The 576,716-nt window shown below is 43.2% G+C and overlaps 5 protein-coding genes and 1 long non-coding RNA gene across 8 annotated transcripts in view; 2 read left to right on the forward strand and 4 right to left on the reverse strand.

The window, feature by feature from the left end:
* The first annotated feature begins 20,038 nt into the window (after positions 1-20,038).
* LARGE1 (LARGE xylosyl- and glucuronyltransferase 1) lies at positions 20,039-345,557 on the forward strand. Of its 2 annotated transcripts, none has more exons than XM_075210435.1 (15): positions 20,039-21,313; positions 94,763-94,951; positions 151,730-152,025; positions 178,771-178,853; positions 188,187-188,310; positions 208,864-209,035; positions 268,926-269,030; positions 313,229-313,341; positions 314,229-314,354; positions 330,442-330,597; positions 332,915-333,078; positions 333,584-333,862; positions 339,052-339,198; positions 341,875-342,070; positions 342,456-345,557. In XM_075210435.1, the coding sequence occupies exons 2-15, from the start codon at positions 94,846-94,848 to the stop codon at positions 342,651-342,653; spliced, it is 2,265 nt and encodes a 754-aa protein (XP_075066536.1). In that variant the 5' UTR covers positions 20,039-21,313; positions 94,763-94,845; the 3' UTR covers positions 342,654-345,557. The 2 variants fall into 2 exon arrangements, with proteins under 2 accessions (XP_075066536.1, XP_075066537.1); XM_075210436.1 differs by lacking the exon at positions 20,039-21,313 and adding an exon at positions 85,540-85,616.
* On the reverse strand, positions 240,325-244,114 carry LOC142150302 (uncharacterized). Its single transcript, XR_012691072.1, has 3 exons — positions 244,047-244,114; positions 243,251-243,414; positions 240,325-240,689 (listed from the first exon to the last, which is right to left on the reverse strand). It is a non-coding gene; the product is annotated as an uncharacterized LOC142150302 (long non-coding RNA).
* Positions 284,797-287,278, reverse strand: LOC142153125 (E3 ubiquitin-protein ligase TRIM11-like). The gene is given in 2 exon segments (XM_075210433.1): positions 284,797-285,771; positions 285,774-287,278. Coding segments are annotated over 2 exon segments (1,500 nt in total). The 5' UTR covers positions 287,236-287,278; the 3' UTR covers positions 284,797-285,733.
* Positions 294,539-298,476, reverse strand: LOC142153126 (E3 ubiquitin/ISG15 ligase TRIM25-like). The gene has a single exon (XM_075210434.1). It carries the CDS (start codon positions 298,255-298,257, stop codon positions 296,683-296,685), a length of 1,575 nt encoding a protein of 524 aa, XP_075066535.1. The 5' UTR covers positions 298,258-298,476; the 3' UTR covers positions 294,539-296,682.
* Positions 345,558-362,787: 17,230 nt separating the features above from the next.
* Positions 362,788-576,716, forward strand: part of SYN3 (synapsin III) — a 248,071-nt gene continuing 34,142 nt past the window's right edge. Inside the window, exons 1-7 of one of the 2 annotated variants that reach the window (XM_075210442.1) lie at positions 362,788-362,883; positions 422,007-422,427; positions 427,097-427,154; positions 457,503-457,594; positions 478,566-478,722; positions 484,086-484,175; positions 571,770-571,832. In XM_075210442.1, the coding sequence (XP_075066543.1) occupies positions 422,108-422,427; positions 427,097-427,154; positions 457,503-457,594; positions 478,566-478,722; positions 484,086-484,175; positions 571,770-571,832 (780 nt within the window). In that variant the 5' untranslated portion in view covers positions 362,788-362,883; positions 422,007-422,107. Of the gene's footprint in view, positions 362,884-369,508; positions 369,612-422,006; positions 422,428-427,096; positions 427,155-457,502; positions 457,595-478,565; positions 478,723-484,085; positions 484,176-571,769; positions 571,833-576,716 lie in introns of those variants that run through there. The other variant, XM_075210441.1, reaches the window with a different exon arrangement.
* TIMP3 (TIMP metallopeptidase inhibitor 3) lies at positions 490,768-519,382 on the reverse strand. Its single transcript, XM_075210445.1, has 5 exons — positions 519,174-519,382; positions 498,318-498,400; positions 495,827-495,938; positions 493,958-494,079; positions 490,768-493,101 (listed from the first exon to the last, which is right to left on the reverse strand). Exons 1-5 carry the CDS (start codon positions 519,301-519,303, stop codon positions 492,904-492,906), a joined length of 645 nt encoding a protein of 214 aa, XP_075066546.1. The 5' UTR covers positions 519,304-519,382; the 3' UTR covers positions 490,768-492,903.

Genomic DNA, 576,716 nt, shown 5'->3' on the forward strand with positions numbered 1-576,716 from the left:
ACAGAGGGTATAATCATGAATGTCTTGGAAAAGGTGTGGAAACAATGTGCTTTTTTGGGTGTTTTCTGGTCCTTTCAATGTGATTTGGAGTTTGTGGCACAAAACTGGAAGCAAGGGTGGAGTTATTTTTTTTAATACAATCTCTGGCAAGATAATTTAACTATGACCTTCTTTTTAAGCATGTTTCAATACTATTTGTATTGTATGGTATTCTATTTTTTCACCAATATATTGGTTTAAGTGCGCAGAGGTAGAACCAAGCTTGATATGGTTAGACATTTGAGTATGTTGGAGTTGCACACCTATAATTGGGCCTGCCTTGCTATCCCTCTTTTAATACAATTTATTACAATGCAGCAATAAGGCTAATTTTCTATCGCTGATTATTACTGCAATACAAAATAATCAACGCAAGCCATCATTAAAATTTTTGCAGGGGCCTGGCGCGGTTGGGGTTAACTTACCCAGGGCCCTCTTAACAACATTTGGGGCCCCCGGCCAAAGCAGTGCACCGGGGCCCCTATATATATATATATATATATATATATATTAAAAAAAATGATTATATATATGGGCCCTGCAGCCCAGGGGGCCCGTCAGAGGTAGCTAAAAAAGAAAAGTTCCTGAAAAAAAGAAGAAGAAAATACTTACCTTGCTCTCAGCTGGCGATCCGGCTCCCTCCCTGGTCTCCTCCTCCGTGCTGCGCTCGCAGTGCATGTCGGGCGTGATGTCATCACGCCCGCCCCCGACATCCATTGCGGAGCGCAGTACGTAGGAGGAGACCAGGGAGGGAGCAGGATCGCCAGCTGAGAGCAAGGTAAGTATTTTCTTCTTCTTTTTTTCAGGAACTTTTCTTTTTTAGCTGCCTCTGACGGGCCCCCTGGACTGCAGGGCCCCCGGGCACCTGCCCATCATGCCCTATGGAAGAGACGGCCCTGCACTTACCGCTTTGCCCTGCCAGTCCCTCGGAATCTGCACATCAGTCACTTGGCTGGCGATAGCACCCCTTGACATATAGTTGGTTTTTCTTTACCTTTCAGTTAATGGACCCCTAAGACTCATCCAGATCCTTAGGCTCTTAAGCGGGGCATATTTATATCAGAAAGCTGCACAGTTTTCCATGTCCTGCGATTTGCCTCATCGGGGGAATAAAACCTGACTATATCCACTTAGAAGAGTGTTTTAATGTTTCATATTCCATTCAACATTCCTCTTGGCAACCCTAGCGGTTCAATGTAGCTTTTCTTTAAAATATTATCCTTATTAAACCAATTTAAACTTCCAGAATTGTAAGGAGTACAAATAGTGACAGCTGATTTAAAGAGGATCAGAATGACCTTCATAGTTTGTGCTGAGTGTAGGATTTTCTCTCTTCTGGTTGGAAGACATAATTTTGCTAGTAATTAGTCATTATATTACAGTAGTTTACACTGTTTGCCACTAGGGGGAGACATTGTCTGAAGATCTTGAAGTATCATAATCCAAAAGGAAAATCATCTCTAAACATAGGGTGAGATGAAGGACACAGGTTTTTGCTTTGGAGACATAAGAATACCAATATGTTAACACAATGGGAAAGTCTGAGAAAACAAACAATTATGCATTAAAAATGACTCTCTACTTAATAAAATTCTTAGTAGCAGTTGTTCATTTAACCTCAATTAGGTCTTTAACTTGTGATGAATTCACAGATCCATCTCTGAAATTGCATATAGGAACACTTAGGCAACAAAAATTATGAATAACTCATTATTACATCTATTATAACTGTGATCATTCAACAGATAGTTTGCTTTTTTTCCCCAGTATTCTAAAATTCCTCTTTTTCATAATAACAATTTTTTCATCCTAAAAATGTATAACAAACAGTGATATTATATTCTATATATTCTAACAATATATCATATACAGAATATTTTATGTAAAATCTTATAAATAATATTACCTATACACAGCATGATTGTATAATACATTATAAAATTATAAATATAATCAACATTTTCTCATATTTCCCTTTAAATTAGGCATTATCATCATCACCATTTATTTATATAGCGCCACTGATTCCGCAGCTCTGTACAGAGAACTCATTCACATCAGTCCCTGCCCCATTGGAGCTTACAGTCTAAATTCCCTAACATGCACACACAGAAAGACTAGGGTCAATTTCGATAGCAGCCGATTAACCTACTAGTATGTTTTTGGCGTGTGGGAGGAAACCGGAGCACCCGGAGGAAACCCACGCAAACACGGGCAGAACATACAAACTTCACACAGATAAGGCCATGGTCGGGAATTGAACTCATGACCCCAGCGCTGTGAGGTAGAAGTGTTAACCACTTAGCCAATATAAGTTTTATTGCATAAGAGATCTCTGAGCCATGGCTGCCTATCCTGTATAGGATGTTAGAAATTAAATAGTTGTAGTAAGTCAACTTCACAATGGGAAATGTACTAATTGAGTTGAACTGGATGAGCCTGGAGATGAAATAGTCTCCTTTGGCTCAGCAGACACTGAGGTAGATTTATCAAACCATTTACAGAAGTGTGGAGGTGTTGCCCATAGCAACCAATCAGATTCTAGCTATCATTTTTCAGAATGCATTGAATAAATGATAGGTAGAATCTGATTGGTTGCTATTGGGCAACACCTCCACTTTTTCTTTTTAGAATGTTTGATATTTTTTCTAAATAAGCCATTCCAAAAGGAGAACAGACTTCTGGGTAATGTCAGTCACATGAATGCACTTTCAACCAATGGGCATATTAGGCATTGACTCAACTGCTATAAACATGGCATTACCCAGAAGTCTATTCTCCTTTTCCTAGAAGCCTGTATTGCCTTTCCTCAACATAAATGTTGTTTCAAAAAACTGATTAATTTTTCTTTTCATCCGAATTCCTGGTCATGCCCTAGCAGTAACTGAAGCAATTTGTTCAGATGGGCCATCTTGCAGAATGGTAATCATATAATATTAATTAGGTGCGTATGTGATAAGAGGCATCTCATATCCTGGCGTGAATGAATACACGGCAACTCTGAACTCCCCTGGCAGAGACCACGTAGAGGCTTCAGATCATTTCCTGAGCAATATCACCTCTGCCGCGTGCGGAGATGTGAACATAGGCGCAGATTAATCTCAGCCTGTCTCGTTCAAGGCGTTGTCACTGGCCAGGAGGTTAATCCATCAGCAGTCTTTCCTCAGATACTCTCGTAAAGTCACCCATAAAATAACATAGCATGAAATGATATTTTCTCCCATGATGCAGGCGCATGAACATCAGCGGGGGAATATAATCAAGTGGCACATTTTCCTATTTAATTAGAATGTAGATTTGGATTTACACCCGTCAGGAAATATAGTCCTTGTACCCAGCTCCAACTCAGAAAGGTTCCCAAAGTACATCTGGGCAGAGCTCAGTGCCTTTCAGATTATGTAACCAGAATTTCAAGTCAAAGAGTTAATTATTGCGCATTACCGAACTAGATATTATAACTTAAAGGTGAATTCCAGCCACAAATTCAATTCATACGTGTCCACACTCCCGGAATGTCCTGGGAGACTCTCCATTTCCAGTTAGGTCTCCCGGGAGAGTAGGCCATTCATGACACAATTCACCGCAAATCGTTTAATTTTGGTCCCAGTGAAATGATAAAATTGCATCATTTCATGGCTAGGAGGCTTGGCCAAAATGACGCCATTTGCGGCCACTTAGCATTTGCACCTCACCACTGGGGTCTCCCGGAAGGGATTAAAAATTTTTGGCCAAATATGATAAAATTATATGTCACTCCTTCCAACCGGGAGAACGACAGGGCTTAAGTGTCTTGGATCCAGATCTTTCTGAGACTAAACTCATGTTGGACGTACGTCTGATTTTCTGTACTGCACGCACATACGCCAATATGCAGATTCAGTCCCATCTTTCACCTGCTACTCCTTATGTCTGTAGAAGCCGGACTGGGTAGGGTGAGTGTAGGCCGTGCATAATAAGGCTGTGTTCAAGTAACTGCAAATGAGGCAGACTTGAATGGAGGGGCAGATACGCCAACCAGGTGATGTATCCGGCACTAGCGGGTTAGTGCAACAATGATGATGATGAGGATTGGCCACACTAACTAGACGCTTCTGATTGAGAATTCACCAGTACTTAATTCATTAGCGTGGCTACTATATTACATGAATTAATTTCACTTAATATAATCAATAATAATTATTAATTATTTAATGCAATTCAAATTACTCACCCTTACCTTCAAAGCCCTCAACACTACCCTTGCATACATCTCAAATCTTATATCAAAATACTCTCCCTCCCGCCAACTTAGATCTACCTCGGACCTGCGCCTTGTCTCGTCTCTGGTAACCACCTCTCATTCCCGCCTACAAGACTTCTCCCGTACTGCTCCCCACTTATGGAATTCCCTACCACGCTCAGTCAGACTTTCCCACAACCTTCAAATTTTTAAATGCTCTTTGAAAACCCATCTCTTTATTATAGATGCCCTTATTCCCGATAACACTATTCACACTAATGCACCCTCACAACTGTCCCAATCTCCACTCTGAGCCACACTCGCTCCTCTTGTTTCAGCTGTGCCCTCTTCCCTTTAGAATGTAAGCTCTGTAATGAGAAGGGTCCTCCATACCCTTTGTGTTCATGTCTGCATTATACTTGTCTACTTTATATGTCCTTGTTTTATGTATGTCCTGTTTCTCCTACTGTACGGCGGTTCACTGCGCCTTACAAGCCTATGATAATACTATAATTTAATTTAATATTTTAGATGGTGCGACTTTCACAATTTTTTTTTTTTTTTAAATATATTTTTTTTTGTTGAAGCTACTCAACATTCCATAAATGTCATGCAATTTTCCATGACAATCAAGAGTCAAAGGCGTATACAAATTCCTCCTATATGAATACAAATAATGCGAACCACACTATATAAGAAAAAAGAAAGGTCATTTCCATAGATAACTAGAAGGTACATTCAGAATGCGAGGACTTGTGGAATGGCGGTAGACAGAGAGTTTCAAAGGAAACCTTATTACATTATTATAAACTCTAAACCAGCAGAGCGATACTATCATACACGTTAAAAATCTTAGTAACCTACAATGATGAAAAAATTCCCCTGCAGCATTTGGAGAACATAGTAGACCGTCCTCCTATTAGTGAGAAGCGTATAGATAAATCGGTAAGTCACGCTTCACCCTCCTGACTTTTAGCATTTATTAACTGTCAAGACGCTCTACTCTCTGTATGACACTTCATTACATTATTATATTGTGCAGAAAGAAGGTAACACAAATTGCGCATTAACGACAAACAATGTCAAGCCATATCTCTGCGGTTTTCTACGGTATATCTGTTGCTCCGAAGTTAACCTAGTATATAGGGTTATGTTGTAGAACTGGGCACATCAAGAGATAGTCCGACTAAACATGGGTGTGTAAATACGTATTTTCATGCATGCATCTTTTACTGATGACGTAAGGGAGCAAATGCGCCCATCTGTACGTGAACCACTGAGTGTCTGATCAACAGAGGCGTGAAGGAGAGAGACAGGGATGGAGACTGAGAAGAGTTTAGTGTGGAAAAATCGCTGCTGGGTTCTCCACCGTGCCTCTAAAGAAAAAAGTGCCGAGAGCAACAACGTTATAAGTCGGTCAAACATCCCTCTCTGATTAGTGGTCCAAGCCTCTCTATCTTGCATCAGTTTGGGGCTATGAAAAAAATAAAGCCTCCCATTCTCGGTTACAGGGCTTTTTTCAGGCTGCACCCACTTTGTGGAATTCCCTCCCTCGCACAGTAAGACTTTCCTCTAGTCTTCAAACCTTCAAGCGTTCTCTGAAAACCCACCTCTTCAGACAAGGTTATAATATTCCTCAACCACCATCTTAATCTCCCTAGATTCCCTATTACCACCCTCTACACAGCTAACACAAGACAACAACCCTCTGACCAATATTGCCACACACACAGCCCACTCAATACTTTTACCTTTGCATTCTAGCTGGTCCATTGTGCAATATGATGTACCACATGCCCTTGTGTTTCAAACTCCCATTGTCCTATAGATTGTAAGCTTGCGAGCAGGGTCCTGTTACCTCTAAGTATGTATTACCCAGTATTGTGTTATCAATGTTTGTTCCCAATTGTAAAGCGCTATGGAATTTGCTGGCGCTATATAAATAAATGTTGATGATGATGATGATGATGATGAAAGCCTGATTGCCTTGCAGTTTCCTAAGTATAAATCATTATCTGTACTAACTGTAGATTGGTGGATTCATACCCAGATGCTAGACCAGCGATGTCACACTAACATGACTAACATTCCATACTACAAAATTTCAAATGATTTTTCTATATCAGATGCCCTTTTCACACCCTTGATGAACTATATTTGTGGCTATAGCAGTTCATGGTGCAGGGAAGTTAGCTAAATAAACTTGGACTCCATGAATAGTTGTTCTCCAAAGTATTCATCATCATCATCATTTATTTATATAGCGCCAACATATTCCGTAGCGCTTTTGGGGACAAACACAGTAAACTAATAAACAAACTGGGTAAAACAGACAAAGAGGTGAGAAGGCCCTGCTCGCAAGCTTACACTCTATGGGACAATGGGAGTTTAATTCATGAGGTTAAGTCTACATTTTGCATTTCGGCCCAGCCAGACTGCAAAGGTAAAAGTGACTCATAAGCTAAATGATCCCGTCACACAACAATGTTGATACGGGGGTAGTTGTCTTGTGTGAAATTGTGTAACGGGTGGTAATAGGGTAATCTAGTTAGGTTAAGAGGGTGGTTGAGGAATATTATAAGCTTGTCTGAAGAGGTGGGTTTTCAGAGAAGGCTTGAAAGTTTGTAGACCAGAGGAGAGTCTTATTGTGCGAGGGAGTGAATTCTATAGAGTGGGTACAGCCTGAAAAAAGTCCTGTAACCGGGAATGGGAGGATGTGATGAGGGTGGATGAGAGACGCAGATCTTGTGCAGAACGGAGTTGCTGAGTTCGGAGATATTTTGAGACAAGAGAGGAGATGTATGTTGGTGCAGCTTTGCTGATGGCCTTGTATGTTAGGAAAAGTATTTTATATTGGATTCGGTAGAAAACAGGCAACCAGTGTAGAGACGTAGTATTGACGTATTTCCTTGATAAAAGATGAAGGCAATGACTTATCCTTGGGTGGGCGCTTGAGGATAAGCTAGTAAGAGAGACAAAGTAGCGCTCGTTCATTCCTCTGTTCTGCTTTTAATGAAAATGAAAATGAAATGAGTGATAAATTTTGCCGTGACCCTTTCAAAGAGCCAAAGGAGCTGAGTTTCGAAAACACAAAACAGTTGTTACATAACTGCCTTTAAAACAGAACATAGCAAATAAAAGAAAAAAACAATTCCTTAAACTGCCTAGAACATACAAAGACGTTTATCACAATATTAGAACACTTACCACTCAAACAGTCACAAACCCATAAGGGCAGCACAACAGTATTCATTAATGGCACATTTACAAAAAGTTTAAAGCACTCGCTGGGAAAAAAATAAGTTTCAACCATTGTAGATACATTATTTTACACTATATAGACAAATCCACAATAGTTGCTCTAGCTGTACACACTACCATCTTTTCATTTTCGTGTAGGTCTAGGAAGGCAGGACAAGAGTTGGTCCAAAATAAATCTTTAACAGTAAAATCATCGTATTTCCCTCAAACACTAAGGGGCTGAGTCATTAAGGAAAGTAAAGCAAAAAAAGAGTACATTTTCAGGACAAACCATGTTACAATGCAAGGGGTGCAAATTAGTTTATTATATTGCGCATAAGGTAAATACTGGCTGTTTTTCCATGGAGCACACACTTAATAGCTTTATTTTTACACCGAATTTAAAGTTGATCTATGATATGCCGTATCCCAACTATAAATCTGCCCCTACATTTTAAATTTACCACCCCCTCCAATACAACATGGTTTTGCCTAGGTGCAAAGTTATTCCTTTATTATGCTTTGCTCTCCTTAATGACTCAGGCCCTGTCTGTACAGAAGAAATAATACATGTGTTACATTTTGGAACACTCCGTTCATTTAAATATTAGAGCATTGTGGTGTTGTTAGCCAAAACTAAACTACTTCTCTTTCCCAGACGCATGTATCAACATCACACAGCAGATTTGTAGGAGATGCTTAAATCTTCCACCTTCCGGTCCAATGAATGTCAACCTCCTTCCCAGGAGATAGAAGTACATGTTTGGCCAGTACTTCGGGGCAGGGGGGGATGATATAGAAGACTCTACCGCTGTTCCAGGAAATATTCCTGCCCCCCATGTAAAATGACATGATAAACTCAGAGGACAGGAACAGGCAGCTTGCACGGCCGTCAGTTGCATCAAGGCAGAGAGTCTCCCTGCACAGCGAGCTGTTTCTTAAGTGCACTTATTAGGAGCTTCTGGGGAAAACGATTTTACATGAAATGCAGCCGCTGTCACCATATGAGTAGTATATAAATATATATATATATATATAAACTGTATATGAAGACATAACTGTTATCCCTGACGGAAGTTATACTCTATCTGACACGTTGCAATCTTTGGAATATACAGACTTTTGACACTTTATTATATCAGTAAATCCTTGTTTCCTATACTGACTCTATACACTGATCAGCCACAACAATAAAACCACTGTGTAAAGGGACGGTCCACTGGGCGCTCGAGTACATATAGGGGGATGCAAAGTTTATGGTTGTTGATAAGTGTTATCTTGTCAAGCTGGTGGCTCACAGAAAGTCTTGTTGTCAATGGGTCCGGGAGCTGTAGTGTCAAATGATGATGTTGACCGCTGGTTGGTGTCGGTTAGGCACTGTGAGATTGCGCGCTGTGTCACTAATTGCCTCTGTATGTACAGTGGTGACTGTGTAGTTACCTGAGATAGGTGGGATAAACGCCTGTGGCACTAGCGCTGGTTGTACGAGGCTGATGGTGAACTTGTCCTATGCCAGGTCAGTCTTGGCACAGGATATGCACATTGTGGCATCTGATCTTCCAGACAGAACCCACCTCTGAGGTGTTCCGAGCCACTGACCTCCCACGTCACGGAGGCCACAATCCAAGGACCAATCAGCTTTGTGCAATTGTCCGCTTACAATGGAAAGGACCCTCTACCTCTCCTGGGACCTCGACACTACGTGTCACCAGCCGGACACAGCACTCCTGACATTAGCTGGAAGAGAATAACATTGATTACTGCATTACAATGGCACCTGTCATAGAGTAGAATATATTAGAAGATAATATGTTGGAAGCAAGAAAAATGGGCAAGCATAAAGATCTAAGCGACTTTGACAAGGGCCAAATTGTGATGGCTAGACGACTGGGTCCCAGCATCGCCAAAACGACAGGTCTTGTGGGGTGTTCCCGGTATGCAGGGGTTAGTACCTACCAAAAGTGGTCCAAGGAAGGACAACCGGTGAACTGGTGATGGGGTCATGGGCGCCCAAGGCTTATTGATGCGCGTGGGGAGTGAAGGCTATCTCGTCTGGTCCAATCCCACAGAAGAGCTACGGTAGCGCAAATTGCTGAAAAAGTTAATGCTGGGTATGATAGAACGGTGTCAGAATACACAGAGCTATCACAGCTCGCTGCGTATGGGGCTGCGCAGACGCAGACCGGTCAGAGTGCCAATGCTGACCCCTGTCCACCGCCGAAAGTGCCTACAATGGGAGTAATGGAAGAAGGTGACCTAGTTTGATGAGTCACGTTTTCTTTTACATCATGTGGATGGCCGGGTGCTTGTGCATTGTTTACCTGGTGAAGAGATGGCACCATAATGCACTATGGGAAGAAGGAAAGCTGGCGCAGGTAGTGTGATGCTCTGGGCAAAGTTCTGCTGGGAAACCTTGGGTCCTGGCAATCATGTGGATGTTACTTTGACACGTGCCACCAACCTAAACATTGCTGCAGACCAACTACACCCCTCATGGCAGCGGTATCCCCTGATGGCAGTGGCCTCTTTCAGCAGGATAATGCCCCCTGCCATACTGCAAAAATTGTTCAGGAACGGTTTGAGGAACATGACATGAAGAGTTTAAGGTGTTGACTTGGCCTCCAAATTCCCCAGATCTCAATCCAACCGACCATCTGTGGGATGTGCTGGAAAAACAAATCCGAGTCATGGAGGCCCCACCTCACAACTTACAGGATTTAAAGAATCTGCTGCTAACATCTTGGTGCCAGATACCGCTGGACACCTTCATAGGTCTTGTGGAGTCCATGTCTCGAAGGGTTTAGAGCTGTTTTGGCAGCACGAGGGGACCTACACAATATTAGGCAGGTGGATTTAATGTTGTGGCCGGTCGGTGCATCCATTCCAGAGGCACTAAATATGTTTTTATGTAACTGTCTTTCGATTTTATGCAAACTATATATCTTTCCCTGTTGGAAATGTGGGCATGAGAGTATGGTGTGCAGAAATCTATTTACTCAGGGCATATTCACAATGCCTAGGGCAAAGTCAACTCTAGATACAGCCGTGTACATACATAAATAAAGCATTGCAACACGTTGTCATCTCTGTGCCATCAGCAGCGATCTGCAGCAAGTAGGCCAATGTGCCAACCGTGGACTCTTCAGACATATTATTTACTCAGCACCTACCCAAAAGATTCCAGATTGTATAGATACCCCTCATACAGAATAAAACCTTGGGGAAGTAAAGTAGCCATATTGCCGGGTATATCAGCATTTGGCCCTGTAGCATAATGTGTGTGGTATCAAAATGACCTTGATGCCAATAGGATCATTCCCGGGCATGATGGAAAATGCAGTTGGAAGATCACCTCTACTAGTCTCCGGGGACTGATTCATCAAGACCACGTCCTCTGAGCGCAACCCGCCTTCAGTAATATATGCACGTAACACAGAAACATAGAATTTGACGGCAGATAAGAACCCCTTGGCCCATCTAGTCTGCCCATTGTTTTATTAACCTACAGTAACCTCAAACTCTATTTGATTACTTATTCTTTATAAGGATATTCTTATGTCTATCCCAAGCATGTTTAGGCTTGGGATAGGTATTTAGGCTTTGCATCCGCTTGAACTCAGTAAGGCAGGGAGCTCTAGATACGAATGCGTTTGAAATCGGGGTCAGGTCTGCTGTGCTTTACTACACCGGACGCTGAGGATATGTACAATACTCACATGGATTATACATTCGCAAAAGAACACACAGGAAAATAAAAAAAAATGTATTAATGTTACCTGATAATAATAAAGGCATACATGTTTAAACAGTAAAAAAAAAAAGTGCTTTTTGTTATCCCCCCCACCCTGTGAAATACATTTATTAGGATGTTGTTTATGTCTACTGTTTTTACGGTTGCTCATGATTACAAGCACATGTTATAGCGTGCACACGAGACTGTCATTACCACTGATCAGGACTTAGACTAGCCCTGTAGCTGGAGCAAGAGATTCAGCAAAAAAACTAGTGTCTGTGACGTGTCTAGGGCTTGATTTGGATGTGGCTGCCTGCATCAGAGTTTGGCACGCCCCTAATGTACATTGACTACAGCAAAATGCCCCTTCCCCTCCCTGCTCACGCCCTAAAATCGTAAGCTATACAGGGGCAAATACAGGATTTGTAGAGGGAGGTTTCCACACCCTGCCACCAGTGGGCGTGACAAATATGCATGGGAGCGTAGCTATAATTTTAGACAGTCCTTGGCTGCTCTCCAACTCTTCCTATTCCCATAATACACATGGGCAATGCTGCGTGCACTACTGTTAGGTACACGCAGCTCACCCTTTTCAAGCAGAGCCTTGTGAAGCGGGGGTAGGGTCCAGCCACCTCAATTATACAGTGCCCCAGGCCTGGAGGGGGGGGGTTTGATGCACTAGGACCCCCTCACCCTCGGTTTGCCTATGCTTTAACAAGTGTCCTTTGGTCACGTAAGCGCACAGAATAGGACTGCATTCACGGACACTTCTGACAGTTCTGCGCAGGGTGATTTTGCGTACGATGCACTCAAATTCGGCAGATACGTGCTCTGATGAATCAAGCCCAATGTGTGCCTTTGCTTACCTTCCAACTGCACTAACACACCCCAGTAAAGACCAAACCAACCCGACTGCTCGGCCAAACCACCAAACAGCCGGTCATTGGACAGTGATCCTTTTAATTCTCACTGAATCAGGCCCAGTAACTTTACTGCTTAGTACTTCTGTTCTGTAGATGTCGGGTTTAAATGACATGCGCTAAGAATCATAATCACACTTTGTTTACATGGGGGGCACTTTTATACTACAAGCGGAAAAATAACAGACCTGAAGGGTGATAACCACCTGGTATTGCAGAACACAGACCATATAAACAGAACCAAGGGAAATGAGTGTGTAAGCTATATCCTGAGGAGCAAAATGTCTGTCGCTGATCTACGTATTGATGTTTATGCTGCTTGTAAGTGCCAGTGATTCTTTTAGTTCGCTGGACACTGTAGCTAGAAAAGCTGACATGTCACAAATCATGCTGTTGGAGCCACTACAACCGGTCAGAAAATAGTACACATCTAGGGGTATATTTACTAAACTGCGGGTTTGAAAAAGTGGAGATGTTGCCTATAGCAACAAATCAGATTCTAGCTATCATTTTATACAATGTACTAAATAAATGATAACTGGAATCTGATTGGTTGCTATAGGCAACATCTCCACTTTTTCAAACCCGCAGTTTAGTAAATATTCCGCCTAATGTCAGCATGCTGGCACAGTGGTTAGCATTGCAGCCTCTCAGCGCTGGGGTCAGGAGTTTGATTCCTACCACTGACCTCTCTATGTAGATTATATTTGCTCACCAAATTCCAGTCCAAAAAACATACTAGTAAGTTTATTGTCTTCCGACAAATATGGAGCCTACTGTGTGGAAGAGAATGTAGATTGTAAGCTCCAATGGAGCAGGGACCCATGTGAATGACTACATATTCAATGTACATCGCTGTGTAATATGATTGCAGCTTTATAAATAAATGATAATAATAACCCCACCCAACAGAGGACATAAGCTATTGGATGCTTCTGTCTGAATAAAAGAACCAATTTCTGAAGTTCACCTGTCACCTACACACAGTGTAAATAGCCATTGTGTCGGCTGCACCCATATTGGGCTTATTAATTGACAAGCGGCTCCTCAAACTGCTTCACGCCTCGCTGACATCACTAGTTCCCAGTCAATCGATTGGCTGCATTCTCACGAATATCGATTTTGGCCCAAAAAACATGGCTGCCTCCGCTGTAGCATGCACTTCAAGGCTCAGAGTCAATATACACAGCACAGTACATTAATTGCGTCGGCCGGTAACATAGGCTGTTCATCCAGCTCTGCTTCCATGAAAGGGTTTATGCAGGAGAGGACTGCTCCTGCAGCGGTAGACAGCCCCGCTGTGTGCAAGGAGACGGAGGCGGTGGAGTGGGAGACTGTCTGGGGATAGGACTGATTGGCAGGAGATGTGGAAAGAGGGGTGGAGAGATCTGAGGGTGACAGTAGGGGACATTCCATTGAATCCCTCTGTGGTCTATGATTGTACGTGTTCCTCTCACAGCTGCAGGTAGGTTTGGAGGAGTGCAATTACAGTCACTGACACTTGTGAGAGACTAACAGGAGGCTGTCATTGGTGGAGGAGGTGGAAGGGGGGGACCCAGCCACGAGCTCAAAATAATCATCATTGAAGTTAGAGTAGAAGAGATGATAGGAAAATCTGTGCAGACAACTAGGAAATAAAATCATGGAGAGGGAGAGAGAGGCGAGGGAAACAGCCCGTTAAAACGGTGTAAGAACAAGAGACAGGCTGAAAATCCAACAAACGTTCATACCAGGCCGTCACCAACACTGACAGGCGTTTTAATCAGAGAGACAGCCACAGACACATGCAGGATAAGTGACAGTCACGGCTATCACCCTGATTAGACAGACACGCGCTCTGTGTTATACACCAGAGAGACAGTGGGAGACTCAGCAGGATAGGGTCAGCTGGGTAGACAGTCACATCACACTGCAGCTGCACAGAGAGAGAGAGGGGGTGAGGACAGGGGTGGGAGAACAGACTGGGGGTAAAGGACTGGGGACAGCACAACCAAAGAAGAAAGGAAACGGAATACACTGAAAATTAACAAAAGATTGAGCAATAGCTGAAGGTTAGAAATAGCACAATATACAATGTAAAAATAACCGAACCATAATTGTTCTGTAGAAGATCTGATGAGTGAAAACAGGAGAAATGATGGACTGGATCAGTAGATATATGAATATTTAATTAGAACTTTGAGATAACAATACCTAGAATATGGAATATGGGGAATGGGGTGTACAGAGGTGGATGATGAGAGGTGGAGCGGGGTACGATGGAAGCGTAAGCGGTTAATTTATTAGAATTCAGAAAGAACAGACAAATGTCCATCAGTTTAACGGGAACTAGGTGTATGAGGCAAAAGAGTCAGAAATAAATTAAACAGAGGTAAGTACCCCAGATTCTGAGCAGGGGCTGGTTGAGCTGGGGGGGGCACATGGAGGGGGGGGGGGGGCATATGCCCCCTAGCCGGTCCAATGGTGGGCTATCTTCATTATCTGTTCCATTAAAATGTGCCTACTAGGCTGTTTAGCTGAGTCTCATCTAAAATTTGCCAGCCAGCCCCTGGTGTTGAGCAACTACAAGACCCAGCAATCCTGAGAAATTCCACAACAGCTGTAGAACCACATGTTATCTACTGCAGAGTTAGTATAAGAGGGATAGGTTATGCTTCTATTAGAAATACTTTTCACAATATGTTGGACATATATCCTACATATGTTCATGTATTTTCCATTAGTATATTTGGCCAAGAATTAATTGGCAAATTTGCATAAGCAAATTTTATGGACCCACAGAACAATAAGCTGCAGATTTATATTAGTGGAGTAGACTTTTTACCTATCTGTTCTAATCAACAATGTTTGACTCATAAAACCGTCACTAAAGCACAATAAACGCAAACACAGATCACTGGCCAATCATCACAAGCATAACATAAAAATGTGTCGGGATTTCCAAATTCTCGGAATCAACAATTAAACAGGGCTCCAGGTTGGTCAGTATCTCCAGAAAATCATAAGGTACAGACACCGAGCCACTATCATTATGGTACCAGGAGAGAGGATGTTACATTTCAAATATATCTTGATAAATGAGCGTCCTACCATGTTGCTTTAGTTTATAGTTTTACATATAGATGGAATGATAAGGATAGAGGGAAGGTAGGATAAGGATAGAGGGAATAATAAAGACAAAGGGAAGGAAGGATATCGATAGATCAAATGATAAAGACAGAGGGAAGGAAAGATAGCGATAGATCAAATGATAAAGACAGAGGGAAGGAAGGATAGAGATAGATCAAATGATAAAGACAGATGAAAGGAAGGATAGAGATAGATCAAATGATAAAGACAGAGGGAAGGAAGGATAGCGATAGATCAAATGATAAAGACAGAGGGAAGGAAGGATAGCGATAGATCAAATGATAAAGACAGAGGGAAGGAAGGATAGCGATAGATCAAATGATAAAGACAGAGGGAAGGAAGGATAGCGATAGATCAAATGATAAAGACAGAGGGAAGGAAGGATAGCGATAGATCAAATGATAAAGACAGAGGGAAGGAAGGATAGCGATAGATCAAATGATAAAGACAGAGGAAAGGAAGGATAGCGATAGATCAAATGATAAAGACAGATGAAAGGAAGGATAGAGATAGATCAAATGATAAAGACAGAGGGAAGGAAGGATAGCGATAGATCAAATGATAAAGACAGATGAAAGGAAGGATAGGGATATATGGAATGATAAAGACAGAGGGAAGAAAGGATAGGGAATGATAGAATGACTAAAAACATAGGGAAGGAAGGATAGGGATAGATAGAATGAAAAAGAGGGAAGGAAAGAAGGACAGATAGAATGATAGGGACAGATAGAAAGAAGGATAGGGATAGATGGAATAATAACAAAAGAGTGAAGGAAGGCAAGGGATAGATGGAATGATAACAAAAGAGGGAAAAGGGTAAGGAATAGATGGAATGAAAAAGACAGAGGGATAGAATGATAAGGATAGATAGAATGCTAAAGTCAGAGGGAAGGAAGGATAGAGATAGATGGAATGATAAAGAGGGAGGAAAGGAAGGACAGGGACAGATGGAATGATAGAGACAGATAGAAGGAATGATAGGGATATATGGAATGATTAAGACAGAGGAAAGGAAGGATAGGGATAGATTGAATAATAACAAAAGAGGGAAGGAAGGCTAGGGATAGATGGAATGGTAAAGACAGAGGGAAGGAAGGATGGAGATAGATGGAATGATAAAGACAGAGGAAAGGAAGGATAGGGATAGATTGAATAATAACAAATGAGGGAAGGAAGGCTAGGGATAGATGGAATGGTAAAGACAGAGGGAAGGAAGGATGGAGATAGATGGGATGATAAATACAGAGGAAAGGAAGGATAGGGATAGATGGAATGATAACAATAGGGGGAATGATAACAACAGAGGGTAGAAAGAACAGGGACAGATGATATGGTAAGGACAGAGGGAAAGAAGGATAGGGATAGATGGAATGGTAGAGATAGAGGGAAGGAAGGATAGGGATAGAGGAAATAAAAACAATAGACGGAATGCTAAAAACAGAGGGTAGAAAAGACAGAAATAGATGGAATGATAAAGACAAAGGGAAGGAAGGATAGGGATAGATGGAATGGAAAAGACAGAGAGGGGGGGGGGAGAATATGGATAGATGGAATGATAACAACAGAGGGCAGGAAAGACAGGAATAGATCTAATGGTAAAGAAAGAGGGAAATAAGGATATGGATAGATGGAATGATAAAGGCAGAGGAAAGAAGGATATGGATTTTCAGAGGTAGGTAATAATCAGGAGACAGGTAAGTTGGAACGGGTACATAGGATACAGAGGGAAGAGGGGATGGGGTACATAGGATACAGAGGGAAGAAGGGACAGGGGTAGATGTGATACAGAGATAATTAGGGACAGGATACATAGGATACAGAGGGAAGAGGGGACAGGGGTAGATGTGCTACAGAGGAAAGAAGGGATAAGGGTAGATAGGATACAGAGGGAAGAAGGGACAGGGGTAGATGTGATACAGAGGGAAGAAGGGTCAGGGGTAGATAGGATATAGATGGAAGAAGGGACAGGGGTACATAGGATACAGAGGGAAGAAGGGACAGGGGTACATAGGATACAGAGGGCAGAAGGGACAGGGCTACATAGGATACAGAGGGAAGGAGGGACAGGGGTAGATGTGATACCAAGGGAAGAAGGGACAGGGGTAGATAGGATACAGAGGGAAGAAGGGACAGGGGTACATAGGATACAGAGGGAAGGAGGGACAGGGGTACATAGGATACAGAGGGAAGAAGGGACAGGGGTAGATGTGATACAGAGATAATTAGGGACAGGATACATAGGATACAGAGGGAAGAGGGGACAGGGGTAGATGTGCTACAGAGGAAAGAAGGGATAAGGGTAGATAGGATACAGAGGGAAGAAGGGACAGGGGTAGATGTGATACAGAGGGAAGAAGGGTCAGGGGTAGATAGGATATAGATGGAAGAAGGGACAGGGGTACATAGGATACAGAGGGAAGAAGGGACAGGGGTACATAGGATACAGAGGGCAGAAGGGACAGGGCTACATAGGATACAGAGGGAAGGAGAGACAGGGGTAGATGTGATACCAAGGGAAGAAGGGACAGGGGTAGATAGGATACAGAGGGAAGAAGGGACAGGGGTACATAGGATACAGAGGGAAGGAGGGACAGGGGTACATAGGATACAGAGGGCAGAAGGGACGGGGTACATAGGATACAGAGGGAAGGAGGGACAGGGGTAGATGGGATACAGAGGGAAGAAAGGACAGGGGTAGATGGGATACAGAGGGAAGAAGGGACAGGGGTACATAGGATACAGAGGAAAGAAGGGACAGGGGTACATAGAATACAAAGGGAAAAAGGGACTGGGGTAGATGTGATACAGAGGGAAGAAGGGACAGGGATACATAGGATACAGAGGAAAGAAAGGACAGGGGTACATAGGATATAGAGGGAAGAAAGGACAGGGGTAGATGTGATACAGAGGGAAGAAGGGACAGGGGTACATAGAATACAGAGGGAAGAAGGGACAAGGGTACATAGGATACAGAGGGAAGAAGGGACAGGGGTAGATAGGATACAGAGGGAATGAGGGACAGGGGTAGATGTGATACAGAGGGAAGAAGGGTCAGGGGTAGATAGGATATAGATGGAAGAAGGGACAGGGGTAGATAGGATACAGAGGGAAGGAGGGACAGGGTACATAGGATACAGAGGGTAGGAGGGACAGGGGTACATAGGATACAGAGGGAAGAAGGGACAGGGGTCATAGGATACAGAGGGAAGGAGGGACAGGGGTAGATAGGATACAGAGGGAAGGAGGAACAGGGGTACATATGATACAGAGGGAAGGAGGGACAGGGGTACATAGGATACAGAGGGAAGAAGGGACAGGGGTAGATAGGATACAGAGGGAAGAAGGGACAGGGGTACATAGGATACAGAGGGAAGAAGGGATATGGGTACATAGGATACAGAGGGAAGGAGGGACAGGGGTACATAGGATACAGAGGGAAGGAGGGATATGGGTACATAGGATACAGAGGGAAGAAGGGACAGGGGTACATAGGATACAGATGGAAGAAGGAACAGGGGTACATAGGATACAGAGGGAAGAAGGGACAGGGGTACATAGGATACAGAGTGAAAAAGGGGCAGGGGTACATAGGATACAGTGGGAAGAAGGAACAGGGGTACATAGGATACAGAGGGAAGAAGGGATATGGGTACATAGGATACAGAGGGAAGGAGGGACAGGGGTACATAGGATACAGAGGGAAGGAGGGATATGGGTACATAGGATACAGAGGGAAGAAGGGACAGGGGTACATAGGATACAGAGGGAAGAAGGGATAGGGGTACATAGGATACAGAGGGAAGAAGGGGCAGGGGTACATAGGATACAGATGAAAGAAGGGACAGGGGTACATAGGATACAGAGGGAAGGAGGGAGAGGGGACATAGCATACAGAGGGAAGAAGGGACAGGGGTACATAGGATACAGATGGAAGAAGGAACAGGGGTACATAGGATACAGAGGGAAGAAGGGAAAGGGGTGCATAGGATACAGAGGGAAGAAGGGATAGGGGTACATAGGATACAGAGGGAAGAAGGGGCAGGGGTACATAGGATACAGTGGGAAGAAGGGACAGGGGTACATAGGATACAGATGAAAGAAGGGACAGGGGTACATAGGATACAGAGGGAAGGAGGGAGAGGGGACATAGCATACAGAAGGAAGAAGGGACCGGGGTACATAGGATACAAATGGAAGAAGGAACAGGGGTACATAGGATACAGAGGGAAGAAGGGACAGGGGTACATAGGATACAGAGAGAAGAAGGGACAGGGGTACATAGGATACAGTGGGAAGAAGGGACAGGGGTACATAGGATACAGATGAAAGAAGGGACAGGGGTACATAGGATACAGAGGGAAGGAGGGAGAGGGGACATAGCATACAGAAGGAAGAAGGGACAGGGGTACATAGGATACAAATGGAAGAAGGAACAGGGGTACATAGGATACAGAGGGAAGAAGGGACAGGGGTACATAGGATACAGAGAGAAGAAGGGACAGGGGTACATAGGATACAGAGGGAAGAAGGGACAGGGGTACATAGGATACAGAGGGAAGAAGGGACAGGGGTACATAGGATACAGAGGGAAGAAGGGGCAGGGGTACATAGGATACAGTGGGAAGAAGGGACAGGGTACATAGGATACAGAGGAAAGAAGGGACAGGGGTACATAGGATACAGAGGGAAGGAGGGATGGAGCTGGAGAGGGTGGTACACACAGGCCAGGGGGAGGGATGGAGAGAGGAGAAGCAGGGAGGGGGAGAAGCTGCTGCTAGAAGTCGGGGGATGCAGTGAGAGGAGCAGGCAGAGCTGTGTGAGCTCAGACCAGGAGAAGAGAGACTCCAGCCCCGTTATATCACTTCTGTGTGACCGGCCAGGACGCCTCCCTCCTCGGATCCACAGAGGGCCCCACCCCGTCCCCTCTGCCCAGACTCTGCCACCCTCTGCCCGGCTTCTTCTCTGATTCTCCCCCCCCCCCCCCCCCCCCCCTGATCCTACTCTGAGTCCCGGGCTCTCCGTCTCCTCTCCCCGGCTCTCCGTGGTGCTGAAACCTGGGTCCGTTCTCCCCGGCCGGCCCTGTAACCTGAGGAAGCCGGGAGCTGAGGGTCTGCAGCGGGCGACCAGGTCTGGAGGGGGAGCCCCGTGTGCTGGCAGGAGAGCTCCGAGGCTGTGTGTGACACACAGGCCGGGAGACATATCCCTAAAGCCGGGCCTGCTATGTGACAGAGACCCTCATATGTGAGAGGACCCCTCCCCTCTGAGACCCCCATATCTACCAGCCCTCCCCAGAACCTCTGAAGGAGACCCCAAGATCTACAGAACAGGAGACCAGAAGATCATCCTTCTGAGACCACCTCATCACAGATCACAGACCACCTTTTTTGTGAGAGACCTCCCAGGAAGAGGACCCTATTTGTGAGACACCCCCCACACACTTCTGGACTGACATCACTCTTGTGAGAGCTCCTTAAAGTTTGAGAGCATGCAATATTAGTGAGACCCCCCTACCCGCACCCCCCAAATCAAACCTCACGCCCAACAAGAGTCCACCACTGATTTGATGGACCCCTGAAACACAACCTCCATCCCTCCATATCATCAACGCGAACCCAGTCCCTGAACTTCAAGACTCCAAAACATCACCTCATGAAATCCATATGTCCTTTATCCAACACTTGCACTGACACCGCAGAGGTAATAAATCACCATGTACTCTTACTCAATACAATCAAGATTATCTGACCTCCAAACCTCTACATGTCCGGGGAAACATTTTCCTTCTTGAGGATCCCTGAGACATCCCATTATTGAGATCAACCCTGGACAACTATCACTTCAGTATCTAAACCACTATCATCAGGACCAGTTTGCATCACTGCTACTCCTTCTACTTCTCGGAGCCTCCAGAACTTAATCTAAGGACAAGACCACCCACCCCCTGAGTTTTCCTAACGTGGCAATGCATCTCTCACCATGCACTTTTACCTAACACCTCTATAGGAAACACCGTTATCAGCTCCTCCATACAAGGTATGTCAAAGTCTTCACACCTACATGGGAAATATAGGGGGAGAACATATTTTGGGGCACTGTCAATTTCAAGTGTCCCATTTTTTGTTCCTTAATACGTCTTTATTTTTACTGTGTATTTACCAATTGCACAATACCACTCTGTGGTGTATGCAATTATGCAAATGTTCTTGTTTTGAATCCTGCACCATTTAACATTGGTCTCCAAAATGCAGTATACTATTGTAGTAAACCATGTCAATTGCTGGTATCACGATGGGGGTTCAGTGCCCTATGTCACCTGCAGCATAAGGCACGATGTGGCACTCCAGCTGTTGTATCTAGGTATGATGAGACTTGTAGTTCCACAACAGCTGGACCGCCACAGGTTGTCTACATCTTCTCTAGAGTGTACCGGACATGGTAAGATCAGCTTTTATTTTAAGTCAATTGTTACCCACTAAATATAAAATGTCATAAAATCTGTTAATCTATAATGTTAGAATAACATTTCATAGACTAAATGTTATTTATATTATTTATGAAAGCTCTTTATTATTTTGAAGGGTTTTAATACCACATGCAGCTCATTGCTTTACTCAGCGCCTCTAATTATAGTACCTATGCCTCTTGGATGATATTTAACTAGTTAAATTCCTTGTCTCATTTTCCTTTCAACTAACTGTCCCAATTGAAAACCATGTTGGTCTCTGTTATCCTAACCTCAACATTATGGCTGAATGTCAAATAAGGCTCAAATTGCACAGTTTACAGAATTATATCATTGGAATGATCTGCCATACTGATGAGCCATCTATTAGTGTCATTTAATAAATATTTTTACTTTTCGCTAAAATATTATGTTTTATTTTTTTCATTTTGTACTATATTGAGCTTTAGAGTTCATATGCTCTTTTTGGTTACACTTGTTCAGATGTTACTAACTGACCCACAGTCAAATTGGTTTAATATCTTGGCAACAGTGAGGCTGATGCCACTTCTACTTGATATTATAAAATAAATTACTTTTGATCATATGGTAACTCTGTGACATTAACATAAAAATGTACTCCCCCTTTAAAGTGCCTTAAAATGACAATTAATTAGTTTATTGATATTATGTGGATCACAGACCAGCACCATGACTAATACCATACACCAAGAATTAGAATAGTGATACAGTACTATCTTGCTTTAGCAACTGTCGTATTATCTTTTATACTGCCATAGCACTAGCATATTCCGCAGCGCTATGCAAAATAACTTTATTCAGTCACATTAATCCCCTGTGGAGTTTGCAATCTCCTGTGGAGCTTACAATCTAATTCCCTACCACAGACGCACACATAGAGAGGCACACTAGAGCCAGTTTTGTCAGCAGCCGGTTATCTTACCGGTATGTCTTCGGACAGTGGAAGGAAACCGGTACACACAGAGAAAATCCATGCAGACATGAGTATGACATGCAAACTCCACACACTGTATTAGCCTCGGACAAGGTTATGGGGGATTGTGCATTAAAGAACGATATTAATTAAGCAGCAGTGTAAAACATTTGGTTAGAAAAAGGAGCAAGTGCCATTAGTATAGTATTAGAGGAGCTTGTATGACCAATGTGAATATTGCTTTAGCAGCATGACAGGTGTAGCCTGAGAGTACGTTTAAATGAACCTGCGTTAGTAATATGCCTTTATATACACAGTACTTTGACCAATTAGAAGCTAAAGTCATTATAGATACTTCAAACAGCTGATTTCCATGTATTAGTTGTCTGTGGCGTAACCCGTCAGTCTTTGGTTTAAAGGTACATTACTCTAATTGTTTCTGTGGATACTTTTCTGACATCCTACAGGTTAATTGTTTTCCAACATCATAGATAAATGTCTTTAAAAAACTTTACTTATTTTAAAAAGTATCACGAGCACAAGGCTCTCTGGTTATTTGACTTGCTCTTTGTATTGTAAAATCTGTTAGGGATGTATTGCGCTGGGATAACGTGCTCTGTACATTCACTTTAGAGGCTGTGATCTAAACACCAGCAATGGGGTTAACTTAAAGTCATAGGCACTGCTAATTTCTGCCCATTGTTGTTATAGAACTCCACACACATTGGTTTTGGAGTGGATTATTGTAGCAAAATTCTTTGTCTTTTTAACCCCTACTCATTAGCAGCCAGCGAGACATATCTCAGAGCCTGCGCGACTTTTTAAGCAGCAAACATGACTCCAAAAAAAGTTGGGCGCTGGCAATGAATTTTTTTAGAAGCCATGTCTAACCGGTTCCACTAGCCATCTCTCATTTCCAGTATAGGATGGTCACATTGAATACTTGACAATACTCATAAAATATGTCATATAGCGAAATTATTATCTTTTTTGCTTTTGATACCTTATACAACGGCTTTTATTGAAATAATTGAATGACCGCCCCAGGCTTATTTTTAGCTGCTACCTGATTGTAGCACAGAAAAGCCGGCTTATCGGTGCCAACAGAGGTAGGAGGTAGATGGTGAGACTTTCTGGATGGCAAGAGGGCGTTGGTGATTAGAGACGTGCAGAGTAATTACACTGTGCGGTATTCTTTCTATCACACCGTAATTGTTTGTTGCAATGAAATCTCAGGACTTTACCACCTCCCGGGTAATGGAGCAGATATAAAAATGTTTATTTCAGCCCAGCTCCGTGTCTTACCTCCAAGAATTATTTATCCTTTGTCCGTTGAGACGTCCTGGAATTAATTCACCAACACGCACACACTCAGATTTCTCAATAAAAACAATGTGGCTGTTGAAGGCTTTGATACAGGCTTCCCACTAAGACTTGTGACAGCTCCTCTTTACTGAATGCACAATACAGAGTATTTTCCCTCTGTGGGTAGGCTGTGTTCTGTAACTGTGCTGCTATCTTGTTATGTGCCATGAGAGCGAAGGTTTCTCTCATCTCAGAGGAACAATTTCGCCAACAACCTCCACCTAACGCTAGGCGCGCACGTAGCACTATCCTACTTAGCGACATTTGCGCTGGTTTGCCTGGATTTTGGCCAAAGCGCATGAGTTTGTGAACCAAGAAGACGGCTCCGCAGGGGGTTAGAAGATTGCAATGGCTGTGGGGGAGACGCTGGGTAGCGTGAGTGCGTTCCAAGTTTTACAAAGTATTGTTCTATACTTGCGCCTTCCAGTTGAAATTCAAAGGAGAAGCGCTACGGAATATATTGGCGCTATAAAAATAAATGATGATGATGATTTCTAGATGTACTTTGACCAGTGTAAAAAATAAAACTTCAAATATAAAAATGTTACATGTAATTGTGTAATAGTGTAAGTCCCAATGTACCCTCATACTCATAATACATTTTGGATAGTCTTATTTATCTGTAAGGACAACCCAAGCAGGTGGAAGGAGACTGATCTTTTGATGTGACTTTTACACTTTTGCCCAGTGCGCCTATTTGAGTTTCCCACTCGCCTGCAAATCTGGGCACAAGTCTACTGCTTCACGCACACGTCTCCAAAGACCGTGCCATAGATAGAGAAGCAGCTGAATGGCAGGAGTTCAATAAGTTTCTGGATCTAGAATCTGATTGGTTGCTACAGGCAACACTTTGTCTTTTCCTTTTTAGAAAGTCTGATAAAGGTCTGGACAATGTCAGAGGAAACTCTGTGACCCGTTGTTGTCTCGAAGTTTATGCTTGCTGATATCTTGGTGCATAGGACTTCAGGAAGGATGAAAACATAGGAATCAGTGATCGCTATCACCTGTACGTGCACAACACACTGAGTCAACAACAGATCTGTTATTATTTAATTTCTGTATTTAACTGATGATGTTTCAATTAAAATAAAACAGGAAGCAGGAACGGAAGGATTGATAGACGGTGCTAGTGAACACAGGCTTGCACTGAGTGTCTGAACAATATGGGGAGCAGTTTGTGTGGTTGAATAAAGATTGCACACACTGTCAGATTGCTCTCATTGTCTGTCCACATTTTTCACCAGTCCCAATCGACATCCGATAGATCCAGGGTCATCCAGGGTCTACATATTCTGTATTGTGCCACCCGGATCTAGAATGGTCTAGTTGGTCATCGAAATCACAGTATGAATCCATTCGACTACATTTTGCAGACCCGGTCAATGAGCAACCAAATCAGTGAGCAATTTAACTACACATGTGACATACCAAATTGCGCAGATCTGGTTGTCTGGGTGCCAAGCTGAATGGCAAGGTCACAATGTGAAGCTGTCCCCTCACTTCTACCCTCTGGTTTGGTTGATGTCACCTATTAAAGGTGCTATTGGGGGTTTTTAATTCTGCCTGATCAAATCCCACTGGATTGGATTGTATTGCTTAGAGCGGTGGGGTGTGAGGTCACATGGGAGGGTCAATCAAATTCACGAAAAGTTACTTCAATAACCAATTAAATCTGCACACGTGTTGCTGCCATAAAACTTAACAGATAAAAAAAAAATGCTTATGGATGTGAAGTCTGTAATGCTATTTAATTATTAATATTGCAGTAATTAAAAATCTTTGGAATCACGCACGGTTTATTAGATATGCAAGATGTCTGCTACAGTTTGCTACAATGCATATTTGGATTTTGCAAAATAATGATGCCTTCCCTAAAAATAAATGTACATGGCACAGTAACATTACTTTCATAATCCATCATTGTGATAGAGCCTAGCGCTTCAAGCGATAAGTTACAGATTTCAATTACTGCGGTCTGTTACTCTGATTTCTGTTCTTTATATGCAAGTTCTGCATTGTCCCTCTCCTATTTCTTACCATTATGCCTAATGTCCCAATCAACCTTTTTTTGTGTTAATAATTTTGCATCCTCCCTTACAATGCTTTTAATCAGCTGTTCTTTCCTCCCATGATTAACATCCATTGTCCATTTAGACCTAACTTCTAAGCTACTGTCTTTATTTCTGGTCATTTTCTGTAGTTTGGGTGCCGTTTATATCCATTCAGAGCTAGAATTGATTAGCTGCTGGAAATAAAAAAAAAAAAATGGTTTTGCAATTTGGTAAGATGTTCAGACTGGATTAAGTTTAGTGGCTTTTCATCCATTTCCACAAGATGAAATCTTATTTCTGCACTGCAGTATGAGGCGCAGTGGTGCTCCCAGTGGTGGAACTCTGCCACTGCCAGGGGTGTGGCTACTATGACATTGCAGTGCCCCGCCCCTAGGTGTGCCGTTTCAGTAAATCGCTCGGCTAAACTCCTCCCCTCTGCAAAGTCTTACAGTGGAGTCTGTGTCTCCTTTTTTCACTTTCACGCTCATTCTCCTCTCCCGGAATTTTTGGGAGAATCCCGAATTTCGGGTAGTTTTCCCGGGAGATCAGACCACCCTCTTGGCTCCTGCCCACTTCACTGGGGAGTGGCAGAGCTTGTTGAGACAGATTTATCAAACCTTCTAAAAGCGATGGTGTTGCTCATACCAACCAATCAGATTCTAGCTATCATGTTCTGGAATGTACTGGATAAACGACAGCTAGAATCTGATTGGTTGCTATGGGCAACACCGCCACTTTTCCTTTTTCGAAGGTTTGATAAATCTACCCCCTATGTTTCCTTAGCAGAATTTTTCCTACAATATCCCCAGGCAACCTATATATTAACTCACTATTCTTCGCCCATTTACATATTTTTTTAGCAGACAATAAGCTGTTATTATATGTCGCACCGGCATTTAAAATGTAGTCATTATTTTGACATTGATTCAATAATACTTTTTACATTGATACAATAAAGAATTAAAATTTTAGAAGATACTTTTAATATATTTTTGAGGTAGACATGAATTTAACTTCGCTCAGAGAATACTTTCTCTTGTCATTGACTTATATACAGCAATATATAGGGAGAAAAAAAGTATACACATGAAATTACATCTACTTGAATAGATTACTTAAAGCTGCCAAAATACATCTGCGGCAATAAAATAAAATTGTGTATGATTAGCTAGTGCAGACATAAAGCGATACAGCCTGGAAGTATCTTTATTGTGGTTTTAATTGGTACAGGTGAGACTGACTTGGAAACATAAACTAATTGCTAGTAGCTCCCAGTCCTTTAATTGATATTTTATTATTATTTCCCGAGCACTGTCCTTCCTCCGTACATGACATTATTATGCCGTTACCATAAAACACCTCCATGCAATGACAGCCCCCCGCAGTCCGCATCTTCCATTTGCATCCAATTGTCCGTAATATGAGAACGATAATGAGTTAGGGTCTGTTGTGATGTCACCAGGCTGTGAGTTTTTTTCCAATTACTGTTCTGCAATTTAATTGACAGGTGATGCTAGATGAACCCAATTTAGCAGTAAGCAGAGAGAGAGAGAGATGCAAATATTATGGTAATAGCCGAATTTGTGAGTGCTACCAATTTAGTTTTAACTAGGAGCAAAACCATCGCCATTCTATAGGAGAACAATATAAGTGTAAATTATGGTCGGTAAGGACACATCATTTGGTTAATCAGCCAGTGGGACTTAAACCGGAAAATTATTTTAAAACTCTGTGTAAAAGATATCTTTGGAAAGTAGGATATAAAATACAGTATTTAATGCCACCTTAAATCAGTTCTATCGCTGCTTTTGCTAATGGGAAAATTATTAGCTAAAAATACAAATATGAAAAAGATCCTACGTTCTGATAGAACTTTAGACATTGCTGAGTTTTCTTCTGGGAGATGCAAAGAAGGTAAAAAGTCAGGATGGGTAGATGGCGTCCTCAGGCCATGCCCATAAATGCTCAATGGCATCCTCACAATCCTCCGCTGGCGCGTTTTGCATGATTGTGGGCAGCGATAATGCGAATTGCGTTACTGTGCCCTCGTCCCGCCCACTTCATCCACCATCCAGGAAAACAGAAGTCCTGAGTGGATTCCCAGAATACTGGGAGAGTTCCCAACATTCCGGAGGAGTCGGCATGTATGATGTTAGATGTGTGACTTTACAATTACATTTCTAGTGCAGATAAGTACATGCCATTTTCTCTGGGCCCTTCAATGGGATTTTTGACAGGAAGTCTGCCGTGCGTAGCAAAATATCTTCCTCCACAATCATAATTTTACCTGAAATATGTTCTGCTATGAAAAGATCCTGAAACTTTGAAAGGGATACAGTGTATGGGAATATTAAAAGTCATTTTTTTATATAAGCCAATGTACTTTAGACCTAGTGGTCCTTTAAAGTGGCCGTACGGTGCTCTCCATGCGCAGAGCAAAGAAAATTCTGTATTACAGAAATGCTTTGATCTGATCGACGTACTGCAAATATTTGACATTAACTTGGCCGCTAGGCAGCATTGCAGCCCTGTAACATTCAGGTGCTGATATGCAGAGATACAAGGTTCTGTCCATCTGTTGTCCTGAACAACACATGGACAGAAAGACATATTAAAATCATAATTGCCTATTCTTGCGGAACGTCCGAGAGATTCACGGAATCGCGTCATTTTGGGATGGCAGTAGCGGGATGCGGGATATTTGCCACCTCTCCCTGGAGTCCGTGAGACTGACCCGAATTTCGGGAGTCTCCCGGACAGTCTGGGAGACTATATATATATATATATATATATATATATATATATATTGTAGATAAGTTATATCAAAACGGCTCGGAAAACTGTTTGTATGTCACATATTCCAACAATATAAAATTACAATTTCAGTTTACCCCGCACTTATCTTATATCCATCTGAATCACGTCATTCTTTCTGCACCCTGTAATCTCTGCAGACACTTCGATAATGGTGAGATTATATAAAAAAAAAGTAAGACTCAATGTAATTTGCATTCGCACAACACATTTCTGTTAATGACCCGTTCAGCAAACAGTTTGCTGTTGTAAAAGGGACTCACGCAAGTTCTTTATAACTGTGCACAGTGGTGAGCAGACCTACTGTCTATAATAATTATATACCGATAAACAGATACTTATAATACCAATATAGGACATAGAGGAAATATAGCAGTCTCTCTAAACATAAACCGCATGAAGGGTGAAAAGGTCACTGAAAAGTAAATTAATTCCCTTACAGTATTGCTAATTATTGAATTAAGAATTCACTGGTGATTAGGCATTAGTCTTCGGCTCTGATAAAGGGCTTTCTCGTTTGCATGCTACATTGTAACAAACAAACGGCTGAAAAAGATTAGGAAATAATGTATATCACATACAGTCACACAGTCGTTTAATGCAGAAGCCTCTATCTGGGAAATTACACTTCTACCGATCTCCTTAATGAAGTCATCTGACAGCCCATTTGTTTGTTTAATAATAAAGGTAACTTCATTTACATATTAATGTATTCTCAAACCAGTCAGAGCATCTTCATTAGATATAATCCAGGATTTTCTGCTATTAATGTGGACCCATCGCCAGTTTTTTTTTTCCCCTAGTTAATGACCTGACCAATATATAACTGCTGTGTTTTTAAAATGGATAATGTCCATTCTGACCACTGGGTATCGATAAATTATAATAATGAACCAGCAGAGGTTATAAATAGAGCATACTCTGAAAAATAGTTTCAATGAGATTGTGCAAGTAAAACCGAGGTGTGGCAGAAGGGGGCGTGTTCTGCTCAGAGCTCCACCCATGAGCTAGTGCTCCTCAGGGGTGTGACCAGCACCATCCCATTGAACCTATAGTACTGTATTGTAGTATGCCGGCAGAGGGGGTTTGTGTACGGGTGGCACGCCACCAGAGGCATTATAGTGTAGCAGGGCTGAGGGGAACAGAAATTATTTTTTTTTAGTGCCGGTGTGATGGCATGGGTTCCCGGTAAGCACGGCACCCTCCAGCCGGCCTTACCACAGGCCCTGATTGGCAGTTTTGGTTCATTTAAAAATGCCACCTCAAAAGGACCTAACCTCTCTACATAGGTTTACATAGAAAATAATTAGCCAGTAATAGGCATCTAAATGACAGTAACATGCTGAAGTGTTGGTTTCTGTGGTAAATACATTATATTCAGGTAATATTGAAACAAAATGCCTAAAACCCTCTCCCAACCTGCACAACCGCACCCAAAATTCAGGCGAAGCCCCACCCACTTCTCCGGGAGCACCGCCCCCTTCGACGCCCGCTATGTGGTGCTGTTGGGAGGTCGGAAAGAACGCTATCGTGCTTCCAGTTATGGCAGTTTTGCTTGTGTTGAATTCCGTAAACTGACCAGACTTTGTTTGTGAGCAATGAAAAGCTTTAAAAGCGTTCATCACGCCTACACACAGTGGGGGCAGCCATTTTATGGGCTGTACCAATAATCACAAGAATGCAACCTGTGAATTCCATAAGGACCAGTCACATGAGTGACTTTTTGTCACAGGTGTCTGTTGCCATCACCTTACTGGTTCCCAGTAAATTGAATTCTCAAGAATATATTGCTTCAATCCACAAAATGGCTGCCTCCGGCGTACCTATTAGACGGGTACATCTTACAGGTTACCGGTTCTGTGGCAGGCCTATTAATGGATGGCGAGTAAGTGAGCTGGCACAGTGTGACAAACAACATCTCCTGCCTCATCCCAAGCAGCCGCTAATTCTACACTGCAGTCTCTGCGTAACTTGAAAAGCACAGATGCAGGGCAAAGACAATGACTCTCTGCGGGTCGCCCCACCGACTCATATCGGCACCCCCCCCTCCCCATTCGTTTCAGGAGCCATTAACGCTCCCGAGTCCCAAAGCTGTGTATTTATTCTGCTTTCTACTAAAGTCACCTGCGGAAAAAGTCATTCCGTGAGACTTAAAATACTGTAATTGAAAGACAGGAGTGAGGAAATGTTTCCGTTTTCAAGAGGAACCCGCTGTTTAATGTCACTTTGTACCTGTAATGAGGCTTCGCCAGGCAGACGCGCTCCTGAAGATTGAAGACAATAGCGCAGACTCCTCACCTCGTCTCATTTGAGCCCTCGCCGTGAACCTTCACATTGTTAGAGCCTCGGAAGGGGGCTGTATTTCCCAATGCTGTAGATTATACTACTATGTAATCCAGGTTAGAGAGAAAGACACCTTTTCCTCCTATACGTTGCCTGAAACGACCGCGCCTCTAGGCAAACTTCAAATCTGAACGTATTATTATTTGCCGGCCGCATTACAAGCTTAAAATTTTAATAAAATAGGCGGAAAAATGTAGCAGAGTAACCTTGGTTTGTGCTGACGCAAATCATCCATTTATGAAATATCTATAGATCACATTAACAGAAAGCGAAACAGAAAGGAAATCATTTATTGCTGCGACAAAATTATTTGTTTTAGGCTGTATGTTTTTTTAAATGAATGGAGATATTGCCCAGCCCCCAGAAAATATAGTGTCATTTGAGAATTAAAAGTAGATATATTGTAAGTTTTATGCAATATCTCACATTTTTTTTATATGTAAATGGCGATAAAAGATTATAATTTTTACAGCGAGTGTAATAAATAGAGCTCTGACTTACTTAATAGTGACTGTAACTGTTGGAGATTCTTTGCAGTGTGCATTTGCCAAGTGACGATAGCACGAATATTTGACCGTTGAGTTAATCCTCGTCTTCATCTGTAGTGATTATCGCACGCGGAGATCTCATCCTTTGGCACAGACACCGGTGTCTTTCAGAGAAGGTGACATTCCAGCCCGGTGTTAAACACTCAGCTGTCTTTAGACCTTCTGACCGTGGAATCCAGAAGCCTTTTCGTTTGTAATATACCCCAGGGGACACGTAGAGAAGCGTTGTAGGTGTAAAAACTCAATCTGAATGTCCTCCATCGATAAACTAACTGCCTCGGCCTTTACTCAACTGGCCCACAAACAAAACAGATTTCTAATAAACTGTGAAGCAATTATGAGAACTGGTGCAAGTGAAAAAGGTGATGTTCTCGAATCACCCAGATTCTGTGATGTTCCTGAAATTAAAGCAAACAGCTGATTGGTTGCTATCATCATCATCATCATTTATTTATATAGCGCCACTAATTCCGCAGCGCTGTACAGAGAACTCACTCACATCAGTCCCTGCCCTATTAGGGCTTACAGTCTAAATTCCCTAACATACACACACACACACACACACACACACACACAGACAGAAACAGAGACTAGGGTCAATTTTTGATAACAGCCAATTAACCTACTAGTATGTTTTTGGAGTGTGGGAGGAAACCGGAGCACCCGGAGGAAACCCACGCATGTACGGGGAGATCATAGAAACTCAACACAGATAAGGCCATGGTCGGGAATTGAACTCATGACCCCAGTGCTGTGAGGCAAAAGTGCTGACCATTTAGCCACTACCCACTAAGCCACCGTTCCTATGAAACACACCAACTTATTCCTCCGCAAAGTCCAATCTCCTACCACCTTACACCTTTAAATACTATACTGCTTGGTTTAAGCTTAATTTAATCATGTTTGATGCATTAAATCATACTTGTTTACTCTCCCAGAATGTCCACGAGTATCTCGAATTTGTCCCGAGTTCTCCCGGAGTGCAGTGCACCCTTCTGCATTCAATCCAGTCTACTTCCCTAGTGAAGAGGGAGGGGGAGTGGCTTGAGGACAATCTTGTCATCCTGGCCCCGCCCCTGCTGTGCGTTGCACAATTTGGGGGGGGGGGGGGGGGCGCAGTGACGCAGTTTGTATGGCCACGCCCCTCTGGACCCCGCTCCAGATCTAAATTGTTTTATATTGGACAAAGTTTTTCTAAAATTGTCCTTTGCTCTGCGCCTTCAGTTGTTTTGTGCTTTATAAATGATCCCCAGTATAATTGAGAAGATAGATAAATCTGGTTCTGCTAAGGAGCAAGGGATGATTTTGTCTCTGTGTGTCATTATTTTTCTTGTGTTTGTACTCCGTGAACCTGATATGACCAGACAACGGCTGAGTGTGACCTCCTGCAATCCCCAATATGTCATTATATTACAAGCTTTCATTGTTAACAAGAGAACCTCCGCACCGTGCTGCCATTCTGACTAGAATTAAAATCATTGTCTTTAGAACAAAAAATATTGTCTATTAAAAGCAACATAGTATTCTGTTTTATGAGTAATTTACGGCATAATCTCACTAATTTGTCCATTGGAGAAACTGCCGGATATAACGATTATTAATGACTCTGTTAATTGGGATATTGTTCCCAGGAAGAAGATAAGCATCCTACTGTATTTATTTATGTGGTTTTTACAGTCATTAGGACTAATTAAACACACATGGAAAAATTTGAATGATAGAGATAGATCGGAAGCTTGTTGAAAAAAAAAAGATTATTTTTGCTTGCTTGGATTTAAAGAAGATATCCAACATAGTGCCAATTATCCAATCCATCTTCAAGGCAAACTGGCTATAAGAATGTGCCCATCAGCGGTGCAGCTACCGCTTCATGTCCACCCTGCCCAAAAAAAAGTTAAAATCAATTAACGCATCATTCCGGTCAATCAATACGTTACCTCTTACCTTTAGTAGAACCCCCGTGAACTGCATTCAGAAACTGGGGGCTCCTCCGTTCCTATAGTATAGCACCCACAAATCTTCTTCATTTGCCGCTATAAAATAACTGGAGGTCCAATAAGAAACTGCTATCTCAATAGAGGCTTCTTATTGGTCCCGCGTCCACACGCCACTCGCTAGCGTCACACAGCCCCCCACAAAGCTGGGGGAAGAACGATGGGGCCCCAGGAAAGACAGGAGCATGGAGCAGCCCGAGGGTCTCCGGTGAGGGGTGCGTTGGGTAGGGTGATATTTTCACACTTCCCAAGAGTGCATTTTGAGTTATTCGAATGAGGGCACTTGAAGAATTGCTGACTTAAAGGATACCTTCAACCAACACTTAAAAAAGAATACTGAATATTACTAAGTTAAGGTCTGGCATTCCTCTTGATCTGACTGGTTCCAGTGGTTCAACCACAAATCCTGATATCCTTATTGTGCTAGTACTTATAGGAGTTAGGGAGACTGCCCCCTAGTGGCTGGTGCTAGTACTTATGTGAGTTAGGGAGACAGTGCCCCCTAGTGGCTAGTATTAGTACGTATAGCGTTAGGGAGACAGTGCTCCCTTGTGGCTGGTGCTAGTACTTATGTGTGTTAGGGAGACAGTACCCCCTAGTGGCTAGTATTAGTACTTATAGCATTAGGGATACAGTGCTCCCTTGTGGCTGGTGCTAGTACTTATGTGAGTTAGGGAGACAGTGCCTCCTTGTGGCTGGTTCGAGTACTTATGTGAGTTAGGGAGACAGCACGGTGGCTTAGTACTTAGCACTTCTGCCTCTCAGCACTGGGGTCATAAGTTTGATTCCCGACCATGGCCTTATCTGTGTGACGTTTATATGTTCTCTCTGTGTTTTCGTGGGTTTCCTCCAGATGCTCCGGTTTCTTCCCACATTTCAAAAACATACTGGTAGGTTAATTGGCTGCTATCATATTGATCCTCATCTCTCTTCTCGGTCTGTGTGTGTATGTTAGGGAATTTAGAATGTAAGCTCCAATGGGGCAGGGACTGATGTGAGTGAGTTCTCTGTACAGCGCTGCGGAATTAGTGGTGCTATATAAATAGCTGATGCTGATGATGAGTTAGGGAGACAGTGCTATCTTGTGGCTGGTGCTAGTATTTATGTGAGTTAGGGAGACAGTGCCCCCTTGTGGCTGGTGCTAGTACTATGCGAGTAAGGGAGATAGTGCCCCCTTCTGGCTGGTGCTAGTACTTATGTGAGTTAGGGAGACAGTGCCCCCTTGTGGCTGGTGCTAGTACTTATGTGAGTTAGGGAGACAGTGCTCCCTTGTGGCTGATGCTAGTACTTATGTGAGTTAGGGAGACAGTGCCCACTAGTGGCTAGTATTAGTACTTATAGCGTTAGTTAGACAGTGCCCCCTTGTGGCTGGTGCTATTACTTATGTGAGTTAGGGAGACAGTGCCCCCTTGTGGCTGGTGGTAGTACTTATGTGAGTTAGGGAGACAGTGCTCCCTTGTGGCTGATGCTAGTACTTATGTGAGTTAGGGAGACAGTGCCCCTTTGTGGCTGATGCTAGTACTTATGTGAGTTGGGAGACAGTGCCCCCTAGTGCCTGGTGTTAGTACTTATGTGAGTTAGGGAGACAGTGGCCCCTAGTGCCTGGTGCTAGTTCTTATGTGAGTTAGGGAGACAGTGCCCCCTAATGCCTGGTGCTAGTTCCTATGTTAGGGAGACAGTGCCCCCTAGTGCCTGGTGTTAGTACTTATGAGAGTTAGGGAGACAGTGCTCCCTAGTGGCTGGTGCTGTGTGTTATTAAATAGATTGCCCTTAAGTAACAAAGGAGAGATTGTGAAATTCGGGCTAATTTCAGAGATTCATTGTGAATCATTATCAGTTTGCCTATTAGATTGCGCCCACTGGAGGATCTGGCCAATCACAGTGCATAGAACGTATTGAAGCCAATCGGCAAGCATCAACAAATGTCACATTATGAAAGGTTGGTTCAGCACCTGGGATGCTCAGACTTTCTGGTTTGTACTTAGGGAAATTGTCTATGGATATTCTCCACCAACGGTGAAAGCTCACAAGGCAATTATAGTGAGCTCTAAGCTATTTTACAGCAATATAAATATAGATTGTAAGTTTCCTATGTGTTTTGGTATCAATGTGATGTTTAGTATTATTTGTATAACGCCCCCCCCCCCTTCCCAAACACAGACATTTACCCAGGCAAAACCGCAATAAGCGCTTCTCCCCTATCCATGTAGCATACACTCACTTTAATGTAAGCCCCACCCCTCGAATCAGGACTATGCTGTCTAAATTGGAGCCAGTTGGTTGGTTTGTGTGTACAATTCAGAAAGGAAGAGAACAAGATGCCAGATTTACTTTTAGATAGAAGCTTGTCATTTGATGGCAGAAAGGGAGGCGGACGGGGACTATCTGACAGTACAGAGAGCAGGCAGAGCTCAGAGGGGTGTTCCAAAGCCACTCTGCTCGCTGCATCATATGTCCTGTGACTGTGGTTGCCATGACACTATGCAGATTTCAAATCATTAATAGCAGCCTGAAGAAACAAACCAAGGAAAATGGCAAATATTAAGATTCTTCTTATAGCCTGCCACAGTGATTAATGTTAAAAAACACACACGCACCTCATTTTTATGGGATTGCTGCTGTAAGATATTGTGCTTGCCACTGCATTAGTCCACTCAGGTGTGCGCACTCCACAATTTGTTATTTCTCTGCATTCTGGAAAACACAGAAGTAATTCAGGGCAGAAAGAATGTTACATTGGAGATGCAAATTATAATGATTCAACTGTTATAAAATCATAGAGAAAGTGTTTTCAGCATCAGTCCAGGGAGGTAATGGAAGCAATTTTGTTAATGGGTCACTTTCCCGGAAAGAAATGTTTCTCCGTTCCATCGTGGCTGTTCTGTACTTCACCCTTAAGTCTCCGGCATTTACAAACAAATATGGCTGTTTTTCACAGTGGTCAGTGACTATTCCCACCAATGTCCTCACATACATTTCTGCTGTTGTATCATAACTCTTCTCCTCCACTAAGCCCACCCCAGGGACAAGTCGTCGGCTTATCAACGGTTGCACATTCGTGTCCCTTGACATCCAGGAGAATATTGTATTCCAGACCTGGCTTATTACTTGTCTCACAAGATGAGTTGATGAGACTGATAATACGTGACTCATGTCTTTCCCCTTGTTTGGTGTGAGATGGTAGGATTACATTTCGTCGTTGAGGGAGAAAGGCGATTCTGATCCCTAAACCCTGTGAAAAAAAATGCAGAAAAGAAAACAGGTCCGTATTTTCAGCGTAGACAAGGAACTCGTTCACATATTGGTGTTGGTGTGCAGAGTGCATGCAGTTTTCCAAGTGTGTATTGCGTTAACCTGCACTGGGATCGGAGATGGTGCCTTCGCTGGATCCAGTTGCCTGCTGTGCTTTCAGTGTGCTATACATGCAGTGTAGTCTGACCTCAAACTAGGGGAGTGTGTACTTTAGGCCACACCCTGTTCCCCTCAGACCACACCCACTCAGCCCAATTGTATAATTCGGGATCTCCCGGATATTCCGAGAGATTGGGCAAGTATGTGTCGAAGTCGTATAATTGGATGAACAAAAGTATGTTGGTTGATATTGTTTTACCGCGCGATTGCGATCAGTACGCCACGTAACACGGCGCGATCACACGGTAAAATACGTGAAGTACTGTAGCTGGTACCAGCGGAGCGCAGCTAGCGCGGCGGTATGTATATATCTTTGGTATTGGCTGCACTGTATCATAATTATGTATTGAACTGCTAAAACATTTGCTGCTGCTAAATAAATTGTTTGTGCTTTGGAAACACAAGAAATCGCTTAGGCAATGCTTATTGGAAAACAATAGAATTACTTTAGTATATGGTATATATGTTTTTTTCACCATTGGGCGGTACATGGGGGACTTTTACAAAATGTTGCTTTGGGGGCCAACAAATGTCTATTAACGCTTCCGACTTGACCCTAACTTTAAATGGCAAGGCGCACCTCCGAGAAAATAGACCGACCCAGAGTATAGGCAAGGTCATGCCCTACATGAAATTGTGTTCACATCGAAATTGATAACATTAATCATTTCTATCTCCCCTTATTCTGTTTCTGACAGGTGAACAGAGGCACTCTTGATCATTGATCCCTATGGATAGACTCCAGAGCAGAACGTTTGACTGTCTTTCCCAGTCATGTGTCGGAGATTATGGCAGGAAAATCTAACGTTTCCCGTTCTGTCATCTGCTTTAGAAAGAGCATCTTGTGCTCTATGCTGGCATCTGTTTATACCACTAACCCCTCCCAACCCCCCTACCCCTCTATAATAATATTCAGCATAAAAGTGCATTAAAATGTATTAATTCCATTATATAAATCACATTGTTTATAACGGCACCCTCACTAGACCCCCAGTCTTGGTCCGTGCTTTCAGCTGCTGTTATAAAGCTGCTGTACAGCAGTTTAGCACCGACCTGAGATAAGGGCAGTCCATTGGATGTTAGCCACTCCCGTGGACGGTGATCTAGAACGGACACGCCTCCCTGCACAAGTCTCTGTTTATATTGTTTAATTATCAGAATTAGCAGCGTCCTTCAGTTGTTAGGACAGGAGATTCCAGGCATGTCTGTGCTACTTTACAGAATAATTATCCCTTGTAAGTGAATTATATCTCGTTTTGATTAATCAAGACAAGTGGAAATGTTAAATATAAAGCTGAGGGAAATGATCATGTCCTCTGTATCGGTGTTCATTAGGCACGTTTAATTAAACGTAAATTAATTTGCACATCATTTTGAGTTCTTGTTTGTTATGATTGACGCTGTCCTGCGAGATTTGTGTCCGCGCAGTGAAACAAAATTTTAGAAAAAGAATAGCTCAAGTTTTCTAGTGTTAATCTAGAAAACTTGAATGGGTTGTATTTTTCTTCCAGGAACAGGAGTGATTAAAATGGAATAAAACTGACAGTATGTTAAAACATAAGATTCAGTAATATATAGTTTAGTGGATAATAAAAAGTCTCAATTTTGCAGTAAGAATTAGGGGCCCCATCTCAGGTCCTGGGCCCATCTCTCTTGATCATAATTCCCAACCTTGACTCTTCTTAAATCGGGACAGGGGGTGTGACCCATCACCATGGGGGCATGGTCATGTAACAAAGGGGGTGTAGGCGCACCGCTGGCGGCGTGCCCAACACTTTTAAAGAACTAGGGGTAGATTTACTAAACGGCGGGTTCGAAAAAGTGGAGGTGTTGCCTATAGCAACCTATCAGATTCTAGCTGTCATTTATTTAGTGCATTATACAAAATGAAAGCTAGAATCTAATTGGTTGCTATAGGCAACATCTCCACTTTTTCAAAACCCGCCGTTTAGTAAATCTAGGCTGCCCAGGACTCCACGTCCCACCTCTCCGAACACCATTCATTGCCATCCGCTGGAGACTTTAAAATGCTATAGAAATCAAAATCCTCACCACACTGCATTTAACAATTATATGAGCGACCTGACGTGTTCGTTTAAATTTACAATAATCTCTGTTACTCATCATTGTGATTGACAGCGTTCACTGGGGTTGTCATACCGGGTTGATTAAGAGATAATCTCCCAAAACATGAATCTAGCCTCTTCCCATCCAGAGAAGGGGGCTGACATACACCCATCATAAGCGGGCACCCCTGGGGTACCGATCCATAATGCTTATACAGTGACGTACAGCACCGTGTTTGCTATCGATCAACATTATGCCAAGCAGCGGGTGCTAATAGGGTTCTCCAGGAGCAAGGACTGATGCAGCCATGTACTAAGACCCTTCCCTGTGGTTTCTAACAATCGAATGCAAACACGATGTGCGGTAGAGACATTCTAGTCTTCCCAACGGCTCGTATGCAGTGCCAAGCTTCTGCTCCGCGCTGTCTTTAAGTCCCAAGTGCCTTGTGTGCCAGGGAAAGCCATTTAAGCGCATTGATCTAATGTGACAAGAACTGAGTCATCGTGAAGCAGGCAGCGTGAGGTCCGGGCTCCTCTGTGGATTTTCATCTGTTTATCTGCTGCAATTTACCTATGCATATTTCAGAGATGCATATGTCTCCAGTTCCCGGGCCAGGCAGAAGGAATCACACATCAGAGCATCATAGGAACAGCTGCAGCTCCCTTGGCTTAAATATCCTTTCATGTGCTCTTCTAAAGAGAGATTCAGGGTAGGATGGTGGGATGGTGGGATGCCCACCCAAGTATTGGGGATGACACCTTCCGGCAATACATCCTGCACAAATATGTGTAGTGCAAAGGCATAGATATGGAATATATATATACACATATAATATTGTTGCAGGCCACAAACTGCTTACTGCAGCATTATCAGGAAATTGTAACCAATAGCCAACCAGTTGGGAAGCCATGATAAAATATATCAGGGCTCATTAACTAACATTGCATTGCGGTGCAGAATTTGCACTGCACCAAAACAATTCGCTTTTATCTGTCTAGTGCAAGGTTGACAATGAAAGCAAGAGTCTGATTGGTTGGTGTGGTTTAGTGCAAATTTTGCACCTCAGATAACCTGTTGGTAAATGAGTTCCTAGTGGTCATTGCTCAGTTGAGCAATGAATGGCTCACATATAGTGGAGATGGATAGATCATACTTGCCCACTTTTGTGGAATGTCCGGGAGACTCCCGAATTCCGGGTAGGTCTCCCGGATTCTTCGGAGAGCAGGGCATTCTACCACATCCTGCCCACTTCCTAGCCTCCATGACGAAATTTGGAGCGAATTGTAACGCTTTGGCCCCGCCCCCTGCATTTAAACGACTTCCTCCCCTCTGTGAAAGATATAGTCAGCAAATATGATATAGATACATATATATTCTCACCACCGCTCTTGGGCTTCCCTCACCTCTTCTGTCCACCTTCACTCTCTTAACCCCAACCTTGGCACTCTAAATGTAACTGGTTCCTTTAATAAATGCACACGTGCCGCCTATCGCCACTGGAGGAAATCTTGTTTCTTTGCAGACTTCCTTCATTCCAAGTTCATCCTCTCATCCTACTGTTTCGCCCTCTCCCCCGCTAAGCCCCCACCTCCTTCTCACCCTTCCTCCCTTACTGCCATTGACTATGCCTCCTTTTTCACTTCCAAAATTGAGGCCATCAAACACGAAATCTTCTCCTCCCATCATTGCTTTGCCAGCCCTACCTCTCCACCCTACTCTCCCTTCAGCCAACACCTCTTGTGCTCCTTCCACCCCACTACAGGTGACAAAGTTCATTCTCTTATATTATCTTCTCCACCATTAACCTGCCCCCTGTATCTTATCCTTTTTCTCCTCCTTTGCCTTCTTTCCCCACTATGTACACCCGCCTCGCTCACCCCTTCAATCTGTCTCTCTCCACTGGCATCTTCCCCTTACCCTTTAAACATGCTTTTGTCTCACCCATTCTCAAAATTCCCAATCTTAACGCCACCTCACTCTCTCACTACCGCCCCATTTCTCTTCTCACCTTTGCCTCCAAAATACTTGAGTGGCTTGTCTACAACCGTCTCAGCAGCTATCTCTCTGACAACTCCCTCCGTGAACCTCTCCAATCTGGCTTCTGCCCTCTAAACAGAAACTGCCTTGACCAAAGTCACCAAAGCTCTTTTCTCAGTCAAATCCAGAGGCCGTTTCTCACTGCTCATCCTCCTGGACCTCTCTGCAGCCTTTGACACCGTGCACTCTCTTCTACTCCGACGCTTCACATCATTAGCCTTTCTTACACCGTCCTTTCATTGTTCACCTCCTACCTTGACGACTTGTCCTTCTCTTTTTATACCTCCTCCCCCTATCCAGCCTTCCTCGGAGTCCCACAAGGTTCTGTCTTTGACCCTCTGCTCTTTTGTCTCTACACCTCCCTGGTTGAGCTCATCAGTTCCTTCGGCCTCCAGTACCTCTATGCCAATGACACTCAATGCTACCTCTCATCTTCTGATCTCTCCTCTTCCCTCTTCCCTCACATCGTCCAGTTGCCTCTTCGCTATCTCCTCCTAGATGTCCTTATGATTTCTCAAGCTTAACATGGCCAAATCTGCACTCATTGGGCCTCATTGAGTCATTAAGGAGAGCAAAGCATAAAAAGGGAGTAACTTTGAATCTGGGCAAAACCATGTTGCATTGGAGGGGAGGTAAATTTAAAATGTAGGCACAGATTTATAGTTGGGTTAGGGCATGTCCTAGATCAACTTTAAATTTCAGTGTAAAAATAAAGCTATCAAGTATTTGTGTGCTAGATGAATAAACAGCCAGTATTTATCTTATGTACAAAATAATACATTAATTTGCTCCCCTTGCATTGTAGCATGGTTTGTCCCGGAGAACATTTACTCCTTTTTCTTGCCTTACTTTCCTTAATGACTCAGACCCATTGTCTTCCCTCCATCAAGAGTCTCCTTATAACTTTCTATAAGCGCACAGGAGGATGTTTTCAACTATTTACAACAAATCTGTCTTTGCGTTGTTCTTGGTTAGCTTTTTCCAAATGTCACGACTAATAAGAGACAGAGGTGCTTAAAAAGAAAGATGGACCCTTCACTTTAGCTTTGTGGATATGAATAAAACACGCATTACAAACAGCTATCTGTTTAGCACACAGACGACCAGACAAATTCTTATCTGGTATGTTAAGTATATCAGTAGATAGGCGTGAATGGTCAGCATTTTGGTTTTGTGAGACCATTCATGAAACGTGCCCAATATTTAGTTTTTTGACACATTATTTCTAAAATGTGTACTTGTTCAGACAAATAAAGGACATTTCAAAACACCAACAACCTTCAAAGGGGAGGTCAACCTTAAAGCAGCAGTCTCATAAAAAAAATCAGGTTTGCTTTTTAACATATTACCTTATTTTCTTTCCTTGACTACCATGGCAACCACAGTCACGTGTCACATGATGTAGTGATCAGAGAAGCTTTAAAGCGTCTTATGAGCTCTGTCTGCACCGTGACATCCTTTTTCCCCCTTCACTGTGAGGGTGTGTCTGTGTAGCAGACTGACTGTGTCTGTGTCCGGCTGACTTTTTTGTTTCCCCTCCAGAGTGATTTTGAAAAGGAGTAATGATATGTAAAAGACAATCCTCAGTCGGTAACCCACTGTAGGGAAATCGTAGGCAGCCTGTGGCTCTCTGGGCTGTTGCTGAACTACACGCCCCAGCCTGCCAGCCAAAGACTTGCAGTCTCACGCATTACCTGCCCCTCGCTCTAGAAGTATCTCAGGAGGCTGCGGCTTTTCCATGCAAACCAATCCAACAACATGATGGATGGACAGGAGGCGATACACATATTTTTATTTGTCCCCATTGACATACTTGGTTTATGGCCGAAAGCTTCCATAATAGGCTATTTAGCGGTTAGCACTCCAGTGTATCATCTGTGATCATAAAACGACACGTTCGGTCATTCCACGGATACGGTTCATTTTTATCACCCCTGTTTGCTTTGCTTTGACCTCTGCTGTCACCTTCAATTATACAAGCGGCTGTAAATGAGAGCCGAACAGATTCTCTTTCATGCTGCGTTTGTTATGTCAGGGCAGATTCACTTTTCTCTTGTCTGCCGCTCTTCCTTTGTTTTGTTTTCTTTACTGTTTAGACTTTTCTTCCGGGAACTCTTAAGAAGTTGACCTTGCCGCATTGGGTGAGCTATTGCGACCGATAGAAATTAATAGAATTTAATATTGTATTTTCTTTGCACAAGAACCATTTAATTACTCACTTAAGCGGCTGTTTCTGTTACTGATGAGAGTTTTTTTGTTTTTTTTAATTATTAGTGAAAAAAAATGCAGTGGGATATTATAAAATAAAAAGCATCCTACAAGAAGTGCACTTACCTGCCTGCAAGCTGTGATGAGACATGTCAGCATGGTGCAAATAGCAGCATCATAGGCTTTGCCCCGCCCACTTCATTATGCTAATTGCATCATCAAGCCCAGCCCACCATTTAGAAGCCAGGTATGAAAGGTAGGCAGGTATGTGTAATAGAGATGCATGAAGTGCCAGAAATTCTGTTTGCCATAATTCAGACGAATTGCAGCTCAAAATTCATGAATTGCAGCAAACTTCAAAATAAATGAAAATGAATAAAAGCAGAATCACACCCCCCTCTTCCTCCTTGCCTCCCAACCAAAGATTTCATAGTGTTGTTTACAACAAGCATTAAAAATGTCCAAACAGCCTACAAGTAACAAATCCCTCTGCAACAGTGAAAACCAGACTGATCAGGACAGGCCTGGTGCCTCTATGGGGAGAGGGCACGAAAATAAGCTGGACTCCACACTCCTAAGGCCACCAGCCAAATGGGGACTCTTCTCACCCCCCTGGGTTGGGAACCTAATGAGATTGTGACCCCTGGTGGTTCCAGTATAATGGACAGGGGTCCCTAGTAGGTAAGAGGTACCACCCTGTCCAGACTAGGGCTGGTTTTCACTATGATTCCCTACACTTGTGGTGTAGTACTAACCATCCCTGGCTGTCTAGCACTGGAGCTGGTTGAGGATTTGGGCAGGGGGGGCTATGCTGCCCATTATTTTTATGACTTATTTTGCTTTGGACAGTGCTGGTCCTGTGAAGCCAGCCAACGCTGCCTGAGATATCACTAGTCCCGCTGTTTTGTAAACAGGTTACCAATTTCCCCAGTGGGTGTTATTTATTTGCCCAATTTGTGGCATATCGGGACAAAATTTCAGATTCATCCAAATTGATTTGCCTATCGCTAGTGTGTAAAAGGATCATTGAAGGCAAAGACAGATGATTAAGTCCCGCCTCCAGCAGGGTGCTTGCTTCTACAGGAATTCCGGGAGAGTAGGCAAGTTACATGATACATCACTTTACTATCAGACAATGGTTGATGGATTTGTTATATGTTCTATAGAATATGTTCCCCTCCAAGACTGCAGTTTTTTGCAAGACAGTGTTGATTCCTGTATAAAAATGGGCCTGTTGTATTACAGTAGGAGCATGACCTAAATAAACTGGGTCTGGCGTGTCCAAGATGGGTGTGGTTTTGGGGAATGCATGAGAACAATTAGCGTGTTATTGTATTGAAGAAAACGTCCGGGGCTCAAAGCAATGGCAACCTCGTTACATCCACGTGTAAAAAAAAGTGGTGCGGCCTGTTTTTAATTACATTGCTTATTGATGCGTTTGCTCGTAACCTATTACATGTACACAGGCCGATTGTTCATCCAGACATTATTTTGTTTGTCTAACGGTGGCATCATAATTAGTTTAAAGAAATAACGGGAAAGAATAATTACCACTTAACATTCAGATTAAACAGACCAGAAGAAAATGAGCATTGTCTAATTTTTACACGAGAGGCAATAAAGTTTCGGAGCGGGGATTGTGCCGTGTCAGAAAAATAGATCATGGGCTCTGTCAAAAAAATGTCTCTTTTATGAAAGGACAAATTATCTAATAATACCAGGAAATAAGAGATCCAGAGACTACGGAGCCTTTCAATTCCCCGCTTCTGCGCGGGAAGCATTATCACGCAATACGTTTTTAGCTTCACCTTTGACACCATCCTTACCATTTTGAATGTGTTTCTTTAGTTCATGTGAAATTAATAATTAATAACTTTGTCACCTTTGTTCATTGGGCGGCGAAAACATTCAGGGACAGTGGGATTCAAGCATATTATTGCTTGAATTCAACTGTAATCCATAATTATTGTATCTTTTATTTAAAAATGTAATATAATATTATTAAAAAATATATATATCTTCCCTCATTCCATTCAAACAGCGTGACCGGGGGGCTTATTCCTCAGGTCATTCTTTCATGTTAATCTGTTTGAGGGGCCAATTTATTAACGGCCGATAATCTTGCTGGGTTAAGTATCTGTGGTAATTTAAAAAGTAGGGTGCTTAGAGCTCCCTATGACTTCTGTCCATTATACGAAATGTGTATAAATAAAATCAATAAAATACACAGACACATGTTTCATAATATAAAGTTTAATTGAATAAAAAACTCAGTAAACACTTGTTCACGAATATTATAATATACAATTGTCTTTCTTCGTTCTTGATCAGTTGTGATCCAGTGGGAAATTCTTCTGTATTTGTAATCCAATGGGAAATTCTTCTGCATTTGTAATCCAATGGGAAATTCTTCTGCATTTGTAATCCAATGGGAAATTCTTCTATATTTGTAATCCAAACGGAAATTCTTCTGCATTTGTAATCTAATGGGAAATTCGTCTGCATTTGTAATCCAATGGGAAATTCTTCTGCATTTGTAATCCAATGGGAAATTCTTCTGCATTTGCATTCCAGTGGGAAATTCTTTTGTTACAGGTGCTTGCTGCCGAATGACTGTGACCTTGAGCGATTGAGACTCCCGTTAGCGCCCCCCAACCAATCACAAGCGTTTTCCCACGCTGACTGCATATAATTAGCAAGCGGCTAAGAGAAGTCCCTGCCAGTTCAGATCACAGTCATTTACCAGTGGAAGAACAGGAATGTGTATGATATGTGTAAATACTAAGAAGACTTCTACTGCTATTAATGCATGTATGTGTAGAGTGAAAAAATATCTGTGTTCAATAACTTAAAGTAATAAAAACAAAGCACAGATATATTCTCCCTTTATCCCTGTAATATTCAGGTAAAGGTAAGTTGTATATTGTTATCAGTGTTTTTATAATAGAGAAATATGTGTATTGGTCAAGTAAAATAATGAATAATAAATAGCAACAATTGAATTTTGTTACAAAGTAACAAAAACATGTGTTCTTATGTTACGAAATTTATGAGCACAGTGTCGGCTCAGGTTGGCTGATCTGACTACATTTTTTTTATTCCGATGACAATCTGAATACGTTGGGTGGTTTTGCCCAGCTGGCGTGACTTCCTAACTGGCTGGCACGCTGGGCACACGTCTTGCAGCTTGCTTAGTAATTAGAAATGAGCAGTGGGTTTGCTGGCAAAAGATTCGATCTCTCTCTGTTCTCTGCTGAGCTGAAATTTCAATAATTCATGCAGCTTTTAAAGGAATTTAAAGGGGCAGGAAGAGTCAGCTGGGTTATCAAAAGTCTAATCTGTCTCTATGCCTGATAATTATTTGATCAAAATCGATTAGACGAATTTGGGGTAAATAAGGTCAGTAGATGACTGCTTATAACCTGCGTGCGGCCATCTTCAGTCTGCAATGATAGGCCCCTATGTAGTCCAATTTATCCAACTCTTAATCAACACTTAGGGTTCTATTTCTACAATATAATAGACCTGATTCAAGTCCGTACACAACTTGCGGTTGAAAAAAAGAGCACGAGACTAGAGCGTAAGTACACCCGTATTCAGATAGGATTCAGGTAGACAAAACAACTCCTTACTGGTCTTCCCCAAAACAAACTCAAACCCCTACAATCTATTTTGCACGCTGCGGCAAGATTGATTTTCCTTGCAAACCGTTATTCCTCTGCTGAATCACTCTGTCTGTCTCTACACTGGTTGCCTATTTTCTACCGAATCCAATATAAAATACTTTTACTAACCTACAAGGCCATCAACAAAGCTGCACCAACATACATCTCCTCTCTTGTCTCAAAATATCTCCCAACTCGGCAACTCCGTTCTGCACAAGATCTGCGTCTCTCATCCACCCTCATTACATCCTCCCATTCCCGGTTACAGGACTTTTTTCGAGCTGCACCCACTCTATGGAATTCTCTCCCTCGCACAATAAGACTCTCCTCTACTCTACAAGCTTTCAAGCCTTCTCTGAAAACCCACCTCTTCAGACAAGTTTATTATATTCCTCAACCACCCTCTTAACCTCACTACATTACCCTATTACCACCCGTTATACAACTACCCCTTGACCAACATTGTTGTGTGACAGGATTATTTAGCTTATGAGTCACTTTTACCTTTGCAGTCTGGCTGGGCCGACTGCAAATGTAGACTTAACCTCATGTGCCAAACTCCCATTGTCCAATAGATTGTAAGCTTGCTAGCAGGGTCTTCTCACCTCTTTGTCTGTTTTTACCCAGTTTGTTTAGTTTACTATGTTTGTCCCCAATTGTAAAGTGAATATGTTGGTGCTATATAAACAAATGATGATGATGAAGGGGAGGTGCAGAAACTACTATGACAGACAAAAGTAGGGTTACACCAACAGACTAGCATCGACGTCAGCTAAATTAGAAGGCAGGTTTTGGAGAACCCCAAATAAGGCAGTGAACAGTATAAGTGCATATGTACCAACATTTCAGTATCCGACATTGGGGAAGGGGTCGTGGCCACACCACGATGGGTAAGAGGTGACACCAGGATGTGGCAGTGGAGAGGATCTAAGAGATCCCAGGGTCACTATAACAGTAGAGGGTCTACTGTACCTAACTGTCTACTGTCTCTAAGGCCCGATAGGATTTTGGGCATTAGTAGTGAAGCATGTGGAAGCTGCGGTTAGTTTATCATCGCTAGATATATATTGCTCTGCAATACTGTAACATATTATTGTGTATGTAAAATATGTAACGATGGTCCATTACGTAGGTACTTCAGGAGGCTCTGAATATTTATGTACCAGTCACATGGTTTTCATGTATTGTGGAGATCAGGAACAGACAATCCGGGTCTCTTCGGGTGTTGTGAAACCACAAGTCCCAGCATATAGCTGGCAGGCAGCTTTCGGCTGGTGCTATCTACTGGCAAAGCATGCTGGAGTTTGTAGTTCCACAACACCTGGAGAGCCACAAGTAGCCCAGGTCTGCTATAGATTATAATCGTGCGGAGTAACCCAAAGACCTTGTTTCCTGTTGTTCTCCGCAGACTATGAGGCTAATGACAACGTTCTCAGATGAGCGCTCAGCTGCGTACTGATCTTAATTAGAGATTATGATGTTGTTTTGTAGCTCAGATGAAGCTGGTTTTCTACTTAGTTGTTTAGTACATTTTGCTTATAAAGGAATAATACTGCTTATTTTTTTTCTCACCTAGAAGGAGTCTGTGGGGATCATTTATAAGCAGTAGGCGCGGTACCGTGAGTGGCGCCCTGATGAGCAATAGATTTGCTTTCTTGGATTTGTACTTTCATTGCACAACGTTGTTTCAGTTGCAAAGCTGGAAACAGTCAGCGCTGCGTCGTCACATTAAATATAACCTCCTAATGGAAAGCCTGTTGTATCTGCTCCTCAGTAACATTGGGACTGTCTTCATTTCAACTTTATTTTATATTTGTGGAATATCGAACGTCTTGCAGAAGGTTGGAGCGAGAAACAGTTTTTTTTTTTTTTTTTACACATCTTTGCTAATTAAAACATGAGGTGTGAACAGACCTCAGAGATTGCTGAGCTTATTAAGATACATGAAATAATTGGAGTGTGTGGCCCCATGAAACAAGTCTCACATGTCTATAAAAAGACATTCACAGTTAATCTGATATAACTTGAAGTAAACGCAGCCCCCTCCTGCCCCAGAATGTCTCTGGCTGGTCTGTCTTTATCTCTGAGGCTTTCGCGCTGCGCTGTGTCCTCCATGCTGCTGGTTAAACCGACACACAATGAGTTTGGCTGTCCCCTCTAATGACCCAAAGGGAGTGGCCTTTGTGTAGGTGACAGCGATGAGCCAGACATATTTCACAATGGTCCCGATTTTGGAGGGACATCCCGATTCATGAAGGGGGTGGGACCTAACAGGAAAGTGGGTGAGGTTTTGTCCAAATTTTTCCATTTGTGGGCATCATTTGACTGTGGCTGCCTTGGCAACTTCAATATTCCATAACGAAATAATCCATATACTCCTGGAATGTCCGGGAGACTCCTGAATTTCTAGGAGTTCCCCCGGACTCCCAGGAGAGGAGCGCAACCTCCCGCGTCCAGCCCACTTGTCTAGTGAAGTGGTGGGGCTTAAGGATACGATTCACAGAGAATCGTGTCATCCTGGCCCCGCCCCCGCTATGTTAGGCTGCAAATAGCGGAATTGAGGAGCAGGAGGCGGGGCTTTATTGCGTTTTCACGCAGCTCCGTCCCCCAGGCTCGACAGCAGGATCTCCCAGATGGGAGATGAAAAATGTTGCCAAGTATGGAATAGCCAGTATCGTTGTTGTCCAGTGATTGCATAGTGCAGACTGTCCCAGTTGTAAAGCTCTGCGGAATCTGCAGGCGCTATATAAATAAATGTTGCTGATGACTGTAGGCAGGATTTATTGGTCTCCAAAAGAATGCAGGCTTTGGTTGTGAATAGGCGACAAAATAAACTATAAAAGAGAACTTCAGCTTTTCCCTGAACCCCTTCCAGACTGTCCCGGGAAAGCGTTAAGTTATAGTCAGTATATCGGTGGCCGCTGAGTATCACTCACTACGTCAATGGGTGATTTTTTATTGCAGCCTTATCGCTTGGGGTTGGGTACTGTTTAACGGTGCGGATAATTCCGACACTGAGGAGTACTACACTTACATTCCAAATGTGGGAAAAAACAATTGTAATATAAGCAGACTTCATCATCATTTGTTTATATAGCGCCACTAATTCCGCAGCGCTGTACAGAGAACTCACTCACATCAGTCCCTGCCCCATTGGAGCTTACAGTCTAAATTCCATAACACACACACACACACACAGACTAGGTTTAATTTTGTTAGCAGCCAATTAACCTACCAGTATGTTTTTGGAGTGTGGGAGGAAACCGGAGCACCCGGAGGAAACCCACGCAAACACGGGGAGAACATACAAACTCCTCACAGATAAGGTCATGGTCAGGAATTGAACTCATGACCCCAGTGCTGTAAGGCAGAAGTGCTAACCACTGAGCTACCGTGCTGCCCAATCAAACGCTGTAGAGCTTGAAGTTATTCTGACTTGGGCAGCACGGTGGCTCAGTGATTAGCAGTTCTGCCTCCCAGCACTGGGGGTCATGAGTTCAATTCCCAACCATGGCCTTATGTGGAGTTTGTATGTTCTCCCCGTGTTTGCGTTGGTTTCCTCCGTGTGCTCTGGTTTCCTCCCACACTCCAGAAAACATACTGGTAGGTTAATTGGCTGCTATCAAATTGACCCTAGTCTGTGTGTATATATTAGGAAATTTAGACTGTAAGCTCCAATGGGGCAGGGACTGCTGTGAGTGAGTTCTCTGTACAGCGCTGCGGAATTAGTGGTGCTATAGAAAAAATGATGATGATGATGACTAGTCAGGTGTCCGTCAGTAGATTTTCACATCATCTCGACCTGTATGACTTTTAATTTAAAGCGGCAATGTCGCGTTAAGTGTTTAAACACTAAATCTGCGGGGTCCTGACATTGCCGCTTTAAAATAAAAGTGATACAGATCGCGATGACGTGAAAATCTACTGACGGACACCTGACTGGTCAGAATAACTTCGAGTGACCATCCTGCTGCGATCGGGGATCTACGTCGTCGGATTGGAGGTAAATCTGCTTATATTACAATCGTTTTTTCCCACATTCAGAATTTAAGTGCAATACTTCTCTGTGAAAACGATTACCGATCGCTGGACATAATAAATAGACTACTAACGCCCTCATTCCAAGCAAGAATGCAAATATCTAAGCTTACACAAAACAGGGATTGTTATGCCACGAGTACTGTGTCTAAAGACAAGATTCTCAATATTCTACAATTACATAAAAATAGTTTTGCTCCATTGCAATCCTATGTGGATATAGTTTGTGTAATAATCTAAAATAAAGCTAATTAAGACTAATAGGCCCTTTTTTTATGGAGGAAAATGTGTGTTTTCTTTTACTTTCCAGCTATCTGTTGTATAAAATGTATTTCTACTATTTTGCCTCATTAAAAGGGGTACATACGCCTAAAAATAAGTCTTTCATATTAAAACAGGCCCCATGGGAGAGATAATAGTAATATAATTACATTAAGGTATCTTATTACATTGAACTTTCCTAAATAAATTGAAATCACATTTTCCTCCTCTGTCACTGTAATGGCCCTTGATATGTAAATGCAAATTAAATGTAAAATATAGTATTCATTAGATGTCTCATTTTAATAAGCTGCAGTTTGTGCATGTAAAGCGTAGTGCTAATTGGGTGTTTAATTTTAGTATGAAACCAGATTCTTAGAGATGGGGTTGAGTCACTAGTTGTTCACACAGCGGACTGTGACGAATGCGACCTTCATGGTTAATTGAGAGTGATACAATAGATTTGGTGTTCAGATCTGTTATATCCACTTTGTAAAAATACATGCTATTAATAAGCACACTATGGAGTGTTTATCCTAATGCAAACAACTGCCACAATCGCTGTGGTTGTGGTGACACCAGGGGTAGTAACGTACCATGTAACCACCATAGGCAAACCGAGGGGTGCGGGGGTTCTTAGTGCCTGGAAACCCCCCTCCAAGCCTGGGGCACTGTATAATTGAGGTGGCTGGACCCTGCTCCCGCTTCACACGGCTCTGCTTGAAAAGGGAGAACTGCGTGCACCTAATAGTAGTGTACACAGCATTGCCCATGTATATTATAGGAATAGGAAGAGTTGGAGAGCAGCCAAGCACGGTCTAATATTATAGCCACGCCCCCATGCATGCTGGCCACGCCCACTGGTGGCGTGGTGTGGAAACCCCCCTCTACAAATCCTGCGTTTGCCCCTGCCATGCTCTGCAAAACCGCTTCCTCCGCATTGTCCCTGTTTTTGCCCATCGCCTGGGCTTTTTCTTAGGAGGATGGTGCAAATATTTCAGTATCAGGGTGGTGGGAAGATCTTGTTCATTACGGAAGATGTGACAGGAGAAGTGAGGCTGTGCATTGTCTAAACATGCAAAAAAGATTTAATTCTTAAAGGATAATAATAAAATGAGAAGGGGTGGAGACTGAGAACTGCATAATATAATGATAAGGGGTGGAGACAGAGCTGAATATTATAATGAAAATGGGTGGGACTTTAAACGGACTAATATAAAGATAAGGGGTGGAGACAGAACTGATTAGTATAATGGAAAGGAAGTGGCAATAAAACTTAATGTTATAATGAGAATGGCTAGAGACTGAGGGCTAGATTTACTAAGCTGCGGGTTTGAAAAAGTGGAGATGTTGCCTATTGCAACCAATCAGTTTCTAGCTGTCATTTATTTAGTACATTCTACAAAATGACAGCTCGAATCTGATTGGTTGCTATAGGCAACATCCCCACTTTTTCAAACCCTCAGCTTAGTAAATCTAGCCCTGAGAGTTAAATAATATAATGATAAGGGGTGGAGTCAAAACTGAATATTATAATGAGAAGAGGTAGAGACAGAACTGAATATTATAATAAGAAAGGGGTGAAGATAGAACTTCATGTTATAATGAGAATGGATTAAGGCTGATAATTAAATAATATAATGTTAAGGGGTGGAGTCAGAACTGAATATTATAATAAGAAGAGGTGGAGAGAGAACTGAATATTCTGATGAAAACAGGTGGAGACAGAGCTGAATATTGTAATGAGAAAAGGTGGAGACAGAACATAATATTATAATGAGAAGGGGTGGAGACTGAACTGATTATTATAATAATAAGGGGTGATGAGAGAACTTATTGTTATAATGAAAATGGGTTGAGACTGATAAGTAAATAATATAATGATAAGGGGTGGAGGCAGAGCTGAATATTATAATGAGAAGGGGTGGAGACAGAGATGGATATTATAATGAGAAGGGGTGGAGACATAACCGAATATTATAATGAGAAGGGGTGGAGACAGAACTGAATATTATAATGAGAAGGGGTGGAGACAGAACTGAATATTATAATGAGAAGGGGTGGAGACAGAACTGAATATTATAATGAGAAGGGGTAGGTGGATGTCTATTCATACCTCATATTGCTATATTTGGACGTCGTCATACTCAGCCACTACTTTCGGCCATTTGCTTGCTCTACTCTATGTTTTTGGGGTAGCAGGAGTACAGACAGGGGAAATCCAGGACTTAGTACCTGGATGAGAAATATGGGAATGAGAGGAAACCAGCATGAAGAAACATTTCTCCTGTATTCGGCACCAAGACTATAACCACGGACGGGGAAGAAGTCTTACTAAATGTTTCCAACATGGTCATTGTAGAGTTCAACATCCAAAATCATTCCAACACCATGGACTGTGCTAAAGACTGATCCATATTATCTGTTGTGCTTATTGGTAAGGACAGGAGATGGAGCCACTACTGATCTAGTCGGTAAACTTTTTGGAATACTTTTTTTTGTTTTTGTTTACCAGAACATTCAAAGCCTACAAACCAGATGTGCTCCCGGTGGAGGGACCAAGTGTATTATCTACTGTTAGTTTCATAGGCACAATCTGTCTCTGTTACAATAGCACCTGGTTGACCGCACACAGTAGGTCCATCCATTGTGTGGACTGAGAATGTATTAATAAGATTCCAGACTATGAATACACTTAAGAACCAATGTCCCATCACTATCGGAAAACAAGATCTCAATGATTCTTAGTGAGTTGGTCGTGGACATTCCTATGAATATTGGGTTCAGGCCACCGAATGGCTGTTTCCTGTGTGTAAATGACAATAAGAAATGTTAGGTATGAATGGAGCTGAAGAAGTCAATATGTAAAACTGAACCCTAATCCCTTGGACACATCGCAGTCCCAACGACTCTTATCGTCCTACCCCGCACTCAACTCTAAGCTCGCAGTCCTCGGTCTGTCGGAAGCCTTGGTTGTGAATAAGCATCAAAAATCCACCAGTCCTCCACTGGAACCAGAAAACGAGATATCCAAGGTACGTGTGCTATTATTTTATTTTTTATTTTATATTTACTGCCTCAAATTCATTAGAAACTATTTTTGTTGTTGTCACATTTTCGGTGGACTTTTTGTTTTTGTAGTAAGAGCTCAGTTGATTCCAGAGGAAATGCAAGTGGTTTTGTTGTATGAATCCAAACTCTAATATGTAGTGTAATATTGGATGAATGTTTATGGAGTGAATTTCTAGGTAAGTGTTGCATTAAGTCGCTTTGTAACAAGACACAATAATTAAACAAATGTAAAATCATTTCATTGTTTTGTTAGAAAAAAAAGTCTATTTTTTTTGCTAGCTTTGTGATGATGATTCTTCTCTTTAGCATTCAGTCCTGTACTTCTCATCTCAAACCCCCACACCTCCGGGCCACCCTCCTTTCAGTCCCCATACTGTCAATCTCCCCCCAAGACTGCGCAGGAGAGCTCTCTGCCGATCCACTCAATTGTTCTCACACAATCACACGCCGTTTTTCCTGACTTGTTAAATCACAAAAGTCAAAACGGGTTTTAAGACTAATCTGGCACAGGCAGAAAGGCGAAGGGAACAAAGGGACTTTGATTGTCACAGAGAGATTATTTTTTTCTTGACTTTATTTTCCATGAAGCTCCTGTAATTGGATGGAGGTGAGCGTTGCACCCCCCAAGGAGGGCAGGTTACCCGTATAACTTTACAGAACTTCTCTGAAGTACAAAAGACTTAAATATCAGCTCATGGTGCTCTTACTCTACTTCTTGTAGGCAGTTTTATTTTATTTATTTTAAGAGAATATTAAGCTACTATTTGACATGAATGGTTGTATATAACCGCGCTGAACAATATACCTATTGTAACAGAAGTTTGTATACGTGACTACATTTGTCCTTGGAGCAGACAGTGGGTGATTGACAGGCTTCTAGTGTTTCTCTGTAGAAATAGACTCTGTGGATTGGTGGATTTATACATGTGGGAGGATCAATAGTGTTGTGGTGTCTGCAGGTTCAGCCTTTTGAGTTGTATCAGATCCTATCAGGACAATGAAGATGTAGGAGGGGCTTGTATTCTATAGCGGATTGGGCAGATTATACTTTACTGCATAACAGGCATAGGGTAACACTGAACAGTGTATTTAACCTTCATGGTTTACAACCGAAAAGTTCTGTTTTGATGTTAAGTCATTTCAGTCTGTTTTGTGATTATAACATTTACTATACACTTATCTTTTGGGGTATTTTTCCCTGTGCAAGTAACCATTCACTTTTTATTATAGTTTTAAGGTTTGGGGAAAACATACAAACATAGTTTGACTTTCCATATAAATCATACATGCCAACTTTTAAAATTTCTCCCCCGGGAGATCCAGGGGATAAGTCATGTGACAGGGGGTAGGAGGGGGCGTGGTGGCGTCGTCATCCCGTCACCATAGCCCCGCCCCCCACTATAATTGAATAGCGGGGTTAGGGCTTAATTAAACCCCGCCCCACCATTCAATGTCGTGAATTTCAGCGAATGTGGGAGTTTTACCTTCTCTTCCGGGAGTTCAGGAGGACTCCCTGAAATTCAGGAGCCTTCCAGGAATTTCGGGAGAGTAGGCAAGTATGATATAAATTTAGCTCAGATATGGTTAGGATCATAGTATTAAAAGATAGAAATGGAAAAACGTAAATAAAACATAAACATTTTGCATACCTCCCGACTGTCCTAATTTCAGTGGGACAGTCGGGATTTTAGGGCTCTGTCCCACTAGGGGACATGTTTGTCCCATGGGTGGGAATGTTGGGGGAAGGGAGGTATCCACTAGGCAGCCCTCTGGGAGGCGTGGCAACACCCCTGTATCGCAGTATCCACACCCCCTTTTACAACATCGCCATGCTCGCTGTCCTACTACCGCGGATCTACATGCTGGGAGGTATGGATTTCTGTGTGGCCCTCTGAAGAGTATTGCCCTAGGCTTGTGCCCAGTCTGTCTATATAGCAAATATGTAATGCCCTTATGTCCATTGATCAAACAAATAAACCATGCTGGACAATAAACTATACTGGAGGATACCTGCTAGGAATAGATCAGGCCTGGCCAATCTTCGACTGTCCAGGTGTTATGAAACTACAAGTCCCAGCATGCCCTGCCAGCAATCGTCTGGCTATCTACTGTCAAAGCATGCTGGAACTTGTAGTCTCATAACACCTGGAGAGTCACAGGTTGGGCCGGCCTGTGCTGGGGTTTTAAAATATTTAGCAACATGTAATCAAGATGATGTCAGTCCAGTTCTTAGTTCATACTCTTAACCATTGTTAGCAACTCTGTAAATCCCCCCCCCCCATCCCCAGGAGATGTAAAGGGTAATGAGAACTTAATGACACAGCGTGTGTCATTAGGCTCTGCCTACCGCCGCGCAATTATGCAAATCACTTGATCATACTGCACGGAGCAAGCGATTAGCAAACCGCATCATCTCTCTGTCCTCCGCCCACCCGCTTCAGGGAAGTTGCCAGAATCTCTTGGTAGTCTGGGAGATTTCTGGAGCGGCGGCAGGGGTGCATTTTATACGCCCAGATTTTGCTCTACTCAGAGAATTATAGCTGCTGATTTATTTGTTAAGCTATAAAAAAATAAAGTAGTATGTGTGAAGTGTTTTATCCGCCCATCTCTTTCTCTCACTCCTGGGATCATAGCAATTACTTTTCAACCAGTGAGAAAAAAAATCTATTTCAACTCTTGCAAGCATTATTTGATAATAAAACGTTATATAAGAGAACAAAACCTTGAGGGGACCTTTCCTTCCATCAGTGCCCCAATACCCACCCCCATGTTTTATTTCTACAACGACAAGAAACATGGGCTACAGAAAAATGATATCGGGGGGAACCGACGTAGGAAAAACCCTTAAGATCCGAGCTGCGTTGGCTGTCGATTGATCACGCCACCTAGGATTGACTCATAACCATTAACCCAACTATGTTTACATACACAAACGACATATCTGGACCTCGGGCAACCTTTAATTGGTAAGGTAGGTTTACAAATCTGCACAGACAGCCGCCCTAAGGTTCACGTTCAGATGAAAAAAGGAGCCGACGTAGCTTGGCCTCCGGATAGCAGTATAGTCAATAAAATATTTACATACAAATATGACATCAGTAAAGAGAGCCTTGGAATATGGTAACTAACGCTTTAGGGCAATGTGCTGTGAATTCAAAAAAATAATAATAAAATAAAGTGATTTATTTATCTAATAGAAGAGATGTGATAGCTGATAATAAGCTACTGATACACTGTAAATAATGTCACTTAATTACTATGAGTTCAAGCGTAGTCATGGCACCTCTACTAATTGTTAATGGCATTGTTATATATAAAGCCGTATTCTGTGATCCTCGTGGGCTTAGTAATGTAGTGCAGACACATCCCTTAATTAACTAAGTGCAAAAAAAAATGTATTTGCCTGGGGGCTGCTGAGTATTCTTTGCATTGCACCCCCTTTAAGTTCCTTATGTTTATAATTATATTCCAGGCTTGAAGGCATTGAACAACTGAGCAGCCATTATGAACCATTATGAACCAATTTCCATCATGCCCCGTATGAACATACACTGCTTCTGCATTTCTCACTTATTTTTTACAATTCCAATAATCCTGGTGAAGTCATTATTTGGTGTTAATGAGTCCGGGTAACTGCAAGTGAAAGAGAAGTAGAGTAAAACAAGAGTAGAGTAAAACAGTAGAGTAAAACAGAAGTAGAGTAAAACAGGAGTAGAGTAGAGCAGGAGCAGAGTAAAGCAGGAGCAGAGTAAAGCAGGAGCAGAGTAAAACAGGAGTAGAGTAAAGCAGGAGTAGCGTAAAGCAGGAGTAGAGTAAAACAGGAGTAGAGTCAAACAGGAGCCGATCCTGGCCTTAAATGCCACGGCTTCCATTCCCAAACCTGTTTCCAAGCTTTTAATAGCATTAAATGTGTATTTTGACACCAGCCATGTCTTGTGCATTGACTTTTGCATGCTTCGAACCTTAGGAATAACCTACATCACTTAACATTTCCAAGAATTGCTTTGATTAAAGAACACCGAAAAAAAATGTCAGCTACCAGCAGCCGCTGTAATAATAAGATCATAACGAATCATTACAACTGCGTTAGATACTAGCACAGGAGAATATGTCTCTATCAGGAGACTATAAACAGCTAATGGAAGATTAAAGGGACATTATATAGGAATCTTACTTGTTTTGTTTATATGTCCTGCAACAAATCTGCCATTTGCATGATAATAGGGTCACTAGGGGGCATTATTATATTGGCATCTAGGGCTGATGTTTTATTTAACAGTTCAGTTTCTCTACAAACCAGAGGTATAAAACAACTGTGGCTCTTCTTGCGGGATTACAAGTTCCTCTATGTCCTGCCGGACCCAAATTATTGTCCCCTAGTTATTGTATTTATTCCCTATTTTTTGAAAGCCACAACAGTGAGCGGATAACATCAATATTTCAAACCTGCAATCTGCATTGTGACATGTAATAACCGCGTGTAATAACTTTGTTATCTACACTTCCCTCCGTCCTCGGCAGAGGTGAAGCCCAGATATCTCTCTTCTACTGTCATTCCCCAACGCTGGGCTCAGAATACCGAGTACCATCCTCCCCGTACACACTGACCCATCTCACCCCAATCTGTGTCCTGGTAGCAGGAAATTAAAGTACGTCATAAAACTCTTTCAGTACTGGGACATTACAAAGCAATAAACTATTGCAACAACAAAACCAGCAATCAGCGAAGGAAACGTGTATTTATCATCTTATTCAGTGATGGGAGATCTGTGTGCCGGGCTGATGCTAGAGATACGGCTGTAGCCTAGAATTTGTATGAGATTACTCCCTAGATTAAGAATTCCATATGCTAATTACCCTCAGGGCCTGATTAGCCAATAGGCTGACTAGGCTGCAGCCTAGTGCACAAGGCTTTTTTTGGTGGGGGGCAACATTAGAGGTATGAACTGAAATTCATTTTAAAGTATAAGACAATAGTTGTTCTCCAAAGTAAGAATAAAGCATGGAAGAAAAAAAATAAAAAATGGAGTAAGGGTTTAATCTTGACGTATCCCCATTGTAAAGGCTGAGGAAAATGAGTCATCTTGGGATGGGTGCTTGAGGATAAATATTATAGGTGTGACAGCCCCCTCTCTCTTCCCCCTCAGTAGCGCCCGTTCATACCTCCGTTTTGCTACACGGCTCTGATTTCAATGAAAAACAGATGAGGGACAAAGATTTCCACGACCCTTTTAATAAGTCAAGTGGAGCGGATTTTCAAAAACACAGGGACAGAAACATAGTGGAGGGTGAAGGAGGTCAGATTTGAAATTAAAAGTGAGTTCGTTTTTACCTACCACTTATTAGCCTGTCGTGGAAGGGGACGCTATAAACATATTAGCCTAAGGCGACCTACGGCAACATGGTGGCTTAGCGGTTAGCACTTCTGCCTCACAGCAGTGGAGTCATGAGTTCGATTCCCGACCATGGCCTTATCTGTGAGGAGTTTGTATGTTCTCCACGTGTTTGCGTGGGTTTCCTCCGGGTGCTCTGGTTTCCTCCCACATTCCAAAAACATACTAGTAGGTTAATTGGCTGCTATCAAATTGACCCTGGTCTGTGTGTGTGTGTCTGTGTGTGTGTGTGTGTGTGTGTGTGTTAGGGAATTTAGACTGTAAGCTCCAATGGGGCAGGGACTGATGTTAATGAGTGCTCTGTACAGTGCTGCGGAATTTGTGGCGCTATATAAATAGCTGATGATGATGAACCCTTGATTACCCTTCATCCAACACCCCCTGCGCCTTTCTTTCACTGGGAGAAAGAGGGGGTTGGTTTAGATCAGTGTTAGCTAACCTGTGACACTCCAGGTGTTGTGAAACTACAAGTCCCAGCATGCTTTGCCATTATATAGCAGCTTATTGCTGGAAGGGTATGCTGGGACTTGTAGTTTCACAACACCTGCAGTGTCACAGGTTAGCCAACACTGGCTTAGATCAAATAGCAAAAGTTGCGATAAGGAGCAAACATCAGAGTCCTGTGCTTTAATACGGGCAGCGCAGTATAATTTGTCCACCTGGTTTTAAATCCTAAGTATCGGACAATTCAACCTTTTGTAAAGAGATAAATACTTTGCAACACCCTGGTGCTCAGGGAACTTTCCATAAATGCCCATGGATCTGATTTAACATATCTTGTCCTAGACAAATAAGGGGCCTAGTTATCAAAAGGAGAATCCGGTAATAACGGGGGGGGGGGGGGGTTAGTTACAAAGCAAAGACCCTGGCGACTGGTAATAATCCTCTGACCACCGCAAACCAACATCGTCTGACCCGCTGACAATTTGTTGCTAAATTTGGGCTGCCAAAGATTTTCGAAAAATCTTCAAAATATCTGAGTCTTGATAAATGGACTCCTATGGAATTTGCTGGCGTTATATAAATAAATGTTGATGATGATGATGACTCCTAAACCTTGTTTTTGCATATGGGTGTCTAACTTGGTTCCTTTATACACCTACCCCACATTTTGCAGTTTACATGACCTTTATAGTGTTTGTTATAGATAGCAGACTTACCGCACTGCACCTACATTATTATATGTGTGTGATATGGAATCAGAACAGTTGTGTACAGTATTTTATCTCGCATCTATTGTAGGGCACAGCGACAACACATAGACTATACCATACAATAATAGAGCTGAGCTGTCCTGCTGGATACTTGATTGTTAATTAAACATGCTTGTTGTTAATTCAGTTTATATAAATAATTTTCATACCCTCAATTTAAAGCAGCATTTAGAACCTGGTAAAAGTATGTGTAATATATATATATATATATATATATATATATATATATATATATATATATATATATTATTATTTCTACAAACTGAGTCTAAACAATGAGCTGTCCTTGGCTCTTTTAATTGCTTTATTTTTCTATCAGTTACGTTTGATGGTCCTGTTTTTATTACAGTATCTTTGTTTTCAAACCTACACATTGACCTTTACGGCTAAAGGCAAACTATTGCCATGGCAAATGCTCAAATTACCATGGGGTTGGCGGTGTGCTTCAAGTTTTGAAAAACAGCAGAATTAGGCATTAGATCATTTGCACGCAGGGGCTGGAAGGCAAATATAAGCCTGGGGAGAATTCTCGGCTCAGAAGCCTATTAGGAACATTTTAAAAAATGCAGGTAACTCAGTGACCCTTACGTGCCTACTGTCACGGAATTCCGAGGAGGCTCCTGAATTTTGGGGAGTCCTCCCGGACTCCCGGAAGAGTAGTTAAACCTCCCGGATTCGCCGAAATTCACGGCATTCGGTATTCGGTGACTCAGCCCGAGATAGCCCACTATAGGACTGGCCCCAGGGGCAGATGCTCCCCTGCCCCCCAGCCCAGCCTGCCCCTGATTGCACGTCAGTGATGACACACTTAATACACAATACACTGTTTTGCTCAAACAAAGGACTAATAGAGCTGAGGGAATTTGTAACATGTCGCTGTGCCGCATGTTGGAGGGTACGAAATTAGCACCTGTAGGATTTAAAATAATGAAGCGGGTTATTAAATAACATCTTTAGCTAAATGTCTGTCAGGATTTGTGGGACAGTTCGGCTTTTAGAAATGCGAGCTGTGGAATTATAAATAAACGCCCCGGCTTCCGGTCGCCATGACAACTGCTAGGCCCGGGCCCCGGGGTCAGTGCTGGTCACTATGAATTTCTGCTGCTGTCTCGTCCTAGGTCCAAGTGATCTGCCCCCTGTCTGGCAGACAGACTAATCAAGGAGGACGGGGGGACGGGAGCAGGAAATGGGGGCATTGAGGGTTAAATTATGTCATATAACTGACCGAGCTCAGTATGTGCGTACTATGAGATGATAAACAACAGCTTTGCCATTTGCCAGATATTATTACTGGAGTAATGGCATTTATTGTATAAATTATGAAGTATTCGTTTTTTTACAATGTGGCTGCTCCGTGTCAGGAAGGTGATTGGGCCAAGATACTAGTTTACACCCTTGTTAGTTGTACGTGTTTTAAAGGGAGGCATTATTTAGTTTAAAAATCAATGGGCCTAATTCGTTAAAGGACCTAATCAGAGATTTTGTGCGTATAACCTGCACACATGGCCAGTACCAGACCATACGGCACAGAACACAGCGACCGCCAATTCATCTTCGGGCAAAGGACCTTTACTACAGCCTACAATTTCAGGGCAGTAGCAGGCAGGGAAGGGGCCCATAATCAATGTACGGTAAGGGCGTACACAGCAGCGTTCGCTTCAAGCTTTGGGCATCTCTCAGGTGCGGCTATGTCAGCCGTATCTCTTGCTACAGGTCTAGTCTAAGTGCCGATTACTATCGATGACAGCTGTGTATGCATGCTATAACATGTGTTTGCAATCATGAACAACTGTAAAATTGTATTTTTTTTTTTCTGTGCTTTCTTTGGTGCTTTTATATTCCACATATGTATAGGACGTATCCGGCAGTGTCTTCTCTAGTAGAGCAGATCTACACCCGAAATCATCACCGCACGTATCTTCAGCATTTCCTAGCAGGGGCGGGGCCAAAATTACATGATTTGTTGAGCCCCACCCCCACACACCCACCTCCCCCCCTGAGCTCCCTGGGGGGGCCAACTTGTAAAGGTTGACAACTATGAATTAAGTTCTGAACATTAATAGAGAGAACACAAGAAGTTTTTAATATTTATATAGTAATGAGCACAGTATGGGTGGGTGTGATTAAAATAATCTGTTTTAAAAAAAAAAAACAGGGACTTGGCCTATATTGCAGGATGGCCTCATTCAGTTCTCCTGTTACTAAGTCGTCATCTACTCGGTAGTCTTAAGCAAGTGCTAACATTGGGGCATACTTGCCAACTCTCCCTGAATGTCAGGGAGACTCCCTGAACTAGGGGTGATCTCCCTCACTCCCTGAAGAGTCTGGCATTCTCCCTGATGCTGAGCCAGTACAAGACGTGGTTGGCTTCACCATCTGTGGCATGATGACACAGTTCAGAAATTGTGTCCTATGTCCATGTATTGATGCCTATGGAGGTGGCCATTTTCATGGAGACCAAGATTTAATCAAAGACTGACAGGTAAGACAACATGACTTCATTAATGGAGACAGAAATATAAGAGACACTGCAGTCTCTAGAGATTTATTAGCTGCTTTTCTTTAACGCATAGTTGCCTACTCTCCCAGAATGTCCTGGACACTCCCGCATTTCTGGGAGACCTCCTGGAGAGCAGGGCAACCTCCTGGTTCTTGCCCCAGCATTAGATAAGTGGTGGGGGGTGGGGCTTAATGACAAAAATTTTGCGGTATCTTAGCCGCACCCCTGCTGTAATTGGCCGAAATAGTGACACTCCCACCTCCCCTGGGATCTCCCTGAAGCCAACGAGGAAAAGTTGGCAAGTATGCATTGGGGCATTCTGGATACCTGCACGATACAGGACCTGTAATAACCAATTGCCATTTAAATGTAAGTACGATTTATAAATTCTGTATTCCTCTAAATGTTCAGTATAACATATGGACATGGATTATGTATCACACATAACCTAATTTCTCTGAATATTTACATATCTGAGTATAATTGGCAGGTGGCATATTGGTAACAATGCACTCATAGGGCCTGATTCATTGAGGGAAGTATACTAAACGTTTTTCTCAGTTTTCGTTTTATTCCCCTTCCCCCATGAAATACATTTTTCAGGATGTTATGATGTTATGAATGCCTACTGTATATAAAATACATTTTTAGAGTTGCTTCTGATTGCAAACACATGTTATAGCATGCACACACAGCCGTCATCACTAGTAATCGGCACTTAGACTAAATCTGTAGCTGGAGCTTTTGCGCTTAAAGATGAATTGAATGTTGCTGCGTTCTGTGGCGTATAAGTTGGTTCTGGGCATGTGCAGAGTAATTGTGTGGGTTATACACACAGAATTGCCAAATTACTTCCCTTAATGAATCAGACCCATGGAGAGCAACAGAACAGTGCCACCTAGTGGTCTAATTATATTAAAACGACAGCTTTTATCTGCAGACTGGTAGGCGTGCTGGATCCTGACATAACAGCTGGAGATTGATATATTCCCAAGGCCTGAGTTAAATAAAGCTTGTGTTAAACATGCGTCTATTCTTGAGTTACTGTTCTCAGCAGGCAAATGTACAAAACATATATTACTTATAAAATAAGCTCTTTTTCTGCATAATGTCCCTCTCAAGACAGTTAATAATGCTATCATTTACAATGCAGTACCAGTGTGTCCCATCTCTGTTTATGTTATTAGTCGGCATTAAACAGAGGCTTCCCAGCGCTAAACTTTTGATTAATTCTGTGTGTATATTGTGGCGTGTTTAATTACTAAGAAATGCACACAGCGGTGACCTACATATATTCACATAAAGCGGCTAAGTATGCCTTAGTTGTTCTTCTGAAAGTGAAGTGTCACAATATGAATGCAGGCGTTAAGCTGGAGAGCTATAGACCTTCTATACATATCAGTGTGTGGGAGTCTGGAATACAGCTGATTGGAGATATGGAGCAGGTGTTTGGCTTTTATGTATAGCTCTCTCTGCTCTAGGTAGGTGATCAAGAGCGGTTTCTTGATAATTATAGCTCCACAATGTCTAAAGATTTTAACAGGAAGCCAAGTTTCCATTTTCACATTAAGGGGCTCTGTTTAATTTTTCGATGCGTCGATAACATCGATCTTCTATCGCGGTACAGAATCTGTTTTCGGTGCAGTTTACCATTAAAATATCGGCGGAGCAGCAGTGATCTGAGCTGGCAGTGGTAAGGTTAACATAGCGTTTTGCCAGGCCGGGTTATCATGCACACTGGAGTTGGAAACCTAGACTTATATCTATATATATATATATATATATATATATATATATATATATATATATATATATATATATATATATATATATATATATATATTTAAAAAGTAGTAAAAAAAACAAAGTTATCCTGTCATTAAATAAATAAAGCATTTTTTTCGATCAATTATATCCTGTGACAGCAATTTGAGGATTGCGGCAATACATGTACATCCTTGATCCTATTCGCCGTCAGTAGACTGCGATAATCCCTTGATAGATAGTCAGGCTCTTAAAAGCATACTTGCCAACTCTCCCTGAATGTCAGGGAGACTCCCTGAAATAGGGGTGATCTCCCTCACTCCCTGAAGAGTCTGGCATTCTCCCTGATGCTGAGCCAGTACAAGACGTGGTTGGCTTTGCCATCTGTGGCATGATGACACAGTTCAGAAATTGTGTCCTATGTCCATGTATTGATGCCTATGGAGGTGGCCATTTTCAAGGAGACCAAGATTTAATCAAAGACTGACAGGTAAGACAACATGACTTCAGTAATGGAGACAGAAATGTAAAAGACACTTCAGTCTCTAGAGATTCATTAGCTGCTTTTCTTTAACGCATAGTTGCCTACTCTCCCGGAATGTCCGGGAGATTCCCGCATTTCTGGGAGACCTTCCAGGAGAGCAGGGCAACCTCCTGATTCTCGCCCCCCGCAATAGATAAGTGGCGGGGCTTAATATCACGTCATCTTAGCCCTGCCCCTGCTGTAATTGGCCAAAATTGTGACAATCGTTTAGGGGGCGGGGTCAAAATGATGTGATTCATTAAGCCCCGCCCCGCACGCCCACCTCCCCCGGGATCTCCCTGAAGCCAACAAGGAAAAGTTGGCAAATATGCATTATCTACAATGATTGTTCCAACGACTGATAAAATAAAAAGTCACCATCAGCATGCCGATTCATGCGTACATGTCTTAAAACATTTACCCTCTTCATCTGTCATAATCATCGGTTGAAGAGATCACGACTCTGTAGACTCTATGGATATCCTGAACGTGAGTGCGTGCGTACACACTGCAGGATTGGAACAAGATTTATAATTCTGCTGAACAATCAGATGTAACGACGATCGTTACATTGGAACAATTATCGTTTATGATTTAAGTGTGCACACTAATGCGATACTGGCCACACGGTCGTTTATCGGGTGATTGACCCAATTGTCAGCTGAAAAACCTGTAGTGTGCACCCAGCTTTAGTAAGTGCACCTAACAGCCAATTGTTCGTTTCTCTATGACATCGGCACATTCTACAAATAGGGGTTAAATGCTGTTGGCTTAAACATCAGACCCAGAGCACAAGGGTCCTGGATACTATAATATCACTTGAATAAAGAGGAAGATTGATTTTTACACACAAAGCGGCTGGAATGTGAGTGTGTTTAACCCGTGATCACATCTTATTGTAGAGAAGGTTACAGTTTATTCTTTTCTCTTTGAAGATCCCGTATTAACATGTACACTGACAATGGGACATATTGTGGTCATTCAATGTTTCTATCTATCTTGCCCTAAAGGGGAGTTAAATGCCAACGACGCCGAATGTCAAACACGATCCCATTTGACCTCCGGTGGTTAATGAGAATTTGCATTTGTGTTGGTAAAACTGCGCCGCCGGGCAAACCCCGGCGATCGCTCAAGAGTAACCGCCGGTGCTTGTCCACACCCTGTCACCGGCTTCTGTTCCCTCTAAACGGAGACATCTGAAAATGACAGAGTTAAAAGCATCATGTAACGAGAGATCTGAAGTTCTGCATTGAGAATCTGCTGTTCAGTGCAACCCTACAATATGGATGCTTCTTAATAAGTTCAGTTGTTAACATTGTAATTCCCAGATTGCTTACAGAGAACAGTGCTTTTAAAGACTACAATGTGCAAGTAATAAGGGTAAATACATAACTTAATATATCCTTTTTTTAACAGCAGTACATGAACATACTTCCTGATTTTTGCGGGACAGTCTCAATTCGCAGACCTCAAAAAGGCAGGGCAAATTTTGGGCAAAAGTGGTGGCACAATAATTTATTAATTCATATAAAGGACACCAACGCTCTTTAATGTTCGCATTGTCATTTCCATTGTCGACATTACGTACCCAACGCGTTTGAGCTATGTTGCCAATCAGAACATCAGAGGAGCCACCATTGACATAAAAAGGATGGGGGCAATCATTCTTTATTGATTAAGGGGCAAAATTAATTTATATATGGGTTTGAAAGAAAACAGGATCTTGACCTAAGTAGCACTCCAGGTGCTACTTAGGTCAAGATCCTGTTTTCTTTCAAACCCATATGTTATATATATGACCTTAGCACCCCCTCACATAGTTAAGTTAACTCAGTAGTGAGGTTGGTTGTTGTCTAGTGTGGAGCGGTTTTTCCTTTCCCCCATTTTTCCAGCCTTCCCCTTGGGAACAAAAATTAATTTATAGTTAACTTATGGGGGAAATCTAATTTTTTATTATATTTAGGAGGCAATTTTGTTGTATTATATTATGTGGAAATATGAATATATATTTATATTATCTGGTCTATTTTATTGCAAATGCTATTTAATTGCTAATGGGGCCTATAATTATTTATAATAATACCGCCACCTTAATATAATGAAATATAAAATTTGCCTTCATAAGTCAATTATGGGCAACGCTACAGACAAATTTAGATTTCATTTTGGAGGACAGCATATTTTTTTAACAAGCATTTAGCGATGGTAACATAGATGGTACATAGACCTGGCGGGGGCAGCATTTAGTATGCTCCTGCATGGTCTGGTCTGTGCTTATTTTATAAATGTGCAAAATAATAATATATAGAAACCAATGTACTAAATGAACAAACTTTTTTTAAATTGTGACATATAAAATAAGGGCACCTCCAATGTCAAAGGAGCACTAGTTATGAAAGTTAAAAAGGAAAAGTTCAGACAAATTAAAGGGTTGTACATACACAGGGGCGTAACACCAAATCGCTGAGACCCGTAAGGGAAACACTTGGGGAAGGTCCGTGTTATGAACTGGGATTCACTGCATGCTCCGCCCCTTACTCATTCTCAGAAGAGCAGAGCAGAAGCCTCTGTGTGCGGAGGTACCGCGCGTGCCGTGGTGTTTCCGCTACTGTACAGTTCATACCCCCAATGCTGCGACATAAGCTGAGCCTGGGCTTATTCTAGGCTATTATCAGAAACACATTTTCTCCCTCTATTAAGTACGCGGGCCTTCAGTATGGCAGCCGAATCACTGCGCTATTAAGGAGAAAGAGCCTGCTCTGGAAGACAGGAACAGAGGCACCCCACACGGCATACTTTGAAACGTTCAGCTAACAGCTCTCACATACGCAGCCTATTCAGTCTGCAGTGGTGACGGGGAATGGCATTGTACATAGAGATAAGGAACCAGGATTTTTTTTTTTTTGCTTCCCTTCAGCTCTCTCTTGACAGCCCAAAAGGAAATTACCAAGCAGCTATTTAGGAGATAAAGGGAATGTAACAGGAGCAGACACTGGTCAGAACGGCTGAGGGAAGATGGATGGAGATAGCAGGAAGGCAGAAGGACACCGTTGGGATGGAGAGCTAAGCGGGAGACGGCGTTTGAAAGTCCAATTAGTTGAGTCTGTCTAAGACTTCCAGAGGGCCCAAACCGACTGATACTGGCTGACATTCAGAAGAACCCATTAGCACATAATGGCTTCTTTTAATGGAGTCTGTGTTCCCTGAGCTGGATTTACTGTGGCTGTAATAATATGAGGAGTTTTGTATAAAGGGAGAGACAGGTTGTCTATTAAACTTTTCCACATTTTAGTCTAGGGCAGGCCCGGCCAACCTGTGGCTCTCTGGGTGTTGTGATACTACAAGTCCCAGCATACCTTGCCAGCTATCAGTTGGCTATCTTCTGGCAAAGCATGCTGGGGCTTGTAGTTTTACAACACCCGGCAGAGCCACAGGTTGGCCAGGCCTGTTCCAGGCAGTTTTCCTATGTCCTCTCCCGCTGCAAACTCTTTCCCCTCGCCTCGCAGCTTATTGGAGAGACGCTTTCTGTCTGCGGCGAGCAGAACTTTAATTTATGCCCTCATTTTCTCCCGTATTGATTGCGGGAGCATTTTCTCATCAAACGTCTCAGCTGGACACCTCTATCCCGTGCAATCTATTCAAAGCATTGCAGAGAGAATCACTCTCTCTCCGCTCCCTCCGATTCATTTATCTGCCTCTGATCTCCTGAAATCTGTCTTCTGGCTTCCTATTAATCTCAGTATAAATGACAAAATGTTCTTTTTTTTTGTTCCCGTTATTGCCCTCCATTTATTTTATCCAGCTTATTTATCTGTTGTCAGGATCTCGCTCTATGTCCAATTCAACCCCTTCCACGTTATCACACTCTTTTCATTGCCTGACCCGTCACACCAGTGATTTCCACCATCGTGGTGTCTGACACTGGGGCTAACTATTATAAAAGCAGGATATCTGATGCTTGAGGAAACTATTATAAACCCAGTATATCTTTACGCTCAGATTTAATATTATACCACTATAGTAACTGACACCAGGCCAGCCACTGTACCATTAGGGTGGACACTATTTTAGAGATGAATTAAACACCAACGTTTGAGAGCAGATGTCACTCAGAGATTGAGAAGGGGTCAGATTGGCAGTTTTAGCATTACAATGAATGGAGAATGCTGCATTCAGTTGTCTGCATGGTAGTGTCGCGCACCAGGCTCTAAGGCCGTGTTACTTACCCCTGCACTGTCTTTCTTCGCTGTCCCTGCGGTCTGCAGGCTCTGCTGGTCTCAGGTCTCTTTGCAGGATGCTGCCCAGTCTGTCTACACTCCAGAGATCCCTCCAAAACCACTGCATGGGCTCTGCCATCTTAGATTCGGTCACCTGCTCCCTCTCAGCCAGTCAGAGTGCTGCTTCAGCTCAGCTGACTGCTGCCTCCAATCAGGGGATAGCAGTTACTATAAAAGGATTACCTGGAGCTCTAACCTATTGCCAGTGCAACGCTGATTCCTTAGACACCAACCTGGTTTATAGTAGTCTCCAGTCTACTCAGTTGTTTCTGCCCAGACAGTGTAGCCTGTTGTCCGGTCCAGGAATCCAGTCCCACTCCGGTTCCAGTTACGTCCTGGTCTCCACTGCTAAATCTGATCACCTTATGCTATTCCTGACTTCATGCCAGTCTCCAGTACCATGCATATTTAGCAATCTCCTGAACTCTCAGCAACCACCACCTCTACCTGTTCTTTCTCTCTCATGTGAAGGAACTTAATCAAGCCGCCCACCTTTGTGCCCATAACCACCAATTCTGTTCCAGAGAGACAACCCATTTCGGGTACAAACAATTCCTCAGGGGTGACAGGTTTTCCCTCAACGAACGCCAGTGCTTTTCCAGAGCCCGTCTGCGTTTCTCCGAACAGTTACCAAGGCAAATTTGCCACAAAATAAGGACTGCCCCTGATCTGCATAAACCACTCCCTCTGTTCACATAAATCCCACCCAGTCATGCCCACTTTCCAACCAACAACACCCTCTTTCTAATTAGGCCCCACCCTCTTAATTTAAGCCAAGCCCCTTTTGAGGTGATTGGATCTGGACTGCTACACCAAAGTCGGCATAATTGGGAGGTATCTGACAGAACTGTAACTGACAGTAAGTGCAGTCAAGTAAAGTAGATATTGTGACTTTACAACGAGGGACTTTAATAAGAAAAGATGGACTAGTGATTAGTACAGTAAAAAATGTGTTTTATGGTAGTGAGTGTGCTGTTACAAATATGCTGGGTAGTAGTAGTTTGCATAGAAAATTTTTATCATCTGACAAATGACGGAAAGTGATGGGGACGTCTGGCTATAATTATTTTGCTTCAGACAGTTGTAGTGTGCATACAGGTGGTTTGTTTTTTATGAGGATTTTTCTCTTTTTTTTTTTTTTACGATGTGGATTACGACAGATCAAGATATTTTTCTTATTTTGGCTCTTTTGGTATAATGGGCAGAAGTCTTAGGAACATCTGTCCACTATACTAAGACCGCAGGAATGGCAAATTTGCCACTCCAGGGAATTAAATTCTGTGCGATGTGCCGTGGGGTGCCTTCAGAGCGGCTTGTGATATTTTGGCTAGGTTAACTGATTCTTGGATTGGCCACTAATATTTGAGTGGCTTACCCTAGAAAATCAATTATTAGGGTAACTGTTGCTTTGGTGAGACACTCTATAATTGGCAGTTCTATATGCAGGTTAATTGATTATTGACATATCTACTCAGTTATTAGTAGGATTCTTGAAGTAGCCACTCTCTCATTAGAGTGACTGATGCTTTAAAGGCTGTCTACTCCATGATTATGGTAACTGATGCTTTGGCTGGCTACTCCATGATTATGGTAACTGATGCTTTGGCTGTCTACTCAATGATTGTGCTAATTGATGCGTTTACTGTCTACTCAGTGATTGTGGTAACTAATGCTTGGCTGTCTACTCAATGATTGTGGTAACTGATGCTTTGGCTGTCTACTCAATGATTGTGGTAACTGATGATTTGGCTGTCTACTCAATGATTGTGGTAACTGATGCTTGGCTGTCTACTCAATGATTGTGGTAACTGATGCTTTGGCTGTCTACTCAATGATTATGGTAACTGATGCTTGGCTGTCTACTCAATGATTGTGGTAACTGATGCTTGGCTATCTATTCAATGTTTGTGGTAACTGATGCTTTGTCTGTCTACTCAATGATTGTGGTAACTGATGCTTTGGCTGTCTACTCAATGATTATGGTAACTGATGCTTGGCTGTCTACTCAATGATTGTGGTAACTGATGATTTGGCTGTCTACTCAATGATTGTGGTAACTGATGCTTGGCTGTCTACTCAATGATTATGGTAACTGATGCTTTGGCTGTCTACTCAATGATTGTAGTAATTAGTGCTTTGGCTGTCTACTCAATGATTATGGTAACTGATGCTTTGACTGTCTACTCAATGATTATGGTAACTGATGCTTTGGCTACCTACTCTACTCAATGATTGTGGTAACTGATGCTTTGGCTATCTACTCATAGATTGTGATAACTGATGCTTTGCTGGGCATCTGACGCTTGGATCTGTTACTCTTTGATGAGTGTAATTGAGGCTAGGGTCACTCTATTATTGCGGTAACTCATACTTAAGCTAGCCACTGTACACTGTTAATTACGGATGCTTGGGTTAGCCCCTCTATCATCTAGGAAAACTAGCCCTTGGGCTAGCGACCACTATCAATATGTTCATTGGCACTTTGGTTAATTTCTTACCTGCCAATATTTTCAAATAAAAAAGGGGCACATTTGGGCTCTCACAAAATTCTCATTGACCACGCCTCAATCCATCCAGCCAAGCCCTTGATTTGCCGAGTCATACGCCAATCCTCCTTAGCCATGTATCCGGTAAGTAGACCACACCTTCTAGTTGTAAAGAAGAGACTGTACAGGTAAAACAGAGCTGTTGAACAGGGGGTTTATGCAGTCAATTTATCATTAGGATAATTAAATCTTGGGGGAGCCAATTTCTCCATCAGGGTAACTAATGCTTAGATGGACCACTGACCTTGCACTGCAAGTAATGTAAAACAAAACTATAATAGTGCACAAAAACATATCAATGCTTTATTTTTTGGCTGCATTAATCTATCAATTTGCTAAAACCCTCATTTACAAGCTTGGCAGGGTGTATGCAAATGAATGGTATAAAAACATAATTATGGCTGGTATTATTAAGTTGGCTCAGTATAGATTTATTTAAGTGGGGAATCATGAAATTCTAGTTTGGTGGCTTAGAAAACTGTTCATTAAGGAATAAAAGAATCTATTATACTAAATTCCTGCTTTGAAGTGGAAATAATTTCATTTGCAAATGAGTGAAAGTCATTGAAAGGGATTGTTGTTCGCCATCTTGGTTCCTGCGTGCTCCTCTTCTTATCACGGGCTGAACTGAATCACATCGCAGCTTACTCCAGACTCTTAATGGCGGATCGAGAGATAGATGCTGTCAGAGATGTATTATCTGACTGGGAATGATGTTAGGTAATAGGTCTCTAAACTTCTCAATATACTTTCAATCTCTTTGATGACCAATTGTTAATATTTCAATGACTTCAACCTCTTCCGGACATATATCACGCGGCGCTGACATTTATTGTTTAAGACAGTTACTTACGGCTTATTGGATTCCGACAAAACAATTTTTTATCTGCAAAACTCAGAGGATGTAAAATTGAGCCTATTTCCTTTTCTGCGTTTCCATCTCCGTGATAGACGAGAGAGACAGGAGAGTGACATCAGTGTGGATACTAAATGATAGTGGAGAAGGTTTTTGGTAATTAGCCCAAGTTCTCTGTAGCCACCATAGCAGTCCATGGTTCCCATCTGCCGTCACGTGAAATAAAAGTGGATCTTAAGTCTACGTTTTTACATATGAGAACGTGGTTAACAGTCTGTCACGCGCTGAAGCAACCTTGCCGCAAACTCTATGCAGACATGGTTATGTAGGTTTTGCTCTCAAAGCCTATAATTTTTTCCAATCACATTTTGGCAATTGCTTTGCAGACTGGAGATGGGGGCTTCCGGTGTCTGCTGCTCGATTTCACGTTCTGATCTGACGGATCTGTGCAAACAGCACTTAAGCGCTAGATAGGCTTGGTTATACTGGTGCCATCATCGCCTCAGACGCTACATTAACCCAGCACACGGACCGCCACGTTGCCAGAATATCGTGTGCCTGACGCTGTGTCTGGTGTTTCCATGGCTCTTGATGTTGTATCGTGTACTAGACCCTTGGACTGTCCACAACCACGATTCTGAGTTCTATAATAACTCTGTGTATGCTGAATCTAGAGACATTGCCACCAGAATTTACTAACACTGTGTCCATCTCTGATATCAGGGTGTCTGCCTATGCCCTGACTTAGCCCGGTTCCCCAGACCCTTGGCTTGTGGCTTTACTACGAGTACTGTATAATGTCATACATTAACATGTGAAACCTCTTCACATGTCATTGCAAACTACTTACCGAAGAGACGTTATCCAATATCTGGTATTAAGTTGGTGCCATCACTTTTATTATGGACATTCAGTATGAGGATACTCAGAGGAGGGCTGGCAAACTTTAGCCCAGGGGGAAGACTCGACTCAGCAGCCTGTTAGCAATATTTGAAAGGTAAAAAAATGCAGGTGGCCCAGTGATGCAGGCCAAGGTAGCCCACTATGGGACCAGACCAGGGGGCAGATTTCACCCTGCCCCTGAGGATACTCAAGTCTTAGTTCCATCTACTGAGATTATGTCCCTATGTTTGTTTTCTCCTGTGTCCGATCCCTGCATTGGCTAAGGCACTGGAGTCCATTTGTCAGAGTACTAGCAGCACTGGACTTTTGCAGCATTCATTACACAATCATCTGCTCCTTACCAAGTCCTAAAGTTCTGATTAAGTTAATCTCATGTGACAAGTAACCAATTACAGATTTTCCGCAGAAAAGCCTTGTGTGGAAAAGTAAGTACACTCCATGAGTTACTATAATGTAGAACCTTTAGCAACACATGAAATAATCATCTTCAGTATAAGTTTTTCAGACTTACGTTGTATTGAAGGAACTTTTGCCTACTACTCTTACAACTAAATCATTTGTGTGTTTGAAGCTTGATTGTACATTGGGCAGAGTGCGTCTTGAAATGCATAGGATAGAGTCCAAAGTTCGGGGGGGGGGGATCAATTTGCATAATCAGATTTTAGCTCTCATTTCCTAGAATGTACTAAATAAAGGACTAGAATCTGATTGGTTTTTCAAACCCACCATAAAACTCTCAGCTTCATACATTTACCCCCAAGTCTATTGATGGTCAGACCCGGGTTTTTCAACCCAGGTTTCACCCACTAGTGTAAAAATCTAAAACAAAAAAAAAATATTAAAAAAAGTTGATTTAAAAAAAAAAAAAAAAGGAATTAAAAAAGTCCTTTTACCTTAGTATTTCTTAATCGCTGCCTGTCCGGCAGGTTACATGAAGAAATGACATCATTCCTATTGGCCAGGGATAGAATCATGCATTTAAAGCGGCAATAGCGGACCCTAAGCCTGTATAATGTAATCCAGGAAATACTAAAGTAGAGATGAGCGGGCTCGGATTTCGGTAATCCGAGCCCACCCGAACAGTGCGGATCCGACGGGATCTGAGCACTGTTCGGGTACTTCCGGCCGCCCAAGGAATGCAAAACGAGGCTATGACATCCAAGTCTCGCGTCGGATCTCGCGAGGCTCGGATCTCATAAATGCCCCGCTCGCGGCCGCCATCTTCATTCTCCCTGTGGTTACTGAAGAGGGAGGTTGATGTGCTCTGTCCTGTTGATTACTTTAGTCAAGTGGTGCTTTGTCCTGCTTAGTCCATTAGTACTTTGACCAGTGCTCTGTCCTGCTGATTACTTTAGTCAAGTGGTGCTTTGTCCTGCTGAGTTCAGTAGTGATTTTTCCAGTGCTCTGTCCTGCTGATTCCAGTGGTGCTTTGGCCAGTGTCTGTGCTGCTGAGTCCAGTGGTGCTTTTGTCCTGTATTTGTTTCTGATAAGTCCATAGCAATTTGTTAATTAGCCAAAAATCTTTAAAAAAAAAATACAAAAAAATACCAAAATTTTTTTTCTTAAAAAAATAATTGAAAAAGTATAAAAAATATTATGGACCAATATATTCTTGCAGTCCCAAAAAAGAGGAACTGCCATTTCTATTACTACGTTCATTGTTTGTGCAGTCCCAAAAAAGAGGAACTGCCATTTCTATTACTACGTTCATTGTTTCTGTAGTTCCAAAAAAGAGGAACTGCCATTTCTATTACTACGTTCATTGTTTCTATAGTCCCAAAAAAGAGGAACTGCCATTTCTATTACTACGTTCATTGTTTGTGCGGTCCCAAAAAAGAGGAACTGCCATTTCTATTACTACGTTCATTGTTTGTGCAGTCCCAAAAAAGAGGAACTGCCATTTTTATTACTACGTTCATTGTTTGTGCAGTCCTAAAAAAGATAAACTGCCATTTCTATTACTACGTTCATTGTTTGTGCAGTCTCAAAAAAGAGGAACTGCCATTTCTATTACTACGTTCATTGTTTGTGCAGTCCCAAGTTACCTGAGTTGTCCCCCCTCCAGTGTTTACTCCGAAAGAGTTTTTAGTGCAGCGGGGAACCTGGTCAGTGAGCGGCGAAGGAGGTTGCTTCCGCAGAACGTTGAAAAAATGATGTTCATAAAAATGAATTATCAATTCCTCAATGAAGTACAGCACTGGCCTCTAGATACTACAGAGGGACCTGTGGTTGTGGAGTCCAGCGGGGACGAATTGATAATGTGTGAGGATGAGGAAGTACACACTGAAGGGGGAGAGGAATCAGAGGATGAGGATGATGACGACATCTTGCCTCAGTAGAGCCTGTTTAGTTTGTACAGGGAGAGATGAATAGCTTTTTTGGTGTGGGGGCCCAAACAAACCAATCATTTCAGCCACAGTTGTTTGGTAGGCCCTGTCGCTGAAATGATTGGTTTGTTAAAGTGTGCATGTCCTATTTCAACAACATAAGGGTGGGTGGGAGGGCCCAAGGACAATTCCATATTGCACCTCTTTTTTTTGCATTATGTGACCGTCCAACAGTCGTTTGCCATGAGCACAAAGTACGACAGTAGTCATCCTATGGCAAAGCGGATAACTGCGGCCTTAACAGCTATGTTGGTGTTAGGTTAATAATAGCGTAGGGGTGAGAAAAAAAACAAAAAAACTGGATTTTAGCACTTTTTATGCTTTTTTAAAAATAAATCAGATCCCAAAACCCTAAATCAGAACCAAAACCTTTCGTCGGGTGTTTTGGCAAAACAAATCAGAACCCAAAACCTCAAGCTAATCAGAACCCAAAACACAAAACACTAAAAGTGGCCGGTGCACACCCCTATACTAAAGTAAAAGGACTTTTTTTATTCTTTTTTTTTTTTTTTTTATTTATCTTTTTTTTTTGTCAGACCCAGGTCAGCCAGTGTGAGCCCGGTCGACCCGGGATTTTGCCTATCTGGGAGCCTGTCTCCCGGGTTCATATACCGGGATATTGCCGGGGCAGCATTATGAAAGCAGTATTAATGATCCGCTGCTCAGTCACACAATGAAATCTGGACTCTCGCCTTTTCTTTTGACATTGCCTGTACCAGCCGGTGCAGAGACACAAACTATCTACATCTTCAAGTGATAGTGTAATGAGAAGATTGAATGAGAGGGCGCATGTTAAGGTAATTGCTCCCCAGGGAATATCTTTAGAGTAAGATAAGTGGTTGATGTACAAATAATTGTGATATGACAGAATGTCAAAGGAGTTGAGGCCATTTCAAGAGCGACTAATGCGATTGGACCGTGAGTATTCGCAGTGCGCATCTTTACATCAGGGACAGTGGTGATTGGAGAGCTGGGGATAAGAAATGTTACTCTAATATGTCATCTGCACGGCCATTAGTCATGTATTTATGAGCCGAAGATATAAATGCAATCCATTTACGTCAGACTCTTCATAAACTGTCGGCCATTTTGTTGTTGGTGATCGATGTTTCGCCTACCTGAAGGGCAGAAAGGGCAGGAGAACTGTCAGCAAAGCAAAGTGCAAACGTCGACTGCTCAGGGAAGAGGCAGCCATTTTGTGGGCTGAACCAATGGTTATGAGAGTGCAGGCCATCAATTCACTAGGAAATAGTGACATTGCTGAAGTATGAGGCATTTACCCAAATCTGAATTTTTAAGTGCCTCTGTGTAACTGCATTGTGGGACCATTTAAAGATTTCATTTTGGGCAAAACTAAAAACTTCCCTTCAAGGTCTGGTCTAGAATGACTCATTCTTGCCAACTTGCTGAAGTTGGCTTCCGGGAGCGGTGGGTGTGATGGGGACGGGGCTCCAAAATTTACCCCCGCCCCCGTGACGTAATGACGTTAATTCCCTGTGAATCGCGGCGTTTTTTAATTCTGCCAGATGCAAGAGATTGCCACACTCTCCCGGGAGTCCGTGAGACTCTCTCAAAATGCGGGAGTCTCCCAGACATTCCGGGAGAGTTGGCAAGTATGGAATAACTGTTGCAGCACCCCTTAGTTAATTGCAACTTTATTTAAAATATTGCACATTGGAACCTTATTCATGCACAGGGGCAGGCTGGGTTGGGGAAAAGGGGGGACTCTGCCTAAGGGGCCGGTCCCATAGTGGACCACCTTGGACTGGGTCACTGAGCCATCTGCAATTTTTTCCCTTAAAAAACAGGACTGGTTTTATTTTATGTGCCACATTTTAATCAGTTAACTACATTGGAATGTACATGTATATAAATGTGCTTATTTGTATTAGTACCTCAGTGATACTACAGTGGTTTCTTTAAAAGTACTGGGCAACATCCTATCACCTCAGAAGATGAGTAAGAATCGAGTCAGCTTGGGGGGCTAAAAAGGGGCTCTGCAGATAACGACTGAACCAGACAGCACCACCCTAAATGTGCAGCCCCCACCCCTTTAAATCCCCCAAAATACGTCATCCGGCAGCACAGACTCCTGCTTTTTGCACTTGGACGTAGAACTGTTGCTTCAGATACCGCACAGTCAGCTCAGAACGCTGCCTCTTTCTCATCGCTGGAATCTAAGAGGGAAAGTTACTAATCATTTGTTATTTTGTGCGAAAACCGTAGCATTTGCTATCCTGCGGTTTGCAGACTGCAAACCCAATCCACTGGTGTTAGAACCCCCTAAACCGCATACAGTTTAGAGCAACCCGTCCGGTAAAATCGGATAAAAAAACATGTTCCCCTCCATTTTTTTAAAAGCCTAGTGCTCCTCAGCATCGAGTCAGTCTTCAAGGGGGGTCTGAACAAACGAATGCTGAATAGTACTGGTACCCCTGGCCGCTGGGTACCAGGGTAATAATAATCAAATATTATTAACATAAGTGGTGCCCTGATTCATATAATAACAGTAAGTAGTGTAATATACACATAATGGACCTGATTCGTTAAGGAAAGTAAAGCAAAAATAAAAGGTGTAACTTTGCACCTTGGCAGAACCATGTTGCAGCGGAGGTAAATTTAAAACATAGGGACAGATTTATAGTTGGGGTAGGGCATGTCCTAGATCAACTTTAAATTTCAGTGTAGTTTATAGCATACTTGCCTACTTTTGACTGGTCCCTGAAGAGTAGGGGGAGGGCGGAAGGGGGCGTGACTTTGCGTATTGCATAATTTTGGCCCCACCCCTAGTGACGTAATGCCTGTTTTGGGTCACTGGTAAAAAGACCCAAAGCAGACATTACCTCGCTGGGGGCGGGGCCATAATGCTACGATTAATGAAGCCCCGCCCCCCTCCACACATACACAACTCCATGCCGGCTCTGATGCGGGAGAAATGACAACTCTGCCGGGATTCCGGGAGATCTACCCGGAATTGAGGAGTCTCCTGGACATTCCGGGAAAGTTGGCATGGATGGTTTATAGCCAGGCAGCCAATCAGGTATGGCCGCTATCTTAACACACTAAGCCATGCAATTATATGTAAAAACAGGGACTGTAGAGCCAAAACAGGGGTATGACATGATCATAGTGGGATACATGGCATTTACCTTGTACCGCAGCATTTTTCGAGATTGTACATGACTGTTACAATATATCATTGCGAACGTATCGAACATTCTGGATGACACGCAAGCACTGATTGATTTATGGGTGACACAATAGTGTGGCATCATTTCTGCACTAGATAGAAAAGTTGCTTTACCACCTTAAAGTAAAGGGATTTTTTTTTTCGTTCAGCTACACTCATTAACCAAGTCCTAGTTACTTATGATGAAAGATCATCTTCAGTCCCTAAAGCACTATGTACAAGTAGAAATGTTACATGTAATGTTCTTACAATCTCTCTCAAGTCTTCTTATTTTTCTCTAATTAAATGTTTATGTCACAAGAGGTCTTGAGCTGGATTTTCAGCAATTTACTTTACTTTGTCTCCTACCTATAGAGATTCTTGTTACCCTACGCGGATTTTTCACAGTTTCTCCATTAATTGGGGTCGGTTACTACAATCCAGCCTGTGTACATTGGTTAGTTTTATCTTAACAAGTCCATTTTTTGAACTGTATTCGGGATTAATAATTGGTGCACTCTGTTGTTCCAATCTTGGTCCCGCGCAAGTTGATCCACTAGATACATACTAATCATGAAGCGAAACATGTTATATTCCTATAAAATATAATATCTGAAATAAACATGAAGTACCTATTGTACATTTCGACTAAATTGTGAATGCCCAAGGGTCGGACATGCCCAGAGGAACGGAAAGGCCAGACGTGAGCTTTCAGTTCCCCAAATATAATACAAAAATGTAAAGAAATATATTTAAATTATAAACAAAAATATTTTAAATGTCACGAGCCGCGGCGGTGACCCGAAGCGCCACAACTCTCTGCCTTCTCCTCAGCTGTGTCCCGGCTGTCACCATGACGACCGGGACATCACTACCCCTTCCGTCCCGGCCGTTACCAGGGCAACGGAAAGGACGCTCTTTTCAGATAACGCTGCGCCCCGGCATGTTAAGCAACCGGGCGAGTGTGCAAAATATTTAATTAGTTAACAGCCTTGTGAGTCCTGTACCTCCTCTTTTCTGATTGGCCCATCAATGTATTTAAGACAGGGAGCGCTTAGCCTCCCTGCCGGTTATAGCGTTCTGTGTGCTGCACGTTTTGCTGACCGGCTTTCTGCTCCTAGGATACTTGCTATCTATGACCTGATTCCTTGTTGTGACCTCGGCTTGTTTTCTGGACCCTGCATGTTTGCCTGTGCCCTTTGACCTTTTGCCTGTTCTCTGGATTCTCCATGTTTGCTATCTGCCCTGACCTTCTTGTATAATGACTCTCCTGTTTGCTACAGACCACGACCTTGGCTCGTCCCTGGTTTCTGCCTCCAGTTTTCCGGTTCCTTACCTTGCACTGTGTTTAGCCTGATAAGTTTCTGCTACGATAGAGTTAAGTCCTGGGGGCATCTCATTACCTCCGAATGCATCTTTTTCTACGGGAAAGGAGGCTGCTAACCGTGAAGACCTCTACTAGTCCAGTACTAAAAACTTATCAGATAGTCACGACCCTAACATTAAAAAGCTTTTAAACAATGAAAAAATGCGTTATACAAAGAATAAAGTATTTTTTACAATGATTTTCATCCCGAGGTGGCAATAACAGAACAAGTGTTGCTTGCTATATAAGCTTCCCCGTGCCAAGACCAAATCTTAACCCTGAAGCGGGTTACTGCCCCCGATAGTTGTGATTTTGCCGGCATTAACCCTGTGATGTATAGGCCAAAGCGATAAAAATCCCTATTGCCTTTAATAAATCGGCTCCTTGGTTCCCCCCAAATTTGTCAAATGTATAGAATGGTGCATCACTGCTGCGACTTTACAATACAGTGTACATATATTGTAATACTAATATTTAATACTGTAACTGATATTTTGCCTTTGTGTCTCTTTGTATCCATATTCATCTATATATGACTAGTCTGTTAGACTCGGCGGTCGGGTACATGAGTGACAGCACTATTCATTGGAATCGGGGGGAAAAGATGAGACACGGTTTTACTTTGTTTTTATTTAGTATTTCTGATTTATTAAATCTTAATACATTTAATGCTGTTTACACTGTTTAGTAACATTTTCATTGACTTGCAGTTTAATCAGCTGTTGTTTAATGAAAGCAGAAGAGTGATTGGACACTTTAGTACTTAAATACCCTTCTGTACAGGGCTGACACTTATAGCTCAGCGGAAACCGTTCTACTAGTGGAGAAACGCGTCAGGATGTTTGTTTTCATTTTCCACAGCGAGGTTATCATTACAGCGAGTTCCACATGAGCTATTATTATCAGACGAGATTTTTTTTTAGAGACAAATAAGCACAGAGGAACTGAGGATTCTAATCATCTAATCAGCGCTCAGTTCTTTCCAACGGCATTTTGGATTTCAGCTCCTCCAATGAGGTGGAACTTGAGAATATCTTCAGTTGGATTAGTGCAGCAAGGCTGGGTACACACTACTGAAAATTTCTCTCTATGCCACATCAGTAAGATTTTACCAACTACTGAGAAGAAAAAAAGTCCCAATCACATGATTTACGTTCAGATCTGTGCTCTTCATCTGTCATAACCATCGGCTGAAAAAGTCGTGACTCTAATCTTTATGGAGATCCTGATCGTGAGTACATACACACTGCAGAACTGGAAGGACACCGTTCCATCGTTGAACGAGATTTATAGTCCGGTTTAAAAATCTAATGAAACGATGCGATGTGCTTTGAAACGATAATCATTCATCGTTTCAGTGTACACAATAACGCAATATCGGGCCGAACGATCGCTCATCGTGTTATTGGCCCTATAATGGTCTGAAACGCCTACAGTGTGTACCCAGCCTAGGACCATCTCCCACGTCTAAAGCAAAGTTCCATCGTCTTACAGCTAGTTAGGACATTTTTTTATTGTTCCTAAGTATTTGAAACACCGTATATTACCAGGTGCAATTTTCGGAATATTAATTGTAGTCTCTCACTGCGCTTGGTTATGTTTATGTTGCTTATTTTGTTTTTACAGTTGGTCGCTGTGTGTTATAATACTATGACAGGAGAGGCTATAAGCCAAACATAGTGCGTTTGTATCTGTCATAGCACTGATACATTCAGGGTTAAGTTTCCGGAAGGAGCGACCAATTGGATCCACTGGGAGTGTCCAGTTTTTTTTATATATTGCTACAGCAGTGGCTGTTGTTCCTCTTTTCCTGCATGGGATACCTCCAGCAATAAGAAGGCATATGGTGCTTCCACCGATTGGTCACGGGTCACTGCCCCCTTTGGTAGTCACCAGACTCTTGGTCCTTTTGTGAGGAGGACTCCTTAATTTGCTTTAGAGGCCACGTCACTGTCCAGTTCAGAAGCGGTTTAATCACTGTTTGCCAGAATTTAGCACCGGCCAATAGATAAGGTATATCCTGGACGGTGGTGAAATGGTCTGACCTTTCACCTTATTGGCTTGGCAAAGGAATCGGCCTGCTCTTGCCACCACCACTTTTATCAATTTATAATTAATAAACTGTGACCTTTCTTCCAAAACTTAATCTGGTTTCAGTGGGCCCGATTCATTAAGGAAAGTAAAGCAAAAAAAAATTAGTAACTTTTCACCCTGGCAAAACCATGTTGCATTGGAGGGGGGGGGGGGTACATTTAAAACATGGGGACAGATTTATAATTGGGGAGGGCGTGTCCTAGATCAACTTCAAATGTCAGTGTAAAAATAAAGCTATAAAATATTTATGTCCTACATGAAAAAACAGCCAGTGTTTTCCTCATGTGCAAAATATTACTAATTTGCACCCCTTAAATTGCAACATGGTTTTCCCAAGGTGCAAAGTTACTCATTTTTTTTTTTTTAACTTTCCTTAAGGAATCAGGCCCAGTGTCTTTATTTGGTAAAGTCTTGAGATACAGTGTATGTAGATGTTGAGATAGAAGGAGGATGGGTGCAAGAAAAGAGAAATCAACGCTATACATTTTAATTACTATGATATGATTGTATATAATTATAAGAATAATATATGGCTGAATATCTTATATATAGAAGCAAATTGATAAATATTTATTATCTGCTTATTATTTGATTATAAGCTTTCATTATGTGCTCAGTTTTTACATACAAATATATAGCATACTTACCAACTCTCCGGAATGTCTGAGAGACTCCTGAAATTCGGGTCTGTCCCCCGGACTCCCGGGAGAGCAGGCAATTCTCCCGATTCCCGGCGGCTCGGCAAATTAAACGGAGGGGGCAGGGCTTAGCGACGCTGTGTGCGCATCATTGTGAACCCGCCCCCTATTTTTATTTTTGGGGGAGCAGGGCGATTCTTTGAGACCCGCCCCCACACACCCACCTGCCTCCCGCGGACACAAGTTGCCAATGTTGGCAACTATGATATATAGCTCATCCTACTATATTTTCAGTAGAACAAAAACTATCTCTGCTTGTTTACATTTATATATGGATCATAGGATGCAGCTTATTTAGAGTTTAGCATTTAGTTCAGTGTGCAGCATTACGTTCAGAAACTGACTGACCTTGGGTTGGGTGCAAATATAGTGATGCAGATAAGGATTTGGCTAAACGACAGGAGACAGAGAAGCCTAGTGATGAATGTCCACATATGTCCCTGTTAAATATCAACCCATACTGCCGTCATCATCATCATCTATTTATATAAAGCTATTAATTACTCAGCGCTGTACAGAGAACTCGGCGCTTACAATCTAAATTCGCTAACATACACACATACAGGCCGAGAAAGACTTAAGTTCAATTCAGTAGCAGCCAATTAGACTACTAGTATGTTTTTGGAGTGTGGGAGGAAACTCACGCACACGCGGGGAGAACATACAAACTGCACACAGATAAGGCCCTGTTCGGGAATCGAACACCTGACCACAGCGCCGTGAGGCAGAAGTGCTAACCACTGAGCCACCGTGCAATAATAAGGGATGATATTTTGCTACCATTACTTAAAGAAAAAATCTTCAAAAACAGCTTCTAGTCCCACGACACTTGGAGTGGCAGCTTGCCAACCTCTTTTCTATATATTGAAGTCACGCAAAGAGTTACATTTAAATGTAATTTAACTTGACAGCTAAAGACGCGGAAAACAGTCGCTGTTGTGGTAACTGTCACTGCGTGTTTGTAGCAAATAACAGCATCGTCTCTGCTGGTTCTATTTCCTAACTTCCCGGGTCCTGTCTGTGCCAACGTCCTTTCAATTTATCTGCGTTGAGACACCAGAGAGAGGTGGCTGGAGCGCAGTGTAAATAGCCGAGATTGTGAAGTCCCTTTTCACAGTGACTCCTCTGCAGTTAGTGTAATGTGTGAGGAGTCCCAGGCAGGTAACTATCCCAGGCTCATTATAACTCAGCAGCACCAAGCAAGATACAGCCTCTATTTATAGATTAGTTACAGAGTTTAAAGGGACAGAAAGGAGTTGGAATGATACTCGGAGCTGTCCTCTGTGTCCAAAATAGCACAGCGATCACTGGCTGGCCCCAGAGTCTGTTCTAAGCATGTGATTTACAACTGTTTACTGGAGAACTTGTAGCAGAGGTAAGTTAAGTCTGTCTGCTCCACGAGCTTTACATACAAGTTTCTATAGACCCATTCATATGGGTATTTGTCATTTGTGTTTGATGATTAGGGCAATTGAACAAGCGCTGGAAGCTGTACACTTTGGAATTTGAAAACTGCAAATAATTTGCTAACAAACCGATATATACTTCTGTGGGTGGGAGACAACACACTTATTGGCCACAAGCCTTGTCCCTCTACATTACAGGTGGAGCAGATTTAACTTACAATAAAAGTGTGATGAAGCCTCTGTCTCTAGACATTCACAGCTTGTCGCGCTCTGGGCTGAGCCCCTGGGCTAGTCGCATAGTAGGCTAACTTGGGCTGTGTCGCTTGGGCTACCTGCAAAATTTTTTGGGGCCTTTAAAATGTTCCTAATAGGCTGCTGAGCTCAGTCTCGCCCCCTGGGCTAGAATTTTCCTGACAGTCCCTGGTCTGGTGCATGCTCCTCATTTCGGGAGGTTTCCAGATGGCTCCATAATCTGTATCAGTTCTGCACTACTTGTCACTAGGACCACGGACTGCTTGGAGGGTGACCAACCTACACCCACTACCCTAACAACCCCATCCTTGCAATCTCTGCACAGCCATTGGTCTTTATAGTCCCCTGCAAATGTGTATGTTAGAACAACATCTAAAACCCAAGGACAAGGGGAGAGCAGAAAGATCTTCATTACAGCAGAACACTTTGACAAACTGTTACCTGGCGTTCCGAGGCACAGTGGTTAGTATTGCTGCCCCACAGCACGGGGGGTCGTGGGTTCAACTCTGACTAGGGCACTATGTGTGCGGAGTTTGTATGTTCTCCTTGTGTCTGTGCGGGATTCCTGCCACCCCCCCCAAATACATACTGGTAGCTTCATTGGCTTCTGGCAAAATTAACCCTGAGAGTGTGTGGTAGAGAATATAGACTGTAAGCTCCAAAGGGCAGGGACTGATTGAATAATTAAATATTCTCTGTGCTGCTTAATATTAAGGCGTTATATATATATATATAAAGGTTACTAATAAGAAGTAACTTAGTCCTCAGCAGAGCAGTGGTTCTGCAGTCCATGGCTAGGACCTCGCCTCCGTCAGTCCTTGAAATCACACCAGCCCAGTGGCTAATAGTCACCAGATCACAGCGCTCTCTGCAATGATGATGTTCGGTGTCAGCGTAATCTCTCAGCCGCCGCTGTCTCTCAGCTAGCTGCTAGCTATGAGCTTTCATCTGCCTGCATGCACATTATACGCTGCCATTTTATTAGCTTTGACAGCAGACGTGTGCGTGTGTGCGCGGAGAGGGGGGCGTCATAAATAATCGGGGTGACCTCTCTTCTCAAGGCATGCTAATAAACTCAGCAAATTGGGATCTTATCTGGTGTGCGGACTGATTAGGTGTGACAGGCAGCTTAAAAGCATTCACAAATCAGGACAAATTGGGGGAAATTTAGCTATGTGTGATCAGGACAAATATGATTTTCTCAGACTTGACAGCTTATGGTGTTTGTTGTAGAGTCACTTCTTGGCTATATCATTATATGCCCAGCGGAGCTTCACAATACCAACCCCTTGTAGGGCCATTTCTCTCCCATTAACTGTGTAGCTGCTGGTTTATTCTAGAGATGCTCACTTACCCCCGTGAACTGGTATTGATTTTGGATCTGGATTAGCTTCATGTTTTGGTTTTGGTTTTGGTTTTTTTGCAAAACCACCCTCGTGTGTTCTGGTTTTGGTTTTGGTTTTTGATTTCTTTAGAAAAAAAACCTAAAATATGCTAAAATCACATAATTTTGCTCTTTTTTGGTTCCTACATTATTATTAACCTCAATAACACTAATTTCAAGTCATTTGCAGTCAATTTTAACCACCTCACAGGTCACAATATTATTTTCATACACTTTCGGACAAATACTGCAGCGACCTGGCTGGATGGTAAGCGACAGAGCAATGACACAAACACACAGCAGTTCCTAGCACATCTAGGACACATTGGCACACAGCAGTGGCAGAAAAGAAAAATGGGGGTCCGCCCTTCCTCCCACCCCTTGCTATGTTGGATCTTAAAAAGGAATTCAAAACTCCCGAGATCCGACGACATCACAAAGACGTTTTGCCTCGTTTTCAAATCCGAGGGCGCGCAACGGTACCGAGCCGACTTGGCTCGGTACTCGGATCCCCTAAGTTCAGGTGTGTTCCGTTCTCGAGGAACCGAGCCTGAGCATCTCTAGTTTATTTAAGTGCAGTAATGTATGTTCTGATGATGCAGCGGTGGGACTTTGAGCAACCGGCTAAACCCATACAGGCAGAATTCGGCTAACAAAAAAGTAACCTATGTTCTTACGCAACGTTTCTAAAAAAATAAATATAAATAAATATTTTGTTGTTTTTGTAAATGGATCTTGCTCAGAGTCTGAGTATAAGACTTCAGTGCTCTTATTATGCACCGTTGAGATTTGTAAACCTAAGCGGTATCATCTATTTCCATGAGAATCCAAGAATAGCCAGAAAGAAGAAACAAAATTCTATTACAGATATTTCACACCTGTTGGGCAAAAAAAATACTTGCTTTTCAGTGGCGCCAGCAATCAGAAATATCACTTTTCTCTTGTACTGAGGTATTAAGTGTTCCTAGGGAATAGAGACGACTAAGTTTGGTGCTTCAGTGTTTTTAGACCTTTTTGTCAGATGTTGCTATGGTATACTGAAGTAAAATTATAAGCATTTCATAATTATAATTACATTAAGTTTATGCAAAGAGTCAATATTTGCAGTGTTGACCCTTCTTTTTGAAGACCTCTGCAGTTCGCCCTGGCATGCTGTCAATCAACTTCTGGGTCACATACTGACTGATGGCCGTCCATACTTGTCTAATCAATGTTTGGAGTTTGTCAGCATTTGTGGGTTTTTGTTTGTCCACCCACCTCTTGAGAATTGACCACAAGTTCTCAATGGGATTAAGGTCTGGGGAGTTTCCTGGCCATGAACCCAAAACCCAAAATTTTGATGTTTTGATCCCCGAGCCACTTAGTTATCACTTTTGCATTATGGTAAGGTGTCCATCATGCTGGGAAAGGCATTGTTCATCACCAAACTGTTCTTGAATGGTTGGGAGAAGTTGCTTTTGGAGGATGTTTTGGTGCCATTATTTATTCATGGCTATGTTCTTAGGCAAAATTGTGAATGAGCCTATTCCCTTGGCTGAGAAGTAACCCTACACATGAATGGTCTCAGGATGCTTTACTGTTGGAATGACACAGGACTGATGGTAGCGCTCACCTTTCCTTCTCTGGACAAGCGTTTTTCCAGATGCCCCAAACAATCTTAAAGTGGATTCATCAGAGAAAACGACTTTACCACAGTCCTCACCAGTCCAATCCCTGTACATTTTGCAGAATATCATTCTTTCCCTGATGTTTTTCCTGGAGAGAAGTGGCTTCTTTGCTGGCCTTCTTGACACCAGGCCATCCTCCAAAAGCCTTTGCTTCGCCGTGCGTGCAGACGCACTCACCTGCCTGCTACCATTCCTGAGCAAGCTCTGCACTGGTGGTGGCCTGGTCCCGCAGCTGAATAAACTTTAGGAGACGGTCCTGGCGCTTGCTGGACGTTCTTGGACGCCCTGAAGCCTTCTTCACAACTATTGAACCTATCTCCTTGAAGATCTTGATGATCAAATAAATGGTTGATTTAGGTGCAATCTTACTAGCAGGAATATCCTTGCCTGTGGAGCCCTTTTTGTGCAATGATGACTGCACGTATTTCCTTGCAGAAAACCATGGTTAACAGAGGAAGAACAATGATTTCAAGCCCCACCCTCCTTTTAAGGCTTCCAGTCTGTTATTCTAACTGAATCAGCATGTCAGAGTGATCTCCAGCCTTGTTCTCGTCAACACTCTCACCTGTGTTAAAGAAAGATTCACTGACCTGATGTTAGCTGGTCCTTTTGTGGCAGGGCTGAAATGCAGTGGAAATGTTGTTTTTGGAAATAAGTTAATTGTCATGTCAAAAAGGGACTTTGAAATGAATTGCAATTTATCTGATCACTCTTCATGACACTCTGGAGTATATGCAAATTACCATCATAAAAACTGAGACAGCAATAATATTTGTGTCATTCTCAAAATTTTTGGCCATGACTGTACATGTAACCCCCTGCTTATCTTATGGCTGATGGTGGATTTCTTAGTTCATCAGCATCAACATTTATTTATATAGCGTAAGCAAATTTCATAGCACTTTACAGGAAACAAACACAGCAATAAAACAATACCGGGTAATACAGACACACAAAGAGGTGAGAAGAGCCTGCTCACAAGCTTACAATCTATGGGACAATGGGAGGTGGATATATGAGGGTAAGTGCTACATATTGCACATTGGTCCAGCCAGAATGCTAAGGTAATAAGTGCTTAGTATGCAATATGATCCAGTCACACAACAGTGTTGGTCAGAGGGTTGTTGTCTTGTGTTAGCTGTGTAGAGGGTGGTAATAGGGTAACCTAGGGAGGTAAGAGGGTGGTAGAGGAATACTATAAGCTTGTCTGAAGAGGTAAGTTTTCAGAGAACTCTTGAAGGTTTGACGACTAGAGGAAAGTCTTATTGTGCGAGGGAGGGAATTTCACAAAGTGGGTGCAGTCCGAAAAAAGTCATGTAACCAGGAATAGGAGGATGTAATGAGAGGTGTTTGAAGACGCAGATCTTGTGCAGAACGGAGGTGTCGAGTTGGGAGATATTTTGAGACAAGTGAGGAGATGTATGTTGGTGCAGTTTTGTTGATGACTTGAATGTTAGTAAAAGTATTTTATATTGGATTTGTTGAAAAACAGGCAACCAATATAGAGATTGACAGAGTGGTTCAGCAGAGGAAGAACGATTTGCAAGGAAAATCAATCTAGCCGCTGCGTTTGTAGGGTTGAGAGTCTGGTTCGGGGAAGACCAGTAAGGAGGGAATTGCAGTAGTCGATGCGGGAGATGATGAGTGCATGAATTAGAGATTTACACCCTCCTCTTTGGAGTCTTTAGGCAGTAGGTCAGTCTCTCCCACATCAGGCATTATGTGTGGGCAACAAACGGGTATCTCAGCAAATGTAAAGAGCAGACACAGCAGGTGTAGAGGTGTACAGCTACCAGTGTATGGGCAAGGCCATGAATATCGATGAAAATTAATGAGGCACAGATTCATTCCCTGTTCCGGCTTCTCTCTCCAGCACAGTTCTCTCGTTACACAGGCAGTAGCATCACTTGGCATAAGAGCTGACACTCTTGCTTAGTGCGACTGTCACTCTCACTCACCTGGTACCAGCTCACCTCACTCAGATCTTCTTTGATTGACTGTACCAAATCAGCAAGTGAAAGTTGCTTAAAAGAATTAACATGCCAGCCCATTACAGCTCTGTTAGTAGTCGTCACGCATTGCAGATCCTCCACTATCCTCGTAGTATACTAAACGCTTGGCATGCAATGATCCCCTGTGGGTTCTGCACCACACAGCAATATCCTACTAAAAGGGCGTCTTAATTGTGTTCTGTCCTTGTGTCTTTACTGTTGACCAGGGGTGGAACGAGTTTACCTACACTGGAAACCAGACGGTGAATGGTGGTGATGACCCCATCAACAATTATACTAGTAATCTCTTCCACCAATTCTCTCTCTCTTTTCTTTTAGTTTCCCACTCTGCACCAGGCTAAGGACACTGCCAATGGATTCCAAACTTTTTCTGTTCAAGGCACCCCTAAGCCAAAATAATTACCAAGTAGTCCCCCGCCTTGCTTACCATTCAAGGCACCCCTGTGAGATCTCCAAGGCACCCCAGGGAGCCTAGGGACACAGTTTGGGAACCACTGGGCACTGCCACAAATCCTATAAGCTTCTACTTGCCCTTTCATACAGTGACCACCAGTAGGTGGCGCTAGGGAAAAATATTCTGCCTGATGCATGTTAGGAGCAGGGCACGCAGCCAGGGGCAGAATGGGTAGTGCAGGTAGGGTTGATAGGGGACATTACCAATGGGCGATAAGGAGAATGAATAGGTGTCGCTGCTGGTATAATATAGTTGGAGGCACTATTGGTATATTGCATGTGAGTGGTACACAGCTGGCATACTGTACGAGTAGTACTGCTGGTATACGTATGGGGTATGTACTTAAGTAGTATTGTCTGTGCAGAAAGGATGACGGCAGAGGAACAAGGGGGCATTTGCAACGACTTCATCAACATGTTGCAAGGTTAAATCAATGACTACTCACCACTCCAACAGCTGCTCTAAAAAGAAGATTAAAATATTGAGATAACGTTATCCTCTAAACAGCCTGTTATTTTTATTATTTTATGCACAAATGCAAACAAATCACTATTTTACTCTACATAATGCCATTGTTCATAAATTATTGCTGCAGCACAAAAGAAATAATCTTTCTATGTGACAAATTCATTTTGTAACACAAAAAAAATAAATACTCCAGATGCACAAAACCAAGCTTTTACTGTTGTAAAATAGATTTCACATAAAAAGAAAGCTGTTGCATATTCATTTTGTACCACAAAACCCTCTGAAGTCACAAAATGAAGTTTATCTGTTACACAATGGTGCATTGCAAAATAGATTTTGTGTTGTTGGACAAACTGTTGTACCACAAAATCAATTGTGTGTTATGGAATGTATGTTGTGTTAGCACATAGCAGGGGCAAACGCAGGATTTGTAGAGGGGATGTTTCCACACCACGCCCCCCCCCAGTGGGCATGGCCAGCATGCATGGGGGTGTGGTTATAATATTAGACAGTGCTTGGCTGCTCTCCAACTCTTCCTATCCCTATAATCCATATAATATACATGGGCAATGCTGCATGCACTACTGTTAGGTGCACACAGCTCTCCCTTTTCAAGCAGAGCCGTGTGAAGCGGGGGCAGGGTCCAGCCACCTCAATTATTCAGTGCTCCAGGCTTTTGGGGGGGGGGGAGTTCCAGGCACTAGGAACCCCCCCCCCTCCCCCTCTTGGTTTGCCTATGCATAGCACTTCGTAACTCTACACGTGTGTAAAGAGTTGTTATAGACTGTGTTAAGCAAACAGCCAATGAGAGAGGAGGAGACAGGTGAAGCTTGATTGACATTTTCTTAACTGTGTTAAAATGAACAAATTCCTTGGTTTGAAATGCATACAACCTCTTCTTTATGTGAATGAGATGACTTTATTTTAAAGAACCTATCCGGGAAATCAAACAACCATTATTACATACAATTGTGCGATGCTTCAGAACAGGAATAGGTTTGCCCAGCACCGAGTGGCGAGATCTCTTCATAGAGGCAATTATACTTGGAATATATTAACCATCCTTCTTAAATTATTTTGAGAAATTCTTGCAGCTTTGAGTGTTAGTACTTAATGCTAATTTGTGCGGAAAGCACTGCGGCTGATGTTTCTTTGTTTGGGTGCTCCTAAAAGCAGCTATTTCGAGTACGAGTTTTCATCTTGCAATAATGTCTGTTATTATTATAAAAAAAGACTATTTATCCTTTTAACCAAAGAGATCGAAATGGATGTCAGGAAATGAACTTTTGATATATTTCTTCTACCCATCGCTCTTCTCTTTGATGTATTCTTGTATATCACCTTTGCTGGGAGAACCTTCCCTGTATCCACTATCTTTCCTATATAAGTTTTGTTCACATTCAGATCCCATCTTTTTGCTCCAGTGAAAGGGATGGTGGATATTTGAGTTAAAAGTGTGGACTTTTTTTCACTTAGTCATAATTGACCGATTTTGTACAGAGTAGTGTCTGCATAATTTGTTGTATTGGTTAGATACACTCTGTAGTATAGTGTATGTAACAATATCTGCAATTGAAGATTCTTACCTGTAGCAGTAGAGGGATCCTAGGTAGTTCTCATCATACATCTGCCCCCGACTCTGTGTCATTTGTCCAGCGTCAGCCGCCTACAAGTAACCTGTGCAAATAGGTTTTGTTTTTGCAATCACTCCGCCCGCCTCCTCTCATCGGCCAGTACAGACATCCGCTCCTTTGCAAGACCGCCATGTTGTTCCATAAACCTATGCGGAAATCTACAGTCATGGCCAAAAGTTTTGAGAATGACACAAATATTGGTCTTCGCAAAGTTTGCTGCTTCAGTGTTTTTAGACCTTTTTATCAGATGTTGCTATGGTATACTGAAGTAAAATTACAAGCATTTCATAAGTGTCAAAGGCTTTTATTGACAATTACATTAAGTTTATTGAAAGTGTCAGTATTTGCAGTGTTGACGCTTCTTTTTGAAGACCTCTGTAATTCGCCCTGGCATGCTGTCAATCAACTTCTGGGCCACATACTGACTGATGGCCGCCCATTCTTGTCTAATCAATGCTTTGAGTTTGTCAGAATTTGTGGGTTTTTGTTTGTCCACCCGTCTCTTGAGGATTGACCATAAGTTCTCAATGGGATTAAGGTCTGGGGAGTTTCCTGGCCATGGACCCAAAATTTTGATGTTTTGATCCCTGAGCCACTTAGTTATCACTTTTGCCTTATGGCAAGGTGCTCCATCATGCTGGAAGAGGCATTGTTCATTGCCAAACTGTTCTTGGATGGTTGGGAGAATCTTCTCTTGGAGGATGTTTTGGTACCATTCTTTATTCATGACTGTGTTCTTAGGCAAAATTGTGAGTGAGCCCACTCCCACCAGTGCAGATCTTGCTCAGGAATGGCAGCAGGCAGGTGTCAGTGCATCTGCACGCACAGTGAAACGATTTGGAGGATGGCCTGGTATCACACTTATGAAATGCTTGCAATTTTACTTCAGTATACTATAGCAACATCTGACAACAAGGTCTAAAAGTACTGAAGCAGCAAACTTTTGGAAAACAATATTTGTGTCATTCTCAAAACTTTTGGCCATGACTGTAGGCTCACTGGCACAAATCATGTGAGTATATTGCACTTCATGAATGAGGCACAGTGTGACGCAGCCATTTTGTAGACTGAGCCAGCATTTAGCCAGTTGGTTAATCTTTAGGCTCTGTGGTGACTGATTTTGGTCCATCTAAAAAAATGGCTGCTTCCACAGTGTGTACAGTATGGGGAATGTATTCACTTTTGGTGTACCGTTTTATAGTGGAATTATTTTCTGACTAAAATTGCCGTCCTCTCTCCTGCAGGATTTTAACATGTCGGCGGATCGAGTGGTGATGCTTCCGGCATAGGAACCACGGTGACCTTGGGATAGCCCAATTCTGAGAGAATGCTGGGATTCTGCAGGGGGAGAAGGAAGTTCCTGGCAGCCTCTCTCACACTCCTTTTCGTTCCAGCGGTCACTTGGATTTATCTCTTCACTGGAAACTTTGACGGTATGTAGTGAATTTGAATGTGACGTGAGTACTCCCAAGTCAAAATGTCCTCCGCCTTATCAGTGAGACATTTTTTACCACTCCAGTATGAGATAGTGTCTCAGGAATATCGGACATACCTCATAAATAATGGGAAAGTCCCTCAGTGATGTCCTTTGACCTTTGCTACAGTCTCCTAAATATTGGTTCGACCCACAAAATGGCTGCCTCCATCGTGTACAGGTGTTGGATTAATTTATTCATTTCTGTGGTATATTTCTATGGTACGGGGTCAGGAAATTACTGTGATAATATTAATATTCTTCCAGTGAACTTAGATTAATTAATTATCAATTGGATTATATCACATAATATGCATGCATCTCCATTAGTTGTGGGTTGGTGCTGATGACAATGGGAAGTTGTAATTTTATCTCCTCCTCCTAAAACTTTAATCAGGTATTTGAAAAGTTGCTTTATCTCCCATATTTGTGGTGAAACTGTCTCCAAAGTGTATTTTCTTGACTGCAATAATGCAAAATGACTGGATAATCTTGACATTATCCATATTCTGGCTTTATCTATAAAATATGTACATTCCTATATGCTGTGTAACAAGAAGACATGACACCGGAAGAGAGGTTCTGGTGCTGTTCACCAATCGCCCCTTTTAGAAACAAAAGCCCACATGTCGCCATGGTCCATCAACAATGGGGGCATAGTCAGTGCAAGTAGGGGGTTTGGCCAACGTGTGTGGAGATTTACAAGCACTAGGCCTCACTCCAGTCACCTCCCCTTACAAATTCTTCAGACATTGCAAAAAACAGATATGGGGAATTAGTTACAGCTATATGAATACCAAACCAGCACTGGCAAACAATTAAGAACTTAAAGAAATACATTTATCAGATAGTAGCAGCGGCAGGTAAAGCAACATCTACCTGCATCTGATCACATGATGCTACAAGAAACTGATAGGTGGAGAGCTGGCAGCATGGTGATGATGTCACTGCAGCTCCACCATCCGAGCCTATCAATGACCGGGAGCTGCAGCGCCAGCATCATGTTATCAGATACAGGGAGGGACCAGGTGGGGTTGGAGCTGAACCGTGTCACCCTTAGCTTCACACTCTCCTTTATTCTCCACATTCAGAAAATCTCTTGTCATGTTTCTTCCACCTGCACAAGATCTCCAAAATAGATCCTTTCCCCACACAAGACCCCACCAATCTGTTGGTCAACACTCTTATAATTTCTCGCCTTGACTGTCTGACCTGCCAATGACAATATGGTAAGACTGCCCTCTTGCAATCAGTTATGTATGCTGTTTTAGGACTCCTCTACATGCTCTGTCCTTCCTCATCTGCTGACTCTCTCTCTAAACCCGTCAATTGGCTTTCCATAAATATCAGAATAGAATTCAAAGTTCACCTCTAGCACACAAGTCCATTCATATCTCCTGTACCACCAACCTCACACATAAATATTTTCTCAGCTGCCCTCTGCAGTCCTCTAGAGACCGTTTATTGTCTGCCCCTCATAAGCCATCCCATAGTCATCTCCAAGACATCTCCAGGTAGCTCCCCTTTTATGGATCTCTCTACCCTCCCTATCACGCTATTGTCAACCTTCAAAAGCTTCAAAACGGACCCTCAAGATCATTTCTTAATAGAAGACCTCTCCCTCTTTCCTACAGTCACTGTTCTTACACCAACCCTGACCTAAAGTAGCCACTCACATTTACCCCATCACCAGCTACACTTGTTATTCCACTAATTTATGAACTGTTCCCTAGAGTGTAAGCTCATTTAGCCAGAGCCATCTTTACCTTCTGTCTCATGTCATTGTAGGTAATTTCTATCATGATCCCCTGAACGTACAGCCCTACATAATAATATGTTGGAACTCTTAAATAAAGAATAATAATAATAATATATCCGACGGCAGTATTTTTGTAAAAATTATTATGGTGTCCGCGTGTTTCTGGGCGAGGAAGTTGAGTCTACTTTTGATCCCATTATCAGAGACTCGCAGATTGTTTTCCTGGGTGTTTCATATTGTTCCATTCCTGCGGATCGATCAGAGGTTTTTCATTTTGACTTCCACGACAAACGGCGGATTCAGATCTAGAAAGAGAATGTAAAAAAAAAAAAGGCGTATTGGGAATGAAAGCAAAGTCTGATAGGTTTGGGAAATAAGGATAAGGTGATAAGGGGCATAATTAGGGTTGCACAGAGGATTTCTCCTTATCTGTCCCCGACTTCTGTTGATATTCTGCTGAGGTTCCTTTTACATACAGTCATAAGAGGTTGGAGGCATTTTTCTTAAACACTGTCTGCATTGTTGACTGAGTGGATGTTTAATGCCTTGTTGCCATTGCTTCTTATGCTGTACGAGAAAGAAACAATAGTATAGAAATTTTGTCCGTAGGGCGTAAAAAATGTCTGAATTTTAATAGAGGGGGAGAAAAACCACATATCCATGCCTCCTGAAGGGCTGTTTCTATCTATATTACTGTCGCTTGTTCCTCTCTTTCATTTCTTTTTTTTCTTTTACGTGATTTAACCACAAATTCTTATCTTGTAAGAGGCGATTGTCTCCTGGGTTAGGAAAGAGGTAGCTTGAAGATCAGACACACACATCAGAAAAGCTAATATCTGCGTTATCTCTCATTTAGATGGGTAAAAGGATTATCATTAAGCATAAGGTCATTTTTAGGGGCGGCCCGCTGAGTAATAATTATATGTGTGTGTTGCATGTAGCAATTCTAATTACACCGCTATATCAGCTATTTTTTTTGTTGTTTTGTTTTTGTAAAGCAAGCGTTGCTGGATAGCAACATTCAGAATAGGTGGGGGAGACACACTAATTATTGCCTTGATGTAATGTTATCGTGTCAGCCTATAATCTTGCTTGTCCTCCAGCAAAAGACCAAGGTGGGGGGGAGTCCACCCTCTGGGACCTCCTCATCTGCAGCAAGAACCATTTGCTTGTACCCTGCTGTCATTATGAGCTTGGTTACTGCAACATTCAATTAAGTCTGTACTTAGATGTAGGTTTTAATGGATAAAAGTACCATAATTTTATGAAACGTAGCAAAATAAACCCCTCAAACTAGTTCTATATGAAAATGGCTATTTAATCCATTAAGCCTATAAACGCTTTTTATGACTGTGTATGCATCATAATGGTTATTTAAGTATGTTATTTTAGTATGATATATTCAGCATAGTAAGTTAATTTGAGAAAATACAGATTTTAAAGCGAGGTTTATTAATTTCTGGGACATTTGCCATGAAGCCGGGCTTGGGGTAGGAACGGGTATCGCAACACTAGTAGTTTACAAGTTAATGGGGTGTGGAACCAAAAAGTACAGAACGGCCCAATGTGATTAATGTTATTTTTAGGTGCGTAGAACTAAAAATACAGCCCTGCACTCTGCCAAAAGTTTTAGAACACTCTTCAAGTGCATATTGGCAGGTGATGTAACAGGCATTGGTAAATTACAATGCAGCCTGTGTTTCAAGCAATTAAATATTTAGTTGTTTTTTGTTTTTTTTTACTTATCTTGCAGTACTAAGATGTTTAAAATAATCAATTACACTTTGTTATGAGTTCTAGAGGAGTTTTTTGTTTGTGTTGTTGGTTTTCAAAGCCCCTGTGACCTCCAGAAATCCTTTGTGATCCAGCTAGTAGGAACTCAAAGGCTTAGTTTTAGTAAAATTTGGCCATAGATTATTTTGCACAGAGAATATCTTCACTTTCCTCATACTAATAGTAGGTGCCACACTGTCTACCACGCAAAGATGAAATGATCTATCAGCCGTAGGTCCAATCGAACGGCGCCCCTTGTGGCCAGATTATGCTGGAGCATTGGAGAATAATTGCTTAGTAATATCTTTTGAACAACACATCTCTCAGACTTTATTTACCAGTATAGTAGGAAAAAACAAGCTGTGTGTACACTTTGTGCTGCTGTGAACATTACGGTGATCTTCTTAAAAAAACAGGTGAGCGAGAGAAGAAGATGAAATAAAATGAGGTCATCTGACCCTATTCACACACCTCGTAAAGATTCCTATTGTTAGGAACTTACAAGATGATGTAGTAAAACAATATGAAGTTTATTGCAATTCATCGCATATAAATCTAATTAACTTTGTGGCAATGTAGGAATATAAAACTGTCTCTGTGGGAATGCAGGTATATAACAGTATTTGTGGGAATACAAGAATGTAAAACAATCTTTGTGGCAATGCAGGAATGTAACACAGTGTTTGTGGCAATGCAAGAATGTAACACAGTCTTTGTGGCAATGCAGGAATGAAACACTGTCTTTGTGGCAAATGCTTTAATACACCACTGTCTTTGTGGCAATGCAGGAATGTAACATTGTCTTTGTGGCAATGCAGGAATGTAACACAGTCCTTGTGGCAATGTTGGAATGTAACAGTCTTTACTGTGAATGCCCAGCAGAGTGAGCAATTATAATTACTGCAGTCCATGCCTGGGGTTACTGTGTAGAGCTGTATGAATAAGGAACCAGGAGACAATAAGTTGCAAAGCCAAGTATCAGGAACCAGGAGACAATAAGTTTCAAAGCCGGGTATCAGGAAGTAGAAGACAATAATTTGCAATACCAAGCATCAGGAACCAGGAGACTGCTGAATGCAGAGCCAGGAACTACTTGATGCAAAGTCAAAAGCAAACAGGACACAGATACAGGAACCAGGATGCTAGTGTGTAACACTATCACTGGCAATGAGTGCAGGATAGATGAGAGCTTATAAAGTGAAGCCTTCTAATCAGCTCAGAGTGAAGGTTGGAAGAGCAGGGAGAATGTACCAGTGTAAGTAGTATAGATGGGAGAAGGGGAGGCTCTAGTAAATAGTTGGACTTTTACTAGAACTGCAGCATTGCCTGTTTTCATAGATTATTTACAATTTTTGTTCCCTAACTACTTAGCCTTATTGTTGCCCTATCTACTTAACCATATTACAACACTACGTAACACATCCTGATATAGTACAGTATTTTTTTTTATCATTTATATTTTGACACATCTTCCCTATTTTAATTTGCTCTAATGGAGTTATGCAGAAATGAACACTGAGCTCTGTTGTATTACAATAGATTTGTAGATTATTATTTTTTTTCCCATTTAACAAATTGCCTTTATCTTCACAGTCTTACCCTTGACGAAACCTTTGTGAATCATTTAAAATATCAATTCTGAATGTTGTATTTTTGTCATATTTCTATTAGCTGCCGTATGGAAGGGGCCTGGGGCCACTTAAAATTATATATAAAATTTCTGAGATTAAAAGAAGGCTTAACGCTGTAAGAGATAAAAAAGAGTCAAAGTTCTAACTTTTTATCTTAGAATTGTGACTTTTAAAATCGCAATTCTGTCTTTTTAATCGATGGGAGTACAGGAGAGTCATGTGATCACCGAAAAAAAAAGATTCTGAAATTTAAAATCAGAGTCATGTATTATTATTTTTTTTAGGTCTCCGTACAGTAGATCCCTCTATTAGTCCAATATATATAACTTTCACTAGTAGTGGCACAGATTGTGACAGTAATTGATGACTAATAATGTTGGGTTACCTTTTCAAAACCACCTTTTATTTTATTCTTTACCATCATAAGTGTCAAAATAGACATTCAAAGAATTATTACATCAATTAGTCCAATTTTTTTTAAAAAAAAACTTAGCGACTTCCATAAAACACAATTTTCATTAGCACTATATAGGTGTAAAAAAACATGAAATTCATTGTGATCTTAAAAGGTATGTTTATTAAAACACACTGATTGGAGCAAAACACATTAGGACCTGAATACTAACGTAAATATGGATTGAAGAACGGATATATGACGCTACATCATCCATATTTGCCTTGATACATCGGAAAAATGGTTTGCTGCATTAATCACTAGTTAGTTTGTCCACAATCTCTTATTAAAGCCTTTTTTTATATTTCATTGTGAAGCCACAATATTCCATTTACTTGTATTAGGTGTCAGTTACTTTCCAACTCTCAGTCCTGGTAGCAGCTGACTGCTGCTACTCGGAATTGTTAAGTGATTGACAGGTCGTCATGGAATGGAAACGATTGTGGGAAACCTGCTGCATTGTAAAGGGAAGTTTCCCTTTACAATGCAGCGCCGCTTGAAATTTAATCGCCGAACCCGCTGAACACGCGGGTGTTGAAGAACCCGCATGTTCATACATTTACCCCCTGGTATCAATGTGCAGTGGGGGAAATTTGATGCATTTCATGAATTTTCAGTCTGAATTTGGGTAAAATAGAGTTTTTGGAATACTGTGAATTATAGTTTATACCTCATACAGAAAAGAAGTGGCACTGTGCAGTCGTCCCTGCTTATGGAATGAAAGCAGATATTGAGAATTGCCAGCATAAAAAAAAAAAAAGTAAAGTTGCACTGTGCCGTTGGCCATACTTACGGAATAGAAAATAGAATTAAAGCCAGCTTACAGAGCAACAGAAGTAGTACTGTGTACCTTCATCTGCGTACAGCACAGATACTAAGAATTACACCATACATAAATGAAGAGTCAAATGGTATAATGCACTTGGCCATACATACAAAGTATCTACAGATCCCGAAACTTACATCGAACAAGAGAAGTAGTACTGTGCACATGTTCTTACACAAGGAATAAGAACAGACAGGGCCATATTTTCCATTGGGCATGATGGGCAGGTGCCCGGGGGCCCGACGGGCAAGGGGGCCCCATAAGTAGGGCTCTAAATTACAATCCTGCAAAAGAAAAAAACCTGCAAAAAAAACATTCAAGGGTCACTGAGCAAGTACATCTATCTATCACTATCTCTATATATCTATATATGTATCTCTATACATATATATCTATATATATATATATATATATATATATATATATATATATATATATATATATATATATATATCTATGTATGTAGGGGCCCCGGTGCACTGCTTTTCCCGGGGGCCCATAATGTTGTTAAGATGACCCTGAGAACAGATACTGACAATTACAACCAGCATGCAGGAGAAGGGAAGTGGTGCTGTGCACTTGGCTGTACGTACAAATATGTAGAGACGCTGAGACATACATTCAGTATAGATAATATTTTCTTCAATAATTTGGCTGCCTAATCCTAGTGACATTGTCTGAACATGAGAGGAGGCAGACTCAGCAAGCATTCTACTTGTATAAAAATAATGATAGCAGCCTCTGTCACTGTGGCTTTGAGAGAAGGGGTGAAACATATCATCAATAAAGGTTTCTAGCCTTAATACATTGTAAATACACACATGTTTGATTTAAATTGGCTGTGACAGGTCCACTATATTGTATTGTGACATAAGCTTGCACTCCATTTGCGGGCTCTAGTTCCAGCCACGGCTTGCAGATTATTGACTGAAGTCCCTGCTGGCATTGTGTACCTGCTCTGTGTGGTCTCATCTAACAGACTGACACTGTACATTTCTTCACCCCGGGTCTCTGCGGCTGGTACACAATCCTACTTGACTGTTATTGGCTCCAGCAGATGTTTCCAACTGCACAGAATTACTCTCGCAGAATGTTTTAGGAGGTGGATGAATGGTTTAGAAGGGGGACACTTTTCTATACAGACTCCACATCTCTCCAAGGAATAGCTGGGAATAACTCTTTCTATCTCTTTTAAGTGCAAGTCTCGAAAGCGATGAGTTTTCTAACTCTATACAGTATTGTACTGTGATTTTAATGAATCTTTTCATAAATAAATATATTCCTAAGGAGAAATAAGGAGACAGTCTAAGCTCTGTAGTTTGTAAACTTATGCAGTCGTACCGCAGCTAAGAAAGTACAGGTCGGAGCCGAGGGTTCTTTTAACGCAAGGTTAAACGGAGATAAGAGGAAAGTTTACGTCATCTTAAAATACAATCTGCTGCCTCAGTCAAACTGCATCCATACAGACATACTATCATTAATTCATGTCTATTTTTTAAGAGCTTGAAAAAAAACACTTTTATTTCTACAAAATTTTTCTTTTAAAAGTTTTTTGCTGTTGTCTACATAAGTTCCAGGAATGCATTTTAAATTAAAATGCTTGGTAACGTCTGTGTGGTTTTTTTTTTCCTTGCGATTATTACAAATTAACTGCATATAAGTGCGTGGAGAATTATAAATTCTGCATTTGCGTGCCTTGAGGCCAGCACTCAACCTCAAGAAAAATAAACTTTTATATGCCTATAGCTGAGTTCACACCTATGCAATCTTACTACAGATGCAATTTCTGTAACAATTGCACTTAAATTCCCAATGATCATGCAGATTCATGCGTACACCATACTTGCCTACTATCGGCAAGGGTAGTCTGGGAGAAGGGCGTGACTAGAGGGCGAGAGGGGGGCGGGGTAGGGCCAAACGCATCATTTTGGCCCTGCCCCACAAGGAAAATGTCGAAGGGGGGGTGGAAATGACGTGATTCACCACGAATCACATCATTTAGGCTAGGCAGTTGCGAGATGCGGGAGACTTGCCTGCTCTCCCGGGAGTCCGTGAGACCGACCCGAATTTCGGGAGTCTCCCGGACATTCCGGGAGAGTTGGCAAGTATGGCGTACACACCTACACAATTCATTCATCTCTCATAACCATCTGCTGAAAAGATCCTGACTCTGTACACACTACAGATATCTGCCTATGCTGCTGGCCGTGACACAATTCCACATTCGCCCGACATCGTTCCATCGTTGATTAGGAAGTTTAGAGAACCAAATTAAACAAGACGATGTGCTTTGGTGCGATAAAACATGATCATGGGAGCGTACACAGTCTTGCACTATCTGACCAAACAGTCATGTGATCTTATCACGATAATTGAAGCTTTACTTGTTCCTCGGCACATCCAATAATGCTCCGATCCATTTGGTTTTTGACTGACAAACTGAGACAGCTCTCTATGCTTTGAAATTTCTCCCAGCTGCCAGTCTTGGAGAGTTCGCAGCGGGGGAGAGTAGATTTCTATCCTATTAGTTATACGGATGGGTGTTCAGGCTGATGTTTTGCATTAATATGGTTAGGATGCTTAATCTATCCCTCTCTCACTTGCATAGAAAATGACTGTCCTTGGCTCCTAGTTTTCATTGCGTATTGAATGCGATAATCGTAATTTATCTCCACGCAGTGCATCAGTTATCTCATCAGGCTCCAGAACCTCATAATTGTGTGGTTAGTAAGTGATGTCACTGACATAGCTCCTAACACAGGGGCAAACACAGGATTTGTAGAGGGGGGTTTCCACACCACGCCACCAGTGGGCGTGACCAGCATGTATGGGGGCGTGGTTATAATATTAGACAGTGCTTGGCTGCTCTCCAACTCTACCTATCCCCATAATATACATGGGCAATGCTGCATGCACTACTGTAAGGTGCAGGCAGCTCTCTCTTTTCGAGCAAAACCGTGTGAAGCGGGGGCAGGGTTCAGCCACCTGAATTATACAGTGCGCCAGGCTTGGCGGGGGATTTCCAGGCACTAGGACACCCCCCCTCCTCGGTTTGCCTATGAAACACGTCTACCAACTGTCCCCGATTCTAGGTCTAGGAAACTGTCCCGCTATTTTGACAGTCAGGACTTTTCTCCCAACCATTGGGAGGTGTTTCCCACTCTCCACAGTATGGAGGGTTGTTTTAAGGGGAGGGAAAGTATAGGGGGGCTAATGCTTCAGAACCATGATTTCTCCATATATCCAACATGATATGGCCACGCCCCCTGCATCATGTGACTGCACCGCCATTTTGAAGGCAAAACACCACAGAGAGGTGATGCTCACTCCCTGTCTTGACGGATAAACTTAAAATATTGGTGGGGGGGTCTGCTAATCGGCGCTCAATGTAGACAAACCACAGCAATTTCGGGCAAAACCATTCCCAGTTTACAGCAGGATATGCGTCTTTTTAACCACTGGATTTCCAAGTGAATTGATTGTCTGGATTCTCATGAATATTGGCCCAACCTACAAAATGGCTGCCTCCACCGTGTGCAGACATCAGGTCAATTTTAACGTTGAGCATGCATTGACTAGCTACACCTAAAATCTGCCTTTTAATAATGTATGTATAATTTGTTCATGTGAAGACAGCACTGTACACAGCGATCTACCAGATTACAAGATATAGACAACGGGGAAAAGTACATAAAGGTATTGGACAGTATCAATAGGACATTGGAGTTTTCTCCCCCGAAGAGCTTGCAATCTAAATGGTAGATAGGAGAAGATACACTTTGGTAAGGTGGAAGTACAATGCTGAAGACAAGTGCATGTAGGGGATTATTCATTTGATGGATTTGCCTCAGCTCCCAAACACAATTTAGTTAAAAGGGTCTATGACACCAGGCCCTGTAGCTTCCTAATAATCAATATTTTTTTGTTGTTATCCTACCAGAATAGAACATTTTCTGTTTCGCTATGGGGGGGGGGAAATGCTTGGGTCAGCAATTCCCCTGTGTTCCTCTTGCCGTCACATGTTAGGGATAGCAACACGTGACGTCCTCCGTGTGTGTCAATCACAAGAAGCGTTACACTTTGTAGGTCTTCAGCGAGAAACCTGTGAATTCCCCACAGACCCAATTATATCCTCCCTATTAAACCCGAATACACGGTGGGCACATTTGTCATGTTATAATATTAATGCACATGAATTCCGTGCCGTTTCGTAAGCAGCTGGAACGCAGCCTCCTCTCCAAATCTCAGCGCATTGCTGCTAAATAGAAAATATCAGGTTTGTTTGAAAAGATAGTGACTGGTGCTGACACGACTCCATTAATTGCGGTTATGTTCACCGATAAAATAACATGATATAATAAAAGTAACATCTAAACACCATGGTGGCTACTGGATTGTAGCAACTATCATTCTGTATTGCGACATATGGCAGCGACATATCACAGGGACATATTGCTGCGATATGAAATGTAGTACTGCTGCTGTTTACCAAAATGACGCGATTCACCGCGAATCACGTCATTTTAGCCCAGCAATTGCGGGATGCGGGAGACTTGCCAGCTCTCCCGGGAGTCCGTGAGACCGACCCGAATATGTCGGGAGTCTCCCGGACATTCCGGGAGAGTTGGCAAGTATGCAGTAACCAGCGGAAAATAGGTTATGGCATGAGCTGTTGTTTCCTGGATTTTTGGCTCATGGCAGCTTCATAAATAGACCCTCAAGTATTGCAGAGAGAGATACAGATATATCTACGAACTCATAGATCAGAGATACTATTTAACAAAATTAATTTAGTGTGTTTATACATTTTGTCAGCAGGGAGCCGAGAGGGGGGAAGTCGCACATAGTACCGGGCTCTGGACCTGCTTCTGGGACACGGCAGTAGCGGATTACAATGGGGCGGATGAGGCAGCCACCCACGGCCCTGCCCTTGAGATGTGCCCTGTTGGAATGTAGGCTGGGTGGGAAACACGGAGAGGAGACTGCTCGGACCCAGGGGTGCCAAGAGAGGGGGTGGGGGTAGCAAGTACCCAGGCCTGCCTGTGAAGTGGGAGAAGCCATCAGCCTGGTGTTGCCACTTCCCCTTCCGCTGCTATGGAAGGGGCCGCAAGGAGTTGCTGTTATTCCTCTTGGCACCCCTTCTCGGACTATTAACTTCCTATTGGTCAGTGTGTTCACACCCCCTAGGTTGTGCAGCATCGGTACGGCTATGGAGGTAGCTCTTCTTGGCGGCCTATTGTCAGACAGTGAGAGGAGGTCAAGAAAAAGACTTGGAAGGCCCTACATGGCCCATGGCCGACATTTTGGATAACACTGCCATTGGCCTTTGGAAATGTGGTTGGTATATACCAGCCACTGACTGCTTCCCCACCTCATCTCAGCCCCGGTATGAGGCGGCTGTGGACAAAATGCATCATTTGGATATGAAGTCAAAGTCAGATACATAGATGAGCTACAAAATTATGGCACACTAGCCCTGTCTTGTCCTCCACACCTAACCCTTCCCCCAAAACACTAGAGAGTACTAGACAATTACTTCAAACTTTCAATGTCTCGTCATGTCATCCGTGACAGCTGCTGCTGTTTATAACAAAAGTACAGCCCGAGCCTGTTCTATTCGAAGAAATAATGGTAACATTCCGGCAATTCACGCTGATTTATCCCTCCGCAGACATGTTCACCGAGGCTCTGCCGCGCTTCCTATGTACAGAACACTGATTATACGGCGGAGCATGCAAACCTCCGGTCAGGACTGACTGGGGCTGACAGCCGTGTTACAGAGCTTACACCTCAGCGATTCCATATTAATAGCATAGATTAAGCGCTCTCCGCTCGTCAGAGAAAAGATATTAATCTTCATCAGGACGGATGAAGAGTTTAATTTTCCGCTCATCTCTCCGGCTAAGCCGCGGTAGCTGTCGGCAGGAGGCCGGTTAATCTGTCGCTGCAGACACAGTGCCAAGCAGCCTGCTCTGTCCTTACTTAGCTGCATTGAAACAGATCTCTGCCATTGGGGGTGGGGGACTGAGCGTGGCAGGACGTGATTGAATGACTGACATTGAAGGAATAATGTTATTTGTTTGTGCGGTATTAGTATGCATGCAGTTTATTAAACTCATGTCTCTTCCCACAACGCAGAGCTGAATGTTGTACTGCAAGAATACAAGGCACATAATGCTGCTTTTAGGGCTCTACTTATCAAAGGGACAAAAGCCCTAAATCCTGCAATACTGGAGTCTCAGGATGTCGTTGGCAGTGGAAAAAATGCTTTATTAAATTATTTTTTTTTTTAAAAAATACCCTTTTTTTTAGCAAAGTTTATTTATTTTTAGTTTTTTTATTTCATAACTTTATTTATTATTTTTAATGCAATCTGGAACTGGAAGTTCAAGTCCGCACTTCTAGTGGTCATGTGCGAGCCGGGATTCTGGCTCACGTATGCGCAAAGGCTCCCTACTCTGGCCTGGCAAGTGGTAAGAGCATAGTTGCCTACTCTCTCAGAATGTCCGGGAGACTGCCACATTTTTGGGAGTAGATTTGCAGAAAAATATTGGCGTTGTAATCGGTTGCATCGTTATGTCACAAAACATCCGCCCGCCATTTTTAGCAACGCGTTACCATTGTCCTCTGGAAAATGGGACAGTTGGCAATACACCTGTGCTCCTGCTGGTTGCTCTGGAAACTGTGACAGTTAGTGAACTTTCCCTGTGCACCTACTGGGTGACCTGCAACATGTTACCTGCTGGGAGGTCTGGAAACTGTGACAGTTATTTACAGCCCTGCTGGGTGACCTTGGCCATGTGACCTGCTGAGTGGTCTGAAAATTGTGACAGTTATTTGCAGCCACATATATCAGCGTGTCTTGTGGGGACCATACCTAGAAATGTAACTTTGATGGAAGAAGCGATACATATATTGTAGTGCACAAAGAAATTATTTAGTACCTTTAATATAGTGAATGATAATATGGGGCCTGATTCATTAAGGATATTAACTTGAGAAACTTCTTATTTCAGTCTCCTGGACAAAACCATGTTACAATGCAAGGGGTGCAAAATAGATTTCTGTTTTGCACATAAGTTAAATACTGACATGTAGCACACAAATATCAACTTTAAATTTCAGTGTACAAATAAGCTATCAAGTATTTGTGTGCTACATGAAAAAAACAGCCAGTATTTAACTTATGTGCAAAACAGAATACTAATTTGCACCCCTTGCATTGTACCATGGTTTTGTCCAGGAGACTGGAATAAGAAGTCTCTCAAGTTAAGATCCTTAATGAATCAGGCCCATAGTTATTTATTTATTATATTCCGTTGTTAAAACTTCTACATGTAATGCAGTGTATAAAAAAGTTATTGAATTCTGTTAATAAAGTAATTTAGTCATTACATTTCAGTTTAATTTAAGAAGGTTACTGATGGGTTTCTCTAGTATAAATAAATGTTAATAATATAACTTAGGTCCTACATGAAAGTGTTTACTTATGTTCATATTTGCTTAATTTTACCCCTCTGGAGGGGAGGATCCTGAAGGGAAGGTGATGTGGGACCGAGGACGGGGTCAGGGATGCTGGGAATTAGGTCATTTTGGCCCAAAACGACACAAATCACGTCACAAAGGCCCCCATTCTGCCCACTTCATTTCTGCAGTTAGAAATAGTTAAAATGAAATAGAAAAAAAAAAAAACAAGGTTTTTTTCTAATTAGCATTAAAGTACTCTTTCGGCTGGGTGACCCAAGGGACTTGATTGCATAATACTAATTATAATGGGCATGGGCCCAGGGCGGGATGGAATGGTCTTTTATTAGACGATTTTGTGGAGCATATTCGGGCTGCTGCCTGTTAATTCCTTATGAAACAAGGGGAGGGGGGAGGGGGCTTGTTCAGCGCTCACGTTTCCAGCTTTACTCTTAAGGCCAGTATCACGCTGTTTGTAAAAGGCTAGTTTTGCAATGCATTTGCATTTTTAATCAAATCTCGCTTTGAATTTTCTCTTTAAATAATTAAAAGAATGTCTTGCCTACGTCCTCCAAGCCACAGGAAATGGTGAGTTTCTGGGAAGGTTTATACTTATAGCCGTCCAGCATATGCGGGGACCTGTCTGGGTTAAATGGCCATTTTTGCAAAGTTATGTGGTTATTTTTAGGGTAAAGCACAACTTTTTGGGGGGAATATTTGATGGATACTAGTCTAAATATTAGTGAGTAAGTAAGATGCGCAGGAAATTGTCCACAAACTAAAAACTAAAAAGATGATGTTAATCTGTATCTGATTATTGGTAATACTTGCTATTTATATACGTTGCTTTTTCCATAACAGCATTTTGCACATAGGGATAATTTGATAAAACGGTGTGATGTGCTCATATGTGTTGTTACCCATAGCAACCAGTGTGTTGTTACCCATAGCAACCAGTGTGTTGTTGCCCACAGCAACCAATCCCTGTGTTTTGTACCCATAGCATTCAGAGTGTTGTCAACCATAGCAACCAATCAGATTGTGTTTATAATTTCTCCAGGGCAGTTTAGAAGATAAAGGCAAACATCTGAAAGGTGAATGCAAAATAAATGGGGGACATGGCACCGTTTTGCTCATCCATCTGCCTCCCCTATACCTAGGCGCAGTAGTGTCCTAATTCATTGGTGGGCTAGCCATGGTAGAAGTGGGGTGGATTATAATATTTCTTTCAGCAGTAACAGATCAGCTGAGATGACGGTAAGATGAGGCAGCACGTTTCACATCTTCATTATGCTCCAAGTGCAGCTTTTATGGAGGTGACTGCTCTAACGTCTCTTCTCAGCTCACCTGTCTACAACCTCCATTTCTACAGTAATTCACTAATATACCTAGAATGTAACCCATGATGCATTGCTGATTGCAGCCAGAACGGAGCTTGAGCCAATCAGGAGTGCTGCTCCTCCATGTTAGTGATAGGTAGGGGCAGGTATGGAGTGCCTTGACATCAGCCAATGAGGAAGGGGGTGTTTATTTGAAATTCCTCGAGCAGTCGGTGCTCAGTGCAGTCACAACACAAGGTCTATACAAACACAAAACTGTTACTCATGCAATGCGTTAGGTGCCTACAAAGCTCTAGACTTCATTCCGTGTTCAAAGTGTTTTCCTGACCCCGCACATCTGCATCATCCAAGCCCCCAATCCACCCCGCGTAGTTTGGGCAAGCTCCGTACTTACTGCTTGCAGTGATACAGCCGTCCAGAGCGCTGGGCAGTCGGCACGCACAGTTCTCTGTGAATATTGTACGCAGCTCTACCATGAGAAACACGAACACATGCGCACAAGTGCATGCTGCCACTTGTAGTGCCACAAGTATGTACTTGAAACCGTGACCCCATCTGGAAATATTAAGTGTTGCCAGACCAGAAACATGTAATTTTTGCCCCACTGGTAAATGATACAGTAAGCCGCTATAATATAATAAAATGAAAATAAAAATCCCATACATATAATCATTAAAGAAATTTGGACCACTAATTTATTCTTAAAATAAATTGTCCCCATAAGAAAATTCATAACCACTTTTACCCCTCTACAACAAAATACATGCTTTATTGAAACTCCCATTGTGCCTCCTGTTATATTAATATTGCCCTGCAGTGTAACAGCAATGTGTTTGCTAATCTCACCTATAGAAAGCAGCATGTTGTATCTGGCGATATTCAATTCACACTAGAGCGAGTCTGGAAAATCGCAGCTTCATACATATGGCGATTTCATAATTGCCAACTTTTCCTTGTTGGCTTCAGGGAGATCCTGGGGGAGGGGGGCATGCGGGGGCGGCACTTGGTGAATCACATCATTTTGGCCCCCGAAAATGAGGGGCTAAGATGATGAGATATTTGGGTCATTAAGCCCCCCACCACCACTTATCTATTGCGGGGGCGAGAACCAGGAGGCTGCCCTGCGCTCCCGGGAGGTCTCCCAGAAATGCGGGAGTCTCCCGGACATTCCGAGAGAGTAGGCAACTATGCGTTAAGGAAAAGCAGCTAATGAATCTCTAGAGACTAAAGTGTATTTTACGTTTCTGTCTCCATTACTGAAGTCATGTTGTCTTGCCTGTCAGTCTTTGATTAAATCTTGGTCTCCATGAAAATGGCCACCTCCATAGGCATCAATACATGGACATAGGACACAATTTCTGAACTGTGTCATCATGCCACAGATGGCGAAGCCAATCACGTCTTGTACTGGCTCAGCATCAGGGAGAATGTCAGACTCTTCAGGGAGTGAGGGAGATCACCCCTAGTTCAGGGAGTCTCCCTGACATCCAGGGAGAGTTGGCAAGTATGGGCGATTTGTATAGCTAGACTAACGAAACATCGTGACTGCGATTTGTAGCGATTTTGGAAATTACGATTTTGAAACACGCTTTGCTGGTGATTTTCAATCAACTCGCACTTTAATACATCAGCGAGATTAAACTCGCCCGAGAAAATCGCACCATGATACATTTACCCAGTGGAGTCTTTACTGACCTAGGGTTGCGCATGCGCTGTTGCGGGATATACAGCGCAGGGGATAGCAGCAACGCTCCTGGAGGGGGATCCGATGATCCCGCTCCTGCGGCGCTCTCCCCATAGCATTCAATGGCTAATGCTAAAGCTAAGCTTTTCGGAGATTGATAAAATTGCCCAGACCGCAGTCTCTGTTGAGTACTATGTCAATGCCGTATTTGCCTATGTCCTGCGTTAGGCTTTTCTTAAATTAATATTTTACCTAAGAATACCTAAAAGCAGTTTCTACATGGTTTAGGGATTCATAATTTCTCCCCAATGTTCCAGTAAACACAGTTATTCCAAATGAATAACGTTAAGTTGATCAGATCTTGTTGTTACATTGATAGAAGAGCTTTGCCATTTTATACTCTTTAAGCTTTTAAATACAGCACCTTTTTGTAATCGTGTCTCTTTAAGTCTGTCACCAAGAGATTACATTTGCAGCATCCACACACCAGCTGCAAATCTGGTCCCATCCTAGATAGCTGTACCCCCGTTGTGTAAACAACAGATGCAAACATTGATATATTCCAAGGAAACAACTTCCCCTACTGAGTAACCAGCCTTAAAATCACTATCTGACACAAACTCAGCCACACCAAGGAGGACGTGATTTGATACAAAGACACCCAGATACGCTGCTTATCGCCGTAATATCCATTTAAGTTTCCCGATAAATAAAACTCCCTGCTGTGCAGCCTGCACTATTTTCATGTGCCCTAAATTGTGTGTGCATATACAGTAATGTATAATGTATAGCATGCTGGAATTAAATAGCGGCTGTCAGTGACACCCTCTCCCCACCTTGTCCCTGCATGCGCTCTCTCTCTTCTCACATCTAGGCTGTTTTATATTTAGCAGTGTTTTTCTTCTTCATCTCACAGCATAAATATTTTATCATGTGTTAAAAATTCTGCGTTTGCTTAGGTCCTTTTGTAGCGAGTCTGTAATCTCCTGAGTCCCAGCTAGAGATGGATCTGGGCGGATGGGAAAGCTGACTGGGTTGTCATCTGTCTTTCTGCAGAAAGTGTTTGTCAAGATCGGAATTTAGTAACGTAAAAGAAGGTGAAGGCCTGGAGAGTGCACAGGTGGCTCCATGGTGACCCAAATCTCTTTTTGTCCAACCACTTAGAATGTCCTTTCCAAATAGCAAGAGGGGGAGCGGAATGCCTGCCGAATTCTCTGTCTATAGACTGTTCAGACGCAAGTGCACGCCCTTAATTTGGTAGAACATTAGGCATTCAAGTTATAAAGGCGATAGATAATGATTTTATTTAGGGTATGGCTGAGTTGATCATATTTCTACGATTTGTATTAGTTAAAAATATAATCAAATTTCCACCAGAGCATCTCCGTTCTTTACCATCTTCGGCAGACACCCTATTTTACCTACCTTCTCGGACGAATCCAGGTTATCCGTTCCTGTAGTTCAAGGAGTAATCTGTGACTTCTCCAAGATTTGGACCGTGGTACAAGATAAAGTACTACATGCTTCGATCCGGCACAAACACTTAGCGGATCGCCATTGCAGGATTCATCCGGTTTTGCATGTAGGGGACATCGTGTGGTTGTCCACCCGTAACTTCAAACTCAGAGTTCCATCTATGAAGCTTGCACCACGCTTTGGCCTTTCAGCATCTCGCAGGTTATCAACCTAGTCACTTACAAACTTCGGCTGCCTTCCTCTTTCCGTGTGCACAACTCCTTTCATATCTCTTTACTCCGACCTTTAGTTCTCAACGAATTCTCCAAAGATCATCTTCTTCCTCCTCCTATTAGACGGTCCTGGGCGACGAGTATGAGGTAGAACGTATTTTGGATTCTCGTTCTATTCGTGGCTGAGAACAGCTCCTCATCCACTGGAAGGATTGCAGGCCAGAGGAGAGATCTTGGGTCGACAAGAAGGACTTACATGCACCACATCTTCTTTCCAAGTATCTCAAGGACCTGTCCACTCTTCATTCTGCTCCGAAGAGGAGGGGGGGGGGGATACTGTTAGGTGCCGTCTCTACACTGCCTCTAGTGCTGGAGACGGCTGCCCTGACTCTCCCTGAACACCGCATCCCATTGCTTGGCAACTGGACGCTTCCGGCTCCATGTGGGCCTTACGCTGTTGGCGGTCAGCGTCTCTAACCACCGACTTCCCGGGGGCCAATGATTCTGCTTTTGTAACTCGCACCCTGTTCTGGTTCCTGACTCCTGGCTTGCCATTTGACCATTCTTCGGATCTTCCCTTGTACTTCACTGCTCGTTTGGTTCCGACTTGGCCTGTTTGGCTGCACTCTGTTCACTCCGTTACTACACTGGTGGCTGACCTGGTGTACCGCGACCTGCGCACCTTCTTGCAGCGAAGTCCAAACTCCCTTCTTTGGTGAACGCCAGGGGTGCATTAGCCTCCGCGCCTCCTTGCTCAGCAGCGCAGGACCCAGCTAGTAGCAAACACAGCTTGTGGAAGCGTGATACATATTTGATATAAAAAGATGGTAGGTAAATATTTAATAAGGTGCCATTACTAATATCAAATCTATCTGAGACCATACCATTGATCCAGAGTCTGGTCTACGTATTGGAGTATAGAGCTTGTAAAAGTCACCTTTTCTGCCAAAGTGGCTAAGCACATCTATCACGAATCCAGTCCAACACCTCCTTTAGTGTCTATTGGTTACACAAGAGTAGGATCCTGATCAATGGTACGTCTAACGTTGTCTCTAGCTCACCGCCCCCCCGGATGAACCCCACCAGGGCATTATATATTAGTGATGGGAGGACTGGATTCAGCCGCTCAGCTACATTTGTCATATAATTTGACATCATTAGTTCATTAGGAGAATGGGACGGTCGCTAGCACAGCTATTTATGCATCTGCCTTCCTTACGTATGACTATGATCCTAGCTTCAAGGGCTTGCTTCAAGTAGAAATTCACCTTTTAACATGCTCTTGAATAATACATGGAGGTGCGGAAGCATCAAGGGAGAAAACGATTTGTAGTATGTTGCTGTGAACCCATCAGGTGCCTACTTTTTTTAATGGCCAAAAGCCCCTTCATAATAGAAAAAGAGTGATAGGGGCATCACTAGGAACTCCCAAATTGTTTGGGGGATTTTTAGTGGGACACAAACAAGTAACCTTATCTGTTGTGCTCTGAGTCTGACCCATGTATGTGGCTTGGTTGCTTTTTAAAAAACTCTTTGGGGTGTGAGTCATGAATGAGTGCAAGGAAAAAAAAAAGGAGTAAGTTTGCTCCTGGACAAACCATGTTACAATGCAAGTGGTGCAGATTAGTTCCTTATTTTGAACGTAAGGAATACTGGCTGTAGAACACAAATACTTGATTGAGCTTTATTTTTACAATCAAATTTAAAGTTGATCTAGGACATGTTGTATCCCAACTATAAAATTACCTCCACCGTCAATGCAACATGGTCTTGCCCAGGTGCAATGTTATTCCTTTTGTTATACTCCTTATCCTTATTGACTCGGGCCCTTTCAGTTCTTGAGAGCTGTCCTGAGCGGGGGCTGTCCTGGGATTCAGGCAGTAAGTTTTACTGGGGGAAGGCTTGATGTAGCATGATTAACGCTTAGTAAACAGGTCTGGTGAAGGGAGGTAGGGCTCTAAGCGTCCATCTTCCCGGAGCCTGCACATGCCCCTCCCCTCTCTCTTTTATTTTTATCTTTATAAAGTCTATTTTTTTGCAATATCCTACCCTAACACGCAATTTGTTTTCGCCATGCTTTTATTAGTAGCAGAAGAATTTACAAGGTTTCCAGAATTATAGCAAAGGCATGTTGCTGTCATATATCGCTGCCTGACAGGCAGTGGTGTGATTTGCGGAAGCCCATGTGGGCCCAAAGGATGATGTCCCATTCGCATATGGAGCACCCTGCTCTTCGGAGGCGGTGCTGGGGGCGACACCTGCACAGTGAATCCCTATTGGGTACCACAGAGGAGCAGTGCCGGGCCATTCAAAGCAGAAGACACACATCGCCCCACTACCCCCAAATTCTGCTAAAGGTCCTAATTTTTTTGTGTTACATCCTTGCCAACAGGTCAAGTAATCCCTCTAATATATATCTAGACATGCATTAAAAGCTTCATTAAAAGGCCTGACACTTCCCACACTAACTTCCATGAAGACATAAAGGATGGTAGTGGAGAAGATATTGTGGAGAATAACCTGTTTCTTTACAACTTTTAGCATTTAATTTTTAAAGTTAAGTGATCACAAAAATGAACTACAACTACTACTACTACTACTACTACTACTACTACTAATAATAATAATAATAATAATAATAATAATAATAATAGATTTACTGCAGCAAAATAATACATTTATGTTATCATTATTCAAAGGGGAGTTTCACCTTCAGTCAACTTTTATTTATTACCTTGTACATACCCTCCTGCAGCCAAATACATCCATACATATGCTAAATACATTGCTTTATCTCTCAGGGTTCCTCATGTGTTTGTTAGGCATTTACCTATAGCTTTAGGGAGAGTTTGTTTTGGCTGCTTTGGGTACTATGCATTAGATACAGTTGTAGAAAATAAGCAGCTTTGTGTTGTCACCCAGGTTAATAAATCCAAAGAACTCTGCTTGACAACATAAAGACCACATTAATGTTACTAATGGACGCAAAGATAGAAATGAGACTTAAAAACTGTTACACTATAGAATTCTGAGCAGGCAGTTGCTGGACTTTCATAATCTGACACCACCAACTGTGTAGTCTGAATTCTAAAGCCATGTGTCTGGGCACTTTAGAAGTATAAGGGGTAAATTCACTTGGCTGAGGTGCCACCGGACATCACCTTGAAATCTCAATACGGTAAGAAATTTCCACTCATTTTTGAGTCATAACATCGAGAAAATTTGTCTCCATGGGCTGTTCCGGAGAGGCATCGCGACACCTCATGCTGAATTGTACCTGCCCCTACGAGTTATAACAAAGTTTGATTTTATTCAAATCTATTATTATTTTTTTTCTAGTTTTGCAACAGTTCAACTAAAAAAGAAAAAAAAAAATTAGCCATTTAACGAAGCAACATCATACAATTTATATATTTTATAGTTTGTCCTGTTGGCTAAAATAAGAGTACTACACTGGAAAAAGAACCAGCCATTAGAAATTATTGATGACGCTTCTATGATAAGACCAATTTCTCTAATGCAACCTACAGGAGTAATATTAAGTGCACCAGAATTATCGACTGCTCATAAGAAATCGCTTGTTTAGAAGCATCCTGACTGATCATGCTTACAGCACGCCTACACATCCTTTGCGTGTGGGATGCATTGCCTCGCACCCAGCTGTCACTACCAGTTTTTCAAAAACGAGTGGTCCGCAAAACATAAGTTGTCATATTTGTCACATGGAGGTGAAATGCAGCCGTTATTGTCTGATTTTCCAATGCACCTTTATTAATTATTAGAATTCCCTTACGTTATGTTCACCGTTACGAGCAAAGAAAACCAGTGCCAACTGTGGGGGAGGCAGAATATTTTGTTTCCGCACATAATGAAGAGCTGCAAAGTGCATTGCGACAACGAATTACATGGCGCTCTATAGCAAAATGTATACAGAAAGCCTTCGCACGTGTAGCTTTCTCACGCCAGGGAAATTCATACAATCAGCGTTCACTAAAGGCCATAGATAATCACAACGCTAAGGGTACATTAGGACCTGGCGCATGCACAGTAAATGCATAGCCTGGTAAAAGTGGTGTTAAAAAATTAGTTTTATTATCACTGTGAATTCCTCATTTTAAAGGATAAGTCTAAACTTTGTTGGTCTTAAATAAGTTGATCCTAAGGTTGAGTACTCACTGCAGAAAATTTCTCCCGATGCGATATCATTAACGATTTTACCAACGACTGAAAGTCCCGCTCAGCATGCTGATTCCTGTGTACACACTGTACACAATTTACCGTCACATCTGTGTTCTTCATTTGTCATAACCTTGGCTGAAAAGATGGAGACTCTGCACACTTTATAGAGATCTATGGACTCTGCCGGTGCTGAGTGCATACACACTGTAGAATTGGAACGACATCGTTCCATCGTTGAACTAGATTTTTAATCTGTTTATAAAATCAAATGAAATGAAACAATGTCCTTTGGAATGATAATTGTTCGTCGTTCCAGCGTATACACTAATGCGATATGTTGCCGAACGGTCGTTTATCGTGTGATTGGCCCGATAATCAGCTGAAAAACCTATAGTGTGTACCCAGCTTAAAGGTTAGGATAAACATAAGCAAGACAACACGTTTGGACATTTATAAAGCCTGTGAAGCTGGCACTCCTTTTTTGGATGAGCTTATTTTCACAGATGCAGACTTATTCATATAAAAGCAAGATTAGTTTATAAAATTCAAGCATTAAAAGTAAAATCTGATTCATGCTACATTCTTTAGCATTCCAGCAAAACATCCCAGCGACTGGTGGATCAAATTTCTGCTAGTTTCGTGCCACCTCTTCTAAAGTCACTTAACTGGCGCTACTATGAAAGGTGTTTTGTTCTGGAGTTTGTTTTATCGATAAAACAGACAAGGTGGCACCCCATTGTGGCTTTAACAAAAGCTGTTTAAAGTCTTCTCTTTTAACCATATCTCTTTGTCATTGTCACAATAGGCTCAGGTACTCTTTTCTTTAGTGTCAACGAGACTTTCTCGCCGTTGATGAAAGTTTGGACTCGCCACGCGGGATGCCATTCGTCTGCGCTGTCCAGTTCTGAAACAGGAAAATCAAAACAGACATATCTTCAAAGTCATTCTTCCAAAATGTGAACTTTCAGGTCTTTTCTTTAGGTTTAATGGGCCCCTAAACCCAAAGTAATATATATATAAAAAAAAAAAACATATTGATTCACTTGTTTTAGGGACTGGCTGGCTTCCTGCATTGTTCATCGGTAAGATAACAAACAGGACACCTGCTGAGCATTGGAAAAAATCTTGCCCCACAATTATAGTTTTATCTCAAAGATCTACAGTTCTTAGAAGTAACTATTAACAAAACACATTATTTTATTGTATGACATGAAATATTTCCCCAAAAATAGTTTTGACCGTAATCACTGTTTTAGTCTGAAGCTTAGAGGTTTATTTATCATTGAGGAGAGCGGGGTGTCGTAACTAGTAATACAGAATGTTTTGCCAACGCTATTTACAATACCGGGGAGTCCCGGGGAAGACCAGATAAAACCATTTAAAAGTATAAGGGAATCACATTATTTTTATAATGGAACTTTACCTTTTACATTAACTATTATCTTGTAACGGATTTACTGGATTCACTACTAATCTTGATTAACGCTGGCTCACCTGAGGTGCGGAGTCTAACGATCTCCCCGGTATTCACCAAGAACCGCCGCAAGGCGGGCTGGGCTTTGCTGCCAGGAGTCGCAGGTCGCGGTCCTCAGGTTTGCCCCAAGATGTAGTACAACGGAGTAGGAGCAAGATGAGAGTAGTCGGACAGGCCGGGTCGGTACACAGGCAGGCAATGAAGACAGAATCAGGAAGCAGTCTCGGAGTCAAACAAACCGGATCGGTACACGGGTCACCAGAACAGGAGGGTGGTCAGCTAGCCGGGTCGGTACACAGGAAGGCAGATAAACGTATAGAGAAAGGAGCGTGAGGCAATCCGGGTCAGGGGCACAGGCAATCTGGGAGGTCAGCAAGCAGGTACGGTACACAGAAGATCAAGCACACAGAAAGCAGGAACGAGGAGGACACAGGAATCAGGAGCCAGGAACAGGTAAGTTGCTCTGACACTCACCAAGTGTCAGAGCTATGTTTTTATAGTGTGTCCAATTTAAATTCCCCGCCCTGGGGTAGCGATCACGTGACCTCCCTATGTAGCGATTACGTGACCGCCGAACCCGGAAGTGCGGCTTCCAGGTCCGACGGCGCGGCGGGGGAACGAGGAGAGGTGAGTATTTGTGACATATCTACAGTTTGCAATTCTTATAACCCGTTGTAACTCGTTTTTTTGAGCAGGAAATTATAAAAAAGTAACTAAATCCTCTCTCCCACATCACATGCTTACCGCCATACTAACCAGGCATTTATCTTGGTTTCTCCATAATGTAAGGGAAGCCGGTTCAGGTTCATCATTGTGGAGGGGCTTTGCGTTAAGACATTCGGGGGGTGATTTGATTGCAGAATGTTTGAACAAAGGTTGTGACCATTATTCTTCCCAGTAGGGAACAGGTGTACTTGGCCTGTGTACAGGGCAGAAACTCATATTACCCATAATTTCCTGCTCTTCTGGAACTCCAAGAATTTGTGGAGCACTCACAGATTACGATCTTGCCTCTTTTTTCTGTAAAGTCTTGATGACACAATTTGCGTGATTGTGTCATTGTTTAGCAGTGGGAGGGACCACCACTTGCCCTTGGGACGATCCTAACGGATCTTCTGGAGGGAGGTTCAAAAAGGGGGAAGTAAGAGGCTGAATGCAAACAGCTGGATGAAGGGCACTAAAGAGCTTGATTCTTTTATCCATTGGTTTTGAAAGGTTAGAACACATAGGATAACATTGACTTCTCTTTGTCCTATTAAAGGGGTGGTGCACTTACCTGCTGATAATTTCGAACGCTTGTATTTCACTGTGATTCACCAGGGGGGGGTTTGAAAAAGGCTTGAGCTTTCAGTATAGGGTGACATCTATACCATTAAATGCTCAACCGTAAAAGCGTATCGGTAGTAGCAAGCAATCGGCGGTCGTTTGGTTCTCCGACTGTTTAGTAAGATCAGGCCATGCTAAACTTAAACCAGAAACTGGATAATGGATTACTGTCATTTAGCCTACTAATAACTCTTTCTGAAAACTGTTTACAGTTTAAGTGATTCTGAAACCGTTTACAGCAGCCAGCGGATCTCATCCTTTTCTCCTTGTAATATCATTTGTAGCGCGGCTTGTCACAGTGACTGTTCATGGGAGCGGGGAGTGTTTGATTGCCGTCTGATATTAGTACAACTTTTTCATTATACAGAACTTCTGTCAGTGATTTATTCCCAATGTGTGCGCTAGGCTGGAGATCATCTCGTTCCATTCTGTATCTTCTTGACATTTAGGGAACATTAAAAGCTAGGTGAAACTACGTTTTGGTTTGCAATACACTGAATGCCTCATCAACATTGTTTATATAAAAAAAATAGGTCTTACTTTAAGTTCTCTGTAGGGATTTACTAGTGTAGAGTTGTTCAGTAGAGAAGGTTGATGCATTAAATGGATATAAATGCGTTTAACACCACAATCTCCCTGCGTCATTGTGACGGGAACCTCACACACTGTTCTTAACTAGCCCTGTCCTCACTAACACAATCTCATCAGTAGGCGAGTCTCTGACTCCCACAAGATCAGCTCACTCATCTCCTAAAATATTCTGTGCTGCTGTGAGCATTCTGATGATTTAATTGGCCACAGGATGCTTTAGTCCTCAACCCACTTCAACTTCAACGCTGATTATGCACTGACTTGGAGAGAAAGCACTAGGAACCAGTGACATCACTGAAGGGGCGTGTCTTCATGAGTATGTGGGTGTGGTTAGGAAGATCTAAGCATGGTTTGGATTGGGAGTGGTTTTAGTAGATCGTGGGCGGGGTTTATTTTGCTTTTTAGAATGCTGGAAGTTTTATATTCACAAGAAAACAGCCCGCCAAGCCATAAGGAATGAATGACATGACTGAGCCGCAGTGGATGCTTTTATAATGTACAGAAAATATAGTCTAGTTCATTCAAAACCAATGAAGTCGCTGAGGCATGCAGCACAAAGTATAATATGGTATGTGACACTATGCATTCACCTGTTTATAGTATAACTCATTGATGGCGGGTATCATTCATATTATTTTATCATGTATTTTTTGTTAAGACGCAGAATTATATTGTAGGTACAAAAAAAACCTGTTCGTTGAATTTAACCTTATACTTGTTTTATACAGAAATACATTGATGCATCTGTTATAAATAGAAGTGAAGTTCTGACAATCTAAGATAGACAGTGCATGTACGCTTCTACTCTGATTTATCCCGTTGACTTCATGCTCAACTCAGTTTGTGCAGAAGCTTCGACATAGGTGACGTTTTTTCCAAAAAAGTTTTGTCTAACCTTCATACTTAACTAATAAAAGTTAGATTCAGTAAAAATGACTTCTGTAAAAATTTGGCAGCCCCCTCAATCCAGGCTTTCTCCATTTGGGATTTATAGCATTAACCAGATCGATGCGCAAACATATTTACCCTAAAGACTTATCCTACACTGAGCACCACTACGGGCGGTTAAGAATTTACTGCTGGGCTTGTGTAGAGTCCTCTGTACAGCGCTGCAGAATTGGTGGCGCTACATAAACAAATGGTGATGATAATGAGTTGGATGCAAGCGGGCTTTTTTTGCACAAGATATGCATGTGCACAAAAAATCCATAAGTGCAAGTCCTTATGCGGATAGGTGCATCTTGCACTTGCTACCCTGTACGCTTACAGAGGCGGATTGGTGGAAGGAAGGGACGAGCAAGTGGAGACCAGGTACGGACCTAGACTTTATGTTTAGGGGGGGAGGGGGATTTTGCATAATCACGCCCCTCCTTCACTCTGATTGGCTGGCCCACGTTTAGCCCCGCCTTCCGCTCGCGATTGGCGGCTGGGACCTATTTTAACCTACTTGCTACCTTGGTAGAATTAAAAAAAGCTGCAGATATGTCTTCATGAGCCGTATCTATTGTGGGTGCTCGACCACTTGTGCAAAATACATGAAGATGATGATGATGATGATGATGATGATGATGATGATTTTCAGTACAGACCTTGCAAGTGTTTTAAATAAAAAAGTATTCTTATTTTTTTAAAGTGTACCCCATCTCCCTAAAGTGCTACTTACACTAGTGTGCATAGCCTAGACTGGTAGCGGTAGTTTTTGGGGGGATGAGCATTACACGGCCCTCCCCCCCCCTCCCATAAAAACCCACTACCAGCATTAGGTTATGACAGGCTCGGCTAGTGACACTATACAGGGAACCTCAGCATGGGGTCCTCCTGCCATAAGGTCACCCAGCCTGGTCAGCATGGAGCTGAATTCCCTAGGGAAAAAAAAGCTTGTTATTTACTATGCTCTATATAGCGCCAACATATTCCACAGCGATTTAGTCCTTCCCCCATTGGAGCTTTCATTCTAAGCTCTCTACCGCACACACAGGGTTAATTTTTCAGAAGCCATTTAACATAAAAGTTCTGTGGCTGGATCACTTTGAAATAGCTTATTATATAAACATTTCACTTAGTGGCGCAGTGCGCCCGTGTTTATCATTCCAAATGTACTGAGTTTTGTATTGGAAACATACCGATACTATGTTAGAGGAAATTTGTTTCTGCAACAGTCTGAAGAAAGGAAATCCCATGCTAATTAAGCCTTCTTCATCTGTCAGTGACCATTGTTTTTTTAGCCTGAATACAGAGCAGGGGGTCGTTACCTTTTATCCTGTCTTATAGACAAACTACATGAATAATGCCACCTTCAAGTAATTTAGGAAAATCACAGATTGTTGTGAATTCTGTTAAATCCAAGATTATTGAACGTATTACATCCTGATGCAAAATATCTGATGTAATATCTCAGACCTTGCGGTGCCAGCTAAGAAGGGGGCTGGGTTACACCCTGCCAACATGTGTGTCAGACAGTATATAAGAGCTGGATTTTGTATTTAAACTGTATTATATCATCTGTATTTCTGAATGATCATTAGTACCTCCAACTAGTGTGTAATGGTCCTTGTAAGGACTTTTTGGGGGGTATTCAATTGTTGGTTTTAACGCGCTAAAACAAAAAAAAACCGAGCGCTCGATAAATATTACCGTTAATACGGTAATATTGCGCGCGAAAACAGTTAATACGGTAGTTTACTCACGGAATTTCAACTCGCAGCTCAGGGAGCTGCGAGCTGAAATTCTGTGAGTAATTACCGTATTAACAGTAATATTTTTTGAGCACTCGTTTTTTTGTTTTAGCGCGTTAAAACCAACAATTGAATACCCCCCATAGAGCAATAAACATCACTGCTTGATAAGTCTGCCTGATGCCTATTGTCTACTGTATCCTGTGACCAACAGATAAGAGCTTATACTCTAATCTGTTCCCCAGCTGTCCTGTGTTGAACTCAGCATCTGTGTCAACGCTCTGCCCGCTACCCAGCAGTCCTGATCCATAGTAAGCGGCCAGGAGGTACCAGCCAACCAACAGCAAAGAGGCGCTGCAGCAGCTATACCAGCTACCCAGAAGTGAGCGGTTCTAGGTGTCGCAACTGAGCCTGGTGGTTGCAGTCGAATCCTCCTTCAACTATTGCGCAGTTGGCATTCGCTAGTCCGTGAGTGTCTGGTGGCAAGGTGACACTAGTAGGAGTGGTCAATAACAGTCGGTTATTGATAGTGAGAAGGAAACTCAGATAAACTGTGCAGAAAGAACATTCCTCCATTCCTCTTCCCCCAACAGACCCAGTGGCAAAGTAAGCCCATCTGTTCACTAGTATGTTTGTGGAATGCTGGAGAAAACTGAATCACTTGGAGGAAACCGAGGAAACCTGGGGAGAACATACAGTCTTCACACAGATAGGGCCCCCAGCGCTATGAGGCAGCAATGCTAACCAATCTGCCACTATGCTTCCTAAAAGATCGTAAACTGAGTACACCCTACAGTAATTTCATTAAATTATCGTGCAGATCACAGGATAAACGAGCGATTGGTAAGATATCACATTAGTGTGTACTCTTCCCACAATCATGTTTAATCGTACAAAAACACATCGTATCGTTTGATTTGGTTTTCTAGACTTCCTAAAAACACAATCTTTTCAGCAGATGGTTATGAGAGATAAAGATCACAAATCTCACAGTAAATTGCGTAGGTGTGTACGCATGGATCGGTGTGCTCATTGGGACTTTCAGTCATTGGTGAAATCGTTACAGAACCGCATCTGCAGTAATTTCCTGTGGTGTGTACCCAGCTTTAGTCTCAGGAAAAGGAGACGCTTATTTGAAAACTGTCAGGAGCGAGAGTAACATTTTGTCGTTTCATTGTGGCCATCTGTAACCACTGGGAACCAAAGTGTTAAACTGCAATACAAGACTGTAAGATCATTCTTACCCTTCAAACAAAGTTTATTTTAGAATGTCTTTTGGCAGAAAACTTGTTGCAGTCACTTCCTTGATTAGGAGGATGGATAATCCTATCTGTGTGTATTCTATTTTGATCCGTGTTGATTTAGCCTATACATTTGGCTACTTTTCTTGTCCTAAGACAGTTGCTCATTAACATTTATATTGCTTTCTATCTGTGTTTCTGTTTTGTTTCATTCCTTTTTTTTTTTATTTTATCATGGCACAAAAACTACGCTGCATCTTGTGAAAGGGTCTGCTACAAATTTGTAGAATGAATCTTCTTGATGAAGAAAGCGGAAGGCTTTCTTAATGCCAGAGGTTTATTCTGTGAGTAGTAATTTGTTACTGTTTGAATTGCTTGCTTTGAAGTCGTTAGCTTTAATATTTTGTGAGCGCCATACCCAGCTCTACTTTAACAGATTGACCCAGATGTGTAGACTTCCTTTGTATAGATAGGAGTGTGTTTTACTGCAGGAGTCTCACATGAATGCCCTGTGCTGTTGGAGGACCCTGCTCATTCCACTTTCAAACTCTGAGGGATAAATGTGTCAATCCTTGTAAAAAGGAAAAGTGGAGGTGTTGCCCATAGCAACCAATCAGATTCTACCTATTAGTTATCTAGTACATTCTAGAACATGATAGCTAGAAACTGATTGGTTGCTGATTCTGACCTGTCAAATGCTACTGTATCTTCACTTAAAAGCTGGCAATATTTGTGTAAAGCATGCTAACATTGTTAACTGGAGTATTGAATCTTGCTTAACCATCTGGCAATCAGACAGATGAATCTGGGTTTGACAGATTCCAGGAGAACTCTTTTTGCGCAAATGTATAATGCCAAGTCTAAAATTTGATGGAGGAGGAATATTGGTCTAGGACTGTTTTTCATGGTTTTGTCTGGGTACCCTTAGTTGCAGTGAAGGGATCTTATTGCTTCCAACTTTGTGGTAACAGTTTGGGGAAAGTCCTTTTCTGTTTCAGCATGACAATGACCCAATCACAAAGCAAGGTTCGTCAAAATATGGTTTGGTGTGGAAAAACGTGACTAGCCTGTACAGAGTTCTGACCTCAACCTCATCTGAATGATTAAAGCGTGTAATAGGCTTTAAGGCTATCATGATGTGGCAGAGATGCTAACAATCATTATCAACTTGGCATTGATGACTGACGTTTCAATGTAGTAATTATAATAAATATATAGGAAAAAAGTACCTGCATCCCTTAAGTGATCTTAGCATACCATTTACAGTTAGAAAAGTTTGAAAGCCTATTTAAAACTAAAACTTTTCTAGACTTACCAAGAAATATGAATGTCTTTCTTGTAAAGTAATGTAAAATTATTCACAGTAAGTACCTGTATCATTAGGCAGCGTTTAGAAGCCCACACGCATTTCTGTTCTCTGTTCGCTCGACATACTTAACAGGTTGTTGGTTTCATATATCAAACGCGATTCCAGATCCGCACTGTGCACCATATGCCACAAGGCACCTGACCTGCTATCATCGATGCTCACTTTCCACACGCTGAACTGTCATGCCCATCTTGTGTTCTGGTATTTTACACGTGACCCCCACTTACTGTCTTTGTTAAAAGTTTCTCGTCTGCTGAACTTCGACAAGTCAATTAAAAGGCAATCATATTTAAATACCAGGGTAAAATTATTTTTACTGGAAAATGTAAATATTAAAGTATGTCATGAATTAGTTTTAAAAATGTGTTAGTATAAAGTAATAGCCTAATAATAGCAGTTGGCAATTGTGCAATACATTATACTTGTTCTGTTCAGTCTGCTTTTTTTTCATACATTTTTAAACCCGTAAAGGGGGCGAGCCCAGGAAGGGCGTATGAAGAAAGTGATCCCTTCCCCAGGCCCTTGCCCTAAAGAAGTAGCTTGTATCATGCTTAACGAGAACAGGAGTCAAGATAAACATTTCAAAATAGCTTTTCTAGTAGTTTTGTGTACTAGGGTTCAGGTTCCTCTTGTTAATTTTAAGCTCCTTTCATAACTGGGCTCTGTAGGCTGTTCTGACTCTAAGAGAGATCTGTCCCATCATGCCTTGCTCCAGTGCGTGAAGGTTCTATGCTTAGTCATAGATTTAATGCAAGCAGCAATCAAGCTAAGGCAGGGTTTGAAGTGGGGCGGTAAGTACTGGTGTGACATACCTGCCTTTCATAAATAAAAAATAAAAATGGAGCTGGGATATTATAGATCATCCAAATAAATACATAGAAAAATGTATAAAGCCTGGGTATACTCCCAGATATAGAATTTAATAAATCACCAAATGTATAGGCATACAGACAATGACATTAATACAAAATACAGATTTAAAATTTGCATATAGTATCCTAGAAAGTGGTATGATAAACAATCCAGAATAAGGACAACGAAGTGATTGATATAGAATAACTTCCTCCAAAAAATGTATGTAAAGTCCAGAAATGCTAATATGTTCACATTGATCCTCAAAAATAGATCATAATGTGGGAACAGATAATTATAATCCCAAGTTATGTAAACATGTCCTCCAGTGGGGAGAGATTGATAATAAATGGAGTTAACCTCAGCAGTGGAATAAATCCAAATACAGATGTCCGGCTGACAGAAATAAGGAAATAGTGACTTCTTACCCGTTCCAAGGCTGAAGATAGGGTCACGGAGTTCAGAGTATTTCACGGAGGTGTCCCGCTAATGATAGAACAAGTAACTCACTATTAACTCCCGTGTACTTCTCCGCCGTCCTCAGCGTGCCTTTCAAGCTTCTCACATGTACCCACATTCTCACATGCTCGCACTTTGATGCAGAGCATGTGAGCATAGAGATAGTTAAAGGGATCGATGGAGGTGGGGGGGGGGGCAGAACTGGTGCCAGAGGGTTGCAGGATGTGGGGCCATTAGAAACACAGGGAGAGTCCCTCTGGCACGGGATGCACAGGTTGATGACATACTTGCCAACTTTTCTTTTTATCCTCCAGGACATTCCGGAGGGTGGAAGGGGGCATGGCATGTTCATTTGAGTAATTTTGGCTCCACGATAGAATCGCCATGTTGTTGCGGGGCACAGGGCCACAATGACACGATTCCCAGCAAATCCCGTCATTGAGGCTTCCATTCTGCCCATCTCACTAGTAAGTGGGCAGGATGCGGGGAAATTGCCTGCTCTCATGGGAGTCTGGGAGACCTATTCGGAATTCGGGGCAATTAGGATTAATGTGATCATTAACGGGGGCACAGAACTGTGACTGCCTGCAGCTTCCTGTGTGTGTAAAGCATGTTCAGCAAACTGCTGCTGGAGGAGCCCCCTGACCTACAGCTACTGAATTACTTACTACAATGTACATAGCGGAGGACACTACACATCAGGGACATGTGCAAAAGTGAACAGTAGAAATATAATAGGGAGACTGTGCAGAAACATCTGTAAAAAAAAATACCTGTGGGATTTCATGCTTTTCCTTTTACCAATTATACAGTCAGAATATCATTTTTTTACAGAGCTCTACAATGATTGTACAGTATTCTGTGAAATGTAATGCACCAGTTCTTCTTCTTCTCTCAAATATAACCTGTGACAAGCTAAGACTGCTGAATTCATCATCGAGTTGTCGATGATTAGTGATACAGTATATATATATTTACTCTGCCGTTCTCAGCAGCACATGTTGCTTTCTGTTTCTTATTTTTCGCACCTTCCCCCCATCCCCACATTTATCTGGACTTTCAGTTCCAAAAAAAAATCTTGCTGACAATTGAATAATCCCCGTAGTGTTAAAAATAATTTCAAATTGATTTCACACTATCAAAATCCCTAAAACATCTAGGGGCCAAGACGACACCCAAGACCCCGACCATTATTTTCCATTTTCAATGAAGAGTTGTCTAAGCTCAAGTGGTGGGCACTGTTACGAACCATATACACTCCAGAGACCTTCAATGAAAGGAACGGTAGAGCCTGGAAAAAATGAGTATGATAATACACATTAGACATTCAAATACTTGAATATTTTTTAGTTTGAGTTCCCCAGTTCAAGTCCATAAAAAGTGGTTGTATCTGTACATAATGTTAACAAATTGGGGTTGATATACTAACATGGAACACTGTTCCAATGTGCAGTGACCCACAGAAAGCAATCAGATATTGATCAGTTCAAAGACAAAGGGCTAGATTTACTAAACTGCGGGTTTGAAAAAGTGGAGATGTTGCCTATAGCAACCAATCAGATTGTAGCTTCCATTTATCTAGTATCTTCTACAAAATGACAGCTAGAATCTGATTGGTTGCTATAGGCAACATCTCCACTTTTTCAAACCCGCAGCTTAGTAAATCTAGCCCAAAGTCTGGTGGCTTTGGGCTACAGCACATTAACACATTTGCACCACTTTAGTAAATCAATCCTGTTGAATTAATCCTGAAATAATGTTGCAGTGACTTGTTCCCTTGTTGCAAGTGATCCTTCTCAGTGCTCCAGTTGTGTGTCAAGCACAGATCAGATGTGGTTGAGAATCTCTTCGAAGGGCAGAGCTGAACTTTTCCACTTTTTCAGAGGGATACAAATATATGGCAGGTCTTTAGCATATGTAATACATAGCTCATCTCTCCTGATTGACAGGTGGGATAGTACAGAGTGTATATATTACAGACACCTAAACATAAATTTGGTTATAATCACTGATATTTTAGGCAGCCAAACACATGAATATATATTCATTAAAATCATAACAACATCTGTTATGTTCATTTGAATAAATGTGTATTCATTTCATTATACAAAATGCTGGTTTGTTTCTAATTATTTGTGTGTAGAATTGAAAACATCATTCTCTAAAATCAATTTAAAGGAGAAACCCATCCGTAAAGTGTGCCCGTTATCTATGCATTGTGGAGGCAGCCATTTTGTTAGCAGAACCAGTATTCGGGAAAACGCAGCCTATCCATTCACTGGGAACCAGTGACATCACTGAGAACACAGCCTAACAATTCTCTATGAACCAGTGACATCACTAAGAATGCAGCCTATCCATTTACTGGGAACCAGTGACATCACTGAGAATGCAGCCTATCCATTCACTAGGAACTAGTGACATCACTGAGAATGCAGCCATTTTGTTAGCAGAACCAGTATTCGGGAAAACGCAGCCTATCCATTCACTGGGAACCAGTGACATCACTGAGAATACAGCCTAACACTTCTCTATGAACCAGTGACATCACTGAGAATGCAGCCTATCCATTTACTGGGAACCAGTGACATCACTGAGAATACAGCCTAACACTTCTCTATGAACCAGTGACATCACTGAGAATGCAGCCTATCCATTTACTGGGAACCAGTGACATCACTGAGAATACAGCCTAACACTTCTCTATGAACCAGTGACATCACTGAGAATGCAGCCTATCCATTCACTAGGAACTAGTGACATCACTGAGAATGCAGCCTATCCATTCACTAGGAACCAGTGACATCATTGAGAATGGGAGTATGGCACACCCTATTGTACTTCCAACGTAGAGTGGCCACCATACTACACTATTCAGCTGTTGGGACTTTTGCAGTTGCATGCATATCTGATAAGATGTTGTACTTAAAACAAGATATATGGTACTGTACATACAGAATAAGAGTCACCATTAAGAATTACATGAAATATGTAGAAGAAGAAAAGTACTTTGCAGTAGCCCATACTTACAGAGTAAACACAGAATCATGAAAAGCCCAACCTGAACATTCATGACACGTGAATGTGAAAGGATTAATCAAAAGAAAACTGACTAAACTCCCTCAAAAATATATTGAATACATAAACTGTTAAACACTATGCCACCACTAAGATTTAGATCAAGAGCTCACACTCTTAGGAAGAGTTAATTTATTCCCGGACATATCCCGCAATACAATCACAGCCTAATTTAATTTGTTACTGTAAACCAAAGAATTCCCTGCATAAATATTGCATTGTAAAATCCATGCTTATCTGACACATAAAGTCTTTAAGAACACACAGACAGAACATTATTAAATGTGAGTCGATATGACAAAATGTCACAATGCTTATTAAAAAACAACATTTTGACATGCAGAAATAAAATAAATGAAAAATAAAATAAAGAACTACATTCTCATACTTTTCTTTTTGGTATGTGCCACCTGGAGAATGGCGAAATGGAGGAAAATCTTCAGTAGCAGACTAACCCCCAAAAACTGATTTCTAAATCCCTACATTACTTTTCAAATTTGCTTCCATGCTTATCCCCACCTTCGTATTCACATAACTGAAATAGGTGTGTCGGTATGCTGATCTGTTTTACAACCAATTAATTGCCCATTTTTTCACAACAGTTCTAGTAATGGGTTCTAAATGTATATCATAACTCTCTTCTGGAGCTAACAAAGATATGGCATTCCACTAAATGTGGTTTGATTGTTCGCACCAATACATATGAAAGATGATTTTCTTATATCACTTATGTAGGGAGATACATTATGGGGTCTTTATATCAGGTTGATGTTCCAGAAACCAGGTCCCTGAAGTAGGTCTCTATTACCAAACTTGTTTGCTGACACACAGTGATTTTCTGGAAACCATTTTGACTAAAGTACATTCCGATTTAAGCATAGCTCATTAATATATTATTTTCCTAATTATCCTGATTAGGATATATTAATGACACATGCAGAATATATTCATTGTACAAAACTTTACTGATATACTGATAACTATAGACAAAAAAAGAGAAGTGGCACTAAGCAGCTGTCTCTAATTATAGGGTCAGAAGAGATAACAAAAACTGATTACATTATGTCAGAATTGCCTACTCTCCTGGAATGTCCGGGCGACTCCCGGGAGAGCAGGGCAACCTCCTGCAGCCTGCTCTCTTCGTTGGTGAAGTGGGTGGGGCTAAGTGGGTCATCATGGTCCCGCCCCCTGTGGTGATAGGCCGATAATGGGAACGTTTGACAGTGCACAGTGCCTAACGACGCAATCCGCGTGACCTCTCCCCCATGACAGAGCCCTCTCCTGGACATCAAAGTTTGCAAGTATGCATTATGCAAAGCAAGAGAAGTGGTATTGCATGGTTGTTTAAGATTTAAAAAGAGGCATTATTAGGGATACAAACTTTCTTCTTCTGTTTTTCACTGATAATAAGACTTAGTAACCCTGCTTTCACCACCAGGCTTATAGTCATATTCAGTTCTCTGCAGGAGTAGAACAGGGTGGATGGAGGAAATGTATTCAGTATGCTCAACATCATCTCCAGATTTATCCTGGCTGCTACACCTGAATGATAAACAGATATAACCATCATTTACCGCTGCTATTAACTTCTCATATTTGATGTTCATCTGCCTCTTAGTGAAAAAAGAATTTCTTTTTCTTTGATTTTTATTTTAAATAAGTAACTGTAATTATGTCTCTTCGGAAAATGTCTTTGCTTTAAAAGCAAAAATAAAGAAGAAATTAACTGAAGCCTCAATTAGCATTGCAAAGGTAATGTTTGTAAGGTGGTCGTGGGCCAATGCTCGGTTATGTGACTCAAAATAAAAAGCTTTAACCTTTTTGTGGCGGACACGACGAGAAAGGTTATTTACATAGGTAGAAAATGCAGGGATGCAGAGCAGGGTTTGGGTGAATTTTCAGCAATTTTTAAACGCAAGGGTCAAGACTCCCTGAAAGTCGGGAGTCTCCCAGAGTAGGCAAGTATGGCACAGGTTCTCTTGTGTGGGGGATATAGCTGGACATGGGAAGAAATTGATATTTCTTGATGAACGCGGACTAGATGCAGTAATACATACTTGTCTAAGTTTTATATATGCCCTCTGTAAAATGCTGAGGCAATATATAAGTAGATGAGTTGTGTGGGACTCACCATTTCAGGGGCAAGACGTATGATGGTGTGAGTGGCATCACCAGGACCTTTCACGGCACCACTTGTTTCAAAGTGGCAGCTCCTTCCTTTAGACTACTCTGGACTTATTAGTTTTAAAGTATCCTGCAGTACCTCTAATCCACCAGAGGAGTTGCTATTGTGCCTTGCTTGTCTCGTATCACTACCAGGGGATAACCTGCTGCACTACCTAATCATCTGTGCCTGCTGTCTCCTTATTTATTTATTTTTGTGTAATTTGTTTGTTATTAAATCTTCAAAATTAGTACAGACATGAAGTACATGTAACAAGTAAGGCATGTTTCAAACTTAGAGTCACAGATAAGATTCATAATCTAAGCCACAGTAAAGTAACTTCGTTTTTTACGAATATACAATACAGAACAATTATATAAAGATGTAATGACACAGACATAAAAGAAGACGAATAAAAGTTAAAGAGAAGGGAGGTAAGAGTGGTTAGGGGAGGGGGGTAACTCCTCGAGGTGTGTAAAGCCCAGATAAAAAAAGATAGTGTCCACAGGCTGTTTCCTTATGTATATCTGCCTTTCCCAGTTACCTTTGCTGGTCATTGTTGTTTATGTTGCTGTACCTGACATTGTTGTGCTCTCTTGTTTCTTATGTTTCCTGGGACTTCTTCAAGCTGCATGCTGACATCTCTTTACCTGGTTTCTCTCCACAGCCTGTTCACTTGCACCAGCCATGTTCCTTGTTAGTTGCTTTCAGCCTCTCTCAGTAATCTTTGTTCAGTATCTGCAACACTTGGATTGTGCCATTCTGCATTATCTGGATCATATCTGTTCAATAAATATCATGTGCTTTCACCATATTCCGGGCTCCATAGCTGTCACTTTCATCTTGCAGCATTGAGGTGTGACAGAATATAATGTTCTGCACATCCCCACTCACTTTGCAGGCCGATGAGTACTCCACCGGGAACTTTGCCTACACTCCCGGGAGTCTAGGTGGTCTCCCAATACCCTGGGAGTAGGATACTATGCATTAATGAGATATTCAGATGAACGTTAGGGAGAGAATGGCCCACCTTTATGGCTAAACTGGAAAGTGGTCTCTCAGCACTCAGCCAGAGCACCAGCTTTACTATGTCCTTGTTGCTTGTGGCTAAATTAAGTTAATATCCTTTCAAAAATTACCTCTGAGTTAAAGCACACTGAGCCCCTAACTTTTAAGCTTTTCTTATCAGACTTTTTTTTTTTTATTAATTATACAATTTTTATTTTTTTTTCGTTAATAATTATCTTTGCCTTTTATTTAAAAGAATATGCAAATGGCCTGCTGGCGGCGTGGATAAAGGGCCCTGGCACAATCGCGGGCTGTATCTCTCCTGTATTGTTCCTAGCACAAGAGATGCGCGTTCTGTCATATGCAAATCAAAGGCATTAAAAGTTTAACTTAATTATGGACTGGAATTTCTCTTGAAGCGCAGCTGCAACTAATCATCCGTGCAAATGTAGAGAATTTAGTTCCCTTTGGAGAGAAGACGATTTTAACTCTTTAAAGTTAAACTTGCTGGTCTGCAGTGAAGAATGGGAGGTAGAACTGAGGGGCAAATTATCAAAGGCCGGAAAGCCCTTTTGCCAGTGAAAATGGGTGTTTTCACTTCACCCTATACATTTTATGGGAAGCCTATTTAGCAAGTTCTATTTTAAGTAACGTTGCAATACCTGTTCTGTTAATGTCATCTCAGAAAGAGAGAACTGGAAAAAAAATAAGGGTAAGGTGCTACGTGGTCTAAAGCTGAGGGGGCCTGGCTCCGCCTCCTCTGAGACCTCCACTTCCCTTTATAGCCACCACTCTGCTCTCAAAAGACTGCAGTGCAGAATAGCCCCTCCCCCTCTCTGCTCTATGGATAGTATAGCAGGGAGTGTAGCAGGAGGCAAGAATGGGGCCCGAACATGCACTGGATAGGACCACTGGTGTGTAATCTGCTGTCCTTGATTTTTTTAGACAATTCTAAAGATATTTAAAGGTTGCTTATTACCGAGCTGAATAATATATCTAAAATAATAGTTATTCTAAACTAAATATGTCTATCAAACCTTCATTTTCTTCCCATCTTAGAGGTGGTGCTTCTCCATCTTACATCTTTTGCATTTAGTAGGGTGTAAGTGACAGACTTGCTTATCTTGCATGGTAGAGACATACACATGAGGCAGGGCCAGTGAGCTGGTTCTCTTCCTGCCTATCCAACCACCCTCTCGGTGTTCCCTCCCCTCCACTCAACTGCTGAGTGTCCCACAAGGCTCTGTTCTCTGCCCTTTACTTTTTTCACACCTCTTCTCTTGGGGAACTAATTTACTCCTTCAGCATCCAGTATCATCTTTACACTGACAACATCCAAATCTACTTCTCGCCCTGGCCTCTCCCCTTCTCTACTATCTTGTGTTACCAACCTTCTCTGCTATTTCCAGCAACAGCTCAGCGCTACCTAAAGCTCAACATGTCCAAAAACAAGCGTATTACCTTCCCCCCTCCAAATGTCAACACCTCCCCTCAAATCTCTCTCAACATAGTTTCCCCGGTCTCTCAAGCCCGTTGCCACTTGTCTCCACCCTCTGCTTTCCTCACCTCCAGTCTCTCTCCCCGCCCTTGTCCTCAAATTTGGAAAATAACTAAAATATTCACTTTTCTAACCCAAAATGTAACCAGCACTCTTATCCATTCTCTCATCATCTCCTGCCCCAAATACTGCATCCTCCCCCAATCCTCCTGCCCATCGTCTATTCCTGTTTCTGTACATTTTAAACGATAGATGGAGCAAAATCCATTGCAGTGAATGACATGCGGCGACAAAGATTTTCATAATTAACTTGAATACCCCAGCTTCTCTGGTTGATGATTTGTCACAAGGTTGCAAGGATTCACAGGTGTAACTAGCATGGGTGTAGAGGATGCTTAGCATGGTGGCATAGTTTTTAGCACTTCTGCCTCTCAGCACTGGGGTCATGAGTTTAATTTCCGACCATGGCCTTATCTGTGAGGAGTTTGTATGTTCTCTCCGTGTTTGCGTGGGTTTCCTCCGGGTGCTCCGTTTTCCTCCCACACTCCAAAAACATACTGGTAGGTTAATTGGCTGTTAATAAATTGACCCTAGTTTCTCTCTCTGTCTGTGTGCGTGCTAGGGAATTTAGTCTGTAAGCTCCAATGGGGCAGGGACTGATGTGAGTGTATTCTCTGTACAGCGCTGCGGAATTAGTGGTGCTATGTAAATAAATGGTGATGATGATGATGATGATGTGGCTGAAAATTCGCTGCAAACTGGACATACTTTTCGTCCCTTGCTTATGCTTAATCATCTATTTATCATTTATTTATTTCTATAGCGACATGAATTCTGCAGCTCTGTACAGAGTACAGCGCACTCACATCAGTCCCTGCCCCAATAGAGCTTACAGTCTAAATTCCCTAACACACACACACGGGTCAATTTGATAGCAGTCAATTAGCCTACCAGTATGTTATTGGATTGTGGGAGGAAAACGGCACTCTTGGAGGAAACACACGCTGAGAGGCAGAAGTGCTAACCACTAAGCCACCGTGCTGCCCCTTTAAACGATGAAGCTTTATACTAATGCTTGCAATTCTCCTCCCCGCCTCTTTCTTCTGGCAGTGAATTTTATTATTCGTACAAATCCTGTGTTTTCTCCTTAGTTGATTTTATAAGGCTTGTCCCTTGATGAAATGTTAACTACATCAGTCTCTCGCCTGCCTCGATAAGATCATCCTTGTGTAGCTCTCCATTTTACATTCAGACTTATTTTCTACCATAGCCCATTTTACTGAGCAGAGATAGCATATGAACAGATCAGGAATTGTGTTATTTTTGTCCGCGCCTGCTGCTAGGGGAGCCGTACACTCTACAGGCAAGGAGCGACAGAGAGAAGGCAATCTATAAATAATGGTGTATTGCCAAGAGAGAGGTGCGAGGTGGACCGGCACCATGCTGCAATCACTTCTCTCCATGTCACTTGTCATACTGAGTTTCCAGCTTGCCGCTTTGTTCTTCAATAGGGACAAGCGTTGTGTAAACGGATTGGAAAGAATGGGAACAGTGGATGCAGAATGAGTCACGTGGTCACGTATACAGGTTGCTTTGTACGGAGAACCTTCCAAATGCAAAGCTTACAGCAGACAAAATGGGGAATTTGCCCCCTCCAAACCCAAAATAAGTTACTATTATTTTTATTAAAAAGGAATCTTACAAGAGTAATCATTCATATTTTCATCTTCCTCGTTCACAATATATTTTATGTTACCTAGCTAATAGTAGAATACTGGTGGAGATAGATATTTTACAATGCAAAAATGACCTTAATGTTTACCAGTTACCTACATAGAGTGAATGAAGCTATTTTGTTGGCTGTTCAACTTATGTGAGTATGCAGCCTATCCGATAACTAGGAACCAGTGACATCACTGAGAATGCAGCCTATTCATTCACTAAGAACAGTGACATCACTGAGAATGCAGCCTATCCATTCACTAGGAACCAGTGACATCACTGAGAGTGCAGCCTATCCAGTCACTAGGAACCAGTGACATCACTGAGAGTGCAGCCTATCCAGTCACTAGGAACCAGTGACATCACTGAGAGTGCAGCCTATCCAGTCACTAGGAACCAGTGACATCACTGAGAATGCAGCCTATCCATTCACTAGGAACCAGTGATATCACTGAGAATGCAGCCTATCCAGTCACCAGGAACCAGTGACATCACTGAGAGTGCAGTATATCCAGTCACTAGGAACCAGTGACATCACTGAGAGTGCAGCCTATCCAGTCACTAGGAACCAGTGACATCACTGAGATTGCAGCCTATCCAGTCACTAGGAACCAGTGACATCACTGAGAGTGCAGCCTATCCAGTCACTAGGACCCAGTGATATCACTGAGAGTGCAGCCTATCCAGTCACTAGGAACCAGTGACATCACTGAGATTGCAGCCTATCCAGTCACTAGGAACCAGTGACATCACTGAGAGTGCAGCCTATCCATTCACTAGGAACCAGTGACCTCACTGAGAATGCAGCCTATCCATTCACTAGGAACCAGTGACATCACTGAGAATGCAGCCTATCCATTCACTAGGAACTAGTGACATCACAGAGAATTCAGCCTATCCAGTCACGAAGAACCACTGGCATAACTGAAAAGCTACACAGACTATATATAGTGCAGTAGTGTAATATAGTTTATAAAAATCAGTGCTTGTTGATTCCACTCAGAGCAGAGTGTCATAAACTGCGATGCCGTAGGCTAACCTACGCGTTTCGTAATGTCTGCCTCTTTAGGGAGATGGTTTCACGCACCGTTCAGGATATACACTCAAACATTGACGAGCGCCCACATTCCAGCCTTACTTTTGCAGTATCGCTTATCTGACTGGAAATGGCGGAATCAAGGAAAACATCACTTCAGAGATGGGGGCACTGGGATAGTGTTTATTACATGCTTCACTTTTGATTTTTCTAAATGTTTTAATTTCATTGGTCAAAGGGTTCTTAGAAATACAATTTCTGTATAGAGTGCAGCTAAAAGGTGGTTAATAGTCTCGTCTAACGCCTAGATTCCTCCACATCTGGGGACTTGTGAAAATCTAGTCTTTTTGTGGTGAGAAAGTCGCTACAGGAAATTCCCCTCTAGACACGTCGTCTCCACACCTTAGATCTCATTTAAATAGCCATATCCCACAAAGCTAATCTTGTGTTTGCATGTTGACACATAAGTAGGCACATTCTATTTCACACTACTTATCTTCCTTTCACGCCGCTCCTCCTCTGCCTCCCTCTCTGCTTGGCCTTACACTGGCTCCCTTTCCCCTACAGAATCCTTTTCAAACATCTCACCATCACCTATAAGGCTCTCTCCCAGTCTACTGCCCCTATATCTCTAACCTCCTCTCCATTCACACTCCCTGTGCTTGGCCAATGACTGTTGCCTCTCCTCCACTCTGATCACCTCATCCAACTCCAGAATCCAAGATTTCTCCTGTGCTGCCCCCCTTCACTGGCACAACCTCCCTCGCTCCATACATCTGTCCCCTAAGCTGTGCTCCTTTAAACGGGCACTTAAAACTCACCTGTTCTTTAAAGCCTACCAGCCATCCACCTAACCCTTTCTTATCTCCTCCGCTTGGGCTTATCTCCTCTCTCCTCCCGTCCCCTTTCTTCAATCCACCCAAGCTGTATCCCCTTAATTGACTCCCTTCTGTGCCTGCCGTCTCATTGCCCTCCACTTAGGATGTAAGCTCTTTTGAGCAGGACCCTCTTCCCTCCTGTCTCTATACCTATTCTTCTGCTCCAACTTCACTGCAGTAGCCATACCTGGATTTTCCGAAGTCTTGGTATTATTTGTTTATTGTTCTGTACTGTTTCACCCCGTCTAGTCTACGGTTTGTATTATGTACTGCGCTGCGGAAATCTTGTGGCGCCTCATAAATAAAGGATAATAATAATAATGCACCTTTATCTGCTCAACTTCTCTCACCTGAAAATGCAAAATACGCCTGCACAGGCGTATAATCTATACCCTCTGTAAAAAATGGGGCACATTTGCAAAAAAAAACCATGCAAAAATTACATTTGCACTGGAGGTAGGACATTTGGGGAAAAGACCCTGTTTGTCCTTTTATGTTTCATAGGTAATCCTGTCAGTATACAGTGCATGCCCCATCACGTGCTACACTGGCATGACACAGCAACACACTGGCATCTTGCTGGGTACATTGCATCTCTGAGCATGTCGCCCCGGTTCGCACTTCAGTTTCACTGTCTCCTATCTGGATGTCTCCTGACAGCTTCACACTGGTCAACATGCTGGATGCGTTCCCTTATTGTCACTGGAGTCTATTCATCAGACACTCCCATCTGTACAACTGCCACAAAATCCTGATTTATCTGCGGAAAGGGCTCCCATTGTGAATCTCCGGCTGTTTATTTTCGCATTTATGTTGTCTCCGGTGTGTGTCTGTTAGCCTCCGAACAATCCCTGAACATTTGTGATGTTTATGTGTCACATGTAAATGTTTTCTAAAAAGGGCAAGCAGGATGAATGATCTTTCATTTAGAGATGCGTTATCCACATCAATTTAACTCAAGTCTAGCCACGGTACCCTGGTCTCTCCATTGTGCGTGACCTCCTGATTTATGTAGCCAATCAATGAGAAGTATGGGATGTGCCATCTCATTTACAGCCTTCTGTGGATGGGGCAATCTGCATGATAGAGGTTAAAGAGTAATTTAAGGCAGAAGTTAAGCTTTAACTCTAAAAATTAAAATTTTTAAATAAAAATCTCCATGTAATGGATTTGAGGGGTCCCCATGCCTGAATGCCCTGTAGTTCTATCGAAACTCATCCTTACCACTGATTGTTAACCTTGGAAAACTTAGCATACTACCCAATATCTGTTCTATGGATAGGCAATAGCTGATTGGACAGAGTCGGGGCAATGGTTTGGGTTTGGGTTTAGGGTTAACCCCTGCCTGGAATTCTCGTTTAATATCTTTGTGATTATATGGAACCTTGTTACCTGTAATCTCTCGCCCACTGCTATCGACCGTTTCAGCTTATTCGTCTGCATTTTGTCAAGTATTTTGCTCTTCTTGAAATGCCCTTTACCGTGCAGTATTTGCAATTGATTATTTCAATAATGAACACATTTCTGAACAGAGCGACGTTGGATAACAGGCTTCTAAGATTGATGTATGTATTGGCGCTGTGGTATTTAGAATGGATGCCCAGATCGACAGACAGATTCTCAGACTCAATACCCGCATTGGCAAAGTGATGTTTCTAAACGATAGCTCGTTTGATTAATTAAAGCTTTTCTAGCAGTGCAGATATCTAGCAAGGTTCAGAACAGCGGTTAAGATGATGATTGACTTAAAGGCCTTGAATAGAAAGTTAGATCTTGAAACCTTTATACTGCAACCTAATCCTTCACTGGTTCACTGAGAGATGAAGGGATGTTTGTTTCTAAAGGTTTCTAATCATTCTACACAAGATCAGCTCAGTCATCCTATCACATTTAGGGTCCTATTAATTATCTGGGGGTGATCAAGAGATTGCAGCTTGTGATTGGTTACAGTTTACACCTCCATTTATCGCAGTATAAAGGTGATAACTGAAATAGATTTGCTTGTTCTATATAACTTAATGGGCAGGGTCACGGTAAAAAAACGCCTGGTCCTACAGTTAGGGGGAGGCACTCTGTTTTTGAGTGGTAGTGCATACTTGAAAGCAATCGGTATCTGCAGCTAGCTGGTGTTCCGAGGCGCATTCTGGGTGGACCTAGAGCGGATTACACATATATTCATAGAAATATGGTATGATGCACTGAACTATTATTCTCTGCAGAATGTTACGGCTCACGGTTACCAGGATAAACTTTTAGAAGGTCTTCACATTTAGCAGCCGCCTTTCCCGCAGAGCTTTATACGCTCGCAGGTACTCAGATGCCCCCAGGTCTTAAGCCCTAGCGTAGCAGTATCATTGGTGACCATAGCACAGCAGGAAATAGGAGGCAGTGAGCAGCATGTTGGTCTTATCTGTATGGAGTTTGTATGTTCTCCCCGTGTTTGCGTGGGTTTCCTCCAGGTGCTCCGGTTTCCTCCCATATTCCAAAAACATACTAGTAATTGGCTGCTATCAAATTGCCCTTAGTCTCTGTCTCTCTCTCTGTCTGTGTGTGTGTTAGGGAATTTAGACTATAAGCTCCAATGGGGCAGGGACTGATGTGAGTTCTCTGTACAGCGCTGCGGAATTAGTAGCGCTATATAAAAATAGCTGATGATGATGAGGATGATAGCGGTTAATCAGCAGAAGGCTGACGTCAGGGGTCCGTAACAGGTAATAAGGTCAGAAAACAGGTTAAGGGTCAGGGCTTGCAGTTAACTGGAATATCCGAATAACAAGCCAGAGGTCAGGGCAATCAGAATACAATCAAAGTCCAAAAACAAGCCAAGGGTCATACACTTAAATTAAACAGTATACAGAGATCTAAATGAGTAGGTCAGGCAAAACGACAGAACTGAACGCTCTTAACTGGCAGGGTGGCTAAGCCCTCCCTGCCTTAAATAATCCAGGCATCCAATCAAGAGTCAGGGCAACAGCCCTGGAATCAGCCACAGGAGGATGGTTATTAATTAGGAACGCTCCTAAGTTCTAGTGAGAAATTTTTAATAAATTTATCTGCCACCTAATGCCAGGACGCAGAACTTATAGCATAACCAAAGTCCCAACTGTTGCCTAGGAGACGGTCATGACGATGGCATAGGAAGTAATGTCCCGATCGTCATGGTGACGGCCGGGATGCGGCTGGTAAGTGAGTGGCGGCCGCTTGGCACCACCGCGGCTCGTGAAACAAAATGGAACTTTTCTGACTTGTAACCAGAAGACATTGCTCAATACCATATATGCATTTTTACTTTTGGAGCAAATTAAATATGTGTAAATAATTGATTAGTCTCCAAATTTTAAAGTGTAGCATAAATTCAGCATGCAAACTTCTTCATTCTTGGTTTCTTGTTGAGATCCATGCATGCCTTTTACTGGTCCTTCAGCCTATAAGTATATTTTCTATAATAGTTACTTCAGTCAGAGAGGCCGTTTTTCTTCTGTGTATGACACATACATTATCCACTTCTGGATGCCTGTGAGCCGGGTTCTTAGAAACCATAAAAATTAGACATTCGCTCAATAATCTTTTTTTTATAACCACATTCATGTTACGAAGGTTGAGAACACATTGATTTTTTTTTTACAGTGGTTCCAAACAAGTCGATGGGTAGAATTTGCTTCCAGGCCGAAGTCAGCTACAGGAACCATATTTCGTTTGACAGGTTGTGCTGAGGTAGGGTCCTTATGCATAATAAATATGGAATTACCCAGAGACACCCATAACCGACTGGTTGGAGGGTAGCCATGCTTCCCCAGAGCAGTTACAGGTTTCCAAGTGTAATAGAACAAGAGGTGGTAGGTAGTTCTGAGGTTTAATGTAAAAGTTATCACCGACCACCCCTAGTGAGTGCGACTTTGCGACTATATGGGGGGAATTCAATTCCCCCCGAATTTCCACGGCGTTCAAACTATTACCGTTATTACGGTAGTTTTAACCTGGCTTTCTGATAAAGCCGGTGTTGAAACTACCGTAATAACGGTAATAAAGCGTATTATTAACGTAATAATGGTAATAATGTGCAGGCCGAGTTATTTTCACCCGTAACGCGGCCAGTTGAATTCCCCCCTATGAAACATATATGTTTATACTGGGTTGGGTACGGTTTACTAATTACGAGAACTCCGACAAGGTTTACACCTACAAAACAAATCTGATTGGCATTGGCATGCTGACAGCCATAGAATCCGAAAGATCCAGCTGTCCCGCACTTCAGTGTGACGTCAGCGCGACTTAGATGTAGGTTTATTTAAATTGGCAATGTGTGGACCCCACAGTTTAAGTGTTTAAACACTTAACCTGCGGGGTCCTGACATTGCCGCTTTAAATTAACATTGATTTAAGTCTCACTGACGTCACACTGAAGTGTCGGACAGCTGGGTCTTCGGAATCACTGGCGGTCAGCATGCCGCCGCCGTCGGACATCTGGAGCTCCGGTTTTCAGGTAAGTCTGTAAGACCGGGTAAGACCGCTTGATTTGCCCCGTGACTGTGGCTTAAAGCGCACCTTTCGTCTCCACCATACCTTACAACTGTCCTGATTTTGTTGGGACCATGAAATTTGATTAGAAGACCACGGAAGGATGTGGAAGTTACACAAAAGTGGATGGGGTTTCATCCAAAAGTAGGCGGGTCAGCAAGGATGTGGGTGGGTCAGAGGCGTGGCTTGGTTTGACCCAGTTTTGCATGTGGGAGATGTGGCCTACACAACTACATATATTCTCAACTGACATCATATCTATAAACATGATGCTTTTATTGTGCATTGCAGCGACATACCTCCCAATATTACTGATTGGGAGAAATGAGGCCACACCTCTAATCACCACACCTTTTTACAGACTGCCACACCCCTTTTCAGCAAAGCTGTGATCCTTTTGATAGCAAGAAATCACATTAGATTAACGCAGAGATGGGTAGATCTAGGTTGCAATGGTGACTAAGAACCTAACATGTCCCCCTCTCATATAGGGTCTGCTCCTCCCACATACCAGAAACCATTAGAAGATTACATACACAGGCTGGTAATATAAGTGCAGTAGCTCATGGGTTGGCATCATAGTTGTGATGGCGCAAGGACTGGATTTGATGTACTGTATGATAAGGGCACTGGCTGGCGTTATAGGTTTAATGGGATACTGAATGACATTATATGATATGTGGACAAGATGGGGCACAGGCTGGGTTCGATGTAGGACGGGGACACAGGATGGATTAGATGTATGACGGGGGCACAGGATGGATTAGATGTATGACTGGGGCACAGGATGGATTATATGTATGACGGGGGCACAGGCTGGATTAGATGTATGATAGGTGCACAGTCTGGATTATATGTATGACGGGGCACAGGCTGGATTAGATGTATGATGGAGGCACAGGCTGGATTAGATGTACGACGGGGGCACAGGATGGATTAGACATGTGATGGGGGCACAGGATGGATTAGATGTATGACGGGGGCACAGGATGGATTAGATGTATGATGGGGCACAGGATGGATTAGATGTATGATGGGGGCACATGCTGGATTAGATGTATGACGGGGGCACATGATGGATTAGATGTATGACGGGGGCACAGGATGAATTAGATGTATGACGGGGCACAGGATGGATTAGATGTATGATAGGTGCACAGTCTGGATTATATGTATGACGGGGCACAGGCTGGATTAGATGTATGATGGAGGCACAGGCTGGATTAGATGTACGACGGGGGCACAGGATGGATTAGACATGTGATGGGGGCACAGGATGGATTAGATGTATGACGGGGGCACAGGATGGATTAGATGTATGATGGGGCACAGGATGGATTAGATGTATGATGGGGGCACAGGCTGGATTAGATGTATGACGGGGGCACATGATGGATTAGATGTATGACGGGGGCACATGATGAATTAGATGTATGACGGGGCACAGGATGGATTAGATGTATGATGGGGCACAGGCTGGATTAGATGTATGATGTTGGCACAGGATGGATTAGATGTATGACGGGGGCACATGATGGATTAGATGTATGACGGGGGCACAGGATGGATTAGATGTATGATGTTGGCACAGGATGGATTAGATGTATGACGGGGGCACATGATGGATTAGATGTATGATGGGGGCACAGGCTGGATTAGATGTATGATGTTGGCACAGGATGGATTAGATGTATGACGGGGGCACATGATGGATTAGATGTATGACGGGGGCACAGGATGGATTAGATGTATGATGTTGGCACAGGATGGATTAGATGTATGACGGGGACACAGGTTGGATTAGATATATGACGGGACACAGGATGGATTAGATGTATGACGGGGGCACAGGATGGATTAGATGTATGATGGGGGCACAGGCTGGATTAGATGTATGACGGGGGCACAGGCTGGATTAGATGTATGATGTTGGCACATGATGGATTAGATGTATGACGGGGGCACATGATGGATTACATGCATGACGGGGGCACATGATGGATTAGATGTATGACGGGGACACATGATGGATTAGATGTATGACGGGGGCACAGGATGGATTAGATGTATGATGGGGCACAGGCTGGATTAGATGTATGACAGGGGCACAGGCTGGATTAGATGTATGATGGGGCACAGGCTGGATTAGATGTATGACGGGGGCACAGGCTGGATTAGATGTATGACGGGGCACAGGCTGGATTAGATGTATGACGAGGGCACAGGCTGGATTAGATGTATGACGGGGCACAGGCTGGATTAGATGTATGACGGGGGCACAGGCTGGATTAGATGTATGACGAGGGCACAGGCTGGATTAGATGTATGATGGGGGCACAGGCTGGATTAGATGTATGATGGGGCACAGGATGGATTAGATGTATGACGGGGCACAGGATGGATTAGATGTATGACGAGGGCACAGGATGGATTAGATGTATGACGGGGCACAGGCTGGATTAGATGTATGACGAGGGCACTGGCTGGATTAGATGTATGATGGGGGCACAGGCTGGATTAGATGTATGATGGGGCACAGGATGGATTAGATGTATGATGGGGCACAGGATGGATTAGATGTATGACGGGGCACAGGATGGATTAGATGTATAACGAGGGCACAGGCTGGATTAGATGTATGACGGGACACAGGCTGGATTAGATGTATGATGGGGGCACAGGCTGGATTAGATGTATGACGAGGGCACAGGCTGGATTAGATGTATGACGGGGGCACAGGATGGATTAGATGTATGACGGGGCACAGACTGGACTCGATGTATGACGGGGGCACAGAATGGATTAGATGTATGACGGGGCACAGGATGGATTAGATGTATGGCAGGGGCACAGGATGGATTAGATGTATGACGGGGCACAGGATGGATTAGATGTATGACGGGGCACGGGCTGGATTAGATGTATGGCGGGGCACAGGATGGATTAGATGTATGATGTGAGCACAGACTGGACTCGATGTATGACGGGGGGCACAGAATGGATTAGATGTATGACGGGGCACAGGATGGATTAGATGTATGACGGGGCACAGGCTGGATTAGATGTATGATGTGGGCACATGCTGGATTAGATGTATGACGGGGGCACAGGCTGGATTAGATGTATGATGGGGGCACATGCTGGATTAGATGTATGATGGGGGCACAGGCTGGATTAGATGTATGATGGGGCACAGGATGGACTCGATGTATGGCAGGGGCACAGGATGGATTAGATGTATGACGGGGCACAGGCTGGATTAGATGTATGATGAGGGCAGTATAAAGGCAGCAATCTCTCAGTGGTTATCAATTCTGCCTCACTGTGCTGGCGTCATGAGTTTAATACCCGTCCTTATGTGGAGTTTATATGTTCTCCCCGTGTTTGCGTGGGTTTCCTCCGGATGCTCCAGTTTCCTCCCACACTCCAAAAACATACTGGTAGGTTAATTGGCTGGTGGTAAGAAATGCCACTAGTCTGGGTGTGTCTCTCTATCTGTGTGTTAGGGATTTTAGACTGTAAGCTCCAATGGGACTAAAGTGAATGACAAAATATATTTATTTATGTAAATGCTGATGATGATGATGATGATAGAAGAGAGGAAGGGGCACAGTTGAATAGCTGATTTTCTCAACAATTGCTTGTGTGTTAATCACTGTATAATTACTCATCCAACCCACTTCTGTCACATGGCTCATGTTGGAAATGCTGCATGATTGATTGACTTTTCCAGCACTTTGAAAGTGGTGCAGGGAGAAATACAATCACTCTGTACAGTTCATCATCATCACCATTTATTTATATAGCGGCTCTGACAGTTCTGCAACACACATTGTGTAAGAGGCGGCTCAGAGTACACACGCACAGAACTGAAATTGTCAGTGAACATAGCATAAAAGAATTCGTAAAACATCAAATAAACAGCTTAGTAAGAAAAACAAGTGCATGATGGGTAAGTGATCTTCATAGAAGAAAGGTCTGTTTGGTGCAGATGTTGGTAATGTACTCTCTGCTCTGGGTGCGGTACAGTGACATGGTAGATCTGACGCTTTTACCTTCACCTCGCATGGCGTTTAGTCATCTTTGTTATTCCCATCACAACTCGATAACAAAGTAATCTTCATTATCTCAGCAAACCTACACACTGCTATCCAAATTCCCCAATGACCCTGAGGCATCTTTCCTCTCTGCCTCTGATGGATCTGAGGCTCTTTCTATCTCTAGATGGTAAAATATCACCTTAGTGTTAATTTGGGAGATAAAGCTTCTTCCCTCATATCTGTTGCATTATAAAGATAAATGGAATGAAAGTGGGAAGTGTGTGCAGGACGCAGCGTCCTCCTCTGCTGATGGAACGGACAAATCACTGATGTCAAATATTTCACAGCCCTGGACATTATACAGACGCTCCCTCTGGACTGTTCTTAGGTTTGTCTTTTCATTTTTATATTAACCCAATATATACAATAACGATAGATAGGTAGACAGACAGATATGAGACGGAGAATAGATAGATATAGAGATATGAGATCATCATAAATATCATCTATTTATATAGCACCACCAATTCTGCAGCGCTGTGCAGATAACTCACATCAGTCCCTGCCCCATTGGAGCTTAAAGTCTAAATTCCCTAACACACACACAAAGACAGGTAGAGACTAAGGTTAATTTTTGATAGCAACCAATTAACCTACCAGTATGTTTTTGGAGTGTGGGAGGAAACCCATGCAAACACGGGGAGAACATACAAACTCCACACAGATAAGGCCAATGTCGGGAATCAAACTCATGACCCCAGTGCTGATTGGCAGAACTGCTAACCACTAACACACCATGGAGATGTTATAGATATATATGAGATGGAGATGAGAGCAATAGATAGATAGATAGATACTAGATAGATAGACATAAGATAGGTAGATAGATAGATAGATAGATAGATAGATAGATCGATATGAGATCGAGATGAGATATATAGATATGAGATGGAGATTAGATAGATAGATAGATAGATAGACATTAGATAGATAGGTAGGTAGATAGATAGATCGAGATGAGATTGAGATGAGATATATAGATATGAGATGGAGATTAGATAGATAGATAGATAGATAAGTAGATTTGAGATAGATTGATTGATAGATAGATAGGTGAATAGATAATAGATAGATAGATAGATAGATAGATAGATAGATAGATAGATAGATAGATAGATCGATATGAGATCGAGATGAGATATATAGATATGAGATGGAGATTAGATAGATAGATAGATAGTCCATACTTGCCAACTCTTCCTGACTGTCAGGGAGACTCCCTGAAATAGGGGTGAAATAGGGGTGATCTCCCTCACTGAAGAGTCTGGCATTCTCCCTGATGCTGAGCCAGTACAAGACGTGGTTGGCTTCACCATCTGTAGCATTATGACACAGTTCAGAAATTGTGTCCTATGCTCATGTATTGATGCCTATGGAGGTGGCCATTTTCATGGAGACCAAGATTTAATCAAAGACTGACCGGTAAGACAACATGACTTCAGTAATGGAGACAGAAATTTAAAAGACACTTCAGTCTCTAGAGATTCATTAGCTGCTTTTCTTTAACGCATAGTTGCCTACTCTCCCAGATTGTCCGGGAAACTCTCGCATTTCTGGGCGACCTCCCGGAAGAGCAGGGCAACCTCCCGGGTTCTTGCCCCCGCAATAGATAAGTGGCTTAATGATAGATAGATAGATAGATAGATAGATAGATAGATATTAGATAGATAGATAGATTTTAGATCGATAGATAAATAGATAGATAGATAGATTTTAGCTGGTCCAATGTGTAATATATGTAGCACGTGCCCTTGTGTTTCAAACTCCCATTGTCCTATAGATTGTAAGCTTGCGAGCAGGGTTCTCTTACCTCTCTGTCTGTCTGTATTACCCAGTATTGTTTTATTAATGTTTGTTCCCAATTGTAAAGCGCTATTGAATTTGCTGACGCTATATAAATACATGTTGATCATGATGATAGATAGATAGATAGATAGATAGATAGATAGATAGATAGATAGATAGATAGATAGATATGTAAGGTTTCTACCCTGTTACATATATTTTTGTAATTATTACTGCCACTATTTAAATAGGACAATTGCATTTTAGAGCTGAGACCTGGTCTAGCTGTCTCCACAATTAGCTGACGGGGTCGAAGGAAAGGTTGCAGCAAGGTTGATGCTAGCTCAGTCAATGTACCCACAATGCATCTGCCTCTCTAGCCTGCTGGCACAGTAAGAGTGTAAACCTTCATCTGAAAATCAGACATTTAGGGACATACAGACGTTAAACGAGCAACTATGGCCCGTGCTTTTAATTAACAGATCAATTAAGCAGCAAACAGCCAAATTAAAAGAGCGGAGTCTTTTCAGAGGCACAGCCTTAATTACCAACCCGCTAGTGGCCTTAATTAATGGACCTGGCTTCAGTAACGGCGATACTCCGCCGAGATCACAAGGAGGCTTGAAGGAGCTGATTTCTGCCATGCTGGTTTTAAGAGGCCAGGGAATGAATTTACAACCGATAAGAAACTTATTGTCTTGTTTTTTTCCTTTGGACTTTAAGTGCTTTTTTTTATTCTTTTTTTTTATTTTGAGAGAGCTGAGTTTGAATAAGTGCAACTTTAAAAAATATGTGTGCTGGCGATTGCAGTGATATATATATATATAGCATAAACCATTAATCATATTTAAACAGCTAGTTGCGGGTATATGTATTCAGATAGTAACATTTTATTGTCTTGCCACCATATATCTTGCAGAATGTGTTTGCTTTTTCCTTTGTTTTCTTGCGTACATGCCATGAATCGTGAACCTACCAGCATAAAACATGTCTGCAAACGCTTGCAACAATAGGAAGCTAAGGGGTATATTTATCAATCTGCATCATTTTTTTTAAAAGACAATTTTATTAAAGACAAAGCCCATCGGTGTTGTCTTTAATAAAATTGCTGTTTTTAAAATAAATGACGACAAATTTCTAAACCGCCGCTTGGAGTGTACATACCGGAGGCAGCCAATTTGCAATCTGAACCAATATGTATCACAATACAGCCTCTAAGTCTCTAAGAATGACTTTTACATTTTTTTTTATTCACAAAGCCATAGGACAAACTATTTATTTAACGCTCATCCTAAAACATGCATTAAGGCCAGCCCTGATTTATTTTTTTTTCCCCTTTGGCGTTTGTGAATCCCCCTTGTAGTTGTTATTGACATCAATTATTTAATTCAGCAAAGTTAATGGAATTGGGGAATCTGTGGGGAAGGGGAAGAGTGAAACCTGTGTACGGAATGAAGTGTATCATGTTGCTTGTTAAACTATAGACAAGATGTTTGCCCAAAAATAAAAACTTAGGGTTGATCCTCATTTTGCTAAATTATTACTTAGTAAAGGAAAATAAAACTAATTATATTGATTTGTACAAGCATCTAATGTCCTAACAGCTATATTTTAACTTGCGTTCAGTCTGTAAAAACATTATTAATTCCAAACTTACCTCTGGCTCCGGAACAGTGGCATTGCTAAAGGTTTCCGAGAGGATATTATACAGCTCATAAATATTCATACTGTGTGTAATTTACACTAACTGCATATTTAACTACTTTTTATAGCCCCTCCCAGGAGGAGTGAAAACAAGGTGTGGGCGGGACTTAATGACACATTTTACCATCAATTGATGGGGCATGATGTATGATGCTGCAAATTGCATCTTCACACCCCAGCTCACTCAGTGTTCAACCAATCAGAGTCTAGCTATCATTTATCTAGCACATTCTAGAAAATGATAGCTAGATTCTGATTGGTTGCTTTGGCAACATGTTCAATTTTACTTTTTTAGAAGGTTTGATACATGTACCCTTAATTATTTTATTACATTTTACCTTGAAAAAAGACATTTTCCGCTGTTCTAAATTATAGATATGAAAAAAACAAGCGTTACGTTGACTTTTTGTGCGTTTACGTTCTCCAGTGTTCACGGCTTAAATTCTCCGCTTTGTTCGCAGATGGGAAGTCCGTCTCTCTGTCTCCGCTGGACGCCCAGCCTCACAGTCCACGCTACTCAGCCTCAAGCCAGCGGGAGAGTCTGGAGGTGCGCGTGCGAGAAGTGGAGGAAGAGAACCGCGCCCTTCGCAAGCAGCTCAACCTGGCGCAAAGCCGGAGCACCTCACACCGCCACGGCAACCGCTCCAAAACCTACTCCATGGAGGAGGGGACGGGAGACAGCGAGAGCCTGCGGGCGGGAATCGTGGCCGGTAACAGCTCGGAGTGTGGCCAGCAGCCGGCGGTGGAGAAGTGTGAGGTGCGTGTCAATGTCCGCCGCTAATTGGCTTTTCAGGAGAAAAAAAAATGGTTACGTTCAGTAAATTAAATTATTTTACTCGTTAAGTGCATTAAGGACCTGAATTTTAGGAAAAGAGGCATTTAATGAGTTAAACCTTTCCCGTAACACTGTGATCATTATGGTAAAACGTTCTTTTCCTCTACAGCCTATAATTGAATTTACTTTCCATTACTAAAGGAGCAGAACGAGGTGGCGATTCAGATGTAACTAATATGGGCGGAATGTTGCCTTGTATTGTCTGTAGGATTGTTATCCTGTGTATTCCACATTTTATAATGTTAGGTATGGTCAATAACACCTCACTTTTATAAAATATACATTATGTAGTCACCTTTTATTAGTTCGTTTTTTTTCCATCTGATCCACGTAAAATAAGATTTTTGTTAGCAGAGAGCAGAGAACAATTGTAATTATGTCTAATTTCCTAGGGCAGCACTGAAAAAATTACCTAAGGATTGTAAATGACCTCTTTACATTCCAAATAAAGACATTTTATTTATAGAATATGGGGTAAAATTGAATAGAACATTTTCAAGAACATTTTCAGATTCCTCCGTAGTGATTTCTTCTGTTGCCACAGCAATAGCTCTGGACAATAAGGACATTAATGAAATCTTGTACATGGGTAATTGTACAAAAAATGGTATGCATGCCTTTTTAACCATATTCTCTCATTCTCCTATTAAAGTGTAGAAATAAAAACACATTTGCATATGGCACAACTTTTTGGGGAATCAGTACACTGTGTCAGCGCTGCTGCTTTGCAGTAGAAACGGTGTGGCTACACATGAAGTGGGTGTGGCCATCCACCCAACTCCCCACCCCTGAGGGGACATGTTAAGCACTTCTGAGCACTGGCACGCCCCAGCCACCTTCAAAACACCCTTTCAATGCAATGTCATGCAGCGCAGCAATGAATGGGACAAAGCTGTCCGCGGGCAGGAAGGCGGGACAGAGCGCTGAAAACCAGGAGAGTTAAGGATTCTTCCGCATCCTGATGGATTGGGGTCTCCATGATGTGATTTGTTACAACCTGCTGCGTTTTGGCCCCGCTCCACATTAAAATGACGGGATTGCAGGATTGCGTCAGAGGGGGGGGGGGGGAGTGGGCAAAATTATACAATTCTTAGCAACAATCCCCCCCCAGAAGTGGAGACATAAAAATATTGACAAGTGTGCACATCTCATTTGTGAGGACCTAAGTGGCTTTGACGTGGTTGATGCTAGAACCATCATCATCATCGCCATTTATTTATATAGCACCACTATTTCCGCAGCGCTGTACAGAGAACTCACTCACATCAGTCCCTGCCCCATTGGGGCTTGCAGTCTAAATTCCCTAACACACACACAACCAGCCAGTACCTAACCAGAATATTAAAACATTCATTTTTACAGAGCTAGACCAACTTGTAGCCAGATAATTACATTTTTTTACAGGAATGGATCACCTTGTAGCCAATCAAAACATTCACAAAGGTAGACCAACATATGGCCAATCAGAGCATTACAACAATCCCAGGGCTGGCGCAGCCAATAACAGCAGAACATTCTAAAAGATTGACCAACATGTATTCAATCAGAGCATTAGAACAGTCACAGGGCTAGTGCAGCCAATAACAGAGGAACATTCACAGAGATTGAACAAACATGTAGCCAATCAGAGCAGAATATAACACAGAGCTAGAGCAGCCGGTAGCCAATCAGAGCAGACCATTCACAATGCAAGTTAAACAATAGTAGCATAAGTATGTTTTTCGTTTGCTATTTACAATTTGTTCATATTCTTTACATGAAAAAAAAGTAATCCAAAGGGGCAAGTCCAATTCAAAGAGTAATGTGCTCCGGAGTGCCTCCAGATTGGTCACTCTGCAGCAATGCAACATTGCATTTGCTATGTTGGGGTACCATAACACATGAAAATGTCCCAAGCCAAATAATTGATTTTGTTATCATCCAGCCCTTGAGCTATAACATATATGATATGTCCTTCATAAAAAATACTCAGACGTCACCACTGTTTGGAATACACAATGAATTTAATTACAGGTATTTCCGGACATTTACTTATTATCTTTTCACTTTCTGTTGAGCAAATACAAAGTGCGTATAAAACACTAAGGTCGGCGCGACTATGTACACTTAAAGTCAGTAGATGTGTACACAACACTTAACCTGGAATACTCAAACCAAAGTCCCATTAAATGCATTTCAAAACACATTACCGCACAAAAGATGTTTCCTTTTCAAGGTGTATTGCTGTGCAGTTATTTTCTTCAATGCATATTACTGTACAAAAGATACATTTTCCCCGGAATCATTATTGTTGTACTAATACTGTTTATTCCCCATTATCACAAATGGAACAAGTGGTTAGGATTGCTGCCTTACCGCGCCGTGACCTTGGGTTCATTTCCAACCAGAGCCCTATCTATGTGGAATTTATATGTTCTCCACTCGTTTGAGCGGTTTTCCTCCAGGTGCTCCGCTTAACTCTAATGCTTCAAAAACATACTGCTAACCTAAGTGGCAGTGGACTAAATTGACCCTAGTGTGTGTGTGTGCCTGTAGTAGTGAATTAAATTGTAAGCTTCAGTGGACTGATGTGAACGAATAATCACTTACTGTTTTGCATAGTACTCTAACATTACATAAATAAGGGACAATGAAATTCCTGCATGTTACGTTCCCTCCTTCCGGCATCTAACGGGTTAGCGGTTTGTTTACCCCTGTGCTGACTGCGCTGTGTTTAAACATAAGAATCTCTAGAGAGCCTGGTGCTCGGTTCAAATGGGCCGTGAAACTCAGATTGACAGCGCGAGTCAGGCATGTCTCTTGGGTTGGGAGACGGGAGGAAATTCTCCTTCAGAATATTCATATATTTTTTTTTCTCTCCTACTGTTTCATGCATGGCAAACAACGTATTGACCTTTTTATTGTGTAATGTAGTAATTTAGAGTATAATTGGCTTTTGGCAGGTGAAGCGTTGTGGTAGGGGAAATGGAAACCATTCAAGACCCTTATTTTTATTGAAAGAAAAAAACAAGACAGGATAGTCCCAGTCTGCATCTCAGACAGCCACGCGGGCTGAGAGAGCTGTGTGACATTTACTTATGCTGCTGTACACATTTCGCTCAAGCCTCAGTGCACTGGTACAGGCGTATATCTGTCAAGCCTTATAGGAAGGGGTAGTGCTGTGGAGGAGGGTGTCTGTATGTCCTCTCACATCCCATTACCGACTCGAGACCGTTCTGACACCTCTTAGTACTTGTACATAGGGCCACTAAAAAGGAACTGTTTCGATTTAAGGGGCCGCAGTGCGGAGTGTGCTCAGGGACCCTGCATAATAGGCAGGTCACATCAACATTCTATACGCTCTGCTGGATACAGATGATTCTAATGGTTGCTTTCAAAACTGTCTGTGTGGGGAAAAAAATGACAATTTAAGTTTACTTTTTGTAATATAATAACTGATTTATTTTACATTTTTCTTATGTAAAGTATGTTGCTGAGTTTTTTTTCACACATTTAATATAGTTTTTTATTTGAAAAGACTCTTCCTGATATAAAAAAAAAAAAATAACATTTAAAAATGTTTTGGAAATCGAAAAAAACCAAAACGCGCTTGGCACTCAAGAAACGAGTGCCATGCGGAATTAACTTGTTGACTATGTTGCTTGTGCCAAAGATGCGTGCACAGCATGTACGGGGAATTCTGCGCAGTTCCTATTGGCAGCCCTGTTTCTACCTTCCTCCCAGAATGCTCTTCTGCTTGACATGACAAGGCCCATCTTGGTTGAATATCACTCACAGATTTGTATCCACTAAGTGCCTCAATTTGTACAAGGGTGCATATGTAGACAGAGCAAGATGGCAGCATTCGTTTCACAGGCATTGGGGGAAGTTTGGGCAGGGTGAAGGCGTTCCTTGCAGAGTACGGAGTAGGCACACCCGAGAAGCTTATTTCGCAGAGCAGCGAAGAAATGAGATTTAATTTTGCAGAGCGAGATTACTATAATACGGTAAAGCGGTGGAGAGGGATTATTTGGGCTAAACCGAGCAGTGTGATGCTTCAGTAATAGAAGGTTGGACGTTAGTGCGGCATTTACACAATTCCGCCGCGCACCTCGTCAGAAATGTCCTCCTCTCCTTACAACTGGGAGGCACCTTGACTGACCTCCACATCATGAAAACGTTTCTCGAGAGCCACGCGGAATTAAGTTGTCGACTATTTTGCAAAAATAATTGAATAAGAGGAATAGCATAGGTGGCGAAAGGATTGTCCCCTTACAGGGAGGGTAATTGGGGATTGGGCTTGGAGTGGGTGGACACGAACTTTGGGACCACGTGCAGTCTGTGTGACGTTCTCTTGACGTGACAAGTTATTTTTTGGATTTTAATATTTTAGTCTAAGATCTAAAACAACAGCCATATGTTTGTCTCGTTATTAACGCATTATTTAAAAAAAAACAAAAAACAACTAAGTAGGAGAAGCGTCTACAACAAAATGGGAGTCAGGGAGTTTAAATAATTGGTGTCCAGCCCTATTCACTATTTTGTTTCACATTGTTTGTGTGTTATTACGCTGACATGAAGGGCCTGATTTTTAATGACCATTACTTTTTTGGCAGGTGGGGCCATGAATCTTGGCAGATGAGGCATGGGTCTTGGCAGGTGGAACCGTGGGTCTTGGCAGGGGAGGCGTGGGTCTTGGCAGGTGGGACGGCAGGTCTTGGTAGGGAGACCGTGGGTCTTGAGAGGTGGGACGGTGGGTCTTGGCAGGTGGGACCATGGGTCTTGGCAGGTGAGGCGTCAGTCTTAACAGGTGGAACCATGGGTCTTGGCAGGGAGACCGTGGGTCTTGGCAGAGAGACCGTGGGTCTTGGCAGGTCGGACCATGGGTCTTGGCAGCTGAGGTGGGGGTCTTGGCAGGTTGGACCGTGGGTCTTGGCAGGTGAGGCGTTGGTCTTGTCAGATTAGGTGGGGGTCTTGGCAGGTTGGACCCTGGGTCTTGGCAGGTGAGGCATGGGTCTTGGCAAGTAGGACCGTGGGTCTTGGCAGGTGAGGCGTGGGTCTTGGCAGGTAGGACCGTGTGTCTTGGCAGGTGGGACCATGGGTCTTGGCAGCTGAGGTGTTGGTCTTGGCAGGATGGACCGTGGGTATTGGCAGCTGAGGCGTGGTTCTTAGCAGGGAGACTGTGGGTCTTGGCAGGTGGGACTATGGATCTTGCCAGGTGAGGTGTGGGACTTGGCAGATGGAACCGTGTTTATTTTGCCTTATACCATATAGAGACAATCCTCAAATTAAAATGGATTTTATGTTTACTATTTCCAGCACAAAAAAGCATTTTGCCCATTCTCCCATGAGTGGGCAGGGCCTGGTTTTTGTGTTCAAATTGATGGATATAACATGTAAAAATAATAAGCAGTTCATGTCAATGACAGAAGAAACAAACATAAATAAAGCAACTGATGACAGTAAATTTCCGTGATAACAGCTGTTCTTTAGTAAAGGAAATATTTGATTTAGCACCTTTCACTCTTTTCCCAGAGAGGAAATTGTGTTTTGTGCTTTGAGCTCGCTGCAAATAGAGCAAACTCATTACCTGGCCCATTATTGTCAGTAGCTGCACTTGTATTACTCGGGCTATTTGTTATAATTTATATGTGAAATATGCCCTAATGCAGGAAATTAGTCTTATACCAAATATTCAGCGGCATCACAACTTGTATTTTATCACACACGTACTGTAATCAACTTTGGGACCTTAAGACACCGAAGTCACTGGAACAACACAATCTGAATTCTGTAGAAAAAAAATTATCCCCCATTGTAAGTTGAAGGTTGGATTCTATTGGCCAGTGGCCACTATATGTCAGAAACTCGTAGCTAATAGCAAGAACTCGGGATGGACACTTAGAGACAGTCTTAGTGAAAGGTGACAAGAGCAGGAAGCTGCTCCCAATGTTCTGACCTCTATATAAGATCAGGGTCACAGTTTTGTACTTTATTTATAAAATAGACTGATTACAATGTGCAGTCAAGATGATTGCATTGATCAATGCAACTCTAGTCACGGTTACAACCAAGGATCATCATCATCATTTATTTATATAGCGACACTAATTCCGCAGCGCCGTACAGAGAACTAACTCACATCAGTTCCTGCCCCATTGGAGCTTACAGTCTAAATTCCCTAATATAGACACACACTCTCACAGACAGACAGAGAGAGAGACTAGGGTCAATTTTGACAGCAGCCAATTAACCTACCAGTATGTTTTTGGAGTGTGGGAGGAAACCGGAGCACCCTGAGGAAACCCACGCAAACACGGGGAGAACATACAAACTCCACACAGGTAAGGCAATGGTTGGTAATTGAACTCATGACCCCAGTGCTGAGAGGCAGAAGTGCTAACCACTGAGCCACTGATCTGGAGGGTTAGGATAAAATCAGAGTTCAAGGTCAAGGTGAAGGCCAAGGTCTGGTGCACCGGAACAGTTTTGATAGGTGTTTAGGCAGAGCAGAATTTAAACCCCAGTTGTCTGTACAGGTGAACAGAAGGGGAAGGCACAATTTGTGGTGTATAGCCGAGGTTCTGATACACAGGAAATCAGTAAGCGCATAGCAGGATACTGGTGCTAATGATTCACACTCAATAGTCTGACACCCCAGTGATCGGGGTGCTGGTTAAATATAGCATCTGAGGCACGCCGGGCGTCAACGATGGCGTAGCAGACGATTCCATAAAAACCTCCCTCTGTTAAACCTGTTCCGCTTCACTCTGCTACCTGTTTGCTGTGAGCAGTTGAACGTCTAGCACAGTGGCCTAGTGGTTAGCACTCCTGCCTCACGGCCCTGGGGTCATAAGTTCGATTCCCGACCATGGCCTTATCTGTGTGGAGTTTGTATGTTCTCCCTGTGTTTGCGTGGGTTTCCTCCCACAATCCAAAAACATACTGGTAGGTTAATTGGCTGCTATCTAAATTGACCCTAGTTTGGGTGTGTGTGTGTGTGTGTGTGTGTGTGTGTGTGTGTGTGTGTGTGTGTGTTAGGGAATTTAGACTATGGGGCAGGGACTGATGGGAATGAGTTCTTTGAACAGTGCTGTGGAATTTGTGGCGCTATATGAATAACTGATGATGATGATCCAAAGCCACTGGCCATCGCCGAAACACAACCCCATACTCCTTGTACATCTCATCTTCGAAGCCAGTCTCTTAAAGGTATGAGCCCCATACCTGGATTTATAGAGGCTCTCCCCAACGCTATAAGTGATCTGAGGCTGGGACAGAGCATGTCTTTGTGACACATGGACCTTAGCAGAGGAAAGCTTTGTTATATATTCTGAACCCACTCACTAAGAGAATAAGACATTGCTGTTGGCCACAGTGAGGGACAGGTGAGGTCCCCAGACCCTCTCTTTCCCACCACTGATCTAGGCAACATACTTTGCTAAAACCTGAGCTGTTAGACTTTGCATTTACTTAGTATACACTTCCTGCTGTTTGGGTTTCATCTGTGCATAGTACAAACTCCAGGTTACCATTTATGTTGTAAGAAGGTTCTGGGAACCCCATTAGTAAATTAAATTTCTAACAAATCTCAGTAATTTCCCAGACTTTATTTTTTTGTGCTAAACCCATCGGTATTTAAAAGTCTTAATGGCTCTTTAAGAAGTTTTAATGTTGCTGGGACCTGCCATTTCTTGTTAAATAATAAAACACTTGATCAATAAAGCAGCAAGCCATTAATAAGAGGTTGGTCTCGCAGCTCCTGAATACAAATTTCTGTTGACTGCATTAGCCATGACGCCGGCTGGTGCTGATTGGAACTGTTACTACTGAAATAATCATTTTATTATTATTAGAAATAGAGCAGCTAAAAGGAAAAATGGGGAGATGCAGCCATTGTCCAGCAATATGCACCCTTTCTTCAACAGGTGACCATCAAAGATCGGGACGCTGTGTTTAGATTGGTGCAGACAAAATGTACAACGAGCAGAGTCAACAAAGCGGAGTGTTCAGTTTCATTAGAAGGTGATGATTGACCCTCATAGAGAACGTAGCACTAATTATGTTACAGTTCATAGGACCTGCATAGTTTGGCAGTAAATTAACCTAACCGGGCTTAGAAATGGCGGTTTGTGCCGTGGGGTTTGCCCCAAATAACTGCCTCACCTGTGATAACTCCAACCTCTACTTGACCAGGTCGTTGTTGCCAACTCATTAAAGCCCTAGTTGTACTACTTAACATTAACAATACTCAACATTATTATCATCATCATCATCATCATTTCTTTCATCTCCTGTTTATGGTTGCTAATGAATGGGCAGCACAGTGGCTTAGTGGTTAGCTCTTCTGCCTAACAGAATTGGGTTCATGAGTTCGATTCCCGACCATGACCTTATCTGTGTGTATGTTCTCCCTGTGTTTTTATTCACCACTTTAAAATAACTAGAGGTCCGATAAGAAACTGCTATCTCAATAGAGGCTTCTTATTGGTCCCAAGTCCACACCCCACAAGCGTCACACAGCCCCCCACAAAGCTGGGGGAAGAACGATGGGGCCCCAGGAAAGACAGAAGCATGGAGCAGCCCGAGGGTCTCCGGTGAGGGGTGCGTTGGGTAGGGTGATATTTTTCACACTTCCCAAGAGTACATTTTGAGTTATTCGAATGAGGGCACTTGAAGAAATGCTGACTTAAAGGATACCTTCAACCAAAACTTAAAAAAAGAATACTGAATATTACTAAGTTAAGGTCTGGCATTCCTCTTGATCTGACTGGTTCAAGTGCTGCAACAACCCATCCTGATATCCTGATTGTACTAGTACTTATGTGAGTTAGGGAGACAGTGCCCCCTAGTGGCTAGTACTAGTACTTATGTGAGTTAGGGAGACAGTACCCCCTTGTGGCTGGTTCTAGCACATATGTGAGTTAGGGAGACAGCACGGTGGCTTAGTGGTTAGCACTACTGCCTCTCAGCACTGGGGTCAAGAGTTTGATTCCCGACCATGACCTTATCTGTGTGGACTTTGTATGTTCTCCCCGTGTTTGTGTGGGTTTCCTCTGGGAGCTCCGGTTTCCTCCCACACTCCAAAAACATACTAGTAGGTTAATTGGCACCTATCAAATTGACCCTCATCTCTCTTCTCTCTCTATGTCTATGTTAGGGAATTTAGACTGTAAGCTCCAATGGGGAAGGGACTGATGTGAGTTCTCCCTACAGCGCTGCAGAATTAGTGGGTTATATAAATAGCTGATGAATTATGAACCTATTTATTCACAGAAAATGGCATCGTTCGTTGCTTATCTAACTTTAGCTATAAACACATTGATATATCTTTTATAGTTCCTTTACAATCTTTTTAGCCACGTAATTATATCCTTAGGCAGAGTTGTGTATCTCCGTTGCTCTGGGAAACAACACCGCAGCTGAGCTCCCTGCATGGGAAACAGCTGTACCCAGAGAGAACTTTGCGTTACATCCTGGTCCCGGCAGTTGTTTACCTAGTTTATCCTACACATGGAAATTCCGTATTATGAGGACCCAGGAACTGCTGTCCACGTTCTTCAGTCCCTAGGCGCCTAATTAATTTTAGGTGATAATAAGTAATAATCTATTCTACTGAGATACATTTATTGCCAGCAATGGATTGGGCGTTCCTGATGATATTCTTCAGGCTCCAGAGGCCTAATTAATGTTAGATGATAGTAAATACAACAAATGCCTTGCACGATAAATACACAGCAGATAATTATGAATTTAGTATCATAGTCATAAATGTATCACACGCAATAGAATGCATGTCCATGCATATATTCTTCAGTCCTTATGAGCCTAATTAATGATAGGTTATAGGTGATTGAGAGTGATAGATTTGCTTAGAACATGAAATATAATTACCAGCTAGTGAGTATATATATATATATATATATATATATATATATATATATATATATATATATATATATATATATATATATATATATATATCTATATCCGAATATAAGATGGGTTTCACGGAGGACTATGTTCATTAGACCTTATGAACTAATTCACCATGGGGTGAGAATAAGTATTTAATTTCAGTTCCATGAGCCATAAGTAACTTGTAGATAATTCAAGTAGAATCCCTTACACACAATTATAGGTTAACACCTTTGGATATAAATGTACTTGTCAATTAAGCGCAATATACATTTGACAGAACTATATAAAAATGTATATTATTGTATACATACACATTTATTGTACTACAATAAAAAATACACACACACAGAGGCCAGTCCTGGCTAATTAACAAGGTCAGGCTAATGAATTTTAAATAAAAAAAAAAAAGTCAATTAATGGACAGATAGGTGTCCTTTCGGGACATGACCTGATTAATGTCTGTGACTTCATAAATAATTGAGATTTATGGTGATAATGTAATTATACTAATTATGTGTATCAGTAGGTTCATCGTATAGTGAAATACAAAACAAGGATTATATTTAACAATGGAATGGATGCATTTATAATGTTATATTGGTGTGTGCAATTTAAGTATGATATTAGCAACACATGTAAACCGTTATAGCTGCTTGTGTAAGGTATTGGTTTCAGGGGCAACAGTAGGGGGGGTTCCAAATGCTTGATTTCTGGGGAAAAAAAGCCACTGCATTTTAGAAAACTGCAGTGTGTATAAATGTGTTAAAAATGATATATAATAAGGAGTACATTAGAAAACCCCACATGAATATTAACCTCCTATACATAATCTGTCAATATAATCAATCTTGAACTTCCTACCAAATTAAAAATAATATCTTGAAAAGTAAGACAGCACTGAAAAATACATACTAATCTCCCTTCAGATCCAATTAATGAAAAAAATAAAATACAATTAGTGTTTCAGTTACTCACCCAATGCTTGGTTCACTCTCAGCAGCCAGGAAACCACAGAATATCCCGGTTTGAGAATCAATATGAATCTGTTAGGAGAATGTCAAGTAGATTAATTTGAGAGATGGCTAAAGAGATAGGGGCAGTGGTCCAAGTGGAAATTTAGAAGTTGCAGTATGAAAAAAATAGTGGGATTATAAATGAATGGAATGTGATAGTGATACAATGAAGGCAGTAGGAGAAGTGGTGGTATGACATACCCCGCATACCCCCCACTTCCACCACTGTATGTATATATATATATATATATATATATATATATATATATATATAGAGAGAGAGAGAGAGAGAGAGAGAGAGAGAGATAGCGAGAGAGAGAGAGAGAGAGAGAGAGAAGGTGACGGAATGTGATAGTGTTGCAAAGAAGGCAGTAGGAAAAGTGTCAGTCTGTCATACCCCGTATACCCCCCACTTCCACCACGGTGGCTCAGTGGTTAGCACTTCTGCCTTACAGCACTGGGGTCATGAGTTCAATTCCAGACCATGGCCTTATCTGTGTGGAGTTTGTATGTTCTCCCCATGTTTGCATTGGTTTCCTCCAGGTGCTCCTGTTTCCTCCCACACTCCAAAAACATACTAGTAGGTTAATTGGCTGCTAACAAATTGACCCTAGTCTGTGTGTCTGTGTGTGTATGTTAGGGGATTTAGACTGTAAGCTCCAATGGGCCAGGGACTGATGTGAGTGAGTTCTCTGTACAGCGTTGCAAAATTAGTGGCGCTATATGAATAAATGGTGATGATGATGATGACAATGTGAGTGACTGGAATGTGATAGTGATACAATAAAGACAGTAGGAGAAGTGACAGTATGACATACCCCCGTATACACCCCACTTCCACCACTGGATAGGGGTCTATTTATCACGCAGTGTAAAGCCTTAACTCCAGCGAATAAGAACTCTTTGTGGACAATTTACCAACTTTTTTTTAACTTTTTGGCCCTTCGATTGTTTTCACCTGAAAAGTTAACACCGTCTTTGTACGGAGTTAAGCTGATACCTATGTGTATTTCAGACCTTCTGGAGAGGACGGTCAGTAAGGCAGCTCTATCTGTTTCCTCGCCAGCACACTGCCCGCTCCTTCCCTGACAGGTGTAATCAGAGCTCTGTGTTAAGTCAGGCACAGGAATATAAAATGCAAATATAAATGAAAACATTAACCTAAATGTTTTTCCTTAAACCTGTGCAAGATTGCTATTAGCTGAAAGAGTGAACATTCAGAGAACAGAGAAACTGTGCAGGATCATTCAAACTACTCAAACGATACATCCTGTCTGTGAAAGTTCTCATGTTTAGCCTTAATTGTGCTATCTTCGTGTTCTGTTCCTTGATACACTCGTTACATAACCACACCCTTTCCCTCTTATGACACGCCTACTTCAGTGACACTTTAAACCTAGTTTACTATATCTCTCAGAGTTCTATATATAATAGCTCCTGAATCAAGACATTATTATAAATTCATATCACAGTCAAAATGCAGATATATATGTGTGAAATAGGATCTTTACTGTAATCTTACACATTGCAAATGTAATAGATGACAATCTATGTGTAGGTACAGTAACTTGTTAATTTCTTGCTAATTGTGTATAACATAATTATGTGGGCGCATGTATGTATGTATGTATGTATGTATGTATGTATGTATGTATGTATGTATGTATGTCTCTCAGAATTCATTACCTTTACCATGTTGGCTGCATTGTCTCCACCTTACATACAGTGATCCTAATTGTACTTAATATACAGTTTTCTAGTTTGCCTGTTTTATACCACTCAAGATATGTGGCTATAAAACAAAAACAGTACGCTTCTTATTAACATAAACACAATACAGTTATGGCAGCACGCTGGCTCAGTGGTTAGCACTTCTGCCTTACAGGACTGGGGTCATGAGTTCAATTCCCGACCATGGCCTTATCTGTGTGGAGTTTGTATGTTCTCCCCGTGTTTGCGTTGGTTTCCTCCGGGTGCTCCGGTTTCCTCCCACACCCCAAAAACATACCGGTAAGTTAATTGGCTGCTATCTAAATTGACCCTAGTTTGTGTGTGTGTGTATGTTAGTGAATTTGGACTGTAAGCCCCAATGGGGCAGGGACTGATGTGAGTGAGTTCTCTGTACTGCGCTGCAGAATTATTGGTGCTATATAAATAAATGGTAAATAATAATAATAATAATGCAGTCCATATCAATGTAGCTTTTATAACTATAGCAACAGGCCCAACAGGCTCAGTTCTATTAGCAATATTCTTATTAAACCTCCAATAATACATTACAATACAATATTTGCAAGTCTGCCACAAATATCTCATTATCTTGCAGCCACTACACATTGTCCACTAATCTCCCTTTGGTCTCACAGGGGGAGGGGATGTCACCATACAAACCATCCTTTTTATAAAATTTACTAACAATTAATATGAACCTTTGATACAATCTCTTAATACTATCTTTCCCACTAACATTCACTACAATTTCAAAACAAACTATGTGCAAAGTCACTACTTATATCTCTTTAGCGCAGTATATTTTAAGCACACTTTCATTTACTAGTCCCACAGTTGTACAGCGTTGCAGTAGTTAATTCTAACATCTGCATACCAACTACAATGTATTTACAATACTGCAATATCATAGCCACAATCATTTCTACAAAATAAAGACAGTTCCATTCAAACCCCTCATCATTGCTGAGCAAATGATGTGATCTTTCCAAGATACCAGCCCTCCATGTTGCCCCAATGTGATAGCTCTTATAATACCATACTTGTCAACTCTCCCGGAATGTCCGGGAGACTCCCGCACTTTGCAAGAGTCCCCCGGACTCCCAGATTCCCGGTGTTTGGCGTCACAGGGGGCATCACAGGGGGCGGGGCTAAAATGACGCGATTTTGGCCGTCCCGCCCCCCTCACGCCCCCCTCCACTGGCTGGCTCCCGGAAGGGAGCTGAAGAAAGTCGGCAGGTATGTATAATACTTGCTTGTCCATGTGGATATGTGTAAGTGGTGGTAATTAACACAATTACGACACCCACGAGACCTACAAATATAAAAACGAATGTATTAAAAACCGATGTAAATATTAATAGACTTACCTATTAATGCTAACTTAAAGTAGCAATGTCGGGACCCCGCAGGTTAAGTGTTTAAACACTTAACTTGACACATTGCCGCTTTAAATTAACATTAATATAAGTCGCAATGACACTAAACTGTAGTGCCAGACAGCTCTTCATTCGAAATCACTTGCTGTCATCATGCTGCTCCATTGGTGATCTGCAGAGTCAGTTATCAGGTAAGTCTATTAATATGTATATCGTTTTTTATTTGTAGGTCTCGTGTGTGTCAGATTTTTCGTAATCGAAAAACCGCACCCAACACATATGTAAGAATAGAGACATTTTCTGTGTGTGTCTATAGATCACAGGTCACCCCCAAAAGTAGGCGAATTCCCAACACAGAATGCCTTAAGACACGATAATTAAGCAGCTTACATTTTTACAGCAAATATAAACAGGTTTCTTCAGTTAAGCTGGGGGCAGGGCCATCTTTTCCATTGGGCACGATGGGCAGGCGCCCGGGGGCCCCACAGGCAAGGGGGCCCCATAGGCAGGGCTCTTAATGAGAATAAATAATCCTGCAAAAGAAAAAAACCTGCAAAAAAAAACCTTCGAGGGTCAATGTAGGGGCCCCGATGCACTGCTTTGCCCGGGGTCCCATAATGTTGTTAAGATGGCCCTGGCTGGGGGAGGAGATTGTCCAAGGAAAACAGTTCCTCTTTCAATGGTTACTAAGGAAGAAAAATGGAATATATAATAATATATTATATATAATCTTGTTCACTGTCACAGTACAGTACAGCCTACATACTAAGACAACGATCTGTACATTGGTTGCAACATGCTTGTCAGCATTTTTACTTCCTGGTGGCAAGCGCTCAGGACTGGATGCAATTGCTCAATCTGGGATAACTGAGCAGTTTTCCTCAATTCAGTATTTTATTTGACTGTTTATATGTTTTTGGGGGGTTTGTCATGGGCAGGCCACCATTTGTATACAAGCTGAGACAGGTATATTATAACAATATAAACCACTGTGGTCAATCACAAATCTCTGTGTGTATTTTTCCTTTGGGGTATTTTTTTTTTTATGTTTTTCTCTCTTTTTATACTTTCCCAGATTTTGTTCCCCCCTGATAAATGTAAAACAGGGGTTTGACTGTGTTTGGTTCAATGTCCACAGGCTAAAGTATGAATAATGAAAGTACAACAAACAACTAAAATCAATAAAATATAACAAGAGCAGAGATACAGTGACTCAACGATTCTAATTGATTAAATGCCACCAGCTAAAAACCACAATTTGCTTTGTTTGCATGGAGTGTCCTGATATGTTCTTAAAGAGACCATAGGAAAATAGTCTTAAAATAACAATTGTACCTTGATAAGGGGGTTGCTGGTCTAATATCAGAGTTAACTGATGATAACATATTATCATGTGTAATATTCACCAGCGTTGGTGAGCTCCAGGATCAAAGCGTTAGGAAGACGGATGGAGATTGGTGAGGTCACATGTTAGTGTTTCGTAGCAGGAAGCTACAGTTGTACCTGCAGGCGCTCCTTGGGTTAGGTGTTCTCTAGCAAATCAGGATCCAGGAGCTAACCAATGGAGAGCTGGTTTGATAATGACATACCAAAGCTGGGTGGAAGAAGGTTTATTGGAAACAATCATCATCATTTTTATTTATATAGTGCCACTAATTCTGCAGTGCAGATAATATTTGTCACTCACATCAGTTCCTGCCCCATTGGAGCTTACAATCTAAATTCCCTAAAACACTCAGACTAGGGTCAATTTGATAGCAGCCAATTAACCTACCAGTATGTTTTTGGAGTGTGGGAGGAAACCGGAGCACCCGGAGGAAACCCAGGCAAACACGGGGAGAACATACAAACTCCAAACAGATAAGGCCATGGTTGAGAATGAAACTCATGAACCCAGTGCTGTGAAGCAGAAGTGCTAACCACTGAGCCACCGTGCTGCCCATTCATTATTATGAGCATTTAACATGGTCAAATATGGATAGCAACCAAAAACAGGAAACAAAAGGAATGGCAACGATGATGATAATGTTGATGAATGTCCTTCCTCTCTACAAGTAGCACAACTGGGAGTTGGCAGCAACTATTTGGTCAAGTAGAGGAAAAGGCCATGGTTGGAAATAAAATTCATGACCTCAGTCCTGAGAGGCAGAAGTGCTAACCACTAAGCCACCGTGCTGCCCGTCTCTATGCACATGATACACAAATCTATATATCCTCTCCTGATCTCTCACCATCTGTATTGTCTCTCGTTACCAACTGTCTTTCTGCCATTTTACTTTGGATGTCCTCTCGCCAACTCAAACTCAGTCTTTCAAAAACCGAATTAATAATATTCCCACCCAACAATAGAAGCTTCCTGCCTGACCTTCCTATTTCTGTTAATAACATGACCATAAATCTCACCCCGCAAGCTCGCTGCCTAGGTGTGATCCTTGACTCAGAACTATCCTTTGTTCCCCACATCAACTCTATATTTACATCATGCTGAATACATTTAAAGAACATTTCCAGAATACGCACATATCTCACACAAGACACTGGAAAAACTTTAATTCATGCACTCATCATCTCCCGCATGGACTATTGTAATTCCTTCCTTACTGGTCTTCCCAAACTCAGACTCGAGCCCCTAGAATCTATTTTAATAGTAAAACCAAGTATTAGCACAAAGAGTTGACTGTTTCTCAATATGACTGAACATGTCTTCCGGAGTGAGTTTGGTTGGCATTCTGGACTTCGATTTGGTGGAGACTAACAAGTCCAAGGGACTTTTATTCTCCCGCAGTAATGTGACATGGGACTACTATCTTTTCCTGCTGCCTTAAATAATGCATTTATGTCCTGCACACCGTTTAAGTGGATTATGTTGCTGATCTTCCAGGTATATTTCTGTCTACCTGCTTAATAGCGGTGATTCTTGTTCAACACTGCAAGCTACAGTCTCCAAATGTATGCACGCTTATTTAAAAGTATCTCCATTATGTTACACTGTGGCATTGTAATGAATCCATATTCTGCCCTTAGATGACCTCTCCTTATATAAATATTCCACATTTACATTCTTATCTCCCTATCACACACAGATAATCTCTGTGACAATGGAGACGCGCTCAACAGACCTGGTGCTGTGATTTTAAACTTGCTCAATTCATTCTAGGTTTTTAATTTGTTTACTTTTTTTGATCTGGGGTATTTTTTTTAAAAACATCTCCCTGGCAGAGCCGCCTTATCCCTGGTACAGAATGAGTAATCCTGTAGAACATCGTTCGTATAGAAATAAAACGATGTATTCTGTATAAAACTCCCTTTCAAGGCTCTCTGATGAGAACAGAAAGCTGAACTGGCATAATGTGACAGGTTTGCAGAGAGAGGCATTTTGTTTTCCTCTACAACGGATTCATAGAATAAACAAAACTTCATGATGCCAGCATGATTTCATCCGTATCTCACGCCACGCCAGGATGTGTTATGAGAGGAAAGTAATTATGTCTGGATCTATCCTCGTATACCCTGGTGCTCGCACCTGAAAAATATAGTAGACTTACGCCTGTCCTTCAGAGCGTACATGATGAGAACATAGATGCTGCATATTACTGAATTTATCAGTATTCAGCTGCGATTGGGCAAGGCTACAGCCAGCTGGGAGAGCAGCCATATTGTTTCAGGGCTAGGACGGTAACATTGACATCCGGGGGTTTGAAAGCTCATACAATCCATGACTACCGAATAAACTAGTGAAAAGGGGAGGCAGGGTTAGCACTGTCAATAGACGACAGAAGGGCGGTCTACTAGAGCGGCAGCACAACCGGAGGGCGGTCTACTAGAGCAGCAGCATTTTGGGTGTGCCCAAAACACAGAAGGGGTCGTATTGAGTTGGATGCAAATTGCGTTTACAGCGTATAATACGCTTTTGTACTTCTTAGCATGCGCACAATGCACTAGATTCGGATCCAGCAGTTTGCGCACTTGTGCAGAAGTAAAAAAAAAAGCAGAAAGCGCTTTTTTAAATGGCCCCCTAAGTAAGTGACGTCGAGTTGGCATTTTTAAGTGAGGTTGCATCTTTCATCAGCCATGGGTAGAAGCACTGACAAAAATGTCAAACTGTACACAAGGACATGTAGAAACAGCTTTGTTTAATGCCTACAGTCACTTAAATGTATATACAAACCATACCTCCCAAAATGTCCGTTTGGAAAAAGTAGAACACGCCCGGAACTATCTATCATTTTGCAGGTGTGCAAAATGTTTAATATTTCAACCAGATCCAATGCAGTAACTGTCATAGAGGTGGAGCAGGCTTCATTGAAGCATTACAGTCACCTGGCTCAGCAGTTAGCACCAACGTCAATGCTATATCGATACATCAAGAACTACTTATAGGTTCGTTTTGATATTTGTTACGGAATGTCTTTCTGGCTTTCCTGTCCTGCAAATGTCTCCAGAGACAGATTCAGGTCTATTGGTTTGAAGGAAAGATGGATTTGAAAAAGTAATCACTGAAGTTCCTTTCTGGTATAAATACACGCCCATCTAGACCGATCCTTATCAGTTCCTCTAGTGCAGGATTTGATCATTTTCAATACAGAACTAAAAAAATACAAAAGCAAATCCAGGCAAATTTTTTTTTTTAGAAGTTATTTATATATTTGTTAATTTATTGCATACTTGCCAACTTGCTGAAGTTGGCTTCCGGGAGCCTGCCGGGGGAGGTGGGCGTGATGGGAGCGGGGCTCCAAAATTTGCATCATTTTGGCCCCGCCCCCTGATGTAATAAAGCAAATGCGTCATTTGACAGTAGGGGCCAAACGCTGCGATTCCCGGTGAATCGCGGCATTTTGGACCTAATTCTGCCCACTTCACTAGGAAGATGCCAGATGCGGGAGATTGCCACACTCTCCTGGGAGTCTCCTGGACATTCCGGGAGAGTTGACAAGTATGATTTATTGGCTTGTTCATGCCCTTCTGCAACTTTACCCAAAGACACTGATTTATATTTTTGGAGTCCCTACGTATTTTTGTTGCCTTTGGATCTGGCACGCCTCTGCTGTGCCCGCTGCTTTGGAGACCGCTGTGGAGACGGAGCAGACCCCACATCGATGTGCATACGCTCTGTCTGGTGATACCGAGACTTGGCTTAACAGCATAGGAAAAAAGTAATGGCAATTTATTTAGTAAAAGTTGCATGAGAGCATTTACAAAAACAAATAAATTAAAGCTATTTGAAGGTGGAGACCCCCTTTAACACGTTGAGAGAATGAGCTTGCATTTGCCACCCTATTAAGCATCAGCGTCATTGGGGGGGGGGGGGGGGGATCATATAAATAGCTGTGTCATTTGTATGTGTCACTTGGTATGAAGCAGAATATTTATCCCTCCAGCAGCTTGATGGTTAAATGTCTGTACCTCGCATGTTGCAGCACCGAGAGGCATCACACTGTGCCTCACCCCTCATTCCACTTATGACACCTTCAGCGTTCCCCTTTACTTCCTCCCATAATCGTTACATAAATGGTGTGATTCTCATTTTCTTCCAGTTTAGTGCATTACCAGGGAAGCATAATGCGTCTCCTCCTCCGCCAGAATGCAATTCTACAGTCATAACGGCTCGGCACCATAATTGTATTATACCTCAATTAAAATAGTTTTAACAAAACTGTCTCGAGTGGGCCACCAAACAGCTGTGCGGCGCCTCCACCCCACCGCAATTACGCTGATGGAGATTGATATTTTAGGGATATAGAAGATTAGCTTCTAAAAGTGGCTGCCGTTTCTCTGGTTCCAGTTCTTTGACGCTTTGTCTTTATTGCCTATACTTACTAGACATCCTGGGACTGACTCATGTCCAGACGCAACTTGTGTGTGTTTAACAAGAGCGCAAAACTTGTGCGTAGTTCCGAACATATTCAAATCCAAGCGTATCTCAAAATACCCAGGTGGAAGTACGCTCATAACAGACTGCAGTATATGCACAAGTGTATGTACAATAAAAGGTCAAAACTGAACACATAAAACATGTATTTTATAATAAATTTAAATAACAACCACCAACAGTATAATCATTCATATATTTATTTTCAAATAAAAACAACTTTTTTTATATATATATTTTTTTTGCATTAATTACATAAATGAAGATGCTTTCAAAGCATACTGTACAAACAATGCATTTAGTATATCGTAGTTGTTCTGTGCTAGCTTGTGGCACACATACGTGTACTTTTTAATTCAACGACTGTGCCGTGTCAGTCATCACTATCAGTCGGCACTTACACCTGACCTGTAGAAGGCGCAATTGATATAACTCTGAAACTAAACTCAGGACTTGAATCGGCTGAATCTACGCCGGCGCCCTTTCTGTACACGGCCTACGTTAGTCCGCCCATTCGCACCCCCATTCAGCCTCTCAAGTTGTAGACAGTCATAAGTGTTATTTGCGTGCGGACATGAATTGCATGAAAGTTCGTTCATTGGTGTAATGTCCATTTCACGCAAGATGCAACACCATACCTTACAACCATACTCGCCAACTCTCACTGTATTTCCCTCACTCCCTGAAGAGTCTGGCATTCTCCCTGATGCTGAGCCGGTACAAGACGTGGTTGGCTTCGCCATCTGTGGCATGATGACACAGTTCAGAAATTGTGTCCTATGTCCATGTATTGATGCCTATGGAGGTGGCCATTTTCATGGAGACCAAGATTTAATCAAAGACTGACAGGTATGACAACATGACTTCAGTAATGGAGACAGAAATGTAAAAGACACTTCAGTCTCTAGAGATTCATTAGCTGCTTTTCTTTAACGCATAGTTGCCTACTCTACCGGAATGTCTGGGAGACTCCCGCACTTCTGGGAGACCTCCCGGGAGAGCAGGGCAACCTCCCGGTTCGCGTCCCCGCAATAGATAAGTGGCGGGGGGCAGGGCTTAATGACTCAAATATCGCCCCCTGCTGTACTTGGGCAAAATTGTGACAATTGTTTAGGGACGGAGCCAAAATGATGCAATTCCTCAAGCCCCACCCCTGCACGTTCACCTCCCCCGGGATCTCCCTGAAGCCAACAAGGAAAAGTTGGCAAGTATGCTTACAACTTTCTATTGTTGCCTTCTGGAAGATCCCCCCCCGGCGACAAAATGACGACTTTTAACATGGTGATTCAAGGCAAATCACATCATTTAGGCTCCTCACGGGCAGGTTGCGGGAGAATGGCCTGCTCTCCTGAGAGTCTGAGAGACCTACCTGGAATTCGGGAGTCTCCCGGACATTCCAAGTATGAAGTATGTGCAGCACGCGAACGGACGGATGTCTGAACATGAATGAGGCCACCTGTCAGTAACCCTATACAGGACGAAATCCGGGAGCCTTTTTGTGCCTGAAATGGCTGATTACAGAGGAGAGTACACAGCTAGCCTCCAACTACATGTACAGCCCGTGTATGTGTATACTTTCTATAAGTTCAACCTATATTTTTCTTTAAAGCCCCATAAGGTGGGAGCAAAGCGGAGCAATTCCGTATCTCAGGGCAACTCAGGTGAACAACTGCATGATTATGTAACTACATGGCTGAAAAACACGGAAATAATTTCAGGGCTGTTCCCTCCTCCAGCACCTTTACCTAACATGGTATGCAAGGGAGAAAGGCCCTGGAATTGACAGGCCAAATTTACACGTGTTCAGGTTCTCTCACTGGCGCCTGCGGAAATGTATTGATAAATAGAGGCGAGAAAGAACAGCGTTAGCAAATCTTCCATGTTACCGCTATTTGATAAATACACCCCATGGTAAGGTGCCAGCAACATGACCTTAAATTCTCCTCCAAAAGTGAACATGGTTATGGAAGCCAGGTCAGACATCACAGTCCAAACTTGAGTTTCAGCGGCCATTTTTGTAGCCTAGGCAAAACTAGACCCTACTCCCGGTGACGGTGACATCACAGTAGTCGCTGTTGGAGCGAAGCTGTTAATATTTTCATCCCAGGAACCCATGGAGGAGTACCGGGGGGTTGAGGCGAATATATCTGCTTTCCAAACCCAATTACGCCTCCCAGATTAGATCTGAGTTTCCCAGAAACAGACGTTTTTTGTCAAGCTGAGATTGTGCACCTTCAGGCAATTCCTGGCAAAAGCCGCTCTGTGATTTTTTTTGTGTGTATTTCCATGCCTGATTAGCTGCAGCTGGGCCTCTAGAGGGATTTCAGACCATCATTTAGTGAAATGGAATTGTCTCTATCGAAAATGTGATTCTCTCCCATCATTTGCAACCACAATCTCCGCCGCCCCCGTGCTTGTCCCTGGATTCCGAGCAGGCCCCTGTCATTAAGTGGATCTCTGTTTGTAAAACATTTCTGTTTTATTATTCGCACCCTCCGGCAATTTAATAGTACAGTCCTTGTTAAAATAGATACAGGATTACTCATGTCAACCTTCACTCAGCAGACCCACTCTGATTCTGTGAGACCTTCTCTGCTGTCCCTTTAAAGCTCTACACATATCAGATGTAGACAGGTATTAGCTGACACTACTGTATGCTTCAATGGGGGGTCCAGCCAAAAACAAAATTTTAATGAGTGTATTAAGTTTTTGGAAAATAAGGAGAATAAGTCCCAGTTGCTCTGTTGCTATGCAGGACTGACCCTAGCAACCAGCATCCATCCTTCATTCTCTGACTGTCGGATGCCATGTTCATAGCTACTGGGTCTTAGAAGGGTACACAGATCCTGCATAATAACCTGTCATGGTTTAAAAACAGTGAAGAAAAATGTTCTTTACAGAGGAATAATATAACAAATATGATTTCATTCCCTACCTTTATCTAAAACAGGCAGTACAAATGTATATTGCATACACACAACTTAAATATGGCCAGTCTAGTGTCTATACAGCTTGCCTCTGCTTCTGTGTGGCTCCCTTTAGCTCCTTTTTACTTGTTTGAATTCCAAATTGTCTGTTTTAATCCGAACCATCTGTGGAAGGGATAATAGTATATAGCATGGTGGCTTAGTGGTTAGCACTTCTGCCTTACAGCACTGGGGTCATGAGTTCGATTCCTGACCATGGCCTTATCTGTGAGGTGTTTGCGTGGGTTTCCTCCAGGTGCTCCAGTTTCCTCCCACACTCCAAAAAAACATACTGGTAGGTTAATTGGCTGCTAACAAATTGACCCTAGTCTGTGTGTGTTTTAGGGAATTTAGACTGTAAGCCCCAATGCGGAAGGGACCGATGTGAGTGAGTTCTCTGTACAGCGCTGCAGAATTAGTGGCACTATATAAATAAATGGTAATAATAACAATAGCAGTGTTTGATGAGACAATGCCATGCCTGAAATACACCGGCGTGTTTAGGGTGTTTCTTGGTGCTTGGAAACCCCTCGAGCCCCCGCTCCAAAAAAACGCAATGCAACTTATGTCCACCAGTTGGACTGAACTCTTCCATTCATTCAAACATATATTTATTCTGCAATGTAGGCTACACTAGGGTAAAATCCATACTTGTGTGTATGTATATATGTAGGTTATGATATACATATATGACATGGTGAGATTGCTATAGCAGAGCAGGTATCACAGCTGTACAGGTACCTCTGCAATACTTATAAAAAAGGCTTCCCTTTGCAAACAAATGAGAAAGTTGTCAAATAAGCCCCTATAGACGTCTTCAAAAGGAGAAAGGGGGGTTAAAGTTATGTAATTAGACAAATAGAACGCAGGATGATACATCAAAGGGATAATAGACAAAAAAAATTCAGATTTTTACATATTTTTTAATTCCTAAATTCCTTATTAAGTTACCCACTTATGCCATAATCACCATTCATCTTCCGGAGGATCAATAGTTCCTGGCGACTGCATCACAAAGGCCTGTCTGCGGTAGCCAATGCGAATCTAAAGTAATACGGTAAAGGTTATCTAAAATTAGACTCACCCTTGACCTAAGAATGTTTGCCGTAGAGCCCAGTCTGCGGTCACAAGACTTAAGAAGATTAATTTTTCAATAATCGATAATTCCCTTTATATTTCGAGAATGAAATCATAATTAAGTAGGAAGTGTGCAAACGTTGGCAGGCATCTTTCTTTAAAGGAAAGGAAGGTTGATCTCTTTAGAAAATGTCTAACAAAGCAAGTTTGCAGTTTTTTTTTGTACATTAAAAAAGACACTAAAAGGAAGTTAATGGCTATGGAATGAAGTTTTTATTTTTGCATTTCTATTTTTATAGGGACTATAACCTCAAACATGTCTCTGCTTTATTGTGCTTAGTGCAGGGATATATATATATATATATATATATATATATATATATATATATATATATATATATATATATATATATACTAGGTCTAGTTTTATGTTATCACAAGATGTGAACAAACTTATCTCTTTGCCAGTCCAGTGACCATACTCCAACCCAAACCATGTCAAACCTATCTCTTGGAACTTGGATGCATCCTCAACTTATTGTACCGCAAGAGGATGAGCAAATCTCAATAACTCTGATAGAAGATATAAAACATATTTACCTACTCTCCTGTAACACTCAAGAGACTCACAAATTTTGGGGAATCCTTTGAGACTCCCAGGAGAGTAGATCACCCTCAGCTGGTTGGGTCCTTATGACAATAGTTCTTTTTCTTAGATTATTTTTCAAGCACTGTTCTTCCCTCCTTGTTACTGCTTTCTCTCCTGCTCTGAGAGCAGGAGGTTCTACTGAGGGGTTGTTCTTCTCCCCAAGTGTTGTACTCTGAGATTACTCTCCTGCTCCGAGAGCAGGATGTTCTACTGAGGGGTTCTTCTTCTCTCCAACTATTGTACTCTGAGATTACTCTCCTGCTTCGAGAGCAGGAGGTTCTACTGAGGGGTTCTTCTTCTCTCCAACTATTGTACTCTGAGATTACTCTCCTGCTCTGAGAGCAGGAGGTTCTACTGAGGGGTTCTTCTTCTCTCCAACTATTGTACTCTGAGATTACTCTCCTGCTTCGAGAGCAGGAGGTTCTACTGAGGGTTTCTTCTTCTCTCCAACTATTGTACTCTGAGATTACTCTCCTGCTCCGAGAGCAGGAGGTTCTACTGAGGGATTCTTCTTCTCTCCAACTATTGTACTCTGAGATTACTCTCCTGCTCTGAGAGCAGGAGGTTCTACTGAGGGGTTCTTCTTCTCCCCAAGTGTTGTACTCTGAGATTACTCTCCTGCTCGAGAGCAGGAGGTTCTACTGAGGGTTTCTTCTTCTCTCCAACTATTGTACTCTGAGATTACTCTCCTGCTCCGAGAGCAGGAGGTTCTACTGAGGGGTTCTTCTTCTCTTCAACTATTGTACTCTGAGATTACTCTCCTACTCCGAGAGCAGGATGTTCTACTGAGGGGTTCTTCTTCTCTCCAACTATTGTACTCTGAGATTACTCTCCTGCTTCGAGAGCAGGAGGTTCTACTGAGGGGTTCTTCTTCTCTCCAACTATTGTACTCTGAGATTACTCTCCTGCTTCAAGAGCAGGGGGTTCTACTGAGGGTTTCTTCTTCTCTCCAACTATTGTACTCTGAGATTACTCTCCTGCTCTGAGAGCAGGAGGTTCTACTGAGGGGTTCTTCTTCTCTCCAACTATTGTACTCTGAGATTACTCTCCTGCTTCGAGAGCAGGAGGTTCTACTGAGGGTTTCTTCTTCTCTCCAACTATTGTACTCTGAGATTACTCTCCTGCTCCGAGAGCAGGAGGTTCTACTGAGGGTTTCTTCTTCTCTCCAACTATTGTACTCTGAGATTACTCTCCTGCTCCGAGAGCAGGAGGTTCTACTGAGGGATTCTTCTTCTCTCCAACTATTGTACTATGAGATTACTCTCCTGCTCCGAGAACAGGAGGTTCTACTGAGGGGTTCTTCTTCTCTCCAACTATTGTACTCTGAGATTACTCTCCTGCTCCGAGAACAGGAGGTTCTACTGAGGGGTTCTTCTTCTCTCCAACTATTGTACTATGAGATTACTCTCCTGCTCCGAGAACAGGAGGTTCTACTGAGGGGTTCTTCTTCTCTCCAACTATTGTACTATGAGATTACTCTCCTGCTCCGAGAACAGGAGGTTCTACTGAGGGTTTCTTCTTCTCTCCAACTATTGTACTCTGAGATTACTCTCCTGCTCCGAGAGCAGGAGGTTCTACTGAGGGGTTCTTCTTCTCCCCAAGTGTTGTACTCTGAGATTACTCTCCTGCTCCGAGAGCAGGAGGTTCTACTGAGGGGTTCTTCTCTCCAACTTTTGCACTCTGAGATGTCGTATCTTTAGGAGCAGAAGGGAACTTTCCCTCACTGAATGTTAATAATAATAGTAAATATGTGCAAGGCATTGAAGCAAACAACGTAGGTCTACTGAATATTTAAGCAACCTGAACTTCATTAACATGGATCTCGCCTCCGGGACGTTTCCATGCTCTATTCTATGGAAGCTTAGCCATAACATATTCATATAAATTAGGTTATTTACATAGGGTTAGCAGTTACATTTATTAAAATGATGGACACATCATATACTCTATATCTACAAATTTACCTTTCCCTCGTATATAAGGGAAATCATTTATTGAAAATCCCATTCTCTCATTTGCTTTATCGTCCTATTAGTACTTGCTTTATTCCCTACATACATATTCACAACAAATTTATTTTTTGCAGACAATTCACGTTGCCATCGTTTGTGCCGGTTACAACGCCAGCCGAGATGTCGTCACTCTGGTCAAGTCCGTTTTGTTTCACAGGTAAGCCTGCTTTTTAGCTCATGTTTTATTGTACTTAGTTTTCCAGCTCATATTGATAACTTATCACAGAGAACTTTCCATGTATGACAGCAGCTCAATCTGTTTATTGCCTCATGGAGGGGTTTAAAGGGATGTCCACCGTTGAACATCTCATCATCGTAAGCAACCAACCCATGTACCACACAGGAAAGGGTTTCTACATTCGGACTTTTATCATTTCCCTAAATGACTATTGTACTCTGAGATTACTCTCCTGCTCCGAGAGCAGGAGGTTCTACTGAGGGGTTCTTCTTCTCTCCAACTATTGTACTCTGAGATTACTCTCCTGCTTCGAGAGCAGGATGTTCTACTGAGGGGTTCTTCTTCTCTCCAACTATTGTACTCTGAGATTACTCTCCTGCTTCGAGAGCAGGAGGTTCTACTGAGGGGTTCTTCTTCTCTCCAACTATTGTACTCTGAGATTACTCTCCTGCTCCGAGAGCAGGAGGTTCTACTGAGGGATTCTTCTTCTCTCCAACTATTGTCATCTTGTAATGACCTGTAGTTCAAATTCATCTGAACAGCTTTTTCTGGGTACTATTCCATATGGAAGACACCATGAGAAAAATCGGAGATGACCTATGTCTGAACCAGCCCTTACACATTTAAACTGGAAGGTCTGCTGTCCTTACTGACAAGTAACGTTTGGAGCCTAAAGCAGGGCACAAACAGGCCACACCTGCCCATTGACCAGAGTGCCAAGCGACAGGATCACTTGGGAGACCAGCTATTTTAGTGTCTGACCCCTTATGGCTTACACTACAACTTGCACTATGGCCAGGTAAGGAAGATGACCACACATTGTGATGAAGGTTATCTTCCGACCATGCGCTTCATCATGTACAATAAGGAACTGCTCAATATTATTGGGCACTGCACACATATTTTGTTGAACACATATTGCATTATCAGGATACTTACCTGCTTAAACTAGATATGGAGGCTGCCATTTAAGGTAGCCCTCCCAGAAATAGTGTGCCAAAATCTGTTCTGATTTATTGTATCAGACTATATAAGGGTTGTTTAGTAAAACGGCCTGACAACAACCTGTCAGATGTCAGATATTATCTTTCATCTGTACACTTATCTTCTATAAGATGATGCAGTATCTGATTGGTTGTTGTGAATTATAGCATAGCATTACTTTCTCTGCAATTTTACTGTATAAGCCTCTACATAGAGGGCAGGGCGCCTGACAGCTCTCTCTTTCTTTCCATTCTCTCTCCTCTGTGCATCTCTCTCACTCTCTTCATGTCTCTCTGTCCCTCTCTCTCTCCATCCCTCTCTCACTCTCTCCCACTCCCTCTCCATTCCTCTCTCTTTCTCTCTCTCTCCATCTTTCTTTCTCTCTCCATCTCTTTCTCCCTCCATCTCTCCATCCCTCTCTCTCCATCTTCCTTTCTCTCTCTCTCCATCTCTCTCTTTCTATCTATCTCTCCACCTCACTCTCCCTCCATCCCTCTCTGTCTCCCTTCATCTCTATTTCTCTCTCTCCATCTCTCATTCTCTCCCATCTCTTTTCTCTCTTCCCATCTCTCTCTCTGAATCTTTCTCTCTCTCTCTCTATCCCTCTCTTTCCCCATATCTCTTTCTCTCTCCCATCCTTTCTCTCTTTCTCTCTCCATCTCTCTGTTCAACTGTTTCTTCATCCAGCTTTATCTCTCTCCATCCATCTTTCTTTATATATCTTTCTCTCTCTCTATCTCTCTCCATCCACCTTTCTCTCTCTCTGTCCCTCTCTTTTTCAATCTTTCTCTCTCCATCTGTCTTTCTCTCTTTCTTTCTTTCTTTCTCTATCTCTCTCCATCTCCCACTCTCCATCCATCTTTCTCTCTTCGCCCATCTTTCTCTCTCTCTGTCCCTCTCCATCTCTTTCTCTCTATTTTCTCTTCATCTCTCTCCATCCCTATCTCCATCTCTTTCTGTCTCTCATTAGAAAGTCACCTCTTCATCCTAGGACATGTAGGACATGACTGCACTTGATCTTAGTGAGGTGCACAGGGCCGCATTGTTCTACCCCCGGTGTGTAGCTTGCTGAATTACCAGCTGCTAGAGATGCAGAACATACTGCCCTGTAAGTGGAGGTCCTGGGTATATTCCTGCTTATCAGTGATACTGGCTGCCCACCCTGCTGTGTCTCCCATGACTCCATGTTTTCCATGCAACTAGAATTCTCCTCCTGGATGCACAAGTCTTCTGTCTGCGAGAGCCGGGAGATAAAGACAGCAGGGCGGAGGGAAAGTGAAACACAGACCCGAAGGAACATTAAAGTTAATAAAAAAACGTAATTTGCTCAGATGCAATTTCTTTGTTAGGCTTAAATTGTATTTTTTATTGTAATCCTTTTAATGTGTGCGTACCATGTGGGAGGTGTATTGCTACAATGTATCTCATGTGTTTTGTTGATTCGGTTACAATACGTGTTCCTTGTGCATTGTCTTCTTCTCTCTGGTGCCTGTGAATTGTTTAATTGATCTTTACAGTGTTGGATGAATGTAACATTTTATGTCAATTTATTTTATTTGTCTATCTGGGATCGTAAAACAGACAGGAACAATGATGAAAAATGTATCATTTATGTAGAAATAAAGTAAAATCTTTCTTTGCAATCTCTTATTTGAGAAGAGGTTTAATTTGAATGATATTTACGACCATAGTGAGCTGACCCTCCTCTCTATTTAAGCTTCTTACTGGCAGCCGAGAAACGCAGCCAGAGGGTAATGATTAGAAGAGACTCTCTACTGCAGGGGTAGTCAACAAGTCAGAGACCAAGAGCCAAATAATATCTGTAGGTACTGCAATGGGCCAACTCTACCTTTTATATGTGTGTGCATATACATATACCCAGTATAAATATGCACACACATACCATACACACATACGTTGAAAATATAACATAATTTACAATATCTTGCTAAATGAAAAAATAAATTATCCAACATTGCCAAAATTTTCAGAATAATCATTAAATCTGCACAGCTCTTAACTCGCTGCAGTGTCCAGCGAAGGAGGGTTCAAAGGGCTACTTATAGGCTCTTCACAGTAGGTGAGGTCCCTCAGACCTCTTAACATGCTCCTCTGACCTCTTTACATGCCCTTTGGATCTTCTCACATGTCGTCAAATGAGCCCACATACCCAGAAATGCCAGTTAGACCGCTCCACCTGCCATCCCACATGCCATTAAACCTAACCAAATGAATTTTGCATGCCATGATTCCCCTTCAAATGCCAATCAGCCCTCTCCACATGTCCATCAGACCTCCTAAATTGCAAACAGGCCTCCCCGCATATTCCTTACATGCCCCCTCAGACCTCCCCACGCCCCTTACTTAGCCGCTGGAGCACATTACACTCTCTCTTCCTCCTTCCCTAATTTGAATGTCTGTGACACTGTGACCTCCCTGCATTGGGCAGAGGAGGTCACAAGACGTGGCTGCTCTCAGTCAGCCGGCCAGCTGAATGTACTCCAATCTGCCCCTGCAGCCTATCCATTCACTAGGAACCAGTGACATCACTGAGAATGCAGCCTATCCATTCACTAGGAACCAGTGACATCACTGAGAATGCAGCCTATCCATTCACTAGGAACCAGTGACATCACTGAGAATGCAGCCTATCCATTCACTAGGAACTAGTGACATCACCAAAAGTAAAACCTATCACTTCACTAGCAATCAGCGACATCGCTTAGAATGTAGCCATTGAATCACTAGAAACCAGTAGTATAGTTTTTGACAAGTTTAATATTAAGTCATTGTTCAATATAAATATAATGATACTATAAATGATAAGGAGAATAGAAGTTACATTGTGGTTGTGTGATCAGACGTATGTGAGGACACAGAGCCAAGTCCTTGTATACCGGTCAAGGAATTCCAAGATAATTCTAATATTTGTAATAATCTACAGTTCAGAGCTCACTGTTTACACAGATTATTATTTACAGGTGGTTATAAATATATATATATCAGCATCACTTGTGCATTATATAGATGTAAAGTCATTGGGTGTCTCTGAGTTTTACACTGCAGCAAAATCCCTATGACACAAATATTTTCTCCAAACAGGTTTTATTTTTCTCAATAGAATCCTTTTCAAGGCCATATTTATAACCGCATGCTAAATGTTCCTGCTCTGGCCATATGCCTCCCAGACTGAGAGCCTTGACTTACCCAGCGGGTTGGGCAGACTTACCACTGACGTTAATCAGCAATGATTTGTCGCTGATTAATCCTAAGGGCAGCACTCTAAACTCGTTTACCTGCCGCTAGCCATAGAGCCACCACACGGCAGGTCCTCCTAAGACCTTCGCTCCCGCATCCCTGTGACAGTTTTGTTGCTGGCGTACGGTCCTTTAACACGGATCTGTAATAAATATGTTAAGGCTCGGAAGACCTAATCACCACAGTGCTGAGGCAATTGCTTTGTCTAAGAGCTGCTGGCGAGAATTGAGCAGAACACAAAGGACAGGCTGTCTTAAGATGAAAACTCCGCTGACACTTCAATAGGAGCCTTAGGTTTGCTGCGGAGGGAGGTGAGGAGGAATTTCAGGGACGATCCAGAGCCCATTGTGATCCGGCAGCATTTCAGAAGACTAGGGAGCAGCTTTCTTCAGTTCAAAGGCAAATTGTGCTCCGAAATGATAGAGGAATGGGAATCATTCACAAATAAATGCAGAAAAATTGACGCATATCTTATGATAATTAATATTGCCTTTTTTTTTATTGGGCTGTTTTGCACTATTTTATTTCCTACAGGAAACCCACCCCCACCCCCCCCTCGACAAGCAGAATCCTATGCTTGTCACATCGGTTGTTCGTGAAATACTCACATCTCTGTTTCAGCAACCTCCAACTTTAGGGGTCAGGCAAATTTTGGATATACTATAGTGACAGCTGATTGAAGAGTGTGACAGAGATCATAACAGATGGCGTTAGCCCAGCAATGAGCAACTTGATATCCATCAGGGGCCGTATGGGTGGTCTGTGCACCGTGAAAAGGGACACTCATTACCTTTAATGTCAATGATGAGTTAAAACAATATTTGGTAGGGCCACAGGTGGCGGTTCGTAGGGCCGCATATTGCCCTAGAGCCAACCGTTGCCCATCATTTAGTTAACATGTTTCTTTTCAGAAATAGATTGTCACGGTTACATACAGGAGTACAGCTAGGAGCCACGAATATGGTGAAAACACTCTGTTTATTTGCAGAAAAAGTATAAATAACAGTTAATCAAGAGTAGTCATAGATACCAGGTGCAAGCTGATGCAGGAAGTAATATGAATGACCAGAAACCAGCAGGTACACAGCTAATGCAGGGAAGCAGGAGGTATGAACAGATTCCATGCAGCATATAACCAGAGGAGCAAGGCAGGAGGAAGAATCCACAAGGTGCAACAACAGGATATGACATCAATAACCAGCAATGTGTGCTGGGAGTGACAGGTATATATAAGGGGAATGAGACACACCCAGGTGCATGAGATAATTAGTGAACATAAAGGTTAACTCCTCAAGCACAAGAATAAAGCACAATAGCAGCACCTCTGGTGAACAGAGGTACTGCTGTTAACACATAGAATTAACAAAAATAGCAAAGTCTGATAGTCCAGGTTAGGAGCTGCCAGGCAAAGCAGTATGCTGCAGGCAGATCGTGACAGAGATGTGGTTAAAATCAGCATCTAAATCAGCATTATACAGTGCACTGGTCCATTCACAGATCCTTGTTTTTCTCATCCCTACGTTAGCAAGATAAAGAGCACAGTTACTAAAGTGTGCCTTATGCACAGGAGTGCGTGTTTGAAAGGATTTCCCAATTACATAAATATTGGATAGGATTGTTACTGGACGATAAATCAAATCATCCGTCCGGTTCAGTGAGTGTGCGGATACAGGGATGGATTAAGGGAATGGAGGCCCCTGGGTTAAGAGGGCCTCAATTCCGCCGTGAGACCCCCCATGTGAATTTCCTGGCGCTATGTAAATAAATGGCAATGATGATGATGATAAAACCAAGTACTAATACTAGTCTCCCACATAGTTACAGCAGCTATAGCTCCCCCTAGCTGCACCTTGGAAGAGACACACCCTTCCTATTCGGCAGCGATCATCTGCAAAGTCAACTGAATTCAGACTATGGAGATCATACGGCACAAATCGCTCGATAAATCCTATAGTTTTGAACTAGCCTGTCTACTGTGGTCAAACTTTATCTCATCTCAGAGCATAAAAGGGTTTTTTGGATACAGCAGTCCCACTATTCTTGGTGTTGTGGAATTTAGACATATTAGTGCTTTTTTTGATCACCAAAAATTGATGATCTGTATTAATTGATTATTTTTGTTTTCGATTTCACAAATATTTAACGTGGTAACTTAACAGAATCAAATTGTATTTTTGTTTTGATTGAAATTTCTCTTGATGCATTGGGAAAAAAAAAAGGATGTTTAATGGACTAGGAAGACCATGTTAATACACCGCGGCTCCCGAGCAGATTCCGTTGACGGAATCTCAGACTCATTAAAAGCCAAACAAACCTTGATGTGAGGATCACTTCAAACTTGTTCTCTGCTTTGATGCCTCAGATTGAATATTAATCACATGTCAAGGTGGCCACCTGACCTGTCTGTCGTCTCCTTCAGTACTTCTCGTCAATGACGCAGGAGTTCAACGCCGTGCGCGGTTCTTTAATACAGGTTGAATGCAACATCCAAGCAACTCCATTTAGCGCCTCGCCTTGTAATGATATCTGAATGTACCCATTAGATGCTTAGCATGTGTCTGTTTTCCTTCAAATATACACGCCGTGACTCCTGTTACCGCTCCTGTAACACAATTATGTAAATAGCTGATTAAGTACATAATTGCATTAAGAAACTTGACAAAACTGATAGCTCCGTACTGCAACAATATCACGTATCCTCCTGGCGCCCATCACTTACGGCTCACAGGTCCCTTCTTTTGTTAACGGGCCGCTCCGCTAATTCCCTGGAGATGGAATTAGATTTTAATGGCTATCATTTGAATATCAAATGAAAGGATTTGTTCTCTGGAGTATGCCAGGGGTGACACATATCCATTAAATTGAAAGAAGTGAAGGGGGGGGGGGATTCTGCTTTCATTTATACACTGGATGGCTGCTCTTTGTAGTGTAACTGATGTTAATAAACATGTCTTCCGGCATGAGAAGAGGGTGACATAGAAAAAAGAAAAATAGTATAAAGAGTATATTTTGAAGAGGCGAGATTTGGGTAATCACTGACTGCATTCTGTATTGTTAAGTAGAACAGCCGTACAGTATGTCCTGAGTGATGATCTGCGCTAGAGTCCTGCAGCGGGTACGGTCCCCATGTATACGGCCATCTGCCCTGCAGTGTGGGCGGTTTTTGGACAGGGGTAACGGTTTTATATTAATGTCCACAGACCTGGTACAGAGGACAGATACTTATATCAGAGGTACCCAATATGTGGGTAAAGAAGCCAAATGGGGTACCATAATCTGGTTTTTTTTTTTATTTTATTTTTTTGCTGGGACCCTCTTTTGGGGTTCCAGAAGAATGCACACTATGCATGGGGTCCCAGAGCAATGAAGCAATGGCTTATGGGTACATCCATGAAGTTACTAATGTTATTATTATTATTATCGTAGATTTGTGAGGCGCCACAGTGCTCCACAGCGCCGTACAGTAGGGAAAATATGACACATAAAACAAGGGCATACAAGGCAGACAAAATGAATGGAGACATAAAAACTAAGGCATTGGAGGACCCTGCTCATTACAGAGCTTATATTCTAAAGGGAAGAGGGTGCAGCTGAAACAAGAGGAGCCGCTTAGAGTGGAGACTGGGACAGCTGTGAGGGTATATTTGTGTGAATAGTATCAAATGGCAATTCTTATCATTATCAGTTCATGCAAGTCTGCAGTGAAGGTTCTTTGCAAAGGATAAAATGTGTGTAGATGTTTTACTGAATTCATATTCGGGATACACTTCCGACAGTAACATCCACTGTAATTTTGTTATTTTATTCATCGTGTATCTAGGTTAGATTCTCTTCCTCATATCAATATTTATCTTTAAACTTAAGTATCTATTGCTTCATAAATAGTATAAATTCCTATCTTGTACATCTCAATAACTGGCATCTGGTCTCCTACAAATTAGCTATTGTGTGGTCTAAAGTCACAAATAAAACCTGAGATTTTAATGGACAATTATTGGCCCCAAATCTCAGTGTAAAAATGGTCATGACGGTCGCCGATCCAGATTAAGTTCTGATTAGGATTGATTAGATGTTGACCGGTATAGAAAATTATGGTCCCAACCACACTAATGGTGTCCTGTCTAATCCGACTGTTTGTTTTGAACACCAAACAGCCAGATCTTTCTGAATGGCCACACACATGTATATATGGTCATGATTCAACATCTTGGAAGACGGCCAGCTTTAAACGTTCCAACCCTCACTTTGGATCATGCCGATCAATGAATGGCCCTATATACTGAAAGCCAGATTACACTAATCTGTTGGTTTGGAAGATAAGTCGAATGACACAGATAACGGGTCACGATAGAAAGTTGGTTCTATGCATCTGTTCACCACTATTGGATCAACGAGTTTATTAGCTGACTAGGTGTCCATCATGCTCTTTAGAGATTGGACCAGGTTCTAATACTTCAAAGACGGATTGTTTGTAATTGTAGGACCTGTGGGTTGTTCATGAACATATTGTCTATCAAAATCTACTAGCCCCAATAGTTGTTGGATAATTTATCAATACTGACGTCTTGATGCATCTTAAAACCCCTTCTAGAGCTGCCACTATGCTGAGAAGAATAAATGGGCAATTCATTCTACAATGTATTTACCTTTAAAATGCATTTCTACCTTTAGAGATATTCTTACAGATATTCGGTGGCCAACCCCCCACCTCCCTGCCTGAATAGTGGTACAGCCCCCCTGGGACCTGTTTTTTCTCCACTTGGGTTACCCTTAAAGAAACAGAACCTACAGATAGAAGTTGACTGATGTGCGGAGGGCTATGCAGCAAAGCACACATATTTAGGCTTGCTCCAGCCATGCCAGTCTGCCACTTCACTTCCACAACATGATAAGATTCCAAAGTGCCTATGGTGGCCTTGCCGAGTCGTGAAGTATCAGGGTGGGACAGCAGGGGATGGGACTGGCGGTGTACTCTGCTCCGTGCAGCACTACACATTGGGCCTCTGTTATTTTACCTTCTGGTCAGTTGTCACCTGATTGGCTGATTTACTTTGTTTTTGTCATTTACAGGAGAAATCCACTGCACTTCCATCTCATCGCAGATACTATCGCCAAGCAGATCCTGGCTACGCTCTTCCAGACGTGGATGGTGCCCGCAGTGCGTGTGGACTTTTATGACGCCGATGAATTGAAGGTATGGAATAAAACTTTATAGCCGGCAAACTGAAATCAAAATAAGTGCTCAGCTCTCCATTCACTAAATTTATGAGTCTAACGGAATGATCGAAGCAAAGAAAGAATAAAAAGATTCTGCCCTAATGCAGAAGGAGAGGCCGACTTCGGAAAAATGTTCTCTCTAACATGGGCAATCTGAAAATAAGAGTTAAAAGCTTAAATGAGAACTTCACCTAGTCAAGCTTCTTTGAGAATCTGCTGTTCAGTCCAATAATGGCATAATGGCTATTTCATAAGGAGTTAAGTTTTTAACACTATAATTTCCAAATTGCACAGTTGAAAGCAGCGATAGGTAACTTAACACACCTCAGGGGCCACATGGGTGGCCCTCTACTTTCAGAAGGGCCTCACATTACTCTTAAGTTCAGTACTAAGGTAAAACAACACATTTAATGAAAGGAAGAGACACCTATCTGTAATATTATATCAGCAGGCATTTTAAACTGTATAACAATCAAATCTGACAATAAAGCAGGAAGGAGCCGGGGGCCATAGCTGGACGGTCGGAGGGCCGCAGGTGGCCCCAGGACGGTCTCTTGGCCATCACTGGTTTAAAGGAACAGTGGAAAGTACAGTACAACCATGTTTGGTAAAAACCTTAGTATATATTTAAAGAGTATCGATTGAGAAGCATAGTGCAATACATGTGATAGCTGGATCTTTAATAACTAAAGCTTCAGACCTCAATGAACAAAAATCCCAGGAATATCACATTATGCAGAGTTTATATATGGATATAGATATATTATAATGGGTTAAAAAGTTTCCCTTTGTAAAAGACAACTTGATTATTATTGACTGAGGAGCTACTGCTAGATCCAATTATTCCGGTCAGCAGTAATTGTGCAAGGATGAAGGTGGCCCGCACTATTAGGTTGTATCTGTTAAAGGTAACAGGTCTGCTCCAGCTGCAGCTTCTGTCTAAGTCAGCGGGAGTTACTCTGAGTCGAGTAATGAATAATCCCCGTCTCCTCTTTGCCTCTCTGCATTCTGTTCATTCTCAGCTTGTTTCCATCATTACAACGCAGAATGCTGAGTTCTGAACAGGCTCGGAGACGTTTTGCTGACCACATCAGCTCACGTCCCATAAAATGTAGGGCAGCTAAATAACCCTACCAGGGCAATATTCAGGATCTGTCCATTATGTATGAAGGTAGTCACGTCAAATATCTTAAATTCACAACCAGGACAGAGTGGAGGGTTTAGGGCTGAAGGTCAGATTAATCTTCCCAGGTACCAGTGATTCTCAGGATTGTGTAGGTTACTTGAACAGTGCTGAAAAATGCACATAGCCCGGGGCCAAACCATCCGCAGTGCATCATACACATAGCAATTATATTCATGAGGATGCAGCCTGTCAATTCTCTAGGAACAAGTAACATCACCGACATACAAAGGGCCTGACTTACAAGTAGAAATAAGTCCATTTGTGCCACGTAAAAATGTGACTTGTGTAAAGCTTTGTACATTGCACAACTTGCGGCTGCATTTTGACTTAAGAGTGTCTTATACTTGCACCCAAAAGTGGGTCACGGTCCTTCAGGTGTATGTGCAATACAGTAGGGGCATATATGCATATTTTTGGGCCACCCATAGGCCCGGTGCAAGTTTTCAATTGATAATTATGATGACTGCATTTTTGTGCTAAAATGTATCTATGTGCTAGATTTAAAGTGACACATGTCCAAGATGTGAGCAACCAAAGATACAGCTACAAAAACGTTAGTGTATGGACGCAATTTTGCCCAGCTGAAATATTTTTTGTCCAACTTTAAATTGGACCAAGGTGTGATGTTACTGGTTCCAATAATCTACCTTTCTAATGCAACCAATATACACCACCTACCTTCCACCTCTCTAACACAACCACTCTCCACCTCTCTAACATAACCACTCTCCACCTCTCTAATATAACCACTCTCCATCTCTCCTACACAACCACTCTCCACCTCTCCTACACAACCACTCTCCACCTCTCTAACACAACCACTCTCCACCTCTCTAACACAACCACTCTCCACCTCTCTAATATAACCACTCTCCACCTCTCTAATATAACCACTCTCCATCTCTCCTACACAACCACTCTCCACCTCTCTAACACAACCACTCTCCACCTCTCTAACACAACCACTCTCCACCTCTCTAATATAACCACTCTCCATCTCTCTAACACAACCACTCTCCATCTCTCTAATATAACCACTCTCCACCTCTCTAATATAACCACTCTCCATCTCTCTAATATAACCACTCTCCACCTCTCTAATATAACCACTCTCCACCTCTCCAACACAACCACTCTCCACCTCTCTAATATAACCACTCTCCACCTCTCTAACACAACCACTCTCCACCTCTCTAATATAACCACTCTCCACCTCTCTAATATAACCACTCTCCACCTCTCTAACATAACCACTCTCCATCTCTCTAATATAACCACTCTCCACCTCTCTAATATAACCACTCTCCACCTCTCTAACACAACCACTCTCCACTTCTCTAACACAACCACTCTCCATCTCTCTAATATAACCACTCTCCACCTCTCTAATATAACCACTCTCCACCTCTCCAACACAACCACTCTCCACCTCTCTAATATAACCACTCTCCATCTCTCTAACATAACCACTATCCATCTCTCTAATATAACCACTCTCCACCTCTCTAATATAACCACTCTCCACCTCTCTAATATAACCACTCTCCACCTCTCTAATATAACCACTCTCCACCTCTCTAATATAACCACCCTCCACCTCTCTAATATAACCACTCTCTAACACAACCACTCTCCACCTCTCTAATATAACCACTCTCCACCTCTCTAATATAACCACTCTCCACCTCTCTAATATAACCACTCTCCATCTCTCTAATATAACCACTCTCCACCTCTTCAACACAACCACTCTCCACCTCTCTAATATAACCACTCTCCATCTCTCTAATATAACCACTCTCCACCTCTTCAACACAACCACTCTCCATCTCTCTAATATAACCACTCTCCACCTCTCCAACACAACTACTCTCCACCTCTCCAACACAACCACTCTCCACCTCTCTAATATAACCACTCTCCACCTCTCTAATATAACCACTCTCCATCTCTCTAACACAACCACTCTCCACCTCTCTAACACAACCACTCTCCACCTCTCTAACACAACCACTCTCCACCTCTCTAATATAACCACTCTCCATCTCTCTAATATAACCACTCTCCACCTCTCTAATATAACCACTCTCCACCTCTCTAATATAACCACTCTCCACCTCTCCAACACAACCACTCTCCATCTCTCTAACACAACCACTCTCCATCTCTCTAATATAACCACTCTCCACCTCTCTAACACAACCACTCTCCATCTCTCTAATATAACCACTCTCCACCTCTCTAATATAACCACTCTCCATCTCTCTAACACAACCACTCTCCATCTCTCTAATATAACCACTCTCCACCTCTCTAACACAACCACTCTCCACCTCTCTAACACAACCACTCTCCACCTCTCTAACACAACCACTCTCCATCTCTCTAACACAACCACTCTCCACCTCTCTAATATAACCACTCTCCACCTCTCTAACACAACCACTCTCCATCTCTCTAACACAACCACTCTCCATCTCTCTAATATAACCACTCTCCACCTCTCTAATATAACCACTCTCCATCTCTCTAATATAACCACTCTCCATCTCTCTAATATAACCACTCTCCATCTCTCTAACGCAACCACTCTCCATCTCTCTAATATAACCACTCTCCATCTCTCTAATATAACCACTCTCCACCTCTCTAATATAACCACTCTCCACCTCTCCAACACAACCACTCTCCACCTCTCTAATATAACCACTCTCCATCTCTCTAACACAACCACTCTCCATCTCTCTAATATAACCACTCTCCATCTCTCTAATATAACCACTCTCCATCTCTCTAATATAACCACTCTCCACCTCTCTAATATAACCACTCTCCATCTCTCTAATATAACCACTCTCCATCTCTCTAACATAACCACTCTCCATCTCTCTAATATAACCACTCTCCACCTCTCCAACACAACCACACTCCATCTCTCTAATATAACCACTCTCCATCTCTCTAATATAACCACTCTCCATCTCTCTAATATAACCACTCTCCATCTCTCTAATATAACCACTCTCCATCTCTCTAATATAACCACTTTCCATCTCTCTAATATAACCACTCTCCACCTCTCTAATATAACCACTCTCCATCTCTCTAACACAACCACTCTCCATCTCTCTAATATAACCACTCTCCACCTCTCTAATATAACCACTCTCCATCTCTCTAATATAACCACTCTCCACCTCTCTAATATAACCACTCTCCACCTCTCCAACACAACCACTCTCCACCTCTCTATTATAACCACTCTCCACCTCTCCAACACAACCACTCTCCACCTCTCTAATATAACCACTCTCCACCTCTCCAACACAACTACTCTCCACCTCTCCAACACAACCACTCTCCACCTCTCTAATATAACCACTCTCCACCTCTCTAATATAACCACTCTCCATCTCTCTAACACAACCACTCTCCACCTCTCTAACACAACCACTCTCCACCTCTCTAACACAACCACTCTCCACCTCTCTAATATAACCACTCTCCATCTCTCTAATATAACCACTCTCCACCTCTCTAATATAACCACTCTCCACCTCTCTAATATAACCACTCTCCACCTCTCCAACACAACCACTCTCCATCTCTCTAACACAACCACTCTCCATCTCTCTAATATAACCACTCTCCACCTCTCTAACACAACCACTCTCCATCTCTCTAATATAACCACTCTCCACCTCTCTAATATAACCACTCTCCATCTCTCTAACACAACCACTCTCCATCTCTCTAATATAACCACTCTCCACCTCTCTAACACAACCACTCTCCACCTCTCTAACACAACCACTCTCCACCTCTCTAACACAACCACTCTCCATCTCTCTAACACAACCACTCTCCACCTCTCTAATATAACCACTCTCCACCTCTCTAACACAACCACTCTCCATCTCTCTAACACAACCACTCTCCATCTCTCTAATATAACCACTCTCCACCTCTCTAATATAACCACTCTCCATCTCTCTAATATAACCACTCTCCATCTCTCTAATATAACCACTCTCCATCTCTCTAACGCAACCACTCTCCATCTCTCTAATATAACCACTCTCCATCTCTCTAATATAACCACTCTCCACCTCTCTAATATAACCACTCTCCACCTCTCCAACACAACCACTCTCCACCTCTCTAATATAACCACTCTCCATCTCTCTAACACAACCACTCTCCATCTCTCTAATATAACCACTCTCCATCTCTCTAATATAACCACTCTCCATCTCTCTAATATAACCACTCTCCACCTCTCTAATATAACCACTCTCCATCTCTCTAATATAACCACTCTCCATCTCTCTAACATAACCACTCTCCATCTCTCTAATATAACCACTCTCCACCTCTCCAACACAACCACACTCCATCTCTCTAATATAACCACTCTCCATCTCTCTAATATAACCACTCTCCATCTCTCTAATATAACCACTCTCCATCTCTCTAATATAACCACTCTCCATCTCTCTAATATAACCACTTTCCATCTCTCTAATATAACCACTCTCCACCTCTCTAATATAACCACTCTCCATCTCTCTAACACAACCACTCTCCATCTCTCTAATATAACCACTCTCCACCTCTCTAATATAACCACTCTCCATCTCTCTAATATAACCACTCTCCACCTCTCTAATATAACCACTCTCCACCTCTCCAACACAACCACTCTCCACCTCTCTATTATAACCACTCTCCACCTCTCCAACACAACCACTCTCCACCTCTCTAATATAACCACTCTCCATCTCTTTAATATAACCACTCTCCATTTCTCTAATATAACCACTCTCCATCTCTCTAATATAACCACTCTCCACCTCTTCAACACAACCACTCTCCACCTCTCTATTATAACCACTCTCCACCTCTCCAACACAACCACTCTCCACCTCTCTAATATAACCACTCTCCACCTCTCTAATATAACCACTCTCCACCTCTCTAATATAACCACTCTCCACCTCTCTAACACAACCACTCTCCACCTCTCTAACACAACCACTCTCCATCTCTCTAATATAACCACTCTCCACCTCTCTAATATAACCACTCTCCACCTCTCTAATATAACCACTCCCCACCTCTCTAATATAACCACTCTCCACCTCTCTAACACAACCACTCTCCATCTCTCTAACACAACCACTCTCCACCTCTCTAACACAACCACTCTCCATCTCTCTAACACAACCACTCTCCACCTCTCTAATATAACCACTCTCCACCTCTCTAATATAACCACTCTCCATTTCTCTAACACAACCACTCTCCACCTCTCTAATATAACCACTCTCCACCTCTCCAACACAACCACTCTCCACCTCTCCAACACAACCACTCTCCACCTCTCTAACACAACCACTCTCCATCTCTCTAATATAACCACTCTCCACCTCTCTAATATAACCACTCTCCACCTCTCTAATATAACCACTCTCCACCTCTCTAATATAACCACTCTCCATCTCTCTAATATAACCACTCTCCATCTCTCTAATATAACCACTCTCCACCTCTCTAATATAACCACTCTCCACCTCTCTAATATAACCACTCTCCACCTCTCTAACACAACCACTCTCCACCTCTCTAACACAACCACTCTCCACCTCTCTAACACAACCACTCTCCATCTCTCTAATATAACCACTCTCCACCTCTCTAATATAACCACTCTCCACCTCTCCAACACAACCACTCTCCACCTCTCTAATATAACCACTCTCCACCCCTCTAATATAACCACTCTCCACCTCTCTAACACAACCACTCTCCACCTCTCTAATATAACCACTCTCCACCCCTCTAACACAACCACTCTCCACCCCTCTAATATAACCACTCTCCACCTCTCTAATATAACCACTCTCCACCTCTCTAATATAACCACTCTCCACCCCTCTAACACAACCACTCTCCACCCCTCTAATATAACCACTCTCCATCTCTCTAATATAACCACTCTCCACCTCTCTAATATAACCACTCTCCACCTCTCTAACACAACCACTCTCCACCTCTCTAATATAACCACTCTCCACCCCTCTAACACAACCACTCTCCACCCCTCTAATATAACCACTCTCCACCTCTCTAATATAACCACTCTCCACCCCTCTAACACAACCACTCTCCACCTCTCTAACACAACCACTCTCCATCTCTCTAATATAACCACTCTCCACCTCGCTAATATAACCACTCTCCATCTCTCCAACACAACCACTCTCCACCTCTCTAATATAACCACTCTCCACCCCTCTAACACAACCACTCTCCACCCCTCTAATATAACCACTCTCCACCTCTCTAATATAACCACTCTCCACCTCTCTAATATAACCACTCTCCACCCCTCTAACACAACCACTCTCCACCCCTCTAATATAACCACTCTCCATCTCTCTAATATAACCACTCTCCACCTCTCTAATATAACCACTCTCCACCTCTCTAACACAACCACTCTCCACCTCTCTAATATAACCACTCTCCACCTCTCTAACACAACCATCATCATCATCATCATCAACATTTATTTATATAGCGCCAGTAAATTCCGTAGCGCTTTACAATTGGGAACAAACATTAATAAGACAATACTGGGTAATACATACAGACGAGAGGTAAGAGGACCCTGCTCGCAAGCTTACAATCTATAAGACAATGGGAGTTTTAAACACAAGGGCACGTGCTAAATATATTACACATTGCAAAGATAAAAAGTATTGAGTGGGCTGTGTGATCAGTCACACAGCAATGTTGGTCAGAGGGTTGTTGTCTTGTGTTAGCTGTGTAGAGGGTGGTAATAGGGTAACCTAGGGAGATTAAGAGGGTGGTAGAGGAATAGTATAAGCTTGTCTGAAGAGGTGGGTTTTCAGATAACGCTGGAAGGTTTGAAGACTTACTGTGCGAGGGAGGGAATTCCACAAAGTGGGTGCAGCCCGAAAAAAAGTCCTGTAACCACTCTCCACCTCTCTAGCACAAGCACTCTTAACTTCTCTGACACAACTACTATCCACCTCTCTAACACAACTACTGTCCAGCTCTCTAGCACACACACTCTCCACCTCTCTAACACTCTCCACCTCTCTAGCACAAGCACTCTCCACCTCTCTAACACAACCACTCTCCACCTCTCAAACACAAGCACTCTCCACCTCTCTAACACAAGCACTCTCCACCTCTCTAATATAACCACTCTCCATCTCTCAAACACAAGCACTCTCCACCTCTCTAGCACAAGCACTCTCCACCTCTCTAGCACAAGCACTCTCCACCTCTCTAGCACAAGCACTCTCCACCTCTCTAGCACAAGCACTCTCCACCTCTCTAGCACAAGCACTATCCACCTCTCTAGCACAAGCACTCTCCACCTCTCTAGCACAAGCACTATCCACCTCTCTAGCACAAGCACTATCCACCTCTCTAGCACAAGCACTATCCACCTCTCTAACACAAGCACTCTCCACCTCTCAAACACAAGCACTCTCCACCTCTCTAGCACAAGCACTCTCCACCTCTCTAGCACAAGCACTCTCCACCTCTCAAACACAAGCACTCTCCACCTCTCTAGCACAAGCACTCTCCACCTCTCTAGCACAAGCACTCTCCATCTCTCTAGCACAAGCACTATCCACCTCTCTAGCACAAGCACTCTCCACCTCTCTAGCACAAGCACTCTCCACCTCTCAAACACAAGCACTCTCCACCTCTCTAGCAAAAGCACTCTCCATCTCTCTAGCACAAGCACTATCCACCTCTCTAGCACAAGCACTATCCACCTCTCTAACACAAGCACTCTCCACCTCTCAAACACAAGCACTCTCCACCTCTCTAGCAAAAGCTCTCTCCACCTCTCTAACACAACCTCTCTCCACCTCTCTAGAGTAACCAACTTCCACAATTCTATTACATCCACTGTGTACATAACTATCACCCATCCCTCCAATAACTTTAGCCACTGCATGATTTTATGTAATAAACTATTAGAGTGTTTGACTGGCACTCGTGTCTCACTTATATAACTGTCACCTTAGTTAACACTTTGCCTTTGCCAATGTTCCCTGCCACGTGGAGTGTTTTCTAGGCACATGAAGACAACTTAATCAGCTCCATTTGAAAAAAATGGGACCAGATTATTTTATATTACAGGGAAGAACAGACTCCTCCAACTGTAAAGCGGTTGGTGCCATTGCCAGCTCCAGGCACATAAAGGAGATGACGCCCAGAATTCACATGTAGCGCTGATTGCATTCAGCAGTGGGAGGACAACGAGCTTGGAACAGTCGCCACCTAATTATAGGAATTCATGTCTGTGGTGGCATTAGGTTTTACTTCCCACAAGTGTATTGAGAGCACATGGCACGGTGCCATCCGCTAGGTGCACGGGCATTGACACAAGCAGCCGGGATGCTTTTATGCCAGAGCAGGTGCAGTTTTATTGCCCTTTAAATCTGAAGAGTCTGAGCTTATTTAAGCAGCAAATCTTCAGCTTTATTTATCCAGACAACGGAACATTCCATGTGTGACCTCAACGAATCGTTTCCTATTTCTCGTCACTCATCAAAATGAAAGCTAACGTCTGATTAGCAGTATGACCCCAAAATACATAAACATACGAACAGCAAACACGCACAACTGCTAGAACAGTCTACAAACAAGACCGTGCTTTACAACCCCATGCGTTTGTGGGATCGTATAGCGTTGGTCTGCTGTGTCTTATACATGTTTCAATCCTGCTCATGCACACAATATGGCCGGCGGCTGCCATTTTGTGCTTGCGACTGCTCACAGCCCCTTACAATTGCAGAACAGGAGAGTGCGTAAACGTAGCCAAATTACATTATGGGTGTGTTGGTGCAAACTGAGACTCGGAATCTTGCCTGTGCTCATCCACTGGTGTAATTTACAAACTAATAACGGTGGCCATCAGCTGCGATGCGTCCGTGTAAAATGGTCTTTTTTCGGAGGCAACTTACGTCTGCGTTGTAGACGGAAATTGTGTCGGACTCTACACAAGTTGTAAAAGTCTGAGGTGACGGCTGAATGTGAGCTGTTACTCTGTTTCTGTTCAAGAACTACAAACTAATATTTATGCTCATGCAACCTCAGTGCTGCATCTGTTCACTGGGAACTGTTGACATCATTCACATCTGTGACACTGCAGCAATCATATCGGCACAGCCGTTATTTACTCCAGCATGACCTTAAAGGGAGGGACCTACCAGGCAACCAAGGGCCCCGTTGGGTCCCATAAACCCTTGCCGAAAACCAGACACCAAAGGGTTAAACGTATCAAACTTTCTAAAAAGGAAAAGTGGAGGTGTTGCCCATAGCAACCAATCAGATTCTAGCTATTGTGTTCTAGTTCATGATAGGAAATTATAGCAAGATTCCGTTTGGTTGCTATGAGCAACACTTACGTTTTTCCTTTTTAGAATGTTTTGATACATTTACCCCCAAGAGTCGTGTATTCTATGCCATCGCAACTAGTCACCTGACCCTCTGGCCCCTAGACAACCATAGGAGAGGACCTAGGAGAGGTTATCTCAGTGTTCCTTGTTCGAAACAGGGGGAGGTCAACGCTCCTTCTGATTTCATTGTTTATTTTTTTATTTTTTGTCTCCATAGCACCAGACATGACCCTCCCCCATCTCTATGCACCTTCATGTGCGCAGGGCAGACCATCTGGGGCGCTGATGTAATTCCAAGTCCGCATTGCGATGTGCATGCAACAAGCTTCATAAATGAGGGTGTAGAAAACAGGCACTCTGGCAGTATATAATTACAGGCTAAATGCAGTGAAATGAGTATCTTTATTAGGTGCTACAATCACTCAGCAGCCTTTTACACTAATAAATCACATTTTTTTATTTTGTATTTGCTGTACAGTATATATAAACAGTGCGTATTCTCCGTTTCATATAAGTAAATCATTACGGTGAAGATATAATGATAAATGGCGACCTATCGGGCGTGAAGACTCCTTCCTCATGTCCTCCGCTGTTGTGTCAGGCACGGATTATCTTATTGGAAAACCACTGTACTGGGAGCTCCATGAAGCAGCGTTATGTCTGTAGTATAGGTCATATGTGTTCGCTGTCTAGTCTGACAAGAGCACTCAGTGTAGCTTTAATTCAGACCTCTACATTAAGTAGACTGAAGGTGATATCCACCTTGGGGATACACAGATGCTTTGTGTACGTACAATGAGCCCATCAACACCAATCTGCAGAAAACAGGTAACAGGTTTTTTGAGCACTGTAAAGACCGGGACGACACTTCCTCAACGCTGCTCATCACCCGTCACAATGTCCTTACACTGTACAAGTGCAGATGATAGGTAATGAGCATGTTTCACTCACTACTATGTCATTTGTGATTTTCTAAAGCCTATTTGCTTCTTGGTGGCTGCATGAATACACAACATAGAGAAAATCCCATTTAGGATACAAACAAACAATAAAGATGCCCGTTGTATTTAAATATTTATGATTTCCTCTATTTAAGTATAGTCCAAGCATCTGCTTTAAGTGATGTCCTATTCTGTGACATCGCTCATCAATTTCATGTTGTCTAGTTGTACGTTACATGCACATGACAGAGGTGTGGACTGAGTGCAATGGCGTTTTTCTCCTTCAGCAAACCACTATTTGGAATTAATATATATCAGAGGCTGCATATAAATTAGCTGAATACTATACATAAAATAAGTGGATTGTATTACTTAACTAAATATGCCCATAGGGATCTCTGTCATTCCTCTGCAGCAGGTGCCGCCGTGTTTGGTGCTTACCGAAATGAACAGTCAGAGAGTGACTGACAGCTTTGCATACTTGCTTTGCGGGGCAAGTGATGTCACAACAACTCGCATGACTGCAATCTCAGGTTTTTGATCGGTATGAGATCAGGACATTGTCCTAAAATGTGGTAGGTTAGTTGAGCACTTTTGGACCCATTCTCTTATGGCAAAATGACATAATCGCAGAGGAGGGGGGTCAAAGTTACAGGGGTTACTGTGCCACGCCCCACTCCGCGGTTGGCACTTAAAGTTAACAAGTATGGTTAATTCATGCTAAAAGCTGACCAGTCACCAGCTGTATGACAGACAACTTAGAAATAAATATGTTACATTCACTGTGTTACAACGGCATCATTTCTTCTAACTTCACCTTTTTACATGTCTGCATGAACTTCCATCTCTTTGAGTATTAATGGGGATGAATGTCCCATATGAATGTCCCATACCCTGGCAGGGGTATGCTCACTGCACTCCTGGGATTCTGTCTGTGGCTTTATTAAACTGTAGGAAGTCTGCCAGCTACCAGATCATTGGATCTGAACGATCACATGACAAAACAGACCTATTGTATCACAGGACAGGACATCAAAGGGCAGTGACCTGTCAGTGTAAGGATGTGGTTGAATTAATAATGACAAAGTTAAATCAGTTGAGTCACATTAGATTAGATGTATTACATTTTAGGATTCAGGAGGACTAGATAATTGTTAATCATTTCCTTATATATAAAAGCACAGATTTAAAAGGAGGTGCACTTTCTTTTTTCACATGACTGTATCTATTAATGTCACATAGTTGTCCTTTAAATAGATTATTGTTGCTAAATAAAAATGCATAAAGTGACTCTCACATTAAACTACACTACAGGGGCTGGGGGGCAGGAGGGGCATCTGACGCCCAGGGTCGGTCCCATATTGGGCTACCTTGGCCTGGGTCACTGGGCCAGCTGCATTTTTTCCCCCCTTTAAAATGTTCTTAATAGGTCTCTCCCCTCTCCCTTCCATAATGCAGCCTCTGGTATTAGACACAAAGTACCAACAGGAAAGGAAAGCAACAGATTAAAGGATTCCTGGAATCAATCTCTAGTTTGGTATTAAATACAGTAGACATAGCTGGAGAGGCCTCATGCTACGTGTACAGTATATACCAAAGGTCTTCAGCCACTGATGAGGTTAAGGCAGTGCAGTAGAGATCAGCTGGGGTCACGCTGAACAAGACAAATGCTTCTCACACGATTATCGGGTTCGTAACCAGAGGGATTATCTCCACGGCTGGTGGGTAAATACCGGGGATTACCACACTGGGATCCTGTCTTAATAACACAGAAGCGGTGTGATACCTGTGTGCGGGAAGCAGCTTCTGAAATGGATCTCCCATGAAGGTGCCTGTTAAATGTCTCCTCTCTCCGCCAGTCCTGCACACTCCTTACCTAAATACTCTCAGCCCCTCGTCTTATTAGTCTCATTTGCATAAGCAAATTAGGCTGCATTGTTCTTGTGCAACATTGAATTTATCCTAATTAGACTAGGGACATGTGGTGTCCCAAATTATTAACAGTGGTTTGGACACTCAGACGCTCGTTTAATCAGGGCGACTTTTCTTACTGAATACATTAACCTTTTGCAGTAATACCTACGGTCTGAAATGATTATATAGTAACAGGATACAAACTCTGATGAGGGCATCAGATGGGTGCAGTGATATAAAAAATGGGGGGGCTGGGCTGGCTGTGGTTTCATTTGATTAGTCTTGCAGCAGAAATGTATTATATAATATCTTTTTATTTTATTAAAGTTCAATCTAGTTGACAGAAAGCTCCAAGATTGCAGCACGCAAGACAATGCAAGTGCTGTGATTTGAACAGGGGCTAAATTCTAAATGCAATAGGTATAGTATAATGGAAACTGTCAGAGGACAAATACATCATTTTCATGGGTCCCGTTCAACATTATTTATTTTCAAATCAAATTACACATAACGCATAATTGCCAAATCTCTCGGAATCTTCGGGATACTCCCGAATTCCGGGTAGATCTCCCGGGAGAGTAGGACATCCTCCCATGTGTGCCCATTTTCTAGTGAAGTTGGCAGGATTTAGAGCCCTTATAGCGCAATTCTCGGGGACTCACGTCATTTTGGCCCACCCCCTCCACAGTAAAATGACGCGTTTGCATCATTGCGTTGCAGGGGCAGGTCAAAAATGATGCGATTCGCTGAGCCCCATCTCCACACACCCACCTCTCTTGCAAAGGATTAAAAGTTGGTAAATATGACACAACATGGTTTAGAGATGCATAGCAGATATTTAATCTTTGGTAGAGCATGCAGTATTTTGTATATCTGCTCCTGCCTTAGTATAGACTACAAACAGGAAGGTATCTGCCACCTAGTGGCTATAAGTGGTGGGCACTTGCTTCTCCACCTGGAGATAATTAAACTGATTCAATACTACCTACTAATATTACCTATAGACACATTTTAATTATCAACCGTTTCTGTCTCTGTTCCCTCTTCTGTGCACAGGTATTGCATGCAAATGACAGGGGGAAGACAGTTTCAACACTTTTAAAATAAAGAAGTATCCTGCAGTTTTGGTGGATTGAATGAACAGAACATAAAAACACATATGATTATTTATATCCTTAACAGAATAATATAACTCCTTATTTCATCTTTTTAAGAACCCCAAATGTGCACTTATCTGGGATTAGAGTTTGAATATTTTACCCTGCTATTATGTATGCATTGAACTTGGCACTTTTCATAAGTGCTGCCCTCTTGTGGACATTCATATGTACAGCACGTCTCATGTCGGTTGCTGGAAGCATCACTTGACAGATTGAATATGCAAGATACAACAACTGCATAGTTAAATATACAATTAAACATAACCGTTGCAATTGAAGAACATCTTTATTGCTTTCTAACTACAGGTTATAAAATGAAAGCACCCTGCTGCAGACCCGGCTGTAAATGCAGCTCGCTCTCGCATTGAAAGGGTTCAGCGCTGTTGGCTGATAGTCACAGGATGCAGGGGATGATTGTGACAAGCGCTAGGAACACACTCACCCTTCTGGCTACATGCTTCCCTGCTTCCTTTAGCAATTAGATCACTTGGAACGCCACACTTGGAACACAAATTGTTATTTGTAGAGCTTTCTGTGCAATATTTTCCAGCAGGGGTTGTATTGGAAGGTTGCACAGGCCCCGGAGTCTGAGACGCCAACTGCTACCTTGTATCTCACTCAACATAAAAGTGTTACTTACCCAATGACTGCAAACCTCAATCCCCAAATCCTCTTCCTCCCACAAGTTGTCTATCGACCAGGTATCAGAAGTCTGGTGCCAGCTCTCCAGCTCCTGCCCTTTGGGGCCCTGTTGGCGCAGCGCATAAAGGAAATGGAATCAGGGCAGTTTATTTGTTTATTTCACATTGTTTGTTTTTCTGGCTTAATACGTAATAGTTACAGGGTATGGATGTATGTTGGCTTTTGCTATTTATAAAGAGTTGTTTTTGCAACGTGATGTGCCAGCTGAATGCTTTATATGGCTCTGTACAGCGCTGCGGCGGAATATGCAGATCTTTTATAAATAAACATAATTTGCATGTGCAGAGCCTGATTAAGGGTTTAGGCCGCCCCAGGCTAATACACTTGTAGTGCCCTCCTCGCCTTCCACACCAGGCTGAAAATGAACTTATCCTTAAGTTAGAATCCAGCTTACTTCATCCCCCTACCCCCCACCGATGTTTATGTTCCCATGTTTTCGAAACCCAGCTTCACTTTAGTTTTTAAAAGGGTCACGGCAGTCTTTTGTCACTCATTTTGTTTTCATTAAAATCAGAGCTGTAGAGCAGAACGGCGGCACGAACGAGCGCTACTGAGGGTGAAGGTGCATAAGGGAGAGGAGGCTGTTACGCCTGCGTTCGTTGTCACCCTTTTATTTATTTTATTTCCTATTCACTTATGCTCAAGTGACCGCACAAGTATGACTCGCTGTCTTCAGCCTTTTCCATGAGAATACGTCAAGATTAAAACCTTACAAGTTTCTTTAATGTTTTCTTTTTACTTTGGTGAACATCTATTCTCTAATAAAGGCAGCACAGTGGCCTAGTGATTAGCACTTCTGCCTCACAGCACTGGGGTCATGAGTTCGATTCCCGACCATGGCCATATCTGTGTGGAGTTTGTATGTTCTCCCTGTGTTTGCCTGGGTTTCCTCCGGGTGCTCCGGTTTCCTCCCACACTCCAAAAACATACTGGTAGGTTAATTGTCTGCTATTAAAATTAATTGGCTGCTATCAAAATTGACCCTAGTCTCTCTCTTTGTCTGTCTGTGTGTCTATATTAGGGAATTTAGACTGTAAGCTCCAATGGGGCAGGAACTGATGTGAGTGATTCTCTGTACAGCGCTGCAGAATTAGTGGCGCTATATAAATAAATGATGATGATGATGATAATATTCTAAAATGAATTTCAGCTTATACCTCTGTCACAATTTTGCACTCCAAAACATTTCGCAGCCTATTGGATAATCAGGACCTGGATATGTGTACAAATGCAGTTGTGTAAAGAAAGAAAAAAGTAAATGCTCTCAGTATTTGACTTATGTGGGTCCACTGAAAGAACAATACCTTTTGAAAGTATGCTGTTCAGCAGGGTCAGATGATTCTAGGGGGTGGGCAGTGGCCTCTTTTTCCCCAATACTTTAATTTCGTTAGCCAAGAAAGATGACTAATGATGAGAACATACAAGTGATGTGAGAACCACCCACCTGGCTTCTGAAGACACGGTGGGTCATGGTCTTTATGGTGGAAGACCCCCACAAGCGTCAGAGGGACATCTCCTGGGGTTCTTCATGCCTCATTGGTGGTCCTGTAAAGAAAAACAGAATTGGCATCAGCAACTCTGTCTTTCATTTAAATGCTTTACTGCTGCCCAGATTTATAGATTTATAAGTATGCCCAGAAATGTTCTGATCAGCCTCAGGCCGATTAATATAAAGCATCACACTAGGGCTATATTCCCAGTTTACCAATATCGCCAGTGATCGAGTAGAATGTGACCAGGATGTCCAGCAGCCATCATTTCCAGAATAGAGGATCTCCGCTAGAAACAGAGGAAGTGGGATTAAAAATAAGTTTTGGTGGGCTGGGAAATAATACAATGGAATTTTAAAAATATTTAGAAAACAGATAAAATGAAACAGAAATAGCCTTGTGTTCCTCTTTAATAGATGTCTGTGATGGCGCCACCCATTTTAATCCCACTTGCTGCACCACAGTTTTGTAGTTTCTAAAATTGACAGTATAATGTATTGAACGCTGAGTGCATTATACAGTAATAGCCATATAAACCCACAGAGAAAATAGCCACATACTGTATTCTGTAGCAATATTACAAGAAAAAAAATACAATATTATTTCAGCATCATGCAAAATATCATTATTCTGCTATTTTCTTTCCTTCCTCGGAGACCTGCGCTCGTATTTTCTGTTTTGCCCACTGTCGAGAGGATAATATGATAATGTTTCGCTTGATGTGACTGTAATATATATTTATGGCACTGCTGCTTGCGTTGAAACCATCCCTTGATCTTGATTATTTATTCTCCGACAGGGTCTAAATGATTTCCTCTTACTGAGGTACCTGCAGTGTTATGTGCTGTATCCTTGAGGCTTTTAGGGCGCCATTATTAGATGAAAATAGGGAGTCATTTGCACAGCTAAAAAATAGCGCAAACAAAATAATATTTCCTTCATCGTGACGCCATGTTTTTACGCCCACTGGGGACAGTTGCACGCCGCATCTCACAGGTTTGACCTATAAAACAGAGTATTTTGTGTTTTATTTCTTTTTTTACACTGGATGGATTGGAAGGATTACCGTCTTCCTACAGATAATAATCTAGTTGCAATGACACAACACAATGCAAACCAAGATCACACAATTTAGTTTTCTCGATATGACCGTGAGGTAAAAAGCGAGAGAGAGAACATGATGGCGCTCGTGTGGTTGTCACAGAGCGTTTTCACCATACCAAAGCACCAGATTTTACCCCCCCCCTGTTAGTTGTTTTCAGTGAATTGGAATTTCTTTCATTTAGGAGCATAAGATGCCGCTAGTCTGCAGTAATACACATAGGCAAACCAAGGGGGTGTTTCTTAGTGCCTGGAAACCCCCCTCCAAGCCTGGGGCACTGTATAATTGAGGTGGCTGAACCCTGCCCCCCGCTTCTCACGGCTCTGCTTGAAAAGGGAGAGCTGCGTGCACCTAACAGTAGTGTACACAGCATTGCCCCTGTATATTATATGATAGGAAGAGATGGAGAGCAGCCAAGCACTGTCTAAAATTATAGCCACGCCCCCATGCATGCTGGTCACGCCCACTGGTAGCGTGGTGTGGAAACCCCCCTCTACAAATCCTGCGTTTGCCCCTTATACACGCTAATATTTCAAAGTAGCTGCGTACTCAGATTACACTGAGTGTCTGGGGGATTTTATGAGAGTGTAAGTAACTTCTCACTTCTGACTGCTGCAAATTGCAGTGAACTCCTAAAATTAGCTGAATCCAGAGATGCACAGATTTGTACCATGTCTCCAACCCTCTGTTCTCAATCATACAGAAACATGTTTACTTTTTGCTGTGTATAACATCTTTGATTAAATTTTACGCACAGTGGCTTAGTGGTTAGCACTTCTTCCTCACAGTGCTGGGGTCATGAGTTCAATTCCCGACCATGGCCTTATCTGTGTGGAGTTTGTATGTTGTCCCCGTGTTTGTGTGGGTTTCCTCCAAGTGCTGCGGTTTCCTCCCATGCTCCAAAAATATACTAGTAGGATAATTGGCTGCTGATGAAATTAACACTAGTCTGTGTGTGTTAGGGAATTTAGACTGTAAGCTAAGTAAGTAAATGTTTAATGCTGGAATTACATATCATGCACAGTAATAATAATATGACTTTAGATACAAGGGAATTCCTAGTCCAGGTTTCCCCTCTTAAACAGTGGATCCTGGGACAGTTAATCACTCAACTACTCAGCCAATCCTACACTTTACTAAGAATACAGACATGAAGCTTAATGCTTTATAGACAGTCAGTTGTAGTTTTAATTTTTCTTAAAATACATGGACATATAATATAAAAATCATATGTTTTTAAAAATAAATACAGGAAAATCTGTGAACCATGGCTAATATATAACAATGTAAATTACATATATTCATAAATCATTATCACTATTTATATAGCGCCACCAGTTCTGCAATGCTGTACAGAGAATATCTGTCTTTGACATCAGTCCCTGCCCCGTTGGAGCTTTGTCAGTTAATCTACTAGTATGTTTGTGGAGTGAAGGAGGAAACTGGAGCACCCGGAGGAAACCCACGCAAACACGGGTAGAGCATAAAAACTCCACACAGATAAGGCCATGGTTGGAAATCGAACTCATGACCCCAGTGCTGTGAGGCAGAAGTGGTGACCACTGAGCCACCATGCTGCCTTATATCTAATTAGTTATTTAGTGCTAAGACATTGCTGGTTGAAAAGAGTTTAATATTCCTTTTCTACCTTGTCTTACCCCTCCCATATCTCTTTATCCCCTTCCCTGTTTTTTTAATATGCCCCTGTTATCCCTGTCTCTTCCCGTTCACTTCAAATTACTATATAAAATCTTCACTTAATGAAAAGACACTGCAAATTGATACTCTTTAAAAATTGTTAAGCTTATTTCTATCTCGGTATTCAATTTATATGTGTACATGCTGGACATTATTTTGCTATTTTGAAATGAATAAATATATATGTATATATATATATAAACTTTTTTTTATTTATAAATTAATAAATTAACTTATATACATCAGTAGTTTAGTAGTTTAAATTGCCAATGGAGAAAACTAAGATTGTCCTGGGAAAACAAACACATAGGGGTATATATACTAAACTGCGGGTTTGAAAAAGTGGAGATGTTGCCTATAGCAACCAATTAGATTCTAGCTGTCATTTTGTAGAATGTACTAAATAAATGAAAGAGAGAATTTGATTGATTGCTATAGGCAACTGCTCCACTTTTTCAAACCCGCAGTTTAGTAAATCTAGCCCATAACACATGTAGACATGATGGCTGTAGGTATGTAGGCCTTATGATAATCAGTATACTCAGTGTCTTGAAAGAAGACCACCCCCCAAAAATAAACTATACAGGGAAATAAAACATAAATGTAAGATATAGTAAATTCATATTCCCACCACTATTTGAAAATCTCACAGAAGTATTATTATGGTGTTTGGTATTCATGCTGACTAGTGTATTTTAATTAATGATTATCACACAGACTAATGGGGCGAAAAACTGGAGATGGTAATGTTGTAAAATAGAAAATATTGCATTGACTCAGCCTTGATGGTCAGGCTCATGGAGATCCAGCGGGGTGTTTTTTGGGGGGCTAGTAAGGGTGTCTGGTTAATATCTGAGCATTCGTGTCTGTATCTTGTCTCTACAGTCGGAGGTTTCATGGATTCCAAACAAACATTACTCAGGAATATACGGGCTCATGAAGTTAGTCCTCACCAAGACTCTGCCCGCCAGCCTGGAACGGGTCATAGTTCTGGACACCGACATCACCTTTGCCACGGATATTGCCGAGCTGTGGGCCGTCTTTCACAAGTTCAAAGGTCAGAAGTCTATTTATTTGTTACCTACATCGATAGTGTAAAATGTTGCCCATGCTTATATATATATTTTTTTTATAAATATGTAAATATATACTGATATTAAAGTTGATTAAAACTAGAGATGCTCATGGTCTGTTCCCCGAGAACCGAACACACCTGAAGTCAGCATATCCGAGCAGAGCCGGCTCTGTACTTTTGCACGCCCTTGAAATTGAAAACGAGGCAAAATGTCATTGCTACATCGTCGGATCTCGCGAACTTTGGATTCATTAAGTACCGCCCTCCACGGCGATCCAGCGCCATTTCACAGAGGGACACAGAAGGGTTCTTGGCAGTCTCTAGTGCAGCTGGGCAGCGTCATAGGTAGAATAGAAAGATGAGGGGTAGCAGTGTTCTTCAAAGTCTCCAGTGACATTCAGGAGAGCTCCATTGCTAATTGTCATTGCTGAAAATAGAAATAATAGGTCTGGCAGGCTTGGTCTTCTAAATTTGCAGTCTTTGTTTGAAAATGTATGAAAATAATATTGTGACTTGTGAGATGGTCAAAATTGACTGCAAATGACTTGAAATTAGTGTTATTGAGGTTAACAATAATGCAGGGGGAAAAAAGCAAATATTTGTGATTTTAGCAAAAATAAATAGGGATTTTAGAAAAAAAATTGGGATCCGAAACCGAATCCAAAACACGCAAGGGCGGTTTTACCAAAACATGAGGTTAATCCAGATCCAAAACCAAAACCAGAAAACGGGGGTCAGTGAACATCTCTACTTAAAACTAATCTCTTTGGCGGCTCTGTTGTCAGGCTTTGCCCAGAGAGCTCACACTTTCAGTTTTGGTGCCTAGGATACAGGATGTGACTTATACCAGCTGCTTACATTCACAGCTCAGTTCGCGATGTACAAAGGTGAGATTCGGACTTAAAGACTCCAAGTCGTTTAATGATGTTTAAAGGTTAGCGAGCCCTTCAAAGTCCAAAACACATGTTGAATGAGCCTATTCTGAGTCTTGTAGAAATTGTCCCATGTTTTCTTTTTTTTTACCTTGTAGCAGTAATGTGTGGTAAAGGTCAACACCTTTTTTGATTAGTGTTATCAGCAACTCTCCGTTGCCGGAAAAGGGCACGGACTGACAGATCCTAATGAGCCATAAGCAGTATGATTCAGTTCCAGAGGCTAGAAGTGTTAAGATCACAACGTATCTTATATTGCCCATCCTGTCTTGTACATAAACTCTACTCACCCGCTGCTAATGGAACTTGCAGGAACAATTATGATGGAGGTTTCAGGATCCGTTACTGCTGCTGGTTCCAATCATCAGGAAAAATTGCAGGATTTGTACTTTGGCCATAACGGGGGAATTTGTGTCTATTGTCTATTGGCAAAACGATTGGAGGGAAAATATAAAATGTAAAAACTAATTGTCTATATTTGATTTGCAAAGTCTCAAGGCAGATAAAGGTCTGGTAGAAATATCAAGCAACTGCAATCCAAATCACAAGAGGGAACAAGGTTCTGTGGAAGTATCTAGTTCAGATACAAATACAATACTCAAACAAAGGCTTCAAAATAGGAATTGCCTTTTCTAGGCCCAAACAGGAAATTAGATCCAAAATGGAATCTTCATGAGACAGTCCTGGCCATCCTGGATAAGGGCTATTCTAAGGGCAAGTTCATAACAGGCAAGTTCTTAACAAGGGGACTCATTACTTGTGGTAGTGACCAATGTTCTTGACAGCTGATTGGCCATTGGAGGCGAGTGAACTCAGCCGGGAAGAGTTGATATATGTCTCCTGGTATATAATACTGCTACCTAACATATCATACCTGAGTGTGACTTCAGACTCGTATCCCTGGTCCCATTCGTGTTCTTGCTCCAGTATCAAGTGAGTGATGGTCAGGAATTATCTGACATAGGAATGGAGAGATTATTTAAACCACCCCTCTTCCCTCCTACCACCTACCTTAATTTTCACCTGGGTTATTCTTTTCCCTCCAGGAGATACTTTAGTTCTTTAAATGTACAAAATTGAAGTTACCCTCCTCTTGTTCTTACTTTCAGTTCCACCATTTCCATTTTCTTACCCTTCTTATCTTCCTTTTTCATTTAGTTTTAATCACCTTATATTTACTTTGTTTTCCATTTCCTTTCCTCCATCCACCATGTACTTTTCCTTCATTTTTCTTTCCTTCATCCATCATGTCCTTTCTATTCTTTTCCCTTTCCCTTCCGTTTCCTTTTCTCAACTCATCATGTCCTTTCCCTTCCATTCCCCAACTCATCATGTCCTTTCCCTTCCATTCCCCAACCCATCATGTCATTTTCCTTCCATTCCCCAACTCATCATGTCCTTTCCCTTCCATTCCTCAACTCATCATGTCCTTTTCCTTTCATTCCCCAACTCATCATGTCCTTTCCCTTCCATTCCCCAACTCATCATGTCCTTCCCCTTCCATTCCCCAACTCATCATGTCCTTTCCCTTCCATTCCCCAACTCATCATGTCCTTTTCCTTCCATTCCCCAACTCATCATGTCCTTCCCCTTCCTTTCCCCAACCCATCATGTCCTTTCCCTTTTCTTAACTCGTCATGTCCTTTCTCTTCCTTGTCCTGTTCCTTCTCTCAACCCATCATGTCCTTGCCCTTCCTAATTTCTTATTTTCCCCTACCTTCGCCTTTCCTTCATCCATTATGTCCCTTCCCTTCATTTTTCTTTCCTCAATCCAGCATGCCATTTCCCTTCCATTCCCCAACTCATCATGTCCTTTCCCTTCCTAATTTCTTATCTTTCCCTACCTTTGCCTTTCCTTCATCCATCATGTCCCTTCCCTTCATTATTCTTTCCTCAATCCAGCATGTCCTTTCCCTTCCATTCCCCAACTCATCATGTCCTTTTCCTTCCTAATTTCTTATCTTCCCCTACCTTTGCCTTTCCTTCATCCATCATGTCCCTTCCCTTCATTTTTTTCCTCAATCCAGCATGTCATTTCCCCTTTCCTTTTATCCATACATCATGTCCCTTCCCTTCATTTTTCTTTCCTCAACCCATCATGTCCTTTTCCTTCCTATTTTCTTTTCTTCCCCTACCTTTGCCTTTCCTTCATCTATCATGTCCCTTCCCTTCATTTTTATTTCCTCAATCCATCATGTCCTTGCCCTTCATATTACTTTCCTCAGTCCATCATGTCCTTTCTCTTCTTTTTCATTTCCTCCACCCATGATCCCTGCACTTCTTTTTCTTTTCCTTCAATTTTAATTATTTCCCCTGCTCTTCACATTTAATAGTATTTTAATTTTTTCCACCTTTTATTTCAATTAATTTCTTTTACATTTCATGTCTCCACCTCCATTTCATAGGCAGCACGTTGGCTCAGTGGTTAGCACTTCTTACATCACTGAGGTCATGAGTTCAATTCCCGACCATGGCCTTATCTATGTGGAGTTTGTATGTTCTCCCCGTGTTTGCGTGGGTTTCCTCCGGGTGCTCCGGTTTCTTTCCACACTCCAAAAACATACTGGTAGGTTAATTGGCTGTTAACAAATTCACCCTAGTCTATGTGTCTGTGTTAGGGAATTTAGACTGTAAGCCCCAATGGGGCAGGGACTGAGGTGAGTGAGTTCTATGTATAGCACTGTGGAATTAGTGGCGCTATATAAATAAATGGTAATAATAATGTCCCTCACTTTTCATATACTTTCCATTTGTCCCTTTCTTTTAATTTCCTTTTATTTTATTTTCCCTTCTCTCACATTTTGTCTATTATGTTACTTTTCTGCCTTCTCCCATTCCTTTTCTTCTTTTTTTTCCACCCGCCCTCCGTTCTCTGTTTCAGTCTTTATTCTTACCCCACTGACAGTAACTTGGTTCAGGCTCCCTAGGGAAGTGTAGGGAGGTTACAGGTGCCAAGATCCCAATTCCCCTTTCACCATGCAGAAATAAGGTTCTAAAGATTAAGAAAGGCCCTAGCACTGTAACTCCTAGGACACTGTGTGCACTTGCTCTCTGCAGGGACTGTGGGATTTGTAGGCTTTTCCACAGCAGGACATATATAATCTTTTATAGATATATATATATATATACTGTGTGTAAAATTAGTTTCAGCATGCATAGACATAGAATATTAAACATTTTGGTGAAATGCCAAGGTAGGAGATTACCCCTGTGAATATACTGCGCTTCACCCTGCTTTCATCCCTTGCTTGTTACACTACAAAGCCAGAATTGCTTAGCAAAATAAATGAGAACTGAATCACTACTTAAGCAGAAATATGTGCCTCGCTCTATTGAGTGTTAGGTTTCGGCTGAGGGGTTAATTAAAAGTGTCTGAGCTGAGACCGCCTCAGGCAGCCGAACGGTATTTTTCAGTTGTTTGTCCGCGGATACTGTAGCCCCGCTTCAGAAAATGCAATTGCGATATGTTTTCCGTACAGAGTGCACAGCGCCCCGCTTTCACCGGTCATCGGAATCCCGTAGTGCCGACGTTGCTGTCAGGAATGTGATGACCAGTTAGATGTTCATCTCTCTGCCTGAGTTTAAATCTATCTTAACCTGATTCCAGGCTAAATGTACTCATGAATTATTCCTCTCTCAAGGTGCGATTTTACTGTGTAAGCAGGCTTGTATGTGGAGATTGTGCTGCCTTTGGCATTGTAAATTCACCCTAAATTAATAATTGTGCACTTTCCACGCAACACTCTCTTCCTCGGTTATTGTCCTAGACATGTGCCGGCTAAAGAGTATACAGCCCCATAAGCATTTACAGTCTGTGGGTTATCTGCGGTACTTCTACGTCTTTTGTAGTACCTAGGAGTTTTCTATTTTAAAAGAAGCACATAGAAGATTTTTGTCATTTTTAAATAGCAAGTTATCCTTCTTACATTTACGTATGTATGTATTACCCAGTATTGTTTTATTACTGTTCGTTCCCAATTATAGCGCTACAGAATCTGCTGGCGATCTAAATAAATAAATGTTGATGATGATGATGATGAAGTACCCTTTAGTCATGCATCATAGCTATCCCCCTATAAATCATTATTTCCTTTACAAAAGCTCTCTGGTTGGAAAGCAAAAATGGCTGCCAGACGCAGACACAGTCAGTCGGAAAGACAGACAAAGGCTCACATCTCTCAGAATGCCATGTGATGGCAGAGAGGGGGGGATGTGGAGAATGTCACGGTGCAGACAGAGCTCAGAGGGGTGTTCCAAAGCCACTCTGACCATTAGATTATATGCCATGTGACTGTGGTTGCTATGGTAGTCCAGAATCATAAATCCTTAATTGCAGCCTGAAGAAAAACCAAGGGACTCATGTTCATGTGTGTCTTTCAGCTGGGGAAACATCTGAGGAATTATAGATTTCCCTTATATTTAATATGCTTTATTTTTTATACATACTTCAGCGTACTTCCCAGGATATGGGTAGGCGACTTCAGAACAAGGGGTGTGGCCTCGGCTGCCCCATTCTCTCCTCCCCTCCAAACCCCTTCATTGCCATGTGCATGGGACCCATTGACCACAGAGCTGCAGTGAGCAGATAAGCAGATAATACCTCCCTAACTTCTCACTGATCGGGACAAAGCTGGCGGAACAGAGCCCTTAAAACGGGATTGTCCCGGCTAAATCAGGACATTTGGCAGGTATGCTGTAAGCTTTGTTAAGTTTCAGTTTGTTGAATAGGTGACACTTCTACATCTCATTAGACTGATCTATCAGTGGACTCCAAACCTAAATTAGTCTTATTAGCATGTTTGATAGAAGCGAATGTAGACAAGACTTTGGGGCATATGCCAATGGGATGTACGCCAGTTTTCATAGCGTATATTGCATGAAATCCCTCTGTACATGCCCACGCCTATGCAGATGTCAACGATTCTGTCACCTATGCCCGCTTGCCTCTGGAGAAGCGGGACGGGGGGAGAGAAAGGGTGTGCAAACACATGCCAGGTATAGTAAATGCGTGTTTATGCAAATGTGGCTCATGCATCTCGAGATGTATCTGGCTCCGCATATGGTGGAAAATACGCTATTTTTCTGTGCTTTTAGCATAGTTTTCGCCATTGTGCTATCGACTTTGCATCTGTCCCTTTCTGTCTATATTATATAATAATACGTAAATATAGCTTATGGTATAGTATATTAAGATCTAAACACGGTATATGATCATATTTATAATAATTGCATTTCCGTTTGGTTGACATTTGTGGCTTTGTGTGCTGGGAGATTGCACGCGGCGTTGTGGTGTTTTGTATATATTTGCATTCAGAAGGCCGCTGTGTACTGTTGGAGGTTGCTACAGCGAACAGAACCTGCTCAGATTCCCGCAGAGATCTCAAACACGGCGAACGACACATCGTAACATCAGAAAAGGTCAGTGATGTTTTGGGTGCCGGATCAATGACTAAGACTGAAAGATGATGTCTGCCAGTATCGAGCCTTAATTATACACACTTGTGGCTGGCGCAACACTCCCCGTAGATGATCCAGGAAAACATTGTGTAATGGCACACAGTAGGCCAGTTACTGTGATCCAGTTCTGTTGGAGTTAATCCTGGTTGTTTTCTCAAATAGCAGATGCCAGGACTCAATCGGATTCAGTTAAGTAACCTAAATGTACCTGATTCATTACCAAACGCAAAGCTAATGTTATGTGCGTTGTTTTTAAAACCGCGCGTAAATCGGGTATACGCACGTCCGTAGTCAACAAGGAGCAAATGTGAAGATACGTCTGGTGATAAGTACAGGTCCCCCGTGAACTGGTTTTGATTTTGGTTTTGGATCTGGATTAGCTTCGTGTTTTTGTTATGGCAAAACCGCTCTCGTAGGTTTTGGTTTTGGATTGTTTATGAAAAATCCTAAAATATGCTAAAATCACATATGTTTGCTCTTTTTTTTGTTCCTACATTATTATTAACCTCAATAACACTAATTTAAAGTCATTTGCAGTCAATTTTGACCACCTCACAGGTCACAATATTATTTTCATACACTTTCGGACAAATACTGCAGCGACCTGGCTGGATGGTAAGCGACAGAGCAATGACACAAACACACGGCAGTTCTTAGCACATCTAGGACACATTGGCACACAGCAGTGGCAGAAAAGAAAAATGGGGGTCCGCCCTCCCTCCCACCCACCGTTATGTTGGGTCTTAAAAAGGAATTCAAAACTCGCGAGATTCGAGATCCGACGACGTAACAATGACGTTTTGCCTCATTTTTGATTCTGAGTGCGCGCGAGAGTACCTTAAGTTCGGGGGTGTTCGGTTCTTGAGGAACCGAGCCTGAGCATCTCTACAGGATACATCCCATACATATGTGCAATATAAAGTACCAAAAGAACGCACACAAGGAAAGTAAAACTATTAATGTCACCTGTTAATAATATAGGGTCTTACTCATTAAAGAAAGTAAATTAAAAAATTAAGTATGTTTTCTCCCGGACAAAACCATGTTACAATGCAAGGGGTGCAAATGGAAAACGTTTATTAGGATGTTGTTAATGTCTACTGTACATTAAATATTTTTTTTACAGTTTCTCCTGATTGCAAACACATGTTGTAGCATGCATACACAGCCGTCATCACTATCACACAGTACTTACACCTGACCTGTAGCTGGTGCAAGTGATACGGCTGAAAATCACATATCTTAGAGATACCCAGAGCTTGAATCAGACGCTGCTGAGTGCGCTCGAGCTTGGGACGTCCTTACTGTACATTGACTATGGGCATACGCGCAGTAGCCTCCCTGTTCCGCCCATGAAATTAAGACTGTATTAACGGTCCTTTGCACTAGACGATGATTTGGAAGCTGATGTGTTCTCTGTTGTATGGTCCCGCCATGGGCATGCGCAGAGAAATTGTGCGCGTCATGTGCAATGTATCGCCAGTTACTCTGAGTGAGGCCCTATGTGATTATCTCTTGGATAATGCGGCTAATTAGTTAGTGTCATTGGGGTAACCAAACTAGAATGATACAGTGTCATTCTGTGCCCATAAAGGGCAGCACGGAGGCTTAGTGGTTAGCACTTCTGCCTCACAGCACTGGGGTGATGAGTTCAATTCCCGACCATGGCCTTATCTGTGTGGAGTTTGTATGTTCTCCCCATGTTTGTGTGGGTTTCCCCCCACACTCCAAAAACATACTGGTAGGTTATTTGGCTGCAATCAAAATTGTGTGTGTGTTTGTGTGTGTGTGTGTGTGTGTGTGTGGTAGGTAATTTAGACTGTAAGCTCCAATGGGCTAGGGACTGATGTGAGTGAGTTCTCTGTACAGCGCTGTGGAATTAGTGGCGCTATATAAATAACTGATGATGATGCTGATAAAGGTCGGGAATCCTTAGCACAGTTCTACCGTGGTATATGGCAGTTTCATGATAATACCTCAATGTAAGGGCATATAGATATTATAGGACAGGTGTATAATAGACAGATCCTGTTTGGTGTAGATATTCTGTTAGTTGTGTCCTGTCCTGAGTGGATGTATGTTGTGTCCCCAGTGTAAGGGATGGAACACTACATCCTTGTGCCCCATAGAAATTTTCTATTGGGCTTCGGTGTTGTGATTCATCCTTCTCTGATCATGCCCAGGGGCCCAGTAGTTCCACACAGGTTGGGAGGTACAGAGATTGTAGACTTGCCATATGGAGTGGATCGGTTGTGTTCAGTCCTGAGAGGAGGTCCAGATATTATACGACTGTTATAACATGAGCAGATCCTGGTTGGCTTTATGTGAGTTCTCTGTTCTCCCATCATCTATTAAATATCTGTGAGGTATTCGGCATATTGTCATAAACATCACAGAAACATCTGATCTGGGGAGAATTCAGCTCAGAGAACATTCAAAGCGCCCAGGACCCAGGAATCACCAATTGTGTAACTGTTCAGTTATTAGGGGTCTTGTTATTCTCTGCACCAAACATTTAGATTTTGCTTTGCTCAATATCAAGCTGTTCGGGCCCCCAAGACAACTTTACTAAATTGGCCCCCACACGCCTCCATGTGGCGTCCTTACGCCGTGGCTGTGTAAATATTCCCATAACCAAAACACGACTGGAAACACAATAAGAAAAAGGGTGTTATTTTGATGTTCTCCTATTGCAGATGAGACCAGACACTGATTGTTTACAGTGTCCTAATGCCCCCTCCACCAGACAGCGGTCTTTGTGCCTATTCATCAGTTAGTACTTTTAAACATTTCATTACAAAATACAAAGTTATATTCTAGCACCGGTTTTGCATAAAGAGCTACAGTACAACATTGTCACCACTGTGAGATGGGATATAGCAATTTCGATTTTTGTGATTATTCCACCAACATGACCTAGTTTCCACTATTAATTTCCACCTTCACGCTTGTCTTTTTATTTCCGCTCTTCCTCAGCCTCTGAAATTATCTTATTTACTTCCCTCCGTCTTCCACTGACAGTCTACTGACCGCATCCTTAGCCTGTCTGCGTCCCCTCTGCCATCTCGATTGAATGCTGTGGATGGAATTAAAAAACAGCTGGTGTCCTCTCGAAGGGACTGATGGGATCGTATATATAATTTATTTGGTGTCTCTGTTCTTCTCCCTATTTAAAGCTTCCGTGTGTGATAAGTCTCCTTCTACCTGTCAGATGGTAGAACAAGGAGTGAGATTGCTGCACCTGGGAACAAATCTGTATGGACTGTCTTCTTCTAAGATAACAAAGTTAAGTTCTAAATTTCTTCCTGCAGAGAGGGGACTGTATTGTAAATATTCATGATCTTGGACACTGGACAAAGGCTTATATCTGCAGCATATGCGTTCGGCTAGAGAACGCTTATAGAGATATATGTAGACTGAATAAATATCAATTAACACATACAGTGTCTTATATTACTGTACCTGTCCATGAGTCTTGCACCTCCTGCTAAAATACTTTAAGTGTCATTTAAATTAGCTTCCAATGGAGCTGAAGATTCTGAGACGCTAATCAACCAATCAGAAGCCTGTATTGATAGCTGGCGGTGATGGGCAGCATTGTGTTCTCCAACCTTCAAAAGTGCCACCCAGAGGATGGAGAGACTCCCTCCTCCTCATTCTCCTCCTCTATTATGTTGTATGACCTCACTGCATTGTGTTTACGATTTCAGCGAGGGGACTGTGTGTATGCGCGTAGTCAATGTACAGTAAGGGCGTGCCAAGCTCGAGCGCACGCAACAGCGTACAATTCGAACTTTGGGCATCTATAAGATACGTGAATTCCAGTTGTATCTCTTGCTCCAGCTACAGGGCTTGTCCTGAGTGCTAGTGATGACAGCTGTGTATTCCATATATGTATTGGACATATCCTGTGGTCTATTGTCTGTTAGAGCAGAGTAGACCTAGACCGTATTCATCAACAGACATATCCTTCCCTCTGCTCCTTGTTGAATACGGACGTGCGTACACCGATTTACATGCTTTCTTTAAAAAAAACAAAAAAAAGACGCCCAATACATTTGTTTTATGTGCCTTAACAAATCAGGCGCACTAAGTGTATCCCCCACAACTTCTTTAGAATTGTGTGTGTATGTTAGGGAATTTTGTTAGGGAATTTAGACTGTATGCCCCAATGGGGCAGGGACTAATGTGAATGAGTTCTCTGTACAGCGATGCGGAATCAGTGGTGTGTGCAATTCTCTGGCAGTGACATTTGGCTGCAGCACTGAAACACTTATACAAACAGACATAATCACTTTGTAACGACAGAATGCCCAGAGGACCCTGGGGTGGGCATTAGCCTTACTGCGGGCAGCACGCTGCCCCTTCTCTAGGCAGCTCCACGTGTTCATACTAAGTAGGGCCTGCGTGAAACATGATGGACTGCGTGGATAATATATCATAACTAGCAGACCCTCTCCTTATCACAGTATTATCCCCCCCCATGTTCTATTCATCAACATATCACTCTCAATTTGTCACATACCCCACTCTCCATCCTATCCATCATCCTGTCAACTTAGCTCCCCGAAGCACCCAGCTCCTCCATCAATGGACAGCAGTTGATTATCTGGGTACCAAAGACCACCCAGTGTGTCGTGTCGTAGGGGGCGCTGCATATACTGTATATTTCTGGTTTATGTTTCAAGGATACAATTAATATCTCTGCCTCTACTTTTCTGATAATACAGTCAGGTTTCTTTAAAGAGCTCATATACTTCTGATAATTGTTTGGAAAGGGACCTACAGGAAAGGTAAAAATGTTTTTAATCTAATTTTAATTATATGTGTAATCCTTTTTGTTTCCAATATTTGCTTTGTTTCTACAATGTGGCATTGTAATAGTGTGATGGACAGAGACAGAGATACAATAGTGTAGTAGATGTTCTGTATACAGATGGAGTATAGTTTATTATAGTAAATGTTGGGCAATGATCAAGGTTTGTATATTCTGAAATACTAAGACCTAAAGTAATCAGCGATCTGTCAAAAGATAGCACAGATTCTGCCGATTACTGCGGTAAACTCTATTTTATCTGTAGTGGGACAGAGACCTAAAATCGTGACTGTCCCTCTGAAATCAGGACTTTTAGGAGTTATGCATATATTACACTATGGCCCTAGCTATGTTCTCCATCGGCTGACTATGCCCCCTCTAGAGGCTGGTCTCGCCTCTCTTGTGGCTGGCCACACCCCCTCTGGTGGCTGACCACACCCTCTCTGGTGGGCTGCTACAATAGCATCCCCCCCAGTGGGCCCTTCGTGTCCCAATCCGACACTGATTACAGCCATATTGTTTCTTCTACAATGATTATTTACAATGTCTTCAACAAGTCATTTTCAGGGCGAGCAGTGCCCATCAGTATTAATAAGAGAACACATATGCACACCCCCCCCCCCCCTCCCCTGTACTATCAGGAGTATGGTCACTGTGCTCCTGAAAAACATCCTTTGACATGATCTGCCAACTTCAACACAGGCTACTGATTGGCTCTGAATGGTCATATCTTCAGCCCACAGGACAGCCTTCACCAACTGCTAATTTACAGGAAGTACAGGAGAGGGAGTGACAAAAACTATGTGCAAAATAGGGGGCATGGTGACCACCAATTTTTTGAGTGTGGACCCATAGTTTAAGAACCTGTAGTATGTATGTATGTATATATATATATGTATATATATATATATATATATATATATATATATATATATATATATATATATATATAGTTTGTACAAGACAAGCAGGCAGTATTATAATAATGATACAGATTGCACTGTCTTCAGCTCTTGTATTTTGTTGTGTTTTGTCACAGGCCTAGGTTGAATTTTGCCACAAGTAATCTTTTGATCTATATCTGTTGCACCCACAACATTGAAAACAATTCAGTCTCCAATGGTCTCTGGTTGCTATTTATTTATCTGTTTCATGGATAACAGCACAGGCAGGATGGGAGGGATAAAAAACTGTCTCCTCTTAGATGTCGGCTGCGTGATTAACGGACTGTCCAGAGGCGCAGTTGGCGGAGAGGGTTCTGTGCAGGACTCTGCTTTTCTGCAAGAATGAGCTATTATGGCTGTCATAATTATGACTTTGCAAGTGCTGTTCCAAGGCAGGGAGAGTAGATTAAATGCTGCAGTGGAGAATCTTAATGGCGAGCTAAAGCAGGCTTGCGGAATGAGGCTTAATAACTCCGAGAAGAGGATTTCAGGCATTTAAATGGTTTAACGAGACTGAAACATGAGCGATGACGTAGAGCATCCAGTAAGGATCAGCAGCGGCTGGAATCACAATAGCGCAGAGCACATTTTTCTCTTTCATCTTGTAGAGTGGAGACAACGTACCCTGCTCTACCGATTATACCTCACGGTGCATGGACATTTAAAGGAGCACTAACCCTATAATACAAGTCCGTAATAAATGTATAGAATTTCTTCAGCGCTCCCTGAAAACGCAGGTCTGCAGCCAATCAGCTCGCTCAAAATACGCAACGGGTCTAATGCAATATAGAGGGGTGAAGCTTGGCGCCACTGTGACACATGAAGATGTGTGATAATTGTTCTGTAGGCAAAGCATTCTATTATATTCACAACAATCAATCCTACTGTTAGGACAATATAAAATCATTTTAAAAAATATAAACGTTTATAAACAGCAAAAAATATAGAATTTGCTGCAAATTGCTTCATTGAGGTCCCTGCGTTACCGACTTCACTAAGACGTGGGCAGAATTCGGGAGGATGGCATGCCCTCCAGGGGAGTCCGGGAGAGCTGCCTGAAATTAGTGACTCTCCCGGACATTATGGGTGAGTAGGGAAATATGTGTTAATGCTGGTCTGCAGATATTCAAACTTTTTCTGTTCGTTATCCTGGAATTTCTCCCTGACGACTTTTCTCATTAGAGCAAGTTTCAAACAAAGAAAATAAAGAAGCAGGACACCGATCTTGGTGCCGTAACCCTTTTATTGCTTCATGCAGAATGGAGATAATGCACTTGCACATAAAACTATAAAAATTATTTATTAAAAACCCCAACAGCTGCAGGTGCCCGTACCAGACGCACACAGACAATGGGCATGATTCATCCTCAAACGCAATGTGAACGCAACTTGTGTTTAAAAAAATGGAAGTAACTTGTACGCATGTGCGACTACATTTAAGTTCAAGCAGATCTTAAGAGATGTTTCCATTTGAATCTGGCTAGAAGTACGCTCTCACTGTACAGCACTTGCCATATGCAGACAGAACACAGAGCAAGATACACACATCCATACGTGCAGCATGAAGTACCATCAAAACGCATGCAAAAAAACATTTATATTAACAACTGTTAACATTCATTAATAAAAATGCATGCTAATAAAAATAACATAAAATACAAAAATCAGTATGTTGTTAATGCTTACTGTAGATAAAATGCATTTTTATAGTTTCTCTTACTTGCTAAATCTAGAGATGCTTCTTTTCCCGAGAACCGAATGTACCCGAATTTAGCAGAGCCGAGCGGCTCGGTACCTTTGAGCTTTTTCGGATTTGAAACGAGGCAAAACATTCTGACGTCGTTGGATCTTGTATCTCGCAATTTTTTAATTCATTTTTAAGATCCAACATGACAGTGGGTGAGAGGGAGGGCGGACCCCCATTTTTTTCTTTTCTGCCACTGCTGTGTGCCAATGTGTCCTAGATGTGCTAGGAACTGCCGTGTGTTTGTGTCATTGCTCTGTCGCTTACCATCCAGCCAGGTCGCTGCAGTATTTGTCCGAAAGTGTATGAAAATATTATTGTGATCTGTGAGGTGGTCTAAATTGACTGCAAATGATTTGAAATTAGTGTTATTGAGGTTAATAATAATGTAGGAACAAAAAAAAGAGCAAATTTATGTGATTTTAGCATATTTTAGGATTTGTTTTAGAAAATCCAAAACCAAAACACATGAGGGCAGTTTTGCCAAAAACAAAACACGAAGCTAATCCAGATCCAAACCAGTTCAAGGGGGTCAGTGAGCATCTCTAGCAAAAACATGTTCTGGCATGCATACGTGTAGTCATCACTATCAGTCGGCATTGACACCTATCCTGTAGCTGGTGTAAGTGATTCGGCTAAAAAGCACCTACCTTGAATGTGCCGCATGTGCGGGCGCCCCCTTTCGACACACCCTTACTGTACATTGCCTACGTGCGTCCGCCCCTTCATGACCCCGTTCCGCCCTTCAATCAGAAGGTAGCGTCATTTGCGTTTGGACGTGAATTGGATGCAGTCGGGTTCATTGGCATAACGTCTCGTTTCTGAGCATGCGCAGTGCAATTTCACGCAAGATACTGCACAGAACGGGACTTACATCCGACGATGCATCAGGCCCAAAGTGTGTTCAGAATCGCAACTTTAGATGTCAGTCCCGGGATTAGTGTGCTCGTTTTCCCACATTAAAAGTTTCCGTTTCAAATTTGCACACTGCCGCCTTACAGCGTTTCAGGCGTTCCACGCCACCGACATTTTTCCTCTGCAAAACCAAGGCACTTTGCCAAGAAACCTAAGCACGCCAACACAAACTGAAGCGCACAGAACCAGCATAGAGCGCCTCAACTGTTTTCAACTTTGTTAATGAGGCTTCGAGCTCACACATTCACCCCTTCAACAGCAAGTTGACTCTGAGAATCGTTTTCAAGGGGTCTGTTTATTAATATGGGGCGATAAGACTGATATTTTTTTTTGCTGTGATATATAGATCTCCGAATCTCTGTAGCCGTGAAATACCTTTGATATAAGATAAATCTCATACATTGCTCTATTGAGTATTTTGAAACTTAGGCCATGGTTGAGTGATGGGCTTCCTGATACACTTCCGGCGCCACATGGGGTGGCCTTCTACCCTTTAATAGAGCCGCACATTACTCTTAATCTCAGTAATAAAATAAAACAATACCCGTAATGAAAGAAAGAGACACCTATCTGCAATAGCATATCAGCAGGCAATTTTAAGCACATGTTACACGCTATAATTTACAAATCTAACAATAAAGCAGGACTGAGCTGGTGACAGTGGCACAGACAGTGCTATGATATGTAGAGCTGACCCCCAAAATTGTGCAGAATTGGAAGGTGACTTTAGCAGTCAGTGTAAAGGGTGTGGTTGCTGTGGCAACGGAACAGAGGATTTCTGGTTGTTGCCATAGAAAGAAGCTGCATCAAGGTTCCGTGTTACTGAATGAGCTGAACATTCTCGGGCTCCAAATCTTCAACTCTGCTCAGGAAATATTATATTGTAACAGAAAAATATAGCTGGTTATGGATATGTTTAAATAAAGGAGATGTTACATTGACACAAAATGCTTTAAGGGCTTTTTTTTTGTTTATAAAGGTTAAAATCACTGGAAAGTGATGGACAAAACAAGCTTTGGAAAAGATTTCACCAGTCTTAAGTGCATGGGGAAACCTCGCTGCGATCTCGGGATGGCATTAGCAGAAAGAAAGTGAGCTGAACATAATAATTATAATAATAATTTACTGAGGAAATAGGTTGCTCTTTTCAGTCTGGATCGTTGTAAAATGAATAGATATAATAAATATATTTTTTTCTGGGGGGGGACGGGGGACGGACCCAAAACAGTGGATATATTATAACATATATTATTATATATATTGTAGCTACAGTATATTATTTTATTTATATGATGTATTTGTTTTTGTATTACCTAGTCACTGTCATTGATCCATACCCATACCTCTCAACATTTAGAACCCCGGAAGTGAGAAAAAAAATTACACCCCCATGTTCTGCGCAAACTCCACCCACAAACTGGCACATATTTTTGAAACTCCACCCACTTCCCTATTGAGTCACACCCCTTTTGTGGCCTGCAAATTGGGATGCCCCTCCAAAATTGGGACCATTGGGAGGTATGAATGAACCATACCTAACACCAAAGTTACTAAATTGGAACACCGATATGCCTCCTTCAAAAGGGGGAGTGTCTGCATTCCAGTATGGTAGTGCCCACCTCACAATGGCACGACTACACCCCTGGGGCGTGTCTAGCACTTATAAAGCACTAGGCTTCCCCTTCCTTAAAAGCACCATTGAACTGATGTACACACACAAGAAACCTCACATCTTCCTGCAAGACGGGTGAAACATGCTGACCAGCGGGGTGGTGAGACAAATCAAGACTGTCCCGCCAAAATTGGGACTGTTAGGAGATGTGCTCTAACTCTTCTGTGCATCAGATGCAGTCTATACGTAGAGGTGATGCAACCTTAAGCACATATTTGCCAACTATCCCGGAATGTCCGGGAGACTCCCAGATTCTGGGTAGGTCTCCCAGACTCCCAGGAGAGTAGGACAGCCTCCCGCATCTGCCCACTTCCTAGTAAAGTGGGCAGAATTAGATCCAAAATGATGTGATTCTCAGGGAATCGCAGCATTTGGCCCCACCCCACGCTGTAAAATGACGCCATTGCATCGCGGGGAAAGGGCCAAAATGGTGCAATTTGCATAGCTCCAGCTCCCCCTGGCAGCTCCTGGGCGCCGACTTCAGGAAGTTGGCAAGTATGCTTAAGCGTTGTGAGCGATAGCACCCTACATTAGTACTTTTGCACCCTGTGCATGCTCGGTTTAGCAGAACAGGCTCTTGTGAAGTTCCGGTGATACAATCTTTGGGGCATATTCAATTGTTGGCATTTTCCGCCGCAGAAAAAGTATTACCGTTACCGTTATTACAGTAATACTAAGCCGGATTTCAGCGAGAAAGGTACCGTAATAACAGTATTTACGCGCACTATTACCGAAATGACGGTAATAGCGCGCATGTTGCGTTACTTTAGGCAGTAACGCCAACAATTGAATATGCCCCTTTGAGTTGCATCTATGCTTGGCCATGTCGCATTGTGTTTGTACATTAGCATTTCCTACAATTTAAATTCTATGAATAGAGCTGGGATGACAACAGTTAATCAATGGCAATGGGGAACATTTATGGCCGGATTCCGCTTGGCCAAACATGCAACATTTCACGACCAAACGGCGAACAAATGATTTGCCGGATAGTTTGGAGATCTTTGGAGATCTTCGATCATCTCTGCCCTAGGTATGTGCAGAGTTTACCAACCAAGGTGTGCCTGTAATGGAGCGACTTAAGGCAGCTGTCCAGGTGAACAAGTTTGGGAGGCAGCAAAAAGACATTTTCTTAATGCAAAAAGTCTCAAATACTTGCTTTAATCTTTGTAGAACTAATAATGCTTAAAGAGACTCTGACCTGAAAAGTGCATTGCATTTATACCTAGTACAGTATAGTAAGTTGAAGATACTGTAATTATTTGATGCAACTATATAAATAAAAAGATAGACAAACATTCTGCAATGAGACAGTGAATATATAACGGTCCCTTTTGTCCAGACTTCTCTCCCCTCAGACTAAAGCCCAGTGCACATTCCAGCTGCTGAATGGTAAACACAATTATATTGTAAAGGAATATATATAGAAATGTGAAGACAGAGATCAGTGAGTAAATGACGCAGAGCTGTTTCTGCAGATCACAGTTATCTGAAGGCTGAGCCGTAAATGCAAACGATATAGAAAATACTGATAACATTTACAATACAGCACTGTACATTACACACTCATTTCGTTTACTATGCAAAACCCAATGCAGACCCTCAGGTCACACATAATATACACTGATCAGGTAATTGTATGACTCAGATTCCAGTTGGATCAGATTCATCGGCGGATCCGGTGTGGGGGGGGGGGGGGTAGGATCCAGGGGGCGTTCGGGGCATTCGCCCCATAGCAGCACAAGCATTTATTTTAAATTCCCAAGACACAATCAAAGGGAACGGGGCCAATTGGGACCAGCCAATCAGAATGAGGGAGGGGGAGGGTGACTATGCTAAATTGCCCCTTCTAAGAATAAAGCCTATGTCCGCCCTTGATCAGAATGAACTTTTCTTCCAAAAATTTGAAGCAGAAATGCACGGGTCACTCCCCCCTACACATGCACACACTCACTTACACACACTCTCACATACACTCACACTCACACACACATTAACATACACACAAACACTTCACCTGTAAGTATAGTTATTTAAATATTTTGCAGTACATTCAAACAGTCATCAATAGACTCTGATTTTTAATTGGGGGTTTGCATTAAAATTTGTATTTTAATTTCTTATTTCAATTTTAAATAGTAAGACAAACAAGCATTTTATAACAAAAAATGTTAGTCGAACACTACAGTGGTAGAACATGTGTTACTCCCTTGAATTTAGCTTGATCATTTTTTAAAATTCCAGAAGAATTTTCAAACCTTTCTTCTCATATGAAAAACCAGTTCAAGAACCGATTTGTATCTGGGTCAAGCATTCAACCACTGTACTGCTCTACAGAGAATTTGCTGGTACCCCGTGCGTGTGCGTAGAACTGGAATTTTTATTTCAGCTACTAGTTTCACTGGTAGCACTAAAAATATTTATGTAAAGGCTTTTCTATTAAAAAATGTAAATAAAATAAATTATTGATATGTACATATATATATACAAGTTAACCCGTGCATGATACTCATGCATTCTAGTGAAATCAAGCTACTCAAGGTGTTAAAAAGGTTCTTGTCATGCATTTGGGCCTAGCCCAGGCCTCCTCAGGGGAAGAGCGTTACTTTCCGACGTAAGCGCCCTTTTTTAACGTGGTTTTGTCCACATGTCACCACCTCATCATTCTTCCCCATCACCTCATCATTCATTTTCATCGTCACATCTATCCAGATGTCTATCCAGACACAGGGATCTCTCTCAGCGGTCCTGAGTATCACACTCCTCTTGCTCTGTCACCCCCGGCAACCACCAAACACGCCCCACTGTCACCCCCGGCAACCACCAACCACTCCCAACTGTCACTTCTCCTTCAAGAAATATATATATATATATATATATATATATATATTTTAATCTTTATAAACACTTTTAACAATTAACAAATTAAATTAACAAATTAAAAACATCTTAGTATACCAAATTTCAGCCCTTTCTGAATTTTTTTTACACACACACTAAGAATTTAGTAGGTCAGTGTATAACTCAGCCCAGCAGGTGGCGCTGCAGCTTGGTTTTATTTTTTACACACACACACAGACAGACTAACACACGCCACTAGACATTTATATTATAGATACAGTAGCTATACCACCGCAATACTTGATAAATAGATTTCCCCATGCTGAACCATGAGGAAGCCTTTGCCAACGAGAACTGGCGGTACTAAACACCGGCGAGTTTCTCACTTGCGATAACAATGTTATCATATACACCTATATATAGGGTGAAGTGTAAAAACTCTATTATCTATTGGCAGCAATAGAGCTTTGAAAATTGTGCCCCCGTGTCTACTAAATGATATTTTACTTTTTATTACGCAGGAAGGATGACTAGGAAAATCAGTAAACTGTGCTTAGGTACCCAATATAACCTGATTTTGGTTAACAGTTGCCTTTGTCAGGGAACTTCGTACATTTCTGCCACAAGGATAGATATTTCTTGACAGGTGGACACTCATGAATAACCAAAGATTGGTGATATTTTCAGTAACTACCCTGCTGTTGACTCATCACTCATATTAGTCTCTCACAAACTGTCATTCTCATTTTATCTCATTTAAATTCAGGGAAAAATAAACTTCTTATTTTACACTTGTAACTATCTCATGATTCCGATTGGCCTCCACTGTGCAATGTTCTGAGATAATAATGAGTGCAGTCAGTGACAGGGCCGCTGCTGTTGTGGGGGGTGCAGTGGCTACAGGTCCTAGAGGTTAGAGGGGACCGTAGCCTTCACGCCCCCTGCAGAGAGTGGGGAACAGGAGGATGGGCAGCATCGCCGGGCTGCCACCCCAAAAATTTGATTGTGTTTCAACCCTATAAGCGTAATATTTAGAAGAGGACCTTTTAATGAAGCCATTAGAGACAATGGAGAAACGCGTTAAAGGTTTACATCGAATGTGGGAGGACTTTTAACTACTTGTGTTGGAGCGTACTGCTGATTACTCTGTGTCTTGGACGAAGAACATTGGATTGATGAGATCAATATACCGGGATTATTTACTGCTTATCCTTTTGAGCTATCAGCGGAGGGACTTGTATTGAAAGTTCTGAATGTTGTCACTTTTCCTGCTTGCGCTCAAAGACTCACTTGACTGCTAATAGTGGAACTTTATGTTCCTTTTCTCAAACCCAATTTGAATCGATCTGCTCCTTATCGAAGTATTATCTCATACTCCTTAAATATCATATTTTATATTGAAGTAGTTTGTACTGGTTAGCTGCAAATGTAATAAATAGAAGTATATTTCAATGATTGATACTGGTTTCTTTATATGAAGCCAAAGTTTTATATGACCTACTCTTGGTTTTAGCTATAGTGCACTTTTTAAGCGCTTCTGTCTGTTTCCTTAGTCTGTTTCCTTATTATTGTTATTAGGCTAAGCAGTACATTTGGGCAAAAGCTTAATACGTGCACGTGGTGATAGAGACTGCCTCACTGCTATCGGGACGGTCGGGAGTTATGTATTCTTACCTGTACTAGCCCAGCAGTGTCTCTGGAAATTATTTTCAATATGTTGGCAACTATGACAACATTACTTTGTCCACAGTGTGTAGGTTACAGTTGCACATTAACCAAAATCCCAAAAATGACTCCAACAGTTCATCACAATAAACAGCACTCCTGAACAATGCTGCACACAGTTCATGGCATCAACTTTAGGGTAGGGATATTTTTTCGTTGAATACATGGTCAAAGTAATTCATAGTAATTGTAACTATTAGAGCTTACCTGCCCACTTTTTGAACCTCCGGAAGTGAAGTTTTTGAACCTCCCAGAAGGACCAAGAAGCAAGTATAATGGGCGCGATGATGAGATTCATGTCATCACGGTCCTGCTGTGAGATGATTCACTTTATCAGAGGGGCGGTCCCATGATGACGCATTTTGCATCATCAGGTCCCGCCCATCGTTGCATTATGAAGCATCATCAGGGTCTCTTCTCCACCCTCTTCACAAAAAAGAGAAGCAGGACGGCTTACTCTTCTGGTAGTTTGGAAGGACTCGCCAAAACTTTGTGAGTCTCCTGGACATTCCGGGAGGGAAGGCAAGTATCAATATTGTCACCATTTATTTATATAGCGCCACTAATTCCACAGCGCTGTACAGAGAACTCATTCACATCAGCCCCTGCTCCATTGAAGCTTACAATCTAAATTCCCTAATGTACACACAGACAGAGAGAGAGAGAGAGAGAGAGAGACTAGGGTCAATTGTAATAGCAGCCAATTAACCTACCAGTATGTTTTTGGAGTGTGGGAGGAAACCGGAGCACCCGGAGGAAACCCCTCCCCCCCCAAAACAGGGAGAACATACAAACTCCACACAGATAAGGCCATGGTTCGGAATTGAGCTCATGACCCCAGCGCTGTGAGGCAGAAGTGCTAACCACTGATCCACTGTGCTGCCCAGTATGCTGTAGAGCCGCAGGTACAGTCTTTTTGTCTAGACCTATCCCACAACCATTCTCCCATCACTCAAGAGGCAGCTGCGGCCTTTCATTTCACACTCTGGAAGTTTAGATCTGACCTTGCCTTTTAGAGCAGACTTTCCTCTGCCACCTTGAAACTCTTTCTCTCTCTCCATCTTTGCTATATTAGTGAGATTGACCGCAGCATTCAGCATTCAGCCCCTCATTAATCTTACTAACAGCCTGCATTAGAGACAACTCTGCCTTCTCCCATTAAACAATTCTTCCTCCTTCATTAGCAGTGCCACATTTCAATTTTGCTTCGACTGTGCTTTCTCTTGCGCTTCCTAATCTCGCATTACAGATGTAACCAGTCCATAAAGGGGTTAATTGCTTGCACATTGCATTGTCAAGGTTTTATTTTTTAATTACTCTTTTTTTTAACTAGCAGAAGAAAAAAGTGTCATTGGAACAGCCTACTAGGGTATTTAAAAACAATACTGTAAATAATATGTAATATAAAGTAGATTGGAATCAATATTTCCCAACATTGTAGGAAGGAAAATCAGGACAAAGTTTTGTCATACCGCTGATCCTCCCAGACATCATCCCCAAACCGCTGAACCCTGCAGCTTTCAGGTGTGGCGAATGATGATCTTACCAGCAAACGGAATTATTGGGAGATAAAGAAAAAGTATTGTATTGTACACTTTACAAGCTGTAAAGTGTATTTTCATTTGTCATGGTGCCTTCACATCCATTTACTCTTATGGTCACTCATCACCATGAGCAACAATGTTGGTTAAAACTAGAGATGGGCGGGTCCGGTTCTCCGAGAACCGAACCCACCCGAACTTTGGGTATCCGAGTACCGAGCTGAGCAGCTCGGTACTCTCCCGCCCATTCCGAATCCAAATCGAGGCCGAACGTCATTGTGACGTCGTCGGATCTCGGGACTCGGTTCTCGCGATACTTCAACTTTATAAATACACGCCTCCACAGCAATCCATCGCCATTTGACAGAGGGAGAGAGCAGGGTGTAGTCATAGGCTAATTAGAGCAGGGACAGAGAATACCATATTGTTCTTGCAATTGCTCTAACCAAAATCGCTAGTGCAGAGAGGAGGATAGAGGTTTATTATTTTTTCTTCATATTTGGCACTCCCCAGCGCTTTTGGGGTGTCCCCCATAATTGTGCATTAATATTTCTGGCTGTCAAAAGTCATATCTGTCAGCAGTATCTACTAAATAATTTGTAGCACACCTCAGTGTTTTTGGGGTGTCCTCCCTAATTGTGCATTAATATTTCTGGCTGTCAAAAGTCATATCTGTCAGCAGTATCTACTCAATAATTTTTAGCACTCCTCAGTGTTTTTGGGGTGTCCTCCCTAATTGTGCATTAATATTTCTGGCTGTCAAAAGTCATATCTGTCAGCAGTATCTACTCAATAATTTTTAGCACTCCTCAGTGTTTTTGGGGTGTCCTCCCTAATTGTGCATTAATATTTCTGGCTGTCAAAAGTCATATCTGTCAGCAGTATCTACTCAATAATTTTTAGCACTCCTCAGTGTTTTTGGGGTGTCCTCCCTAATTGTGCATTAATATTTCTGGCTGTCAAAAGTCATATCTGTCAGCAGTATCTACTCAATAATTTTTAGCACTCCTCAGTGTTTTTGGGGTGTCCTCCCTAATTGTGCATTAATATTTCTGGCTGTAAAAATTCATATCTGTCAGCAGTATCTACTCAATAATTTTTAGCACTCCTCAGTGTTTTTGGGGTGTCCTCCCTAATTGTGCATTAATATTTCTGGCTGTCAAAAGTCATATCTGTCAGCAGTATCTACTCAATAATTTTTAGCACTCCTCAGTGTTTTTGGGGTGTCCTCCCTAATTGTGCATTAATATTTCTGGCTGTCAAAAGTCATATCTGTCAGCAGTATCTACTCAATAATTTTTAGCACTCCTCAGTGTTTTTGGGGTGTCCTCCCTAATTGTGCATTAATATTTCTGGCTGTCAAAAGTCATATCTGTCAGCAGTATCTACTCAATAATTTTTAGCACTCCTCAGTGTTTTTGGGGTGTCCTCCCTAATTGTGCATTAATATTTCTGGCTGTCAAAAGTCATATCTGTCAGCAGTATCTACTCAATAATTTTTAGCACTCCTCAGTGTTTTTGGGGTGTCCTCCCTAATTGTGCATTAATATTTCTGGCTGTCAAAAGTCATATCTGTCAGCAGTATCTACTCAATAATTTTTAGCACTCCTCAGTGTTTTTGGGGTGTCCTCCCTAATTGTGCATTAATATTTCTGGCTGTCAAAAGTCATATCTGTCAGCAGTATCTACTCAATAATTTTTAGCACTCCTCAGTGTTTTTGGGGTGTCCTCCCTAATTGTGCATTAATATTTCTGGCTGTCAAAAGTCATATCTGTCAGCAGTATCTACTCAATAATTTTTAGCACTCCTCAGTGTTTTTGGGGTGTCCTCCCTAATTGTGCATTAATATTTCTGGCTGTCAAAAGTCATATCTGTCAGCAGTATCTACTCAATAATTTTTAGCACTCCTCAGTGTTTTTGGGGTGTCCTCCCTAATTGTGCATTAATATTTCTGGCTGTCAAAAGTCATATCTGTCAGCAGTATCTACTCAATAATTTGTAGCACACCTCAGTGTTTTTGGGGTGTCCTCCCTAATTGTGCATTAATATTTCTGGCTGTCAAAAGTCATATCTGTCAGCAGTATCTACTCAATAATTTTTAGCACTCCTCAGTGTTTTTGGGGTGTCCTCCCTAATTGTGCATTAATATTTCTGGCTGTCAAAAGTCATATCTGTCAGCAGTATCTACTCAATAATTTTTAGCACTCCTCAGTGGTTTGCGCTCAGAATGGATTCAAAGCAGTCCACATATGATCTAAATGAGCAACCAGGTTCTGTCACCAGTCCTGATGTTAGTGTTCCCAGTACGTCATCTGGCCAAGGCGATGTCAAACAACAGAGTGTTTTCAAATTAGTGCAAAAAACAAAAACCAAAAAAAAATTTACTGTATTGAAGCGAAAAAGAAGTGTAACTGAGCAAAAGTTAAGTGACGATAAAAAAAAAATTGCAAGCATGCCATTCTACACACGCAGTGGCAAAGAGAGAATGAGGCCTTCACCTTTGGCTATTAGTGGCAGATCCCAAAAAGTTACCCAGGCTACAATTGGTGCACAACTACTGTTACGCGTCAAAGCTGAGCTGCAAGATACCAGTGAGGCATTACAGGAGAATATTTGCTCTGATTCACAAATGACAACAATCCCTGTGGAGAGTCCATCCAACAGTGGGATGTCTAATCGTGAGCATTCTGCTGATGTGTGCCTTAATAGCCCGAGTGTAGCCGGTGATACCCAAATTGAGGATGCCACTTTGGAATTAGAAGAGGATGAGGGGGAGATTTGTGTAGGCGACGAGGGCGCTAATGAGGATGTTGATGAGGATGAGGTTGTTTGTGTAAGTCCTGCACCAGTGGCAGCAGTTCTGGCACGTGACAAGAAAAAGGCCATTGTCATGCCTGGGCATAAAACAAAAAAATCCACTTCTTATGTGTGGAATTATTTCTACCCAAATCCAGACAACAATTGTATAGCCATTTGTAGTGTATGTGAAGCCACAGTCAGTCGAGGGAGGGACCTTAACCATCTTGGAACCTCGTCTATGTTACGCCATTTAACGAGAGTTCATGGCAAAGTGTTGGGAAAAGCTGAAAGTTCTTCCCAAAAGAATACAAGCACTCCCTCATCAGCTAAGACCCTCCGCTCACCGACATACCGACGGCTACAAAATACACCCACCACACCATCCTCATCAATATCCTCAGTAGCGCTCGGAGTTAGCCCGGCATCCCACTTAAGGCTGGATGACTCCGGCACTATTATTGATTCCTCTGAAGAAAGCGTTAGTCCTGCTGCTGCTGTTGCTGCTGCTGGGGGTGAATCGTCATCCCAGAGGCAGGTGAATAAAATGAGCAGTCCTACATTTCAGCAATTAACTGTGAAACAATCATTTGCGAGGGGAAGCAAATATGACAGCAGTCACCCAGTCGCCAAGCGAATCACAGACGCCATGGCTGCAATGTTAGTGTTAGATCTGCGTCCAATCTCCACAATAAACGCAGCTGGTTTTTCACAGTTAATTGAGGTTTTGTGTCCGCGTTACAGAATTCCATCGCGACACCATTTCTCCCGTAAAGCTATTCCACAACTATACCAAAAAGTGTGTAAAAATGTAGAGATTGCGCTGAAAAATGCCATTCTGCCCACTGTTCACTTAACCACAGATATGTGGACAAGTGGAAGTGGCCAAACCAAAGACTATATGACTGTGACAGCCCACTGGGTTGGTCATTCACCTTCACCAGCAGGAACAGCAGCAGCATGTACACCACTACGTAACATTTGTCACAGGCAGGCCACTCTTTGTATCACCGGCTTCACTAACAGGCATACGGCTGACAATTTGTTACGCAAACTGAGAGATGTGATTGATGCATGGCTTATACCACTCGGACTCTCCCCAGGGTATGTCATTTCAGATAACGCCAACAATATAGTGCGAGCATTACAGCTGGGTGATTTCCAACATATTCCCTGTTTTGCTCACACCATCAACTTGGTGGTGCAGAGCTTCCTACGAAATAACCGTGAGGTGCAGGAGATGCTTTCGGTGGCCCGTAAAATTTCAGGCCATTTCAGGCATTCAGCCACAGCATGTAGGAGATTACAGCAGCTCCAAGAGCAGTTTAACTTGCCCTGCCACCAACTTAAGCAAGAGGTGGTAACTCGGTGGAATTCCACCCTGTACATGCTTCAGAGGATGGAGGAACAGCGCAAAGCCATCCAAGCATATTGCACAAGTCATGACATTGGGAAAGGAGGGGGGATGTATTTCACTCTTGCACAGTGGGGAATCCTTTCAGTGCTGTGCAAGGTGCTGAAACCATTTGAAGTTGTGACATGTGAGGTCAGTGCAGACTCTGCTAGTTTGAGCCAAGTCATTCCTTTAATTAGACTATTGGAAAAGCAGCTTGAGAAAATGAAGGAGGAGCTGAAAGCAAGCAATTCAGCAAAGTATGTTGGCCTTGTCGATCAAGTACTTAATTCGCTTCACAATGATCCTCGAGTTATTAAGATCTTGAACTCGGATCAGTACGTTTTGGCCACTGTGCTTGATCCAAGGTTTAAAACCTACATTGAGTCTTTACTTGTAAATGAGCGAGATGTGAACTTTTGCAAGGAGCTATTGCTCAGCAAGTTGGCCGCTGAACTGGGCCTCGGCTTGACGACGTGTCCTCCTTCACTTTCTCAAGCTGTTGCTCGTAAAAAATTAAATTTCCAAAAAAGAAGCAGGGAAGACACAGGGGGCAGACGAGAACAATTTAACATCTGGGCTGGTTTGAAGGATTTTTCAAAAAAAAGTGTCACTTTGCCCATAAGTCCATCCAATATGAGTATAAACATGCAAAGGATGGTGGAGGATTACTTTCAAGAGGTAGTTGATATGGAAATGTCAGACAGTCCCTTTCCTTACTGGGAAGAAAAGCAGGCCATTTGGAAACCCATGTACAAACTTGCTTTGCAATACCTAAGCTGCCCACCCTCCAGTGTGTACTCTGAACGAGTGTTCAGCACAGCAGGGAACTTAGTCAGTGATCGCCGTAGAAGGTTACTTCCCAAAAATGTGGAGAAAATGATGTTTATAAAAATGAACTACATCTTCCACGAGGAAGGCCTTCACCATCCAAGACATCCAAGCACTGACTGTTCTCTAATGGCGGATTCAAGCGGCGATGAATTGATAGTCTGTGATGATGACGTACACACTGATGAGGGTGAGGATGAAGCTGAAGATGATGCCGATAACATCTTTTTAAAACTTTCTATGTAAGTGTAGGGTGCAATCTACCCCCAAAGAGGAAAGGGACTTGTGGCATTTCCATATCACATACCATCTTGAAAGGCTGCTGTTAGGGCAATTTATCCTTAAGGGTAGGGTGTCATAGACAGAGTGACCCTAAACTGGCTTTGTCCATTTTTCATAATATTGTACAGTCTATAATGGCTGAATTTTTTGGTATTTTATACAAGTGGAGGGGGGCCTAGAGAGACAGAGTGACCCCAAACTGTCTTTCTCCATGTCAATTAATATTGTACAGTCTATAATGGCTGAATTTTTTAGTATTTTATACAAGTGGAGGGGGGCCTAGAGAGACAGAAACCAAACTGGCTTTCTCCATGTCAATTAATATTGTACAGTCTATAATGGCTGAATTTTTGGGTATTTTATACAAGTGGAGGGGGGCCTAGAGAGACAGAGTGACCCCAAACTGTCTTTCTCCATGTCAATTAATATTGTACAGTCTATAATGGCTGAATTTTTTAGTATTTTATACAAGTGGAGGGGGGCCTAGAGAGACAGAAACCAAACTGGCTTTCTCCATGTCAATTAATATTGTACAGTCTATAATGGCTGAATTTTTTGCTATTTTATACAAGTGGAGGGGGGCCTTGAGAGACAGAAACCAAACTGGCTTTTTCCATTTCTTTACATATTTAACTATAAGTGTAGGGTGTAATATACATTCAAAGACGATGGCTGCATTGCCAATATGCATAGATGGAGAGGAAGACAATCTGTTTTGTGTGTAGAATAGGCCTACCAACGAAGAATTAAACTGTTTTTTTGGATGATTTATTACCTCAACAATTAGATTACTTGTCTCTAAAACAGTTGGAGCACTAAATTGGGTTAATTTAGGCCCAAAAACATGGATTTTCCCAAAAAATAGCAAAACAAAACCAAACAAAACCAAAACCAAAACCAAAACACGCAATGGCGGTTTTGCAAAACCAAAACCAAAACCAAAACACGACGGTAATCCAGATCCAAAACCGAATCCAAAACCAAAACACGGGGGTCAGTGACCATCTCTAGTTAAAACTATACATACAAAGCTATTATATAGCACCCATATTGTAACACATTAAGGTGCAAGCCTACTCCCTGCTCTCGTGAGACATCTCGGCAACCGAAAAATGCTGCAAGAGCAACTTCCGGACTTCTGCTAAACCCATGCGCTTCACCAAAAGGGTCTTGCGTGGCTACTTACCCATTGTGTGCCTTGTAAATTAGGCACACTGAACAGTGCTGGTTTTATTCTCCCAGTACTCTCCCTTCCATCCATTCATCTATTCCTTCCCTTTTGTCCACTGCCTGTCCAGGCAGTCTCCGATATGTGTTAGCCGATGGTTGCAGTTGTGTAGCATTGTAGGATATCCTTGACAAAGAGGTTGACACCTTGAAACGGCTGTAAGAAAGCGCTACACAGCTTTTATCCTGCTTTTGAATAGCATTCACATATTCCTTGTTTAATACTTTGGGGCCTATTCAATTCCCCTCTTTTGCAGGAGGAAATGGTTCTCATGCAAAGAATAAGATATTTTTGCAAGTTAATTGCCTGATTTTTTTGCTTTTGCGCAGGAGAAAAATAGTCTTTTGCATGCAAATTATCTGGCCATTGCCAAGCATTGGCTGCGAGCGAAAAGCCCATTCAATTCATTACATGCGTAACTTTCTCTCGCGTGCAGTGAATTGTTCTCGCTATTGCTGGTTGATCTCACAATGGCATTAACAGTAAAGCTGAACCGAAAAAAATATATATTTTATACCCTTCTTTTTTTTTTGGACCTGGAAGCTCATAACATAGTCTAAGAGGTATATTTATTGAAAGGGTTAACTTGGTTTGTTCAGAAAAATATTGTTCAGGGTTCAGGCCTACAACTTTATAAGTCACAATAGGCTTTAGTTTTATTAACAAGTTTCAAAGACATGCAAGAACTGCAACTATGATTTGCAACAGTTATGTCCAGTTTCACAGGACATATATATCTTTCTTTGTTCTTTGTAATATCTTCTGATGTTGGACTTTGTGATTCACACTTGCACAGTGCTAAAATATCTGCATGACTAAAACATTATATATAGATGATGATTTGTGTTGATAAACTCATATACTACACCCCACCTGTGTGTGTATTTATTGTCTCTCCGGCCGTGATGGTATATTTTATCTGATCATCGACCACTGTAGAAATATCGCTATCAATATCAATAGGCCCCTTTCTTAGGTGATGAAGCTGATTTTCTATAGCCGATTTTGGTAGATGAAAGAGTGGGGCATATCCAGGGTTGCCGCCACTACAAGCCAAACCTAGATTTAGTCGATGCCTAAAACATAATGTCACTCATTCAGTGTTTTTTATTTCCCCGTGACTCCCCTACACTGAGCGCCGGTGGCTGACACGGATGGCAGCGGCTGGCAAGTTCTTATGTCTGTGAAGCTGCTGGTTGCTGCTCCTCCATGTCAGTTGTGGGCAGTGACTGTGGCGCTGAACTATGATGTCACAACCCAGCACCACAGTCCCAGTCTGACAGAGGAACAGAAGATCCCACAAGGTAGGAAGTGGGGGTTGGGGCAGCTCTTGAGGGCAGAACCTGAGGACGCCCAGGGAGCTTCCACTGCCCTGGACATATCTTGTTCCAATTTTGTAGCTGATAATATTGGAAGTATATAATGTATTATATGCTGGTTATCTGGTTTGTAAAACATGTTGGAGGGTGCGAGGGGGTGATGGGCTCCACCCTGATATTGCTTATCTTTAGATATGTCACTGGTAACTCTTACTGAATTGCATTATTAAATCTGGTTCAGCCAAAAAACTGTCTGTGTCCGCGATGTGTTGGTGACCGGTGCACTGTAATAGGAATCAGCAGTAGTAAAACATACACAGCTGTAAATAGGGAGAAATAAATTTAAGGTGGGGAAAAAAAGTGCTTCCATGTACTGTACTTAAGCAGCAGGAAACAAAACAAACGTTTTCTGTAAGAGGGCCGAATGCAAAGTGATTAACCGCAAATCCTTTCTCTGTGATGCTTTCTTGCAGAACAGAACAAAACACACAAAGCGATAAAACCGCCTCTTACCAAAGTGCAAACTTGCAGTAAAACTTTGATAAATGACTCTCTTTCCTAACAATAATATATGAGGGTTTTTTTTCTGCAGCTTTCACAACAAAATTAAGCAAAGTTACAAAAACAGGACGTTTTTTTTTTCCCTCTCTCTCTCTTTCTTCCCCTGGTTCCTGCTCTCGTGTTCGGACCACTGGGAAATTTTCTCCTGAGCGTTAATGATGCTACTGTGCTGCTGAGACAGCTTAAATATTACAGCGACCATGATAAATCACCGGCAAGGTGGAGAGGAGCCGGTTTTTATATCTTAAACTATTTATAGATTTCCTCTGTCAGGACGTCCAATCCCGTTAGGCTGTGGTGTTGTATATATCACGCCAAGTGCACCGGTCTCTTTCTGGGTATTGTGTATTGGGGATTTTTTAAATTCACAACAACACAGTTTTATTTTTCCTTTGGGGGTGTTTAACCCCAAATACTTTATTTATTTGTTTACAAAGTGCACCTTGTCTCACCTAGCGGCCTATATATATATCATTGTGCAGTGAGAAGTCTGATTGTTTAGTTGCCTCATTGATACTGGCAGAGAGCGGTAAGGGGTAACTTCCGGCTTCGCCGGGCCAGTCTGAGGAGATATGGCCACGTGCCACTCAGGTAGTCGGTTTCCGCACGCACAGTGGAACTTTGGGTTTTCCTTTTCACTAATTAAAAAACAATGAATTGTTAAAAATTAGATTCAAATATTTAAAGCAACAATGACTTTTCTCTTCAAATAGCAAGTTAATACCTTTTAAACATACATCAGATTTTTTTCTTTGCTGTCATTCTACAAATGATTATCTCCTTTTCAAATTCTCTCTGGAGGGTAAACAAGTATGGCTGTCAGTATGTCATGTGATAGCAGGGGGGGTTAGGGGTTATGGTGTACAGAACAGACTGAGCTCAGAAGGGTGCTCCAAAGCCACTCTGCTCATGTACCATGTGACTGTAGTTGCCCTGGTAGTCACATGACACTGTGCAGAACTATAATTAATTAATAGCAGCCTGAGGAAACTGACCATGGAAAATGATAATTACTAAGCTTCTTCATATAGTCACAGTGGTTTATGTTTAAAAAAACTGGCCTCATCATTTTTGTCATGGTATGTTAACATTTGTTTATAAAGAGTCCCCCTAAACTCCACTGTTGGAGACACCTCTACTACAGAGCCTAAGGTCTACAGTGGTCTGCCTAATTAAGCCCACCTGGTGCCTGCTCCGTACTTTGCTGTGAACCAAACTGCTCCCCTTGGTGTCTGCAGACTTATGGCCCTCCACAAATGCTGCCATATTGTTTCGTAAACTTATGCACCTTGGTTGAAATCTAGATGCTCAAATCAAGGCCACGAGTCCAATGCTGCTTTTTGGATGAGAACTTATATGTCAAGATATACCCTCACAAACCCCATATACCTCCATATAGCCTCAAATGACACCACATAGCCAGTATACCTCCATATAGTAGCTTCATAAGCCCCCATATAGCCAATATGCCAGTACAAAGCCAGAATACATCCATGCAACCAGATAGCCAGCATACCCATATAGTTTGATATGCCCATATATATTATATAAAGACACAATATAATATGCAGAGCCGTAACTTAGAATTCTAGCGCCCGGGACGAGAAAGACAAATGACGCCCCCCTAGCCCTCAATTTTAACCAAATTAACCTAAAATATTCCTAAATTGTGCCCCCCTTCAGCGTTGCGCCCTGCGCGGTCGCCCCTGTCGCACTGCCCTAGTTACGGCCCTGATAATATGTAATATATCCTGAAGTTCTACATGACCCTGAGAGTACTTTCTGCAATAGTCGTCTCATTTTTTCTGTCTCTCTTCCCACCGCCTCCCCCCCACTCTTTTAAAAGAAGAGAGTAGAGAGATAGTGGGTGGGACAACATCACGGGAGACTCATCATTGAAATTAGCTGGTTTGAGCTGTGTCAGTAATGTCATGTGACCATTCAGAGCCAGTGTGCTGGAAGCTGACAGACTTCCTACAGTTTGATGATGTCACGGATGGTTTCACAGGAGCACAGTGAGCATGCTCCTACCAGTACATGGGAGGTTCACTCTCTCATCAATACTCATGACTATCCATACCGACCCAGAAGATAGCTGTCAGCATGCCTAAATCTGTCTCCACAACCTCTTGTTTCCCCTGTTAAGCCATAAATTGTCATTGTAGATGTACTTTAGAGCTGAAAGTACAGGATTTTGTTGCTGCATGTACCAAGCTCTTAGCATTACCTCTGAAATGGGAGCTGCGAGCCTCAATCTTCAGACCAAGAAGCATTTTGCTAATTATCTTGCTGCTGAATGAACAGAATCCCCTCCTCCCCGCTCCCCGTGCCTCTCCCGGGGTTTGTGAGAACATTATTTTTGCAAGGTCATATCCAGCACATTAGCGAATCCCTGTGAAGTTCCCGGCCTGCCACTGCGTTGCCAGGATTTCACTCTACATATAAAGGGAGAAGAGAGGGCAATTCCTAATCATTAAGCAGACCCTTATTAACGGAGTGTATGTATACAGCTTTTTTTGCCCTGGGAGAATTTAAGATCTAAACCCCTCGGAAAGACAGATCTAAGTCGGCATTGATGTTTTTTTACCTCCCTTTTATGCCTCCCAAATGTAGAGTGCTTTTTATTAAATCATACTGTATTGTTATAGGAAAACTACTGCCAAAATAAATGCATTCACTGTCATTTATGTAAGTCACCAATTTAATATGGTTATAAACTTGTTTTTCTTTATATATATATATATTGGCCGACTGCACAATGCAACACTGTATAGTGTGTGCAATTCTCACTGCTCTTAAAACATATCTCCCAAGTATCCCAATTTTGGGAGGACAGTACCGATTTGAGGGCCATGTTCCTCCATCCCAATCAGGACAGCTTTGTCCCACATGTGGGAAATTTGGGAGACTTGGAGGGGAGAGTACAGGGCAACCTAACACTTCAAAAATGCTAGACACACCCTGGGGTGTGGCCGTGCCTCACCCCTGGTGGGCACTCCCCCATGGTGATGTGGCCACACCCACTATCCCGGTGACGGATACCCAAATGTTGAAAGGTGTGTTAATATTTATGGACAAGGAGAATGTAGTATGCTAAAAAAATACATTATGTATGCCCTTTAAAGCCCGATTGATAAGAAAACATATTATATTATGGCGAGTGATCCTAAGCATGAACTGGAAAGCACATCAAGGGCACCTGTTTTTAATGATTGGAGGTTGGAGCCCCCCAAAGTCCACATAGTGGGTTGCTGACTGTACGAAGCGGATCCGCAGCCCGTTGAACCTGTAGTGCCAGGGACTTGTTGGTAGACAGAACAAGATGGGGTGATTCACCCGTCATCGCCCAGTTTGTGCTTCTTCCTGCGAAGCATGAGATAAAGAATGGTGATAGCAGGAGAGATGAGTAGGAAACATGTTTTATATATTTAAATAAAGCATCTATCAGAAATGGCTGCAAATATTTTTTATTTTTTTTTAGATTTTATCTTTTTTATGTATATACTTTTTTTTTTTACCATTGTATTATTATTTTTTTACTAGTGAGACTGGAAGTCCAAGTTCCCCTGCACATTTGTACCCAAGTACTAATTAATCTGGCAGGATCCTTCCTCCCTCTTTGCCGTGCATGCCCCCCTTCCATCTCAGTACATGCCCCGCCCCCCTCATCACATTTGCCCCCCTTCCTCATCACAGTAAATGCTCTGCTCAACCCCTGATCAAAGTAAATGCTCTGCTCACACCCTCATCACAGAAAATGCTCTGCTCCCCCCCTCCCATATCACAATAAATGCTCCGCTCCCCCATCACAATAAATGACCAGCTCCTCGTCACAATAAATGCTCCGCCCCATCACAATAAATGCTCCGCTCCCCCCTCCCCTATCAGAATAAATGATCAGCTCCTCCATCAGAATAAATGATCTGTTCCCCCCTATCCGAATAAATGCTCCACTCCCCAGCCCCCAAATCATAATAAATGCCCAATTCATTTACCTGTTGTTCACACGATGCAGCGTTTCCCAGTCACTGACAGACAGAAGTGTGGCACACAGTGATGACGTCACTGCGCCACACGCCCCTAGCCTATCAGTGACTGGGAGCCACAGCATCGCAGAGGGGGCAGGCAGTCAGACTAAGGGGCCTGGACAGACCAGGGGTTCGGACAGGCCAAAGGGGTCTCTCTCCGGGCCCCTCACAGCTGTACCGGCCCTACCTCCCTGATGGTAGCCCTGTGCAGGAATCAAGACTTATCGGTAAAGGGTTCTCCTACGGCTGTCAGCCAGCATCAGTCATCTTCTCTGTCCCTATTTTATTAAACAAGCGGTGTTAGAAGATCTTTGTTATCACCATTTCATAGTAGATAGCCTGTCTGTGTTAGAGGACAATGGGACTGTCGTTGTTACATGTGTCACTTTTGTGCATTTGAAATGAATGGGGTAGACCTAAAATGGTAGCAGTCAGGACTTTAAAGTGACATTTTTACTCTATCCACCGTGTGGGTTTCCAGACAATTTTCTGGAGTCAGTTTGATCTGTTGATTAAGCACGAGGCTGATTAGAAGGACATTATAAAGACACATCTACATTCCTGCACTTTAGTAAATGACCTGTAGAGCCCAGTAACACACACACATCCTCACTCTCGCTCTGCAGTCCGTGCTCCCTACTGACTTTCACCTTCTATGACAATACATCTCATGAGCTATACTCCAGCTTATCTCTCACCGCGAGTGTGTATCCAATCAAACACTTGTTTCCCAGCTGTTGCTGTACAATAAATCTCTATGTTTGTGGTATAAAGTGATATAATTCATTAAAATATGTTCTGTGCTTATTAAATTCGCCGCATTGGATCACGGGTAGGAGAACTTGATGTAGAAGGATCTGTCTACCTAATGTTAGGTCTTGGATCAAACCTAAAGGGTATTTTCCATTTTACAGATAAATATTTATAGATCCCCCTCCTTTCCCAATAAGGTTACTTTGATGGGGGTCTATCCTCTGGGACTCACACATAGCATTATGTGACGAGAGTTGAGTACCAGGCACTTTTGATAAAAGTTAAGTCCTTGCGTCACGGGCAATGCCGACTCTTCCCGTTATGTTTCTTAAAAGTTGCAATGTGACGCTATTATATTGTATGTGAATTCTGCTAAAGAGCTTTATTAGGATACAGCTGTGACCACTGCAGGGACTTTTGACGCGCCCCCTACTCTTGTTAAACGGCACGGCAAGACTTATCCTCCTCTCACTGTATCAGCTGCACCACACTGCAAATCCCCACACTGGCCCCCCGTGTCCTCCAGAATCCAATTCAAATTACTCACCTACAAAACCCTAAACAACACCCTTCGTGCATCTTCGCAGCATCTCTAATTTAAAACCATAAAGATCCCCCATTACTGAGAGAGCCGAACTGCACCCAAGGAAGTACTATTGTTGGGAATGGAGGGGATTAAGCAAACTTAATATTTAAGGTCTGTTTATCAACAGCAGAGAAGCACTAGATGGACAGATTTAGGTCTTCTCCCTATCTACCAAAGTCCATGGATCGGTAAAGACCATGGCTCGCGGTATATTGCCATATACAGCGGTCAGAGCCGAATTAACAATAGGGCTAAAGGGGCTACAGACCAGGGGCCTCGGGCAGCTTGGGTGCCCGCTGGCATTCATCAGGTCGGGAGCGTCCCCACCCTCGGCTCCGACTGTCACCTGTTCAAGGAGAATGGTAGGCAGCTAACAGCAAATGTTATGCTGGTAGCTGCCTGCTTACTGAGGAGATCTCGTGAGAGTGAGACTATGACTCATAGTCTACAGGGAGTGGAACAAAAGAGGGAGGTAATCTCACATGGGAGGGAGGGCCTCATGGCTGGGGTCCTCATGGGCGGGTCACACAGCACCCTTAGCCCGGGGGCCTCCCTTCCCTTAATCCGGCTCTGACAGCGGTAGTACATGTACCACCACTGCACTCCTATTTCTTAGGCTTTCCAAAGAGAACATTGCTTTATTATTTAAATAAAGCATTTTTTCCCCCCTTTTTTAATTCATTTTTATTCTTCTTATCTATTTTTCTTTTTGCTTTATTATTTTTTCTTGGCCTCTAGGCTTCCAGGTTGCACTGCACACTTTGATCCTGCAATGCAAGAAGGACCCGGCACAGGCTGACGAAGAGTTAAAAGTCCTCTGACCACCTACAGCCAGTATTGCCAGGGTGCTGGGCATCGCCGAGCTGCCCGGCAAACTTTTAATGTGTAAATTGGACGGGAGAATACTTTCTGCAGTAGAAAATCTTCCATATCCTCCATTAGTCATAAACAAACCCTTTAAAGCGGAAAATCCCTTTAAATCTTGCTCAGCAAGGATGTGACCTTATGGCGTGCACAGCTGATTGGCACATGGGTCCTCTGCTCTCCCAGATGGAACAGAACATAACTCAGCTTTTTATGTACGTTGCTTATTTACTCATCCTCATTTAGAGTCAATAGAGGGAGTCTAATTCCTTCGGGAATATGGGCTTCATTTCTATATAATGCCGCTTAAAGGAGTGATTTTCCAGATGTCAACTGAAACGTAAATGTTATGTCTTCTGTGATGTTTACAAGGAACATACACACAGCAAGTTAAACCCATGACAGAGCTACTCAAAAATATATTGTTTTTGTTTTTTCAGAATTTAAATCGAACCCATGGCCCACCCAAAAACAATCTGACCTGCATTGGTCAGAATTAAGGAATGAATAACAGGCCAATTCTATTACCCTTTTCACAATGCATGTACACTTGTCAAGCCCAATTTAATGTTTACGGTTGATTTATTGTTTATGATGATACGATGCCCGTGTATGACAGCTGATCAGGAGCACGGAGAGGTAGAAAGCACATAAACAGTATTATCTCACATAAGGCCACAGCAGGGAAGCATTTGAGAGATCTGTCCCCTCCTGAGGTGTTTGTGGTCCTCTCTTGCATAAATATCCCTGCCCCTCCGACTCATTGTCTACGGGGAAAACTGATTTGAAGATTAGGTCTTCCAATTTAGTATTTTTCTTATTTTCTCTCCTCACAAAGCAATCTAGCCATAAGGAGATCCGACTGGGAGCCACGCAGACCCACGGTCCCCTCCGGGCATAATGTAAACCTGAAGCCATTGCTGTTGGTTTAACAAAGTATAAAAAACATCTTGAGTCTCCCGCTGCCTCCTCTGCAAGTAGCAGCCTGAACTCACGCCACACTGGAGGGTTCTGGAATATTAAGCATTCCGAAGGACTGGCAAGGGTAATGTTTTAACTAAGAAGAAGACAACTTTAGCATCTATTCTGGTTTCTCCAATCTGACGGAGATCTGTCTGCTGTGATAGTAAAGGGTTAAAGACTTTAAGCTTTTGTAAAGCTGTCTCTCTAGTCTGTCCTTCTTTATACTTCTTCCGGAATTATTATTGGGGCAGCACGGTGGCGTAGTGGTTAGCACTTCTGCCTCACAGCGCTGGGGTCATGAGTTCATTTCCTGACCATGGCCTTATCTGTGTGGAGTTTGTATGTTCTCCCTTTGTTTGTGTGGGTTTCCTCCGGGTGCTCCGGTTTCCTCCCACACTCCAAAAACATACTGGTAGGTTAATTGGCTGCTATCAAATTGACCCTAGTCGCTCCCTCTGTCTGTGTATGAGTCACTTGCTCTGCAAGTTGGCATTTTAAAAACGTTGGAATTGTCTCATCACATGTGATGAAGACTATATTAGGGAATTTAGACTGTAAGCTCCAACGGGGCAGGGACTGATGTGAATGAGTTCTCTGTACAGCGCTGCAGAATTAGTGGTGCTATATAAATAAATGATGATGATGATGATTATTATTGTTATTATTATTATTAATAATAATCTTTATTTATAGGGTTCCACAAGGTTTTTGCAGCACCGTACAGGTTACAGACAGTGGACCATACAGGGTAAAACATACAGAACAATAAACGAAAAGTACCAGGACTTCAAAGCTACAAAGCTTGGTTAAATATGAATTCTATTTTTTTTTTAAACCCCAGCACTTCTGAACTTTCAAACTACATGTAACACAGGAAGGTTTAACATGTGATGAGACAATTCCAACGTTTTTAAAATGCCAACTTGCAGAGCAAGTGACGTTTTGTGACACGATGCACCAATTTCTGTGCGGACGTTTACACAGGAAGCGAATGAATTATCGCGCTAAGATGGTGGCATCTGCGCATAGGGCAGAGCTTTTGGATCTTCTGATGGGAGAATAGATCGGCTTGTTGATTGCAGGCTAGGTGCACTTCTGTACCCTTTATTTCACTTTCATGCAAAACAACCTGGTTTTTCGAGTGGGCATTGGTCTATACTAGAGATTTCCAAAACTCACAGATTATTTACCCCATTCCGCATTTCTAAGCAACATTTTCCATGTTTCGACCTGCGTAATTCAGACTTAATCCTTCCCCACCCGCATCAGCAGAATTCTTTGAGCGCCATCATCTCAGATCTGTTCGTAGACTATAAATTCCATGAAATGCAAATTTACAAATACAGCGCCGAGCGGTAAAGCGAAAGATAAACACTTAAATTATAGCAGCAGAACTTCACACCTCTGTCAATCGTCCTGTTCCTCTGTGAAATTTCACTTTACTCGTCTATACTCTGAACGAGGCGCCTTCTTTACGATGCTGACGCGCTTTGTACGGGAAACCACTTATATAAATACAGTTCTATAAAAATGACCTTAATTTGCGACTTCACCAGAGATGACTGTACATTGAGAACATTCAGAGCTGCCTCTATGATACCCAGCTCCCCCGTGATCCTGGCTGCCGGCGGTACGGGGAAAGTTACTGCTACACCAGCCAGAACTGCTAGTATGTGTCCGATGGTAACGCCTTGATAGATTGAGAGAAGACCTATCTCCATCGAAAACAGGTGTTCTCCCATTCATACATAGACCCCTCTGTTACATAAGGACAAGGCACGTGTGTGTGGAGTTTCAATCTTTATATGGGAACCGGACAGTAGTATTAGCTCTAGTTTTCTGTCAGTAAAGAGTATTATAGTGTAAAATAGGGACAAGCCTTCGCTTAACACGTGCACTTGGTGTTAGTACGATATTGCTGTAATATGGCTATTGTGCACAATTGGAAAATTTGCTACAGATCCCCTTCTGTCACCTGACCTCACCACTGGGAGGTCCCGGAGGGAAGGTCAGGTGACAAGCGCAGGAGGGGGAGTGGTGACACCATTGGTTCACCATGCCCCCATCCCCTGCAATGTGACGCCATCGAATGGCAGGGGCGGGGCCTAATTAAACGGATTGCGTCATTAAGCCGCTCCTCCACTGGAATCCAGGAGAGTGACTAGTGGCAAAGAGCGGCATTTTGACCCCCTTGACACATTGGCACAAAATCGTAAATTTGTGTGCATGGGGTGGGGCCAGAATACTAGGATTCAATTGTGTCATGGATTCTCACATCCTGCCCACTTCACTAGGATCTGGGCAGAATGCGAGAGAATGACTTCCTCTCCCGAGAGACCTACCCACAATTCGGGAGTCTCCTGGACGTTGCGGGAGAGTGGACAAGTGGAAAACCTATAGTGCCTGTGTTGTGGGTGAGTCCCAGACGCACAAGCATTTGTTAAATATTTAACTGATTTAATGACAAATGTGAAGACTATTTTGTGCATTGTGTAGAGAGTTGGTTTTTTTTTGTGTTGTCTTTTTTCTTCCAAAGTTTATGACAAAAGGTTTCTTATGCTTTTCTTCTTGCATTCTTTCATGCCTATTCTGCTTTCTATTGATTGTTGTAAAGAATTGAAATAATTGTCAGATACCACAGAAAAGCACAATAGAAAAATATTATTTCTTTTCATGTCTATAGTGAATTTACCTGTATTTATTTTTTAAAAACACATGATTTTTATAGAAACATAGAATTTGACGGCAGATAAGAACCGCTTGGCCCATCTAGTCTGCACATTGTTTTATTAACCTATGGTGACCTTAAACCTTATTTGATCCCTTATTCTTTATAAGGATATACTTATGTCTATCCCAAGCATGTTTAAACTGCTCTTCTGTGTTATCCTCTACCACCTCTGATGGGAGGCTATTCCATGTATCCACTAACCCTTCTGCGAAGTTGTTTTTCCTCTGATTTCTTCCCCCCAGTGTCAGTACATGTCCTCCTGTTCTAATACTTCTCTTCCTTTGAAGAATGTTTCCCTCCTGCACCTTGTTATACCCTTGATATATTTGAAAGTTTCTATCATACCCCCCCTTCTTTTAGTCTTTATGGGTAAGTTTAGTGTCCTGGGGCCTAATTCATTAAGGATCTTAACTTAAGAAACTTCTTATTTCAGTCTCCTGGACAAAACCATGTTACAATGCAAGGGGTGCAAATTAGTATTCTGTTTTGCACATAAGTTAAATACTGACTGCTTTTTCATGTAGCACACAAATATCGACTTTAAATTTCAGTGTACAAATAAGCTATCAAGTATTTGTGTGTTACATGAAAAAACAGCCAGTATTTAACTTATGTGCAAAACAGAAAACTAATTTGCACCCCTTGCATTGTAACATAATTTTGTCCAGGAGACTGAAATAAGAAGTTTCTTAAGTTAAAATCCTTAATGAATCAGGCCCCTGGTGTTTTACGTGAACCATCATTTGACTTTTGTATGTCACAATCAATCGCTTCTTTGTGCTTTATCAAGTGCCAATGACTCTTTGCTGTATTACTTTTTCCTGTATGTATATATATATATATATATATATATATATATATATATATATATATATATATATATATATATAAAACAAAAAAACAACAACACCCATAAGAAAAAGCTGTCACACAGGGATTCTAGGAATAACACAGAACATAAAGAACTAGAAACACATAATGTGAAACTGAAAACATAATGCATGACTCTATCTTTAAAGGTCATTGTGTTTCCAAGGTCGTTGCGTGTTCTTGAGCGCAGTACTCTAAGCATTATTTACACAACTTTTCTATAGCGCAGAGAGTAAGTGGATCACTTTGGCCTTCACGACAAGCTCTAACTGGGTACAGACGGAGAGATGAACGCTGGGAATTTTATGCGGGTCACTTACTTTCCATGATTAAAGGATATCAGGGGTGTAGTTGGGGAAGGATTAGGGTGGAGGAAGAAATCATCACCAACCTTGTTTTTAGTATCTCATAAACTGCGCCTGGCTCTTGGGTCAGGCAGAGATCTGACAGCTGTGCTTAAACTGTCCTTCATCTACAAAACGAGCTTACAGGTGCCACATTCAGTTTATCGGAAACCTGTCTGTGGGGATATAATATCCCCCTCATGACCTCTTTAATGCCAGGACCTTGCAACAAAATGTCATTAGCGTGAAATAAATTAAAACAAGGTCACTAAAACTAGAGGATTCACTACCAGAAAGAGATTTCCCTTTTTTGTTTTTTTTCCATTTAGGGTTTCAAGCGCCACAAATTTACACAGAACATGACGTGTTCCAAATATTGCTACATTCGCTCAGTAATAATCCTTATTTGCAAGGCGCGTTTCATTGTTTTCTCCGTGGCAGATTTGCATAAAGGTCGGTGTACAGTTTGTTTGTTTTTTAACATCAATTATTTAAATAAAGATGATTTCCAGCCGTGTTGTACATACAATGCCTTTTTATAGTCTCTCTTAGTTGCGTTCACATGTTCTGTGGTAGCTAGTGGCACGCAGACGTGTAACTTTCAGTAAAAGACAATGCCGTGTCAATCATCATTATCAGTCGGCATTTACACCGGATCTGTAGTGGGTGCAAATGTTACGGTTGAAAGCAAACATTCTTACGAGAAGCCCAGGACTTTAATTGGCCACGTCTGCATCGGAACCTCCTCCTTACCGTACATGGTCTACATTAGTCCGCCCCTTCTCTCCCCTGTTCCCACCTCTCATGCTGTAGGCAGTTTTAAGAGTAATTTACTTTCAGTCATAAATTGCACGCAATTGCGTTTATTGGCGTAAGGTCATCCGCAAAGCTATTTCACACAAGATATGCTAGGCAAACAGACTTATGCCTGAACATGAGTCGGGGTCTGTGTGTGTAAGGCAGCGATATTTGAAGCCATACGCGTTTTCTAATCCTACATCCAAGTTGAATCCTTTACGAACCAATATCTGCCCTCTCCATAGTTGATAACCACCATCCAAATCAGGGAGAATACTATGTCTTCTTTCATCATCATCATCATCATCATCATCATCATCAACATTTATTTATATAGTGCCAGCAAATTCCGTAGCACTTTACAATTGGGAACAAACCTTAATAAGACAATAATGGGTAATACATACAGACAGAGAGGTAAGAGAACCCTGCTCGCAAGCTTACAATCTATGGGACAATGGGAGTTTGAAACACAAGGGCATGTGCTACATCATATTGCACAATGGACCAGCTAGAATGCAAAGGTAAAAGTATTGAGTGGGCTGTGTGTGTACCAATGTTGGTCAGAGGGTTGTTGTCTTGCGTTCCTTGGTACAGCTCTAAGTTTGAACACTATTCCAGTGCTCTTTACAGAAATTCCATAATAGAAGTAAACAGGGTGCAACATTCATGGTGTAGTAAGCCTATTTATATCAATATATACAGTATATAAAACCAAATGCACATACATGAATAAAATAAAAGCATGACTTATCTGTAAGCGAATCAGAGCATCCGTGTTGTTAGCCACCTGACTCACGTTTCCTGGTAGAAAATGACATGATCCAGGTCACATGGCTGAAACCCCACGCGTTTCATCATTGCTTGACTTCTCGGGGATGTGTAATCTGAGTAGGCATGGATAATCACCATTAACCCCTTTTACCTAATGCATCAAACTGAACATGAAACAGAATATTCAGAGAACAAATCAAGTTATAAAGAGCGCTCTCTATCTCAGCAGGGACCAGAATGCCTCTAGACCTGGCAGTCTCCTCTTCTTCATCTCATTAAAATATTCCATTCTGCAAAAAATATATTCTCATTTTCACATATATATGCATAATCCGCTGTATTAATGCTTCTATCCCATTTCCCATCATTAAAATCTAATCCACCCAGGTCTTCCCACCACCTTGAGCAAATATTTTCATGTCTACAAGGACAAATTTTGTCCGGCAAATTTTATGCGCACTACGTGAAAATAGGTGCAGATGTCGACAATTATGTGCCTCTTATGGTACCATTATTTTTTTTCATCGGTTACCTATACAGAGACATCAGTAGAGCTCAACAATATGCCGTCCCCAAGTCACACTAATAAAATAATTGCATAGCTTTATCTATACCCACCAGGTTCACTGCTCAGGCAAATAAAAGCTAATTAAAATTAGCTGGCATTTTCCCTTCCTCTGTTCTGTGTGTTTGTCGGCTTCTAAATATATTTTTCTCAGTCTTTTAAACAGAAGATGTCAGGCCAGGAATTAAACACCGGCAGAAAACAGGACTTAGTATTTCGTTAATAAGTCCTCGGGGTCTTTATGTCAAGTTGGAGAACTGCTTTGCTTGCTCTATGTACTTCATTGTAACCTTTACTAGCTGTGTAATATAGATCAATACCTGGTAATAACCTGCGGTCCGGCAAGGACAAGGGGAGCCAGAGATTGGCACGCTCGGAGGACACCGCGCGGTGCCGGATCACAGAAAGGGTCGTGGAATTAGGGAATTTGTTCCTAGATGGGGCAATACAGGTTAATATCGTTTGGGAATTCATAGAACACTAAGACTCGGGAGCATACAAGGTCGTAGGTTATAAATCAGGTAAGAAAAGAGTAGAAAGAGATGATGTATCTCAACTGCTTTCAAAGTAACCATTTATAAAGAAAATAAATGGGTATAGCAATGGTATCTCCAGAGCCAGATTAACTTGTAACCTTTACATCGGCACATGTTCTGGTGCACTGAGAACAGTGTAGCTCTATATAATACGGACCTACACGATTGTTTATTTCAGAGTTGTTATTCTATGTAACCCCCACATGTGTTTATCAATAAACTTAAATAGGGGTTTCTCCTTCACGTAGCTTTACTGCATTGGCTGGTACACAATCTCCAGCAAATTTAGTATGAGAAAATAGAAGATAAAAAGCTGGACAGATATCCTGGGAAGACTATGGCATGAGTAGCTTTGATCACTTTAGTCATTAACATTTTTTGTTTGGATATATTTTTAATTGCCCCATGTTTAAAGGGAAGAGAAGTGTGAATTATGTACTATTTGCTAACCAAACTTTAAACCCCAACTCCTCACTTCCACTTAGCCTTGTCCTGGGCTCAAAGCCGTAACTTAGAATTCTTGCCGCCTGGGGCGAGAAAGACAAATGCCGCCCCCCCCCCCCCAGCACTCAATTTTAACCAAATGAACCTGCAATATTCCTAAATTGCGCCCCCCTTCAGCGATCGCCCCTGTCGCAAAGCCCTAGTTACGGCCCTGCCTGGGCAATCTGCAAGCTCTGTAAAAGCCACAGAGCCTAGAATATAGATAGATACATAGATGGAGATATAGCTATAGTTATAGATATGTATCCCACATGCTTCTGTCTTTTATGTTTCAAAACCCCAGAGAGATTGTTGTGCTTTGGAAAGCTTTCTGAAAATTTGTTTTCAGCGTTAGGAAAAGCTGGTAACGGTCCCTGGGGTATAAATGGGAATAGGTGAGTTCCATTTAAAATCCCCATTTTGGGTTTTCCCAAACTGCTAGAAAGTTGCTGGTAATCAGGAGTAAATCATTGTCTCACAATCTGGGGAGGAATTGGATGCTACTGCACTGCAAGTTATGACCAGTAAGTGCTGTTGTTTTGTATTTGTGTGTGGGACACTAGGTCCTTCACTTCAGAGAGGGTGATCCAGTGTATTAGATAGAGGTCAGTATTGGGGTTACCGTCTTCTACCCCAGAAGACGGTATACCGTGTAACCTCACTACACCGTGCAGAGGAGGTCATGTGATGCGGAAGTCAGCTGTCCCGGTTCTGATAAGATGGAGAGCAGACGGTTGGGGTGCCGCAGGTGACGTCTTACCCATCACTGACATATGTTGTTTCAATGAAAGTAGACAGGGTGATGGATTATAATGACATTTTTTCAGCCACTCTGTATGTGGATTAGCTACACACCAGCTTTTATTTTTTAAGCCCAAGGTGCATAATCCAAATCACTCAGTCTATACTGGAGGCTTGTGACTGTGGACCCTATCCTAGAGGGAGTCAGATGGCCCCAAAATGGGGAAAATGGGTCTTCAGAAGCCCCTTTACCGAAGCTAGGGAGAGCCCCTTATCATCCCCGACCTCCGAAGCCAAACGGATCTTCAAGCCCACCTCTCCCGCAAGGCTTAGGAAGGCCCCTTTCTCCCCTAGGTAGCCCAAAGCTAAAACTGAAACTGGTTCTTCAGCTCCCCCCAGAAGGAGTGAGCCTCCGATCACTTGGGGAGAGGGTCGCCCATAAAGGCCTATACCTAAACCCTTTGAAAAACGTGCCACACAAACACAACAACACAAACAATGAAAAACAGTGCTTAGTGCTAATTGAGCATAAAAAAAAAATTCTGGTTCAGCCAAAAGCCAAGACAAAGAAATAAAAAGTGATGCAGGGTTGTGCCATACTCTGTCCACAGTCGGGGGTGCAAACCCATCACCAGTGAATTTTGATGGACCCGCGCTTATCCGGGGGGTACATTAGCACCTCGGGCTTCAAACACCACCGGCCTTCTATCATCAGACCAAGTCGGCCCATCCCTTCAAAGGGTGGCGTCTCCCCCTTACTAGGGCAGGTGCTACAGTTAATCTTAGCCAAAAGTCCTAGTTGCTCTCCAGCATTTCAACAGTTGCAGACAACAGCAACATAACCAGTTATCCTACTGTCAACTATTTAGTCTTTGCGACCATTACGGAATTCCCGGCATAGCTTAATCCTATTGCCGTTAAATGCATCTTCCACTAGGACCGAGTTAGGACTCCTAATTTATGTAGTGAAGCTTGGCCCTAACTGCCCTTTAGTAAATCTACATAATTAACAGTAATAAATGTGCCATTACAAGTAATTACATAGATTACAATGCTTTTACAGCCAGGGAGTCTAGGTAATGATATGCAAATCAATAATGTTTACTAGTTTGTCACTTATTGGTTGTGTTACCATTTCTATAGGCTCCAGGGCACTGGTAATTTTTGAGGTCCTGCAGGTTATTAATTGGGGTTTTTTTTAAGGTGAAAAACTCACACAAAAAAAGCTGAGTAAAACCTGCTTAACTATTTATGACACGCTCGTCTGACATGCCCGTGGGAGAAATAGAGCACTTCCTATTACCCTCTGCCCTGGGAGCAGCTGTATGCTGCTTAGCTGTGACCTCAAGAAAACTTGAAGTTGCTATGCAACAGCTTGTCACCCTCCTTCCTTTATGCAGATTGTTATATGCTTTGCTGCTGAATTCAGATTGATGGATTATAACAATCTACTCCTAAATCTTCAGCCAGATCTAGACACTGAGACCGTCGTTTTTCTAAATGATCTTGCAAATTTGCTATTTGGGTTCATTGATGTTGGCATTTGATCAAAATTTTCAGTAACATTGATGTGAACAGCACAGTAAATATTCAACAAACTTAAAGTAATGTTAATCTGTAGAAAAGGTATTATAGTTTAAGGGGCCAATTCAGCCCCCCGTTTTTGCAGCTGGTTATACTACACACACGAAAACACATTCGGACTATCATAACCAAGAAAACCACTTTTCGCACCTCTGTAATTTTCTCATAGAAATCACAGGGTGAGGGTGATTTTTTCATGATATTTTCGCTCCTGTGAAATTAATTATTATTGCCTATATCTGCTTGTCACACTTTATTATTATTGTCTATAGAGCGCCAATCACATTGTGCAGTGCTGTATAGAGGATATGTAATAATTCACATTAGTCCATGCCCCATCAGAGCTTACAATCTAAATCATACTTGCCAACTTTATGTCGCTGGCATCCGGGAGATCCTGGGAAGGGGGTGTGGTGGTAGGGCGGGTTGTGGAGGTTGGGCGGGGCGGAGTAATTTACATCATGTTACTTGTTTATTATAATATAAACTCTTTTTTCTTGATCTATCCTAATCCAAAAGGGAAACTCTTCTGTCTGAAAAACCCATAAAAGCTAATGTCAACGCTTGCTTAGAGCGTTAGTCACTAATTGTCTGTGACGCGGAGTGACGGTGAGACCCATTTGCCACTCGGTCAAACACAAGTTTTTTCGCAAGCTAATCGGCAATGATTGGCTAGTGAAAGTCCCGGTCAGTTCAGCCAATAGTCATTCTGCAGCAAAAGTTTGTAGTGAATGATATTTCCTCGTATTGGATTACAAATACAGAAGAATTTCCCATTATATTTAGATGAAGACTGAAAATAGAAGATTTTATTTTATAGTAAAGTGGTGAATAAGGGATTGAGGGTTGGTTTATTCCATCAGACTTTCCATTGAATTGGGTCACACATCGGTGCGATGTAGAAGTAGAATTTCGGCTGCCAAAGTTGCAGTATTTTCGCCAGTGAAAGTTCCCTTGATCGTGTCAGATTGAATCAGCCCCATAGTTACCCAACATACAGCCGAGACTGCCACACGTTCTGTGTCTCAAATGATTGAATCCATTTTCAAATTAGCCACACACGTAGTTGGACAAGTTGAAATTATGGCCCTTCATTAGTTGGACGAGCAGCTAGATCACATGACATGCCCGAAAATGTCCTGTATAATTTAGATGAAGAAATCATTTGGGGTGCGATGATCTTTTTAGGGTCAAACATGGAGCATATTGGACCAATTGTGTAGCCAGGATTGTTCTGAGGCACACACTATATAGCATACCTGCTAACATTGGGAACGGCCAAAGAGGGATGTTTGAGATTACTTTAAAGACCCATGAAGGCACCTTGATAAACATTCAGATATGAGTTATTATAAAGCTACGTACAGCTAAAAATACCACAAGGTTATAACGTTCATAACAATATATTAGAAATGTTGGCACAAGAAGAACCTCTGGGGAATCGGTGAAAAAGTTAATTCATATATATATATATACACATGAGACCTAAGGACCTGAGGAAGGAAATCTGAAACAAGGGATTACTGTATAAAGAGAGACAGCTGAATACAGTATTTAACAGCTGTCCCTACATTTGTCCTTTGAAATGTTTGTCACTTAAAATATCCCTACCTTTCAGTATTGACTAACTGCACAGTACAATTTATCCATACATCTCGAGGGAAGGTACGTTTGTCCCGACTGTCAGGAATTTGGGGGTTTGTCACCATGGTGAACGGCTCGCTCTCATTGGTGTGTGCAGACATTCACAAGAGTCTTCAAGGGAAGGAAGGGGGTGGAGGCGACATTGCACTTCGGAAGTACCTGGCATGCAGCCTCTGTTTTCCAAATGTTGCATGACCACACTCCTTTTGGAGCTTTTCCTGCTTTCTGACTAGGCAATGTTGGGAGGTAGGATTAATCTTATTCTGTATTATAAATGCAATGACTGGGAGGCTACTAATCAAGGAGAGACCTCCCAGACTCCAGAAAGAGCAGGCACTTCTCCCGTAGATCACTTACATGGGGGCGGGGACATGATGCAAATAACGTCATCAGGCCCCTCCTACTTCAGTAATTATGATCACACCTCTGACACTGTGTTTTACTGAGGTGGCTGCAGCTTGATAAAGCTATGGTCCCGCCCACTTAATCATGAATTGCATAATCAAGCTCCACCTCTTCTTTTCATCTCCACATATCCTGGAAGTGAAGTAGAAAAGAATGTAAGTGTGGTTAGCACACACCTCGTGTCCGTCCGCTCTCAACTGTGTCCCACCGGTCATGACAACTACCGGGACGTCACTACCGGTATCACTCTCCCGGCCGTCACCAAGGCAACAGACGAGATACCTTTGCAGTCAGCGCCGCGTCCCGGCATCTGTGGCAGCCAGGCGCGTGTGCAAACCAGTATAATTAATTAAGTATATTCTGGAGGGGCAATTAGTACCGCCTGAGCCCCTAACCCCTGATTGGCCATTGGCCTCACTGCCAGTTATAGTGTCTGTGTGCTGCACAATTGCTGACCAGCTCTGCCCTGTTCTGTCCTGTGGATAGTCTGCATTCCATCTAGATTCCTGCTGTGACCTTTGACCCTGCTTGAACGCTGATTGCCCCTGACCTGTGCCTGTGTTCTGGATTATCCTGCTCGCTACTGACCCACGACCTATGGCCTGTCTCCAGTATTCCTGCTTCCTCCACCCTGCACTACGGTTATACTGATAAGCTTTTACTACCCTAGAGCTTAAGTCCTGGGGGCATTTGAGTACCTCCGAACAACATCAGTTCTGCGGGAAAGGCAGCTGCTAAGAGTGAAGACCTCTATTAGCCCGGTTTTAAAGGCTTAGCTAATATTCGTAGCCCTAACAACCTCCCAACCTTTGAAATCCCAGCGTGGTTATGTTACAGTGTGGGTGAGGCCATTTCCCTGGGGGCATGCCTTGCCCTGTGAAGCTCTAGATTGCCTTCAGTAACCTTCCCTCCCCCTCCAAACACCCATATGATGCTGTGTGCACCAGTAGTAGGCCAGCTGTGAACAGGAGAGACCTCCCTACTTTTTTTCCCACAGGACAGACATTTCCATGGGCGGGAAAGAGCCCTAAAATTGGGACTGTCCCTCCTAAATTAATATAGTTGATATCTGAATATAAAACACATAACTAATCATATTTCATTTCTTCTATATTCAATTTTCTACATGGGCAGCGATGAATGTGGAGCAGCATGGTGGCTCAGTGGTTAGCACTTCTGCCTCACAGCGCTGGGATCATGAGTTCAATTCTAGACCATGGCCTTATCTGTGTGGAGTTTGTATGTTCTCCCCGTGTTTGTGTGGGTTTCCTTCGGGTGCTCCGGTTTCCTCCCACACTCCAAAAACATACTAGTAGATTAGTCTCTTGGTCTGTGTGTGTGTGTGTCTGTGTGTTAGGGAATTAGACTGTAAGCTCCAACGGGGCAAGGACTGATGTAAGTAAGCTCTCTGTACAGCGCTGCGGAATCAGTGGCGCTATATAAATAAATGATGATTATCATGATTATGATGATGATACTATGCAATTGGGAGGAAAGCACATAGCCCGGAGAGGCACACGCTTACAGTACTGCCTACAGGAGGCAAAACCAAGTGACTTTTTATGTCCTTTTTGCCGATTACCCGTCATTTATCAAAACCAGAGCCTGGGAGGTAATAAGCAGTGATCCATTGCTTGCCTCGAATTATTACTATTTTTGGTGCATTAGTTGACACCTTGGGCATCAGGGCCTTTAATATGTTCCAGGTGAGGTTTCCATTAACCGCTTCACTGCTGTGCGTCCAATCCTTCCGAGCAGTTTTGCGCGATTACCACGAAAGGAAGCTGCGCTTTCGCCCTTCACCGTCCTGGCCGGCTTGTCCTCCTTAATGCCATTTGGAACAGACGTCTTTTCATTTGACAGTAAAATCAATGGATGAAATATTGCAGAACCGAAATGGCTCGGTGTGGAATTCATTACAGGACAGAGCTTTGCAGTGTCTCCTCCTGGCTTTACTATGCAATCAAAGCTGGAAGCTTTATTCCAATCAAGTCTGTTAACCCTTCACCTACCCGTACACTTTGGCCCCACGGTTGCTGCTAAGAAATCCATATGCTGTAATGTTCAGCTGATAATATACTGCCTGGCTTCCTTTTTAATAAAAATGTAATAAAGCCACTACTCTAGTTTTATTTTTTCTGGTTTGGGATGACATAGACTTCTTTGTTTCTTATTCTTTGCAGGCCATGGGCTAGATTTTCTAAGCTGCGGGTTTGAAAAAGTGGGGAAGTTGCCTATAGCAACCAATCAGATTCTAGCTTTCATTTATTCAGTACTTTCTACAAAATGGCAGCCAGAATCTGATTGGTTGCCATAGGCAACATCCCCACTTTTTCAAACCCGCAGCTTAGTAATTCTAGCCCCATGTGTTCAGAATAGCCAACATCTCAACACACATCTCAGAGAGTGGAGGCAATGTACAGGCTGTGCCATTTATGCAGCACAATATATCTTTATTTGCACCATTGGGCATAGACTTCCAAGTTCAATTAGATGCACATCCGTTGCTATTTTAATCCTATGACTTGTGTCTGTCCCAGCTCTTTATCATGTTTTCAGAATCATGAGGGAACTTATACCATACTTGCCAACTCTCCCTGAATGTCAGGGAGACTCCCTAAAATAGGGGTGATCTCCCTCACTCCCTGAAGAGTCTGGCATTCTCCCTGATGCTGAGCCAGTACAAGACGTGGTTGGCTTCACCATCTGTGGCATGATGACACGGTTCAGAAATTGTGTCCTATGTCCATGTATTGATTCCTATGGGGGTGGCCATTTTCATGGAGACCAAGATTTAATCAAAGACTTACAGGTAAGACAACATGACTTCAGTAATGGAGACAGAAATGTAAAAGATACTTCAGTCTCTAGAGATTCATTAGCTGCTTTTCTTTAACACATAGTTGCCTACTCTCCCGGAATGTCCGGGAGACTCCTGCATTTCTGGGAGACCTCCTGGGCTTCCGGGAGAGCAGGTTCTCGCCCCTGCAATAGATAAGTTGTTCTTAATAACGCAAATATTGTGTCATCTCAGCCCCACTCCCTGCTGTAATTGGGCAAAATTGTGACAATTGTTTAGGGGCAGGGCCAAAATGATGCGATTTGCCAAGCCCCACCCCCGCACGACCACCTCCCCCAGGATCTCCCTGAAGCCAAGAAGGTAAAGTTGGCAAGTATGACTAATACTTGATGCAAATCCTTAAAGATTGCACCTATTAATTCCCTCAAAGGGATTATTGTTGCTATCTTTAGATACTAGCCCAGGCCTGGCCAACTTGTGGCTCTCAAGGTGTTGTGAAACTACAAACCCCAGCATGCTTTGCCAGTAAATAACCAGATGATAGCTGGCAAGGTATTCTGGGACTTGTAGTTTCACAACACCCGGAGAGCCACAGGTTGGCTAGGCCTGTACTAGTCAATGCATTGCATTCCCATAATGATTTATCCATGCACCTTGGAAATGTGTTTTCTCAGTACTGTTATTTTAGAGGAATAGGGGCCCCCCTCTACTCTCCTGTTTCCTGCAGCTACTCACTACTATCCAAAGGAGCGCAGATCAGTGGACACCGTATATACAACTGTGCATTAAGGCAGAGGTGCTCAACTCCAGTCCTCAAGCACTAACAGGTCATGTTTTCAGGATTTCTTTATTTATGCACAGGTGAGTTAATTTATTTTGCTGTGTCAGTAGTTATTCTGCCTCTTTCTACAGACAGAAATTCTGAAAACATGACCTGTTGGTGCTTGAGGGCTGGATTTGAGCACCCCTGCATTAAGATCAAACGTGGACAGACTTCAGACTCATATACACTGGTCGGCTGTTCTATAGTGTTGGCTAACCTGTGACACTCCAGGTGTTGTGAAACTACAAGTCCCAGCATGCTTTGCCAATATATAGCAGCTTATTGCTGGAAGGGCATGCTGGGACTTGTAGTTTCACAACACCTGCAGTTTCACAGGTTAGCCAACACTGGTCTAAGAGGACTCCCCAGACATCTTGGGAAAATAGAATGTTCTAAAATATTTTACCCTTTAACTTTTCACATCATATGCAGCACACGCCCTACTCCGAGGAGCCTCCCACTACCCCTGCAAAACATCCTTGAATTGCTATGAGCAGGAATGTTGAGATCTAGGGGCAATATAGGAAAATACGAGGGGTGAGGAGCTTTATTAAGGAGCTTGCTGAGAAAAGTAGGTGGGGCAATCACGTTGTCAAGGCCCCACCCACCATGCAGCAGGGGCGGGGTTACTGACATTTGGGCTTCTTAACAAGATGAGCTTGATGGGCCCGCCCACACCCAAGTGCTCCCGTTAAGATGCCTGCACTCTTGGGAGTCTAAAAAGTCTCTTTCTAATTCGGGAGTCTCCCACACATTCCGGGAGAGTAGACAACTACGGTTAAAAAAACATTTCCACTATCCAACAGTGTTCATTTTAAAATATTCAGCAAAGTTTTTTCCCCACTCGTTATAAATGATGTTCAGAGGAATCAGACACGGGAAGAAAATATATTCTTATCTTGTAAAATGTAAATAATAAAAAGAAAGAGCTCTGCAGCTGTTTTATTATAGAGACATTTAAAGGTCATGGATCAGATCGTAAAAAATGTTTATTATTTAAAAGGTGACAGTGACATTTTACTAAAACGTAGTAGAAAATACACAACAGACCTCACTGCAACAGTTCAGTAATACTTCACAAACTGACGCTATACCCTGCCGATATGTGTGTGCAGCATATGTGTGTGGCGGGTATGTGTGTGCCGGATACGTGTGTGCCGGATACGTGTGTGCCGGATATGCATGTTTAGTTATCGGCCTTTTATCATACTACATTCCTGCTTTTTATATCTTCCGAGGCCAGGGCTAAATAAAGGACGTGGGCGGACCTCAATGATGCAATTCGTGTCATCAAATCGGAGGGAAGGTTTATAATTCATCGCGGCGTGTCTCTGTCCATTTTGCTGCCCAGTGATCGGCCCTCAGAGAGCTTGGCCTGCTCCTGAGGGCTCCCAACGTCCCTAGAGAGTCGTCAACGATGCCTTTTATCTGTCTCCACCATCTGCACTGCACTTAACCCCTTTTGAATATCATCCTCTGAGAGGGAGGAGAGGTGAGGTGAGGGAGGTGACATCTTAAAGTGGTTTTACCCCCATTGCACCTCTTGGAATGCGGTAACCCCCCCATCTTTCCCTATCATTGCCAGATTGCAGTCTGTGCTCATGCCTGAAGAGGAGTGCGGGGCAGCAGGAGAGAGGAGATCGTGGCATACACCATCGGATTCTTCTCACTCCTGACATTCTAGTACAGGAGTGAGTGGGGGCCGTCGGGAGACCAGCCGGAGAACATGAACAGGTCCTTGACTATCGTGGACGAGGAAGCAGCACATGGCACCAGGGGCTGGTTGAGCTGGGGGGCATACTAAGGCAAATCTCACCCCCAGGATAAAATCGCCAGCCAGACGATGCATAGCGTTTAAAGTTACACTGCTTGGCCCGGCTGTTAATGACCGGGCGGACACCATATTTTTACTGACATTTCAAAAGAGCAGCATAGAGTTAACCATACTTGCCAACTCTCCCGGAATGTCCAGGAGACTCCCGCATTTCAGGTGAGTCTCACAGACTCCCGGGAGAGTATGGCAATCTCCAGCATTTGTCCACTTCCTAGTGAAGTGGGCAGAATTACTTCCAAAATGCCGCAATTCACCGGGAGTCGCGGCATATGGCCAAAATGACACGCTTTCGGAGCCCTGCCCCCTGCACGCCCACCTGCCCCAGGCAGCTCCTGGATCATACTTGCCATAAGTTGGCAAGTATGGAGTTAACCAGCCATTAACCATGCACGGCCGACAAATGGTTAAATGACGACTCAACACGATTTTCTTTCATTTTATATCCCCCAATTCATAAGATGATTTGTAATTTATTGTTTAAATATTGTTTTTCAACCATAAGGTAGCGGGTAAAATTATAAAAAATTTAAATGTTTTCCAGTCAACATTTTCTCCATTGAGGGGTACACAATAAATCAGATAATGGGTATTTTTATAAGCAGTTTCCGTCAGCCTTGTACTTGTTACTGTTATTGGCATGTCAGGAACAACATAGTCTCCCCATGTTAAACTCAGTACCCTGTAATATTCTACATTATCTCTTATTCAATTATCTCTGAAACCCTCTTCCTTGTTATCGTCTCCGTGAAAATGCAGAATCCGGGCTGAAAGCTTTTCACGGATAATAGAATAGATTCCGCAGTAATGGCATGCAATGCTCTCCCATTGTATTATCAATTTACCACATTTTAACAAATTACAGAGCTAACAGCTTTTCATGTAAAATTATAGATCGGCGCCCCCGTATTTTGTGCTGTCAGTTCTGTAAGAGCTGACAATTGTTGCAGAGTATATGTGATGATTCTAAAGTACAGTACAAAATAGCTTAATGCTACTCGTACCGCAAAAAATGAGAAAAAACAATGAAATAGTATAAGAAATAGATATAAAATAAACATTGGGCCTGATTATTTAAGGATAGTAAAGCTGGTAACACACTACAGAATTTTCCACCAACTTTTTATGCCGATCAATTTTACATGCGATCGATGGTCTGATCGCTCGGTCCATGGACTGCATACACACTAGCCTTGTTTAGGACGATAAAGGGAAGAGCGGACGTCCCTTTAGCGACTTTTTACAGCCATGTTGTCCTGAGCAATGACTGTAATTTCGTACTCACTGTTGTGGATCAGTCGGAAGTTTATACACACTACACAGCGGAAACGAGATTGGAACGAAAATATTAAACGGTACGACCAACCAAATGAGGCAACAATCGTCCATTTGGGCAGACTTTCGACCATTGTGTCACTGCACACACTGACCCGACTTTTGAACGAGCGGTCGTATGTCGGCTGATTTAGCCGATTATTGGATGAAAACTGTGTAGTGTGTACCTAGCTTAAGGCAGAAAAGGTGTAAGTTTCCTCCTGGACAAAAACCATTTTACAATGCAAGGGGTGCAAATTAGCTTTAGGGTTTTCTCTTTTCAGATAACGTCTACTCTCCTATCTTAACTAATAACTATTGTCTTATCCTTATCCGTGACGACTTCCTGTCCAGTTTTACTTCCACGCCTTAAATGCCCTCAAGAAACTTAATGGTAAAACATATTAGGTGTCTAATTTGACCATGATTTAGCATAACATTTTCTTCATTCACACAACAATGTTACATAAAACTGAAGTTGTTTAATTAATGGAATCTCTTCATTCATACAAACCTTCAGGGGAGGAAGCAACAGTAACTCTGAACTGACTAACAGCGGTTCTAGAACCAGATCGTTAAATTGGTTCTAAAGTTTTAACTGCAAGCTGTGAATTTGAACTCCGGGCCGTGAATCAAACAGTCTATAAAATCGCAATCGTGTCGCAGGCATGATCAAAGCCCTCAAACCAGCCACATTATTGATTTTCGTACTGATTTTAATAAGTCAAGCAGCTCTAATGGTTACCTACTTCTTAATTTATTTTCTTATTGGTTTGTTGTTACCATGCAGGCTCCCCCTCGTTCGAAACATTTGCAGCCCTTCGAATCTTTGATGGGCACTGTAGACATGTTGGTGACTTAGAAATATAATGATTGGAGATATAGTCCAATCTTGTGGGTAACATCTACTGATTGGAACTTTACATAAATAGGATTAGGCAGTAAATGGACTCATCACAATATAATGTTACTTCTTATAAACAAGTTTTTTTTAAAAAAAAAGGATAAAAGACTTAAGAAATGAAAGAGTAAAAGAGTGTAAAAACAAATTGGAATTAATATATCAGAAGTGATTATTGGAGACAGGTGCTTCCATTGTACAGCAGATTGTACTTAAACCAAATAAACTGTATCCAAATGGGCAGTTGTAAAGGTTAAGCACAAAGTCAGGCAAACAGGACAGCATTAAGGACGACAGGTAGCGGAGATGAGAATGACTCGTCCCAACAACGCTGGGAATTGACGGCGATGAATAACGGTTCAGAGCATGCTGGGTACCATCGCTCCTCGTTAATCTAATGGCCTCGGACAGGCGGCTCACAGGCAGCGTTTAAACACAATGAACTTGTTTACCAGGCAGAGTGTGACAGGGAAGCACATAAAGGGAATTGCTGCCTATCTCCGGCATACACATCACCGCGTCTACGGTGAAAGGAGGCGACATAATATACAGCGCTGGGACTCTACTCTCCCGTGCTGATACAAAGACACTTTATGGGGAGGGGTACCAATCCCCCAGCCATGCAAACTGCAAGACCAGATTTATTTATTTTCGGTCCCTAGGCCTTGCTTTCTGAGCGTCCCCTGGTTTCCCTCATCGCCACAGCATTCCATTACACCAACTCCTATCGTGTCCCATCTATATAAAATCAATATATTCTATTGTTAATAAGAGTGATTGTGGCTGTTTAGGTTCTGTCACCCCCAGCAGACGTGAAGGTATTTATACAATAATAAATCAAACATAATCTGACATTTGAATTACAACCCTCCATTGGGAAGAAAACAACTTGGTATTTTTGATTATCCTTACCTTGAGTAGTAGAATGACTGTTCTCTCGCACACAACGACCTCTATCATTCCCTAATTGCACCCAGCCACAAATTGACTTCTCCTGGAAACGCTGCATGGAAATTTGCAAATGTACAAATATTTATGGCCTGCTCTGTCAGGGGCACTCGTCATTTGCCTACTTGGGAATTAATTGTAATGCAATAACCTATTGACCGGATATGATGGGTGCAACAGGGAATGTACGATGTTAATATCCTCAGTTTAATGCATTAATTGAACAAATTAGAGAACCAATTTGACCTGCAACAGTGATGGGTGTTATGATTTGGACGGAAAGAAGGGCCCACTCCTGTCAAAGCAATTAAGTCAATTGCGGTAGGCCACAATGTGTTAAATTCCTCACTTAGCATATCTATAGGTTAAAATGATTCTCATAGCTTCTAGTTAATGAGACTGCGGGTGAACAGTGTGATAGAAACATGGCGGGATTATACTAACTTACTGCATATGTACTCTTATGACTGATCACAGTATATGGACCTGTTTGTGTTACTTTAATCCTGTTCACTTATGAACTGCCATGTAGCATCCACTGCCTGTTTCTCAGCGGCCAAGTCCAAACAGATTGATGGAGAGGGCAGAACCCACCAGTCAGGGTGAAGGAAAGGTTGGGCTATGTGAAGATCCCATTGCCACCTCCCATCCACCCCCCACAAAACAAAAAAGTTTAGGTCAGTCCCTTGGCAAATGTTTTCACCCCCCCCCCCTATTCATTTTCCTTACTTTTCACTATTGCACAGAAGAGAATTAGGCTTTCTGCATGCAAAACCTCTAGCCATTGAAACGCTTTGTTTTTTGGTGTCAAGAAGATCCAGGAACAGTGAGATTCAAACACAAATGCACATGTATCTATATGTATAAAGGAAATATCTATTTAATTTAAATAGTTAAATTCTGTGGCTGGGGAAGTTACATAACTAAGCCAAAGTTGCCAGCTTATTTTTAGCAGCCCTGTTCTGATATCCTCAGAGGGGGACACGGGAGCAGGGATGTGACAGGGTTAAATGCCAAAGTCCTGTGTGCCCTCTGCATGTAGAACGCAAAGAACATGTGTGGTGCCTGGCAAGAGGGCAGCTGCCCAACATAAAGGCTCAGGAGACCAACCACTGAATATATAAAGTACCTGGCAAGATGGCACTCACCCGGTATAACAGCCCATGGTTCACGGACCCTAAATATTAAAACTATGTTTAGGAAAAAAACATTGGCTATTGAAATTGTGGTTAAAATTCTCCGCCCAAAACCTTCTCCATGGCTAAAGTCCCCTGCAGTGAACATCAGGCAGAAAATAGACCAGATGATATGTATAATTTTATGATATTCCTGGCGTTATCTAGTGTGCATGTGTATATATAATCGGGCAGCTGTGTTATCATTTTATATTTCTTAATTAGTCTGTAACAACTTATGGCTTTCCAGGTGTTGTGAAACTACAAGTCCCAGCATACCCTGCAGGATATCAGCAGGCTATCGGCTGGCAAAGCATGCTGGGGCTTGTAGTTTCACAACACCTGGAGAGCCGCAGGACCTGGTCTGTAGCATACAGATAGCACAATAACTCCACCTATTTGTTTCATTTCAGGACAACAAGTTCTCGGGCTGGTGGAGAATCAGAGTGACTGGTACCTGGGGAATCTATGGAAGAACCACCGACCATGGCCTGCTCTTGGCAGAGGATATAACACAGGTACTCCAAGGCTTTGTTAGCTGTGGAAAAATATATTTCAATCCATTGTTTCGGAACCATATATATTTGTAGATCTGACCCTGTATTCCAAATGCCTGTTGCTACCATATATATATATATATATATATATATATATATATATATATATATATATATATATATATATATATATATATATATATATATATATACTGGTGGCTATGGCATATAGACCAATAGGTACCTATATTATAATAAATGTCATATAAAGCAAAATTAATGTGGCTAGCCTTGAAGTGCATTTTTACTATCTGGATGCAGAGCCATGAAGTTTCATAGGCTGACTTGCAGTCTTCTAGGTAACAAAATGTTCAGTATAGATAAGTGGTCAAAGTGGAAATTTAGAAAAGGTGGTATGAAAAATGTAATGGGAATGTAAGTGAATGGAATTTGGCAGTAGGAGAGGTGGCGGTATGGCATACCACCGTGTACCAGCCCACTTCCACCACTGATATAGATAGATAATAAGACTATTTAGCTAGGCCCTCTTCTCATTTAGTCATTCATTCTTTCCTCCAGGACCCTAACTCTACCCTGGGTGATCTATCAGAAGCCACAGTAGTACTAGTTGTGTTAGTGCGTGATTGAGTCGTCCACTGACCAATCGCTGCCCCCTTCCTTCAGTCAGTGTCTGAGAAACAGCGATGAGTGATAATCCTGGCAGGTTTAAGATGCCTTAAGAGGGTGCAGGGCGCATCGGAGGATGGGTAACGGCTCCTCATGCCACCCATTAGACCCTGAGGCAAGATTTTCACATCTCCGTTACTCTTAAAATTGTTTTTTGATATCTATTCTGTTTCACGTGTTCTCTGCTCACCCTCTGAATGCAGTTTTTGCGGAATGTTAGAATGTTTGCTGCTGTTGTAGACAATGAACGCATATGATCAGTTTTGTATATGGTGTACTCTTATGAGGCTGTGTTTACAATACAATCTTAACTACATATTTAGTCACGGAGAATCATCAACAAGGAAAATATTCCTTTGTATACAGATTTTCATCAACAAGGAAAATATTGTTCCTACCGAAAATCCACTTATAGTAATATAGTGCAGATAGCATTGGCTTGCTGTAACCCAAATCAATAAATCACCTTTGATCAGTTTAGTCAGACCAATAAAAGCTACAATCTGATTGGCTGATGTGGGTTACAGCACATGTAATAAAGATTCTATATTAAACAAAGCCCATATTGTCCGATTCTTCATGTCAACTTTTCTTTATATCGTTCTAAGTATATTTTATAATGCGGGGGGGGTTGGCATAGGTAACCCTGCATGTGCTCATTATATTTACAACATTATTTTGGGACAGATATGTTGCACACGGAGCAGAATCTGCTGAAATAAAATAAGCTGTTTTGACCTTTACAAAGCAAACAAAATAAGGCAGAATTCGGGAACCAGTCAGTCAAATCTAGGAGCCAACGGGGTCTTAACAGCCTGACGTTTATACTAGTGGATAGACCATGAACAGTCATGTGCTGAGCTCCACCAATCAGGACACTGTCCTCTGACTTCAGGCGTGTAGTAGTTCCACAACTGGATGGCAATAGGTGGCATAATACTGGTCTGGGAGGGGAGTTCTTTTGGGCAATATGTGATATCTGATTGAGTAGGACGGTGGGGAGGTGTCATGGAAAAGGCGTTATGGCAGGGGTTGATCAGGGGGGAGAGTAACCAGCATCTTGCCTTATATGGCCCCTCTTTGTGCTGATCAGTGTGGCGTAGCCCATTCTGTCAATTCTTGTTTGTATTAGTTAATTGCTTATTGATGTCGTCTTCACATGGCCTGTGGACGCCACTAGCGGAAGCCGCAAGTGATTTGTCAGACTGCTAATCTGTCAGGATTCCGTCCAGGAACGTTCTGTGTTCTGCAGAAAGCGAGACGCAGTTACCTCACCTGCACTTTACAAATCTAATAATAACTACCCTCCCATTCTCCCAGTACAGTCATGCCCTTCATAGCTTCAGTCAGAAGTATAAATAAACGTATACATATGCATCGGCCTCTCTTTTTTTTGTGTCTTTGTTTGTGATATTCGCCACATTTAGGGCCCCAGCCTGTAAGACGGCAATATGAACACAAACCACTCCCCCGATTTAAATGGTTAAGAGCCTGTCCAGCAAGACCACACCCGTTTTCCAGTAAGCCACTCCCCTTTTGCCCATCGCCAATAAGAGCTTTTGAGTTTTTCATAGCGTGCTGACTAGGAAAGAGTCCACTGCAGCTATCCTGTATTACACTATACTGAGACCGTGAGGACAGGTTGGCGATGCAGCTGTTGCTCTTCAGATTATCCCATGGGGAACTTTTTTAAATTTAGAGAGATACCACAGATGCCCAAATTAAAAAGAAATGAAAAGCAAAAACACTCACTTCAATTGTTACAGATGGAGGAGGGTTTATTGCAGCGAACGTCACACCTTTAATTAAATCGAGAATCTTATATCTCTATTGATTAACTGTGAATAGATATTCCATTAAATTACAAAAAAAACAACATTCCAGGGTGCGTTGTTCAGTGCAATACAGCCTGCTCCATCTGTATTACACTATTTTATTATGGGATTTAATTTTGCCTGGCTTTCTTCATAAACTCAGACTGTATATTTTCCTAGTATTTGGACTCCTGTCACCTACTCCTCTGTGGCCTACCCAATTCCCACCTTGTCCCTTTTAGTCTAATCCTCAGTGTTGCTGTTCGACTTTTTTTTCTGTCCTGCTCGGTTGATCTCTACTGTCCCTCTCTCTCAGTCGCTGTGTTGGCTCCCCGTGGCCTGTAGAATTACATTTAAACTCCTCACCCTTACCTACAAAACTCTCAACCAATCTCCCCCCCTACATCTCCATCCTGATCTACCCACACTCCTCGACACCCTCTACGCTCTGCCAATGACTGTCGCATCACTACCACACTGATTAGCTCTTCCCACTCCCGCCTCCAGAACTTTGCCGAGCTTCTCACCTGTGGAACGATCTCCCACGTCTTATCAGGTTATCCTATATTCTCCAAAGCTTAATGTCCTTAAAATTTATTTATTCAAGCCTATCAGCCCTCCTCCTAACGTCTTTGCTTTGTCTATACCCCACTCTGTGCCACCTTATTTGTGTCTCCCCCTTCCCTTTAGGATGTAAGCTCTCAGGAGCAGGGCCCGCTTTCCTCGTGATCTCCTTCTACTATTCCATCACCCTCTGTACCTATTGGCCCTGTTTTCCTGAGCCCAGAGCTGTAAAGAATTCTAGCACCTGGGGCAAGAAAGACAAATGCTGCCCCCCTAGCCCTCAATTTTAACCAAATGAACCTAAAATATTCCTAAACTGTACCCCCCTTCAGCGTTGCACCCTGGGTGGTCGCCCAGCTCTAGTTACAACCCTGCCTGAGCCGAGGCCTTCTTCACATTGGACGTTATCATCACTCTCACTCCCTGTCCCATCTGTGTATCAAGTTACCTGTGTAATCTGTTAAATAGTGGATTATGGTCTATGTTATTATTATTATTCATTTTTATTTATAGGACGCCACAAATTATCTGTAGCGCCGTACAAGGACAAACATTAGCACAGTACAAGGTGAAACAGCACAGTACAATTAACAATAAACACTATAACTCCGGAAGCTCAAAGCACAGCTAGATAGAAAAGGTGCGGGTGAGGGAAAAACAGCACAAGCTAGTAACCTGAGGCCAGAAGGGTGGGCGTGGATGAATGGTTAATAGCCAATGAGGTGTGCAGAGAAAAGCGAGAGGAGTCGGAGGACAGAAGGTCCAAAAGAAGGTGGGCTGAGGAGCTGGAGAGCAAAGTTAAAAGTGGTGGAAACAGGAGGAGAGAAAGCCCTGCTCAAAAGAGCGTACAATCTAAAGGGAGGGTAGACAGACAAGAGATACAAGGGTGAAACGGAGAAATGAGTGAAACAGAGACAGAGTCATGGAGGGGGAAGAAGGGATGAGAGGGAGAGGTAGCCAACAAGATGGGTAGCTAAGCGGGTGACTGAAAGACTTTTAAGAAAGGTGTTTTCTAGTGTCCGTTTGAGACTGGACAGGTTGGGGGAAGTTCTGATGGAGCAAGGGAGCTTGTTCCAATGGACGGGGGCAGCGCTGGAGAAGTCTTGGATACGTGCGTGAGAAGAGGTGATCAGAGGGTAGGAGCGGTATAAATATTTTTAGATTATTCATGCATGCAATGTCTGTGTTTTGTTTACTACTGTAAATTTGATGTATGGGGAGCTTTTGTGGTGCCTTATAAATAAAAAGTAATAATAAGAATAATAATTACTGCTGCTTCTGGGTTAACAAGATTAGAGGCTGCATACACCCAGAACTGCTGTATGAACTTGGCATGCAGAAGGAAGTAGGGGAGGAGGGGGGTATTTATAGACTGAGCAAATTTCGTGTCACTGGGGTGTCCTGACTCTCTGTTTCAAACAGAGCAAGATGTCCAAGTAATTTAATTCCTAGCTGGAAACCATGCCGCTGTGTTAAGGAAGTTGACACATTATACGAAAGGTAAAGATTATGCTATTTGGGATATTAAATCTCTCTCCCTTTGCAGCATTGCACTAAGATATCTATAACTTCATTGATTTTTTTCTGTAATGCAGTCAGAGGCATTGAGCAATTCCTCACTGCAAACAAAGCCGCCAGGCAATCACCTGTCATTATCTTTGTCTGTCTCAGACAGAGGCTTCCTTGTAACGCCGGAGTTTAGTAGGTAGAATTATTGCAGTGATTTGGTCCTCAGATGCTGGTGTTTTCTACCATGTTTTGACGTGGAAGAGGCGTTAGTGCATAAACAATATCACCCTAGATGAAAGCGCTTCATTTACTAGGCACTAAATGGTCGAGGTGCAGCGCAAACCTTGTGCACTTCATTTTCCACAAGTGTGACTAGATTTTCACCCATCTACATTGGTTTTAGGGGCATGGCCATTTAGGAGCACCCCGACCATGGACCCAGGAAACATAGCAAATGGCTTGGTTCTGAAGTAATTTGGACTCCAGTGATATTGTGATACGGCCGGGAATGGGAGGTATTCAATTTCCTTTATCCCCGTTATATAGGTGTGCATGATGTCACCGGTTAAACACATGGATATAAGGCTGCATTCCTGCTCGGAATCCATGTTTTTAGATCTTGAATCTAGATGTTCCTGAAGGATTTCATTGATTAAGTTTTCCATCCGCTGAATCTTTAGTGCCCTAAATCCAAATCTAATACGTTAATTAAATTCTCACCAGATAAAGCTGCTTGGAAAAAAAAAAATCAAAACCACTTAACCCTTAGTGTACTGTGAGGAACAGTAAGGATTTCACTACTAGAGGAGCGTTCAATGTGCTGGAGAGTGCTATACTCACTGTGAGCCAAGGGTCCTATATTATATTGTCTCATTAAAACAGAAAACACAAGACCATATATTTATTGGGGGGGTTAAACAATATATCATTCTAGGGAACTGAGAAATGTCACAGTGTATTTTGGAATCTAAAAATTAGATTGTACTACATATACTATTATAAAGATGTAAAGAGCAAGGGAAGCCATTATTTGACATTAACATGTAGCAAAGTCTGGGTATTACTGAGCTGAATAATACACAGGAAATAACTGGAGTGTTTATACTAAATATGTCTAAATGTACAATTTGGGGGTTTAATGTTATTTTGAGCAATTGACGACACTGTTCTTTTATAACATTCCAACCAAATATTATCTTTGCTATCTTAATTTGTATGGCAAGCTGTGACTTTATATTCGGTTTTGAAGTTTCAACATTATTCTAGAAAGCTTTTAGGTAAATTCTATGTTGTGTTAAATCAGCAATCCCGTGAAAAAATTAATAGTTTCTTTTTAACCTAAATCACTATGGCAGGCTCACCTGGTTTTTTCCATGTCTCCAGTTAATATAATATTGAAACAGCAACAGAAGTTCCTCTTTTTCAAATCAATATCTCCTTTTCAAAATCTCTCTGAAGAGCAAACCAGTGTGGCTGCCACAGTCTCACAGCTCTCAGCATGTCATGTGATGAGGGGCATCCCAAAGCCTCTCTGCTCACTACATCATGTGACATGTGACTGTGGTTCCCATGGTGGCCACATGACACTGTACAGAATTCCAAATAATTAATAGCAGCCTGAGGAAACAAACCAAGGGATAATAGTATTTCAATGAAAATGTCTCGGAACTATTGATGTCACTGTGGGACGTTGTCAAATCATTTTCTCAAGCCTCAAGGATGTCACTGGTTCCTAGTGAATTAATAGACTGAATATTAGTCCAGCACACAAAATATCTGCCTCCAATCTATGAGTAAGTGGTAAATACACTTAAAGAAGCTGATTCAATATTACAAAGAACCACTTGGATGTAAAGGAATTGCGTTTTCATTCATTCTTGCAGCAGATGACATGAATACACCAGTTGTTTAAATGAGGCTTCATGTGACAACGTAAATCAAGATGAGTTTTAGAATTTCTCACCATCCCGCTGTAACAGAAAAATGCAGATTGTTATTACCTACAATTAACATAGAAAAACAAGTTGTGTATTCTAATAATCAAGATTAGACTGAGCTGTTTTCTTATAATTTAGCAGACTATTGAATATTTTAGCATAAATAAATGAAAAGGCTAATTGCTTGATGATAGCTTTACTGGATCCTTGCTGATTTGGAAATGTTTGATGGGGAAAAGGACTGAACACCCCTCTATGCTGGCAGACGTTAGGCTCCCATTCATTAATGTGCTAATATTTAATAAAGGGCCTTCAGTTTTACAAATCACTGTAAACAGAATTTGTTCAGGCAGTTTCCTTGCCCAGCAGAGGAGCTTACAATCTAGTTCACGGTGCCAGAAACACAGAGTGACTTGCCCAATTTTGCAATCAGCAAGACTGTCAGTATCATCGTTACAGAGTCCTCGACGGCCTAGCTTCTCCCTCGCCCATCCTGAAAGGAGACACTTTGGGCGTTATAGAGAACCTCATGTAAGAGGTCGTGCTGTTGAAAGGCTTTTGGGTAGATTTACTAAAGTTTCTAAAAAGGAAAAGTGTAGATGTTGCCCATAGCAACCAATCAGATTCTAGCTATTACTTTATGGAATGTAGTTAAATAAATGAAAGCTAGAACATGATTGGTTGATATGGGCAACACCTCCACTTTTCCTTTTTAGACGTTTTAATAAATTCACCCCCTTGTGTCCATGTATAGGGATCTTTAGTGGTGCTATGTACCCCGTAATACACTTAGAAAGGCCAAACTAATAGATTTAGAGGCAGTATCTGTGTCATATCTTCACAGAGGTTATAATAGAAGCAGCGAGGGCAGTAAGTAAACATTAATTATACAGCTCTCTCTTATTGCAGTAATGTTCTTCAGATTATTTACCTCATGACTGAATTTGGAGCATAGTTCCACAAATGCTAGATGTGTATCTGTCGGCCAAGGTATTAAAAAAATACCTGTGATCCATCCTGCTTCTGACAGGGGAGTGGCTGCGCTCCTGACAATAAGGTGGTCACTGGACAAAACGCACAGCGGCTCATGAACAATCCTATAGCGGAGGCAACGATTTGTGGGCTGAACCAACATAAGGATGCGGCCAATCAGTTCATTAGGAATTAGTGACATCACAGATACATGAACAACTTCATACCTCAGTGATGTCACTAGTTCTTAGTGAATTGATTGGCTAAATATTGGTTCAGCCCACAAACTGTATCTTAGACAACTTAAATTGCAATTGCATTAATTCCTTGGATTAATTAAACAAGTAATGCATTCTATAATTGGAGATACCATTTTTGATAGGAAAGGCATCCAATATATTTTTAAATGCATGTCATGAATGAAAACGTCTTTCTTGGAGTTGAAGTGGATGTACCTTTGCCTCCAGCAAAGTCCTCGTATTAGCAAGATCTTTCTATTGACCTTAAGTAATAAAGTTATCCGCTTTCCAACCCTCTCAGTTTCTCCTGTGACCTTTTTGTAGGCAGGTGGCCAAAACTGTACCAATATTCAAGATATAGTCTGACAAGTGACTTATGCAGCAGTAGAGTTATTATTTTAATTTTATTGCAATTTTATTAGCCTTATCAGTGAGAGACGTGTATACAGAACACATTACCAGACACGGAACACACATACCTCCCAATTGTCCTGATTTTGATGGGACAAACCGATTCAAAATGGGGTGTGGCTTAGAAAAAGTGGGTGGATATTTACTTTAATTCACTTTATTCCTGGGCGGAGTTTGTGCTGAGCAGGGGTGGGCTTATTTTGTTTTGATAACGTGATTCTAAATCTTGGGATGAAGACATACTTACTGCAATATACTAAAGCTGTATTGGAATGATAACTCAAATAAAGGCACTGTGTATTCGTAAAGTAAAATGAATTAATGCAGAGTTTTAATACAAAAGCGTTACAGTACTAAAAGACTACTTCCAACTACAAAGTAATATTTTAAAATAGTTTTACACAATCAGTAAAAGCGCAAATATAAATCAAACCTTCTACAGAAACTTACCACAAAGAACAGGACATGTAAAAATATGTTACAATACACCCTGGGTTCTTACTTACTGTGGGTATATTTACTAAACTGCGGGCTTGAAAAGCGGAGATGTTGCCTATAGCAACCAATCATATTCTAGTTATCATTTATTTAGTGCATTCTACAAAACGACAGCTAGAATCTGATTGGTTGCTATAGGCAACATCTCCACTTTTTCAAACCCGCATATTTTTTCATGCACAGATTTGAAAGAGTAGCTTCACACATGAAATCATGATCATGTATTTTGGCAAAGTAACAGCTTCAAAGACCGATCACTTCAAAGTTCTGCCAAGCATCGCTTTGGACCGTGGCTCTAATTAATTAAAACTTTTCTTTTTACCTAAAATACTGCTTGTTGGAGCCCCACTTATGGCTTAATTAGGAAATCAGAACGGTCTTATTTCATGTTTTACAGTTGCACATGTTTTACTTACATCAGTTTCATCTATAAAATGTGCTTATACGGTGCCAAAGTCGTCCAATTGAAAGTGTCAGGTAGCGCAAAAATAACGCCACTTTGGAATTTTTATAAACATCAGGTTTTTTTGCAGGACTAATAAAAGAAAAATGTTGTCTGGCGCTCAGAAACAAACAATATATAAAAATCACTATTTTTTGCGGGACTCCTTAAGACTCTGCAGACACCCACTAAACCCTAAACTCCTCCCAAACCGCGCACACCTCCAGCACTCACTAGAATATCTCCTCCCATAATACAAGTGATTGGTTTTGCATTTTGGCTCAGAATTGGACGCACTGAGCTCATCCACACGGATCCTCCTTTCATTCCTGTATGGAGTGCTGGACAATACCCCAACCTGCTCTAGTTCTGTCGCCGTTGCCTTTAGCGCATTTTGCTCACAATCATCTCTCACATTCACCCAACTCCTCCTCGCAGAAGGAGGAAAACGCTGCTCCCTTCAGTTGCTGCAGATATTGGGCATACAGGGAAATAAATGGGAAATTCACACAATTTTTCTACATTGGAGACTAAATGGATTTGCTTTTCAAATCTTTTTATTATTGAAGCATATAAAAACACGTTACAGATGATACTAACAAATATATAGTACATTTAATTCAGCAGTCAATATTTAAAATCGTTAACTATATCAAGACAAGTTTTTTAGCACTTTAAATTAAAACTTAACTTTGACTACAGAAAGGAAAGCGGGAGGTGTGTGGAATTGGGTAAAATAACCCCATCCTTTCTTTTCTCTTTTTCTTCGTCCCCTTCCCCCTACTCAACTCACTGGCGGATCCCCCCACCCCCAGCAGCAGTCTTCATCTTATTAAAATGCGAAAGAGAGGTCTGATCATCAGGGGAACAGCGGCAGGGCCGACCGAGACCAACCAATCAGAGTGAAGGAGGGGCGTGGTTATACAAAATCACTCCCCCCTACAAAAAAAAAAATTGGTCTGCCCCTGATTCAACCCTGTCCTAAACTAAATGGATTGGCAAATTATTATTAACTTTTCTGCTGCCTTCATTAAAAAAAACAAATAGCTGTTAATTGTGTTTCTAACCTATCTACTTGTGAGTTGGAGATTTCAACTGGTATATATCAAATGAGATTGAAAGCTTAACTCTGTTCACTGCATTGAAACTTTGCCTCCTGTCAAGCACTAGGCTACACAGGCAATCTAAGGAGATTACTCTCATCACAGTGATTGCTCGAGTTTTAACTCAGTGATTCCTATGTGGTGGCAGGAAATGGTCTTTTGGAATAGAGAACACAGATGGGCTCTGTATTGTGACATTGATTGCATACATTCTCATTGAATTGCACAATTTATTTTAAGCTACAAATTTGTGAGAGTTAATCTTAATAACATAAAAATAATAACATTATGTGAACATGCCCTTTAAGTTCTGATAAACACATGCTTTTTTTTACATATATATATTCTTTTATAACAGGCTACTTGTGTTTTAGGGTGTTGATAGTGTATCTAACCTGTGGCTGTCCAGCTTTTGGGGTCCAGATTCCACAACAGCCTGAGAACCCCCGTGGTAATAAGTAAACAGAAAGTCAATTTAATCTTGCAGGAAAAAATATAATACAAAGATTTTGTCCATAAGATCTCGCAGTTACAGTGAAACTCTCCCCCACAGGAGTTGGCGTATCTCCTGGTCTAAGCCTCTCCTCCTCCCCATCTATTACTGTGTGAATGAGGGTGAATTTCACAGTGAGAGAGCACAATGCCCCCGGTGCATTGTATTTAAAACTTAGCTGAACATTCCAGCCATCTGCTTTCTTTCCACAGCTGAGACATTTTGCCTGTGTTAAGCTAGCACAGTAGTGACCCTGCCCCAATACTGACCTTCAGCAGGAAATACAGAATGTGCAAACATCATCATCAACATTATTTGTATAGCGCCAGCAGATTCCGTAGCGTTTTACAATTACAGCCAGTGACTCGGCAACCAGTGGATTGCATGCTCCTCAGACAAGGAAACTACTTAAAGATATCTAATATTAGTATGCGTTGCCAATATTAATGCTAAAAACATCCACTTCAAGAGCATATGAGTAATAAGAGCATTTAAAGCCACTTTTGGGTCATTACTGTATAACAATGCCTGTGTATTACAAAGCATGATAGTATATCTGGAATAACTGATGTGTCAATCTTTCAGGCATGCTGCCTATTTTAACATTTAAATCAAGGATAGGCAACATCCTCTCTAATTTTTGTGGAACTACAAATCTCAGAGTTCCCACTGCTGAGATATATGTCTCTCTCTTGCAATACTAGGGGCAGTACAGAAACAGAGCTTTTTGTGTTTGGCCTGATCTGTATTTACTGCATGTTAGTGCATTCATACACAATGGCGTTTCCAGTGATTGTCAGCAAGCATAGCAGATTTGCTATGCTTTAACATTTGAACTTTTTGTCCTGTATTAGCACCACTTTACATAGTCTTAAAGCGAATTATTGGATATAGTGGTTTGTGTTGAAGGAGGGACTGCAGGTATGGGAATTTTACCTCCATGCTTCATAAATGTCAATATTTGAGGTTAATTGTCCTTCCGTTGCCTGGTTAAAAAAATGAACATGTGATATTGCTTGTTTTGGACAGTAGAGTATTGATAGGCAGTGTTTACAAATGCTGGGGAATTATCTATAAGGGTATTTATTACAATAGAGCTATGTGCTGTTAACCACAGCAACCAATCAAATTATTGCATTCAGTTTCTAAAATGTACTAATAATATTACACTTAGGGGTAGGTAGGTTTGATGAAACTGACAATTTTTTGTGTTTTGACCGTTCCAAAACAGATTTACTAAAGGCCAAACCAACTGCAAAATATAGTTTAACAATTATCCACATTAAAAACCGCCATGCATTGGTTATAATGCAGTCAGATTAATAAGCTGCAAAACAGACAGAATAAAAGAGACGGTTGTAAGAGACGTGATTGCCCAAACTGCGCGTTTCATCTTACCATTCAGGACATAACCGGAGGCACCGTGAGTTATGGAGACAATCATTGTTATTTATTGATTAAGAGGCAAATTTAATTTATGATTAACTTACGGGACAAATGTATTTTTTTCATTATATTGGGTCACAAAATTATTTGATTTGCTAACAGGGACAACGGTTACAACAGGCTTCTAGGTATCCACAACAACAAATTAAGCCCGCCCTGATCACCCCAAACCCTGCTCCATCCACCTTTTTTAAAAGACCGCCCACTTTTCTGTATAATCTGCCACTTTTGAGGTCCACAAATCGGGAAGTTTGCAGGTATGGACTGCGCACTGTATCCTATGTCATGTGACTAATTAGTCACATGACACTGAGCTAACTGTGAATGGTTAACAGCAGCTTAAATGAACAAAACAATGTCTCTTCTTGCAGGAGACCAGAGTGACTTAGGTTAAAGAAACACAACTCATTATTACAGGGGATTGCACCCTTTTTTTAAACTGAACATGATTCATTTTGCAATGATTGCATGGTAAATTATTCTCACCTTGTTCTGATCTGTATTAAGAAAGTGCATTTTTATTTCTAACTCCATGTTATGCTGTCCTTTCACTGCTTGTTTGTTTAAAACTTTTATTGCTAGTCTTTGCTGTGGGAGTTTATTGAGGGTCTGATTTAAGACACTAATCACATGTGTTTGTTAACCATATTTAATCATTGTAGAATGGCTGCTTAGTCAGTGTGTATAGTTCTAAGTGTGTGTAGTTACAAGTGTATTAAGATTTAAATAGCATAATTTGGAGTTATACCAGAGGAAACAGGAGAAGAACATTCTGCCTATTACCACAACTACACAAGGACAACAGTCAGTATTCACATGAAACTCCATAATCTACTCCTGATGTTTCCATCTCACTCTGGCTACAAGCTTCACACCACAAGAAGCCTGTTTTGGACTCTGATCTTATTTCCTTCTCAGCTCATGAAAGTCTGTTTTATCTGTCAGTTTATTTTCCTGCAACATCCCCTCTGTTTAATCAGCTGCTGTACTACTTGCTCAGCCACTCCCTACCCATGCTACAGCTATTCAGTCCTCTATCTCATCATTGTACTTTAAAGGCTTCTCAAGGCTTTGTCTGCCATCACCAGTATGAAGAAATGAAACTGAGTTTGAACCACTCTCCTCTCTCTGACTCTGCAAGAACTCAGCTACTCCATCACCTGAGCCTTATTACTCTCCATTCAACACTTCCACCCGCTCCCCACAGGGGCAGATTGGCCATAGAGACTACCGTGACTTTTCCCGGTAGACTGGTGGCAACAGGAGGCCGCCTGATGTTTGTTTGGGGGAGTTTAAAAAAAAAGATTTATTCCTAGCCCTGCCCCCTCGGACCGGGTGCTGGCAGCGGGGGGACGGGGTCAGTGTGGTGCTGGGTGGCTTGTGCTTCCTCTATACTGTGTGTGTGTGAGAGAGAAGGGGGGGCTGCTATACTGTGTGTGTGAGAGAGAAGGGGGGGGCCCTGCTATATTGTAGCTCAAAATCCCACCCACTTTTGTGTTGGCCACACCTACCATTGTTTTGGTCAAACCCACATGAGGCCACTTCAATATTTTTTTCCAGGGCCATTTTAAGTTCCCAATCCGCCCCTGGCTCCCCACATCATTACTCAATACTAGCCAGACATCCAAGAATAAACTACATATGCTGCAGCCTCACTCTGCTACTTCTCTGATTGCACAGGACATTGCAACTAGGTAAGTATTTTAATTCCCTCAATTTTTGCTAAATACCAATGTTTGCCAAATTATTTTACTTACTCTCCTTTCATGGCATTGTCTTTCGATCTTTTATTTGATCACAGCAAAGACTAAAGGCCATTACTTTCTTCTAATTCTCCTGGATCTCTCTGCTGCATTTGACACTGGTGACCACTCTCTCCTCATACAAACGCTACAATTCCTAGGTCTTCAAGACACTGTCCTATCCTGGTTCTCATCCAACCTATCTAATCGCTCTTTCAGTGTTCATTTCTCTGGATCCACCTCTGCTCCGCTTTCTTTATCAGTTGGAGACCGCAAGGCTCAGTCCTAGGTCCTCTGCTATTCTCTATCTACACCACTTCTCTTGGAAAACTAATAAGCTCCTTTGGATTTCAGTATCATCTCTACGTGGATGATACACAAATCTGTCTATCCTCTCCTGATCTCTCACCATCTGCGTTGTCTCGCGTAACTGACTGTCTTTCTGCCATTTTGTCTTGGTTGTCCTCTCACCAACTCAAACTTAATCTTTAAAAACCAGAATTAATAATATTCCCACCCAAAGGTGTAATCCTTGACTCACAACTATCACTGCAAAAACCTTAATTCATGCACTCATCATCTTCCGCATTGATTATTGCAAATCCGTCCTTACTGGTCTTCCGAAAATCAGACTCAAACCCCTACAGTCTATTTTGCACACAGCGGCTAGATTGATTTTTCTTGCAAACTGTTCTTTCTCTTCTGAGCCGCTCTGTCAGTCACTACATTGTTGCCTGTTTTTCAACAAATCCAATATAAAATTATGTTACTCACATACTGTTACAGACACCGCCGCGGCCCACTCTCCTCACTGTCTGGCGTCCCGGCCGTCTCCTTAACGACTGGAACGTCACTTCCGGTTCTTGGGCCTACCGTTGCTAGGACAATGGTCGGACATGGAGACTCTGAGCTTCGCTTCCCAGCAATACAGGGCAGCTGTGCGCGTGCGCAGAAGCCATACAGCCTGCTGGCTAATTAATTATGCTATTTATTTATTAGGCAGTGCCTGGGGATGGTTTTCAGGGCAAGGCCCTGATTGGCTACCTTCAGTATTTAAGGCAGGGAGGGCTTAGCCTCTCTGCCGGTTATAGCGTTCCAGTCCTGTGCTGTGCTGACCTGCTCTTGAATATCTATTCGCCTGATCTGCTGTTGTGACCCTTGCCTGTACCTTGGACCTTGCCTGTTTGCCTGTGACCCTACCTTTTGGCTTATATTCTGGACTTCGCTGTTTTGCTATGGACCTCTGACCTTGGCCTTCCACCCGCTCCAGTCTGGGCCAGCGCCCCCAGTTCCATCTGTGCTGCAGCCATCTTGGATGAGCTTTTACTACTCTGAGTCCTGGGGGCATCTGAGTACCTGTGAGCACATAAAGCTCTATGGGAAAGGCGGCTGCTAAAAGTGAAGATATCTACCATACTGTTCTAAAGGCTCATCCTGGTGGTCGTGGGCCCTAACACATACAATGCCTTCAACAAGATTGCACCGACATACATCTCCTCACTTGTCTCAAAATATCTCTGTCATGAACACGCTCCCAGCTGCTGTGACTTTGGGGTGATTGCTATAGTAGGTCACACGATTCCAGCACGCAGTCTCTCTTTACCTATCTCACAGGTTATACACCTCCTGAATTGCACACTTCAGGTTTGCCACCACCTATTAGATACAGGCAATAAGATCCCAATACACTGTCCCACACTGGCACACAAGGCTTCTAGCTATCCACAGACTAGCAAGACTCACACCAGCAAGCAAAGGGTTAACTCTTCACACCTTCAGACTGTTACACAAATGTAAATGCAAGCACGCACAGCTTGTTAATCGAATGTATCAACAAATCACACACTGGCATTCAAAGGGTTAACTTGGCCGATCTATATTCTTCTTAACAGGCTAATGGATTCGTTAACAGTATCAAGGACGCAACATATTAAATTATAGATTTAATATACAAAAGTACAGGTATAAAAAATTACGAATAAACAATTAATAGATTGACATAACTAGCAACACAGTTTAAAATAAAAAAGGATTAGATTCAGAGTACAACTTACATTGAAGTGGTATATTCTGGCCAAGAGAAATTGGCTTGGAAGATGGACAGCTTATCAATGTGAATTCATTTCCCAAAGTCTGACAATTTGTGCTATTTGGTCACAGTTTTTTAAAGACACTGCACCTGCCCAGCCCCAGGGGTTGTGTCTGTGGTACTTAACGCGGCAGTACATAGTGGTTGAAGCGGAAATATAGAAGTGGCGTTATGAAAATTCGATGGGAATGTATTTGAATGGAATGCAATATTGTAGCGATGCAGTAGAAGCATCGCTACAGCATATCATCGTACACGTGTGTGTATATATAATGTATAATATGTTACATATGAATGTACGTATACAACCAAAAATTCATTATTTATGTCAGGAAATAATTTCTTCCATGTTCTACTTTTCTTTCAAAATAATATCAGTTTCCATTTCAATTTATATTCAATATCTCTACATTTAAAGACATGTTTGTGTGTTCTTGGTGCTTAGAAAAACTGATGATGGAAAAAGAATAAGGGCTAATTTTCTAGACACATTGGGCCTCATGTAAAATTAGATGCAAGTCCATCGTGCAGTGTACAATGTGAATTTCACTACTGCACATTCCCACAAAAAAACTTACCTTTCCATCTGTATGCAGAGTAAGTTGTATCTTGTGTATACATATCCTTACTCATATAGAGGAGGATCGGAACAGGCACGGGACATGCAGATGTAGACTAAGTACAGTAAGGGCGTGTTCAAGTAAATGCAACCAATTTTCTGACTCCCCCAGATATCTTTATACAACCGTCCACTACACATAATGCAGCATGAAGGGGCTCAGTGAAGGTGGCAGTGACAGTGTGTAAGTGTCTGATCGGGTCACACAGAGAATAAAAAGACAGCTGTCCAGCCACATAATCCAGATATATCCTCACTCTATCACAGGGAATATTGTCAGGTAACTGGATAACTTCACTGTCATGTCTCACTGAATACTGATTATTATATCTCCACAAACCCCAGGACTTTGTATTATTTCCAATGTGTGACTGTTCTCCTCTCCCGTCTATACTGGGATAACACATCCCTACCCTCCAGCTCCATGATTTACTGACCTCCAATTCCCAGTAATGTCGCCCTGAGGAAAATCTCCTGGTGCTTATTACCTGATTATACTGAAATCTCTCTGGTGTTTCTGGACGTTTCTGGTTTAAATCTGACCAAGATGCAGTTTTCATGTCACCTGATATAAGTATATAATTACCAGCTGTGTTTACATCCAGTAATATGTCTGTAGCTTCCTGCACATAGAGCCCTATATTTATACCTGTTATTATACCACATAATGTCTGTAATGTTCCTGAGATTAGACCCACATCCAGATCTCCTACACCATGGACCTGGTCATCATGTCTTTCTCTGTCCTTAGTATCACACAAGTCACCTGTGTCTGGTTCCTGTAAGACAGTCACTGGATCAGACATTTTACACAGCTCATCAATGTGACGCATCTTCCTGGACAGCTCGTCCTTCTTTATTTCCAGCTGCTGGATCAGATCAGAGACTGAGAGTGAAACGCTCTCTTCTTGCCTGGAGATCTCACTCAGGACTCTCTTCTCTAGGTCTTCCAGCTGTCTCCTGATGTCTCTAAACAGGGCAGTGACTCTCTCTGTAACACCAGCTGCGTTTTCCTGATCTTCTCTCCTGCGCTCCTGCAGTCTCTGGACTCTTTTCTCAGTCTCCTCTCTCTTTGTGGTCAGTTTCTGCAGAACATTTCTTAGTTTCTCCTTCTTCTTCTCAGAGGCCTCATCCAGTGACTCCATCTGATGTCCTCTGTGTTCCCCGATCAGACAGCAGGACACACAGATACAGGCAGCGTCCTCAGTGCAGTAATATTTGAAGAGCTCCTTATGGACGGAGCATTTCCTGTGCCCCAGGTAGCTGGTGGGATCAGATAAGACGTGTTCTGCTGACTTGCTGTGTACTCTCAGATGTTTATCACACAGAGAAGCTTCACACAACAGACAGGATTTAGCAGCAGGTACAGGAGAGTCCACACAGTAAGTGCAGAAAATCCCAGTCTGCTCCTGATCTGGCCGAGTAGACAGGAATCTCCCCACTATGTTACACAGAGGAATGTTCCTTATCAGTGCAGGACGCTCCTGACACTCTGCTCTGCATTCAGGACAGGTATAAACTCCAGACTCCTCCTGTGTATCCAGCACACAATCAATACAGACCCGGCAGAAGTTGTGTCCACATCTTAGTGTTACAGGATCTGTATAAATGTTCAGGCAGATGGAACAGTCCAGCTCCTGTCTCAGATCAGCAGACGCCATCCCTCGCAGCAGAAGAGAGAAGTGAAAGCAACGTAGTTTCTGGTTTTTGAGAACAGGAAGAGAATAGTGAGTGTGATCCCTCCCACCCCTCAGACCACACACACATACACACACCCCCTGTGTGCAGCTTCTGCAGGATCCTCTAAACAGCTGCTTTAAAGTGTGATACTGCAACTAATTTCATGAGAATTGAATCTGTCTCTCCTCCACTTATCAGCCCCTATATTGGCTGTACTCATGTGTATGCATTTCATAACTATACTAGATGGATACTAAAATGTATATTATTAGCTGATATAATTTTGTCCATCTATCTATTCCTTGTTCTTTGCTGGCAGTCCCTCACTAATACCAGTGTCATTCTATGCAAATTGGAACAAGGCTTCAGATCCAACGAGTATTCTAGTAGTAAGAAGAAGGATAACTTTCCATCTTTTGGGAAGAGGATCAATAATAATCTTTCATGCTTTAGATAAACAGTAATATAAACAATTTGAAAGAATACTTGTCAACTTCTTATTTCAGAGGGGAGGTGAAGTGCAGGTAGGGATGGGGACGTTGTGGATGGTGTCCTATTGGTCCTGACACAATGCCGCAATGGTGATATTTCACCATGAGTGCAGGGCCAAAATGACACAAATTGCTTCATGGAGATCCCCATTCTGCCCTCTTCACTGGGAAGATTTTTTTTTTGTAGTTTTCAGGAGTCTTTATACTATCAGTTAGAGGTCTTTATCTTTATGACCCAGGGACATGAGAAATATCTGCTTTCTGGATATAGATGTTTCTAATAGAGAGAGCACAGCGGAGCGGAGTATATGTAACCAGACAGAGGGGTCAATTTATGTCGTCCTGGGATAAGACACCGTTCTGATGTGCTCTCTGCACTGGAAAAGTGCAATTAAAAATCAGGTGGAAAAGTGTCCAATTGTAAAGCGCTACGGAATTTGTTGGCGCTATATAAATAAATGTTGATGATGATGATGGCATAGTTAGAAAAGTCGAAGGAGGGCATGTATAGCAATCTGGAGATAGATGTCCTTGTTTAATAGTACTAGTAGTAGTATCAATATTATTTAATAGTATATTATTGTATAATAATAGTTATTATGTGTAGCGCCAGCAACCTGAACTACATCTCCCAGCATGCAGTGGGGAGGGGGAGCAGGCCCGGCGCTACCATTAGGCACTGCCTAGGGCGTTGGGCTCTGGGGGGCGCCCCTGGTGTTTGGCTTTATTGGCATCACGCCTGTCAGACATGATGTCATCATCACATCCCGACAGTCAGTGAGGAGCCCGGCAGAGAGGAGCAGCTGCCTGCCTGAAGAAAAGACCAAGTAAGTATAGAATGGTGTGCTGGGGTTTGCAGTGTGAACGATGGGGACACTAATGTAGTGGAAAGAGTGTGATGCGGGGGTGGGGGCAGTGTGAAGCAGGGGGACATTGTGATGGACTGGAAAGAGTGTGGTGCAGGGGGTGGGGTGTGAAGCACGGGTACACTACTGGAGGGGAAAGAGTATGATGCAGGGGGAGCAGTGTTAAGCAGGGGGACATTGGGATGGAAGGGAAAGAGTGTGATGCAGGGGGGGCAATGTGAAGCAGGGGGACATTGTGATGAAGGGGAAAGAGTGTGATGGAGAGGGGACAGTGTGAAACAGGAGGACATTGGGATGGAGGGGGAAGAGTGTGATGCAGGGGGGGGGGGGCAGTGTGAAGCAGGGGGACATTGGGATGGAGGGGAAAGAGTGTGATGCAGGGGGATGGTAGTGTGAAGCAGGAGTACATTGTGATGGAGGGGAAAGAGTGTGATGCAGCGGGGGAGGAGGGACATTGTGAAGCAGGGGGACATTGTGCAGCAGGGGACATTGTGATGGAGCGGAAAGAGTGAGATGCAGGCAGGGGGTAGTGTGAAGCAGTGGGACACTACTAGAGGGGAAAGAGTGTGATGCAGAGAGGGGCAGTGTGAAGCAGGGGGACATTGGGATGAGGGGAGAGAGTGTGATGCAGGGGGATATTGGGATGGAGGGAAAAAAGTGTGATGTAGGAAGATGGTAGTGTAAAGCAGGGGGACATTGTGATGGAGAGGAAAGAGTGTGCTGTAGGGAGGGCAGTGTGAAGCAGGGGGACATTGTGATGGAGGGGAACGAGTGTGATGCAGGGGGGTGGTAGTGTGAAGCAGGAGGACATTGTGATGAGGGGTAAGAGTGTGATGCAGCGGGGGGGGCATTGTGAGGCAGGGGGACATTGATGGAGGGGAAGAGTGTGAAGCAGGAGGTGGAGCTGTGTGAAGCAGGAGGGGGCATTGTGAAACGGGGACATTGATGGAGGGGAAGAGTGTGAAGCAGGAGGTGGTGCTGTGTGAAGCAGGAGGGGGCATTGTGAAACAGGGGGACATTGTGATGGAGGGGGCAGAGTGTGAAGCAGGGGGACACTGTGATAAAGGGGAAAGAGTGATGCGGGGGGGGGGGGGCAGTGTGAAGCAGGGGAGACATTGTGATGATGGGGAACAGTGTGGTGCAGTGGAGGCAGTGTGATGCAGGGAGGGAAGTGTGCAGCAGGAGAGGGGGGCAGTGTGAAGCAGAAAAGGTGGACAGTGTGATGGAGGGGGGAACAGGCTGAAGCAGGGGGACATTGTGATGGAGTGAGAAAAGTGTGATGCAGCACTGGCGAAACTACCTTTGGTGCGGCAGGTGCAGTTGCTCAGTCTCGCGCGCATACTTTGAAACTTTCAGCTCCTTCCTGCAATTGTGTGTAGAAGCAGGAATGGGACTCCCTGAAATTGCACACTAGACAATTTTTGTTCCTAGGCCCCACTTCCTCATTGGTTTGCGCAGACACACTCTTCGCTGCGCATGCATTGTTTTCAGTTTTGGGAGTTCCCGTTCCCCATGATAAGACAGAAGGGTGTTGTTTCCTGGGCATTGAAATTAACACCATGGGATTCTGTCAGTTTGGAGTCTTTAATAGTAGAGGCATTAATCTCGCCCACTAGCACCCTGCGTCAGATTCAGCCGATCTTAGGTTCCTTCACCTTTACGTGTCGGTTTATTCCAATGGGTAGGATATTTTGCAGGAAGCTCCAATTAGCCACACCTGGTTTCAGGCGACCACACACACGATTGCACTTATCCACTGAAATCCATGGGGACATGCGGATTTGATTGCAATTCTTACAACAATATGGCATGCCCCCCAGGTATACAATATGACCTTAGATTTACACACGGATGCTTCCAGGGCCAACGGCTTCTGGGCCTTCTTCAAAAGGGAATGGTAAGCGCCGCCTCATGGCGGCGCAACGGACTAGTGTGCAATTTACTAGCCCTAGATTTGTCCCCCCGTTGACCTGTGGCCTCATCGCCTCCGTGTCAGGAACGTGGTATTCTCGTTTGATAACGTGGGGCTGGTGCAGGCAATAAACCGCCAGAGCGTCACATCACTACCAGCAGTTAACCTGATCCGGCATTTGGTGCTGCACTGCGTGGAGCACAACATCACCTCTAATGCACGACACATTCCTGGCACACGCAACAGGCTAGCAGACGTGCTTTTTTTGGCGCCGCTTTAGGGAACTGGCCCCTTACACAACACTGATCGAAATCCCTTATCCCCCTTATGGGAGATGGTCGAGCCGGCATTATGGATCTTGCAGAGGCGTCGTTGGCCCCGTCTACCAGGAGGACCTACCAAGCAACCTGGCAGCGATTGCTGCTATTCCTGGGTTTGCGGGTTCCAAATATGTCAGGTCAGAGGGAAGACATGTTTGACTTCATGTGTGGTAGATACAAAAAACGTCTATGAATGCCACACTAGTGGGCATTTCATTTATGTCGAAGCTACAGGGAGGATTGGATCCCAACAAATTCTTCCTGATACAAAAAGGCCCTTAAAGGATGGGCAAAGATACACCCTACTGGTGTAGATAAGAGAAGGCAGATAGACACAGGTACCCTAACCCGTCTGATCAGTACCCTGACAACAGTTGCACCAGACCAGTGGCGGATCCAGGGGGGGGGGATTGGGGCGATCGTATGGATCTGCACACTATGTACAGGTCCATTCGGCAAAGACAGGCAGGGAGAGTGTGCTGCCCGGCTGCTCTGATTTTGTGTAAAACACAATCAGAGCAGCCGGGCAGCACACTCTCCCTGCCTGTCTCTGCCGAACGGACTGCACATAGTGTGCAACCGTAGGCAGCCTTAGCTGTCAAAAAGGGGGTGGGGACTAAATCCCCCCCACCCCTAAATCACCACCTGTAAAATAAAATTATAGATCCTCCCCTGCACCAGACGTCTATAAGATGCTACTATTTAGTGTGCGTTTTCGCTAGCATTCCATTGAGATTTCATGGTCAGCGAACATGTTGCGCAGTCCAGGGAAAATGGATACATGCTGACAGATCCCCCCTTACAAAATTTCAGTTTAATGCGCTGCTTAAGCGCTCTCTGGCATACGTGGGTCTAGACCCTACACTGTACAGCACCCATTATTTTCGGATCGGGGCAGCAGTAGCTTTCATCACGGCCATTTAATCTCTAGAACGATGGAATTTGGACGCCTACAAAAAGTACATATGCTCAAACCTTAATGTTGCTCCATGGGCCGTCCCCTCTCCAGTAACCCAGGGCTATGCTTCTCGTTGCTTTGAGCGGGGGATTTTTGTCACATTTTTCCCCGGATCAAAGTCTGGTTAGCTATGAGCTTCCGGAGTTTTATGGGTTTTTACTTTCATATGGGTTACTGTTTCCCCCCTCCCTGCCTACCCAAGTGCCCCATTGCTATGGCTTGGGTCCCAGTATATGGTGTGCGGGCCACTGCTCTGACAGTCTGCAGTCTGGCTGGGCCAAAATGCAAAATGTAGACTTAACCTCATGTGTCAAACTCCCATTGTCCCATAGATTGTAAGCTTGCGAGCAGGACCTGATCACCTCTTTGTCTGTTTTACCCAGTTTGTTTATTAGTTTATTATGTTTGTCCCCAATTGTAAAGCTCTACGGAATATGTTGGCGCTATATAAATAAATGAGGATGATGACTTTATATTGCAGACTTGTGCGTATGCTGCAGTCTGTTCTGTGTGTCTAACTACAGCAAGTAGTGTGTAGCCAGAGGTAAACACCCAGATTCAAACGGAAATGTATCTTGAGAAAAGCGTGAATTTCAATACGGTCCGAATGACGCTCAAGTTCTGTGCTCTTTTTTTCTAAAAATTCAATCAGGCCCAATGTGATCCCAAAATGCCTTGTTACTTCTGGACTGTGACAATAAATGAAGATTACGTTAAGGATTCACTTTGACTCCTCATTGAGTCCATCTTCCTGTTGTCCGTCCTCTGCTGGTGAAATGTAAATTACAGCAAGCAGCGAATCACATCCCTTGTGACTATTACTAGGATTACTAAATAACATGTACCAAAGAGCAGCATGAAATCATATTTAGTGGCAGCATGTACCACCAATGGGCGTGGGTTTGTGAAGCAAGATGATTCACAAAGAAGCAGAAGTTTGCAGCACTGATGGGCGGAGTTGGGTGGAGCGTTCCTTGCTAAGCACAGAGTAGACGCCTCTCTGCGCCTTGTTTTCTGGACCATTGCAAACTTGAGATTATTCAAATAAGATAACGGGGTGGAGAGGGCATCTTTTAAGGGGGATTCCTTGCAGTGCCCAGCCATTTCCACTCCCCAGATGGATCGATATTTGCACCGGGTCTGTTTTGGCGGAGATTCTGTCTCACCGCGTACTTTTACTACACATTTGCACTGCGGTGGAGAATCTCATTTCTGGGCTCACTTTGCCCAATATTAAACAATGCTTCAATCATTGAAGTGTCCTGTATCCAGTTATTAATATGAGTTGGTTCTGATATTGAGGGTTAGCTTGAGGCTAAATATAGCCCCTAATATCCTAAATGAACAAAAAAGTTGAAGATAATTTTCTCTTCCATATTATATGTATAATATAGACGTGGCCTTTTCCAGTTTTACAATATACTAGATGCTTGAAATTGAGCGTATTCTGCACCATGTGTAATGAATTACAGCAAACAAGACCCAAATGGAGCAGAAAACCAAAATGCACTAAGGTGATGCCAGGTAATGGGGGTAACGTATCTTATAGTCAGCTATGATTTCTAAAAGTCTGGTTTATACAGGAATAGTGTACAGAATAGTACAGTCAACACAGCCCCACCCACTTTGCAATAAGAGCGGGTAGGATCCAGGACGGGGGACTCTACGATATTCGCAGCATAGTCCAGTAATAATTCCGTTGTATCCAAGAAGTGAAACTTAACTCCAGTTGCATCATGCCAAAGAACCAGTGGTCAACGCCAGACAGTTGAATACGCTGCAGAGTATAAAAGGAGGGATGGGCGCTAGAAAACACATCAGAAGAAAGACCCACAATAGTAAATGTACAGCTTTCAAATTGTTGAGTCATAAAATATATGCACCTACAATTGTGCTGATATGAAAAAAGGCTTTGGATACTATAAAAACCTTTCCCAGCTTTTCTTAGGACAGGGTCAAGGGGACATGTCATTAAAGAGGCAAGGTGAGGGCACAGCCAAAGTGTGGTGTGTGTGTGTATATATATATATATATATATATATATATATATATATAGTGGAGGTGTATATGATGGTAAGCCATATGGCAACTTCTCCTACTGCCTTCATTGTACATTTTCCATTCCACCACTTCGACCACTGTGTATATATGTACATATATTTGATGAATCCACCTTTTGGATCATCCACACATTTGATCTATTTTGAGTCTAACTTTTTTAAGCAGCAAGTTTTGTTCCTATGTAACGTGAAGTTTATTTTGTTTCCAGACTATTCCCCTATACCATAGTTGTAACATTGATCTGTGTGACTGAGTTATAGATGGCTGCCCCTGCAGAAAATCTATCTCATACATTGAGCCATTTGGTTTCCGCTTCTTTCCAGGAGAGTGTAAACTGATCACCGAGCCTGTCATTAGAATCTCTAATGGGGTCACATGACGGCAGAGGAAATCCGTAGAGAATAAGCCCTCCCCGATTAGTACAAATCCTGCTCGATCCACCCACTAACATCCACTTTATTTGAAACTCCGCCCACTTTTTAGGTCCACAAATCGGGAAGTTTGGCGGTCTGGATGCGCACTGTATCCTGTGTCATGTGACTAGCTAATCACATGACACTGAGCTAACTGTGAATCGTTAATAGCTGCTTAAATCACAACTCTATAGAAAAATGAACAAAGTGATGTCTCTTCTTACAGGAGACCAGAGTGACTTAGGTTAAAGAAACACAACTCATTATTACAGGGGATTGCACCCTTTTTAATAAGCTGAAATGATTAAGTTTGTAATTACACAAAAGTTACTTTTTCAAAAACACAGTTATTTAGTTACCATTTAAAAAATATTCATGAAGGTACAAATAACAGTTTAATTATTTCACTCCTGATCACATAGTGAACACTCTTATGTTGCTGTGGTTATGTCAACAGAAAACCTAATGCCAGTACTCCTTAATATGTCTGACTATCTACCATTCTTAGATATTGCAAGTTACATCACAAATATATAGCATTTATTGACTACCCTGCAATGTAGTAGGCAAAATGGTCACTTACTTCTTAAATAAATACAAATCCTAGCACATTGGGCCTTAAAGAACTGATGGATAATCTTTTTTTTGGACATTGTACTTATATATATATATATATATATATATATATATATATATATATAATTTATTTATTTTTATATGAATGCACCTATACAAACAATCAATTTTTTATGTTTACCATGTTAGGAATACAAACATGAGTTTCTTTTTGGACTTACAACACAGCTGCTAGAACACTGACTGTACGACTTGCTGGTGTCCACAAGATGATACAATTACTTCCACTTTCTACTTTTCTTTCTCAATAATGTCAGTTTACATTTGTATTCATATTCAATATCTACATTTAAAGACACGTTTCTGTGTTCTGGGTGCTTAGAAAAAGGATGTGTTCAAGTAAATGCAGCCAATGTAGACCTGGACACAGATACGCCTGTCAGGACACGTGTATGTTGTAGGTGCTCTACCACTGGTGTAAGATACAAACTGATAATGAAGATGACGGCTGTCATGTCTGATTGGCTGAATGCGTCTTTACCCCTCCCACTGGTTCATACAAAACATTACTGTGGCTGCAATATTACATGAAATCTCTGCTATTTATTCCCATTACTTGTTATTTGCATTCTGATCTCTGCAGGAAAGAAGATTCAAAGTTCACTTTAAAAAAAAAGTGGATGTTTGTAGTTAATGGTTTTTTAAATGTTAAATGTGTCCTTCACTTGTATGAGTAACACAGTCCATGCACTATTCTGTATATGACACTATGTTTGAGTATTATATTGTGTATAATTTGGGTACAGCGTACAGATATGCTAATGCATTTGATACTAACACTGGTCGGACATAAATCGGACATATTTGCCTCTGTCTAATCCAGGCGTAGACCCAGCGATTTAGATCTGGACGCACCTTGAGATGTGTCCTACTCAGCATATTACACAGAATGTGCCTTTTCTTGGATGCAATTTACACCTGCGTATAGATGGAAATTACGTCATACTTGCCAACTCTCCCTGAATGTCAGGGAGACTCCCTGAAATAGGGGTGATCTCCCTCACTCCCTGAAGAGTCTGGCATTCTCCCTGATGCTGAGCCAGTACAAGACGTGGTTGGCTTCGCCATCTGTGGCATGATGACACAGTTCAGAAATTGTGTCTTATGTCCATGTATTGATGCCTATAGAGGTGGCCATTTTCATGGAGACCAAGATTTAATCAAACACTGGCAGGTAGGACAACATGACTTCAGTAATGGAGACAGAAATGTAAAAGACACTTCAGTCTCTAGAGATTCATTAGCTGCTTTTCTTTAACGCATACTAGCCTACTCTCCCAGAATGTCCGGGAGACTGCTGAATTTCTAGGAGACCTCCCAGGAGAGCAGTGCAACCTCCAGGTTCTCGCCCCCGCAATACATAAGTGGCGGGGGGGGGCTAATGAGGCAAATATCGCGTCATCTTAGCCCCGCTGTAATTGGCCGAAATTGTGACAATCGTTTACGGGGCGTGGACAAAATGATGTGATTCATCAAGCCCCGCCCCAGCACGCCCACCTCCCCCGGGATCTCCCCTGAAGCCAACAAAGAAAAGTTGGCAAGTATGAATTACATCGAGTTCTACATATAGCCCATTATTTCCACTCATGTGATAGGTTAAATGTACAATGCTCTCTTGTTATAACACCAGCTTAAAACACAGGATAAAACTGGTGTTGTAGTTAGGGAGACTTATAATGTCATTAATACATTTTAAAGCTCTTGTGCTGAGAAAGAACTTTGTAGTGATAGGGTGTATACTGGTTGACAAACAGTTATTGCATTATTGTGTTTACTCCCAGCTCCTGACTTCCCCCGATATATTTATAGAATCTCTCCATACCCATAATGCAGCATGAAGGGGCTCAGTGAAGGTGGCAGTGACGGTGTGTAAGTGTCTGACCGGGTCACACAGAGCATAAAAGGACAGCTGTCCAGCCTCATAATCTAGACATATCCTCACTGTATCACAGGGAATACAGTCAGGTAACTGGATCTCTGTCCTGTTATGTACCACTGTATACTGATTATTACATCTATGCAAACACCAGGACTTGTTGTTACTGCCAATTACTGACTGATCTCCTTTCCTGTGTATACTGGGATAACACATCCCTACCCTCCACCACACAGATTTACTGACATCCACTTCCCAGTAATGTCGCCCTGAGGAAAATCTCCTGGTGCTTATTACCTGATTATGCTGAAATCTCTCCTGTGTTAGTGGACGTTTCCTCTTTCTATCTGACACAGATGCAGTTTTCCTGTCACCTGATATATGTATATCATTAGAAGCTGTGTTTACATCCAGAAATATGTCTGTAGTATCCTGCACATAGATCCCTGTATTTATACCTGTTATTATATCAGATAATCTGTTTAATTTCCCTGAGATGAGACCCACATCCAGATCTCCTACATCATGGACCTGGTCATCATGTCTCTCTCTGACCTCAGTATCACACAGGTCACCTGTGTCTGGTTCCTGTAAGACAGTCACTGGATCAGACATGTTACACAGCTCTTCAATGTGACACATCTTCCTGGACAGCTCGTCCTTCTTTATTTCCAGCTGCTGGATCAGATCAGAGACTGAGAATGAAACACTCTCTTTCTGCCTGGAGATCTCACTCAGGACATTCTTCTCTAGGTCTTCCAGTTGTCTTATGATGTCTCTAAACAGGGCTTTGACTCTCTTTGTTACACCATCTGCTTTTTCCTGATCTTCTCTCCTGCGCTCCTGCAGTCTCTGGACTCTTTTCTCAGTCTCCTCTCTCTTTGTGGTCAGTTTCTGCAGAACATTTCTCAGTTTCTCCTTCTTCTTCTCAGAAGCATCATCCAGTGACTCCATCTGATGTCCTCTGTGTTCCCCGATCAGACAGCAGGACACACAGATACAGGCAGCGTCCTCAGTGCAGTAATACTCCAAGATCTTCTTATGGACGGAGCATTTCCTGTGCCCCAGGGAACTGGTGGGATCAGATAAGACGTGTTCTGCTGACTTGCTGTGTACTCTCAAGTGTTTATCACACAGTGAAGCTTCACACAACAAACAGGATTTAGCAGCAGGTACAGGAGAGTCCACACAGTAAGTGCAGAAGATCCCAGTCTCCTCCTGATCTGGCCGAGTAGACAGGAAACTCCCCACTATGTTACACAGAGTTATGTTCTTATGTAGTGCAGGACGCTCCTGACACTCTGCTCTGCATTCAGGACAAGTATAAACTCCAGACCCCTCCTGTATATCCAGCACATGCTCAATACAAACCCGGCAGAAGTTATGTCCACATCTCAGGGTTACAGGATCTGTATAAATGTTCAGGCAGATGGAACAGTCCAGCTCCTTTCTCAGATCAGCAGACGCCATCGCTGGCAGCAGAGGAGAGAAGTGAAAGCAACAGACGTAGTTTCTGGTTTCTGAGAACAGGAAGAGAATAGTGAGTGTGATCCCTCCCACCCCTCAGACCACACACCCCTCCCCCCTGTGTGCAGATTCTGCAGGATCATCTGAGCAGCTGCTTTAAAGTCTGATACTGCAACTAATTTCACAAGAATTGAATCTGTTTCTCCTCCACTTATCAGCTCCTAGACTGGCTGTTCTCATGTATATGCATTTCATAACTATACTAGATTGATACTAATTTTTATATTATTAACTTATATAGTTTTGTCCATCTATCTAAATCTTGTTCTTTGCTGGCAGTCCCTCACTAATGCCAGAGTCATTCTATGCAAATTGGATCAAAGCATCAGATCCAACGAGTATTCTAGTAGTAAGAAGAAGGATAATTGTTTCCCACCTTTGGGAAGAGGATGAATAATAATCTTTAATGCTTTAGATAAACAGTAATATAAACTGTTTGAAAGAATACTTGTCAACTTCATTTTTCATAGGGGAGGTGAAGTGCAGGTACGGACGGGGACGTTGTGGATGGTGTCCTATTGGTCCTGACACAATGCCACAATTTTGTTATTTCACCATGAGTGCAGGGCCAAATGACACAAGGAAGCTTTATTTTGTAGTTTTCAGGAGTCTTTATACTATCAAGTAGAGGTCTTTATCTTTATGACCCAGGGGCATGAGAAAAATCTGCTTACTGGATATAGATGTATCTAAATGAGAGAGCACAGTATATGTAACCAGGCAGAGGGGTCAATTCATGTCGTCCTGGGATAAGACACCGCTCTGATGTGCTCTATGCACTGAAAAAGTGCAAATGAAAGTCAGGTGGAAAAGTGGCACAGTTAGAAGAGATGAAGGAGGGCATGTACAGCCCAATAAATGTAAGCAATCTGGAGATGGATGTCCCTGTTTAATAGTACTAGTAGTAGTATTAATATTATATCATAGTATATTATTGTAAAATAATAGTTATTATGTGTAGCGCCAGCAACCTGAGCAGGCCACATATGCGCTTTAGATACCTCCCCTGCCAGCAGAGAACTACATCTCCTAGCATGCAGTGGGGAGAGGGATGAGGCCCGGCGCTACCACTAGGCAGCTGCCTAAGGCTCTGGGGGCCACCACTGGTGTTTGGTGCTATTGTGTAATGCACAGCTTCAGATCCACGGGGGTCTCGCGCCCCCTGCGCGCACAATGCCGACTACCATGTCTGTCTTCTCAGCTCCATTCTCCAATGTGCCATCTACCCTGTCCCTCTTCTCACTTTCACCTCCCTTCCCCCTCACTGCCTGTCGGACGTGAAGTCATCATAACATCCCGACAGTCAATGAGGAGCCCGGCAGAGAGGAGCAGCTGCCTGCCTGAGGAAAAGACAGAATAAGTCTAGAATGGGGTGCTGGGGGTTGCAGTATGAAGCAGGGGGACACTGATGGAGGGGAAAGAGTGTGATGCAGGGGGTGCAGTGTGAAGCAGAGGGACATTGTGATGGAGGGGAAAGAATGTGATTCCAGGGTGGGGCAGTGTGAAGTAGGGGAGCATAGTGACGGAGGGGAAAGAGTGTTGTGCGATGGGGGGCAGTGTGAAGCAGGGGGCCACTGATGGAGGGGAAAGAGTGTGATGCAGGAGGTGGTAGTGTGAAGCAGGGGTACATTGTGATGGAGGGGGAAGAGTGTGATGCAGGGGGGCAGTGTTATGCAGGGGAGGGGCAGGAGGGGGCAGTTTGCAGCAGGAGAGGAAGGCAGTGTGAAGCAGGAGGGGGCAGTGTGATGGGGAGGGGTCAGTGTGAAGCAGGGGGACACTGTGATGGAGGGGAAAGAGTGTGATGCGGGGGGGAGTGTGAAGCAGGGGTACATTGTGATGGAGGGGGAAGAGTGTTATTTAGGAGAGGGCAGCAGTGTGAAGCAGGAGAGGTGGGCAGTTTGAAGCAGGAGAGGGGGCATTGTGAAGTTGGGGGGCAGTGTGATGGAGGGAGGGGGCAGTGTGATGGAGGGGGGCAGTGTGATGGAGGGGGGACATTGTGATGCAGGGGGGGACAATGTGAAGCAGGGGGACATTGTGATGGAGGGGTAAGAGAGTGATGGAGCAGTGGCGGAACTACCATTGGTGCGGCAAGTGTAGTGCACTGGGGCCCATGAAGAGTCCTTTGACTCCCTTTCCCAAGCAGAGAGCCATCAGGTGCCTCATATCCCTCCCCTCATGCCCGCGGCTGCTCCCACCTGCTCTTACAGGCATAGTGCAGCTGGCCGGGGAGCGGCAGCAGCCTGCATTGTTGATCTGGCCAACGCCAGAGCTCATGGGGAGCCTCGAACGTTGCACTCGTGACCTGGACATGACGGTTACATTCAAACCACTGGCCTAAGACGGAAGTCTCGCGCTCTGGAGCAGGAGGTTCTTCCACTCAGTTCCGGGGTCATTGCCTCCGATCAGGTGAGAGCTAGTTGAAGACCAGCGTTACAGAAAAGCCTGCACCACTAGGCAGGTCAGCGAGTCCCCCTCACCAGGCTCCTACAAGTTGGGTGGTACATGTGCCAGTACAAAGGGACCACCACCATCCTCCCCGGGCAATTCCTTAGACGCCCCCCTTAATTTCACACACCACCATTGATGCTTTAGCCGCTCCACCTTATGGCGCCCGTACAGTGTTAGGGCCTTACTCTGTCCCTTTTGCCACCTCCCATGCTTTCTGCCTGAGATGCCTCACCACCTCCGGTGTCCCCCCTTAATTTACCCTTGAATCTGCGGCCTCCGGCTCCTCCCAACCACCCACTCTCACATTGCACCGCCACACCGGGCTTTGGTTCTCAGAAACGCTGTAAGTGCTGGCATGCTTGTTCCAATTGCCGCATCTCACACCCAGCTATGGAATGCCCCAGGGGCTTGACAAGCTCCGGTAGAGGCTGGGGAAAGCCAGGCAGTACTGCTTAAGGCCCCTTCCTCTATAAACATGCAGGTGCTGGGCACATGACTCCATCTTTTACCCGATGCCTCCAAGACTCGCTTCGTGGAGGAGGGTTCTCGCTGCGGTGTCCATCTCCCCATTAGTGGGAGGTGAGCGCGACACACCTACTTCCTAAAGTGCTGTTGGAAAAGTTTTGCAAGGGAATTGGGACGTATTGTGGGGCTTCTACCCACCCCCCATACTTTCAGCCATTTGGTTTCTGCTACTTTCCAGCAGAGAGTGTAAACTGATCATCGAGCCTGTCATTCTCCTCTGGGATCACATGACGACAGAGGAAGGGAGGGGGGGGCAAACGTAATCGCTGAGATGAATGAATTCCAAAGTTTTGCTGCCATACCTAGCAACATTTAGACTTGCAAAATTGGTAGAAAATAAGTCCGCCCCGATCAGCCCAAACCCTGCTCGATCCACCCACAAACATCTACTTTATGTGAAACTCCGCCCACTTTTCTATATTCTCTGCCACTTTTTAGGTCCACAAGTCTGAACGTTTGCAGGTATGGACTGTATCCTGTGTCATGTGACTAATTAATCACATGACACTTAGCTAATTGTGAATCGTTAATAGCTGCTTAAATTACAGCTCTAAAGAAAAATGAACAAAACGATGTCTCTTCTTACAGGAGACCAGAGTGACTTAGGTTAATGAAAAACAACTCATTATTACAGGGGATTGCACCCTTTTTAATAAGCTGAAATTATTAATTTTGCATTGATTATTGAAAAGCTACTTTTCAAAATACAGTTATTTAGTTTGTTATGATTCAAAAATATTCATGAAGGCACAAAAATCGGTTTCTTTATTTACTCCTGATCACATAGGGCTTCATTTAGAGTCCGACGCAATGTGCGTCTAAGACTTACATAAAGAGTAGGAGTGGGAGTGTGCCGCAGCTTGGTAGGGTATTACGAGTGGCATGCAACTCCTGTTGCGTCCCACTCCTAATACCCTACCAAGCTGCAACCAGTTCCTGCAGCTAGCTAACTACTTGCGCCACCTAATTCCTGCTGCACGTTTTCAGTCTTGTTTTGGCGTGCGTTCTGCATGTGTCTTGATCCGACTAGGGTAGTTTTTGCGGGCAGACGCCCATAGTATCTGAATTTTTCACGGTCACGCCTACATAACTTCGTGTTCCACCCTGTCCCTCATACTGAGACGCTGTCACAGTGTACACTGCGTCTGACCAGCAGACTGAGCTGCCGGGAACTGTTGCTTACTGCGCATGCCCCGTCAGTGGAAGTCTGCAGGATGCGCCTGAAATGGACTTTGCGTCCAACTCTAAATGAGGCCCATAGTGAACAATCTTATGTTGCTGTGGTTATGTCAACAGAAACATTTATGCCAGTACTCCTTAATATTTCTGACTATCTACCATTCTTAGAAATTGTATTTTACATTACAAATATATAGCATTTATTGACCCCTGCATTGTATTAGGCAAAATGTGTCACTTACTTCTTGAAGAAGTACAAATCTTAGCACTTAAAGAAGTGATGGATAGTCTTTTTTGGTCATTGGATATATATATATAATATGTGTGTGTGTTTTTTTTTTTTTTTTACACAAGACTGTAGCTATACATACAATCAATTATTTATGTTTACCATGTCAGGAATACAAACCTGAGTCTCTTCTTGGACTTACAACACAGCTGCTGGAACACTGACTGTACGACTTGCAGGTGTCCACAAGATGACACAATTACTTCCACTTTCTACTTTTCCTTCATAATAATATCAGTTTACATTTCTATTCATATTCAATATCTACATTTAAAGACACGTTTCTGTGTTCCGGGTGCTTAGAAAAAGGATGTGTTCAAGTAAATGCAGCCAATGTAGACCTGGACACAGACACGCCTGTCAGGACACGTATCTCTTGTGGGTGCTCTACCACTGGTGTAAAATACAAACTGATAATGATGATGACGGCTGTCATGTCTGATTGGCTGAATGCGTCTTTACTCCTCCCACTGACTTCATCCAAAACATTACTGTGGCTGCAATATTATATGAAATCTCTGCTATTTATTCCCATTACTAGTTATTTGCATTCTGACCTCTGCAGGAAAGAAGATTCAAAGTTTACTTTAAAAGAAAGTGGATGTTTGTAGTTAATGGTTTGTTTTTTTACTTGAAATTTTTTATTGCATTTTTGAAATAAAACAAAACAATATATACAAAATACAGTCGTTGATACAGAAAGCAGTACAATCAACGTTGCATAGAGATAAATAAAACAAACATACAGAAAGATAAAACATTAGCAGAATTAAATAGGGCAAGGTGGGGGAGAGGGCCAACAAGGGAGGGGGGGGGGGGGACTAGGAGATATACTTAGAGAAATGTAACAAATCAGAAGTGTAATGTCAGGATCACAATTTCAATAGGATTAATAAGGACTTGAGTAGGGGCTAAGGTTCCAGGGGGGCTGATGTTCCATATAACATTGAACGTCTTGATCAATGGGGAGGACACTTCAGTGTAATATTTAAACCCAATCGTTTCCATCACATAACTACTTTGAGTTTTGGCAAACAATTTTAGAAAGGTGCGGGGGGGTAAAGGGTCCTTCCACTGCTGGGCTATTGCCGCCCTAGTGGCGATGAGGATATGCCCAGTGACGTAGTGACTGTGACGTTGGAGCTGTGGGGGGTAGAGGTGTAACAGTGCCATGGCGGGGACTGGGTGGATACTTGATTTAGTGACCTGATAGACCAGATGGAGCATCGTCTCCCACATTGGTCTGAGCCTCGGACATGTCCAGAAATAATTAAAGATATTAATGAAAGTAATGTGGCAATTTTTGCTTGCGACAGAAATAGGGTGAAATGGGGCAAATTGAACAACTGAAAAAAAATAGTTATATAAAGCATTTTATAAGGGGTATATTTACTAAACTGCGGGTTTGAAGAAGTGGAGATGTTGCCTATAGCAGCCAATCACATTCTAGATATTTATTTAGTACATTCTACAAACTGACAGCTAGAATCTGATTGGTTGCTATAGGCAACATCTCCACTTTTTCAAACCCACAGTTTAGTAAATATACCTCCTAGGAGAGAATGCCCTGTTCGTGAGAGCTTAAAATCAGCTCTTTGCTGGTGACTGTGGCTGGTTCCTCCTGACCATTTACTCTGGATCAAGATTGCTGGGTAGCAGACCGAGCGTTGACTCAGGGCCCTGCAGAGCTGAATTAAGGGGGCGTCCAGGGGGGATGTGGCCCGGGCTCCCTTGAACTAAGCAGTAGCGTCTGCCAGCATCTTCAGGAGCAACATCATCTTCAGGGCTGCCACCCTACCCAGCCAAGAGCCTTCATAGTTTGCCCCAGTATTTAATGATATTTTAAATGTTAAATGCGACCTTCACTTGTATGAGTAACACAGGCCATACAAGATTATGTACATGACACTTCATTTCAGCATTATATTGTGTATAATGTGGGTACAGCGTACAGATATGCTAATGCATTTGATACTAACACTGGTCGGACATAAATCGGATATATTTTACCTCTGCCTACCCCAGGTGTAGACCCAGCGTATGTACAAGCGATTTAGATCTGGAACGCACCTAGAGATGTGTCCTGCTCAGCATATTACACTGAATGTGCCTTTTCTTGGATGCAATTACCACCTGCATTTAGATGGAAATTATGTCCAGTTCTACATATAGCCCAATATTTCCACTCATGTGATAGGTTCAATGTACAGTGCTCCCTTGTTATAACACCAGCTTAAAACACAGGACAAAACTGGTGTTGTAGTGAGGGAGACTTATAATGTCATTAATATATTTTAAAGCTCTTGTGCTGAGAAAGAACTTGGTGGTAATTATAGTGATAGGGTGTATACTGGTTGACAGACAGTTATTGCAGCCAATCACAGCTATCAGTGAACCAGAGATGGTGAAGTCTCACATACCGTTATATTTATATATTTATAAGGAACAAACCTGGGAAAACTGGACATTTGGTTACCCAAATCTGGTGCAAAACAGAAGGCGCTCAACTTTAGCTCCACCCATGTGATTTCTCCCAGCTCCTGACTTCCCCCGATATATTTATAGAATCTCTCCATACCCATAATGCAGCATGAAGGGGCTCAGTGAAGGTGGCAGTGACGGTGTGTAAGTGTCTGATCGGGTCACACAGAGAATAAAAGGACAGCTGTCCAGCCTCATAATCCAGACATATCCTCAGTGTATCACAGGGAATATTGTCAGGTAACCGGATCTCTGTCATATTATGTATCACTGTATACTGATTATTAAATCTATGCAAACACCAGGACTTGTTATTACTGCCAATAACTGACTGATCTCCTTTCCTGTCTATACTGGGATAACACATCCCTACCCTCCACCACACCGATTTACTGACATCCACTTCCCAGTAATGTCGCCCTGAGGAAAATCTCCTGGTGCTTATTTCCTGTTTAAACTGAAATCTCTCTGGTGTTTGTTGACGTTTACGCTTTCTATTTGACACAGATGCAGTTTTCCTGTCACCTGATATATGTATATCATTAGCAGCTGTGTTTACATCCAGTAATATGTCTGTAGGTTCCTGCACATAGATCCCTGTATTTATACCTGTTATTATATCAGATAATGTGTTTAATTTCCCTGCGATGAGACCCACATCCAGATCTCCTACAACATGGACCTGGTCATCATGTCTCTCTCTGACCTCAGTATCACACAAGTCACCTGTGTCTGGTTCCTGTAAGACAGTCACTGGATCAGACATGTTACACAGCTCCTCAATGTGAATCATCTTCCTGGACAGCTCGTCCTTCTTTATTTCCAGCTGCTGGATCAGATCAGAGACTGAGAATAAAACGCTCTCTTCCTGCCTGGAGATCTCACTCAGCACTCTCTTCTCTAGGTCTTCCAGCTGTCTTATGATGTCTCTAAACAGGGCAGTGACTCTCTCTGTTACACCAGAAGCACTCAGAAGCATCATCCAGTGACTCCATCTGATGTCCTCTGTGTTCCCAGATCAGACAGCAGGACACACAGATACAGGCAGCGTCCTCAGTGCAGTAATACTCCAGGATCTTCTTATGGACGGAGCATTTCCTGTGCCCCAGGGAAGTGGTGGGATCAGATAAGACGTGTTCTGCTGACTTGCTGTGTACTCTCAGGTGTTTATCACACAGAGACGCTTCACACAACAGACAGGATTTAGCAGCAGGTACAGGAGAGTGAATACAGTAAGTGCAGAAGATCCCAGTCTGCTCCTGATCTGGCCGAGTAGACAGGAAACTCCCCACTATGTTACACAGAGTTATGTTGCTGTGCAGTGCAGGACGCTCCTGACACTCTGCTCTGCATTCAGGACAGGTATAAACTCCAGACCCCTCCTGTATATCCAGCACATGCTCAATACAGACCCGGCAGAAGTTGTGTCCACATCTCACTGTTACAGGATCTGTATAAATGTTCAGGCAGATGGAACAGTTCAGCTCCTGTCTCAGATCAGCAGACGCCATCGCTGACAGCAGAAGAGAGACGTGAAAGCAACGGATGTAGTTTCTGGTTTCTGAGAACAGGAAGAGAATACTGAGTGTGATCCCTCCCACCCCTCTGGACACACACACATACATCAGCTCCTCCGTGCAGCTTCTGCAAGACCCTTAAAACAGCTGATTTAATGTGTGATAATTTAACTAATTTTAATAGAGAATAAATTGTGTCCCTCCTCCCCTTATTAGCTCCTAGATTGGCTGTACCTTATGTATATGCATTTCATAACAGTAGATTGTTACTAGAATGTATATTATCTTATATAATTTTATCCATCTATATATTCCCTCCTTTAAGTACTGTAAATTGTAAAGTTCGGCCTCCATGGCTCAGACTTGTTTTTCCTGCACATCCCACAGATGCTCGATGGGATTGAGATCTGAGGAAGTCAACATCTTGAATTCTTTGTCATGTTCCTCAAACCGTTCCTGATCATTTTTTGCAGTGTGGCAGGGCCCATTATCCTGCTGATAGAGGCCACTGCCATCAGGGGATACAGTTGCCATGAAGGGGTTTACTTGGTCTTCAACAATGTTTAGGTAGGTGGCATGTGTCAAAGTAACATCCACATGAATGCCAGGACCCAAGGATTCCCAGCAGAACATTGCCCTGAGTATCACACTACCTGTGCCAGCTTTCCTTTATTCCCATAGTGCATTATGGTGCCACCTCTTCCCCAGGTAAACGACGCACACCCACCCAGCCATCCATATGATGTAAAATAAAATGTGATTCTTCTGACTAGGCCACCTTCTTCCATTGCTCCATGGACCAGTTCTGGTGCTCTCGGCGGTGGACAGGGGTTAGCATGGGCACTTTGACCGGTCTACGACTACGCAGCGAGCTGCGTTCTGACACCTTTCTAACATCGCCAGCATTAACTTTTTCAGCAATTTATGCTACAGTAGCTCTTCTGTGGGATTGGACCAGACGGGCTAGCCTTTGCTCCTTACGCACATCAATGGGCCTTGGGCGCCCATGGACCTGTTGCCGGTTCACTGGTTGTCATTCTTGGGCCACTTTTGATAGGTACTAACAACTGCATAGCGGGAACACCCCACAGGACCTGCCATTTTGGAGATGCTCTCACCCAGTCGTCTAGCCATCACAATTTGACCCCTGTCAAAGTCACTCAAATCTTTACGCTTTCCAAAGCATCAACTTCAAGAACTGGCTGTTCACTTGCTGCATAATATATCCTACCCCCCTGACAGCTGCCGTTGTAACGAGATAATCAGTGTTATTCACTTCACTTGTCAGTGGTTTAATGTTGTGGCTGACCAGTGTGTATAATCAGGTAGAGTTGTCTATTTAAGTCATCCTGGGATAAGACGCCTTTCTGAAAAGTACAAATTGAAGTCAGAAAGGAAAGCGGCCTAGTTAGAAAAAGTTGCCGGAGGGCAAGTAAAGTTCAAAAAATGAAAGCAACCTGGAGTGGGTATCCCACTCTATTAGTACTAGCAATAGTGTTACTATAACAACACTTTATAATAATAATAATAATTATTATTATTATTATTAGTATTATTAGTATTATTAGTATTATCATTATTAATATTATTCATTAATTTATAATATTTATGAGAGCACTATATATTGAAGCCTCTGGTGAAAATGAAAACATCATCACTAAATAATTATTACAGTATTATAAGGGCAGTATTTGTATCTAAACATGTCAATTAATGTATGAGCTCATCCAATCAGGAGACAGCCATCAGTTGTAACCAGTCAAGTCCCTCCCACATCTTATCGACATTTACAGAAGTTGTTTAACAAAAATCCTCACTGATCATTAGTGTCCGATCCCCTACTGAGCTCAACATACAAGGGGGGATGGGTCCCAGATGAGTAACAGCCACTAAGGCACCAGTGTGGTGGGGAGAGATGTGCAAAAGGTGTATGTAACATGAAAGCCTCTTTAATATAGATAGTTATTACTATTGTCATTCCTATACACTGTCTTCAGACTTTTTTTTTTATTGCAAAAGAGAGGGGAAACTTGTACCCAAAATGCTTCATATTTGGTGGCCGTATTCTCGTAGATGTCCCGAAGAACTTGGGTTTGTTGTCAAGATGTCGGCGTTTGCACCATTGAGAGGAGTTGCGTTGAGCAAGGGTTTTTCCTTGCTAAGCATGGAGCAGATGCATCTCCGCGATTTTGTGCACAAGTGCCAACTTGCGAAAACACGAATAACAAAATTCAAAACACAGGATTTGGCAGTTGCCAACGATTAACAGTATGCTCATTTCATAAACATGTTTAGACATTAAGAGCTCCATTTACTACCGTAAGGAGATGACAAAGATTTTGTATTGCAGCGATAGAAAAATCTTGTATTTCTTAGCCGCAAGTGACACTCAGCTCCCTGGCAGTACTGGCGGCCTTACAGCTTCGCTGGCCAGTCTGGTTGCCTCTGTGCACGCGTGTTTCAGCTTTGCCAGTTCAAACATGGTCAGTGGAACTGGAAGACTTGGGTTTCCAGTTCCACATATAAAAATAGCGTTGTAATTATTATTAGAAAAAATGCTTTATTTAAATTAAGTCAGTGTGCACAGACTTCACGAGGAGCGCATCTCTGTGAAAGAGAGGCTTTTCGACCATTTTGTGGAGACAAGGTTCTATTGCTTTTTTAAATGTCCTCACAATCATGCCTACCAGCGTACTAATGGGGACCTTATCTTCTCGACACCCGAGAACCCTACTAAACACCTTGGGCCTGATTCATTAGTGATCTTATCTTATGCAAAAGTGAAGATGCTTATTTTAAGAAGAAACGGGGGAGATAATAGTGAAGTTAAGATGGATTTTCATCTTAACTTAAGAAATTCTTCACTTACGCAGTGGATTTTGCTTCTTATCTCCCTTTTCTGAGCATGCACAGAGTGGATTTGCTTAAGATAAGCAAAAAACGGCAGATAAGGTCACTAATGAATCAGGCCCCTGATCTTCTCTCCCGTGGCATCCCAGCCTTACAAAAGAACGCCTAGGAGTCGTTTCTAACTGTGACTGTGCGGTGACAGTGGGATGGGTTTCCTGGCATTCAGAACAAGCCCTGCAGAACATTTTACGGCTAGTAAAGCCCGCATAGAACTTGTTCCCTCATTCTACCTATCCCTAAATGTCCGCCACCCACCTGAGTGTCTGCATCTTCCAACACTAAGGATACATGAACTTGTAAAACTAGCACTTGTTCTACATTTCTCCCCTTCACAGCAGCAATTCAAGACTACATTATTTTTGACCACATATGGTGGCATACAGCCCGTCGGATTGACAGGTCTCGCAGTATCTCCAACATTATAAGCAATTTAAAGACATGCTGTAAAGTCACATAATTTCTCTGGTCACGTGAAAGTTTTGGAAATGCAACAGTTCTGGATAATCAGACCAGTCTATACGCTCACCAACAGGTGGGGAGGGCACATCCACGATGTTACCAGCCAACGCTGCTTTCGACTATCCAGGCTTCCCTGAACGGTGACACTTTCGTGGCAGTGCTGCCATTACTCCCAAGATCACATTCCAAGTTGGCAGTTCCCAATGAGGAAGATCCAGACACTGTGACTTCTTGTGCAGGTCCTTTAAGACCGGGCTTCCAACATGTCCGGCCGGACTTGCTTACAGAGGACCTCTTTAAACAGTGGAAAGTATCACCCTAGTTCAAGCGGATACGGCAGCTTAAGTGCTATAGCAGCCACCAGGTGTGTGTATGTTATGTTTCTGCATATATATATATATATTCATTTGTGTGTGTGTGTTCATTATCATCACCATCTATATAGCGCCACTAATTCCACAGCGCTGTACAGAGAACTCACTCACATCAGTCCCTGCCCCATTGGGGCTTACACTCTAAATTCCCTAACATACATACACAAACATACTGGGTTCAATTTTTGTTAGCAGCCAAAAGCAGTTGAGGGTGTCTGGCAGCAAGGAGGGGGAGTGTGTCAGATTGGTGTGTCTGTCAGCAGGGGAGGGGGAGTGTGGCAGTTTGGTGTGTCTGTCAGCAGGGGAGGGGGAGTGTGACAGATTGGGGTTCCTGGAAACAGAGGGGGGTCGGATGTGGCAGGGGTGGGAGAGGGCCTATTATGCACAGCTTGTCACACACGCACACGCACATATTACAATTGCACTCGGTTATAGAGCCCAATATTTAATTACATGAGAGCATTTTAATGTTTTTATATATGGGATTACAAATAAGAAATGTTTTCTGTTTTTGCATGCTGGCTTCTGTACATGTACATATTCATGTCAGTATATTACTATTTGAGGTGCACGCAGCGCAGCCATTTCTTTTGACATACATTTTACATATACACTGACCACACTACCTCTCTCATACACAGACAGACTTTACACTGACCTGTTCCTGCTCTTCTGCCTCCAGCTTACTCTGCAGCTTGGGGCAGTGAGGGTAGGGAACGTGTCTATGCTCTGATTGGCTGAATGACTTTGTGATGTTACTTAGTCAATCAGAGCACAGCACAGCTGAGGAATGTTCCTCCATTTACCACACCTGGGCTCATTGTAGCCCCGCCCCCTACCGAAAGGGGCGGGATCATCAGGCAGTGGGACCCACTGGGGAATTCTCCAGTATCCCGATGGGCCAGTCCGACACTAGGGGGTATATTTACTAGACTGCTGGTTTGAAGAAGTGGAGATGTTGCCTATAGCAACCAATCAGATTCTAATTATCATTTTTTAGAATGTACTAAATAAATGATAACTAGAATCTGATTGGTTGCTATTATAGGCAACATCTCCACTTTTTCAAACCCGCAGTTTAGTAAATCTAGCCCTCTGTGTATGTGTGTGTGTGTATATATATATATATATATATATATATATATATATATATATATAATATATATATTACATCTCTATAATGGGTACTAAACTCATTTTAAATATATCTTTGAAGTCATATATCCTCTGACCTTCTAATCTAATCTGATCTGTAGATGGATATAATTATTTTAAATGCGATTGAGACTGCGCAACTAACGTTTGCTTTGTTTGTGATAACACTGTGAGTCGCTGCACATTGGCAGTGATGAGGTTAAAGATTGAAATCTTAGACTAATGGCCACATATATTGAGCGAGAGTCTGTCTGCAGCTCGGTACCTTCATCCTGTCACAGCGGCTCGCGCATAATAATGACACTTGTAATAGGTTCAGCGGCTGTTCCAGAATTTATAGGAATGAACAGAAGACAGACTCGGGAAGATATCGATCCACAGACGTAACATGTGCTGACTGTACGCTACAGCTATATGTGTATGTGACATCTCTAGATATTGTTGTCAGTAGAGGTCGGGGGGCCTATTCAATTCAGTGCAGTAAGTGGTACTTTCCATGGAAGCGATAAAAAGTGCAATATTATCACAACATGATATAATCACCCATATTAAATGTCCTAAATGTTTCGGCGAGACTGATCTTCTTCTCTTGCTGCTCCACATCCGCTGCACCACTCTGGGAGGCCCTACACTGGCTCCACGTTTTCTCTAGAATTCAACACATGCTTCTTGCTCTCACCGTCAATACCGTCCCTAACTCCTCCTGTTTATACATGTCTGACCTCATCATAAGATACACTATCTCTCACCCTCTTCGATCTGCCTCTGATCTCCGTCTCTCCTCCTACCTGGTAACCACCTCTCACTCCTGCCCCCAAGTCTTCTCCCGTGCTGCTCCCCACCTATGGAACTCCCTACCCCGCCTGCTCAGACTCTCCTGCATCCTTCAATCCTTCGGGGCGATTCAATTGAAAGCAGTGTGCGGCTGGAACTCACCCGGCAGATTTTCCTGCAAACCTCTATGGGATGCAAGAAATAATCTGCCACGCTGTTTAGCCGCAGAATGCCCTAGCGACCTTTCCGGAGACACTTGGCGAAACATCGCTTTGAATTCATTTGCTCCCTTTAAGAGCTCCTCCAAAACCCAGATCTTCACTATAGCCTATCCCACCTACACCTGATGCTACCACCTAAAGCTCCATTCCCATTCTCTCTCTGTGTCCCACTGGCTCCTGTTCTGTATCAGCGTTGCCCTCTCCTGTTTGACTGTCAGCTCCCACGTGCAGGCCACCTTCTTCCATTGTTCTATGGTCCAGTTCTGTTGCTCCCGTGCCCATTGTAGATGCTTTCGGCGGTGGACAGGGGTCAGCATGGACACGTCTGCACCTCCTTCAACAACTTCACTGTTCTTGTTGTGTTTTATGTGCGACTGCTTTATGTATGATGTGTAACTGACTGTCCGGCGCTGCAGACCGTGATAATGGAGGCTGCCACAAGTTCTGCCAAGACAGCGCCGCGCTTAACTTGTGTAGGAAACTATTTAAAAAATGTTGGCAACTATAAATAAGTGATATTATATGATTATTTGTTGCTGTTTATAAATATATTTATGTAACTCTGGCATTTTATTTTTACAGGGGTGATTCTTTTGCTCCTGGACAAGTTGCGGAAGATGAAATGGGAGCAGATGTGGCGTCTGACCGCGGAGCGGGAGCTGATGAGCATGCTGTCTACCTCCCTGGCTGATCAGGTGAGCTCGCAATAAGAATATCGCTCACATACGCCGTAGCGCTCGCTAGAGGCGGCTTCTACAGAGCAGGATTCACGCGTCTTACTTCATCTCCCCGTGCCTTGCTGTGAAGACGAGGACCGTGCGTCTTCTTTAGTTAAAATAACCCAGTAAGAGCAAGTTAATATTTAATGCGAACAAATTTTAAATACAGAAATGTGAGCACGTTGGAACAGTTACAAGTACGGCCTGTACACCGTGTCTCAGCAGTAAGCCCTGCGTGCCAGCATTTCCTAACAGAAGAGAGCTGATTGGTTTATTATCAGGCGAGGATAATGGGAGTTGTAGTCCTACAATCTACAGAATAATGTAAAGGGAAGAAACTGCTGTTTTTAGCCTTAGGACTCATCCTGTGGGTTCCTGTGATCGGATTGTTGCCAGATCATGCCGCATTTGCATATACAGACATGGGATCTAATATCTGCAAAATTCGGCACTGGATAAGGGGTTTTTCGTAATTTGGAGCACCATGCATAAAAACACACTTCATTACTTTAAAAAAAGAAAAGAAAAAAGTACTGCTTGTAGTTGACCACCCCACTGGCACTCTCATGATATTAATTAGCAGTGCTCCTAACAGTGACTTTACGGGAGAAGCGGTTTGCCTACCTGAATAGCTGCATAAAGTCATCCATTTACCTCTATGTGGGGATAATGTGTCTGTCCCAGTTATGTCTCCTGTCTGTGTCTCCTGCACTGGAGATATTTGTGGTAGGAAAGCGTACGGATTAATCCTCCTGGGCCGCCTCTCTGTATCTGAGCAGATATCTCAGAATTTCTTTCATGCTAGCGGCATATTCCCATAGACATTTGCAGGTGCGTTCCTTGAGCTGTCTGTCTCTCCCCAGGACATCTTCAATGCTGTCATCAAGCAGAATCCCTTCCTGGTGCATCAGCTCCCCTGTTTTTGGAACGTACAGCTGTCAGATCACACCCGCTCCGAGCAGTGCTACAGAGACGTCTCGGATCTGAAGGTGAGGTGTGAATGTGACAAGGAGGAAGGTTTCATGTGTACGTACAGCAAAGTCCTGTTGGATGTGTCACTGTGGGTGCAAAGTGCCTACCAGCAGTACAGTGAAAGCACAACTATTAGGGATCCATAACTTTTTATTCTTTTTTTTTTCTATGGCCGTTCTGATCTATAGAAAACTGAAAAAAATGCCATTATTAAGACAAATAGCCATGGGCAGCACAGTGGCTCAGTGGTTAGCACTTCGAGCACTGGGGTCATGAGTTCAATTCCCGACCATAGCCTTATCTGTGAGGAGTTTGTATGTTCTCCCCGTGTTTGCGTGGGTTTCCTCCAGGTGCTCCGGTTTCCTCCCACACTCCAAAAACATACTGGTAGGTTAATTGGCTGCTAACAAAAATTGACCCTAGTCTGTGTGTGTGTGTGTTAGGGAACTGTCCCTTCCCCAATGGGGCAGCGACTGATGTGAATGAGTTCTCTGTACAGAGCTGCGGAATTAGTGGCGCTATATAAATAAATGGTGATGATAATAATAAGTAAAAATGACAGTAGTGAAATGATGATAGTGAATACCTGATAGAGGCGTCTGTCGCAGCCCAATTGGAATTTATCCTAAGCATCCCATTGTTTTTATTGATAAAAATGTTGGCTTAAATTGTCCCATTTGTCACACCGTACATCCAGACAGGCCCCTACTCACTGTGGAGGGGCCTGTCTAAAACGCAGTGAAATCCGTTTAATTGCTTTTAATATCTCTCAATTAAAAAATCCGAATCCAGTAACGTGATCTTTGATCTTTTTTTAAACTCTGATTCGGGCCTGACATTTGGACTGGAAATATTTAATATTTTTCTCCACTGCAAACATGGAACTTTGCACTGATTCGCTTGTCTTCCGACTTCATAAAATATTGGGTCAAGTCCCCATAAGGTCCTCCGTCTCTCCTGTCACATCTCTCAGCGAGCACAAATTGTAAAGGTCATTTAGTGACAAAATAAAGATGTGTAAAAAGCAGTCAGACGTTCCCTTTCATTGTCTGATTTGCATTAGAGCTGCTTAATATGCCATGGCCGTATCCCCAGACTCAAGGCAAACTGGTTTTCGACTTTAAAAAAACGATATAGGTGTTTTTAACAGGCTTGAATTCTCTGTCATCTCAGATCATGTCTCGTCCCTATATTTATAATGGGATGCACTTTAAAACTTCTTGTTGAACTTCTGCACGGAAGATTCATTTCTAGATGCACATAGACCAATTATTATTATTATTATTATTGTTATTATTATTACTATTTATTTATATAGCACCACTAATTCCGCAGCGCTGTACAGAGAACTCATTCACTTCAGTCCCTGCCCCATTGGGGTTTACAGTCTAAATTCTAACATACAAACAGACAGATACAGACAGAGACAGACAGACCGACACAGACAGACAGACAGACCAATGTAATATGCAACTTTCAAAATTGTACTACTACCATAATAGCCCATATTACTGTATACCATCCAGGGCTAACCAATAACACTGACAAAATCCCTGTGTCCCAACACATTTTCCTGCCACCTATCCCTGACCGTACGGTGATCTACTGTAATGGGATTCCAATATGTAGCACAATTTAGTCATTTATAGTGGTCAGGATGGTTTGGGGAAGTCAGACCCCCCCAGAAACTAAACATATAACGTCTTATAACTAGAAACCGCGAGCACCGAAGAGTAATATGGGTCAGAGGTCGCGGCTGGAACGGGACGTTAAGTGTCGCCCTCGTCTTGTACTGAAGTCATTAACTCTTTGAAAGAGATCAAAGGGAAAAAAGTGGCAAACTTTTAAAGGTCAACTAAACCACTGAAATTGAAATTTATATAGACAAAAGTAAAATACAGTGAAAATCTTACCTGGCGCTCACCCTCTCAAACAACTTTGCGACCTGTTGAGCTTTCAGCATCATCCTGAACCTCCAACCTCTTGTCCTTGAATGACCTTGATGAAAATAAAACGCCCAACCTTTGTGCATAGCGAGCTGCTTTCTGCTAGTCTGGACCCTTGCAGTACTCATTTGGGGGTAGAAAAATAGTAAATTGGGTTTTGTACTGAAAGATGAAAGATCTGACGAACTGCTGGATAAAGTCTCCACTTGCCCAGCCGGAAGCCTTGGTAGTTACGGGCTAACAATGGAACTGAGTAGTTTTTTTTATTTCTGTTAAATCTTTTAATTTTTCAACAAAAGGAAGAATACAAACAATAGTGACATCGGTATCAAACATAAACAAGAAAACAATAAGGAAACATTAAACTTCAATCAGAAAGCTATATAACTTTTAAATCAATGGGGGCCAAAGTGTATTTGAAAATCTTTAAACATTTTATATTGGGAGGAATCATCTGTTGGTATCCATTTGGGAGATCTGGGGAAGGGGGAATTGATCAGCACTGTGCCAATAAGTCCTTTAATACGGTATTGTTTCTACCACAGCCGGCACAAGATATCAAGTTATTGATGAACACACTGCAGTAGAATATAGTAAGAGGACTGTACGGTGCCAATTATAAGGTGTTTTATCTGTGCTCAGCCAGGGAACGTCTGCACCCTTTCATGTTGCATATGACATTTCTCTCCATTAACGTGCAGACTTATTACACCCAGAGTAAGTCCCACGTCGTCCTTCTATGCTCTGTCAGATAATAAGGGATTTTATGTAATTAATAAGAAACACTCAGCAGAATTAATGAGGGGTAGTATAATCTCAGGGAAGAGCTGCGGCTGTCGCTCTATACCTGTGAGCCGGCTTCTCACGGGGCAGTGAAGAAGTAGGGAAGTAGAGCTCTGACCCAAAGAGCTTACAATCTAAAGTGATGTGAAAGTAAGAATGTTATCTATATCTCTTTGTTTGTTTAATTTATTGGCTTTATAATTGCAGATTTACTTATATTTATAATCGTCTGTAAGAATATATATTTCTTTTTTTTTTCTTTAAGCCTGGTTATGAACAGGCTCTTTTTGTCAGTTCTGATTTATCCACAAGGTATCCTAGGCTAGTGCCTAGGGCGGGCCCTGCCAAGCTGGGGCTCTCCCGGTGTTGTAAGTCCCAGCTATTGGCTGGCTATCTACTGGCAAAGCATGCTGGGGCTTGTAGTCTCACAACACCTAGAGAGCCACAAGTTGGCCAGGCCTGGCCTAGGAGTGGTAACCAATAGGCCTGAGACTAAGGGAACTGCTTTGTACGATCTCTCTGCGTCTGCTCCTCTCTATAACCTACCTCACATGCAACTTCTGCTAGATACATGGCTTTCTTTACGCTTTCATCTCAAGCGGCACAATTGATGTATTAAACGAGCATGAAAGAGTTGACGTGTCCTTAAAGCAAAAATGATGTGTCATCTCAAAATGTATTTGTTACAGTTGTGTAGAATGTGAGTCATGCGTCTACATTATAAATTAGCATACCCTTACAAGGAGCCCGTAGTGCGTCATGACATGACAGTAGAAATAAATGACACTGCAAAAAAAAATTATATTTTGATGTATGTTCTTTTTGCAGAATAGAGGCTCGGAATGTGAGTGTACCAAACAGCATACACTCTTTTTGTGTTTTTTTTTTATTTTAGTGCAGCGTTAAAATAGATTTATATGTTATATTATATCACACGCCTAAGCTCAGGCCCACCCAGTGTGGGGCGTAGTGGATGGGACGAGTTGGCGCAGGTGAATCAGCTTAGACGATACGCCATATATGGGTCCCTACTTCCTTCTGCAGTTCTCAGGTATTGTATCTGGGGCTTAGAGAGGAGGGAGGAGAGGTGTAAGGGTATTTGATTTAAATCCCTGAGAACATTGAATGCTTACGTGTAGGACTAAATTTGCCACATGAGAATTGATCCATATTGCCTGATGAATAAAACACATTTTCATTAAGTGTTGCGCGAGAGAGACGCACAGGATCCGTCCCGTGACTTTCCTTTCATTTCTCGTAAAATGTTACACAGTTTGCAGCTATTTTGGTACAATTCGCTGTTGAAAAATAAAGCCACCTTGTAAAAAGGCTCTAACCTCCGTAATCGCAGCCCGTTGTGTAGTTAATGAACCCAAAACACTGCTTTGTGGGTTCGTTTCCCACGTTAAGAGGTGGTGAGAGTGACAATGTGACCTTCACGTCACACAGAGATCGGTGAATGTCACATCAGCCGCACACACGTTCTGTCAGTGCTAAGAAAGCAGCCTAATTGCTGTGCTAATTTCTGCCTAAAAGCTTAAAGTAATTGCAAGGAGCACACTGAAGAAATCCTAGGAAATAGAAGTAGGCAGAGTTATTTCCCTGAATCTCTACCTGCTCCATATATTCACTCACTATACGTAGTGGATGTGGTATTTGTGGTGAAGGTGATTGTGTAGTTTAATCATTGGGGTATATTCAGTGGTGGAAGTGGGGGGTATATGGGGTATGTCATACCGTCACTTCTCCTACTGCCCTCATTGTAACACTATCACATTCCAGTCACTTACATTCCCATTACATTTTTCCACTTCTAAATTTTTGCTAAGACCATAAAGGTCAAGAGCCATTGACCTTTATAATTGCAGACTTTCTGATATTTAAGAATGACCGATGTTTAAGGATACATATGGGCAGCACAGTGGCTCAGTGGTTAGCACTTCTGCCTCACAGCACTGAGGTCATGAGTTCAATTCCTGACCATGGCCTTATTTGTGAGGAATTTGTATGTTCTCCCCGTGTTTCCGTGGGTTTCCTCCAGGTGCTCCGGTTTCCTCCCACGCTCCAAAAAACATACCGGTAGGTTAATTGGCTGCTAACAAATTTACCTGTGTGTGTGTTAGGGAATTTAGACTGTAAGCTCCAATGGGGCAGGGACTGATGTGAGTGAGTTCTCTGTACAGCGCTGCGGAATTAGTGGCGCTATATAAATAAATGGTAATAATAATAATGTTTATTATTTTTTTCTCTAAGACTGGTCAGGATCAAGTACAGATTTTCTTAATGTGAAGACAGATCTGATCTCTCCACCAGGTATCCTAGGCTACTACCTGAGACTGCAACCATTGGGCCTGAGACTGAGAGAAGTGCTTTGTGCGATCTCTCTGCTTCCTCTCTCGCCTCCTCACTGATTTGATTTATAGGTAACCTCAGAGCTCGGCCCGATGAGCTCATTGTTATATGAGAATTTAAAGGGATTTTCCATTTCATTTACCAAATTAAATCTTCCTCTCCTCCCAATATTAATACTTCAGTGGCAGTCCCTAACTGAAAGCCTTTGCGGTGCCGGACATCACTGATGGCGAGTGTCAGAGGTTCTGGTTATATTTGGGCTTCAGAATCCGTCTAAATACAGGAAATGTAATAATACAAAGAACAGAGGGATTTAGAAGACTTTTAAATTAAGTTGGAAATCTCTTTTAATATAACTGTATTATACTATCACCTAATGTGCACAATCTTCTTATTGATTCCTTAACTTCTATACATCTTTTTATACCGGCAGCTTAATCATTGACATATAATCAAATAAGTACTTTTTAAATGGCGAATTTTCCGACCAATCTGTTATCTACGATGATTTTACCTACGACTGACGGTCGGCCGATTCCTACATACACACTGACACGATTTACCTTCAGATCTGTGCTCTTCATCTGGTCCGTTTCAAGAATGACAGTAAATTAGTCATTCATTCATTCCTGTCACACTGATTAACCGCCTTGTTATAACTATCCACGTGCCATAACGAATTCCGTTAGCTTCTGTGACTCTGAAACAAAATATTCAGCCTCAGAACGAATGGACAAATTATTCCATCTACAGCACTCACTACATTTAGTCACCGGGACATGTTCATTACCGGCATCGGCTGAAAAGACTCTGTAAACTCTACGGAGATCGTGATCGTGAGTGTGCACACACTGCAGGATCGGAACGAGGTTATTATACAGTGTGACCAACCAAATTAAATGACAATCGACACTTTGAAACGTTTGTCGTTCATTGTTGGATTATACACACTGACGTGTGGCCAAGCGGTCGTTTATCAGGTGATATACCAGTGGATATAGCGGGTGTCTGCACTGTTACCCCAAGGTCCATAGGCAAACCGAGGGGGGGGGTGTTCCTAGTGCCAGGAAACCCCCCTCCAAGCCTGGAGCACTGTATATTTGAGGGGGCTGGACCCTGCTCCCGCTTCACACGGCTCCGCTTGAAAAGGGAGAGCTGCGTGCACCTAACAGTAGTGCACGCAGCATTGCCCATGTATATTATGGGGATAGGAAGAGTTGGAGAGCAGCCAAGCACTGTCTAATATTATAGCCACGCCCCCATGTATGCCGGTCACGCCCACAGGTGGCGTGGTGTGGAAACCCCCCTCTACAAATCCTGCGTTTGCCCCTGAGGTCCACGTGGTATAACTTAGATCCATGTTCACTGTACTGCTCCAGCTGAGCCTTTATATTCATATTACAGACTAGTTTTGTCCAGAGCCGCAGACACGTCTTCTCGTTAACTATCAGTTCCTGCATCCCTGGTATATATGTGTGAGCTCTGTGCCTATCACAATATGCAGTAAAGGAGGACTGTGATTGTATCATTCTGTATCTATGGGAAATCCTCCTTTATACTCAATTACCTGCTTCAATGCCCCTCTCCCGTGAGTGGTGTTTCTTCGACAGTCCTGCTGGAGATTGGTTATTATGTTGGAATCTATAAAAGTCCATAATAATGTTGTCACTGTCCCCTGCAGCTTCGGTGCCAGATCCCAGAGAGGGCAGCGCACGTGAACATTTAGATATGAGCCAAATGCAAGAACATGCCAGCTATGTCCCCTGTGTGTGTGTGTGTGACTCTAGGCTACCAGCAGGGGTAGTGTTGCGCTGTGAGCTCCTATGATTAACATGGTTGCTGTGTTCTGATTGGTGTATTGAGGATTTGTGGTTTAAAGGATTGTGGGAAGAGATCTGTAAAGTTACTTATAATCCAACATTTGTTACAGAGCCTTTGTGTGCAATTATGGATGTAATTAGCATAATAAGCAAAAGTAGGGGTGGAGTTATATCGGGGTACAATAAAGTAGTTGCATCCCAGTGCGATGCTCACGCTGTTATGGGGGCTCGGACCTTTGGGCCCCCTCCAAAAGGAGAAGGACTTTGTTCCTCCCCCATCCCCAAAAGTCCCCAGAGAGGGTCAAGGGTCTACAGGCCCACCTCTGATACAAGGCTCATGTGGGTCCCTTGAGAAGGAGCATCCAACAACATGGGGAGAATAGTGGCCCCAAAGGGTCCTACATTCCGCTCCCCAAAAACTTCATCACCTTGTGTATTTTCGGGCACCCCCAGTCTCGCATAGCACCTTAGGCTTCAAGCAGCCGGCTTCTTGGCCAGACGACCAGGTGATTGCCCATCTTCTACAGGAGGTCCCACTGCTTCATAGCCGCCTATACCTGATCTTAGCCAAAAGGCCGAGAACTATACCCCCTTACCAATGATTTTTGAGGGACTAAAGGGAGGGGCTTAGAATTGGCAAGATATTGTTTCTATACAAATGGGCATGTCTGGGCAGATGAGAGGTGTGGCCATATTTTTTATTTCTGGAATGTTGGGAGATAAACGTTAAATCTCTCCGGGGCAAATGATGAGGGTTCATTCATACTAACACCAGAGAACCTTTAGATAGAGTTCAGATTGCAGATTGCGGGTCTGTAAATAACATTTCCTGCATAAATATAGATGCATGAAGCATAAACACATGTAACACTTTATTATACTGTATAGAGCAGGGGTGTCCAACCTTTTAGCTTCCCTGGGCCACATTGGAAGACGACGAGTTGGTTTGGGCCGCACATAAAATGCACTAACCCTAACGATAGCCGATCATCGAAAAAACCATAGAAAACATAGTTAAGATATTAAACTTACTTGGAAATGAAGTTAGTAAGAGTTAGGAAACCTGTTGCAGAATCATGATTAAAGTAGTAGTCCCATTACCAGCTACAATTTAACTTACCTGCATCTGCCCCTTAGTGGGGTTCGGGGAATTAAATGCCAAAAACTTTTTTTTCCTCTCTTTCTGCACCCATGAATCATTTTTTTTATTGACCAGTTTGAAATGGTCACGGATATAGATAGCATCAGGCGGACTAATAGAAATCTACAGAGATTTAAAGATAGGGTGGCGGGAAAAATGGCTCATGGAGCAGCCTCCGATGAGGGTAACAGTGGGTGATATTTTCACCCTACTCAGCACTGCACATTTAAAATGGTTTAAAATATTAAAAATACAATCATCTCTTAATATTTATATTAGATACATACAGAGAACACAGCTAGTTCATAATTGCATGGTGCAGAAAGTCCAAATTCAGAGTAACAACAATAAGATACTGGATAATCTTTCACTGCTGCTGATAGTTCGCGCGGGTGACTACCCTGTGCTGCGCTACGCAATGGATGTCGGGTGTGATGACGTCACCCCCGACATTCACTGCGAGCACCACATGGAGGAGTAGACCAGGGAGGGAGCCGGAGTGCCAGCTGACGTGACCGCAGGGTAAGTATTTTCTATTTTCTTTTTTTTTAGTAGGATTTTTTTTTTCAGTGTTGCCCCCTTGCCACAACCAAAACTCCTACTGGGCCACATTTACAGGCATGCTGGGCCGCATGTGGCCCGCGGGTTGGACAACCATGGTATAGAGTATCTGCTAGACACAATGTAACACTGACGGTTTATACAAGAGATACACTGGGCCTTGTGAGATGGATGAGTGTATCTTGTCAAGAAAGATCCTTCATGATTGTATCACAATTATTTATACAAGGTTATCAATCTCGAGAAACAAAGTGTTATTAAGGAAAATTTATTGGAACTGATGCTCAAAAGGCAGTTTCCAGCAGTCGTGTTAAATTGTCTTACGTTATTCCCTAAACGCTTGGCGCATTCATTTTATAGGCAGAACATTTGACCAGCCGTCAGCTCGTACTAATTACAAGCCATCCATACACATTGACAGGGGCTCAGTCATCAAATAAGCAGATGCCATCAAACTCTCCGCCGCTTCCAGGAATGAAGAGGTTAAACGATTTTAATTTTCTTGGTCAAACACCCCAAATCTGGCTGATTTCAGTCTTGCAGCTTGAGGTTGACAGCTCTGTATAATGGTGACTTACAGATAAATGAGGGAGATTTGAAGGTTAGTTGAATTTTTTTTTGGGACATTCAAGACACTTCTGGTAAATAGTCTTTCTGCCATCTAGTGGTGATATTTGTAACTGCAGGCATTTTTTTTTTTTTTCCAGGAAAAAATATTGACAAACCAGTGAAAGAGACTATGGGGAAGATTCAATCCAGCCCGTTGTGTCTCCAAAACATACTACAGAGACAGATCGAGGCGATTAAATCGCTGAAATGTCTGCTCATCTTTCCTCGCGCCCCGTAGAAGAGCGCAGAAAAATTAACAGAGGTTCCTTACCGTATTAGGCGGCAATATGCGTAGGCTCGAGGCGATTTCTGGCAGCACCTTCCGCTGAATTGAATAGGCCCCTATTAGTGAGATTTTTTTCCCTTCAATGACAAATTTTTACTTAAATAACTAATGATATTTTTTGAGAGGTAATAAAGATTCAAAATAGAAATATATAATTTTTTTCTTCTTATAACTTCTGCAAATATATATCCTTGTTTATACAACGTGAGCTGCCACTACCCCCTGTAAGAGGAACCGCAGGATTTCAATGGGTTTAGAAAAGAGGTGTCTAAGGAGAGATATGATTACTGTGTACAAATACATTAGGGGTCAATACAGAGAACTTTCATGGGAACTTTTTACCCCAAGGACTATACACAGGACACGTGGTCACCCCCTAAGGTTAGAGGAGAGGAATTTCACAACCAGCAAAGGAAAGGATTATTTACAGTAAGGGCAGTTAAGATATGGAATTCACTGCCAGGGAAGGTTGTGATGGCAGATTCAATAGATATGTTTAAGAAAGGGTTAGACAAATTTTTAGCAGAAAAGTGTATCCAGGGATACGACCATTAATGAAAATGTAGGATAGTAGTGGATATAGGGTAAACATAGGACTGCAATATTGGGTCTGGGGGGATTTTCACAATTGAAACAGATTGGCGGTTGCTTAATCTGGGTCAATTTCAAATACAAGTGCAGGATCGCAGGAGATCCAAAATAGGTTGAACTTGATGGACTGGTGTCTTTTTTCAACCTCATCAACTATGTTACATGTTACTATGTATTTAACCTAACAAAGTTCTCCGTTAGTGACATTTTACAAGTCCCTATTTTAGCAATCCCTATAACTCCCCAGAAACCTGATTAAAAGTACAAATGTTTGGTATTCCTATACTCATATTCCTATACTATATCCCCCCCCCTCCCAAGCAAATGGATAGAAACCAAAATCTTACCAATTTCAATGTCTTACAAAAATATTTTTTCTATATTCTGGAAAAACAACATAAGGTTTGCTTTGGTGGGATAGCAAATTAAATACTGATTACCGGAGAAGTCAATGTCGTGGGGAACCATGAACATGGGTCTGGTCATAGAGGTGTGAGCCGCCTCCGGTCTTGAAGGGGTTAAATGTGTTCCACGTTCGCATAATTGTTAGGTATCTGCGTGCGCTCTCCTGCAACTTTCACTAAACGCATTGCTTTATCTTTCTGACCTCCTCTTTAGTTTTTACCCCATCAGATCCCGGGATACGACACATCCCCGCTGCACTTTATGCTCTGGATACAATTAACAGATTTGTGTCGGATGCCCGGACATTGAATAACTCTGCCTGATTGCATAACGTCTTGGCTGAAAACACGGATAGAAGCTGCAAAGATAATGCTTTTGGTAAACGTTGTGTGAGAGCATGTCCATAAATCAAAGTGGTTTGAAGGTGGACAGCCCCTTTAAGAAGAAGGATGGATTCACTGTCGTACATAATGTTAAGTGGGGGGGTCAGATATACTGTAACCAACTGATTTTGCAGAATGAGTTACGCTGCTGTCTCAGCACAAAACCTGGGCAGTTTGTGAATCCGCCGTCTGCCGTCTGAGCGCGCCACTGCGTCCTGAAGTCATTATTTTAATGGCGGCAGGAACCCTTCCTGAAGTCTCCTGCATTGGAAACCTTCCCAGGTGCTCCTTGCGCCAGCCTCGGTCATTTATCACAGCACAAGCAGCTCCGTCTTCTTATCCCTGTGCCAAGGTGTCATCTCATTCCATTAAATACACCGCAGCGGGTCCTTTTGGCTCGTCCCAGCTAATCCCCCTCCTCCCCGTCCCCGGGCAGAGAGACCAGAGATGGATGGCACAACTCACGGGTTAATAAGTCAAGTGTGCAAAATGTGCCCGTTTTAATGACATTAAGGCTGCATTTCGCTTGAGGAAATGTTATAGTCAAGTTTTTAAGCTCCGCACTTCCCTCCCGATGCTGATCTGGTCTCAGTACGAGGAGAGGGGTCGTTCCCTGAGACTGAGGCCCTGCCACGGCCTGGTAATGATTATTCATCGCAGCCTCTCTCTCCGCTAACTGTAGAGAAGTTGGCTGCTGCAAGATGTCACACATACCAGGGGCAAACGCAGGATTTGTAGAGGGGGGTTTCCACACCACGCCACCAGTAGGTGTGACCAGCATGTATGGGGACGTAGCTATAATTTTAGAGAGTGCTTGGCTGCTCTCCAACTCTTCCTATCGCTATAATATACATGGGCAATGCTGCGTGCACTACTGTTAGGTGCATGCAGCTCTCTCTTTTCAAGCAGAGCCATGTGAAGCGGGGGCAGGGTCCAGCCAACTCAATTATACAGTGCCCTAGGTTTGGAGGGGGGTTTCCAGGCACTAGGACCCCCCCCCCCTCAGTTTGCCTATGCATACTAGACTTTTGTTACACTAATAGTATCCTTATACTCTGTGCTCACATGGATGGGTGACGACTTCAGCCTCAGAGATTGCTGGAATAGTACATAAAAACAGTAATGTTTTAAAAGACCACTAGACTTCTTTAAAATGTTCATTTTTCACATGTCAGCCATGAAGGTAAAGTACATGGTGTTAACCTGATATTCTGCTGCAGTTTATAAGGTAAAGTGTTACCTTCACGGTCCCTTACACGCAGCCGAAGCTCCTCTCTTGTATTTAGGACATTGTTCTGAGACTGTGACATCGTTGGCTCTTGTGTATTAACCAATGATATACAGAGCATGGCTGCTAAGCAAGTCTGCCAAGCTGCCAGCCACTCTCTATCTGCTCTGCTAGAGAAACTGCTCCCTCCTAACATAAAAACATGATGCAGAGGACTCATTTACACAGATGATGCCAAAATCTACCTCTCGTATAACCAACTCAACTGTCTCTCTGTTAGATCCACGTGAATTTCCCAACGTTACCTAAAGTTCAACATCTCCACTCCTCCCAGAGTCACCACTGCCTCTCAGATCTCCCTCACTGGTACCAAGGCCACAATATCCTCTGCCCGAAGCCTTGATCTCACACTTGGCGCTGCCCTCTGCTTTATTCCGCACGTCCACTCTCTCTCCAAGTCCTGTCACCACCACCTTCAAAATTTTGCCAGAATAAGTCTATTCTTACACAAGATGCTACCAAAACCCTTATCCCTTCTCTCATCATCTCCCTCTTCAACTGCTGCAACATCCTCGTATCTGGCAGTTCCCTTTGCTAACCCATACCTGCTTCCATACGTCATTAAAGCCCTCACCAACACCCCCTCATGCATCTCATATCTCACCTTCAAATATTCAAGCTCTGACCTGCGTCTCTGCCTCTCACTTCCTTCTACGACTTCTCCCACTTATTGAAATCCCCATCACCCCCAATCAGACTCTTCCACAGCCTTCAAATCTATAAATACTATCTGAAAACCAGCGTTTCACTAAAGCCTACTCTGCTCCCAGTATGGTGCTTACACTAATAACCTCACTACTGTCCCATTCTCCACTCTGAGCCACACTCGCTCCTCTTGTTTCACCTGCGCTGTCTCCCACTTACACTGTAAGCTCTGTAATGAGCAGGGTCCTCCATACCCTTTGTGTTTATGTCTGTGTTTATTTTATCTTCTTTGTATGTTCCTGTTTTATGTTTATCCTGCTTTCCCTACTCTACCGGCTGGAGAGCGCTCTGGCACCTTACAAAAGACCTGAATTAATAATCGTAGGCCTCTAGGGGCCAGATTTACTAAGCTGCGGGTTTGAAAAAGTGGGGATGTTGCCTATAGCAACCAATCAGATTCTAGCTTGCATTTATTTAGTACCTTCTACAAAATGTAAGCTAGAATCTGATTGGTTGCTATAGGCAACAAACCCGCAGCTTAGTAAATCTAGCCCTAGGTCTTGCAACATCCATGTCTATTGCTATTCTCTAAACCCAGGAATTCTGTTGCCCTTGCAGCAATCTGCCACATTTGAGTAATATATTGTCCTATTGTGTCTGTAGTATCACGTCTGACACTGCTCACCGTTCTACACTTCAACAATTAACATCAACAAGTGATAATATTATAATACATAGGAATAAGGACCCTCATACAAAGAGCTTACAGCTGGACAAGATCCTTTGTATACAGTAACAAATAGACAATAGATTTGTGAGAGAACTGAAGCCTGCTTTATACAGTCAGACATTCAACGGTGGAGAAAATACCTCAATGATTTTATATTCATCTATTCTTACATACAGCATTGTGCAGTTCTAGGAAGGACTGGTTGGTGCAAGTTGGTATTTTAAAGAATGAAGGTTACCGTTCACATTGGTATATCAGGAGATGAGTGATGTGTCATTGAGGACAGAGCTGCATGTGACATGATGTGAGGAGGGGTATGGAAGCAGCAGGAAGCCACAGACTGAGAGTTATATAGTGGAAGGAGCAGGGTCCCCCAGCAGCACATAGTATATCAGGAGATGAGTGATGTGTCATTGAGGACAGAGCTGCATGTGACAGGGGCAGTGACATGATGTGAGGAGGGGAATGGAGGCAGCAGGAAGCCACAGACTGAGAGTTATATAGTGGAAGGAGCAGGGTCCCCCAGCAGCACATAGTATATCAGGAGATGAGTGATGTGTCATTGAGGACAGAGCTGCATGTGACAGGGGCAGTGACATGATGTGAGGAGGGGAATGGATGCAGCAGGAAGCCACAGACTGAGAGTTATATAGTGGAAGGAGCAGGGTCCCCCAGCAGCACATAGTATATCAGGAGATGAGTGATGTGTCATTGAGGACAGAGCTGCATGTGACAGGGGCAGTGACATGATGTGAGGAGGGGAATGGATGCAGCAGGAAGCCACAGACTGAGAGTTATATAGTGGAAGGAGCAGGGTCCCCCAGCAGCACAGAGTCTATCAGGAGATGAGTGATGTGTTAGTGAGGACAGGGCTGCATGTGACAGGGACAGTGACATGATGTGAGGAGGGGAATGGAGGCAGCAGGAAGCCACAGACTGAGAGTTATATAGTGGAAGGAGCAGGGTCCCCCAGCAGCACAGAGTCTATCAGGAGATGAGTGATGTGTCATTGAGGACAGAGCTGCATGTGACAGGGGCAGTGACATGATGTGAGGAGGGGAATGGAGGCAGCAGGAAGACACAGACTGAGAGTTATATAGTGGAAGGAGCAGGGTCCCCAGCAGCACAGAGTATATCAGGAGATGAGTGATGTGTCATTGAGGACAGAGCTGCATGTGACAGGGGCAGTGACATGATGTGAGGAGGGGAATGGAGACAGCAGGAAGCCACAGACTGAGAGTTATATAGTGGAAGGAGCAGTGTCCCCCAGCAGCACAGAATATATCAGGAGATGAGTGATGTGTTAGTGAGGAGAGGGCTGCATGTGACAGGGGCAGTGACATGATGTGAGGAGAGGAATGGAGGCAGCAGGAAGCCACAGACTTAGAGTTATATAGTGGAAGGAACAGGGTCCCCAGGAGCACAGATTATATCAGGAGATGAGTGATGTGTTATTATTATTATTATTATTAATTTTTATTTATAGGGCGCCACTAGGTGTCCGTAGCGCCGTACAGGGTCAGCACGGGCGAAGTCTTGGATACGCGCGTGGGAGGAGGTGATCGGGGGGAAGAGAGGCGACGGTCATTGGCAGATCGGAGAGGATGGAATGGAGCGTGAATAGATAGGAGTGTGGAGATGTAGGGTGCAGTGGCGTTGGCGAGGGCCTTGTATGTAAGAGTGAGGAGCTTGAACAGGATTCTGTAGGGTAGGGGGAGCCAGTGAAGGGATTGGTAGAGGGGGGAGACAGAAGTGGAGTGGCGAGAAAGGAAGATGAGCCTAGTGGCTGCCTTAAGTACAGATCGAAGGGGAGCGAGATGAGAGTGGGGGAGGCCAGTAAGGAGGAGGTTGCAGTAGTCCAAGCGGGAGATGATCAGAGAGTGAATAAGACATTTGGTGGCATCTTGGGAAAGGAAGGGCCGGATGCGAGCGATGTTTCGCAGCTGGAAGCGGCAGGATTTAGCAAGAGAGAGAATGTGGGGGCCAAAGGAGAGAGAGGAGTTGAGGATGACACCGAGGCAGCGAAGTTGGGGGACAGGGGAGATAGAGGTGTTGTCGACAGTGATAGAGAGGTCAGAAGGGGGCGAGTTGTGAGGGGGAGGGAAGACTATGAGTTCAGTTTTGGCGAGGTTGAGTTTGAGGAATCGAGAGGACATCCAGGAGGAGATGGCAGTGAGGCAGGCGGACACCCTAGAGAGGAGGGAGGGAGAGAGATCAGGAGAGGAGAGGTAAAGTTGAGTGTCGTCGGCGTAGAGGTGGTAATTGAGGCCGTAGGAGCTGATGAGTTCACCCAGGGAAGAGGTGTATAGAGAGAAGAGTAAGGGTCCTAAAACAGAGCCCTGAGGGACCCCGACTGGAAGGGTGGACGGGGGGGAGAGAGACCCAGAGGTGGTGACGGAGAAGGAACGGTCAGAAAGGTAAGAGATGAACCAGGACAGGACAGGGCCGGAGAGGCCAAAGGACTGGAGGGTGTGTTAGTGAGGAGAGGGCTGCATGTGACAGGGGCGTGAAGATTTTGGAGTCAAATATAGAATTTCAAACATCCAATATGTTTCTTCCTGCAGGTCATTCACTGGAACTCTCCGAAGAAGCTGCGTGTCAAGAACAAGCACGTAGAGTTCTTCCGCAATCTCTACCTGACGTTCCTGGAGTATGACGGAAACCTCCTCCGGAGGGAGCTCTTTGGTTGCCCCAGTGAAGCAGACATTAACAGTGAGAATGTGAGTACAGTGAGTACAGAGAGTACCAAGAGTACAGAGAGTACAGAGAGTACAGAGAGTACAGGGAGTACAGAGAGTACAGGGAGTACAGTGAGGACGATGAGGGAGGAGATCCTGTATCTGAGAGAAACATCCATATTAGCACAGAAGCTACAACCAGTTGGTAATCCGCCCTCTGTAGTTACATAAACTTACACAAGAGGGAGAATCCATCATGGACGTATAACGTGAAGAACAGGATAGTACTATAATGTTTTTGCTAATTATATTCACCCTCTGTAGTCATTTAATTAAGCAGCACTTGTAGCGATTTACATCTCTCTCTCGTCGCCCGGACACGCTGCAGGTTCCCGTCACCGGCCCCAGAGACGCCGTCAGACAAACCTCTGGCCTAACAAATGCGCATTCTGACCAGCTTTAACGTTTTAAATTTTATTACACAAAGATTGAGCCAACTCTGCACAATGCCATCTGCTCGCTGTGCCCCGGTGCCCCCTGGCATCACAGCAACATCGCAAGAATACATATTCATGACAGTCTTATTTTAAACTCTGCTTCCTCTCGCTGGATACGTGGGGACCGCACACAATGCCCAGCTGAGAGCTGTCATCAGACCCGTTCACTGCCAGACAAACCCCAGACAGTGATGGAAAAGTAATGCCCCTGTGTGTGTGTATGTATGTGTATGTATGTGTGTGTGTGTGTGTGTATGTATGTATATGTGTGTGTGTGTGTGTGTGTGTGTGTGTGTGTGCGCATCTGCTTGTCTGTATGTGTGTATCTACTTGTGTGTGTGTGTGTGTGTGTATCTGCTTGTGTGTGTGTGTATCTGCTTGTGTGTGTCTGTGTGTGTGTTTCTGCTTGTGGGTGTGTTTCTGCTTGTGTGTGTGTGTGTGTGTGTGTGTGTGTGTGTATCTGCTTGTGTGTGTTTCTGCTTGTGTGTGTGTGTGTATGTGTATGTATGTCATACATGCCAACTCTCCCGGAAAGTCCAGGAGACTCCCGAAATTCGGGTCAGTCACCCGGGCTCCCGGGCAAGCTGGCATTTCTCCCGCATCCCAATCTCACACCGAGAATCGCGTCATTTGACGCGATTCTCGGTGAATCACACCATTTTGGAGGGCGGGACGAGGCCATTCGCGTCATTTTGGCCCCGCCCCCCAAAATGCAAATTACGTTTTCGCGGGGGGGGCAAAATGACGCGATTGGCCTCGTCTCGCCCCCTCCTGCCCTCCAGTCACGCCCCCTCTAATCCGGGAGTTGGTAAGTATGATGTATGTGTGTGTTCTTGCTTGTGTGTGTGTATATGTGTGTGTGTGTGTCTGTATCTGCTTGTGTCTGTGTTTGTGTATCTGCTTGTGTGCCTGTGTATGTGTGTATTTGTGTGTAATTATGGGTCCTGTAAGTGTTCTGTGATATCTGTCATTTGCATTTACATATTTATGTCTTTGATTTTGTCCTTTTTTTTCATCTTAAGTGATTTATTTTCTACATTATATAAGATGCAGAGACGTGGAGGAGGATGGGGGGGTCTATTTCTCCGCTCTCCTCTGATCAGCAGTAATAGGAAATCAGATTTGACCATTTGTACTTTGTTGTTGAACAGAAGTGTCATTAATGAGATGCTTATAGCTGCTTTGCTGGTGCAACAATGGTGTCCCCTTAGTTACTGCCTCCAGCACCAGATTATGTAGACACAACCGGTACTAAATACTCCCTAGCGTCTTGTCATGTCGTGTTATTTATACACGTGAACTAACACATCACGCAACGGCGTGACTGTCGTGTGTATGTGTGTAAGACAGACCTGTAACCATGAGACGCTCCGGTAACGTGACTGTTGTGTGTATGTGTGTAAGACAGACCTGTAACCATGAGACGCTCCGGTAACGTGACTGTCCTGTGTATGTGTGTAAGACAGACCTGTAACCATGAGACGCTCCGGTAACGTGACTGTCCTGTGTATGTGTGTAAGACAGACCTGTAACCATGAGACGCTCCGGTAACGTGACTGTCCTGTGTATATGTTTGAGACAGACTTGTAGACATGAGACGCTCAGGTAACGTGACTGTCGTGTGTATGTGTGTAAGACAGACCTGTAACTATGAGACGCTCCGATAACGTGACTGTCCTGTGTATATGTTTGAGACAGACTTGTAGACATGAGACGCTCAGGTAACGTGACTGTCCTGTGTATGTGTGTAAGACAGACCTGTAACCATGAGACGCTCCGATAACGTGACTGTCCTGTGTATGTGTTTGAGACAGACTTGTAGACATTAGACGCTCCGGTAACGTGACTGTCTCTTTCACCAGCTCCAGAAGCAGCTGTCAGAACTGGACGAAGACGATCTGTGTTACGAGTTCAGACGGGAGAGGTTCACCGTCCACCGGACTCACCTCTACTTCCTGCACTACGAGTACGAACCGGCGTCCGATGACACCGATGTGACGCTGGTGGCCCAACTGTCCATGGACCGGTAGGTGGTGGGCGATGGCGGCGGGTGAGACGTGGCGCACAAGAGACAGGTTGGGTTGCGTTACTTTTAAAGAGGACTCTGGTAACATTTTGATTTGATAGCGACCCTCCGTCCTCCCAGCTAGCTGGTGTCTGCAGGTTCACACCTCACCTTACACTCTTGTTTCTCCAGGCTCAACAGCCTGGAGAACTTTCAAAGTAAACACTGCTCAGAAGACAGTTTCAGTAAAGCTAAATGCTGCATTGGGAACTTTACACTAAGCAGCGTCTTAACGTCTCCAGGAATGGACAGGGATTGGTTATATCAGCGTTGGTTGGAGTTGGTAATTCCGGAACCACAAGAGTTCTCAGCATCGGACCCCTGTGTATTTACTTATTAGGGGGAAGGAAGTCTTAAAAATGTCTTTAAAGTAGTACCACTGTGCAATTTTATGCTATTGAAAAAAGAATTTAGGATTCAAATCTTCCTTTTGTCCTTTTTCGTTCCTTATTCTTTCCTCTTGCAGGCTCCAGATGCTGGAAGCCATCTGCAAGCACTGGGAGGGCCCCATCAGCCTGGCTCTCTACCTCTCGGACGCGGAGGCCCAGCAGTTCCTGCGGTACGCGCAGGGCTCCGAGGTGCTCCTCAACCGGCGGAACGTGGGCTACCACATCGTGTACAAAGAGGGACAGTTCTATCCCGTCAACCTGCTGAGGAACGTCGCCATGAAGCACGTCAGCACCCCCTACATGTTCCTGTCCGACATAGACTTCTTGCCCATGTATGGACTCTACGAGAGCCTCAGGTAACGGAAGAGGCGGCGGGGAGCGCCAACCGGCGTATGCTGTGTAATCCTCTGACGCAACCTTGTGTAGGACGGGGATTGTGTTATTGTGGGTGGGGCAATAGAAATAAGCAACTTACACATCTAACACAAAGAAGTAAAAGTTGTAAGAGGGCATGTAAAAGCCACTCACTTATAGTCACCTGGGGGTAAATGTATCAAGCTGAGAGTTTTCCGGCGGGTTTGAAAAACCAATCAGATTCTAGCTATCATTTATTTAGTACATTCTACAAAATGACAGCTAGAATCTGATTGGTTGCTATAGGCAACATCTCCAATTTTCAAACTAGCCGGAAAACTCTCAGCTTGATACATTTACCCCCTGGTGGTGGAAAAACCCCTTGAAGTACTAGTAACCTATCTACATCCTGTAAGAATCCATTGCATCGTCACAGGCTTTAGGTAAACCTGCTGCAGTAATGGGCGTCATGCACTGTGCGCTATCAGGCTGGCAGTAGAACCAGGTGCTAGCTAGCGCTGTGGCTGGTCACATGATCGTTAAAACACAGCACTCAATCCAATCACTGTGCCCCCAAGAAAGAAAGGGATTTTACCCCCAGGCCCACAATTTTTGTGTGTCCTCCCCACAATCTTATCTCTCGTTCCTCCCATCCTAGAGATACCTGCTCATAAGCCCATTGTATGAGATGTGGGGGCCGAGGACTTTTGACATTTGTTTCTGGCCCCTACAATTATCTCTGATCTGGAGTACAGCACACATACTATATATTATCACTATCATCATCATCATTTATTTATATAGCGCCACTGATTCTGCAGCGCTGTACAGAGAACTCACTCACATCAGTCCCTGCCCCTTTGGAGCTTACAATCTAAATTCCTCAACACAGACACAAGCAGACAGACAGAGACTAGGGTCAATTTTGATAGCAGCCAATTAACCTACCAGTATGTTTTTGGAGTGTGGGAGGAAACCGGAGCACCCGGAGGAAACCCACGCAAACACGGGGAGAACATACAAACTCCACACAGATAAGGCCGTGGTCGGGAACTGAACTCATGACCCCAGTGCTGTGAGACAGAAGTGCTAACCACTATACTCTAGAACTCGCTGAGGAAATCACATGATACATTTCTGGGGCTAATTACATGAAGATAACTAGAGAAACAAACGTGGAAAATAATGTTTCACTCTTTTTGCCAGTTGCTCCCGCTTAAAACTTATAAAATAAACGGACTTGTTCTAATTTATAAGAAAAAGAAAATGTTTTCGGCTGGCAAAATCAATGTCAAACTTGTTTCAATAATCAAACAAACAAAAGCGTTATTCGCATTCAAATAGATGCGACCCAGTAAGGGAAATTTCATCTGGACATAAGGTGATGAAAACCCTCCGGTCATTAAATAGTTCAGCAATAAAAGAAATATAGTTAATTTATTTTTTGATCATTTATATCAACTCTTCTTTCATAAGGAAAGAATAGCTACTGCTTTCATATATTATGTAAATGTACATGGGTCTAAAGACTTATGCCAAGACAGCCAGCGGCTGTGAAATAGGAAAGACCTCACGCGTTTCTCTCTCTAGTTCCCATCACGCGTTTATAGTGCAAAGGGAAAAAAAGAGTGAGCTGCCTTACAAGTTCCTGATGTATATGGAGAGGGTCAGGTCAAGGATATTCCTACTTTTTGTCGTCCTTGTACTTTTGCTTTGTTGTTTAGATGGAGTGCTGTTGTTTATATATTTCAAAGGTTTATATAAATCGTTACTTTTGGTTGTTGTGCTGCTAAGTTCTTTGTTTGGATTTTGTTTGGGCAAATAGTACTTTTCACTGTTTGATGTTTCAGCACAATTATAATAATATTTACAGAACAAATTTCAATGCACAACATAAAATACACAAATCAAAATCTCATGTGCAAAACGTTAAAGACAAAATAAATTTTGTCGCTTCTTCCTGTACAATGCTAGATTTTTCTTTGAGTACAAAGATGTTTTGGGCCTGACGGGCAAACCATCCACCCCTCCCCACTTCCTGTCTCATCCATTTTCTTTGCTGTAAAGAGGTTCTGAGGTCGGTGATAAACTTGCTCTTTTCTTGCATGTACAAATCACTGTATAGGATGCTGTCATCACTGTCCACGTTGTCAAACAGGACGGAACTGCAGCTCAGTAATATAATCACACTGTTAAATTGAGGATTTCAGTCTGGGAGAAGGAAACATGAGGATTCTAATGCGTTTCTATTGAATTCCTCTGCAAATTGATGTCTTCCCCTTGTAATCATGTGTTTGTAAACACTCACCGAAACGTATGTTTGAGCAGATAAGACACATTATAGGAACGTCATCTCAGGCCTGCATTATTAACTACAGCATATCTTTGATGTTCGGCCCCTTTAGGGGGAAATTATTTAAGGATATGTCTCAGCAAATAAATTGTGTATTGACACTATACTGTATTGGAGCGCCCCCTGGTGGTGTGTATGTGAAATGCAAGTCCTTGGTGAATGTCTTTTGGCATTGATAATGTTTCTCTTGATACACTGTATAGCTGGCAGCTGGCACTGATCCCACAGGTTCTAATGATTTCTCCCTGGAATTTGTTTAAATGATGATGAATGGGGCAGTGGAATCGGGGAGTGGACGTTTTGCAGAGAATTAAGTAAATGTCACCAGTAAATGTTTTCTGCAAATCTGCAGTCCACTAAAAATAGAACAAATCCGATGAAATTAAACACTTGTTCTTAAAGTGCATTTGACCAGGGTCTGAGCTCCTTATTGCATTCATTTTTCAAGCCACAGACTGAGAGTTATATAGTGAAAGGAGCAGGGTCCCCAGCAGCACAGAGTAAATCAGGAGATGAGTGATGTGTTAGTGTGGACAGGGCTGCATGTAACAGGGACAGTGACATGATGTGAGGAGGGGAATGGAGGCAGCGGGAAGCCACAGACTGAGAGTTATATAGTGGAAGGAGCAGGGTCCCCCAGCAGCACAGAGTATATCAGGAGATGAGTGATGTGTTAGTGAGGACAGGGCTGCATGTAACAGGGACAGTGACATGATGTGAGGAGGGGAATGGAGGCAGCGGGAAGCCACAGACTGAGAGTTATATAGTGGAAGGAGCAGGGTCCCCCAGCAGCACAGAGTATATCAGGAGATGAGTGATGTGTTAGTGATGACAGGGCTGCATGTGACAGGGGCAGTGACATGATGTAAGGAGGGGAATGGAGGCAGCGGGAAGCCACAGACTGAGAGTTATATAGTGGAAGGAGCAGGGTCCTCAGCAGCACAGAGTATATCAGGATATGAGTGATATTTTAGTGAGGACAGGGCTGCATGTGACAGGGGCAGTGACATGATGTGAGGAGGGGAATGGATGCAGCAGGAAGCCACAGACTGAGAGTTATATAGTGGAAGGAGCAGGGTCCCCCAGCAGCACAGAGTATATCAGGAGATGAGTGATGTGTTAGTGAGGATAGGGCTGCATGTGACAGGGGCAGTGATATGATGTGAGGAGGGGAATGGAGGCAGCAGGAAGCCACAGACTGAGAGTTATATAGTGGAAGGAGCAGGGTCCCCCAGCAGCACAGATTATATCAGGAGATGAGTGATGTGTTAGTGAGGACAGGGCTGCATGTAACAGGGGCAGTGACATGATGTGAGGAGGGGAATGGAGGCAGCGGGAAGCCACAGACTGAGAGTTATATAGTGGAAGGAGCAGGGTCCCCCAGCAGCACAGAGTATATCAGGAGATGAGTGATGTGTTAGTGATGACAGGGCTGCATGTGACAGGGGCAGTGACATGATGTAAGGAGGGGAATGGAGGCAGCGGGAAGCCACAGACTGAGAGTTATATAGTGGAAGGAGCAGGGTCCTCAGCAGCACAGAGTATATCAGGATATGAGTGATATTTTAGTGAGGACAGGGCTGCATGTGACAGGGGCAGTGACATGATGTGAGGAGGGGAATGGATGCAGCAGGAAGCCACAGACTGAGAGTTATATAGTGGAAGGAGCAGGGTCCCCCAGCAGCACAGAGTATATCAGGAGATGAGTGATGTGTTAGTGAGGATAGGGCTGCATGTGACAGGGGCAGTGATATGATGTGAGGAGGGGAATGGAGGCAGCAGGAAGCCACAGACTGAGAGTTATATAGTGGAAGGAGCAGGGTCCCCAGCAGCACAGAGTATATCAGGAGATGAGTGATGTGTTAGTGAGGACAGAGCTGCATGTGACAGGGGCAGTGACATGATGTGAGGATGGGAATGGAGGCAGCAGGAAGCCACAGACTGAGAGTTGGATTTTGGAACAAACGGTTTCCTCAAACAGCACAGAGCAATGATATGAATGTCCTGTAAAACTGATCTATGAAATTGTGGGGTGAAACTCACATCTATGAAGCTAAAGTTCATACACCCAACTTCTTTTTATTTAATGTTTCTTATTTGATCACAAGATACAACAGTATTTATGGTATTGGCTCCCGAAATGATCACATAAAGCTAACACTGGATCCTTATTCAGTTGTGTTTGGCCAGGATTAAGCAGGTATCACATGACCAGAAGACATGGGTCCCCTACAGCCTCGGAAACAAAGGTCCTAATCTAAGTAAATAGTGTTTGGAGTCAAAAAGGAAAGGCACCAACAATGTAACTCTTCTCTTTAATCAAAACATTAAATGTGTCCAAATATTACCCCAACTGACCCAAATCTATTGGGGGACTCGGGTCTATATGAATTTTGACTGAAGGAGACTAATAATGAGAGATGGGGATTAAGCTGAGCAAGGTTTAGATGATGGAGAAGGGAAAGGTTCCTTCCCAAGCGCCATAGGGGATCTCGCAGCAGAACCGGAGAGACCATTAACCCATCTAGTGTTAGTTTTACATCAGGCTATGGGGTCACCAAGCCTTCTGGTATTATTTTTTATAAAGTAATCAGACATTTGTGCCCCTTAAATTTAAAGTTGCTCCACCAAGATGCGGCGTTCCCCTGCGGTGTAGATAGCTTCCACTGAAAGCCTAAACAATTAGTCATTAGTTACTAAATAAAAGTAATTAGTTACATAAATGAGATTGCAGAATATGGTTTCAGATTTATCCATTGAAGCTGATGGTTCCACCCAGGTGAGAACACCCGTCTCTATATCCTGCACTAACCCTTTGTCTTCTACCTCCCAATGCAGGAAGACGGTTGTACAGCTGGACATGAGTAATACTAAGAAGGCTTTGATCATCCCAGCCTTTGAGACACTACGTTATCGGCTGTCCTTCCCCAAATCTAAGGCCGAGCTGCTGTCTATGCTGGATATGGGGACTTTGTTCACCTTCAGGTAGGTATAAACCTTTAACAGGACCAGTCCTTGCAGATTGCTGAAGGGAAATGCAAGATCTCTTAAAAATATTATGGCATCATATTGTAGGATCCTCTCTGGTAGTTGCTTCATTCATTCAGATGTCATGTAAGTATCCTTAAAAGGTTTACTTGGGGGAGTGCAGTGACATAATTTTGCCTGCAGGTGGCGATGTTGCTGTTGCTATCTCTGTAGACATTCTAGTTTGCAATTGCAATCACATCATTGTAAACTTTACAAACACTGACACCTGTAGGCAGTAAGTAGGTACTACATGATATACTTCCTAATCCTGTTCTACAACAGTAGAATGAGGTGGGTGCCATAGCTGTGCCTCCATAAGCTTTTTTTTTTTTTTAAAGCTGTTGTGTAAATCATTTGCAAAACTGCCTGCCCCCGTCTCCCCTGCCCATTGTTATGCCTCCTGCTCTTTTACCTAAACCAGTGATGGCTAACCTGTGACACTCCAGGTGTTGTGAAACTACAAGCCCCAGCATGCTTTGCCAGTAGGTAACTAGCTGGTAGCTGGCAAAGCATGCTGGGGCTTGTAGTTTCACAACACCTGGAGTGTCACAGGTTAGCCATCACTGACCTAAACCATCATTTAAATGAGCTGTTGGTGGGGGCTATTCTGTGGGCCAATGTATTTTCGGCGTAATCCTCATGTGAATTGGAGCCAGTCTGGAGCTACTGTATAACACTTAACTGACGGTCTTCCTGCTGTTTGGTTAGAGGTAACCATATTGATGACAAGTCCACTTTAAAGTGAGATGTGTGCCTTGTTCCAAAATGTTGCCACAGGAACAACTAACTGTTTTTAAAAATGATAACATAAGTACCACAAAGGATATAAAAGAACATGCATTGGGTAAAAGAACACCATAAAGTGATTTATTTCCACCAAAAGGCAGCAAAACCTAATTTGCAAATCATCCTCTAACCAGCTGGAAGATAATAAAAGCACGAGGAGGCATTGAGTTGATGTAAAATAACATATGTGCAAGGACAAACTAGGCGAGATGGTGTATATTGCTCAAGACAATATATATATATATATATATATATATATATATATATATATATATATATATATAAAATATATATTTTAGTTGCAATTTAAGGATAGCCATTATTTGTGTCTTGTTGGAAATCTCCAGAAGCCACACATTACTAAATTATTTCCAGATGGAGATGATGTGTCACATTGAGCACTAAACTTACACAGACCACTGAACGTAAACAACATCTCTGAATGACAAGACTGAAATATGTAAGCCTAAGGAGAAGAGCTGGGACTTAGCATACTCGCAACAGATGCTGTCATTTATTCCTGGCTCCAAATTATTCTCAGATTCTGCTTCCAAAAATCTTCCCCCCTCCCAATGATGTAACCCAGAAGGCACAAAATGATATGTTTAATGTCACAGCTATCGATCCCTCCTGATGTCGTTGGGGCGCCATGTGTCCAGCCAACGCCACTGCTGTCCGGGCCACATCTGGCGAGCCAGCCAGTCCGTGTAATTAGCAGAGTTCTGTACAGGGCACAGCAGGGGGGGGAGGGGGGGGGAGGTGGCGACATTGCAATTCACCGACCTTGATGTACAGCCAGCATCTTCCAATACAACACAGCAAGACTCTATCAACGTCTGATACAAATTAAAGCTTAACTGCTTCCCTTCAACAGCTGGCAAAGTCTTACCGTGTATTAGAAGGGGAAGAAACAGTCCCTAGAACAGTACTTTAATTTTATATCCCTGCATTGAAAAAAATTAAAGGGAAAGGGAGCCCCCAGATGTAGACTAGCAGATGTGCCATATTCCCCTGCATTCGGCCTCCCATCATCATCAGTTATTTATATAGCGCCAATAATTCTGCAGCACTGTACAGAGAACTCACTCACATCAGTCCATGCTCCATTGGAGCTTACAGTCTAAATTCCCTAACATACACATACACAGACTAGGGTCAATTTTGATAGCAGCCAATTAACCTACCAGTATGTCTTTGGAGTCTGGGAGGAAACCGGAGCACCCGGAGGAAACCCACGCAAACACGGGGAGAACATACAAACTCCACATAGATTGTGCCCTGGCCGGAGAGTGCCATTGTTTTAAATTTTCCAAGACACGTAGCTGATGGGCAGGTTATACAGTGAATATCACACCTACATTTCGGTCTCTGGTTCTGGATCACTGTAATATGCACCATTATATATTGACTGCACTTGTTTATAAAGAAAAGAGAGGTCTAATTAGGACCCAAGCAACATAAACGTTGGGGTCGGGCCAGCCCTGGGCTAATTAAGAGAGTGCAGTGGGTGGGAGGGTTAGGGGAGGGTAAAGGGGAATGGGCTAGGTAGATCAGGGAGAGGAGGAGCTGGTTAGGATGGAGCCAATGGAAGAAGGGAGGAAGTAGTAGTAGGCATGGCCAGAAGGGATTAGAGAGGTTTAAATTAAGGGAATCAAGGAGTGTAGATTTGTTTTGAGTGCGTCATCGAACCACAGAATGTCCCGTCCTCTCCGTTAATTTATGATCCATCAGATTCATGTTCTATTTCATGGTCAGCTTTACATTCAGGAAATCATTGCTCAGTGATTGCAAACTTACCTTCAGTTCCTGCACCTTTTAGGCTAAAATCTGCACATATTTCCCTAGGTACCACGTCTGGACAAAAGGACACTCGCCCACCAACTTCGCCAAGTGGCGGACTGCGACAACTCCCTACCGGGTGGAATGGGAGGCGGACTTCGAGCCGTACGTGGTGGTCAGGCGGAACTGCCCAGAATATGACCGGAGATTTGTTGGATTTGGGTGGAACAAAGTGGCTCATATCATGGAGCTGGACGCACAGGTAACAACGACAAAATAGCGTTATTGTCGCTGTAGAAACTATTCCGGATACTAGAAGCCACCTCGGATTTCCGTGACCTATGTTAAAGCACTCGGCCTGCAAGCTACGGTCACTGAACTCCTCGGTGAGGTCTAATATCTACTACCTGGTATGAGACAAGCTGGTTAGTGCATTAATTCTTATGTTGTAATGAAGATTGCTTCATCTCGTAATAATAAAACAAGGAACAGCCAGTGTCCATAATCCATTTTCTCCTTCACCGATGATAATTTCATGGCACAGAGATCTCCAAACTGTACTAAAACCTATGGTGCATGTTCATTATCATGTGTATCTCCCGCTCCGTACGTCTGTCTCTGATCTCTCGTCCTCTCTCTTCCTGTAGGAATACGAGTTCACGGTGCTGCCTAACGCCTATATGATCCACATGCCGCACGCTCCAAGCTTTGACATCACCAAGTTCCGCTCAAACAAGCAATATCGCATCTGCCTGAAGACGCTGAAGGAGGAGTTCCAGCAGGACATGTCCCGTCGCTACGGTTTCACAGCTCTCAAATACCTCACTGCGGAGAATAACAGCTGAGACCGGCGCGGGGAAGAGGGGTTCACCGGTGCCTGGCGTCTGCTATGATGAAGACCTCGAGGGCATTACGTCGGCCATCGCTGGTTGGCTGGAGACTGACAGTTATTCAGACCCTGGGTCATTTGTTTAAGACATTTTACATGCTGTCCCTTCTCTCCCGAGTTTGATCATTGGAACAGAGAATCCTGGGTAAAATGAAATTGTGGTATAGAGGATTTCGGCATCTCCCCGGTGCTAAAGAATGAAGACTAAGCATTGTTGACCTGAGTAGTAGGAACCGAACTTACAGTGAGACCCAATCCTACGTTGGCCATATCTCTCTGTCTCAGTCCCCATCACTTCAGAGACGTCGTACGTATCAACGCTTTGTTCCCAGAAGCAGCGGCTCAGTCTTTGCTCTGGGATGTTTGCAACTGAGTCACAAAGATTAAACGACAGAGTTTTGGCATAAAGGGGTAGGCTAGCTGTGCCGTTACTTGCCCATTCTTTCAAAACTTGGCCAAAATATCCATTAAATCTGCTATACTGGAAACGGAGAAAGTTGATTTGAGTCTAGCTTTCTTGCACAGCCACAAGTCCTGTAATACAATCTGCTCTGAATCGCGGTACGCTAAGCTCAGGCAACTGCTGTTCAACTACATGCCTGCAGGTGGCAGAATCAACAAACTAAAAAAAATCGAATCTCACGCTTCATGCAAAAAAAAAAGAAAATCAGTGTTCACATTGTAAAGATCCAAAGGGCATTTCTTTCTATTTTTGTATTGTATTCATCCCTGTATAAAAGAATAAAAAAGAAAAACACAAGACATGCCCTGTAATCTATACGATGTTAAACAAACGTACCTAGAGGAAACACAGATATTAATAAGCTGGAGAACAATTTACAAAAAGCTGAAAAGTTGACGTACGACCGCGGCGACCCGGCTGCTAGACCCATTGTTGGACTGTCGTATCCTATTGAATGTGAACATGGCGCATTATATAATAATTCCGAATGTCTCCCAACACTGACATCTTCAACGCAGTCCTCGGAGACGAAGGAAGACTCACTTTGCCCGCAAGACAAAAACATCTTTTGTTCATGGTGTGAAAAGCCAGTGATCCCTTTTCTGGCTGTCAGGTTTTGTGTTCTGTAATTAGAGATGGTCCTGCGAGCAGGCCGGGCGTCGGAAGACAATGATGTACTCGGACACATGTAGGCTTACCATTTATACTGTGGCATGTTCATTTTCAGTAAGGAACGTCTAACTCTTTCCTTCCCAGAATAACATTACTACACAATGTCTCAGCTGGACTTTCCTTCTGCATAAGAGTCCACCTTGGTCGATTCTTCAATGTCCGTTCAGGTCAACCCAACATGAGAGGTCAGTTTTAAAGGCTGAGGAATTAATTTATAGAAAGGTTTATTTATATCGCCCAGTAATTAAACAGAAATACACTTCTCCTTCCTGAAAAAAATGCAAATATAAGCTCGACAAAGGAGACGACATGACGACCGGAGAGTTTGACCCCACCCGAGAATTGGTTGATTGCCTTGACCTTCATGAAGCTAGAAGAGTTAACTTGATGGATTTTTCCACTATTTTTTACCGTTCAGTATTAATATGTCATGTTTACAAAGGGAACTTTAAGTCTAATGCACTAAGCCCAGTCTGGAGGCTGCTTGTCAACCAATGGAAAGTGGTGTTCGTACACGGACAAAACACAATGATGTCCTCTTCTCATCCGGCTCCAATAGTGATAGTCCCCATAACTTGTATAATTCGGCGCAGAGATGTGTCGTTGGCAATCGTGCAACCCGTTTAAAAGTAAAACTACTTTTATTGCGTTTCTTTACAAATTTATTTAGATTTGATTTTAGAAACCAAAATATAATCCTATTTGCTGTCATTGAAAATGTTAAAGATGCGCTAAATGTAAATCACAAGTTGATCTAATGGAAAGGCATACTGAAATAGTCAAATTTACTCCGTCGAAAAACATGCTGAAATGCAAAGTTTCTAAAAAGGAAAAGTGGAGGTGTTGCCCATAGCAACCAATCAGATTCTAGCTATCATTAATTTAGTACATTTCAGTAAATAATAGCTAGACTCTAATTGGTTGCTATGGGCAACACCTCTACTTTTCCTTTTCGGAAGGTTTGATAAGTCTACCTTAAGACGTTTATAGTGTTCTTTAAGATTCCTGCAGATAATCTGGTATTCATAGACCGATACTTCCCCCTGGATCACAGACTCCTCTGAAATACTTTATGTTATGGAACATATTCAACAGACACCTGTCAATATTACTAGTTGTTCTTCACGTCTGGATTTAGTATTCCTTTAAAAGTCCCCCTCCCTGCCTCCACCCCCGTCGTTCTGGCAGCTTGCTCACATATTTTTTTTGCAGTTTCCCGAAAATTCTAGAGAAGATCCGGCCAGAAGCTTGGTGTTGGCATATTTCAATGTTCCTATGAATTTACACTCTGCTGGAGGCTGCTTTTCACTCATTCGATGTGCAAAGTATTCATTCCCTGTTGTTTTACGCCAAGATCTCTCTCTCCACGGTGACAAACGTCTTAAATGATTATGTCGACGAGAAGTTATAAAGAAAACATTGTGACAACTTTTTATTTCTGTTAAAGTCAAGACAGTTCCCTGATGAAAAGATAAAACACTTGAGAGAGAGAGAGAGGCTTAAATGCAAAAATAAATCGGTTTACTTATTATTTCCTTTTTGTAAACATATAAACAGATTTTTATCTTCTCCTGAACAGAAATGTTTAAAAGTCCAACCTTGTTTATTTTGTACGGGTGAGAAGAGAGATGCTGCTGTGTTTTGGGGTCTCCAGAGTTAATGGGTTGTAAATAAGTTCAAGGACATTTGTTTATTTTCAGTTGTGCAATAAAATTGTGAAATAATTTTGTGTTCCGTTCATTGGTTCCGTGTTTGGCCTCCACCTCTGCCGTCCCCTTCATAATAAAATCCGGTCATTAGGCCTGGTCATCCAACATCAAGAACTGTGTCTACACGTCAGCCAATTAGGTTTTTCGGACTTGCATGATCAAAGCCAATCGTGGTTTGAATGAGAGACAATGGAAACTCATTGAGATGTCGCTAATTTTGGACTAAAACGCCCACGTTGACTGTTAAAATCACAGTATGTGTGGTAGCATTACGCTGCACAATGGTTTATAGTGTCATACCAATTTATATGCAATTTAAAAAAAACCTATTAAAACACAATAAAAGCCATTGAGTATGTCAGCTAATTCCATTATGATTGGAGAACAGAAGAGCGGGTAAGTGATATGAGAATATTCAAATAATCTCACACAATACAACAGACATGAAGAGACTCTCAAACACTGCAGAAGGAGTAGATAATTGGGTTGATCTTAATAATATTTACCAATTTGGTCTATTTCAACTAAATTGCCAAGGTATTGTTCCAAGTGTGGGGACAAAACAATCAGCAATTCTGATTAAAATCTGCTTGGAATCATTTGGAGTTCTATCGTACATTCATTTAAATCTATCAACATTGATTGAGCCCCATGTAATGTAGTTTATCGCTTCATTGCCGGCACACCAGATCTGTGCAATGTGGTGTAACACAAGTGTAGTAGAATCGTATATAGGTTTAATCAATCAGCAATCCAACCAACCAGCAAGATTGACCCACATGGACTGGCATTATTCAAATCTAACAGATAATAAAATATACAAGGCGTAAGCCAATTATATTAAATGCAAAGTTTTGGTACCAATTTTAAGAAAACTCATGGAACCTGGGGTACGAACTGTAACAGGTTGCAAAGTCGCATATCAGTACATTCATCAAGGCAAAAAAGACGCCACAGATATGTAAAGAAAATGTTTTACTTAGCTTCGGTGAAAGACATTAGCATGAATACAATACAAGATCTCGCAGGAACAGGTCACATTAGATATTTTGCAGTCATAGATGTAACTGTGGTGGGGGCTTTGGTTTATAAATATATATAGCATAACTAATTAGCCGATAATGTCACATTTTAAGATTACTCTATCTAAGAATAATTGTCAGTTATTCTGTGACTTACCAGTGATTCTTCACATCAATGTTTATAGCTTTGGAAGGTGAATATAAAAGATATTGTACATCTGTAACACAATAATGTAGCATACGTTTATCTCTGTGTTGTCTACAGATAAACGTTCCATGTACAGAGGACAGACACTGCATAATTGGCAACTATTAAATATCATTTACATGTATGATCTCCACACACAGTGCAGTCTGTGTGGATCGTCGTGTATTCGTTCATTGTGACATGTTCACTAACCGTGCCTATAATGTCAAGTCTCAAACTGTGAAAACTCATCTTTAACACATATGAACTTATAAAGTGCACAGATAGAATAGAGATAATTGCATTTTGGAATTTCTAGAAAATAAGAGAAAAAAATACTGTACAGTTGTTCAATATTGAAAAATAAATTTCGAGGGAAAATGTTTAAAACATGGGACTATCAGTTAGTGATCATGTAGTTTAAAGGACAACACCCTTTAAATTACAATATTTTAAAGGGAGCAATCATACCCTGCGCGCTACGGAATATGTTGGCGCTGTATAAATAAATGATGATGATGATACCTTGACATAATGTAAATGGAGGGAGGGGCATTTATTGGAATTCGGCACCAGATCAATGAGCTGCGTCAGAAGCCATATGAACCATATAGTGCTAAATTCGCCAAGACGAGTCCCCAGTGAACCACTGCACCCGATTCTGGACACCAGAATACCAGCTTTTTGGCAAGCACACGCTCAACTACAGAGATACCACCCTTCCGATGATGGTAAGACCCCATAGGACCTGAATGTTCAGACTCAATGCATTATAGAATGGTTAATTGTGTCTAGTAAAGTTTGGTTCTGAGTCTGGACATAACCAGAAACACAGGAAAGGATTCTTCTATTTCTACATAGTGCCCTAGATAGTGAACACCCCAATTGTCTTACCGCAGCGTCACAACCTTTACTGAGAACCATGGTGGGCTGTTCATCTAGGGTCATTGGTTCATATCAATTTGGGGTCATATTGTCTATTTTATGTGTCATTCTTGTGCATCCTAATGAAATCGCATCGGTCAATCACACAACATTAATACAAAAATATGAAACTTGCTGACAACTTGTGCGGCAGCCTGGATTGTAATCGTAGCCCGGAAAAAAGACGAGATTACTTAAAGCGCCGGTAATAAATTAAGGCCATGTGAAATAAGAGCTGGACACAACTTGGTATGTGTGCTTTGTCCACTGCCGAGGTGGTTTTACACAACTTGTACACAACTGTAATCGGATGCAATTCAGCCCTAGCTGACCAGCATACAATGCAATGCCCAATTCTGATGACCAGCGTACAGTACTATGTCTGACATCTAATACATAGTCTGAGTTATCATCATGATATCCAGTATACAGCGTGAGTCCCGTTCTTGTGACCAGTATACAGCCTGAGTCCCGTTCTTATGACCAGCATACAGCCTGAGTCCCATTCTTATGACCAGTATACAGCGTGAGTCCCGTTCTTATGACCAGTATACAGCGTGAGTCCCGTTCTTATGACCAGTATACAGTGTGAGTCCCGTTCTTATGACCGGTATACAGTGTGAGTCCCGTTCTTATGACCAGTATACAGCGTGAGTCCCGTTCTTATGACCAGTATACAGTGTGATTCCCCTTCTTATGACCAGTATACAGTGTGAGTCCCGTTCTTATGACCGGTATACAGTGTGAGTCCCGTTCTTATGACCAGTATACAGTGTGAGTCCCGTTCTTATGACCAGTATACAGCGTGAGTCCCCTTCTTATGACCAGTATACAGTGTGAGTCCCGTCCTTATGACCAGTATACAGTGTGAGTCCCGTTTTTATGACCAGTATACAGTGTGAGTCCCGTTCTTATGACCAGTATACAGTGTGAGTCCCCTTCTTATGACCAGTATACAGTGTGAGTCCCGTTCTTATGACCGGTATACAGTGTGAGTCCCGTTCTTATGACCAGTATACAGTGTGAGTCCCCTTCTTATGACCAGTATACAGTGTGAGTCCCGTTCTTATGACCAGTATACAGTGTGAGTCCCGTTCTTATGACCAGTATACAGTGTGAGTCCCGTTCTTATGACCAGAATACAGTGTGAGTCCCCTTCTTATGACCAGTATACAGTGTGAGTCCCGTTCTTATGACCAGTATACAGCGTGAGTCCCGTTCTTATGACCAGTATACAGTGTGAGTCCCGTTCTTATGACCAGTATACAGTGTGAGTCCCCTTCTTATGACCAGTATACAGCGTGAGTCCCGTTCTTATGACCAGTATACAGTGTGAGTCCCGTTCTTATGACCAGTATACAGTGTGAACATAGTAAAGACACATTCTCGCAATCGAGAATGTGGACACAGACCAGGAAGAGGCGATTATACGTCTGGGAAACCTGCACCATTTGCTCGTGGTCAGGTCCAGTTGTAAACAGCGGAGGAGGATAATGATGATTTGCCTCCAGCTCTGACAAACCACTTGTCATTGGCTGTTTGCCATTACATCGCTGACACTGATTGGCGCTTTCTTGCTCGGGTATATATTACGCTTTGTGTGCGTGTTTAAGCAAAAACTTACGCCGTCACTGTGCATCATATTAGCCTGTCCAGGGATTTAAGGGAGTCTTACCGGACTCCCAGGAAAGTAGGCAAACCTCCCGGATCCTAAAAAATGCCAAAACTCACGGCATTGAATATCAGGGGAGGGGCTTAATAGTGTCATTAAGCCCCGCCCTCGCTATTCTGCGAATTTAAGCATTGGGAGCGTGGCTATGGTGACACAGAGACGTCACCACGGCCCCTCCTACCCCCTGTCACGTGATCTGTCCTGCTGGAGGACAGAGTCACAAAGTCGGCAACTATGCTGTGCATTGACTACGGCAAAACGCCCCTTCCTTCCCCACCCAGTTCATTCCCCGAAATTGTAGGCTGTAGTAAGTGTCCTTTGGTCACGTAAGCGCATGGAACAGGGCTGTGTTCACGGCCGTATCTGCCGGTTCTGGGCCTGTGCCGAGTGATTTTCTGTATGATACGCTCAAAATCGTCAGATACGTCCCTTGATGAAACAGGCCCTTTGTGTTTAAAAGGACGTCATGTTTGGCTGAGATAAATGTTTACTGTTCTCCTCTTGGTCACCTCTCTTCCTCCTGGTGCACTACAACAACTGCAGCAATGGTATCTGCACCACTCCGGTAGAATGCTAGGTGCAGTTACAAGCGTTGCAGCTCTGATAGCTCCACCCAGGCTGTGCTCGAGTTTCCACAGATGTCTATATCTCTGTATATGTTTACATTGATGAGCTCCAAGCACGGTGAAACAGTCTTTCTGTAGGTGAGATTCTGTCTCTGTACTAGCCTCAGAAATGCTCTGAATGCCCAGCGGGTAAAGCCATATAAATATATCACAGATGCTTCATAGATAGTACAAATTACTGATGTGTGTGTAAAGGAGGCGACCGACCGCACTGTGACTGAACCGAATAGCAAACTGTTTTATATCTGTCTTACAACAGACTGGGAGGGTAACTGGCTTCTGACAACTGAATCCACTGGTGTAGGGACTGATGTGAATGAATAAACATTGTACAGTGCTTTGTGTAATATGTTGATAGCAAATAAATAAACTGCTGCCCAGTCTACAGCCTGGGAAAAAACAATTATTACAGATCTGGCTGCAATTCTTACTTGTACCACTGGATGGCACTATTCACCTTTCTAATACACAAAATCTCTTTGCTGCAGTTTCTTATTATAGTCGATAACAAATGAGCAAAAGTGCAAATGCTGTTTTGTTAAAGTGTTACCCACATAATTTTATGCAAATGCCTCTGTTTTTAGGGGTCAGCTCATGGATCTAAGGTCCAATAGTGTTGTAGGAGGAAAATATACAAGTATAAATGAATGAATGAAGAGGGTGGTCCTATAGGGGTTTAGGTTGGACTTTGAACATTCTTGGCTACTTTAACTCTATTAGCATGGATATAAAATTAGGTGGGCATGGCTTGGTCAAGGTGTATGATGAAAGTAATTGGTTTATCACATCAAGTCCCCACCCACTTTGTGGGAGAATCACCTGCTCTTCCGGGAGACTGTGAGGTCTAACCCTAATTTAGGAGTCTCCCAGACATTCAGGGAGAGGGGAAACTATGACTATGAAGAGACATTTTCCTCTTTCCGCCACTTGTATTCTTAGGTGGACCCACAATCCTGCAAAACTAGGAGTAGAATCTTTTTTTCGGTGACATTTTCCAAGGGCTGGGAAAGGGACCAAGCAGATAATAAGCCGTAGTCACACAAATATAGCAGCATTGTGGGTCTGCAGTGTTTGTGGCTCATACATGACTCTTCGTGTACTGCATTTGTGGTGCTTGGATTTCTTCCCTATCTCAAACAATCAAGCTCTCTGCAAGGAGTAGAAATCCAATATCACGGATTGTGCATCCCGCGGAGAATGCTTGTGGTGACCCGAAAACTAATAACCGTCTCAGACTGCAGCGGAAACGGTCTCTTTGGAGAAATATATATTTTATAAAAAGTGTTTTGTGTCTCAATTACTCCCATGTGAGGTTTGTAGAATCTATTTGGGGTTCACTGCAGCTGTTTTGAAATCATGTTTGTTTTATGGAGGTTTCGGAGATGGTGGTCCAGCTGGGGATAAGACGTCTGATAAAGGCGTTGATTAAACATGGCCCAAAGGTCCTGACACCTGGGAGCAGAGAGAGCTCTCAGCTCTGTGGAGAGGACTCTGTGATCTATTCAGACTGCTGACACTGAAATGGGGTTGTGAATATGGCACCTGATTGGTCAGAAAATACAGCCAGCCAATCACTTTCCACATTCACTGGACACCCCCCATGCTAATAGGCTCAATCTGTAAAACGGCGCTAATCATGCAAAACTGACCGCTCTCTTCCCTCACAGATCTCAAGCATCTCCAATCAGGTAACACAGGAGAGCAACACCACCAGCTATGGGCATACTTGCCAACTTTTCCTCTTTGGCTTCAGGGAGATCCCGGGAAGGTGGGCATGTGGGGGCGGGACTTGATGAATCGTATCATTTTGGCCCCACCCCCTGAACGATTGTCACAATTTTGGCCAATTACAGCAGGGGGCGGGTATAAGATGACATAATATTTGCATCATTAAGCCCCGCCCCCACCATGTATCTATTTCGGGGGCGAGAACCGGGAGGTTGCCCTGCTCTCCTGGGAGCTCGGGAGGTCTCCCAGAAATTAAGGAGTCTCCTGGACATTCGGGGAGAGTAGGCAACTATGCGTTAAAGAAAAGCAGCTAATGAATCTCTAGAGACTGAAGTGCCTTTTACATTTCAGTCCCCACTACTGAAGTCATGTTGTCTCACCTGTCAGTCTTTGATGAAATCTTGGTCTCCATGAAAATGGCCACCTCCATAGGCATCAATACATGGACATAGGACACAATTTCTGAACTGTGTCATCATGCCGCAGATGGCGAAGTCAACCACGTCTTGTACCGGCTCAGCATCAGGGAGAATGCCAGACTCTTCAGGGAGTGAGGGAGATTACCCCTATTTCAGGGAGTCTCCCTGACATTCAGGGAAAGTTGCCAAGTATGTACACTGCTTGGTGCAGGGAGGAGCTGGATAGGTGGAGAGCACCTGGAGCTACAGTTAGGGACAGTGTGTGCTCCACCTCTGCGGTGTTATCACATAGCGCGTATTGGCATGGAGTGCCAGGGTACTGTGAGACACGATAGCACCATCTGCAATATACCCTCTTATATACAGATCCGTATGAGGCCTAATTGTAACAGAGCGTCCCTGGGACTAAGCAGCTCTCTCTGCTTCTATAAAGCTAAGACCAGCAGCCAGAATCTGTGCAGCCACAGAACAGGGGGCATTGATCCTGAGGTCAGCTGAGCAGTGTAGGTTACATATAACTACTGTTGCTGACACCTACCTGGGCATTGCTGGTTGCATTATAAGAACTGCTGCTGGCATATTCGTGGGCATTATTGGTGGTTAACGACTGCAATTCATATTTCTACCACACGATGGCAGCATTCGCCTTTCTAATCCATTTTTCCGGACTGGAAACCTCAGTTAGAAACTATCATCCCCATTCTCTTGTTGTTACAAATGATTAAAGGTGCAAATGCTGTATTGTGATGTCACCCACCTACTTTTATGGAAATGCACCTCTGTCTACGAGTAAGCACAGGGATTGTGAGCTACGATGGCGGCGTCTATGGGAATCCATATTCCTGGGCATTACTGATGGCATAACTACTACTGTTGGCATGTTCCTGAGGACTATGGCTGGCACATTAATGAGCCAGCAGTAATGAATACTCAGTACTTAGTTTATGGACATTACTGCTATAGTGCAGGGTACTGGCACATAGGTGCTGCTGTTGGCATGTTACTGGGCATTACTACAAGTGATGGCATATTACTAAGGGGCAAGGCTGGATGTCAGCTGGGGGAGAGGCAATTTCACACTCCCCCCCCAAGCAGCAAAAATACTAGATTCATCCAAGTCGGAGAGTTATTATACGATGCCTGAATTGTGTCGCTGTTGCATTAATATCGATATTGATATCACATACTGCACAGGCTGATTTAATCAAAAAGTTATCAATTCCAAGTGGATTTCTACAAGTTTAACCCCTTCTCCTAAGGTCTAGAAATCTATAGAGACAGTCACAGTCTACATGGAAAAACTAGACAGCACAGTATGATCAGCGAGCCCATGATCTGTGTTAGTCAGGAACCAGAGCTTCTATAAATAATGCACACTCCTATAGTTATATATAATTGCTGAAGAATTATTTGTGTTACTGTTCGTAGTTGCTTCATACTGTACATTACATTTACCAGCACTGCTCTGTGATCTGGGGTCTATGCTTTGATTAAATGTCATTAACCATTACTAATCAACGCTCTGGTTCCTGCTGAACAGAACCTGGGCTCACGGTCCATATGGTGTCTCTACGTGACTTACAAGAATCCAGGCTGTCAATTTACTTGTAGATCACTGAGGCTCAAAACCTCCCAATTCACTTTAAAGTGCGTTTGTACCTCGGCGCCGTCACTGGTCCTGAGCAAGTCCATAGGCTACTCAGGCCAGGAAAGGCCTCATACCATACTTGCCAATTTAGGCAACTTGTTTCCCAGGAGGTCCGGTGGGGCAGGTGGGAGTGTGGGGGCGGGGCTCAAAGAACCACGTCATTACCTCTTCTCCCCAAAACTGTCATCACTATTTTGGACCAATAAAATAGCAGGTGGGTCCACGATGACGCATGCACAGTGTCACTAAGATCCGCCCCCTCCATTTAATTTACAGAGCTGGCCGGGATCCGGGAGAATTGCCTACTCTCCCGGGAGTCCAGGAGGACTCCCAGAAATTTAGGAGTCTCCCGGACATTCCGGGAGAATAGGCAACTATGCCTCATAGGCCCAGGTCTAGTGTGGCAGAGCGTTTGGTGCAACCCATATAATTTCTGTCCCAACAGTGTGTAAGAGATGGCTACACTTTAAAAATGCATTTGTCAAAACTGTTCAGCATTGAAACTGTGATAGCTCCGCCCATGCTGTGCTCCAATTTCCAGAGATATCTATATCTCTGTATATGTTTACATTGATGAGCTCCAAACATGGTGAAACAGTCTTTCTGTAGGTGAGGTTCTGTCTCAGTGCTAGCCTCTGCCATGCTCTGAATGCCCAGTGGGTAAAGCCATATAAATATATCACAGGTGCTCCATAGATAGTACAAATTACTGATGTGTGTGTAAAGGAGGTGGCCAACCGCACTAAACCGAATAGCAAACTGTTTTATATCTGTCTTACAACAGACTGGGAGGGTAAATGGCTTCTAACTAAACTGAATACGCTGATGTAGGGACTGATGTGAATTAATGAACATTGTACATTGTACAGCGCTGTGTAATACGTTGATGGCGTATGAATAAACTGCTGCCCAGTCTACAGCCTGATGAGGCTGGGGCATACTCGCCTCGTTAAGCATTTTAGCGCAAGATATTGCAGGTTTCAGAAACTTGATTTTTTGTTGCTGTTTTAAGCGATACCAGTTCTACCCCAATCACACCACACAGTAGAATGAAATGACTGTCATTGTCTCTGCTCTACTCACAGATTATACAGTCCCCCTAAAATGTGTATTTACAAATACAAGACAAGATGGGGAAGCAAAAACGTAACTGGAAGTTTAAATCACCAGAACTCTGGGAATAACCGGTTCTGCCACAAAAGTCTTTTCACATGAAATTTCCCCACAACTCCCCTCAATGCACTGTAAGTTGCAGTGCACTTAGGGGAGTTGTGGAGAAATTTCATGTGAAAAGTCTGTTACCACTGATAGCTGCACACAATAGCTCTCCACCTTTATAGTTTTTGTTATAGCAATATTTGCTACCACGGTGGTTTAATTTTTATTACCCTATTTCAGAATCAGTTGGTGCTTTCCAGATACCCCCCCCCCCCATTGATTGAAGTAAAATGCTCTAATTATGCAGATTCCCCAACTAATCCCCCTTCTCAGCGCCGATCCATTCATGTGCGCTAATTACGTAGACAGTAACTAGACCCCTGTGTGCGAGTATTTCCAGATAAACGTGAGGAAGGCAGAGGAGGAGGGAGGGGGTCTTATTATTGTGATTATAGGAAATAAGAGTCAGCCTGTTGTTCTGAGAAGGGGACTGTAGATCGTGGGTCCCTGTCAGGATTCACATCTTAGTTCTATGCAACCAATTATGACAATTCTAAATTCAGCTACACAATTATAATTACACCCCATGTCCTGATTTTCTTAGCAGCTATGAAAGGCTGCGTTCTAGACTGGACCAAAAAGACAATTCCATGGCAATCGCTGGAGAATCAAAGGTGAAACGTGCTCATCAGCTGCAGGTTCTGTTACCTGTTCTATACGGGGAAGTCGTTTACATAATACGTTAAATTAAGAGTCCTACCCTTGGGACCCGTCTTCTTCTCTCATAAAGTGGAGATGAAATCTTTACTATCACTCTGCCTAATCTATCCGGTTGGCTAAGCATCATAAGATGATTACGGTTTATGGGCCTTCCTGAAGTGGAATGAAAATTGCATTCCAAGTTTATATGAAGGTTGTTTCTAACCTATCTACTTGTGAGCTGCAAAATCCAGCTGACCAATATCAAAGGCGTTTGATAAGATCATTTTCTAGGCTCACACATCCTTAATACATGGAGCGAAGCTAATATGACCAAAGGCAATATTAGCTGCATTCCATGCAGTACGGATGTGCTGGTCTATTTTATAATTTGGTGTGAATTCAGAGGGCCTGACCAAAACTTTTAGGACATCGAAGCTCCCAACAGATCCGGTGCCAAAATATATTTTATTCCCAAAAATGACTACAAAACCCCAGACCACTAGTGCTGCACACATTTACATGTTACTAAAAGCAACACCGCTTCTTCCATACCCCATAAATGATACAAATGTTAAACGATGTTAGAAGCGCCAGAAGTATATATTCATGTAAAATGAATACATGGGTAGAATTTCGGGTGCCAGCTCTGTGGGGGTTTTGAGCACCCCAAATATTTGTGCCACCAATCTTGCCTGTGCATGGCAACAGACTTAAAGAAAAAAATGGCAGCGTGCAGCGGCTAACTCATGAATGATTCTTTTTATAAACAATATATTTCCGACAGTTCCCCTTTAATACACATTATTTTGGGGGGTTTATATTAGAACTGTTATCAACGCATAAAATTAAGATAAAACACTAAGGGCCTGAGTCATTCCGGAAAGTAAGGCAAAATAAGGTGTAAATGTTCTCCGGGACAAACCATGTTACAATGCAAGGGGTGCAAATTAGTTTGTTATTTTGCACATAAGTTAAATACTGGCTGTTTTTTCATGTAGCACACAAATACTAGATAGTTTTATTTTTACACTGAAATTCAAAGTTGATCTAGGACATTCCCTACCCCAACTATAAATCTGTCCCCACATTTTAAATTTACCCCCCCCCCCCCCTCCCCCAATGCAACATGGTTTTTCCCAGGTGCAAAGTTACTCATTTTTAATGCTTTACTTTTCTTAATGAATCAGGTCCTGAGTTTTCCCGGAACAAAGAGCAAGAAGGACAATACAGAAGAAGTCAAAATGCTTCACCTTAATTTGTTAAATGATTACTGATCAAATTTGTAAATGGTAAGTTATGGATTTCTGGATTTATGGTTTTATTGAGTTTAATTACTCATCAGCGTTCTCCATGTTTGAAGGATCTTTTATTATCCCACCAGACGGCAGCAGAAAATGTAATAACAATTAATTTTAAATCACATTTTCAATTGGGATGTATGCATTAAAAAAAAGAAAAATTAGTGCTGTTTTAAGGGGGATCCTTTATTCGGAGACTGTACAGAACTCTCCTGTTGGACATATGACTCCGATCTGGGTTAAATAATGGATTAGTCGGCAGTGCCATCTCTTAATGAGGGACGTTAATAATTAATCAGATTATTCTGTTGGCAGTTTTGACTATAATCACAGTCGGAGGCTCCTGTCACTCATATCTTGTCACATCTTATAGCGTAATACCATATAACAGGCTGTTTGCCAATGCACTGTGACCAGCTGACCGGTGTTGCCCATAGCAACCAATCAGATTCTAGCTGTCATGTTCTAGAATGTGTTGGATAAGTGAGAGCTAGAATCTGAATGGTTGCTATGGGCAACACCTCCATTCTTCCTTCTTAGAAGGTTTAGTAGACCCTTTGATCTCCAGACTTGGGTGTTGTTTTATCAGACGACAGAAGTGCCTGAATTATCCCATTTATGTGTTTGTAGAATTAAACAGGTGCTTGTGATGATTGCTAAACGGCAGCACAAACACTTAATTACCATTAATCATATTTTCAGATCAGCACTTCTGAAATTCCCAGAGACTGGAAGGAGTCACTTGGTGCTGTGAGAGGCACCACTATCAGCTGTGTAGTATAGAGAGCGAAGGGGATGCAAATCAGAAGAAATAAAGTGATATTTTAATTCCCTCTTTCATTCTTACACACAGAAAACTAAAACAGGCTTTGTATGTACACAGTCCAGTGTCCCTAACATGGGCTAAAATCCGATCTTTTGTGGGGTGGGAGAGACTCTGGGTCTGTAAAGCCAAAAAAAAGGAGTCATTTTGCACCTGGGCAAAACCATGTTGCATTGGAGGGGGAGGTAAATTTAAAATGTGGGGACAGATTTATAGTTGGGGCAGGGCATGTCCTAGATCAACTTTAAATCTCAGTGTAAAGATACAGATATCAAGTATTTGTGTGCTGCATAAAAAACAGACAGTATTTATCTTATGTGTAAAGTAATAAACTAATTTGCACCCCTTGACTTGTAACATGGTTTGTCCCGGAAAAACATTTACTCCTTTTTTTGCCTTAATGACTCAGTCCCTCTGTGTCCACCGGCTACGGCATGAACGCCCCATTTAAATGTATCACCTTGCCACACTATCTTGTTTTACATGCGGACGCAGCAGGACGTTCGCCAGTTTGGTTAGCGCATTTTGCCTGAACTCGCTCTGCGCTCGCCTATGCAGACTTGCGCATATTTGCCACATACGCCCGCCTGAACCTGAAATGTGACAGGGGAGGAAAGGGGCGTTCTAACAGTGGGCAAGTATTGTAAAGTCGTGTTTAAGCAGGAGTGGCTCATGCCGACCTGCCGACGCACACATCCAACATCTTACCCACTAAGCCATGGCCTTTCCTGCAGGCTGGAGTTTTGCCGTTTAATAAACGACACATACAGTATTTCTTACAGAAGAATTAACTCGGGGGAAGCCGCGTACACAGGTCCCGGTGACGGATGACCCTGTAGAGATCCCTGATGGATTGGAAAGGAAATTAGAGTGAATGAGGGTGTATTGATTCATTGCAGCCAGCACAACGTTGTGACATTAAGTAATGAATTAATCCTTCCAGGCAGCCACAGTCTATACTTAGGGCTGGTTACCCACTGGTGTTGCATTTCTGCCACATAAAGGCAATTGCAGACCGCACGTATAAACACATAAAAATGTTGTGATTATACTTCAGTAGAGATTAATTCAATCTCTGTTGATTTGGAGGAAAAACAATTACCAGTGCTGCACAGCTCCATTCATATCTATGGTCAATTTATTTCTGTAGCCCATTCATTTCAATGAAGTTTTAGGACTTAGAGTCATGCTGCTGCCGTTCCAGTTCCTGAATAACTGCTAAACCTGTTACCTTGTTCCTGATACAGTAACCTTGTACCAACTAATTGTGCTCCTGACCTTGTTATCTTGTGCTTCTACAAAACTTATTCCTGACACGTTACGTGCATTTTCCTCATACACATAAGAACTCTACATCCTTCTTTATGTGTTTGCAATAAACATTGTCACATTTCACCTGTGTCAGAGTTGTGACACTCCAGCCCTTTACATGAAGTTTCTACAGGTAGCACACAACATTGAAATGAATAGGCTATAGTAATGAATGGGCCATAGAAATCAATGGGTAATAAGACTACAGTGCTGGTGTTAACTCCTTGTGGGTATGTGCACAATGTTATCGCATAGACATTAGTTGACGTTTTCAGAGGAACTTGCCTTAAAAACCTAGTCGGGTACAAGAACTCTAAATCACAGGCTTCTAAAACATATATTAATGGAAAATTTTATATAATATAAACAATATTGTAATACTGGAAGACATCTTTTAATATTTACAAATAATTTAATTCGAAATGTATCAAAAATTAAAAGTAATAGCATCTAGAGGAAAACTGTCATATTTCTTACTGATCTCTGTATTTTCTTACTGACAGACAAACAGGTATAAAAACATGCAGCAAATTTGCAGTTGGTGACCAAGTAATGTCAGTGCATTTAATCTATTTTCCTAAAATGCAAATGTAATAATTGTCCTGACACAATGTGAGATATTAATGAAAACCATTGCAAACGAAAAAAGTGGTAGTCCACAGCAACCAATCAGATCATAGCTGACATTTTCCTCCTGCAGTTTACAAAATGAAAGCACGCTGTTTATTGGTTGCTAAGCGAAACTTTTTTTTTTTTCTTGTGCACCTGTTTTCAGAAATGTCCCTGAATTATTTGGACATTCTGCCTCTTTTTTATGGCTGCAGGTCATCTCTGACTCCCTCTGTATCCCCTCCCTCCCCCAGGGGCAGTACAAACAAGACCCCAGCCATATAACTGCTCAACAGTGTCTGTATGGGTTTCACCGACAGACATTTGCATGGGTCAGTGCTCAGCACAAAGCAGTATGGGTAATATATCCACTCTGGGGTCGAGATCATGTTTCTGCAACGCTAAACAAATACTCAAATCTGCCCTGCACCAAACAGCTATCAATACCCCTCCCCCCAGAGTCTATTGCAGTAAACTAGTGGCGCCAAATTAGTCACCCAAGACACCAGCAGCGTCTAACATCTCAATTCTGTCAACTTTGTTCTATGATTGTAAATGTTACAAGTCATCTTCCAATGCTGGATCATTTTGTATATTATACCGGCTAAACTCTCTCTTCTAACTGTGGTTTAGATCCAATCGTCAGACATGTGATGAGGGTACAGCGATTGCCTCCCGTGTAACCCAGCCAGGCTCGCCCACCTCACCCTACGACGCAGGGCCTGTCTGGTGCCAGGGTGTAGGCGCTGCTGGTGAAATTATACAGCATGTGTTGTAAGACAGTCAGCTGGTAATTGGCTGAAAGGTGATTTAACCCTTTCAGTGCTGTAACACTATAAACTCAAGCAATGGGTAATATATTTGTGCCACCCAAAACAAAAAAAATAAAACTCTGCCCGGGTCGCAGGATGATTTGCAGAACGGAGTCAATAATTCTACATTCAACTTAATCCATTACGACTCTGCGATTGGTTCAAATTAAAAATATAAAGAGAGACGGTTATCGCTGCAAAACCCAAATTATCCTCCAACGTTTTCAGCATAATTCTTACACCAAGATTGGCCGAGTCCCCACTGAGCGGGAGCAGGAACGAGTCACCGTATTTAGGCTGTGAGAGGATAGACAGATGTAGCTGACACTTTGGTTATGCTGAGTAAGAGCCACAGGATGTCACATCGGAGGTGACACCCGGGGATGAGTAAGCGCAGTCTTATTTCTTATCCCATCGTGTCTTTCTGCATCAGGACTACATTATGTCATCAGTGACTCCACATCCCCTTTGTAAAACACAACAGGTAACTGTATCCAACAGGAAGAGTGTATCAAGACCGAAAACTAACGTATTGGGCCTTATGTAGGGTTGGCTGCAGTTTAGCATTAAACGTAAGCGCTTGTTGTCGACAAGTACTCTTAGCGGAGCTGGTGGGGTGTCATCTATTACGATTTTTAATCAGGATGTAGCACGATGGCTCAGTGGTTAGCATTTCTGCCTTACAGCACTGGGGTCATGAGCTCAATTCAAGACCATGGCCTTATCTGTGTGGAGTTTGTATGTTCTCCCCGTGTTTGCGTGGGTTTCCTCCGGGTGCTCCGGTTTCCTCCTACACTCTTAAAACATACTGATAGGTTAATTGGCTGCTAACAAATTGACCCTAGTCTCTCTGTCTGTGTGTGTGTATTAGGGAATTTAGACTGTAAGCCCCAATAGGGCAGGGACTGATGTGAGTGAGTTCTCTGTACAGTGCTGCGAAATTTGTGGCACTATATAAATAGATGATGATGATGATGCCAGGAATGCCAGTCTGTACCGAGCTGAGCAGATAAAGAGTGTTAAAGCCTATGGGAGTTTTCAATTAAAGTAGGCTGGAATTCAGTGCCTGTGTTTTATTTACATATTTCTGGGATGCATTACAAGTTTCAGCGTGCCCTGAGCGCACCATCATGTCAAACCATTTAATCGTGATCTGGGCATGCTGGGATCAGTAGTCAACCTCTTCTACTGATAATAGCTCTAGTGCTAATCGGCTGGTTAATCCTTGGGGGGGGAGAGGTGCTCACCCTTTTTATTTTTTTGTTTGTTTTACAGTGATTGCAAGATCCAGACTGATGAGCAGGGAATTGCACTAGGGTGGAATCAGCCGCAACATATACATCAATATATATGGGAAATCTTACTTTAACCACATTTTAACCATGTTCTTAGCTTAATCTACGGGACAGGCAAGAAAAACAGAAGAGACGATTCCCCTGTTCTATTTGTAGCTTCGCTGCGGAGCGGGAGAAGATCCAATTTTTCGGGAGTGTCCATAGATGCTCAGCCAATCACAAGCACTTTCCCATGTAAGCCACTTGTGATTGGCTGGCGTTGAAGGGAGGCACATTCCTATGGCTCATTCATTACTACGGTCCATTCATTAAAATTATGTTTCTTTACGTAGTGCACAATGAATGGATCATAGGAATGAATTGACCACTGACATGGTTTGGAAAAATACAGCACAGCGCTGGTTAAACTCCTTCTGTTAACCCTTAGTGGTTATGTACACGACACACTCCCATAGTGATCAATGTACTGTGTCATGCACGACGTGATTTGAGTGGACTGAAATGGAACATTCAGCGTCCAAAAAAAAAATGTGCCACAAAATGATCAGGATGTCACATAGACTTGTGTTCTGCTGATTATAACTTAGTCATCAATGCACCAGTGGTTATTCTACTATCATCATCATCATTTATTTATATAGCGCCAACATATTCCGTAGCGCTTTACAATTGGGGACAAACATAATAAACTAATAAAGCAAAGTTTTCAATTCTTTTTTTTTATATATGCAGTAATTATTCAGCACATGGTAAACCAGACGATCTGTAAAAATGTTTTAATTAGATATAGGTTTGTTTAAAAAAAATCACAACCAGGTCTCAAGATGTAGATATTCCACAGCAGCGAATCCAGCAGTAATGACCCGTAATGAGCATTAACAGGGGGATTCACCCCCCCCCCCTCAAAATAATAATTTACAGAAATTGTCATTGGCCTCCAGTGTGTGCTACAGACTTTCACCGATGACACCGTAGTGATGTGACCTTGTTACAATTTATAGGAAAAAAACATTGGGACAGATGTTAGAGGTGGAGATTTGATGAGACGTCTAAGATGTGGTCAGATATCCTGGATCTATGATAAACACTCTGATTCCAACGGGCTTCGGTGGGTATTGATGAATGCATTTACAGAGTGATTACTCTCATTGGATGACTGATGATTTGGGATTAGTCCTAATCATACTGCTTCATTTGTAGTCTGGATATAACAATATATATCTTATTGTTTATATGATATCAGCATTTGCCGACTGGAAGCTCCATGATAAGTCTGGTTCTGTACTTTGTAGACTGAGAGCAAAGAATATTTCTCCCTATCTTTCTTTCTCTCTCTCTCTCTCTCTCTTTCTCTCTCTCCCACTCTTTCTCTGTCTGTCTACTTCTCCCTCTCTCTCACACTCTCTTTCCCTCCCTCTATTTCTCTCTCCAGACCTCTCCCCCCATCTCTCTCTCTCTCTTTCTCTCACTCTCTCTGTCCATCTCTCTTCCTCCCCTCTCCCTCTCTCTCCCTCACTCTATATCTCTCTCCTTCTCCCACCCTCTCTCTCTCCTATTCCCTTCCTCTCTTTCTCTCTATCGCTATCTCTCACTCTCCCACTCTCTCCCTCTCTTTCTCTCTCAAACTCTCTATCTCTTTACACATCTCTTTCTCTCTGTCTCTCTTTCCACCTCACTCTCTCTGTCCATCTATCTTCCTCCCCTCTCCCTTTCTTTCTCTCTCAATCACTCTCTTTCTAGCTCTCTCTTTCCATCTCTCTCTCTCTCTCTCTCGTTCTCTCCCTCTATTTCTCTCTCTCTCTCTCTCTCTCTCTCCCCCTCTCTTTCTCTCTCTCTCTTTCTCTCTCTCCCTCTATCTCTCTCTCTCTCTCTCTCTCTCTCTCTCTCTCTCTCTCTCTCTCTCTCTCTCTTCCTCTCACTCCATCTCTCTTTCTCTCACTCTCCATCTCTCTCTCTCCTGATGTCAGATATGGTGCCTATTATGGGTACTGCAGCAATACGGGAGGACTGGTTATTCACATACATAAACATATGTTTATCTTTACTGTCTGTTCCAGCTTTTATCTTCTCACCAGCTATAAATATTCATGACTATTAATGAGAGAGAGGACATTAGAACGTAGTGGGTGGAGCATTCTCAGTGTACTCCTAAGAAACATCCCATGACATCATCACACTGCCAGCTTTCAGTTCATTGGCTCTGACTGATCACATGAGCTCAGTGTCACTGGCACTCCTACAGCTAACAGAAATAACACCTAATGTATTTACACAGAGAGGAAATGACACAGGAATTTTTATCAGAACGCCCATGGGGGCAATTAATGGAGAAATTAATAATAAATGGCGTGTTGCTGTCCATCAGCAGAGCCCCAGAATTTATAAAGACCTTAAAATGTGAAATATAAAATACCTGCCCCTTGCGTAAGATTCCCCAGGCTAGCTCAGACACTGTGTTATCGTTGATTTTTCTTAGCTATGTGTGTTATTAACTTTACATTCCAACTGAGGTATTACACAGACTATCGCAGTAATGATTACCCACCACAAGTGCACTGCTGCCTACTTATCCGGACTGTGATGCTGCACATTAATATCTTATTAAGGTCACAGCCTTCGATTTCTTGTCATATTGATGCATTTGTGAATCTTCTGCATTCTCTATGATCTCCTGCTCGCACTTTGTGGTGGGATGTTAAAGACCTCGCTCCTCCAACCTCACCGTAAATAATGTGGGTTTATACTGGTCTGCTCCAAGCGTAAGTGGATGATATCACCAAATAATACAATATTATATAAATCAAAAGTATTTATGGCACATAGGACACATACAGTTCTGGCTGTCTTGTCCCTAGAACTATAGATCAAACACAAGGTATATATATATATATATCATACTTACCTACTTTCTTCAGGTCCCTTCCGGGAGCCAGCCAGTGGAGGGGGGCGTGAAGGGGCGGGGTGGCCGAAATCGCGTCATTTCGGCCCCGCCCCCTGTGACGGCATGACGCAAATTGCGTCATTTGACAGCGGGGGCGGGGCCAAACGCCGCGATTCACCGGGAATCGCGGCGTTTGGGATCTAATTCTGCCCACTTCACTAGGAAGTGGGGCACTTCCTAGTGAAGTGGGCAGAATTCGGGAGATTGCCACACTCGCCCGGGAGTCCGGGAGACTCTCACAAAATGCGGGAGTCTCCCGGACATTCCGGGAGAGTTGGCAAGTATGATATATATACCGTATATAGTTTTTTTGTCATTTTTTTGTTTTAAGTATACGTCAAGGCAGACTTTTATTGGAGCGTATCTGAAATGCTTTGATGCTTCAAATAGGATCCTTATACGCATTGACTTCACTGGGGGATTTAAAAACAAAGTCCTTGCATACATTTACTGTAGCAAAATGAGCCTGGTCTGTTATTCCAGCTTCTCAATACTTACAGCATAAATTATATGTGTATTTTCCTTGACATAACAATGAAATTGATATAAAATACAACAGACAGAAATCGGTTGTTCACTATTTGGGATAGGAAAATACATTTGTTATATATGGGATGCTTGAAGTGTGGGCCTCATTAATTACCAAACGCGAAACAAACGTAATGTGCATTTTTTTTTGTAAAGAACGCACATGTATCGGATATACACGCGTCCGTAATCAGCAAAGAGCGGATGTGAAGATACGTTTGGTGATGAATACGGGCCTAGGTGCAATCTGATCTAAGGAGTTTGTATGTTCTCCCCGTGTTTGTGTGGGTTTCCTCCAGGTACTCCGGTTTCCTCCCACACTCCAAAGACATAGTGGTAGGTTAATTGGCTGCTAACAAATTGACCCCAGTTTGTCTGTCTGTGTGTGTGTGTTAGGGAATTTAGACTGTAAGCTCCAATGGGACAGGGACTGATGTGAGTGAGTTCTCTCTACAGCGCTGCGGAATTAGTGGCGCTATATAAATAAATGATGATGATGATCTAATAGACAATACACTGCAGGATATGTCCAATACATATGTGTAATATCAAGTCACAAGAGAACTCACAGAAAAAAAATAAAAACTATTCAATTAATGTCACCTGTTAATAATATAGTCATTAATGATAAAATATTAAAACATATAAAAAAAAGTGAAATACATTTCTTAGGATATAATGTCTACTGTACATAAAATATTTTTTTACAGTTGCTTCTGATTGCAAACACATGTTATAGCATGCAAACACAGCCGTCATCACTAGTAATCGTCACTTAGACTAGACCTGCAGCTGGTGCAAGTGATATGACAGAAAATTACGTACCATAGAGATGACAGAGCTGGAATCAGACGCTGCTACGTGCGCTCGTGCTTGGCACGCCCTTACTGTACATTGACTACGTGCCTACGCCCAGTCCCCATTCTACCCCTGAAACCGCAGCCTGTAGTAAGGGTCCTTTTACGCTTGAAGATGAAGTGAACATTTGTGTTCTATGGAGTATGGTCTGTTTTTGAGCATCCGCAGAAAAATCGTTCGCATTTCACGCAGCGTATCGCCAGTTATGCTCCCCAATGAATCAGTCCCTGTGTACGGGGCAGGTAATAGATTTTAGTAATCTTTCAGAATCATTGCTAAATAAATGCTGCCAGTGATTACTGGTTGATGCTAACCATATGAACATTATGTTGTATTTTAAATAACTGATTATTATCAATAAACGCACATAATAATTTCATCACCAGCCGAAAAGTAATCACAGGCTGTTTTGAAGGACTTAAAAATACTATATGTTTTTAAAAAAGAAGCTGCTCTGTGTTTGACAGCAGTAAAATGGTTAATACTCCGTGACTCAGAAGGGAAATTAATTGCATGGCTGTTCCTGGCTGAGAGGGAGCTGCTTCTGTTCACCGTGACACAGAGGGATAAACCCTTTGTAGGAAATCTGCCCTGCTCTGGTGTCAGTGCCGTCCTCTCCCCCAGCACCGTGCCGGGTACAGGAGCAAAAGACAGTTTTGGGAATTTGGACCAGAATTGATGGGTTGCCATGGCAACCCTCTCCCTGCGTTCCCTGGCTCGCATTATAGAACCTATTAATGATGCAAGAACAAGCTTAGTATGTTGAATATGTTGTGTGGCATGACGGTAACCCCTTCCTGACCGCAGAGAGCTAATAAAAGCAATGGGTCAAGGATTGGTACTTTTGTTTATTGTTCTGTACTGTTATACCCTGTATAGTCTACTGTTTGTACTATGTGCGGCGCTGCGGAAACCTTGTGGCGCCTAACAAATAAATGATAATAATAATAATAATAATAATACACATACACATACCCAGCCATACTGTTAACCATTTCTCTGCCAGGGCAGTAATGCTCTGCAAACACTTAAGATCTAGGCTATGTTCTGTATCTTTGGGTTATGAATCTTGTCAGCTGTCATTCGATTCCCTAAAAACCACGTTAAGGCCTACAGAGCAATATGATGGTCAACTGGGATCTGTATAGTTAAAAATGTCGGCCAAAAATCGTAAAAAAAAAAAATCCATAAAATGATGATAACGTGACTTTGCAAATCATCGTCATTTGTTTTCCAGCTGTCTAGTGGCTTAAAAAGCAACATTTGAACTTAGCAGCTTGTCCGCAGCACCTAAGCTTAACAATTTTGTACAGAGCGGCAACATTTTGGCTACAAATAAAAAAAAAAAAATGCTTGTGATTGCCTGACAAGTGCTATTGTGTATAGTGAGAGGAGAGTTATATTATATTATCTTTTCAAGACAGTAACTGAATGCTATAGCCTGTCTGTAGATATATTAATCCTATATTGTCCTTATCTGCAGTCTTACTGGTTTGTTTCATACATTGCAAGAAACGATTAGCATTGAGAGGCTACTGTGCAGATGGAGTGGGCTTTATTTCACACTCCATAGAGATCTATGGACACTGTCGGTCCTGAGTGCATACACACTGCAGAATTGGAACGAGATTGTTCCATTCTTGAACGGAATTTTAAGTCTGGTTTAAAAATCAAATGAAACAATACGATGAGCTTTGGAAAGACAAACGTTCATCGTTGTGTAGACACTAATGCGATATCGGCCCGAACTATTGTTTATCATTTAATTGGCCCGGTAATTTGCTGAAAACATTGTAGTGTGTACCACCCTTCTTACAAAAAAGAATGTTGCACAGCAGACCTCTGGCTGTAACACAATGCAGACTCCCGGGGGTATAGTTACTAAACTGCGAGTTTGAAAAAGTGGAGATGTTGCCTATAGCAACCAATCAGATTTTAGTTATCATTTATTTAGTACATTCTACAAAATGACAGCTAGAATCTGACTGGTTTCTATAGGCAACATCTCCACTTTTTCAAACGTGCAGTTTAGTAAATATACCCCCGATCTCTGGTGGTGACACAATGCAGACCCCAGGGGGCCCTGAATGCTAGGACATGCTTTAGGTTCTACAAGTACCAGCATACCCAAGCAGTTACGGCTGCCAGAGCTTGCTGGGACCAGTAGTGTCACAGGATTGTACTATAATTACTATATATTACCCTAAAAACCACCAGCAGGGGTGTTGGGAGGAGCTGTAGTGCTTTCCTCTAGCGGGGGAGCGCCATTTTTTTGCGAGCCCAATTTCCCTAGGGAATTCTTGCCCTGCGCTCAACAGGTGAGTGCTGGTTCCCATTATGACCGGGGGACCCAACGTTGCGATATTCCCTGTTATATTGTCACAGTCTAGTGCTGGTAGATGCTTTTTGGAGGGACCCCATGCTGCTCGTCCCACCCTATAAGCATTGATAGCACTTTGGGAGGGGGGCACATCATTTTTAAAATTAATTTTATTAACATTTTTGGGGAATTTTTTTTACTAGAAAGTCACCATTCAAGTCTCCAGGTGTAGATGGAGTATAAGCCTCTATGACAAGCCTGCGTGCTTGGCTCAATGACCTTGATGTCTGCAGTATAATCGGACCAGTCTGATGAAGCCCGAAACATACATTTGTAACTTTAGGAAACATCTCATTGACTGGGGTTTTGTAATCGATGATATTTCAAATAATAAGTATCAGATTTCAACCAGGTGCATGAAAGTGACTGGTGAAAGCTCTTTTGCTTGAGGCAATTTATTTCCATGTCTAGATTGTCCCTTTAAATTAACACTCTGGTTGCTGGAGGGGCAGATTGGGACTCAGAGAGCAGGATACAATGTTCACTTGCACTAATCTCATCAGCACAAAGCACAGATCTTAGCAGAGGAAAGCTGAGGATTTCCACCTGGGGAAGTTTCAAACTTTTAGCTTCCACTAAACTATTCACAGTCTGCAATCATCACACCTACTCTACAAACACTGCGTATATGCAAATGCTCCATAAATACTAATAACAAATATTATCTATAAGGTCTGCTCATTAAAAAAATCTATCAATGTAAAAACAAAAAACAGCTAATATTTGTGTTCAGGGCTGTAATTGTCAGCTTTCCTTGTATATTAAACATGACTTCTGGTGTAGAGGCACCAGCATTACCCCCCTGCACTTTACTATGCTTGCAGTAGATCCCATATTCCCTGCAATTATTTCTCCATGGAAGGATGTGAATTGCAGGGAGATGCTTTCTGGTCTGTTGATATCTGATCCAATCTGCCCACCAGTTGTTCCACTAAATTATGCATCCTCACCTTAAGGTAAAGGAGCATCAGGGGGGAGGAGCTACAGGCTGACAGCATCCAATGGGATGAGGGGATTGCTGGGAGAGGCAGAGGAAGGCTTCCCTGGGCTGTGTTGCAGATGAGGATGCATTGTGGATGCAGGCAGAGAGCCGGCGCTGTCTGATGTTACTGGGAGCACCGATAACAAGGTAAGGGGCCACAGGCTGGTCCTGAGCACCCCTGTAACGTGCCATCTGCATGTGCCCCTCACCCTAGGCTCAGATCTGTTTATATAAGATGCCCTGTGTACCTACATCATCTCCTCCCAGATACCATGGTGATATGCACAGGGGTGATGTGGGGGCATCTGTTATATGCACCCTGTACTGAAGTTACCCCTCAGCCTGGGGGCACAGCGGGCCACAGGACACATTATTTACATCTCTGTATATCACAATACAATGCAGTTGTGTCTGTATTCTCTGTGCAGAGATACCTCCGGGTGGGTATGTCGGTTGATATTGCATGTTGGAGTGCACAGGCTCTGTACACCTAGAGTAAGATGGAAATGAGTCAAATCTGTCTCTTGGTTGAAGAGCTGACCATCATCGATGCTTTAAAAAAATAGGAAAGAATTAATAATGCATAAACGAAGTGTTGTGTTGTTGCTAAATATATGTGTGGATGTATTAATACAGGAGAATTACAGTAATGTTTGTGTGTGTATGCAATGACCAAAGAACACTGATATATACATATGTATTTGGTTTCCGGTATATAAATAAATATATATATATATATATATATATATATATATATATATATATATATATATACAGATATAGGATCAGTGTAGGGCTCTGGTATATTATGGTTATCTATGTCAATGCTCCGGTACAGGATCAGTTCATGTTTAGGGAACTGATAAAAGTTTAGTGGTCAGTTGATAAATGTATATAATGATATATAGCTAACTGAAGGACTAATCACTGGTGGATGTATAATGTATATAAATGCAATTTGCAGTAATATATGTGTGCATGAGACTGATAGAGGTATATATTTTCTATATGTACTTTGCACTAATATTTATATATATGTTGTATATGTAGATATATATATATGTATATATATATATATATATACATATTATCATCATCAACTATTTATATAGCACCAGAAAATTCTGTAGTAGACTCCACAAGACCTCTGAAGGTGTCCTGTGGTATCTGGCACCAAGACGTTAGCAGCAGATCCTTTAAACCCTGTAAGTTGTGAGGTGGGGCCTCCATGGCTCAGACTTGTTTTTCCAGCACATCCCACAGACGCTCGATCGGATTGACATCGGGGGAATTTTGGAGGCCAAGTCAACACCTTGAACTCTTTCTCATGATTCATCAGACAAAGCCAACTCCTTCCATTGCTCCATGGTCCAGTTCTAGCGCTCACATGCCCATTGTAGGAGCTTTCGGCGGTGAACAGGGGTCACCATGGGCACTCTTACTGGTCTGCGGCTCCGCAGACCCATACACAGCGAGCTGCGATGTTCTGTGTGTACTGACACCTTTCTATCAGAGCCAGCATTAAGTTTTTCAGCAATTTGTGCTACAGTAGCTCTTTTGTGGGATTGGACCAGACGGGCGCCTTCGCTCAACACACACATCAATGAGCCTTGAGAGTCGTTGACCCTGTCACCGATTCACCGGTTGTCCTTTCTTGGACCACTTTTGGTAGGTACTAACCACTGCACACCAAGAACATCCCACAAGACCTGCTGTTTTGGAGATGCTCTGACCCAGTCATCTAGACATCACAATTTGGCCTTGTCAAAGTTGCTCAAATCCTTCTGTGGGATTGGACCAGGCGGGCTAGCCTTTGCTCCCCGTACGCATGAGCCTTGGGTACCCATGACCCTATCGTTGATTCACCGGTTGTCCTTCCTTGGACCACTTTTGGTAGGTACTTATCACTGCATACTGGGAACACTCCACGAGACATGTTGTTTTGGAGATGTTCTGACCCAGGCATCTAGCAATCACAATTTGGCCCTTGTCAATGTTGCTCAAATCCTTACACTTGCCCATTTTTCCTTCTTCCAACATATCAACTTCAATAACTAACTTGCTGCCTAATATATCCCACCCCTTGACATTGTAACAATATCATCATCATCATCACCATTTATTTATATAGTGCCACTGATTCCGCAGCAGTGTACAGAGAACTCATTCACATCAGTCCCTGCCCCATTGGAGCTTACAGTCTAAATTCCCTAACATACACACAGAAACAGACAGAGAGAGACTAGGGTCAATTTTGATAGCAGCCAATTAACCTACTAGTATGTTTTTGCAATGTGGGAGGAAACCAGAGCACCCGGAGGAAACCCATGCAAACACAGGGAGAACATACAAACTCCACACATTCCCATGGTTGGGAATTGAATTCACGACCCCAGCGTTGTGAGGCAGAAGTGCTAACCACTTAGCCACCGTGCTGCCCCATATCAATGCCCCATGCCCCATATCAATATCAATGTTATTCACTTCACTTGTCAGTGGTTTTAATTTTGTGGATAATTGGTGTATGTGTAGATGACACTGATAGGTGTATATGATATATATGTGTAGATGACACTGATATACGAGACTAAATTTACATTGCATCTCAGAATTTGGCACAATCACCTTTCTCTAAACAGGAAAACAGTGACAAAAGTAATCATCTCATCTAATGAAATGTCATTTATAAACAGCGTTAGTGTCAGCCTCTCTGCACACCCTCCTTTGTCACATCACACGTCTGCTCTTCTGCAAGTTTGCACAGTTGTATTGGGGAATGCAAGGAGCTCTGGGCCAAGGAGCCCGGGAATAAGAAGGTCACGGGGGCGGGGGGGACTTTTTGCAGCCTCAAACAAGGCCAGTTAGATCAGGACGGAGGGTCTCCTGCTTGGTCTGTTATATATTTATATGGGGAGGGGACACTTTATATATTTTTGGCTTCAGGCGGAATAAGCATTGAGGACATCACTATTTTATCACTTTTTCAATATATCAAAATATTTTTTCCTGCATTACCATTTTTATTTATTCTTTTTTATTATTTATTTGCAAATAAATGAATCACATCTTGTTTATATTAACTCCTAGAACTAATCTGCGTCACTACCAAAAAAGAAAAAAAAAGAAAGGAGTACTCTGCCTTCAGTTAAATTGAATTTATTGGCTTATACAAGCCCTAATGCAACTTTTACTAATATATTGACTATCTAGCTTCCTTCTTTCTTAACCTTATGATAATTTATAGTTACTTATTTTAATTTATCCAAGGTATGACACAAGTTTGATCCATGGATGCAACTTTATCCAATGCAGAGAGCCTAATGTTATAATCCAGGACTGTGAAAATTAACATCTCTGCCTGATGATAGATAGATTGAGTGAAAAGCACAGAAGGAGACCCATAGTTTTAGTGAATCTTACAGAAACAGCAGGTTAAATCCACATCCTGCGCGTTTGCACTGGAATCTATTGTAACAAATCTGAAGAGTTTATTCTTAACTATTTCAAATACGAATTCAACAGCTCAGAGAAAACATCATCCAGAAACCAGCTCTTCCCTGCAGTCCTTTCCCGTGTATAATGAATGCGGTCTTCACGTATGATTTAAGTGACGTTGATCGGCCGAATCAATAAACAAGAAAGATGATATGACTGTATGTTATGAAAAAATTGTAGTGTAAGTTTTGGACACTCGTAAGCAATAGAGCGTAGTAACTAGACTGAGCTGCATTCTGTCCAAGCATTTTCCGCTGACTGCATTTAATGCTGATGAGGAGGTCATAAGATTCTGGCAGGCAGCTAACACTACACAGGAGGGGCATCTAAAGCTTTTTAGCTAATGACAACATTTGTTAATTCTTACAGACATGTGCAGTCTACTTACCCTGTGCCCACAATGGGTAAAGAGGTGGGATCATGATACGGTGGGGGCAGGACCTGACGAGAGATATTTATTGAAACGAAAGGAAAGGCGGCAAATAAAAATATGCACATTGTGCCCATTTTTTAAAGAAATGTGTTTATGAAATTTTTTTTCTTCTATGGTCCCCCTCAAATGAAGGAAAAGATATCATCTCCACTCATGCTCAGAAGAAGCCCCGCCCATGCTCAGCACAGGCCCCACCCATGCTTAGAAGAGCAGAGTGGAGTCTCGGGAGCATGGCCAAGTATTGCTGGACCCCCCCCCCCCCCCCCTAACCCCTAGAGACTGTAGTGTCCGGACACACCGCAGTGCCCAACGTTCCGCCAGCTGGTTGGTGTAGCCCTGAGAGAATCTTGAAATCCTCTGGCTTTAGGTTGGTTCTAACTCTTCCCACTCACCCCAGTGAAACGCGTGGAAGGCTGGTGACGTATGGGTAGTTAAGTACATCTCGCAATTTCAGCCAGAAAAAAAAGCAAAAACATTTTAACACACACTGAGATATGCACAGTGAGAGGCTGCCTGGGCACAGATTTGTTAAGTTGGATAAAGGGTTGAGAATGGGCAGAACGGTGGCCTAGTGGTTAACACTAGGCCACTAGGCCATGGTCGAGAGTTTGATTCCCAGGCCTTGCCTGTGTGGAGTTTGTATGTTCTCCCCTTGTTTGCGTGGGTTTCCTCCGGGTGCTCCAGTTTCCTCCCACAGTCCAAAAACATCCTGGTAGGTTAATTGGCTGCTAACAAATTGACCCTAGTCTGTGTGTGTGTGTGTGTGTAGGGAATTTAGACTGTAAGCCCCAATGGGGCAGGGACTAATGTGAGTGAGTTCTCTGTACAGCGCTGCGGAATTAGTGGCGCTATATAAATAGATGGTGCTGAACTATAATAAATAAAATAGAATCCCCCGTTGTGATTGGTCACCTGTGTTTCATATTATACTTTGTAGCTTTTCCTGCCTGAGCTTGTCTCCTGATTGGCTGTAACACAGCTCTGTATAATATATTACATCATTCAGGTATTCAGGACAGAGCTTACACCACCCCCCAGTCCAAGATCTCACCAGACTCAGTTGACTTCATAACGTTATAGGAAAGGAGGATTTGTCGCACAGGAAAGACGTTTTACAGTACAGCCGTATAATGCGTTTCTAAGACGGGCCATGTTGACTTTCGTTTCAACACACATTTTATATATATCTGTAAAGAGGTTTTCCACATATTCCCCCTTCACTACAACAGGACTTTGGTGGAGCCCTCTCTCCTGCCTATCATTGTATGTAGCAGGGTGTCGGCACTTACATATAGACAGGACTTTTGCCGATTGGCTTTGGAGTCCTCACCGACTTCTTATTGTAGGGACAATACTAGTTCAAGTGGAAAATCCCTTTAAGTATTTAGTTGGACTTGACCACTCTGTATACCCACCGTCTGTTCTGACATTGGACTATCACGTGTTTTAGCTGCAGAGCTGCACAGAATTAGGGGTGTACATGATACAGAAGGCCTGATGCAGAGTTTGCATACTTCTATGGCGCAAATTTGCATTGCACATGCCCACAAAGAGGACGCATGTATATATGTCAGTGCAGACCTGCGTGTATCTGGCCCTTGCACCTTCTTACGTCTGCAGAGGCAGAACGGGGGAGGGACGGGGCATTCAGACGCATGCTGAGTACACCAAGAACATAAGAGCATAAGGCTACAGGGGCAAACGCAGGATTTGTAGAGGGGGGTTTCCACACCACACCACCAGTGGGCGTGACCAGCATGCATGGGGGCGTGGCTATAATTTTAGACAGCACTTGGCTTCTCTCCAACTCTTCCTATCCCCATAATATACACGGGAAATGCTGCGTGCACTACTGTTAGGTGCACGCAGCTCTCTCTTTTCGAGCAGAGCCATGTAAAGCGAGGGCAGAGTCCAGCCACCTGAATTATACAGTGCCCCAGGCTTGGAGGGGGGTTTCCAGGCACTAGGAACCCCCCCCCCCCTCCCTCGGTTTGCCTATGGGCTATGTTTATGCAAATGCGGCTCATGCAGACCTGCAGAAATGTGCTTATATAGGAGGCGATGTCTTGCACTTGTTCGCTGATGATGCAGATTTAAACCAGGCCCTTGTTCGCAGCTGATTGCAGAGCCAGACGCATTTCGAGACGTGCTTTGCTCTGCGTATGCGCGGAGAGACGCTATGCTGCATGCACTTTTTTATAGAGTAATTTTACGCTCATTTTGCGACCAACTCGGCATCACCCCCCATAAAAAGACAACAGAGCACAGACAGGGTTTGATGATGCTGCATTATCTGTGCAATTACATAAAGCAGAGTACTTCGTACTGTGTCTCTCCGCTATAACAATTTGGCCGCCTCAGGGACCAGAATCTCTGGCTTTTTGTGAGAACCATTTTCTGACATTTGCAGTAAGATTACTGCCTCTCAGACTCGTGGGTCTAAACTTTACCATAGTTCTCAACATAAAAGGCAGATTTTTAATACAGTGGATGCAACTTGATTTATCTTTTCCCTGGTTGTGTTAGTGCTTAATGTTATTGCTCCCAGCTACAATCCTGCTTTCCATTTGTAGCATAACAAGTGTTCAAAAGAAAGATTAATACGTTGCATTTATTTTGTTTACCTAAAGAAAAAAAAAACAGTTGGCTGCATAATTCAGATCCGTTCCCAGATGGTAAAGTTTTGCTTGAACTGAAATAAAATTGACATAACTAATTTGTAGAACATATTGCAATTATTGTTGGTGTAAAGAAGTATCAAGCATGTTCTTTTCTAAGATTATATAATTCTTTCTTGGGGAAAATAAATTGTCCTGATTCTTTTCTACTGTTCTGAAGATGAAGTTGGAAATTACTTAACTTCTGAGTAAAATGTTTCAGTGGAATTAAAGGAGAAATGGTGGATTGAGAATAGAGGGATAACGGTACTCTGCCTGTATGATTGTGCGCACACTACATACGTAAATTGGGTATACACACATCCGACCGCAACAAGGAGCAGATGTGAAGAGACGTGCGGTGATGAATACAGGTCTAGGTCTGCTCTGCACTGTAGGATCCGTCATATTTGCAAACTCTCCCGGACATTCCGGGAGACTCCAGGGAGAGCAACAAGTCTCCCAGTTTCCAGCAATTTGCCTGGCCAAAATGACGCGATTTGCGCATAATCGCGTCATTTTGGCCCCACCCCGCAGCAAAACGGCATTTCCGTTGCGTGGGCGGGGCCAAAATGCAGAGGTTGGCTGTGACCCGCCCCCTCCCGCTTTTTAGTCACGCCCCTCTCCTGGACAGCACTTGCCGAAAGTAGGCAAGTAGGGGATAAGTCATAGTTGCCAACCTTCAATAATCTGCCTCTGGGAGTCTCAGTGTAGGGGTGGGCGTGAGGGGGCGGGCCTCTGCGAATCACGTCACTTTGGCCCCGCCCCCTGTGATGAAATGACGTCATTTTAGCACGGGAGGCGAGCCAAAATGATGCGATTCCCGGGGAATCGCATCATGGAGGCTTCAAATCTGCCCACTTCACTAGGAAGTGGGCAGATGCGGGAGAATTGTCAGCTCTCCTGGGAGACCTACCCGGAATTCGGGAGTCTCCCGGGCATTCCAGGAGAGTTGGCAAGTATGGGACACGTCCAATACACATGGGGAATATACACTAACAAAAGAACGAGCAGAAAAGAAAAATCAATTAATGTCACCCGTTAATAATATAGACATTAATGATAAAACATAACAAAAAAAATAAAAGTGTTTTTTGTACTGGGGAATTATTGTGCAGAACAATTTTGCCAAACTCTTGTAGGTTTTGGGGCTCCGCTTATTGGGTGAACATCACAACCTTGGCAAATAAAACTTTAGGGTTGATTTCACATGTCAAACTCTACCCAATGCTAAATTTCAAGTATTTTCGTGCAAGTCCTGGCCCTGATCTTTAATTGTCAGAGAAGGAAAAAAAAATAAACATAAACATTTTCTTTTAGAAATTGACTGTTTTGAAAATAGTTTGTTGAGGATGCTTCTTACCGGGACACAATGTCAGTCTGCAGCTGGAAAGGTCATTACAATAACATTATGTCTATAGAGCTTAGAGACCAAGAAAAAGAAATCGTTATACTGCTTTAATAATTTTTATAGAGTGACCTCATCTTGAATAAGCAATGTCGTTTTGGCACCAGTTGATAAAATAAATGTGTTTTTCGCTGCCAAGTGGAGTCGTGTTGGCAGAACATTACAAATAAGAGTGGCAACAGTTTAAACAGAGAGGATTCTGCTGCATAAATAAATTTAACGGCATTAAGGAATTATTTTTTTCTGGGTTCAGGGACAATAGAAGGTTGATCTACCAAATATGTGTGTGATTTCGTGGGTCAGTTTTAAACAACAAATACTTAGTCTGAAAGGGCCACGTATAACCCTTACAGGCCTACATGAAGCCCTGATGAACTGTTTTTCTGTTTCTGGAATCACCCTGATGTCAGATGGTGCCTAAAAACAGCGTAACACGGATATCGATGATTGGATGCTACGTCACGACTGACCAATGTATCAGTTAATCATCTATAAATGTCAAAATCCATTCTCAGTTTGGTTAGTCAGCTAGCCAGGAGACCAATTCCTCAATATCCAATTCTTACCATCATCATCATCTATTTATATAGCGCCACTGATTCCGCAGCTCTGTACAGAGAACTCATTCACATCAGTCCCTGCCCCATTGGAGCTTACAGTCTAAATTCCCTAACATACAGACAGAGAAACTAGGGGTCAATTTTGATAGCAGCCAATAAACCAACTAGTATGTTTTTTGAGTGTGGGAGGAAACTGGAGCACCTGGAGGAAACCCACGCAAACACGGGGAGAACATACAAACTCCACACAGATAAGGCCATGGTCGGAAATTGACCTCATGACCCCAGCGCTGTGAGGCAGAAGTGCTAACCACTGAGCCACCGTGCTGCCCGTCATCTCTCATTCTCTACTGCCCCGATCTCCTGCCTCCTCCTTTTTACCTAATGCCCGAAAACTATCCTTTACTTGACCAGGCAGGTGTCAAATTCAATGCCTACCGACTAAGCATCGAACTGTAATGACTGATGACTGGAAATCAATGAGGGATCTCCCATAACAGCGGAGGAGTCTGCTTAGAAATGTCTTTGATGGAATCCATTTAAATAAAAAAATGTTGTCCTTTTAATTCCTAAAAGCTTTTTTCTCTCCTCTCTTACAGAAAAAGAGACTTTTTTTTTTTTTAAAGTCGCCCTCGATTCTCTTCGTATACTATAATTTCCTTCTTTTCTTTTTAACTATGTTAGAAAAAAAATAACGAAAAATACGACTACACAGGCGGATTACATCAATGGGATGTTTTCTTGTGGCGTTACGGAAAAAGGACAGTGATCAACCTCAAAATGTCATTGAATCCTCTTGATGTATTCTGTCCATGGTAATAGATCGCTTAAAGCTGGATACACACTACAGGGTTTTCGTCCAATAATTGGCTCAACCAGCCGACATACGACCGCTCATTCAAAAGTCGGGTCAGTGTGTGCAGTGACACGATGGTCGAAAGTCTGGCCAAGTGGACGATTGTCGCCTCATTTGGTTGGTGGTACCGTTAAATATTTTCGTTCCAATCTCGTTTCCGTTGTGTAGTGTGTATAAACTTCTCACCAATGTTGCTTCAGTGTGTACGAAATTGCAATCATTGCTCACGACAACATGGCTGTATAAAGTCGCTAAAGGGACGTCCGCTCTTCCCTTTATCGTCTATAACAAGGCTGGTGTGTATGCAGTCCATGGACCGAGCAATCGGACCATCGATCGCATGTAAAATCGATCGGCATAAAAAGTTGGTGGAAAAATCTGTAGTGTGTACCCAGCTTAAGACATGTTAGTATTTATCAGAGATTTAAATAATAACGTCAAACAGAGTAATGAGCAGAGAAACAATGTTTCTATTCATAGATGGTGTATGCACTCGAAAATTAAACAACATATAGCAGTAAATAGACGCAGGCATAATTAGATTTCCCCTCAATGTCAATATTAGATGTTTGCTCTTTCCTAGAAAGAGACAGGGAGAGGAGCAGCCATATGGAACAAAAGAGATGCATACAAAGGTATATTTACAGAAGAGGCTACAGCCTGCCAGTCCATAATCACTATATTTATGTCACCTACACAAAGAGGAGGCAGTAACTCCATCAACTGAACCAATTCTCAGGAGAATACAGACATAATAACCTCCCTTACTGCTCCAATCGTCTACTCCTTCCCTGGATTACTATATGCATTAATATTAGGATAAGGGCACCTACTGCAATTCATCAAATCAAGGGACACACTGACAAGCGGGGAGGTGAAGGGGACGGGAACAACCGGTAGCCAATCAGAGCATTCACGCGTTGACAACAGCACAGAGTATTTCAGCCCATCCAATATTTTCAAAGGGAGCGCACGAGGCAGATTTGAAGTGGGCGGTTCTAGGTTGACAGGTAGTGTGAGCACATCTGAACGATAAAGTGTACCTGTCATGCTTTTTTTTGAAAACTCGAACATTAATAATATAGTCGCCTAATCTCCTGAATGTCCGGGAGACTCCTGAATTTCTTGCAGTGCAACCTCCCGCATCCCGCCAGCTTCCCTGGTGAGGATGGAGGGCGGGACTTAGTGACTTGATTCACAGCGATTTGCATCACTCTGGTCCCATCCCGCTATATTAGTAGGATAATTGCGGAGATCCAGGAGGGGATATCCCGCAGTCTCGTCTGGGGGGCGGGGAATGGTCGCGGTGAGATCTTTCGGTGTAACGGTGTAATTTTCAGGGAAAACTTAAAAACTTGTGACTGTTCCCGGAAATTAGGGACAGTGAGTGACTACACTTTTCTGTGTAGTAACCAGATGCAGATCTTACATGACTACTTATAAGATGCGACTGGCTTCTAGATCTAATTGGCTCTTGAGTTCTACATTACATTGTGCACCCTCTTGGCAGATATGCAGCTATTCAGCAGCCCAGGAAGGTGAGACTCAGCCTCCTAATCACACGAGGTCTCAGTACATCGGAACGCTGCAAGATGGGTGCAGTAATATCATAAGAACAGGTCAGACCACACTCTACGTTCCCCCATCGCTGGAACAGAGAACTGGCCTCTAGCTTAGAGATAAACAAAAAACAACAACCTGCGTTTATACAGATTATATTCATACAGGTAACAAATACTGGCACAGATTACTAAAGTGGCCTTTTTTTGCTTTAATTATATTTTTACACCACTTGGTGTTTTTTTACGATTTCACGTTGCAGGCGGCTACATACTGTAATTTCACAGTTGGTTCAATTATCACGTTCTATAAAAAGATCTAACTGGTAACATCCAGGGACACGGCAGTAACAGCCAGGCTGGGAATCAAGGAATTAAAGGAGTTTGTTGCAGGGAAATAGAACCCCATGTAATAGATACAGGGGGCACATTTATATCAGGGTGAATGGCTCTGCTTTCTCCAAAGGGGTTATCACTAGCGATAACTGTGCACGGAGAAGCCGATTTAACAAGTATTCTGGAGAATTTATTCATTGAATAAAGCATTTATTTTAATACATTACTATTTAAATGTTGTATTCATTATCAATTAAATGACTTCTTTTTATTAGAGATGCTCACTGACCCCCATGAACTGGTTTTGGTTTTGGTTTTGGATCTGGATTAGCTTCATGTTTTGGTTTTGGTAAAACCGCCCTCGTGTGTTTTGGTTTTGGATTTTTAAGAAAAAATCCTAAAATATGCTAAAAACACATAATTTTGCTCTTTTTCTGTTCCTACATTATTATTAACTTCAATAACACTAATTTCAAGTCATTTGCAGTCAATTTTGACCACCTCACAGATCACAATATTATTTTCATATACTTTCGGACAAATACTGCAGCGACCTGGCTGGATGGTAAGCGACAGAGCAATGGCACAAACACACGGCAGTTCCTAGTACATCTAGGACACATTGGCACACAGCAGTGGCAGAAAAGAAAAATGGGGGTCCGCCCTCCCTCGCACCCTTCGTGATGTTGAATCTTAAAAAGGAATACAAAACTCGCGAGATCCGAGATCCGACGACGTCACAATGATGTTTTGCCTCGTTTTCGATTCAGAGGGTGCGCGACAGTACCGAGTCAGTTGGGCTCGGTACTCGGATCCCCTAAGTTTGGGTGTGTTCGGTTCTCCAGGAACCGATCCTGAGCTTCTCTAATTTTTATTGATTATTTTTTTAATAAGCAGAACTGAAGCCCCAATCTGAGCTTTCAGTTCCGCTGTGCCGGCTATGCGCATGCGCACGTCTGCAGAGTCTAGGCGCTGAGGCGATAAGTTAGCTGTTACCGCTGCATGGTAGTTTCACCAGCACCAGGAAAGATAAGTATCATTCAGCTGCCTCAGTGATATTTTTTTTTAAAAATGGCGGCATGTATGATTATAAAAAAAATCCTACTTTTTGCCGTGATCATAATGATAAAAATGCAACACTATATTGGATCTCTTATTTCAGAGGTCTGCTGTCCGTGGTGGTGTTACCTTGTGTGCTTGATGCTCACTACCCGGATTAGGATTAAATTATTGTAATCTCTCTGATTTTTGCCACATCTTTGTGGTTATAGATTAGTCTGAATCCTTTTTACGGAGTCTCACTGTTCCCACGGTCATTTAAAATACTTGTTTTATTTAGACATTTAGACAAAAGATACAAAGACATTTATCACAAAACAAAAAGAGAACAACAAGTTCCAACAAGACCGCTGAGTATTTAAAGTATGAAAAGGTGAATTGGTAAAGAGGAAGAGGAGGGAGGACGGGGGAAGGGGGTGGGAGGGCTAGTGGGATCCGGGACTGATGGGAATCACAAGTCGGAGTTATGTGAGAGACGCACAAAGCAAAATGTATCAGTTGGACGCCCGCTATAGTGGAGATTTAGTCTTCAAAATCCGACCATAAGTCTTATGGTGTTGGGCGATCCCACCATATACGCTTCAATGTGCCAGATTGACTACAGTGTCTCCAACCAGGATCAGACGTTGTGGGAAGAAGGGATGGGTGCATATGGGGCGGCAGTATTACACAGGGCGTATGGGGCGGCCGTATTACACAGGGCGTATGGGGCGGCAGTATTACACAGGGCGTATGGGGCGGCAGTATTACACAGGGCTTATGGGGCGTCAGTATTATAAAGGGCGTATCTAGTTGCAGTGTTACACAGGGTGTATCTAGTTGCAGTGTTACACAGGGCGTATCTAGTGGCAGTATTACACAGGGTGTATGGGGCGGTAGTATTACACAGGGTGAATGGGGCAGCAGTATTACACAGGGTGTATGGGGCGGCAGTATTACACAGGGTGTATGGGGCGGCAGTATTACACAGGGCGTATCTAGTGGCAGTATTACACAGGGCGTATGGAGCGGCAGTATTACACAGGGTGTATGGGGCGGCAGTATTACACAGGGCGTATGGGGCGGCAGTATTACACAGGGTGTATGGGGCGGCAGTATTACACAGGGTGTATGGGGCGGCAGTATTACACAGGGTGTATGGGGCGGCAGTATTACACAGGGTGTATGGGGCGGCAGTATTACACAGGGCGTATGGAGCGGCAGTATTACACAGGGCGTATGGGGCAGCAGTATTAGACAGGGCGTATCTAGCGGCAGTATTACACAGGGTGTATGGGGCGGCAGTATTACACAGGGTGTATCTAGTGGCAGTATTACACAGGGTGTATGGGGCGGCAGTATTACACAGGGTGTATGGGGCGGCAGTATTACACAGGGTGTATGGGGCGGCAGTATTACACAGGGTGTATGGGGCGGCAGTATTACACAGGGTGTATGGGGCGGCAGTATTACACAGGGCGTATGGAGCGGCAGTATTACACAGGGCGTATGGGGCAGCAGTATTAGACAGGGCGTATCTAGCGGCAGTATTACACAGGGTGTATGGGGCGGCAGTATTACACAGGGTGTATGGGGCGGCAGTATTACACAGGGCGTATGGGGCGGCAGTATTACACAGGGCGTATGGGGCAGCAGTATTAGACAGGGCGTATCTAGCGGCAGTATTACACAGGGCGTATGGAGCGGCAGTATTACACAGGGTGTATGGGGCGGCAGTATTACACAGGGTGTATGGGGCGGCAGTATTACACAGGGCGTATGGGCCGGCAGTATTACACAGGGCGTATGGGGCGGCAGTATTACACAGGGCGTATGGGGCGGCAGTATTACACAGGGTGTATGGGGCGGCAGTATTATACAGGGCGTATCTAGTGGCAGTATTACACAGGGCGTATGGGGCGGCAGTATTACACGGGGCGTATGGGGCGGCAGTATTACACAGGGCGTATGGGGCGGCAGTATTACACAGGGTGTATGGGGCGGCAGTATTATACAGGGCGTATCTAGTGGCAGTATTACACAGGGCGTATCTAGTGGCAGTATTACACAGGGCGTATGGGGCGGCAGTATTACACAGGGTGTATGGGGCGGCAGTATTACACAGGGTGTATGGGGCGGCAGTATTACACAGGGCGTATGGGGCGGCGGTATTACACAGGGCGTATCTAGTGGCAGTATTACACAGGGCGTATGGGGCGGCGGTATTACACAGGGCGTATCTAGTGGCAGTATTACACAAGCGTATGGGGCGGCAGTATTACACAGGGTGTATGGGGCGGCGGTATTACACAGGGTGTATGGGGCGGCAGTATTACACAGGGCGTATGGGGCGGCAGTATTACACAGGGCGTATGGGGCGGCAGTATTACACAGGACGTATGGAGCGGCAGTATTACACAGGGCGTATGGGGCGGCGGTATTACACAGGGCGTATCTAGTGGCAGTATTACACAGGGCGTATGGGGCAGCAGTATTACACAGGGCGTATCTAGTGGCAGTATTACACAGGGCGTATGCGGCGGCAGTATTACACAGGGCGTATCTAGTGGCAGTATTACACAGGGTGTATGGGGCGGCGGTATTACACAGGGCGTATCTAGTGGCAGTATTACACAGGGCGTATGCGGCGGCAGTATTACACAGGGCGTATCTAGTGGCAGTATTACACAGGGCGTATGCGGCGGCAGTATTACACAGGGCGTATCTAGTGGCAGTATTACACAGGGCGTATGGGGCGGCGGTATTACACAGGGCGTATCTAGTGGCAGTATTACACAGGGCGTATGCGGCGGCAGTATTACACAGGGCGTATCTAGTGGCAGTATTACACAGGGTGTATGGGGCGGCAGTATTACACAGGGCGTATCTAGTGGCAGTATTACACAGGGCGTATGGGGCAGCAGTATTACACAGGGCGTATCTAGTGGCAGTATTACACAGGGCGTATGCGGCGGCAGTATTACACAGGGCGTATCTAGTGGCAGTATTACACAGGGTGTATGGGGCGGCAGTATTACACAGGACGTATGGAGAGGCAGTATTACACAGGGCGTATGCGGCGGCAGTATTACACAGGGCGTATGCTGCGGCAGTATTACACAGGGCGTATCTAGTGGCAGTATTACACATGGTGTATGGGCCGGCAGTATTACACACGGTGTATGGGGCGCAGTATTACACACGGTGTATGGGGCGCAGTATTACACAGGACGTATGGGACGCAGTATTACTCAGGACGTATGGGGCGCCAGTATTACACAGGGTGTATTGGGCGGCAGTATTACACAGGGTGTATGGGGCGGCAGTATTACACTTGTATTATTATTACTACTTAGTTCTGCAGACATCACGCAGAAGAGTTTTCTGTTTTTAACCTTTAATCCTCTATTGTTTCCTGACACTGGTTTCAGTTTCCACCACACAATGATCCCTAATCTCGCGGTGAATGATGATAATCTAGGCCCCTCGCTGTGTATAATTAATACTGGAACTTCTCCCGTCTTCCGTGACATTTACAGCTCTGACCTTTGGCTCTCTGAGCCCCAGGATGTCGGAAAATTACCTCCTAATTATAGACAGCAAAGAGAATGTGATTCTGCATTTAGATCTTACTCTGCGCGGTTGTAGGTGTCAAGTATTAGCATACTGTGATATATTATAACCTAGTGCGCTGGGAGAATAGCACCTGTCCAGGGAATCTCTTCCTAGTTATCTCAATTTGCATATTTAAATTTAAGACCTTGTCTCAGTGTAGCGTCACACAAACGTAAGAAGGAACGCAAATGGGTATGGACACAGAGAATAGAATGGGTTTTATTTTTACAAGCTTTGGACTCGAGTTATAAACACAGTCAAAGTTTATATAAATTATTATTATTATTATTATTATATTACAAAAAAATATTTGCTGTCAGAATTCTGGCTAGAGGTGTATTTTGAATGTAAAAATAAATATATATAGACGTGCTGCGGAGCGTTCACAACTAAGACGCTAATTCCTTGCCAACCTTGTGGGGGAAAGAGAATTCGGAGCAATCTGCCGGCGGACATGAACGCGATGTCCGGCTGCGCACGTTATTGCCTATTAAGGTAAAGAATCTCCGCTCATTTTACTGCTCACCTTTATGGGGTGTGAGCGAAACCGGGTGTATTTTTTAACCATAAGGCAGCAATATTTAGAAATGAATTGGAAGTATTTATTTGAAAAACGGAATTCTTCTCCTTTAAAGTGGACCTGACGCCTACACGCTGCATTTATTGTATGGACTTAAGGTTATTCCATACTTGCCAACTCTCCCAGATTGTCCGAGAGACTCCCGAAATCCGGGTAGGTCTCCCAGACTCCCGGGTGAGCATGAAATTCTCCCACATCCTGCTCACTTCCTATTGAAGTGGGCAGGATGGGAGCCCTAAGGACTCGATGCACGTCCTTTTGATCCTGCCCCCGCGTCAAAATAACGATTCCATCACAGGACGGGACACAAAATGACACAATCGTTCGTGTCTCGCACCCTTCCGCCCTCCACCATGCCCCATATGCGAGATCTCCTGAAGCTCAATCGTTCATAGTCAGCAAGTATGAGTTACTCATGAGAATAGTGCTTCGTACTCACAGACTCTTTGACGATATTGCTCTGTCTGTGCCCTTTAGCAATGTATTTACATGATCAGGGACAGTTGTTGTGAATTTCCGTTGTCCTGGGTTATGACAACGCTCTTCGGTGCTTCCTCCATTGTATAGCTTGTATCCAGAAATCAGCTTTGTGTCATCACAACTAAAATAAATGACTCTGTGTAATAAAAGACATGGCTGAGAAGCATAAAAGGAAAATACGAAGAAAGAAACTAAATATTGTCTTTAGTACTATATATTTTAGTACTATTTATTTAGCACTATCTATTTTAGTACTATTTATTTAGTACAATCTATTTTGCACGCAGCAACTAGATTGATTTTCCTTGCAAACCGTTCTTCCTCTGCTGAGCCACTCTGTCAGTCTCTACATTGGCTGCCTGTATTTCAACAAATCCAATATAAAATTCTTCTACTAACCTACAAGGCCATAAACAAATTTGCACTGACATACATCTCCTCGCTAGTCTCAAAATATCTCCCAACTCGACACCTCCGTTCTGCACAAGATCTGTGTCTCTCTTCCACTCTCATCACATCCTGCCATTCTTGGTTAGAGGACTTTTTTCGGGCTGCACCCACTTTGTGGAATTCCCTCCCTCGCACAGTAAGACTTTCCTTTAGTCTTCAAACCTTCAAGCGTTCTCTGAAAACCCAGCTCTTCAGACAAGCTTATAATATTCCTCAACCACCATCTTAATCTCCCTAGATTACCCTATTACCACCCTCTACACAGCTAACACAAGACAACAACCCTCTGACCAATATTGCCACACACACAGCCCACTCAATACTTTTACCTTTGCATTCTAGCTGGTCCAATGTGCAATATGATGTAGCACATGCCCTTGTGTTTCAAACTCCCATTGTCCCATAGATTGTAAGCTTGCGAGCAGGGTTCTCTTACCTCTCTGTCTGTATGTATTACCCAGTATTGTCTTATTAATGTTTGCTCCCAATTGTAAAGCGCTACGGAATTTGCTGGCGCTATATAAATAAATGTTGATGATGATGATAGTAAAAGTTGCAGGAGGGCATATAAAAACTAGTAAATTAAAGTCATATAAAGGTGGGGGCCACCTTTGAATTATATCAGTAGTGTATCCAGAGATCACCAACATTCATGCTGGTGATTTAATATCTGAATTAACACCCAGTGATAAGAATGAAGTATTGCCCCAATAAAACACAGAAATGACAACGTAAGGGGCATCTTCTGACCCCTATCTGGTGGCTATCCAGTATATGATTTACCTCTCTTTTCTCTGAAACAATTTAATGACAGAGCAGACAGAGAGCTGATAGCTGTTCCGACCAGGGGGCATCTCAGCGTTAACACACAGAGGTCTGCTACAGACAACACCCACAATGCATCTGGACTGAAATCAAAACTTCTTGCTTCACTGCAGACGTGATTACATGCTTACCCTTACTGTACACTTGCTTTTTGTTGGCTTGAAGATATTACGCTGTAGCATCCCCATACTTAGTCTGTGCAGCGAGACGGAAACATATTTAAGAGGTACATTGCGAAAAAGTGTAAATCATACTTGTCTATTTTTTAATACCTCCCATGGGGTCAAGTGCGGGAGGTCGTTGTCACGATCAGCACTCACCTGAACCTGTGTGACGTGTGTGTGTGACAAAGGGTTCATCAAAAACAACCACCTGGTCTGTCTAAAATGATTAAATGCTTCCCTATCTAAGCCACACAAAAGCGTCGCCTTAACAATTATGGCACCACCAAAGTTTTTTGGTGGAGAGCTGACACTCTTACTTAGGAAGCTTTAGACTCTCCCTTAAAACTAATCTATCACAATTTACTTTAATCAGAGTTAACATAAACCACAATGTTCTCCCCTGTTTCAACTAAGTAGAGTTTTGACCAAGCTCTCTGACACGTAAATTCGTAAGAACACAGAGACATGAACTTAATAAGTGTAATTTTATATGAAAAATACATCCACAATGCTAACATTAACAATAAACAAATGACATACAAAGATATAATGCAATGGTTTCTTGTAAACTAAAAAGGATAAAACACAGAATTGATAAAACTGACGTGTAATCAACTTTCTGTTGCTGGGAGAAGCAAAAAAAGGGTCACTCTTCAATTATCAGGTTGACTCCTCAAAAGTGAACAACTTCTTAGAGTCACAGTGCAGTTTTAAAACCATGCTGCAGGGCCCTCAGCCCCCTTCCTGTGATGTCACAACTAGAAAATCTGTGTAAATGCAAATTAGGGTTTTATGACTCCTGTTAACAACACCTTTCAAGTCAGGTTTTATTTATCCTGTCCTAACTTCTATCCAGAAGGGCTTGCAAATATGATTTTACCTCCACATAACAGGTCATAAGTTTCCCTTCATCTGCATAACACACAAGCCTCCTGTAAGTATGATATTGAAGAAAGTATGATACAATATTTTCCTGTGTCCCAGTTTGTCATTAACGTTTAACCCAGCTGCCTGGATCAGCAGTCGAAATATCTGAGACGTCCCAGATGTCACTGTCCTTAAAGAGATATTACACAGGCTTCAACTTTTGCCACATGCCATAAATTGATACTAGGCGCTTTTCTGTAACCATAGGCCTGGGCTCTCTTATGTACAAACAACCTCTGGGGAGAACAGGGGAGTTTAACATAATCAAAGGGACACATTGATTTAGAGTCAGTATTAAGGTTTTAACCCCTGGCTGTAAACAGCTCCTCTGAGCCATATCAAGCTATTACTAGAAAGTAAATCACAAACACATATTTGCAGTTTTATATGCCTAGAAATTAGCCTGCCAATGACAGGCGCGACGAATCATTTTGTGTAATCATAGTCTGGCTTCCAGCATTGCGCAATGTCAGTCGGGTGACTTGCTATTGATCGGACAGGATATGAAATTTGTGGGTCTTCCAGACATTATGGTGGTGGAATACTTGGGCAAATCCAGGGGTGCAGTGGGCAGGGCCGTTTCTAGGGTTTTGCGAACAGGTCAACCGGCCAGGGCAAAGAGCTGAATGGAGGCACAGTAGGGATCAGTGTGTGTGTGTGTGTCAGGGTGCAGTGTGTATCAGTAGGTGTTAGTGTGTGTGTGTCAGGGTGTAGCCTCTGCTTAGGTCAGTGCAGGGAGACAGCTGCCATCTGGACTAGTTGCTATTCTGAGAAGCCGGGATCCCTTATCTGCAGCATGTGGTCTGCAGACGGAGCACAGGGAGAGGGGATCACATACTAATCTCTCCGCAGGGTACTCAAGAGCGTGTACATGTGAAAGTGTCCGGACACGCTGGCTGAGGTCAGCTACATACTGTTTATTAAAGGTGGATTTGACTAGGGCAGCCGTGGGCAACCAGCGGACCACCGAGACTTAACCTACAACCCTATCAGCACGTGACCTCCTCTGGACATACTGAGTTATATAGTAGAAGGAGCAGGGTCCCCAGCAGCACAGAGTATATCAGGAGATGAGTGATGTGTTAGTGAGGACAGGGCTGCATGCGACAGGGGCAGTGACATGATGTGGGAAGGGAATGGAGGCAGCAGGAAGCCACAGACTGAGAGTTATATAGTGGAAGGAGCAGGGTCCACAGCAGCACAGAGTATATCAGGAGATTAGTGATGTGTCAGTGAGGACAGGGCTGCATGTGACAGGGGCAGTGACATGATGTGAGGAGGGGAATGAAGGCAGCAGGAAGCCACAGACTGAGAGTTATATAGTGGAAGGAGCAGGGTCCCCCAGCAGCACAGAGTATATCAGGAGATGAGTGATGTGTTAGTGAGGACAGGGCTGCATGTGACAGGGGCAGTGACATGATGTGAGGAGGGGAATGAAGGTAGCAGGAAGCCACATACTGAGAGTTATATAGTGGAAGGAGCATGGTCCCCCAGCAGCACAGAGTATATCAGGAGATTAGTGATGTGTCAGTGAGGACAGGGCTGCATGTGACAGGGGCAGTGACATGATGTGAGGAGGGGAATGAAGGCAGCAGGAAGCCACAGACTGAGAGTTATATAGTGGAAGGAGCAGGGTCCCCCAGCAGCACAGAGTATATCAGGAGATGAGTGATGTGTTAGTGAGGACAGGGCTGCATGTGACAGGGGCAGTGACATGATGTGAGGAGGGGAATGAAGGCAGCAGGAAGCCACAGACTGAGAGTTATATAGTGGAAGGAGCAGGGTCCCCCAGCAGCACAGAGTATATCAGGAGATGAGGGATGTGTTAGTGAGGACAGGGCTGCATGTGACAGGGGCAGTGACATGATGTGAGGAGGGGAATGAAGGCAGCAGGAAGCCACAGACTGAGAGTTATATAGTGGAAGGAGCAGGGTCCCCCAGCAGCACAGAGTATATCAGGAGATGAGTGATGTGTTAGTGAGGACAGGGCTGCATGTGACAGGGGCAGTGACATGATGTGAGGAGGGGAATGAAGGCAGCAGGAAGCCACAGACTGAGAGTTATATAGTGGAAGGAGCAGGGTCCCCCAGCAGCACAGAGTATATCAGGAGATGAGTGATGTGTTAGTGAGGACAGGGCTGCATGTGACAGGGGCAGTGACATGATGTGAGGAGGGGAATGGAGGCCACATGAAGCCACAGACTGAGAGTTATATAGTGGAAGGAGCAGGGTCCCCCAGCAGCACAGAGTATATCAGGAGATGAGTGATGTGTTAGTGAGGACAGGGCTGCATGTGACAGGGGCAGTGACATGATGTGTGGAGGGGAATGAAGGCAGCAGGAAGCAACAGAGAGAGTAGAAGGGGCACTGTGTTGTGATGTCCCGCTCCTACGAAACTGGTGCACGTAAATGATAGTGCCAAACGTACCTCTATGTATCACTTTGAAAGGCGCAAATAAATCTGATTCTCTGACATGGAATGTTAATTAAAATTATTTCTATTTGTTATGTTTAATTTCGCTGTAAGGTGTCATTTGACCATATGATCCTGGCATTGTTGGCATTTAAGACACTCTGTTTATACACCCAGGAAGATTTTTAATCTGCTGTCATGTTGTTTTTGCATCAAGCGATTTCATTAAAAGCACCGTGTTGTATCCAGTATCCCCAGGACATCCCCCCCCCCTCCCTCTCCAGCACCAGAAAATGATTTATCTTTGCCATCTATGGGACTCTGGCAGGAGTAGCTAAGTGTTCTTTCCACTCGCTGTGATGGATTTGGGTTTTAGCTAATGAACAGTTGTACGTCTCATAATGACAGAGAGCCGAGAGCGGCGGCTGACCCAGGGGACGGAAGCAGCAGATAAAATAATGGAATCACAGAGGGTGCGCAACAAGTAGTCTACGGGAAAAGGGTGGGTCTTGTTGTCATGGAGAAGCTGTAATAACTGTCAGGCAGGAGCAATTATGTGTCAGTGAATTGCAGAGAGAGCTAAATGAATTCTGGTCACGTGACCTTAACTCCTGGACAACTCTACTCACAGAATAACCACATTGGGAGAGTACATAAACTTGTCTAGGGGGTATGTTATTATTAATGCAGGGGTAGGTTGGGAATACAGAGGGAACATTAAGGCTAGCCCATGGTACACCACTCCCCTCATTGGGAAATAGGCGTGCAGGTATGTATGCGCTAATCGGAAACTATGCACATGTTAGGACCATATATGTATTCTGTCATGTCCTGTTAGAATTTCCGCCTCTGTCCCATTTTATGTGGATAACATTTATTTTTGTATGTGATATTCAGTCATCAATGGCAGTATACACTCTTGTTAGATTCAAAGATACAGGAAAACAAAGCAGGATAACCAATGTGTGTATTGTTATACTGAATACATCAATAGAAATGAATAGCAAATACTGGTTACTGAGAAATATGGCGTATTTTCTCCTTATGGGTAGGTACCCACCGACGTTGCTTTAACAATTTCCAATGCAAGTAAAAACGGGAGTGTAACCACATTTCAAAAGCAAATGGGCTTGATCTGCCTTCATTAATAACATTTGAAGCTCACTGTAGGCTTCCACGATGCATTTTCCCACGGCGGGTCATTTCACCGTGGGAGGATGGGCCAAAATCACACGACTCGCTGCAAAGTTATCGAGGCCCCTTTCCAGCTCACTTCACTCTGAAGTGGGCAAGAGGTGGGAGATTGCTCTTTTTCTACCATGAAAGACCTACTCGCAATTTGGGAGTCTCCCAGACATTCTGGGAGAGTGGGCAAGTATACAGTACTCACAGTTAGCAATATGTTAACAAGTATACAGTACTCACAGTTAGCAATATGTTAACAAGTATACAGTACTCACAGTTAGCAATATGTTAACAAGTATACAGTACTCACAGTTAGCAATATGTTAACAAGTATACAACTATATATGATGCTTTAGATAAGCTTAGATATACTGTGGCTCTCCAAGGGAACTACTAGTTCCAGCGTGTCCTGCCAGTGTTTGGGAGCCTGCGTTCCACGTCAGCTTGAGAACTAAAAGTTTCCTGAGTTTACTATAAGATTTAATTTAATACATACTTGCATACTTTCAGGCAGTGTAGTCTGGGAGAGGGGCGTGATTAGAGGGAGCGGGGCGTGGTCAATCGCCACCTTTTGGCACAGCCCCGGGGCCAAATGCCATAGTGACGCGATTCTCAGCGAATCGCGTTATTTTGGCCGGGGAATTGCTGGATGCGGGAGACTTGTCTGCTCTCCCGGGAGACCGACTCGGATTTCGGAAGTCTCCCGGAGATTCCAGAAGGGAAGGTGTTTTGTAAAAGTGAAATTTGTTATTGTTTGCGTAATATATGGTGGGATTGGGAAGCAGAGCCATGCATGAGTACAGACCAGTGTGAAGGAGGTAGTGAGAGAGGGGATAGTGATGACCCCTTTAATCATAGACAGGGTCAAGGTTTTGTGAACAGTGTTTCAGCAGCGGGAGACATTCTGCCTGTGAACACCGAGCTTACGTTGGCTGACGAGAGTTGTACAACGAAAAATGTTCTCACAATATTGTTTCACCTCAGCCATAAAATATTCATTACCCTGTTCATCTGCATCTGCAGCTTTGCTGTCTCTGCCGGTCTCAGCCATCTATATATTTTTGCCTATGCTCCCCCCTCTGGGCTCGGCTATAGTTCACAATTTCTTTGTAAAGAGTAATTTGAAAGCACCTTGTGGAAGCAGTTAGTAAAAAATCACACGTCTATATTGACTAAGCTCCAATAATCCAGGATTTCTCAACCCGAGCTAACCTGCACCCCCTGTGGACACATCACACATCAAAGGGAACTTCCAGCTGTTGAATTAAACTCAAAATAACTGTTTAATAAATAAGTAATGAATAAAACATAATCAGAACAAACCAGAAGTATAAAAACATAAAAGGATGAATTGATAAACACAAGGCAGTGCTTGGTAAATATTTACCAAACCACATTTGTACAAGTTAAAAGATCAATTCACACCTGCGCATGAGTCATATGTTTGCAATTAATAAAGAATTCAAATTAGAAATATACCGGCCTGTTGTAGAATGAATAATATGTGCACAATGCAAGTATGAGCCTTCCTTATTATAATAATAAATAATAGGAATATATACATTACAAGTGATGCCTGAGAAGGGTACCTTTTTTTGGCAGTGTAAATTGGTGATGGTGGGGGGGGGGTTGTGTTCTATGCTGTTCACATCACTCAACTCTCTCTCAACTATTAATGTGGGCAGTACGGTGGCTCAGTGGTTAGCACTTCTGCCTTACAGCACTGGGGTCATGATTCAATTCCCGACCATGGCCTTATCTGTGAGGAGTTTGAATGTTCTCCCCGTTTTTGCATGGGTTTCCTCCGGGTGCTCCGGTTTCCTCCCACACTCCAAAAACATTCTGGTAGGTTAATTGGCTGCTAGTAAATTGACCCTAGTATGTCTGTGTGTGTGTGTGTTAGGGAATTTAGACTGTAAGCCCTAATGGGGCAGGGACTGATGTGAATGAGTTCTCTGTACAGCGCTGCGGAATTAGTGGCGCTATATAAATAAACAATGATGATGATGTCTGCTGTGTATTTAAACTTAATCCAGGTGGGGAACAATATATTTACTTTGATATACATTACATGGCCAAAAGTATGTGGACACCTGAAAATCACACCCATACGTGCTTGTTGAGCTGAGCATCACATTCCAAAACCGTGGGCATTAATATGGGGTTGGTCCTCCACTCTTCTTTGAAGGACGTCCACCAGATTTTGGAGCATGGCTGTGAGGATTTGCATCCATCCAGCCGCAAGAACATTAGTGAGGTCGGATCAGGCACTGATGTTGGGGCGATAAGGCCTGGCTCGCAGTCAACGTCCTAACTCATCCTTAAGGCGTTCAATGGGGTTTGTATAGGACACTCAATTTCTTCTATGCCAAACTCTGAATTTTTTTTTGAGTAGGTGTGGCAGACTGTTCCATTTCCTAAACATGTTGGGAGGTATGTAGTTGGCTTCTTAAGACGTACCTTACACAACTACTACATAAATAAAATGAACATGGCAATGAGTGCAAGATCAAAGAAACATGAAAGAAAAGGGCACTGCCCCAAAGAGCTTATAATCAATCTGGTTATTTGTAGACAAACGCTGATGAGATAGAGAAAATCAATGTTACTTACGAAATTGTGTCCCATTCAGGGGCAAACGCAGGATTTGTAGAGGGGGGTTTCCACACCGCGCCGCCAGTGGGCATGACCAGCATGCATGGGGGCGTGGCTATAATTTTAGATAGTTCTTGGCTGCTCTCCAACTCTTCCTATCCCCATAATATAAATGGGCAATGCTGCGTGCACTACTGTTAGGTGCACGCAGCTTTCCCTTTTCAAGCAGAGCCATGTGAAGCGGGGCATGATCCAGCCACCTCAATTATACAGTGCCACAGGCTTGGAGGGGGGTTTCCAAGCACTAGGACCCCCCCCCCCTCGGTTTGCCTATGCAATTTAACATACTGTACGCACAGGTGCTAGGTGTTTTGTCAGGACTCTTTAAGAGACATTTTTGAAGTGGAGAAATTGTGAGCGGTACAAATGCCGGCTAGGTGCCGAGAAGCTGCACCCACGTGCAAATGGGAGGAGAAATTCCAGGATCCAATTTATTTATATGTTTGTAAAAGGGATGTAAACTGCGCATTTATAGAGTGTTGCAAGTTTAGTGGTTGGTCACAGAATCTTTCACCTGCAGAACTGTCTAGATTTTTACACGTCCTGGAGACAATGACTGGATGGGACTGTCCCATTAAACGTTGGACAGTCCTGGGAGGTATGCTAAATGCACTGCGCCCACGCATGTTTTGCGGTACGTAAATTACCTTTTTATTTGCTATTGATACTATATAGGCAGGTTCATAACTTATTGTGATTTTTCTGAGCCACAGAAATGGATAATACCTTGAATCTGAGGAATATATGAAATAAATACCACAAGTATCCAGAGATGAATGTAATGGAGGACACTGAATGTAAATCATATGATGCAAGTGGGTGAAGCCTGTTTAACAAGTATGGATGGAAGAGCTTAATAAGTGAAGCTTTTCCAAATAAAAAGGGGGAAACCGGTGGAACTTTTGCAGAAACCAATCCATCAATAAATGTCTGTTTTGATATATTCAGTGTGGGGTCTGTTAGAAACATATCTTAATACCTGACAGCAGTCCCAATATATTTTTTCCAGGGCCACGGCCTGTCAGTGCTCTCCCTCCCGCTTCCATTTCCACGTCAATAATCCTATCTATTAAGTGCTGGCGATATCCTGCCGCATACTGGAAGTTGAGCCAATTAGATGGCTATTGATTCTATTCTACTGCAAACATGTATCTACATGGATAGACAGCAGCCCGTGTCAGCTTCAATTACCTGTCAAGCTCACATCCCACTTGGAAATTCCCCAGTGAAGCGGACAGAGGATGCTAAGGGGAGCGAGGGCACTGACCAGGGGCTGGGGGCTGAGCCTTCTGCTTTCATTCTTGTGCAAACTGAACTTTAAGCCTTGATTAACACAATACACAATTAAACATTCTCTTCTGGTGAAAGATGATATATGCAATTTTAGTATAACCACCAACATTTGAGTACCATTCATGACATGGTCACTTAATTTGCACGCAGATTGCAAATAAAACTTAAAATACCATTAAACACTAAAATTGAAATCTCAGACATGAACCATGAATGTAAAATACACGATAAAGTGTTACCCTTTTGCTCTGTTAACAATTAAACTATTATCCCCCACTCCCTCAGTCCATTAGACGTCTGAAGCCCCTCCTCTATCGTTAAAACAATGTCCTGCTGGGATCTTATGCAGGTTAAAGACCTGAGACTAAGTTCCTGTGACAATACAGGCTGCACCCCTGTGACTGAATCCACCAATCCCCACTGTGCATTTCTGCAAAGCAAGTCTGCCAGGCTGTCAATCACTATCTGCTTGTTTAGCTAGAGAAGACCCTCCCACTAACCTGGCACGTGTATAGGAGCGGCAGAGAGTGTGGTGGAGTTATTTAGTTAAGTACAATACTCCAGTTACTTCATGCATTGTATTCAGCTTAGGAATACAGATCAGGGGGGGGCAAAAATATTCCACTGATAGAATCTGTTTTATACAAATGAACTGCAAGAAAATACCAGGACCATTTATGAGGTTGAGATATATTATAGTAAAGACTGGTACTAGCTGCTTTGTAAGCTAATTACAGATAGTAACTTCATTATAACGCTGTGAGCTTTTAAAACTAGATTCCAAACCCCCCCTCCCCCTTCCGCTGGCTACAAATTTCTTTCACAGAATTCATTTAAAGAAATCCATTCCCTCACCAATGTCCAGGACACTTTAGAATTAGGGGGAGACCTTGTGATTACCCAAGAGAGTGGGAAATTCTCCCACAAGGGCACTTGCCTGGCTGCGCAGTGGGCGGGGCATGCTATAACAAAGCAGATCGCTTATCAAGGTTTACCAAACGGAGTGAACAATGAGTAAGCAGGTGCAGGACATACCTCCTGAAATTTGGGTAGGCAGCATCGGGACAAGAGGGCGTGGACATAACCTGATGGGCATGGTGTGGCCCCCGGGGGCGTGCCTAGTGCTGTTGAAGAGCTAGGCTACCCTGTTCTCTCCTCCACTCAAAACCCCTTGCCAAGCTGTCCCAATCAGAACAGTGGGACAGGGCGTCAAATCAGGACTGTCCCGCCTAAATTGGGGCGGTTGGGAGCTATATACATGATGGTGCAGCCGGCATCACCGTAGACATTGCCCAGATCACTTAATGATGCAAATGGCGTCACCAACGTATGAAAAGTAGACAAGTTTGCTCTCAGCAGAGATTGTGAAGATGTAACTAAATTGTGCACTAATTGAATTCCACGACAACACAGGCCATTTTGCAGTCTGGCTATTTTGCACTGCATTCGTAAAATCACATTGTGCAAAACTTAAAGTCTATACCAAATTCCGAATGAGGGATGAGGCAAATATTTCCTGGAACAGTTTGTAAAATTTAGTTTCTCTGTACCTCCCACCTTCCCCATTTAAGTCACCAGCCCAATCCGCCTCACTCCCAGATCTGACCAAACCAAACCCATTTAGGAGAAAGCCCTGTACCCTATTACGACAAACCATCATCATTATCATCATCACCACTAATTCCGCAGCGCTGTACAGAACTCACTCACATCAGTCCCTGCCCCATTGGAGCTTACAGTCTAAATTCCCTAACACACACACACACACATACTAGGGTCAATTTGATAGCAGCCAATTAACCTACCAGCATATTTTTGGAGTGTGCAACCGGAGCACCCAGAGGACACCCATGCAAACACGGGGATAACATACAAACTCCACACAGATAAGGCCATGGTCAGCAATTAAACTCATGATCCCAGTGCTGTGAGGCAGAAGTGCTAACCACTGAGCCACCGTGCTGCCCCATGTGACCAATGTCAAGTGATGTCTCTGCTTCCTAAGCTTCTCAGGCGTATGGGTTAAGCCCACAATAGGCTGCCCTCCGCTCCGTGGAATTAGTTGATGGGTGCTCTTTAAATGTCACCCAGTAAATGCTGAAATTTGGGACAAAGCAGTAGTATGCAAATCCCATTTATCATATGCATATGGCAGGGTCTGCACCACTCAGCAGAATCCTCCCTGGGGCTGTACACAGTGAAGAACGGGGAAGAAGGAGGCGGCTGACATGAGCTGACAGGCCGCCCACACAGCCGTGACAACACTTCCAGCATCTCCACATGTCCCCAGGACAGCGACGTGACAGCAGCATAGGAGCATGTCAGGGCCTCTGCTCTGCAGTCATTTATTCTGAAACTTTACCTAGCAATGTGGGCAATAAGGGGAATATGCAAATGTTGTGTCATAAAATGAAAATTACCTACTGTAATCTTTGGGCCAATTAATTGCATATTAATTATTGTGCCTTTACAAAACTATGGAATATTGAGTGTATATAATGTATATCACTGTTTCTCTCCCTTTTTAAGTAATAAATGCTAATAATTGCGCGCTCTGCCTTCCAGCTACCTCATTAGCATACTGACCCTCCATAGAACACCCAATCATGTCCACTTTCTGGTGAAGCTCCACCCACAAATATGGACCGGTGGGAGGCAGTGGTCGTAAGTGGGCCGGTATATGACGGTTTGTCATACCTGCATATCTCTCCCGGCTGGTGTTCCATTGTCACACAAATTTGTCTCCATTGCAGAAGCCATAGTGGGTGAGCTATTTGCATAGGCCTCAGTGCATTTTGGTCTCCAGACAAATGGCTGCTGCCTGATATAATTCAGTTATTAATAGAGACACACGGTAAGACAAAAGTTAATTCAGATACTTCTTTTTAGTGTTAATGTTCGGAAATTAGGGCATACTTGCCAACTTTTCCTCATTGGCTTCAGGAATATCTCAGGGTCAGGTGGGCATGCGGGGATGGGGCTTGAAGAATCAGATCATTTTGGCTAAGATGACTCGATATTTGCACCATTAAGCCCCGCCCCACGCCACTTATCTATTGCGGGGGCAAGAACCGGGAGGTTGCCCTGCTCTCCCGGGAGCCCTCCCAGAGATGCGGGAGTCTCCCGGACATTCCAGGAGAGTAGGCAACTATGCGTTAAACAAAAGCAGCTAATGAGTCTCTAGAGACTGAAGTGTCTTTTACATTTCTGTCTACATTACTGAAGTCATGTTGTCTTACCTGTCAGTCTTTGATTAAATCTTGGTCTCCATGAAAATGGCCACCTCCATAGGCATCAATACATGGACATAGGACACAATGTCTGAACTGTGTCATCATGCCACAGATGGTGAAGCCAACCACGTCTTGTACTGGCTCAGCATCAGGGAGAATGCCAGACTCTTCAGGGAGTGAGGGAGATCACCCCTATTTCAGGGAGAGTTGGCAAGTATGGTTTAGTGGTGGCTAACCTGTGACACTCCGGGTGTTGTGAAACTACAATCCCCAGCATGCTTTGCCAGCTATCAGCTAGTTATCTACTTGCAAAGCATGCTGGGGCTTGTAGCTTCACAACACCTGGAGTGTCACAGGTTAGCCATCACTGGTTTAGGGCATGCAGCATATATTATAACACCAGCTCTGGTATGTGAATCTGCCCATTGACTGTAATATATAATAATTTAGAGGATATATAATTGTGTTCAAACCGAGCCTGATGCTATATGTTGTATGATTCCTGTGCATATGTGGTTTATGTGTCAATAGCTGCATCAGTAATTAGTGTTGCTAAGCCTTCAGGCGCGGTGCAATGAAATCTACACTTGGAATTAACACATTTTAAAAAATTGGGTCAAACAAAAAGGAAATCAGTATTCTGGGTGTTACTTTCATACTTTACTTGTAAGTCCCACATTGCATATTTATAAGTTCATCATAAAGTAACTGAAGAAAGTACAGTAAGTATAATTAACGCTAAACTGACTGCTGCTTCATACAGATTATATCACTGCTCTAACAGCGCCCCCTATGGGCTGCAAAAGATATTTATCATGAGGTAGGATTGACTAGAATGTCATGCTAGCATGTTTACATTTATTCCCATGACAGAGAGGTAAAAGCAACCAATCAGACATTTTATTGTGTAGTTTGCAGTAGAGCAAAGTAAGCTGGTTGCTGATTGGCTACTATAGTGTTTTATAGTTTTTCTGCCACTCTTGTACTTGAATAAATATCTTTGTAGCCTACCATAAAGCAACGTATCACAGAATGCTTTCAGACATGGGAGTACTCCTGTAGTCCAAGGCATGCAAAGTTATATAACAAGCACCTTATTTTCTGATTAATCAATTTTATTATATTTAAAGGCCAGTGCCGTAACTAGACATTTTGGTGCCCTGGGCGAGACAGGGCACCGGCGCCCCCCCATCTAAGTGGGAGTGGCATTTGACAAGTGGGTGTGGCCATCCTAATGTGTGGGTGTGGCTAGCACTTTACAGAAAGAGAGGGTGAGACTATCATTACTGGGCGGCACAGTAGTTAGCATTGCTGCCTCACAGGGGCCAATGCATTTTTATTAGTGTTTAAGTCCTCACTGTAAACTCCCTGATGCATTTGCATGTGGTAAACACAAAATACATAGTAGCGTTCCGAAAAACAGTACCACAACTCTGGAAATTCGCTCCATAGTTTTCATCATGTGTGTCGTACGTTATAGTCTAATTATGTTAAATTAAGGTGCCGAGGCTCTTTGAAGTGACTTAGTATGTATAGGACATGAGGTCTTGCAGCAGTTGAAACCAGTTCTAATGTACACTCACCGATCTTTAAGTGGTTTCAATGGCTCTTCAATACCTGGAATAGAAAATGTCTCCGGCCTTCAGTTTAAATGAAATCTCCCCAAACAGACTTCCAAGAGACTACCAAGAGCTTGGCGCTTCTGCCCGCAGTGGAACAAGCAGGAAGTTTGGCATTCAAATGCCGGACTTCCTGTCAGTGGAACGCACATGCGTTCCACTGCGGGCAGAAGCGCCAAGCTATTCCCGGTATTGAAGATATATTGATGCCTGGAATCGATTGTTGCTGGTAGGGGAGCTGGATTAGAGCCGCGATTCGTCTGGGCACAGAGGCAGGTATCGGGCGGCTGCGCCCCCTTGGGCTTGCGCCCGGGGCGGTCGCACCGCCCACACCGCGTCGTTACGGCTCTGTTAAAGGCATAAAAGGGAGCAAATTTGCTCTTAGACAACACATGCTGCAATCCAAGCGGTGCAAATACATTTATTTTATACTTGCCAACTCTCCCGGAATCTGGGTTAGTCTCCCGGACTCCCGGGGGAGAGGGCAATTATCCCGATTCCCGATGGTTGTGGAAAAGTAAATGGAGGGATCGAATAATCGCGCCGTTAGCCCCGCCCCCAAAGCTGTCACCATCCCTATTCGCTCAATAAAACTGGGGACGGTGTCACAATGACTCGTCCATGACACCTTTAAGCCCCGCCCCCAGTTTTATTGGGCGAATAGGGATGGTGACAGCTTTCGGGGCGGGACTAGCGGCACAATTCTTCGAGCCCCGCCCGCACACACCCACCTGACCCCCCCGAAAATATTAAACGGCACGACCAACCAAATGAGGCGACAATCGTCCATTTGGCAGACTTTCGACCATCGTGTCACTGCACGCACTGACCCGACTTTTGAATGAGCGGTTGTATGTCGGCTGATTTAGCCGATTATTGGATGAAAGCTGTGTAGTGTGTACCTAGCTTTACACTACACCATTCCCTGTTATAAGTTTACCACACGCCCTGTTAAACTATCCTCGTCCTCCATAACCTTTGACACATCAAAAGTCATTATTTTGTAATGTGTTCCTCGTGCAGAACATGCCACATGAGTCCCCTGGTAGCTATAATGGGCAGTTCACGCCGTGTATAGAATTCAGTATGTGTCTCCCTGTCACTCAGTGATTTTGTAGCCCACGGAGGACTTGCTGTTGATAATATGAGGATGGTTTTTTTTTTCGCTACTGTTAATGTTCTTAAGGATTTAAACAATCCAGAGAGATCTGTCGCCACAAATAGACTGTAGTCAGTGAGTCACGGTGTCAGCTGGGAACGCGGGCATCAGGGAGCAGACAGACGTTACATCCGCTATCAGGACGGAACAGAAGTGCAGATACTTTAATGTAACCCACTTTTTAATTCGCTGTAATGTTGGGTTAGCGTGGGTGGGGTGTTATTCTCTACGGTTAATTCCGCGGCTCAGGAAATGCTCCAGTTTCTGGGAATTATAGCTTTTAGTTTGCATTAAATACTCCATCTGTAATGAGCCTGAATCAAGGGAGAATGCTGCTGCACAATGTAATGATCTTAAGTTTGTCTTAATGATCTGCACAGGCCTGCTCTCTGGTATTGATTAAGAGGGTCTAGTGGCCGCAGTGCTGCTCCGTCGAAGGCTGGAGGTTATGGGGGTGGAGGGGTCAGCTGCTTGCGATTAGCTGCGTTCACTCGCGTGGTTATGACCCCTCCAGTAATAACACTGCTGACTGTATGTCTCCTTTCTTATTAATGCTCCATGGCAGAAGTATGTTTTATGTTATTTAGAGTGAAAAATATTCTTTTACATCAGTTACGAAACCTCCGTCGTTCCTGACCGGAGCAGCCTTCTGAAAGTGGTACTTTGGGGGTATTCAGTGAGAACATGAAATATAAACAGTTAGATGTACTTATCTAAATGAAGAATGGGGGTTGAACTGTTATAGAAATATGGCAGCGTTCGCAAAGCAACCTAATAAATGGATTTCTGAGTAAACAGAATTGTTCTGACATCCAAGAAAAGGTACGGTGGTACAGGTCCCTGTGCATTACAAATTAGACAATTATAAAGGGCCTAATTTAATTTCATTGTCTATTCCCTCCCAGCTACGCCGCTCCCTCTCCTCCACTGCATGCCCACCTCTAACTCACCTCTTCAACCTTTCTCTCTCCACTGACTCATTTCTATCCTCCATTAAACATGCGCTCATCTCACCAATTCTAAAGAGACCATCTCCTGATCCAGCCTCTCTCTCCAACTACTTGAGCGATTAGTGTCCAAACGTCTGTCTTACTTTCTTTCATTCCATTCTTGACTCTCTACAATCAGGCTTCTGCCCCCAACATCCCACTGAAACTGCTCTCACAAAAGTGACCAATGATCTACTTACTGCAAAATTTTAGGGTCAATTCTCCATACTCATTCTTCTGGACCTCTCTGCTGCTTTTGACACTGTTGATCACCCTCTTCTCCTACACACCCTTCACTCCATTAAACCTTCGTGACACAGTGGTTTCTTGGTTCACTTCCTACCTATCGAACTGCTCCTTTAGTGTTTCTACCTCTGGCACATCCTCCCCTCTACTCCCACTATTTGTTGGGGTCCCACAAGGCGATGTTCTTCGTCCTTTACTTTTTCATTGTACCCCCCTTCTCTTGGGGCACTAATTCGCTCATTCGACCTCCAATACCACCTCTACGCTTATAACACCCAAATCTATATCTCTTCCCCTGACCTCGCTTCTTCTATACTATGTCATGTAACCAACTAACTTTCTGCTGTCTCCACATGGATGTAAGGTCCCTAAAGGAGATGTGCCTCACAGGGCGACTACCTCCTAATACCTCCGAATTTACCACGATCCGCGTGGATGACTGGATCCCACCTCGGTCCCGGTTTGGGTTTTCTCCGGACGCCCGCAAGTAACGCCTAAGAGGGAAACACACAGTTAAACCGAGTCTACCAAGTAAGGGCTGTCCGAGACTACGGCAAAGGACAAGGACACGGTCAGTCCAAGCTCCTTGCCGCCTCCTCACTTTGTTCTTGCCAAGACGCGGGGGACTACAGGCACTGAAGGCCAAGACTAATCCGAGGACTAATCCCGCCTCAAGTGCCTCACACACCTGCCGGTGAGGGCCTAACCGAAAGGAGGAATCGAGCGTGATACTCACCGGGACACTCCCACTTCCGATCCGGTTCTCCTGCACCTTCCCGACTCCTGCGGATGACAAGACACACAGCCTCCCTCTACGCTCTCCGTGAACTAAGATGGCACCCACAAACTGGACTAGCTACAACGGCGACCCGACCCTAACAACGTTCTAATGGTCGGCAACGCAACTACGTCAAACACTAGGACTAACTAAATGTGGTGCACTAACGGAACTACTAGTTACACGCTACGGGGAACACCAGCCGGTGTTCACAGCCTAAACCGGAGGGCGGTTCCTAACCCCCTCACCCAGGTCTTACCAAGAAGCTGCCTTCTTGCTATGGAGTCACACACAGGCCCTAAGTACGGGTTCTTTAAGCCCGGCTGAGGCTCAGTAAAACAGCACACTAACCCGCGGGCCGACTGCCGCACGGAACAGCCGATCGAACTGAACCGCCCGACTGCCTGTACTCGGGTATCTCACACGTGTCCCTACGTCCGGAACCACAGGTCCACCTGCACGGAACCGGCCTTGAGGACCCTTGATCAGAACCACGGCCGCCCCTGGAACTGCCTCAAGGTGTGCTGTACTGCCACCAACTCACTCAGCCACCCCCCTCGGGGTACCAGTGTGACCCCGGGGACCTAAGGGACAGGAAAACTACATGTGTTCTCCCCTGACTATGTGTATGCTGGTACTTACACTTGTCCCCCACAGCACGGGTTAGCACAGGAAAACCACAGGAAACAAGAGCCTACCTTTAATGGGGGCCTGACGTCTTGCCCCTGGCCACAGTTAGAAAGCACACCAAAATACTGTAATGTAAACTACACTCGCCACACAGACAGAATAAATAGATACAGTATACAGTACCTTGCCCGCTACTTACCCGAACACACCGCTGCTAGCCAACCAGCAGGTTGCTACAGCACCACAGGAGCCTACGCTCGACCGTACCTCCTAACCACGTGTGCTCACCTCACACAGGACCGCGCCTACTCTCACGAGGCTCCCACACCTCTACCTCACACCACCAGGGCCTTATGCCCTATACACCATGGGTCTCTGCCCAGCTACACACAGAGCCTTCTGCTCTGTTTCCTGGGCCTCAGCCCCCTCTCTACCTCAGGGCTCTGAGCCCACTCACTAGGGCCTTATGCCCTACTACCTAGGGGGTCCTAGCCCCTGCCTGAGGCCTGTGGCCTCTCTAACTAACTGAGGGCCTTGTGCCCTTAATAACCTACAGGCTACCAGCCTCTAACCAGGCCCTCTGGCCTTCCTATGGCCTCTAGGCCCCTAACTACCTAAGGGCCTTGTGCCCTTGTACACCTGGGGCTCTGAGTCCCCCTCTCTAACTAACAGGGGCTTGTCCCCTTTATATCAGTATACTAATGGCCTACTGGCCCACTACTTCGTTGGGGCCTAGTGCCCAGGTCCCTGGGCCTTGTGCCCCTACTTTAGAGTGCCAACGGGCCTTGTGCCCGACTTTATTATATGTACTGCGGGCGTGGGCCCGGGAGAGGAGTTGCCTGGCAAGGCCTTACCTGGGGCTGTCTTCGGGGAGCTTCTCCTGGACTCCTTCCCCGCCTGCCGCTGCTTCTCTGCTCTGCCGCCGGCTTCTGCTCTTGATCCCGCCGGTCTTCAGGCAGCAGAGGCGCTCTTAGCCCTAACAAGGGCTCTCTGCCGCCACTGCTGGTCTCCGCTGTCTTCTGTTCTTGATCCCGCCGGTCTTCAGGCAGCAGAGGCGCTCTTAGCCCTAACAAGGGCTCTCTGCCGCCACTGCTGGTCTCCGCTGGCTTCTCTTCTGGTCTTGATCCCGCAGCTCTCCGCGACACGTCCTCTTCTGACTCTCTCCGCCGTCGAACTGAACATGGCGGCGCGCGCGCCGACTTAAATAGTCGGCGCCGCGCTAGCGTCATCACGTAGCGTCGACGCGACGCCACGTGATGACATGGCGGGCCCGGATTGGTCCGTCGCCATGTTTCTTTTTGAAATGGCCGGGAGGTGAGCCCTGATTGGCTCACCGTCCCGGCTGAACGGAGGGGACCGCCGCCCGAGGGATGACGACGGCCCCGGACAGGTAAGTCCTCTACATTTCCCCCGTTTTTAATGTCGGCAGTCCCTGCCGACAAAACCCTGGTCCACACGAAATCCGGGTCAGTATAACGTCCTCCAGGCTGGCCCAAGTTTGGCCGCTGCGATCTTCTGGGTTGAAGCGGCGGTGTCGGAAGGTCCAGGTCCACTGGAGTAGCATCTGGAGTAACAACGTCGTCGGCGGTCATTGGTGTCCACCAATCCACCCCCGTCGGGGCGGGTATAGGATCTGGCTCACTTCTCTCCTGGACGTCGGAAGGCAAATCCAGAAAACCACAGGGACGTAACATATTCCGATGTAGCACCCGCGGTCTTCCAGTCCCTTCCGCAGGAACCACCTCATACAAAGGAAGGTCAGGAGCCATGCGCCGTTGCACTACATGTGGCAACACTTCCCACCGATCGCTGAGTTTATTTCCCAACCTCTTAACTCTTACCAGTACCCGCTGACCCACTACGAAGGGGGAAGCCGTGCTGTTGGTTGGCCCGTGATGGACTTTGGACCGTAGCTGCCCCCTCACCACGTCCCCGGCAATCTTCAGCTTCCTCTTCTGCTCGGTCACCCAGCCGCTGGGAGTCCATCTGTCCGCTTCTTCGGGGACGGACAAGTCCAAATCACGCCACTCCCTTCCAGGCCGCCCAAACAAAAGGAAGTATGGGGTATAACCGGTGGTACTATGTACCCGGTTATTGTATACCCACACCAAGTCCTGCACGTACTCCGGCCAGCGGTTCTTTTGCCCAGCCTCCAGAGCCCTGAGCATTTGCAGCAAGGTCCGATTGAACCTTTCACAGGCGCCATTACCTTGAGGGTGATAAGGAGTGGTCCGGGACTTCTGTACCCCATAAGTGTCACACAGACCCTCCATGAGGCGTCCCTGAAAACAGGCTCCCTGATCCGAGTGAATCCGCTCCGGGCACCCATATCTCCGAATGAAGTGCTCCACAATGGCGCGCGTAGCTGCTTCCGCCGTCTGATTTCGTGTGGGCACAACGACGGTGAACTTTGTAAAGTGGTCGGTCATGACCAACGCGTAGCTATGACCACTACTTGACTCCCCAACCAGGACGTAATCAATCATAAGCAGCTCCAAGGGTCGCCCCGTCTGAATGGTTTGCACGGGCGCATGCTGCTCTCCAGCCTTACTTACCCCACATCGTGGACAGGCTCGGCAGACCTCTTCCGCCAACGCCTTGGCGCCAGGTACGCAGTACTGCCTGCGTAGCCATTGATGGGTCTTGGCCGCCCCGAGATGAGCGCCTTTTTCATGGGCTTCCAGTACCAAGTCCCGCGCCATGGACTCAGGCACCACCACCTGCCATACAGGACGGAGCTCTTGCTCCAGGTAGGCTCGGCGAACTAGCACCCCTTCCCTCACTGCCAGTTGATCCCATCTGTGCAATAGCCGTCGTCCGGCTATGGACAGTCGACGCCGTTCTTCACTAGAGGGCCAATGTCCCTGTTGCTTCCATCGGCGGACACACCGCAATGGAGCATCCTGAGCCTGCCGTTCGGCCCAATCTACGGTCGTCTTGGGCACACTCAGAGCACAAACAGGAGATGTCAACTGGGTCAGATCCGGGATCTCCTCCCCTTCTCTGTCCTCATCACTAGGCCCCTCCGGCCCTTGCAGGGGATAACGGGACAACGCATCCGCATTTCCATTAGCCTTTCCGGGTCGATACCGGATCTTATATCCGAACTTGGCCAACCGAGCCATCCAGCGCTGTTCCAGCGCCCCTAACTTGGCCGTGCCCAAGTAGGCCAAGGGATTGTGATCGGTCACTATGTCGAACTCAGCGCCGGTCAAGTATTCCGTGAACTTTTCGGTTACTGCCCAAACCACTGCTAACAACTCCAGCTTAAAGGCACTGTAATTATCGGGGTTTCTTTCTGAATCCCGCAGGCTCCGGCTTCCGTAGGCAATGACCCGTTCTTTGCCGTCTTGGACTTGTGCTAGCACGGCCCCCAGGCCCTTGAGACTTCCATCAGTATACAGAACGAAGGGCTTTTCGAAGTCAGCGTACGCCAGCACTGGAGCCGTCGTCAGGTCTTCTTTGAGCGTCGTGAACGCCTTTTCCTGAGCGTCTCCCCAGGCTATGGCTTGATTCTTAGCCGTAGTGGCAACGCCCCTCAATAATTCGTGTAGCGGGCCAGCCACCTTCGCGAAGTCTTTGATGAATCTCCGATAGTAGCCCACTAACCCCAGAAATGCTCTCAGTTCCGTCACCGTTCGAGGGATCTTCCAGTCCAACACCGCAGAAACCTTATCCGGAGTGGGGCTCACCCCATCCCGGGACACAATATGTCCCAGGTATTCCAACCGAGATTTCAGAAGATGACACTTTCGCGGCTTCAACTTCAGGCCGAACTTCTCCAAGCGCTGTAGGACGACGTCAAGTCGATCCAGATGTTCCTTGACCGTGGGAGCGAAGATGATGATATCATCCAAATAGATCAGGAGAGCGTCGAAGTTCAGGTTTCCCAGACATCTCTCCATTAACCGTTGGAAGGTGGCGGGAGCATTAGTGAGCCCAAACGGCATCCTACAGAACTCAAACAGACCCATTGGTGTGATGAAGGCCGTCTTCTGCCGGTCCTCTGCCGCCACTGGTACTTGCCAGTATCCGCTGGCAAGATCCAGAGTGGAGAAATATCTCGCCTTTCCTAGCGCAGCTAGCGATTCCTCAATCCTGGGCAATGGATACGCGTCGCGGACAGTACAACTATTCAACCGCCGATAGTCCACACAGAACCTGATAGCGCCATCTTTCTTCCGTACTAAGACGATAGGAGCTGCCCACGGGCTCTTACTTTCGGTAATCACGTGGCTATCCAACATCTGCCTAATCATCAGCTTGACCTCTTGGTACAACTTGGGCGGGATTGGCCGATATCTCTCCCTAATGGGCAGACTGTCTCCGGTACGGATATTATGTTCCAGTTCCTCCGTGTACCCAAAATCCTCTTCACTTCGGGAGAACACTTTCTGTCTGGCCCACAATATCTGCTGTAAACGGGTAACATCTCGAGGCTCGATCCCTTCCAAGGAAACATCCATTTGTTCCAAAATGGTGTTGCCGTTCCACTCGCGGGACAGGCTATCGTCACCCTCCACCTGGACCGCCAGGCCCCCTTGTTGTCCTGACGCGGGTTTGAGAAGTATCTGCCGGTCATCTCCAATCTGTTCTGCTTCTACGGCGATAACTCGAGCGACAGTCGTACCAGGCCCCATCGTCTGAGTATGGTCCTGCACATTACATAACCGCACGGGTACCCTTCCTCGATGTACCCTGGCCAACGCACGGGCTACAAGAGGTCCTTCCGCCGTTCGTTCCGGACTGACCGGTTCCACCAACACCACTCTTCCCTCTAATCTCCGGTTTGTCCTCACTTCCATATATTGCAGCACCTCCTGACCAGGGGGTACTTCGACCGTCTGTCGATAGTTGGTCCGTAGGTAGCCAAGGAGCTCCAGTCCCGACTCAGTTGGTTCTTCATCACACCGTCGTACCATTCTCTGGAAAACCTGCTGCACGGGCCGGGGTACGTCCAACTCTCTCCAGTATCGAGCCCCTTTGGCGTGGAATAAGGCCTGATCCAAATTTTGTAGGGCGTTCATCCCCAGGATCACCGGGCCATGACGAAGCTCTTTTCCACCAACCACCAGAATGCCCTTCTTTCCCAAGGTCTGTCCGCATACTTCAATTTCCAACCAGACTACTCCCACGACAGGGATGGGCAAATTGTTGGCGGCGGTCAGCTTAATCCACGTTTGGGCCCGGCTCTTCTGCAGGTGAGCGTAGTTTTCCAGGAAACACCGCTCCGACATAGTGGTCACCTGAGACCCCGTATCCAGCAGACACTGTTGTGGTTTACCCCCTAACGTGGCTACTACGGTAGGGCACTCCCCCACCAAATCAGCAGAGTTGGTGAAGTTGGGGTTTGCCCCCATCTCCCCCGCGGGTGGCCCCTTCACCGCGAGGGACTCTAGTTTAACGGTGCCTGGTTTGGAGGTTCGGGACAGTTTCGGGCATAATGTCCCACGCGTTGGCATCTCCAGCAGCGAACGCCCGGTCTTGGGCCCTGCTGGGACCTGGGGGCGCTTCGCCGTTCCTCCATAGGTCCCCCTTCACTTCGGCGATCCCTCGGCCGACGGACTTCCTGCCGCAGTTGGGCGACTTCTTCCTTTATGGCTAAGAGAGCTTCCTTTAGATCTTTCACACAACTCTCCAACGGTTGGGCCTCTGCTTCGGACGGGCTACTGGTGAGCAGGACTTGCTGGGGCGCTACCGCATAAGGCCCGTAGTGATCATCTCTGTCCCGGGACACAGCCTCCGCTTGTATTTCCTGGAACGCCAGGTGAGGTTGGTCCCGCACCTTGTCCAGTAGAATGTGCCGGAGTGGCACGTTCCAGAGCCCCAGGGCAAATTGGTCTCGCAGTAGCACATCCGAGTCTCCCATGGCGGCCGATCCCCGTGGGTCTCTCTGCCAGAGTTCTCCCGCCAATTCTAGGAGAGCGTTGCCAAACTGGGTTAGACTCTCGTCTTCTCTCTGTACACGCCCGAAGAACCTCTTCCTCAGAACTGCCGCAGAGGAGGTGTCACCGTACAATCCTCCCAAGATTTTGAAGATGGCGTCCAGGGTGTCCCTATCTGATTTGGGTCGAAGAAGAACCGTCTTCCTGGCATCCCCTTCCAGGGCGTTCAGAGCCAGCTCCACCTTCATGGCACCGGTGATATGATACAACCGGGCAGTGCCATGCAGCCGTTCCTGCCAGTCGGCGAAAGCAAGATTCTTTCCATCGAACTTCGGCAGGTGGGACAACGCGGCACCCACAGCCATCACATTAGGCGGGTTGCGCTCGGGGGAAGGCGTGGTTGGTCGTGAATCCGTCATCACGAACGCGGATCCTGCCGACTACGCCAAAATGTAAGGTCCCTAAAGGAGATGTGCCTCACAGGGCGACTACCTCCTAATACCTCCGAATTTACCACGATCCGCGTGGATGACTGGATCCCACCTCGGTCCCGGTTTGGGTTTTCTCCGGACGCCCGCAAGTAACGCCTAAGAGGGAAACACACAGTTAAACCGAGTCTACCAAGTAAGGGCTGTCCGAGACTACGGCAAAGGACAAGGACACGGTCAGTCCAAGCTCCTTGCCGCCTCCTCACTTTGTTCTTGCCAAGACGCGGGGGACTACAGGCACTGAAGGCCAAGACTAATCCGAGGACTAATCCCGCCTCAAGTGCCTCACACACCTGCCGGTGAGGGCCTAACCGAAAGGAGGAATCGAGCGTGATACTCACCGGGACACTCCCACTTCCGATCCGGTTCTCCTGCACCTTCCCGACTCCTGCGGATGACAAGACACACAGCCTCCCTCTACGCTCTCCGTGAACTAAGATGGCACCCACAAACTGGACTAGCTACAACGGCGACCCGACCCTAACAACGTTCTAATGGTCGGCAACGCAACTACGTCAAACACTAGGACTAACTAAATGTGGTGCACTAACGGAACTACTAGTTACACGCTACGGGGAACACCAGCCGGTGTTCACAGCCTAAACCGGAGGGCGGTTCCTAACCCCCTCACCCAGGTCTTACCAAGAAGCTGCCTTCTTGCTATGGAGTCACACACAGGCCCTAAGTACGGGTTCTTTAAGCCCGGCTGAGGCTCAGTAAAACAGCACACTAACCCGCGGGCCGACTGCCGCACGGAACAGCCGATCGAACTGAACCGCCCGACTGCCTGTACTCGGGTATCTCACACGTGTCCCTACGTCCGGAACCACAGGTCCACCTGCACGGAACCGGCCTTGAGGACCCTTGATCAGAACCACGGCCGCCCCTGGAACTGCCTCAAGGTGTGCTGTACTGCCACCAACTCACTCAGCCACCCCCCTCGGGGTACCAGTGTGACCCCGGGGACCTAAGGGACAGGAAAACTACATGTGTTCTCCCCTGACTATGTGTATGCTGGTACTTACACTTGTCCCCCACAGCACGGGTTAGCACAGGAAAACCACAGGAAACAAGAGCCTACCTTTAATGGGGGCCTGACGTCTTGCCCCTGGCCACAGTTAGAAAGCACACCAAAATACTGTAATGTAAACTACACTCGCCACACAGACAGAATAAATAGATACAGTATACAGTACCTTGCCCGCTACTTACCCGAACACACCGCTGCTAGCCAACCAGCAGGTTGCTACAGCACCACAGGAGCCTACGCTCGACCGTACCTCCTAACCACGTGTGCTCACCTCACACAGGACCGCGCCTACTCTCACGAGGCTCCCACACCTCTACCTCACACCACCAGGGCCTTATGCCCTATACACCATGGGTCTCTGCCCAGCTACACACAGAGCCTTCTGCTCTGTTTCCTGGGCCTCAGCCCCCTCTCTACCTCAGGGCTCTGAGCCCACTCACTAGGGCCTTATGCCCTACTACCTAGGGGGTCCTAGCCCCTGCCTGAGGCCTGTGGCCTCTCTAACTAACTGAGGGCCTTGTGCCCTTAATAACCTACAGGCTACCAGCCTCTAACCAGGCCCTCTGGCCTTCCTATGGCCTCTAGGCCCCTAACTACCTAAGGGCCTTGTGCCCTTGTACACCTGGGGCTCTGAGTCCCCCTCTCTAACTAACAGGGGCTTGTCCCCTTTATATCAGTATACTAATGGCCTACTGGCCCACTACTTCGTTGGGGCCTAGTGCCCAGGTCCCTGGGCCTTGTGCCCCTACTTTAGAGTGCCAACGGGCCTTGTGCCCGACTTTATTATATGTACTGCGGGCGTGGGCCCGGGAGAGGAGTTGCCTGGCAAGGCCTTACCTGGGGCTGTCTTCGGGGAGCTTCTCCTGGACTCCTTCCCCGCCTGCCGCTGCTTCTCTGCTCTGCCGCCGGCTTCTGCTCTTGATCCCGCCGGTCTTCAGGCAGCAGAGGCGCTCTTAGCCCTAACAAGGGCTCTCTGCCGCCACTGCTGGTCTCCGCTGTCTTCTGTTCTTGATCCCGCCGGTCTTCAGGCAGCAGAGGCGCTCTTAGCCCTAACAAGGGCTCTCTGCCGCCACTGCTGGTCTCCGCTGGCTTCTCTTCTGGTCTTGATCCCGCAGCTCTCCGCGACACGTCCTCTTCTGACTCTCTCCGCCGTCGAACTGAACATGGCGGCGCGCGCCGACTTAAATAGTCGGCGCCGCGCTAGCGTCATCACGTAGCGTCGACGCGACGCCACGTGATGACATGGCGGGCCCGGATTGGTCCGTCGCCATGTTTCTTTTTGAAATGGCCGGGAGGTGAGCCCTGATTGGCTCACCGTCCCGGCTGAACGGAGGGGACCGCCGCCCGAGGGATGACGACGGCCCCGGACAGGTAAGTCCTCTACATGGATGTCACAATGCTACCTAAAGGTCAACATATCCAAAACAGAGCTTATTATCTTCCCTCCTGCCAGACTCACCACCTGTCCTCAGATCTCTCTCATTGTTAATAACACCACAATTTCCTCGGTCTCCCAAGCCCGCTGCCTGGTGTCACACTTGACTCCGCCCTCTGCTTTATTCCTCACATCCAGACTCTCTACCAGTCCTGTGGGCTCCACCTTAAAAACATTGCTTGAATACGCCCTTTTCTTCCTCAACATGCTACCAAAACTCCTATCCAATCTTCTGCTTTCTGGCATTCCTGACACCCATATATCCACACTTCAATCCATCCTAAATGCTGCTGCAAGACTGATCTTCCTCTCTCACCGCTCCACATCTGCTGCACCACTCTGCAAATCCCTACACTGGCTCCCTGTGTCCTCCAGAATCCAATTCAAATTACTCACCCTTACCTACAAAGCTCTCAACAACACCCCCCCCCCCCCCTGCATACATCTCAAATCTCATATCACAATACTCTCCCTCCTGCCCTCTTAGATCTACCTCTGACCTGCGCCTTGTCTCGTTTCTGGTAACCACCTCTCACTCCCGCCTACAAGACTTCTCCCGTGCTGCTCCCCACTTATGGAATTCCCTTCCAGGCTCAATCAGACTTTCCCACAGCCTTCAAATCTTTATATGCTCTTTGAAAACCCATCTCTTTTTTAGTGGTGATCTTATCCTCGATAACACTATTCACACTAATGCACCCTCACAACTGTCCCAATCTCCTCTGAGCCACACTCTCTCCTCTTGTTTCAGCTGTGCCCTCTTCCCCTTAGAATGTAAGGTCTCTAATGAGCAGGGTCCTCCATATCCTTTGTTTTCATGTCTCCATTCATTTTGTCTGCCTTGTCTGTTCTTGTTTTATGTATGTCTTGTTTTATGTATATCTTTGTCTTCCCTACTATACGGCGCTGTGGAGCACTGTGGTGCCTTACAAATCTATGACAATAATAATAATAATTAATATAGTCCGAGCTTAATACATTCACTTACAAATTATAGATGGCCAATTCTAGTCTTCAGGTTTTAGTTTGACAACCTTACACTCCCCCCTCCCCCCAAAAAAACAATTCCCAAAAACATAGATTTTGTCAGCAGAAAATACCTGATTGGTCCATCTGTAACGCCCCCTGCGGGGAAAAGACAGGGACAGACGCAACAGAAAATAACTCACCTTGTAAACGATGGTCACCTCCAGTCCGCTTCTGATTTCCCAGCTGCGATCCGATCCCAGCAGATCCGCAGCCACCTCCAATCACGTCCCTCTAAGATAGAGGCAGAGATTACGGCCGTGCCTACCAGGTAAGGGCTGTCCGAGACTACGGCAAAGGACAAGGACACGGTCAGTCCAAGCTCCTTGCCGCCTCCTCACTTTGTTCTTGCCAAGACGCGGGGGACTACAGGCACTGAAGGCCAAGACTAATCCGAGGACTAATCCCGCCTCAAGTGCCTCACACACCTGCCGGTGAGGGCCTAACCGAAAGGGGGAATCGAGCGTGATACTCACCGGGACACTCCCACTTCCGATCCGGTTCTCCTGCACCTTCCCGACTCCTGCGGATGACAAGACACACAGCCTCCCTCTACGCTCTCCGTGAACTAAGATGGCACCCACAAACTGGACTAACTACAACGGCGACCCGACCCTAACAACGTTCTAATGGTCGGCAACGCAACTACGTCAAACACTAGGACTAACTAAATGTGGTGCACTAACGGAACTACTAGTTACACGCTACGGGGAACACCAGCCGGTGTTCACAGCCTAAACCGGAGGGCGGTTCCTAACCCCCTCACCCAGGTCGTACCAAGAAGCTGCCTCAAGGCTATGGAGTCACACACAGGCCCTAAGTACGGGTTCTTTAAGCCCGGCTGAGGCTCAGTAAAACAGCACACTAACCCGCGGGCCGACTGCCGCACGGAACAGCCGATCGAACTGAACCGCCCGACTGCCTGTACTCGGGTATCTCACACGTGTCCCTACGTCCGGAACCACAGGTCCACCTGCACGGAACCGGCCTTGAGGACCCTTGATCAGAACCACGGCCGCCCCTGGAACTGCCTCAAGGTGTGCTGTACTGCCACCAACTCACTCAGCCACCCCCTCTGGGTACCAGTGTGACCCCGGGGACCTAAGGGACAGGGAAACTACATGTGCTCTCCCCTGACTATGTGTATGCTGGTACTTACACTTATCCCCCACAGCACGGGTTAGCACAGGAAAACCACAGGAAACAAGAGCCTACCTTTAATGGGGGCCTGACGTCTTGCCCCTGGACACAGTTAGAAAGCACACCAAAATACTGTAATGTAAACTACACTCGCCACACAGACAGAATAAATACAGTCTACAGTACTTTGCCGCTACTTACCCGAACACACCGCTGCTAGCCAACCAGCAGGTTGCTACAGCACCACGGGAGCCTACGCTCGACCGTACCTCCTAACCACGTGTGCTCACCTCACACAGGACCGCGCCTACTCTCACGAGGCTCCCACGCCTCTACCACACACCACCAGGGCCTTATGCCCTACACACCATGGGTCTCTGCCCAGCTACACACAGAGCCTTCTGCTCTGTTTCCTGGGCCTCAGCCCCCTCTCTACCTCAGGGCTCTGAGCCCACTCACTAGGGCCTTATGCCCTACTACCTAGGGGGTCCTAGCCCCTGCCTGAGGCCTGTGGCCTCTCTAACTAACTGAGGGCCTTGTGCCCTTAATAACCTACAGGCTACCAGCCTCTAACCAGGCCCTCTGGCCTTCCTATGGCCTCTAGGCCCCTAACTACCTAAGGGCCTTGTGCCCTTGTACACCTGGGGCTCTGCGTCCCCCTCACTAACTAACAGGGGCTTGTCCCCTTTATATAGATTCTAATGGCCTACTGGCCCACTAAACTCGTTGGGGCCTAGTGCCCAGGTCCCTGGGCCTTGTGCCCGAATGTGCCCACGGGCCTAGTGCCCGAACTTAACGTTGAGTATACTTACCTGCTCTGCGCAGGATACTCAACTTGACACGCCGTCTTCTTCCTTTCTTCTCCGGGTCTTCCAGACCCTCCAGCCGGCGGCGCCTCTTCTCCGCTTCGGCGCTGGGTCTCCAGTTGCAGCTGGGGCGGGGGCGCTCTCAGCCCTGACAAGGGCTCCCCGCCGACGATCTCCGCTCCGGCGGCTTGCTTGAAGTCTTCGGGCGGCAGGGTAGCTCACGGCCCTTACAAGGGCCCCCTGCCGCCGCTGCTGCTGCCTCAGTTGCTGGACGTCTGGACGAGACGTCCTCTCTCTTCTCCGCCGACGGACTTCTGCCAAAATGGCGCCACCCGGCGACTTATATAGTCGCCGGCGTGACGTCATCCGCCGGCGCGAGCGCTGATTGGCTCGCGTCGGCGCCAATCTTTTGAATGGCCGGGCGCGAGCCGCGATTGGCTTGCGCATCCGGCCGCTGATTGGCCAGCGGGGAAAGATGAGCCCTGATTGGCTCATCCTTCCCCCGCGCACAGGACCTGCAAAAAAGAAGTTATACTCACCGCCGCTGGATCGATGGACGGGTGAGTACTTCTCCTCTTCTTTCTTGTAGCTGGGCACCATCGGGGACCTCTTCAGCCCCTCCAGGGGCACAGCGCTGCCGGATATCTTCGCCCTCTTCACGGGCACCGGCTCTGACATCTTCTGTCCCTCCACATTTCCGCCGCCTTTTTCCATTGTGGTCCCCACAATCAACGTCTTCTCCTCTACGTCCACCTCCAAGGGTCGCTTACCGGCATCCCTGACTTGCGTCCACCGGGTCCTTCGCGGTAAAGCCCTCTCGCGCAGGATCCACACCATCCTGGCAACTTCCTCGCCCGAAGTCGGTATCCAGGGAGTCTCTTCCTCGGCGCATGCCGGAACCTCCCATCCGTCCGATACCTCCTCGGTTGTGCGGGAAGCTTCTTCAGAAGGTGGCAACATCCACCACCCTCCAGCTGCGCTCTCTAAAGTACAGTCTTCTTCAGGCAGTACTTCTTCAGCAGCTCTCTCTTCCGGGGTACTGATGGCTTCCATCCTCTCAGGTACCACCGGGCAGACATCTTCACATGTCTCCGGACACAGCGTTGCCCCGTGGAGGGTCTGCTCAGTTCTCCCTTCGTCTTCAGGGACCAACTCTTCCACAGCCACGGACAAGTCGTCTGACGTATCCGACGTCTCCAATACCCCGGCTCCAGCATCCGGCTGACGCGGGTATTCCTGTCGCGAATCTTGCTTGGACGGGACGATCACCTGCGATCCAACAGTCAGCAGGCTCTGCCGATCCTTCCCTCCAGATTCCGACTTCTCTTGAGACCATGGATGGAAGGCTTCCTCGTCCTTCCACTCGAAGACTTCTACGTCTTCCCATTCATCGGAGACTTCTTCGTCCTCCCATTCATCAAAGAGCTCCTCGGTAACTGGGCACTGGTATGCGAAGTGTCCAGGCAACCCACACTTCCAGCACAGCATTTCTTCCACCGGTTGCCGTTTAGTACCTTTGTTCTTCTTCTTCCTTGTCTCACAACGTTCCAGGATTTGCTTCGTGAACGCTGCCACTTCGTCACGAGAGATGACACAGCTGTATCCCTCGTACAGCGGAATGATCCCCCGATGAGCCATCGTTGATCCTGCCGACTACGCCAAAATGTAACGCCCCCTGCGGGGAAAAGACAGGGACAGACGCAACAGAAAATAACTCACCTTGTAAACGATGGTCACCTCCAGTCCGCTTCTGATTTCCCAGCTGCGATCCGATCCCAGCAGATCCGCAGCCACCTCCAATCACGTCCCTCTAAGATAGAGGCAGAGATTACGGCCGTGCCTACCAGGTAAGGGCTGTCCGAGACTACGGCAAAGGACAAGGACACGGTCAGTCCAAGCTCCTTGCCGCCTCCTCACTTTGTTCTTGCCAAGACGCGGGGGACTACAGGCACTGAAGGCCAAGACTAATCCGAGGACTAATCCCGCCTCAAGTGCCTCACACACCTGCCGGTGAGGGCCTAACCGAAAGGGGGAATCGAGCGTGATACTCACCGGGACACTCCCACTTCCGATCCGGTTCTCCTGCACCTTCCCGACTCCTGCGGATGACAAGACACACAGCCTCCCTCTACGCTCTCCGTGAACTAAGATGGCACCCACAAACTGGACTAACTACAACGGCGACCCGACCCTAACAACGTTCTAATGGTCGGCAACGCAACTACGTCAAACACTAGGACTAACTAAATGTGGTGCACTAACGGAACTACTAGTTACACGCTACGGGGAACACCAGCCGGTGTTCACAGCCTAAACCGGAGGGCGGTTCCTAACCCCCTCACCCAGGTCGTACCAAGAAGCTGCCTCAAGGCTATGGAGTCACACACAGGCCCTAAGTACGGGTTCTTTAAGCCCGGCTGAGGCTCAGTAAAACAGCACACTAATCCGCGGGCCGACTGCCGCACGGAACAGCCGATCGAACTGAACCGCCCGACTGCCTGTACTCGGGTATCTCACACGTGTCCCTACGTCCGGAACCACAGGTCCACCTGCACGGAACCGGCCTTGAGGACCCTTGATCAGAACCACGGCCGCCCCTGGAACTGCCTCAAGGTGTGCTGTACTGCCACCAACTCACTCAGCCACCCCCTCTGGGTACCAGTGTGACCCCGGGGACCTAAGGGACAGGGAAACTACATGTGCTCTCCCCTGACTATGTGTATGCTGGTACTTACACTTATCCCCCACAGCACGGGTTAGCACAGGAAAACCACAGGAAACAAGAGCCTACCTTTAATGGGGGCCTGACGTCTTGCCCCTGGACACAGTTAGAAAGCACACCAAAATACTGTAATGTAAACTACACTCGCCACACAGACAGAATAAATACAGTCTACAGTACTTTGCCGCTACTTACCCGAACACACCGCTGCTAGCCAACCAGCAGGTTGCTACAGCACCACGGGAGCCTACGCTCGACCGTACCTCCTAACCACGTGTGCTCACCTCACACAGGACCGCGCCTACTCTCACGAGGCTCCCACGCCTCTACCACACACCACCAGGGCCTTATGCCCTACACACCATGGGTCTCTGCCCAGCTACACACAGAGCCTTCTGCTCTGTTTCCTGGGCCTCAGCCCCCTCTCTACCTCAGGGCTCTGAGCCCACTCACTAGGGCCTTATGCCCTACTACCTAGGGGGTCCTAGCCCCTGCCTGAGGCCTGTGGCCTCTCTAACTAACTGAGGGCCTTGTGCCCTTAATAACCTACAGGCTACCAGCCTCTAACCAGGCCCTCTGGCCTTCCTATGGCCTCTAGGCCCCTAACTACCTAAGGGCCTTGTGCCCTTGTACACCTGGGGCTCTGCGTCCCCCTCACTAACTAACAGGGGCTTGTCCCCTTTATATAGATTCTAATGGCCTACTGGCCCACTAAACTCGTTGGGGCCTAGTGCCCAGGTCCCTGGGCCTTGTGCCCGAATGTGCCCACGGGCCTAGTGCCCGAACTTAACGTTGAGTATACTTACCTGCTCTGCGCAGGATACTCAACTTGACACGCCGTCTTCTTCCTTTCTTCTCCGGGTCTTCCAGACCCTCCAGCCGGCGGCGCCTCTTCTCCGCTTCGGCGCTGGGTCTCCAGTTGCAGCTGGGGCGGGGGCGCTCTCAGCCCTGACAAGGGCTCCCCGCCGACGATCTCCGCTCCGGCGGCTTGCTTGAAGTCTTCGGGCGGCAGGGTAGCTCACGGCCCTTACAAGGGCCCCCTGCCGCCGCTGCTGCTGCCTCAGTTGCTGGACGTCTGGACGAGACGTCCTCTCTCTTCTCCGCCGACGGACTTCTGCCAAAATGGCGCCACCCGGCGACTTATATAGTCGCCGGCGTGACGTCATCCGCCGGCGCGAGCGCTGATTGGCTCGCGTCGGCGCCAATCTTTTGAATGGCCGGGCGCGAGCCGCGATTGGCTCGCGCATCCGGCCGCTGATTGGCCAGCGGGGAAAGATGAGCCCTGATTGGCTCATCCTTCCCCCGCGCACAGGACCTGCAAAAAAGAAGTTATACTCACCGCCGCTGGATCGATGGACGGGTGAGTACTTCTCCTCTTCTTTCTTGTAGCTGGGCACCATCGGGGACCTCTTCAGCCCCTCCAGGGGCACAGCGCTGCCGGATATCTTCGCCCTCTTCACGGGCACCGGCTCTGACATCTTCTGTCCCTCCACACATCTACCCTGCCCATTCTCCAGTTCTCTCGTGTGGTCATCAAAAATGGCTCTTCACCCAAAATTGACCATCTTAATGGAATGAACGGAAACTGTAAGACCGTACCCCATATAAGTTCCCACTTACTTCCTACATTGTGAGACGTACGTATGTATGTGTCTTTGAAGAGAACAGAGAGGGTGGTGATCATTCATGGAGTCACATACCTGAAAACAGCGCTCCCCCAGAAGCTTATTCGGGTATTTATGATATTAGTTGGTCCACAGGGGGGTGAGCTTTAAAATTCTACTAGTCCATTTGGTACTAAAGGGCGTTTCATGTATCCTCTTGGCTGTCCTTTAATGTCATGGTGAGATTTCTAGTATGGGCAGCACAGTGGCTTAGTGGTTAGCACTTCTGCCTCACAGCACTGGGGTCATGAGTTCGATTCCCAACCATGGCCTTATCTGTGTGGAGTTTGTATGTTCTCCCCGTGTTTGCGTGGGTTTCCTCCGGGTGCTCTGGTTTCCTCCCACACTCCAAAAACATACTGGTAGGTTAATTGGCTGCTATCAAAATTGACCCTAGTCTCTCTCTCTCTCTCTCTCTGTGTCTATAGTAGAGAATTTAGACGCTATATAAATAAATGATGATGATCACCTTCACTTAGATGATATATATTGAACTGCGGGGGCTACTTAGGTTTTCTAAAGACGGAGCACCCCTTTTGAATTGGGATAGGCTTAGACTTTGGGCTAGAACGCAGGTTAATGTCGCCTACAGTGATGAAATGATAGGATTTTGACTAGCAGTAGAATTAGGATAAGGTTGAGGTTAGTAACTTATAACTTGCATGCTTAAGAGACATTCCCTCTATATTAACTGATTTCCTGGACAAGAGACATCATTACAGACTCACTTTCTTAAACATACTCTTTTTATTTTTCCGCACAGATTGGAGACCGGGAAACAGACATAGATCCTTCAGGAGAAGTCCAAGCTGATAACTGAGGCTCAATAGATAAACCAAAAGTCACCGACTTTGAGCCGCAGCCATGAATTTCCTCCGCAGGCGTCTCTCCGACAGCAGCTTCGTGGCCAACCTGCCCAACGGCTACATGATGGACCTCCAGCGGCCGGACAACTCCACCAGCTCCCCCGTCTCCCCGGCCGCCGAGCGGAAGCAACAGCAGCCTCAGCACTTCCCGGCCTCCACCTCTGCGCCGGGCACCAGCCTGTTCAGTTCCATCACCCACGCCGTAAAACAGACCACGCAAGCCGCCGCTGGACTCGTAGAGCAGACAGGACCCCCCGCACCTCCTGTGGTACTAAAACCCAAGATTCTTTTGGTGATTGATGATGCACACACAGATTGGTAAGGGGACCCCTAATTGCAGGAGAGTAGTAGAGTTTGTGCAGCCATGGCTGTGAGCGTCAACTCACGTGAATATTTTATTGATAGATATATAGCTCCTATATCCACAAAGCTTTACTATTATAAATAGACACCCTAATATCACATTCTTGTTTTTTAGTAGAACATGATAAGTCCCTTGGTGAATATATGATATCCTATGGAGAAGGTACTTTCTAGACGTGCAGTACTTGAACTCTCACACTAGATGTCAGTGTTGTACTGAATAATATTTGGAACAGATCATAATGTGAACACATACAGGTTATTTAAAGTGCAAACACATTAATCTTATCTCCTAGTAGCTGGGACAATGCAGAAATAACCAGTTTAGGAGCTGCATAAGTTTAGTAAATATCATCAGTACTAATATCCAATTGGTGAATAACATCTATGTTTTCAGTGCTTACATTTGAATTTCCTATAAAGTTAATCACAGCACTGTTTGCAACAGTTTTAAGGCTTTGTGCGAGAAAAGACTAATTGATTTATTTGCAAACTTTATTTCTAGCACCTTAAGACATTTTAGATGTATTTGCAATTTGCTAACATGAAAAAAAAGACACTTTACATATTAATTGCTCTTTATGCAGCATGATTCATCTCTGATAGTTGGATGATCGTCTTATATTACGTGTCTTTACCCACAATAATTTAATTTCTGCAACTCTAGAGGAGTAATAGTTGTGTGCAGGGGAGCATTGGAAATGCCACTGTGTGTAAAGTCGCTGACCTTTTTTTTTGCACAATGGGGAACGGATTTGTGGGTCACCTCGGCGTCTCCACGGGTGCAATGTATTCATTAATGACCTTGTGGAACTTATAACAGCTACCTTCTGGGCATACCTACCATCTTGCTTTTTCTCATAGGCAAACCGAGGGGGGGGGGGTGTTCTAGTGACTGGAAACCCCCCTCCAAGCCTGGGGCACTGTATAATTGAGGTGGCTAGACCCTTCCCCCGCTTCACACAGCTCTGCTCGAAAAGGGAGAGCTGCGTGCACCTATCAGTAGTGCACGCAGCATTTCCCATATATATTATGGGGATAGGGAGAGTTGGAGAGCAGCCAAGCACTGTCTAAAATTATAGCCACGCCCCCATGCATGCTGGTCATGCCCACTGGCAGTGTGGTGTAGAGACCCCCCTGTGCAAATCCTGCATTTGCCCCTGTTTCTCTCTTCTGGGAGACCACGTTATTTTGAAATGACACCAATTCCGGGCATCGAGGCTTCATCATGAAGTGGGCTGGATGCGAGAAAATGACCTGCTCTCTCTCGGGAGACCGTGGGGACCTACCCGGAATTGTGAGTCTCCCGAACATTCCGGTATTAAAACAGAGCAGGGTAATAACTTGCTACAGATACGCATAGGCCGTACATGGCAGCTGACATGTAAGATAGATAAACATCGGTTTGGTAAGAACTCTGCTACGTGCAGCCTATTGAACATATAGATATACAGCGACTTCTCCTGCACCTGCAGGTTACACATTTATCCAACTCATGAGATTACAGACAACAAATTTTAAATAAATGAATAAAATAATGAAATGTAAAAAGCGACCCAGAACTTAGTCTCATTCTACCTAGAGAACCGCAGACGAGAATGAGGCCTTAATCTGCGGTCAGAGCCGTAGCCGTGATGGCTGCTGAACATTCTTCCATCTTTCCTCAGCATCTCCCAGGCAGTCCGCCCCCCCTCGCTCCTCCCCCCCACCCTTTATACCCACACAATACCCTCATACAGTAGAGCCTTGTCCCACCGGATCTTCCAGGCTGTGATCGTGGGGGACTCTTGCGGCGGGTGACACTTCTCACAGCTCCCAGTTATTATTGTGCCCATGGCCCCGGCCGGACGTGCTGTATCTCTGGATTAATCCCACAAACGGGGCTGGGGATCGGATCGCACGTGATCCACATACACAGTGGGGTCTCTGCTGAGAGAGAACAGTATTGGAATCCCGGGGCTGAGATAAATCAGTGCACAAAAGAAAAGAATCCGATTTATTTTCCATGGGAGAATGTCAGCCCGTCCCCACAGAGATAGAGAATCCAACATCTACAGGAGCCATAGAATCCCCAATGAATGTAGATTCTTACTCTTACTTTCATGCCGTTACTTTAAGAGACTTTGGGGCTGATACAAAGTTGGTTGCAAAATGGGAGAAAGTTACTCTAAAATTAAGAGGTCGTAAAATAAGCCTATCTCCAACCATAGACAAAGCAAAACATATTTTGAGATGTGTCCGCCTAGGTATCAGCAGCTTATGTGCCTTTACTGCCTGTTACGTCTTTACTGTATTCAGTCAACTTTAGAACGCCATTTGCCTCTCCCATTCCGCCTCACTGGGCAGAGGCAGGCGTAAGTGACAGAATCACACAAGTCTGCAATGGCGTATATGAGTCGCCCACTTTCTGAGCATGCACAGAGTGATCTCACGCAACATATACGCTACACAACTGGCATAAGTCCCTCTCTGCATGAAAAAAAGGGCTTTTAAAATTGTTGTTCATGTAATTCTACAGGGTAAAAATAGGATAGAGACTTTCTTGGGCTTTTTAGCTGCTGTGGAACTGCAGCTATCAACATGCCAGTTATGCTCGGAGTTGTAGTACCACCATAATTGTCCAATCCTGCCGTAGAAGAAATTATAACCGGTAATGCCATGCAAGTTGTTAGCGCCTGTTGACGTCAATGATTATTTGGCCACTAGGTGACGCTGTTCAGTTTGTGTCTATGGCAGATGCGTCGTTGTGTCTTGTCCTGGATTCAGTAACAGCCAGTTCTTGCTTGTGCACCTACAATGGGAATTATGGACTGGAGACAGGACGGAGCCTTTTTTGGCGGTTACAACTCCTCAAATGCTCTAAGCGGTCTCTAAGGTTTCAACTAAAACATTTAAAAATCTGTTTCCCGTCAAGCGTTTATGCGCCCTCAGTCCTTCTCTGTATTTCTTCTCCAAGTTTTAGCTCTTTAATATTTGTCCAATCTATTACTCACTGCAACAACAGAGCGGGCATTGTCTGTGGTTCACCCACTCTAAGAATGCCGAGGCCCCCTAGTGGCATCGCTCTTTAACAGCGCCAGTTTTAGCAAACTCAATAGAGTAAACTCTAAAACTTTGACATAAAAACAAGTGTTTTGAGTGACAGCTGGATGATTCATGGGCTGTCATTATACCTCTTGAGGAGAGGTTTTTCGTTGACTCATTTTCCATGTAAGAATGCTGCTATGGCAACCACTGCAACATTTGTCATCTGTATTCTGGAGCAAAGACTTTTAAAGTGTAGTTATCCTGCAGGGGGGTTTTATTTTTTTGGGGGGGGGGCACTAAAATTAAAACTTGGCAAACTTTGTTTTGTGCTGTTTTACCCTTAGCATAATGCAAATGACCTGTTGGTGTGGGCTGTCCTGTTGGCTGTTGGAAATTCAGTGTAAGCTATGTGATTGGTTTGAATTATTACTCTATAGTGGCCTGATAGCAGGAAAAGCAAACTAAGCATGCTCCTACTAGCACTGTCATTAATATTCATGTATATATTATACCTGTCAATAAAAATGTAACATACATTAGGTCTATTTATATGTTTTTGTCACCTGAGTGTTTTAATTCATGCTCGTGTATAACTTACAGACGCACATCACCTCAACCTTAACCAGAAGTACTGTACAGCTGTTTCAGATGAGGAAATTTCTTCCTATGCAGATCAGACTTAGTAACCCTATTGCAGGATGTTCCAGGGAGCACTTTACTGTGTGAAATGGACCAGTGCAGTAATAGAATTTGCAGTGAGGAGACATTTGTATATCTGATCTCATTTAAAATGACACATATGCCAATTCTTTAATGTAATATATGCATCAAAAATGTATTTGTATGTAGAGTTTTGCACATAGTAGACCTGAGTCTCCTTATACCCGGAGAGGCAGAACAGAGGGACAGGGATGGGTAAGAGAAATCTGAGCACAATAAGAGCGTATTAACATGAGTATGATGTAGTTAGATGTGGACGCATACCCAGATCTTGCAGGTGATAGAGCAGCGGTGGGCAACAGGCCCACCAAGCCTATGCTTGCGGCCCCCCAGCTCGGCTACTCCCGATCCGATTAGAACGGGGCCAGCCGACCTCCACGTCATGTGACCTCCGTGGTACAGTACCGGGAGGTCACACGGCGTACGAGGAGGAGTAGGAGTACACTGTGCTCGCCCTCCTTCCTCTGTGCGGCCCCTTTGAAGGCTGGAGGGCCACTCCTGCGACCCTCCATCTTCTTCACGTTGCCATCACTGTACTGGAGGCTCGGTGTAAAGTTACACGATGATGATGACCATCGGCAGAGCTATATAGCCGCTTCTGATTGGCTGTTTGCGTGTTTTGGGGCCATGTGAGGAAAGCGGAGCACACAGAGGAAACCCACAAAGCACAGGGGGGCCCTATCTGCACAGATAGGGCCCGGGTTGGAATTGAACCCACGACCTCAGCACTGTGAGCCAGTAATGTTATTGGTTGGGAAGTAGTAGCATGTCCTCTCTGTAAGATACAAAGAGTGCAGATTCCTTCTTGTTGTAGAAAAGGGAAAATACAGGAGGATGAGAACCTGCTCTAATGTTCTGTCATTTCCTTCCTCTACAGGGCCAAGTACTTCAGAGGGAAGAAGGTGAACAAGGACTATGAGATCCGGGTGGAGCAGGTAAATGTCACTAACAGCTTAGACAGTAACATTACTGAGAAGTAGAGATGGGCGGGTCCGGTTCTCCGAGAACCGAACCCACCCGAACTTTGGGTATCCGAGTACCGAGCTGAGCAGCTCGGTACTCTCCCGCCCATTCCGAATCCAAATCGAGGCCGAACGTCATTGTGACGTCGTCGGATCTCGGGACTCGGTTCTCGCGATACTTCAACTTTATAAATACACGCCTCCACAGCAATCCATCGCCATTTGACAGAGGGAGAGAGCAGGGTGTAGTCATAGGCTAATTAGAGCAGGGACAGAGAATACCATATTGTTCTTGCAATTGCTCTAACCAAAATCGCTAGTGCAGAGAGGAGGATAGAGGTTTATTATTTTTTCTTCATATTTGGCACTCCCCAGCGCTTTTGGGGTGTCCCCCATAATTGTGCATTAATATTTCTGGCTGTCAAAAGTCATATCTGTCAGCAGTATCTACTAAATAATTTGTAGCACACCTCAGTGTTTTTGGGGTGTCCTCCCTAATTGTGCATTAATATTTCTGGCTGTCAAAAGTCATATCTGTCAGCAGTATCTACTCAATAATTTTTAGCACTCCTCAGTGTTTTTGGGGTGTCCTCCCTAATTGTGCATTAATATTTCTGGCTGTCAAAAGTCATATCTGTCAGCAGTATCTACTAAATAATTTGTAGCACACCTCAGTGTTTTTGGGGTGTCCTCCCTAATTGTGCATTAATATTTCTGGCTGTCAAAAGTCATATCTGTCAGCAGTATCTACTCAATAATTTTTAGCACTCCTCAGTGTTTTTGGGGTGTCCTCCCTAATTGTGCATTAATATTTCTGGCTGTCAAAAGTCATATCTGTCAGCAGTATCTACTCAATAATTTTTAGCACTCCTCAGTGTTTTTGGGGTGTCCTCCCTAATTGTGCATTAATATTTCTGGCTGTCAAAAGTCATATCTGTCAGCAGTATCTACTCAATAATTTTTAGCACTCCTCAGTGTTTTTGGGGTGTCCTCCCTAATTGTGCATTAATATTTCTGGCTGTCAAAAGTCATATCTGTCAGCAGTATCTACTAAATAATTTGTAGCACACCTCAGTGTTTTTGGGGTGTCCTCCCTAATTGTGCATTAATATTTCTGGCTGTCAAAAGTCATATCTGTCAGCAGTATCTACTCAATAATTTTTAGCACTCCTCAGTGTTTTTGGGGTGTCCTCCCTAATTGTGCATTAATATTTCTGGCTGTCAAAAGTCATATCTGTCAGCAGTATCTACTCAATAATTTTTAGCACTCCTCAGTGTTTTTGGGGTGTCCTCCCTAATTGTGCATTAATATTTCTGGCTGTCAAAAGTCATATCTGTCAGCAGTATCTACTCAATAATTTTTAGCACTCCTCAGTGTTTTTGGGGTGTCCTCCCTAATTGTGCATTAATATTTCTGGCTGTCAAAAGTCATATCTGTCAGCAGTATCTACTCAATAATTTTTAGCACTCCTCAGTGTTTTTGGGGTGTCCTCCCTAATTGTGCATTAATATTTCTGGCTGTCAAAAGTCATATCTGTCAGCAGTATCTACTCAATAATTTTTAGCACTCCTCAGTGTTTTTGGGGTGTCCTCCCTAATTGTGCATTAATATTTCTGGCTGTCAAAAGTCATATCTGTCAGCAGTATCTACTCAATAATTTTTAGCACTCCTCAGTGTTTTTGGGGTGTCCTCCCTAATTGTGCATTAATATTTCTGGCTGTCAAAAGTCATATCTGTCAGCAGTATCTACTCAATAATTTTTAGCACTCCTCAGTGTTTTTGGGGTGTCCTCCCTAATTGTGCATTAATATTTCTGGCTGTCAAAAGTCATATCTGTCAGCAGTATCTACTCAATAATTTTTAGCACTCCTCAGTGTTTTTGGGGTGTCCTCCCTAATTGTGCATTAATATTTCTGGCTGTCAAAAGTCATATCTGTCAGCAGTATCTACTCAATAATTTTTAGCACTCCTCAGTGTTTTTGGGGTGTCCTCCCTAATTGTGCATTAATATTTCTGGCTGTCAAAAGTCATATCTGTCAGCAGTATCTACTCAATAATTTTTAGCACTCCTCAGTGTTTTTGGGGTGTCCTCCCTAATTGTGCATTAATATTTCTGGCTGTCAAAAGTCATATCTGTCAGCAGTATCTACTCAATAATTTTTAGCACTCCTCAGTGTTTTTGGGGTGTCCTCCCTAATTGTGCATTAATATTTCTGGCTGTCAAAAGTCATATCTGTCAGCAGTATCTACTCAATAATTTTTAGCACTCCTCAGTGTTTTTGGGGTGTCCTCCCTAATTGTGCATTAATATTTCTGGCTGTCAAAAGTCATATCTGTCAGCAGTATCTACTCAATAATTTTTAGCACTCCTCAGTGTTTTTGGGGTGTCCTCCCTAATTGTGCATTAATATTTCTGGCTGTCAAAAGTCATATCTGTCAGCAGTATCTACTCAATAATTTTTAGCACTCCTCAGTGTTTTTGGGGTGTCCTCCCTAATTGTGCATTAATATTTCTGGCTGTCAAAAGTCATATCTGTCAGCAGTATCTACTCAATAATTTTTAGCACTCCTCAGTGGTTTGCGCTCAGAATGGATTCAAAGCAGTCCACATATGATCTAAATGAGCAACCAGGTTCTGTCACCAGTCCTGATGTTAGTGTTCCCAGTACGTCATCTGGTCAAGGCGATGTCAAACAACAGAGTGTTTTCAAATTAGTGCAAAAAACAAAAACCAAAAAAAAAATTACTGTATTGAAGCGAAAAAGAAGTGTAACTGAGCAAAAGTTAAGTGACGATAAAAAAAAAATTGCAAGCATGCCATTCTACACACGCAGTGGCAAAGAGAGAATGAGGCCTTCACCTTTGGCTATTAGTGGCAGATCCCAAAAAGTTACCCAGGCTACAATTGGTGCACAACTACTGTTACGCGTCAAAGCTGAGCTGCAAGATACCAGTGAGGCATTACAGGAGAATATTTGCTCTGATTCACAAATGACAACAATCCCTGTGGAGAGTCCATCCAACAGTGGGATGTCTAATCGTGAGCATTCTGCTGATGTGTGCCTTAATAGCCCGAGTGTAGCCGGTGATACCCAAATTGAGGATGCCACTTTGGAATTAGAAGAGGATGAGGGGGAGATTTGTGTAGGCGACGAGGGCGCTAATGAGGATGTTGATGAGGATGAGGTTGTTTGTGTAAGTCCTGCACCAGTGGCAGCAGTTCTGGCACGTGACAAGAAAAAGGCCATTGTCATGCCTGGGCATAAAACAAAAAAATCCACTTCTTATGTGTGGAATTATTTCTACCCAAATCCAGACAACAATTGTATAGCCATTTGTAGTGTATGTGAAGCCACAGTCAGTCGAGGGAGGGACCTTAACCATCTTGGAACCTCGTCTATGTTACGCCATTTAACGAGAGTTCATGGCAAAGTGTTGGGAAAAGCTGAAAGTTCTTCCCAAAAGAATACAAGCACTCCCTCATCAGCTAAGACCCTCCGCTCACCGACATACCGACGGCTACAAAATACACCCACCACACCATCCTCATCAATATCCTCAGTAGCGCTCGGAGTTAGCCCGGCATCCCACTTAAGGCTGGATGACTCCGGCACTATTATTGATTCCTCTGAAGAAAGCGTTAGTCCTGCTGCTGCTGTTGCTGCTGCTGGGGGTGAATCGTCATCCCAGAGGCAGGTGAATAAAATGAGCAGTCCTACATTTCAGCAATTAACTGTGAAACAATCATTTGCGAGGGGAAGCAAATATGACAGCAGTCACCCAGTCGCCAAGCGAATCACAGACGCCATGGCTGCAATGTTAGTGTTAGATCTGCGTCCAATCTCCACAATAAACGCAGCTGGTTTTTCACAGTTAATTGAGGTTTTGTGTCCGCGTTACAGAATTCCATCGCGACACCATTTCTCCCGTAAAGCTATTCCACAACTATACCAAAAAGTGTGTAAAAATGTAGAGATTGCGCTGAAAAATGCCATTCTGCCCACTGTTCACTTAACCACAGATATGTGGACAAGTGGAAGTGGCCAAACCAAAGACTATATGACTGTGACAGCCCACTGGGTTGGTCATTCACCTTCACCAGCAGGAACAGCAGCAGCATGTACACCACTACGTAACATTTGTCACAGGCAGGCCACTCTTTGTATCACCGGCTTCACTAACAGGCATACGGCTGACAATTTGTTACGCAAACTGAGAGATGTGATTGATGCATGGCTTATACCACTCGGACTCTCCCCAGGGTATGTCATTTCAGATAACGCCAACAATATAGTGCGAGCATTACAGCTGGGTGATTTCCAACATATTCCCTGTTTTGCTCACACCATCAACTTGGTGGTGCAGAGCTTCCTACGAAATAACCGTGAGGTGCAGGAGATGCTTTCGGTGGCCCGTAAAATTTCAGGCCATTTCAGGCATTCAGCCACAGCATGTAGGAGATTACAGCAGCTCCAAGAGCAGTTTAACTTGCCCTGCCACCAACTTAAGCAAGAGGTGGTAACTCGGTGGAATTCCACCCTGTACATGCTTCAGAGGATGGAGGAACAGCGCAAAGCCATCCAAGCATATTGCACAAGTCATGACATTGGGAAAGGAGGGGGGATGTATTTCACTCTTGCACAGTGGGGAATCCTTTCAGTGCTGTGCAAGGTGCTGAAACCATTTGAAGTTGTGACATGTGAGGTCAGTGCAGACTCTGCTAGTTTGAGCCAAGTCATTCCTTTAATTAGACTATTGGAAAAGCAGCTTGAGAAAATGAAGGAGGAGCTGAAAGCAAGCAATTCAGCAAAGTATGTTGGCCTTGTCGATCAAGTACTTAATTCGCTTCACAATGATCCTCGAGTTATTAAGATCTTGAACTCGGATCAGTACGTTTTGGCCACTGTGCTTGATCCAAGGTTTAAAACCTACATTGAGTCTTTACTTGTAAATGAGCGAGATGTGAACTTTTGCAAGGAGCTATTGCTCAGCAAGTTGGCCGCTGAACTGGGCCTCGGCTTGACGACGTGTCCTCCTTCACTTTCTCAAGCTGTTGCTCGTAAAAAATTAAATTTCCAAAAAAGAAGCAGGGAAGACACAGGGGGCAGACGAGAACAATTTAACATCTGGGCTGGTTTGAAGGATTTTTCAAAAAAATGTGTCACTTTGCCCATAAGTCCATCCAATATGAGTATAAACATGCAAAGGATGGTGGAGGATTACTTTCAAGAGGTAGTTGATATGGAAATGTCAGACAGTCCCTTTCCTTACTGGGAAGAAAAGCAGGCCATTTGGAAACCCATGTACAAACTTGCTTTGCAATACCTAAGCTGCCCACCCTCCAGTGTGTACTCTGAACGAGTGTTCAGCACAGCAGGGAACTTAGTCAGTGATCGCCGTAGAAGGTTACTTCCCAAAAATGTGGAGAAAATGATGTTTATAAAAATGAACTACATCTTCCACGAGGAAGGCCTTCACCATCCAAGACATCCAAGCACTGACTGTTCTCTAATGGCGGATTCAAGCGGCGATGAATTGATAGTCTGTGATGATGACGTACACACTGATGAGGGTGAGGATGAAGCTGAAGATGATGCCGATAACATCTTTTTAAAACTTTCTATGTAAGTGTAGGGTGCAATCTACCCCCAAAGAGGAAAGGGACTTGTGGCATTTCCATATCACATACCATCTTGAAAGGCTGCTGTTAGGGCAATTTATCCTTAAGGGTAGGGTGTCATAGACAGAGTGACCCTAAACTGGCTTTGTCCATTTTTCATAATATTGTACAGTCTATAATGGCTGAATTTTTTAGTATTTTATACAAGTGGAGGGGGGCCTAGAGAGACAGAAACCAAACTGGCTTTCTCCATGTCAATTAATATTGTACAGTCTATAATGGCTGAATTTTTTGGTATTTTATACAAGTGGAGGGGGGCCTAGAGAGACAGAGTGACCCCAAACTGTCTTTCTCCATGTCAATTAATATTGTACAGTCTATAATGGCTGAATTTTTTAGTATTTTATACAAGTGGAGGGGGGCCTAGAGAGACAGAAACCAAACTGGCTTTCTCCATGTCAATTAATATTGTACAGTCTATAATGGCTGAATTTTTTGGTATTTTATACAAGTGGAGGGGGGCCTAGAGAGACAGAGTGACCCCAAACTGTCTTTCTCCATGTCAATTAATATTGTACAGTCTATAATGGCTGAATTTTTTAGTATTTTATACAAGTGGAGGGGGGCCTAGAGAGACAGAAACCAAACTGGCTTTCTCCATGTCAATTAATATTGTACAGTCTATAATGGCTGAATTTTTTGGTATTTTATACAAGTGGAGGGGGGCCTAGAGAGACAGAGTGACCCCAAACTGTCTTTCTCCATGTCAATTAATATTGTACAGTCTATAATGGCTGAATTTTTTAGTATTTTATACAAGTGGAGGGGGGCCTAGAGAGACAGAAACCAAACTGGCTTTCTCCATGTCAATTAATATTGTACAGTCTATAATGGCTGAATTTTTTGCTATTTTATACAAGTGGAGGGGGGCCTTGAGAGACAGAAACCAAACTGGCTTTTTCCATTTCTTTACATATTTAACTATAAGTGTAGGGTGTAATATACATTCAAAGACGATGGCTGCATTGCCAATATGCATAGATGGAGAGGAAGACAATCTGTTTTGTGTGTAGAATAGGCCTACCAACGAAGAATTAAACTGTTTTTTTGGATGATTTATTACCTCAACAATTAGATTACTTGTCTCTAAAACAGTTGGAGCACTAAATTGGGTTAATTTAGGCCCAAAAACATGGATTTTCCCAAAAAATAGCAAAACAAAACCAAACAAAACCAAAACCAAAACCAAAACACGCAATGGCGGTTTTGCAAAACCAAAACCAAAACCAAAACACGACGGTAATCCAGATCCAAAACCGAATCCAAAACCAAAACACGGGGGTCAGTGACCATCTCTACTGAGAAGTGAGCCCCAGAAAATGGCCGAATTTGTGCCTCATGATTTATTGATGTCATTGGTTCGTTCTGCGTTAATAGAATATTTGTTCAGATCACAGGTAAACTGTTGTACCCGCCTGTAAACCCAAATATTAAGGTGACGTTACCCGTTAATAATCTTTTAAAATGCCATCAACAATGTTTTGTAATTGAGGCTTAATATGTGACAAGGGGAGGTTGTATGCACATTAAAATGTTCTCTATATTGTATATCAGTATATCAGTCACTAAAATGTTCTCTGTCTTGTATATCGGTCACTAGACTGTTTTCGGTATTGTATAGCAGTGACTAGAATGTTCTGTATTGTATAGTAGTGACTAGAATGCTCTGTATTGTATAGCAGTTGCTAGACTGTTCTCTGTATTATATAGTAGTTACTAGAATGATCTGTATTGTATAGTGTTCACTAGAATGTCCTCTGTATTGTATAACAGTTAGTAGAATGCTCTCTGTGATGTATGACAGTCACTAGAATGCTCTCTGTATTGTATAACAGTTAGTAGAATGCTCTCTGTAATGTATGACAGTTACTAGAATGCTCTCTGTATTGTATGGTGGTCACTAGAATGCTCTCTGCATTGTATAGTGGTAACTAGAATGCTCTCTTTATTGTATGACAGTCACTAGAATGCTCTCTGTGTTGTATAGTGGTCACTAGAATGCTCCCTGTATTGTATAGTGGTCACTAGATTGCTCTCTGTATTTTTTGACAGTCACTAGAATGCTCTCTGTATTGTATGACAGTCACTAGAATGCTCTCTGTATTGTATAGTGGTCACTAGAATACTCTCTGTATTGTTTAGTGGTCACTAGAATGCTCTCTGTATTGTATGGCAGTCACTAGAATGCTCTCTGTATTGTATGGCAGTCACTAGAATGCTTTCTGTGTTGTATAGTGGTCACTAGAATGCTCTCTGTATTGTATAGTGGTCACTAGAATACTCTCTGCAGGGAAGACTAGTCCTATGGGGCTGTGTTTTATTTTCTTATTGCTCTTTAGCATAAAAAAAAAATCAGATATTTTATTGGGTACATAAATTTACACCCACAATTAGCACTAGTTCCAAGACTAGTAGTTTGTGTGCATGATCAAATGTAAAAAATCTTATTATACACAAAAAGCGCAATTTAACATGAGCCCCTGAGTGTTCATTGAGGTGGGGTTTGGTCATTATTTTCCAGACCTTTTTGACCTACTGTCCAGCAAGTGCTGGGTGTGTGTGTGGGGGGGGAGAGGCGTGCCAACGCGTCAACACAGACTACTGCGCCAAGCCACAATTCCTGCCACTGTGCATAGGTGCCATGATGACCCCGCCCACTTCACTACAGAGGGTGGGGTCTTCTCTGTCATGTGCGAGTCTCCAGGACATTCCGGGACAAGTATGATTTAACGATGTGATTAGCTTCATTACAACATGTCCCTTCGCAGGTCGGGCGCCAGTACCCCCAGGTGTCCGGGAGGACTCCCATTAATCCATGAATCTCTCAAACATTCCGGGAGACTAAGCAAGTATGACATACCTTCTGTACAACAAAGACCACTCTGATCCCTGATCTAACTTCATTCTGTACTGTACACACAGTCGTTGGCACAGAAAGAAGATCTCACAGAGCTGCTTCTTAAAGCAGTGTGAAAAAAAAAAATGCTTTTTAACCTTAGTGTCCTAGTGCCAAAAATCATCCGCGCTCAGGGTGAGCATACAATGTCGTGCCACTCTCCCCCTGCCAATTCCAGACACGATTCATTTAGGATACCCTGCTTGCCAACAACGTGCCCGGGATACAGAGCTCTGTTTTGGCACCAGGCTCACAGAACAGTTTTCAGCTTGTTTACTGGAGAAGTTATTAGGGTCCAAATCCCTCTCGCTATCTTCTTTAAACTATCTTCCCAGCTCTGCGTCTATGCCCCCCCCCCTCCCCCCCGCTCATTAGATTAATATTCTCTCCATCTAATTTTAGAACAAACCCTCAATTCATGGTACTATTATGCAGACAGAATAAAGATAGAGGGGACGGGGGATGGGGGGGGGTATAGAGTGGTAGAGAGAGGACTATTTGGGGTAAGAGGGAAAAGAAGAACTCTTAAAAAACCAAGCACAAAAATAATCGATAAAGGATAAACACGATACCCTCGTCTGTCGGTAACAGTTACGCTTTTTACAAAGTTAAATGGGTAAAGTTCCACTGCGGATTATAATCACAGAGTGCATGTTAGGTTACTACGTGCAGAAAACTTTCCAACTCTTCAGATTCATTTCAGGAGACCACGTTGCGGTTGGGCAGAAACCTCTATAAACATTAAAGGTCTTTTATGAAGCGCGGAAATGTTCTATATTCAAAAGTATCTAATCGATTCCCAAATTCATAGGTGCCAAACCGCGTCCTGTCCTTCGATCTGCCCCCGAATATCAGTCTGCTTTTCTGGGGTTACGGATCCAATTGGCTTTACGGATGGCGGAGAGTGAAAATGTCTTTCAGGTTTTTTTTCCATATACAGTGATTGGTTTTGCCTCACTTTATATTTTTTTATGTAATCATCATCATCATCATCATCATCAGAGAACTCACTCACATCAGTCCCTGCCCCATTGGAGCTTGCAGTCTAAATTCCCTAACATACACACAGACAGAGACAGACTAGGGTCAATTTGATAGCAGTCAATTAACCTACTAGTATGTTTTTGTAATGTGGGAGGAAACCGGAGCACCCGGAGAAAACCCACGCAAACACGGGGAGAACATACAAACTCCACACAGATAAGGCCATGGTTGGGAATCGAACTCATGATCCCAGTGCTGTGAAGCAGAAGTGCTAACCACTGCAGGGGCAAACGCAGGATTTAGAAGGGGGGGTTTCTGCCCCCCCCCCCCCCCCCCCGAAAAAAGAAAAAAGCAGCTCCATTTCAGCGAGTCTGAATTCTACAGCAGCCGCGGCGCTGTCAAGTACAATACAGCACTGCCACGGACGCTTCTTTGACAGCGCCGCGGCTGCTGTACAGTACTGTTGGTTCCCGGAGGGGAGGGGTTTCTGGAGAACCAGAAACCCCCCCTGCATGCGCCACTGCACTGAGCCACCGTGCTGCCCATTATGAGAGGGAGGTGACATTGGAACCGTCTTTATAACTCCTTTGTGTGTTTGTCGCCTTGAAATGCGCTTTCCTATAATAGTTCACTAGGAAGGTGCAAATGGCATCACATGGAAACTACAGGGTCTCTCCTAATTACCCATAAAATTCAGACCCCCACACTTCTCCTACTGCCTTCATTGTAAAACTATCAAATTCCATTCACTTACATTTTCATGCCATTACTTCTAAATTTCCGCTAAAACCATTGCATGTGGCCGTGTAAAACGGTGGACATGGCAGGGGATTGGTTGATTAATACACATGGACAGTGATGTCACAGCCCCTCAACTGACAGCAGCCTCAGCTCCTTAGATCTGTGAGAGAGGCTTCTGCTGTGTGTAGAGAGATAATATATTTAACTTTTTCACATAGCTGCAGTGGAATGTCAGAGTAATAGCGAACAATGTATTTTACTTTCATGGTTCATATCTGACATTTTTTGGGGCTTAGTGGTCCCTTAGAGACCCATCATACACTGATTCCTTGGTCTTTTATTATATGCTGCATATTTTGCCTATACGATGCCGCACATTCTATAAATTTTTCACATTCGATCTTAAACACCCTTAAATCACTGTAAAGCCTCCAAAACAAAACATACCGCGCACACTACCTCCTTTTCCAGGAAAATCTGGGATCCAACCTGTAATAACTGACATTGCTTAAAGTACAATAGTTCTGTTCACAGTTCTGGCTTTGCTGTGATAATCATTTGTGTTATAGCTCCTGGGCCTGATTCATTAAGGATCTTAACTTGAGAAACGTCTTATTTCAGTCTCGTGGACAAAACCATGTTACAATGCAAGGGGTGCAAATTAGTATTCTGTTTTACACATAAGTTAAATACTGACTGTTTTTTCATGTAGCACACAAATATGAAATTTAAATTTCAGTGTACAAATAAGCTATCAAGTATTTGTGTGCTACATGAAAAAACAGTCAGTATTTAACTTATGTGAAAAACAGAAAACTAGTTTGCACCCCTTGCACTGTACCATGGTTTTGTCCAGGAGACTGAAATAAGATACCCCCTTCATTTAAGATCCTTAATGAATCAGGCCCCTTGTCCTCATCATGCTGGGCACACACCCATTGCACTGTGACCATGCCACCAATCTGAGCCACGTAACAAAAAACGTGACCATTGTGGGACTTGTACTATAGGCCAGTTTTATTCACTGCTTTTGCTATAATCATAGTCCCCCGCCCTCCTGAAACCTACAGAAACTCCTGATTTTTAGGGGGAATCGCCTCAGACTCCCAGAAGAGCTGGCAATTTTCCTGGAGAAAGCCTATTCTCTGCCAGGTGGGCATGGGCATGACATGAATTGCGTCATTAAACCATCTCAGATCAGTCAGGTGGTAGGAAATATTGCCAATTACTACATGGTGTTTGCTGCGGTGGGCAGGGCTTCATGATATTGCTCCACCCACTTTCTGGCAGGGATTGCATCACTAAACCCCACCCACTGCTTCTTTTCCAGTCTTACCTCTGCGTCTCCCATCGGTGAGATAGAAAAACTGGGCAAGTTATATAACTATCACTATTGTATTGTTTTGTCACAGTGTAGAGTGCCACTTGCCTTAGTGAAGTAATGTCAATAGTTCCTATTAAATTGATAGGCTGCCTACACAGTATATATATATATATATATATATATATATACAAGTTAACCCGTGCGTGATACTCATGCATTCTAGTCAAATCAAGCTACTTAAGGTGTTAAAAAGGTTCTTGTCATGCATTTGGGCCATACCCAGGCCTCAACCGCCAACCACTCCCCACTGTCACCCCCGGCAACCACCAACCACTCCCCACTGTCACTTCTCCTTCAAGAAATATATATATATATTTTTAAAATCTTTATAAACACTTTTAACAATCAACAAATCAAAAACATCTTAGTATACCAAATTTCAGCCCTTTCTGAATTTTTTTCCCCACACACACTAAGAATTTAGTAGGTCAGTGTATAACTCCGCCCAGCAGGTGGCGCTGCAGCTTGGTTTTATTTTTTTCACACACACACACACACACACAGACAGACAGACTAACACACGCCACTAGACATTTATATTATATATATATATATATATATATATATATATATATATATATATATATATATATATATAAATATATATATATATATATTTACATATACATTTATATTTACATAAGTGTGATAGCTTCCCCATGCCTTCAGATTGTAACTTATATGTATAAGCCCTACTGCATATGTTACTACATACATTGCTTTATCTTTCTTATTTTCTTCTGTGCTTTTCACCACGGTCTGTATAACATCTGCGATTGTTGTTCTTGAATACGACACAGCTCGGCTACGCTCTGTCCACTAGGGATCACTGTAGGACATAAACACACACTGCTTGGGTGGTGTAAAGGCTTGGATGAAAGAGTCGTAAGGAAGGGAGAAAGACAAGGACATGTATTTAGTATAAGTGGTGGGAAGGCATGAACAGATGACTAAATTAATGCTGTCTGAAGGTGAAATTCCCTTTACACGCAGCGCATGACACGTGTGTTTTAGTCATTTACATGACCGACATGTGATCCCCAACAATGAGGCAGGGAAACAAAATCAGGGTAACATGGGGGCTTGACATCATTCTAAAAAGGAGAAGTGGAGGTGTTGCCCGTAGCAACCAATCAGGTGTTAGCTATCATTTATCTAGTACATTGTAGAACAGTGATAGCTAGAATCTGATTGGTTGCTATGGGCAACACCTCCACTTTTCCTTTTTAGAATGTTGATAAATTCTACCCATACTTTGCCAAGTGTGTGAGGATAGATGATCATTTGAGCATTTTATATGCATGTAATCAGGTAACCAGTAGGGATCAGCCAAAACATCCCATAGTAGCGGCTATTAAGCTCCTAGAGATTAGTACATCGGCCTATATGTCCATAGACACCTTCCCCTCTCTCTCAGTCACGACAGAAAATGAACTGAATTAGGACCCAGATTCCGTGTTGCTCCTTTCTACCCTGCGCCTGTCTAATGTCACACAGACCTGTCTAGTTTTTCTTCCCTTAAGGAAATCATCATCCTAATTTTGTCTTGGAAACTTGGCAGAAAGTCCAGTCGTAAACTCTTCAGAGATGTAGCACATAGGAAGGAACACGGGAAGATAACAGCCCACTCTTGTTCGCCTTTGTTTGATCTATTTTAAGACCCGAGATGTCGTATTTCTGATTAGCCGCACGTGTAAAATAAAACAACATTTTATGCTGGTCTTTGTATAGCGTCCTCTACCACGTACCTAGTACAAGTTCTGTTTATAGACAGTTACTAGTTATTCATGTTCTAGTGTTTATTTCTTGCAACAAAAATGTGAAGTTCCTGAATGCGACAAAATCAGCCCCCCCCCAACTATTAACTCTTACAGTTCTGGGTCAGTATTATCAGGGTACAGGGGCAGGCCAGTCCCATAGTGGGCTACCTGTGGCTGGGTCACTGGGCCACCTACATTCATTTCATACTTGTCAAATCTCCCCGAACGTCCGGGAGACTCCCGAAATTCGGGTCGGTCTCACAGACTCCCAGGAGAGCAGGCAAGTCTCCCGCATCCCGCAACTGCCTTCCCAAAATGACATAAATCACGGTGAATAGTGCCATTTTGGCCCTGCCCTCACAACAAAACGGCATTTCTGTTGCATGGGCGGGGCAAAAATGACGCATTTGGCCATGCCCCGTCCCCTCCCGCCCTCCAGTCACGCCTCTCCCGGACAGAACTTGCCAAAAGTAGGCAAGTATGATTTATTTTCCATTAAAATATTCCCAATAGGCTGCTGAGTCAAGTCTTGCCCCCCCCCCCCTAGCTAAAAGTTGCCAGCCAGCTGAATAGGTCTCAAAATAAAGAATTGGAACAACATTTTCATATATCTGCCCAAGTCGTGCCCCAATCTATGCTAGCAACGCCCCATACTAGTAGTATGCCATATCCCTTGTGATCTTGACTGTCTTAGGAAAAATCAGGACTATTGGCTGAGGTGTAGGGATTGATAAGTGGGAAGACTGGTACCATTTGTTAATCGGTGAAAGGGGTCATTTTGCAGATAGCACCATTGTGCAAAACTTAGTGCTGGCGCGGTTATCGCTGGTGATAGTGTTGTCACTGTGGTAACTCCTTTGATGTGTAGAATAATTAGTTCTAGCGCCTGCAAAACCATCCATCTTTACCGGCACCCGGGCCCCTCGCCCATTGATCAATAGGCCCACCTAGACTTCCGAGTTCCAAAGAACCAAAATTCAATGACAAGGTTAACTCATTTGTGCCTGGGCACATTTTTGAACTATAGTTATATAGTCCTATATCATACACACACACACACACACATGCAGTTATTTAATAATAATATCACAGATTAACTGGCACTATCGCTATGTTTCAACAGTTATTCTCTTTATCACATATAGAGCAGAAAGTATTTGTCTCTGGAATAGTTAGGTTTTTGGTGTTTACCATTTTGTTTTCTACCTCTCCCCTAATGTATGTGACATTCTCTATATCATACTTGCCAACTCTCCCTGAATGTCAGGGAGACTCCCTGAAATAGGGGTGATCTCCCTCACTCCCTGAAGAGTCTGGCATTCTCCCTGATGCTGAGCCAGTACAAGACGTGATTGGCTTCGCCATCTGTGGCATGATGACACAGTTCAGAAATTGTGTCCTATGTCCATGTATTGATGCCTATGGAGGTGGCCATTTTCATGGAGACCAAGATTTCATCAAAGACTGACAGGTGAGACAACATGACTTCAGTAATGGAGACAGAAATTTAAAAGACACTTCATTCTCTAGAGATTCATTAGCTGCTTTTCTTTAACGCATAGTTGCCTACTCTCCCGGAATGTTCGGGAGACTCCCGCATTTCTGGGAGACCTCCTGAGCTCCCAGGAGAGCAGGGCAACCTCCCGGGTTCTCGCCCCCGCAATAGATAAGTGGCGGGGGGGTTAATGAAGCAAATATTGCATCATCTTAGCCCCTGTTGCAGTTGGCCAAAATTGTGACAACCGTTAGGGACCGGGCCCAAAACGATGCAATTTGTCAAGCCCCACCCCCACACGCCACCTCCCCCAGGATCTCCCTGAAGCCAACGAGGAAAAGTTGTCAAGTATGCTCTATATATGACTGGGATAGGTGTAATTATCTGTGTGGGATACAGCTATATGGAAAACCAATGGTCCTATGTCAGCTTTTTGTAAGAGCATTTTAAATGTAAATGCAATTCTAGCAAAATTAGTGATGCAGACTTTCCTTTGTATCTATCACCAGAGACTTTTGACTTTGATTGACAAGTGATGTTTTGGTAGCTCTCGGCTTCTAAAGCTGGGTACACATCATCATCAACATTTATTTATATAGCGCCAGCAAATTCCGTAGCTCTTTACAATTGGGAACAAACATTAATAGAACAATACTGGGTAATACATACAGACAGAGAGGTAAGGGAACTCTGCTCACAAGCTTACAATCTATGGGATCTATGCAATTTTTCTGCAGATCACGTGATAAACGACTGTTTGGTCAGATATTGCAAGAGTGTGTACGCTTCCGCGATCCTGTTACCAAAACACATCACATCTATTGATTTGCTTTACTAAACTTCCAAAAAATGACGACCAACGATGGAGCGGTGTCGGGCGAATGTGGAAGTGTGTATGCGCTCACTACCAGCAATGTAGGCAGATCTTTGTAGAGCAGGGGTCAGGGAACTTTTTTACCTTTTACCCCCAAATATATTTAGATACGCCGACGTTACCCCCTTGATTTGAAAGGAAGGAAATCATATATTATTAATTATTGGAATTCAAAATTGTATTGAATCTATTCAAAATTTCTTTGAAAGCTTCAACTTCAAAACTTCAGGTTGTGGAGAAATGATGTTGCTTCATTTTTGATACAAGAGCATCAAGATTGGGGCATTTTGATGTCAGAGCAATTTGGATACAGTCTTCAGCGTCCAATCGATTTCTCTGCTTTGTTTTTATGTTCGTTAGAGTGGAAAATCCTTGTTCACAAAGGTAGGTTGCTGCAAAAGGCAGCAACTTTTTGACTGCCTCCTCATGTGCAATTTTGATGCCTTTGCAGCTGTTGACTTCCAAAAATATGACAGACCTGCTTTGTTTTCAAATGCAATACGTGCTTCATTATTACATCGAAGCTCAAGATGTGCCTCTGCCAACCCTTGAGGCTCTTCTGGTACAACAGCAATTTCACATTTAAAGGGGTCTACAATCCAACTGACAGCATGTAAATCGGCAGCATTACCCCCAGGAATTTCATTTTTACCCCATTTGGGGTAATTTACCCCTGTTCCCTGACCACTGGTGTAGAGTGTACAGAGTCACAATCGTTTCAGAAGATGGTTATGAGAGACGAAGATCATAGATCTGAGGGTAAATCGTGTAGGTGTGTACACAAGGATCTGCATTTCAGTCGTTGGTGAAATTGTTACAGAAATCACATCAGAAGTAAGATAACATAGGTGTGTAGCCAGCCTAAGTGTTAATCCTCATAAGTGGTGTTTTTATTTTAGTTTAAGTATTGTTAGAACTGCGCCAAAATATTCCCAAATCTCCAATGAACAATAACGGCGACTTTGGCTGTTGAAGCGACAGGATGGTCTGCTTGTAACGAGCCTGTAGCCGTAATGATCTAGACCGTGGGAGCTGAGCGGGAGATATAATTAGCATTGTAAACACAGTTGGTACACAATCCAAAGAAATAAGTCATCGCTAACCTCTGCCTGCCCTCCGTGTGTCTGACTGCAGGCAGCCTGTAGGTTCACCACAAACAGATCTGTAGTAGATTTACCTCTCATCAGTCCGTAGGACGTCAAGAGGATATCCTAGTGCGAGGCCCGGGCTGTCTGTAACAATATAATAAATACACTAGGGTGTGGGAAAGGCAGACGGTGTGTGAAGGTTTTATTTAGGGCTTATTCACAAGTGCGCTGTGTCTCAGCTGTGTTGCGTCACGTTGGAACAGATCTGAAAGAAGATGGCTAAACATTGCTTTATTTGAAAGACTTTATTTTGTTAAAAATCAGCATCTAACAAAGCAAAAACCGTGTCTTACAAACATTAGTGCATCAGTTGTCTTTAAATGGATGAAAAATGATACAGCTGAATTAATATAGTGGCCTATTTACATTTTCCAGACCGTATTGTAAGATTTCCTTCCAGTAACTGGTAGGCCCCCGTGCCACAAGGTGCAGAGTTATACAGATGGTGTATAGCAGCGCAATGTGTAGAGTGGATCGTACCATCACAGCATGAAATGTAGGATGGGTATCTGTCTACATAGGGTAATAGAGCGTGGCAGGGCACAACGTGAGTGGCAGGGCAGCGTAGAGCACGCAGGACATGATTATATTATTACAGAGCTGCAAAGAACGGAAAAGTACATCGGCAGTACAGAGCAACCTCGTTACAGAGCGCACTGCCAATCGCTGGCTGGGCATTTGGACCGCCCCGCTACATTTCATACTTACCTGCTCCCCCAGAATTTCGAGGAGTCCTCTTGGACTAAGGGAAGAGTAGACCATGCTTCCTGATGTCGCCCAATCTCCTTGCAAAGTGTAGTGGCGCGATTCGCTGCAATCAGCACCATCAGGGCATAAGACGTCAAGAGGATATGATAGTGTGCCCTATAAATAAAGATTAATAATAACAATAATAATAATAATTAATAATAATCAGGATCTGGAGCAAAATGCAATGTTTTTGCTGAGTGACACAATTCAGAATTCTGAAGCCGGTTCACCTATTAGGCCACAGACTTAAACTCAACCAAGAGACAGTCCGGCTATGTGACTGCAGTCTAGGAGAGCCATAAAAGAGGCAGTTTGTTCATTAGCAATTAATTACGCTCTAAATGACTGAAGCTGGTACTTACTGACAAAAGACAAATAACATTAGTCAGGGAACTTGGGGCCCTTTCATGTAATGAGAATGACTAAATAATTATTTGCCGGGATGCGTCTAATCATTAGGAAAATATGGCTGACCTCTTCACCTAACATCTTGCTAATATCTAACCCCGCTGCAATGACAAGGGATACATATACTGGCAGGAAACGTGATACCTTAATGTTGCCAGACTGTTATTCTAACGTGTAAACTGGAAATAAATCCAGGACGACTTTGGTGCGATCATCACTCTTATTAAACGCCCAAAAACATTGGACCGTCGACGTAGTTGTATTTCTGTGCCGTCGGTGAGTTAGACTCTAACCGTGGATCGCTGTATTAATCATAGAGGCAAAATATACCCTGTTTGTGTTATATATTTTCTATTTGGCCTTTATCAGCCATTGGTTAGTCTACATAATTGAATATAATTGCACAGAATTGTTTGGTGTGCCGCAAAATACATCTGTCTGTGTGACAAAATTTTATTTTTTTAACATGACTCCAAGCTGAGAGTTTTCCAGCGGGTTTGAAGAACCAATCAGATTCTAGCTATCATTTATTTAGTACAGTCTACAAAATGACAGCTAGAATCTGATTGGTTGCTATAGGCAACATCTCCACTTTTCAAACCCGCCGGAAAACTCTCAGCTCGATACATTTACCCCCAGATGTATAAAACTAAACTTTGGCTTTTCTAAAATAAATAGATTTTGTAAGTTGCAAAGATATTTTATGGCACATAATCATTTCATGTGCTACCAAAACTAATTTTCAGCCAATCCCTTCCCCTCCCCCAAGAGTCCCAAAATTGTTTTTGAGACAAAGAGTGACTTCTGTGCTACAAAATATTTTTCTTGTGGCAAAAAAATAAATGTTGTATGTTGCAAAATTGATCTTGTGTTGTTAAAATACATTTTTGCAACAAAATCAGATTTGTGTTAGTCTAGATTATTTTTCCCTCATTTATGCATGTGTGTGTTGTCCAGTTTTATTGCTTCTTTCACATATTCACTTTTATTCCACTTGTGAAACTTGGCACATATAAAATACATCACTAATTCACTTTTATTTATCTATTTAAATCCGCCACACCTGAATCACGATTACACATGCTGTAAAACTGGTCTGCAGTTTTTCTCTGCATGCCTTATGACCCTGCTTGTCTGCTTTCCAGACCTTCCTGCCAGGAGATGTGAGCTATTAATAAGACTAGGTGGGCGTGGCTATATTATGCGGTTTGCCGCAAAAGTGGGTGGGGCAATCACGATATGAATCCATGTAAACCCCGAGTGGTATGAGCGTGATGAAACGTTTGCGTCATCATTCTTCTGCCACTAGGTATTTACTGAAGTGGGCGGGGCTTCATGACATGCTTTGCGCCATGCCTGCGCTAACCTTATCACAAGTAAACATGTTTCATATGGCGGACTGAAATCTTATTCCTGCAGTATAGATGAATGGAATATAAAGCACACCTGACGACTTTTATAACCTCCCACCATCGCGTCACTGTTGCCCACGCCCCAATCTATGAAATGTCGAGATTCACGGCATCCTGTAAAGTGGGGCAGTGCCCGATGACGCAAATCCTGTTATAAAGCCCCGCCTCTGCCGGGACCCAAGAGGATCAGGGCCATTTTAACAGAATTATAGGCCCCTTGGCAAAGCAGTGCATCGGGGCCCTACCTACACAACCACTCACCCACTTATGTACAATTAGTACGTGTACCTTGTTTTCGTTAAGGTCAAAATATTACAAAATTGCATGTACAGATAACAGCTGATACTGAGGTGATTAGTCCACATAAATGTTTTAATAAAGAGGTTTTGAAGGTTCTGTATAAATCTCCCGGAATAATATAATGAAGAGTTGGCAAGACTATGGGGCCCCTATGCTGGTGGGGTCCTGGGCAACTGCCCAGCTTGCCCATGCATTAAGATAGCCCTGAAGAGGAAGCCTACTCTCCCGGGAGGGTAGGCGAGTATGGTATAAAGTGGAGTGATAGGATTATGTCATTGTTGCTATGGATTTCTCAGATGGCAGCATTCTGAGAGCTGTTGTTTCTTTACTTCACTTTTCATGTATTTCTACATGTTCATACAGTAAGTAAACACTGAGGCTGGGAGATAATTAACAATTAATGTCATTTCCCAGACACCAGTGAAGTGGTTGAGTGACAGATCGCAGGAACCAATAGAAAACAAGATTTTACACTTTCTAAATGACCACCAATTTAACTTATTTTTTGATTGACATATCCTCTGCACAACATCTATTTTATTGAATATTCTGGCCATTCTGTAAGCTAAATCCATTATGTAGACATTTATTTCATAGACAAGAATGATTATGTTATGATGTTTTTTAGAAACAAGTGAATAATATTTTTGAATGGCACTGATGTGCAACTAGCAATCTCATTTTTGTTTGGTTGGTTTGTGGATATAGCTAATTTTGTACACAACATATTACTTTGTTATAAAATAAATGTTGCGTTCCAAAATCTGGCTTTAGAATTCATATAGTATCCAATTTATTGGAATCAACAGATTTGGTGGCTACAGAATGGATTTTGTGTTTCTTGCGTTAGCATTTTGTTATAAATTATCTTAAGAAAACTCAATTTTGTGACTTACATTTTTTTTTTGTTATGGCTACAAAATGTTTGTATTCGTTTCATTTTTTTATTTTGCTTCACTAAATGGACTTTGTGCAACAAAATGGATTTTGTTATCGATCTCAAAGTTTTAGAATCAGGTTCACAAAATTATTTTTGAGTGTACACAAAATGAATTGTTTTACCTGCTATAATGGGCCTGATTAATTAAGGCACGCTAAGCGAAACGTAAATTGCGTTTTTTTTAAAATACATGTAAATGGGGCATACAAACGTCTGTGTTCAACTAGCGGACCTGAGGAAACATCTCTTGTAGAATACAGATCTAGGTCCGCTCTGTTCTAACACACACAATAAACTGCAGGATACGGCCAATACATATGTGGAATATAAATTCCCAAAATGGTTTTTTTCCGCTACAAAATATTTATCATGATGTTATTAATGTCCATTGTACGTAAAATGCATTTTTACAGTTGCTCCTGATTGCAAACACATGCTGTAGCATGCAAACACAGCCGTCATCACTAGTAATCCGTACTAACACCTGACCTGTAACTGGTGCAAGTGATACAACAGAGAACCTTAGAGATGCTCAAAGCTTGAATCGGACGCTGCTGCGCGCTCTTGGTCTTGGAACGTCCTTACTGTACTTTGACTACATGAATACGCTCATTCCCCTCCCTGTTTTACCCTATTGCATTCCAATTTCATAATTGGAAGCTGCCATAAGGGTCCTTTGCTTCCAAAGGTGAATTGGATGTTACTGCGCTCACTGGCGTATTGCCCAGTTCTGGGCATACACAGAGAGATTTTGCGCAAAATACGACACATATCGGTATTTATGTTCCCTAATCAATCAGGTCCAATATGTTTTGGTCATATAATTAATCACAGCAGATAAACACAATCACTATAAAGCTATTTCTCTGCTGCCACCAATAGAGGGCGCTTTAGACTAGAAAAGATTATTGAGCATGTGTGAAACACACAGGGATGGATATACCACAGTTACAATTGTGCCTCGTAGGGTGTCTCCTGGAGAGAGACAGACCTCATTGCAGTCAATGTGAGCAGGGTAGTGCGCTGGCTCAAGGGGAAGGAGGAGAGCTTGCACCAAGGCAGAGCTGCTATCAGCCTGTGTTACTACAGGCTGGATCTGAGTCTCTGCAAAATGAATTGGGTTGTATTCAGAATGAGCTCAGCTCTGTATGCTGGTTATCAGATTAGGCTCAGCTCTGTATGCTGGTTATCAGATTGGGCTCAGCTCTGTATGCTGGTTATCAGATTGGGCTCAGCTATGTATGCTGGTTATCAGATTGGGCTCAGCTTGTATACTGGTTATCAGATTAGGCTCAGCTCTGTATGCTGGTTATCAGATTGGGCTCAGCTCTGTATGCTGGTTATCAGATTGGGCTCAGCTCTGTATGCTGGTTATCAGATTGGGCTCAGCTTTGTATGCTGGTTATCAGATTGGGCTCAGCTTTGTATGCTGGTTATCAGATTAGGCTCAGCTATGTATACTGGTTATCAGATTGGGCTCAGCTCTGTATACTGGTTATCAGATTGGGCTCAGCTCTGTATGCTGGTTATCAGATTGGGCTCAGCTTTGTATGCTGGTTATCAGATTGGGCTCAGCTTTGTATACTGGTTATCAGATTAGGCTCAGCTATGTATACTGGTTATCAGATTGGGCTCAGCTCTGTATACTGGTTATCAGATTGGGCTCAGCTCTGTATGCTGGTTATCAGATTGGGCTCAGCTTTGTATGCTGGTTATCAGATTAGGCTCAGTTTTGTATACTGGTTATCAGATTACAGCTCAGCTTTGTATGCTGGTTATCAGATTGGGCTCTGCTTTGTAGGCTGGTTGTCAGATTAGGCTCAGCTCTGTATGCTGGTTATCAGATTGGGCTCAGCTCTGTATACTGGTTATCAGATTGGGCTCAGCTCTGTATACTGGTTATCAGATTGGGCTCAGCTCTGTATGCTGGTTATCAGATTGGGCTCAGCTTGTATACTGGTTATCAGATTAGGCTCAGCTCTGTATGCTGGTTATCAGATTGGGCTCAGCTTTGTATGCTGGTTATCAGATTAGGCTCAGCTTTGTATGCTGGTTATCAGATTAGGCTCAGCTCTGTATGCTGGTTATCAGATTGGGCTCAGCTCTGTATGCTGGTTATCAGATTAGGCTCAGCTCTGTATGCTGGTTATCAGATTAGGCTCAGCTCTGTATGCTGGTTATCAGATTAGGCTCAGCTCTGTATGCTGGTTATCAGATTGGGCTCAGCTCTGTATGCTGGTTATCAGATTGGGCTCAGCTTGTATACTGGTTATCAGATTAGGCTCAGCTCTGTATGCTGGTTATCAGATTGGGCTCAGCTCTGTATGCTGGTTATCAGATTGGGCTCAGCTTGTATACTGGTTATCAGATTGGGCTCAGCTCTGTATGCTGGTTATCAGATTGGGCTCAGCTTTGTATGCTGGTTATCAGATTAGGCTCAGCTTTGTATGCTGGTTATCAGATTAGGCTCAGCTCTGTATGCTGGTTATCAGATTGGGCTCAGCTCTGTATGCTGGTTATCAGATTAGGCTCAGCTCTGTATGCTGGTTATCAGATTAGGCTCAGCTCTGTATGCTGGTTATCAGATTAGGCTCAGCTCTGTATGCTGGTTATCAGATTGGGCTCAGCTCTGTATGCTGGTTATCAGATTGGGCTCAGCTTGTATACTGGTTATCAGATTAGGCTCAGCTCTGTATGCTGGTTATCAGATTGGGCTCAGCTCTGTATGCTGGTTATCAGATTGGGCTCAGCTTGTATACTGGTTATCAGATTGGGCTCAGCTCTGTATGCTGGTTATCAGATTGGGCTCAGCTTTGTATGCTGGTTATCAGATTAGGCTCAGCTCTGTATGCTGGTTATCAGATTGGGCTCAGCTCTGTATGCTGGTTATCAGATTGGGCTCAGCTCTGTATACTGGTTATCAGATTGGGCTCAGCTCTGTATGCTGGTTATCAGATTGGGCTCAGCTTTGTATGCTGGTTATCAGATTAGGCTCAGCTTGTATACTGGTTATCAGATTAGGCTCAGCTCTGTATGCTGGTTATCAGATTAGGCTCAGCTCTGTATGCTGGTTATCAGATTAGGCTCAGCTCTGTATGCTGGTTATCAGATTGGGCCCAGCTCTGTATGCTGGTTATCAGATTAGGCTCAGCTTTGTATGCTGGTTATCAGATTAGGCTCAGCTCTGTATGCTGGTTATCAGATTAGGCTCAGATTTGTATGCTGGTTATCAGATTAGGCTCAGCTTTGTATGCTGGTTATCAGATTGGGCTCAGCTTGTATACTGGTTATCAGATTGGGCTCAGCTCTGTATGCTGGTTATCAGATTGGGCTCAGCTTGTATACTGGTTATCAGATTGGGCTCAGCTTTGTATGCTGGTTATCAGATTGGGCTCAGCTTGTATACTGGTTATCAGATTGGGCTCAGCTCTGTATGCTGGTTATCAGATTGGGCTCAGCTTGTATACTGGTTATCAGATTGGGCTCAGCTCTGTATGCTGGTTATCAGATTGGGCTGAGCTTGTATACTGGTTATCAGATTGGGCTCAGCTCTGTATGCTGGTTATCAGATTAGGCTCAGCTCTGTATGCTGGTTATCAGATTAGGCTCAGCTCTGTATGCTGGTTATCAGATTAGGCTCAGCTTGGTATACTGGTTATCAGATTGGGCTCAGCTCTGTATGCTGGTTATCAGATTAGGCTCAGCTTGTATACTGGTTATCAGATTAGGCTCAGCTTTGTATGCTGGTTATCGGATTAGGCTCAGCTCTGTATGCTGGTTATCAGATTAGGCTCAGCTTTGTATGCTGGTTATCAGATTAGGCTCAGCTTTGTATGCTGGTTATCAGATTAGGCTCAGCTCTGTATGCTGGTTATCAGATTGGGCTCAGCTTGTATACTGGTTATCAGATTAGGCTCAGCTCTGTATGCTGGTTATCAGATTAGACTCAATTTTGTATGCTGGTTATCAGATTAGGCTCAGCTTTGTATGCTGGTTATCAGATTAGGCTCAGCTTTGTATGCTGGTTATCAGATTAGGCTCAGATTTGTATGCTGGTTATCAGATTGGGCTCAGCTTGTATGCTGGTTATCAGATTGGGCTCAGCTTGTATACTGGTTATCAGATTGGGCTCAGCTTGTATACTGGTTATCAGATTAGGCTCAGCTCTGTATGCTGGTTATCAGATTAGGCTCAGCTTTGTATGTTGGTTATCAGATTAGGCTCAGTTTTGTATGCTGGTTATCAGATTAGGCTCAGCTCTGTATGCTGGTTATCAGATTGGGCTCAGCTTGTATACTGGTTATCAGATTAGGCTCAGCTCTGTATGCTGGTTATCAGATTAGGCTCAGCTCTGTATGCTGGTTATCAGATTAGGCTCAGCTCTGTATGCTGGTTATCAGATTGGGCTCAGCTTGTATACTGGTTATCAGATTAGGCTCAGCTCTGTATGCTGGTTATCAGATTAGGCTCAGTTTTGTATGCTGGTTATCAGATTAGGCTCAGCTTTGTATGCTGGTTATCAAATTAGGCTCAGCTTTGTATGCTGGTTATCAGATTAGGCTCAGATTTGTATGCTGGTTATCAGATTGGGCTCAGCTTGTATGCTGGTTATCAGATTGGGCTCAGCTTGTATACTGGTTATCAGATTAGGCTCAGCTCTGTATGCTGGTTATCAGATTAGGCTCAGCTTTGTATGCTGGTTATCAGATTACAACTCAGCTTTGTATGCTGGTTATCAGATTGGGCTCAGCTTGTATACTGGTTATCAGATTAGGCTCAGCTCTGTATGATGGTTATCAGATTAGGCTCAGTTTTGTATGCTGGTTATCAGATTACAACTCAACTTTGTATACTGGTTATCAGACTGGGCTCAGTTTTGTATGCTGGTTATCAGATTACAGCTCAGCTTTGTATATTGGTTATCAGATTAGGCTCAGTTTTGTATGCTGGTTATCAGATTACAGCTCAGATTTGTATACTGGTTGTCAGATTGGGCTCAGCTTTGCTCACTAGCCAACAAATTGGGGCCTTTACTGTATATTAGCCATCTGTCTAGGTTAGGTTTGTACATTAACCTCCACATGTGTCTCTGCTTTGTATACTATCCACCAGATAGAGCCCAGCGTTTTATTCTAGTAAGTAGATTAGGTTCAGCTTTGTACAGTGGTCAGAAGATTGGGCTCAGCCTTCTATACCAGTCAGTATATTGGACACTGCATTATAGACTACGCACTGGTGTGTAATAACCACCAGAATGGATTTTGTGTTGTTTACTAGCCACCAAATTGGGATCTGCTTTATATACTAGTCACAAGTAATGCAGTGAAGCACACATAGTGGGTTTTCCTAAAATCAACAAGGAGAAGGGAGACAGACCGTATTTGCGCTAATATGCTACTAGATCCATACCCTACACATCAGGGCGCCCATCTATAATCCAGATTACATCTGCAGCCCAATGCGAATACTTCTGATCTGTAGCCTATCCTGTATCTCCCATGGAAATGATGTGTAATCTTGTGCAGGACTACAAGTCACATCATGCCCTGGCTATGTGTGGATTTACACATGAAAACGTGCCGTCCAGTGTTTGTTATCTGTGAGTGGGGCTGGTGAGGTTTTGGGTGAAGTGCTCACAGACCCGGTTATCAGTGGTTGGATTCCTCAAACTGTTTAGACTTTTTAGATCTAGGTCGCTGGCAAAGTCCTTGGACAGACAGTGAGCGACTGGGCCAATTTATACAAGGGACGGTCACAGCAGGAACTAGATTAGATTAATCTAATTTGTTTTCATAGTAATGAATTCTTGTAAAGGAACAAAAAAAAAACAATTCCTGTTTTGTAGATATCTTTTCACTGTGTAAATATGGGGATGTCTGGTGTCTGAGAGGAGCTTTGTGGAAAAGTTATTGTTAACACGAACAAGTGTTTTATCATGTTTAATACACCGGGGTCCCAGCTATCGCTGTGCCACTGTTCTGGGGCCACAGCTATCGGTGTGCCACTGTTCTGGTGCCCAAAGTGTCAGTGTGCCATTGCTCTGGGGCCCCAGCTACCATTGTGCCATTGTTCTGGGGCCCCAGCTATCAGCGAGCAATTGCTCAGTGGCCCCAGCTATCAGCAAGCCATTGCTCAGTGGCCCCAGCTATCACTGCCATTGTTCTGGGGCCCCAGCTACCATTGTGCCATTGCTCTGGGGCCCCAGCTACCATTGTGCCATTGTTCTGGGGCCCAAGCTATCAGCGAGCCATTACTCAGTGGCCCCAGCTATCACTGCCATTGTTCTGGGGCCCCAGTTTATCATTGTGCCATGGCTCAGTGACCCCAGTTATCATTGTGCCATTGTTCTACTGCCCCAGCTATCACTGTGCCATTGTTCTGGGGCCCCAGCTATCATTGTGCCATTGTTCTGGGACCCCAGCTATCATTGTGCTATTGTTCTGGGGCCCCAGCTATCATTGTGCCATTGTTCTGGGACCCCAGCTATCATTGTGCTATTGTTCTGGGGCCCCAGCTATCATTGTGCTATTGTTCTGGGACCCCAGCTATCATTGTGCTATTGTTCTGGGACCCCAGCTATCACTGTGCCATTGTTCTGAGGCCCCAGCTATCATTGTGAGATTGCTCTGGGGCCCTTGCTATCATCGTGCCATTGTTCTGGGGCCCCAGCTATCATTGGGCCATTCCTCTGGGGCCCCAGCTATCACTGTGCCATTGTTCTCACTGAATTATGGTACTTTAATATATAAGTTCTACCAAGTGTCTCCGTATTAACCACTATGCATGGTACCTAGGCAGTGTGTTTTATAGTGCCCTGGATGTGTGTGTGTGTATATATATATATACATATATTTATACAAGTTAACCCGTGCATGATACTCATGCATTCTAGTCAAATCAAGCTACTTAAGGTGTTAAAAAGGTTCTTGTCATGCATTTGGGCCTAGCCCAGGCCTCCTCAGGGGAAGAGCGTTACTTCCCGATGCAAGCGCCCTTTTTTAACGTGGTTTTGTCCACATGTCACCGCCTCATCATTTTTCTCCATCACCTCATCCTTCATCTTCATCGCCACATCCTTCATCAAGCTACTTAAGGTGTTAAAAACTCCCCACTGTCACCCCCGGCAACCACCAACCACTCCCAACTGTCACTTCTCCTTCAAGAAATATATAGGTAAGTGTATAACTCTGCCCAGCAGGTGGCGCTGCAGCTTGTTTTGGTTTTTTTCACACACGCCACTAGGCATTTATATAGTAGATATTTATATACCACTTACCAACAAGACCAGTTCCCCCACGTACAGGAGCTGTTTAGAATAACTAGACCATCACTACATATCTTCCTTAGCTCCTTGAATCTTCTGACTGACTCCTGCCCCATCCTTACACGTGCAACACATAATATTTTCCATAACAATCAAATCGCACCATGATGCCGATATTCGCCTAAGTGGCCCAGCACGACTGTTTATTTATATATATATATATATATATATTGCCCTATTTGCAATATTAAATGACTTTTTAATTTGTTTGTGAATTGGACTGCTATTGGATCTTTTTATTTTGGCTATAAAATGCTACTTTTGTGAATTTGACCCGACATGTTGGTTTTCTTTAGCCTGAGCAATGCTAACTAATCAGCTACTGCCGCTGTACCGCAGAAACCTGATCAAACTGTCCCTAAAATCAAAGTGTAAATCCCTGGCCCCGTCCTTTGATCAGGGTGTGTACATAGACCATCCTACCACATGAAGCGGTACCGCACTGTTTGGAGACGCTGACGATTCTCAGCAGAAGCTGCTGGAACAGGAAAAGAAAAAAAAAATTGGCTTTGCTAAATTTAGAGCCTGACAGGAAACTCTCCTACCTGGGTAATCATGCGGCTTTTCCTGTGGATGCAGCGCAGCTGTAATAGGGCAAAGACAGATAGTTTATTATTCACTTAAATTCTCCTGACTAAGACTAACGTTAAAATTCTAATTCGTTAGCAAAAAAAAAATCACACGTTTTCTGATTCAGTCCTGTTGCTCTCTATGTAGTACTACAAGTCTCAGCAGAACTTGAGGCCTTTCTGGGACATGTAGCACTTGACGTCTAAGCTGGTGGGCATGAAACTGAAAACAAAATAAGTAGAGGACATTGTATATCTTACGTGTGTATTAAATACGAACATAGCGTATTAAATATTTTAATCAAATACATGAAATATTTTGAAAACACATGTTCTGTATGGATTTAGGGCTCTGCCAAGGCTGACAGATGCTTGGTGTAATAGAGACTGATAATTCCAAGTTTGTTCTCTCATATTTCATACAACTTTAGCTGTTGGTTGCAGCTGTCTATGATATTATGTATTACTTCTGTGCTATCTGCAATATCCCCCTTCTATATTAATGTACGTGTTTGTTTAAGCTTTTTGTGCTTTTTGTAAGCAAAACACTTTTATGCAAAGATATCAACGTTGATAAAAATCATATCCTGAATTCATAATAAGATGGTTTGCAAACGTTTCTGTTTTTCGTTTTTCATTTACAAATACAAATGCATGACAAAATGTATCCATTCTCTGGAAAGGTAAAGCAATAGCAGAATTAAATGATTCTCTCATCTCTATTAATAAGCTAAAAAAAAAGATAAATATTACTTTCCAGGGATCCAATGTTCCCAGGTAATAGATTATGTTGAATTTTATTTCATACTTGTCAACTCTCCCGGAATGTCCGGGAGACTCTCGAAATCCCGGTCAGTCTCCCGGACTCCCGGGAGAGCAGGCAAGTCTCTTGCATCCCGCAATTCCCTGGCCAAAACAACGCGATTTGCGGTAGATCGCGTCATTTTGGCCCCGCCCCCCGCAACAAAATGGTATTTCCATTGCAGGTGGCGGAGCCAAAATGAAGCGATTGATCAATCCCCCTCTATGGGTGACAGAAAGGGCCTGATTCATTAAGGAAAGGAAAACAAAAAAAATTAGTAACTTTGAACCTTGGCAAAACCATGTTACAATACAAGGGGTGCAAATTAGGTTATTATTTTGCACATAAGTTAAATACTGGCTGTTTTTTCATGTAGCACACACATTCTTGATAGATCTGTCCTTACAATGACATTTAAAGTTGATCTAGGACATGCCTTACCCCAACTATAAATCTGTCCCCGCATTTTAAAGTTACCTCCCCCTCCAATGCGACATGGTTTTGCCCAGGTGCAAAGTTACTCATTTGTTTTTGCTTTACTTTCCTTAAAGAATCAGGCCCATAAAGTTCTGTGTTCTTTGTATTGAAAGTGGCTGGGGCATTGGTGTGAGCGAGTGTCTGATACGTTAAAGCCATCACCATTATAACTAATTGCAGAATGATGCAGCAGCTGTGGAAATAGGCTGAATCTGATGTATGTGATAATATGTTTATTGTAATGTGAAAGATACGCTGCAGGGATTCTGCCTGTTTTTTTTTTTACTACAAATATTATCTTCCAATATTTAACAATAAGTAGCTTATTCATATTAATAGACATGCATTTTTGTCTTTTCTTCTCATTCATTTCAAGGCGGAATTCTCCGAGTTGAATCTGGCGTCATACGTGAATGGAGGATGCATGGTAGATATGCAGGTCATGAGGAATGGCACCAAGGTGGTCAGGTAGGATCAAAGTGCGCTGAAATGGTCACATCACTTTCTCATTCTATGTACTACTCTGTACCAAAACACCCTACATTGATCCTGTTTCGGTAAACATATGTTACAATGTATTAACAATACTGAGTAGCAATTACCACATGACCTCATATTTCAGTGATGTCACTAGATTCTAGTGAATGGATAGGCTGCATTCACAGTGATGTCACTGGTTCCTAGTGACTGGATAGGCTGCACTCTCAGTGATGTCACTGGTTCCTAGTGAATGGATAGGCTGCACTCTCAGTGATGTCACTGGTTCCTAGTGACTGGATAGGCTGCATTCTCAGTGATGTCACTGGTTCCTAGTGCATGGATAGGCTGCATTCTCAGTGATGTCACTGGTTCCTAGTGAATGGATAGGCTGCACTCTCAGTGATGTCACTGGTTCCTAGTGAATGGATAGGCTGCACTCTCAGTGATGTCACTGGTTCCTAGTGAATGGATAGGCTGCACTCTCAGTGATGTCAGTTATATTACCTGCACAAATAAAAATTATGTGTGCGACCACGTTTTGCACTTTCATAAATAACATTTAATGTCGCGCAAAACATCAGTGCAGGGAGCCATAATAAAGCGGCAAGAAGGCGCTCCTGAATATGGCTGCAAGGGAATAATAACCATTTACACTTAATAGAACTAAGAAGCACTTGTTCTCAATTTCACAATATCCTTTTTATACAATTCACATAGGACCAATGACCTCCATTGACGTTCCACAGTTCTGTTTTTTTCTGCGCTATATTCATTGTTCCGCTTGAACACAAATGAGGCAGAACACTGTTTTTTTTTTAAGTAATTTGTTTTCACCCACGCCTGAGTCTTCTTTACCTGAAGCTCTGGGGACCAGAGACTTTTTACTGTTCACCATTTCAGTGCATCTCCCTCTGCTAGTACAGTGTGAAGTGATTGCCCCCCGGGGGCGTTCTGGTGTGAAGCTATTTATGTACTGCCAGGAGTAATGATTCTCTCACAACCTCTCGTCAGCAGAAAGCGATGCTTTGTAAACACATGAAAGGGTTTTTCTGTATCAGATATTAGTCACGATTTCTGTTTTGCTCCAGGTCAGACATCCGTTATCAAAACTAATAACGCAGTTTAATAGGAACCTCTCACTTAAACACAATAGAGACATTCAGTATATTGAACCAATATTGAGGAAAATCCAGAGTTTTCATCATCATCATCACCATTTATTTATACAGCGCCACTAATTCCGCAGCCCTGTACAGAGAACTCATTCACATCAGTCCCTGCCCCATTGGGGCTTACAGTCTAAATTCCCTAACATACACACAGACAGACAGACCGAGAGAGACTAGGGTCAATTTAATAGCAACCAATTAACCTACCAGTATGTTTTTGGAGTGTGGGAGGAAACCGGAGCACCTGGAGGAATCCCACATAAACACGGGGAGAACATACAAACTCCTCACAGATAAGGTCATGGTCGGGAATTGAACTCCCGACACCAGTGCTGTGAGGCAGAAGTGCTAACCAGTAAGCCACCCGATATTGACACGCTAGTGAATACACAATATGTTTGCTTCCACTGTGTTACAATGTGTGTACTAGACTGTAAAATAGTTGCCTAATTTTTGGACCTTCCCTCCGGGATCATGCCTCAGCACCCCTACTGTGCCATTACGCAGTCGGAGGCAGGGCCACTTTGACATTAATCACATCATCAATGTCTTGCCCTATATACAAAATGAGTGGGAGGGTGTCTGAAAGACCGGGAGAATTCCCTGAATCTCAGGAGACTTTGGGACGTTTTAGGAGATTGGGCAAGTTCTGCTTGGTCATAGGTCACTTTATTAAAGGATTCTTAAGTTGACCAGGATCACTATTCAATCTCACCACACTTGTGGGAGGCCGAGTCAAATATGGCCGCCTGCCTGGAGGGCCAAGTGGACAGAGGCCGCAGATGGCTTGCGATGATACTTACTTACATGCATGATAGTGATCCTATTGACATCGATACAATCATTATTGGGCATCGTGCTCATTTGGGCCAATATCAGGCCAGCATTAGTGACAGGGGTAGTCAGTTGGTCTTGCAGACATAAAACACTTCAGGTTGATCAGCTTTCCACCCCTGTGTGTTGATTCCAGTGGGCATAACTCTATTATATCTTTGCACACACAATTGAATTTTATATTGCATTTTTTCAGGACCGCTACAGAACAGTGGAATAAATACCGTTGTTTATGGGTATTATACAGTGAAAATGATCTATAATATGACAAAAAATAAGCTTTTCCATAACTCTTCCTATTTTTGCTACATTGACCACAATGAGATTTCCGGCATCCTAAAAATGAGTAAATATGATTCCATACCGCTGGTCCGCACCTGCTCCACCTGCGTCGCACCTGTTTCTAGGGAGAACAACATTTGGTCTCAGACCAAGCATTGTGTAAACCATCCGCACAGACCAGTCTTACACACAGCCGTGGGTGCGCTCCCGTGGATGAGCTGTGCGGAAAGAATTTGGTGCATTTACTTGAAATAAATATGGTCAATGACCAGGGTCTGGGAGGTAGGGGGGCTTCTGCTCTGCATTTTTTTCCTTTAAAATGTTCCTAATAGGCTGCTAAGTCTTGCTCCCAGGGCTAAAATTTGCCAGCCATCCCCTGCCAATGACATAGGTCCCCAGGAGGTTCCGCAGCGGGCACAAAAAACAGCCTCTGATCATCTAGTGTCTTCACTCGCCTTACCCCGACACAACCAGACTACAGGGGCACGCACAGGGTTAACAGGTTGCATAGTTTTAGCTGGTCATAGACAGAGACCCCCTGCATCAAACCTTTCATTACTTGTTCCTCGGAACACAGCAGGAAAAATGTCTCCTAAGACAGGGCTGGCAGCCCCCAGTCCTGTGCATTCCTCCATAAACCTGTCCCCACAAGCCTGCCGGCTGCACCTCACGTCCCACTGTTTACCCAGCTGCACTCTGAAGTTACGAGTCCCCAGTGTGTCCTATACACCAGGTAGGTCCCAGCTCTGTCCCTACGTTATACACATTTGGTCACCACATGTCCTACCCCTGTGACACAGCAGCAGTTACAATGTATCACTGCGGAATTCCTGCTGGGATTTACATTACCCGGGATAGGGAGGGGAGGGCAATTCCCACCACCTGCAATCCTGTTATTAGGGTCAGGCTGATGGCATTTTACATGGATTATAGGGGGTAAAGGGCATGTTTTTCCTATATTGTATTTATTCATTTTTATTTTTTTATTTAATAAATAATATACTCAACGTGTACGGCGTTGTTGTGTATTATTTCCTACGATTGATATACAGTATTTTATACATGCCTGCGTCCTGTGTTTGCACAGAAATGATACAGTCAATACAATTACATATAAGGGTAGGTGTTTATCAATAAAATAATGTATGATGTAATATAACAGCCTCTCGTGACTATGACAAATGTCGCTGTATTTATGTACCGTGAGACAGGAATAGAATATCTCCTACAAATGTGTTAGTTGTAGTTTGACACCGTCAGAATACTTTACTGTTTTTTGCACGTCCTCCCGGGACTTTTACTAAGTATGTTGATTTCTCTTCTGTGTCTTTCACCGCAGCCTTTATATCATCAATGAGGTTTGTTTACATCTATTGCCCTTGGATACGACAGTACTGCTCGGCATACTGGATACATTTGTATCCGCAGAATAGTTCTGAGTCTTATTCAATGATAACAAAAATAAACAGATCTTTTTGGATGCTATGAAGGCTCTGGTGAAAAAGACAGAAAGTAGCCAGAAAGATAAAGTAATGTGTTTAGTGAAAGATTCAAAAGGGCAGGATGCTTTTAGCAACAATTTATTGGCAGTTGTGCATATTTCAATGTATGTCGCTTGTTAGGAAATTTCCCTTTTCAGTCAGTAGAACTGTCACCAGGGGTTAAGTAAATAAAAGAATAAAGAGTTTATCTTCACTTTGAGTGACTAGGTCATTGTTCAAAACTAAAATGTTTCCTGCTCGTATTAAAAACTTCGCCCTGTTCCCTTTGTTCTGCCTGAGTGTTGGAAGTCCTAGCCCTGCCATGTGACAGAGATTTATTAGACGGGGTGCACAAAGGGTCCATGTGATTAACCAGTGAAGCCCTGCACTACATCAACCCCCAACAGTAATCTGATTGACATCAGCGTAGTACTAGACACAACTTATGTGTTAGTACCTGTGCCAGATCTAGTGGCCCCGACATATGTGTTAGTACCTGTGCCAGATCTAGTGGCCCCGACATATGTGTTAGTACCTGTGCCAGATCTAGTGGCCCCGACATATGTGTTAGTACCTGTGCCAGATCTAGGGGCCCCAACTTATGTGTTAGTACCTGTGCCAGATCTAGGGGCCCCGACTTATGTGTTAGTACCTGTACCAGATCTAGGGGCCCCGACTTATGTGTTAGTACCTGTGCTAGATCTAGTGGCCCCGACATATGTGTTAGTACCTGTGCTAGATCTAGGGGCCCCGACTTATGTGTTAGTACCTGTGCCAGATCTAGTGGCCCCGACTTATGTGTTAGTACCTGTGCTAGATCTAGGGGCCCCGACTTATGTGTTAGTACATGTGCCAGATCTAGTGGCCCCGACGTATGTTTTAGTACCTGTGCCAGATCCAGTGGCCCCAACTTATGTGTTAGTACCTGTGCCAGATCTAGTGGCCCCGACTTATGTGTTAGCACCTGTGCCAGATCTAGTGGTCCCCACTTATGTGTTAGTACCTGTGCTAGATCTAGTGGCCCTGACATATGTGTTAGTACCTGTGCCAGATCTAGTGGCCCCGACGTATGTGTTTGTACATTTGCTAGATCTAGGGGCCCCGACTTATGTGTTAGTACCTGTGCCAGATCTAGGGGCCCCGACGTATGTGTTAGTACCTGTGCCAGATCCAGTGGCCCCAACTTATGTGTTAGTACCTGTGCCAGATCTAGTGGCCCCGACATATGTGTTAGTACCTGTGCCAGATCTAGTGGCCCCGACATATGTGTTAGTACCTGTGCCAGATCTAGTGGCCCCGACATATGTGTTAGTACCTGTGCCAGATCTAGGGGCCCCAACTTATGTGTTAGTACCTGTGCCAGATCTAGGGGCCCCGACATATGTGTTAGTACCTGTGCCAGATCTACTGGCCCCAACTTATATGTTAGTACCTGTGCCAGATCTAGGGGCCCCGACGTATGTGTTAGTACCTGTGCCAGATCTAGGGGCCCCAACTTATGTGTTAGTACCTGTGCCAGATCTAGTGGCCCCGACTTATATGTTAGTACCTGTGCCAGATCTAGTGGCCCCGACGTATGTGTTTGTACATGTGCTAGATCTAGGGGCCCCAACTTATGTGTTAGTACCTGTGCCAGATCTAGGGGCCCCAACTTATGTGTTAGTACCTGTGCCAGATCTAGTGGCCCCAACTTATATGTTAGTACCTGTGCCAGATCTAGTGGCCCCGACATATGTGTTAGTACCTGTGCCAGATCTAGTGGCCCCGACGTATGTGTTTGTACATGTGCTAGATCTAGGGGCCCCAACTTATGTGTTAGTACCTGTGCCAGATCTAGTGGCCCCGACTTATATGTTAGTACCTGTGCCAGATCTAGTGGCCCCGACATATGTGTTAGCACCTGTGCCAGATCTAGTGGCCCCGACGTATGTGTTAGTACCTGTGCCAGATCTAGTGGCCCCGACGTATGTGTTAGTACCTGTGCCAGATCCAGTGGCCCCAACTTATGTGTTAGTACCTGTGCCAGATCTAGTGGCCCTGACTTATGTGTTAGCGCCGGAGCCATCTTCTGTTTTGCGCCAGAGTCCCTCAGTTCTATACTTTTACTGGGAGTCATTCCAGCTCTTTAAATAATGTTTATATTTTCCTCACCGGCTGCCGCAGAGGAGACGTCTTCAGACTTTATTTAATTACAGCTTTGAGCTCCTGCAGCTGTCAGGGGTTTTCGGGGTCACAGGTAGTTTGTTATCAATGGAAATATCTCACGCCAGGTTCCTAGTTTATTTATTTTTCTCTTTTCTTTCCCAGAAAGTAAATTTGATACTTAGCGATAGTTTTCCTAGTTGTCTCTCCAGTAATTTAGCTCTACCTCGGCCATCACCTTCCGGCTACACCTGACTCTAGTGAAATGGTATTTATAGAGCGGTGTCAGGGCTGCAGAATGGCCGCAGCATTTATTCATGACAAAAATGAATATCGCAGGTAGAATCACATATTTATAGGTGCATATAGGATTTAAATATATATCTGGAAAGAACTTATTTCAATTATGTTTGGCCTGCAGTGCGTTATGAATATGTCTCTTTGTGTTATTTAGACAATGTATTACAGGCTTGTGCAAGATAGGGTAACGACCTTTGTGATAATTTGTAACATAGCTGAGGTGACATTATAATTTATGGAGCAGTTATACAAGAGTTGAACAAGATCTTCCTAGTGTCTTATAAGTGTGTGTTAGGAGTTATATGGTGTGGTTAGGGTTATGCAGGAAGCATACCTTCCCACTGTCCCTATTTAAGCTGGATAGTTCCAATATGAGGGGTCTGTCCCGCTATCCCACCAGTCGGCATGTTTGTCTTTGCACTCTGGAGGGACGGGGGACTGAGCACCACTGGTGCCACGCATCTGTGTGTGGCAATACAGAGCTTTTTGGTGGGCGGTTGCAGAATAGAGTTGGGGACGTCTTGTGCTTAATTGGAACATACTTACCAACCTTTGAAAAGGCAATTCTGGGAGATCCCGGGCAGGGGGCGTGGTCAGAGTACGGGAGGGGGCGGGGCACCGCTAATCGCATTGTTTTGGCCCCACCCCGCAACAAAGACGTCATTTTGCTGCGGTGGGTGTGGCCAAAACGACGCAATTCACCGCGAATCGCCTCATTTTGACGAGCAAAGTTGGCAAGTATAGGGCCACACCCCTTATTGTGTGCGTGCCACTGATTCGCTGAAGTTGTCTCAACAATTTTGAGAGATATGTAGGAGGTGAGCAGCCTACGTTGAACACTGCAACAGGAGGACTCGATACAACACTCTCATGTCCGTTCCCTTCCATCTCCTGGACCTGCTGTATGTCCTGCCTGGACACTGCCCGTTTATCACCCATGCCTCTAAAACTAAGATACTTTCCCTCAAGCCCCCTTACATCTGCCTCTTCCCTGAGCACCACCTCTCACTCTGCATTAGTCCAAAAGGAAATGACAGATAATAAATTTGAGTAGACGGCTGTGACTTGATGTAAGATAGCCAAGACACTTAGTGAATACTCTTAGGTTGGATACACTACAAGTTTTCAGCCAATTATAGGGCCAATCACCCGATAAATGACTGTTCGCCCGATTTTGCATTAGTGTGTACTCTGCAACGAGGAGCGATTATTGTTCCAAAGCTTATGGTTTTGTTTTGTTTGATTTTTAAACCATACTAAAATTCTTTCTTTCTTTAACGATGGAACGATGTCGTTCCAATCCTGGAGTGTGTGTTCACTCACGATCAGGATCTCCATAGAGATTACAGAGTGACCAACTTTTCAGCCGATGGTTATGACAGATGAAGAGCACAGATCTGAAGGTAAATCGTGTAAAACGTGTATAGTGTGTACACAGGAATCGGCTGCTGATCAGGATTTTTTTTTAATCAAGCCTTGGTAAAATCGTAATAGATAACAGATCAGGAGAAGATTTCGGTAGTGTATAGGTTGCCTTAGCTGGAGGTGCCAAACACAAGCAGCCAATCCGAAGCAGGTACACAGCGCTACTGGTGTCATCCTTATCACCATCGTCGTGTATAGTAACACCAGGGGGTAAATGTATCAAGCTGAGAGTTTTCCGGCCGGTTTGAAAAACCAATCAGATTCTAGCTATCATTTATTAAGTACATTCTACAAAATGATAGCTAGAATCTGATTGGTTGCTATAGGCAACATCTCCACTTTTCAAACCCGCCGGAAAACTCTCAACTTGATACATTTACCCCCAGGTCTCCAGTACCACAAAAATACGTCTTATTAGGTTGTATCTCCAGGATATCCGCCTCTCCAGACATAAGTTGCCACGAGTTTAAGATACACAAAGCCCTAGAAACGGATGTATTTTGGTAGGCATGCGTGGTGCACAGATGTACCTGTTTATGCCACAAAACTTGACGGACACCCAACTGTTAACGAGGCCCGTAATATTTCTGCATAACCCTATAACATGTAGTATAAACATTGGAGATGTAGACACGTGTTCAGCATTGTTTACAGTCAACGGTTATATCTTAAAGACCTTCATTCACATGTACTCAACACAGTTATGAAACAACAGAACCTTCCTGTGGAATCCTCGTCTTCTCCAACTTGTAGGTACCTGCATACGACTGATCATATATGAGGGGCTTATCCTATGCTGTGTGTGTGTGAGGAATGTAACCGGGAACATTTATACGTGGGGAATTTGTTCTGAAATAGCCCACATATTTCTATTAATGTAATGCTAAAAAATGTTAGCAGGGTCATTGGAGTTTACAAAAATAAACAGAACACACAGGTCACTAAATGAAGTCTGGGAGCAGAGATGAAAACGATGGTTCAGAACACAAGGTGCAGTCTCTCCGAGCCAGAAATCATCTCTGATGCTCCTCTGTAGCATGTGAGATTATTCCTGGCAGTAAGATTGACGCAAAGTCCAATGTGATGATAGATAGATTTGGGTCTCCAAAAGAAGTACACATATTTGGAATACACATAATTGAAAGGAAAAGCTAATGCATTTTGGGTATATTTTTCTGAGGTTGGACTTGCTGCATGAAAGTGACCAAGGGTTTCTTCCTGGAAATGTGCTATTTTTGCTTTTCCCTAAGTAAAGAAAGATATTTTAATAAGCAACCAATAGAACATAACTAGCCATGCCCCGTGTGTGTGAATCCACTAATCTGTACAAAGCATTCTTGTTACTTAGGGGACTGTAAGGATGGACAAACTTCAACTTCCTACATACATTTTTTATTTTTTCTTTGTACAATGCCTGCCTTTGGTAAAATGTGTAGACAGCAAGTTGCAAAGATTTCATTAAAATGATTTGGAGCTTAAATGGAAAATCCCTTCCATCCCTTTCTGGAGGTCATTTACAAAGCGCACGGCCTTGCTTTGCACTAGTGTGAAGCGTTTGTCCGGCACACGTCAAGGTGCAGTCCTAGTGTCTGCTCTCTAACATACACCTCCGTCAGCTAACAGTGCGCAAATATGTAAACGTCACATCCAAGCGCTACTTTCTACCACAGTGAGGGGACATCAGGGGGTAAATATATCAAAGTGCCATTCTAGCAAATTAACGATAGTCTGCGATATTACCGGCAAGCTATAAAACAGCAATTTAATAAAAGGTTAGGTTTTTTTTTTAACGAATAAAATTTTTATTGGTTTTTAAAGTTTTTCAAAAGAAAGGGGTACAGAAGAAAAAAAAGGGAAAAGGGTACATAAAGGGAATGGAACACATTAAACTTAATTAATACACTGTATAATCGACAAACCAAGGATCATTCACCAGCGTCATTAAAGGGCGGGGGTAGGGAACATGAAGGGTTTCCCTCCCCATCTGTCACATAAATGTGCCAGGCTCTCCACTTAATCAGCGGGGACGATGTTGAAGTGGATTATGGGACCCCCAGGGTTTCCATTTCAAAATTGAAGTTGATTTTAGAGATCACCTTGGCCAGGGAAGGGGGGAGAGGCTGCTTCCAAGCCTGAGCTATAGCTGCTTTGGTTGCTATCAATATTTGGCCTGCCAGGTATCTATCCCAACTGGGAAGAGAAGGGGGATAGTACTGCAGTAAAGCAAATTCTGGCATGGGGAGGACTGAGTGACCAAGGACTGTGCTTATCAATTGAAAGACCTTATTCCATAGAGGCCTTACTAGAGGGCATGACCAGAATATATGGAAAATATCACCACGCTCAGAACACTTGCGCCAACATAGCGGGGATATGGAAGGGCAGATTTTATGAAGTTTGACTGGGGTGGCGTACATTCTATTCAATAATTTTACCAGCATCTCAGTATGATTAAGGCACTTGGACATTTTAAAGGAGTTGGCAAAAATATGTCCCCAGTCTTCTTCTGACAGCTCTAACTGGATGTCTGATTCCCATTGGATCTGAGGTTTAGACTTAGATGTAGTATTATTGAGACCCAGGAAGGCTTTATACCAAAGGGTAATGCTGACTCTACTACCCCCTTTAGTTAACGGGGAGTAATACCTGGCCAGGGGAGGACCTATTGTCAGATGTCTCAACGGAGGTGAGGTTAATAAATGCCTGATCTGGAGATATTTGTAAAAATCGCCTTTAGGGAGCGAATACAGGGCACTGAGATGAGAGTAGGAATACCCCTACTGATCCATCCAGATAGATTCAAGTCTGGTATTTGTTTGGCGACCATCTGTAGGGACACACCCGTCGTGGGAAGTAAAAGGTAAGTTTTAAACTTGCTCGACAATATTGCAGAATAGCGTTGATTTTCTAGGATCGTTATTTGATACATTTACCCCTACTTGCCTACTCTCCCAGAATTTCCAGGAGGATCCTGAATTTCGGGGAGTCCTCCAGGACTCCCGGAAGAGTAGACAAACCTCCCAGATCATATAAAATGCCAAAATTCACAGCAGTGAATCGCAGGGGCGGGGCTTAATCTCATCATTAAACCCCACAACCCCTATTCAATACCTTGAATTTCTGTATTTTCACTGGCGGCGGGGCTATAGTTACACAACAACGTTGTCACGCCCCCTTCTACCCTCTTTCACATGACCTGTACTCTGGGATCTCCCAGAGTACAGATTTAAAACGTAGGCAAGTATGCATTTACCCCGAGGACTGCATTTGCTACACATTTGTGCATAGCTCCCAACATTCAGAATCCCGAAAGCGGGACAGAATAAACCCCCTGCCCCGCCCATCCAATCTCCGCCCACAAATGCCCCTATTTGTTCAAAAACCCACCCACTTTCCCATTAAGCCCCGTCCCGTTTGTGGCCCACGACTCGGGACAGTCCCGTCTGCTGCCTCTTTGCCTCCTGTCGGTCTTATTTTAAAACCTTTCTGGATATGACCACACCCCCAAATGATGTCACATATATCACTTAGCTTTAGGCCACACCCCCAAGCCATTGCAATATAGCACTTTAGTAATCAGACCAAGCTGCAATATCAGAAAAAAACAAGTAAATTCCAATAGCAAGATCTTTTTATACATTCATGGACTATTATTTACACTACACAGATACCAAGTATACTAGAAAAAAAATATCAGATTAGAGTCCCTTTATATTGTGTAGATATCCAATAGTAGGTTTGCTCGCTGGTTAAACGCTCCATAAAGCATGAATAATGATCTGTACGGATTAAAACATCCCGGCCCGTGTCACAGAACATACCTGCTACATGTCTGCATTAGTAAGACATGCTAGGGAGCAGCTGGGAACTGAAGCCAAAAATGTGCTTCCCCCCAGGCTGTTATTACATGTTATATTACAGAGTCTGCTCTGCCCATAAATACTAACAGACGCCAGGCAGCAGCGCAGCGGGGGAGCAGCTGGACCAGGGGGGCCAATCGTTCACCGCTGATGGGGGTCTGTGTAGGATGATTCTGCAGCAGATGGGAAGTCAGTCGTTGGTCACTGAGGCTGAAAGGGAAAGGCCGGGATCGGACGCTTCCTCCGGAGCCACAAACTGACTAAGGCTTCTGTTTATTAATATGCGGCGATAAGGTCGATTTATTTTTATCATCGCTTTCCGCTGCGATAAAAAAATCCCTTATCGCTGCAATTTATCCATAAAATATTGCTGGGCCTGTTAGCCGAGGGGCATTGTCACCTGCTCAGGTGGGGTTGTTAGATTGACCGACAGCACCTAGGGTGTAGTTACCCTTTAGCGGAGTTTGGGAAATTTGAGGGCGGAAGTAATTATTCTGTACTGTGGCAGGACTATGTAATGCTCTAAGTTACGGGAGCAGCTGGTAGATGGGGCAGGGCTTAGGGTATGAGAGATTGTGCCTAGGGGTGGGGTACGGCATATCGATGCCGAATACCCCGACAAGACTTACCACGACATGATGATTCCGAAGGGCTCCTTAGCGACGATCCCCAATGACGACTACTGTGGAAAGCGACTTGAAGCAATGACGAAGATTCCGGCTGCCCTTCATGACGTCAGTCACCATGGCGACGGCATTATCGGGGCTGTTAATGATGTAATGTAAGTATGCGCCTATGTACAATGTAGAAGCCTTTGTAAACTACATTGTATATAGGTGCATACAGTGCATGCCCCAGCTGCAATGGGGCAGGGACTGATGTGAGTGATAAATATTCTCTATATATATTGTAGTAGAGGCCGTGGGTGACCTCCATACAACAATTCTGTGTAGGACTGTTTTATTGTGGTTAGAACTGTACAAGAAAACGATCACATGTGTATATCCAGAATAAGACTAACTGTAGCGGTGCTTAGACTGAGTACTAGCCAGAGCGTTCGGCTCAGAGTGGAGATGACCGCTAGTGGCCGCCCAGCGATCATTAGCGGTGGGGTCGAAGGGCTTAAAAATGGCTCCATTGTGCATTTTGTGTGTTCTCAAGGCTAGAGAGGGTAAAGAGATTTGTGACTATCCCGTTAGACTCGGGTATACAGAGAAAGTAATGATCCTTGATGACAGAGATGGACACAGAAGTACAATTGAGTGGCTTAACCACCTACCCTTAACTGAGTTCCGCAGTCCTGCTCAGGTCACGCAACTCGCGTGGTAAGTTGCATTGGGACATGCAGAAAAGAAACAGGTGGCGTTGCCCTTAGCAACCAGTTTTGCTTCACAAACTAAGCTAGAATCTCATTGGTTGCTGTGAGAAACACCACCTTTTTTCATTTGCACCAATTTTCATCACTTTTTTTTTATGTTCTGCCCTTGAATAATGGTTGAATACTAACAAAATCATCACAGAAGCCGAAGCTGTAAATGGAACAAGTAAAAAAAAATAAAAAAAACACCCCTATCTCAGCAACGTTGCTTTAATTTCAATATAACTATATTTTTTTTGTGTATTCACCATGAAAACTGTAGGGCTTGTTTTAAGGCAGACAGTGTTTTCCCGGAGTTGTCTGTCTCACAGGAGGGCCTCCGCTTACCTTATCCGGATGGAATTTTTTTGTATAAACTATTATTTTTATTACACTAGTAAAAGAAAATCTCTGCATTATCTCGCCCCCTCTTCTTCAGGGACTTTTTACAGAAAACTAACCTTGAGGCGCAGTTAGTAGTCTAAATAAGGCTGTCAATCAACCTGACTAATAGACGGGGGTGTTAATGTTGGGCAAAATTTAAAGGGATTAAAACAAAGAGCAAATCTGAAGCAAGGGCAAGAGAAACAAGGCTAAAATAGAGAGAAAAATAGTATATAATGGGAGTGAAGCACTAGGGAAATAGTGAATGTGATATAACCGGGATGGATAGAAAACAGCCCTAGGGCTTCATGCGGGCCCCCGATCCTCCATCTGTGGCCCTCAGCTCCTTCCTATTTTATTGTCAGGTTTGTTATAACTTGTAACACTTGTTAATCTATAGTATAATATTATCTTTCAAATTATGCTATACACTTATATGTATTCTTGTGAATCATTTATTGAACTAATAATGTACATAATGTATCCCCCAAATACTGATGAGCGCTAATATGTATATAACACAAATACATTTCCTTATGTCGGCATCAATTATTTAAACCACCTAAATAGCTGCATATCATGTACATATAATGATAACAAGTTTATCATTAGCTAAGATAGCTGAATATATGGTATTGAAATGTTATATGTTACGGTAAATATTAGATGTCATCCGTATCATAAACAATCCGTTTAACTAAACGAATGTCATGTATTAATATATGTTATAGTTCCTGCACAGGGTGCCCGGTTGGAGCTCTGTTATTATAAATATTATTTGTAACACAATCCTCCTTAAATAAAGTCTTGCATTTGTTTTGTGATTCAATTCAACTATAATTGGAAGTTGCAGTAGTGTGTGTGTGTGTGTGTATGTAATATATATATATATATATATATATATATATATATATATATATATATATATATATATATATTTACACACTTGGGTTTACCTGTGCTGTGGTGAAGGGTCACGCTCTGTCTCTGTCCAATAAACAGGCTTCACGCCAGCACATTTAAGCTGACCGCAGCCAGTCTTTAAAAATAAGAATAAGAAAAATAAATCTCCGCCAGTCAGGCCCTCCCTAATAAAACAGGCTTCCCTGTCTAAAAATTGGAGGACCACTCCCTTCAAGTTCACTAAAAACAGTTCATAGGAAACTTTCCATTCTAAGTTTATCGCTTTCTCCACAGCCAGAGCCTGATTATCCAGTAGGCTGATTAGTTTGCAGCCTAGGGTGCAAAGGTTTTTTTTTTGGTGAGGGGGGATTTTTGGAAACTGAAATTAATTTTAGAATATAAGTATAGTTGTTCTCCAATGTAAAAATAAAAAAATGAAAGAAAAATGTAGTAAGGTTTTAATCTTGACGTATTGCCGCGGCAGAGGATGAAGACAATGGGTCATCCTTGGGTGGGCGCTGAGGGTTAGTGAGTATGAGAGCCAAAGATGGTGACAGGCGACACAGCCCCCTCCCCCTTCACTTCTCTACCCTCAGTAGCGCTCGTTCTGTACTTCTGTACAGTTCTTATTTTAATGAAAGTGCAACGGGTGACATATATTGCTGAGACCCTTTTAAAAAGCCAAGTGGATCTGAATTGTGAAAGAACTGTAGCATAAACATTAGTGGTGGTGGAGGGGGGAGGGGGTTCTCAGGAAGCCGGATTTTTAAGTTAAGGAGAGGTTCGTTTTTACCCACTGAGTATTAGCTTGGCGTGGAAGGTGAAGGGGCGCTACGAGTGTATTAGCCTAGGGAGGCTCGAACCCTTAATCAGGGCCTGTCCGGAGCCCTTACACAGATAATGTTCCCTGTCAGTGAGACTGTACCAACAGCCCCCAGTACATACCCCTCTGCAGGTGCAGATGTTATTGGAACCCGGAAGCTGAAGAATCTATCCTAGGACTCTGAATCCTAGTAAACATGTTCATGATTAAAAGCAAAGATTAACTTATTACCTAATTATTTTTCCTGTCCTCATCCTGAGAAGTTTCTTACTTCTCTCCAGTGGAAAGTTTTTTTCTTTGTATCCTCTCGGCTGATGGTCCTCTGAGAGAGACAATAACGGGTCCAGCCTCGTCCGCTGCTGAAGTCCAGCCTCGTCCGCTGCTGAAGTCCAGCCTCGTCCGCTGCTGAAGTCCAGCCTCGTCCGCTGCTGAAGTCCAGCCTCGTCCGCTGCTGAAGTCCAGCCTCGTCCGCTGCTGAAGTCCAGCCTCGTCCTCTGCTGAAGTCCAGCCTCGTCCGCTGCTGAAGTCCAGCCTCGTCCTCTGCTGAAGTCCAGCCTCGTCCGCTGCTGAAGTCCAGCCTCGTCCGCTGCTGAAGTCCAGCCTCGTCCTCTGCTGAAGTCCAGCCTCCTCCGCTGCTGAAGTCCAGCCTCCTCCGCTGCTGAAGTCCAGCCTCCTCCGCTGCTGAAGTCCAGCCTCGTCCGCTGCTGAAGTCCAGCCTCGTCCGCTGCTGAAGTCCAGCCTCGTCCGCTGCTGAAGTCCAGCCTCGTCCGCTGCTGAAGTCCAGCCTCCTCCGCTGCTGAAGTCCAGCCTCGTCCGCTGCTGAAGTCCAGCCTCCTCCGCTGCTGAAGTCCAGCCTCCTCCTCTGCTGAAGTCCAGCCTCGTCCGCTGCTGAAGTCCAGCCTCCTCCTCTGCTGAAGTCCAGCCTCGTCCGCTGCTGAAGTCCAGCCTCCTCCGCTGCTGAAGTCCAGCCTCGTCCGCTGCTGAAGTCCAGCCTCGTCCGCTGCTGAAGTCCAGCCTCCTCCGCTGCTGAAGTCCAGCCTCCTCCGCTGCTGAAGTCCAGCCTCGTCCGCTGCTGAAGTCCAGCCTCGTCCTCTGCTGAAGTCCAGCCTCCTCCGCTGCTGAAGTCCAGCCTCCTCCGCTGCTGAAGTCCAGCCTCCTCCGCTGCTGAAGTCCAGCCTCCTCCGCTGCTGAAGTCCAGCCTCCTCCGCTGCTGAAGTCCAGCCTCGTCCGCTGCTGAAGTCCAGCCTCCTCCGCTGCTGAAGTCCAGCCTCGTCCTCTGCTGAAGTCCAGCCTCGTCCGCTGCTGAAGTCCAGCCTCGTCCGCTGCTGAAGTCCAGCCTCGTCCTCTGCTGAAGTCCAGCCTCGTCCGCTGCTGAAGTCCAGCCTCGTCCGCTGCTGAAGTCCAGCCTCGTCCTCTGCTGAAGTCCAGCCTCCTCCGCTGCTGAAGTCCAGCCTCCTCCGCTGCTGAAGTCCAGCCTCGTCCGCTGCTGAAGTCCAACTTTTTCCGCTGCTGAAGTCCAACTTTTTACGGTACAGAAGTCCAACTTTTTCCGCTGCTGAAGTCCAGCCTCCTCCGCTGCTGAAGTCCAGCCTCGTCCGCTGCTGAAGTCCAGCCTCGTCCGCTGCTGAAGTCCAGCCTCCTCCGCTGCTGAAGTCCAGCCTCCTCCGCTGCTGAAGTCCAGCCTCCTCCGCTGCTGAAGTCCAGCCTCGTCCGCTGCTGAAGTCCAACTTTTTCCGCTGCTGAAGTCCAACTTTTTACGGTACAGAAGTCCAACTTTTTCCGCTACAGAAGTCCAGCCTCGTCCGCTGCTGAAGTCTCGATAATCGATGTCTCCTCTACGTCAGGCAGTATCTGATAGCATGCAGACAGGGAACATCTCAAAACCACCATAGGCCTCAATGAAAGGAGTGCAAAAGAGACAGAGGAGGAGGAGGAGACAGAGCCACACAGATTACAGTCCCCTGCCCTACACCCCAATGACTCACCCGATCCCGAGAGAACATGATGAAGCACACCGCCTTGTCCGCTACCTGTTCTAGCCGAGGTTCAATTCTACATCCTCTTTTTGGCACGACCTTCCGCACTGAGGCCTGGGGGCGAAACCAGAAGTGAGGATCTACTTGCACCAGGGGACAATATGTCCAAGACCACGACAAAGGGGCAGAGACACTCACTCTACCCCGCCTGCCGGCACCTCATTTTTACTCTGGACCACAAACCGGCGCTACCAATACTTGGGACTAGAAACAGTTCCGCCCAAGTACTCTACTCGCCAATAGGTGAGGGCACACTCAGAAGTAGGGAAACCTAGTAACTATACTCACCAAGTTGCTCCCACTTCTGACTCCTGCTATCATGTTCCTCCGTCACCTGCAATGACAACACGCAGCCTCCCACCTACACTAACCATGGGACTATAGTGTACCACCCACAAGATGCTACTAGCTAAACAACAAGCGCCCTGATCCTACAACAACTAATGACCAGTCAGCGCAACTCTGCTAGCAGCTGTATGTGGTGTACTACCTAAGCCCCCCGTCCTCTTCCTGGGGAAACACCAGCCGGTACTTCACTCAGCGCCACCACGTGCGCTAATTGGCTAATTCAAACAGCAGGGTTGGAACACCTATCCGGCTGCCGATTGGCCAGCAAAGAAAGGTGAGCCCTGATTGGCTCACTTGCCCTTTGCTGCCGGAACCTGAAAGAAAAGACAAAAACTAACCGCCGCTGGATCCTGGGCTGGGTAAGTGAAGTCTTCTCCCCTCTTCTTTCTTTCGGGCCTCCATCCTCTCTTCCGTTTTCACCCTCTTCCAGGGCACGGCAGAAGGGCACACGTCCACGTCAAGATAATTTGTCACTGGGCTCAGTGGTTCTTGGTCTTTCCTCTGCCCTTGCCCAGCAGCAACTTTTGAAATAAACGAGGAGAACGCAAATTAGGACAACTTTGACTTTATTATTACACATGAGTTTGGGGTGAATTCTATACCAGTATTTAACAGAATAAGGTTACAGCTGGACAATGTTGGACATTTTTACTTAGGTGTATGGTTTGCTTTGAAGCAGGAGTAGTGCCAGCAACTTGGCAGAGCCTGGTATTTGTTCACGCAGGAAAGGTTTGGAGCCTCTCCTATTACTTAAGGAAGGATATAAAAGAAGTTTGAGGTGCTGTATAGCATCTGCCATCTATTGGCACAGGCATTAAGCTAAATACAGTTCTGTTTGTAAATGTGGCATAAGTAGATTGTGTGATACATCTTTGAAACCTGGAACTTATAGTGAGGCTTCCAGTTATACCCTGCAGACTATCACTATCAGTGCCCCTTTCTGTCCTGATGTGTTGGTATTTGACACCCCACATGTCCCCTATGTGCTTTGCCTCAGCCGATCCAAGTACACAATTGTTACACTGTCTGATTGAGTAAGGACATAGACGCTTATGATGCCTGTCTAACAGGTACACATGGACAGGCAGACAGACAGTGCAATCACAGCTGGACATTTTAATGATACTGAAAGTTTGTTTAGGAACGACAATCAATTTCATATCTTTTTTTATACTATTTATAATGTCCCCTTATATAGGGAATAAGCGAGGGTTTATTTTGCCATCAATGTCTATGTACACCAGCTTGTTTATAAGAAGTACAGTAGCCGGGAGGCCTTTGTGGATTCCAAGAGCTATTAAATGTCTTCTCTGAGCCGCCTGCCTAAAACTCTACCTTATGTCAGCTCAGCTCTGGAATTTCATCCAGGAAATGTTCGGATTCCTACCACTTCCCGCCAGCCTCCTCCACCTGCGGGATCTGAGCGACGGGTGTTTGTAGTCTCTCTCTAATCCTCCTCCTCACAATCCTTCATACGGGAGTTTAATTCAACCAGACGGCATTGCATTGTTACCCAAACATTGACCTCTCGCTCACCATTTAAAACTAGACCATTTTATTTTTTTTATTTTTACCTCTCTTATGCTTGTGCCAACTTATACCCTGTAAAAGATGGGACGACATCATCAATGGCTTCTCCTTCAGATGTCTTCCTCCACCCAAAGTAAACTGGGGTTGTTTCCAATGTCAATATGCTGATTTAGGAACTTCGCTAATGTCTACAAGCGTAAGTAGTATAGCAAAGGTTAGAAAGAATGTATATTTTTGTAGGAAGAACTGCAGGCTTAGGAAGCACGTTCATGCTGTAGAAGTTTGGAAAGATGTTTGTTTTGAATACATGTGGTTCTTCCACACAGTTTTTGTTGCATATGAAAGGGAAAACCTTTTCGTGAATGTGGACAGACCACTCTTTAACCTGCATGGCCTTTCCCACAGAACAACGCTACGCCCATACTGAACTTTTAGACAACCCCCTTTTGACTTATCCTCAATGTAGCAGATCAGAAGGAGGGCAATCCCACAGACCCTCCCCTGGTTATCTGCAGCTGGGAGCTGATATATGTTTTTTTAATATTATTATTATTATTATTATTATTATTATTATTATTATTATTATTATTATTACCATTTATTTATATATCACCACTAATTCTGCAGCACTGTACAGAGAACTCACTCACATCAGTCCCTGCCCCATTGGGGCTTACATTCTAAATTCCCTAACACACACACACACACACAGACACACACACACACACAGACACACACACACACAGACAGATACACAGACTAGGGTCAATTTGTTAGCAGCCAATTAACCTACCAGTATGTTTTTCGAGTGTGGGACGAAACCAGAGCACCTGGAGGAAACCCACGCAAACACTGGGAAAACATACAGACTCCACACAGATAAGGCCATTGTCAGGAATTGAACTCATGACCCCAGTGCTGTAAGGCAGAAGTACTAACCACTTAGCCACCGTGCTGCCCGTCACATGTTGTGTGCACAGTGTGCAAAATAAATGAATCCTCATAGTCCTCTTCAATAGTTTCCTGGCGTCCGACTGCAGGTCTTGGGGGACAGGTACCGGTGGGAGTGAGGGGCAGGCCTACATAAGGGCAGTAGTAGTCCAAAGTGGATAACCCCCTCTATAGTGCAACCATTGCAAGTATCAATGTTGTCAGCTGAAGCAATATTGGTGCGAATGCAGCCTGTCCTATATCGTGAACCAATGGCATCGCGGAGACATGAGGGGTATATTGTATCGATAAATTTAACCCAAATCTGCAACAAACCAACATTCATGCTGGGAAGGAGCATGCAGATGATCTAATAGAAACATACTTGCCAACTTTGCATTGTTGCCCTCCAGGAGATTCCGGAGGAGAGGGATGGGAAACTTCCGATGTGCAGAATGTGGGAGATTTTCTGCTCTCCCAGGAGTCCGGGAGACCTACCCGGATTTCAAGAGTCTCCCAGACATTCCGGGAGAGTGGCTAAGTATGGGTAGAAAGCTGCGTTACCACCTAGGAAAATATTTGACTAACCTGACTTTAGCCAGAGACTATTTGCAGCCATTTTTTCTGCCGCAAAGTCTGGGCAGGGGGGAGCGCTGCAAATCACCGCACTGGGCCTGACTCTAAATAGACTTTTTTATTTTTTTAAATAGTACTAAAAACAAATTCTACGTTTTATATAATTTATGCAGCTTTCTGTGGAAATAGAGTGTAATTCCTGTCAACATGGGAGCCTTTTATTTTTGATTGCCATGGCTCAACTTTACGGTTCTGTTTGACAGTGTGTTCAGCTGTTTCGGTATTTGCAATATGCAATTTTTATGACGCAAACTCCTTGTTATCACCTATAGGTGTCACTATTTCTACTGCACCAAACCCTTATTAAAATACCGGGCAAGATGTTGGGTTGGGTGCATTCCTCATGGCCATACTTAACACATTTGTATTATAGTAATATAGATTTTTTTAAATAAAATAAAAGAATGTAGAAATATTTAGCAGAGGCAATGAAATACTAAACTAGGATATATCACCCTAACTGTGACCATGTCCATTGTGGTGGATATTCCTAACCCCAAATTATTTTTCTTCCGTCAGATCCTTCAAGCCAGACTTTGTGTTGATTCGGCAGCATGCATACAGTATGACGCTTGGAGAAGATTTCCGGAGCCTGATTATTGGGCTGCAGTATGGAGCGGTACCGAGCGTCAACTCGCTGTACTCCATCTACAACTTCTGCAGCAAGCCCTGGGTGGTGAGTACATAATATATTTTATAATGTCTATTTTATCTTTTTATCTGAAAAAACTTTTTTATTATTATTTTTATTATTATTATTTATTTTTATTATTTTATTTATTATTATTTTATTTATTATTATTTATTTTATTATTTATTATTATTTATTTTATTATTATTTTTTTTTTATTATTATTATTATGTTATTTATTATTATTTATTTATTATTTATTATCTGAAAAACTTTCCTTGTTTTTTATTATATTTGGGAGTGAGGTGTAATGTTATGGTCACAGTACCCCGGTACCACACACCTGCAGCCCTTTACAAAACCCACAGCCCCTCTTGGCATATTGTTGGCCTATTTCACTAAGGAACATAAGTCCATTTACGTGGCGTATTTTACGTATATTCACTCTGCGCGTGGGCAAAATCGAGACTTGACACAAAGAAACGCAATTTGTGTTCGCACGTAAATGATACATATGACTGCCTACTATTTGAAGGGTGCGAAAGGTGACTTTTGGGGAAACTAAACAAGACGGGGGATGGCTCTTATGAAATCTGGTGCAAAAATAAAATAAAAACTTATAATAATAATAAAAAAAAAAAAATAATATAAAATGCTGTCAGCCTTAGTAACCAATCAACCAATCCAATACACGCTGCACTAAAAAATCTGATAAGCCGATTGGTTGCTAAGAGTTACAGCAGCTTTTGTGTAATTATCTGTCTGTTTAGCACAAGATACTTCTTCTGTAAAGGTTCATACAAAGCAGCGGGGCTGAATCAGTGTTCTGGGACAAGATGACAAGGACAAGCAGTAGATACAGGAGGCAGAGGACTGTTCCCTGATACAGACTGCTGATAACTCCTAAAACATCCAGAAAAGTAGACAAAACAAAAGATTGTTTTTGTTCCCCCTGTCACGCTCCAGGCTCGCTGCGCTGCTAGAAACCATGTTTTCTCTCTGCCCGCTTGCCAAGAATAATGAGCCTGGGCAGTGCCCCGTGTTATTGGTAAAATGAGACCAGTTGGGGCGGACGTGCACGTGTTTAGGAAAGGCGTCCCGGTGGTTATTAGGGCTCGTCTGACAACAGCGGGCGACGCTTTTCGCGCCTTTGTGGCAATACCGGAGTTGAAGGAGCCCTGAGCTTAAAATAGACATTGTATAGTAACATGCAGAAATATATATAGTCTATAGAAATACCTTTATACCACGACTAAAAGTAGAATGTACGAAAATATTTATTCTAACCCTGATGCAGTTTTATTTTTATTCTGGTAGGAACGAAAACAGTAGCAGGATAATGAAATCTGCCTTCCAGGGCTACAACTTTCCAAACGCATGCTGGCATTTAAGGGGTTCATTTAGGATAACTATCCTGGCCTTGCGCCCTACTGCAACTTTTAACTAAATACAGCTCTGTGTCTTCCCAGCTGCCTTATGTGCATTTCAGCCATGCATTTAAATAATCAGGTGGAGTGGTTTATCTCTTTTCTGGAGGGACGGGACTAAAAGCGCAGGAGAAAGCCAGAAAGATATAACAATCTATTTTGTAAATGTTGCATGAAGGCGCGCACAAGCCAAACTCGCCAGAAGGTGGAAGCACTTGTTTAGACTTTTTTAGTTTTGCAGAACCGGTGTGTCTGGAGTGCACAGAAAAAAGTGCTTCTTCTACCTTGTCAGGCTTCAGCCGTAGACTAGAGAGCAGAGGCCACTAACCGGTATTCGCGCTACTGAGCTAGCAGGTGCAGAGGCTAACGTGCCCCTGGTGTTCACCAGGGACCCCCGCAAGGAGGTTTGGACTTCGCTGCTCGGGGCACGCAGGTGTAGCGTTAAGGAGAGTCAGACGTTCCGGGTTGGAAGCCAATCGGGAATGCGAGGTACAATAGGAAGATCCGAGCGGGTAGTCAAACAGGCCAAGGTCGCAGGAACAATATGGGGCAGGCGGAAGGAGAATGGTCGACAAGCCGGGTCACAACAGGAGAGCACAATGCAGGCGAATGGTCAGGAACGCCGGGTCAGAATCCAAAATACACACTGGAAATTATGCTGGAGACAGGAACCTGTTACTCTGGTACCCTAATGGCGCCAGAGCCAGGTTTAAGTAGTAGGAGGAGACCACAGATTGGAGGAGGCTGGAGGGAGGACGTAGAACGCTGCGTGCCGAGAGAAACGTCCCGTTGCCTAGCAACGGGATGAGCCCGGGCGTATGCACCCGACAGCGGAGGCAAGGCGGAAGCCGCGGCGCGCCTGTTGCTAGGCAATGGGACACCCTTGTCGAGAACCACCAGGCGTCCATCCCCGCATAGCGGAAGAACAGTCGAATCAATTGCCGAGATCATTAGTTGATTCAGCACAGGTGCCTGCAATAGTAAATTAAGTTGGACGTAAAGCATTTTTTGGGAGGGGGCCATATTTTAGCAGGTGTGACAACTTGGCCGACTATCCTCAGTGCACTCTGCACATTATCCTCGCTCAATATCAGGATTTTGTCCGGCTCATGATAACAAGAGGAAGGAAACGATTCGCCGGTGATGCAGAGGAACGACCTGCCAAGTGCCATCATCTTTCTTCACGTCCTTCCCATGTTCTATTTTTCAAATAAACAACACTCCTCGGTCCAAGTCCCGTTACATAAACGTTATTTCAAGCTTAAGTGCATTACTAGCAATATTCAGAATTCAGAAAAACATATGAGATCAAGTTTTAGGCACTTCTTATAAGCAGTGATATTTGAGATGTTTGTGTTTCGTTAGGGAAACAGTATTTTTTGGCAAACCGGACCTTCCACAGAGGAAAACAAGTTGATTGTAGATATTAAAATAGTTCATCTAGGGGTTAATTAAAAAAAAAATGGCTTATGCAATTTCATGTGGTGATTGGTGGGCTAGCGGCAAGCAAAGAGTTAATGTGCCCCTGCACCGACTCATCAAACCGCTCGTCCCGAAACACCGAAACTGTCTGTGTCTGAGTCATTAAGGAGATCAAAGTAAAAAAAAAGAGTAACTTTGCACCTTGGCATAACCATGTTGCATTGGAGGGAGGAGGGGTAAATTAAAGATGTGAGGACAGATTTATAGTTGGGGTAGGACATGTCCTCGATCACCTTTAAATTTCAGTGTATAAATAAAGCTATCAAGTACCTGTTAATATAAGTTTACTTATTGATTACAGTGGTCCTGTAAGCACAAACAGCAACCAATGAGATTCTAGCTGTCATTTTTCTAGTACGCTTTAGAAAATGAGAGCAAACATCTGATTGGTTCCTAAGATATAGTTGGGAAGAAGTTGACCACAGCAACCAATCAGATGCTAGCTATCATTTTCTTTAATGTGCTAGAGAAGTGATAGCTAAAATCTGATTGGTTGCTATGGGCAACTCCTTCAATATTCCTTTTGAGAAGGTTTAGTAAATCTACCCCTCCGTGAGGAGAAAATGAGATCTCGGAGCACTTATTTATTAAACACTTTGGTAACGCTCACTGCACTGTTACATAAACAAATGAGGGCAGCCTAAATATTCCTGGGAACAACATGTCTAATGAAATTAATAAGGTTTCTCTGCCAAACAAATATATTTTGCAGATGCTGGGTGGGGTTTTGTTTGGTTCCCAGCAAGTATATTTCTTCTGAGCTAACTTTTACCCAATCTGCGCCTCAGTAATCTTTACCCACTCTGCGCCTCAGTAATGTACAGCATAGGGAATGCCATACAAACAGGAGGACGTATGGTCATTATGTACAACGGCTCTGCCTTGTGTCACAGACGGATTCCCCACGCTGTCAATGCAGTGAGACGTGCGCCATAGGCACCGTATAGGCACGCACCCAAATTAGTTTTAAAATATAGAAAAAAGGTCATCAAAATGTACCCGTCGTCTACACATAGTGGGCCTAACGCATTAAGGTACGCAAAATGAACGTATTGTGCGTTGTTTTTTTTTAAAACGCATGTAAATAAGACATGCGCGCGCCCGTTTTGAACTGCAAGCGGATCGGAAGAAACGTCTCTTGCTGAATACGGTGTAGGTACGCTCTGCATATACGGCACTTGCCGTTTCGAGACAGACACAACACACGGCTGGATACAAACAATACATATGTGCAATAGAAAGTCACAACACAATGTACAGGACAAAAATATACAGTATATATTCAGTTATAGTCACCTGTTAATAATATAATCATTAATTAAAAAACATTTTAAACATTTTTTTTTTTGTTTTGCATCCCCCACCCTCCCCATAAAATACATTTATCAGGATATTATTAATGTCTACTGTACATAAAATGCATTTTTACAGTTGCTCCTGATGCAAACACATGTTCTAACATGATTATGCACGGACAGCACGTGGCTTAGTGGTTAGCACTTCTGCCTTACAGCACTGGGGTCATGAGTTCAATTCCCGACCATGGCCTTATCTGTGAGGAGTTTGTATGTTGTCCCAGTGTTTGCGTGAGTTTCCTCCGGGTGCTCCGGTTTCCTCCCCCACTCCAAAACCATGCTGGTAGGTTAATTGGCTTCTAACAAATTTACCCTAGTCTGTGTGTCTGTCTCTGTCTGTGTGTGTGTGTTAGGGAATTTAGACTGTAAGCTCCAATGGGGCAGGGACTGATGTGAGTGAGTTCTCTGTACAGCGCTGCGGAAATAGTGGTGCTATATAATTAAATGATGATGATGATGATATGCGACCGTCATCATTATCAGTCGGTACTTACACCCGTTCTGTAGCTGGTGCAAGTGATACAACTGAAAAACACGTATATTAGAGATGTCCAAAGCTTGAATTGGACGCTGCTGCGCACTCGAGGTTGGCGCGCCCTTACGATACATTGAGTACAGGCTCATTACCCTCCCCGTTCCGTCTGTGAAATCGTAGCCTTTTGTCTGTGTCCTTTGCGCTCCATGATTAATTGCATACACCTTCGTTAACTAGTTTATAGTTGGGCATGTAGAGCAATCTAACACAAAATGCGGCACCTAGCGGCATTTGCGTTCCTTAATGAGTCAGGCCCGGTAAGTTCAGCCATGTTGCGGCCACCTCATTGTGTCACATGTTCCTAGTGAATTTATAGGCTGCATTTGCATGTATATTGCTCAGAACTATTTGGCTCAGGCTAGCTGACAGATATGATTTAATTACAGCCACGCAGAAGAATAAACTGTTGTAGTTTGCAATAGAGACGGCAGCCTAAAACTGTCTCGTAGGGCTCGATGACCTTACGTCAACTCCTCGGTCTCTACAAGCCTTGTCACCGTGAAATGATGACTTGCCGGGGGAATTAATAACCTGAATGTTTCAGATATAGTCGTTTGGCTACTTCACGCGGTTGTGGCCAGAAATCTAACTCTGTCATTGTCTTCCCAGTTTTCGCAGCTCATAAAGATCTTCCAGAGGCTGGGTGTTGACAAGTTCCCCTTGGTGGATCAGACCTTCTTCCCAAACCACAAACAGATGGTGAGTTGTCACTGGTTTCCTATATGGCTGTGTGAGATACAGGATCTCTCTGGGCAGAGGTAAGGGAGGCCGGCTCTCTGGTGCTGGTGTTTTGGAACGAGTTGATAATGAACTAAAGTCACTTCTTCTAGAGTAAATTGTCCACATGAAGGTATTTTTGGCCACCATTGTCTGCATGTAGCTGGTGCCAGGAGAGGACTAGAGAAGAGTCTACGAGGGAATTTGCCCTCTAGTGCAGAAGAGGCTGATTACTGTTGAACTTGCTCTCAGGCCAAAAGTTACCAGAACCTTTTCTGTCTCCAGCAAGGTTTTGTGATGGATAAAATACAATCTAAAGGAATCTGAAGACATTACTAAGACGGTGCACCGTTACATAAACAATAGGCGTTGATATGCAGCTATGAATTTGGAATGTTTGACAGAATGTTCGCTATTTAAATTTTCGGGACAATGCAGTTGGTGGATAATGTTTTTGTGGCAGAAAGGACATTTAAGGAGATATCTGCTGCTCTCAATTCTTTTTTCAATTCATATTCTCAGATTGGCAATACAATCATTTGCAAACTTTGTTATTTGTTTTTCTACACACTTATGATTTAAAAACAACATTTAACCTTATCAGCGGAACCACAGGTCAACTGTATTGTGAAGTGCAGCAACGTTGTTTCAGCAATGTAAAAAGCTGAGCAGTCCTGCCCGCCTGCCAAGTTTCGTTGTAGTGCCCAGGAAGGGAAGGCGATGTAATAGGCCAGACGACTATCTTTTCAACACAACACATGCCAGCTGCAATCTCCAGCTCACAAGAAGATAGGTTAGAAACAACTTTAATGTATGCTTATTTGGAAGCAACAGGAAAGTTAAGAACAAATAAACTGCAAATCGTGTTAATATCAGTTGGGGTATATGACTTAAAAATAAATAGTGTTCCTTTAATTTGTAAGGCAATCTGAGAGGCAAGGAATTTAACAACCTAGATTCATTTGTTTTCAGTCTGTAGACCAATATTCTTGAAATTGTGGACAGGCTTTGGCAATGGAAACTTTGGTTTGGTAATTACCTAGTCAATGTGTGAACTATGGATATTTTGTTTGATCTTGAATATAAAAGGTATTTTCTCCTGAGATCTAAGAGCTTTCTGTATGGGCCTTGGACTGTGATCCTCAGTGTGCGGATAGTACAATAGAAGGCATCAGATTGGGGGGAGGAGGGGGGGGGGGGGAGAATTGCCAGTATCGAGTATGTTATTGAACCTCATCCAAAGTTTTCTCTTTGATCGGTGTCCAAATAACCAGTCATCTAGGACTTCTTGTAAACCTCACACCGCTACCCAAACAAATTGCCTACAACAAAGTCCTTGTAATGAATATTCCCAGTCACCAGACCGTGCTGTTATTTGAATAACATCTCTACCTAAACTGCACCAGCCACTGACACACAGTGGGGGCAGCCATTTTGTGAGCCGAACCAATATTCATGAGAATGGCATCCAATCACATTGCGAGAGGTATAACACTAGAGGACAAAGTGCCTCAGCAATGTCATTGGATTCTAGTGCATTGATGGGCTGCATGTTATGTTATTTCAGTCCACAAAATGGCCGTCTGTACTTGGTGTACGCTACTCGAATCATACAGCTCTGGAGTATCTGCTTTTTGTGGTGATCATTTCATATACATTATATCGCTTTCGTGGTATTGTATTTTTTTTTTTTTTATGGGTCTCCATTTTAGCCATCCATTTGAGGAGGTTGAAAAATAACATCTATTTCTACAATTTGATAGGCGCGTATTGCTAAAAGCAGGAAGCGCCCACAGTACTTGCCCAATATGATTGCCCACGGGGCCTAGGCACTGCCCTCCCCTTATACTTAGTTGGCGAGCGGCAACTTCTGTTCTTGAGAGTGTGGTGCTGGGCTGTGACATCATAGCCAAGCGCCTCAGCCCATTACCAACATGGAGGAGCAGGAGCCAGCAGTGGGTGGCGCTCAGTGTGGCGACAAGTCACCGAGTGATACTGACACTCATTCATTGCACGGTGGCTAAGTGGTTAGCACTTCTGCCTCACAGCACTGGGGTCATGCGTTCAATTCCCGGCCATGGCCTTATCTGTGTGGAGTTTGTATGTTCTCCCCGTGTTTGCGTGGGTTTCCTCCGGGTGCTCCGGTTTCCTCCCACACTCTGGGAGTTTAATTGGCTGCTATTAAATTGACCCTAGAGAGTGTGTGTGTGTGTGTGTGTGTGTGTGTGTGTGTGTGTGTGTGTTAGGGAATATAGAATGTAAGCCCCAATGGGGCAGGGACTGATGTAAGAGAGTTCTCTGTACCGCACTGCGGAATTAGTGGCGCTATATAAATTGATGACGGTTTTAGGCTTTCGTTACTGCCTAGGCAATTGTACCGTAAAAAGGCTTTGCACCTTTTTAAAGATATCACTCAGTTTGAAATGGTTTCCTACATCATTGAAGGCAAAAAACCAAGATACAAGGCTTATGCTCTAAAACTAACTCCCAACTTGCTTTGGAACCATCAGGAGTTTAATATGTGCCAATGAGATCCTGTGGTACAATGAGATAGTACAGACTATTTACACAACGTTGGTAACATGCAAGATATTGTATAATAAAGCCTTCTGTTTTGCTGTACTTTATTACATAACAAATAGGACATTGGTTTTCTGTGCCAACTAAGTTTTAGTTGTTTTTGGCTGGCACCTCTGCAAAATATGTATTCTGTTTTGTCTCTTGACCCCAATTGCAGAAATGAATTAGGAATAATAGGTCTAAATTATGCTAGGTCAACCCACAGATCCATTAGCAATGGATGAATACATAGGAAACATCTGGCTCACAGTAAACTTCACTTATGCATGTAATTATTGAGACTGATTAATATGCTAAGCGGGTGGAATTTACAATAATGACAGAATTGTTTTTGATTTGTTTCCTTTATTCACAAGGACACAGATCCCTGAGAATATGTATCGTTTAGTTAACCAAAAAAAATCCTGCAAAAAAATTTTTGGTTTTTTTTTTCATATTCTTGTCTCAGTGATGTCACTGGTTCCTAGTGACTGGATAGGCTGCATTCTCATTGATGTCACTGGTTCCTAGTGACTGGATAGGCTGCATTCTCAGTGATGTCACTGGTTCCTAGTGACTGGATAGGCTGCATTCTCAGTGATGTCACTGGTTCCTAGTGACTGGATTGGCTGCATTCTCAGTGATGTCAATGGTTCCTAGTGACTGGATAGGCTGCATTCTCAGTGATGTCACTGGTTCCTAGTGACTGGATAGGCTGCATTCTCAGTGATGTCACTGGTTCCTAGTGAATGAATAGGCTGCATTCTCAGTGATGTCACTGGTTCCTAGTGAATGGATAGGCTGCACTCAGTGATGTCACTGGTTCCTAGTGAATGGATAGGCTGCACTCTCAGTGATGTCACTGGTTCCTAGTGACTGGATAGGCTGCACTCTCAGTGATGTCACTGGTTCCTAGTGACTGGATAGGCTGCACTCTCAGTGATGTCACTGGCTCCTAGTGACTGGATAGGCTGCATTCTCAGTGATCTGTCCCAATTTTCAAATCAGAAATGATTGCAGCCATGGTACAGAAGGATTATTGTGGAATATAGATATATAACCCCTACAGACCTCTTCAAATACAGTAATGCAGGAAAACCTCCCCAAAAAAACCATTGTGCTCTCATTGTCGTTCACTAACCAATGAAGTGAAAGTTTCACCCACAACGTATAAATAAATCTGTACAAAGGTGGCATCATCCCTACACTAGGTTTACTGACTGCAGAAGTTCATCATTATATGTGAGAGATTGAGGTAGATTTATCAGACCTTCTAAAAAGGAGAAGTGGGAGGTGTTGCCCATAGCAACCAATCAAATTCTACCTATCATATCCAGTGCATTCTAGAAAATTATAGATAAAAGCTGGTTGCTATGGGCAACACCTCCACATTTCCTTTTGTGGAGGTATTAGAAATCTATAGGCTTGTAAAACCATCATTTAGCCTCTAGATGTTGTTACTGTTAGAAGAAAAACCAAGTTCACCCATTAACCTTATGATTTATTGATCTGGGCACCAGAAGTTATTGTGGGTGAGGTCCAGGGGACCATTCAGCCATCTACTAGAGAACCTTACTGCACCCTCATTATTTTCTACGTTTCACAGACAGCAAACACACAGAAAAGACACGGGGAAAGAATTTTTTTTTTTTTATAGAAATATAAAGTATTTGTTTAATGTTTAGGATAAAATATACTGCAAAACACAAACATTTTAGAGCAGAAGCCAATATACAATCACAGAATTTACATTTCATAAATAAACATTGGAGAAATCGTGAATCTTTGTTACAAATGGCCGACGTGCGCACATTCTCCCCCGTACAATGCAATCTTTACCACGAGAAGACTTGTAGCCTCGTCCAGTGGGCTTGCACCCGTCTACCGCCCTTCTCAATCTCTACATGGCATGGTGATGTAGGGGGAAGGGGCAATTCGTATACGCCTCTGGCGCTTCAGCTCTTGTGGAACTACAAGTCCCAGTTGGCCCTGCCAGCCACAACCACAAGTTGTCCAATCCTGCTCTACTTAAATACACCTCAGCTCGTATGTGCCACTCTACTACAGACCAGTCACTAAAATAAAGGTCAGATGTGTAGTAACCCTCAACTACCAATCAGATGCTTGTTTTTAGAAGTCTAACGTGCTCTAGGTCAAAGCTAACTTCTGATTGGTTAATAAGGGTTACGGCACATTTGAACTTGTTAATGCAGTAAAAAATAACCCAATAACTTTTTTTTCCTCTCTTCATTTCTGTGTTATATATTAGGAATATTTTTAAAGTTTCTACGATTTTCCGATGCGGTTTTAGGTATTGTCAATTCCCTAGTTTTATAGATTTTGATGTTGATCTGTTTACCACTTTCTTTTGATGTCTACAACCAATCTTCTTCCCTGTAACGCTCATTTGTTTGCATAATGCAGCTCCCGGTCCTTAGTGTGACTGCGGACCTCTGCCTGACTGCCTCTAATTGTGTGCGAGAGCCGCAGGAGGTGGGCATTCAGTGCCCTGGCCAAGAGGACAGCTGGTTCTTGCTTGGTCAAGTCCAGCACCCATCCAATCAAGTGCAGATGGGCATATCTACTCATGCCAATACTGTCCAATAGTTGTCCCATGTAACAGCGCCAAGTATGAAACAATACTGTACTAAGCAAATGGATGAGGGGGGGGTGAGTATGGTCTAAACCGCCCCAAAAGTAGAAGACCCATTTAAGAGTCTGCACTGAAAAGTTGCATTTAGATCAGGATTGGCCAAGTTGTAACCAATTTAGGAGCCCGAGAAACAGAAAAAGTTGAAAGCGAAATCCATTTTACACAATTACCCCCAGAAAAGTAAGCAGATGCGGAATATGGAGTGCTAGCTCCTGGGATTTCTCCAGCACTGAATTAAATACTGTGCAGGAAGCCTGTGCATTCCTATTGATGCTGAAATAAATCGCTCATGGTGGCTAGCCGAACCTAAAAAAAAAAAAATCACATATTTAGAAAATATTTTCGCCCAGGAGGATAAGGAATGCCAGCAGTCTCTGTATACCTGCCCGGCACTCCCGCCTCGGTGCTTAGTGTGTAACTAGTGTTATCTGTAAGTGATGTGAAGAGCCCGTTTTGTTTACTGTACCCATTTGAAATGGCACACGTACAGTCATTATGTCTGGCTGCCCAGTACAAGGACATGATGCAATTTTAATTCTTTCCATCAGCTTTTTGCGGTTCACTTAAAAGACTCTATATAGATTTACATGTAGAGTATGCTGTGAACACATCCCGGCTTATGCAACAGATCACCCAAAGCAGAAGGCAAGCAGGCCAGACATTATCCATGTTAATCATACAGATATCGTTACCTCATAGCCCCCTCTTTCCATATAAACAACCGCCTCCTCCTAACATGGCACATTCAGAGCAGCCTCTGACTAGACCTTGAGAAAAAATATATTGTTATTCAGAAACATAAAAGTAGGGAGACCGCAGAGGGATTTAAGGCAATTTCAAAGTCGTTAAACAAGTCACAGAAGAGCCGACCGCCACAGGCCTAAAGCTCCATTTGTGTAGCACAAATCCACTCTTTAAAAAAATGCATGGCACCTATACACACGGCAGCCATTTTGTGGACTGAACCAATATTTGGGGGAATCTAGCCCGTGTCCGTGCACCAGGAGCCAGGGCCTCATGACTTGTCACAAAGTGCTTCAGGGTTGTGGCTGGCTCCTAGCGAATGGATAGACCACATTCTCATGGATATAGATTAAGCTCACAAAATGGCTGCCACTGTGCGCAAGCAAAAAGATCACGTTATAGAAATAAGTTGATAAACACTGATGTATGTCACCAAACCACTGCTTATAAAAAACCCTTAATAAAAAGGCATGCTGGGACTTGTAGTTCCACAGCATTTGGCGCGACAAAGGATTAGGATTCAGTTTCAGCGCATACATAGAAAAACCAGTAGGCACAGTACTGGCTCTTGAAGAGGGGAATCGTAGTTTAAACAAAGCTAAATCCATATAGTTCTTGCTCACGCTAGAAAGTGGTTTGTGGGTAAGCACTTGTTCCTAAATAGAGCTTAAAAAAAACAAAACAAAACACCAAAACAAACGCAACACACTGCTCAGTGTTGGTAACCAAGAATATTTTCTGCAAATATAAAACGCATATCCATATAAAATATTCCTGTTTGTGAAATCATATAGCAAGCCTGCAAACAGCATATAAAAAAAACCAAAACAAATACTCCCTACTTGGAATGGAGTGAAGATATATTAAAAAACAAAAACTATTTTTCCTCTACAAATGATAAATAAAAAAAGAGAAGAGAAAAAAAATATATATATATAAAAAACAGAAAAATCTGTTATGTCACACAATCTCAGTAAAACATATACTTTAGTCACCCATTTTGTCAGAACTGGAAAAAAAAAAACAAAAACAAAAAAAAAAAACAAGTTCAAAAGACTTTATATTAGAGATCTACATATAATGCATCTATAAAATATCCAGTCAAAAGCAACAAAAATATATAATTTAGAGCCCCAAAGTCGGGAGTGAGGGCACTGCTTCTTACTGCAGATTTTTAAGAATCTGCTCACAGGAATACAAATAAATTTGGAAATTGATTTTAAATTTAACAAAATTTGTTTGATTTACTATCTTGCAAGGATATCCTAAAAAACGGCCTTCTAGGGCGCTTGGAGGATGGACGGCGAGAACCTAGATGGCGGCAGAGATTAGCATGGCGCAGTTTCATTACCAGAAACAGCCAGTGAAGAATAATAGTGCCTCCGGTGGCTTGGAGGTGCAACTGCATATGAATAATTGAATATAGTGTTCATTACTAAAGTGAATTTAGGGACTTCACACTTTACCCCAACAACTTTATGCAGTTGCTTTTGCATCCTTTGGCAGTACGCAATAGCCACACTGCATCATGTAATATTTACTCCTTGTCCTACCATTGGTATGCATGTATAATTCATACTGATGTTATAAGAGGATCAGTAGAAAAAAAAAAAAAAATACAAAAAGAAAAACTGTCAAATTGGAACAAGTTAACTTGGTTTGAAATGTTCTTAATACTTAATTATAATACACAAATCATTAATTCATCTGCGTAACAGCAGCCAAACTAACCTCAAATGAATAGCTCAGATTACCCTTCTGACCAAAAATTATAGGACGAATCGCTTTTATCACAGCTATTTCATAGAGGGGGGGGGGGGGGAATTAAAGCCCCAAAACACTGTGTTGAGCCCTTAGTGTAACAGAATCTAGGTACTGCATAATTCTCCAGGCCACAAGAGGGAGCTGCAGACAAATTCATGGCCCTGCTACCGTTTACACCAGAGTAGTTTCAACCTATACATAATAGGCTATAATAGCTTATACTCTCTGGCTATATCTGCCTCTGACCTGCAAGGCATCATACAACAGTTACATTGTGTTAAGAAGTAGCGCTGGCAATGTATATAGCAACGTACAAAAGATATGTTTTCATTTATTAGTGCAATGTTAAGGATCAACCCAACGCTGATCATAGGTCTCGTAGTTTACCGAGACATCACAAGGATATTTGAAAGCGTCCCCCTTTTTTATACCCCTCCCCCCCCCCCCCCAAATTCCCAATAAGCCGTTTATTTTTATTGCTTTGAGCAAACATAGGTCTGTGTCTTTGCAGCCTAGAGAGGCTTCTAAAAAGATCGTTCCACAGCACCTCTTGTGGCGGGAGGTTGAAACTGCAAAAGAAAAATATAAAAACGCACAGCAATAATTCCCAAATACAGGATTTCAGCCAGTATTCGGGCTAGCCTGTTTTCAATCTCTCTTTACTTGATCAAAAAGCTGTGCCAAAATTGTCAAATTAGAATTAAATAGCCTATGTCAGTAGGCCGAATGGACTGTTAATTTTATAGAAAGAAGGAAAAACATAAAACGAAGACTTTTTCCAACAGAACCCTGCACACACCTGGCTTAAAAATGGGTGATTGAAAATAAGTGATTAAAAAATATATACTTTCAGTATGATGGCAAAGACTTAAGTGTTCCAAGTGCTAAAAACTGAGCATGAAATCAGGCACCAATTTCACGGCCGCATATATTTTCAGGTTTACTGTCCGTTACAGCTTCTGGGCCACAGCAGGGGAGGGGGGTGTTGGCTCAGGGGTCCGTGGTGTTGATCACGGTTTTGTCTGGTGGAGTCCATCCTCTGTACCAACTGCAGTAACCTTCCTTCTGCTTGATGCAGGCGTAGTTCTTGGACTGGTAGCCGGGGGAGCCAAAGTTAGAAAGTAGATCCGTCCAAAGGCACTCGCTCTTGGATGTAATGAAACACGGGAGGTAGTAGCAAGGCTTGATCTGCAAAACAGGACACATTCTCCAGGTCAAAGACTTAAAATCATAGACTAGCATGTCGATCATACGGACAGCTACTGTATATCATCATCCATTTATATAGCGCCACTGATTCCACAGCGCTGTACAGAGAACTCACATCAGTCCCTGCCCCATTGGAGCTTACAGTCTAAATTCCCTAACATACCCACACAGACCGAAAGAGAGACTAAGGTCAATTTTGATAGCAGCCAATTAACCTACTAGTATGCTTTTGGAGTGTGGGAGGAAACCGGAGCACCCAGAGGAAACCCACGCAGACACGAGGAGAATATACAAACTCCTCACAGATAAGGCCATGGTTGGGAATTGAACTCATGACCGCAGCGCTGTGAGGCAGAAGAGCTAACCACTGAGCCACCGTGCTGCCTGGTCCCTTTAAAGAGTCTTGGACTCAATCTTTTGGCTGGTATACAACTAAATTTTCCCCATTTAAAGTTAGGAACAATTAATAAGTCTTAGCGGGACATTATCCGTCAACGACTACATGGCTAAGCTCATCTATCTGTAAGTGTTCAATATACAGCAGGTACTACAAGGAGCTGAATAATGGTTCAGCTGGGTGGTGGCCAATAGGAGGCTCTTCTCAATGATTCCATCAAGACTAAAGGAATCCTTCTGCGTTACCATAGAGTCAGGTTATCAGGAGCTCTGGTGACAATAGAATGAAGACCACCACCAAGATCCATTCACAGACCACAAAGCTTGAGAACTTCACGATGGGATAGTGCATCTACCGGCATATCTGGATATTGCCCTAGGCCAAGAGATGTGGAGATACATTGGAAGCGCATTACGGCAGAGGAACTCCATCGCTTACCTTGCAGTTACATCCCAGGTGATAGCGGTGGTTGAGGCCCTTACGCTGGGCGAGAGTCAACTTATCCCACTTCTCAATCAGGTTGCACAGACCAGTGTACACCTTCCCCTCATATACACGCCCTAGGCAGGAGAAGACGCAATCATATTACAACACGTCCTTGGAAGTTGTACTAAAATTGTATTAAAATATAATTTTTATTACATTTTTAACATGATTACGGATTTGTTTCAAAGACAAGCGGCAATTTCAGTCTCTTGGATGGATAGCTGGATCTTTACAACACATACAAATAGATGTTAAACAGCTGTCTTAATAGGTTGCAGTTCTTAGACTAATATATGGAATTGTTGACATAAAACTTCACATCTTCTAATGGTGCTTAAGTGCTAGAGAACCATTGTGTAATGTCTGGGAGAGACCAATAAAAATATTTACTTTAGGCTGAGATTTGTTTTGGCTTGATATGAACAGGGCAATTCAAATTTAGACAAGTTTTATACCAGTACAAGTTAACCCATGCATGATACTCATGCATTCTAGTCAAATCAAGCTACTTAAGGTGTTAAAAAGGTTCTTGTCATGCATTTGGGGCTAGGCCAGGCCTCCTCAGGGGAAGAGCGTTACTTCCCGCCGTAAGCGCGCTTTTTTTAATGTGGTTTTGTCCACATGTCAATACCTCATCATTCTTATCCATCACCTCATCCTTCATCTTCATCGCCACATCCTTAATCTCCATCGTCTTACTGTTCTAAAACCTCTCGATACACAACGTTTCTGCTAAACACCTTATCACTGTGCTCAGTCTTCCTTGCAGGGCAGTATTCATAACCTGCACTTTCACGTCACTGCTTCTCCGTACTCGTGAAAATACGACATACAATTGTCCATGACCAAACACACGCTCTGGTAAATAAATACCCACACGGTCAAGAGTTTGAGCCCTCAACTGGTAAATTTAGCCTTTACTACCCCTCCCACAGGGGTAAGGGGGGGGGGTGATGGAAGTTAACTGACTTCACCATTATAATTATTTTGTCAAATAATGTCAGTATACCAAATTTCAGGTCAATTGGATGAGCCCTTTCTGAGAAAATAGTTTTTTCCCCACACACACTAACACACGGCACTAGGCTTATATATATATATATATTAGATAACAGTCCTAAGGATAAATGTATCCAGCCTTAAAAAAAAATAAAAAAAATTGGTGTTGCCCATAGTAACCAATCAGGTTCTAGCATTCATTTATCTAGTACATTCTAGAACACGAGAACTAGAATCTGATTGTAGATGTTGCCATAGAAACCACTTTTCCTTTATAGAAGGTTCGATAAATAAAGCCAGTACAGAACACATACACTGGGATATAACAGGGGCTCAGCCGTGTTCTGTAGAGATTAGAGAGAATTCTTCGGTTGTGTCTGAATGGTGGGAAATTCCACAGTACCCAGCGATTGCCAGTTAGACAACAACTCTAGCAGCAGAAGGCAAACATACAGCACTGCAGAGTATGTCAGTGCCTTATAAATAAAATGAAGGATAATTAGAGATGTCCAAAATACAGTTCCATGTTTCCTCGCTGATGGCCCAGGAAGTTTAAAGTTTCCATAAAGTAACTTTTAGTGCATGATTCAAAGTGTACAGTCTTTTTTTTTTAGCTAGACCAATATTAATAAAAATATATTTTTAAAATGCATTATTATTAATTTACTAGGAACTAGTTACAACACATTGTGAAGTAGGGATTACTGAGGCACAGCGAGGCTTCATGGTCATGAATCCTGGCCCAGCCCACAGGATAGCCCGCTTTTACTGCGTGTTGGTAAGGCCAAGAGCCACGTCGGGATGCAACAGATCGTTGCCCACCTGTGATCAGGTATTGATACTTGTTGACCTCCAGCTTGACCCCGCACAAGCTCTCCGAGGACTCCGTGTAGATATACTGGACTTGAGGCATCTTCTTAAATCCACGGTACATCTGTAGAGAAGACAGAGATACAAAAGGGTGACTTCCAAGTGACACATTCTCATGGATATAGCATGTAGCGTTCCAAGTTACTTCACAGATATGTGCTCCGTATTGTCTGGTAGTTTTCCAGTATACCAAAATACTAGCTGACCTGAAGCACAAGAAGTCCCTATTCAATGGAGATTAGCTACACGGAAGGCATTTTAATAGACATCGTTTCACAGTGTGTCAGACGAGCTCTTCAAAAAAGCATAAACCAAGATAGTCGTGGAGCCAATACTCGCACGTCTATGTCAACTGAGTGTTAGGTCTGGCTCCACCCAATTCATAGTGAGTGAGTCACAGGCTCAAAGGTCTTAATGTTGCATAGACCAGATCAAGGCTATAGAGTCGACGTCAAGGCTGAACAGTTGCGGACTGACAATTATACGGCCTCTTTGTCTTCTGCCAACTTCTGATGTCTAATGACATCACCATTAATGGAAGTGTCCACCCAACAAACCATCTGGGTTTGATAAGGGAAAGAATGCCCTCCAAGCTGGGGCCCCTAAGCTGTCAAATGCCCAATAAAATCCTAAAATAAGATTGATGAGCGAAACAATGTTCTCAGTAGATTGTGTATGATCCATAGATCCCACTGTACAGTCATTTTCACTCTGAAGAGACGCTCACACATATCTTCACATCTTTAAGTTTCTATTGGCTATATAAACTCAAGAAACAAAATATGGATTTTTAATGTCACCATCTGCAGGAACCAGCGGAATCATATTACACATACACAGAATTTCATTTATCTAATCAGAAGTAAAGTGACAGACTAACAAATCTCCGTATCTACTAGCTCAAGATCTGTTATTAGTCACATGGGGGCTGAATTTCATTCCCAAATCAGAGACCCTACGCTGGCCTCCCTCCGGTCTGTGCATAAACAACATTGTTACCCAGATGGCATGTGTCCCGCTCGTTTCTCTCCAACGCTTTATTCCCCCTTAATAAGTTGCAGGTTTCTAGACTGTGTGCCAAACTGTCTTTTCCTTCTTGGTGAGGACGTAAGCCAGCCTCATGACTTGGGGGGAGGGGGGGGGGGGGTGTCATAGCCAAGACTTGAACCCCATCCACATTACATAGTCCCAAATTATATGCATCACAGGTTCAACCTCAGCCCAGAGATAGACATGTGCCGTTGAATAATAGCTAAAATGTGCTAAACACATCCCTAATGCTGTCATGATTCAAGGGGGCTTGCGATAGATCACAGCTTCAGCAATAAGAGGTTAAGAAGAATGGATAGAGAATCAGTCTTTTATTACAGAGAAGGGGGTGGGAGGGGGGGGGGTATTGGCAGAGAAACTACTACCACTCCTGTCTGCTGGGGTAGCCTCCAGAGACCAGCGGTGATCAATCCCATTTTATTATGCAGTTTGGAAAGTTATTTTATGTGCCCAGAAAGTTTTTTTTCTTTAAACCAAACATTGCAAAAAACAAGCGTGAATGTCACAGGTTGGAAGCGAAGACCACCCTAAACATTCTGGGCCTTGGGAGAGAGGATAATGAGGGGAGAGGCTGGTGACTTCATCTGTTTACGAACAGAACTGCTAACGTTGGCGTGTATTATAGCGGACTAACTGTAAAAGTAGTGAGTGACTTGTGACTTTACTCTGCAAATCTAATCACTTTAAATATAAAATCGGGACAATAAATGTAACATCAGCTGCCTACAATTATAAGCAATGTAAAAACAGAGTATATAGGGTTAAGTTCTACTGCATGAAGAAAAGTTTGCTGAAGTATTTTTAGTTCAGACCCACAGTGGAAAAAGACAATTTAGTCTTTGCAAAGTTTACGAAGACTCCAAATTCTATATGGAATTGTATTGAAATTTACCATTGCAGATGGTGTATGCCGTTATAAAAGATTACATTAATTTGCTATAACGTTTGTGTGCACAAGTAAACTCCTACTGGTGTGGACATTTATATGTCCTAATGTATTATCCTATATGATTGTATAGGCACCATCTATACTATGCTTTGGTCAATCAGTTAGAGGTTCTCCTTGGATCTCTAGGTTATGTTGAATTGAGGTTTGGAAAATATAGGCATCTCTTTCTGATGCATAAAATCAGGAGCACAAGATTAAGGGATAGATTTATCAAACCCTGTAAAAAGAAAAAAAATGGAGGTGTTGCCCATAACAACCAATCAGAATCTTCCACTTTTCTAGAATGCACTAGATAAACGATAGCTAGAATCTGATTGGTTGCAAGGGGCAACACCTCCACTTTTCCTTTTTAGACAGTTTGAGAAATCTACCCGTGTTACAATGTATAATTGCCTCAGTGTGCGATGTAGAGCATATAACTGGTATCGAGAACGGAGTTCTTACCTTCATCTGTTTTACGGTGTATCGCATTGTTCCAAAAGGCCCATCGTTCATCAGTTTCTTGCCCACGACCTTAGCTCGGATCACTGTAAGAAAGAAAAAGAACCATCTATAGGCTGTTTCTGTGGTCTGTTAGCTCACAATTATTATTACATTAGAGTCAATCAGCAATAATGAACAGGCACCAACAAATTAATAGCAGATGTAACCATACACGCAGACACGCATGTACAATATACACATACTGGGCCTGAGTCATTAAGGAAAGGAGGGCAAAAAAAAAAAAAAAAAAAAAAAAGGAGTAAGTGTTCTCCGGGACAAACCATGTTACGATGCAAAGGGTGAAAATTAGTTTATTTTGCACACAAGTTAAATACTGGCTGTTATTTCATGTCACACACAAATATTTGAAAGCTTTATTTTTACACTGAAATGTAAAAATATTTTAGGACATTCCCCACCCCAACTATAAATCTGTCCCCGCATTTTATATTTACCTCCCCCTCCAATGCAACATGGTTTTGTCAAGGTGCAACGTTATTGCTTTTTTATGCTTTGCTCTCCTTAATGACTCAGACCAACTGTGTGCAGGAGAACAAGTGTTTAGTCCGAAACAAACTATTGTGATCCACCAGATACATTGGTGGTTTTGCCCATAGGAACCAGATTAGTTGACAAAACGACTTCTGCAGAGTAAAGACAAGCTGGATGCTTGAACTTCGTTACATATAGAGGTGTGTTACCACAATCTAAGATCATATCAGTAAGTGTGGTCGATTGTCTGGATTCCTGCTGCCTCCACTCCCCTCCTCACATGTCACTGCCCCTGTCACATGCAGCCCTGTCCTCACTAACACATCACTCATCTCCTGATATACTCTGTGCTGCTGGGAGACCCTGCTCCTTCCACTATATAACTCTCAGTATGTGTCTTCCTGCTGCCTCCATTCCCCTCCTCACATCATGTCACTGCCCCTGTCACATGCAGCCCTGTCCTCCCTAACACATCACTCATCTCCTGATATACTCTGTGCTGCTGGAGGACCCTGCTTTTTTTGTTCAGGCGATCATGCAGCTTGTAATAACAGCAGATGTTTAGAGAAGCCTAATCCTCCGATTTATGGTCTCATTCCCTCTTGTGTGTTTATTTTAATTAACCTCACCCATAAAGTCCCCTGGATACTGCTAGATACACCCTGTAGTTATGAGCAAGACTGTTAGATTCGCCCTGTGGCTACGACCAATGGCAGTTTGTAATCTGTTCACCAAGCCCCTCCAGAATATCCTATATTAAAACGTTATCCTAGAGCTGTAACGCGACAGTCTTGGTGCTACATTAGTAAAACAATGAGTCTTGCATAACCCAGGGCTCCAGCACCAGGAGGGGGTTAACAATGTGGTTACAATCTTAATCCAACCCTTGTGAAAATATGCAGAATGTAACCATCGGCAGCGGTTTGCAATTAACCGCTTCCCACAGCCCGCAAGACGAGCCAAGCCCTGCGGACCGTCATCATGGGAATGAACACTTCACTCAGATAACATGAAAAATTATATTTTATATATCACATTTCAGATGCAAGTCTTACATTAAGAGCAGGACTGTGATCAATAAAGTCCAAGGTGCCCCATTAACTCTGTAAATCAATGTAATAATTACCAGGAACCTCGATTAGTCATATTACCATGTACAGTTTCTTGTCAATATATAGACAGTTGGAAGGGGAGGAATGGACTAGAGTTCCTTTAGGAGGCGAGAGGATCGCAGAGAATAAATGAAACAGTCAATTATGACATCCACACGTATTACAAGAAATTCTGGATATCCAGAATCACAGGATTCTTCATTACAAAAGATAGCAGTGGGTACAGCTAAAATGCACAGAGCACTAAAATACAGAGGTATCTTTATTGTAGTCACACTGACAACAAGGCAATATATTAATGCATCAGAACTATATTTATCCATTTGCCAGAAACAGACGTTTTATCATTTATATAGCGCCAGCAAATTCCGCAGCGTCTTACAAATGGGTTTTATGAAACACCTTTGTACAAGCACTTGGGGTTTTGGCTGGCTACCTCTAATCAGTCGCATTGTAATTACAGTCATTTGATACTATGGGGGATTATAAACCCCCTCTAAAACCACAGGGCAGCCAACACTAGCCACCACAGATATGGGACAGTCTTTTCAGGAATGTAATTTTGTGACAGAGGTTTGTCCCTTACAGCACACCCATTGGCAGCCATTTTGTGGGCTGGATAAATATTCATGTCCGTGTAGTCCATCAATTCACTACAAAATGGCTGCATCCACTGGGTGTAGGCACCTCTTCTGGGAAAAAAAAAAAACATTATATATATATATATATATATTAGTATGTTTCTACCTTTTAATAACATTGGCACCAAGTCACCATGGAATGTCAGATCTGAGAATCAAACATTACAGAAAAAACGAGAATCTACAGCTCAAAAACATACAATTTTTTTTTACACCAAATATTAAACTCACCACAGCACGGTGGCTCAGTGGTTAGCACTTCTGCCTCACAGTGCTGGGGTCATGAGTTCAATTCCCGACCACGGCCTCATCTGTGAGGAGTTTGTATATTCTCCCCGTGTTTGCGTGGGTTTCACTTAGTAATTCCACCACCAGATAGAAAAGCATTTTCAACAACGCCGATTATTTTAGCTTTAAACATTTGGCTCAAAACAAAAATCGGATCGGTCAACAAAAGATTTTTTAGAAGCCTGAGATTTTCCGCACCCCACATTTATTGTGAGATTTCTTGTCTTTGTACTACGGTTTGCAGATATTTTGGTGAGCCCCATCAGAATTACATCGTGATAGTATAAGGAGCCCTGTCCCCAGTTGGTGCAAAGAATTGGAGATGTAGGTCTGACTTACCAAAGATAGTATGGGGTTTTTGGTAGAGGACACTCCATTTGATTTGTTTTGCAGCCTGGGACATAAACCAGACCACCCCACTCCCTGTAGCTCACATGTCACCAGAAAGGTATAGGATAGCAGCCCCCTTCTGTGCCAACCACAGACACTACTATGTCATCGTCTCCAACTGAACTAACAATTCAATAAGTTTGCACTATACGTTATTTTGTTTTTGTTTTACGCTTTCATATCAGTCACAGAGTTGTGGAAAACAGTCTGTGTTGTGTGGAGGTGAACACACAGCTTCCATAGACCCTCCTCATATGTACTCTAGGAAATTCCACTCTGTGTGGTATCCCAGGATTCTAGAAACCCGATCTGGTCCCGGCCTCAGGGAGGTCGTATGTGAGTTACAGGAGTGTGAGAACTGGTATCAAACTAACCCCTCTCCCCGGGCACCGGAAGCCTTTGAACTGTCCAAAGCTGTAGGATACTCTTTCCCCCCAGCCTTAGATACTTTGTTTACAGGTGTAAACCAGGCATAAATTATTCTGCAGGGAGCTATGGATAAAATTTTAAGATTATACATAGCTCAATCTCATATTTTCATGATGGTGTTCCTGCTTAAATTGTACTAGTGAGAGCTTTTTGATTTTTCATTACCCATTTACACTTTCACAAGCAATACTATATACACCAATAGGTAACCAATCCTTTATAAATTACTTTATGCAGAAACAAACAACTGGTAACAGAACTCAGATTACTTTAGCAGAATCTTAACACTTTGATTAGTCTCCTCTGCAATAGGGTTATACTTGGTTGATAGATGAGGATGCTCAAATCACTGCCCTGGGTTTAAAATGTTCCATAATCTCTTATATTATATAGGCAATAGTGCAGCTTTTCTTAATCCAAGATTTTGCAGCTATCTCCTCACCTTCTACCCAGAGCCCTCTGGGGGCTACGACCTGCAGCCATTTGCTCAGAAGCAAAGGCTTGCACTGCAATCTATATCTGTTCTTTGGACATGCTTGTAAGATTTCCCAGGATGCTGTGGGCAAGAGAGTCAAAACAAACCAACAAACATACCAATATAAAAGATCTTAGCCACCGGAAATAAAAAAAGTGACCGAGGTCATGTATGTGGAACACAGATCAAAGCATAGCTCATCCCTGCAGGCCAGCCAAGAGGAGGATCAGCGAGGTGTCAAATAGTCCAAAGCTTTCACGTGGATCCTCTCGGAAGTAACAGTTTCCCACAATAGTCTAGCAAAATATTAGTGAAAAATGATCTTCTGACATTCTCCCGTATCGCATGTCTCTGAGAGGAGGAAGTTGCTTGTTCGCCTTTATAGGGGCGTAAAGAAACGTTGGATCTGCAGATTTCAGTGGCGAGGGTTTCACATTGGTCACTAATAAGGACAGGAGATCATCAACGAAGCCTTAATGAACCCAACTAGTAGGGCTAGACTTCTTTACTTAGCACTCAAGAGGCAATTCATTCTGGCAAAGACTGATCTCATTTAATATTTTCTCTCACTAGTTTAACGTTCGTGGTTCAGAGTTCCCTGTTTAAGGGGCACATTTATCATTTAACGTTGAAATAGAGAAATGGTTATCAATCCTTATTGGACGGATAAGTATTGATTCATTTCTCAAATTTATCAAAACCGGAGTACAGAAACAGCAGTCCCGATAATCTGCTGTTTCTGTGAAAAAAAAAAATCATACTTACCTGCCTCTTCGGAAGCGCTGTCTTCGGGTCTTCTCCTTACTCTTCAATTGCGCATGCGCACACAGATCCCCTCTCTGTCTCTGCAACGATAGTTGCAGAGAGAGAGCTGTGAGTGACAGTGAGGGATCATGTGATCCCTCCACATATGCGCTGTCCAGCTCTGCTCTCCGGAGCAGAGCTGACAGCATTAGATTTCCTCATGTACGCCAGCTTCAGCTGGCGTACATTAACATGACAAGTTCCCGAAAAAAGTGTTTTTTCGGGACTTGTTAGATTGCGGCCAGGAGCAGTCACCATTCTGTTGAATGGTGACTGCTCCCAAAAACGAAGAGGAATGCAAAGCAGCAGATATCCATGATATCTGCTGCGATGCCCCCTTGATAAATTTGCGGAGGACACTGTGGGACCTTAATGACCCGTTAAAAGCACTATCGTGCTTTATTAAATATGCCCCTTAGTCTGGCTTGGGAAGCGCACATTAGCGGCACCGCAGGTAGGGATATTGAACCCTATGAAGAACGCGTTGGTCGTACACACGAGTCTCGTTGTAGAATGTTCTCTTGCCTTGTGTACAACAATTCCTCTGAACGCTTGACTGTAGCCGTAATGAGAATTATTTATCTTGGGCATGGTACCATTGAGAAATGTGTGCAACTCAAAGCAAGTGATCACTATAAGAAGTGTTGCAGAATAAAGATTATAGGTCTAGCTCCAGGAGTCTGATGTCTGAGGACTCAACTTGTGAAACTTTGCTTTCCAGACGGAGGTGTAATCTTACCTTCGAGATCGGTGTCTGCATTCAGAGACATGTAAAATGGATGCGATAATGAAACACCAACATTCCAGGTGAAGCATCCTCTGTGTAGAACATCCCAACTTAGATCTCTACACCTTGCAGTAGGTCATACTAGAAGAATATGAGCTTGCAAATCCTGCTCGTCAATACATTATAGCTGGTACAGCATAAGAACATATACCGAGAACCACAACAAGGGAAGTAGTAATTGGAAAATTCTTATGGTTCAAACAGGTTGTGAATACACTGGGGAGGGGGGTGTGAACATTTCCCAGGAGGCTTCCTCAAAACCTGTGGCTGCCAACATGCCTTGTCAGATGAAATGCAACGGGGGCGATACAGTTGGACACAAGTGCATTAGGAGGTCATAATTTTGTGCAACACTTATATTTTGAACAAATTGCACCAGTAATTTGAGCTCCACGTTTGCAAAACTTGTGGCCCCTGCCCCCTCTAGAGGCAAATCAGGGCCAACCACATGCGTGTACAGGTGGATCACATTCCTTCCACTAGGGTCTTATTTTCCCTGGCTGTTCCCGTCACTCCATCTGCTTTCATTGATCACTTAGTGCCGCTTGTTTTTGTTTTGTAAGGAAACAAGCCCCATACGAAGTGCAGTAGGTCACCATGATGTGTGGTCTTCCAGGAGTACTCTCTTTAGAAGTGCGGTTTACAACTGTTATCTCTGACTGATGCATCAATGGGATAAGAAAAAAGCATGGTCTTACCCCCAGTGACAGATTATACAGACGTCCTCTCCCCTGGGGCATTTTGCACACCACCTGGTGACAGGGTTTGTGTGAGGTCCTGATGGTCAAAGAAGATGTGTTTACTTATCAAACCAGATCGATCCATCCTCTCTCCCATTGTCTTCAGTCCGTGTGATAGTTAGCAGGCCCTGCGGCATTAGCCAACAGGGAAAGCCGGAGCAGAGGGGGGCTTATTGTCCAGAACTTTTTTCTTGAGAGAACGTCATTGTGTTTTGCTCTTTTCCCATCATTAAGAGCCACGTTCTCACCTCCTGTCTTTGGACAGTTATTAGTTACTTTTGTCATGGAAAAACAGCATATGTTCCAATCCCAATAATTGGATTAAATGTCAATTCCAATATGTTACAGAGCTCTCCATTTCTGGGAAACCACCATGAAGTTGTGAGGGAGGAAACAGAAAATCCCATTGTTATCAGTCCCAAATCGGGGATGTCAGTGGTTATGCAGAGAGGTCAGGAGAAGGCACGGACAGAATCGGTATGAAAAATACAATTTTTTGATGCTTCTCCCGTACAAATGAAAGTAATGTTATATCAAGTCTAACAGCGACTATTTTTTCACTATCAAAACAAACGTCAAAACGTTCTTGTGCTTATGACCCGATTGTGTGTATGCGTATATAGGAGATGCAGAGATGGACGCATCTTGTGATACGTGGGTGTAAATACACTATTTCCTTGTGTATGTTATACCCAACTTTGCATCAGCAGGAGAACGGCATCTCCATTGTACCTGACCAACAGGAATTAGAATTTCCCACTTCAATACAATTTCTCAGATTCATATAAAACCGCCAGAACACACAAATGTACATTAAAACCCTGCGGAAGTCATGTCATTACACCATGAAGTGTCACTTCACCTATGCCACTAAAGACTACCAAGGTCAATACAGCCAATATATCTAGTATACATATATATCTCCGTTGGGTTGGTGGTACCGCTTTGCCTTCTTTATGATACACGCAAGTAGCCACATTGCATGAATGTACCTAACCATGACTTCTATGTCCAAATCTCTCCCTTTACCTTTGGCGTAAAAAGTATAATTGTTACGTAGAGCAGGAAAACACTAAGCAATATAAAAGGACACCAGCAATAAAGACACCTGTGTGGCTGAAGATGACAGTGCTGACATTCAGATATTTTGGGAGCACATCTGCACACAATGAACGTGGAAACCCCCCCCCCCCCTACAGAATACGATGGACGACAGTTTCCTCTATGCAGACAATTACTTCCAAACGCTGATATAGGTCTTTCCTTTAGAGCCAATCCACATCACACCCTGTACAGCTGAAGCGGAAGACTAGGGGAGGACAAATGGTATAGAAGTTACGCATGTACCATAAAAATAGCTAATAAAAGCAGCAGCAGGAAGCTTTATATAATAATTCAAAAAATCCCATTGGACATGTTGTAGAACGGCCACAAAGAGCTCAGCACTTCATATCTTCTTGTCCAGGGAAATCCTGCGTTGCCAATTAAAATTATGACACTTCATGGAGTTTGTTGCAAGGTATTAATACCCCTCCTTCGTATCCTGATGCGGATGAGGTCCAGGCCCCGACAGGCCAGTGTGAAAGGATATCCCGTAGCGCAGGTGGATTTCAGATTCAGGAGAAGCTAGTACAAGGTCACTCCTGAAGAGGACTGTAGGGACATATCAGGAAGTACTACTGTGCTATAAGTCGTTATTCATAACGCAACTTAAATATCTGCTGCACAGTTGTTTAATCGGTCTACAAAAAAATTTAAATCTGTTCTGTACAAGGCAGCCCACACTCCATTGAGTGCAAAGCTTCAATTGGTTGTTTAGAGACTGTCCTGAAGAAAAAGCACCAGAATCCTTTGCAATATTGCTGCCCCTTGATTGGTTAAAGCGTTGATAAGCTGCACTTGAACTTGGAGAGGAAGAGAAGGGTGCTAGGTATGCAGGAGGTATTAACGTGACCCTTGGAGGGAGGTTAGACACACAGCATCTAGCGACAAGCCACTTTAAGGCTCCCCTGGGGGCAAAATTCCTGCAAAGTTTAAGTAGATTCCGTCTAAGTAGATTCACAGTGCTGGTAATTCCACATTCCACAGTAAGATGTTACATTAAGCACTGTGCATTCCTGGACAAACATTTTATTCATTATTGGTGCCAAAGGCAGGAGTGGCTTCTTGGAGCGAGGAATTCTATGTACTTTTACAGAATAGAGACATGTCAGTCACTCAGAAAAATGCGGCTGCTGAAAACAAGATACCCTTGCATTAAATGTATATTCAATTCATTATTTTTGCAAAACTACATTTCTTATTCCAGCTCTGAAAATGCATTTTAAAGCAGATCCTGCGGTGCATAATTATAGGGTACAATATCCATGGAATGTAACAAGTTGTCTTTGCATTTGGGATTCTAACTTCTCGTTAACACCTGTTTTTTTGCTCTCACAATGTCCACTTCCTTTAAGTCCCATTGCTAGCTCCTGATGAGCTCATTAGTAATTAAACTGGTTAGATAAACACCCACAACAGAATATACTGAAGGTTCTGTGTGCTTGATCGGTGTCAATATTTTCTCAGACTAGACTCCTATTTTCTATAGTATGTGTCAAGACGTAAGAAATATTACAAACTCCTCCCAGAAGTGTCCATACCCCTTTACACATGCATGACAACACCCTGGCACCTATACATCTAGCCACACATTATGTTTTGTCTACAGTACATCGGGGACTTTTCTGCGTTTACAGAAACTTCTCAGATGATAACGTCGTGTCTGTGTCAGGAGCTGGGTGGACCACTCTTTTCCACAAATGGATTGGTGGTCCTACATTAATCACTTGGGGCTATGATGTCTGCACAGCAGGTCGAGTGCAGGGTGAGAGACAATGGCCTCATCTTACACAAAGGGAAATAAATGGTCACATGGGAGAAGGTGAACAATTGCACTTCTGCCTTTCAGCCAATTCCTGAGGTCACTCGCAGGCTGCAAAGCATCTATAAATGAGCTTATTCCTCTGGGGACCAAGCTCTGTGCAGAACACTCCAGATCGGTTATTGGTTGCTCTTGCTGTTACTAAATGCACATTCAAGTTCTGTATCTCACCAATGCACCTTTACATGCACTGATGATTGCTACAGGTGGACACCTTACTTGCTGGCAGAGCATGCTGGGACTTGTAGTTTCACAATGCCTGGAGAGCCACAGGTTTTCCAGGCCAGTCTTAGGATAACAATGGTATTTGTTCCTAAACTACAGTCCAACTAGTGCCAAGATCTTGCAGCTCTTGAAGGAAAGACAAATGGCAAAATCTGACATCCCCTCAGAGGTCTCCCTAATATTGTGCAGGAACAGTTTCCAATTTAAACGAACATAAAAATAATTCTACCTGATTTCACCTCTCTCGATGGAAATTCATCTCCTCTACCTATGACGACTTGTCCATGTGTTTGCAAGAAACAAATGGAGTGAGTATGCATTAAACATTTGCTCCATGTACCCAAAATAAATTGCATAATGTACCAACAGTGTAAGCCAGGGTCTCCCCAAATCCGGCCTCAGGGAGCCCTAACAGTGCAGGTTTTCCATATCTCCTGGTTTGAGCACAGGTGTATTCATTACAGACTGATACATTGTAACAGACCCACAAAGTGATTTTAAACAGGAGACAGACTTTGTTAACGAAGGGAAACGGAATATATAATAAGAGATTATATATAATCTTCTTCAGACTTCAAATAGGAGATGTTATTCTTTATAATGCTAGCGTTCCCAATTCTCACTTGGTTCTGTTACTCCTCACCGTTTATGCAGCTATTTACAGGAGTTTATAAATATTTAATGTTCCAAATATTGTGCTTTCAGAGCTAAGATTTATATGGCAATAAAGCAAATTACAATCCCGCTACAAAGAATTATAAAGACAAATAAAACCCTAGAGAACGGATGTTCCCCTAGTCGATGGCGTCCAGGGAGGTCACATACCAAGAAGGACAAGGATTTAAGTGGGGGGGGGGGGGGGGGGGGGGGGAACACAAAAAAAACCCACACCTTTTATAAACGCACCAGATGTGGCATGTTTTGTATATGTTACCCAGAGACATGCACTTGTTTTTACCAGAATAGTAAAAAAGTTACTTTGTTTTATGGTGATGAACATTAAAAAACAAACAAAAAAAAAACCCAGACCAGAACGCATTAAATTCCACGTTCCTTCTGCAGGACGGACGTTTACGCCTGAATTCTATACATCCGTCTTTCACTACATCATTAGCTGCATGGATATAAGCCGTCCTAAACGCCTCTGTTTAATATATTTCATGTGTGACTGGCCTCCCCATTCGCGTGTGTCCTTGTAGTCCTAAAATAAGAGGACGTACAAACCAGGTCTTTCCTGGCAAGGCACTGGAGGCCTGAACAATAGCGCGTGTCCTCACCTCGTCATTAAGGCGTCCGCTGACAGAACAGATCTAATGGAGCAACAGCTGCCGCTTCCATTCTTGTGAATTTCATGGGTTAACGCCGCAAAGCCCTTATCAAAAGGACATTTGTACCTCCTGTGAGAGGGTTAAAAGGTTGTGACAACTGTAGTGTGTGTGTAACCAAGCGAGAGATTCCTTAGTCTCTGAAATATGTGTGCGCTGCAGTTATCTGAATTACCTTGTGTTTGTATCATTGAATGACGTATAATGTCCGATTAACCAAGAATATAAGCAGATCGTTAACTATGACATGAACATTGCATATAAATACGGTTTAAAATTGGACTTCATAAACTGGTTTCCTACGTGGGCAAGAAGCCACACAGGTGTTCTGTGAGTGTATTTGTGCGCCAAGCTGTTTGTTGGCATTGGCTGGCCGACTTATTGGTTCTGATGTGATCTGGTTGTTCAGATAACGGTTGAGTGACTAGATTGGACCAATTTGGCCACACGAGCCTCCGAGTGGCATACAGTGCTGAGACATGGTTTAAGATTTCAGATAGGCACATACTCTGAACCAGCATTGTGCAAAGCCACGTAGAATATAAAATTTAAATTTAATTATAATTTTCCTTTTGTGAAAAATTTAGTTTTGGGCACATATAAAGCAAATAGAAATTAGTTGCATTGTAAATATTTATATAAAAAGTCTTGCATGATGCATACAGTATAATATCTCCTGAATATATTCTTCATTTTTCCACTTGTTCTAGTTATTCAAAATTGCCGTGAAACGTTACTCTAACGAGAGTCCATTTATTGCACCCTGACACTGAGAATCATCCTGTACCAGGCTACAAACCATGGAATATAAAAATACCCGAATTGTACGGCGTATCCACTACGGTTTTTTTGTTTGCCACCGTGAGCCTTTACACAGACTTAACTCTGATTTATAACCGGAGACCTGTAAAAACCAAGTCATAAAGTGGAGCAGATGTGAAAATAATTAGGGTATGTCCAACGTATTTTGCAAGTGGACTGTACATTTTTGCAAGTAGAGTACTTAGTACCCCTCTAATTAGTTTGTTTCCGCAAGCCTGTGGAACATTCCCGAAAATTGCAGTAGTGAAGTGGTTAATTTATGATGGGAAACCCAATTTTTGATCTGGGGAATCTCACAGTAACATACAGGAAATATGAAGGTGCAGAGAGTATTCTATTTAGAATGTATTTGAGGTTCAGAGGTATCACAAGTATTTATCTTCCACAACTCAGCCTGCGGTCCGAATATTTCATCATGTTCAGCTGATGACACTTTTGGCAGAGTTACCAACAACATTATATAGTATAGTGTACGTCCATTGGCTTCAGACCCCCACACTGACCTACATACGCGGCACTGTGGTCTCCTAGCGTATTCCCTGAGCTTAAGAGTCCCACACATTCACTTTCAGCGAACACTGAAGGGACTGAAAAGCCATTGTTTACCGCAAGCCATTGTTTACCGCATATTTTTGGGGAAGTTCTTTTATGGGGCCTGTTGGGATGGCAACAGCTGAAACAAAACAGGGGTTTTGTTGTGTTAGTTTGTGTGTTAATGGGTTTTGTTAGAGAACCTGCGGGAACTCCATTTCGCTGGCGTGGTCAGTGCCAGCCTGTTCTGCAATCGTAGCTCGGAGTTCATTCTTACACAAACAAGCTGGAGGGAACTAGAGAAGCCGCTTCAGACTCGCTGCTAAAGGGTCATCCCTGTCCCCAATAAACTTACTCATGCAAATCTGCAGAAACACATATATGCCTGTTCGGTGTATCCATTATACCTGCTATAGGGCATGTGCAGATACCTGCTGAAGATGAAGACTTGTCATAGTCCATATGCTGCTGATGTGGAAGCATCTCGAGATGTGTAAACATGATATTTACAGCCCAATTTTGATCAGCCCCATCATCTTCCTACATAGGAATGCCGCTTACAACCCCCCCTCCCCCCAAACCTCAGCTTTCATGCCACGCTTAAAGTGGTAGTGCATCCTTCAGTAGTGCCATCTCCAAATGGTTCTGTCCTCTGGCTGTATCTGTTTGCAGTCTAATTGGTACTAGATTGGATTGGCTGTGACTCCCATCCAATCAGATTCTGCCTTCATAAAGCTAGGTACACACTACACGGTTTTCGTCCAATAATCGGCTAAAATCAGCCGACATACGACCGCTGGGATCAGTGTGTGCAGTGACACAATGGTCGAAAGTCTGCCCAAATGGACGATTGTCGCCTCATTTGGTTGGTCGTACCGTTTAATATTTTCGTTCCAATCTCGTTTCCGCTGTGCAGTGTGTATAAACTTCTGACCGATCCACAACAGTGAGTATGAAATTACAGTCATTGCTCACATGGCTGTAAAAAGTCGCTAAAGGGACGTCCGCTCTTCCCTTTATCGTCCTAAACAAGGCTAGTGTGTATGCAGTCCATGGGCCGAGCGATCGGAACATCGATCGCATGTAAAATCGATCGGCATAAAAAGTTGGTGGAAAATTCTGTAGTGTGTACCCAGCTTTATATACCTTTGGATTATCTGCCCAAACTTGGCCATGCAGAAACAGCAGCTACAATCAGGTAAGTGTGTCTGTCAGGGAGAGAACCCGCCAGGACACTTTTGCAGGGGGGCTATTGAAAAAAATAACCCCTAGTTACCTGGCAGACCTAAATCTCCCTTGTGAACAGGAGATATTCATCCCCCCTTTTAGACCAACAAAGTGGCCAAGAAATATTTCATTTGGTCCCAGATTGAACTCTGTTCATTCCTCGCCGAGCTCTTCCCTCCAGTCTAATGCTAATCTTCATCCAAGTTACACTTAATCCATTAGTCCTGGCACTGGGGAGGCCCGAGAGAGCTCGCTCGGTTCTGGAGCTAATTACTGCAAGGCCTCAAGCACAGGACACATATTTGGTATTTTAGTGTTAAATAAGCAGCTCTCGGTCATTCTCAATGCAACGGCCGAAATGTGACCTTCAACGCTAAATGCAGCGTAAAAATAGAGCCGTGCGTTATGTTTATGTAGCGGGTACAAGAACATGCAGCATTTTCCCAGGATTCAAGACAAAAGGTTCACATTTGCCAACCTTGCAACATGGCTTGTGCAAGTGCAAATTCTGCACCCAGAAAAAATTTGCAGCCCCTGCGAGTGTACTGTCTTCAATCCTTTGTAGTTTATGAGTTGGCTTATTTTATAATTTATTTATTTTTCTTATAACCTTACACATCCCTATCAAACATCTGCTTTTATGGAAACATTGTGATTTGCTCTTTTAAGTGATGTCAATACAAACAAACAATTAAAGCCTCTTATTTCAGTAAGACATGTAAACATTTCAGAAGATTCATGACTAAAATCCCTTACACCCCCTATATGACTCACTTCCAGATGTATATACGGTAGGTTACAAAAAAAATAAATATATCAACTTTTGGATGCAATGTATTTTTTTTCATTATCAACTGTCAGACCAATTATGTACATGAAAACTCCAACACACACCTCATGGGGTTTATTTTCCTTGGTTGTAATAGAAATCTTGCCACTTATTTCCTAAATCTTAGCTTAGAGACCGGTGTCTGGTGTCCCCAGAGTCACACCATCCTGATTGGTGAGAATTAGACAGGTCTCGCCTCTCGGTGCCGACGCCTGCAGCGGCGATAGATTGTCAGTCAGCGGCAGCGGAGTCTAGGAAGTTATACACAGACTAAAAGCAGAACTACAAAGCGTAAGCCTTATAAAATACTAGGATAGATTAAAATCTCAAAATTGCAAATCCAGTTTGGACAATGCGGCCTTTATAATAGAAACCAGGAAAAGTTTCAGAACGAATGAGCTCCAGCTCGTAACAAACTAGACAATGACTTTAATTAGTGTAGATTCGTTTAATAGGGTAATTAGTTTAATAAGCGCTGACAGAGTTATTGTCTCTGCCTGTTCTAAACCGAGTAAACCTGTATATATGTAACAATTAAAATGAGGTATCGAGATCAGTGGTTCAAAAGTGGGTGGGCCAGGGCCATCTTTTCCATTGGGCACGATGGGTAGCTGCCCGGGGGCCCCACGGGCAAGGGGGCCCCATAGGCATGGCTCTTAATGAGAATTAATAATCCTGCAAAAGAAAAAAACCTGCAAAAAAAACCTACAAGGGTCACTGAGCAAGTACATCTATCTATCTCTATATCTGTATCTGTATCCATCTATATATTTATATCTAGGGGCCCCGGTGCACTGCTTTGCCTGGGGGCCCATAATGTTAAGATGGCCCTGGGGTCACAAGAGGGCTGCGTGGTTCAGACAGGGGGCCGCTGGGCAGGCAGTCCAATGGCACATGATCATTCATATCTGGCGGCAGAAACCGCATTCTTAAGCAAGTTCTGTCGCCAATTGACCGCGTGTCTGACAATCCGCGACGGATCTTCACTAAAACAGAGAAAGACTTCACTAGGCCGACGTGAGTGGTGCAGACACTAGTATCGAGTGGAGAACTTAAAAGCCATGTTCATTCTAAAGCATGTGGCTTAGTGGTTAGCACTCCTGCCTCACAGCACTGGGGTCATGAGTCCAATTCCTGACCATGGCCTTATCTGAGGAGTTTGTATGTTCTCCTCGTGTTTGCGTGGGTTTCCTCCGGGTGCTCCAGTTTCCTTCCACACTCCAAAAACATACTAGTAGGTTAATTGGCTGCTATCAAAATTGACCCTAGTCTGTCTCTCTCTCTGCCAGTCTATGTATATTAGGGAATTTAGACTGTAAGAATGGGGCAGGGACTGATGTGAAGGGTTCTCTGTACAGCGCTGCGGAATTAGTGGCGCTATATAAATAAATGGTGATGATATGTTTGCAAGTACAATAATTTGTCACAAAACAAACTTTATTTTTTACACTTATTTTTTCTCATTTCTTGAGGTTCAAAGTTTGTGAAGTGGTAAGAAATATCTACAGATCTGTAGATCATATTATAAGCACATATCTCAAACTGATCACATGAACACTACAAAAAACTAATTCCAGTGCGCCAGACAAACTACACTGTCTTATTCTCTCTTTCCTCCCCTTATATGTGGGACAATTTGTTCTACGGTACAGACTCATATGGGGGCACAGACAGGGTAACGCCTGCCCTCCTAATAAGGAGAAGCAGAATTAGATTTATTGCTTTTTATCTTACACCAACTGGGTTTTTGCACTAAAGTTGGCATTTTATTTATCAAACGTCTGGGTTTGGATTTAGGGAACAGGACAAGATGCAGGAGAGGGAGACAATGGAAAAGCATGGGGGGTGTTTAAAGGGGTCTGGGATTTAGATGGGGGGGGGGAGAATAGGTCAGAAAAATGTGACAATAGTGATGGAAGTTACATGGGGTAGAATAAGAGGAACTTGTGTGTATAAATCTCTCTACTTGTTTGCAAGTATGCATATTAATCTACGATTAGTGGTTGAATGTGTCTGATTACACGCAGAACTGCAGCTCTCCTTGCAGGTCCCCCAACCCCATATTACATACACATAACAATCAGAACACATCACGTCTTACTTGCAATCTTTAACAAGCCACAGACACACTCCAGGCTCATGTAAACCTACGCGCTTTGGTTCTGCAGTTGTAACTATGCATCAGGGAATATACAACATTTTATACACAATTTCAAATACCGTGAAGCACTAAAAATTGCAAAAATACCTGGTGCATGCGCAACTACATCACTCAAACAATGGAAGAGCTGTAAAGATCTATATATGCGACATACAAGAGGGCACTTGTGGATGTAACGCAAATGACTTTATATACAAAGTTCAGCTGCTGTTTATGTAGATTGTACAGCCCAATACTGACATCTGGGTATGGAGCAGGGGGCTAGGCAGGGACGGAGTTAACCAATCTGACTGTTTTACAATCCAGCTCAGCCAGTAATCTAAAGTCACCCCTCTCTCCCCCCCCTACTTCCCCCCTCCAGACCCTTATTCCTGAACTTTCCATGTGACACCACCAGTACTGGAGGGTGTGTCAGGGGAGTGAGGGGCTAGCCCAGCTTCTTAAAGGAGTAGGTCTTGCAGGAGAGGGGAGGATGCTAATAATATTTCAACTTCAACAAAAACAGAAACTAAAAACAAACAAAAAATAAAACAAACAGTCTGCTGGGCTACAAACAACTATGCAATAATATGCTGGTCAGGTCATAATTTTGACTTGGGAGACAAATAAAAAGTAATATTCATCATCATCACCATTTATTTATATAGCGCCACTAATTCCGCAGCGCTGTACAGAGAACTCACTCACATCAGTCCCTGCCCCATTGGAGCTTACAGTCTAAATTCCCCAACATACACACACAGACTAGGGTCAATTTTGATAGCAGCCAATTAACCTACCAGTATGTTTTGGAGTGTGGGAGGAAACCGAAGCACCCGGAGGAAACCCACGCAAACACGGGGAGAACATACAAACTCCACACAGATAAGGCCATGGTTGGGAATTGAACTCATGACCCCAGCGCTGTGAGGCAGAAGTACTAACCACTTAGCCACCGTGCTGCCCCAATATTGCAAACATGAATTAAGCAGATAGGTAAAAAGCACTTTTGAATATCCTATTACTTATTCACCATGTACCTGCCATAAAACAGAGATAAGATTAAAGTAAAATCATTTGTCACGTACGGTGCCAAGAATACTATGCGTTCACTTATTGCATAACCGATAGGCTGATGGAGAGTAGTAATTTGCTTAATGCACATTAACCTGATGCAACTCCGTCAACTTGATCCGGAATTCATCCGTTTCAAAGTCCAGCCCGGGCTGGGTTCACCTTTTGTACCCGACCAGGATCATTTTCAGTTTCCCTCCAGCCAAACCCTTGGCAGTACCCAGTTTATATGATTTAATGGCCCATGTGGGATTGTAAGACATTCCAAGTTATACATCTGCAAAACGCAGAGTCGGGAGTGGGCGTTGGAGGGCCTATTACAGGACAGCGCCCACAGCTCAACACCCACAATATAGTTGCATTAAAGCTACTTCAATGTGTTGTGTAAGAATACTGTGACTCTTAGCTGCCTGCGGTCCATGCTACCACATAGCCAATGCACCTGTCCTGTCCATCTGTTCAGTGTAAAACTCAGCTGCTAGCATAGTATTTTTAATAAACCCCCCAGAAGCCTTTGAATCTGTCAGTAGCCTATAGAGTTCATCAAGGACAACATCCACACATGCCGTGATCCACTGCTGCTAGCGAGAGAGTCACTATTCTGTACACCAAAGACAACCACAGAAAACCCTTCATTATAGGACAAAATGTTTAATGTCGTATAAAGTTTGGCGATTACCAAGACTGTATGTTGTTGTGGTGAAGCTGCTGGACATGTCTGATTTATATACAGCCTTATTACTTTAATTACACTAATACAGGTTACATTTTATCAACATTTGCCAGATTCGACTCTCAAGCGCTCCCCAATAATTCTGTATAGCAGAGGTGCTCGAACTCCAGTCCACAAGTGCTACAACTAGTACATGTTTTCAGGATTTCTTTGATAAAGCACATGCGAGTTACTGGGTCAGTAATTATCCAGCCTGTTTCTACAGACAGACATCCTGAAAACATGACCTGTTGGTAGCTCTTGAAGACTGGGTTTGAGCACATCTTCCTGTATAGATTTACTTTACTTTGTATAGAGCGTATAATATTAAGCAGTTATAGGCATCCTTGCAATGTAAGTCATATCATTAGGCAACGTGGGTGTGTCTGTAGCCGTCCAACAAGCAGGGCGGCCAGCGAGTGCTTCATAACAAATATAACAGCTTTAATATTGACTACCATGTGTGGGTGGTATAGGGAAATCTCACTCATTTAATTTTGAGTGTTTAGCCACTTTATCTTAAGGGTGGGGGATGTTCCAAGTACCAAACAAGGCTACTTACAGCCAGTCATGCTGCAGTCACCGGATTGAATGCAGCATAAATGGATTTCAGAGTAAAAATCAATAGATGGGCTGGAAGCTAGATGCAGGAATCACTGAAGACTTTGAAGTCAGTAACAGGAGTACTGCCCATTTGTACATTAATTTTTTTTTGGCTACACCCATATTATTTACACATTTTCAAGAAACCGCAGAATCGCTGTAAGGAAGTGTGCGATCAAAGTGTGGAAGGGGAAAGAGATAAACTATGTATTTAACCCTCTCTCGGAGGCCTCCTGCTGACTGCGGTTTTGTGGTTCATTACAGGCTTCAGACAAACGAGAGGTTATAGTTGGTCTCTACAACTTTGTTGTGGTGACGTTTTGGATTTCAAACACAAATGTTTAAAGGGAATAATTAGAGAGTTTGGCCGTTATGTCCAGCCAAGGCGGAGAGCGTGGGAAGCACACAGGTCAATACGTGGGGAGAACTGATTATATAACACTGCCCCTTAGGCAAATTCAGTTATTTCTTCAAGTTGAAGTTTTATGTCGCAAATGGCAGGATATAAATGGAGGTATCAGAATATCCAGCTATGGAAAGACTTTATGGCAAAATAAAATAATTACCAATAGATGCCAGAGGAACAGAGCAGGTACCCAAAGGACAACCTGTTTAGTTTGTACAATGTTGAAAGCCTTTTGTCATTTCTAGAAGCTATCTACATGTAAAAGTTCAACCTATGGCTAGCAAGGCATGCTTGTACTTGTAGTTCTATAGATGCTGAGAGCCCTAACTTGTCTCAGCTTAGTAAAGGAACAAAATCACTGGTCCTCAGACTGTTTAACGCCTTTCGACTAGAGTGAGGTTCAGTGCAACAAAGTTAAGAGAAAGTTATACTTAACTTTTAAATATATTTTATTTGATGATATAGATCCATATTCAGTAACACACATGGGCATATTGAAACTCCTTTCTTTGCACATCAAGTATACTGCATATTAACATATTTGGATGATGTAAAGGGAATATCATCCACAGACCTGATGAAACTGTGTTCATGGTAACAAAATCCCTAAAGTTTTAGAATTCTAGCTGGGCTTTACCTACACAAAGCATCTTTCTGACGTGACACCTCCCTACTATATACAGCAAGAGCTTTGCAAAACATTTAACATATGCGACGCTTCAGTAGAACGTGGCTTTACATCTGGCATGGAATGAGTTCATATTTCAGAGTGATAAGTAACACTGCAGGTTCATCATCTTCTACAGCACAGTCTAGTTAAAGTGCAGGAGAACATTAAAGGCAAATGCTCTCCCCACACTAAACAGTTAAATTCCTATTTTACATACACTGTGCCATGTTAGCTGCAAATTGAAGGCAGCTGAATTACATAGGACATATTCTCCATAACGGTTTCCATGCACAGTGTAGATTTATAGCACTATATAAATCTGGATACACTCAATCATCCACTTAATAGTTTTTAGTGTACTACACTTGCAGTCCCAGCCCACTGACAAGTATAAAGTGTATTTGCCAAGTATGTTCCCTGGGAGGTGCAAAATGGTCACTGCCAACTTCTATCTGTCTAATTTTTGGTAGTTTTTCTGCTTTACCAAAAATCTATGGATATCATGTTGAACTTGGTTCAAGCAACTGATTTCAGGGAACAGTTATAGGTGTCACAAAATATTTTGCAAATTCCAATAAACACATCTCATAATCCTGTACAACTACTCATTAATATATTTAATAACTGCTTGGTGAATAAGTTCTTATTCACTTTACACAGCCACTGGTGCAAAAATGTAACTCACTGACACATTAATTAAAAATTTAAAATTCTTAACCACAAAACTTTGAGAAACAAATTAGCAAGTATGTGACACACAGAGGCAATATACTTTGCACACAGAATAGTATGGATGGACAGTGTGTGCTGCTGTCATCCACCTGCCTTGCAGTAGTAGTACATTCCATCTAAGCCACTCACCAACTCCACTCAGTCGCAGCAAAACGCCGCCCAAGTTTATCCCATGATGTACAGACTGACAGTACCCAGAATATGGCACTAACCTCCCCTCACCAGGAGTCTCACAGCTACTTATCCCCCCAAACGTGTCATTAGTATAGCCTGTGCCATAGTTTAATACAAGTGCGCCCTTGTGGCGCAGCAAGTTCCACAAGCATGCTCCCAACTTATCCCAGCAAGTTCCACCGAACTGTTGCGCATTTGCGCAGCAGCCTGGCACCGGGGCGCACTTCTCCATGGATGAAATTGCGCACACGGCAGATGCCACTTACCGATGTCAGAGTTGCAGAATGCGTCCTGGGGGTGGCTGGGGGCACACGTGCAGCCTTCCACTGAGTTTAAGAAGAAGTCCCCGATGGCCAAGGAGAGAGCCAGGAGAACGATATTCGCGAACACAGCCATGACTTCCAAAAACTAAGAGTTATCCTGTGATCACGGCTAACCTAGAACCACTGGTTTAGCAGGCTGCCTTCTGCAGGTTTATATGTAAGAGCGTGGACGCTGGATACAGCCTGTACCCCCGCCTCTATCCAACCCCTAAAGGCGTGATTCCAATGACCTCATCCCTCTAGCTGGGAGAGAGCTGGAGGGGGGTGGATTTCTACCCAGCATGTTTCCATGTAGGGGATAGAGAGAATGTTCTTGCACCTCTGGATGGGGGCTCCAAGGGATGTATGATTACTAAACCAGAGCCTCTCAAGTTCAAAACAACCGTTCCCCCTGCCAGGGTTGGGAGCTGTGCCTCTTGGAAGGTTTTCATAGAGTGGCTGCTCTATATACACAATAGTCTGTGCAGAGCATCCACTCCTCTTAATCCACTAGTGTGTAAATCTTTAAAAATTCAGGGGTGTGACTGGCTGCAATGCTCTACAAGTGTTATCAAAGTTTCCTATTAGCTCAGTGCACCCTCCAAGCTCAATAGGCAAGAGTTAAATACTTTTATGGGAAATCCACATTGTATGCATGCATTGGGAATGATCTGTTACAACCCTGCAGAATGCATACCACACACAAGCACCTTCTTGAATCTTCATTTTCCAGACAATTTAAGAAACCATCCACCCTATTTCTAAGAATTTGTCTCACTTTATTATCCTTCAGCAAACTCCTGAGTATACTGTAAGTTCTACTGTAAGCTGTTTACCATTTGTGTTCTTACCATTTGTGTTCATCATCATCATCAGTGATTTATATAGTGCCACTAATTCTGCATTTCATTGTTATTATTTATAAAGCATATAAATACATTTTTTTGAAACTTTTACTTATTTCTACTTATAAATTAGAATGGGATTTTCCAAGCATGTGGCTAAAAATTCATATCAGTGTGCTTCAAACTATCAATAATGTTATAGCAGCAGGTGCAGACTTTGTTTTAAAGTATAAATAGCAAAATAAAAAACAATTGTGGGCTTAATGTTATGCCGGGCTGCAAATTACTTCTCTGTTCATCACTGTGGAGGACTATGGGTGATGTCTCGATGCCTTGTGGGGGGTCTGGATGGTGTTTAGTTGGAGGACTGAAAATGATACAATTGGTCAAAGCAGTGTAGACCGTGATCTAATGAGGGGTACGATTGAAGGGATGCGGACGTGAGTGTAGACATGAAAACAAGGGATAAAAGGATAATAAAAAGGTAGGATAATGGTTGGAGGGGAGAGGGTAATGTGTCTCAGAGAGAAGGGAGACTGTAGACCAAGTTATATACTGCTGCAGGATAGGAGATGTAATATCAGCATAGTGCATAGTGTGGGATGGGAGCAGAGGAATAGATATGCATATAATGTATATACTAAGTGCGATATATAAATAACAAAGTATATAGTTATTGAGGGTAAAAGGGTGGTGTAGATCGGCAAAGGAAAATAGGGCAATGAGTGAATAGGGGTGAAAATTAGACAATCATTAAGTGTTGGATGTATGAGAAATAAAATGATAATTGGCAACAGATATTAATTATACTTACTATGAAAAAGAGTGAATGTAGTGAGCAATAGGCAGATCAGGCTGCAGCCTGGGGCGCAGGATTTTGGGGTGTTGCCGCTGGATTTTCCGTCTTATTTTTTTTGGCTCCCGGCAGACAGGGGTTGCCTACAATCATCGGTGCCGGACCTGGCCTAAAGGGGGGGGGGGGGGGGGGCACCTTGACAGGCACCTTGACAGGCACCTTGGCAGCCAATCAGATTGCTGCTATGCTGCCGGTCAGTACGGGCTGTGGTTATAGTCTGGCCGCCGTCCGCACAATGTACAGTAAGGGTGCGTTGGTGCGAATGTCTTTGGATTCAGATTGTAACGTAGTTGCATATACAACTGTAAAAGAGGTTTAATTTGTTGGTGTGCAGTGGCAGGCGGAAGTAGCGGGTGTTGATGTTCGCAAACTCCCAAACTAGCAAACTGCTTGTAATTAAATGTTTCCAAATGATTCGCAGGCGCTTATTGAGACTTCAGTAGTCATTATTTTATTTTATTGCTGCTGTAGTATTATTCAAGTTTAAATGATGCTTCGCAGCACGTGCATTCGTTACATATAAAGTAATATGTTTTTGTACATATTCGCAAGTTGGACGTAAGTGTCTGAGGAGTGAGTCTGTTGTCACAGAGACACATCTGTAACTCATTCAGACCTGGACGCTTCTTTAGTTCAGAACGCTGTGTACATCCCCATACACCTGCACCTGACTCTTTCTCTTTGCTTGCGTTCCTCTGTGAATCATGGACATAGTGACAGATTTAAGTCAAAGGAGTTTTTCATTGGTTTGTAGCTTAAAACGAACTTCAGCATCGGTGTGGATTTGTTACGGGTGTGTTAGCCTAGGGCCACCAGAACCCTTATTCAGACTCTAAGCAGATGTATGAGAATGCAAGGAAAACAAGGATAAAATAAATAAATATAATAAAAGTATAAAATATGTAGAACACTAAAGAATAAATATATAAACTGTAAAATAATAAATGTAAATAATAAGTGGATCAAAATGTGTCCCAGGAATTCTATGGTGTGTGCAGCTATAAAGAAACGCGTTTCGCCACCAGTTGTGATATTTTGCAAGACTTAATGATGTGGCCACTGGTGCTCAGGCTGTACATCCACAGCTGACAGGGCAACATTAGCATGGAAAGAGGATTACCACATACATGAGCAGATATGCTCATCAACCATCCACATTTGGGGTGTCATCTCGGGAGGGTGGTCTAGCATTCCGGGGTACCCTCACTTCCAGCCCCTGTAGCAGCCGTACTCAATGCATTATGCCCCTGACTATGCCCATCAGGGTCCCACAATGGGCTGATGAGTGAGTTGGGGCCACTCTTGGCATCCTTCACTTGGGTGTAGAACTGATTGTCCCCTGACAACAGCAGCCGATGCTCGGTGTGGTGTCTCTGCAGTGTCGCTGAATGACATCATGACCTCTTACACCCTGGTGCCATAGGAGCGCCTAGTGGCAGCGCCAGTCCTGAGCTTTCCACCTTGGCAGCGCTGTGAACCACAGTCAGTTTCTGAGACCTCTCTCATTCTTTGGTGTAAGGTAATACAACTTGTTATAAAATCCTGCTTGTGGGTAATTCTTTTGGAATGATAAGTGAAATAAATACAAGGAATGCAGCTGGGCAGTGTGCCACGCTGAGGGTACGGGCACAGGGCGTTTAGTTTTACCATAAAAAAATCATGTTAAAACACATTCTTTTCATCTTTTTGGATGTATTTTTTATGCATTTTGTTAAAAAAAAGTGCTGCACTTTTATTGTTTTCTGTTCTTAAAGCTTGACGCGTTTTTTAATGTCTTTGTTTCCTCCCATTTGAATCCTTTTTTTTTTTTTTTGGTGTTTGTAGTGTTAAAATGGATTGGATTTTTTAGATCCATCCTCATAGTCTCAGTATTATAAAAAGGATAAAAACAGCAGCGAGACGCGTTTCCAAAACCAGAGAAAACACAGAGGAAAAACACAAGAAAACCATCTGTGTCATGGCTGCCATGGAGGTAACATTATTTGCTGTATTGGTCCATTTTTAAGAGATAAAAAAGATGGAAGACGCAGGGAAAAGTGCTCATGTGAATAAGTCAAATATTTTTAGCCTTGAGACCATAGTTGCCTAATCACCGGGAATGTCCAGAAGAATCCCAGATTATAGTGATACCCCACCGTAATAATTGTATATTTTTATACATTACAGATATACACTGTCAAATTATATTACCTAGTCGACTATTCTCCGGGAATGTCCGGGAGACTCCCAAATGTCTGGGAGAGCAGGGCAACCTCCTGGCCACCACATTAGTTAAGTGGCGGGGGCAGGGCTTAGGGCGCGATTCACACATCATCGTGGTCCAGCCTCCTGCTGTTATAAGCTAGAAATTGTGATGTCATTTTAGGGGCAGGAGCACATGACGCGTTTTGCCGAGCCCCCCCCTCCACACGCCCAGCTCCCTCCCGGAGACCAACTTGCCAAAGTTGCCAAGTATGTTATACTACTGTATATCAGGTAGTTTCCTAATGGTTGTGTATGAGGTCTTTAGATATTAAATAGATTTTTTTTTTTATATATGTTCTTTGGTTTTTATTTTATTATGTTTTTGAGGTTATGAATACATGTGTTTTTAATGAATTGTTATTATTATTTATGCAACCAAGTGTCTAGTATTTATTCTGCCATATTTAAGAGAAGCATATTATTAATTTTCATCTCATTTTCTAGATTTATACATTTTTGGCGCCCCTAATTGTTTATTGTATTGTTTTGGTCTCTTTAGGGAGGTGACATATCCTCCTTATTGGGGAGCGACTGTTTAAAGACAAATTATAATCCATAATTATCTATTCTTGTGATTTAAACATTTTATAGCGCCTAGGAGTTCAGTTTGTTTTAGATCCCGAGAGAGGAAGCCATTTACTCACAATGCTGCTTTTCCTGTCTGCAAAGTGTATGGGGTTTGTTAAAATGATGCAGAATTGCATCATGAAGTACTACCCTTAGGGGTATATTTACTAAACTGCGGGTTTTAAAAAGTGGAGATGTTGCCTATAGCAACCAATCACATTCTAGCTGTCATTTTTGTAGAACGTACTAAATAAATGATAACTACAATCTGATTGGTTGCTATAGACAACATCTCCACTTTTCAGATTCCCAGTTTAGTAAATATACCCCTTAGAGTGGAACATAAGCCTGAGCGTCACTTGCGACTGAAAAAGTCGCCCACAAGTTTATGCGATATGTGCGCTGTATTCAGAGGTAAAGATGCGTCTAGGTCTGAATGACTAACAGATGTGACCACGTGACTACAGACCAGTGGCGGATCCAGGGGGCTTGCTGCCGGCGGCTGCACATTATGTGCACGTCCATTCAGCAGTGACAGGCAGGGACAGTGTGCTGCCCGGCCGCTCTGATTGTGTTTTAAACACAATCAGAGCATCTGGGCAGCACACTGTCCCTACCTGTCACTGCTGAACGGACCTGCACATAGTATGCAGCCGCTGGCAGCCTCAGATGTCAAAAAGGGGGCAGGGCCTAAATCCCCCCCGCCCCCTACATCGCCCCGGGTAGAAGTATTTTCTAGATCCGCCCCTGCAACAGACTCACCGCTCAGACGCTTACGTCCAACTTGCAAACGTATAAAAATCTTTTATTTTATATTTCACGAACACAATCGTTATGGAGCATCATTAAAACTTGATTAACCTAACAGCAAAAGCAAGTTCCTGACATGAGTACAACAATACATATACATACTGTATGCAGATTTGTTAATATGGCTTATATGTACATTATGAATCATTAGCTGAGAGGCATAGAGAGGATCCCCCTGTGTAACTGTTCTGTTTGTCCCTGAGCATATTATCGAGCAGGAACAACACAGGTACATCTAATCTCATCCTTGCACTCAGGTGCCATAGGGAACGTCTCGCCTCGTGTAAGATCTCTCCGTAAGGAACGGATGCCTATTAAAAGACATTAAAACTTTTTCAAGCTGACAAAAGGCAACAAGGCTCCCTGGGAATATGATTAGAGGTGTATGATATAGATGATAATCATAGAGGGTGCTTGGTGTGAAATTAGCTCTTGCTTTATATAGATTTGTGTTTGTGAATCTTAGGACCCAGACAACACATTAGTAATATCCTTATCCACTGGTCTCAGAACTCACGCTATTATAAGCACTTTTAATGCTAGTCAAAGCAAAGCAGAAGGTTAGGGGGGATGTTACCTATTGATTTCAAAGACGCCGCGCCCACTGGCTTGCGGTAGGGAACGGCGGTTTAACGGCCAGTGTTTTTTGGGGCGGGCCAGTGTTTTTGGGACCCTGCCTGCTTTACTTAGTTGTGTGCAGTGCAAGAAAACACATTAGTGTCAATGGAACATCTCCTATTGACCCCCTTCCCCTGATTGCAAACGCTGGATACCTCGTATGTGCCAAGCTTTGGGCATCTCTCAGGTACTCGTTTTTCTGCCGTATCTCTTGCTCCGGCTACAGGTCTAGTCTAAGTCCTGATCAGTAGTGATGACAGTCCTGTATGCATGCTATAACATGTGTTTGCCATCAGGACCAACTGTGAAAATGCATTTTATATTCGGTAGACATTAAGAACATCCTAATAAATGTATTTCATGGTAAAACACATATTAAAAAAGCACTTTTTTAAACTTTTATCATTAATACCCATATTATTAATACGGGACATTAATTGATTTTTTTTTCATCTGTGCGTTCTTTTGCAAATGTATAATCCACATAGACATTGGACATATCCTGCAGTGTCTGTCTGTACTCATCACCACACGGATCTTCAGATCCGTTCCTTGTTGAATATGGAAGCAGGCAGAGTATTGCGTGTTTTATAACGAGCGCACGTTGCGCTCAGTGTGGATGACTCAGGCCCGGCGAGAGCTGCGTGTGTCCAGGTGTTGCGGTGTGTAAGGGAAGGGACGGCATCCGTCCCCACGAGAGCTGGGCTGGAGGAATGCAGAGCGAGGAAGTCACACTCAGGGCGGGGGCTCTGGCACACAGTGTACAGTCCAGAAGGGAAATAACTTTGACAGGAGCTGAACACTGGCTGTCTGCCTCTTTCTGCACATAAACACTGAACCCTGGGCACAGCCAGGTCCATTCCTCAGGATTAAGCTGCGACCCAGTCTCAGCCCTGAGACGAACGCGACTGAAGCAGACAATAGGAATTATCCTGGAGGAGTCTAACCGGCTCCATATGTGGCTCTCTCCACGTCCTATCCTTTCATCCCAGAGACGGAGCGAGGTTTATGTAACAGCAAATTGGTTAAAGGGCCAGTTTAAATTCTTTCCATAACTCTAAGGCAAACTTGTAACACCAAAAATCTGCTTGGGAGCAGGACAAGAATGTGAAACATCTCAAATATAAGCAATATGTTTGCAACACTGTCAAATAGAAATGTCGCCAAATTCTACCAATAGATTAACTTTAGTATCAACGGTAGTTTTACAATCATTTCCTGGGACATATATTGGACCTTGTATAGAGTTTGACGCAGGCGTTAAAAAATAATGGTGCAGAAATGGAGGACTTGGTGTGTAAGTTGACCAGCCAGACTAGTATCAAGCCAGGATGGGGGGTGTTATATTGGGAAGTAATATGAAGACATCTAGCATTAAGGGACAGTTTCAGTGGTAGAGGGGGAGTTATTCTATCCATACTGTTTGTGTATAGAGGCAAACGCAGGATTTGTAGATGGGGGTTTCCACACCACACCGCCAGTGGACGTGACCAGCATGCATGGGGGCCTGGCTATAATTTTAGACAGTGCTTGGCTGCTCTCCAACTCTTCCTATCCCCATAATATACATGGGCAATGCTGCGTGCACTACTGTTAGGTGCATGCAGCTCTCCCTTTTCATGCAGAGCCGTGTGAAGTGGGGGCAGAGTCCAGCCATCTCAATTCTACAGTGCCCCAGGCTTGGAGGGGGATTTCCAGGCACTAGGAACCCCCCCTCAGTTTGCCTATAGTGTAGGGAGAGTACTGGCGTGTTTGTAGTAACTGGTAGGAGGGAGAAGCTGAGAATTGGATGCAGGAATTAGAGTGGGAACATTGTGAATTACGGTCTAGCTGTGGCTTATGGACACAAAGCCGGATTTAGACCTCATGGGGCCCTAGGCAAGATACTGGTTTGTAGCCTCCTCCCTGAAAAAATCCATACCATTATAGTTTTTTAGCATAATATATACCCATATTCATGGGCTGGTTGACAGACTTTAGCCCGGGGGGCAAGCATATAGCACTGGCCCATAAGTAGCGGCCGATTTTTAAAAGGTGGTCTCACCGTCGGCCCTGGGAGGGCCCTCTGGGGACCGCTGGGCCACAGGCAATTGCCTAGTTTGCCAAATGGTAAATCCGGCCCTGCATGGACAGCGGCTGATATAGTAAGAGGAGGGTAGAGAGCTGGGCTGGGTAGAGAACGGGGTGAGCTGGTGAAGACCAGCGATAGGTAGCCTGATACACTTCAGGGGCCACATGGGCGGCCCTCTAACCATTGAAAGGGCCGCACATTACCATTAATCTCTGCAATAAGATAAAACAATACATTTAACTAAAGAAAGAAAGAGACACCTATCTGTAGTAACATATCAGCCGGCAATTTAAACAAGTGTTATAGGCTATAACAAACACATCCCAGAATAAAGCAGGAAGGAGCTGGGGGCCGCAGGTGAAGGCTCAGAGGGCCACATATGGCCCCTAATCCCCTTGTTGACCATGCAGGAGCTGGAGCCCTGGCAGTCACTGGGTTGGATGACAGGAGCTGTCTCTTCTCCCCCCCCCCCTGCTCTCATTGGCTGCCTCGGTGATTGTCACATTGTATCATTTGCTTCCTCATATTGTCCCCTGAATACCTCTTGCCGGCTTTGGTTGCCTTTAGCAAGGTTTTTGCTAGTTTTACTTGTTGCTACATTTTCAGAAACAGTCATCTAGATGACAGAGGATGTGGCAACTATAAATATTGAAGTCAGTTCAATAATTAGAAACCGTCAAAGCTTTACTTAGAATGTACAGTACAGTGCAGCTTATCAGCGCACAATGTGCTGTAAATCCTATAGATCGTGTTAAAAATACACTTTTATCTGTATTTTTATTCTGAACGTTTAATGCATGTACACTTATCTGTTCCTACCATATGCTTTAAAGAATCTTCCAGACGTGAAAGGAGATATCCACTTTTCATAAGAAAGACATGAAAAGCACATTAAGTAGGTCAAAGAAGACAATAGTGTCATTGTCACCATTGTGTTCTATTTTAACGCCATTTTAACATTTTAATACACTAACCGCATACTGCACTATTTTTATGGTTATCAGAACACTTTATATCTATATATATATATATATCTATATATCTATCTATATATATATATATATATCTATATATATATATATATATATATATATATATATATATATATATATATATATATATATATATCTGTATATATATCTATATCTATCTGTATATATATTAGGGGTGTGCACCGGCCACTTTTGGTGTTTTGGGTTTTCGGTTTTCGGTTCTGATTAGCTTGAGGTTTTGGGTTCTGATTTGTTTTGCCAAAACACCCCACGAAAGGTTTTGGTTCTGATTTTGAGTTTTGGGTTCTGATTTTTTTTTAAAAAAGCATAAAAAGTGCTAAAATCCATATTTTTGGTTTTTTTTTCACTCCTACACTATTATTAACCTCAATAACATTCATTTCCACTAATTTCCAGTCTATTCTGAACACCTCACACCTCACAATATTGTTTTTAGTCCAAAAGGTTGCACCGAGGTAGCTGGATGTCTAAGCTAAGCGACACAAGTAGGCGGCACAAACACGTGGCCCATCTAGGAGTGGCACTGCAGTGGCAAACAGGATGGCAGTTTGCAAGAGTTTGCTAGAGGTGCAAGATGGAATTGTCCTTGGGCCCTCCCACCCACCCTGATGTTGTTGAAATAGGACATTCGCACTTTAACAAACCAATCAGGAACAGTGAACGTAGTTTAATCTCTGGTACTAATATTTCTGGACTGCAGGAACAGTGAACGTAGTTTAATCTCTGGTACTAATATTTCTGGACTGCAGGAACAGTGAACGTAGTTTAATCTCTGGTACTAATATTTCTGGACTGCAGGAACAGTGAACGTAGTTTAATCTCTGGTACTAATATTTCTGGACTGCAGGAACAGTGAACATAGTTTAATTTTGCAGTACTAATATTTCTGGTCTGCAAGAACAGTGAACGTAGGTAAATATTGCAGTACTAATATTTCTGGCCTGCAAGAACAGTGAACGTAGGTAAATATTGCATACTTACCTACTTTCTTCAGCTCTCTTCCGGGAGCCAGCCAGTGGAGGGGGGCGTGAGGGGGCGGGGCGGCCAAAATCGCGTCATTTCGGCCCCGCCCCCTGTGACGTCATGACGCAAATTGCGTCATTTGACAGCGGGGGGCGGGGCTAAACGCCGCGATTCATCGGGAATCGCGGCGTTTGGGATCTAATTCTGCCCACTTCACTAGGAAGTGGGCACTTCCTAGTGAAGTGGGCAGAATTCGGGAGATTGCCACACTCGCCCGGGAGTCCGGGAGACTCTCGCAAAATGCGGGAGTCTCCCGGACATTCCGGGAGAGTTGGCAAGTATGAAATATTGCAGTACTAATATTTCTGGATTGCAAGAACAGTGAACGTATTTTAATTTTGCAGTACTAATATTTCTGGACTGCAAGAACAGTGAACGTAGGTAAATATTGCAGTACTAATATTTCTGGCCTGCAAGAACAGTGAACGTAGGTAAATATTGCAGTACTAATATTTCGGGACTGCAAGAACAGTGAACGTATTTTAATTTAGCAGTACTAATATTTCGGGACTGCGAGAACAGTGAACGTATTTTAATTTTGCAGTACTAAGATTTCTGGACTGCCAGAACAGTGAACGTAGGTAAATATTGCAGTACTAATATTTCTGGACTGCAAAAATATATTGCACTAGAATTTTTTTTAGACATTTTAAATAATTTTTTTATATTTTTTTTTTAATTATTTTTGTATAATTTTTTTTTTTTTGTATAATTTTTTTGTTCTTTTTTTTTTTTTTTATGATTTTTTTAAAATTTTTAAAATAACTATGGACTTAGCAGAACAAAGCACAGGACACAGCACCACTGGACTCAGCAGGACAGAGCACAGGACAAAAGCACCACTGGACTCAGCAGGACAGAGCACAGGACACAGCACCACTGGACTCAGCAGGACAGAGCACAGGACAAAAGCACCACTGGACTCAGCAGGACAGAGCACAGGACAAAAGCACCACTGGACTGATCAGCAGGACAGAGCACAGGACAAACTAACCACTGGTTTAAGCAGGACAGAGTCACAGGACACAGGAGCACCACTAGACTACAACCTCCCTCTTCCCTGATCTGAGCCCGAATGAAGATGGCGGCCGCAAGCGGAAAATTTATGCAATCCGAGTCTCGGGAGATCCGACGCAAGACGTGGACGTCATAGCCTCGGTTTGATTTTTTTGGGGAGCTGGAAATACCTGAACAGTGCTCGGATCCCGTTGGATCCGCACTGTTCGGATGGGCTCGGATTAGCGCAATACGAGCCCGCTCATCTTTAATATATATATATATATATATATATATATATATATATATATTAATAGATAGATAGATAGATATGTACATTATAAAAAAGATTCACCATTCACATCAGTCCCTGCCCTATTACTCATTAATAACAAGACCTACACACCAGTTCCGGATGTGGGATTGTTCAGAAGAGGTGTGGTGTTCCTAAATGTCCGAAATGTATATTAAGTCTTCTACGTATTAAAATTCTACTTATTTGCCACTAGAGGGAGATCGGCACAGCCCCATTAGTTAACATAAATGGAATAATGTGATCGTAATATTTTACAGGGGGCAGTCATGGGACTATTGCTACTGAGTAAATTAAATGATTTTGATCTAGCCTGAAAGCGCACAAACAAAACATTCACAGATCCTGACCAATAGGTCCATTTAATCTAAGGTAGCACGGTGGCTTAGTGGTTAGCACTTCTGCCTCACAGCACTGGGGACATAAGTTTGATTCCAGACCATTGCCTTATCTGTGTGGAGTTTGTATGTTCTCCCCGTGTTTGCGTGGGTTTCCTCCGGGTGCTCCGGTTTCCTCCCACACTCCAAAAACATACTGGTAGTTTAATTGGCTGCGATCAAAATTGATCCTAGTCTGTGTTAGGGATTTAGACTGTAAGCTCCAATGGGGCAGGGACTGATGTGAGTGAGTTCTCTGTACAGCGCTGCGGAATTAGTGGCGCTATATAAATAGCTGATGATGATGAATTTAATCTGCTCATCTAACTACTTAGTGGTTTATACTCAAATCTGAATTGTGTTTATCCCAAGTTTGTTTCATGTCCGTTCCTGTTTACTTTTGGTGAAAAAGAATTCCTTGTTTTGTTCCATGCAGCTCCTAATCTTTCACAGAGTGTTAGAAGTGCTATTTATATTCCCCTATTGATGATAAGAGAAGTGTGTCCCTTAGACTAAACGCAGTTAAAATCATGCGGGTGAGTGACTTGCCAACGAACCTATTATCTGTGGATTCCTGGAATTTCAGCCAATGGGAGCAGGAAGGGGATGGGACTTATACACAGTTATAAGTCAGTGCTCAGAGGTTACAGTCCTTCCTGCTTCCGGATTCCTCCCGCCCTCCCTGCAATTTCTGAGATATATTGTATCGTAGTTGTTTAGAGTAGGAGAGCAGTGCAGTCTGTAACTGTGCATATGGTGCTCGGGTGATCTTGTCATAGGTCACTACCCCTCTGTGGTTATGTGTCATACCATGGTTGGTCCGTTTGTTAGGAGGACCATTGGGCCAGTTTTGTATGGTTTATACTGGCGGAGTTAATAGGGGGTGTAGTCTTGCCGTTGGACTTGATCTTAGCACCGGCCAATAGATAAGGTATGATCCTGGGTTGGTGGTACTATGGTCTGACCTTTCCACCTTATTGGTTTTGCGTTCCTGACTGCCCTGCTCTCGTCCGCCTTACAGTCCTATTAGTTTAAATATAAATAAATACCGTCATTCATTCCAACTTTAATTTGGTGTCCGTGTCTTTATTTGGTTTGGTAAAAGGTGATGTCACAGGTGTGTTATTTGGGGAGAACTTCCCTGCTATGCATTTTAGATACAAATCATTATTATTATTACTGTCAGAGAGCCAGGAAAAGAACGAGAGAGAGAAACACTTCCTAAGTCTTCTCATAGCCTGTACAGTCTCCTCTACTATCACAGATTGTTGTTCAGACTAGATCACCTTTAAATCGGTCAGTCTCTTCCCGTCATGCATAAAAAGATTTATTCTGCAGTGTACAGTATACAGAACTATAACACCCAGAAAACCCCATTTACATAAGTGTGAAGTCATGCACTTATTTTTGCATAAATGTTCCTGTTTTGACAAGTAAATGCATGGATTCACGGCAGGGGCGGGCTGGCAAATTTTAGCCAGGGAGTCGGCTATTACGGACATTTTAAAGGAAAAAAAAAAATGTAGGTAGCCCAATCACCCAGCCCAAGGTAGCCCACTATGCAGGGACAAATGCAGGATTTTCAGAGGGGGGTTTCCACACCATACCGCCAGTGGGCGTGACCAGCATGCATGGGGGCGTAGCTATAATTTTAGACAGTGCTTGGCTGCTCTCCAACTCTTCCTATCCCCATAACATACATGGGCAATGCTGCATGCACCACTGTTAGGTGCACACAGCTCTCCTTTTTCAAGCAGAGCTGTGTGAAGCGGGGGCAGGGTCCAGCCACCTCAATTATACAGTGCCCCAGGCTTGGAGGGGGGTTTCCAGGCACTAGGAACCCCCCCCCCCCCCATCGGCTTGCCTATGCTATGGGACCGGCCAGCTCCTGATTTGCAGACCTCGACGGCGTCATATGCTGGAGTGCAAAATATTGCACATTATTATGGGAAGAGCTGGGTGGATAGGGTGAGCTCTTTACTTAGCATGGACAAAATCACAACTTTGTTTTATCGTGAGATGAGATTACTTAAGCGGGAAAATGTGCATTATCGGATGGATTTGCAAACCCACCAATGTCAGAAAGGTTCTACGGACAAGGAAGTAAGTGTGATCCAGGAAATGTACTTGGCGGATACATCGGTGCACTCGTGCAAACAAGACAGCGCAGGATCACAGTTTATGCGATCGGTACCAGGGAAACTTAGGAGCCCAGATCCCGGCACTATAGAGGGTTCACCAAGCTTTGCTATCTGTGTTACTAATCTAGAGCCAGTCATCATCATCATAATCATCATCATTTATTTATATAGCGCCAACATATTCCGTAGCGTTTAGTCACACTAAGTATTTCCTGGTGCTTACAGACGTTTGAACAAAAGCTAAAACATTTTGCATTGAATTATAGTTTATGTTACCCCAGTGTCCCCGGGTGTTGCTGTTGTTCCTTTGGAGTTTAGTGTCTCTGCCCGGTCATGGAGGTGGCTGGAGCCTGGGCTGTATATAATCATGTCTCCCATCTGTAGGTCATTATGTCAGGCTGTACTAGCTCTAGGACCGTGCTCCTTCCAATTTAGAACTGAACTGTAATTAAACGCGTTGTGCACCGTGTACGCCTGAGATGGGAAGATACCAGACATGTTGTTGGAATAAGGAGCCAATGTGCCCTGTTTCTCCCAGGAAAGTCCGGCTTCTGCCACTTTCATGCTGAACAAGTTGGTACAGTCCTGGTCGACATTCCCCAACAGGGAATTATTACTGACGTTCCTTACAATGCAATCTATTGGCAGATGGGAGGTGTGTGTCTCAGTGCAGCTCCTGATTGGATGGATCATGACCACCCAATCAGAAGCCGCGCTGAAGCACGCCTCCTGTCCAGAACAGCTCTGTGTCTTATTTAGCATTGTTACGTTTACCGTAATGGAGTAAATTATTTTCTTTTCTTTTGTATTTATTTAAAATACTGATAAGTTGTTACAACAGACACAACAATATCATCATTATCTTTATCCATATACAATGCTAACACTACAAGAACATACAACCAAACAGAAAGGTCCTGCTTACTAGAGCTTACAATCTAAATATCGGAAACAGTCCTAGTTAACATGTAGCAGAATCTGGGTCCGGCAGCAGATTGGTTAATTCAGATGTTTCTCTTCACGTGTCACATTAGTGGCAGTGTTACACATCACAGTGACTTAGGCATCTGCAAAGCTTCGCTTTATATTATGCTGCTGGTCCCCTGGGATCGCAGAGGTTAAGAGGCCAATCCTATTAAAGCCTATGATTAAAATAATGATTTCCCCCGTACTACTCATTAATTAGCATTGTTTGTTGCCCGGGGCTCTGCGTTCCTTTGGATCTTAATGTATTACAGGCTCTCCCTAAATTCTTTGCACTTATTAATGTCTTCCCCTCGTTTCCTTGGGACAACATATTATTTTAACTAGTAAATGACTCCCTTCTGTTCTCCTCAAATAGAAACGCCAGTCAGCGGCAGTGAGCGTGCTTGTTTTACTATACAGGTAATGGATATTATAGAAGCGGCACCAAAGTCAGAAATAAAAGGAACATCGCGCCGCCATTTGCGTGGTCTATAGACGCCATGACGTAGAGTCGGCCATATTGGGAGTGACTCGTTGTGCCCAAAACGCTCCCAGCCGCACGCGGTTTTCTACTCAGTTTCCAATTACAGTAATTTAGACCGCATTAAATAACTTATGTTACAAAAAAAATCTTTAAAGTGCATCAGTCGTCTATACCGTACTTGCAATTCTCCCAGATCCCCCAACTTCACTAGGAAGATGGGGCCATGGAGGGCGTGGACCAAAATGACCTGCTATGTGGCACTGCGCCCCCTGTTCATTCCACCTTTCCTACAGAAGGGCATCCTCAAAACTTGACTTTATAAAGTTAATTAATGTTTCCACCCCTCCCCTGCTGGGTAAGGGGGGCTTTGGGGGCTCCAATATTTTCACTGGACAAACATAAGACATGACACAAATGCAGCACGCTGCACTCTAAAAGACGCAGCAGAGGGTCTATGTAACAGTGCAAACTGCTATGGCGCCACATGAAATGACTTGTTGTATTCCCACCCACCAACAAGAGCATACCTGACATTTCTATTTCTGTTGATAACATGACCATAAATCCCACCCCACAAGCTCGCTGCCTAGGTGTAATCATTGACTCACACCTATCCTCTGTTCCCCACATTGACTCTATATCTAAATCATGTTACATACATCTAAAAAACATTTCCAGAATTTGCACATATCTCACACAAGACACTACAAAACCTTAATTCATGCACTTATCATCTCCTGCATTGACTATTGCAATTCCCTTCTTACTGGTCTTCCCCAAATCAGACTCAAACCCCTACAATCTATTTTGCACGCTGCGGCAAGACTGATTTTCCTTGCAAATCGTTATTCCTCTGCTGAATCACTCTGTATGTCTCTACACTGGTTGCCTGTTTTCTACCGAGTCCAATATAAAATACTTTTACTAACCTACAAATCCATCAACAAAGCTGCACCAACATACATCTCCTCTCTTGTCTCAAAATATCTCCCAACTCGGCAACTCCGTTCTGCACAAGATCTGCGTCTCTCATCCACCCTCATTACATCCACCCATTGCCGGTTACAGGACTTTTTTCAGGCTGCACCCACTCTATGGAATTCACTCCCTTGCACAATAAGACTCTCCTCTGGTCTAAAAACTTTTAAGCGTTCTCTGAAAACCCACCTCTTCAGACAAGCTTATAATATTCCTCAACCACCCTTAGCCTCACTACATTGCCCTATTGCCACCCGCTACACAATTTCACACAAGACAACTACCCCCTGACCAACATTGTTGTGTGACAGGATCATTTAGCTTATGAGTCACTTTTACCTTTGCAGTCTGACTGGACCAAAATGCAAAATGTAGACTTAACCTCATGTGTCAACCTCCCATTGTCCCATAGAGTGTAAGCTTGCGAGCAGGACCTTCTCACCTCTTTGTCTGTTTTGCCCAGTTTGTTTATTAGTTTACTGTGTTTGTCCCCAATTGTACGGAATATGTTGGCGCTATATAAATAAATGATGACGATGATGTTAATATTACATATTTCAATTTTAGTGGTGGAATAGTAAGAGTCATAATTCCATCAGCCAACGTTTATCTTACTTCCTTATTAGTATGATTAGACCATTGGATCACAATGATGGAAACATTTAATAACTAAAATGTTCATTATACACTACTGAGCGCAATGTGCGTTTGATTCAGATGTAGGTCTGCTGTGCTCGTCAAGACGTTGCAGAATACGTCCAATAACTACGTGGAATATACATTCGAACGCACAGAAAAAAAATATTCAATTAATGTCACCTGTTAATAACATAGGCATTAATGATAAAACAGACATTATTTTTTTTCCCCCATGAAACACATTTATTAGGATGTTACTAATGTCTACTGAACATAAAATACATGTTTACAGTTGCTCCTGATTGCAAACACATGTTATAGCATGCATACACAGCGTCATCACTAGTAATCAGCACTCAGACTAGACCTATAGCTGGAGCAAGAGATACGGCTTCCAAACTTCCCTGCTCCGCATTATTAAAGATGTTGAGCCGAACATCTGATTGATGTACCCCATATAAGCAACTATCATAAATGTACCTTTTTTTATTGTATTGTGGTTTATTGAATATAATTGAGTAAATTATAAATTAAATAATTTATTTACATAATTTAACACCTGTATTCAGTCCGTATCGGTAGAATGTCATGGACACTATCATGAAGATTAATGTTGGTAATTACAATCCCATAGAGAGCCTTCGTGAAGAGTGGGAAACTGAATTCATAAAGATAATCTGGGAACTACCGTCCATTTCCCTTGTTCCAGCTAATTTTAGATCTTTGGAGAATGACCTCTCCCCCCCCCCCCCTCTTCTGTCCTGGGGCCGGTTTCCCTGTTTCCTCCCTCACAATGAGAAGACTTCAGCTGTCCTCACTAACCCAGCGTGGGTGACCACGATGTAACGCTCCCCAGCACAAGATGTGATTACAAGTTAGGGGTTTTTTTTGCAACAGAAAATAAGTGTTTTTTTCCCACCAATCCCTGAAGGGTCAGGAGAGGAAATGAATTCAGAAAGAGAAAGTGACATGACACAGAGGGGAGCAGAAATAGGACACATGACTAATGTGGGGTAAAGACCACTGTGCATCGCAGTCTGATTAATGAATCTTCATTGTGGAATGAATTAGCTGGGGAATATGAAATCTTCATTCAATTACCATTATCCGACAATGCGAGGAATGATTATTTTAAAAGTTTTAGCACAAACCTCAAACATGAACAATGATCCTTGAACAGCAAACACAATCTGCAAATTTCTAATCGCAAAAAAAATTATATATATATATATATATATATATATATATATATATATATACATACAACTTAACCCGTGCATGATACTCATGCATTCTAGTCAAATCAAGCTACTTAAGGTGTTAAAAGGTTCTTGTCATGCATTTGGGCCTAGCCCAGGCCTCCTCAGGGAAGGTTCTTGTCATGCATTTGGGCCTAGCCCAGGCCTCCTCAGGGAAGAGCGTTACTTCCCGACGCAAGCGCCCTTTTTTAACGTGGTTTTGTCCACATGTCACCACCTCATCATTTTTCTCCATCACCTCATCCTTCATCTTCATCGCCACATCCTTCATCAAGCTACTTAAGGTGTTAAAAACTCCCCACTGTCACCCCCGGCAACCACCAACCACTCCCAACTGTCACTTCTCCTTCAAGAAATATATAGGTCAGTGTATAACTCTGCCCAGCAGGTGGCGCTGCAGCTTGTTTTTTTTTCCACACACGCCACTAGGCATTTATATAGTAGATATAGCCTGTATAAAGAATTGGAGAATAAACATGTTTGAGACACTCAAACCAAAGAAATTGCATCAGATGTCAGACAGGTTCAAAATTTTCAAGCATCTGTAATTTGTGATCTCTGTAGGTTGGGCCCTGGGACATGCATGTTTCATCATCATATCCATTTATTTATATAGCACCACTGATTACGCAGCGCTGTACAGAGAACTCATTCACATCAGTCCCTGCCCCAGTGGAGCTTACAGTCTAAATTCCCTAACACAGACAGAGAGAGAGAGAGAGAGAGAGACTAGGGTCAATTTTGATCACAGCCAATTAACCTACCAGTATGTTTTTGGAGTGTGGGAGGAAACCAGAGCACCCGGAGGAAACCCACACAAACACGGGGAGAACATACAAACTCCACACAGATAAGGCCATGGCCGGGAATTGAACGCATGACCCCAGTGCTGTGAGGCAGAAGTGCTAACCACTTAGCCACCGTGCAATGAATGAGTGTCAGTGTCACTCGGTGACTTGTCGCCACACTGAGCGCCACCCACTGCTGGCTCCTGCTCCTCCATGTTGGTAATGGGCTGAGGCGCTTGGCTATGATGTCACAGCCCAGCACTACACTCTCAAGAACAGAAGTTGCCGCTCGCCAACTAAGTATAAAGGGAGGGCAGTGCCTAGGCCCTGTGGGCAATCATATTGGGCAAGTACTGTGGGCGCTTCCTGCTTTTAGCAAAACGCGCCTATCAAATTGTAGAAATAGATGTTATTTTTCAACCTCCTCAAATGGATGGCTAAAATGGAGACCCATAAAAAAAATTAAAAATACAATACCACTAAAGCGATATAATCTATATGAAATTATCACCACAAAAAGCAGATACTCCAGAGCTGTATGATTCGAGTAGCGTACACCAAGTACAGACGGCCATTTTGTGGACTGAAATAATATAACATGCAGCCCATCAATGCACTAGAATCCCACGCAAACACGGGGAGAACATACAAACTCCACACAGATAAGGCCATGGTCGGGAATTGAACTCATGACCCCAGTGCTGTGAGGCAGAAGTGCTAACCACTGAGCCACCGTGCTGCCCATAACCAGGCTTAATGTAGGACAGAAAAATTTGGACAATTCACATCAGCGTTATAAAAAAAGGGCCAGAACATCTCTCCAGGAAGTCCAGTCGTTTATCGAACATCTCCAGCACAAACTTAACGGTTGCAATAAGAATCGAGTGATCCAATGCTGTTACTCCTTGCGGATAATCACTATTACCTTTGTCCTCTACGCTGTCTTCTGTAGCATCAATCTATTCACTCTAATGTCCCTTGTCCCCCTCTCTATGGATTTCTACCCCACAGGTTGCCCGGTCTCTAGTAATATGATTTTATTCCCAGCCTGACAGTATGAGTCGACTTGGCCGATTCGGTCCAGATGCACGGCCCCGGCATGCCCACAAATGCACTGAGTGTCTTTGCAGCTCTGCATGGCTCTCACTGATCTCCCACTCTGATCTCAGAGCGTATCTCTTGAGTATAGCCCTCTCTATTTATCTCTGTGGCCATTCCTCAGATCAGCGTCCCTTCGCTCAACTACCAGACAAGGTCAAGACTCTCTAGGTGGACTAGAACTTGAACTTGACATAAGTTGCTTACACCATATCCTGCTCTCTGGAGCTCAGTTAAGGGTAGATGGTTAATGTATTTGAAATCCGACCTTTGTACTCCTGTGGTGAGAACAGAGAACCTGGCTGTTACCCAGAAGTGCCGGCTGGTTCAGAGCCTGGTCTCTTTGAGATAAGATTGTGTAGCGGTAGGGTGCGGTGAACCCCTGGTGCATTTACTAAAAGTGCTATAGTCTTTTCCACTAGGGTAGTGGGTGTGTTGGTTGGAGCAGAGTTTGCCTTCGGTTTGTTCATTGGTTAGCATTGTAAAGGACCAATCCTGTTACCTGGTCTCCTGAGAACTTCTGTATTGTCTCTTAATCATCTCAATTATGGGGTACAACACAACAAGCAGTGTGAACTGTATTTGAAAAGACTTTGGGGGGAGATTTACTAAAACGTCTAAAAAGGAAAAGTGGAGATGTTGCCCATAGCAATCAGACTCTAGCTCTCCTTTATCTAGTTCATTCTAGAAAATGATAGTTAGAATCTGATTGGCTGCTATGGGCAACACCTCCACTTTAATTTTTAGAGTTTTTAGTAAATCTCCTGCTTTGTCTCTACCAGGTCAGAGAGCTGTAAAAGTCAAGTTTTTTTGCAGAGTACAAATGGTCCCCCCAAATTTTTCATTTCCACCCCATTAGCTCATTTCAATAATCTTGCTCTGCAAAATGAGATCTTATATTTGCTCTGATGTAATCCAGGTGAATTAGTACTTTGCACTTTGTAAATAGGCCCCAGTGTGGTACTTGGATGATGGAGCCATCTTGTCTCTTTCTTGATTGCAAGAAACACAATTAATACAGTATGAGGGATATTCGTACACAAGCATCTGACAATCAACGAGCGTTTCCAACTTCTATCACCCTCTGTTGTTTTCAATTTCTTAAACTTTAATCTTGCTTTTTCCTGTGAGTAGAATATGCTGGAATTTCTGACATTGGTCCCATGCCAGAGGCCAGCAGATCATCCGAAGCTAATTACAAAAACAGCTCTTGAAGTTTTGCTTTTTTTTAGATATCTTGCAACGGATGAGTAACAGCCAAAGAATTTCAACATTGCTGATTGCAGGATGTGTCCATTGCCCTGAAAAAGGGGATCTGGATGTGTCTGGAACCTCGTCCACCTGTCCTGGTATTCCCCACATACCAATAAATCCCTTAGTCTTTGCTTAATTACTCTTCTGTGTCTTAAAGAGGACCTACACACAGTGGGCGCTCAACCAATAGTCATGAGAAGGTAGACTATCAATTGACACGTAATACATCGATTGACTGAAGAATTGCTCTGAGCTTAGAAGTGATTGGTTGGGTCATCACAATGTCCAGCATTCTTGTGAAACCAATGTCCACTTATGAAGGCCTGAGGTACGGGGAACTGCTCTCGTGTGCTGTCGGAGGACCCTGCTCGTTCCATTAACTCTCATCTACACAATCACATGCATGAGCTAGTTATTGCTTCCCAAACGGTCATCTCCTGAAATGATCTAAACATTCCAATGGTCTACAGGTTGTTCTTACTTCAATATAGGGGATGAAGATTGATGACATAACCTTAGTGAAGCTCACCAGAAAATAACCATATTTACTCCATAGCAACAGCTCCACCACCAGGCACGAAGAGGAATGTCACATTAAATTGTCTGCACTGATTGGTCGAACGGGGTGTTATATTGTTCTATGGATCTTCTTTCTTGGTAAAGCAAAGATGCAATCACTAAGCTCAAAAGCTATTTTTTTTAATAATGCTGAAGTCGATCTCTATTATGTTTGCTAATGATTTGATTGCTGTTTCATTAGAATTTATACAAGAACAAAAGAAAGAAAGGAAGCAGATTGCTTTATAGGATGCAAAAGACCATATAATTATTTATAGGTTCATGACTTTTTTGGCATGGATTAAAAAATCCTGATTCATCAACCTGTAATATCCCATTTAATTATAAAACCAGCGAAATAAAACAAAGGTATGAGGAGGGAATGAGAAGGGAATTGGGAACATTTAAATGTATTTGTGTATTATTTACAATATAATTACAATTATCAGGGAAGTTCTTTGGTTTAATTGTACTTACTGTAATTATTTGTATCACTACAATTGGTACTTTATATTATAATAACTGGAACACCAGGCTCCCTTTTCTATAGATGCTTATTAGAAATGATCTATACACTTTAATTAGAGTCCATATACAACTAAAATGTATACTACCCTCTGTTCATACAACGGAGAGGCTGCTGTGGTGTCAAAATAACATACAGAGGCTACTTTGATGTGCTCTATACAGTACACAGCCCATCTGATGGCTAATATACAGTGTGTAGCCCGTTCTGATGTCTAAAATACAGTGAGTAGCCCCTTCTGATGTCTAATATACAGTGCATAGCCCCTTCTGATGTCTAATATACAGTGCATAGTCCATCTGATGTCTAATATACAGTGCGTAGCCCATCTATGTCTAATATACAGTGCGTAGCCCCTTCTGATGTCTAATATACAGTGCATAGTCCCTTCTGATGTCTAATATACAGTACGTAGCCCATCTGATGGCTAATATACAGTGCATAGCCCCTTCTGATGTCTAAAATACAGTGAGTAGCCCCTTCTGATGTCTAATATACAGTGCATAGCCCCTTCTGATGTCTAATATACAGTGCATAGTCCATCTGATGTCTAATATACAGTGCGTAGCCCATCTATGTCTAATATACAGTGCGTAGCCCCTTCTGATGTCTAATATACAGTGCATAATCCCTTCTGATGTCTAATATACAGTACGTAGCCCATCTGATGGCTAATATACAGTGCGTAGCCCCTTCTGATGTCTACTTTACAGTGAGTAGCCCCTTCTGATGTCTAATATACAGTGCATAGTCCATCTGATGTCTAATATACAGTGCATAGCCCATCTATGTCTAATATACAGTGCGTAGCCCCTTCTGATGTCTAATATACAGTGCATAGTCCCTTCTGATGTCTAATATACAGTACACAGCCCATCTGATGGCTAATATACAGTGCGTAGCCCCTTCTGATGTCTAAAATACAGTGAGTAGCCCCTTCTGATGTCTACTATACAGTGAGTAGCCCCTTCTGATGTCTAATATACAGTGCATAGTCCATCTGATGTCTAATATACAGCGCGTAGCCCATCTATGTCTAATATACAGTGCGTAGCCCCTTCTGATGTCTAATATACAGTGCATAGTCCCTTATGATGTCTAATATACAGTACGTAGCCCCTTCTGATGTCTAATGTACAGTGCATAGTCCCCTGATGTCTAATATACAGTGCGTAGCCCATCTGATGTCTAATATGCAGTGCGTAGCCCCTTCTGATGTCTAATATACAGTGCATAGCCCCTTCTGATGTCTAATATACAGTGCATAGCCCCTTCTGATGTCTAATATACAGTGCATAGCCCCTTCTGATGTCTAATATACAGTGCATAGTCCCCTGATGTCTAATATACAGTGCGTAGCCCCCTCTGATGTCTAATATACAGTGCATAGCCCCTTCTGATGTCTAATATACAGTGCACAGCTAACAAATAAACAGGGCTGTAGTCAACTATGTTTTCTTTGAACATTAATTTCTGAGATTGGTAAAACAAAGACAGGAGTTCACGTAGCCACTCGTCCATTATACAACTATCATTAACTTTTAATTATTAATTGTGTGCACTGTAAAATACGATATTTTATGCAGTATTAGAGTTACATAGTCGCCAAATCCAGTAATTTAGACGGTTTCATCAAGAAAATAGGCATTTTGTCAACTTCCCTTAAGTTCGCTGCTCCCCAATAACTGGCTGCCTCATTATAGGCACACAGCCCAACGTTCTGCTCCTGGTCTCACTGCTAGTTCCGGGTAAACAATCGCTGCCTTCTTCACCCCAGAATGTGGGAGTGAGGTAGATTTAAAAAAAGAAGCGTCACAGATTCCTGAAAAAAGTATTTATATATTCTACATATCCCTAACCCACTTCCTAGTATCCCACAGAGGGCACATCAAGTGCAAAAACAATATAATATATATATGCGACAAGACGCATACTGTTTCAGTATTTACGGCACTGAACCTTCTGACTTCTTCACCTGCAGTTCCTCCCAGTAAATGGTCAGTATCAATCTCTGAGGTCTGTTTATGACCCCAGTGTGCAGATCTCAGCGATACATAACGCAGTATCACTGCAATTTACCATGCTGGGGAGTGCTCCCCTCTTCCACAAAACATTTTTACTATTTACCGGCGGCCAAACACTGCTGACGAATGGAGGTAGCGCTATGCGCACAAGAGGCTTCAGCTGGGTCCCATTGCAAAAAGCCAGTAACGGCATCCAGAGATTGGGTTACTTTGGTGCTAAAAACAAAGCGTTTAATAAATTAACCAGTGCTGCAGTCGCTATAGAGGTCTATGATGACAGGTGCGCATGAGTGTGAAAAAAATAGCAAATCACATAACTTTTTTGGTGTGTTTTTTTGTTTTTTACTGTGAGCTTAGCAAATGTATAAACAGCACGTGACTTTTTCATCAATGTCCCTCTTTTAATGTGTATGCATTCTCTTTTAATTGCACCTGTTTTCAAAAATGTCATATTTTTTTTTTCCGGAGAGTCCTTTTAATCGGTGTAATGTTCTATAACCGAGGACAGCCTTTGATTTGGGGCTTTGAGGATATAACGTGTCTGATGACTTCACTGTTGCTAATTCACACCAGCCTTGAGGGTGGAGAACCATTATCACAATGAAAAAGTAGAAAAGCCGTCTAAGAAGCAGGGTGGAACAATTCCTGACACAACTAATTATGTAATAAATCACTTGGCAAGCTGTATGTATATATATATATATATATATATATATATATATATATATATATACATATAATCACACTTGTGATTCTTGAAGGGGTTTTCCATTTTAAATAGCCCTTTAGCAATGAACTAAATCACATAGTGTATTCAGCAGTGTCTTGGCACACACATAGATCCTCTTTGCTGCCCAGCTCTCTCTGTGACAAAGAGCTGGACACAGCTGCCCTGTTTGGAGAATAGCTGCCGCTGGAGTTCATGTAGAGCCGCAGTTGCAATCTTCAAGGTCCTGTCTACTCTGCCTTTATTTCAATGTTAACTTTTTTTTTTTTTTAAAAAAAAGGGGGTGCTGTTCTTTTTGGGTTACATAACTCTTATGAGTGACGGGGAGGGAAGGGTCGGTCTAACGGAGGCCGAATACATACAGACGTGTTTGCAGACTTGCCAGCCAATGCAGACCCAAGCGCAGACGCGGATTCACTTTCTACAGCCATATTATTAATACGCGCTGATGATGATGACGATTGTCAGCGCTATCTTCTGACAGGCAGATTGCGGCTTTCACCTCTGACTCTGCTGGGAGCTTCCTTCATTAATTGTCCATATATTATAAGATTTTTTGTGTGTGTTTACAAAAAGGTTTAATAGTGAATGTGTTTTTCCCTAGGAGAACAAATGTTTATAAAGCTTTATTGCGCTTATTTCCTGGTTCTGTGTATATAAGTACACATTCTACATAGAAGCAGAGCTGGGCACATCTTGAGATGCGGCCGATTCAGCATATGCGTTGAGATGCGCATGTGCAGAGGCGGAACTGGCGAGCTGTGGGCCCCGTGCAGCGGGCCCCATTATCTCACTATTTCCCCGTGCAGCGGGCCCCATTATCTCCACGGGCCGCAGTGCACCAGTGGTAGTTCTGCCACTGCGCGCATTTTTTCGGGTCTAAACCATACTTGCCAACTCTCCCTGAATGTCAGGGAGACTTCCTGAAATAGGGGTGATCTCCCTCACTCCCTGAAGAGTCTGGCATTCTCCCTGATGCTGAGCCAGTACAAGACGTTGTTGGCTTCACCATCTGCGGCATGATGACACAGTTCAGAAATTTTGTCCTATGTCCATGTATTGATGCCTATGGAGGTGGCCATTTTCATGGAGACCAAGATTTAATCAAAGACTGACAGGTAAGACAACATGACTCCAGTAATGGAGACAGAAATGTAAAAGACACTTCAGTCTCTAGAGATTCATTAGCTGCTTTTTTGCCTACTCTCCCAGAATGTCCGGGAGACTCAAGCATTTCTGGGAGACCTCCTGGGCTCCTGGGAGAGCAGGGCAACCTCCCGGTCCTTGCCCCCTCAATAGGTAAGTGGCAGGGGGCTTAATGACGATCGTTTAGGGGGCGGTGCCAAAATGATGCGATTCGTCAAGCCCCGCACGCCCACCTCCCCCGGGATCTCCCTGAAGCCAACGAGGAAAAGTTTATGGTCTAAACTCCGCCCATGCTATGTTCAACTCTGCGCCGGCCATTCCGTGGTAAATATACGATGAGGTCAGATCTCTGCTACCTCCAAGAACGTGAAGACTTTTTGCAGACAGACTAAGGACCCCTGGTCCCCTGCTAACCCGGCTACGCCCCATTAATGGGCTTTCTCGCCCCTCGAAACTTGAATCTCTAAGTAACTACGTGAGTAACTCAGGGCATTTGGTCTTTGGCCATAACAAACAGTGTAGCAGAAACAAAGCCATTGTATAAACTCCGATCATGACATTATAGTGGTGTGTTCCTGCACGGTGCAGCCTCACACACTTAGCTGTACAGACAGAGGGTGGAGGTCTGGACATATACATGTGAATCAGACACCGCATCACAGCTTCTCTTGTCTCCTTCCCACAAAGGTGGCCCTGTACCAACGTGAACATTTTGTTTTTGCCGTGTTCTGTTTATTCTTATCCTCATTTGCGATTTTGAACAGGAGATCAAAGTGTAATCAATCACACCAGCATCTGAATTTATTCAGGAACGATTTGGCAAGGAAAAGTAAAGGAAATCATTTTTTTTTTCCAGACAAAATAAATGTAATCATCTGGTTTTACATTATATTTGTACAAAGCTGTGAGTAGAATACTTATAGTGTCGTTATAAACTTGCTCTTTACATGGCTGCACACACACACACACACACACACACACACACACACACACACACACACACACACACACACACACACACACACACACACACACACACACACACACACGAGAGAATATAATGTTCTAGGCTGGTGTTGGAGATCTTGTGCGCCCATACAGGCAAACATTGGGGAAATGTGTCTTCAGCTGGCAGACTGAGGGGCCAAATTCGACCCTAAAGAGGGTTTCATGCAGCCCCCTGGACTTGGCAATTTCCCTCCTTTTGATCCCCTTCCCGGTGATTTTGATGTCAGACTCAGCTGATTTATTATACATTTAGGGGCGCAATTTAAACCGAAATACAGCAACCAATCAGCAATCATCTTTTATAATCATTTATCTTTTAATATATCTAATGCAAGTTAGATCATGAACGGAAATGTCTGATTGATTTCTGAGGTTAAGTGAAAATTTTGCACCTAAGTATATTGTCATTAAATGAGTCATAGCATAGTTCCCGACTTTTCAGACCTCCCCTATGAGACATGCAGAGGGTATCTTCCAGAATTCGGGGACGGATGGGACTTAATGTTGTAACCTCTGTCTAAAAAACGCATGATGATACAAATTGGGTCATCACTAGTCCGTGGGCGAAATGCTCATCCCGCTGGATTCCGACCACCATTTCTCTGTGTGCCCGGCTTCAAGAAGTTTATCAGACTTTCTTTGAAAACCAGAAGATCACCCACTATTGTGAAGTTTCCCGGGCATTCCGGGAGAGTCGTAGTGAGTGTACCCCGTTCACACAATCAATACAGCAGGTTTCTGACTGGATAGTCAGCCATAGTTTGACTAATTGTTTGGGCCTTGAGGACACTTGCTGAAGCTCTCTAATCTCATCATTTGATCTGTTGTTTGTTCACAAAGGTATTGTGTGGTCCCCATATGTCACAAATGGCCACTTGTGAGACTTCTAAACAAATCAAGCTGCCCTCCACAGGTATGATTTAACTTTATACATTATAAGTAAAAATTAAATTTTTGGAATATTTTCACCTTTAGAGATATTGCTTATGAGTAGTGTTTACGTCAGGTTGTGCCAATTATTAGGCAAGCAATTGAGATTTGGCGTCTTGCTCATTATGTACTTGGAAGCCAAGGACGCGACCCCTCAACTTCTCTTCGCTGAACTTGAAAAATTAAAAGAGTATAATATATGGCCTAGATATTATATTAACTCGTTAGGGCAATTATATGAATCCAGATGTTTGAAGACATTTGCACAGTTATCCTTTGAAAGTGTAATTCCTAATTCCTAATTTGTATTCTTATCTTTAATTGAGACATACCCTTGATTTACAATTTCCCTTGTACCCTCCTTTGATCCAGCCATCCCCTCTTAAATGTCTTCTACATGAAGTGGGCACTCGGAAAATGATATCTACATTATATTCTTAGCTTAATTTGTCGTTGGCCCCTGCTGATTTAGAATAGCTTCCATCTAAATGGCAGGTGGATCTGGGCCCCCTTCTTGATGAGGAATGGTCCTATATACCCAAGAGTCTCCGCAGGGCTACTTTTTGCCTTCTGTATCAACAACTCTATTTGTATATTTCCGATTACCACCATTCCGACACCGAAGAGTCCTACACTTAAACTCTGAATCTGAAAAAACGATTGAAATATAAGCAGACTTACATCCATACCGACGCTGTAGATCTCCGATCGCAGCAGGATGCTGACCGCAAGAAATTCCGACTACTCAGGTGACCGTCACTAGACTTTAACGTCATTGCAACCTCAATCACTTTTAATTTAAAGCGGCAATGGTGGGTTAATTGTTTTAACACTTTACCTGCGGGGTCCTGACATTGCCTTTTTAAATTAAAAGTGATAGAGGTCGCAATGACATTAAAGTCTACTCTTCATCTGAGTAGTGGTCTCACCCCCTGCTGTGCAATGCCGCGATTCCAGACATGGCAGGGCAGGGCCTGATTAAGCAAATTACATCATTGGGCCCCACCTCCACCCAAGATCCGGGAGGGTTCTGGGACTCCAGATGGACTGCCCGAAATTCAGGATCCTCCCAGACATTCCAGGAGAGTAGGTGAGTATGACTCAAATACTGCACCAGCCTTAGGTAGGCGCAGAAGGTATACTAGGTAAGGAACGTATTTCAAAACATACATGTAACCCAAACAAATATGCATGCTTAACTTGCATCTGCACGCCCTGACTATACTGCATTTGAATGTGAACTTCCCTGATATGTCTGGCCAAGCGCAAGTGTCTGATCAAATTACAGATCAAATTACTGGCGCAATTTACGCAAATTTTACACCAGACGCATATTTACGCAGCGCAAATGTAATAGTGCCCAATTTTAAATCACCCTCAACAAAGTCAGCACAAACTGCAGATACGTGAGGACATTGTGAGTATGTCATTCCTATATTAACTGCGTACATACTAATCAGTGCTACATTATATAAGCCCTAAACTTGCTGCAGTTTTACTGAGGTCACAATCACCATTACTCCATAAAGATTACATTGCTAGGGATGATTTTTTTTGCACTTTATACAGTGTCGGACTGGGGCATGAAGGGCCCACCGGGGAACTGCAATGCTAGGGGCCCACCAGAGGGGGTGTGGCCAGTCATCATAGAGGCGAGACTAGACGCTAGAGGGGGAGTGGTCAGCCCACGAAGGACAGCTAGCACCATAGTGTAGTATATAAAGAATGCAGTGTGTGTATAAAGAGTACACAGTCTGACCTGCCCCTTAGATTGGACAGAACAGTCACCATAAATCGGGATTGTGCCACTAGACCAGGCTTGGCTAACCTGTGGCACTCCAGGTGTTGTGAAACTACAAGCCCCAGCATGCTTTGCCAATATATAGCAGCTTATTGCTGGAAGGGTGTGCTGAGACTTGTAGTTTCACAACACCTGGAGTGCCACAGGTTAGCCAAGCCTGCACTAGACTCAGAATTTTTGACAGACTGTCCTACCTGTTGTTGTCACTTTTACCACCTGCAGCTGCTGGTTTCTTTAGTTGCTGCTTGTCTGGATCTTGGAATGTTGAGGGCCCTATTTGGAAAAAATAATGGGTACATTTAGAAGATTCCAACCAGCCCTGGCATTAAATCAATAGGACCAACAATTAATACTTAGGCCTTCCTCCAGCCCCAACATTAAAGTTATAGTATTCCCATTTAATAAACCTATTTCCCTCCCCCCAGACAGCCCCTGCAATAAATCGCATTTATGTATAATACGTATAATAAATATACCTATTTCCCGCAACCGTCACTGCCATTAAATAATTCATATTCACATTTAATTAAAAGCCCCCAAACCACCCCATCTTAAATTAAATTGCCCCACCTTCACCCTACAAAGAAAATAGCACCCATTATTTAGCTACCACCTACCACACACACTTTACATTGCCACAAGCCCGCTGTGCCATCACACACACATTACTGTGCCCCTTAATCACCATGCTGGGCCTCCTTATGATCAGACTGCGCCCTCCATGCTGTTTTTGCCCCCCCTTCATCACCCTGTGTCATGCTGCTTTTGTTTCCCCCTTCTCCTGGCCCCCCTTAACTCTGCCATCATGCTCCCCCTTCACTCTGCCTTCATGCTCCCCCTCCACTCTGCCTTCATGCTCCCCCTCCACTCTGCCTTCATGCTCCCCCTCCACACTGCCTTCATGCTCCCCCTCCACTCTGCCTTCATGCTCCCCCTCCACTCTGCCATCATGCTCCCCCTCCACTCTGCCATCATGCTCCCCCTCCACTCTGCCATCATGCTCCCCCTCCACTCTGCCATCATGCTCCCCCTTCACTCTGCCATCATGCTCTCCCATCATGCTCCCCCTTCATGCTCTGCCATCATGCTCCCCCTCCACTCTGCCTTCATGCTCTGCCTTCATGCTCCCCCTCCACTCTGCCATCATACTCTGCCTTCATGCTCCCCCTTCATGCTCCCCCTTCATGCTCCCCCTTCATGCTACCCCTCCACTCTGTCTTCATGCTCTGCCTTCATGCTCCCCCTTCATTCTGCCTTCATACTCTGCCATCATGCTCCCCCTCCACTCTGCCTTCATGCTCTGCCTTCATGTTCCCCCTCCACTCTGCCATCATACTCTGCCTTCATGCTCCCCCTTCATGCTCCCCCTTCATGCTCCCCCTTCATGCTACCCCTCCACTCTGTCTTCATGCTCTGCCTTCATGCTCCCCCTTCATTCTGCCTTCATACTCTGCCATCATGCTCCCCCTCCACTCTGCCTTCATGCTCCCCCTTCATGCTCTGCCATCATGCTCCCCCTTCATGCTCCCCCTTCATGCTCCCCTTCACGCTCTGCCTTCATGCTCTGCCTTCATGCTCTGCCTTCATGCTCTCTTCTTTCTTCCATTCCCTCACTTACCTTTTCTATCTGATTCTTTATTCTCTTCTGTCTTCTGTCTTCTGTCTGCGGCGCTCCTCACTGAATGTCGGGCGTGATGACGTCACGCCCGGCATTCAGTGCGCACGGAGCCAGCGCCGCAGACACGCAAGGTTTTTTTTGTTTTTTTTGTCTTCAGTTACTCGCTCCCCCACCAACGAAGAGGGGAGCGATCAGGGTTGGGGCCTACCGGGGGATAGACCGGTCCCCCGGCGGGCCAGTCCGACCCTGACTTTATATATAAATACCATAATATATTCTGTGTTTTATTTCTCCCACTGCTGAACTGTGGGGAGAGAAGGAAGAGCCTGTGTCTGAGCCTTGTGATTTCCATGTCACCTTCTGCTTGTCATTGTGAGTCAGCGGGCAGCCCGAACTCTGTCCATGAGTCATTTCCCAAAAACAGACACAGAGTGCACTGCACCTCTCAGCGTGGGCAGCCCCAAGAGGAAGGACCCCCGACCGCTCAGCCATGCAGCCATGGGCTGACCCTCCCTCTCTCTCTGGTCCCTATCCGCTACTCTGATTATTTTGTTTCTAAACTTTTCTGAGCATTCCACCACGATCCCAACCCGGTGACTCAGCCTGTCTACAACTTCATAAATACTATAATAATAGAACTATGAGGTTATTCAGAGAAGGAGATAGAAATGTACCTCCTTGAAAACTATCAGTAAAGACATTGTGCAAGTGATGGCCGACACGTTAGAAACTGTGTACTGAAACAGAGTTCCCTTAATAACTGCTGATGTTCAGACTGAATACATTCATTCCAAATACAGTATACATGTGCACTACGAAGATCCCATAGATCAGGGGTCAGGGAACTTTTTTAACTTTTACCCCAAAATATATTTAGATGCGCCGATGTTACCCCCTTGATTTGAAAGGAAGGAAATCATATATTATTAATTATTGGAATTCAAAATTTTATTGAATCTATTCAAAATGTCTTTGAAAGCTTCAACTTCAAATCTTCAGGTTTTGGAGAAACGATGTTGCTTCATTTTTGATACGAGAGCATCAATATCGGGGCATTTTGATGTCAGAGCAATTTGGATACAGTCTTCAGCGTCCAATCGATTTCTCTGCTTTGTTTTTATGTTCGTTAGAGTGGAAAATCCTTGTTCGCAAAGGTAGGTTGTTGTAAAAGGCAGCAATTTTTTGACTGCCTCCTTATGTGCAATTTTGATGCCTTTGCAGCTGTTGACATCCAAAAATATGACTAACCTGCTTTGTTTTCAAATGCAATACGTGCTTCATTATTGCATTGAAGCTCAAGAAGTGCCTCTGTCAACCCTTGAGGCTCTTCTGGTACAACAGCAATTTCACATTTAAAGGGGTCTACAATCCAACTGACAGCATGTGAATCGGCAGCATTACCCCCAGGAATTTCATTTTTACCCCATTTGAGGTAATTTACCCCTGTTCCCTGACCACTGCCATAGATGTACAGATATATACACCAAGTAGATGGTTTACTTGATGTTTGCATTTCTCAAGCTAGTAACTGGATTTTGGGTAATAGAATAAGCATCGTCCACACTAACAGATCACTAGTGATCTTAGTGTAGACACTATTGAAAAAGGTTGCACAGATAAATCTGTACTGCACAGAAAATTGGATTCCAAGGGGTAGATTCAATTCGCACGAGGTGAAGCAATGTGTCCCGGGGACACATCTCATCTGAGCAATTGCAGAAATTTCCCCAAATTTTTACTTGCGTCCCACAGAGGTGCACTGAAAAGTGATCGGAAATTTCTTACCGTAATAGCCGGCAATATGTGCATCTGAACACTGTGGCGATGTACAGCGGCACCTCACTCTGGATTAAATTTGCCCCCGGTACCGGCATGCAATCTCTTATCTGAACACCTGTTATAGGTTCCAAAGACAACCCCAGAAATTAAGAATGTTAAAATATTGTAACTATTTGTCAGGGCCTTAACTAGGGCTGTGCGAGAGGGGCAGCGGACCAGGGCGCAGCGCTAAAGGGGGGCACAGTCAATCAGGGTTACTCCTATATTCTCCTGGTTACGTGACACTGTCAAAACAACATTTGCTCTTATGTAGATAAAACTTCATTACAATAATATATTGTGTGCAAAAAGGGTAATGTGACTTTGACATTTATTAATAACATTTTCAAGCAACATGTCTACACTATCGTGGGACGTAAGTGTATACACTTGTACGTCTGGAGCAAACGCTACTGCTTTTGAGTTGGATGCACCTTGAGATGCGTCCGACTCAACATATACTGTATGTCCACTTTTTCTACGTACATTCTGTGCGCAAATGCATCAAACACTGAGTCCCCTTGTGTCCTCAATGTGCCACCGCAAAATCCAGTGTGTCAGGTTCCCCTCACATGCCTTCCACTGGTCTAGCCGGTAGTTCCCATATGCTATTGAACCAGGCAGGTAGGTAGATAGACAGCAGGGACCCCATCTCATACCATCTGTTCCAGACAGGAATCTCCGTATTGCTGCTGGTGGTGCATGGCCCACGGTCTGCAGTGGCAGCTGGCATTGGCGGATCTGGGCAGCCAATGAGCAGCTTTCCTTGCTGCAAGCAGTACAATGGGAGAAACGTCACAAATCACCCAGTCTCCTCTTCTCTGCTCCTATCCAGAAGAGGAAGTTATTAATTGTCTGCAGTATCTTTTCCAGATTAGTATAGGAGCTTAGGTACATTTGCATTGTAGCTAATATAAAAGTGATCCATCTGGACCCATGTGGACTTGGTCTATCCCCTGGAAGTATTGCAACTGGGGATAGACCAAGATACAGCCCACCCTCTTCCATGCACCTCTTCTCATTACCCCCAATACTTATTCCATGTCCTGCAGCCCTTTGCCCCTTGTTTCTCTACTGATACTCATATCACCAGCACACACATAGCAGGAAGCCTAGATTTCTGAGCAGTTCTTAAAAATGCTCTGCATATGAATCCGCCACAAAAGGGGCTTGAAGCAGCTCCTCCAGTTTCACGGATTGTTTTAATTTATTTTGCAGCTATTTTTTTTCCACATTAGTGGAACAGAAAGCTCACTGTAATGTTGAATGACCACTACTACCAGTCTGTCAGTTCAGCGCACCCCAGGTAAAGACTGAGATAAACACATTGGTATAACCGCTGCTCAGCAGATATGTAGAAATGCATTTCTATAAATGTTTGAAATAAGTCTTAAACAAATCCTAGGCCTACAGATGGTAGTGTTTAAAATACATATAAATATAGGTATAATTGCCTGTAAGTCATACACAATCTAGCTGTGCTTGGTGATCTTATCGTGTACGCAGTCACTAGTTATGTATCTTTCTTTGTCTGTGTCTTCATCTCTCTTGATAATGAAAAATAACAAACATGTACAAACAAAACGTCTGACAGGAAATGAATATGCATGTTATGTCTTTACAAATTGTGCGTCTCTTGGAGTCCGGCATCATTCTACAGACAGACCGGCTGGACAGCACCTGCCTGTTCTCATTACCTCATGGACGAGTAATTACTGAGAGGTGGCACAGGCCTATACCTGAAAAAGGACAAGTAACATGAGACACGACTCTGTTGCCCTCTGTCACCTTTCCAGGGACACTGCGAGCACCAACCAGCGGAGATTGTAACCGGAATTAACCAGCGCTTACGGGACCCATTTACACCCTAACCTCCACCAAATATACATGGGGCAGTTTTTTTTACAGTGATTCAAATATCTGATTGCAGAATATTAATATTTATTAAACACAAATATTCACCAACAGATCTATAGCATTTTTGAAGAACAGTTAAGCAATCACAATACAACATAAAGGGGAAAACAGAAACTTGACAATTGCCGGTCACTTAACTCAATGCCTGGGGTACCCTGCTTGGGCACAGTCCAGTTGAACCAGACTTTAGTTTTTATGACTGCCAGCAGGGCAGAGGTCCTGCTCAATATCACCCCATTTTCACTGGGCGCACACTATCAGAAGATCAGGTGTGACGGAGAAGAAGATCTAGTCCTCGCTGACCTTCTACATAATCTATGATTTTTTTGGTCAACCACCAGGAGCTATAGTCCCTAATCTGTCCTGTCCTCAAGCCTTCATGACCTTCCAGATCTTCAGGTACCTCGAATCTTTGGTCTCCTAGCTTGGATCTTTATCCTTGCTCTGGTTCCCATGCTCATGGCTTCTGGGTGCACGGATGGAGCTAATTATTCTGGCTATCCCTTATCTACTGGGAACCGTATAGAGACATACGCTTGTCCCCTCTCTCTCCCAGATCCCTGCTGACTGTGGCTCCACATAGTCTACTGATAATAGGCGCACACTATAGGTCTCCACAAAGGGCATAATCCCTAATGATGAAGTTTGCCATGGCAGCCTCCCTGAATGAACCCCTTGCAGGCTTTTCCTGAGATCCAGAGCTATAGACTCATTGGCACTTCCGATGGTGGTCAGCCGGCCATCTGTAGAGCTGCAGCGGGAAGAGCCTCGGACAGGCTTAACTTGTCTTGACCATGCCCAGTATCTTCCTCCAGGTGGGGAGTTTGATTGGGGCAGTACACCTTTCAAACCGTAACGCAGGTGTCCTAAGGCGAGCTCATGGAGGACAGAAACCTCCCGTGGAGCTTTTGCCCTTCTGCTCCCCGGGAGGTTTCTGTCCTCCCTGAGCTCGCCTTAGGACACCTGCATTACGGTTTGACAGGTGTACCTGGGTAACATAGGATAAAAAAGCAATACAAATTTAGTCCTAAATCCTGTGGAAGAGGAGGTTCCTGGAAGATAGAAAGAGTCTTAATGCCTCAACACCATAACCTGTGAAATATACTGCCATTGACTTCTGCCTTCTTAGCAATAGCGAAACTATGGCTTCAAGTGATAGGTCAAGAACTATTGATGGGTCCATGACCCTCTAGTCAACCCGACATGCTGGCACTTGTAGTTCCACAGCAGCTAGAGAGATGCAAGTTATTTAGCCTGGATTGAACGTGGATTCATGGTGATTAAGAGTAACGCACTGCACATGAAATGATTGACTATGAACTAGATAGAAGCGAAAAATGTGTTGGACCATCATGCAATGCAGACAAAAGGTGAACAGGTGGTCATTTGCATAATTTTCATGTCTCCTCCCACAGTCTCTTGGTGTGGACTAGTAAACCTGCATATTCTGGCTTTGTATGTGAATACTTTGCATTTTACTTACCATATTCTTTTACTATTTTAAAATAAACCTTTGGTGATTTGTGTGTTTTCTGCTGAGACCTGGAAACCCCCATCTCTGCTGTATGACACATCACAGCTTCGTTATCTGTTAAATGCTCTGGAATTAATCACAGATCTGGCACCGTGTGAGGGCAGCTGATGACAAGGTCTGTGTGTGTTACAGATTACTAGGATTCTGTCCTCCACCATCTTCATCCCTTCTTCAGCTCTCGCTGTCCCATCTGATAGGAGCTGTTAAGTGCTCTCTATCTCTTTCCTTTGTATAGCTCTAACTCCGTCTCCCTTGTATCCTCATTATTATATGGGAGAATGTGCTCCCTACTGTAAATTATAAGGATATAACAATTTACTGAGGAGTTCTGTGACCATATTAAGGCCGCAGGTCTCAGGTCTATGAGGTAACCTTTATTATCTACTAATAATCTACGTTAGGGTGTGTATTATCTCTTATCATGTACGTTTCCCTAATGAACATTAAAGTGATGACATGAGAACTCACAGTTTATACAGATAATATCTACAGGCAGGGGCGGGCTGGGCCGGGGGGCACATGCCCCCGGGCCGGACAGACAAAGTCTGTTTTGGGCCGGACCACTGCTTGATGGCTGGCCCCTCCTCCTGGGACCAGCCACCATCCATCATTGGTCGCGTATCGGTAGATTCGCCCCCCCCCCTCCTTCCTTATGTGCGGCTTTCCAGAGAATCACATGGGACGCGCACCACGTGACAGGTGCCGTCCCATGTGCAAGGAGCAGTGCGCTTAATGCAGCTATAGAAAATGTCACTAGGCCGGCTGTCCGCATCACATAGATCCCAGTTATTAAGTAATATGAACCTCTCTGCCGCTGTCTGTTTTGTACAATAAATGATATCTAATTATTTTAAATAGCAACTTAACGTTTTTCAACCTTAGTAAAAGTCATCTTTTAATAAAAACATTTTTTTAGAAGACTGACACCATGAAGTCATAGATAGGGGTAAAACGCTCCATTTGCTGGACCACATAAAATAATGGGGGGCAGATTTTGTAGAACTGATGGCCCGTACAGGACTTCATGGCGGTTGCGTTGCCCCCCGCGTCTGCTCAGAAGACAGAGCCGATCTTCCCTCTCCTGCATGCGCCATAACAGCCGCGCCATCTGCGACGAAGGTAGTTTTACAACTGGCCATAAATAAAATCTATGCTAAAACATTATAATCCGTATCCACAAAGAGGGAAGATTACCATCAATTCACATTGCAGGAAAAGTTCTTTCTTGAATTTTGGCGGCTACTTGTTTGACGGAAACAATGGTTCTTTTTTCTTTCTTTTGTCAAGTTTTTTAGTTGCAAAAAAAATTATGTAAAAACAACAAAATATTTACTTTTTTTTTTTACAAAGTTTGAGGGTAATTTAATTGAAGAGTTTGGAGAAAGAATTTTTACTAAACTAGCATTTTACAATCATGGTGGGTGGAGCTGAGTGTGGCGTTCGCCAGTTTGCAAATGCCCAGAAAATGGGTGCATGCATACGTTCCTGTGCAGGCTTGAACAGTTCTGGCACCTACACCTGGAGAGGTAAAGGGCGTCCTAAAATTGGCCGAGTACAGTCCTGTACCTGTTAGGTGTCCTATCATCATCATCATCAGTTATTTATATAGCGCCACTAATTCCGCAGCGCTGTACAGTGAACTCATTCACATCAGTCCCTGCCCCATTGGAGCTTACAGTCTAAATTCCCTAACACACACACCAGGGGCGGTCCCAGACATTTGCCCTACCCGGGGCGATTTTAGGGGGGGGGGGGCGATTTAGGCCCCGCCCCTTTCTGTGTTCTAAGGCTGCCGGCGGCTGCACAGTATGTGCAGGTCCGTTCAGCAATGAAAGTGTGCTGTCCCGCTGCTCTGATTGTGTTTAAAACACAATCAGCAAGCCCCTAGTAGGGGGGGCGATCGCCCAGATCGCCCCCCCCTGGATCCGCCACTGACACACACACATACACAGAGAGACTAAGATCAATTTTGATAGTAGCCAATTAACCTACTAGTATGTTTTTGGAGTGTGGGAGGAAACATGAGCACCCAGAGGAAACCCACGCAAACCCGCGAAGAACATACAAACTCCACACAGATAAGGCCATGGTCGGGAATCGAACTCATGACTTCAGCACTGTGAGGCAGAAGTGCTAACCACTGAGCCACCGTGCTGTCCTATCTTTTGCATCTGTTATAGGGCAGGTGGAAATACTGAAGCTGATGACTTGTCATAAACTAGGAACATTTGTCTGTGCTCTTTTTTATTTTTTGGGAGTATCCCCATTGGGCCCCATGGTGTTAATACTGGTAGTAAGTATATCTGTGCTCTATGGAGAGGGAACAGAGCACAGATTCTGGCAGGGTGGTATTTTCCACTCCTGAATCCCTTCTTATCTTTTTACCTGGACACTGTACGGAGGACGGTGTCTGAGACTACTCTGTATATTGCGTGTTAATGGGACATCAGGAGAGAACAGGGAGACAGAGGAGCATCTGTTCCGTGATGCCCAGGGAACATGAGATCCGGGCTCTGAACTGCAGATTCTGTGCCCCTTGGCACAACGCTCATCTGTGCCGCACAATCCGCCAACTCCTCTGCCCTTCTCCTGACACTCAGCAGATGACGCTGGTAGCCTGCAGGCATATAAGCTTGGCATTGCCCAATAACCTGTTTAGAAATACATACAATTATAAAGCTGGTAAACGAGAGAGGTAGGTGTGTCTGTGCAAGATGACAATGCTTCGTACACCCATCTATACTCCTCACAATAGCTGTTGAAATTGGTGTCTGCAGATAATAGACTTGTATATTAAGATTATGTACCAGGCAGCTCTATACCGCTCCTATAATCATGGGTCGTGTGACCAACCTTCCTGCTGATCGGAGCGATACATCGTAGATATGTTATAAATGGCCCCAAATGCAACTTAAACTCAATGACAGGAAGTCTTCTGTGCACAGGAAGAAATGATTCAGCCACCATCACATCCGTACCTCCATATCTTTAATGTCCATGGCTTACGTGGGGTGGGAATTATGGTGTCAAGATATTATAGAGTACTGTTGATTTTCTGTATACTATATTCTATGCAAAATCTTCTATGCAATACATAAAAAGCCAGTGCTGACATAGCAGTTTGTTGACCTTAGTGATGAACCTGTCACATTGCTCTGCTCATTGTCTCCTCAGACGGGGGTGGAGGGGGGATGTTTTGGCAGTAGAGAATTATTGACATTGATGCAGGTTGTGGAATAATTGTAGGCAGGTTTACGTTGAAGGACCGCTTGACCAACCGAAGAGAAACACAGAACACCTGGATTTCTAGCAATAAGTAGCTGGTGGGCAGCACGGTGGCTCAGTGGTTAGCACTTCTGCCTCACAGCACTGGTGTCATGAGTTCAATTCCCGACCATGGCCTTATCTGTGTGGAGTTTATATGTTCTCCCCGTGTTTGCGTGCTCCGGTTTCCTCCCACACTCCAAAAACATACTGGTAGGCTAATTGACTGCCACCAAATTGACCCTAGTCTCTCTCTCTCTGTCTGTGTGTGTATGTTAGGGAATTTAGACTGTAAGCTCCAATGGGGAAGGGACTGATTTGAATGAGTTCTCTGTACAGCGCTGCGGAATCAGTGGCGCTATATAAATAAATGGTGATGATGATGATGAATGCTTGTACCTATCCATCAGTGCTGAGCGACACCCATCCTCCAGCAATATTCTTATCAATGGATGCCAACTTGCAGGTTCATGCACTGTCCTATGAAAATAGTCTGCAAATTCAATTTTGTGATGTCACAATAGTATCGTGTGCTGTGCTTCTGTTTAATGAACCCCCACCCCCCAATGACATTCAGCTGCCAGCATTCCTGTCTCCCATTACAGAGAGATCCTAGGAATTTAATAATTCTCCCAGGGTATCAATAAAATAAACCATAAGTTGTTTGTCTGGTCGGTGATTTGGCATTGTCAGGACGATGATGTGAAAACACTGTACACAGATATCCAGAGAGGAATCAGCACAACTTTGTGACGTTATCAAAGGTTGTGCTGTGGGTCAGTCCCTCTGTGCGGAGACAATTGATCACAGAGATAAAATAGATTTCTATCAAAAGTAACGTGTATCACAGAGTCACAGCAGAAAGATCTACATAAACCCAACAGTGGTCTTTAGGGGGGGCGTACTATCTCAACTGATTGAGGAATTGACCACGGCCTTATCTGTGCGGAGTTTGTATGTTCTCCCTGTGATTGCGTGGGTTTCCTCCGGGTGCTCCGGTTTCCTCCCACACTCCAAAAACATACTAGTAGGTTAATTGGTTGCTATCAAATTTGACCCTAGTCTCTACCTGTCTGTCTGTCTCCCTCTCTATGTGTGTGAGTGTGTGTCTATATTAGGGAATTTAGACTGTAAGCTCCAATGGGGCAGGGACAGATGTGAATGAGTTCTCTGTTCAGCGCTGCGGAGTCAGTGGCGCTATATAAATAAATTATGATGATGATGATGATGAAAGTGATTGTAATGAGGTTTTCGGTTACATTCCAGTCTACAAATTAGTCCTCAGGGACTGCTGAGGGGAGAAGGGGGGGGGGGGGAATGGGACTGGTTTAGATGAATGGAAAAGGAAATCCCCTAAATGATTTATTTTTCTTGTTAGGTAACGTATTAATGTAAAGATGAGAAGTGGCCCAGAAATTCGACAGATCAATGGATGTTATAACTTATGAGATGTATGACAATCTACATATATATACATGTTGTCACCTAAAATGTGACATGTTAATAAAGACATGTCCTAGGGTTGGAAGGGAAGGTCACTTTAAATGCAGTTTGTATTTATTTGTTGTATGTTGTATCTGTGTATTATAATCTGCGCTACATTAGTGACTGTGATCATTAGCTAAATAACCTTTCCACTGTGAATGTATTCACTTACTGCTGGGGCTGTGGACTTCTGCAATTAACACAGAGAAAAATCCCCCAGGACACTGCCCAAGGAGCTGCTATCTACATAAAAGGCATAAAATGCTACATAAAAATGCAGAATTCTCAGTTGCACACATTTGCAAGTTGTATGGTAAGCCACCCGCCCCGTCAAGGCGCTACTGCTATTTTTGGGCCACACATACTACAATTAGTGCATTATTGTGTGTGTTTATTTTATTACTAGAACTATCATGGTCTTAACTTGAAATCAAAATTTCAAAGGAGGCAACGCCTGTACAAGGTACATGGTTTAGTAATGAACCTTGTACAGACAGACGTTGCCTTCTTAAATTCTTACCTGAAGAACTCGGATCACATTCGGTCTCTTCAATGTGACGTCATCAACCGCTGCCGGCTTATTCAGGTGCGCAATTGAGGAAAGTCTATGTTTGAAGGTGTCAGTCTTTTCAGTGAGTCGGCGATCGGCTGTTTGGTTTCATCCTGCCGGTGTAAGTAGTGTCGGCTTTTACACGTTCGTTATATAGTACCCAACCCCTACAAACACCATCTTGGCCCAGAGATCCGTGTGCTTCACTAGAATATTAGGCATGAAAGTAACATAGCTATGTAATAACGTGGGGATGTAACACCAATACCATCAGCAGAGGTTGGAACTTTTCAATCTGTTATAATTTAATGATCACACAGGAAAAGGCCCTTTAATCACCTCCACAAACCCGCAATGGTCACATTCTTCTGTGAAATGTGTTGATGTTGGTTTAATTTTGTTTTATGGTATTTTACCTTGAGAAAGCCTTGAAGCAGTGTCTGGTGTGCGACCGTTTCATCGTATAGGGGGAGAGAGCTTGGAGACATTGAAGGATGCCCTAATTAGAGTAGCTCTCATTTCTCTCACATTAGATAAATCGGGCTCCTTCCTGAGATTATTCAGTTGTCGGTGTCAGTTTCTAGACATATTGATGGATAAACTCTATAGGATTACATAGAAAACTATCTTGTGATTTTCTTGCGCGATGAAAACACCATCAGCCTAATGTTTGTGTCAACAATTGGAATTTATGATTAATAGATGAATATTAGATTACATTTAAACTAAATCTGTTTATTTAAACGCTGCATAACATTCTGTAACTTATTAAATGGAAAGAATGTTTTACATTGAAAATATTGTAAGCGCTACATTGTTGTGCTTGTATAATTTGGGGTTATACACATGTTGCACGTTGTAGCTGTAATCTCTGTGCGTGCAGAAGTTTTGGACGTTACTATTTCAGAATTTGAAAAGTTTCAGAAATGTTGACACGGTCAAAAGTGCATCGTTTTCTGAGAAGTTGTAATTGGTAGAATTGGAAATGAGGAAACTGACATTTTCACCTCCAGCAGAAGTTGTAAAAGGAATTTGAACTTTTTTGATTAACATTGTTTTGCTTTCTTTTTGCTTGTAACAATAACTGTACTTCCCATTTCCTGTCCTTAGTATCCAGAAATACAGTTCTGATATACCTCCCTTTAAATACAAATGGGAACTTCCCAAGGGGAATTCCAACTGTTAAATGCATATATGCAACGCGGGTACCCACCCCCCCCCCCCCCAGACATCTGTGGGAAACCCCCTCCACAAGCGGCAAGCGGGGGGCCCTCATTTCATCCTCTGAGTCTACTGCTCTGCCCTTTAAGATAGAGGTGGGCCCCTTTATATACTGCTCCAAATATGGATTGGGGTGAATGTTTTATAAATATGAAGAGTAGTGAATGTTCTATAAGTATAGAGAGTAGTTGATGTTCTATAAGTATAGAGCGTAGTTGATGTTCTATAAGTACGGAGAGAAGTGGATGTTCTATAAGTGCGGACAGTAGTGGATGTTCTATAAGTATAGAGAGTAGTGGATGTTCTATAAGTATAGAGAGTAGTGGATGTTATATAAGTATAGAGAGTAGTGGATGTTCTATAAGTATGGAGAGTAGTGGATGTTCTATAAGTATAGAGAGTAGTGGATGTTCTATAAGTATAGAGAGTAGTGGATGTTCTATAAGTATAGAGAGTAGTGGATGTTATATAAGTATAGAGAGTAGTGGATGTTCTATAAGTATGGAGAGTAGTGGATGTTCTATAAGTATAGAGAGTAGTGGATGTTCTATAAGTATAGAGAGTAGTGGATGTTCTATAAGTATAGAGAGTAGTGGATGTTATATAAGTATAGAGAGTAGTGGATGTTCTATAAGTATGGAGAGTAGTGGATGTTCTATAAGTATAGAGAGTAGTGGATGTTCTATAAGTATAGAGAGTAGTGGATGTTATATAAGTATAGAGAGTAGTGGATGTTCTATAAGTATGGAGAATAGTGGATGTTCTATAAGTATAGAGAGTAGTGGATGTTCTATAAGTACGGAGATTAGTGGATGTTCTATAAGTATAGAGAGCAGTGGATGTTCTATAAGTATAGAGAGTAGTGGATGTTCTATAAGTATGCAGAGAAGTGGATGTTCTATAAGTATAGAGAGTAGTGGATGTTCTATAAGTATAGAGAGTAGTAGATGATCTATAAGTACGGAGATTAGTGGATGTTCTATAAGTATAGAGAGCAGTGGATGTTCTATAAGTATAGAGAGTAGTGGATGTTCTATAAGTATGCAGAGTAGTGGATGTTCTATAAGTATAGAGAGTAGTGGATGTTCTATAAGTATAGAGAGTAGTGGATGTTCTATAAGTACGGAGAATAGTGGATGTTCTATAAGTATAGAGAGTAGTGGATGTTCTATAAATGCGGAGAGTAGTGGATGTTCTATAAGTATTGAGAGTAGTGGATGTTTTATAAGTATAGAGAGTAGTGGATGTTCTATAAGTATTGAGAGTAGTGGATGTTCTATAAGTATGCAGAGTAGTGGATGTTCTATAAGTATGCAGAGTAGTGGATGTTCTATAAGTATAGAGAGTAGTGGATGTTCTATAAGTATGCAGAGTATTTGATGTTCTATAAGTATGGAGAGTAGTGGATGTTCTATAAGTATGCAGAGTAGTGGATGTTCTATAAGTATAGAGAGTAGTGGATGTTCTATAAGTATAGAGAGTAGTGGATGTTCTATAAGTACGGAGAATAGTGGATGTTCTATAAGTATAGAGAGTAGTGGATGTTCTATAAATGCGGAGAGTAGTGGATGTTCTATAAGTATTGAGAGTAGTGGATGTTTTATAAGTATAGAGAGTAGTGGATGTTCTATAACTATTTAGAGTAGTGGATGTTCTATAAGTATAGAGAGTAGTTGATGTTCTATACGTACGGAGAGTAGTGACTGTTCTAAAAGTATAGAGAGTAGTTGATGTTCTATAAGTACGGAGAGTAGTGGATGTTCTATAAGTATAGAGAGTAGTTGATGTTCTATAAGTACGGAGAATAGTGGATGTTCAATAAGTATAGAGAGTAGTGTATGTTCTATAAGTATGGAGAGTAGTGGATGTTCTATAAGTACGCAGAGTAGTGGATGTTCTATAAGTATAGAGAGTAGTGGATGTTCTATAAGTATAGAGAGTAGTGGATGTTCTATAAGTACGGAGAATAGTGGATATTCTATAAGTATAGAGAGTAGTGGATGTTCTATAAATGCGGAGAGTAGTGGATGTTCTATAAGTATTGAGAGTAGTGGATGTTTTATAAGTATAGAGAGTAGTGGATGTTCTATAACTATTGAGAGTAGTGGATGTTTTATAAGTATAAAGAGTAGTGAATGTTCTATACGTACGGAGAGTAGTGACTGTTCTATAAGTATAGAGAGTAGTTGATGTTCTATAAGTACGGAGAATAGTGGATGTTCTATAAGTATAGAGAGTAGTTGATGTTCTATAAGTACGGAGAATAGTGGATGTTCAATAAGTATAGAGAGTATTATTATTATTATTATCATTTATTTGTTGGGCGCCACAAGGTTTCCGCAGCGCCGTACACAGTACAAACAGTAGTACAAAACAGGGTGACAAAGTACAGAACAATAAACACAAAGTACCAATGCTTCAGGAACTCCAGGAAGTCATATGGAGTAAAGACAGAGCGGAAGAATTGGTATGGAGAACGGAGGGGAGGGGGGCCCTGCTCATGCGAGCTTACATCCTAAGGGAGGGTGAAACAAAAACAGGCACAAAAGGGAGCCAGTGAAGCAGGGGGGAGAGAAGAGATGGGCCAGGGGAGAGAGGGAGAATGAGAAGAGTGGATGAGGCGTTAGGTGGATGGTTGGTAGGCTTTGAGGAACAGGTGAGTTTTGAGTGCCCATTTGAAGGAGCACAGGTTGGGAGAGAGACGGATGGAGCGAGTGGGTCATTCCAGTGAAGGGGGGCAGCTCGGGAGAAGTCCTGGATTCTAGAGTGGGAAGAGGTGATCAGAGAGGTGGAGAGGCGACGGTCATTGGCCGAGCGCAAGTAGCGGGCCGGGGTGTAGTTGTAGTTGATGTTCTATAAGTATAGAGAGTAGTGGATGTTCTATAAGTATAGAGAGTAGTTGATGTTCTATAAGTATATAGAGAGTAGTGGATGTTCTATAAGTATAGAGAGTAGTGGATGTTCTATAAGTATATAGAGAGTAGTGGATGTTCTATAAGTATAGAGAGTAGTTGATGTTCTATAAGTATAGAGAGTAGTTGATGTTCTATAAGTATATAGAGAGTAGTGGATGTTCTATAAGTATAGAGAGTAGTGGATGTTCTATAAGTATATAGAGAGTAGTGGATGTTCTATAAGTATATAGAGAGTAGTTGATGTTCTATAAGTATAGAGAGTAGTGGATGTTCTATAAGTATATAGAGAGTAGTGGATGTTCTATAAGTATAGAGAGTAGTGGATGTTCTATAAGTATAGAGAGTAGTGGATGTTCTATAAGCGTGGAGAGTAGTGGATTTTCTATACATATTTAGAATAAGGAAAGTACTTAATGTTGTATGTATTGTAGTGAAGTGTAATTACTCTTGTTATTTAGTAAGGTCTGGCAATATATGGAGCATCCAGCCAGGACATGTAGATTACAGAACGGTATGTAAGCCAGGTACTATGTTCCATAGGATCCCTACGGGTCTTAATGTCCCCGCCATGTAATTTAGATAAAGTCTATCATTAATAATACAGTCTGAGTTAAAGCCTAATTGTCATGTAAAGTTGTTGATACACATCCCAGTATTGAGAAAACCCATCTCGATCACCATGACCTCCCTTTATGTTATAATAAATGCCTGTGGGGTATTGTTCCTCTGAAGCTCAGCAGACAGCTGATGTTAGTTTGGTTCGGGGGCATAGTTGTCAGCGTTATCTGGACAGGTGCGTCTCTGTGAGCCGAGCGCAGTTGTGTCTGAGATGCAGTCCCCATAGTGACACATTTATTGAACTTACTTTTTATATAGTGAACTAGGAAAAGTGTCCGGTTTAAAATTGTAATTGAAAAAAAATAGAACATAGTAAACAGTATTTTCTTTCATGGACGTTCATTCATACATTCAACAGCACAGTAACATCAGACCGAACAATGACCACCACACAGTTGGTTAAATTATGGTATTTGATACAGCCAACATTTTCAACTTATCATACCCAGTTGTGGCTAGCATATACCAGCCTGTGTGCCCACACAGGAGTCTTGTGGAGTTAAGTGGGGGTATATATACACTGTACGGACAAAAGTATTTGGCCACACCTGTTAATTATTGATTAATAATTGAGGTGTTTCAATCAGACCCATTGCCAGAGATGTATAAAATCAGGGCACCTAGACATGCTGTCTCCATTTGCAAACATTTGTGATACAAAATGGGTCGTTCTGAAGAGCTCGGTGACTTCAAGCGTGGTACTGTGATAGGATGTCACCTCTGCAATAAGACGGTCTGTGAAATTTCATCCTTGCTGGATATTCAACGATCAACTGTAAGTGATATTATTAGAAAGTGGAAGCGTTTAGGAACAACAGCAACTCAGCCATGAAGTGGAAGACCACAGAAAATCACAGAGCGAGTCAACGACTGCCAAGGCGCATTGTGCATAAAAGTCGCCATCGCTCTGCTGATTCCATAGCCGAAGAGTTCCGAACTTCCACTGGCATTAATGTAAGCACAGAAACTGTGCAGCGGGAGCTTAATGGAATGGGTTTCCATGGCCAAGGAGCTGCATGCAAGCCTCACATCACCAAGACCAATGCCAGGCGTCAGATGGACTGGTGTAAAGGACACCGACACTGGACTGTGGAGCAGCGACACGTGTTCTGTGGAGTGATGAATCACGCTTCTCTGTTTGGCAGTCAGATGGGCGAGTCTGGGTTTGGCAGATGCCGGGAGAACGTTACCTGCCTGACTGCATTATGCCAACTGTGAAGTTTGGTGTTGGAGGGATAATAGTATGGGGCTGTTTGTCAGGGTTTGGGCTAGGCCCCTTATCTCCAGCGAAGGGCAATCTTAATGCTTCAGCATACCAAGTCATTTTGGACAATGCTATGCTTCCAACTTTGTGGCAACAGTTTGGGGAAGGCCCTTTTGTATTTCAACATGACTGTGCCCCAGTGCATAAAGCAAGGACTACAAAGACATGGTTTGATGAGTTCGGTGTGGAAGAACTTGAGAGTCCTGACCTCAACCCCATCGAACACCTTGGGGATGAACTGGAATGAAGATTGTGAGCCAGGCCTTCCCGCCTAACATTAGTGTCTGACCTCATAAATGCTCTACAGAATGAATGGGCTCAAAATCCCACAGAAATACTGCAACCTCTTGTAGAAAACCTTCCAAGAAGAGTGGAAGCTGGTATCGCTGCAAAAGGGGGACCAACTCCATATTAAAGTATATGTATTTGAATACAATGCATTACAGTCCCTGTTAGTATAATGGTCAAGCATCCATATAGTGTATATATATATATATATATATATATATATATATATATATATATATATATATATACACAACTATATTATACCCACTTTATCCATTTGTGTGTGCAGTTTTCTGCTTTCTGTAAATTAGATTTCCCAGATACCTAATAGTGGATTATTTTTCTATAGCGCTATCAATTATCAGCAGCAGTTTACATAAGATTTGTCAGCTTCAGTACTTCTGCCTAACTGAGCTTATATTATTAGTTTTTGAAGCCTGGGACACAAGGAGACATAGTGATTTGTCCAAGGCCACCACAAAACTGACCTTTTATAGTATTATTATTTTTAGTGATGTATTTTCATTGGTGATACATCTTACATAATGATACATTCCAACACTCACCGTCATTGCTTGAAAAAAATTCATTTTCACATTTACAGACCGCCGTGCATTGTTTTATTTTCCCTTTGTTTAATGTGTATAACTAATTCCATGTGATGGCTGTTGCTCATTAGGCCCCGGGATAGACAATTCTTATAAGTGGGTGAAATGTTAAATTGCAAACAGGACATGAATTAGGCTCACAGGAATTTCACTGTATGTAATGACCCGTGGATTGTTACCACTAAATCGACAGCTATGGGGTCAGCCCGTAGTCTCACTAGCACTAATTAGGGTCAGACTAAAGTAACATATCACATAAGATTCATACATACCAACACCCCCTTTCTTCCTCAGCTCTAAACTCTGGCAAGCACGTGCTACACCCCATCTGTACGCCTGATTGTACAATTGTATTGAACAATAGTTCTCTATGGCACTGCAGAAGTTGCTATTGCTTTCAATGCCCTTAAGCAAGGTATTTACAAAGATCAGGCATTAAACATTAAACAAAGGGGAATTTCATACAAGAATACCCTTTAAATTCAATTTGATATTAACTACAATATTATATACGCAGAAAATTGGTTGTGGACAGGGATACAGTTGATGCATGCAGATGAACGCCTCTCTATTATTGCCCCGAGCAGGCCCGGCGCTCCCATTAGGCAAGGTTAGGCATTTGCCTAGGGCGCCGGGCTCTGGAGGGCGCCACAGAACTGGAAATTCATTTTAAAACTGTGCGGCGACCGCTGACCATACCTGTCACGGCCGCCGCACAACATTCAGATGCATGGGGAGGGGGGGAAGAGGCTATTGCTCACCACCGCCGCCTCTCTGCTCCATCTCCTCCCCTCCACTCACTAGTGTCAGTGAGTGGAGGAGAGGAGACAGAGCAGAGAGGCAGCGGTGGTGAGACAAGGTGGTAAGGAAAGACGGGCTGAGGGGGGAGGAGGGCGCCGATTTTTGCGGGGGGGGGGGGGGGGAGAGGGCGCCGATTTTGCCTAGGGCGCCATGGACCCTAGCACCGGCCCTGGCCCCGAGTGTATTCGGTTCTGGCTCTCATATGTTCTTTCAAGATGAAATATTCACCAGAGAGCCATATTCACAGGATCAGAAGCAGTTTTTGGTGACTCAATTTAAATCCTCCCCCAATACCAAACATGAGTACAAATAGATGTTTTTTTTCCAGGAAAACACCATTGGTGCTAAGCTGCGCTGGTCTATACTCTATGTGCTCTCTGCCAAGTGCACATGGGGTCCCAATCTCCGGACCCCCTACAAAAGGGGAAATGCCCCTTGTTTCTCGACTTTGAAACCGTAACATCCCTTAGTGGCCAAGAATTTTCAGGTCTTCCTTCGCTGTAAGGCAAGCGGAGCCCGCTGTATCCCTGGTTTCTGAAAAAGGTTACCCTGGTCCACTCCATCTAAAAGGGATCTTAAGGGAGATAGGAGCCTCAAATACCAAAACTAAGGTAGAAGTGCCCATAATAGTCAATTCACACTGATTTATTACCCGCAGTCCTGCTGGCCTATTAACTTCCTAAAATTCATCCCGAACTCTGCTCTTTAATGTTGTTGATGAGAATGTAATGTAAAGCTCAGCTACAAGAGGGCGCTATGGAGTCTATGGTGCCTTATAAATAAACAATGATGGTGGTGATAACAGAGAAATTAATGCAGTTATCAGCCATAAAGGGAGAGAAGGGTGGTAGTAAAAATAATCTAATATAAAATAGATCATAAACAGCCAATCATATACATACTGCTCAATGATCCAGTCTGGTCTATCATGAATGAAATGATGGACCCTTCGGACTGCTGGGGAGGGGAGGGGGAGGGCATTATTCATTGGTTGGTTGTCCCTGTCGTACCGTTTTAGCAGCCAATGAGATCACACCAGAGAGAGGCTTCAATTAAAAGTTGAAAAGGGTATTTTTCATAATCTTAAAGGCTAAAACTTTGGAAGGGGTCTACATCTGTTGTGGGTGTTTCTAGTGCGGCTTTTGGAATCGGTGTCTGAAGCACTTGCATCTTTTCATGTTAAACATTCTGTAACTTTAAACAGGCCAAACGATATGCGGTCTAGTTGTTTGGCCCAATTGACAAAAACCCAGATTCGTGGGCAATTAGTCCACGCAAGTGGTACGGCCTAATTGCACATGATCCAGTCGTTTGGGCACAATTTATCATATCTAGGTTGGTTGATGGCCTGTCCTTCTGTGCTACGGATAGCCTTATTAGACAAGATCTGACTATTCTATGTTCTGGTCGTATCACTGGTGGAACATGGTGGGGCATGTTAGTGTGATTGGAAGTTGCAGAGAGCAATGGGGCTACACGCGCTGCGGTGTCAGAATAATTGGCTGGTATTGCCATCCATTTCGCAGCATGTGGTTACTACAAGAGTTCAGCACTTATCCTTTTTCATACATATGAGTCATTTTCCACTTTTAGCCAGTGTAGATCCTACACAGACAGGTTATTATCTAAACAAACACACAGCGCCTGTTCCACATTATATATGAGATTATCAGCAGTCCTATAACTATGTTATTATCACGAGGTCACATGACAAGAGACAGAAGTAGTAATAACGTCTTATTTGAGGGTTGGGAGTGGAGATGTCTCCAGCTGTTTCAGAGATCTTACAGTAAGGAAGAACGTAAAATAAACACACAAGCAGCATAATAAATAATATGATGTAATATAAAGAACGCTTGTTAGGAGAAATATTTTCTTTTTTCTCCCCCATTACGTATTCAATTTATTTTTTAGGCTGGAGACGTCAATATAGAACCTCAATGGTGTTTATTAAAAGATTGCATCAGGGGAGGCCTGGAAGCAGTAAATGTCTCATAGTACAGCAGTAACACGTCTACAGTCACAGGGTTTTATGGGGAATATGCAGACATTGCAAACCACAGTGAAGCCGCAGTAGAATCCTCTTCGATGTTGGCCAAGACTTGAACGGGGGCCTAATAAAGAGCTACAGAGTCACGTTGTGTCTCTTTGTAATGACTCTCCTCAGTACACACATTGAAACGCTGAAGGAAAACCTGCCAATCTCTCAATGTCGGCACTCTTCTGTGAAAAATCGATGGGGCAGTTGTTCTTTGCTGGCCTTTCCCAGAATCAAAGAGCAATTCATTTTCAAGGCTACTCTAAAGCAATTTGTCTTTTCTACTACTAAAATGTCTGCTGAATATGTCACCTACATCTCCTAACGCCAGAATAGCTATCATAGGCAAGGACGCCAACTGGAAGACTGATTCCAGACGGTGACCGGTAACGCTGGCTAAAAACTGGCATTTGTGGCGTAAACACAAACAAGAGAGTTAGTTTGGAATTGAAAAAATGTGCTAATTTGTTGCAACAGGTGCAATGTAGTTAGGTAACAATTTCCCACATTAACTAACATTTCACATAATATTGATTATTTTTTTTTCTCTTTTATTCATAGCTGACGACACCGAATTTTCCAGTGGTGGTGAAACTGGGCCACGCTCATGCGGGAATGGGCAAGGTAAGAGATGTCAGTGCTGTTTATGTAGAAAAATGATGTTTTACAGAATTCAGGTCACCCAGCTGTAAGACCGCACATCCTCCCCCTAATATATGTATAATAACGTCAGCAAAAACAGGTTTCTCATGTTTCCTTCACACATTTTAATACTGAAATGGAACTTTAGGATAACTCTTTGTATGTGTGCAATGTGTGATTAACGTTTTGCTCAAAAAAAAAAACAAAGATTGGGGGAAATTAAAATATCCCTGTTGATTTTGCACACTGGAGGCAGCCATTTTAGAAGCTGAACCATGTCCTTTGAGAATGCAGCCTTTAGGTTCACTAGGAACCTGTGACATCACTGAGGCCAAAGGTCACTGGTTCCTAGTGAGTGGATAGACCTCGCTCACAAAATGGCTGCCTCCTCTGTGTGTAGGCGACCTGTGACATATTTTAAGAAGCAGTTAATACTTGTTATGAAATTGAACAAACATAAAAGCTTCATACAGACAGTGGAAGCAACAGTAATAAAGAAATCAATACATTATACCATTTAAAGCTGTGGAACATGTTATGTGTGACACTGACACTGCTACAGAAATTTGAAAGCAGAGAGAATGTATTTGTTCACATGTAGCTTATATTTTCTTGCCTGGTAATTATTCATAACATATTATGGAGAATAACTTTATTTTTAACAGCGCGGTTTGGGAATGTTTTTAATTTCTTTAGACCACGCTGCCAAGGGCACTGAGCCTGTTTAACTTCTGTGGGGAGCTGTGAGGTTTATTTCTGACAAACATAAAACAGATTCCACAAATGTATTAAAATGCTTAACGGCTGATATCCCTCACAACACTTAAACCTCTTAAATAACTTATTAAATCTCTTTGAATAATGGACACGAGACATAATTGTGGCATTAATAAAATGAGCTTATTTTGCAAACCAATATGGTGGTGGAGAAAAGAGCAGTCAGTACAACACACGCCAGGCAATCAGGATGCCCCAGCATTAGCCATGGGACATCCGTCATTGGGGGTGGTCAACTAAACAGCACCCCGGGCGTACATATCTACATTACTGGGGCACTCAATCCCGGGCACTCCATGAACCTGCAGCCCTTCTGGGCTTAAAGGAGCGCAACCCAAGCCAACCCACAGGGGCGGTACTTACACCGAGACTATAGCGGGTTCAGCATGGTCATTACGGTCATGTGTGCCCCAACCAATGATTGTCGACTGCACTGCATTTTCGGCAATACGCCATCCAGGACCTGCACGAGCAAACACCAGACACACCAGGAACTGTTGACAGGCAACATGAGAAGAGCCCAACAAGACATAGCAGACACGGAGGTCCATCCAAACCAGGAAGGGTGGGCGGGCAATGTCTTGAAACTTCCAGAGAATGATTTACTCTTCGCCCATCATTTTTAAAGACTACTCCGTAGCCCTCCCTTATGACATAAGATGGGCGTACACATTCCCAATTAATCTTTTGCCCTTAGAGGGATTAATTTAGTTACATGATACAGCCTCAGATTTTAATTTCCTTCATGCTTACTTCAGCCCTCAGTTCTTAATATACAAAAGCAAATCTTCACACAATAATGTGTGAAAAAGCGATCCTGCAGCACAATTGTCTTTTTGCACAAATGCCTCCGCTTATACACAAAGGGCATAGATCATACTTGTCTACTTTCCTGGGATGTCCAGGAAGCTCCCTAACTTCCTGGATCCTGAGCGGGGCTAAATGAGGCGATTCATGACCACAGCCCCGAATCACGGCATTGCACAGCGAGGGGCGAGGCCACAGTGATGTACTCTCATCACCAAGCCCTCTGTTGCACTTGCAGTGGAGTGATTAATGGAGTGAGATGGTAGTGTTGCAAAAGTTTGTGTATTCCTGGCAGACTCAGTCATACACCACCAATTGTTGTACCCGAATGCTGTGGAACAGATATATAAATCAAACCTCACAACTGTCCCTTTTATAGTGGGATAGTACCATTTTGCTCTGGGAAAGGGGGCGGGTTTTGCCAGAAAGTGGGCGTGGTTGGATGGATTTGGGCAGGGCCTATGTGAATGGGGACCAAAGAAATGATCCCCTGCTAAAAAGGAACTGAGTAAAAAATAGATTTAAGGGACTTCAGCAGCTGTATTAGGAGACTGCAGCCTCCTACCACCGAAAAGACACAGGATAGAAAAGAACTGCGCTATAAGGTCAAATTATTAACAAAATATAATAATAACTGTGCCCGTGAGTGTGTTTAAACAATTTACTGACATTAAAAACATATATAGCTACAAAATCAGTAAAGAGCTCTTATTGAGTACAAAGAAATAAATCAAAGTTACCACACGGTAATACTATTGAAAAAAATAAAGATAAAATAATCTTCTTGGAGAATGGTATTTGTGGACAGGCTGGTGGGCGATCAGTCATACTGACAATTATCCTATACCAAGAGAACACTTTGGCCTTTAAATGACATTCACTTCAGATATTCCTAAAAGCCGATGATTAATATCAGGATAATAGCACTGAAAAGACTTTCTATGCTTCCGTGAGGAACAGACCGTCCCAGAAAAACATCACACAGATCTACTCCAAATCTGTGAGAAATGACTCAGGTTAGCAACATTTATTTGCAAAAGCGTTTCTGTGTCTTCAGCCGTAATTTAGCAGACCTTTGTGGATCTAACGAAGCTCGTAAGATAATTGATCATCATGCTCACTTTAGTTTTCAATCCATCCCGAAAAGCCTGAGTTTCACTCAGTGAAGTCACCGGTTCTCCTTTTTCGGTCTTTCAGAGGTCAGATGTATCGGTGAGAGTTGTGTCTTACAAACCTGACGCGTTTCTTTCATCAGACTGCAGACTGACTCTGGTAGTCAACGCATATAACCAGGGCCGTAACTAGGGCTGTGCGACAGGGGCGACCGCCCAGGGTGCAACGCTGAAGGGGGGGCACAATTTAGGGATATTTTAGATTATTTCGGTTAAAATTGAGGGCTAGGGGGACGGCATTTGTCTTTCTCGCCCAGGGCACTAGAATTCCAAGTTACGGCTCTGCATATAACGAACAATTAAAATCACGACAGCTGGGTGTACACTAATCACTTCACAGAAACAGTTTATTAAAAAAGCTTAGGTATAGAATACAGTTGTAATAGTATAATATTTCAAATTTAATTGCATTTATATTTCAAGAAGGCAGCCGAATGGAGTATGAAAATATTGCATAGTTAAGTTTAATTGCATTGGTCTGTTTCTTAAAACAGTATAACTAAAAGAATGACAAAGTGATTCTCTAATGACAAAAACCAGCCTGTACCCAATTAAATACAGAAATCAATATGGGGTCTATTTATCAGTAGGCCAGGGGTCGGCGGTAACTATCATTATCTATAACTCAAAATCGCAGCAATACATATTGAAACACTATCACAATTTACCATAGCCCGGCTGCTCTGGGAGTCTCGATGAAGACCCCCCTCACCCGCTATAATTATTTCCTATTCACCGCTGCCGATGAAAATAAAGAAGTGCCACGCCGGTGTTTGACCCGGGAGGGATGCAGTAAGGCCGGAGAGGCTTCGGATGTATCTCATGTTAATGTCTTCTAGGGCCATCCTGAAATGACTTAATACATTTCCTAATGCCGTTGCCACCCATAGAGGTCTATGAGTATCGTGATAAGCGCGGGCAAATCGGTTAAGGCCGGGGAAATCTCTTTTCCGCCATTAACCATTTGATAAATAAAAAACAGCTGTGAAAGATTATTTTGCCGAGAATTACGACCAGCATTTTGGCTTTTCACCACTTGATAAATAGACACCTATGTCTGAAAAGCAAAAAAGTATTCCTAGATTTAGTTAACACCCACATAATTCCGAAAATCCCTACATCGATATGTTACAATTTGCAATTAGCAGCCATTTGACATCTTAAAGCGCTAAAGTCAACCTATTATGGGTTCCAATCTTCATGGTCAAGAAATTTAAAAAATAATGAATAAAAAAATTGAAACGTTAATTTATTGTTGAGAAGTGAACACCTCTTGTGCGCTTTAGGCAACTAGTGTAATACAATACTCGCTCACATGAAGCAGTCATGTGATATCATATAGAACTGTTTTTCTCTGCCACGCAGATATAGTAGACATTGTACTTGAATGTAAACTGATAGATAAATGAGGTGAAACGTGAGCGGACAGCTCCTGCCGACTTATGTGGAAAACATTTCATTCTATCAGCCAGGGAACATTTTGCCTCCATGGATAGAAGCTGTGGATTGCTGCCAGGACATTTCTGGTTTAGAATTAGTACATTCTGCTCCTGGTAAATTATAAATGACGTATCGGCTATATTTATGCCCTTCTCTAACACCTTAACAAAGGTATCTCGAATTGTAATCATGACTGAAGTAGACAGCCCTGCCAGATTTTAATAAAAATATATTAAGTTTCCATTCTTCAGTTCAACAGAACCGTAAAGTAGAATTGAACACCCAAAAATATTTGAATAAGCGTTAGTATATGTCATACTGTCCCCCTGCCATGCGCCACCCCGCTGCTCCTTCGGAATGGTGGCCTCTCTCTGCTCCCGTCGCGTCTGGTTGCCAGGCAACCAGACGCAGGACTTCCGGCCGGACCGCCGGTTCATCTGCGCAACGGGACGCTATTTCTAATCTCCTCATCTGTTTGATTTCCTGCTGTTCAACTCGCTGAGCCAGATGGAGGAGTAGGTCAGGGGCTGACGGTTCACCTGTACCCTCGGTGATCATGGCCAGAATATACTGTCACAACTTATGCTTAGAGTACCTGCGCAACGTTGGCGCAACTCGAGTAGAAGGTGCGGAATCTAACGTGCCCCTGGTTTTCACCAGGAACCCCCGC

The sequence above is a fragment of the Mixophyes fleayi genome, chromosome 4 (assembly GCF_038048845.1).
Source record: "Mixophyes fleayi isolate aMixFle1 chromosome 4, aMixFle1.hap1, whole genome shotgun sequence".
NCBI lineage: Eukaryota > Metazoa > Chordata > Amphibia > Anura > Limnodynastidae > Mixophyes > Mixophyes fleayi.

Excerpts from the sequence above, each read along its gene's own strand:
- LOC142153126 (XM_075210434.1), bottom strand. The coding sequence starts at position 298,257 with ATGGCGTCTGCTGATCTGAGAAAGGAGCTGGACTGTTCCATCTGCCTG.
- TIMP3 (XM_075210445.1), bottom strand. The coding sequence starts at position 519,303 with ATGGCTGTGTTCGCGAATATCGTTCTCCTGGCTCTCTCCTTGGCCATC. Across the intron at positions 498,401-519,173 it reads ATTCTGCAACTCTGACATCG|TGATCCGAGCTAAGGTCGTG; the intron begins GTAAGTGGCATC and ends TCTTTCTTACAG. Across the intron at positions 495,939-498,317 it reads ACACCGTAAAACAGATGAAG|ATGTACCGTGGATTTAAGAA; the intron begins GTAAGAACTCCG and ends TCTTCTCTACAG.
- LARGE1 (XM_075210435.1), top strand. The coding sequence starts at position 94,846 with ATGCTGGGATTCTGCAGGGGGAGAAGGAAGTTCCTGGCAGCCTCTCTC. Across the intron at positions 209,036-268,925 it reads CGTCTTTCACAAGTTCAAAG|GACAACAAGTTCTCGGGCTG; the intron begins GTCAGAAGTCTA and ends GTTTCATTTCAG. Across the intron at positions 313,342-314,228 it reads CTACCTCCCTGGCTGATCAG|GACATCTTCAATGCTGTCAT; the intron begins GTGAGCTCGCAA and ends GTCTCTCCCCAG.